The 512,001-nt window shown below is 40.9% G+C and overlaps 9 protein-coding genes across 21 annotated transcripts; 2 read left to right on the forward strand and 7 right to left on the reverse strand.

Moving 5' to 3' along the window:
* Positions 1–6,269: 6,269 nt before the first annotated feature.
* LOC149311059 (headcase protein homolog) lies at positions 6,270–40,373 on the reverse strand. The gene is made up of 4 exons (XM_089530272.1): positions 39,914–40,373; positions 17,439–18,479; positions 14,057–14,211; positions 6,270–11,318 (listed from the first exon to the last, which is right to left on the reverse strand). Exons 1-4 carry the CDS (start codon positions 40,236–40,238, stop codon positions 11,154–11,156), a joined length of 1,686 nt encoding a protein of 561 aa, XP_089386398.1. The 5' UTR covers positions 40,239–40,373; the 3' UTR covers positions 6,270–11,153.
* Positions 40,374–54,826: 14,453 nt separating this feature from the next.
* LOC149311060 (costars family protein ABRACL-like) lies at positions 54,827–80,015 on the reverse strand. Of its 2 annotated transcripts, XM_089528455.1 has the most exons (4): positions 79,983–80,015; positions 68,718–68,988; positions 58,628–58,694; positions 54,827–55,884 (listed from the first exon to the last, which is right to left on the reverse strand). In XM_089528455.1, the coding sequence occupies exons 2-4, from the start codon at positions 68,904–68,906 to the stop codon at positions 55,700–55,702; spliced, it is 441 nt and encodes a 146-aa protein (XP_089384581.1). In that variant the 5' UTR covers positions 68,907–68,988; positions 79,983–80,015; the 3' UTR covers positions 54,827–55,699. The 2 variants fall into 2 exon arrangements, with proteins under 2 accessions (XP_089384581.1, XP_089384582.1); XM_089528456.1 differs by lacking the exons at positions 68,718–68,988; positions 79,983–80,015 and adding an exon at positions 67,710–67,791.
* A 3,996-nt stretch (positions 80,016–84,011) lies between these two features.
* LOC149311061 (ralBP1-associated Eps domain-containing protein 1-like) lies at positions 84,012–146,185 on the forward strand. Of its 4 annotated transcripts, none has more exons than XM_089530273.1 (20): positions 84,013–84,422; positions 89,867–89,990; positions 92,143–92,333; positions 101,668–101,821; positions 106,684–106,811; positions 107,309–107,471; positions 108,016–108,079; positions 111,071–111,225; positions 114,914–115,050; positions 119,682–119,762; positions 123,998–124,085; positions 130,104–130,205; positions 131,581–131,653; positions 133,272–133,393; positions 134,832–134,896; positions 135,117–135,299; positions 137,645–137,740; positions 142,943–143,091; positions 144,252–144,357; positions 144,899–146,185. In XM_089530273.1, exons 1-20 carry the CDS (start codon positions 84,270–84,272, stop codon positions 144,965–144,967), a joined length of 2,403 nt encoding a protein of 800 aa, XP_089386399.1. In that variant the 5' UTR covers positions 84,013–84,269; the 3' UTR covers positions 144,968–146,185. The 4 variants fall into 4 exon arrangements, with proteins under 4 accessions (XP_089386401.1, XP_089386399.1, XP_089386403.1 ...); XM_089530274.1 differs by having other exon boundaries at positions 84,014–84,422; positions 131,584–131,653; XM_089530275.1 differs by lacking the exon at positions 119,682–119,762 and having other exon boundaries at positions 84,012–84,422.
* A 5,979-nt stretch (positions 146,186–152,164) lies between these two features.
* On the reverse strand, positions 152,165–194,325 carry LOC149311062 (epithelial cell-transforming sequence 2 oncogene-like). Of its 2 annotated transcripts, XM_089528457.1 has the most exons (21): positions 194,152–194,325; positions 191,017–191,129; positions 188,331–188,493; positions 187,434–187,686; positions 187,004–187,140; positions 184,325–184,422; positions 183,078–183,171; positions 180,784–180,952; positions 179,624–179,743; positions 177,352–177,444; positions 174,147–174,329; positions 172,280–172,383; positions 169,459–169,581; positions 167,450–167,664; positions 164,856–165,003; positions 162,309–162,382; positions 159,875–160,031; positions 156,153–156,218; positions 154,150–154,238; positions 153,522–153,694; positions 152,165–152,348 (listed from the first exon to the last, which is right to left on the reverse strand). In XM_089528457.1, the coding sequence occupies exons 1-21, from the start codon at positions 194,323–194,325 to the stop codon at positions 152,209–152,211; spliced, it is 2,886 nt and encodes a 961-aa protein (XP_089384583.1). In that variant the 3' UTR covers positions 152,165–152,208. The 2 variants fall into 2 exon arrangements, with proteins under 2 accessions (XP_089384583.1, XP_089384584.1); XM_089528458.1 differs by lacking the exon at positions 156,153–156,218.
* A 4,275-nt stretch (positions 194,326–198,600) lies between these two features.
* CCDC28A (coiled-coil domain containing 28A) lies at positions 198,601–208,953 on the reverse strand. Of its 2 annotated transcripts, none has more exons than XM_089528460.1 (6): positions 208,767–208,953; positions 204,263–204,531; positions 202,414–202,577; positions 201,608–201,762; positions 200,733–200,755; positions 198,601–199,044 (listed from the first exon to the last, which is right to left on the reverse strand). In XM_089528460.1, the coding sequence occupies exons 2-6, from the start codon at positions 204,418–204,420 to the stop codon at positions 198,990–198,992; spliced, it is 555 nt and encodes a 184-aa protein (XP_089384586.1). In that variant the 5' UTR covers positions 204,421–204,531; positions 208,767–208,953; the 3' UTR covers positions 198,601–198,989. The 2 variants fall into 2 exon arrangements, with proteins under 2 accessions (XP_089384586.1, XP_089384585.1); XM_089528459.1 differs by lacking the exon at positions 208,767–208,953 and adding an exon at positions 206,449–206,619.
* A 12,995-nt stretch (positions 208,954–221,948) lies between these two features.
* On the forward strand, positions 221,949–454,831 carry NHSL1 (NHS like 1). Of its 7 annotated transcripts, XM_089530283.1 has the most exons (10): positions 221,949–223,064; positions 387,325–387,477; positions 417,019–417,146; positions 420,159–420,230; positions 426,878–427,070; positions 437,244–437,375; positions 445,712–449,086; positions 449,560–449,686; positions 450,111–450,162; positions 453,184–453,310. In XM_089530283.1, the coding sequence occupies exons 1-10, from the start codon at positions 222,740–222,742 to the stop codon at positions 453,217–453,219; spliced, it is 4,593 nt and encodes a 1,530-aa protein (XP_089386409.1). In that variant the 5' UTR covers positions 221,949–222,739; the 3' UTR covers positions 453,220–453,310. The 7 variants fall into 7 exon arrangements, with proteins under 7 accessions (XP_089386409.1, XP_089386404.1, XP_089386407.1 ...); XM_089530278.1 differs by lacking the exon at positions 450,111–450,162 and having other exon boundaries at positions 221,963–223,064; positions 453,184–454,831; XM_089530280.1 differs by lacking the exons at positions 221,949–223,064; positions 450,111–450,162 and adding an exon at positions 352,081–352,492 and having other exon boundaries at positions 453,184–454,831.
* On the reverse strand, positions 404,332–410,955 carry LOC149311065 (endogenous retrovirus group FC1 Env polyprotein-like). The gene is made up of 2 exons (XM_089530285.1): positions 410,144–410,955; positions 404,332–406,744 (listed from the first exon to the last, which is right to left on the reverse strand). The coding sequence occupies exon 2, from the start codon at positions 405,853–405,855 to the stop codon at positions 404,854–404,856; it is 1,002 nt and encodes a 333-aa protein (XP_089386411.1). The 5' UTR covers positions 405,856–406,744; positions 410,144–410,955; the 3' UTR covers positions 404,332–404,853.
* A 3,295-nt stretch (positions 454,832–458,126) lies between the features above and the next one.
* Positions 458,127–470,773, reverse strand: HEBP2 (heme binding protein 2). Its single transcript, XM_089530287.1, has 5 exons — positions 470,541–470,773; positions 467,869–467,944; positions 464,801–464,936; positions 461,202–461,382; positions 458,127–459,059 (listed from the first exon to the last, which is right to left on the reverse strand). Exons 2-5 carry the CDS (start codon positions 467,941–467,943, stop codon positions 458,888–458,890), a joined length of 564 nt encoding a protein of 187 aa, XP_089386413.1. The 5' UTR covers position 467,944; positions 470,541–470,773; the 3' UTR covers positions 458,127–458,887.
* An 11,866-nt stretch (positions 470,774–482,639) lies between these two features.
* SMIM28 (small integral membrane protein 28) lies at positions 482,640–491,582 on the reverse strand. The gene is made up of 2 exons (XM_089528461.1): positions 491,256–491,582; positions 482,640–483,699 (listed from the first exon to the last, which is right to left on the reverse strand). The coding sequence occupies exons 1-2, from the start codon at positions 491,364–491,366 to the stop codon at positions 483,316–483,318; spliced, it is 495 nt and encodes a 164-aa protein (XP_089384587.1). The 5' UTR covers positions 491,367–491,582; the 3' UTR covers positions 482,640–483,315.
* Between the last annotated feature and the right edge of the window lie 20,419 nt (positions 491,583–512,001).

Here is a 512,001-nt window from a genome sequence, read left to right on the forward strand (position 1 = left end):
TGAAAGCTGCTGTTTTCTTGGTTCCAATAGAAGGGTGTAACATTACTGGTGTTAGCAGATGCTATTGTTGGGAGCTGGGCAGGAAAGTATTATGAATGCCCTCAGTATGTTCAACCCTTTCTGCCATACAAAATGGAGTACAATAGCCAAGCCATCTACAAAAATGTAAAGCAGTATGTGCTGACTGCAGAATTTCAAAAACTGCAAGTTCTTTCTTGTACAACTAAAGTTTCCAAAAATTAAAAAATACCTTATCATTGTTTATGCCCCAGATTATTTCCTGTTTTCAAAGACTGACCTCCTATTGCACTCCCCCTAAACCAAAAGCCACACACCATGGTTTAAATGAGAGCAACTCTTTCTTCATGTCATTGCTAGCTGAACTCTAACTGAACCAAAAGTCACGGAAGTGGGAACTGAATGCAGTCATGCAAGCCTTTGTATTTTTAGCCAATAATGTTGTTTAGATGAATATTTTTCTCTCTCCACATTTTATTAGCCTGCTCTTCCTTCTCCTCTCCATAATGCACTTTGTAAACCTGTTAGGCTCACTGGCCTGACAGTAGCAGAAATCTCTTTCTTCTTTTGCACCCCAGATCAACAGAATGCAACAAACCAACTGCCCCTTGATTTAATCTACATACAAAGTACAGTCTCAAATATTAAGATGAAAAAGGTTAATTTGACTGTTAGTAGCTTCATTGATTTCACTACACTCTCAGGAGATCTGGAGTATCCCAAAATGAGCAGACAGAATGAGTACTTAGGAGCAGAACAGGGGATGAAAGAGAATCCAGTCTCATTTAACCTAATTGCCAGAACTCATCTTCTGATTTTTGGTGTCCATAAGAAATACAGAGCATGGGTGTGTATGTGCATCCCCTATCAAGCCCTTTGACCTATTGTTTTCAGCCCACCACATGTCCAAGGTTTACGTGCTATATTCACAATACTATCTTTTCCTCTGTTTCATAAATCATCACAGCCTCTGCAGCCCATGCTGGCCACCAGCAATTTGATATCAAAATGCAGTTGGATGAGAATATCGGGGCACTTACACCAGTATAGACAGAGGAATGTTCCACACACAAAAAACTGTCAGTGTAAAGGCCTAATACATTTTGGCACACTAGGACGCAGATATAGTAATGCAAAGCAGGAACACAAAATATTTAACATATCGTCTACAAATGGAAGTTATTCTAAAACTTAAAGGTTTTTTTTAAAATTGTGGGACAAGTTCTAAACCATTTACTCACTCTATCAATAGCTCACTGTGTATGCACTGTCTTTAAATATACAGTACTATAAAGCACACACTAGTCTCAATAACTTGACAAATTGGCTGCCATCCTATTGAGCAGTTGTGAGATTCTAGTCTCATTAACTGCTGAGGATTCATGTTTACAAATCAGACATGGCACCTAAGCCCTACCTTTTCAGCACGCTAGGCAAAAGGTTTCCAAAGTGCTGCAGATCGGGGCACTCGGAAATCACAACTCTAAAAACAAACAAATAAAAAACCTAGTTTTTGAAAAAAATCCTGAAGACTAATATTAAAGCATATTTTGAGAACATATTGAAATATATAAAGCCAAAAGTTGTATGGGACACACATAAAGCCATGATAAGAGGTTTATTTATGAAGTGTGGGACAGAGTGGAAAGAATCAATCAGTGTAAAAATGGAAAATTAAAAGGCCACCACACGCGCGGGTAGACAAAAGTCAGTGCTAAAAAATGGCAGATTTCAAGCAGCCGAATGCTGGATGGGTGACACCCCCTGCAACCCCTCTACCATAGTCCCTCCCTCCAGTGAGATGCTATTCTGATCCGAAGGTCGTTTCCACTTGTTGAGCACGCTTGTGATTCGGTTCTTCTCAAAAGAAACTCTTGAAAAGTAGTGTCAAATAAGAGTGGTTTTTCTGAGTTTACCCCGCTTTTAAGGAACTCTATCAAGATCAGAATCGGATCAAAACCAACTTCAAATGGGAACGACAGACATTTAACCCAATCTGCAATTCGAAGTAAATCATAGTCGGAATGAGCCCCAGGAGTTGCATTAAGAGATAAGTAAGGAACAATACTATGCTTTTGCTCTTTCCACTTCATGGTATGGGGAGGGGCTGCAGATTACAGAGTATCAGTGGACCATCCCTGCCTGTAAGCAATGTGTCAAGAAAGACAGATTAAAATTCTCATACAACAGGAATTGTTGTCATTGTATGATGTGTTTTTTAACAAAATAACCACCCGGGTGTCAAAATAAGCACTGCTAAAAAGCAGTATAATGTGAAATGTGTATCAGTAATTCTTTGTGCATTTTCTTTAATGAAGAATGAAATGCTCTTCTCTGCAAGACTTTATTCATATTTGCTGCAAATGAAGCCCAGTGTTACTTTCTGCTGCAAATGAAGCCCAAGGTTACGAATATGATGATGATGATGATGATGATGATGATGATGATGATGATGATGATGATTGCACAGCTCTCTTGGTTTGATCCCTACCTCTCAATTTATTTAACATTTTAAGCTTAACATTTTATCCTTTTAAGAAAAGGTGAAATTCTGTCAGTGCACACACCCCTCAAAAATCTAAGCAAAAGATCCAACAGGTGGTAATGTGCACATGATTAGCAACCCTTTCACACTAACAGGACAATGATCCCACTTTAACTGCCACAATTGCATCCTATGGAATCTTGGGGTTTATATTTGGTGAGTTACGAGAGCGTTCTGGATGAGAATACTGAATACACTTCCCTAAACTGCAAATCCCAGGGTTCCACAGGATGGAACCATGGTAATTTAAGTAGAATCATGGTGCTACCATTGATTTGAATGAAAACATCAAAGGTCTAAAAAATATGCAGAGCTTCAACACAAGCAGGGCTGATGTTCAACCTTAAAGAATGTTAGGCAACTGCCATAGGAAAGTACATTACAAACCATCTTTTATATAAAAGACTATGAAGAATTAAAGAGAGTTTTTTGCTGAAGCAAAAAACTGGTGAAACTGCCTATATCTGGATGATATGGGAGACATTTTTGGTTAAAAAAAATACTGCCTACCCTGGCTCTGAGCCTTACCACCGTTACCAAGCATCGGCTTTATACCCTAGATGTCCAAAGCTTTCTGTGTAAACAGGACTTCAGGTTCGAGACATTTCCAGACTTTTTGTTTGTTACTCAGAATTGAAGATGGGACTCCGTGTAACTGCGCAGTGGTTTTCAAAATGGGTGATTTCTATTATTCATCTGTGCTATGAACTGTCAGGGAAGCCTGCTCTAGTATGGGTTCGAGCTCACTCTTAACAGGATGGAACCTGTTAGTGGCATCCTCTGCTTTTCTCAGTGGTGTGCCTTTGGAGGGGTCTGTAAAACTGCTGTCTGGTCCCAGCCACCTACTTTTATTACATACTATCAGCTGGATACCGGAACCAGACGGGATGCAGCCTTTGGGAGGGCAGTGTTGCTTTCTGGCCTACGCTAAGGTTTGTTGCATGCATGTTTTATGTTTTTAAAAAAGGAGAAACAGTACTCCTAATTTAGGTTCATCGTCATCTTTATTATAGGAAAATAAACATACAATTTACATTCGCTTTCATCACACTCTCTCCTCCATTGACCTAAGCTTGTCAGTCTATCCCATCTGTGTGATTCAGAGACCATGAAGGAGGACAGCTTACCTGTAACTGTAGTTCTTCAAGTGGTCATCTGTGAATTCATACAAATCCTGCCCATCCTCCCCTCAGTTGTGTCCTGCTCACATTATTCCTTATGCGGCATCCTTATGAAACTGAGAAAGAGTGGGAACACTAGGGGCTTATATAGGGATAGGCGGAGCTATTGCCAAAAAGTCTTCCCTAGCGATTCCAGAAGGTTCCTGTGCAGGCACAGAATAACCCATTTCTGTGATTCACAGAGACCACAAAGAAAGACATTACTTACCATCTGTGAAATTTAGTCCACCAGCCTCCATTTACTACTACCTGTTTTCTGCAACAGAGACCAGAATGACATTTGGATTTTGAGAAACTCTGTTCTATTTAATATTTTGTATGGTTATTTGGTTTTCACTGTTAGCTACATTGTGTCACTGTAAATATAATTCAGTATCATGCTTAAGTGGTGATTTCATTTATTTGGGATATATAGTATTTAGTTAACATACCATATCTCAGTACTTTGTTAGTTTCTTCCTTCAATCTTTGGCAATGGGAAATAACACCTCTCCCACTGCCTAATTTCCACACACCCTGCAATCAGAAGAGTTCTGCAGATGGCATTTGCCAGTGCCTGTATCTTCATCACCTTGTAAACCCTTCTGTTGGGGCACTGCCAAGCTGAAAAGATAGTATTTGGGCAACATCAGACCTAATTACAGTGATAGGGCTCCTTTATGTTAGCTAGGCTTGGCAATGCAGGCGCTCAAGCCATTGTTTTTATAATATTCTGCCAGCCTCAGCAACTCTGAAAATTATGTATTAAATCAAGCTCTGTAGTATCAGTGTGAAATTTAGCATGAAAAATCAACCAAAGAAGTGGGATAGCTTCATGGGAATTTAAGCACTCACAGTATGCAACATTGTAGGGCCTCTTTAGTATTGACATGGCAGAAAAGGCACAATAACCATTTACATGCTTTTTCGTTCCTGCATGGATCTGTAAGCAATTTCACACAGCCCTTACTCTACCTCTGAAAACCTACACATCTTGTGTTTTGTTTTGCTCTTTCCTAAAAGCAGCTGGTTCATTCCTAGACATTACATTCAGTTCTTCAACTATGTTAAAACCTTTAAGCATCAACCATTTGTGATACAAAGAGATCTAAACCTGTGGGGTCCCTCAAGGTTCTGTGTTGTCCCCTATGCTGTTTAACATATACATGAAACCGCTGGGAGAGGTTGTCCGGAGTTTTGGGGTGTGGTGTCATCAATATGCAGATGACACTCAACTCTACTACTCCTTCCCACCTCAATCCAAGGAGGCTGTCCTGGTACTAAGCCAGTGCCTGTCTTCAGTAATGGACTGGATGAGGGCAAACAAGTTGAAACTTAATCCAGACAAGACAGAGGTGCTCCTGGTCAGTCGGAAGGCAGATCAGGGAATTGGGATCCAGCCTGTGTTAGATGGGGTCACACTCCCCCTAAAGACGCAGGTGCGCAGTTTGGGGGTAATCTTGGACTCAGCTTTGAATTGGAGGCCCAGGTCTCTGCTGTGACCAGGAGTGCTTTTGCACATTTAAAACTTGTGTGCCAACTGCGCCCATTCCTTGAGAAGCCAGATCTGGCCACAGTGGTACATGCCTTGGTTACATCCCGTTTGGACTACTGTAACGGGCTCTACATAGGACTACCTTTGAAAAGTGTTCGGAAAATTCAACTGGTTCAAAGAGCTGCTGCCAGGCTGTTATTAGGGGCAGTTTACACAGACCATACAACTCCCCTGTTGAAACAGCTTCATTGGCTGCCAGTTTGTTTCCGGGCACAATTCAAGATACTGATTATAACCTACAAAGCCCTACATGGCTCAGGTCCACACTATTTGGCAGACCGTTTCTCCTGGTATGAACCTGCCCGGACTCTAAGATCCTCTGGAGAAGCCCTTCTCTCCATCCCAACACCTTCACAAACACGGTTGGTGGGGACACAAGAGAGAGCCTTCTCAGTGGCTGCCCCTAGACTCTGGAACTTCCTCCCCAGGGAGATAAGAACGGCTCCCTCCTTGATGGCCTTCCGCCGGCAGGTGAAGACCTACCTGTTCAAACAGGCATTTAAGGAATTACTATAAGGACAGGCTGGGATGTTGGACTAGTTTATTCATTCTTTTTAATGTACGTCATTTATTTATTTATTTTAAAAATGTTTTTAATTGTACTGTTTGTTTTTTAATGCTGTGAAGCAGCTCTGAGTGTGTGTGTGTGTGTGTGTGTGTGTGTGTGTGTGTATAAAATGTTTCAGGCCACAGCTGCAATACTGCTTCCTTGATTCCAATGTGATTGCTGGTGTAATTGAATAATCTCTGCGGTGCTGCTTAATGAATGATCTTGAGTCAGCAACCATGTCTTGCCTTAATGTAACTCACAGGGGGCTTGTATCAATAAGATGGGAAAGCTCTGATCCCCTTGGAAGAAGAGTGGAAACAACCATGAATATCATAAAGAAATACCATGAGTAAGCAGAGACTGAAATTTGGCTACACAATATTACACAATATTGTGACCTCTTGTTTACACCAGATTAAAAGAAACACAATCACAATTGGATGCAATTTATTATTTTAATACAGATAAATCACAACCAAAAACTTAACACCACACAAAAATGGCATCATAACCAATTATTTTCAGTTTCATCAACATTCATTTACTATGTACATCTTTCTCTGCAAAAGTGCAATCCAAAAACTGGTTGGGTTTTTTTTTTCATTTGAAAAAAAAAAGGCTTTTTTCTGACAAACATAGTAGGGCCGGCTTGTAGCCTCACAACACGTTGCCCCTGAATACCTCGTACAATAAAATAAGAAATGAAAATAAACTCACTACATGTCTTCCTATCCAAAGAACACACTGACAGAATCACATGTTGCCTCAAACTTTGTTCTTGTTCTCCACAATTAACTCGCTTTATATGTCAATTAACGACAAAGGCCACAATCTGACACAGGCTTCAGAGTAACTCTCATGTTCCTGATAGAAGGAAAACTTTCTGGACACTGGGTTGTGACAGCTCCCTTGTGTTATGCTTTTCACCTGGCTGATGCTTGCTTCAATCATGCACTTGCAAAGTAAGTGAGCAGAATCTGTAACAGGTAATGCCACTGTATGCTTGGCACACATTCTTTCAAAAAGGAAATGAGACCAGTTGCATTAAGAGATAAGTAAGGAACAATACCATACTTTTGCTCTTTCTATTTTGTGGTATGGGGAGGGGCTGCAGATGACAAGAGTATCAGTGGGCCATCCCTGCCTATAAGCAATGTGTCAAGACAGACAGTTGTGAAAATTCTTATACAAATGGAATTGTTGTCATTGCATGGTGTTTATTCTAACAAAATAACCACCCAGGTTTCAAAACAGTGTTAAAAAGCAGTATAATGTGAAATGTGTATCAGTAATTCTTTGTGCATTTTCTTTAATGAAGAATGAAATGCTCTTCTATGCAAAATTTTATTTATATTTACTGCACATGAAGCTCAAGATTACTTTCTGCTCACAATATTCTTTTTTTGCACACCTATCTTCATTTAATCTCAATTTATTTAACATTTTATCCTTTTAAAAAAAGTTCGAATTCTGTCAGTGCACACACCCCTCAAAAATCTAAGCAAAAGTTCCAACAGGTGGTAATATGCAACCCTTTCACACTAACAGGACAATGATTCCACTTTAACTGCCACAACTGCATCCTATGGAATCGTGGGGTTTATATTTGGTGAGGTACTAGAGCTTTCTGGCAGAGAATACTGAATACACTTCCCTAAACTGCAAACCCCAGGGTTGCACAGGATGGAACCATGGCAACTGAAGTGGAATCATGGTGCTATAATTGATTTGTGTGAAAACATCCCAGGTCTAAAAAAACATGTGGAGCTTCAACACAAGCAGGGCTTATGTTCCACCTTAAAGAATGCTAGGCAAGTGCAATAGGAAAGTGCATTAGAAACCATCTTTTATATAAAATCCTATGAAGAATTAAAGAGCTACCTTTTCAATGGTTGGCTTTCACGCTAGATTATGCAAAGACAAATTTAATTTTAAGCATTTGCATTAAATAAGTATTTACCACTTCCAAGTTTGTAAATATTAACTTTCATCATCATCATTTGAAGTTTAAAATATCAATGTAATCCTGCAATTCTGATTTAAGTTTGAATTATACTAAACTAGGGATCAATAACTTGAGAATCCAATACAGTAATACAGCCAACACCAAAGCATATTAGGTCTTATGAAGAACCTGGAGACTGGCAATGGTGTCTGTACTGAATGAGGAGGAGAAAGGGAGGGATGGTCCAGCTTATCCACCATGCCTTCTGCATAGTGATCCTCCTTTCTAAACTAGCTAGAAGCAATGTAATGCATACAAAATGATAGGACTATTTGCAATTTGGGGAGTTAAGCATGCCTACCAAGCATCCATGGCAATGAGATACTGTAAGAGTTTCTGTGATTAATTCATTTGTTTTCAAGCAAAGATGCAAACTCAGAAGGATATTCAGGCCTTAACAAGTTAAATATATGATTATAGAACCACCAGCATTTTTTTCTGCATATACAAAAACATCAATGCAACATGATTAGAAATTCATGCAAAATGTAAAACTGTATGCTGGATGCCAAGTGGAAGATAAATAACACGTGGAAGTGTTTTCACATAAATAGCCAGATCAGCTGAGAACAAGTTAAGCATTTCATTGCAGTTGACCTGTCTTGAATAATTTGGAGTGTTTTAAAAGTATTTTTGAAAATTAGGGTTGTAACCGGCATTATTTGAATTCAGACACATAGTACCATACCAGCCATGTGACCGTTAATGTACTTGCAGGGATGGCATACTTTAAAATCAAGCAGAAATTCCAGTTTAATTGAAAGTACACTATATATTATTTTTCTCTTTTGCATTCCTTGGACGATGCTTGACTCACACACGCCATAAATACAACAGAGAAATCTCCTTTTAATGAACTTTATTTTGCCAAGCTGCACATTCTTTTATTATCTAGTAAAGTTTGGGCTGATGAGAGAAGTGTGTATGACCATACAGTGGGTTGAAGTGAAAGACTCAGGAACAAGCTAGACCCAGTGGAGCAGTCTGAATAGGTCTTCCCTGGTCCTTTTGTTTCATAAAAACTGGAGATTTGGATTGGGGCTAGCCCCCCTTCTTCAAATTACCCCTCCCTCAGAGATGTTACTAATGCAGCAGACCCAAACAGACATCCTGTTGCTACTTATTTGTTTTCCTCATACAGCTAACACCAGAGGGGGGAATCTGGAAATCCTTCCCTCCACACTGCAGCCCAAGCCAATTATACCCCAAGATAGGTGCTTCTAGAAGAAAATCACATTTTCTATTTTTCCTTACTGTTAATTTATAGAAAACAATTCTACCTATCGCTTTTTAGGAATAATTTATGACTGTGCCACTCTGTAGTCCATGAAACTCAATTCTGTTTTTCAGCATATTCACTTCTGCTAAGTAAATGGAGAGATCTGTGCCGAAAACAAAGCATCTAGTCTGCTAAGATTAAAAACAAATTAACAAGTCTCCATTCTTAAAAAAATATTACACAAAAATGTTCATAATGAAACTCTGGAAATGTTTAAAATACCAAAAAATTAATATTATTTTGTTATTTAATCCCATTGATTTGTTTTTGTATCTTTTGGGAATACAAAAATATTATATGAATCCTGTATCTTTTAAACTCTCAAACTGACGTTATGGAGTTTTAACAAATTATTAAGTACCATTTCAAAGCATGTATTAAACAGTAGGACTCAACTGTTTTATATGTGATCCACACAAATACACACAACCTTAGGGTATGCCTTCACTAGTAGTTTTATTCATGGGATATATGAACCAACTGGATTGTTTCTCTAATGATGACTCCAGTGAAGGGGTATTTTCTTCTTTTTAAAAAACAAGTACTTCATTTAATTTAGTACTTTCAAATCACTATAAAGGAAAAATCTCAAACTTTTCACCTGCATATGAATTTATTCACACATGTACTGCCAAGTGGACCACTTGAAACAACATAATCCATTTAGTCTACACCTGATTTACTGCAACAGTGCAATGAATGACAAGGGCAATAAGCAAAATGAAAAGAACTGAAAGGTCTATGCTGCATGAACAGTGCACCCATGTCATACACGGACACATTTTACAAGGCTTTCAGCTTATGCTGAAAGCCACACAATGGGAGAATGAATGGTGTGCGCGCCACGCGTCATGCATGAGCCCCATTATATCCAATGGGGCTCAAGCATACGTGCTATTTGCCTTACGCAGGGGGGGGCTGAAACGGATCACCCGCATAAGGCAAGAGCGCACTGTACTCTCTTAATAACAGGTATGCTTAGAACTTATAGACCTTTTCAGCATGACAGGAAAGAATTAAAATGCCTGTGAAGAAGCTGATGTAACCAGCTTAGATATGAAACTCGTTTTGGTAGAAGCAACTTCCCTGACTTCTAGAATTACAATGTTAGTGGAAACAGTATGATCTGTCAGTGAGAGTAGTTGTGATTATCAAATATATACTCCAGGAAGACATTATGCAAAGATTAGATAAGTTTTAAAACAGTGCATTTTCTGACATAGCATTACATTCATTTGTCAATGTTTAGGTTTACCTCATCAGACAGAACCTCTAAGTATATTAGCTAGCACTATTTATGCTATGAAGACCTGATCTTGCTCCCTGGAATTATGATAGCAAATTCAACAGGAAACAAAAACAAGTTTGCCATATGAGACAGAAATACACACAGGGACTATCTCATAGATGTGCTGTCTCTACAACCATTCTTGTATGATCACCTGCCTCATCCAGGCAAAGCAAATGCACAGAGAGAATCTGTGCATTAAATGTGAGGTCTGTTGATTAAGCAATGGCGAGAGTATGACAACATGAGATCCTACAGTGTACCTCCTCCTCATTATTTTAGGCTGTGGAGTAGGGCAGAAATAACCATGAAGTACTTCTTGACCTTGAACGCTCCGTAGATATTCCACTCAACTGGACAAATTCCCTTCTATGACATCAAGATATTTATGAAGATTTCTTCTTCTCTCTTCAAATCTACATTAAGACCCAGCCAATAGTTTCCCATAATATCACCATGTCTCGAATTTACATTGCCCTAATTTTTTTTAAAAAGAGAATTTTCCTCCCAGCTTAAATGAATGTTAGGAAGGAGAGACAGTGTGCTGCCTCATCACCAACTTTCACTGAAATCATGGCAAGAGGACACATATCTACATAGGAACACATGTACACAATCACACAAAAGCTGCTGCACTTTCTTTCTGTTAGAAAAAAAATACCCCCCTCCGCTCACAGAACAGATCTTATAAAAGATATGTAAAATAAAAGGAACAATACTCATAAAATAGCTATTACTATGGCAAAGCTTTTGTCAATAAGCCTCCAAAACTTTAAAGGAAGAAAATGGCTTCACAAAATGGTAGTCCAAGTTCCCACAGTGTGGACACTGCTGAACGTTGCTGTATTCTGAGAAATACTGCATCCCAATACGTACATCTATAACAGGTTTCCCACAATGTTTACAGTTCAGTCGAGCCTGTAGGGGTGGGGGGAGGAGAGAAAACAAAATTCTAAAAACATCCCAATTTGCTTCAATTGCTCATCAAACCACATCAATTAGTAATTTACTCATTAACTGACATGGCAAGAGAAATCCATGAATCTTCATGTTGTGCATTTGAAAATTCATGTCTGAGTAACAAGATAATTGGCCCTTCTTATACACAGATTTTTTATACACGGATTCAAGCAAACACAGTTTGAAAATGTTTTTAAAAAGTATAAATTTCAACTATCAAACCTTGATTTTCCATTTTTTATTAGGGACACCATTTTGCTATGTCATTATATTTAATGGGACCTAAGCATACACGGATTTTGTTATACACAGGGGATCTTGGAACCAAACCCCAGCATATAACAAGAGTCCACTGTACTCCCAACAAGTGTGAATAGCATATGTATGTGGAATTAAATGAAAAGGTTGGAAAGGTTTCTCATTCATTCATTTCAAAGACTTGGAATAGCTCCCAAAGGCCAGTCTACACCTTTGATGATCAAGACTCCTGCATTTTCAGACACCCTCCTCTCATGTGCATTGGTGTAGAATTTCAAGTGAACAAGTCTAGAATGGGGATGAGAACTGTTGTCACAATCCTGTTCAGATCCCCTTCCCTGGGTACATTAAATAAACAAGAGACTGAACAAGTGACTACTGCTGTGGTAATTAGTAAATGGGTGAGAATAAACTGACACTTATCCCTGGTCATACATACCTCTGAAAACAATATCATTGCTGATAACAGCTGGTCAGGTAAAATTACAAATTATACTAACCAGTGATATTTATTGTTGATTTAGAGCCCAATGATGAATAGGTCTAAGTAACTTAAGAGCCACACAAGAGCCACTAGCCATTAAATGATGGTCAGTGGTTACAGGTTGCCCATTCTGAAGAAATGATTTACAGAACATTTTAATATTAAATCCCTTCCTTCAAACAAGTACCTAATGTGATTAACAATACCATGATATCTGGTGAACTACTTTCAAAAGGCTCCCACTTTCTCAGATTAAAGGGGTCAAAGACCTGCTGATCCCAACTATGAGCTAATCCAGTTACTTGAGCCCATTTAGGATTAGATATATTTTGACTAACCTTTTTCTATTAGCTAGTGAACAGCCTAAGTGGAAGCACAGCTTCCAACATTAAAGATATATTGTTGTTGATGATGTATGCCTCCAATCACATTTGGCTTATGGTGACCCTAAGGTGAACCTATTACAGGTTTGGCATGTTTCTCTGCATTATGACTATGCTACAGTAGGGTGCAGTTCAGTAATCAGGGCTTTTGTCTCTAGGTAAGGACCAGAAGTATAGGTTGTCTCACAAATAACCCACTAAACTAAGTGTGCCTATCTAGAGTGATGGCACTAGATGGTGCTGGATGTACAACTTCAGGTATTCTTGGATGAGGATATTTATCTATAGCTTTTCCAATATCGTTTCAGGTCTGGTTTTGGTACAAAGATAGCATTACAGTCGGCCCTTCTTATATACGGATTTTTTATACACGGATTCAAGCATACACGGTTTGAAAATGTTCCAAAAAAGTATACATTTACCTTGATTTTCCATTTTTTATTAGGGACACCATTTTGCTGTGTCATTATATTTAATGGGACTTGAGCATACACGGATTTTGTTATACACGGGGGATCTTGGAACCAAACCCCAGCGTATAACAAGGGTCCACTGTAATCAATTTGAGCAAGAAGAAAGAGGGACTGTGAACAATAAAATATTGTTTAATAGTATCTTTCTATTCTGCTGTCTCTTGCATATTCCTTAAGGGAGCAGAGATGTGAAGAGCCAAGAAAAAACCTCCTAGAAAAAGGAAAGGGGAGATCCTGTTTCATTTCACCCTTCATCCTTTCAGTCGTTTTAAAAAGAAAGCCAAATTTTTATTTGCCACCAAAGTTGATCCTTTAATATCTTTCCCAAGCCAATTCAGTAACAATACTAACTTAGATGCATGACAGAGCACATACAAATTTGGCACTCTAATTCTTCTGTTTTCCCACCTAGCATGTATCTTCTCCTTATTCAGGAACAGGGAAATCACTGCCTGAAATAAACATGGAAAACATGGTCTGCCACTTCCTTATAGTTTTACCACACAGCAGAAGTGGCACATTTGAAAACTATACTCACTTTTGTCGCTTAAGGGGACAGAAGGCCTACATCCTTTCATCAAATTCCATCTCCCCAAGAAAATTCAGCTGATGGCTCTTGGGCTTAAAACAGGTGTGAGGAATGTTCAGCGCTCCTGATGTTGCTGGGCTGCAACTCCCATCAGCTCTCACAGCACAGTCAATTAGGAGAAATGCTAGGAGTTACAGTCCAACATTTCTCATAGAAGGTTACATTTTGTCCAACTTTGGCCTAAACTTTTAAGTCATTCTAATGAAAACTGCTAGGGTGCAAATTAGAAGGTAAGGAAAAATATGAGCATGTGTAATGCTAATGTTATGATGTTTTAACTTAAATTTCTGACCAATTTTTTTCCAACAAAAATAACTGATCATTGATCAAGTTAAAAACTGTATCTCTAGGTTTTTCCAAAATGCATACAATGTCAAATCTCTACCATCAAGTCTCTCAAAAGCAATCATGAAATTCAAAATTGTTTTTTCTAGTCAACTTCTGAATCAGTTCTACAAACCATTCTAATTTAAACTCTAGCAAGTTCTGAAGTCTTTTGTAATACTGACCTGACAACATGGAGAAGCAGCTAGAATGTCGTAAGTATACATGGTTCCCAGCTGATGCCAGCTTCCATCCCACCGAGATTTGCACTTTATGCAGATAATTTTGTGAACTCCTTCTAAACAGTCTACACAAACAGCATAGAGATGCATAAGTCTTCCTGCAGAGAGTGAAATTAAAGATTTGTAAGGAAAAATATAGCACTTTTAAATATATTATGTTATGAATAGCAGAATACTGTTACCATCCTAGAAAATCTACATTTTCAATTAGAAAACACGAGAAATGCAGTAAACATTTGGTACGCAAAATATTTACAGCCATGTCTTTATCAAAAGCCAGAAATTTTTAAAGGGGGAAGTCTCATTTTTCAGGTTTACTCTTCGAGGTCAGCCTTTTCCTTAAACTTCAGGCAGCCTGAAATTTTCAGAACCATAGGTCATACCTATTTGTGCCATGGTTCACTCAACTGTTTTACACGCATCCTTCTTGTTGCAGGTTTTGAGAAATGGAAGTAGCACTGCCCTGTTTTCAAGGCAGGTGTTTTTGTTTTTTTAAAAGAAATCTGGGCATACCAAATCCAGAACTATGCTATAGAACTATTTTAACAATTTCTATATATGAGAGAAAGAAAAGGGCAAAAAGAAAAGGCAGCAGCAGAAAGAAAAAGAAAATGTACAGCCATTCCCACTTTTGTTTCTGGATTCACAGATCACAGAATTCGACTACACCCACTGCTGGTGGCCTCATATGGCCATTAAACAGAAGTTTGCCCATCCCTGCTTAGTATAGTGTCCACACCCTAAACCAAGGTTGATTTTAATGTCAGTAGAAACAAGCTAGGTTAATAAAACATGGTTTGATGTTGGCTTGTTTCACTAACTGCAGATAAGAACTAGGTTGTCAGACTCTGGCAGCTCCAGTTGCTCAAGGCTTGCTTTAGACTTGTTCTTGTTATCCCATACTATGGTTTAATATTACTTCCAAACTTTCTTAGTTTAAATGGTCATTGGATACACTTTTCTCCCCTAAAATGTATTATATATTAAATAATGTCATATGAATTGACATGAATGAGATTAGAAATAGATTTTCAAAGATGCAAAGAACAGGAATAGAAATATGATGTCCAAATGATACAATTTTCACCTTTAAAAGCTACTTCTGGATAGCTGATCAATAATACAAACTAAGCAGCTTTCCTAGTGAAACAAAATATGAATTTATCATTATTGACTACTGCAATATCCTAAGGCTTTCATGTTGTTCTGCTTGCAATTACATTCTGATATACTTACAAGCACAACATCAGTTTTATAATAATGATACGTTCATAAACACTATTCTATTTAAACTAAGTGTAATTTATCTCTCAGACAGCAGATGCTCCCCAGACATACATTCAACCTGTGAAACCTTTTCCGGCTGTTGAATTCTCTTTTCCCTTATTTCATCTGAAGTTTACTTCCCCTTAATACTCAGACTATGTATACATATGGCCTTTTGAGACAATCTTATGTTACGATCAACAGAGAATATCTATTGATATTGGCTAAGTTTTGTCAGCAAATTTGCTTTTTATTTATATAATTTCTGTCCCCAAAAATTCCCAAACTAGGGGTCATTCGATTATAGCGCTATTTTAACTGCCATGGCAACTTCTAATTGAACCCTTGGATTGTAATTTAGGGAGGGATATTTATAATTCTCAGCCAGAAAGCTCTAATGCCTCTCCAAACTAAAACTCCAGCATTCCATAGGAAGTTGCCAAAAGGGTTAAATATTATGCTATAATTGTGTATTATGAACACGCCCCACCTCTTACTTTATACAGTTTTAGGATGTTTCTGGAGTCACAGAATAATTCCTAGCAAACAAGACTATGAAACTGTACCACAACACAGAATACAACCCTTTTCCTTCATATTCATACAAATCCTCTTTTGTAGCATCTTTGATTCCCATCTGAGAGAAAGGCAAGATATAAATTGAATAAATAAAAATTTAAAAAATAAATATTTGCTCAATAATCTCCAAAGGAAAGCCTCAAAAGCCAGTCAGTTTCAACATTTTTGATATAATTCAAGCTGAGGTGGGGCGGGGATAGTTATTGCACAGCTTTTGCTGGCAGACTAAATGCCTTTGACCCCTGCTCAACTGCTGCTCAGTGGCAGCAATTCAGACTACTTAACTCTGAAATCCTTACTGCACAACACAAAAAAGGCTGAGATGGAATAGCAGAGAAGTGGTTTTCTCTTTCCCTCTCTGGATGCTGCATAGTATAGTGCGCCCGTGTCATATGCGGGCGCACCATACACGGCTTCCAGCATACGCTGGAAGCCGCACCAGAAAGACTTCTCCCGCACCCCGGAAAGAGCAATGGGGCACACGCCCATGGTGCGTGCCCTGCCCTGTGGTGCACCAGGTGCATGCCGCAAGAATGAGCCCCATTATTTCCAATGTGGCTTGAGTTTATGTGGTTTTTCCCTTACGCGGTGGGGTCTGGAACGAATCCCCCATGTAAGGGAAGGGCCAACTGTATTTCAGTTCCCCTTCCCAAAGGAAATGGTTGTAAAAGCATACCTTTTGCAAAACAGATTTTTCCAGGATAACCAAAGACATCCTTTTACAACCGTCCCCCTCAGGGGGAGAACATAAGTGCTTCAATGGTATGTGGAAAGGTAAGGAGAAAGCCACTTTTCTGGTGCTCCATCTCTGCTTTCTTTTGTCATGTAATAAGGCTCTTAGTATCCAGCTGGTTATTATCAGAACTGTAATTGGAATTTTTTTCATCCTCCCTCTCCACCCCTTATTCCTTGTGTGTCACATCTGAAATTTAGTGCATAAGAGCAAGGACTGTCATGCTACTCAGCTTTCTAAGCTGATCTGGGAAACATTTTGCCTAACAATGCTCTTAATTAATTCATATAACATTTCAAGTAAAAAGCAACTTTTCTTTCATTGTTTTTCATCCACTGAGAGCTCAGGAATGTATTTAACAATTCCAAAGAAACTCATGCTTTTAAGTGCTTCAGCAGACAATTAAGATAACAGAAGGAGCAAAAGAAAGTTGCTTCCACCCCCCACCCCCCATGGAAAACTTCCAGATGTGTTTGTAAAGCGAAAACAAATCTGGAACCTGGAGGGGGCAGGAACAGCTGGCAGACGATCAAGCAAACCATATATCCAATTGCACACATATCTTCTCCGTATCTTCTAAATCTACCTCCTGTGCCAAACTGTTTTCCCTCAGAAGCAGCACTCTGGGTTTTGTTACATAAGTATTTGCATGAAAGTGTCTCTGCCATAAAATTAGCCCAGTAACTGGAGCTTTAAAATGCAAATGATAATTTAAGAAAAGAAACTGGACTGATAAGCATCCAGTACCTTGAAGATGGCACGGAACATCATATTCAATTTCATCGTGTCTTGATGGACTAAGAAACAAGGTTCCATCCACCAATGGAAACTGTTCAAAAACTGGCAGTGCTCTGTGGCATAATGCACAGTTGACAACATTTCGGTGACTGGCACTGAGTGCAGCAAGAATGAATTTCCGAAGGTCTTCTCCTTGACCCACTTGGGCATCATCTTCCATCCGAACATGGAAAGTGTTCAATTTATGCCGGGGTATATGAGCAAGGAGTTCAGACAGATCAAGCCTTCTCAAAAACTGTACAGGGGCATCAAAATGTCCTGATCTGTGTGCTTGTAGCCCAGATGTCCCATAATCAAAGTGAGCATTTCTGAACATGCCACTATTGGCCATGTTCTTCCTGTGAGGTTCTAGGTGAATGGCATTCTTCAAAAATTCTCCTAAGTATCGTGAAGAGCGAGGCCCACTGAAATGTGTGGGGGCAAGGACAGAATATCCTGCTGGAGGAGATTGGCCAGGAGAACCACACGGAGAACGAACTGCATAGCTACTGCTGGCACTGCTTTTCTCTTGAGAGTTCTGCCTATCCATTGAATGTCGTCGCTGGATATCATGGTTCAAACCTTTCTGTGGTTTGTTAGTGGGCCTGCACTTTTTAGCATCTTCCGAGGACTCTGATGTTGATCTTCCACTGCTCTTTTCAGATACAGATTTTTTCTTCTTCTCGTCTTGCATTCGTTTTACCTGGTACCAATCTGTGTCTTTCTTCAAGTGCCCCTGCCCACATCGGCAAGAACAAAATCGAAAAGCAAGATCATACCCCTTCTTAGTCCACATATTTTGTCGACATTGTTTCTCATTCCAGCTCCTTGCTCTCCCAATGCAGTTAAACTGAGCCAAAATGCTGCTCTCCCATTCATAAAAACACTGAAGGTGCATCCAAGTGCTGTAGGGACAATGTTCATTGTTGCATACAACTTTCTGATAATCATCTTTTTCTAGGTCGACAGGCCGTCCAAAGCTACATATCAGTGGTGTAGCACAAGGTGCTTCTGTGGAACACAAAACAGAGAAATAGGTCAGTTCTATTATATGTGACTAAATATTTGCAAATTTTATTTTACTAATCAAATGATTTGGACAGGGCATGTGTACATCCTGCTTCTATTCTATGAACTGAGGCATGTGTATATACATATATACATATAGAGTATTTCAGTTCATCAAAGAGTATAATAAGCACAAAAGTATGGCTGACATCCTTTTACAACATCATAAACCAACTTACAATAAATTTGCAACAGGGGAATCCTAAATAGAGAGCCAATGGACTAGAACTTTACTATTTGAGGTTTTGACCTCCAATAAAGGTAAAAGATTTTTTTTAAAACACTGAGACTACAGTGGCATGTTTTACCAAAATACACCCAAAATTTTCCTAATGCAAACTCATGGAGTCTTCTCTTGAGAGATTCAATGTACTCTACCTAACAAAGAGAGGTGTGAGCTCACAAGGGACAGAGACATATTGGATGTCAGAGGGAGTACCTATTTGCATTGCTAGCAGAATTTGAATTTTATCTCCGGGACTCTGGAATGCTGTATTCCCAGTGCCACATGACCAGAAAGAACAGGGACTGCCTACACACTATCTCAACTCAGAACACAAGCAGCATCTTGACAAAATGCAGGCCTGTGAATAACAGAGGCATTTTTTTAAAAAAAAAAATATTTCTCCTGTATGATTTTTAATACCGTTGCCTGATGAAGAAGCCAGTGGAACTATGAAACCTTGCATCATATATTTTGTGCAGTTTGGTTGTCCCCATAAAGGTATCACTATTTTGTGGATTTTTGATATTATTGCAGTTTACAGTTGGGCAGTTTAGAATTGCTGGGCTGCACTACAGTTGTATTCCCTGGAGGCAAGTGCTGCCATAGCTGTGCCATTGTGATCTAGTAGAACAAGCCCAGGTGCAAAAATGTCTCTACTTATTGTGGTGTCCCATTGTGTAGTGGGAGCCTCTGCTGCACAGCCCCATTTATGATGTCCCATTGACCCTCATTATAATTCTCTAAGGTAGTTGCTAAAACATAGCTCAGTCACAGTAAAGTTACACATTGTAGCTGGGTGCAGGAGCGCAGCTTTTTTAGTTCCTTAGTCTGTGATGGACAACATAGAGAGTCACGCTCATCACAGGACACAACAGCCTCAAAAATTAAGTTAGTAAAAAATTAAAACAGAAATTATTAAGGGGCAGTACAGACGGGTGGCTAAACGCTGTCCCTGTTTGCCCCGGGTCAGTCCCGCAGCAGCCGCACACTGTGACACCAACTCGCTCCCTAAAAGAAGCTGCTGTAAGCAGCTTCTTTGAAGGGGCATCACATGCAAGCTTGCGTGCCATGATGACACCCCTTCCGGACAGCGCCATTTGGGCGCTGCACCCAAGGGATGTTATCATGAAGCACCCCGTGTATGGACGCATGCCAAGATGACGCCCAGGCGGTGGAAGTAAGGCTCGGAGTGTGTGCACTCTCCGCCCTAGTTCAGCCCTAGCACACAGTCAGGCCGCACAAAGTGCCAGTCTGTACTGCCCCTAAGTCAACTTCCAGGAATGGGGGGGGGGCAGGTTGGAGAGTTTTGAGGAACATTTTGTACAAAGTCTCCAGAAACAGCAAATGAACTTCTTTGAGAACAAGAATTGCAGGCAGAGATGGTGAGGCTCCATAAGACAATCAGAATAGAGGGAAACAAAACTGAATTAGAGGAGATCCTCAGGTCAAAGTAAAAATATCAAATCTTCATAAATGTTTATTAAAACAATATACAGAAGATGAACTGGTTAAAGAAAATATGGTAAAGTGGGTGCAAAATATAGGGCATGTACTAGAATTAGAACAATGGGAATTATCTTTAACTAAATGATTGAAATATACGTTGTGTCAAAAAAATAAGAGAAAACTATTATAAGATATTTTACAGGTGGTACATGACTCTGGAAAAACTATGTAAGATCTACAGAAACATGGACAACCGGTGTTTGAAATGACCAATGAAAAAAAGGAACATTGTACCACACCTGGTGGACATCTGTAAAGGCTAAAAGATTCTGGATAAAAATATGCAGACTACTACAAATTAAACTGGAATTCAGACTTGAATTTATTTTTGTTAAATATGTTACATGAACATTTGGGGGAAAATATGGATGTAGATTGTTTTATATGATTATATCCGTCAGGATGGTATATGCTACGTGGTGGAAAAATAGAAGAGCTCCAAATATAGAAGAGTGGCTCTTGAAGCTTTACGATGTTTTGGAGATGGATAAAATGACTAGGAAATTGAAAGAGAAAAAATCAGATAAATATTTTTATGACTCAAACAAAGTGTTAACATCAAGAATGGAGACTTTTAGCAATTAAATTAATCAAGACGGAATAAAATGGATTAGAGTGAAACCTGGAAAATTTGAAAGTATTACTTGAAAAAAACCAAAATGAAGTAAACAGAAAGATCCTACACCAAACTGATAACGGAAGATTGCTGAGGATAACAATAGACACATTTGTAAAGGGAAAAAAAAATCCTAATTGGATACAAGGGCTTTATTGTATAGAAAAAGAGTTAGAAGAAATAAAAAATTACAAGAAGATGATGAGACAATCATGAAAATAGTTCTGTGAATGACAAAATATGTTATTTAAGAGTCTAATGGAAATGAAATGCTGAAGTAACAGGAAGTTACCATGTAAGAATGAATGATGTGTTTTGTTAGGAAATCATAAGTAGTCTGTGTTAAATAGTTATGTAATACTTGAAGACTTTTTGTTTGTTTGTTTTGTCAAGATTGATTTTTCTTATTTCGTCCAGTTCACTGTTTTTAATGGATCAATTTTATGTATGTATGAAAATTAATAAATATATTAAAAATAAGAGGGGAAAAACAATAGTGTTCAACACTGTATATTCCAAAGGACAAATCCTTATAATGTGCCACCATTAATTCAAGAAGACAGCTGAGAAAAGTTACTTTTTTGGACTACAACTGACAGAAGCGCTCAGCTGAAATGGTCAGTGACCATGCTGACTGAGGGATTCTGGGAGTCATTACAGTCCAAAAAGTAACTACTGGTATTCCTGGCTCTGCTTAGAGGAAGCCATCCATGTTCTAAATGTTTTTATTATGAAGCCCCAAATTAAGTAGGGCATAATCAAGTTCTTATTAACATGGTCTACCAAATGAATGGCACAGAAGTTTTTAATTAAGTCAAGTCATACGGATCAAATCTAACTAAACAACATTAATTTGTGTGTGCAAATGCAGCCAAGGAAAGCCAAGCCAATGTGTGAAGATCCTTCCAAGCTCTGTGATGTAAAAAAACGCTTTCCATTCCTACATCTGAAATTTCCCATTGTCTTTAATACACATGAAGACCTTTATTTAGCTAACCTCTTTGGCTTAAAAAGACCTACTGTGATTAACACAGATTTACAGCATTAAAGCATCAGCAAGCTAACTTTCAGAAACTGTACCTCCCAAAATGAAGAAAGTGGTACCTTTACACAGCCTAATAGATAGAAGGAAATAAAAATGAATTGAATATCTAGAATAAGAACACAATGTGACCTAACTCAAGTTGAATCAATTCTCTCAATCTCATATCAGAAAAAAATAAAACCTACAAGTGCCCAAGAAAAATACCGTATATACACGACTATAAGTTGACCTCATGTATAAGTCGGGGGCAAGTTTTGGGGCCAAAATAATGGATTTTGCTATGACTCATGGATAAGTCGAGGGTAAAATTTAGGGGCACATAACAAAGGATCTAAAGGATGAAGAAAAGCAAAATAATGTCAACGAACTTATAAAATTCCAGCAGACATAACTCTATGCGCTTGTTCTTCAGACTGGGTGGATGAGAGAGTAGAGGGTGCTTCACATATTATAATTTTGCTTTTCATCAGGAGATGGTTCCTTTTGTGGATAAGTCGACTCAGGTTTTTGGGGTCAATTTTTGACCTAAATTTCTAGACTTATACATGAGTATATACAGTAAGTGTTCAGAGATCTCCTTTTACAGTTCCCCAAACTAATAATCTGTTGGGAGAGCTGTAACCTATTAAAAATATTAGATTTACAGCTGGTTTAAATGTACAGATAGATAAAAACAAAGGTTCTGAAGCAAAACATAACTTTATTTTTTTAGCATGCATGGGTCACAGCAAACATAAGTGCAGAACAAGCATTCTGTCCTGTAAAAGGAGGGATGCCTATTTCAAAATACTGCTTGCAATATATGTAACTATTTTTAAAAGACAGAGCATTTACAATAATCAACAACATCCTTTTAATTATTTTAACTGGTCTCAACTAATCTAAATAAATAAATGTTGCAGCCCTACTGACAACATAACTCAGATCAGATGCTTAAATAATTAAATAAATACATCATATATTCAAGGAATTCTTAGAAACAAACTCACTGAGTTCAACAGGACTTTCTCGCAGCACCTATCAGAGGCTTCCATGTGAGCGAAGCCATTAATCTACTCCACATGTTAATCCAAACTTTAAAGGTGCAGTCCAAAGTGCTTGTATAGTTCTTTAAACTATGCACTAAAAAAGTGACAGCGAACTTTTCAGGGGCCAAGTACCCAAACTAAAAGGCCTAACATCAGGTGCCAGGGGTGCGACCTCTGCCCACCGGGCCTTCAGCTGCCTCTCCAGAGACAGCTGAAGGCCCAGGGGGGCGAAGAGGGAAGAAGAGGTACAGGTGTGCACCTATTCCTCCTCCTCCTCCCCGTGCGCTGTCCCCAGCCTTCATCTGCCTCCAGAGAGGCACCTGAAGGCCTGGGATGGTCGAGAAGGAGGAGGAAAAGGCGTGTGCCTCTTCCTTCTCCTCCCCACACTCCGCATGCCAGGTAAAATAGCATCCACCCACACAAGCACTATATTGTTAGTGTGATTTGCGCAAGTTGCATTGCACCATACCAAAGCTGTGCACCTGGATGGCCACCTGAGAAGCGACAAAGAGCTCTGTGCAGGCTGGAGAATTTCCTCTCTCCCTCCATAAACAGACACATGAGACACCAGACAGATACCTCTCTAGGAGGCTCTTTAATCTTCGTTGCTCTGTATACAAGTGTGCCCTGAACACTGCAGTGACACGCAATACACCATACACCATCAGCAACAACAACACACTATCAACATCCCACAAACTCTCCACACTGTACACTGAGGCTGCTCCCTTATATACTTGTGCATCTCCTGTGCACTTTAGCTCAGCCTCTTCCTGTGTACCCTCTAGACAGTTCCCCCATGACTTTGCAGTTTCTGCCTATGATGATTTCACCTCCACAGCCCAAATGCTTACTCATCATGGCAGCTTGGTGACTCCAGGTAACTTTGTCACCTTTCACCCACATCTGAGCATTTTCAGGATCCCAGTCTCCAACATATATGTGGTGGTGGTGGTGGTGGTGGTGGGGGGGGGGGGGGTCTGACCTAAAGTATCCATGGCGAATCCAGTGCAAAAATGTGTAATAGTAATTTCTGGCCTACATACCCTAAAGACACCAGATTCTGTTTGGTTTTGGTAGCTAAGCCCTGCTGAGTACTTGGATGAGAGACTGTCAATTAATACAGGTTGTTACCTTTAAAGCCCTACATGGCTCAGGCCCAAGTTACTTAAGGGAAAGCCTCTCCCTACACAATCCGCCCCGCACACTCAGAACTTTAGGGAAGAATTTGTTGGAACACAAAAAAACCAAAAAGCATTTACAGCCGCAGTCCCAAAATTATGGAACAGCTTACCAGAAGAGAGCCGCCTAATTACATCATTAGACACCTTTAAGAAGGCATTAAAGACGGATCTCTTCCGACGAGCGTACCCATCCGACCTGGTCTGATAATATGGAAAAACAGATGCTCCAGATGCGCTGCTTCCCATACTGCAACACCCTGGCTGACTGGCACTGTTGATATTGATATTGTATTTATTATGTAAGGTTATTATATAACGCTGTTTTAAATTTGCTGTTTTAAACTGACGTGTATTTTGTATTTATGGCATTGATGTGATCCTGTCTCGATCCGCAGGGAGTGGCGGGAAATAGAAAAATAAAAATTATTATTATTATTAAATACCAGCTACTGTAGGCTATATTTCAGAGGAAGGAACTTACAAAACCACCTCTGATTATTCCTTGCCTAAGAAAACCCTATGAAAATGTGTGGGGTTTCTGTAAGTTGACAGGCAATACATACATACACAATTTCTAAACATCATCCTAATCTAAGTATCACAAACCATAAACAAAAATCTAGCTACTACTGAATAAGCATTTTGTCATGTCTTGTTGTTATGTGCCTTTAAGACAACTCTGACTTATGGCAACCCTATCATAGGGTTTTCTTGGCAAAGTTTAGTCAGAGGGGTTTGCCACTGCCTTCATCTGAGGCTGAAAGAGTGCTACCTGCCCAAGATCACTCAATGGGTTTCCATAGTCAAACAGGAATTTTAACCCAGGTCTCCCAGAGTTCTACTCCAGCACTCAAACCACTACATCATGCTGGCTCTCTCATCAATATGAGTTACCTCTGTGCTTCCTGTTTGCATTCTTGTGTTTGGTATTCATAAGTACATGAGTGCTTTGGGGAGGGGGATTGGGATAACTTGCTTTTAAATTTTACAAATTGCTGTCATATGCTTTTAGTGATGTTAAAGCTTCATTGTTATCACTCAGTCAAACAGTTTCAAGTTCTATATCCCCAAATCATACAAGCGGGCAACAGCAAGTACCTGATAAGATCATACTTATCTTTTACCTCCAGCCACTACTTCTAGGTAATTATCTACTAGAGGTAACTACTAGGGCCGAATCTTCATTTTTCCATATTTATCAGAATCAAAAGATGCCTTCCCTTTGGAGAAAATTTCATACCCAAAGGATAGCCAAAGTGTTCCTATGACCCTGTCCTGATGGTAACCTGAAGAGAAATAAAAGCAGATCCAGACACCAAACTGTCTTCCTGCTATTAACAAATTCCAAAATCAGATTGGCCACATGCAAAGTGACATCATCATACTCAATAAATGGATTAGTAAAGATGAAATAAAAAAGAGGGAAAGGGGAGGCAGCAAACAGTAGCACAAGTATACAGATGGGGGAGGGACTCAAGAGGTTTTAATGGGTTTGACTCTTCAAATCAGCACTCAGCTGAAAAGCTAACAGTTTCAGCGTATCTCTATTCTAGCTCCTACAGAAGCTGTCACATATGTGATCAAAACCATGTACAATGAAATTCAAGCCTGGCTCGACAACATGACAAGCCAAGAAACAGCAGAAAGAATCTTACTTTGCTGTGCAGATAGATACAACGTGCACATTGCGCAGTTGCTTCAATTTACAACTGGAAATAACCAAACGAATCACAGAGCTTTTTTCAGCTTGTCCAGACACAGAAATCTGGCAAGTTTCCTGCAGAGTAATAAGATTTTTTGTGGTTCTATAGCCTAGTGCATTGTGCATCTGTGCCCAGATCATCTACACAACCTCTTAAAATAGCCATTAACTAATTTAGGGTAGTTAAAAATGCAAATCTAAATAGGTAAGACATATTTTATATTGTGCAACAACAGAGCTCTTAATGACTATAAAATACCTAAGAATGTTTGACAACTTTATTATTAGGCTGATCCACTTAAAATGGCATGGCTCCAATAGATCACATTGAGTCTAAATGGGTTGCTGTTTGCAATTTAGTCTGCGTGTTTGTGTCCCTTTAAATTGCCTGATAGTTTATGGAAACCCCATGAGCAACCCCCAATCCAAGCCAGAGCACATGGGAACATTTAAAAAATAATTAGCTAGTCATAGTTCCAAGGCATGTATGCAGAAATGCACATGCACCAAGACAATCAGTTACTTTTATTACTGCAGTTTTAAAAAATATAAGCATTTACTCTCGTGTTTCTCAAACACAGTGGCAAGGTTAAATGTATTTATTTAAATATTTCTGTTGTTGTTGTTGTCTCCCAAGTTCCTGAGTGGCTATTTTGCCACATTTAAGGGCCTTTCAGAAAGCCTGATCACTTTTTTTTAGCCCCACCAACATGGTGACATAGGCTTAATTTGGATGTCAATACTGAACACAAGGCTCATACAGACTGGTCATTTGTGCCAATCTGTAAAACACTGTTTAATGTTTATTCCTGACAATTCTTGATGTTTCTCAATCCAAATATTTATTTTTTCTTTTTTAAAAGAAAGCTTTAATGGAAGGGTGACACATTGTGGTTCATTAGTGGGCTTCTTACTTGTGACAGGGGTTGTGATGTTAGATATGGGTGTTTCTCACCCCCTCTCCAGTTGTTTCAGATGTGTTGCAGTCCTCACATGATCTGTTCCTCCCCAATGCCTTTTCCAATTGTTTTTTAAAAAAATCTTTACAGCTACAGTGTAAAAGTGGTATGTAGTGTAAAAGTGGTTTGCTTCCTTAAAGTAAGGTCACCCATCCATGCCTACACAATGCACCTCCTCTATAGACAGTCCCCTCTGATGCATCAGTTCACACAACGAATGAGTGTATGTGAGGTGATTTTGCTCCAAGAAAACAAACATAGGAATAGTACCATTACCTTCTGCTATAGACACACTTGCACAATAGCCAGTCTGAGGAAAGATATTCCCCACCCTTTTCCCAATTTTGCAACTTCCTCCCAAATTTAAATTAGTCTGTCTGTTTGCGAGAGAGATTTTGCCAAGCACAGGAAGGTACTGCATTTATCATGAAAGCCACAGATTTTTTTAGAGGAGGTGAGTAAAAACATATTTAAAAGGGGGGGATGGGAAAGGGTGAGAACATCCTGAAAATAGGGAGTGGTAAGGAATTGGGCACACCTACTTAATTTCTCACAATTCATATGTCAGCCAAATCTAACCCCTCATCATTCAGGTAGCACCAAATTCCGGACTTTGGAATACAGGCATGCCTCAGTTAATAAATCTTCTGACAGTGAAGCTCTTTACAAAAGCTTTTTATGCCTGCCCAGCCCCCACATTTTCCTCCTTATCCTGTAACTGCACTTTTTTTTAGCAATATGGGCTTTGCAAGGATGGTGGACGGCTAGAGAACACAGACTTTCAGTGTCAGATTGCAGCAGTGTCTGCAGTAAACAATTTAATAAAGCCTGAACTGGGAAAGAGTAGGATTCTGTGTCAGACCGTTCTAATGTAGCTTTGTGTGCCTACCTAAAACAGGCAAGGTAAACCACAACCGTACCCAGGGTCCCTTAGGTCTCATTCTCACTGGCACCTTTGCGCTGGAAGGAACGGGGAAGTTTCGGTCTCTCCCTCCCTGGTTCCCTCCGGAAGCAAGTGCTGACTACCAACCAGGGGCATTTTAACCCGAATGCCCTCTTGGGAGAAATCGGGTTTAAGGTGAAGGTGCCTGGCTGTCAATCAAATTAGTTCCGCGATGGTCATAGGTGACCTTTGCAGCACTCATTGGGCAATCGGAAGTGTGCTTTCCGCCCCTCCTTTTTTTTAAAGGACCAGGAAACACTTGTCAAATTTAAAAACCTCTGGGGGGTGTGTGTGTGTGTGTGTGTGTGTGTGTGTGTGTGTGTGTGTGTGTGTGTGTTGTGGGCATTTGGGTCAGTGCAGGAGATCTGCCCTTGGCCCCATTTTCAACCCCAAAATGCAAGCTAGTGCCATCTCTGTATCCTGTATCCCACTCCCTTGCCACCCCAGAATGCCTCATACACAGGTAATGATAATAATAATAATTCCTGACCTCGGAATGCCAGAAAAGGATGCATTTTTTTCTTTCCCTATGCTACCCCTGAATTCTTTAGACAGTAGCAAAAGCTGTATCAATTTGCCAATTTGCCAAATTGGAAAGAGAAACATTGTAACATTTGCATTGGAGCATTCATTCACATTGCAGCATTCATTCCAAAGGAAAAAAAGGTTTTTGCAAAGTACTCTTCTTGCAAAGGGCTCCTGAGGAAGCCAGATCTAAATATAGATCTACCCATTGCAAAAAATATGCACATAGACAGAGAAAAATAATAATAAAAAAATAAAAGGGAAAAGGTCCCTGATGGATAGCAGAGGCTTGGCTTGCTCTGCCCACCCCCGACCTGTCCTGAATTGACCCTTCCTCCTGCTCACGTTCTATCTATCTATCTATATATCTATCTATCTATATATATATATATATAATGCAAAAAATATGCGCATAGACAGAGAAAAATAATTTTAAAAAATAAAAATAAAAGGGAAAAGGTCCCTGATGGATAGCAGAGGCTTGGCTTGCTCTGCCCACCCCACCCCACCCCAACCTGCCCTGAATTGACCCTTCCTCCTGCTCACGTTCTATCTATATATCTATTGCCAAAAACATGCACATTTTTGGCCAAAAATAATAATAAAAAAATAAAAACCAAAGGGGAAAAGTCCCTCCTGGAGAGCAGAAGCTTGGCTTGCTGTGGCCCCCTGACCTGCCCTGAACTGACCCCATCAGTCAACCTCTTTTTGCCTCCTGTCACCCTTTGCCTCCAGATTCCCCTTTTTCCTTCGGCTCTTTCCTCCTCCTCCTCCTCCTCCCCTCCAATGAGGGGAGGGAATGCTCTGACCTATGCCCGCCCTCTGGCCTTAATCCCTCCCTGAATTTGCCCTGATCATGATCGAGGGCAAGTTCATATTTCGCGGAACCCGGGTTTTTTGAGAAAAGACGGATTTTAGCCCGATTCTGGATACCCCAGGGTAAGGGGCATTTCCTTGTGCAAGCCTCGGCCTGGATTGTGACAGAATCGGGCCCAATATGAACTTCACGTGGAAGAATCAGTTTCAAAACTGGTTTAAAATGTAATGTGAATGGGCCCTTACTGGGTGTGTATGAACAGCAACCCAGAGAAAAAAGGAAAAAGAAGACAAGTCTGCCTCATCAGCTACAGTAAACATGTTTAAAAGCTATACATCTGGCCACCAAAACAGAAATTATAAGCCAAGTGGAGGCTAGTAAAAGAAAAAGTTATCCCTGGATGCATTTTGAAAGAAGCATTCAAGTGGTCTCTTAAAGATTTGAAATATTTTTGTTTATTTATGCAAGGCTTACTTGACCTTGTTGTTTCATTTCACATGTGTATATTGAATAAAAAGTTTTCTGAAACATGTTGAATTGTTTCTTCCTTTCGCATTCGCATTCACATAAATTCGCTAAACTAGTGAATTCATGTGAATGTGTTCTGGCCCCACTTTCTTTTCATTTGAAATTCAGAGAAATTCCTCCAGTGTGATAAGCTCCTTTGTTAAAAGAAATCTACCTGTGTTGTGGAAAAGGAGAAAAGGTGTGTGTATGTATGTATGTATGTATATGTATATGTGTGTGTGTGTATATATATATATATATATATATATATATTAAAAAAGCCGAACAAACACCATCACTTCCCAATATAATTGATCCACCTGAAAAACTTATTGTCACAATAGTTAAGAACTCAAACCATAGTTGATCTTCCAAACCTACAAACCATGATTTGGATCTGCTTGTGCTTTCATTTTTTGCCAATTCAACACTCAACTTCACAAGTTCACTTCTATCCACATTGTTACCTGCAGAAGCAGTTCCAGGCAGTACCATCAACATAACATTTTAAAGATACTTGACCTGCATCACAGTCTCTTCTGAAAAAAATAAAATAGGAAAATAAAATCCTTTCATATCCTGAAATTCAGTCTACATTGGCTGAATGTCTAGGTTACCTGAACATAATTTGTTCAACAGCAATAGTAACTGGTGGTTTCCTATGGTCCAATTTGTATTAAGTAGATTCTCCTAATTCATGGAATCAGAAGAGAGCTACCCAGCTGGGCTATCACAGAGTTAAAAGATTTCTTAAATAGATACATGGGCCTAAATGCAATTGCTAGTCCCATCCAGAGAAGGACCAATAATTTTAATAAGATTAACGTAAGTGTTAATTTACCATTCAGCAACTGATTCAATGGTCTAGTTTAGTTAGAATTACAGTTGGAGACTTAAAATGCATAAATAAAATCCAACTGCTGAACAATCATGCCAAAATTCAGAGAGTTCTAATTACTAAATGGCATTTTCTATACAACCTTGCATGTGACCTATATAATGCAAACCTTGCAGGTCTGAATTTGCATTACTGACACGCTAAATGAACAGACTTTGTGTGTCTGGGATATGTAACATTTTGCAATGTTGATTTATGTTAAATAAAAATGTTACTTTCTGTTCAACAACTATGAAGTAATGAGAAAGCATCTGGAAACGTGTTGTTGCTGTGTGCCTTCAATACATTTCTTACTTATCTGTCCAAAACACACTGCAGAAATAATCCAGTTTGAGAACAGTTTAACTGCCCTGCCTCAGTGCTATGGAATTCTGGGAATCGTAGTTTATTGTTACAACAGAGCTTTCTGACAGAGAAGGCTAAATGTCTCACAAAAACAGAGTTCCCAGAATTCCCTAGCATTGAGCCAGGGATTATTTCTGCAGTGTGTTTTGGACCATGGTGACCCTAGCACAGGTTTTTCTTGGCAGAATTTGTTTGGTGGGGGTGCCCTTGCTTCCTGTGAAGGTGAGAAAGTCTAACTTCACCAAGGTCACCCAGTGGCTTTCCAGGGCCAAGCAGGGATTCAAATTCTGGTCTCCCAAGGTCCTAGGTTCAGACTGGCTCTATCTGCAACTGCACTTTACTCCAAAGCTTTCTGAAAGCCAATTTGAACATACCAGTACAGTTCTCTTAAATAGGGGTTATCATACCTGCTTCTTTTCCTGGACCTGGACCTTTTCTCAGAGCTAAAAAGCTTATATAGTTGGGGGAAGTGCCAGTTGTTACAGCAAAGTAGTCGGTGAGTATGTCCCCTGTTTTTCACTTTTCAAAGTACACAATTTCATAATGACATCAGTGTAGACACCTAGCCAACATGTTGGCTCTCCATATGCAGGGAACTTATAAATGAGAGTCAAGTTCAAAATTCAGTATCTCTGTACTCTGAGATACTGCAAACTATTGAGAGGATTATACCACATAATGACAGCTGCAAGCATAAATTAAGTCTTAAACAGTAAAAGAAGGGGAAGTCTCTTCAGACAGAAGCAGACAAATCACACTGTTGTTTTGTTCTTATAGATTTCTTTTAGCAGCAGCAACTTAGGGATTTTCTTAAATGTCACCAAATATACAGAGAGTGCAAATACATGTTAAGGCACACAACTCTACTGAAAATATTAATAGTTTTTAACAAATAAGTTTATTTAATAGTTATATTAAATATAACTTTCTATTTTCATTTTTATATATAAAATGTATATATACATGTATGTAGATATGTAAGCATGTGTATCTATGTGTATGCCTATGTATACATCTGTTTAAATCTTTTCCTGCTTTCCCTTGACTCAGCGCAAAGTAGTGTATATATGGCTCTCCCCTCACTCCATCCTTACAAAAACCCATTAAGTACCTCAGGCTAAAAGTGAGTAGTTGGCAAGGACTATAAAACCTACACCTCCTATGTTCCAGCGTAACACCTTAGTCATAAACAATTACATTTAATGAAAGTCTAAATGTCTGGAACAGCAAGAGTGGCAGGATACAGAAACTGATCACTCAGGTTTGAGGTAGTCCTCACTATATCATCATGAACACATCCGAACATGTGTAATTTCTGGGAGTTAAGCTGGATCAGATTTGGTAGGTGCGTTTATAAGAGGCTACCAAGTAACAGAGAGGCCTAAACATCCTAAAGACACTAAATCCCATCTGTGTCTGGAAGCTAAGTAGGGTCAGTCCTGGTTAGTACTTAGATGGGAGACCAATAACGAATACCGGATGCTTCAGGCTGTATTTCAGAGAAAGGAACCAGCAAAACCACCTCTATGTATTCCTTGCCTAAGAAACCCCTATGAAATTCAAGTTGACAGGAGACTTGAAGGCATATACATACAAAGTAATACCAGGGGTCTCTGAAACCCTGGAGAACCATCAACACTGAGAAATGACAGGACTGAGCTGGATTGACCAATAGTCTGACCGAATGTGAGGGCAGCTTTTATGTTCCTGCAACTGAAACAGGATGACCTGGTTCATCAAAGAAAATAACAAATGTGGCGCTCCAATCCGCTGTTCCTAACTTATAATCTTTTGTGAAGTGCAATACAGTCCCTACATAATAGTTAAATAGGTCATAGCAACCTTCCCCAACCTGGTACTCTCCAGATATGTTGAACTACAATTCCAATCATCTCCAGCAGTGAGGAGAGTGAGAGCTACAGATCAACAAATACAGAAAATACCAGTTTGGGGAAGGATGGGCTGCGGTGTTTAATAAGACTGCCCCAATGACTGTAACTATGCTGCTGAAAAGGCCACTGAGGCACATGCAGGACCAGTTCACCATGCCTCTTAATCAGCATCTTGAGGTAACATCAAGCATGCTGCAGTCTTCAACCTGAAGTGATAACTTGCAAAGATTGTCAAGCATCAAAGATCACACACCACAGACATGTTTTCTTTTAAAGACATCAGTCCATACACTTAGTTGTGAATCATCAATAGTGTTTAGTAATTCACTGGTAAACATGCATAGGTAAATTATTTGTTAGCCTCATTAACTTTGGGAGATCTATATGTAAGGAGCTGGTTGTAATAAGCACACTTGCTTTGAGAATCAGAAAACAGTATTTTTTAAAGATTAAGGTGAATGTGGATGATGTAGAGCAGGGGTAGGCAACCGTTTTGAGCCGGGGGCCGGGTTGCTGTCCCTCAGACAACTGAGGGGCCGAAGCCAAAAAATAAATAATTTTTTTTTTAATTTAAATAAATAAACAAACCGGGACAAATGTAGGACAACATTTTCAAATAGTGGACACTTTTTTTAAAAAAAGTGGAGGACACACAAAAAAATTTGCTGATTTTTTTAAAAATGTTAATATAAATGCATGTTTCTGAGGCTTCTATAGACAATTTCCTCCCTTGCCCCTCCGCGCGAGAGGCCAAAGGCCCCGGCGGCAATCGGTGGCAGGACCAGGCTGGGGCCAATCCCAAGGCCTCGCCGGGCCACATCCGGCCCACGGGCCGCAGGTTGCCTACCCCTGATGTAGAGACAGACCCAATTCCTGTTAAAACATGGAATCTGTGGTTCTCTGGATGACAGAGGATTGCAACGCCTATGATTCCTGATCACCAGCTATGCCCTGCAAGCTGAAAATCAGGAATCTAGCAAGAGTCCATATGAACAACATCCTTACTCTGATGAAAGCCTGATATTATAGAACAAGGTGGGGAAAGTATAAACTACAAGCTAAATGTGGATTCCAGATCCCATTTTTATAGTCCTTGTGCACTTTGCCAGTCCTCTTTAAGCCCTCGCTTTCTCCCAATTCTCCCCCTAGTGTGATTTTTACTTGCTTTCTGCATAGAAAGCAGAGAGTAGGAGGGTCATTTCCAGGTACTCTCAATCCTGTGTGGGCTGCACACTGTCATTTTCCAAAACAAGAAGTGACACTGCAATCACTTCAGATTCCTTTTTTTAAAAAATGATCTGGGGCTGTTAAAGGGTGGAGCCCTCAAACAGTATTTGCTCAAGCATTGCACATTCATGGATTCTTTTTCAGTCAGAGATCGGAGGGTGTCAGTAAAAAAATTGAGATTTTTTTTTCAAATGAAGTGGTCACAGAGGGCCACATGGGGGCCCATGAACCACACAATTCCAAGTGCTGCTCTCATCACGTGGGACCCATCCGCTAATTAATTTTTCTATATAATCTATATAAAAAAACTAAAGTGAAAGGAAGGGAAGGGAAGGATCTTTTTAACAAGATAACTGGCACTATAGTTGGATAAAGATATCCACTGGGGGAAACTAAGTATTATTTTAAACAACACAAGAGCTGAACAAAGGTACTATAGACCCCTCTGATTTTAATTTGCATAAAAGGAGCCAATCCTCATCCTGCCCCTTTTCCTTTCCCTTCTGTCACTCTTTTAATCCATCCCAATTTGTAGAAGAGGAGCCAGTGTCTGGTAACGTACACTTACAGAGATGCAAAAATAGCCATCCTTCCAGACATGCAGTACCAGACCTCATCCAAATGTGCTGAACATCAGAACCCACATCCTAAATTTAGTACAAACTATCAGATTGCTTTATTTCATAAGTAGTAGGCAATTTGCCGAAAGTTATTCCTGGCGACTGCAGAATTTAAAATTCTGTTTTTACTGAAAAAAGGGGCATTAGTGAAATAAAGACAAGTATTTTGAGTGGCTCTATTGTACTTCACAGCAGTGGGCTGAAAGAGAAAATGAATTCTTCTCATTTCCTGAAACCACTTTCCAGTTATCCAAGCATTTGAACTATAATATTCAACAATAGAACAAGTATGTGCAGGTAAATCTTACACCAAATGTTTCCCAAACACTATTTAAGGCTAAATATTTCTTTATATTGATATGTTCTCATACAGAGAAAGAGACAGTATCAAACAGCAGTCACTAGTTGGCCAAAGAAGAAAATAAGGTGAATTTTCATCTATACCAGTGATGGTGAACCATTTAGAGGCCGAGTGCTGAAACTGCAACCCAAAACCCACTTATTTATTGCAAAGTGCCGTGTCCCTCTGACTTTCTAGTAACAAACTCTGGCAAACTCTGTGCTGGGGCGACAGTACATGTGCCCACAGAGAGGGATCTGTGGGCACATGTACTGTCCCCCACGCATGCCATAGGTTCATCATCACTGATCTATCCTGATCCTACCTAAATTTAGAGTCTCCCTTATCCAAAATGCTTAGGACCAGAAGTTTTTGGATTTAGGATTTTTTCCCCAGACTTTGGAATATTTGCATATACATAATGAAATATCTTGGAGATAGGACCTAGTCTAAACATGAAATAAATTTATGTTTTTAATACATCTTATACACACCCTGAAGATAATATTTTAAATAATGTTATGCATAAAACAAAGCTTGTCTACACTGAAAGCAACGGTATCATTATCTCAGCCATCCATTTGGATTTTGACGTTTTTTCTCATTTTGGATTACTCCACCTGCACTATTTCTTTCTGTATTGACATTCCAAGATCCAAGCTCTGAATGAGCCTGAAGAATTAATAAGGGATCAAGATTCTTATAGGCACCATACTTTCTCCCTCCATGTTTGATCCCAGTAAAGATCAAATGCATCTGAGGAGATAGACTTAAAGTCTACAAAAGCTCATGCTGCCAATTTCTTTCTTTAGTTAGTCTCAAAGGTGCTACAAGATCTCTCCACATTAAATACAATGGCATAGTAAAATGGTGTCCCTTTTATCAAATGGCAACATCAAGGCTTGCTTTTTGGAATTTGTATCTTTTTAAAATATTTTCAAGCTGTGGATGATTGAATCTGTGGCTAAAGAATCCATGGATATGGAGGGCTGACTGTACCTGTATTAAATGCAAAGGGATACTGAAGCACCTTAAATGAGTACAAAGTGTAAACTTTCTATGACGGTTTCATCAGTCTAGTGAAGCAGACTCAGTCTAGGAAAGTTTATGCTACAACTTCTTTTGTTCAGCCAGTTGCAAATGTGCTACAATCCCTCTTTGCACATTGATCTTCCATACCCAATACATGTTGAGTATATGTCCAGGCCCCTCACTATGCCTGAAGCTCTGGGCCTGCAATTCATGAGGATATTAGATGCACACGTCTGATGTTATAAATAGCTTCAAGGGAAACCCTCAGCTCTTGAGGTCTGAATCCAGTTGCTAATTCAGTAGAGCAGACAGAATGCAATTTGCACAAGACTGCTTTCCATTCACTCTGCTATGGTTTTCCAGTGGGTCTGCTCCTGATGGGGGGGACAAGCAACAGGGTTTAGGCCATCATTTAAAGGGAGGGCACGTGTGTGTGTTGTGTGCCTTCAAATCCTTTCCACCCTGTTGCAGAGTTTTCTTGGGGAGTCCCTTCAGATGGGATGCAGGAGTAGCTGTGTTGGCTATTTAACAAATGCAAATAAAATCCATCAGTGATACCTTTATTGGCCAACTGAAATACACAATATACTGTACTTGTTGCAAGCTTTGCAAGCCATGGAGCTTCAAAAGCTTGCAACAAGTATATTGTGCATTTCAGTTGGCCAATAAAGGTATCACTGATGGCTTTTTGTCTTCAGAAGGGGTTTACCCTTGCCATACTCAATGAGGCTGAGACAATGTGACTGGCCCAGTGGGTTATTGGGGCACAGGAGTCGGAAAGAGGATGGTGGGTTTTCTGGGCCAGGACTCAAACTGGACAGATTCACTTTCTTGCCAGATGCACTGCAAAAAGGGAGGCAAAGGCCAGAAACAAAACCTTCCCCAAAGGTAGGGGGCCACATGATCCTCCTTCCCAGGGTTACCAGAAGTCCTCCTTTTTCCAGGGCATGTCCTACATCTCAGTCTTCTGTCCAGGAGGAATCTTCCATTCTGAGCAGAACTAAGAAGCATAAATTTACATTTATATGAGTGTTTTAACCTCAGGGTGACCAGAGACTGTCCAGGATTTGATCTATATTTCAATCTTCTGTCCACGAAGAATTCCATAATGTCCTCCATTCTGAGCATGACTAAGAAGCATGAATTGACATTTCTAGGAGTACTTTTAGCTTTTATTTGATGTCCTTCCATTCTTCCCGAATGCCCTCCATTCGGAACATAACTAAGAAGCATGAATTTACATTTATATCAGTGTTTTTACCTCAGGATAACCAGACTTGTCCTCCTTTTACAGGACATGTCCTCCATTTCAACCTTCTGTTCAGGAGGAATTCCAAAATACCCTTCACTTCTGTGCATGACTAAGAAGCATGAATTTAAATTTATAGGAGTGTTTTTACCTCAAGGTGACCAGGTGTTTTTCTTTTCCTGGACATGTCCTCCATTTCAACCAGGAGAAATTCCAAAATACTCTCCATTTCTAAGCATGATTTAAAAGCTATTGAGTTTATCACACTGGGGCTAATTTAGGAATTAAGGAGAGATTAAAGCACATTTAAAGCATCCTGGAAATAAAGCGAAAATGGCGAGTAATTGCGCGAATGATTAGCACATGCAATTGCGCAAATAAAGTGATATTGGAAATGCATTGTCGCTGAAATGTCAAAAGTAAAAAGATGTGTGTTAATGCTTCTTTGTGACCTTGCACTTTAATTGCAAGATCCTTGCAACGACATGTGAAATCATTTCACGTAATTACGCAATTTTTCCAGGATAGTCACAGGATAAACTCCCAATCTCCTTAGTGTGATAAACTCCTATAAGTGCTTTTAGCTTTTATTGGGTCATGCCCTCCATTTTGAGGTGTCTTGTCCTCCTCAGTGGTGAAGACCCTCCTCATTCTTCCTCCTCCTCGACTGTAGGGTCCACCAAAGCCTTCCAGGGCCATGTAGATTGGCCAGCCACCCTCCCACACTGCAGAAACAATCCTGTTTGACACCACTTTCAAGTGCCAGGGCTGAAGGCGATGGATTTCTGGGAACTGTAGTTTGTTGTGGCAGCAGAATTCCACCGCCTTGGGCCCTGGCAGTTGAAAGCGGTGTCAAACCAGATTATTTCTGCAGTGTGGATTCAGCCCTACCATATTTCTGCACTACACTCTTATTGTTGTTAGCTGCACTCAAGTCGGTTCCAACTCATGGCGACCCCATGGATGCGACATCTCCAAGAATCCCTATCTTCCACTGCGCTCCCCAGATCCTGCAAGCCCTTGTCCACAAGCTCCCTGACTTGAGTCTATCCATCTGGTTTGTGGTCTTCCTCTTTTTTTCTAGCCTCAACCTTTCCTTTCATTATTGTTTTTTCTAGTGATCCATGCCTTCTCATTATGTGGCCAAAGTGCAATAGTCTCAACTCGATCATCTTTGCTTCCAAGGAGAGCCCTGGTCTGATCTGTTCAAGAACCCATTTGTTTGTCTTCTTGGCTGTCCATGGCATCCTAAGCACTCTTCTCCAGCACCACATTTCAAATGAGTTGATTTTCTTTCTGTCTACTTCCTTCACTGTCCAGCTCTCACATCTGTAAATGGTAATTGGGAATACAATGGCCTGAACGATTCTGACTTTAGTCTTCAGTTGTATGTCTTTGCTCTTCAATATCTTTTCCAATTCTTTCATAGCTGCCCTTCTGATTCCTAGGAGTTTATCACATGAGTATCCCAGAAAGATCGTGTAATTACGTGGAATGATTTCACACGGCGAAGCACAAAACCCGCCATTAAAGCAATCGCGAAGAAGCATTAACACTCATCTTTTTACTTTTGGGATTTCAGTGACAATGCATTTCTGGTATCGCTTTATGCGTGCAAATGCATGTCTTACCCATTTGCACAATTGCTCACCCTTTTTGGTTTGTTTGCAGGACACTTCAAACGTGCTTTAATCTCTCTTTAATGCTGAAACTAGCCCCGGTGTGGTAAACTCTCTAGTCTTCTTATTTCCTGACTGCAGTCTCCATCCTGGTCAACGTTTGATCCTAGATAGGATCATACTCATGCTGCTATTCCATTTTTAATAATAATAATAATAATAATAATAATAGCAATTTTTATTTATATCCTGCCTCTGCCTACGGATTGAGGCGGGTTACAACAACACAAAATTATAGTAATACATATAAAACCAATTCTATATAATCCCATAATCGCTAGGGATAGGGGCACAAGACCCCTGTGAATATGGAAAAACTGCTAATGACAAAAACCCTATGTTTCACCCGAGAGGACACCTCTCTAGGAATCTCTGGGTCCTCCAGTGCAACTCTGTGGTCAACATCTGAGAGACACTTACCATAGAGTTGCACTGGAGGAGCTACAAATGACTAGTGGAGTGTCCGCTTTAGGAATCTCTAGGCCTTTCGGTGTGGCTTTTAGTTAAAGTTGACCATAGAGTTGCTCTGGAGGAGGACCTAGAGATTCCTAGAGGGAACATATTATTCAAATCCGTGAATAATCAAATCCACAAATATGGAGGAACGAGTGCAGTCGGGATAAACATATCTGAGGAGAGACATCTTTCACTTTTTGTGAAAGCTGTCACTTTTTGACTGCTGTGGCTGCCTCCCGTTGCATTCTGGGACTCGTAGTTTAAAGGAAGGAAGGTGGGGTGCGTTTAGAATCCTGAGCCAGGGAGCTCTCAGGTTTGGCTGGACTACAAGCCCCACAATGCAACGGGGCGGCAACCGTAGAATAGCAGCAGCGCTGTATATAAAGCGGGTGGTGCGGAAACTCGGGCTCCAGAGAAGAGGCCTCTGAGGAGAAGAGGCCGAGGGCCCTCCTTCTTCCTCCTGCTGCGCCATCAAAATGGAGGACCCTCGTGACCAAAGGCGTCCTGGAAAAGGAGGACCCGCGGCCTGCCTCCATCCCCTCCCTTCCCTTCCCTTCCCTTCCCTTCCCTTCCCTTCCTACCGTGCTTGGAGTCCGCCGAAGCCGAGCCCGGAGCAGCCGCCCCCGCTGCCGTCCCGGCCGCCGTCCCCGCGCCTCCTCCCCCCGAGCCCCCTGCGGCTAAGGCCGGTCCTCCGCCTCCGCCTCCTCCGCTTCCTCCTGAAGCCAGGCCCGCTCCCGCCGCCGCCTGCGCTGCCGCCGCCCCTCCTCCGCCTCCGCCTCCTCCGCCTCCGCCTGCTGCCGCCGCTGCCCCTGCCGCCGCGCCCAGGGCGCCTCCATTTTCCTGCTCGTCCCCGCTGCTGTTGGCGCGCTTGTTCTTCTTGCCCTTGCTGCTCTTCTGGTTCGGCATCGCCAGCCTCCCGAAGAGCTCCGCAGCAGCAGCAGCAGGAGGAAGGGGCTCTCTGTGGCGGCGCTTCTGCCTTGGCTGCCCAGCGGGCCCCGCCCGGGCTCAGGGCAGCTCCATTGTCAGGCCGGGAAGGCAGGCAGGCAGCAGCGGCAGCCTCCTCCTCCTCCTCCTCCTGGCAGGCTCCGCAGGAACACTCGCCCGCCCTCCCTCCCTCCGCAGACGGCACTCGCACGCCGCCACCGCCGCCTGGCCCCGGGAAGCAGCGCAGGGCGGGAGGAGGGAGGCGGGTCCCGCTTGTTTTGATTCCGCCGCTGCTCCTCCCCTTCCTCTGCCCTCTCCGCCCCTTCCTCCTTCCCCACTTCCCCTTCCCTTCACCTCCTCCTCCTCTTCCACCACCATCCCTTCTTCCTCCTCCTCCTCCTCCTTTTCCTTTCCCTTCACCTCTCCCTCCTCCTCCTCCACTTCCTCCTTGACCTTCCTTTCTTCTACCTCCTCATTTTCCCCTTCTTCCGTCGCCTCCGTTTTCTCCACTTCCTCCTCTCCCTCCTCTTCCCTTTCCTCCTCCTCTTCTTTCTACTCCATTTTCTCCATTCCTTTTTCTTCTTCCTCCTTCTCCACTTTCTCCACTTCCATCCTCCTCCCCCTCCTCTTCCCCTTCCTTCTCCTCCTCTTCCTCTTCTTCCTCTTCCTTCTTCTCCATTTTCTCCTCCTCTTCTTCTTCCCCTATCTCCTCCTCTTCCTTCTGCTCCTCTTCCTCTTCCTCCCTAACCCCCCCCCCCCCGAGTGACAGTGGAAAGCAAAGAGCAAGGGAAAGGGGGCAGGAGGAGGAGGAGGAGGCTGCTCTTGAGGCTGCCTGCCACCCAGGAGGGCAAAGTGGGGAGAGGAAAGGGCAGGCTGACCAGGTGACCTCCTTTTCTGGGGGATGTCCTACATTTCAGCCTTCTGTCCAGGAGGAATTCCAAAATGTCTTCCATTTTTTGCATGCCTAAGAAGCATGGATTTACATTTCTGTGTGTTGCTAGCCTTTATTTGGTCATGTCCTCCCTTTTTTCTTAAATGTCCTACATTTTGTGGTGCCTTGTTCTCCTGTGCAGTTAGGATATCTGCTCACCCTGGGAAAAGGCCCCTTCTTCTTCCAGGCCAGGAAAGAGGAGAGAAAGATGCCCAATGTGGTTGGTAGGGCTGCACCCTGTGAGAGTTAGTATGGTCTAGTAGTTTGAGCATTGGACTAGGGTCCTGAAGACCAGGGTTCGAATTCTGGCTCGGCCATGGAAACCCACTTGCCTTGGGCAAGTCGCTCTCTCTCGGCCTCAGAAGAAGACAATGACAGACCTCCTCTGAACAAATCTTGCCAAGAAAACTCCATGAAAGATTAGCCTTAGGGTCACCATAAGTCAAAAATGACTTGGAGGCACACAGCAACCTGTGGGAAGATCAGTCACATGCCACGGTAAAACAGCAGAAGGGAAGCCTTTTGCTTTTTCATCCTCTGAAAAATGGCTGGGTGAGTGGCATCCGAAACTGCAGCCTCGATTGGAGGATGGTCCTTCCCAGTTCTGAAATAGAAAGGCTTACTTAGGAAGGGTTTCTGTACAGGAATCTGGAGACCTGGAGTCCTTTATCTACATACATTCAACCTAGATAATGAAATTGAAATAGTCAAAAGATTTCTCCTGGTACCTTGGATCAAATATTGACCAGAATGGAGACTCCAATCAAGAAAAAAGAAAGCTAAGAATGGAAAGAGCAACTACAAAATAACTAGACAAGATCCTAAGGCCTCATTCCCACTTACAAATAATTTGGTTTGCAGTCCAAGTCAATTCAGTTCAACAGTGGAGTGTCATTCACACTACATTTGTGCCAGTCGAATTTTCCTGTTGCAAATTAACCTACTTCTCATTCACATTTACCAATGGATCGATTTAAAATGGACCCTCTTCTGTGTCTTCTTTTTGTTCCCCTGTCAATCATAGCCATCACATCAACGTTTCCACCAACATTTGGTGAAGTGCTCTGTCGCATCCAAAAATGCAGGCTGGCAAATTTAAAGGTCTTTTAAAAGAGCAGGTAAACTCACCATGAGATGGGGAAAAGTTCCCCAAAAGATACAAAAAATGGAGGAGCAGCTGTAAAGAGAGGGAGCAAAGTGGTAATGGAGTCTGCAGCAGCGTGGGCAGTCCAAAAATGGTGCTTTGCCCAGGGAGAGGGAGGTTCAAGAGGTGGGCAAACACAGGTAAGGTTGGGTTTTTTTAAATTTCAGCTTGACCACACTTAAGTCACTCCCCTCTGAAGATCAATGGTTGCATCACAGGGAACTGATTCCGATCCGCATCCCGTTCACATTAGCGCTGAATTGATTTATTGCAAAAGATGCGGGGAATTCTGCAAATCCGGAAGACGCGCTTTAAAAGCTCTGGGGAGCACTCGACAAACCATATAAGGGATTCGGTGCAAGTGCGAACAAGGGCCATTTAAACCGCCTCAAACTGGTTTGTAAACTGGTTTATTATGTAGTGGGAATGAGGCCTAGGATTTAAAGATATACAATTATACCCTAAAGTTAGAATCATACAAGCCATGGTATTCCCAGTCACCATGTAGAGATGTGAGAGCAGGACAGTGAAAAAGGCAGACAGGAAGAAAACTCATCTGAGATGTGGTGCTGGAGAAAAGTGCTGAGGATACAATGGATGATCAAAAAGACAAACAAAAGGGTCTTAGAACTGATCAAGCCTGAGCTTTCCATGGAAGTTGAGGCAGCTGTACTTTTGCCACATCATGAGAAGGCACCACTCATTAGAAAAGACAATAATGATAGGAAAGTTAGAAGGTAATAGAGAGTAAGACCACACGCCAGATGGATGGACTCAATCAAGGAGGCCACGGACTTGAATCTGCAGGGTCTAAGCAGAGCAATCTTGAACAGGGGGTCTTGGAGATGTTTCATCCATGGGGTCTCCATTACTTTGGGGGAGCTGACGAGGTCAGTCAACAACAACAATTTTTTTCCATGTAGACTGCTGGAGGTAGATGTGTCTGCCAAATTCTTCCTTTGGAGGAAATTGTTTGCTATGCCTGAGTCACTGCTTCTCAGACTCTCTGACACGGTGGACTAGCATTTCTTTTCCCCCAAAAAAGCAAGGAGCCAGTATTATATATGTTCTATTTGGGAATACTGTTGCTTTCTTTGCCAGAATCTTGCCAGAGACTGGCAGCCAGTGGCTCACAGAAAGGCACTAGCCCACACACCACCACTTTGAGTACCATTGGTATTGAATGTTTGGGTCCCCCCCCCCAATATCTCTGTGAACCTAGCATTTTCAGCTAGGAACGGCAGGAAGAAGAGAGCAGGATGGGAATGGCCATGGCTGATTACCAAGGAGTTTGTGCAAGGAAGAAGGCCCTGCCACCCGCAGTATCTCAGAAACGGAAAGCTTAAGAAGAAATCTGAAGCCATCACTGACCCCAAGGAAGGATAAAAATACATTGAAAGATAAAAGGCAAATATTTTTCTTAAATAGATTTATTTACAATGTTGGTTTGGTGGGTTATCCACATATTTTTTTGTTTATTTACATCTTTTATCGGTTTACTTTTAAAACAAACTCAATTCTTGTTCCTGAGTTCAAGGGAGAATTGGATTTTTTCTACGCGGAACCTATGTTAGCGAAGTTTGAACACTACCTATGGCATCATGATATCTCCAGAATCCATGTCTGTAGCTAAGTAGAGAAAAGTAAATTGGTGAATATGGGATTTGCTACTATAAGGAAACCAGTGTGGAAACTCCTGCTACAAGGAATTTAGCAATTTCCAAAGAGGGATTAGATACCAATATCATCCACAGAAAGTAAGAGTTGTAAGAATGTGTCCAGAGGAAGGGGACCAAGTTGGCAAAGAGTAGAAATAATGCCCTGTGAGGAAACATTATGGGAGCGTTGGGTATGATTAGCCTGGGGGGGAGAGACTAAAAGGTGATATGATAGCCATCTTTAAATACTTGAAAGGATGTTGGTGGGGAAATGGTTCAAATTTGTTTTCTGCTGCTCAAGGAGGTGGAACCATAGCATCATAGAGTTGGAAAAGACCTCAAGGACCATCCTGTCAAACCCTATTCTGCCATGCAGGAATACACAGTCAAAGCACTCCTGTCAGATGACCATCCAGCCTCTCTTTAAAGACCTTGAAAGAAGGAGACTCCACTACACTCCGAGGGCGTATGTTCCACTGTCAAAAAGCTCGGTCAGGAAGTTCCTCCTAATGTTGAGCTGAAATCTCTTTTTCCTGTAGCTTGCAGCCATTGTTTTGGGTCCTATTCTCTGGAGCAGCAGAAAATAAGCTTGCTCCAGCCTCAGTATGACACCCCATCAAATATTTAAATAGGGCTATAATATCATTTCTTAACCTCTTCTCCAGGCTAAACACACCCAGCTCCCTAAGTCATTCCTCATAGGGCATGGTTTCCAGACCTTTCACCATTTTGCATTTCAATCACCCTTCTCACCTTCCTCTGAGGATGAGAGAGTGTGACTTGCCCAAAGTCACCAGTGGGGTTCCATGGCTAAGTGGGGAATCGAAACCTGGTCTCCTAGTGTCCTAGTCCAACATTCAAACCACTACACCATACTGGCTCTATCTTTCCTTGTTTAATTGTTATTAATTTCTTCCCTGAGCATATGCTTGTAAGATAAGATAATGACTATTTGCCTGCTGAGGGGTTGTTAGAAATTGCTAAAACCAGAGGAGTTATGTCTTCATATACTGAAATCAAGCATATGCACATTTTACCTAACAATGAGTTGAATGTGCTGAAATATTACTTTTTCATCACTTGTCTTATAATTCACTGGCTTCACCTTCTATCTTTATTACTCCTTTTCTCTTGCATATAAATGGGTTTCATTTTTTTTTTTTCATTTTTATTGCTTTTGCAGTCAAAGTCAGCCAACAAAATGCCACCATTATGAAGTACATAAACATGCAGCTCAGACAGGATTATAGACTGAAGTGCAGGAATTTTTATTTGGGCTCTTTAATCTATATGTCTATACTTTGTGTTATTTATTTTGGTAAAAAAATGTTGTTTAACCTAATTGATATGGTGGGATTTATTATTAGTAGAATAGTTATTTTTATTAATTTATATCCCAACTCATTCCCAAAATTGTTTGCACATTGTAACTCATTAGATTCTTCATTACCCTTTAAACATAAAATGAATTTGAAATTGGTGGTGAACCACAAAAACAACTAGGTCATTTAGGCACGAAGTTGTCCAGCTTTAATTTCACATTCAAGAATAATGTCTACATGTGAGACTGGTAAATAGGTTCATTTCTCTAGCACCTAGCACTTTTATTATTTGCATTCAAATAATCCCTGCCCCTCACTAATGGTGAGAAGCAGTTCTAGCCTAGTATTTTCTGAAAAGGTCAATCACTTTTAAGGACATAAATGTCTGTGCAGATATTCAGTGAAAACCCTAGTTTTATTGCAGACAAGGTTGTAAACTCTTTTAAAAACATATTTCTACATTAAAGGACCAATATGCAAAGGGATCCTCTAACACCTTTGAGACTAACTGGTAGAAAGAAGCTGGTAGCATGAGATTTCATAGAATTGAGCCTGTTTCCCTAGATTAAAGACCAAGTTATTTATCTGTGTATAAGCTCATTTTTATTGCACATATATTTTGGATTACTGTGTTTGTTGAATTTATTATAGCTGTACATCTTCTATGAGGGCTTGTACAAATATTATCTTTCTAAAGATGCCATCCAAATGCATCTAGCCTTTCTTAAAGTGTTTGTTTATACTAGAGTCATAGAATCACAGAGTTGAAATATATCTCAAGGGCCATCCAGTCCAACCCTCTGCCATGCAGGAACTCTCAATCAAAACATTCCAGACAGATGGCCATCCAGCCTCTGTTTAAAACCCTCCGAAGATGGAGATTCCACCAATTTCTGAGATAGGAGCATCCTAACATCAGATAGTTCTTCCTAATATTTCAGTCAAATCTGTTTTCCTGTAGCTTGACTCCACTGCTCCATGTCCTAGTCTCTGTTGCAGCAGAAAACAAGCTTGCTCCATTTCCAATATGACACCCTTTCAAATATTTTAGTATGGCTGTCATCTCACTTCTTAACCTTTTCTTACCTAGACTAAACATACCTAGGTCCCTATAAGCCACTTCTCATAGGGCATGTTTTCCAGACCTTGTACTATTTTAGTTGCCTTCCACTAGACACATTCCAGGTTGTTAATATCCTTCTTGGTGCCCAGAACTGGACACAACATGCCAGGTAAGGTCTGACCAAAGCAGATAGTGAATAGACATGAGGCTTTGCTAACAGAGATACATTACCTAGATAGATCCTGGTTCCAATTACTGGGGGGTCTGGTGCACAACAAGGCTCTCCTTAGTGTCGCCATAAGGCATGCAACAACAAATTAACTAGAAACAAAAAAGTGACACATAAAGTTCTAACTACTATACTGTATTTAAATGTTGATGATATTGTCGATGATGATGATGACGACGACGACAATCACTATTCTCATATTTTTACATTTCAGTTTAGTGCTGGCTAATTTTTAACAGCAAGTCTCATGCTTTTTCTACTGTTTCCTCCATATGTGAAAAGAAATATGAAACAAAACTTCTCCACTATATAACTTGAAGGCACACAACAACAACCTGAAGGGAGGTTTTGATCAGTTAATTACACTATAAGCCAACAATGATGGGGTGCAGGCCAAATAGAGAAGGGATGCTCTGAACTGGATTCTCTTTTTGGTATGTGATAGTTTCACAGCAGCGTTCCGATTCATAGAGGATTATCCATTAACCATAAATTAAAATAACTAATATTTCAGATTAGTATGGGTGTTTGTTGTTGCTTAGAAATTTCTCAATGAGATTTCAGCAGACTTCAGTTTCAGAGCACAGATGAAGACTGAATTGACCAAAGCAAAAATGGCTTTAAGCCTGAGGTAAGAAAACAATAGGAGTATTCACTGTGGCTCTGAAATGCAGAGATTTACAGAATTCTGACTTCTGTTGTTTCATGGCATTCAGGCCCTCCAGGGACTACCTGTCAGCCCATAAAACTAGTAGCAATGAAAAATTAAAACGCCACATGCACAGGCACCACACAAACATCACATATATCAGCTAAAACAAGATGTTCCAGACAACTAAAGGCATCCGTAGGGAATGTAATTGATTTACCCTACATGCACACCAGTACCTCTCTGGTCTCTAACCAGTTTTCTTATTTGTTCCCATGGGTTTTCTACTAGTGAGGTTCATTCATCTCAGCAAGATTTGAAGTCAAGTTACAGTTTATTATGGAGTTTTAAAAACATACACACAAACCTTGATTGTATGAAGACTTACACACGAAAACTGCTATTATCTTAAGTATGTCTACATTTATACATGTATATTTGTTTTTAAAAATGCATCACAGCTGGCACTTCTGTTGTGCATATTTATCAAAGATAGCTGCATGTGCTATATTAAAGATGGTGAATCATTTGACACATCTTTTTGTCCCTGTGTTCACAATACCCTTACCCTCATCCATTCTCTTGGCTCCCATTATTTCACCTTTATTTCTTTGTTGTTGTTTTTCTAGGCCATTTCAGTTCTCTCATCCTTGTCTTTGACAAGATTTGCACAAACCTAGCCATTCACTTCTCACTGCTGCAGCTTCTAATTTTAAAATGAGCATCTAGCATCTCAAAAGTCGAGTGTAATTCCCAAACATTTGCAAATAGAGCTCACAGATTAGTCCAGATTCAGCTGTTAATATAATTCCAGTTAAGAGTCAGGTAGCAGCTGGTATGAAAGAGCTCTACTTGAGAGTTAGAGTACCTGCTAGTTAGAATAGCCAATACTAGTCCAAATGGACAAATAATATGACCTGGTATGAGACAGCTTCCTATATTGTGGGGAGCCAGTGTTTGAATTGGAGTTGGATTATGACTCTGGAAATCAGGGTTCGATTTTTCAGCCCTGGAACCCGTTGGGTAAGTCACATGCTGTCAGCCTCAGGAAAAGGCAATGGCAAACCTCTTCTGATCAAATCAAGAAAACCCCATGATAGGTTTGCCTTACGGTCACCATAAGTCAGAAACTACTTGAAGGCATACAACAACAACATAAGACAACTTCCAATATTTTACCTAATTCTAGACATATCTGATTCTCCCCATTTTAGTCCACTCCATTGCCATAAATATTGTCATAAATATTTGCTACCCCACATTTGAAGCAACTTGTAAGCAAACCCTAGCAATGTATTGCAGAAGTGTGGGGGGGGGGGGAATATGTAGCCCTGCTGTTTGTAATGGGAGGAAAGCTTCTCGTCCTGCAGTGACACAGAAGAGCTCAGGGCATGTCTCTGAAAACATAGCTATGGATCCTCATTCCTCCCCAGCTATCATCTGAAACAGGGTTTTGTGGGAGGGCTGATACTGCTATACCATACCCTCCAAGTTTGGCAGGGATAGTCCTGATTAACCCTGTCATTCCACTTGTCTGAAAATGTCCCAGTTTTTTCCTCTCCTCCTCCAATTTCCTCCTTTGTCCTCAGCTTACTACATTTGTTTCAAACTGAATTCAAAGTGTAAAAGTAGTTTGCACTCAATGTACTTTGTGGGGGGAGAGATGAGTCATGCCCATCCCTGTAAACTCAGGCAAAAGCAAACAGTTCCAACCTGTACTGGTTTATGTGTTATTCTTCGTTAATAACTTTTGCCCTCTTGACCACACTCTGATATTGCTTGGCCATTTGTATCTAGGGATGTAAAGAATATTGGGTCCAAGCTATCTCAGGGACCGCCTCCTCCTGTACAATCCTCCCCGCGCTCTCCGGTCCTCTGGGAAGAACTTACTACAGCCTTTAAAATCTAGGCTTGCGGCAACCTCCCAGAGGGCATTCTCTGCTGTCGCCCCAAACTCTGGAACGACCTGCCGGATGAGATCCGTCAGATAACATCATTAGACAGCTTTTAAAAAGCGGTCAAGACGGATCTCTTCCGGCAGGCCTTTCCAGATTAACCATCCCGGCCCAGGTTCCCTGATTCCCTCATTCCTCCCGTGGCCCCATCTTAGTGATGGTTGAGGATCAATAGAAGGATATCAGGGTTTTTAGTTTTTAATTGTTGTTTTTATGCATTGATATTGTGTTTTAATATGTTATACTGTTTAATACTGTCTTAAGGGGGGAGGGATAAAGTGTTTTTAATTGTCATATTTTATATTTTACTGTTGTTAACCGCCCGGATTGCTTTGCCAGAGGGCGGTATACAAATAATAATAATTATTATTATTATTCTCCAAAATTCGAAAATTAGTAAAAATATGTCTAATTCGAAAATTTCAAAAGCATTTTATAGAGAAGAAATTCTGATCACTTCTCGATCATGAGTAAGAATTTTGATTTTTAATCATTTCCAAATGAAGTGAAGAGAAGAAACTTTCAGCTGACAATTGGATGGCCAGGATTTGGGTATTTTGCGTAAGAAAAGCTACCATTCATCCTGGGTTTTACCAGAGGCTATTTCCTTTGTTAGGGTGATTCCCCCCTAACTTTGCTCACTCACAGCTTTGCTTTGAATAACAAAAGAGAACAAAAGGGGAGGCCTTCTGCCCTTTATGCCATGCTCTGCCATTCAAATTCTCACAGAAGAGAAGAAGGGTGAAATCTTAGCATTGGATCATCTCATCCAACCCCATTTTTGGATACATCACATTCTCTTATTCATGGATATTTTGAACTCTCCTTGCCATATATATATATATATATATATATATATATATATACACACACACACACACATATATATATATATATATATATACACATAGCAAAATAAAAGTAGGTTTGCCTTAGCATCACCTTGAGAGAGCTGGAGAGAGAGGTTTGTCATGCCCTGCCTCTGAGGGTGAGAGAATGTGCACTCTCCTTGCCAATTATTATTATTATTATTGCATGACCTTAACATCACCATGGGAAAGGTGCAGAGAGAGAGGACAGGGAAATGTCTAACAATTTGTAAGCTGCTCTGATAGCCTTTTGGCTGAAGAGCTGGGCAATAATAATAATAATAATAATAATAATAATAATAATAATAATTAGAGTGCTAATCCCAGCTCAGCCACGTAAATCCCTGGGTAAGTCATATTGTCTCAGCCTCAGGGACATTCTTAACCATCCTTGCCCAAAAGCAAACCAATCATAGAATTAATGAATGAATAAATAAATAAATAAATAAATTGTAACTTTATTATTTAAAGAGGCTTTCTTGAAATGAAACAAAACCAAAGGGCAGAACCATAAGCATTTACATGGCTGAGCTGGGATCAGGACTCTAGCCTCCCAGTTCACCATAGAAATTCACTGGCTGACCTTGGACAAGTCACATACTCTCAGCTTCAACTCCAACTCCTAGGTATTCCTTCATGGTAGAAGGGGGGGTTGGATGACCTCTTGGAATCCCTTCGAATGCTAGGTTTTATCCATCATGGCAGAATTCCTGCCATTGCACCCCACCCTGCCCCTTCTTCTCTCTTGTGAGGGTCACATTCTCTCAGCCTCAGAGGCAGGGCATGACCAACTCTCTCTCTCTGCACCTCTCCCATGGTGATGCTAAGGTCATGCAATAATAATAATAATAATAATAATAATAATAATAATAATAGGCAAGGAAAGTGCAGAATATCCATGAATGAGAGAGTGTGACTTACCCAATATCATCCTGTGGAGTTAGATGGCTGAGCTGGAATTACACTCTAGCCTCCCAGTTCACCATAGAAATTCACTGGCTGACCTTGGTCAAGTCACAGGCTCTCAGCTTCAACTCCAACTCCTAGGTATTCCTTCATGGTAGAAGGGGGGGTTGGATGACCCCTGGCAACCCCTTTGAATGCTAGGTTTTATCCATGGCAGAATTCCTGCCATTGCACCCCACTCCGCTCCTTTTTGAGGATTCCTGCTTGGCAGAAGAGCATTGCCATTTGACACACCACCCTCCCCTTCTCATCTGTGAGGATCACACTGTCTCAGCGTCTGGGGCAGCCCATGGCAAAACTCCTCTTTATGCCAAGAAAACCCTTGGTTTGTCCCATCTTCCAGTGCCATCCTGATGTTGAACAGGGGTCAGACTACATGTCCTCTAGGATCCCATGTATTCCTATGTATTACTTCATAGCAGAAGGGGGTTGGACTGGATGGTCCTTGAGGGTCCCCTCAACTCTACCATTTCTTGTTGGGGCTTCAATCACAGTTTATTTGTTGAGACTAGGCTTTTTTCCCCTTTTGTGTGTGTGCCTTCAGGTTTTTTTAAGCATAGGAATGTTCTTTAAACATCTGCCAAACTTCCTTTTGACATGGTAATTGAGTTTGAAATGCAAAGTAATTAGCGTAATTATTCGACTTGTCTTTTATTGTCATTCGAGAAATCTGTGAAAAATATTTCGCTAGCTGCTGAAAGGGGGAGAATAAATCACCTTTTGAAAGGGGGACTTGTGGAACGAATATTGTTTAAAAAAAATCTCATCAAGTTCTCAATGAACGAGAAGAAAAACATGGATTTCTCAAATAAAATTGTATCCCAGTTCTCATCTGTGAAATGTTAGGCAGTATACTGTGCATTCTTGAACACTCTCTCTGAACACTAGTTTGGATTGTTTGCTATACAGTTGTCAGCAGCCATGCGAAACTGTTAACTAAACCTCCTGCTTCATTGGCTCGACAGCCTCCCCTCTGCACCATTGTGATGCATCATTCTCACATCATTGTGAGAAATGATTAGCTCCTTTTCTTACATTTATCCTGTCAATCTGACATTGCAACTACTTCATAACCCCAATCACATGACCAATCTAATACAACAGATGTACTGGGTGAACATGATGGGAATTGTGACCTACCACATGTGGAAGATACTAGGGAAAATACAGAGTATGCATGGAGAATCATAGAATCGTAGAGTTGGAAGAGACCACTAGGGCCATCCAGTCCAACCCCCTGCCATATTGAGAAACATATTGGCTCAGCATTTGGGTACTAACAACTCTGAGCAACAGAAATCATGCTAACCGTACATCATTTGACGTGACTGGAATTACAGAGTAACAGCTCTTGACGATAAAATATTCTCAGTATGAGGGCACATTTACACAAGCATAATATTCAGTTAGGAGCTGCATGTGAGTTTTGGGGGGCCATTCACACTACACAATTATAGTGATGTTATTGCACATGAATTGCCATGGTTTCATCCTATGTAGGCTACCATACACACCATTTTAAGCAGGACAGTACCATTTTATACATATTTCCAGACCATCCTGTTTTCAAGAAAAATGCCCTGTTATGTTGAAGAAATGGTTTGAAGACCCGATTGAAATTGTAGTTGTAAAAAAATTGTGTCATGGAGTGTGAGAAGTTTTAAGGCATTGAAAGACCGAAGTTTGCTCCCTAAGACTACTTCATCTGAGAAATATTCATGGTGGTGAAATACAGTCCCCATCTACGTCTACCTAAATTTTTGTATGAGTTCTGTCACTGAAGAATAATTGTTGGCACAATGTGTTCATGTAATAAAACTTTAGTTATCATCTTACCTTTCCATGAATACGGAATATTCATTTTTGGCTCAAAGAAATATGGTCAATCTAATCCTAATCCCTAATCCTATGGAATCCTGAGATTTGTAATTCAGTGAAACACTAGATTCTCTGGCTGAGACTTTGAAATGCCCCTCCCTAAAGTGCCAAACTCAGGATCCCCTTGAATGGAACCATGGCAGTTAAAGTGAAATCATAGTGCTATAGTTATGTAGAGTGAATGGGCATGTGCTCTACTTGTTCAGCAGATGAGATGACAGAGTCTGAACCAGAAGCATAGCCTATACCACTTCATACTAGGTTTTGATGTTCCGTTCTGTAAAATAAAATTATAATAATCTCAAAGAGATATTAGTTCAGTAGGGACAAAGCTGAGCCTCCTAAATACCAGAAAGCAGTGATTCCTAAACTTTGGTCCTCCAGGTGTTTTGGACTTCAACTCCCAGATGTCCCAGCCAGCTTGGCCAATAGGAATGCTGACAGCTGAAGTCCAAAACATCTGGAGGACCAAAGTTTGGGAACCACTGCTTTAAAGGCACATGGATGAGGGAAGGGGAGGGAGGCAGGCTTGCCCCTCCTTCGCCTCTACGTGACTCCTTCCTCACAAGGAAGCCACGCGGATGTGAAGCCAAGAGGGCCAGGCTCCCCCCTCCTTTGCCTCCATGTGGCTTCCTTGTGAGGAGGAAGCCAAGTGGAGGCAAAGGCAAGAGGGCTGGGCTTGTCCCTCTTTTGCCTCTGTGCAGCTTTCTCGTGAGGAGGAAACTGGACAGAGGTGAGGCCAAGAGCGGTACGTTCTCCCCTCCTCCTCTTCCAATGCCTTGGTTTCCTCCTCACTGAGAGGGCCACAGCAGTGAAGAAAGTGAAGGTGCCAACAGCATCATCACACTACCCACAGCAGGAGGACTCCACAGATGTCACCCCTCTTCAGAGGTGTCACCAAGCGCAGTCCACACACTCCTAGTGACACCATTGCTTTAGTATTCCTTGTCTAAAACAACCCTATGAAATTCATGAGGTTGCCATACATCCACAGGCAACATGAAGGCACATACACACACTGAGATAAAACTTAACCAAGAAAGCTGTTGTCCCTGATGAACTAGTTTGATTAGTTTACCAAGAGTAATTTAGATAGGATAATGTCCAAAGAATACTCTGAAGTGGTACAGTATTGTCATGTTGTGTTGCGTGTGTCAACCCCTTAAAACAGTCATTACTAATCACAAAATTTTCACTATCATCACCTTACTCTTCAAAGCAATGTTCTTCAAAGGAAGCAAACCACATTTTCATCTGCTTGTGTGAATCAGCCTCGGGAGAGCGAATATGGGTTTCCTGTGCTTACAAAACAAAACATGAATTTCCAGTACTCAATTGCAGCATTCCACTCATCAAAGACAAACTCAAGTACTGCCCAGACTTGTAAGCAATTTATTGTAGATTTTTAAAAAGTGTATCTTTTACTGAACCAAATTCTTCAAGTGAAAATATACAAAGCAGAGTTTCTAAAGTTAAAGCTATTTCCCACACAGAATAAGGTAAGTAAAATGATTTATTTACTAATGAAATACCTTATCCAAAGCTTTCAGGCCCTTCTCAAGCTTTCACAGAGAACTGATATGTAGGCAAGAAAGAAAGTGCAGAACAAATATAGGGATATCGATGAACTGGAATGTGTCAGAGGAGGGCAATCAAAATGGTGAAAAGTCTGGAAACCAAGTTGTATGAGAAACAAACTTAGGGAGCTGGGTATATTTTGCTTGGAGAAAAGTAAATTGTGTGATGATATGATAGTCATCTTTAAATATCTGAAGGGATGTGGAGATGGGGAAAGCTTTTTTTCTGCTGTTCCACAGACTAGAACATGAACTGATGGATTCAAATGAGGGGAGGAAAATCCACATAAACATTAGGAAGGACCTCTTCACTGTAAGAGCTGTTTGACAAACACAATTTGGATGCACATCTTTGGTGAGTGTTTTATGTGCATTCCTGCATAGCAGGGGATTGAAAAATGTGGCCTTTGTGGTTCCTTCCAACACTATGATTCTGTAATGATCACTGCATCTTAACTCCCTGTTTGCATTTTGCAGTGAATTTCACCATGGGAGATAGGCACCAAAATAAAAAGTATTCCCTCTTCATCGGATTTTCCTGAAAGTTTATTGAGGCAGAAATATTCCTAGCACTTCAGTCATGCAAAATGAAAAGTTTGGGTACTCATTTTGTTTTCCTTTCCTTATTCCAAGTCTGAGGAACTTTAAATCTTTATATCCTACCATACTTCTTTGAAGTTCTGCATTGCAGAAAAGCTACATCTTATCAGGCTGTTGTGTGTTTGAAGCATCACATGTGAAGTTTCTATTAAATATAAAATTTCAAGATACACACTCTCTCTTGTTCTGTTTTACTACTTCATTTTGCCTAGAGCAACTGCTACTAGAAGAAAAATAAAAGCAAGAAAAAGGCACGCTCATACATATAAAGGCAAATGCAGTCATCTGACTCTGAGAAACTGCAAGCATAGCAAAAAGTATTAGGAAAAGCTCATTTTGCAACATTAGCAACAAATCAAACTAGTTTAAAATGCAATTCCTGAGACGAATACAGGGTTGTTATATCATTTTATCCAACAATAATTTGTTGTTCCTGATTCACAAAAGAACAAAAAAAAAGCTTCCCAAAAAAGGCTTCTATCTTAGAAAGATAGGAAAATACATCTTCATGCAAACATGCATTAGTCTGATAGAACTCTGTATATTCATTTACCTGGGGGAAAAACCAATAATGTCATGAAGCTAAGTAGAACCTAGCTGAATTAATCCTGCAATAACAAAATATCAACATTGTCATGAACTCCCTGCAAAAGTAGTTCTCCAGGATAACTAATAATCTTCCTTCGTTTGGCAGCTTTCAGAGTTCCCACTAAAGCTTCAAAAAGGTTGGCACACTTGTCATCAGCAAAGAGTACTCCAAACTTCACACTCAGTGTCCCATCAGGATCTAGACCAAAAAAAGAAAGAAAAGGATTGCAACAGGCATTTGGAAATGAGTTGAGACTTTCAACATTTTGTGTAGTTTTCATTTTTAACATACTGTACATACTCATGTAAAAGTCTACAAATTTTAGTCAAAAAATTGATCCCAAAAAAACTGGATACACTTATCTATGGGTCAATGTAAGCACTATACTTTAAACTCTTACCAGAAAAAGGGAACTATCCTCTGGTAAAACGCAAGAGGATAATCTGTCCTGGATGCACTGAGCCACCCACCTACTCTCCAACCCAGTCAACCTTTAGGGTGAGCACAAACAGTTATGCCTGCTGGAATTTTGTAAGTTCTTGGGGTTTGTTTTCCTTTCCTTTATCCTTTAGATTCTTTGTTACATGCCCATAAGTTTTACCCTCAACTTATCCACAGTCATAACAAAATCCATAATTTTGGCCCCCAAACCTGCCCTCAATTTAGACATGAGGTAGACTTATAGGCCTGTTACAGACTGCCAAAATAAAGCTGCTTCGGGTCTCTTTGGAGGTATGCTGTTTAAATGATGCATGCATCCTAAGAATCCGGAAGCTGCACCAAAGCTGCACTCCAGTGCTTAGGAATGGAGTGTGGCTTTGGCGCAATCTCCGGATTCTTAGGACCCATACATCATTTAAATAGCATACCTCCAAAGAGACCCGAAGCAGCTTTATTTTGGCAGTCTGTGGCCTGTTAGAGACAGCTAAAATAAAGCTGCTTCGAGTCACAGTGGAGGTATGGTGTTTCAATGATGCATGTGTCCTAAGAGTCCAGAAGTCACACCAAAGCCACGCTCCAGCCCTAAGGACTGGAGCATGGCTTTGGTTTGGCTTCTGGACTCTTAGGACGCATGCATCATTGAAACACCATACCTACACTGTGACTTGAAGCAGCTTTATTTTGGCTGTCTGTAACAGGCCTGTAACAGGCAATAGTCAGGTATATACAATATGCTTTTTAAAATTAATTTTTGTAACCTGGTTGCTAAATGTTCAATTAACTGCTTTCATATCGGTAGAATTCAAAGATGTAGCCATGTTAGTCTGAAAAATCATTCAGTAAAGGGATTGACTAACTGAAAGAAAGAAACTGGTAGAGTGAGCTTTCGAAGACTTGAGTCTACTTCCTCAGATGCACTCCATGCATCTAAGAAAGCAGAATCAAGTCTACAAAAGCTCACACTAGAGTTTCTCTTTCAGATAGTCTGAAAGATCCTACAGGAACCCTTTGCATACTGCTTTCATAACATTTTTTCTGAACGTTTATAAAGTAGTTTATGAACTGGCTTCATGTAAAAGATGGTCAATACATACTGTAAATCATCAAACACTCTTCCAAAATCATATTGTGCACTAATAATATCAAAAACGTAAGTCATCCAAGACCAAACTAGATCAGGTTAATCAGCAGTGTCAACCTAAAGTCAAGGCCATAGATGGGATTTCCCTCAAAGGAATGACAGCATAGAGAATTTACAGTACTGCTGAGATGGCAATAGTAGCCTTATGGAATCAGAATGGAGCATAGAAAAGTTACTTTTTTCAGCTACTATTCCCAGAATCATTCATCCAGCATACCAAGTGCTGGGTTCAATTCTGAGGCTAGCAGTGAACAAGTAACTTTACCAAGCTCTGTTCTCATTATTCACAGAGGTAATGATGTTCTGTGCCCTAATCCCATACCATGGATACTACAAATTGGGATTACAGAAGTAGTAACCTGTGAGAAGCTGCATATTGGACTATGGAATTACTTTTCGATTCTTGAAAGTCTCCTGTAGTGCATAATGCAATGTATTATGAACCTAAGGAAGCTAGCAGGTCCACGATCTGTATATATCCAGCAAACATTTTATTGCAAATATAAGTTACTTTGTAATTCGATGGTTCATCTTACAGCAGAAATAAAATAACAGAAGATGCAATTCATATAAAACAGTAGCTAGAAATATTAAACAGTAGAAAATGGCTAAAAGTTAAAGTGCTGCCATCCAGTCAATATCTTCACTAATTTCAGACTCTATAGACAGAGTCACAAATTGTTGAGTTTGCATATCCAATATATTTCCTTCTTTCTTAACTTACTGCATCTTTCTTTCCCTTTGGTAAAACTTCCTTGTTAGATCAGAATTTTAGATGCTTCTTCTGACACTGAAGATTGTTAAGGTGCTTTTCTACTAATGCTTTAATTTTACTTGTTCAATACAAGCTTTTGTGTTTACAGCTAAAACAGACCATGACTTCCCTAGTAGTCATGCCAATATATAATAGCTTGCAAGGACTTTTTGAGTGCATTGTGCTCGTAGTATTACATATATATAATACTCTTTTCATTTAAAGGATTGAAGAAAAACCTTCAGCTTGCAAACAGCAAGAACAGAAACTGCAGTTATCACAAAGAAATTGGCATCCAGCCCTATTTCCTTCTTTATTGGAACCTGTGTGTTTTATATGTATTTCATTTATATTGGAATCTGTGAGTCTCACAATTTGCTGAGTACATTCTAGCAAAATAAAAGGAAGGGGGGGGGTCAATATTTTTGTCGTAACTATAGTCTGATATTTATTTGATAAACAGATTTAATTTAAACCACTATTTTATTAGTTATGCATATGCATACATCATAAAATCCTTATACATGTACCTTTAGTCCTTTTCGTGAGAAAGAGTCTTTAAAAAAACAAACCAGAAAACAAAACTGACAATTCTAAGTACTTACTTTTGGTTCCCAGACGCTGGATCTCTTCCACTAAAAGGCTGATTTCATGTTCAACATTCATTGTTGCCTGAAAATGAGTTGAATGAATGAATGAATTTATTTTTTTTTTATTTTTTTATTTAGGTATTTATATCCCGCCCTTCAGCCCTAATGGCTCTCAGGGCGGCTTACAATATTATTTTTAATCAGACAGTTCCCTGCCCTCAGGCTTACAATCTAAAAGACACGAAACAAAAGGAGAAGGGAATGATGGAGGGAAAGGGGATGAGGTCCAGTGGTTCTTCTCTCCCTCTAAGACCTGGACCAAGGCAGATGGATTGGAGGGAGGGCTTTTTAATTAATTTTCATTCAAATTAATGAATGAAAATAACTTATTCCATTTAGTTCTTTTTCATGTTCGCACCACATCAATTGTCTTGTACAAAAAAGCAATAATGGACATATCAATAGGGAACAGGTGGAACCAGCATAATATTGTGGTCTGAATGTTGGACCACGACTCCAGAAGACAAGAGATCAAATCCCTTCTCAACCACAGAATCCCACTGGGTGACATTGAAGAAGTTACTCTCTATCTCAGAGGAAGGCAATGGCAAGCCTCCTCTGAATAAATCTTGGCATGAAAGCCTTTTGATATGAGTCAACTTGAGGTACATATACAATGGTTGCTCATTCTGGGGCCAGTCCAGATCTTTATGCCCCAAACTGGCCCCAGACTAACCATGATGGCGAGCATGAGTACTGGGCCAAACCCAGTGAGATGCCATATTATAGTGCATACAGGCCAGCTGGACTGACACCACATCAGCCCCACTGGCCGTCTCCCTCGGTGCCATTGTTGCTGCAGTTTCATTGGCCAAGCAGCTCCCTATGAGAGCCTGTGTGGAATGCTACCACTTTTGTTGGGGTCAGAATGTGGCACCCTGCCATGTGATCAACAAGGTGAGGGTCACTCTACCCCCTCCTCATTGATCACTGGGGCACCCTGTTCTGACCTCAGCAGATGCGACAGCATTCCAGGCAGGCTCTCACACAGAGCTGCTTAGCCCACAAGGCTGCACCGGGCAGACTCTCAGAAGCTCCATGTAAAGCCCGCCCAGCACACCATCACTTCTACCAAGGACAGAACAGGGCACCTAGACCCCTTGTTGGGCACATGTCCAGCCACCCAGTTCTATCCTCAACAGAAGCAGCAGCATGCCAGGCAGGCTTTACATGGAACAAGTTATCCCCTTTCCCTCAGCACAGCACAGAACATAGTCACACCAGAGTTTCAGAGAAACACCAGGCTTTCCCCCGACTTTCCTTAGTTCGCAGCAAAATAAAGTTAAGGGCGAAAAATCCACAGAAGTAATGATACAGCATACGAACTGCCAGCTGGCTTTGGAGTACATTTAGAATTTTTTTTCGAATGTAGCAAAGCCCTTGAAGGTACATAAATATAACAAGAAAGGGATGATTGGAGCAATGGAACTTTCTTTGATATTTTTTGTTCAACAACTCAAACTTTCAAAGAAGCTGGTCATTATTTAGTTTGCAAAGTGATCTGCTTGTTTGGAAATCAGATCTGTTGCTGAGAAAATCTATAAGATTTGTGAATGCGAGTTGCTGAGGTACTGAGACCCCTTATTTTTAAAATTTTTGCATCATCATCACTTTGTGATTTGCAAGCACACAATTCAGCTTCCGGTGGTTAAGCCAAAGTGATCTCTGCCTTGACTTAAATGCTACCAGACAACTACAGAGAGAGAAACAAAACAAAACTGGATTTAAGCACACTGCATGAGAAATATAATTTTATTGTTTTTAATAATTTTATATAAGCTCCCAGAACATTATCAGTTGCCATTTAACAAAATTTGGAAACAGCCTGACAGAAATTGTCAGAACATTGTCCATTTATTGGTAAGTATAAGACAACTATGGTTGTGGCGCTGATCCCACATCAAGTATTATTTATAGTCATGGAGTTATCCAACAGTTGCACAATGCTTACACATTAGTGAATTATAATGTTCTGCAACTGAAAGTCTATATATGTAAAACTCAATGTGCATTCGCATGCCAGTCTGTTTCCACAATCTTCAACTGAGTATGGCCATTCTATATCTGACAAAAATGTTCAACTGATTCCATAGAGAAAATTATACCCTCAAAAAGTAGCAACAGAATACCAGCCTCTATATCTAATTTAAACATGTCTTAGTGGTTTATGAATGTAATATCATTATAACTGTTGTTATAGCTGATTGGGCACTTCCAGCAAATAAGCCATAAACTATTGCTGCTCCCATATCTGATTTTTTTTTTCAAAAAAAGAATCAGCAAGGATATATTATAATAAAGTCGCAAAACATATCAGTAAACACTGATCAGTTGAAACCTTAGGAGACTAGGCATTGACTGTATGGAGAGGAGGTTCCATGACAGGGGTACAAGAATGCTACTTCAGATTGCTGCATATCACAGAATCATAGAGTTGGAAGAGATGGCAAGGGCCATCAAGTCCAACCCCCTGCCATGCAGGAAATCCAAATCAAAGCATCCCCGACAGATGGCCATCTAACCTCTGCTTAAAGACCTCCAAGGAAGAAGACTCCACCACACTCCGAGGGAGTTTGTTCCACTGTCGAACAGCCCTTACTGTCAGGAAGTTCCTCCTAATGATGAGGTGGAATCTCTTTTCCTGCAGCTTGCATCCATTGCTCCGGGTTCTGTTCTCTGGAGCAGCAGAAAACAAGCTTGCTCCCTCCTCAATATGATTTCCTTTCAAATATTTAAACAGGGCTATCATACCACCTCTTAACCTTCTGTTCTCCAGGCTAAACATCCTCAGCTCCCTGAGTCGTTCCTCATAGGGCATGGTTTCCAGACCTTTCACCATTTTAGTCGCCCTCCTCTGGACACACTCCAGTTTCTCAATGTCCTTTTTGAATTGTGTTGCCCAGAACTGGACACAATATTCCAGGTGGGGCCTGACCAGAGCAGAATACAGTGGCACTATTACTTCTCTTGATCTAGACTCTATACTTTTATTGATGCAGCCTAAAATTGCATTGGCCTTTTTAGCTGCCGCATTGCACTGTTCACTCATGTTCAACTTGTGGTCTCCTTGGACTCCAAGATCCCTTTCACATGTTGTCTCATTCAGCCAGGTGTCCCCCATCCTATATCTGTACATTTTATTTTTCCACCCTAAGTGCAGAACCTTACATTTCTCCATGTTGAATTTCATTTTGTTAGCTTTGGCCCAGCTGTCAAGTCTATTCAGGTCATTTTGAATTTTGATCTTGTCCTCTGGAGGTATTAGCTATTCCTCCTAATTTGGTGTCATCTGCAAAATTGATAAGTATGCTCCCAATCTTGTCATCCAGGTCATTGATAAAGATGTTGAATAGCACTGGCCCCAGGACAGAGCCTTGTGGGACCCCACTGGTCACTTTTCTCCAGGATGAAAAGGAGCCATTGTTGAGCACCCTTTGGGTTCGGCCGGTCAACCAATTACAAATCCATGTAACAGTTACCTTGTCTAGCCCACATTTTACAACCTTGTTTGCAAGAATGTCATGGGAAACCTTGTCAAAGACCTTACTGAAATCAAGATATACTATATCCACAGCATTCCCTTCATCTACCAAGCTCGTAATTTTATCAAAGAAAGAGATTAGATTTGTCTGGCATGACTTGTTTCTCTGAAAACCATGTTGACTTTTTGTGATTATGGCATTGCCTTCTAGATGTTCACAGACCCTCTGTTTAATGATCTGCTCCAGAATCTTTCCTGGTATAGATGTCAGACTGACTGGACACTAATTGTTGGGATCCTCTTTTTCCCCCTTTTTGAAGATGGGGACAACGTTTGCCCTCCTCCAGTCTGCTGGGATTTCTCCTGTTTTCCAGGAGTTTTCAAATATGATTGCCAATGGCTCCGATATTACATTTGCCAGTTCTTTTAATACCCTCATAATCCTAGAAGATGCAGATTTGTCATAAGGGCATCCCCACTAGATCTTAATATGCAGAAAGGTAGATAAGGGATAAGGTATATCAACAAGTTTCCAGGTCTTAGCCAATATAAGCACAGCACCTTCAACAGCTTCTGTTGTGTTGCAAGGTTTTCAAAATAGCAATAAGGGGAATTCATAACAAGAAGGGATGACAGGAATGACATTCATAAATTGCACGATGCACACATTTCTGTCTTTATTAAGGACCCATGCCTCAAAATATGGGGAGTGGGGGTGAGGGGTTGGCATCTTATTCAGGCTATATGAAAGGAAAAGCTTTCCATCCCTCAAATAGGGGACAACTCTTACAATAAGGGACCGCTGGCACCCTCAATTGTTAAGCAATGCAACTTCCTGAGAACGAATGTATTACATTCCTCATCTTGGCGGGGTCTCAACTGGTAAGCACGGAGATTCATAGCTGTACGGCCTGCTTGGATGTTCCCTTTGATCACATGAATAGGGCTAGTGAAATCCACAAGATCAGTTTAACAGTGAACATAGAAAACCACATTTGAAGCCACACAGAATCTTTAGGACACTGTTCCTTCATTGTGATTCTATGAATGAATGAATGAATGAATGAATGAATGAGATTTTATTTATATACCGCCATTCCTTCGATCACGGCGGTTTACAGAATAATAAAAATACAAAATTACACAATCAGAGTCCCCCCCATATTAAAACAATACAATACAAAATTATAAAATCCATCATTCAATCCTAATAATTAAAAACCAGTAAAAACACAGTGGAAGCAGTTCCAACCATTACAATACACACAATACACAAGGAGAAGGATGGCATTAGGACACGTAGGGGAAAGCTTGTCTCTATAAGCATGACAGCCACAGAACAGTCTTCTTTTAAGATAAGAAAGCCTAAAACTATGTATGATGATCCTACATTTGTCCACTCAGAAGGAAGGAAGTCCCACTTACTTCCATTCAGATGTACGCCTTGGGATTACTTCCAGATTGTATAGAAATGCAATTTAAAACTTCTGGATTCTAGTTCCATATTTATAACATAAATGCTAAATGAATATATATATGTATACACACAGAGAGAGAGAGAACAAATATGTTCCTTAAAATACTAGAGAGGGATTGAGAGGGGAAAGGTGTCTAAATCTGCTCACCTATTACTGACAGTGCAAGAGTTAAAGATCTGAAATGAAGCTGGAGTTTGAGACATGTTGACAAGTATGAATGAATGTGGACCTTGACCTTGGGTGCTGGTACTTATTTCCATATGGATAACAACTGTTAAGCTGGCAGAAACAGGCATTTTCCTGTGGAATTTCCCAAAGAAGGTAACTTTATAGGAAGAAGGGAAATGGGCACTTTGGGAGTTGCATTCTTTGTTTTGTGAGCCTCCCAAGTAGGGTCATTTGTTGCTGTACAGGCATAAAGGAGAAGGAACAGCAGAGTGATGAGTAACTTCCTTCCTTGTGCTATGAGCACACAGCCTCATTTGGTCAGGGGCCCTTCAGTGTTGCAGATAAGGCAAAGAGCTTCCACAGGTTCCTGCAAGGCACTTGTCACCACAGTCTGTTCCCAATGTTTCTTCCCAGGGATCCATCTTTCCCAGTTGCAGTCTTTCTGGCATGATTGACAAAACAGCTTTTGTCTCCTGTCGAGAACTCCCACAGGCCACACGTTTCCCATTGAGCCAGAGAGAGAAAGAGAAAAGAGAACAAGAGCAAGAATGGGGGTGGAAAGCAGGCCAGGCAGCAATTTGCGTGTCAGACATACAATCACACAGGCAGGATGTGTGTGCTGGGTACTTGAAGAGGAGGAAATGCAGAGGGAAAGAGTCGAGGTGGGAGAAGTGTGAATTGCTGGCCTGGAGAAGTCGAGAGAGAAAGACACACAAGGCCAGCAATTGCCCTGGCAAGCCAACCCACCAGCCAGCTTTATACAACCCTCCACATGTTTGGAAGGAGGAAGCCCCATTGTTTTCACTGGGACTTTGATCCCAATAAACAGGCTTAGGCTTAAAAGGGGAACCTGTAGCAGTGTTCTTCGCTGCTAGGGCAAAGAGATCAGGCTGGATTATTACATGAAGCCATAAGGGGAAACAATGACACTGGAGTGTACCTGGGACAAAACCCTCCTTGCCCTCCTCTGAAGGGGATGTGCCACTCTCCCCGGTTCATTATTATTATGTTTGTTATTGTGTTAAGGGTCTTAGGGCTCTTGGAGAGCTGCATTTCATTTGCAGGAGATCCATGTCCACATGGATCCCAGAATGGGGACAATAGGAGCTTGATTCTGCCATCCTATGATCTGGAAAAATTGGTCCATCAAGATTCCAATGTAGCTAAGCCTTTTCAGGAATTATCAGTCAAGAGCATACTAGATAAAATCAAAGACTGAGAAATATTAAGGTATCGATTGTCGCTGAGCGATCCCAGGAATAACAAAAGACCGCCTGCAATCCATCCCAGCCACACTTACTTGGGAGTAAGCTACACAGTACATAGGGGTTTTTGTGCGGTTTTCGGGCTACGTAGCCATGTTCTGGAAGAATGTATTTCTGACATTTTGCCTGCATCTGTGGCTGGCATCTTCAGAGTGTGGTGGCATAGAAGTGTGTGGGGTATATATACTATGTGACCCGTAGTTGGGAGGAAGTGAAGATACCAGTCACAGAGGCAGGCGAAACATCAGAAATAAATTCTGCCAGAACATGGCCACATAACCCAAAAAACCCACAAAAACTATGGATGCTGGCCATGAAATCCTTCAACTTCACTACCCAGAACACACAGAGGGCACATCTTCTGTTGTAATAAAGTTTATTCGGTCATCCATGGTTTTTTGTGGGTTTTTCGGGCTATGTGGCCATGTTCTAGAAAATGTTCTTCCCAACGTTTCGCCAGCATCTGTGTCTGGCATCCACAGATGCTGGCGAAACATTAGGAAGAAAATTTTCTAGAAGATGGCCACATAGCCCGAAAAACCCACAAAAAACCATAATAACAACCTGCCTGCCAATGTTGAGCACTTCCTCCCATTGGCTGCCAAAAACTAGAGAGGCCCCCTGTGCCCTGAATCATTATGTAGAAAAAGAAATTCCAGCCAGTATTGCCTGTTAGTTGGTTGTGTGACAGTGTGACACCAGATGAAATTCCCTCCTCTACACAGCCATTGAAGATAGGGGAGCTAAATCCAGTTTTCAGTCTAGCAACCCTAGCCCTGTGTATATGTGTGTGTGTGTATATGCTGCCTTCAAGTCACCTGTCGATTTATGATGAGCTCATGAATTTCATAGGACTTTCTTTGGCAAGGAGGCCTCAGAGATTTTTTGCCAGTCCCTTTCTTTGAAACAGAGTCTACAGCACCTGGGATTCTTTAGTCTCCCATCCAACTAGGGCTGACCCAGCTTAGTTTCCAAGAGCAGATGGGATCTGGTGCCTTTAAGGTATTTAGGCCCAGAATAAAACAACAAAAAAGGAAGAAAAAGAGACTTCTTCTATAAGATTCAGGAATTCAAAGGGAAGTTCAAACCAAGGGCAGGGATGCTCTGTGTGACAAGAAAAACAACATACAGTGCGCTCTTGTTTTACGTGGGGAATCCGTTCCTGACCCCCCCCCCACGTAAAACAAAAACCGCATATGCTGGAGCCCCATTGCAAGTAATGGGGTTTGTGCTTGTGGTGGCGTGCAGCGCCAGCGGTACATATGTGCCACAGGCGCACACACCATTGTTTCTTCCAGTGCACAGCACCGGTAGAAGCAACACTACTGTCAGCGTATGCTGAAAGCAGCGTATAATGCGCCCGCGCACACTGTATAAGAAGAAATAAAAAGATATTGGACGCAATACACAGAGAAGGTATATAAAAGAGCTGAAAAAATGAATGACACATGGAATTAAGAACCATATGAAGATGAAAGGATGGAGAAGAGTGCTGAGGATATTGTGGATGGCTTAAGACATGAACAAATTGGTCCAAGAACAGATGCCACATCATGAGAAGGCACTGGAAACCATTGGAAAAGACAATGATGCTGGGAAAGGTAGAGGGTGGTAGAAAGAGAGGAAGACCACATGCCAGATGGATAGACTCAGTCAAGGACGTCACAGACCTAAATTTACAAGACCTAAGCAGAGAATTTAGAGCCAGCATGACGAAGTGGTCTGAGTGTTGGACTATGGCTCTGGAGACCAGCGTTCAATTCCCAGCTCAGCCATGAAGCCCACAGGGTGGCCCTGGGCAAGTCACATGCTCTCAGCCTCAGAGAAAGGCCATGGCAAACCTCCTCTGAACAAATCTTGCTGAGAAAAACCCATGAAAGGTTGGCCTTTAGGGTCGCCCGAAGGACTTGAAGGCACACCACAAGAACAAAGCAGAGAAGTGGAGGACAGGGTGTCTTCTTGAAGATGTCTCATCCACAGGGTCACCATAAGTCTGGATTGACTGCGGGACAATGAACAACCCCCACAACCCTTTAAAGCCCTTTACAAAACAGTCCCAGGGTTCCTTCCTGTGGATCACCAGGACACGTCCTCCATTTCATCCGTCTGCCCAAGAAGGATTCCACAATGTCCTCCATTTGGACCAGGGCTAAGAAGCACAAATTTACATGTATATAAGTGCCTTTAGCTCAGGATGATCAGCTCCTCCTTTTCCAGGACATGTCCTCCATTTCACCCTCCTGCCCAAGAGGGAGTCCAAAAGGTCCTCCATTAGCAGGGCTAAGAAGCATGGATTTACATGTATATGAGTGGTTTTAGCACAGGTGACCAGAGGTCCTCCTTTCTCCAGGACATGTCCTCAGCGTCCCTGAGGCTGCATCCACACTGGAGCAATAACCCGGTTTGGCACCGCTTTCGCTCTTTGTCTGGCTCTTTGCTATGGAATTCTGGGAGTTGGAGTATTTTGTGGGGTCCAGAGCGGAGACCAATTCCAAGTCCCAGAATTCCATAGCCTTGGCGGTGCCAAGCCGGGTTATTGCTCCAGTGTGGATGCAGCCTGAGGGCAGCTTGCCTTGGGAGCAGGGGAGGTATCCCCTGCAGCCCCAGAGCCCAGGCTTTCGGGTGCCATTCCCGCCTCCACTCACCTCGCCCGGCTTTTGCTTCTGCTCCTTCTTCTTCTCCTCCTTCTTCTTCTTCCCTGGTAAAGATGGGAGGTGAGGGAAGGAGCCGCCCTTCAGAAGGAGGAAAGTGGAGGAGGAAGCGTGCCTCTTGGAAGGAGGGAGGGAGGCAGGGAGGGAGGCAGGGCCAGGCGGAGGAGGCAACCCCAGCCCCTTCCCTCCCCGAAAGAAGGGCCCCAGGGCCCCATTGCAGGGGCCACCCCCTCAGACCTCTGCTCGCCTTGGAAAAGGAGGACCCCTGCCTGCTCCCCCTGAGCTAAACAAGACCCTGCTTCTTAGTCCTGCTCAAAATGGAAGGCATTTGGGGAATTCCTTCCTGGACAGAAAGAGGAAATGTAGGACAGGCCCTGGAAAAGGAGGACCCCTGCTCCCCCTGAGCTAAACAAGATTCACAGAAATGTAAATCCCTGCCTATGAGTTAGGCTCAAGGTGGAGGGCATTTGGGAATTCCTTCCTAGAGGAAATGTAGGACAGGCCCTGGAAAAGGTGGGCCTCCCTTTGGAGCAGGAGCCTGAATTCAAGAAGCATGAATTTTCCATTTATAGTAGTGCTTTGGGCTTTCTTGGGTCCTGTCCTCCATATTTAATAATAATAATAATAATAATAACAACAACAACAACAACAACATTTATTTGTATCCCATCCCTCTGAGAACAATCAGGGTGGCTAACAAGTTAAAAATACAAAATATATCAAATCCCTAGTACCCTCCCCGCCTTAAAAAGGTATTAAATCTGATAAAGAATTAAAACCATACAAGTTAAAACTGACCCAAAGGTCAAACAAGGTCCTCCATTTGGCGATGCCTTGTACTACTTGTAGGTGAGGACACATCTGGTCACCCTGCTCAGTCCCAGAAGCAAATCTGAACCCAAGAAAAACCCTGTCATCCAAAGTTGGAAAAGACCTGCAGGTACACAGCAACAACAAAAGACAAGAAACGGTGGCACTGAGTATATGAGGAGGTATACCCACCATTGGTTCATAGCACAGCTGAACAGCATGCAAATAGGCAGGCAGGGCATCATGTTCCAAAATATGCAGTAACGCAGCGAACTCATGGCCAAAGTTAGCGCCAGTATCTAGGATTCCCAAAACTTCAGCTCTCCTCTGCAAATTGGTCCACAGGCACAGAAGCAGAGTCTGGATAGTGTCTGGGTCCATGATACTCGTATGACCACGAGGGAGGGAGAAACAATGACCGGAAGGAGACTACTGGCCGGAAACCGCTGGGCCGCCTGGCAAACTAAGCGGAAAAGGCGCTTAAGCTATTTTCATTGGCTGCTTTAAAAACAAAAAACAAAAAAAGAAAAACCAGGGGCACAAATGGGAACGAGGAGCAAATTGATCCGATTTAAAATACCCCTGGAGTAAAACAAATGGGAATGAATGCAGGGTAAAATGACCCGAATAAGTTTGCACCCCTTTCGTAATGGGAACGATGGGCCAGAATCGAATCAGACTAGGAAGGAAAACCCAAATCAGAATCGCTGCAAAATATGTCACATTATAAGCCAAGTGGGAATGGCACCTTTGGTTTGGAATCTGCCTTCTCATGGGAAAGGAGTTGCCATGCTGTTGTATGCCCTGCAGACAGAGGGGTCTCTTGGGAAAGGGGACTGGGTTAGTTCATACAGAGACAAAGACATATAGAAACACACCCCTGTCCATGACATGCTGCAGCCTTGGCAGCCATGGGAACATGGAGGTGGCCTGGGCTCTTGCAGGACTTTCCAACCAAAAGTCCACAAAAGTCACCCAGATGTGGAGGCTCCTACTGCAACCGGGTTTTTTCTGCCTCACCTTGGCACCTAAGGTGCATCTGCACTGTTGTAATAAAGCAGTTTGACACTCACTCTAAGTGATGTACCTTCATCCAATGGAATCTTGGGATTTGTATCTTCACAAGGCCTTTCATCTTCTCTGCCCAAGAGGGTTGGTACCAAAATGCATTCTTTCTACAATGTAAATGCTTTTTGTGTTTGTTGTGTGTCTTTCCAACTTATGACAACTCTAAGGCAAAGCTATCAGGGGTTCTTTTGGCAGGTTTTTTCAGAAGGGCTTGCCATGGCCATCCTATGAAGCTGAGAGAGTGTGACTTGCCCAAAGTCATTCCCCAGAGGGTTTCTGTGGCTGAGCTGACATTCAAACCCAGGTCTCCAGAGTCAAACCACTACACCACACTCCAGTCTATACGCACCTCCAGTTTATACACTGCACTGTATTTTTCTACCACACCAAGGCTACCATGACACCTAGGGCGCATCTACACTGTCAAAATAATGTAGTTAGACACCCACTCTGAGTGGTGCAGCTCCATCCTAGAGAAATCTGGGATTTGTTGTTTCACAAGGTCACTTGCCGTCTCTGCCCAAGAGGGTTGGTGCCTCACTAAACTACAGATTCCAACATTCTGTTGTATGGAGCAAGGGATGCCAAACTGGATTAATTCCTACGCAGGGGTGTCATGGGGGGAATGCAGGCTGCATGAGGTGACACCAAACATCTGTCCCTTTAAAATGCTGAAAATATGGTGTGAATGGGGCAGGGCTTACAGAAAAGAGAGGATCCAGGTTTTGGTTTTTTTAAAATACATTTTAAATTTTAACATTTTAATTTTTAAAAAATTAATTAAATTTTAAAAATTATTTTTACATTTTATTAAAAGATATCAGATCTTACCAATTTTTCACTTTAACCACATGAGACTATGTACATATAAATACATTAAGGCTGTGCATATGAATGAAGTACTCGGCCATACAGTACTGAGATTATGTTTAGCTTTGCCCATTGTTAATTGTTGTTAATTGTTTATTCATGTAATTTTTAATTTTAACTTGTTTAATTATTTTTAAGGGGGGATATTGTGTATATATTATTGTATGTTTTTAATATGCTGTATACCACTTTGATTGTTTTTACAAAAAGTGGGAGAAAAATAAAAAAAATGTATTTTATTTTTTATTATGATATTGTAATTTAAAGATATAATTTTAATATTGCTAGTTGTTGTGTCACAGCTGTTACCATCACTTTCAGTGATATACAAGAATTATGATTTATGAGTAACATTAGTTAAAAAATATTCTAAGGATTCTGTATGGGAGAAGGTCAATGGGGGGGTGACACCATGAATTACTGCACTGGGTGACACCAACCCTACAGTGTAGACCCATCTCTAGTCTATAGAATTCAAAGGTATAGCCAGGTTAGTCTATAGAATCAGTATGCAGAGATTTTGTAGCACCTTTGAGACTAGCTGAAAGAAAGAAATTGGCAGCACAAGCTTTCGTAGAGTTCAGTCTGCTTCCTCAGATGCATTTATACTCTAATCTAAGGGCATGGTCCAGGAAGGGAGAGGAAATAGCAGAGGTGAATAACTGGCTCCGTAGATGGTGCCACCAAGAAAGGTTTGGACTTTTGGATCATGGTCTGAGGTTCCATGAGGAGGGAATTCTGGCAAGGGATGGGTTATATCTCACGCCAGTTGGCAAAAACATTTTTGCCAATAGTCTCAAAAATTTGATCAGGAGGGCTTTAAACTGAGTTATGTGAGGGAGGGAGACAGTATTCTAGAAGGCAAAAGGGCTGGAGAAAATAGTCAAACTGACACAGTGGGAACAAGGCAAACAGTGCAAGGACACAAAAGTGGGAGGCAAAAGAACTTGCACAGGCAGCAAGTAAAGGGAACACATGTTCTAAGATGTCTCTACTCTAATGCACAGAGCATGGGAAATACGCAAGATGAACTTCAACTCATAGCACAACAAAGCAAATATGATATAATAGGCCTCAGTGAAACCTGGTGGGATGAGTCTCATGATTGGAATGTAGAAATAGAGGGGTATAAGACTTCAACTATCCTGATATTTGCTGGAAGTCAAACTCAGCCAAATCCTCAAGGTCTAGCAAATTCCTCACTTGCCTTGGAGACAGTTTCATTGTTCAAAAGGTGGAAGAGGCAACAATGGGATCAGCTACTTTGGATCTGATCCTTACCAACAGGGATGACCTAGTTAATGGAGTGCAGGTGGTGGGATCCTTAGGTGGGCGTGATCATGCACTCCTAGAGTTTGTTATACAATTGAAAGGAGAAGCCAGACATAGTCAGACACACATTCTAGACTTAAGGAAAGCTGATTTTAATAAACTTAGAGAAATACTGGGGGTGATCCCATAGTCAGGAATACTAAAAGAGAAGGGAGCTCAAGATGGATGGGAGTTTCTCAAGAGGAAGATACTGAAGCCACAATTTCAAACAGTTCCAATGAGGAAGAAAAATGGGAGATGTCTCAAGAAACCAGGATGGATGGCTAAGGAACTTTCAACTGAGCTAAGTTTTAAACAGAACATGTATAAGAAATGGAAAAACGGAGAAATCACCAAAGAGGAATTCAAACAAATAGCAAATACTAGTAAGGGTAAAGTCAGAAAAGCTAAAGCACAGAATGAACTCAAGCTTGCTAGAGAGGTTAAGAACAATAAAAAGGGCTTTTTGGATAAGTCCGCAGCAAAAGGAAGAAGAAGGAAACGGTAGGGCCACTGCGTGGAGAAGATGGCAAAATGCTAACAGGGAGTAGAGAAAAGGCAGAATTACTCAACACCTTCTTTGCCTCAGTCTTCTCAGAAAAGGCAAAGGGTGCTCAACCTGAGGATAATGGAGCAGAGGACAGAATAGTGGAATTTCAGCACAGAATAAATAAAGAGAAAAGTACAGGAATATCAGGTTAATCTAAATGAATATAAATCTCCAGGACCAGATGAACTACATCCAAGGGTATTAAAAGAACTGGCAAAATTAATATCTGAGCCATTGGCAATAATCTTTGAAAACTCCTGAAGAACAGGAGAAGTCCCAGCAGACTGGAGGAGGGCAAACGTTGTCCCCATCTTCAAAAAAGGGGGGGGGGGAAGGATCCCAGTAATTATTGTCCAGTTAGTCTGACATCTATACCAGGAAAGATCCTAGAGCAGATCATTAAACAGAGAGCCGGTGAACATCTAGAAAGCAATGCCATAATCACAAAAAGTCAACATGCGTTTCAGAGAAAGAAGTCATGCCAGACAAATCTGATCTCTTATTTTGATAAAATTACCAGCTTGGTAGATGAAGGGAATGCTGTGGATATAGTATATCTTAATTTCAGTAAGGGTTTTGACAGGGTTCCCCACGACATTCTTGCAAACAAGCTAGTGAAATGTGGGCTAGACAAATCAAATGTTACATGGATTTGTAATTAGTTGACCGGCCGAACCCAAAGGGTGCTCAATAATAGCTCCTTTTCATCCTGGAGAGAAGTGACCAATGGGGTCCCACAGGGCTCTGTCCTGGCCCAATGCTTTTCAACATCTTTATCAATGACTTGGATGACAGAATTGGGGGTATACCTATCAAATTTGCAGATGACCCAAATTAGGAGGAATAGCTAATACCCCAGAGGACAAGAATAAACTTCAGAATGACCTTAATGGGATAGAAAGCTGAGCCAAAGATAACAAAATGAATTTCAACACGGAGAAATGTAAGGTACTGCACTTAGGGCAGAAAAATGAAATGAACAGATATAGGATGGGGGATACCTGGCTGAACGAAACTACGTGTGAAAGGGATCTGGGAGTCCAAGTAGACCACAAATTGAACATGAGTCAACAATACGATGTGGCGGCTAACAAGGCCAATACGATTTTAGGCTGCATCAATAGAAGTATAGTGTCTAGATCAAGAGAAGTAATAGTGCCACTATATTCTGCTTTGGTCAAGCCCCACCTGGAATATTGTGTCCAGTTCTGGGCGCCACAATTCAAAAAGGACATTGAGAAACTGGAGCATGTCCAAAGGAGGGCGACGAAAATGGTAAAGGGTCTGGAAACCATGTCCTATGAGGAACGTCTTAGGGAGCTGGGGATGTTTAGCCTGGAGAAGAAAAGGTTAAGAGCTGATATGATAGCCCTGTTTAAATACTTGAATGGATGTCATATTGAGGAGGGAGCTAGCTTGTTTTCTGCTGCTCCAGAGACTAGGATCTGGTGCAATGGATGCAAGCTCCAGGAAAAGAGATTCCACCTCAACATTAGGAGGAACCTCCTGACAGTAAGGGCTGTTCGACAGTGGAACATACTCCCTCAGAGTGTAGTGGAGACTCCTTCCTTGGAGGTCTTTAAACAGAGGCTGGATGGCCATCTGTCGGGGATACTTTGATTGAGAGTTCCTGCATGGCAGGGCGTTGGACTGGATGGCCCTTGCAATCTCTTTCAATTCTATGATTCTATGACTACATACCTCCTGAACTTTAGATTCAGAGTACAATCCTTTCCCCACATACCTGGTCATAAGATTCTGTACATTCAATGGAATTACTATTATGGGACAGTTGCATAAAGAGCAATAGGACTACTGATTAGCTTCAACAGGGCTGAATTGTAAAAGTAGCTCCAAGGGATCATACAGACATCTTTTTTTTTTAGCTCACAGATTCAAATCATCTCACTCACGCATTCTAGGTTTGTTATTCACACAATGGAAACATTTTTTGGGGGTAATATTTTTATTATTCTTGATCAAAATTCAACAATAATCATAACGTCTAGTACATGTGGAAACACACTGATGCGCATTTCTGCAAGTTCAGTTAATCACAAATGTAAGTATTGAAATAAAGATGGAGTTGATGATGCGAATGCATTCAGAACATGTTCAAGGCATGCAGCATTTTATCACAAGTCTGTGGGTCTATTCGTATCTGTTATTCACACTACCGATGATGTGGATCATTTTTAAAAACTCAGGAGAAACCCCAATATCAAATATCTCAGATTAAGTGGGTTTTTGGCAGCCCTCCCAACTAAGTCAGGTGCATTTGGGATACGTGTAAACAATGGAGATTCAACCCAGCTTCACCCTGGATTATTTTCACAGTGTAAATAACCGCCCAAGGTATCTATACCAGGGGTGGACAAATTTGGCAGTTATAGGGGGCTTTTTTTCCTCTACCTACCCGAGGGGAAACTGCACAGATGCCAAACGTGCCAAAAACTAGTTGGGGAGCAGAAGTAGCAGGAGACCTGGATCTGAGTTTTAAAAAACTGTGGGTTTTGATGCTATGCAGTGAGGAAGACTGATCCAATGAAAATGTAAGGCAATTCACCACCTTTTCCTCTTACTCCTAATTCTTCTCCTTTACCAAAAAAAGGGGGAGGAAGGTAGAGCTCACAAAAACAGCCTCCAAGGTTGCACCTCTATCCACCCCTGATATGTGGATCAGAATAAACTTTCCCTCACCCACCTCTAAACCTCCCAGCTTCCTGCTCCTAAAGGCTGGATTTTGACTAGACACAAGATGAGTAAACCTTATTGGGAACATTTTGCAAATGAAACCATTAAGACACATATTCTGTCATACCATGCAGTTTGAGTGTTGGAGTACGACTCTGGAGACCAGGGTTTGAAACCTGACTCAGCTATATAAAATCCTGCTGGGTGATCTTGGGAAAGTCGCAGTCTCTCAGCCTAACAGGATGGCCATAAAAACCCTCCTCTGAAAAAAGAACCCTGTGATAGGTTCGCCTTAGGATCACCATAAATCAGAAATTACTTGAAGGCACACAATAATGCCAACCATGTGGTAAACATGTGTAGGACCAGGGTCTTAGGTTAAAAATAAGAAATTTCCGGTCTTGAAGATTTCTGATGCCACATTCAACATTGTCCCCTAGTCTAAAATCATCTTCCATTGTGCACATCAATTACTTTGTCCTCTGCAGAGTACTTTACATTAAATAAGGTCAAGAGCAAGGAAAAAGACATTCCTTTATTTTTCTTTTGCTGGAAATGGCCCATTTAAATCCCAGATCTCTACCTCATTGAGAACTTGTGACAGGACAGGAGTTGTTCATCAACAGTACCATTCAACCTGACAGAACTGGAGCAGTTTTGGCATGAAGAATGTCCTAAAGCTGCAAGATCAGATGCACAAAACTACCAGACTTTCCCAGATGTGGACCTGTAGTTGTTGTCAAAGGTTCTACCAAGTATTCATTCAGGGGAGCAAGTACTTATGCAAACCCAAAGTGCCAATTTATTTTTCTTTACTTAACTTTTTGTGACCCAATAAAATCGTTTTACACCTTCACAGTGTTGAGTATTTTGGGCACAGGAAACAGTAACAAGCCAGTTAAATCCATTCCAATTCTAAGTTGCAACACAACAAAATGTGAAAAAGTCAAAGAGTGTATCTGAAAACTTTTGGAAGGCACTGTTTATTGTTTGAATGAATTAGTGTTTGAACAAGGATGTCAAATTTATAATTTGTGCCAAATTGAAATCAAGGTAATGCAGGAGGTAATACTCGATGCTTAATTTGTATGAAGAGAGACAGTGAGTCTACATTTTACTACAATCTGCCACTTGAGGATATGATACAGGATAATTTCCTCAGACCCTTGAATAAGCAGTTAAGTTAAGTAAGGACACTAATGGTATGAGATAACCAATTTATTACAGAGACTGGAAGCTGATTTGTTCTACTTACTAGAAGAGTATCAGAACAGTGCAGAGAGGTTGCCCAGACCTGCCTTAAAGAATTCTACATGGTCAGAGGGAGGGCAGGAGGGCAGGAGGGCGGAACATGCCTCCCTCTCGCAGGCAGCTCTCTCTCTCTCTCTCATTCTCTCTCTCTCTCTCTCTCTCCTTTTTTTTTTTTTTTTTTTTTTTTTGTATTTTTATTCTTGACAGATTATGCGAATGCTTTTTCTACCGGTTGATACATATTGATAGAATGTGTCTGCATATGCTACGTTTCCCTTTCTGCTCACTGCCGGAACAGCACCTCATTTTGCAAATGGCTTTTTTTAAATTATTTTTTTGTGTGTAATATGCAAATGCTACAATGCAAATGTTACAAATGTTTCCCTTTCAATTTGGCAAATTGATACAATGTGTGAATGCTTTTCCTACATATGTGTATCTAATGACAAGGGGTGGCAATCGGAGAGAAAGCAAAGGATGCAGAGATGGCATTCCGAGGTGAGGTGGTATTATTATTGTTATTATTATTATTATTATTATTATTGTGACAGATTATGCACATGCTTTCGGCTGGAAGGGAAGGGAAGAGGATGGCGGGGGGGGGGGTGGCAGGGGCTTTGGAGGTGACATTGGGCTGGAAGGGAAGAGGTTCCAAAGAGAAGGAAATGCTGGGCTGGAAGTGAAGAGGAGGCAAGAGGCTGGCATTCAGAGGGAAGACTGTGGAAACCCATGACTTTGGGGGAGTCACACTTTCTCAACCTCAGGGGAAAGGCAATGACAAATCTCCTCAGAACCAATCTTGCCAAGAAAACCCCAGGATGGAATTTTTTGGGGGTTGCCATAATCTGTAGTGACCCAATACACACAACACACACACACACCTGGAGGTTTTTAAATTTGACAAGTTGACAGAATATGCACACACTGCCGCAAGTTTTTTTTTAAAAAGGAGGGGGGGAGAACCAATTCCGTTGGCCAATGGCTGTAGGATATGTCACCTTTGATGAAAGCGGAAGTGAATTTGATTGACAACAAAGGAGGCTCCATTTTAAACCAGTACTGCAAATGTGAACTTCAGAGGGACAAATTGCCCCGATCGAGGGAAATGGTAGTGGGCACTTCTTTCTGAGCTGATTAGATCTGGGGGCGACTGGATCTGCCCAGTTCTATCCAGGGCAAATGAGCAAGTGGGAATGGGGCCTCAGTTATCAGAGTAACACCTTGGAAGGCTTCATTAATTTCTTGCTACAACTTGCAAAGACTGGAGGGGGGCACTATGCATTTACTTACTCCAATCAAGCTATTTTTTGAATTATGACAGTTTAAATATTGAGAAATCATTCCTATATATTTATTTTCTCCAAATCTTGTGGTTTCAGTTAGTTTCCTCTTTGCCTGCCAGTTATTGCAGCACCAGGACTCACCCTTCACTGTTCTCTGCATTCACCCTCTGGCTAGAAGAAAGTAGGCTAGATTAAACGTTCCTTATATCATCTCTCTAAATAAGTGACAAGAAATAATCTAATTTCACCTTGATCTAGGAACAGGCCCTTTAGCTAAAATTTTAGTCTTCATTTCAAAGGGGAAAATACATTGTGTGTATGCTTGAATGACAAGTGAGGGAAGTAATAGTGTCACTCTATTCAGCTTTGGTCAGGCCTCACTTGTCTGGACTTATCGCCCTATTGCTGCATGACCAGAAGAAGGAAGACCCTGCCTGCACAAAATATATCTTCCCCAGCATACCATCTTTACTAAGGACTGAAACAATATGCAGTCATCTGACTAACATGTCCAATTGATTTTTTTCTCCTCCTGTTTGGTTTGTAACTTCTTGCCTGATGAAGAAGCCCATGGAGCTTCAAAAGCTTGCAACAAGTATGTTGCACATTTCAGTTGGCCAATAAAGGATCCACTGATGGATTTTTGTTTGCATTTCTTAAATGGCCAACATAGCAACACCTGAATATTTTGAGGAGAGTTCTTCATAGCCACTCAGTATTCCTTGCCTAAGAAAACCATATGAAATTCATGGGATCACCCTAAGTCAATGACTTTAAGCCATACACACCACCTGCTAGGGCATTATCTTTTATGGGAAGTGACCAAAATATCTCCAAAGTATGCAAACCTGACTGTAAGTTTGGAAAACCAGAATGCTTGCACACTTTTCTTTGGCATTTGAACTGGTCCTAATAAAGGCCAAACTGTAGGTTGTCTCCTCAGGGACCATCACAGCTACCTCTGGCATGTTGCTGAGTGTGTTTCAATGAACTTTAGTCATGATTAATGAGAGCCAGTGTGGTGTAGCAGTTTGAATGTTGGATTATGGCTCTTGAGACTAGGGTTCAATTCCTCGTTCAAGCATAAAAACCCACTCTGTGACCTTGTGCAAGTCACACTCTCTCAGCCTTAGATGGCAATGGCAAATCCCCTCTGAAGAAACTTGCCAAGTAAACCTTATGACAGGTTCTCCTTAGGGTACAGGGTGATCGGATGTCCTCCTTTTCCAGGACCTGTGCAGGAGTTCCAAAATGTCCTCCATTTTGAGCATGGCTAAAAAGCATGAATTCCTATGAGTGTTTCGAGCTTATTTGGTCATGCCCTCTATTTTTATTGAGTGTCCTACATTTTTGCTGCATCGCTTTGCCTTGTGGTGAGCTGATCTGTTCACCCTGCCTGTCCGCCATTTTGATCATGACTTTGATTTATATTTATGTGTTTTTAGCTTTTATTTGGCCATGCATGCCCTACATTTCCCCTCAGGTATCCTACATTCTGCTGTGCCTTGTCCTCCTTTGCGATGAGGACATTTGGTCACTCTGCTTAAGAGTCCCAATAAGAAAAATGTCTTGAAGGCACACAGTAAGAAGCAATGCTTAATTAATTAAAGGATTGAAGTTTAACAGAGAGAGACAGACACACACGTGAGAGAAAGCTTGCCAGCTAGCCAGCCATTCCAGTTGAGGGAAGCCTCCCCTTACCAGAAACACTACTGCTGCTATAGTTTTTTGTGGGCTTTTTGGGCTATGTGGCTGTAACGGACCCCCTCTTAAAGATGGCAGGCGCTTGGGCTTTACTTATCCCACCGCTGCCACCTAATTACGCTGCCACCATTTATGTACCGGATGTCCAAACCACAAGCCTTCTTTTTTTTATGGCAAGCACCTGGGACTTCTGTTATCCCACCGCTGCCACCAATTATGTAACGGTTACCCTTCTTTCCTTATTGCTGCCACCAATTTTGTAATGACTACCCTCTTTTTTATGCCTGGCAGTAGGGTCTTTTCTTTATATAGTAGCGTGGAGCTGATATGTATGACTGACAAGCTTGTATGTAAACCAAAATATAAACTTTATTAAACAGAATGGTTGAACATCTCTTTCTTGAACTGAATGATATTAGGTAATTGCTAGTTCAGGCACAGGTTACTTAGTTACACTTGTATTATTTGACTCGGCTACTGTCACTTTACTTTTCCCTAGATATCCCTCTATCACCTAGAGACTTTCCTGCCTCTCTTTAGACCGTTCGTTCTCTTAACTCAGCCACCAAGGCTAACCATATCCCACAGGATATTACACTCCAGTCCCTCCCTCTCCTAGAGGTCTGGCAGTGCAACGGTAGGGAGCCTTTTCTACACAGACTCTACCCCTAACCGTCCTTCTTGAGCCCTGGAACCCTCCCTCTCAGGATCCCAGCCCCTAACTACCTCAGTCCCACAGGAACTCCTGGACCTCAGTCCTCTCTCCCCAAGATTCTAAACCCTAACTGCTGTTCTAAACTGTCCCGGTTCCAACTGACTCCCCAACTGTCAGTTCGGAATCTTCAAAAGTTCCAGCCAACAGGCTATTGGCTGGCCCTCAGCTGCCTTCTGATTGGACAGCTGGGAGTGCTCTCCGTTACAGTGGCCATGTTCTAGAAGGGTTTATTCCTGACGGTTCTCCAGCATCTGTGGCTGGCATCTTCAGAGAATAATAATAATAATAATAATAATAATTTATTTATAGCCCGCCCAATCACAAGGAATCCAGGCGGGTTACAACAGTAAAAATAAAGATAATAAAATAAAATACAATAAATAAATAAAATACAACAAAATTACAGAGAGCGAAGTGAGTACATTCACAGTTAGGCCTGATGGAAGTTGGGCCTCTCTTTTTCACTCCCTCCCAGGTCTGATGGTGATGTCATGGAGGGAGGGCTCTTCTTCTTGAGGCAAGGATTATATTTTAATTAATTTTAATTTAATTCTTCTCATTAAATTTAAGAGAAGAATTGGTGGACAGAGTGACATAAGTCACAGTAAATGGGGAGAAGAACTAGGTAGGGAAGGCTTGCCGGAAGAGATCCGTTTTAAGAGCCTTCTTAAAGGCTGTAAGAGTAGAAATGTCACGGATCTCCTTTGGCAGGTCATTCCATAGCTTCGGAGCTGCGATGGAAAAGGCCCTCTGGGTGACTGAAGTTAGCCTAGATTTTATTGGCTGAAGTAGATTCTTCCCCGAGGACCTTAGAGTGCGGGACGGACAGTATGGAAGTAGGCGGTCTCTTAAGTATTCTGGACCCAAGCCATGTAGGGCTTTGAAGGTAATCACCAACACCTTGTACCTTGCCCGGAAACTAATTGGCAGCCAGTGAAGGGATTTCAAAACCGGTGTTATGTGATCGGTACGACGAGTACCTGTAATTAACCTGGCTGCCATATTTTGTACAAGTTGAAGTTTCTGAACTTGGCACAAGGGTAGCCCCATATACAGCGCATTACAGAAGTCCAATCGAGAGGTGACCAGCGCATGTACAACTGTTTCAAGGTCTCCCTGCTCCAGGAAGGGGCACAGCTGGCGTATCAGCTGAAGCTGATAACAAGTGCTCCTGACTGTCGCATCTACCTGAGCTGTCAGGTGAAGCGATGAGTCAAGGAGCACCCCTAAGCTGCGGACAGAGTCTTTCAGGGGAAGTGTGACCCCATCCAGAACTGGCTGACATAATTCCATACCTGGGCTTGGGTTTCCTATAACAAGTACCTCCGTCTTACCTGGATTCAGCTTGAGTCGGTTTTCCCTCATCCAGTCCATTACCGCCCCAAGACAGGCATTCAGAGGAGAGATGCCATCCATAGACACTGCATCAGTTTGAGACATAGAGAAATATATTTGGGTGTCATCAGCGTACTGATAACATCCTGCCCCATGTCTCCGGATGATTTTTCCCAGCGGCTTCATGTAAATGTTAAACAGCATAGGAGACAATATTGCGCCCTGGGGTACACCAAATTTTATCTCTCTTTTAGAAGAGCAACTGTCTCCTAGCGCCACCATCTGGAATCTGCCTGAAAGGTAGGACCGGAACCACTGTAGAACAGTGCCTCCGATACCTAACTCTCTCAGGCGTTCTAGAAGGATACCATGGTCGATGGTATCAAAGGCCACTGAGAGGTCTAAGAGCACCAGCAGGGTCACACTTCCCTTGTCGATGCCTAGACGGAGATCATCAACTAAGGCGACCAAGGCCGTCTCAACTCCGTATCCTGCCCTGAATCCGGTTTGAAATGGGTCCAGATAATCAGCTTCATCCAAGACTGCTTGTAGTTGATTGGCGACCGCCCTCTCGATCACCTTGCTCAAGAATGGCAACAACGAGACTGGCCTATAGTTATTTCTATCCAGAGGGTCCAGGGAGGGCTTTTTTAAGAGTGGTCTGACCACTGCCTCCTTAAGACACGAAGGCAGGGTACCCTCCCTGAAGGATGCATTGATTATATTTTTCAGCATCAGCTTGACTATATCACCCCCCTGGACAGCCAGCCAGGATGGGCAAGGGTCAAGAGGGCAAGTCGTTTTTTTCAGAATACTAAGGAGCTTGTCCACGTCCTCAGTACTTACCGACTCAAATTGATCCAGTCTAACAGTAATGGCGGAGGCGTTGGATGCCTCTCTCATTGCTTCTGACTTAAAGTTGGCATCTAAATCAGCTCTTATCCGAGAGATTTTATCTGTGAAATAATCATTAAAAGCATTACAGTAAGCTATGGTTGACTCTAATAGAGGGTTCTGGGTGGGAGGCAGTTGTGTTAAACTCCTTACCACCCTGAACAGCTCAGCTGGACGAGATTTCACAGATGCGATAGATGCAGAGTAGAAAGATTTTTTGGCTGCATCTATCGCCATTTGATAGGACCTAAGAAAAGTCCTATGAAGTATCTTATCAGATATGAGTTGAGATTTCAGCCAACGCTTCTCTAGTCGTTGTCCAACCCGCTTCATTTGTTTAAGCTCTTCAGTGTACCAAGGGTTACGGTTTTTACTGGGTTGGAAGGGACGCTTGGGAGCGATCATGTCTATAGCTCTGGTGATGTTGTTATTCCATAAATTAACCAGAACTTCAACAGAGTCACTGGCACTGCCAACCATAGAACCCCCTAGGGCTTCTTGGAACCTAATGGGTTCCATCAGCCTTCGAGGGCGGACCATTTTAATTGGTCCTCCACCCCTAGAGGGGGGAATAGTAGTCTCCAGACCAACCTTAACCAGGAAATGATCCGTCCATGATAATGCGGAGATACTAGTTATTTCTGCCCATGGATATGCCTGTTCGGTACAGAAGACCACATCAAGAGTATGACCTGCAGAATGCGTGGGCTCAGAGACTATCTGGGAGAGGCCCATGTTTGTCATGAAACCCATGAATTCCTGAGCCGCACCAGTAAGATTAGTCAAATCACCCTTGAGAGGGATGTTGAGGTCACCCAGGACTAACAGCCTAGGCGATTCCAACATCAGCTCTGAGACTAGTTGTGTCAGCTCAGATAGGGAGTCTGTTACGTTACGGGGTGGGCGATAGACCAACAGAATGCTGGCATGGAAGTGAGTGGGGTATATACACTCATCCCTCCATATTTGCGGCTTTGTTTATTCACAGATTTGATTAATGTTCCCTCTAGGAATCTCTAGGTCCTCCAATATAACTCTATGGTCAACTTTAACCAAAAGTTATACTGAAAGACCCAGAGATTCCTAGAGAGAGTGCTCTATAAGTCATTTGTAGCTGCTCCAGTGCAGTTCTATGGCCAGTGTCTGTTGGACGTTGGCCAGAGTTGCCCAGGAAGACCCAGAGATTCCTAGCGAGGTGTCTTCTCAGGTAAAAGCATGGTGGTTTTGTTATTTGTGAGCTTCTCCATATTCACGGGGGTCTTGCGCCCCTAGCCCTAGCGAATGGTATGTATATACTGTATGACTGTAGTGTATATACTGTGTGTATATACAGTGTATATACTGTGTGACTGTATGTTGGGAGGCGTGAGTCACAGGTTCATCTGTGTACTGTTCTGCTGCTGAACTGAAATTCTAGTCACCCTGGCTTCACATCCGGGTACTTCCGCCCGAGTTCTAGAGCCATTTCCTTAAACCGAACAAACCCAAGAGACAGAGAGAAAGAGTGAGAGCGGGCGGTTGCAGCTGCGCGTGCGTACTAGCCTCTTCTCGCAGGGACCTATGGGGAAAAGGAGGAGTCGGAGGAGGAGTCGCGCGTTCGGAAAGGAAGGGGGCGTGGCCGGAGGCGCCGTACAGAAACTTTTTATTAAAACTGCACACGCTAAATGCGGACGCTTCCTCACGCGCACGCGCTCTTCCACTCCCCGCTCAACCCCACCCCGGCGCGTGGCCACGCCCCCCTTTTTTTAGGTTGTCGCCTAACAAAATCAGGAGAGAAAGTGAAGCTGCGCGAGATCAAGAAGCAACTTCTGAGCCGGCGCGAGAGCAGCAGGAGGCGGCGGCGGCGCATGCGCACTCTGTCTGCGGAAGGCTTCACACGCCCCCCAGTCTCTCTCCCTCTAGCCCAACTGCCAACAACGGCGGGAGGCGACGGCGGCCTGCGCGCCCACTCGCGCGCATGCGTGGCTAAGTATCAGATTGAGTGAGTGCGCGCGCCGGTTTCCCCGTTTCCCTATCCCTGCGCGCGCACGCGCACTCGCTCGCTCGCTTCCTCCTCCTCCCCCCTCAAGATGGAGGGCCTGACGCTGAGCGAGACGGAGCAGCGCTACTACTGCGACCTCTTCTCCTACTGCGACACCGAGAGCACGAAGAAGATCGCCCCCAACGGGCGGGTGCTGGAGCTCTTCCGAGCCGCCCAGCTGCCCAACGAGGTGGTCCTGCAGGTAAGGGCCAGTAAGGAAGGCTAGAGCTGGGCTGAGGCTGGGGAAATAACCCGGTTTGGCAGCGCTTTGACTTTCCTTGTCTCTTTGCTATGGAATTCTGGGAGTTGGAGTTTGTTGTTTTTCCCTGAGAGGACACCTCTCTAGGAATCTCTGGGTCCTCCAGTACAACTCTGTGGCCAACGCCCGACAGACACTGACCATAGAGTTGCGCTGCAGGAGCTACAAAGGCCTCGCGGAGTGGCCTCTCTGGGAATCTCTAGGTCTTTCAGTGCAACATTTGGTTAAAGTTGACCATAGAGTTGCTCTGGAGGAGGACCCAGATATTCCTAGAGGGAATGTATCAATCAAATCTGTGAATAATCAAAGCCACAAATACGGAAGGATGAGTGTCTGAAAGGCCAGCTTTGAACGTTGGACTAAGACTCTGGAGAGCTCCTCAGCTTCAGAGGATGGAAATGGAGGCAGGGGAGCCTTCAGTCGAAACCTGCCAAGAAAACCCAGTTATAAGGTCACCCTGGAACAACTTGAAGGCTCACAACAACACAAACAACATAAAAGGCTCAGGCACTTTTGCCCATACGGATCCAAATTGCTTCAGAGCAATTGCTTCCAAGTAACTCAGCAACTTTGGTTTTTTGGGGGGTTTCTGGTTTAGAGAGAAATTGTTTATTTCAAAAAATATTGTGGAGGCAGCGCAAGGGGGGAAATAAACATGAGTGAGAAGTTCATACTCCATGAAGAGGAAGGAAGTAACCACTCCAGGGGAATTAGAGGTCCTTTGGGTCTCTCACATGAAATAACCCTATCTCTAAATCTTGGGAGGAGCTGTTTTCTTAACCCAGGCGTAAAGGAAATGCAGGTATGCCTCAGTTCACAGACTGTTCCTGGACATGAACTCTTTTAAAAAATGGTACCAGAGACAGAAACAAACTGAAAAGACCAGGAATTAATTCATATGCCATAAGAAAAAAAAGAGCAGGTCAGCAATTGTCAGTAAACTTTTTACCTGAAATTAACAATTTGCACATGTGAAATGATGCAGACAGACTTCATTAAGTAAAAAAGAAAGATTCTGGTCCTTCTCAAGATCTCTAGAAACCTTCCAGGGATGATGATCTTTGCTGCCAGCCCCCACTTTTCCTATGATTTTCATGATGGTGGCCAGACATGTGCATCTATACTTTCCTAACATGCTGGGCTGATGGGGGCGAGGATGAAGCAGACTTATCTCCCTCCTGTCTCTCTGTTTTGCTGTTAACACATGGAAAGTAAGGGGCTTTGGAGGCAGCTGCTGTTTATGTTGTCTGTTGTAGGGTAGCAAGCACCTACCTACAGAAGGATCCACCCCATTCTTTCCCAGCACACGTTTTAGTGCATTGCTTGCTGCAGTGATGCTGTTGATGGCAAAAGTCTGTTTCTCCAGCCCTCTTTCACCGTTACACACTATTATCCCAACACTGATTCTGCTAAATAGACTTCCAGGTAGACAGAGGACAAGAAGGAAAAGTGAGGGTTGGACAGGCATGAAAAGCTTTTGGAAAAAGAAGCTTATTTTGTGGTAGGTTTTGTATGCCTGTATAGAGACACTGCCTTTGTTTTTGCCTACTTGCATTAGTCTAATGGCAATTATGATTGCTACCCTCTCAGTTAATTTTGTTGTGTTAATACTTCAAGCTGCAGTTCATTTGCAAGAAGACATTAGGTATTGTGGCCATAGTTTTCTGTAAGCGTCCAGACACAAGATGTGCTAACTGATTAGCACTGGAATATTGGAGCCAAAATTGTAAGAAATTGTTATTTGTGAACCACTGAATCCACTTAAATACTTTCATTTATTAGTTGTATGCAGTATGTATCTTTGCATATTTCTAATGCAAGTTTATTTTAAAGTACAGATTAAAAATACTAAAATAGAAGTAGCGGAGTTCCTGTCAGAATGCAAAAATTGAATTCTAGCTCATGACTAATGGGAAGGAAGATCTTTCCTATCTTATTTTTATGTATTGTAAGCCTGTAAGAGGTTATTGCCAGAAACATACAAAGGAGCTATGCAAAGATGTAGAGTAAAGCACTTTGTTTAATATGGACTTGGCCTTGAAGCATGATGTAATAGGAGTTCATCTAAAAAATAACATTCTCTGGCAGACCTCATTCTGTTTACTTATTACTGATATTGGGTCCAAGGACAGTCAGTCTTCAATTAAAGTTGAATGAGTTACAAACTATAGTTTGTAAAATGCATACACTTGTAATCAATCTTAGAACTTTTCGCTCATTAAGACGGTCATGTGTGTATTTTCTCGTTTAGTAAAACTGATAATCTGAAAGATAAAGGAATGCAAACAGTTTATATCATCAAACCTAACTTTTACCATTCGGTTGAGCTCACTCTTTGTTGTAAATTTTACTTTATCAGTGTTTGGGGGTAACAGTTCTTTTAGGTGTTAAGGAAACCAAAGACAGTGTTTTCTACAGTTTTCTACTATTAAGATCTAACAACATCTATTTGTATGTGTTGCTCAGTAATGATGAGACTTTTAAATAAATGTTTTATGTGGGTCATCACTGTCTTAAAATGCATATACTTTCAGAACATACAGCACAGCCTTGATATCTATGGGGATCCATTCCGGGACACACATACAAACACCATCGATAGCAAAAAATGCAGGACCTTAAGTCCTGTTCTTTTCAGTGGGCATGCTCTCCTGCTTGTGCCGCCACATGCACATGCACCCATTCAAAAAGCCAGGTCTTGCTGTCCACAGAAGCTGAAAGCGCAGATGGAAGGCGCACTGTATTTCAGATTAATGCTAATGTATTTTTTAGCGACAAGTAATTGATCATAGGTAGCTTATTAGAAAAGAGTGTTGAAATAAGCCATACATTTTCATTCTATGACTCCTTTGTCCCTCTCAACAGCTTTCTCATTTTTAACCTATGTATTCATAGGTATCTCTAACTAGGAGAGTTAGTGTCACTTCATTCTTCAGTACTTGCAGTACAACCCTATGCATATTTGCTGGAAGGAAAATCCCACTAACTTCAGTGGGGTTTACTCCAGCCATGTAGGCATAAAGTTTCATCCTTAGTGAGGCACTGTTGAATCAAACAAGCTGCCTAGTATATAGCACAATATTCCTCTTTTCTGGAATAACTGTAACAGCAACAAAACAGGAATGGTGTGGTGTTGGGGGGGTGTCATAGGATGATCCCAGTGCCCAGTAACAGAATTGCAATTGCAGCTTTACTCATTCAGACTTAAGTGTTTGGGCTCTCTTTCTACACTTTGGACATCATCTGATTAGCAGTTTCTACAGCTGACATTCACAGAGCCCTCTACTTTTAGCAAGTACAAGCTCTCTTTTTGTTATACACATTTCTCACCTTGCTCTGAATGCCATGCTATGATGATTAGAAGAAAACAGTAATGCTCTTTTATGGCCTGCTGCATTATGTCAAGTTACCTGTTTAGATTCAGGTACATATAAAATTGGGTTTCTGTAAAAAATACAAGTCAAACTGCATTGTCATAATCCTGACTGTGAGGAAAGTGCTACAGCAGCATAGGCATGCATAGTGAAAAACACCAGTGAATTTATTCATTTCATTTCATTTCATTTCTATTCAATTCATTCAACAGGAAGACTCAAATCATGTCTCTGTTGTGTTGCATGGACAACCAGGAATGGCTGGGCAAAGCAGAAACTGTGGGAAGTGGGAGAAAAGTAGTGATGGGCGTTTGCCTTCTTATACAGTAAGGAACCAATAATGGAAATCTTAAATGGTTCGAGATTCCTAGAGAGAATATTCTATTAGTCATTTGTAGGTCCTCCAGCTCACTTCTGTGGTCAGTGTCTGGCAGATGATGACCACTGAGTTGCACTGGAGGACTAAGATTCCTAGAGAGGTGTTCTCTCAGGCAAAAACATAGTGTTTTCGTTATTTGCGCTTTTTCCACATACATGGAGGTCCTGTGCCCCTAACTCCAGCGAAAGCTGAGGACAAGCATAGGCAGGAATTGACCCCCAAACCTATAGTATTGTGCACCCCATCCAACAAGTACCATTATGATTCTAGGACCTCTAGAAACCTTGTGCTGTTTCATGGCTAGAGATCCAGTGGTACCTGTGCCCATGACAGTACAGTGATGATACTCGTGCCCATAACAGTTAGAATTACAGTGGTATTTGTGCCCATGACAATTAAAAGGATGCCATTCTTCCAGTCCAGATCTACCTTGCTGAGAAGTTACTTGCATTTGTATGATCACAGAGCACTCAGTGAATCTGTGAAATGTGAGTTCTGAAATGTAGACTATCGTTTTTTGTACTTTAATGTAAAAATGTTTGGTTCTTGCACACATCATACTACTTTTTACTTACAACATTTCATGTTGTTGGAACAAATGACAATTTGTTAGACTAGCAAGACAGATATATTCTGAATACTTGTAACAGCTTTGTGATCTCTTAAAGTGAGAGCATTTTTTGTTCTGCACACTAGAACAAAAATGTTACAGTTATGACAGATAAAGGGAGAAAATAAGAAGGCAAGATGTGAAAAAGTGCATTAAAATGTAGGTGGTCACATTCCTGTATTTACCATAGGTAGTAACAAAACTTTGATACATCAAATAATTAACAACAAAAGACAAAATAGTTCAATCACACTAGTTGTCTTAATAGTCAAGGTGTTTTTAGAGAAACTAGGGGCGAAGGAAGTTAAGGGGGAAACCATTGGAGAGGAGTCCGAGGACATTATTGTCTACTGTGAAGTGTTATCAGGAATATAAAGATGAATAAATAGAAAATGAGTACAGCTGTGATTTTTCTAGCATAGTTGTTACTCATTTTTCTAAAGAGAATGGTCAGTATATACCAGTGATGGCGAACCTATGGCACGCGTGCCAGAGGTGGCACTCAGAGCCCTCTCTGTGGGCACATATGCTGTCGCCCTAGCACAAAGTTTCCCAGAGTTTCTTACTGTAAAGCCAGAGGGAGGTGGCACTTTGCAATAAATAAGTGGGGTCTGGGTTGCAGTTTGGGCACTGGGTCTGTAAATGGTTCACCATCACTGGTATATACAGTCTAACATGGTGAACTTGAAATTGGTTCAGATTTCTTGTAGGTGAAAATCTTTGGCATTTTTGTCAGATTTGGAGTTGATGTTTTTCAAACACTGGAAACTAGCATATGCTTTTAAAGTTGCATATGTACAGAAGCATGTACACCACCATGTAGCATAAGACAATCGATAAAAAAACCTAGTAGAATATATTTGTTTTATTGCAATGTATGTCTGTTGATAAATAATCCAGGCCCAGCATCACAGCATTAGATCTGATTTTTAGAGTTGTTTGTTGCTTTGGTAGAAGAGCTGACGTAACACCAATTTTTATTTAGAGATGTAATCTCATATTAGAGGTTCTGTTTTATCTTCAGATCATGGAACTTTGTGGTGCAACAAGACTTGGATATTTTGGAAGAAGCCAGTTCTACATTGCTCTGAAACTAGTTGCAGTGGCTCAGTCTGGGTTCCCATTACGAATGGAAAGCTTAAATTCTGGTAAGCTTTGGAATGGGTGTTGTTTCGATTACTGAAAATACTGCTATTGTGGGATGCCTCCTACCATTGTCTTGATTCATTAAAGGAATCTGTACTCTTAAGAGCTTTCTTTATGTGACTGGTACAACTTTAGGAAACTCTGTTGTGAAGCATTAAAGAAGATACTGTATATACTCATGTATAAGTCTAGAAATTTTAGTCAAAAAACTGATCCAAAAAACCTGTGTCAACTTATCCACAGGCCAGTGTAGGTTGTACTTTAACTCTTATTAAAAAAAGGAACCACGACCTGGTGAAAAATGAGAGCTTAATCTCTATACGGAGCACCTAAAAGAAGCATCAACCCCCTCTATTATCTCATTGATCCTGCCTTTAGGGTGAGCACAAACAATTATGCCTGTCAAAACTTTTACATTTTTTTTAGCATCGTTTTCTTTTACTTCAACCTTTATATCATTTGTTACACGCTGCTAAGTTTTACTCTTGACTTATCCACAGGTCATATAAAAATCCATAATTTTGGCCCCAAAACCTGCCCTTGATTTATATATGAGGTCGACTTATAGTTGAGTATATATGGTAATATCAATGTAGAACAGGACACTGCCCCAACTCCTCTACAATTTTGAAATAAATATGTCAAACTACAGTATATGCCATACCTCCCAGAAATATGTGCATGTTAAAAAATATGTGAATATATTCTGGGAGCACTTGAGTTGTCACACACATACAGGGATAATCTGCAAAATCTCCACATTTGCGGATTTGACTATTTGCAGATTTGATTAATATGTTTTCTCTAAGAATCTCTAGGTCCTCTAACACAATTCTGCTAGAAGTTGATCATAGATTTGCTCTGGAGGACCTACAGGTTACTAGAAAAAACACTTCTCTAACCATACATAAATCCTCCAGTGTGAGTCTAGGGGCAAATTCTGGTAGTTGTTGACCATTGAGTTGTACTGGAGGACCTAGGGATTCCTAGAGCAGTGTTCGGTCAGGTAAAAAATAGTAGGTTTTTTTATTTGCAGTTTTTCCACTTTCATGGGGATCCTGTGCCCCTAAATCCAGTGAATGTGGAGGGCCCACTATAATGAGGGATTTTTGCCTGTTCGAGGGACTGAAATCTGTGTTCATTTAGCAACTTTCCATGGCCATTATCAAAGTGGCAGTCATATTATTCTATTGCCATCCAAAATCCTGTGATGCCTTAGAGACTAAAAAGTATATTATAATAATTTTTATAACGGGAAATATATTAAAGTGAGATTGTTGAGCTGAACCTAAAAGGAATGAAGTGCTGATATTGGCAGCATTTATATCTGGTATCTGTGTGTTTGGAGGTAGAAAGAAAGGTGAAGTGGAGATGGATTTATGTTAGTTGGTACCGTTCATGTTCAATGCTTGTTAAAGTTGGTGCCTTTGAATATATTAGTACCTGCAACCATAAGCTGTGTCTCTTTGCTTAAAATTAAAAATGTGGCAGTAGGTTACATATACTAAGAGTTAAATGGATTTTTTTTCATGGAGGACAGCTTCTCAGGCTGATTAGTAAACTACTCTTTAAATGGGAGAACACAGCAAGAAAGTTTGCTGTTTGAAAAAACAGGGATGCTAACCATAATGTAAGGTGTTTTTCTGGTTAGCAGGAATTCAACAAATATTTTACTAGTTAGAAAACTCATAATAATTACATCACAGTGTTATCTGGACAGACTCTGTTGAAATTAAACCAAAATTAAATAGCTAGGTAAATATAAATCTGGACAAAATGTCAGCAGATACAAGTGAGATGTTGCACACTATCAACTTTGAAGCAAATAATTAATATCTCACAGTTAAAGAAACATGCAATGGAAATACCAGAAATAGTAGTTGCTTAATATTTGCTTCCCTATGTTCCTTTGAGAACATCTGCAGGACTAGGAAATCAGGGAGTGTAATTGGATGTTTCTTGAGATCCATATTAATTAGTTTTCACTGCTGTGAATGGGAAGTTCCATTACTTTAAAATACCTGATCATGTCACTAATGTGAATTCTCTGTAGGAAGTTAAGTTTCCTGAAATCTAAGGTGAAGAATGAATATAATCAAGTAATTTGTAACTCAAAATTCTTATAATAATAATGTGCACTATTACTTTTAACAGTTAAGGACCTTCCTCTGCCCAGATTTGTTATGTCAAAGAATGAACAAGAACTGAGGCATTCATATTCTTCGGATGCTGATAACCCATCCTCCTATTCAGGTGCGATTCCTCCCCCACCAGGCAGAATACAGGTTAAAAAAGGTTCTGTGAGTCATGATGTGATCCAACAACGTCCAACGACAGATCAGCAGGTAATGAAATATAAAGAGTAGCACTAGGTAGTCTTTGGTGTTCTTAATCATATTTATAGTGTGGTTCTGTGATATTAACACACACACAAATGCAGAATTAATAATGTGTCATCTATTTAATGAGGATCTAGAAATTGTTTACAAAACAAAACATGATTATTTGGTTTTATCTTGGTAACTTTAATATTTACCTCTAGTATGTTCCAGACCCAAAATTATAGTAGTTCTTAATTTTTTTGGTTAAGCTGTTCTTACAGTTTAGATTCTGTTTTCATAGTTACAAAATATGGTAGTGTGACCTTTTACCTCTTCTTTATAGGAATTACACAATTTATGCAGCTAAATCTCCTTGAGAAGTATTGGTTAGTCTAACCCTAGGAAAATCCTAGCCATTTTTTAGAATGTAGATAATATAGATATACATCAGTTAATAAAGTTGAGGTGTTCCTGGGCATTACTTTGGCAGACATTTTGGCACCAGAGGTGGGTGGGGGAGGAGAAGAGCAGTTCAACATGATTCAGTAAGTATTTTATTTAAAAATGCACATGTGAAATATCAGATAAGCCTTGTGTAAGTCAACAAAAATGTGTTGAACCTTCTAGAGACTGCTTGAAAGCTTTTTAAAAAATGTATCCAGTGATTATTTATTTTTTCTTTCACTAGTCTCCAATATTCTTATGATTTTCATTTTGTTGACCAAGCTTCCAGGTTTAGACTTTTTTAACATGCTGGGTGTAGCTAGTCAGGCTTATCTACTCTATACCTTTCTCTCTGTTTTGCTGTTCATGCATGCTCAGTAAAGGATTCTGGAGGCAGCTGCTGTATACCTTGCCTGTTGTAGGGAGACACATACAGCTAAAGTAGGATCAACTAGCATAGAATCTAATTCTTTAGCAGCTCAAGCTTTATTTGACTGTTTACTGCAGACATGCTGCTGCATTCAGACACCCTTCTTCATCCTCCTCCCATTACCAATGTGGTTAAAAAATGGTAAGTTAGATAGAAGTTGAGAAGGAAAAGCAAGCTGGGGGACATAAAAAAGTCTTTGTGAAAAGGAGTTTCTGTGATAGAGGCTTTGTTAACTGAGGTATGTCTGTACTGTAGTGAGAAAAATAGATGTACTAGCAGTGTTTTGTGGCCCCAGGTACTTCATCTGTGGACTAGTTCTTTTGATGCAAAGAATGGGACTGCATAATGAAACGTGAAATTTTCGACATGACATGGAATTGTCCCTGGTCAAAAAAGTTATAGTAGTTAATAAAGATGGTAGTGGTAAATAGGAATGGGTGGGCTATTTACTGTATATACTCCTCTATAGGTTTACCTCATACAAGTCAAGGGAAGGTTTTAGGGCCAAAATCATGGATTTTGGCATGACTTGTGGATAAGTCAAGGGTAAAACCTAGGGGTATGAACAAAGGATGTAAAGGACCAAATACAAGGAAAACACTACTTCCCTCCCTCCTTCTCCATCTCTGGACTTCTCCCGATCACCAAACACCACTTACTTGGTGCTGGAGGAGAAGGTTTCAACATTAGATTGAGAAGGGGAGGAAAGGAGGGAAATGGGATGTTCCCTGGTGAGAGAGATCCAGAGGAGGAGGAAGATGGGAAAGGAAGAGTAACATCTGATTGAGTAGGAAATTGCCTCGTTCATGCACAGGCATACACATCTTCCTCATTAACTCTTTCAGAGATCGCTGCCAGGAGAGTGGCACATCGAGGTGGAGCTTCTGTCAGGACCTTTCTAAGCAGTATTACTGTATTGACCTGTATATACGTCGCCCCAGGTCTTTTGGGCCAATTTTTGGGTTCAGATTTTTTTTTACTTACATTGAGTATTTATGGTATTTATTTAAATATTCCTGTCCCAGTGTGTCAGAAGATCTTAATGCAGATGGCCATCTGTCGGGGGATGCTTTGATTTAGATTTTCTGCATGGCAGGGGGTTAGACTGGATGGTCCTTGCGGTCTCTTCCAATTCTATGATTCCATACATCAAAAAAGTGTTATATTCTTGAAAAACTGTTTTAAAACTCATATCTTTGTATATCCTGACACATTTGCACAATCTGATCAAACCATAGTCACTTGACATCGAAAGCATTGATCAGAAGTTTAACTTCTAATTCTAAAGTGAGGCCAGTTTGTGCACCAAGCAGGCCTCTGAAGGGGAGGCATTCTACAACTGCACTACTGCAGCAGAAAAGCCTTTGCCCCAAACTTTCCATAGCGCATAGTGTATTGCTCCCACTAGTGGCACACAGAAGAGGGATTTACTGTCAGATAACTGTAGTGCAGCACTTATCCAGGTATTGTTACAGTCCAGTTAGCCACCCTAGCCTTTATTAAGCTTCAGATTGGGCTCCAAAATGAAACTGTGGCGGGGTACAGACTGCCAAAAAGAGGCGCCTCCTCGGTGCCTCTCTCTGCTGCGCAGCTGCACCGCAGCATACAAGGAGCTCCCTAAAGCGGCTCCTGTTTGCGGTGCCGCAAAGCACCAAAGACAGCGCGGTTACGTCGCAGCTGCACAGCACCGTTTGGAGGCGGCGCAGCTGTGACGTAATCATTGCATGCGCCACATGATGTGCTAGGGTTGCGGGGCGTGTGCACGTGCCGCTGGAGGCAACCCTAGCATGCCATGGACGCGCCACAAAGGGCCCATCTGGACAGGGCCTGTCTTTCTCAGTACTGGAAAATAGGTTGGTGTTTTTGAACTCACTTGCAAGCTTGTTTTGGACCCTGTCAGGTGTCTGATTATATCAATTCAAGTAACAGAATCAATTTCTTCTCCCATCAGTACTATATCTGGTGCTCTACTTGGATCCAACAAGGATTAGGCTTTATTAATGTTTTGATACTTTCCTGCTTGTCGTTATGATTTGTGGAATGGTCTGAGCTCTTTGGTTTGGATATGTAGCTTCTCTTTTTTAGCATTTAGTCTGGCATTGTGTCGATTTCTAGACACCAACAGTTGATAAAGCAGCAAAGAGCCTTGTGACACCTTAAAGACTAATCAGTTTTGTTTTGTTTTTGCATACACTTTCATGGTCTGGAACCCATGTTTTAAGATGCCTGGAGTGTTGTGTCATTAGGTATATATATAGACATGTGTTTGAAGAAATGGGATGTAGTCTGTAACAGCTTATGTGAAATAGATGTACAATTGATACTATAAATGTATTAATTTAAATGCTTTTAGATGAGAGCTGACTGTACCTAAGAAATAATTAGGTCACATTTCATTGTGTGTGTGTGTGTGAGAGAGAGAGACTGTAGCTTCCTGTTTTAGTCCTGTTTTAGTTTTATCAAATTAGTTTTGTAAGAAATATTACTAATTGATAGTTATTGGAAAACACCCATTGCATATGGAAGAAATATTTCTTATCAATGAACAAGTCCTAAAATTCAAGAGTTTGAGTACTATTATGAATAAATAAGAAGCCAATTGCTGAGACTTTGTAGCTATGGATCTGCCCAGAATACTTCTATACAGCAGGCTTTATCTATTAATAATAATAATAATAATAAGATATATTTATATGCTGCCCAATCACTGGGAATCCGGGCGGCTTACAACAGAGGGGATAATAGAAGGTTCCCTGCCCTCAGGCTTACAGTCTAAAAAGGAGAAGGGAATGGTGAGGGGGGGAGGGGATCAGGTCCAGCAGTTCTTCTCTCCCTCTGAGGCCTGGACCAAGGCAGATGGACTGGAGGGAGGGCTCTTCTTCTTCAGCCTAATCCTGGTGGAGCTGGGCCAGACTAATTCTCTCCCTCACAGGCCGAAAGATGACAGTTATGGAGGGAGGAGCCTCTTTCTTCAGGCTAACCCTGATGGAGCTGGGCCAGACTAATTCCCTCCCTCACAGGCCGAAAGATGACAGTTATGGAGGGAGGAGCCTCCATATATTCCATGTATGTGCAAGTTATGTGGATAAATGTGCACTTCACATGTTACTGTTATTCTCCATTAGCATACTCTTAACTAAATTATTACTGAAGTACAGTCCGTGCTAATCTTTCACATGGTTTTCTTTTGCAAGTTTGATTATTTGCAAGTTTGTAGTTGCTTCTGCCACCAGTCTACAAGCCTTCCTCTCTCCACCTTCTAGGAAAACAACACTGCTGCAAAAATTTCCTGCAGTGCCATCCTCTTTCTGCTCACTCCGCACTGTCTCCTTTCCTATATTTTGCCCATGCCTCCCTGCCTTGGGTAAGATGGCTCGCACACTGGCAAGGCTGGTTGGAGAGGCATGGAAGGGAGAGCACGCAGAGAGGAGTCTTGGCAGCAGTAGTGGTGTGGGGCTGGTACTAGGTTACAGCCACCTTTTGGGATTTCTTTTGAAGACACAAGACATCCTGTCTTTCCCCCAGTTGGCCTTTCAAGCCAATTTTGGTTTGTAGCGGTCTTCTGGTCCTTCCACTGTAATGCAGCTACGCAGTCTCTGAACCTCCCTGATTTTGACTCCGAAAGAAGGAAGGAAAGGAAAGGAAATGCAGATGGAAGGAAGGAGGGAGATATGGGTGGGTGCTCAACAGCAGGCCTTGTTTTCACCCCCAAGGAGCCTTGTGGCTTGTTCCTGCTTGCCCTTGGCCAAGGTCTCCTCTTGGGGAGCCTTATTTCTCTTTGTGGGGGCAGCATAAAAACAGCCCAGCAAAGCCAAAATTTGGGAGGCACACATCTCCCAGTCCCTCCACTGCAAGCTGGCTTCGCCTGCTTCCACCAGCATCCTCTTGCAGGTCGGGACTAAGAGACCCCCTCCACACACACACACACACACATACTCAGCATTCAGGCTGGGAAGGAGACATAGGAGGAGTGTGAGGAAAAGTACAACATCCTAGGAGGCAGTGTTGATGGAAGCACAGTAGAGCTGGCCTCAGAGTGAGGAGGAGATTTTTGCCACAGCAGGGTCTTTTACGGCAGCAGAATCTGAATGTTTGGGGGATGGGAGCTTAAAATATCTGGTTTTTCCAATTTCATGGGGAGCCCATACAAAAGCTGGGGACCGACTTGTATTTCATATGTCAGTACGCTGATTCATCTGCAGGCTGAGATTTCAGATCCTCAAAAACTATATAGACTGCTTCAGATTTATTCACATACGGTACCTGAATGTTAACTTTCTTTGATGTGGAAAGGAACAGACAGAGTTTGATACTGATTTTACAGAATATTTTCAGAATTTGGAAGTAACACTATAAAAGCAATAGCATTATTTATAAAGCATTGTGAGTTTGGTTTTTTGTATCTCATAAAACAGTACATAGCCTTTTTCTTAATGCCAGTCATTATTTATTGTAGCTTATTTTTTCCTACTCAGTTGTGAAATCTTGCAAAAAGGTAACTTTGACAAATTATTTTCATGTATTCCTCTTTGTGTTTATTTGGTAATTCCATCTAGATCTCTTTGAAGTAATTGGCTGAAATTTCAATCAGGGCAGGAAGCTTAGCTGTGCTCTGTTTAGTAAGTGAAAGGAAGATTACTTCTGTGCAGTTACTCCAAGCATGTTCAGTCTGAAATAAGATTCATAGTGTCCCGTGGGATTTGCTGTTTAATAAAAGTATTATACTTGAAGGTTCATTCATTTATGCAATTTTTGTCATGCCAGGTGGCTTTTCTGTAGCAAGAGTTTATTTCACCCGCATCTTCAGCTTTGCTAGCAGTAATTTCTCCATGGTATCCATGTATGAATGTCAACTTTCTTTGATGTGGAAAGGAACAGACAGAGTTTGATACTGATTTTACAGAATATGTCCAGAATTTGGAAGTAACACAATAAAAACAATAGCATTATTTATAAAGCATTGTGAGTTTGGTTTTTTGTTTTGTTTTTTACAATAACTAGGGCATAACAACTGTCCTATTATGTAATAACAAAACAACTGTTAACATGGTATGTTCAGTGTAATGAGTTAATGTTCATGATTTCCAAATATGTTTTGGAAGACTGGGAGCATTTTATTAATTTAAAAGCAGCACAGAAGTTACTCATAAAATATTGAGGTGCAACTAAAATACCTATCCAGAGTAACATAGACGTGTCTTGTAATTCAGCTAAAACAATACTTTTGAAAATATTAGCTTTTCAAAATAATGTCCCAGGTTGTGATACTATCTGGACCGAGAAGACTTTAGTTGGCTTTGTAGCAATACTAATGAATGGAACTCTTGACCTAAATCTAATGGAATGCTGATGGTAGGATCAGAAGTTTTGTCACCTCCCCTCTCTTCCAGCTGGCAGCGGCACCAAAAATCTGTTCTGGAGAATTTGACAGCTTTTTCCTTCATTTCCTTTCTACCTCTACCAGTAGAAAGTACATCCATTAGTATAAGTGCTCTGCTAAATACTGCCCTTTGTCTCTGCTGGATCTTGAATGAATGTGTGTGGGGGGCATTGAAAAACAGTCTGAAAAACAATTGGTTCAGCAGCATAATTCACTCAGTATTGTTCTCCTGAAGATTATAAACCAAAGTGGCCATCAAATCTAAAGTAAAAGGTAAAAAATCAGAGTTCACTAATTCCTTTATTAGGGCCACTAAAATGTTAAGAAAGTGGTGCACAACTGGTATGAATGTTCAAGCTCAGAAATCAGAAGAGCTTTTGTAGTTTTCAGTGTCCATTAATAAAGAATCTATTTCCTTTTCATTTTTGATTTAGCCAAGGAATATATTCTTTGGATTTTATGAATTTCTATAACAGTATATTTCTTAACAGTGTAATAAAAAAATTATTTTTATTAAGGCACTTGCTTATCTTTTAAGACACAGTGTTCATTCCTCAGCATTTGTTGCTTAATTTTTTTAAAAAAATTAAAAAGTATGTATTGAAATCTGTTAGAAAAGAACAATCCATTATTATGTGAGCTTTTAAGCAGTAGTCGCCTAAAAATATTTGTAACTTACAATGCATTAACTATGGGTTAAAATACCTGAATGCTTGTGCATCGTTTTTGCTTAGAATTGTGGTGGACTAGGAAAGATGATGCCTTGTTTTACTATAAAGGAAATCCAAAGATTTGTAACTATTTACTTTACACTGACATTAGGTTTTGTGTTCATTACTGTCTTTTTTGCTGAGCTTTATCTCACTTTTAATCTTGGCCTTAAACATAGAACACAGTTTACTTTTTAGGATTAAAAAAGAAAAAGTACAAGTAGTCCTTTTTAGTTTCAGATTCTTTACTTTCTTTTGAAAACCTGTGATTACTCATTTTACCAGACAGGATTATGCTATGAAAAGTAAGTATTTTGGCAATACAACATGGTGTTTTTTTAATACCTAATCCTGATTGATACATCTCTAATAAAACTAGTTGCGGTGGCTTAGTGGTTTAGATGCCAATTTTGATGATCAGAAGGTTGGTAGTTTGAGGTCCAAGTGCTGCATGAGGGGGTGAGTTTCTGTCACTAGCCCAAGCTTCTGCCAACCTAGCAGTTCAAAAGCATGTAAATGCAATTAGATAACTAAGGCCCATTCTGCATGGGCAAAAAGTACGTGCTCTGCACGTACTAGGGTTACAAAAGGGTGTCCCTTCCGGACGCCCTAACCCTAGTACGTGCCCAGCACGTACAAAATGCGGCGCCCATTCTACATGGTCGCCGCCATCTTGACGTTGAGGCTCACTTATGATGCCGCAAGTGTGCCATTGGTGCCTTGCAGCGTCATAAGCACACCGCCAAAAGAAGCTGCTTTTTGGGGCTTCTTTTTTGGCCGTAGGGAAGCCTCGCCGTTTGGAAGCTGAGGCTTCCCCGTGGCGGAAACGGAGGCGCCGGCAGACTGCCCTTTTTGGGCAGTCTGTAAAGCACCTAAGTACCACTTTAGTGGGAAGGTAACAGTGTTCGGTGCAGTCATGCTGGTCACATGGCCACCAGAGCACTCTGGTTCTTGGCTTAGTGTGGAGATGAGCACCACCCTCTCCAGTTGGTTACAACTAGACATTCATGCCAAGAAACTACCTTTACCTTTTTAATACTAGTTTGCACAGAAGTTATTTATGCTACTTTGAACAACTTGCTAAGTACAGGTAGCATTCATAGTATAGTATCTTTTCTCTGTGTTTGATTAATACTAGCCTCTCAAATATTTTTAACATATAGAGATTACAGAACAGTAATCAATTTTAAAGCTATCCATCCACATGCTAAATGTTTCTACTTGTATGATGGCACTGTTGTGTCATATTATGATGTGCTTCCATTCAAATTACTTGATATGCTGTTGTTGCAGCCTATGTTTTGAAAAATTGGGTTTGATCCAAAATATGGGTGTGCAGCAGGCCACTGTGATAAGGATATTTCCTGTTTCCTCTTAACTCCTCCTAAAGCCTCTCTGGTAGTCAGTAATCCTCTTGAAGTGTATGGACTTGAAAGAACAGGGAGGTTGTATTTTGAAAGTTGCTGAAAATACTATGGATATACCATCCAGAGTGATACTTCCCAAAAACCTTAGCACATGTTTTCTTGGCTGGAAGGAGATAGTGGATTGTGATAGATGAGGAAGATATTTGTAAAACCTTTGGATCAATACACTGTTTTCCCAGAGTTTTTCAAACAACAAACACTTTTTGTTATGTGTTCTAATTGTCCAAATGGAGACCTACATTCCATTACATTAAAACCTTTGTGAACAATTTGATAATTGTATCCTCTTAACATTAGCATCTAGAATTCTTGCTTGTTGTTGTTGTTTTGTTTCTTCTTACATTGTTCAATCATAGACAGGTATTGACTAATTTATCATTTATATTATTCTTTGTATCATAAGTTTATATCATAAGATCTGTCATTTTGATTGTCTTGGAACTGGAGCTTTAACATTAAATAAAGCAACATTATATTTGGAGATTACAAAATGGGAAGGGATACGGAATAATGAATTATGCAAAAAAAATCCATCTCTTAAGAACTGGATTATAATAAAGTACCACAAGTGAAAATTTGTACCAAACTACAAGAACTAGATGCTAGTACTATCTCTGAGTTATAGCCAACTTTCATCAAGTTGTTCCATAAAAATATTTTAATGTACACAGTAAATTTTATTATTTGTTATAAGTTTACTTATTAAAATCATACCAAATGAAAACATGTAGTCATTCTTCAGTGAAGTGTTTTTAAAGAAAAAATCGTCGATGTCTTTAGGACTTTGTTACTGCTATTACCCCACAAAAGATAGTTTACATATAGACCTCCAAGGCTGTTTGTTATTTATGTATTAATTGTTTCTTTTGTATTGTTATAAAACAAATAAAAACACTTAATTATTAAAAAAGAAAAGAAAAATAGTTGCATAGTACAAACATTTAAAGAGTTCCTTTGTTTTTGTTAGGAATCGACATCTCCAGTTGTTTCACCACAGCAGTCCCCACCAACCTCTCCACATACATGGAGGAAGCATAGCCGACATCCTAGTGGTGGAAATAATGAGCGGCCTCTTGCTGGACCAGGACCTTTTTGGACTCCTTTTTGTGAAGCACAAGCAGGTACAAATAAATGAATTGTATTACAGTGTTTCCTGAAATTGTTGTTTTTTTTAAAGTGAGATGATACAGAACGTCATTTCCAGTACAGTGGGTCCTTGGTATACGCGGGGGATCCGTTCCGGACCCCCCCGTGTATGCCAAAATCCGCGTATGCCCAAGCCCCATTCTGTCCAATGGCGGTGCGCGTGCACACGCGCCGCCATTGGACAGAAAAGTCCCCCTCCTCTTTCCCCCCTCCTTCCTAACTTCCTTCTTTCCCTCCCTCCCTCCCTCCTACCTACCTACCTATAATCTACCTACCTACCTTCCCTCCCTCCCTCTCACCCACCCTCCCTCCCTCCTTACCTGGGTCGCCGCCACCGCCGCTGCGTTCTCACTGCTGCCGCCACCGCCGCAGCAAAATCTGGGTGCTACTCCTGGAGGCCAAGAGACCTCCAGGCTGCACCCGGCCCTTTCATGGTGGCAGCGGCGGCGAGGAGGACGAAGGTTGACCTCGTCCTCCTTGCCGCCGCTGCCGCTGCTGCCGCCGCTGTAAAAACCCCAGATGCAGCCTGGAGGTCTCTTGGCCTCCAGGAGCAGCACCCAGCCATTTTGTGGCGGTGGAGGCTGAGGCCGCGAGGGAGAAGAGGCTTGGCCTCGTCCTCCTCGCGGCCTCGTTTTCTGCCGCCACAAAATGGCCGGGTGCTGCTCCTGGAGGCCAAGAGACCTCCAAGTTGCACCCGGCTCTTCTTCAGCGGCGGCGGCAAGGAGGACGAGGCCTGGCTTCGTCCTCCTTGCCACCACTGCGAAAGAGCCGGGTGCAGCCTGCAGGCCTCTTGGCCTCCAGGCTGCCCCGGCCCTTCTTCCTCGGCGGCGGGGGCGAGGGCAAGCCTGGTCCTCCTTGCCTCCGCCGCTTTTAAAGGGCCAGGGGCAGCCTGGAGGCCAAGAGGCTTCCAGGCTGCCCCCGGCCCTTCTTCCTCGGCGGCGGGGGCGAGGGCAAGCCTGGTCCTCCTTGCCTCCGCCGCTTTTAAAGGGCAAGGGGCAGCCTGGAGGCCAAGAGGCTTCCAGGCTGCCCCTGGCCCTTCTTCCTTGGCGGTGGGGGCGAGGAGGACCAGGCTTGCCCTCGCCCTCCTCGCCCCCGCTGCTGAGGAAGAAGGGCCGGGGGCAGCCTGGCGGCCAAGAGGCCTGCAGGCTGCACCCAGCTCTTTCGCGGTGGCAGCGAGGAGGACGAAGCCAGGCCTCGTCCTCCTCGCTGCCGCCACCGCGAAAGAGCTGGGTGCAGCCTGCAGGCCTCTTGGCCTCCACGAGCAGCACCTGGCCTTTCCCGCGGTGGCGGAGGAGGAGTCGCACGGCGACCGAGCAGATAAGCAGGGAGGGAGGGAGGGTAGGTAGGTAGATAGATAGGTGGGTGGGAGGGAGGGTGGGTAGGTAGGTAGATAGATAGGTAGGTGGGAGGGAGGGAGGGAAGGAAGGAAGGAAGGAAGGAAGGAAGGAAGGAAGGAAGGAAAGAGGGGAGGAGGGGGATTTTGTCCCCAATGGCGGTGCGTGTGCACGCGTGCCGCCATTGGGGACAAAATCCCCAGATTTGCCAGGGCCGACTGTATGTGTTGTAATATCCAATGTCTCCAGTAAGAGACTCGTATCAAGTACTATTGTGGTCTGTCCTAGGTACTTTGAATAGATTCAGTGTGAGCAGCACCTTTATTTTATCCTAATGAAGGCAATTAGAGATAATGTATATACTCGACTACAAGTCAAACTTGTGTATAAGTTGAGGTCAACTTTGGGGCCAAAGCTTAATATTCGGCTGATACGCCAGTTGCGCCCCTACCTGGAGCAGCGGGACCTAGAAACGGCCGTACATGCTTTAGTAACCTCTCGCCTTGATTTCTGCAATGCGCTCTACATGGGGCAACCTTTGTGCCACGTCTGGAAGCTTCAATTGATACAAAACATGGCAGCCAGAGTGGTTGCTGGAAAATCCAAGTTCGACCTCATTACACCTATTTTAAAATCACTACATTGGCTGCCTATTAGCTTCCGGGCACAGTACAAAGTGTTGGTTATCACCTATAAAGCCCTACATGGCCTGGGTCCAGTCTACTTGAAGGAACGCCTCCTCCCATACAATCCTTCCTGTACACTCCAATCCTCTGGGGAAAACCTGTTACAATCTAGAAAGACCAGACTGGCGGTGACCTCCCGGAGGTCCTTTTCTGTCACCGCTCCAAAAACTTGGAATGACCTGCCGGAAGAGATTCACCAATTATCCTCACTCGAGGCTTTTAAAAAGGCGACAAAAGCCTTTCTTTTCCAGCAGGCCTTCCCCAATTGATAATGTCCAGAACCAATTGAATCCCCCTTTTATTATTTTTATTATTTGTGATTTGTTTTTAACTTTGATGTATTGTTATGTACTTTTTAAACATTTTTTTTACTGTTTAATTTTATAGTTGGGAGGGAGGGTTGGGTCCGGGTTTTGTGGGGCTTGTTGTTTTATTGTTGTATATTGTATTTACTTTGTTGTTACCCACCTTGATTCTCAATCGGAAGAGTCGGGATATAAATAAATATTTTTATTATTATTATTATTATTATTATTATTATTATATTTTTATATGACCTGTGGATAGGTTGAGAGTCAAAATGAAGGAGGGAGACCAGCTGGGGACAAGGTGCTGGGCGTCGCCCTTCCTTGCCTCTCCCCAGCTGGACTTTCTCCCTGCTGGGGAGAGGCTGCAGGGTGATCAGTCGCCCCACATTGGGGGGAGGGGGCAAAGAGTCCAGTCAGCCCTCGGTATCCCTGGGGGATGCATTCCCAACCCCTGTGCAGATACCAAAAATTCACAGGTCAGCTGTTGACAAGGAATCCTCAGAAGTACAGCCTACAGCACCTGGTATTCCTTGGTGTTCTCATAATAAAACCTAAGTATAAAAATCAAGTAGAAATGGAAAAGTAATCTACAATCGGCCCTGCACATTCACTGGTGTCAGATTTGTGATTTTGACTATTTGCGACTTTGTAGCTGCTGCTTAACAAGGTCCTCCTCATCCTTCTTCCCAGACAGCCAAAAACAACACCATATATTCCCCTGTTTTGCCAAACTGTGCATCCTCCTCATTTCCAAACGTGTGCCTTTGAATCCAATGTTTGCAGGTATCGATTCCAATTTCTCTCTCCTCTTTCTCCTCCCCCTTTCTCCTGGCCAGATGAAAGCAACATTGTACCTTCTCTTTGTGGTGATGGCTGGAATCATCTAATTCAAAGTGGGAAGGCTTTGGAAATGAGGAGAATGCAAAGTTTGTCAAAGTGGGGAAGATATAGCATTGCTATTGTCTGGCCTGGAGGGAGGGGGAGGAGGAAAAGAGAAGGTGTATCCTTTGCAGCCATGGCTTCTAACATCAGATTGAAAGTGGAAATATTGGGGAGGCTAGGTGTATCAAGGTAGCAAAGAGAGTTACAGGTGGTGCTCTTGGTGGGAGATGACTTTTTATCATTCATGTTTGTTGGGGGCTAACATATTTGCATTTTTTCCACTTTCTTGGGAGTCCTTGGCCCCTAACCCCATGAATGTGGAGGGGTAACTGTATTTGATTTTGGTTTTTTAAAAGTTAATAAAAAAGACTTTTAGAAAAGATTAATTTTCTTCATGTCGTTCTTATTACATTTAGATCAGGCAAATTGTGTTACCACAGACTGTATTTGGCTTTTATTTCTGCTTGGAACATAGTACAATGTGTCCTCGGTATCTGTGGAGGATCTGTTCTGGACACACACACCCCGCGGATGCCAAAATCTGCGGATGCTCCAGTCCCATTTACATCAGTGGTGGCACGGCTATGCAGCCGCACCACCATTGAAGACAATGGCAATTTGGAGGAGCTGCCTCCTCCTCCTCCCACCCCCCGCAGCCTCTTTCTCCTCCCTTCTCCTCCACCTCTTCCCTGTCACTACTTCCTTCTCCTCCTCCTTCCATCACCACGCCTTTCTCTTCCCTCCTTGCCTCGACACACCTTCCTCCTCCTGAATCACACTGCGCTGTGCCTTCTTCCTCCTCCTACCTCGCCTCCCTCCTCTTCCTCCTCCTTCCATCTCATGCCATGCCTTCCTTTTCCTCCTCTTTCTGCACCTTTGTCCTCCTCCTGCCGTGCTGCCCCTTTCTCTTCCTCTACCCCACCCAACAGGCTTGCCATCTGCGGATGCTCAGATCTGTGGATAGCAAGTCCGCATATAAGGAGGGCCCACTGTATTTTGAATTGGATTTCCACTCTGCTTCAGTTGGCCAAACTTTCATTTACAACAGGAGTGGGCAACTGCATAGAGCGACAGCTCTCTTCATCATCATCATCTTCTTCTTCTTCTTTGGTAGCTGGAGCTGGAGAGGTTTTTTGGGCAGGGGGATCCCAATGGCAGCATGCAGCCCATAGTAGCCATAGTTTAGCCATATAAGTATCATAACAATGGATTTTCCAGTTAGAGGGAGTATGATTGTATTTATTCTCAGGCTAGTATTCTCATTACCAAATCATGGTTTGACCTTTATGTCAGAACTAGTGGTGAGTGAAATTAAGCCAGGGTACAAAGAGATATTTAGCTCCTACAAGGACATTGGTTGAAGCCTCTAGAATAGCTTTCCTTTATAAACACATTCCTCTTCTCCATCATACCAATTCCCTTCGGTTTCAAACACAGCATTTAAATATGGTATGGGGAATAGGGAACAAGGCTTGAAGCCTGTAGCTTCATAGAGCATGTTAAAAAGTCCTGGCCATGGCATTTCAAAAAGTTTTATTTGTATACATATAGGAATGGTGTTTGAAGGTGGACTTTCTTGACTAAGGTGTGAGGAAACCTCCAAAATGAACTCTGTTCTGATTTTCAGGCTCCTGTAATGCTGGTGATCCAGTGTGGTCTGGCCATTCACCACCACCACATCAAGAAACCTGGGTCAGTTTTGCAGATAACACACCAACCAGTACTGTTTTAGCCATGCATCCTGCTTCTGTCCAGGTGTGACATTTTATTGGTATTTTTTTTATTTGCTCCATTCCAATTATGTCAGTCATTTTCATATTGCTGCCAAAGATTCATGCTGTGACACTGAATGTGAATGTGTTTGAGAGCAATTTCTTATGTATTCTTGTTTTCCTGAAGTATCAGTGAGTAAATATCACTGAGGTTTCTTGGCAAAGGAATTATTACATAAAAAGCTGTTGGCATTTGTAAATATGAGCTTTCAGTTTTTCTTTGTTCTTAATTTTTTAAAAAAACTGTTCTCTGCATACTTTTCATGACTTTCTGTTGCCTACATGACTGTTGCCATCTCTTGTCTATTTACTTAAATGTTCAGAATGCTTTCTTTAAAGCTCTACCCAATCAGCAATGACCAGAATACAACTAAAGCTTCTTCAACAAATAACAGTTGTTTCTTTTCATAGGCAATAATATAGAAAATTATAGTCCACTGATGAATTTAGGTAATGCTGAAGAACAATGTTTCATTACAGGATCAGACAACAGTACGAACTGTAGCATCAGCTACTACAGCAAATGAAATTCGTAGGCAGTCAAGTAGTTACGATGATCCTTGGAAAATAACAGATGAACAAAGGCAGTATTACGTAAATCAGTTTAAAACCATTCAGCCTGATCTAAATGGATATATCCCAGGTGAGTTCTCTAAACCCACAAGTTGCAACAGGTGTGACAGATAGTCATATCAGTTTTCTGTTGGTAGAGAGAACAGGATGATTTCTTGAAATTCCTCAAGGGGAGTTCCATTCACTGAGTGACTCCATCATCCACTCAGTGGGATGAGTTGTGCTGATTCACCTCTTTCCCTGCAGCCACCTGCAGAAAAAAATCTATTGGATAGGACTGAAGGACTTTATATAATAACAAGGAAGGCTACAAAGAGAAGGGGGAAATTGCCATTCACCTTCTGTTTACAGTAGACTCTGCTAGATCAAATGGCTTTTCAAGAATAGAAGGGATTCTGTTCATGGAAAAGCACCTTAGGATTCGATCTCCTACTTTATGGGCTTTTAAAAATAAATAATTTTGTGATGAGTAGTACACTCACATTTGGGGGCAGAATGACTCCTGGAAAAGAATTAAAGCTAAATTAATCACCCCAGTTTATTGTATCTTTTAAAAATCCTTAAGATTACAATTCTAGAATCAAAGTTAAACATTACTGTTTTAATATTTTCAGGGTCTGCAGCTAAAGAATTTTTTACAAAATCAAAACTTCCTATTCTTGAACTTTCGCACATTTGGTAAGTGTGAAATATAATTAGGTTGCAGTAGTTGCTTTAAGAATCACAGTTGTTTGATAGTGGAGCAAAAATGCCTAGTACATCTCATTCAGTATCAGTGGAACTTAAAAGCTTAAATCTGTTCCCATTTTAGTCAAAACGGTAACTTCCATCTGAATTGCCCTTGAGCAAAATTTGACATTTTAACTGACCTAGTTTCAAGTGTAAAATGTAGTGTTCTGTACCCAATTGTTTGTGTTAGTCTTGCATAAAGTAGGTCAGATTTCCCATTGAATTAAATGAGAATTAAATTCAACTAACAATATGGATTTACCCTGTTCTCCATAAAATATCTTGCGTTCTGCATGATTTCCAAACAAGACTTTATACTGAAAACAGCTGTTCATTATATCTGATAAACTGGGCTGTATGGTGCTAACTCTGTTTTCTCTAAATCAACATATGCTATATGAGGGGCCATTGAAGCTGCAATAGGCATTGTATTGTTTGCACAAGGTCTTTCCTTGTGAAGGCCATTTTCACACTTGACTCTGAGCCAGGGAATCTAGAGAAGCAGAGAGCCAGTGTGGTGTACAGTTGGTCCACCCCTTACGCAGGCTTGCCTTCTGCAGAACTGAGCTCACACGGAAAGCAAGCCCCTATAGAAACAATGGGGGGTGCTGTGGGAGCGTACCCCATTGTCCTTAATGGGATTTGAGCATACGCTCAGTTCCCCTTACACGAGGGGGGGATTCCAGAATGAATCCCATGCATAAGGGGTGGGCCAACTGTAGTGGTTTGAGTATTAGACTATGACTCTGAAGATCAGGATTTGATTCCTCACTTGGTCATGGAAATCTACTGGGTGACCTTGAGCAAGTCACATACTCTGAGCCCCAGAAAACCCTGTGATAGTGTTCCCTTAGGGTCTCTATAAATTGGAAAAAACTTGAAGGTGCACACAACAACAACAACAGAGCTGACTCGTTTTGCTTGGGCAGGTGACTACCTGCATAGCCTAGTCAGCCTCAACAACTATCTCTGATCGCCATTGTTGAAATGACTTCATGTGACCATCATGGAAACAAAAATAGCGTCCTTGCGGTTTCCAAGAGGGTTTGATGTATGGCTTCTTTATCTTGAGGAGCAAGAAGGGTGCAGAACAGGTTAGGACCCATTTCCTTCTACCCTTCCTCAATCTCCCTTTAGGAAATCATCCTTTTTATGAAGAGGTCTAAGGACAAATAAAGTACAACAAGGCAGTCCTGTTCCATAATATTGTAGGTGTCAAACAGATGATCTGGGGACAAAATGTCATCTAGTGCGCGGTTTTGTCCCCCAGGGGTTGTAAAAGATCCTTCGAGATCCTGCCCTGCAGAAAGCCACAAAGTTGTGGAATTAAAAAGACATAACTACAGTCACAAATGCCACATGCACTGTTCCTCTTCCTCCACTCACCACTCTAATCACCCTCTCCTAGCTCCTTCTAGGACAAATAGAACGATTTATCTAACAGGGAAAAAGTCCAAGGAGGAAACCTCATAGATATGCAGTTTTTCACCCAGAACCTTCCAAGAAATGATAATCTCAAACTGGACAATCAGAACAAGAATGCTTCATTTACAGAGCTGAAGATACACAGGACTACTGGTGCACTACAGCATCCCTGGAGTTCCCATGGTTGTTCTTCAGTTGTGTTTTGAGGAAGTCCTCCACAAAGAGTTATCCTGTATGGCTTATCCACTAGAAGATAATCAAAATTGAAAGGCCATTGTGGCATCTTCGTTAAAGCTAATGGTCTCATAATAAAGAAGTACCTAGACTGGGGATGGGAATCATATCTTCCTCCAGTTGTTGTTGGATTAGAAGTCTTGGGTGTCAGATTCACATGACCAATAGAGAGGAGTTCTAGGAACTGAAGTTGAACAATATCCGTGCGAGTGGTGGGGTGGTATTATCCTCACCTAATAAACAGTTCCTGAAAGCAGTCTATGAGATCTCTGTGCCCTAAGCATTCCTACAGACTTGTACCAGGACACCTTCCAATTAGGGACCAGAATCATGCCATCCAGAATCTTTGGCTCTGCAGTTGGATTATGGGTACAAAGAAATCTTGTTGAGGAAATCACCAGCTACCTCCCAGCAAAATGGAAGAGATTGTGGAATTCCTCCAGATGATAGCAGCAATCAGTATAGGAACCCCTATCTGTTAGGCAACGGCAGACAACCTGAGGCCATCATCTGCTGCCTGGACAGCCCCATATACTTGTGGGGGCCCATTGCCACTTCTCTCAGGATTCCAGAGAGTATTCATGGTAGCCATCCTCTTGGCTAAGAGTCTTCAAGCAGGGGGCTTACCTTGAAACTCATTTGGGTGTTTATTCCATGGGTATGAGGTTGTGATACACAGAGGCTCATACTACTAAGTTCAAGAGCTGTGAGGGCAGTTTAGCCCTAAGAGGTTTCCTCTCTGTGCTGGACTGTGATAGTTCCATACAGGTTTAGGGAGTTACATCAATATTTAAAACAGCAGTAGCAACTGTGACAACAAAACAAATCAACCTAATTTTTTTTTGCAGAAAGGCATTCAAACAGTCTGATCACCACTGATGCATCCACAAGATTGTCTATAGTGGCTTTGCTCTTCTTTGTGAATGAATGTGCCTTTGATCCAGCGGAGACTCCTGCTAGCAGAATGGGATGGAAGGTGGTGTTTGCCCATTTCCCCTTCCTTAGAAACCCCCCTGCCAGTCTCAGTTTGTTACAGCCAATTTTCAGAAGGCACAGGACTGTATGGGAGCTTCCCTTCTACCATCAGGAGCATCCCATGAGCTGTGTTCAGATCTCTTCATCTAGGTCACTATATTTTCCCCGAGTATGTAATACTAATACGAGTCAGTATCTCCACTAGAATAAGTACATTTGAAGGAGAACAGGAATTACGTGAAACATTATTTAAAAAAATATGGTAGAAACTCAGTGTTTAAAAATGATCATTCGGTTTCTTTTCAGGGAACTATCTGATTTTGATAAAGATGGTGCATTAACACTGGATGAGTTCTGTGCTGCTTTCCATCTAGTAGTTGCTAGGAAGAATGGATATGACTTGCCTGAGAAACTACCTGAAAGTTTAATGCCCAAGCTGATTGATTTGGAGGATTCAACAGGTATTTAAAAAAAAAACATTTGTTCTGTTTTTGCTCTCTTTGAAAATGCTATTCAAAGTAGTATATTATATTTGGATAATTTAAAACGTACTCCTTTAAACTATGACACTTTAAGGTACATGTATGCTTTATACATTCAAGAGGACTATTGCAGGAAATGGAAAATCTTTCATATATCTGTCCTGTTCTTGCTCTCTTGTGTGAAAGTTATTCATGTTCAAATTACCTGTGGCAGAATTTAGGATTATAATATTGGATTGGGATAGTGAAGGTGTGGTCAAACTATGTTCTCTGCACTTTTCCTTTATATTTACTGTGATTATTTATTTTCAACCTTTCTCCCAATATAGGGACTCAAGACAGTGAACAACAAATTTAAAAACAAAACCAATCAAAAATAACACCAAAGCATTAAAAATTATAAAGTTTCAAAAATGAATTATTTATAATGTTAAAAATAAACATGTAAAAATCTTGTATTAAAAATCTGTACAAACTATAAAATCTGCTGTTGAAGGGAGAGCAGGGATGAGGCCATCCTGACTTCTCTTTGGAGGGACTTTCAAAGTCTGGGAGCAGCCACTGAGAAGGCCCCTTTCCTTGTTCCCACCAAACAAGTCTGAGAACTGGTGGGACAGAGAGAAGGGCCTCTTCAGATGGTCTTAGCGCTCTACTAGGCATGTAAAAAGAGATATGGTCCTTCAAATAACCTGGACCCAAGCCATATAGGGCTTTATTGATCAAAACCAGCACTTTGAAGTGCACCCAGGAATAATGCCAGTGGACCTGTTGCATCAAAAGAGTTGTGTGCTCCCTATAGCAAACTCCAGTTAACAACCTGGTGGCAGATCTTTGGATCAACTGAAATTTCTCAGCACTTTTCAAAGACAACCCCAACTTCTCCAGGAACAGGCACAGTTGACAGACTAGCATTAGCTGTGCTAATGCAGTCCTGGTTACCGCTGCAATCTGGGCTTCCAAGCTCAGAGATAAATCCAGGAGTTCTCCAAAACTAGAATCCTGTGTTTTCGGGGAGAGTGTGACCCCATTTAACACAGGCTGAATCTATCTTCCCAGATCTGTCTTTCAACTGACCAGAAGCACCTCTTTCTTGTCTGGATTCACCTTTGATTTATTTGCCCTCAACTATCCTTTTACAGCTGCCAGGCACTGATTTAGCACAGGAACATCTTCCTTGAAATTAAGTGGAAAGGAATGATAGAGCTGGGTATCATCAACATACGGTATTGACATCTAACTGCAAACTCTGGACAGCTTCTCCAGTGGTTTCATGTAGATGTTAAATAGCATAGGGGACAAGACTCAATTCTGTGGGACCCCACAGGCTAATGGCCAAGAAGTTAAAAAAAAAAACCCGTTGTTACACCCTCTGAGGATTCCCCTCCAAGAAAAAGCAGGGCCACTGTAGCACAGTACTTCCAAACCCTATCCCAGAGAGGCACCTCAGAAGGATACCATGGTCAATGGTATTGATAGCTGCTGAGAGGTCCACCAGAACCAACAGCAGCCAACTCCCCCTGTACAGTTCCTGCATAGGTCGTCCGCCAAGGTGACCAAAGCTGTTGCTGTCCTGTAACCAGTTTGAAACCAAGATAGATCTAAATAATGCATCTCATCTTGGAACACCTGGAGTTGATAAGCCTCCACATATTCTAGTGCCCTGCCAAAAATGGAAGTTTGAAGCCTAGCCTATAGTTATCTGGTATAGTAAGAGCCAGGGAAAGTTTTTTTCAGAAGAGATCTTACCACAGCCTCTTTCAGGCGTGCTGGGACCCTGCTTTGTTTTAAAGAGGCATTAATCACTTCCCTTGCCCAGACAGCAAGTTTTCCTCCAGACTGTTTAACTAACCAGGAAGTACACATATAAGGGTCTAGTTCTCACTTCTCCAAGTTTCCTCTCCACAGGCTGCACAAATTGAAATGTATCCATCAACACTGGACAGGCAGGGGCCAAGGTTACTCCATTGTAAGTGTATTGACTTAAAACAAATCTCAAGCAATTTTATCTGTGAAATTATGGGCAATTCTTCACAGTGAGCTATTAAGTGGCTTACATTCTGCTTTGGATCACTTTGCTACTCAAAGTGATGCTTTGGATCCTTGACTACTCAAAACAGCTCTGCTGAACAATTATGTGCAGAAGCAATAGTGCAAGACAGAAAAATCTTCTTTTGCTACCTTTATTGCTCCACCATACATTTTCAGATAGATTTTAACCTATTTTTGTTCAGAGGGCTGGTATAACTCCATGCTGAGACAGGACACTTAGGAGCGATTGTGTCTATCATTCTGGTTATTTCCCCATTCGAAATCCATCAGGATTTTGATGAGATCACCTACCAAGGCAGCAAGAAACTTCCCAAGAGCCATCAGAAATCCATCTGGATCCAAAAGTCTCCTGGAGTAGACCATCTTAACCCCCCCCCCCCCCCCCCGGCATTGGTTCTGAGTCCTAGCAAGACTAATCCTGACCAAGAAGTGATCTGTCCATGATAATGGAACAGTAGAAAACTCCTTCATTCTCAGATCACCATCATCTTCTTCTCTACAGAAAACTAGGTGCCCAGCAGCATGAGTAGTGCCAGTTATCAGTTGGAACAGACCCATGATTGTCATGGCAGACATGAAGACCTGAGCCATTCCTGATAAGGTTGTGTCAGCATGGATGTTGAAGTCGCCCAGTGGCGCATGCCATGGAGACACCAGCACCATCCCTGAAACCACCCTGGGCAGCTCAGGAGGGGAGACTGTTGAACAGCAAGGCACACCAACAGAATCTCTAATCGAACAGATTAGAGTGTGGAAATATTGTGTGTAAATAAACACACTCAAACCCTTCAGACTGAAGGATAGGGCGACTAGTCAGGGGGATATTATCCCAATAAACTACTGTAACTCCAGCTCCCCCCGGTCTCACCTGTTGCTGCACAAAAAAATTTGGCGGGCAAAGCTGAGAGCAATCTCACCCACAGGCACACACACTCAGTCACAAACTAGTCTCTGTAATACATTCCAGGTCTACTTGTTCATCCAGGATCAAGTCCTGAATGGCAGCTATTTTACCATTCACCAACTTGGCATTCAGCAGCAGCATGGGGGGTTTCTGCCATGGCTATCCATATTACTGGGATGGGAGACAATTTGAGGGTGACTAATACCCTGTTGTAAATCTTATCCCCAGGATGTGCAATCATCTCACATTTCCATATCTCCCATTACTCTGTATAACTTGAATGGCTGCTGCTGATAACATAGAACCAGTTATATAGAGTGTTAGTGACTGTTATAAAAATGTGTCCTGTAAACCCATATTTGGATTAGATTAGGCCATGAAAGTTAAATGGAAAAATTGCAGGCCTGTTTGAAATTTTATTAATCCTTTAAATAACACAAATGAGTCCTTTAAATAACATATTTAAGTTTACAGGATACAGAAGGTGAAGCAAAGTGGACTGTTGGGGAAAGGGAAGTCGGGACAACTGAGGCTGCCTTTTTGCTTGCAGAAGGCAACTCTAGATCAAAGTCAGTAAATGTAAATAAAATCTTGTGTTAACAGATCTTTGTAATTATGAAAGGAGGTTGATGTGTGGGACAAATCATGGTGAGTAACTAGACATTAATACAAATCTGTAAGACAGTAACACGCTATTGTATTTGGCATTCATAGTGGTTCCTGTATCAGAAGTGGGAGATCAGTCTGGTGAGGTAGGTTATGCAAGTTCACCAGCAGAAGCACCTCCAAGCAAATCGCCATCAATGCCATCACTAAATCAAGCATGGCCTGAACTGAATCAAAGCAGTGAGGTTAGCAAAATGATATTCTTATTTGCTGGAAGTTTTTTTATTATTATTTTAAGAATTAATGCATGGTATAAAATAACTTACATGCTGTAACATCCAGATTGTTTACACTTTGAGGCTTTACTGAAGTAAACAACAAGCTGTCTATGTCAGAAGTAGGCAACTGTGCAGGAAGCTACTGTTCGCCCCTATATCTCTCTGGAGGCTGCATCAGCATAACTCACTGAATGTGATGTCATGTCACCTGTGGTCTCCTTTTTCAGATGAAAAAAGGCTGAGAGAATTTTGAATAGGTGGATGGATGGGAGAGGAAAACTGTTTTGCAGATTTTTTTATTTTTATATTTGTGTTTGGGGGCAAAAAAAAAACACTTGTAAATTTGGGGGAAATGCTTGGAGGACTTTGGGGGGGGGGAATGCCAGGGGGCTTTGGGAGCCACAAAAGTCAGGTTCAAGGTACGCTTTCTTCACCCCAATTGATAGCCTTTATCCCGAGCTATAATAACTAGGGAAATCTTTTGGGATTGTCAACATATGCTCAATTTATACCTTTATCCAAAACTAAACTTTTTTGTCGTCTGTTGTGATTCACATAAATGGAGGGACAGAGTCTTGTGCCTGGACAGAGCCACATGTAGAGTATTCTAGAACTCAGTGATTTAGCAGGAACTTTACCCCACTTGCTCATTGTGCTTCTTCCCTCAGGATCCTTGTCATGTGAGCATTGCTATCTTTTTCCTTCAGTAAATGTATTGTATATAGTTAAATTGTATTAATCCATGCTCATGTTCATTTATCTTCTGTTGATGGCATCATTTTTGAATCTTCATTTTTGAAAGCCCATCTCTCTCATCAGTTTGAAAAAGCCTTATGGCCTTAAAACAGGGGTAGGCAACCTTTTTGAGCCGGGGGCCAGGTTGCTGTCCCTCAGGCGACTGGGGGGCTGAAGCCAAGGGGGTGGAGCTTCCACCCTCCGGGGCGGGACCGCGTGCCGTGGGCAGAGCTTCCACCCTCCGGGGGCCAGGCCACCTCCTCTTTGCCGGCCCCTGATGGGGCCCCAGGCCCCGTCAGAGGCCGGCAAAAAAGCTGGCGGGGGCTGCCAGCGCTGGAGGCCTCCCCCTCTTTGCTGGCCCCTGACAGGGCCCCAGGCCCCGTCAAGAGCCCGGCAAAAAAGCTGGTGGGGGCTGCCAGCGCTGGAGGCCTCCTCCTCTTTGCCGGCCCTTTTGCCGTCGCTGGGGCCCTCCTGCAGGCCCCCCGGTGAGGGCATCAGGCCAGCCCGCTGCCGCCGCCGGAGCCCTCCTGGAGGCCCCCGGCGAGGGCAGCAGGCCTCCCAGAGGCTGCTGCCAATGGCGGTGAAGTCTCGCGCGACCTTTTGTGTGGTCATGCGAGACTTCGCCTCTAGGCCGCCGCCATTTCCCCCCCAAAATGGCGGCGAAGTCTCGCGTGACCTTACCGCATTTGGGGGGGAAATGGCGGCGCCCGGAGCGGCGAAAAGCCGCAATTGGTGGCGGCGGTGGCAGCCAGGGGCCGGCCGAAAGGCCTCTGCGGGCCGCATCCAGCCCACGGGCCGGAGGTTGCCGACCCCTGCTTTAAAATATTTTTACCTGTTCCTGAAGGGGGAGCAAAGATGGTGCTCACATAATCCACTTTTTTACATGTTTGTGTTTTTTCCTTTGGCAGTGGGTTCAGAATTGTGGGGAGTGTAAAAGCTCACTTACACATGATGAGTGAGGGGTTAGGGGTAGTGTTCCTGCCAAAATTGCTCAGCTCTAGAATGTTTGATTCATGGCTCTTTCCAGATGCAAGTCCCTATTCATTATGTGAGCTCACAGTTGACCACATGACGAACCAGTTATAGGTAAGCAACCTATTATTATTCATCTTTCTTCTCTTGCCCCTGTTGCTTGTTAAAGGTGAGCTATTTTATTCTGTTTTAAATCAAAGCACAAGGCACTTTGCTAATTTAACTGTATCACTTATAGGTGTGACTCCATCTAGAAGTTATTGTGTGGATGTGGACTGTGATGAAGATTAGTATTTGGGACAAATCATTAGACTGCCTAGACCAGTGATGGTGAACCTTTTAGAGACCGAGTGCCCAAACATAAAGGTGTTCCCACACCGGGTGTTACCTGGTGCCAGGGGACGAGACTTCCAGGGGGTCGGGACTTCAGGGGTTGGGACTTCTGCCTTCTGCCTGTAGATTCACCACCATAGGCCTAGACCATAGAAAGTATATGGAAGTCTAATATAATCAAGCTACTGTTTAAGCAGCCATCTTATTTCATGATTTATGACTTGACCAAAATCTTTACTTACTATGTAAGAAATAAATACTCTGTTAGGACAATCATATCAGTTACTTGGGCAAGCCTTTGCAAACCGTGGAGTTAGACTGAGTTATCTTGTTACTATGCATATCTTAGTCCAAATCATTAACTCAAAATTATGATTGCTGGGCATGCACAATTATGGTTGCATTACAAGTGTTGCTAAGTTAGTGGAAGGATGGAATTTTTAGTACCTCTTAGCCAGAATAACTGTTTTCAGCCTTTATGTTCAGACTGTGTATACCTCCAGTTACAAAATGTTGTGGTCAAACCAGAGATGGCAGTTACTTTCATTATATTTCAAGCCTTTAGAGGTCCCTAGTGGGAACTGCTTAATTGGGGCAGGGAGGGGGATCAAAACTTTAAAGTAATTGCTGTGGTATAAGTTAATGATAGGGAACTTTGAAATGTGTAAGTTTAGAGGTGAGCATTGTAGAACACAAATGAATAGATTACAGTGAAACAAACTGAAAGACATGACCTTGGATTTGGAAGGTAATATACATGAAAGAGAGGAACAGCAGAAATGGCAGGCTTTTATTTGCATTGGGAGGTAGTGCAGATTTCTGAAGAAGACTCTTTATTGTTTATTACCAGGTGTATCATGTTGCAGCAAGCTGAAGCTGAAGATTGGGTTATGGTGGGAAAAGAATATGTTTTTGTTGTTGTTGTTGTTAAGGAATAAGGTGAAATACAAAGTCCTTCAGTTTGTCATAGCTAAATGCCTCATGCTCTTTCATTGTTAGGTTGAAAGCCAGGAAGAGACAAATAGGTAGAGTCACACTGGGGTTGTAGTACATAGTCATGAAGTTGGATAAACAGACAAGAATTTGATGTTGGCCAAAGTTACTGACATGTCACAAGTGGTTTTGTTTGTTTGTTTGCTTGCTTGTGCAGGGTGTGTGTGAGACTTCAGTAGAAAATCTTAAATACCAGATGTGTCATGCATTATTTTTAGAATGGTCATGCTGGTTGTCAGATTCTGAGAGTTATGATCTAAAAGAGTAACATTTGTCTAGGAGTATATTGTGCAGGATCTAACAGTTCCTTAGATTTATGCACAGGAATTGTGCCGGCACAGCATTAAAGTTTTAACTGCTAAAATTGCAGACTGCTTTGAAGCTTCCTCAAATGTTACCAAACTGCTGTTGAGAAACTCAAGGCTAAAACTCATTCAAATTACAGCAAACTAATTCCACTGTTTTGGAATTTTGATATTTATATTTAATACTTGGAGCATTTCATAGGTAGACATTACGTGGTCTGTTAACATGACACATAGGGTTGTTGTTTTTCTGTTCCTGGAAATACTTAACTCTCAAGATAGGAAATACTTGCTAATGACAAATTTCCATGTGGAAATAATCTACATTTTGTTAACCTACCTAAAATGACTCTTAAACCCTTCTCGACCTTATGTGAACTGTTTATCCCTGAGTAGCTGTTTCTGTAGTTAGGCACTGCTTACATGGTTGGTCAGTCAAATAGTCTCCCAGTCATGTATCAATTATTGATTGATAACCAGTTTACTAGGTAAACATATAAAAGCTGTCTGAAAATAGGTTTGTGGCTGTGTTTTGAATTGACTAATAATTACTTACCATTCCACTAACTGAGAAACAGTAACACTTCTCTTCTGAAGACATAATCCAACTTCTTAATCCTAGACCAAATTCTTAATTGCTTTGATGCCTGATTAATTCCTGTTGTGTCACTTAGGAAAGGAGGGTTTGAACGTGGCATTTATGTTTATAAACAGAGCATATCTTAAACTTGTTGAAATTATTGCCAAGCAGATTTCATTATTGATTTACAGAGTTTGAAGTACTAATATTTTTCATTGTTTCAAAACATTTGGAAGAATTGCATTGAAAAGTCAAATCTAATTCTCTTACTGCTTTTGTAATACACTATAAAATTTCCAATATTTTATGAGGAAAATTTAAACTTGATTTCGCATTAAAGTGGGGAAATTGCAAAACTCCAAAAACATGAAAAGTTTTCATATTATATAATAGCAACGGAATATATTCAGAGGTTTCCACTTTTGTTGGCTTGATTTTATTGATAGAATCACATGCTTTCTTTCATGTAAACAAAATCTGACTTTTGCTCATACTCATACTTGAGACAGATGAATAATCCTGGTTGCTTTCGAAAATTTGCAAAGTATGCCTTTAAAATGTTGGTATTGGCAATTTCTAGAAATAAAACAGCTAGTGCAACCTCAGAACTAAGCTAAATCTCATTTAGAAAACCTTTACTCTGTCTCTCATACTGACTTGTCTCTCCTCTGTCTGTTCAGCAGTGGGAGACATTTAGTGAACGCTCCTCAAGCTCACAAACCCTGACCCAATTTGATTCTAACATTGCACCAGCTGATCCTGTAAGTCAATCACTTAGCTTGCTTGATTTGAAATTAATTTTATTAACTCTAGATTTTAATTAATTGTGTTTTGCTTGGTAATGCATGATTCTACAGTGCTTGTGGATAATGGTGGCAGTCCTAATGATCTTCATTTGACTTAAAATTTACAGGAAGAGTCTATATTTGAATAATACAGCTTGAGTATCCCTTATTTGAAAATCCAGAATGCCCCAAAATCCTGAGATAGTGACACCTTTGCTTTCTGATGTTTCGGTGTACACAAATTTTGTTTTATGCACAAAATTATTAAAAATATTGTATAAAATTACTCTCAGGCTATATGTATAAGATATATTGAAAACATAAATGAATGTTGTGTTTAGACTTCAGACCCATTTCCAATAAGTATATGCAAATATTCCAAAATCTGAAACACTTCTGGTCCTGAGCATTTCGAATGAGGGATACTCAACCTGCACGTCATATGAAAACTTGGACTATTTTATATTTTACATCTATGCAAGAATGGAAGATCTTTTCATTTGTGGAGCATTTTCACTGTGCAGAATGTCATCAAATCCTTACTCATTTTGCCAGCCCTAACAGATATATGTTTTGTATTAGTTGTGAAGCTCATTAGCTGTCTTGCACTGAAATGGGATTGATATCAGAAAAATATGGTAATTTGCAAAAAGCTACTGCAAATCCGCTCTGAACAAATGTTGCCAAAAAAGTTCCCAAGGGAGATTCACTTTAAGATCGCCAGAAGTTAGAAATGACTTGAAGGTGCACATCATGCTACCATGTACACATGCAAGACTATCATATACAACCCTCTATCTGCTGCACCTTCCTAATACACACACACACACACACACACACACACACACACACACACACACACACACTCTTCTTATATTGTATAAGATTATTAAATGAGATTACTTTTTTTCTCCTTTGGATTCCTTCTTAGTCTATTCTACTGCATGGCCAGTATGGGCACCAAGAGGTGCCTGTTCTTACTTTGATCTGCACCTAGGGAAATTGGTCTGTATGTGATAACTGTCCCTAAAAGAATGAATAGTGTTGTCAAACAATTCATGCATCTTTATTCTTCCTAGTATCATACTGCTCTTACCATTTTGAACTTGGGCCCATTTGCCATTAGCATGTCATTTCACAGAATCTTTGCCAACAGCTGTGTAGATGTAATTCAGTGCCTTGTGCACAAGAACATTAATCCCACAATGTCATTAGACAGTAACATCACTGGCACTTAAAAGTAGCCAGGAAAGGATTCAGGAAAAGGAAGAGCTTTGCTTGTCAGAAGTTCCTTGTTTCTCAACTCTTTGCAGCTTTTGTGTGTTAAAATGTTAAACTTCCTTGTAGTAAATGATTCTGTAAGATCTTAAAATCTTCTCCCCGCTCTGCCCAGGGCCGTTGTTCTTTCCTCTATGGATTTAGACTCATAGTTTGGGAAGACATTGCTCTAGAGCAACAGTTCTTAACCTGTGGCTCGCAACCACTTTGGGGGGTCAAACGACTCTTTCCCAGGAATCGCCTAAGGCCATTGGAAAACACATATTTCCAATGGTCTTAGAAACTGAGACGAAAATAATTTTATGATTGGGGGTTACCACAACATGAAGAACTGTATTAAAGGATCGCGGCATTAGGAAGGTTGAGAACCAACTGCCCTAAGAGCTTCAAGAAGGACCCAAAAGCCATGTTTAAATTTCTTCCCAAATTATGGAGTTTTAGCTGTAGTTTAGCAAAACAATTCTTCAGAAGATTTTTTAAAAGATTACATTCTTTTTATATTTCTAGTGAGTAGGTTTTTATTTTTAAAGGGCTGATAGTAACTGTGCAACTTCATGTCACAGATAACAACTCTCTTCCCAACCTTTGTTTGAGCTTTCCTCCTCCATGTTATATTCTTCTGTAGTTGTAATATCTGCATATTTTAGAAGCAGGAGGAGAAAATGCAGTCCATAGGCTCAATAAGCCCCTTAAGCCTCCTAGCAGTCCCCAGCAGTGTATCCATTTATTTAAAAGTGACATACATTATTTATTTATTTATTTATTTATGTTATTATATTATATTCCACCTTTCTCCTAATACAGGAATTCATATGTAGTTTTCTATCCCCCTCTTTGGCCTTGGACGAATGGAAGTGGCATGTTTATATTATTTAAGTAAAGTCTCCTTGCCAAACAATGAACAATATGTGACTCACTATGGCCCAGTGTCTGTTAATGTGCTCTAAATTTCTGTATATTTACCTGCCTTACTATAAAGATTAATAATTTAGCCCTGAGCAATTATTTGGAAATTCATATATTATGTGCAAATTGCTATTGAATGTTTCAAATGTTTTGTTAGCGGTGACTACCAGTAGTCTGCACCATCCAATGCAGTCTTTCACATTGTGTTATCATGCTTCTCTGCCAGCAAAAGAATCAATGCACACTGCAGTATTATCACAAATATAAGGATAGGTAACTGGAGCAACTGATCACATGAATAGCAAATACAGACACAAGTAAAAGGCATTGGAATAAGAGGAATGCACATTCAGAACCATACTAACATTTCTGACTTCATGCATTGAATGGGAAAATATGCATGAGACTTCTACATACATTCACTTGAATATGAATAGAAGCCTCCATATAACCAGGAACCCTGCTTTATTGGAGTTCCCAGTTAGGCACATTACTCAGATTTAAGAAAAGAATAGAAATGTACATACCTTCTCCAGAGAATCTAGTATTGCAAATCATATCAACTCATGTATCCCACATCCTTACACTGGAGTAGATTTTTATAAATAGAATATGTGAAGTTTAAAGAGAGATGTGATATTGGTTTACATAATAAATAATAAATTTATTTATATTTTCCCGCCTCTCCCAGGTGGATCGAGGCAGGATTACAACCTAATATAAGTATACAACTATAAAGCTCATCAATAAAATATATAAGCATTTAACAATTTAACCATTTAACAATTAAAAACACGCTATCGAAGTGACAGTGAGGATAGAGGTATTCCAATCCTAATCAAAGAGATGGATCCTTGTATTTCATACAGAGTCAGGTGGGTATGCTTGCTGGAAGAGATCCGTCTTAACTGCCCTCTTAAACATCTCCTAGGATGTAGTAAGACGGATCTCTTCCGGAGACTGTTCCATAATCTAGGAGAGGCTGCAGTGAAACCTTTTAGGGAAGTTGAAGCTAGTCTGGTCGTTTTTAATTCCAGCAGGTTCTTCCCCAATATTCTGAGAGTGCGGGGCGGATTATGTAGGGAGAGGCATTCCTGTAAGTAACTCGGGCCCAAGCCATGTAGGGCTTTAAAGGTAATAACCTTGTATTGCGCCCGGAAGCAAATCAGTATATAGGTACTCATATGCTGGGTTTCATAAGTGCAAAGTTAGATGTTCACTTTGTGGGCTGTTTTTCTTTGTGTTTTTCCTACTAAAACGGGCATGTGAGTGAAGAGCAGTAACAACGTCTTTCTCACACTTCCTTTTTATAATACAAACCAAACACATTTTCTGGTATAACTATAAATAAAACCACCATGTTGAAGAAAAGACTGATCATGTTCTGCATGTTTGCTGCTCCACAATATGGGAGGCATAATCAGACAAAATGAGAAGAGTAAAGCTCCCCTAGAGAAGGCATAATGCATATAGTAAAATCCATGTGTGTTACAGAGAATGCCCCTAGTGATCCCCAGTCTAGAAACCCACAAAGAAGATAGAAGGGAGTGTAAACAGAAAAGGGGGCAAGTCCCCATAGTATAGTGAGTCAATATTGCTGACAGAGGCCTGGTCCAGACGGGCCCTTTAGCACATCCTGGCGACATACGAGGGTTGCCTCGGGGCGCCATTTCCAGACCCCCTGCAACCCTAGCACGTCACCAGGACGTCATTGTCGTGCGGCGCCGTATACATCACTGTTGCGTGCCGTCCAGATGGACCCGTCCAGATGGCGGCGGCACTAAAAGGAGCCACTTTTCAGTGCTCCTTTGTTTTCCACGTAGCTGCACCACACAATTTGGTTGCTGTGGCACGGCTACACGGAAAAGAGAGGCAGCTCCCAGCCGCTTTTTTCTGGCGGTCTGTACCCCGCCAGAGTTTGTTTTAAAGATTCAGGCTTTTAATGGAAATATTATATGGCAATATGGGTCTACTCAGCATAGAAAGATTGATTTAAACTAAATTAATTTTATCCCTCTGTGTCTTAGGATACTGCTATTGTTCATCCTGTTCCTATTCGGATGACTCCAAGCAAAATTCATATGCAGGAAATGGAGCTTAAAAGAACTGGAAATGGTAAGCAGTAGTTATTATACTGATCTCTGTCTCAAATTGGCAACAAAGACTGGAAAGGAAGTTGGAGAGCTCCTCTTCATCAATGACGTCCCTGTAGCTCAGCCTGCCATTCTAGATGCCAAAAGTTAAAAACTGTAAACCAAGAGTACCTTGGCTTTTTGCTCTTATGTGCCTGTCAAGGCATAGCTTTGAAACACCTTGAGTGTAGGGGATAAAAACACATTCATTAGATGACTGTGATGAAAATATGCCTGCCTCTCAGCAATCTTTTCTAATTTGTATTTTACTATTAATGAATATTATTTTTTTAAAATGCATTCCACCAGAAATTAGTTGAAAAAAACATTAAAAATTGATGAAATATTCCTAAAATTCAAAACATAGGAACCACATTGTGTTATTTTAAAAAAAAAAGCCTTGTCCTTCTTCATTAAAAGGATCCAATTTGTTATAAAACTGCCTTGTTGCCTGAACTTCTTTTGGCTTCATGTAATCCTTTAGTTTAATCATGAACTATTTGACTTGTTCAGGCAGAGTGCCCTAAATTATAAATCTTTCAGAAAATTATCTTTATTTTCCGTAAGCATTTCTTCAGAATTTGTTCTGTGTGATGCTTATTTAATAGTGCTGTGACTTGAAAATCTCAAACCATGAAGGTTTTTCGAACCCCATTACAGTGGCATAACAAACCTGGCTCAAGTCCAATATTTTTCAAGAGCCCAACCTCTAGTGCGAGAGAATTGTCTTTGTCTTCCCTCCTCACTACAGCCCTCCACATCACCATAAAGGTGACTCCTGGAAAGCTTCCAAGCCCTATTGAGTAGATTTAGTGCTGCAAAGAGGCTCACCAGTGCAAAAGGGATTGCCCTCTTCCCAGTTCTGCTTATAAAAACAGTTATGTCAGGTGAACTACCATTTTGGAAACTGGTAACCAATTTTCTTTCATATGAATTTGTATAGATTTCTGCATAGTAAAATACGGAGCTTAATGGAATGAAATCTAAACTTAATATCAATGTATATTGGCTCATTCATGAAGGAGTTTTATAATAGGAAATAATTCCAGTTGCCTTGTTCTAGCAATGTTGTTTCTCTATGCATTGTATGAAGGAAGTTTCCATCAGATACATGATGTGAAAGGTTTAGGATTTTTAATGCTAAACTAATGTAGGTTATATTTGTAAAATTAATGTCTTGATAAAAATAGACATTAAAATAATTTTAGAAATACTGATTTTATTGTGGATATTTTATCTGGAATAGTATAACTTCTATCACAATATTATGTAAAGTTTCATAAACGCTTGTCTAAAAATCATATTTTTATAAGTGGGCTGTAAGGCTAATTCCAAAGAGTCTGTTTTTCTTATACAGTGGTACCCCGGGATACGAATTGACCGCGTTACGAAATTTCCGGGGTACGAAAAAGTTAGATTTAAAAAAACTGTTCCGGGTAACGAAAGATTTTTCGGGTTACGAAATTAATTTCGGCGCGAAATTCAAATCGGAAGCGCGGCTAGCGGCTTTCCAGCGCCTTTTCGGGTTGCGAAATGTATCGGGTTACGAACGGCGCCACGGAACGAATTAATTTCGTAACCCGAGGTAGCACTGTATTCAGTTTAAATTTATTGACAGCTTCCATTATTTTGTAGTCTTCTGTAGCTGCCAGGAATTGGAAGGGTTTGATTAAGTAAGGACTTGGCCAGCAGCTATTTTGTTAGTTTTCTATATTTACTGAATCTTATGCCATATGACTTAGTATCTTATTTTATTTGCTGGTGATTCTAGTGCTGAAAACAAAAAAAAGTTGCTAAAATACAGGAAACTGTGTTTTGTATCCTTTGCTTAAATAAAAATTAGCAATATAGTATAAATAAACTATATTAAGCCAATATAGAAATATTGTATACAATGCAATATAGTTTTTAGACAAAAAAGATAATTCATTATTACCAAAACAATCCTTTTCAGCATCTAAAAAGAGCATTAATGTTTCCTTGCTTGTACTGAGGGTGGAGTCCAGGACTTGCCTTCCACTTTGGAAGGGGCAGACACATAATTTGGTGGGGGGAAAACCCCAGCCACAGTTCATTCCCTTCAGCAGGCTTCCCTGAACTTTGAACCTACACAGTGGTAACATACATTTTTAGGCACTTGTGGGCCATGATGATAGTGATAGGGAAGAGGTAGCAAGGAAATCCCCTACTGCCAGTCCATTAGCATCTGTATGGACTGGAGTCTGGATTCATCTCTAGATGTTTGATTTCAATGACAGAGGTATTTGAATTGCAGATCCTGTAAGATCTAACTGGCATAGCCAGTAAGAACTGATGGAAATTGCCATCCAACCATGTTTAGACACATTAACTTCCTTATTCCCTAATGTGTCAGGTTTTTCTTCATTGCTGTCTATAAGTGCCCTCAAATTGACTCTGACTCATCCTGTGGATGAATCGCCTCCAAGACGCCCTGTCCTCCACTGTTCTTTTTTCCTGCAGAATCAAGCCTATGAGCTCCCTGATTGAGTTCATCCATCTAATATGTGATCTTCCTCTCTTTCTACTGCCTTCTACTTTTCCTAACATTATTGTCTTTTCTAATGAGTCATGCCTTCCCAAAGTACGGCAGCCTCAGTTTCTTCATCTTGGTTTCCAGGGTGAAGTCAGGCTTGATTTGTTCTAGGCTCTATTTGTTTGTCTTTTTGGCTGTCCATGGTATCCTCAGCACTCTTCTCCAGAACCATATCTTGAATGAGTTGATTTTCTTCTTATCTGCTTTCCTAACTGTCCATCTGTACATTTTATGTTCATCTTTATATAGTTCTTCGTTCCATGTGTCATTCACTTTATCATCTCTTTTATGTAGCTGCTCTGTGTATTGCTTCCACCGTCTTTTTATTTCTTCTTCATCATGTAATATATTTTTCTCGTGGTCGTACAGCATCCCCACCCTTGATTTAAACTTCCCTTCTTTCATTACCTGACAACTTTCTCTTCCAGAGAAAGCCTTTCTGAACCTAGTGTATATATTTGTTTAAAATGTTTCAACTGTTACAAGATTGCTTGTACTTACATAAACTGTTCACTGTAATATATTATAAAAATATTATATATTTATCTCTCTCTCTTTCTCTTCCCCCTCATTTATCTAGATAGATAGATAGATAGATAGATAGATAGATAGATGCCGTATATACTCGACTATTAGTCGAAAAATTTATGCCCCAAAATGAACTCCAAAATCCTGGGTAGGCTTAGGAAAGGGTCAGTGAGTTAATGCTAATAAATTTTGTGAAAGAAGAAGTGCCCACCTTCCTCTGTAGCCTTGTAATGGCTCCCTGTTTGAAGCCCCGGCGCCCGCTCTCCTCTCCTCCTCTCTCCCTCTGTGTGTGTTTGTGTCTGTTTCCCAGGCTCTCAGCATTCCTGCGGAGCCAGACCTAACAAGCTACTGCTCAGAGAAGGAACACAAAGTACGCCCCGGCTTGTACCCCGTTTTGCCTGGAAGTCCTGGGTGTGAGAAGGAGAGAGAGCGAAAGCCCTGTCCTCTATTTCTGAAAGCTATGAGTCTTGGGAGTGAGAAGGAGAGAGAGAGAAAGCCCTGTCCTCTATTTCTGAAAGCTATGAGTCTTGGGAGTGAGAAGCAGAGAGAGAGAAAGCCCTGTCCTCTATTTCTGAAAGCTATGAGTCTTGGGAGTAAGAAGGAGAGAGAGAGAAAGGCCTGTCCTCTATTTCTGAAAGCTATGGGTCTTGGGAGTTCTGGGGGTGAGAAGCAGAGAGAGAGAAAGGCCTGTCCTCTATTTCTTCAAGCCCTGAACCTTGGAGTCCTGGGAGTGACAAGCAGAGAGACAGTGGGGTCTGTCCTCCTTTTCGCAAGCCATGTGCCTTGGAGATGCTTTTGGTAAGGGGAAGAGTGTGTGTGTGTGTGCACGCTGAGGTTTGTTTCCCCTTTTCCATGCTGAGACTGATGCTTGGGAGAGGTCCAGAGAGTGAGATATAGGGAGGGAAGTGGTGCTTTGTTCCCCCCCCCCTTAGATCTTTTGTAATATCCTCCAGTGTTTGCCCTTCAACTTATCCACTGGTCATATCAAAATCCATGATTTTGGGTCCAAAAACTGCCCTCGACTTATACATGAGGTCAACTTATACATGAGTATATACAGTAGATAATAAAAATATTATAAGGCCGTATAATTTAATTTAATGTAAAGAAAACTAGGGACCTTTGGCTCTCCCATTTTCTCTAGCATTACCACAAAGAGCTAGGACCTTTTCTTGAGTTTATTTTTACAGTCGGCCCTTCTTATACACGGATTTTTTATACACGGATTCAATCATCCACGGTTTGAAAATATTTAAAAAAAGTATAAATTTTAATTATCAAACCTTGATTTTCCATTTTTTATAAAGGACACCATTTTGCTATGTCATTATATTTAATGGGACTTGAGCATACACGGATTTTGTTATACACAGGGGATCTTGGAACCAATCCCCAGTGTATAGCAAGGGTCCACTGTATATTTAAACCCAAATGAACCATTTTAGACCCAGAAAAACAAAGTTGGTATATATCCTCAAAAGTCCAGACCATTGACAGTGGGTTAAACAGAGACATTGGTTTTTGGGTTGTTTTTTATTGTTGTTGTTTGTTTGTTTTTGGTTTTTTTCATATTACACATATTAGAACACTAGTTAATGTTGTAGTTGTTCATTCAAGTCATTTTTGATTTATGGCGACCCTAAGGCAAATTTGTCACAAGGGTCCTTTGGCAAAATTTGTTCAGAGGCTTTGCATTCTACTAAGGCTGAGAAAGTGTAATTTGCCCTGACTTACCTAGTGGGTTACTATGGCTGAGCGGTGATTCAAACCCTGGTCTTCAGAGTTGTATTCCAATGCTGAAGATAGAGTGCGCCTGCGTCATACGTGGACATGCTATACGCAGCTTTCAGCATACACTGAAAGCCGTGCTGGGAAAAAGGGTGACGCGTCCCATAGGGAATAATGGGGTGAGCGCTCATGGCGTACGCACGCTGCCGCGTGCACAAACCCCATTCATCTTCAGAGTGTGGTGACATAGAAGTGTGTGGGGTATATATACTGTGTGACCCTTAGTTGGGAGGAAGTGAAGATACCAGTCACAGATGCAGGCAAAACATCAGGGAGCATCCAGACAAGCATTCTCTGAAGATACCGGCCACAGATGCTGTCGAAACGTCAGGAATAAACTCTTCTAGAACATGGCCACATAGCCCAAAAAACCCACAAAAAACTTTTAAAAGACAAGTTTGGGAGCTACTGAACCTGTGCCTCGTTGATAGAACGCTAAGTATTGTTTAGCATTATAGCTTAACCAGACCACTGTTTCTTGATATAGATTTAGCATGCTTGTCAAGAGGTAAAAATTGCAGCCATGGGATTAGAATAGTGATGGAGGAGTAATAGAGGTCATTTTGACAATAGTAGGGGGAAAATCATGTAGAGTTCAAGAACATGTGCTCTTCGTTGAAAATTTAACTTTATATATTTTTGCATACCATTTCATAATGTATTGTGTATAATGAACTGGAGATACTGGCATTGGTATTTGAATAAAGTTGATTTATATAAAATAAAAGATATGATTTTTCATGACATTTTCCAATTGCTTATGATGAGCTGTTTCTTCTACTGATTTAAAAAGCTCTTAGGAAGAAAAAGACTTGAATCCTAAATTTTCTTCTATGAACACAACAGAGTTCATGATCACATAAAGCAGTTTTCTGTCTCCCTCTTCCCTCTGCAATCCTTTGCAGTCGCCTACAGATCTGCTCAGGAGAATGTGTGGCAGGCTGCAAGTGGGTAGGAGAAATTATCAGAAATCACATAGAAATGAAATAATGACATAGAATCCAAGCCAAAGTACTAAGAAAGTTTCTTTTACTATGACTGAATTTGAGAATTAGCTGAAACTTTCCATCACAAGAAACCTCGATAAACCTACTTCTACTAATTAAATATATCTTTTTATTCCTTTTTTAGATCATACAAATCCCACGAGCCCTTTACTTGTGAAGTCACCAGATCTTACGGAAGAAAGTAAAATGAATGCATCTGTAAAATTTGTAGGGGGAAGTACAGTTGGCAAGTATCAGTGTTCCCTTTCCCACTGGGATGTCATTCTATTCCAGTTCACTGACCATTTTCGGTATCTATAACTCAGAACTAACCTGGCTCTTCTAGTTTCTGGTTCCGTTTTAAAAACCTATGCTACTTTAACAAAAGTGTGCTTTTTCTTAGATCTTATATTTGGGTTATTTTCTATAACCCAGCCTTTCACCTGTGGAACAGGATACAGTGTTGTTGGAAATATTTTCTAGATATTGTTTATATCCCTAGTGCTTTCTTGGGAGCAGTTTTTGTTGCTTCACATTATAAATCATTACAACATGAAGATTAAAATACTTGTAATTTTTGAATAAATATATTCATTCTCCATTTTGGATAATATGATCTGAGAAACCAAATATAAGTAGCAGCTATTTAAACCATATTTATGGCAGACTCCTCAAAATATACATTTCTTCCTACTGATTCATCTTTTTGGATAAAAATAAGTATATAAACATCCCTCACGTGACTATGCAAGGTGAAGATTACATATTCTTTTGGCCCATTTTAATGATCTATATGCCCCTTTGGACTGGATTTATACTTTCAAGGGTGTAATTTTTTCTGAGTCGTTGGGATCTGCATAAGGTCTTCAAACTATATGATTATTTAGTATACCTGAGGGTTGAAAGTGCAGCAAAAGTATTTGCATAAGTTGTATAGGTGGCTAGCCAGCCTGAGAAATTGACTGGACTTTTGCTGGGTTCCCAGATACCTGCTACTGTCAAAAGAGGTAGATCTTTTTTTAAAAAAGGAAAAGAGGATTTGTACTTCCCATGTGGTAAATGAAGGAGCACCAGGCCATGTGGAGAAAGCAGTGGACTTACATGGGGGAAATGGGGTGAGTGAAACCAATGGAGCAGCCAGGTCAGCTCAGGGGAGGCAAGAAGAACAACTTGTCCAGGACCTGCACCAACATGGCAGAATGTTTGCATGCCATTCCCCTTTTGATTTCCCCGATTTAGAAATTGCCATACTGGAAGGTCAAATACAAGAACAACACTGAAATATATATGAAGAGGGTCTGGCCGAGGAAAGGAATTAGTGCTCTTTCCATTCTTCCAGTGGACACCTGCAGATTAACTTGGAATTACTAACTGAATAGTGATCATAAGAATACAAAACTGGATATTTTCGATAATTTTAGGAAAAACAGGTGTACTGTTACATGTGATGCCAGATTAATTTTAGACATATATTTGAAGAGAAACCTGTTTGATTGACTCTGTGTTAGTAGTGCCCATCAAATGCTACTTATTGATAAATTTTGTACACTTTACAATTCTATAGAATAATCAAGATGTGTTTAATCAACAAGCCATGTGAGATTGTATTTTTCTTATGCCAGCAGATGGTTACAGCAGTTCAGATTCCTTTACTTCAGACCCAGAACATATTGGAAGCACTGTAACTAGACAACGGTAATTAGTTGCTTTCATTTTAAGGATGCTGAAGTAGCGTACTTCCCTGAACCCCATCCTGCCCTAAAATACAGATTAGTTTTAACAGTAACTTCCTCTCATTGCACAGTGACAATTCAAGGAATTAAACAGTTTTGGAAGGAGTGCTTTCCCAATTAGTATGGTGTTAGTGTTCACCTGGTTGATTAAGACAAATGACATGAGATCTCTTCGGTAGCAGCCAGGCCAGAGAAGTTGACATAAGAGCTGATGAACACTTCCTGAGTATTTTGTGTGCTGCTAGAGCAGTATATATTTACAAACTAACTACTCATAGAAAGACAATTTTAAGTAATTAAATTCTAGAGCAAACTGGAAAAAAAGACAAAACAGAAATACACTTCAGTCCTTACATCTTTGAAGCTGTTGACCTGGTATACACAAATTTTGACTATACTTGACTGTGATTTCTTAATTGCCATTGTATTAGTTTCCTGGTTCTATGAAAAGTATTGTTGCAATATTTTTGTAGTCTTGTAAGTTTTGTTCACTTATAGCCAAAATACATTTTTGTAAGCCAACAGACCCAGTAATAAGTTGTATCCAACAACATTTAAAGAACCAGAAGTCTCTCCTCTGCACTGAAGCATTTTCACCCTGCGCTTTAGCCTTAAAGGCTCTTAAAAGTGGCTTGTGTAAGATTAACAACAACTCAATCCCTAACTACTATCTTACAAGAACAGAAAATCAAAAAGTACGCATGATGAAGGGTGGGATTGGTATGGCGTAAAGCATCACCACAGGCATGAATTCGGGTTACAGAGTTCTTATAATGACCAGCTTAAATAGCAGCAGTTGAAGGAGAGAAAGAACTAGTTGCAGGTGGTCTCTTAAATGATGGTCTAGTTCTATATCCCCATCTCTCTCTCTTTCTGTACTGTAGCCTTATACTTATATATGACATTTGTGGGAGGAGCTTGATGTAGCTGATCTCTCAGCAGAGCCCTGTAATCTTATTTCTCCTACAGTCTTTACTACAGCTTTTCCCAACCTGTCACTGTCTGGATGTTTTGAATTACATGTGTTGGATCAGTGAACTCCCATTATCCCCATTCAATATAGTTGACCATGCTACAGCCTGAAGTAACACTGGACAGTATTGCAGTCCTCCAGGCAGATCTCAGCTACAATCCTGGAAATATACATGTCAAGTAAATGTCTTGTCCTGTATCATCCTCATAATAAAGAGTTATAGATGCAATTGGCAGTTTAGCTGAAAGGTCTAGAATTGAAATGAAAGCTATAATAATTGCAGAAGTATTTTGCAGTATCACCAGAGAATATACTAAGGAATATAATTTTTGTATTCATTGGTGAGAAGAAGCTTTGGAGAAATATTTCTCTGCAAAGATCGTACAATATCCCTTTTCATGCTGGTGGAATAGATCCATGGCAAAATGAGGCTTGTATTTGGAAAAAGGTGTTTATTTCCAATGTAGTGGATTTTCATTCAGGAGTGCAGACACCTGTTTGTCATGGATGGTGGTTATCAGCTCAGCATAAGGTTTTTGGGTTGCCTTGGGGCATCTAAATTATAGTTTGCAATAGATTTTCTGTATTTTCTTCTCTTTTTTTCCAGATCACATTCAGGGACATCTCCAGACAGTGTTGCTCCTCCACCTCCGCCGCCACCAAGGCCTCATCCCTCACACTCTCGGTCATCATCTTTAGATATGAACAGAACTTTCACAATTACTCCAGGTAGATATAGTTCAGATTCTTGTACCAAGATTTTATATATACACTTGTCCCTCCACTGGGATTAGGGGCACAGGACCCCCCGTGAAAGTGGGAAAAACCACAAATAACAAAAACACTATGTCCTCTGCCAGACATTGACCCTAGAATTGTGCTGGTGGAGCTACAAATGCCTAGTGGAGTGTTCTGGCTAGGAATCCCTAGGTCCTTCAAGTGTGACCTTTGGTTGATGTTGACCATAGAGTTGCACTGATATTCCTAGAGAGAATATATTAATAAAATCCATGAATAATCAAATCCACAAAAGTCAAAGCCGCAGATGTGGAGAGATGAGTGTATATTGTTAAGAACATATTCAGAAATGCCTGAATTTATTTGATACTCCGTGTAAAATTATTTTCTTTAAGAATTTCTAGAACACTTCATGAATTGGTTGAAATTGGCATAGACTATCAAGATGATGCTGAAGTAGATGTGATGTTCAGAATGTAACAGGAAGATGATATTATTATTATTATTATTATTATTATTTCACCCTGTTACATTCTTATTAGTATTAGTATTTTACTACAGCAAGCTAACATGGCAGCATTTCTAAGACATGTAAAAAACTTTACTTGAAATATAAACTTTGCAAGCTTTGAAAAAATCCTCCAATTTTACAGCATTTTAGACTTTAATTTAGCAATCATCAGTTGTGTAGCATGAGATATGAAGTCATAAATAAAGTTATTCAAAGACTTTTCTAATTGTAGCTGAGTCCTGATCATATTTATGAAGCTCCATATAGCAGTGGCATTTACTGTAAATATGCGTAACATTCTCCATTACATAAAACGATGTAGTAATTGCACTTAAGATAGTGTAGTAACGTTGTAATCTGTAGTGAGGCAGGTTTTTTAAGACTTAAAAATCTTTGGAATGTCACAAAAGTGTCAAAATATTGAATGTTCAGATTGATAGGAGTGTGTTGGAAGGCACCTAGGGGTGTGTATGTTATTTTTATTGAAGACTGCAGAGTTCTCAGGGCAGCTTAACTGGAAAGTCTCCTGTGTTGTCATTCATAAATGATGTTCAGAGTTCAGTTAGGTAGGCATATGCCTGTTTAGTAATGGTGCTGAATATTTGTAGTGAAGGCAGTTTGCGGAAGACCTGTATGTTCAGCCATGTTTGTGACTGCAGCTGGTGGGGGCACAGGCAGGAAAGAATTAGGTTTTATTTTCTTGTACAAAAGAAATATCTGTAACTTATCCATGCTGGCTTGAAATGGGAAGAAGGTTGTTTGTTATAGCATAGCTCCCACTGTATACTTACGGTGTGCTGCCATAGAGTTGGATGGCTGTTTCCTCCCAAGCCCCATCGGCTTTAGTGGAAATTTGTTCACTAGCAAAATTTCCAGAAATTCTACATCTAACTATTATCTTCTAAATCTGTCTTTCAGGCCAGCAGCAGGCTGGAGTAATTGCCTATCCCCCTGCAGTGCCTCCAAGACCTCAGCCCTCACAGGTACACTTTGATTTCTTGTCAAAATTATAGTTTAATGGTATCTGTTTATGGTATTCTTGGGATGGAATGGAAAAGTACTCCATCAACAATTTGTGTTGCTGCCAAAGGTGCTTCTACCAAGTATGTGGTGCCTACTTTGAGCAAGATTTTGCATTGGTAATTTCTCCAAAGGTAGTGAACATATGCTTTGCACTTTACCTCTTGCCCTGTTCTGTTGTAGGTTGGAGGTCACATTCATCGTTCAGCAGACTCTGAAGGTATAATCGCTCATGCCAGTACCTCACCTCAACAAATACCAGAACAGCCAAACTTTGCAGATTTTAGCCATTTTGAGGTTTTTGCAGCATCAAGTGTAAATGAGGAAGAGGGTGAAGAAATTGAGAAACACACAGAGGTTTTGCAGGTTAGCAATCCTTCTTACTTATTTCTAATAAATTATACTCAAGCATCTTTATATAGTTATTCTGATACTTTACCATGGCACTATTAAATCCCATGATCATACATCATAGACTTTGAAAGGAGCAGTGGAGCACTATCAAAAGTATTTGATACTGTAAGAAACATCAAACTACTTTGCAATGGACCCCAGTGGCTTGGATATATCCATTAAGGTACTGCACATTGTAAAAACTGCTAATCCCAGTACCATACCACAAACATCCTAAACATTAATTTACAAAACAGAACTTGTTGGTTAGGTTTTTTGGCTCCAAACCAGCCAGTAAATATTTAACCCTGAACACAGCTTCAAGTAAATATTTGATGTTTTAAAATGTTTATTCTGCCAGATGTTTTCAATTCTCTTTAGTTTCTGTAATTTTCCTTATGTAGGGATGCCAACTGTAGTAATTTTACTCTCTGCAGGCAGTGGTTGAAGAGATAGGAGAGGCCAGACTCCATTATGAAGCTGGCACTTTCTGTTCCTGTGAACCTGATAGTAAATTATGGAGCAGATGGGTTGAATAATATAATCTAATATTGAATCAAATCATTATTGGGTTGAATGATATAATCTAATATTGGGTTGAATGATATACCGTATTTTCCGGCATATAAGGCGACTGGGGGTATAAGATGACCCCCAAGTCGCACGCTGGCAATGTCCCTGGCCTCCTATAAGAGTGTCTCGCGCCAGTTTATGGGGGCCTCTCTGGCGGCCTGAGGCAGGTACCGCGGCTGGGCTCTCTCTTGCCACCATTGTTGCTGCAAAAGGCGGGAGAGAAGTGGCTCCAGAGCCAGTTGGGCCGAGGTAAAGATACGGCCCCTTATTCCTTGCTGCCGCTGCCACCACCCAAGATACTCCGCTCCTCCAGTGGCTTCCGCAACACTTCAAGCAGAGTATTCCAGGTGACGGCAGCGAGGAATAAGGGGACGGCTCTTTACCTCGGCCCGACCGGCTCTGGAGCCGCTTCTCTGCCGCCTTTTGCAGCAACAATGGCGGCGAGAGAGAGCCCAGCCGCGGTACCTGCCTCAGGCCTCCAGAGAGGCCCCCTCAAGCCGGCACAAGTGCCTGCTGGGAGAGGAACCGGCAAGGACCCCAGAGACAGAGAGGTGGCTACACCATTCACCTGTCTCTGGGGTCAGAATCCGGTGCATAAGACAGGCGTAAAAAGTCGCCTTATACACCGGAAAATACGGTAATCTAATATGAAGATATACTGTTAACGTGTGCAGTGTTTTTATTTTACCTTGAAAATATTTTCACTCATGCCATAATGGATTGGAAAAATGGTTTTGGTGATTTCAGGGAGGCATTAAATAGATAAAAGTCCTAGTAGCTTGCATGTTTCAATCTCATGGTCTCTATCAGTTAAGTAAAAACTAGTAATCAAATATCTGGGTTTTTTTTAAAAAAAAGAATACTTCTCGTGTCAGGAAAAAAGCAAAATGACAGGGCAAACTTTCAACTATATCCTGGTCCAGAACTCATGCAGTGCACTTTTCTCAATCAGGTATCCTCATGTCCTTGTGCCAGTGGGGGCAATTCTCAGGAATGCTGGGTATCACAATTAACTGAAGGGGATCTGGTTGGGAAGGATAATTTTAGGCATTTGTAGGTTATTATTGAGTTCAAGTGAGAAATGAACTGGAAATGTAGATGGTATAAAAGTTGGGTAGTATTTTGTGTCTTGACACAACTCTGATATAGGCTTTAGTTTATTAATAATTTTCAGGGCAGCTACCACATAAAGTGCTTTACAGTAATCTAGTCATCTGTAGAATTCTTCTCCAGGCAGGCTTTAAATATTTTATCATTTTAAAGCAGTGGCTTCCAAACATGGATCCCAGATGTTAGTTCTAGAATCTCTGAACACCGGCCAAATTGGTTGGGGTTTCTGGGATTTAAAGTTCAGCAACCTCTGGAGACCTAAGATTGAGAAACTGATTTTGTAGGTTGTCTTTTTTTATAAATGAGGTTTGTCTTGTTTCATTAACTTCACTGGAAGCTCTACTGAAGAGCAGTGTATATATTTACTAAATAAATATGACCAAGGCTTAGTGAGTGGCCAAATCAACTATATTTAGGAAATATTACAGCTGTTTTACTAACTGAAAAAGGTCTCCCGCCAAAGTCTACAAAAACCATAATTGAACTTTTGAGTTATGACTGTTTTGGGTCTGCCATCTAGTTACATGAAGGTACTTAGTTCTAACTGATTGGGCTCAATCCTTCTGTAAACCTGAAGAGCATTTTGAAGCCATTGCTTGCTTGCCATGGTGCATTTCTGAGTTATTTCTTTTCAGGTAGAAAAACCCTCTGATTCCACAGGACCTCTTAGAGTTGCCAAAACAGATGGAAGAGTTGAGGATAAGGCAGTTTCCAGCACTCCAGCAAATGCGGTATGTAAACTGCAATTATATATTATTTTCCATGTGAAAATACATTGGCAGAAGTATTGAAAAGCATGTAGGGGTCACTATGTAAGTTCAAATCAATGACCTTAAACAGGAAACTTTGTATAATTACATGGCTTTGAGTAGGGATATGTGAGCCACCAAGGTCCAATAGCTGGATTAGGAGTGTTGGACTAGGACTCTGGGAGACCACTGTTTGAAACCTTTCTCTGCCACGGAAACTCACTCTGTGACCCTGGACAAGTCATACTGTCAGGTGCTGAAGAAGACAGTGGCGACCCCCCTATGAACAAATCTTGCCAAGAAATCCCTATGAGTTTGTCTTTAGATCGCCATATGTTATAAATAACATGAAGTAACACAACAAAAGAAAAAGGATGTGTAAGTTAGTTAGCATGCTGATTGGCTTTCATGTTTCATTGCTTTTACTCTGTTTTATAAATATCTTGGTTACAAACAACCATATTATAAGGTAGTGCTTTACTCTAAAAAGATGCATAATTCCATTAAAACATGTTTTTGAGATGATGGGATTTGTTGATGGCTCAGTTCCCATGTATTAGTACTGTTGTCAAGTAATGAACATTTGGGTATGAACTTGCCTTCTATTTCTCAATATTGTGTTGAATTGCAACTCAAGTTTATTCTGTAGATAGACCATTTGCGTATGACATACACAGATTAACTAATTTCCTTTGCATTTTGCCTTTCAGTGTTAGGCTGTAGTCTTTTCAGTTTGATCCACATCTATACTCAGTTTGCTTTCTTTTTCTTACTAGCATCTTTGGATACAATTCTCTTGGATTCCTTTAATTGCTTAGAAACTAGAAATGAGTTAACAGAAGAGCTTTGGCATCTCTATGCACCCATGCCCTTTAAACTTAGTCTAAACCTTATTGTGACATGGTGATTCTCAACATTGCCACAACTTTCTTTGAGGAATCATTAGAACGTACATCATTTCCAATGTGTGTTCATCCCTTTTCAAATCAAGTGAATTACAAGCTGCAAAAGCAAGATAGCCACAATGACATTCTTTTTGTGTTTTTATGTCACTAATCAAATTGTAATGGCAAGTTGGGATACTGATAAGGTTTTTGAGATCAAATATATATTTTATTAGAGAAAGTTTCTTAAGGAATCTTTTGAAGGAGTTTGCCTTGGTAATACTAGAACAGGCCAAGGAATCCCAGTGCTGTCTATCAGTATAATTAAGGAGTAACAAATTACTCCTGTTTTATTAATTATTTTTTTAAGACTGTTTGGTGGTGATGAATTTTCACTTACTTCTGCACATATGTAAGTGACACCAGTCACTGATAACTCCTGAATAATCTGAAGTAGGTTTATGTTTTTTGATATCTGCTTGACATTAAGCTGACATCTTTTTGTGGTTCAGATAAAATGTGGTGTCGAAAAGTTGTTTCTTAAAAATGCCCATGCAGAGTTTCACCCAACTGGCATTACATTTACACAATGGTGCTGATATCTGTAAGTTCAACATTAACAAACTCAAGAAGTGTACCTCCGAACTTTGGATCCCTGTAGTGCTAGAATTGTATCTATATGCATTGTAGCCTAGTTTAAACATGTTGCTAAGCATGTATATCATACATTCCGTGAGGATAAAACTTGGGATTTTAAACACCTGGTGTTACCTTTAAACCAGACAATAAACTATTTATTGTAGTTTTTCCCTGGTGCCTGTCAAATATTTTGGACTATAACTGCAATTGACATGGTTGATGGTAAGGAATCAAAGAAAATGAAATTCAAAATATATGGAGGCGCCGAGATGGAGAAGACTAATGTGTCTGCCAGGAAATGTAAAAGATGTATAACCCTTCAACCAACTTCAGATATTTACATTTATTTATTTATTGAACATATACAGTTTCCCGTCCGTTTTCACAGACTTCAGATTCGCGACCCTCACTTACTCGTGAGGAGCAAATGAAAGGGGTTAAAATGAGAGCACTCCCGAGGCGCAGGGACGCTCACGGGCACAAACTCCCATTCAAGTCTATGGGGCTTGAGTATCTATGAGTTTCTGTTTTCGCAGGGAGGTCTGGAACAGATCCCCCACGAAAATGGAGGGCTGACTGTACATTGCTTTTCTCCTGCTACAGGACCCAAAGCAGATAACAATAATTTAAAATAGAAATTAGCTAAAATGCTATGTTACAAAAGTTAAAACAGTTAGACAATGGTAGTATTAAAAGCAGATAGTTGAAAATCATTAGGTTAATTAAAACATAATTTAAACTATACAGTGAGCCCTCTCCTTATGCGGGGGATCCGTTCCAGACGCCCCTCCTAGTGTAAGGGAAAATGCGCATATGCTTGAGCCCCATAGGAAACAATGGGGTGCGTGCATGCAGCTGTGGTGTGCACACACATGTGTGCGCACCATTGCTTAGATTGTCGCGCGGCTTCAACGTAAGCAGGGAGCCGTATATAGGGCGCCCGCATATGGCATGGGCGCACTGTACAAGATAAAACACAGCACAGCATTTTCAACATTGTTCTGCCATATGATTAAAAATCTGCCCAAGACCTGCTAAAATAAATAGGTCTTAGCCTGAGAGCAGAAAGAGAGAAGAGAGAGCACTAACTGAACATTCAATGCATGTCTACCACAACACTTCTGTACAACATAACCCTATGCATGTTTGTTCAAGGGGGCTTAATCCCAATTAAATTGCAATCCTAATAATCCTGATGAAATAACAGTTGACACCAATTTATACACTTACAGATATCCATTGTAAGCTATGACTAGTAATAGGGCTGACTTAGATGCCAGTATTAGGATAGAGACGATAAGAGAGGTGTACAGTGACTCTGCTTGTGAGGTTATTTTGGATTACAGTAGTTTCAATGTATGAGTACTGATGACACAGACAAGCTGCTTGGTAAGGCAAAAAAGGCCTCCTGCCCCCTTGACGCTTGTCCATCCAGGGAGGTGAGGCAACTACAGTGTGCCCGTGTTTTATGTGGCTTTCAGCATACGCTGAAAGCCGCGCCAGAAAAGCCCCTTGCACGCCCCAAAAGAAGTAATGGGGCACACGCACACGCTGCCACACACCAAGGGCACAAAACCCCATTGCTTCTCTTAGGGAAAGCTATTTTCCATCTATTCTAAACTAGCAGTAGTTAAACCCATATTAAAGAAGTCTTCCCTTGACCCTCTGGATAGAAATAACTATCGGCCAGTTTCCCTTCTCCCTTTTTTGGGCAAGGTGATTGAGAGGGAGGTTGCAAACCAACTCGAAGCAGTCTTGGATGACACCGATTATCTTAATCCATTTCAAACTGGCTTCAGGTCGGGATACGGAGTGGAGACTGCTCTGGTCACCTTGGTCGATGGTCTCTGTCTGTGCATCGACAGAGGAAGTATGGCCCTGTTGGTGCTCTTGGACCTCTCAGCAGCCTTTGATACCATAGACCATGGTATCCTTATGGAATGCTTGAGAGAGTTAGGAATCTGAGGCTCTGCTCTGCAGTGGCTCCGTTCCTACCTCTCAGGCAGATTCCAGATGGTGATGCTGGGGGACCATCCTCAGGGCGCCATCCTGTCCTCCATGCTGTTTAACATTTACATGGAGCTGCTGGGTGAGATCATCTGGAGACATGGGGCAGGGTGTTATCAGTACGCTGATGACACCCAAATCTAATTCTCTATGTCTTAGACTGTTTCAGTGACCAGGGGGGCATCTCCCCTCTGAATCACTGCCTGAGGTCAGTAATGGATTGGATGACGGAAAATAGACTTAAGCTGAATCCAAACAAAACCGAGGTACTCGCGATAGGTAGCCCTAACCCGGGTATGTAGTTATGTTCACCAGTCCTGGACAGGGCCACACTTCCCCTAAAAGACTGTGTTCGCAGCTTGGGGGTGCTCCTAGATTCATCACTTCAGTTGTCATCTCAGATAGATGCGACAGCCAGGAGTGCTTGTTATCAACTTCGTCTGATACGCCAGCCACAACCCTACCTGGAACAGTGGGACCTAGAAACGGTTGTACATGTGCTGGTAACCTCTTGTCTTGATTTCTGCAATGCGCTCTACATGGGGCAACTCTTGTACCACACTCAGAAGCTTCAACTGGTACAAAATATGGCAGCCAGACTGGTCGCAGGAAAATCCAGGTTCGATCAAATTACACCTATCTTAAAGTCGCTACATTGGCTGCCTATCAGCTTCCAGGCACAGTACAAGGTGTTGGTTATTACCTATAAAGCCCTACATGGCTTGGGACCAGCTTACTTGAAGGAACACCTCCTCCACGCACTCTCAGGTCCTCTGGGAAGAATTTACTGCAGTCGAGGAAAACCAGACTGGTGATGATTTCCCAGAGGGCCTTCTCCATTGCCACTCCAGAAAATCTGGAATGAGCTGCTGGAAGAGACTCGCCAAATAACCTCCCTTGAGGCTTTAAAAAAGGTGATAAAAACAGTTCTTTTCCAGCGAGCCTTCCCAGACTGACCTTTGTCCAAATTAGAACAAGTCTGAATCTCTGATTAAATCTCATCACTGTCACCATGTGTTAATTGATTTTAATTTGTTATTGTGATCTATGTTTATACAGTGGACCTTTGTTATCCACTGGGGTTTGGTTCCAGGAACCCCCATGAATAACAAAATCCATGTATGCTCAAGTCCCATTAAATACACTGCCATAGCAAAATGGTATCCCTTATATAAAATGGAAAAGTCAAGGTTTGAAACTTGAAATTTATACTTTTTTTGAATATTTTCAAGCCATGGATGCTTGAATCCATGTATTAAAAATCCGTGGATAAGGAGGGCCAACTGTATATGTTTTTATTGTAATTTTACTTAGGGAAGGAGGTAAGGGTTGGGGGGATTCGGGGGTTTGTGTTGTTTGATTAATTTGTATTATATTAACCTCAGTTGTTACCCGCCTCAATCCCCAAAAGGGAAGAGGTGGGATATAAATAAATACATTATTATTATTATTATTATTATTATTATTATTATTATTATTATTTAGAGCTACTATGAGTCCAATTTCCTGTTATGGTTACTAAATTATTAATATTATTTATTAATATAAGTAAGTACTTAAACTAAAATTGGTTATGATGTATTTTATTGGACTGTGAGGATGACTGATGATTTTTATTTTGGTATGTATTAATGAACTCACTTTATTCTTTCAGGGAAAAGGCACTAATCCTCTAGCACCTCCACCAAAGCCTATACGTAGAAGGCCAAAATCAGAGGATGAACTGAAACCTGAAGCTGAGGAGCATACACAGAAAACAGGTGTCATAGCTGCTGTTCTTGCTTCACAGCCATCTATTCCTAGGTAACACAAGATGCCTATGAGTACCTCTGATACTGAGACACTTTCATTTTAAATATTGTATCTATCTAATAGCATTAAAGTGAAATGTACTCTGTGATGCTTGAGTCATTGAATTGCTAAGTGATATTGTAAGTTTGAATTATAAACACAAGAAAACAAATGAAAACAGTAACAACCTGTAAAGACAGAATTCTTTGTTAAATTTTAATAAAAATCACACTGAGAATCTGATATTAATGGATAATGCCGTTTATTCTATCATACTTATATTTCTTATAAGTAGGGCTGCATGCACTGAACTGGAGAATTTTGCACTGACATTACAGTTTCAGAGGAACAAGGCAGGCTCTGTTGCCAGAGGCTTTGGCTTCAATTCCAAAAGCCTGCTGTTGCTGGGCCTATTTTCAAGTTATTCTCTATTACCCTCATTCTTCACAACCACTGTTAATAAATATCACATCATTTTGGAAAACTTAAATTTTGGAAACAGAATAAATTATATAGCTATATATAACCAGCATGGTGTGATGCTTTGGATGTTGAACTATTACTCTGGAGGCCAGGATTCGAAGCGTTTCTTGGCCATGGAAACCTGATGCATGACCTTAGGCAAATCACACTATCTCAGCTTCAGAGGAAGGCAAACCCCCTCTGAACAAATCTTGTCAAGAAAACCCTGTGGCAGAATTTTCTTAGGGCCACCATAAGTCGGAAATGACACAAAGGTACACAGCAGCAATACATGCAGCATATGACTGCAGTTCAACCTGCCCTTCGTGGAACATCTGTTATTCTTAGTAAGTTTTACTAAGGCAAACACAAACACAACATACCAGGAAAAATGCATTAACAGAAAACATAGTTTTATCTTTCCAACATGTCTTTTGAAATAAGAAAATTTCAAAGGTCGTACATCCACGAATGCACATTTTAAGTGTCGCTGTATAGACTATGGCCACTGAAAGAACAATATGCCAAGATGGTGAAATTTGTATGTGTGTATGCATGCAAATGCACACTTGTATTTATTTACCACCTTGCAACTAAATATATTAAAGAGGACCAAGGAATTGAATAATAAATAATTTTAGAGATTTAAGACATTTGGCAGCATGTATTCTACATTTTTCTAAAAACTGTTCCATGAAATATCTTTTCAGATCAGTGGGAAAGGACAAGAAGGCTATTCAGGCATCAATCAGACGCAATAAGGAGACCAATACTGTTTTGGCAAGACTGAATAGTGAATTACAGCAGCAATTAAAGGTAAATAATAATTTATCTTTGTATTAAGGACACTGTACAACCATGTAGTTTTCTTCAGAATTAAATCTTTTCTTTTTATATTTTTGAAGGTATTCAGGTTCATCATTTCCAAATTGAAAAATCCAAGTCTTTATAAATATAAGACTGGGCTTTTAATTTTTCTTAAGGTTTTGGAGATTCTGCTTCTGCTTTCTTCATATAGCTAACATGTCTGCATTGGTTGGCTATGTTTGCCAGGTATCCGCTGTTTGAAATTTCTCGCCCACTCTCTCTGCTTGCTGTTCAGTGCATACCTGTTTTTTTTTTTCTTTTAATGTTCAGCAGCAAAGTTTTTCTAGATTTATTTGATTTCTTTCCAAAAGAATCTGCAATGTGGCCTGTATAAATTAATTATAGGGGATCTTGATTGTAATGGAGTATACATATAGCAGACTTAAAGCTTGTGTGCTTACTGTAATCATTGCATCTGAAAGGGTTTTTATTGTTTTTTAGAATGGCCCTTTGCATTGTAATATGTAATGGACAAATCTTTCTCATTTAGGATGTTCTTGAAGAGAGAATTTCACTGGAAGTTCAACTGGAACAGCTTCGACCTTTCTCTCACTTATAAGCCAATTGCCGTTAACTGTGAACTAATTAACTCTGAAAGGGGAAATTGGGCAGAAGGCCCAATTATAAACCCATATGTTCAGCTCAGTGCACTCTTAACATTTTTTTGTGATTGTTTTGTCCTCTGTCCACAGTTGTATTTAAGTAACTTTTATAATTTTAATACAAAGAATGGAATACGTGTTTTTCCTTGAATGTTCTATATATTGGCACTGCCAACCTTCCCATTTTGGGGGAAGGACACACTTTTTAAGTTGGAGCAAGGTTTCTACAACTTCAGTGGCCTATATCCCAAACTGGAATTGATTGCCTAATGGATTTTTCTATATTTCATGTCAAAGATCATGAATAAAAAATCATGGAAGCACATATATTTATCATAAAGATCTTTTGCAATTTTTTGATTGTGTAAGAGAAGATTAACAGTTGTGGTCATTAGTTATCTCCAAGCCACATTTTGCAACCTTGTATGGCATATGAAATTTCAAGCCACCTACCATCTTGAGTAGCCCTACACCTTCCAAGTGCCACACAAGTTCTTTAACTACCTTGCCATACCAAATGAATTTGGTTGTCCTTTCCTGTTTGTTATTCATATGTGACCACAGCTTGACAGTTGTTAAAATGTTTCCATTCATGACCCAAATTTTGCAGCATGCACATAAGTGCATCACTTCTGTGAAAGGATTGGGTGTTAATCTCAGTCATGAACATTTCCTGAATACCACCTGTAGTTGCATGCTTTGCACATTGCTCTTTATTAACTGGCACATCCACCAGACTTTACTGTAAAATATTCTGTGGTCAAGAAATGTGTCAGTACCTCAGCTCTTCTTTCCCAGCCTCTCCTCTCACGAGCCTTTTTTATTTTATTTTATTTTTTGTGTGCTTTTTAAAGGGTTGGGTTACCATTTTCCTAATGTCTCCAAGCCATATTCTTCTGGTTTGTAGACAGGTTTCATTATTAACACAAAAAGTTTCCTGAGTGTATCCTGCTATTCAGGTTGATGTACTGTATTAGGATTTGTTGTATATTGTATAATACACCTTTTGATCTCATATGTAAATTTGCATTAATGCTGACTAACAGCAGATATTCTATTTAATGGCTTATTCTGGCTGTGGGATCATAGATGTTAAAGTGCATGGATGTATCTCAGCAGAATCAGAACTAGCAATTGTGTGATTTTTACACCAATAAAACAGCACAATATTTTAATTTGAGTGAATTGTTTTAATTAGCTTAATAACATACTGAATTGTCTTTCATATAGTTTTACATTCCTTGTAGAGACAACAAACTTCTCCAGATTCAGGGGCCGCATACATATCCCGCCACACCTGACAGCTGCACATCCCCTTCCCCTTAAATTTTTAAAATACTAATTCTGAAAAACCTCCTCATGTCCTCTACAAATACTTGGGGAGGAATAATTTTGCCAGGATTTCACTGACCTGTTATAGGCTTGTTTATTCTAACAAGGGAGTCACCATAATTCCCAGTTTTGGAAGAAGATGCCCCTTCTGTAACAGTTGAAGTGGGGTGTCCAAAAATACCACCTTCCAGCCTTGGAAGGCATAGTAGACCTTTCTTGAGGGGAAATGTGGTTGAGCACACACACCCAAGGTCCACCTATAGTCCTAGATATGCTACCTTCCCTTCCACATTTTCATTCCCTGCCTTTGGTCACTGACTAGAATTGTCCTTCCATTTCTCTTTTTCTTCCTGACACCCCTAATACGTTGACTTTCTATCAGATTCTTTCTGCTTCTGTGAACTATTCAGAGTGGTTCCTAAACTGTATACACTCATCCCTCCACATTTGCTGGGGCTAGGGCACAGGACCCCCAGGAATGTGGAAAAAGTGAAAATAACAAAAACACTGTTTTTATCTGAGAGAACACCTCTCTAGGAATCTCTAGATCATCCAGCACAACTCTGTGGTCAACAAGTGCCAGACATTGACCATAGAATTGCACTGGTGGAGCTACAAATGCCTAGTGGAGTGTTCACTCTAGGTCCTTCAGTGTAACTTTTGGTTAAAGTTGACCATAGAGTTGCACTGAGGGAACTAGATATTCCTAGAGAGAACATACTGTATTAATAAAATCTGTGAATAGTCAGTCTCATGGACTATTTACCCCAAACTATATTTTTTCCCTTCAATTTCTTTGCCTCTAGTAAACAGAAAAATAATGTCCCTCTTGTCTTTGTTCTGTTTTGGATATTGGTGGATGAAATCAATGACTGTTGGATCCAAGGAAGTAGCACAGAGTTGGATTGTAAACCAGTCATGGGGGAAAGGATTAGCAGCAAAGCATCTTCTCCAGCAAAGCAGCTTGGGCTTTATCAGCCCCTCCTTCTTTGCCACTGTGCTGCTATCGGGGTTCTGACACATCTGTTTAGGCCTAGTTGATTCATCATATTTATTTTGGGTTTGGCGTTTGTTTCTTTGTTTAGATTGCATATCAAAGATCACAAACCACCACCTGTGGTTAGTGATGGTTAGGAGTGTCTTCACCAGAGCAAGCTAATCAGAAACACCATTTTGCCTCTCTAGCCAATATGCTAAGCTGTGATTTCCAGTTTCCTGGTGTACTAGTGCAGCAAAACAACTTACGCCTCAGATATCCACCCACAGAGGTGAAGTAACTTCCATGAAACTCAGACAGTGACAAATCTCTGCATAGATATCAGGTTTGAGCTGGCCAGAGTGAAGGGAGTGATCAGATATTAGGCAGATTTCTGAGATAGCCAGTCCTAAACTGTTTATTTCCTTTATAATTTAAAGGTCTGATTTACTTACGGAATAGGATACCACAGGATCTCCGAAACCAAATTGTTTCATGAAGAGTAGGAATCTCTTCTCTTTTGATAAGCTGATCATGGTAGAGTGGACTGCTCCCCTTCAAAATCTACTAAGATTACTCAGATATTTTATTTATTTCCATGACACAGTGGAGGATTCTGAAGTCCCATTATTTCAAGGTTCTTAGTTGTAGCTTTCCAGATGTTCACAGATTGCTGCAGCTCCCATAATCCCTTATCTTCGGTTATGCTGTCTAGAACCAATGAGAAGCCAAAAAGCACTTGGAGGGCCACAGTTGCCTATCTCTGCATTAGTTGATACTGTAGTGACCCTTCCTTCATGACAGGAAGACTTGAGAGAGGGAGGTACTCCAGTAAAAAATCAGAGCATGAGGCACTCCCAACATAATCCTATTAAAAGTCTGAAGCCACTACCCTAACACTGTCACCATCTTGGGCACCTTAGTTCTTTATAAGAGCCTCACTTAACTTGGAATGAGGATCTTATGAATAATAAAATATTTGGATAGGAAAATCTTACCTAGCTAGTTAAACACTATAAAACCTGTTCCCTGATGGAGACTCTTCATGATGCTGTTGTTTTTCCAACTTGTTCCTTACAATCACTATAGTAGCTTGCAAACCATTCAGGGTAAACACCCAAACGTTCATGCAGGGAAAATTTAGCTACAGTTCCTTTAAAATATCATGACACTTCAGGAAGAAAGTCTTGGAAGTATGTTTAGGCTGAGACCAAAAATAAGAGCAAGGTTCTTATAATGCCAAAAACAAACCACCACTGATAAATCTTGTTCTTGCTTTTGCTCAACAAGACCTTCAATTTCATCCTTTTATGCATGTATTTCCAAAAGCCATATCTAGTCCATACCTTCTCAACATTTCAGTAGCTTTGGATACAGTTCATCTGGCCCTAGAGACTTGAATTCGCTGTAGGTGCCTGTGGTACCTTGCAGTGTATTCACCCACATACGCTGTGATATTTCCATGTTTTGTTGTGTTACATCCCAGTATTGAAACTGATTTAATTGACCTTTTTACTACTTGATGTACACAAGATACTGTGAAAGTGCAAAATATTTTGTTGTGAAACTAAAGTAAAGCAAACCAAAACAAATGGCACTTGTTGGTTGCACATCCAATGATGTTCAGTACTACGTCACAATCCAGGGTAACTGAACCTAGCTGTGTTGAAACTAAATGAGAAACTCTTATTTAGATAATTCTGGCTTACACCTGGATACTGCATGGTCCCAGGAGGGGACTTAAGACTATGCTGATCTTGATTTTGATCAAGCAAAACTGGACTACAAGATTACTACATAACTGAGCTCCCTCGGGAATGAATAAGTGATCAAGCATGTGCACACAAATATTAATATCCTAGTATTACCAAAGGCTACATGTGGTCTAACACATACAGTACTTACTTGGAAGGGACTTTTGATTACACAATGTACTTGTAAGATTGCTCATAGTTAAGGCTGACTGAAGAGTAATAAACCCCTCTCCAACTGTGCTCCATGACAGCTGTTGGGACTAGAGATTCCAGATCACAGCACAAGGTAAACTGTCCTTTCAGTGGCCCTAAGAAAAATTTAAGACAGACAGGGATGGACTTGATTTCCAGACCAGGAGAATGGGGGCAGAGGAGCTTGTAGTAGTGTTTGCACTTTGTATTTGTGTGTAGCTAGTTTCACATTGGTGTCTCAGATGTGTGCCAAAGAGTCATAGAGTTCGAAGGAACACGAAGGCCATATCCTCATGCTTCCTACCAATGCAGGAGACCACAGCTGAGGCGTATCTCAGAAATAGCTGTCCAACCTCTGACTAAAAAGTCTCCCATCTTCTGAAGGAGTCCTCATAAGTTATTTTGTTGTGAATGATATAAGCAGATGACTGCATTTGTTCATTAAAATGTTATGTCTAAGTGCTTACTGTATATACTCATGTATAAGTCTAGAAATTTAGGTTAAAAATTTGACCCAAAAAACCTGAGTCGATTTATCCATGGATCAATGTAAGTACTGTACTTTAACTCTTTATTTTTTAAAAAGGAACCATCTCCTGGGGAAAGGCAAGAGTATAATCTGTCTTGGAAGCACTGAATCCACACTACTCTCTCATCCATCCAGCCTTTAGTATGAGCACAATGAGTTTGCCTGCTGGAATTTTGTTCATTGGCATTGTTTTCCTTTGCTTTGTTCTTTACATGCTTTGTTACAAGCCCCTAAGTTTTACCCTCAACGTATTCATCGATCATAACAAAATCCATCATTTTGGCCCTAAAATCTGCCCTCGACTTATACATGACGTTGACTTATAGTCGAGTATATACAGTAGTTTCTTGAAAATGTAAAATGTTTACACAGTGAATTTCAGAATGATCAGCAGTGGCCATAAAGATCTGTTTCCAAAATCAACACTGTACTGAGGATGAACCCATATTTTATTCCCAAAAACTTATCTCCTTTTCACTTGTCGCAGGAAATCAACTTCTGTCCAGAACAGAAGCATCCAAGGGAGAAAACATGGCACTATTTACATGTCTGCAGAACACAAGAACTGAGGCGTGTTACAGACCGCCCTAAAGTGGGCGGTCTGCCGCCGCCGTCATTAGCTGCACCGAGAAGCCCCAGCGGCCAGACCGCGAGGCTTCCCGGCACAGCTAAAAAGAAGTGCCGAAATGGCGCTTCTTGGCACCCGGAAGTGGCGCCGCAAGGCGTGCACTCGCAACGTCACTTCCGCCACGCGACATCCGGATGCTGAGCCGGTTAGGAAGGTAAGACCCTTCCTAACCCTAGCACGCCCCTTTTGCTGCTTCCCCGAGGCCTGGAAAAGTGGCAGATTGGGGCCTCCAGGGCTGCCACTGTGGCTGCTCACGCCCTGATCCGGCGGGGATTGCGGCGCCTGTATCTCACCTTTGAATCACAGAACTGGAAGAGATCTAAAGGGGCATCCAGTCTAACCCCCTGCCATGCAGGAACTCACAATCAAAGCACCCCCAACAGATGGCTATCAAGCCTGTTAAAAAACCTCTGAAGAAGGAGACTCCACCACACTCTAATTGTATTTCATTGATGAATAGCTCTTTCTGTCAGGAAATTCCTCCTAATATTGAGGTGGAATCTTTTTTCCCATAGTTTGAATCCGCTGCTCCTGGTCCTATTCTCTGGAGCTGCAGAAAATAAATTTGCTCCATCTTCAGTATGATTTTTTTTCCAATTTTTAAACAGGGCTATCATATCACTTAACCTTCTCTAAAAATTCTCATAGTTTTCAGTGTAAATGTTCAGTACAACTTTAAGTTTCATGAAGCTTCACAAAGCTTTAAGTGTTCAGTGTGTTCAAATGTTTATGTGTTCAACTGCGTTGAAGTAGAGTTGAAAATGTGAATGTCTCATGGTGGCTTTTGCCGGGCCTGGGAAATAAACAAAAACTGAAGTAAGGGGCTCAGAGAGTAAAAATACCATGTGCCCCATCCTGGCCAACTAATCCTTACTAGTGGATTGATCATTGGTACATCCTAAAGCGTGAACATTCATGCTAAGTCAATCTACACTTCATTCTCCAATAATATCAAAAACACAAAAAAGATATTTCCTTTGCAATCCAACTGCAATCCAGTTGCAAAGAAAATATCTATTTTGTGTTGCAAATGGATGTTAATTTTCCTGGACTTTGAGAATCTCCCATCTGCCACATGTTCAGAAGGAGGAGGTGCAAGCTTGCAAGTAATATTCCCCCATACCATCTGAACTGAGAACAGAAACAGCAAAATGCAGGCCTATGCCCGACATCTTCAACACCTTGCCTGACGAAGACGCCACTGGAGCTCCAAAAGCTAGCAACATGTATATTGTGCATTTCAGTTGGCCAATAAAGGTATCACTGTTTGGTGGGTGTTGTTGCTGGGTTTGCTATATGGCCAGCACAGCTACCCCTGGATGAACACTTCATTATGATGTTTATCACACTATCTCTTATAGTGCTACTATTCCACTTTAACTGCTCTAGCTGCCTCCTGTTGCATTCTGGGATTTGCAGTTTTAAGGAGGGGTATTTAGAATTCTTCTCTGCCTGAAAATTCTAAATACCCCTCCTTAAAACTGCAAATCCCAGAATGCAACAGGAGGCAGCTAGAGCAGTTAAAGTGGAATAGTAGCACTATAAGAGTATAGTGTGATAAACACCTATGTTACAGATCCCCCCTCCAAAAAAAGTGCAACATAGAATTTTTTTAAAAAAAATTACTGTAAAATAGAGAAAGTCCAAGATCTACATCACTGGTAGTGGAGAATCACTTACTTGCAGACAAATGTGATTACAATAAGAGAATCTGAACGAAGATTAATTAATGGTCACAGTCCTCTATTCCCTCAGAAGTAGTGAGCAACTAATCACTCTGGGAAAGCCTAAAAGAAGTTTATATCCTCTTCTATACTGCAGGTAATTGCCCTTTGAAGTGCAGAAAGCCATGGGAACTTGTCGTCTTCCTCTATACAGCAAATCCACTGACACCTGGACCCTTGCAGAAGAAAGGCATTCTTGATATCTGTAAAAACACAATTTTCACAAATAAAATAAAATAAAATAAAACAAATAAAAATACTGATATTGAAGACAAATTTGGAAGTCTTAGTAATAAAAGCAATTTTCAGAGATTTCCCATCACCACAAATACAGATTATATAGAAACATATATAATTACAGCACTGAAGAGGTAATGTTTGTATGGATTCCACACACTACAGATAACTGTTTTTTCAACAAGTTTGGGACATAGTGATACGAAAAGTAGGTTTAAGAGTGCTGCTTTCTATATTCAGTATAGTTATTTACTTTTAGTTCTTACCTCATCTTTGTCTTGTCCAATGTAATTTTTTCATATATTTCTTTCTATACAGTACCTAGCATATACTATCTAGCTACCACAACAATTCACAAGTAGCATTGGAAAGCAGATAGTTTTCTCTGCTAATAGGAAATCTCATTCTGTGGTTCTGATCCATGTCTTACTTCAACAGGCCAAGAAAAGCAAGCCATGTGAGAGCACAGTCAGTAAAGAAAAAATGGCCAGGATCCACAGGAGTGTATTACTAGTTCCTTTGAGCTTGCATTTTCCCCAAGAGCAGCTCCCTAGGTTATATAGTAAACCTGTTCTGAACCTTTTCAGTTTGGTATGTGTGAAAGCTACTGTTGTCAAAAAAAAAAATGCTGACGTCTCACTCCAGGTATCATAATGAATTCTTCAAACTGTAGTATGATTTTCCAGTCATATTTCTTTATGAAGCTGTCTCAGTTACAGGCCCCAAAAAGGGAGAAGCAGATCTTACTTTGGGTCCTGATTCATTAAATCAGTGTTTTCCCAAATGTTGGACCACAAGCCACACTATCATGGCTAATGGTCAGAGGCTCTGGGATTTAGACCATAAGGACACATGGAGATCCCAAACTGGAAAACAGTGGTTTAAAGTCATGTTGAATCTCATATGAATGAGGTGTTTAGTGTGGCCTTCTGTGCTTTATTAAGGCTATGAAGCTTTTTCAAAAATCTTTTTAGTACAAATTGTTCTCAGTGGGTGGATTTTAGCTATCTTGATGTAAAAGGGGCATATGCTACTCCTGCATCACATTATGAATAATTATAACTGGACAGCTCTTCTTTAAGAAAATAATTGGAGAGTGTATTCAACATTTACATCATTTCAGAGCAATAAAAACGTACATTTAGAGTCTGGAATATCTTCAACAAGGAGCTGATGAAGTTTTATCACTGCCAAGAACTGATGAGTTGTCACTGAGATCCGTTCAAAAGGCTTGTGTGAGATGGTGCGTTGTGTGATGACAAGAATGTCATTGAAAAGGAAAAGGCTTAGGTCATGTGTGTGTTCGTAGAGCCTGTAAGGAAGAAATGCAAAAGACCAGTGTATTACTGTTCAAGTTAATCTTTATTTTTTTAGTTTTAAGCATTAACATTTCTAAAAGGCAATTCTACAGCTAAATCTTAGAGATCAATTAGTAAACATGAGAAAGACTAGAATTTCTTCACTTATCTAGAAAGAATTATTACATCCAGAAATAATGGAAACACGTTAACTATATAATCCCAGCCCCCCAAAATTAATTTCACAAGATCATTCTTCTGTATTTCTCATAAAACACCCAAGTCTATCTGTAGAAGGCCAAGTACACAACACAACAACCACTGAATGGTTGATGCATTAAATCAATTGTGAAGCCTTCATAAGCAGACAATTTAATGACCAATAAAACTATCCTGCTATAGTGTTAGACCAATCCTGAAAGCAAATTAGTAACCATTCCCTTACTACAATTTACCCTTAGCCATTTACCTGTATGGCATAGTAATTCTCTCAGAACAGCAGTTTAGCTGGGCTACGTCTTGTGTTGTTATTAGGTGCCTATTGGCTTTCAGTAACCTCTGTAAATTAAACATTAAGTGATTAAACTTTATGGTAGCCACGTTTGATTATATATATATAGCTTGTAACTGATTGCTGCTCAGTTACATACTCTCAAGTATTTAAATACCATAGGAAGCTTATGTATTTTTGACATGTTCAGAAATACCATTATATAAGCATACCGCAGTTAACAAAACCTCTGACAAAGGAGCTACTTTTTACAAAGTCTTTTATGCCTACCCAGTACCTCCCCTTTTCTTCCTTATCCTCTGTTGTTGGTATTTATTAAAGCAGCATCTGCATTGGGAGGATAGTGAAGGAGGGCTGGGGAAACACAAATGGTTGGTGTCAAGTTACAGCAGTGTGTCTTCAGTTAACAGTGCAATGAAAGCTTGAACTGGAAAGCATGGGAGCCCATGCTAGCCGATTCTACTACAGCCATGTGTGGCAGCCTATTCCAAGCAAGCTTTCTCCAGAATCCTCTACTCAGCATGTTTGAGGAGCAAAAGAGGAAAAAAAGAAGAAAGCAAATAAACCTGTCTCACCAGCTCCCCTGCCCCATATTTAAGATGTATAGATCTGTATGTTTAGCTACCAAAATAGAAATTATATAAAACGTGGAAACTAGTGAAATAAAAAATAATCCCTAACTGCACTTTGGAGGAAGTCTGTGAGTGATCGTTTTCTGTGGGTTTTTGGGGCTATGTGGCCATGTTCTAGAAGAGTTTCTTCCTGATGTTTCACCAGCATCTGAGACTGGCATCTTCAGAGAATGCTGACCTGGAAAGGAAATACCCCACTCCTTTCCAGGCAAGCATTCTCTGAAGATGCCAGCCACAGTTGCTGGTGAAACATCAGGAAGAAACTCTTCTAGAACATGGCCACATAGCCCCAAAAACCCACAAAAAACTATGGATGCTGGCCATGAAAGACTTCAACTTGTATGAGTGATCTCTAGGTGGTTCATAATGTTTTCATTTATGCAAGGCCTACCTGAAACTATTGTTTCTTTTCACACTGACATATTATTAGTTTTGATTAAAAAGTTTGCTGAAATATATTGGACTGCTCTTCTTCTTCTTCTTCTTCTTCTTCTTCTTCTTCTTCTTCTTCTTTGAACCTATCTCTGTTGTTTCATGTTATTTCTACCTCTGGTATCACATTTTCTGCTAAAGAAGTAAAGCCCAGGAACATGTCTTTGTTAACTTAGGCATACCAGAATTGACATCATATAAATGATATAATTTATATTAATTTTTTGTACACTTTTAGGTCACAAATTAAGTCAAAAGACATGTTGCAAAGAACTATAAAACAATATTTTCCTGGAACAATAGTTGTAGTCCAACTGAACTGTTTCATGGCAATAAGTTCCTTTATGTTCATTGCTGTTTACATTCATAAAGTGTACATGGGATTGCAAATTTAGAATACACACATGTAATCAGAACTGGATAATATCCTTGTTAGAGTATGTCACACATGTATAAAAACATGCTCTTTCTCTCTCACTTTTACTTTCACACTCAGACTATAGCCTATCCTATATTATTCTGTCAGCTTAGTATCAGCCTTTCACACAGATGCATGTATTTTTGTTTGCCTCATCTCTGTGTTAATACCATGAGGTGTATTTTTATGAAAACCAGTTTGATCTTCAGCAAATGTATTTGTTTATGTCATTTATTAACAAACACATAAAATCATTTGTGGATAAATTATTCTGCCTCTGTCACACAAACACCACACATTTCCTCTGTGCTGCAGTTACTAGGAACCAGGAATGGACAACTGAAGCTCTCCAAACATTGTTGGACTGCAACTCCAAACAGCCCCCACTTTCATGGCTACGGATCATGGGAGCTCCAGTAGAAAAAACATCAACAGGGCTACAGTTTGCCACTCTGGCTACAGAGAAAGATTGTACTTACAGGACATCCTTGGATGAGTCTTTGTGTACTTAACAGTTGGTCATCTCTGCCCATGCTTTGTTTTAGCTAGAAATTTAATATTGAGAAGGTAAGAGAATGCAAAAGTTGCAGGGCAGAGAAGAGGATCTTTTATTCTTTTATTCAAAGACCACCTAGGTAAAATATGTGAGGTGTCCCTTTGTTTTCAGCAAGCTTTAAAAGAAGGTGTACTATATCATTTGAGGTTACTTAAGGATGGGACATCTGCACATGTACATGTTTCTTACATGTGCAGATCTGATTTTTCAGGTGCTGCAGGGACTGGTATTCCTGTGTTCTCCACACAGCACCCAGAGCCCCTCTCCTGATTTACTTTAAAGCACCAATGTCACTTCATACAGGCATTCCATGCTTCAAATTGAACAGACAGGATCAGAGAAGTATCTGACAATTTGTTGTTGTTGTTGTTGTGTGACTTCAAGTCATTTCTGACTTATGGTGACCCTAAAGAGAACCTATCATAAGATTTTCTTGGCAAGTTTTAGAAGGGGTTTGCCATTGCCAAACCCAGTGATTTCCATGTCTGAGCTGGGATTCAAACCCTGGTCTCCCAGAGTTCTAGTACAACACCCAAACTGCTATACCAGGGATGTAGCCAAGGGGGGGGGGGGGTTCTTGGGGTCCAGACCCCCCTTCCATTAGAAAAATGAATGGTGTGTGCTGCTGCGCCGCCGCACCCAAGCCCCATTATAATGGTGGCACTTAGTCTGGACCCCCCCTTCCTAAAATCCTAGCTACGTAGATTCTACGTAGCTAGCTTGTAGATTCTTTTTATACAACATTGCCAAAATCCGACCATATCTCTCTGCCTCTACTGCCAAGATCCTGGTCCATGCCCTAGTGGTCTCACGACTTGATAACTGTAACGTCCTCCTGGCTGGGCTTCCTCTTTCTCACCTCTGTCCTTTAATTTCTGTCCAGCATTCAGCTGCATGCATTATCACATCCGCCTACCACTCTGACCACATCTCTCCTGTGTTGGCATCCCTTCACTGGCTCCCCCTCCCTTTCTGCATTCAGTATAAGCTCCTGCTGTCATGGACTGGCCCTTCCTTACTTATCAGACCTTCTTTCTCCTCACCTTCCCACTCGGGCCCTCCGTTCTGGTAGTCAAGGTCTGCTGTCCCAGCCCAGAATTTCCTCTGCCCCATCTCAGATTCGCCCCTTTTCACTCGCTGCCCCTCACTCCTGGAATCTTCTTCCCCCACAAGCAAGAGCCATCTCTTCTTTAACCAGCTTCAAAATGGAGCTGAAGACCATCCTGTTCAGAGAAGCATTCCCAGGCATTGCATAATTGTCACTTGCTTTTTGTTGTTCTTTTGTTGTCTGTTTTATTGAATCATTTCCTGTATTGCTATGTATTTTATATGTATTATCCTACTAGAGAGGCCCCTTCCCCACCACCTTTCCCTTCTCCTTTTGTGTCGTGTCTTTTTAGATTGTAAGCCTAAGGGCAGGGAACCATCCAATTAAAAAGATTGTATGTACAGCACTGTGTAAATTTACAGCGCTTTACAAATAAAGGTTAAGAAGAAGAAGAAGAAGAAGAAGAAGTCCCTGAATGGTGCAACTGCCCCCCACCCCCAAAGACAGACACATAATGATATCAGGAGGAGTCTCATAAATCTCAGTGTGGATATCATCATTGTGTATCTAGCTATGCGGAGGTACCCAAACTTCTCCAATCCTGCCAACTCACACTGAAACATGGAATGCCTGTAGGACTTTGGGGCTTTAAAGTCAGTTGAAATGGGGTTGTATTTGGGTCAGTGTAGCACAATGTCTGAATGTAGACCTTTACACTATGCTGAGAAGATGTTGAACTGGGGCTAATGTGTTAGTGATGTATCTTGGCTCTCCTTTCTTTTACCATCATCCTCCGCCCAAATACTCAAAACTTCACCTGATAAGGTAGCATAGTTCTATCATGTAATCACCCATGTGCAGAGTCACTAGTGTGAAAACACACACTGACATGAAATTCATACATAAGTTTTTATGGGCAATGTTTTCACAGAAACACATTTTTCATGAGTGAATTACCATGCAGTAATTGATAGCTGCTTGGAAAGAGTCTAAACCCAATTGTTATTCCCAACCAGACTAGACCTACAGAGTAGACCTGGGAATTTAGTTAAGTCAATACTTAATGTAAGCTCTGTTGATTCAGTGAGTCGATACATGTTGGGTCTAACAATAAGGTTTAAGCCTGGGTGTTGTGGGTTTTGTGTAGGAGTAGGTTTCCAAGAGAATATGGGTCAACTTCCCATTCAGCCATGAAAGCCCACTGGGCAACCTTGGGAAAATCACATTCTCCCAGCCTCAGGAGACAGCAATGGCAAACCTCTTCTCAACAAATCTTGCCAAGAAAACCCTATGATAGGATCACCATAAATCAAAGCCACCTTGGGGCACCTAACATCAACAACTAACAATTTTCCTGAAAATTATGACCCTTTAAAGTGTTCAACACAGAATTTTCTTTAGCATTCTCTTCCAGCTATTGTAAAGTGAAGAAAGCTGCAAGCAAACACTGACAACATAGGATAAGCCATATTTCCTCTTGTATATTTTTACTGTGCAGAGAGACAAAAAGATTAAGCATGCATACAGTGGCCATAATCCAAACTTGTTGAGCAAGGCACTGTTGCTTTTAGGAGATGAAGATGTGAGGGAGTGAACAGGCAGGCCCAGCTCCATCAGGGCTAGCCTGAAGAAAGAGAGCCCTCCCTCCATGATAACTGTCATCCTTCGGCCTGTGAGGGAGTGAACAGGAAGGCCCAGCCCCATCAGGGCTAGCCTGAAGAAAGAGAGCCCTCCCTCCATGATAACTGTCATCCTTCGGCCTGTGAGGGAGTGAACAGGAAGGCCCAGCTCCACCAGTGCTAGCCTGAAGAAAGAGACCCCTCCCTGCATGATAACTGTCATCCTTCGGCCTGTGAGGGAGTGAACATAAAGGCCCAGCTCCATCAGGGCTAGCCTGAAGAAGAGCAGCCCTCCCTCCATGATAACTGTGATCCTTCAGCCTGTGAGGGAGTGAACAGGAAGGCCCAGCTCCATCAGGGCTAACCTGAAGAAGAGCACTCCTCCCTCCATGATAACTGTCATCCTTCGAACTCTGAGGGAGTGAACAGGAAGGCCCAGCTCCATCAGGGCTAGCCTGAAGAAAGAGAGCCCTCTCTCCATGATAACTGTCATCCTTCAGCCTGTGAGGGAGTGAACAGGAAGGCCCAACTCCATCAGGGCTAGATTGAAGATAGAGAGCCCTCCCTCCATGATAACTGTCATCCTTTGGCCTGCGAGGGAGTGAACAGGCAGGCCCAGCTCCACCAGTGCTAGCCTGAAGAAGAAGAGCCCTCCCTCCAGTCCATCTGCCTTGGTCCAGGCTTCAGAGGGAGAGAATAACCACTGGACCTAATCCCTTTCCCACCACCATTCCCTTCTCCTTTTGTGTCATGTCTTTTAGATTGTAAGCCTGAGGACAGGGAACCATCTAATTAAAAATAATAATTGTAAGCCGCTCTGATAGCCTTTAAGGCTGAAGGGCGGGGTACAAATACCATAAATAAATAAATAAATGAAAATTACAGTCAGAGATCTAACCATACATATTCATGCTCTATGTCATTTGCTTTCATGAATCTTGCAAGGTTTTCATTCTAAAAGGAATGTAATAGACAAACCTGATCTACATAATCCTTGCATTTTTTCATTTGACTAATTGCAGTAGTCAAAGTTTCCCGGTCAATGTGTCCTGCAGGAGTGTGAGCTCGCAAAGCATACAGGAGGGTGATGTATTCTTCAATCCTCTTAGAAGGGCACAAGAAGAGTTCTTGTAGGCTGCGTATTATACACAAACATCATGTTTTAATTAGAAAAGGAACATATATAGGCTAGGTGTGTTCCAAATTTTATGCAGGTGCAAAGTTTTACTGGACAAAGCAAAATGACACAGGCCTATGTTAAACGATATGCCCAAGATTCTACTTTTCTATATGCCAGTCCAGCATCTCCTCAGCATAGTGTTGATATTCTCAGATGGAAATACGCTATGCCAGCACTATGCAACCCCAATGCAGAACAACAGCATTGTGCAAAACATATCAATGACTGGATAATGTTGGACAATGCACAATGTACAATGATGTGCAACAGCAATGTTCAACTTTCTGGTCTACACAACTCTGTTTCTGCCATTTTCAGTAGAATATGTCTACTGTACTATTCACTCCATAGGCATTGCATGATTTCAGACACAATTTACCTAATCTGGGATCCCTAATGTGGACTCTGCCACTATGCAAGTCAAAATGCTCCTTCACATTTGGGCACATATTTTATTGTTTTATCCCAGCTGACAAACTGACTGTTGTTGCCATGGTTAGCTTTAAGGAGTCACAGCACAAAAATATTAATTGTGTAAGACCAGATATAGGAAACATTTTTAGATTGGGTGGATGGTTGCTTCAACCTTGAATCCCCATAGGAACTAGTGGGTGTCAGGGACTGGACTATGCCCCTTGACTTCATCAAACCCATGGCTGAAGTGTGGGTTACAGCATCATTGACTAGCCATTGGTCAGAAACCTGACTTCTCCCCTTCTTGGCATTTCCTGTGTGGAGAATAGGAAGAATTGGCTGTCAATGCCTTGGTTTAGAGAAACACTTAAAATATACAAAGGCCTCATACAGACAGGCCAAAATAAAGCTGGTTCGGGTCACTTTGGAGATATTCTGTTTAAATCATGCAGGCGTCCTAAGAGTCCAGAAGCCACGTCAAAGCGCCGCTGTGGGCGGGGCTGGCATAGCAGACTCCATCTTGCAAGGAAACAGACTCCTCCCCTTATGTTCTCTCCCACATGCACAACAAACTTACTCAGGCAAGTGTGGTACAACTGTACCTTTAATAAGAAAATAGCTTTGTATCAAGTAGATGATAACTCAAAACATAAAGTCCAGTCTTCAAGTCAGACATTCCCACTTCCCATTATGACATGGCTTGTTTCTCAAAGCTTCTCATGTGGACTCCACCACTTGTCCTCCAAATCCTCAAGGTCTCTGGTTGTCCATTCCCCAGAGCCCGCAAAAGCCCAGGCTCCCTCCTCTTGAGGGTTCTGTAGCCTCTCCTCCTCTTGGGGTCTCTGCTTTGGCCGTAGGGCCCTTCTTGGAAGTGGCACAGGGACTCTGTCCTTCTCTGGCCTCCTTAAACCCTGTTCTTTCCCTTTCCCGGCCGCTGCTGCCCGAACAGCTCTTCCGCATCCATCCTTCCTCTTCGCACGCCTCAGCCCTTCTGCTTTTATAGTCCTTCCAGCTCCTCCTTCTTCCTCCACTGGCTCCACCTCTGGGTTAACTTCCTCCTTCCCCACAACCTCCACCACCTGGCTGCCCTTAGCCCCTTCAGCTCTCTCCACCTGGGTGAGTACCTTACTACAGCCGCTTTGGCACACCTTCTGGAGTCTTAGGACGCATGCATCATTTAAACAGCATACTTCTAAAGTGACCCAAAGCAGCTTTATTTTGGCCTGTCTGTATGGGCCCAAAGTTACATAAAGAACTATTTGGGTCAGTGTCTACGAAGTTATCTTTTTACACATACGCTTTAGCACTTTGTAGAACTAATACATCTACGAAGACTATTCACAAGTTTAGTTACAATTTAGGTGAGACAATAAAGGAGCTCATTTTCAAGCTAGTGAAGTCTCAGAATCCACATAACATGACAGTTGATAAAAATTTGGAAAATCTGAAAAGACAAACCTTGCATAGAGGTCTAGTTAATTTTTATAGAGCATTGTGATTTGATAATGGTATTCTCAGCCAAATTGAATCCTACCAAGGAAGTGGCAAGGAGACACATGGCAAAAGTCCTATCAGATACAGTTTGACTTTTTAAAAATTTGTTCATCTGGTGCATGGTTTTTTATTTTATTTGTCCATTTCCTGTGCCACTCCCACCCACCCCCAAGCACATTCTAGGAATATCTGTTCTGTTTGAAGACACAGCCTGGGGGGGGGGGGGGGGTTTAAATTTATCCTGCAAGAAGCCTGTACAAAACACTAACATTTTGCTTACATTCTTTACCAGTCATTAATCTCTTTTGAAATGCCAAGTCTTACCTCCTCATGGTAGTAATGACAGTCCTATCATGCCTCTTCAAGAAAGCACGGAATATTGGGATAGTCTCCCTGCACTGTGGAAGAAAGGAATTTTGGAGAGCACATCTATATGATTCCATTCATAGAACTATCATCTACAGGGTTTCTGTAACCCAAGATCAGGGATGTAGCTAAGGTGGGTGGGTCAGAAAAGGGATTCTGCCTCTCTGGTGAAATTTCACCATCACTGGAAAGTGCAAAGGTTGGATGGCCACTTCTCACAAATGTTTTGCTTTCACTTCCCACCCTCACAGACGTTGCATTAAATGACCCTTGGGATCCTTTCCACCTCCATGAATCTGTCACTTAGGTCTGAAGGGATGATGTACTGAAAACTCTGCAACCATCCCCCTACTCTCCACTCGCCAATGAATGACTGTGGGGGGGAGGGATTGCAGCAGGCAAAAATACATTGTGGAGTAGTTTACTCATTGTACAAGGTCAGTACAGAATTCCAATCTCTGCCGATGGCGCGGGGGGGGGGACTTCTGCAGATAGACATTGGACTTATGGCTGCACAAATCATTAAAAGGATGCCAGCCTTAGTCTTTAATTTTTAGCTGCTGGAGGTTGCAGGCCACTTTGAGAACAGAATTATCTGGCACCAAAGACTAGACAGCATAGGCCCTTTTATGTTAGGTAGTTATAGTGCTATGAGTTCACTTTAATTGCCATGGTTCCATCCTATGGAATCCTGGGGTTTGTAGTTTGCTGAGACACTAGGGCAGTGGTGCTTAACCTGTGGCCTGTCCCCCCCCCCCCCCGGGGGTCTACAATGTGCTCACAGGGAATCTGTGAAGGCTTGAAGGTGCTCAGGCCACCTCCTTCTCACAACAGAGCAGGCAAGTGACAGCAACCAAGGCAAACACTTTCTGGTTGGGCTGGCTTGTTGCCATTCAATCCACTCCAGCCACAAACTGGTGGAAAGAAGCAGGAGAAAAGTCTTCCTTTTCCCTTCTGTGCCTCTGAGTGAAGGTTTAATGGTTGTGTAATGGTTAATGGTTCAGTGTTCAAGTTGTTGTTGTTGTTATTGTTATTATTATGCTTTTAAATCTTAAGCCTTGAGGGTCTGCAGCAACAAAATATATTTAGAGTAGGGACAGCACTATGGGTATGGGGTCCATCCAGGGCTGATCTTAACTTAAAGGCACAAGAAATTAGCACCTTTTCAATTTTGCTAAAGCAGCAGATTGTTTCAAAGAGCTCCATCACAACATGAATGTTTATTTCTGAGGCCAGGTGGTTCATAAGTGCCAAAAACATAGGAGTTAAACTGAAAATCCTTTCTGCCTTAAGGATATCATGTTCTTGACGATGTTAATGAGAGGTTGTGTTATTCATAGGTTGTTTCCATTTTAAAAAATTGTTAAAACAAGCAAGTAGAAAGAGTTGCCTTACAAAGAGAAACAAACCATGTGGTGGTTGTCTGCAGAGGTGAGCTACAAGAGATAATGTCCCTTTAAAGAAAGATTAAACAATGTCCTAGATAAAAGTGTTTTTTTTTAAGTACATGAGAACAGTATCCACTTATGCAACTGGTTTTTGCCAAGCAAGGCCTTTCTCTGCTTAATATTAGTCTGTACAGCAAAAACAGGAAAAGAGCCCAAGACCCAGATTCATTTTCAGTGATGTTTTGGGGGGGTCACACTCTAGAGATAGGAAGGGCCAGAGGTAAAAGATTGAAAGCAAAAATTCTAGTATCTTTTAACTTAAAGCTCATACTGCTAGCAATTTACCCTTAGGAGAGGGCATAGCAACTTTTTAGACTTTGAGTGAAGAACTGCCTGAAACTCTAAAATATAAAGGGGAAGTGAGCGGTCAGGTTCTGTGACTAGTGAGCTACAACGGGTTTGATAGATCACATGCCATACATGTCTTATACATGCTCAAAATGTGGGCTGGGAGCAGGTGCAGAGAGCCAAATTTATAGCAGACTTGGGGCAGGGCAGGTGATGAGTGGGAGGAAGGAGTGTTGCTACTGCCATGGCATGGGAGATGTTTCAGAAGAAGAAAGCTAGTGCTACCCTCAACTTAGAATGCTGGAAAAGCAGGATTTACACCAGCCCCTACAACAGAAATGGGAATCTTGTGGCCCTCCAGATGTTGTTGGGCTGCAACTCCCAGGACTCTGCACCATTGCCTATGCTGACTAGGGCTGCTGGGAGTTACAGTCCAATAACATGTGGTAAACCACGTGGTTCCCACATTAGAAGGAACTTAAAATCCCTAGCATGTGCCCAGACGTTACCTCACACTCATTTTTGGGCTCCAGAAATTAGACTTTTGGGGGGCTTTAAGAGATTAGGAGAAAAGGTATTTAAAAATGAACTGTAAACAATTAAAAAAACCACACACAACTGACAAGCTATAAATAGGAAACAGACACAACCAGTTTTATTGTTGATTGCTTTCAAGGAGTGGCTTGAGATTCAGCACATACTTAAAAATGGAATAAAGTGGAATATTGGAAGAAACACCCCATATCTGTGACCAGGATGCATTTCTTACCTTGTCTATGGTTTTCAGAATTACTGCATAGTTGTTGTAGAAGTTTATGTATGATTGCAGCTGCTGGCCAAATTTAATGAATAGGTCTCCTAAATTTTGGGCTGGGCTCCATTCATTAAGTCTTTGTATTAGCTCATCTAAGAACCACCTGTGTTTAAAAGAGACAGAAGGGTGTTCCTCTCTTCCCATCAGGTTACAGGCAAGTTCAAACAGATGAAGATGATGACAACATGTTTACAGGTTTCAGGAGAAACTTCTCTTCCAGTCTGAGTGACACCAAGCATTTGAAGGCTTGTCTCAGAAATGCTACTATGGCTGTGACTTGTGCAGCCCTTATCTGGTTGAATGCACTAGCAGAACAGGAACCCAGAATTAAAACAGAAGACTCTTGCCAAATAATAACATACCACAGATAAGCTATGTGATAAACTAAGTATCCAAAAAGTCTTAAACACCCAAGCACCAAACATTGAAAACTATGGCTGGAATCTTCTTGGAGATTTACATCTTAGTTAGTGGGCTTACATCTGTGGGCATTAGAATTGGGCAGTTTCATAATGCCCATACTAAGTAAGGGATAGCTGTTGCATTACTATATAGGGAAGCTGGCAAATGCGCACTGGGACCATTGTGTATTGTGACACCAGCTATGGAGTACCAATGTGCATTGGTGGAGCCCAAGGTGCATTGGGACACTCTTGGCAGTGTCCAGTAACACTACTTTGCAGTTCACTAACAGGTTTTTTAGCACCTCTGCTACATAGCTAAAGATGTGTAAAGTTACATAACATAGACCGTGATATGGGATTCTAGCCTCTGTCACTACTAGAGGCATAAAAGCCTAAAGGGAAAAAACCCAGACCAATTCCTGAAAGACTTTTTCCCTGCTAGAAAAATGCAGGGAAACATGAATATGGAATATTTTCTTTTCAAACAATGGATAACATGTTTAAGACAAGTTGTCTATGTAAACCCTGTGAATTGTTGGTTTGGGTCCAGTGGATGAGGAAACCTTGAAAGAAAGGCTTTTCTTATTAAGTCAATTGAGAGGGAGAGGAAGCACTCTCAGAGGGAGAGAAGAGCTACAGTTGCCAGGATTAGGCCATTTTCGCTTTGAATAAGGTAGTGGGATTTTTAATAGTGTATTTAGGAGGGGACAAAAGGATACATTGCCGTCTCATTGGATGCATAAAACACTTGAGACAGATCATATATGTGACATTTACTATGCAAGTTGCTGTGTCATGCACACACACACACACACACACACGCTGAAATTGTGATTATGTTTGCAATATTCAGATATGGTTGACCCTACAGAATCCAGAAAGATGTACATTTATTTATATATGTACTGCCCTAAACTTATTTCTAAAAACAATGCAATTCAAAGGCTTTTAACTGAGACAGTGCACTGTTATCAGGCCATTACAATCTTTGGTCCTGGTTTCTTTTCTTTTCAGTTCTTTTCATGGGAATGAATGAAAGTATGTACTTCAATATGGAAACAAAATAATTTTCTCTGTTTTACTAACATTAGTGGGAAATTCACTTGTGGACTTCTGTCCTTCTAAGTGGACATGTCTATGGGAAATAAAATTAAGCAGTTTTGCAACATCTGTATTTAGCAAGGGGTTGTTGCTACATTACTATGAAGAGAAGCCAGAAAAGTTTAAGGTCTGTATATCAGGATTGGTGCATAATGGGGCCATTGCACATCAGGACAGATACAAAACAGAAGTGATGTACTACAGACGCGATTAGTATCAGGACTTTCAATATGCATCAGCACTTTCGAATGTGCATCAGGATACTCTTGCTTGTGTCCTGTTATGCATCTTCACAATTCATTAATGGGTTTTCTCAGTGCCTCTGCTACATAGCTAAGATTGCATCGTTATGTAATGTAGACCACGATAAAGAATTCCAGCTGGGATATATATATATATATATATATATATATATATATATATATATATAAAGACTTTTGGCCTGCTTCTCAAATTGGCAAAACCAAAGATGTATAGTTCAGGTATTCTTACACAGTTTAGGACATTGTAGCTACATTTGTTACTAAAATAAAATGTAAACAACTACATTAAATCCAGATTTACAACTTTCACTTTCAAAAGGAGCTCCTTCCCTCTTATCATCCCGCACACATTCCTTCACAGTCTCTTAGCCTCCTGTGGCTAATTTCACTAAAATATAACAATTTACCGTAATAAAATGTAGGCAGACATATTGTCTAGTTTGGTTTATTTATTTATATCCAACATGAGATTCAAGGATATTCACTGGTTTTAAACCTCCAGACTAGTATGAAATTTTCTCCACTACAGGTTCACAAAAAGGATCTAGACCTGGTAATTTCAAAAGTGGTATATCCAGCTTTCAAACACATTGGCTTAGTCCCCTGTAGAAGAGACCCACTGAATCAATGCAACTTACATAAGTGTTTAATTGCAATGCTCCTGTTGATTTGGTTTATCCATTCTAGTTGGGACAAACCATTGGACATAAGCAATTTACTTTGTTTGGAATAATGATTTTTACAATTAAATCAAATATACTTCAGAGTCAGGGTGAGTTACCTGTTCAGTTGTAATATGCCCAAAATATCCATAAAGATGAGCTGAATACTGACATAGCTTAGGATAGCTCGATTTGAGGATAAAGCTGCCTTCAGTGGTTTAACATAAACATCCCTTACAATTTCCAGAGTGTGCACATAGTTCTTCTCACTTAGCAGAAGCTCTCTAGCAAAGCTTTTGCGCTTGTATGCTATGTCATCACGAAGCTGACCATTCTGAAAATCAAAGTATAGAGAAATAAATTGTTGTTGCTTTGTGCCTTCAAATCATTTCTGATTTATGGCGACCCTAAGGAGAATCTAACACAGGGTTTTCTTGGCAAGATTTGTTCAGAAGGAGTTTGCTTTTGCCTTTGCCTTCCTCTGAATCGAAGCGAGTATGACATGCCCAAGATCACCCAGTGGGTTTTCATGGCAGAGTGGGGATAAAAATCCTGGTCTCCAGAGTCCTAGTCCAGTGCTCAAACCACTACAAAACTCTGCTCTTGGAAACATAATTTGGCCACATAAAAACAAAAAGTTTCACTCATTTCATTCAACAACTGGACTTGGGATATTTCTATTTAAACATTTTGGTTATGTATTGCTAAGAGTTTTCTCTTTACATGGAGAAAGACTGAGTATCAAACTGAGGAAGTAAAGACCAGATCATTAGTGATGTTGCTTCAAAAGTCTGTTCAACTGCAATTCTGTATGCACTTACCTGGTCACAGCTAAGGTTGATCAACTGAATCAAAGCGTATGTTAACAGTTACATAGGCGTGGTACAAACCGCCAACAAGCGATGTAGCAGCACCAGCATTAGGGTTAGGGAACACGCACCATGTACACGCTTCCTAACCCTAATACAACATGACAAAGTAACAATAGCAGTGCCCTGTATAATGGGTGCCACCATTGTTACGTAAGTGCGTGCGGCATCCACACAGCGCTGCGTGGCATTTACATAACCAGCTCGCCAGTGGTGCACTTGTTACGCCGCCACCGCAGCATAAAAAGAGCCTGCTTTTGCGGGTTCTTTTTCCACTGGCGGGAAGCTACGTAGTTTGGCGGCTGCAGCTTCCCTCTGGTGGAAAAAGGTATGTACTGGCCATAGACACAATTGATTCAGTTGATATTCTTTATTTGGAACCAACAATTAGATTAATGTGGGCCTTTGTTCATCCATTACAGAAATAATATCATGAATTATTTCACACTCTTACCAAATTCTAAACTGAATCTCTTGTGAAACGTTATATTGTAACAGAGATTCAGAAATTTGCCAGCATTAGAAATAGAAACAGGCATGCTTTCTACTATACAAATAAAATAGTGTGTCCATCTTGACTGTAGGATCCATACTGGAAATGTATACTTTACCATCAGATTAGCCTTACAGTTTATAAAGCAGAGAAATAGGGAATATCTTTTTATAAACTCATATACCACTTTTCACTCACTAGTAGGATCTGAGGTAGTTAACAGCAGATCAATAAAAACTTTAATACAACCTTTAAAAGTTAAAGGTTGTGTGCCTTCAGGTCTTTCCTGACTTGTGGTGACATACTTAGAGTTAAGCCTATCATCCATAGTTTCATTTCTCTTTACTTGAGCTGTACAAATGTGTCAGACAACAAAATTCCAGAACACAATATGGAGATACAAGAAAACTACAAGGGATGAAATTATAAGCAGGTAACTTGCTTGATTTTCAGCCCAGCTTTAAACAACAAATTGTGCCGTCATTAAAAAAAGATAATTGGGCTCCCAAGTATTTATCAGAGATCACATTTACATTGCTGAGGAAGGCCTTTACACAATAATGATTTATACAGATGACATCTGCTTTAGAGAATGGCAAACTTTCCAACTGTCCTGGTTTGTCAGGGAGAGTCCTGATTAATCCACTGCCATCCCACTTCCTCAGCTGCTTATTAAATGTCCCAGTTTCTCTCTCTTTTCCCCTGGCTTACCACTTTCCTCCTTTGTCCTAGCTTACTTCAAATTCATTACATTACTCTTTTGTACCTTAACTGATACACCAAGGCTTGCCTCTGAGTTACTTTCAGTCAAGAAAACCTGTCTTCTGTGCTCTTCATTTTTTGTATATTTCTTCATCAGGAAATGTGCTAGAAATTCCAAAGGATTTTCCTAAGAAATCATAAAGGTAAATTCAAGACAGTATATATGCTATCCTTTTTCGAAGTAGACACATTTTTTTCCAGTCAGCTAAAAAGAGACATAAAGTAAACTGTGTATCAACCAATCTGTACAGGTCCAGCTCATAGTAATAAATGGAAGTTGTATAATCACAAACTAACTCATGTGCAATTGCCATTGGAAAGCTGTTTGTGCAATGGCAGTTCCAATGCTGGTACTATAAAGTTTGAACATAATCACTACCCTTTCACACTGCACAGTTATAGTGTTATGGTTCCACTTTAACTGCCATGGATGCATCCTATGGAATCCTGGGCTTTGCAGTTGCTCCAGTCATCTCCATCTGAAAATTCTGATTTGTTTGAATACTGTAATAGTTTAATTCTATTTAAATGCTCACTTTTTGCATGTTTTAAATTGTATTGTTCTTTTAAACTGAGATGCAAGTGGGATATAATTAATAATAATCGCAGCAATAATAACCATAAAATCCCTCTTGAACTGCAAATCCCTGGATTCCATAGTATGGAGCCATGGCAGTTAAAGTGGAATCCTCATGCTATAATTGTGTACTGTGAAAATCATCCCTGGAAGAATCTTCTCATCATTTGTAAGAACATACTCCATCACAGTTACTCCCACAAACAAATTACGGCAATCCATGGAGTGAGTGCCTTCCAAAAAACATTGTATTACAGGGTCCAGTTGATGTTCTTGTTCTGTGAATTGTTTCTGTTAGTCTTCCTATGTTGGAGATGTGATGAATTAAGTTGCTTTCAGATTAATGGCCTTTGGAGTCTAATAGACACTGGGCCCATTTTATACAACAGGGGCAAACACAGAGATGGTTTGGGGCAAGTGTCTCAGAAGGAAGGATCTCTTTTCCATGAGTTTCTCTCTACACTCTGAGGCCAAAACTGTTATACACAATTTTCAGTGGCACTAAAGGAAAGGAGGTGTGTGTTCTAAGCAGCAGATTTGGATACAGTACAGGAGAGCTTGTGGGGTAGATGAAGTTATTTTCATATGTTTGACATGGAGGGGGACTTTCTGCATGACTGGGGGCAAAAAGTGCCTGGAAATCACACATTTTCTTTAAAAAGTAGGAAGTTGAGGAGGATTGGGAGATGAGGGGAGCCTCAGGGATGACAAAAGTGGGGCTCAGAGGCCTATGCCCACACTTGCCTTAAGCTTTAAGAGAAGTAAAAGCACTGAATGCATTATTCAGATGTTTGCCACGTTGACAATTATACATCTGGGAAAGCAAGAGGAGCAGGAGGATCATGCTGCTCATCTATCCCACCCCACTGTTGAACTCACAGATGCACTTTTGAAATAAGTGTGTTCATTTTGAGGTCTGCAAAGGAGCACTCCTATAACTGAATACACACAGGTGCTACTTTGCAGACACTGTAGTGAATACAGAAGCATCATCAGCAGGATCAGTGAAGCTCACAGTGTCTGGTCAGGGGTTAAGAATCACAGTCCCAGGCCACCGCCAACATATTCAGACCTGCCCATAGAGGACAACTTCTTTGCTCATAAAGCATGTATATGGCTTTAGTATAATAAAAGCCTGTAAGTGGTTACCCACAATACTTCATGCATCTGATGCAGTGGATTCTACTCCATTTTGTTGTTGTGAGCCTTCAGGTCATTTCCGATTTAACGCAAATTTAAAGGCGAACCAATCATGGGGTTTTCTTGGCAAACTTTGTTCACAGGAGGTTTATCATTGTCTTCCTCTGAGACTTAGAGCTCTGAGGCTGACCAGGAAATCAAACCCTGGTCTGTAGTTCATCATTCACACCACTACACCACACTGGCTATTATGTCATTTTATGTTCAGAATGACATGTCTCTATTTTCTAACTCCCTGCCCAAAAAATAGGTTGATCCAACCATTTGGCAATTTGTGACACTACCTCAGGCAGAAGATACTAATAGACAGGGAGTGGTAAGAAGTTATTGAAACAGAAGGCTGCCTTGTTCCATGTGATCTGCCCTGTACTTTCTCCTCTAGCTTACTGCCTTCTGAGGAATCATAGAATCGTAGAGTTGGAAAAGACGATAAGGTTCATCCAGTCCAACCCCCCGCCATGCAGGAATACCCAGGAAAAACACCCCAGACAGATGACTATCCAGGCTCTGTTTAAAAACCTCCAAAGAAGGAGACCATCACAATATCAGGTAACATATTCCACTCTTGAATAACACTTACCATTAGGAAATTCTTCCTAATGTTTAGGTGGTGGAAGATATTGTTTCATAGTGAACAGGACTGCAGTATCAATGACAACTAGATGCATTGGTACCAGACTTTGGTACATTCAGTCTCACCATCATCACAATGAGAATATTCTTTCACACCAACCAAAGATAAGGCCCACAAGTTAACAGAAGATTTCCATAAGTAAAAAGCAATTTTAAAACATGCTTCTCAGGACATTTGATGTTGGGAACTGGTACTGTTTTCCCATGCTGCCACCCCATATGCCAGGGTCTATTATCAGATTTGTCTCCATTGATTATAGTTGTTTCTTTCATTCCTGGAAACTCATCAGGGACTGGTGGTCAATGAATGGGCACCAGTCCCTGGACCATCACTTCAAGTAGCACTGTTTTAAACAACAAATAAAACATTGGGGCATTTAGTATACAGTACTTGAAAACAACAAGCCTATCTTACATGATTTCTTCTGGAAACTTCAGCTAATCCATCAGCCAAAACCTGGGCTATTCTTTGGTTGTCTTGAAATTCAGCCCAGCTCAGAGTATCAGACATAATTTGACCTGTATATATGAGTTCATGAATGAAATGTTAGACCATTTCAAATGGAACTGGTCTCCCAGTGAAGAACAGCTTCATGCAATCCGCAGTCAGTCAAACTGTCCAATGAGACTTGGTTGAAAGGCCATCACAGTTACTTCATTTAATTATCAGCTCCAAAGGGCATCAACAGACTCTTCAAACACATTTAACTATGATATTACCATGGTTATGCTTCTTGTGACATTATTTTTTTTAGTTCACCATGACTGCAAAAATCATTACATTGTTAGTCTTGCTACCCAAGGAATTAATACTTTAAAAACATTTGTCCAATGAATACACTGGATAGCATTTCGGAAACTGGAGGCATTTAAGGACTTTCACACCAGCTTGCTGTCATGCCACAATAGTGCTAGTTTAAGAATGGAAGCATACCGGTTTGGCATAATTTCTTATCACACTTTCCCCCACAATAATGCTTTGGAGATCCATGATCACATAATCTGGTTTCCACACTACCAAATGGCACCTCCTGGGACAATGGGAGGGGGGGAGGGAATGATGAGCAAGCTGAAGCCAACTGCTGTGCAAATGTGCACAACAGCCAGCCTCAGAAAGCGTTGGCAACTGTGATTACTGCTTTGCTCCTCTCCCGAAGCATGAGGTTGCTGTGTGCACATAAGCCCCAAAGTTGACTACTCTGTTTATGTGCACATAATAGCCAGCTTTGGGAAGGTGCTGGCAGCTGCAATGTTTATTGGTTGGGCAGTGATCAAGCACAGCCTGTCCTGGCTGCAGTTTTGCTGCTGGGGGAAGAGAATTTACATAATTCTTCCAGATCTCCAGAGAGTCTATAGCCAGGCACTGCTGGGTCACCTCCTCACTTCTCCCCAGCCAGTAAACAGTCATAGTAGTGGCTTGCAGAGGAGGAGCCCAGAGCTAAGTATGTTTTGCACATCTTTATTTCTGATCTCTATTTGGTTTAGGATCTATATTTTGGTTATGAAAACACATCCACACAGGAAGCAATGGGTGTGTGGAGAAATACGTTTAGTCCAAAGGATTAGGCCATTAGGGAATAAAAGATAAAGCCAAATGTACAAAAAGTGTTGTAAGCTTATGCAACAAATGGAAAATCAGCTCACAAAGGCACCAAAATATCCATGTAACTCATGTGAGGAACATATGGTCCAGAGTATCCATGGATAAAGCTAAAGCTCAGTCACCTCTTGTGATTAAGACCTGATCAAATGAGTCTCCCACAAAAAGTGCAGAGATAATTACCACATACACAACAGTAGATGTATCCACATGGCACAATGATAGCGGCTTGATTCCACTAACTGCCATTACTCCATTCTATGGAATACTGGAATTTGTAGTTTGAGGAGGAGCTTATAATAGTTTAGTGCACTCCCTTAAACTACAGCATTAGAGTTTAATGACCAGAAATTCTAATTATGTTGGGAAACAAAATCCCAGGATTCCATGGATTAGAACCTTGACAGTGATATCAAAGTGCTATAATTGTGCAATATGGATACAACCAGTGCGTGAATGTATATTGCAACCCACTAACCTAAGAAGAGGTTGATGATTCCCAACTTGGGAGAAAGGCGGGATAAAAATAAAATAAAATAAAATAAATAAAATTCCACTGAATACAGTGAAACCAAAAGTGATCTTCAGTCACCTTATGAAAACATTATGACATAACCTTTTGTAAAAGGATTTTAATTGCATGTATATTTTGAAGGAAAGAAAGGAAGGAGGAAGGGATTACCAAGAATCTTGCCAACTATATTCTTCTGCAAATCAGAGAAATGTGGTCTCAAGTATTTTCTGACAGCTTTCAGTGCATCTTCTAGAAGTTCTGTAAACCTAAGCCACACCTGCAGCTTGACTTCAGTGAAGTAGAGGGATGGAGGAGAGGGGTCTTTCTGATTTCCCAGCCATTCACCGAGGACTGTAACAACACAGCAAGATGACACAGTATCCTCCTTTTTGGATTATTCTGCATACATTCCAGATAACACTTTTTAAAAAGCAAATATGATAAGAACTGAATTGTCCTTAGTACTACCAGAGACTAATTATGCTCATATTGCTTTACAAGGTTTTCAATCCCAAGAATAAACTTGTGCAAGAGACAAAGAACATATATATTTGTATCTGTAATGCAGGATTTCTTAAACTAATTCTCTCAAATGTATTGTACAACAACTCCTAAAAATGCAAACAGGATTCTGGAAGTTGTCCTCTAACTCATTAGGGAACATCATATTGAGATAGGTTGCAGTTATGTGTTTATTAAACTACTATCAAAGAATTATAACAATTGATTATTGTGTTTAATAGTGTGTCAGGTAGTACCTGTAAATTCAGTCAAGGGTGCATTGAAAAGTCTCCGCTCTCCCTCTCTCCATCATACTGATCTCAGGGTGTGGGCAGGTTGGTCACTTCAACTAACCGAGGGCCCATTCGCAGAGAAAAAATAATCTGGTGTGGGAACCAGGTTATTTCACAGAAATGCCATGATTGAATCTCTCCATGGCATTGACTGCCAGGATCAATTCTATCTGTGGCATTGATTGATCATGGCATTTCACCCCGGGATTCCGTTCACATTTGGCCCCAGGATAAAATGCCATGATCCTGGCAGAAGCAGGGGGGGGAGGAAGGGGAGGAAGAGTGGAGGTGGCTGAGGGAGAGGAAGAGGAGGAATGACAAGAACAGAGGAGGCAATCGGAGGTGGCTGAGAAGAAGGAGAAGAACAGAGGAGGCAATCGGAGGTGGCTGAGAAGAAGGAGAAGAACGGAGGAGGCAATTGGAGGGAGCTGGGAGGAAGGTGAAGAACGGAGGGAGCAATCTGAGGAGGCTGGGAGGAAGGAGAAGAATGGAGGGGGCATTCGGAGGGGGCTGGGAGGAAGGAGATGAACGGAAGGGGCAACTGGAGGGGGCTGGAAGGAGGCAAGAAAGGGGGTGGCTGAGGGAGAGGAGGAGGAAGGATGGAATCAGATCAGGTCGATTTTCAAGTTCCAATTGGTAAAAAATCCCGGTTCTTTTGAAAAGAACCACAAGAAAATCCATGGCAAAAAAAAAACAGGTTAAGGGGGATTTACACTGTGCCCCCCCCCCCCCAGTTCAAGTCAGGAAACCCCAGCGCAAGTGTGAACAACCCTCAGTTAAATCAAAATGAAGCCTAGGTTAAAATACCTCTAGCTTCAAACTGTTCAGTGTTCTAAAGGTCAACACCAGCATGTTGCTGTAGGTCTGGAAATCTCCTGCCAACCTGTGGAACTGATACAACAGAGGTGCCCCTACTACTATGGGAACAGCTGCTATATTGTACCAGTTGAATTTCCCTTAATAGCAGCAGTCCCCTTTTGACAGTTCTTTCCATGCGTTGTAAGCTATGAACGGCCAATCTTGCCCAAAACTGAGCAACAAGATTCTTATTGTTTTAGCTATTTTGTTTTAACTTACATTGTAAGCCACTTTGGGTCCCACATTAGGAGAAAGTCGGGATATTAAATAAATAAATAAATAAATAAATAAATAAATAAATAAATAAATAGACAAGCAAGCAAGCTATAACAAAGGTGACTACAAAGATATAGCTGTGTTTGTCTGAAGAATAGTATGTAGAGAGATCTTGTAGCACCTTTGAGACTAACCAAATAAAGAAGTTGGCAGCATGACTTAAGTTTTTGTAGACTTAAGTCTACTTCCTGAAATGCATTCAGTGCTGCCAAATGCATCTCAGGAAGCAGACTTAAGTCTATGGAGTTTATCACACGGGAGGAATTTCTCTTAAGTTCGAATGAAAAGAAAGTGGGGCCAGAATGTATTCACGTGAATTTGCTAGTTCAGCGAATTTACGTGAATTTGAATTGCATTCGAACTGACTTCCCATTGTCCGAAAATAGCTTGCCATTGCCCAAAATTGCATGTGGTAGTCTATCACACAATAATGTGAAACCCCATGATTGCGTTTGGATTGCCATTGGATTATACTTCCAATTTCCCTTGTCTGATAAATTCCAATGAAAGCTCATGCTGCCAACTTCTTTCTTTAATTATTCTCAAAGATGCTACAAGATCTCTCTACATACAAAAGCGACTACAGATACTTTTAGAAGTTCTATAAGGTTTATGTTGGAGATAACACCTTATTTTTTCTTTAGCTGCTCCTTGTGCCCCAAAAAGTCATAGGATGAGGGATAGGGTGCTACTGGCTGTAGCAGATTTTTTAAAAATCAAAGATTCATAGAATCAAAGAGTGGGAAGAGACTTCAGGGGCCATCTAGTCCAACTTCCTGCCACGCAGGAATACACAATCAAAGCACTCCTAAGAGATGGCCATCCAGCCTCTGTTTAGAAACCAATAGAAAAGGAGACTCCAGCACACTTCAAGGCAGTACTATATATTCTACTGTCAAACAGTTCTTACCATCAAAAAGTTCTTCCTAATGCTAGGTGGAATCTCTTTTCATGTAGTTTGAACCTGTATGACTATATGAACCTGCCCAAGTCTTAGGATTTTGAGGGGAGCACTCTCTCTTGGTCCCACCACTGTTTCAGACCATTTGGTTAGGACACAGGAGACGGTCTTCTATCAGCCTATGGAATTCCCTTCCACAGGAGGCCAGGATGGCCCCCACTTTGAACTTCTTGTTTTATTTTATTAGGTATTTGATGATTAATTGGTTATGCAGAAGGGTATTTTTATGGATATGTGCTGTGTTTTTATCTTTACAGTAATATTTTTAAAAGTATTTTAAACTTTTTAAATCTGGGGGGGGGGGGGGTTGGTGGTGTTTGTGTGTGTGTTTTAAATTCCAGGTTTTAAACTCCATGTAGTTTTGACTTTGTGGTAAGTCACCTTGGGTTCCATGTAGAGAAAGAGGCAGAATATAAAATAAAATACACTTGGAATGAAATCTTTCAAACAAACCAGTCCAAGTACATATAATATTTTTACTTACTGTGCTGATATGATCCAGTTGCTATTCCTGTGGGAGTCCTTATGAACACTCCGGTTAGACGAGAGAGCTGAGAAAGGACCTCCTGTCCTGCCTCTGAAAAATTAAAGTCTTTTCTATATAATGTAATAATTGCATGTCATTAAAATAGAAATCAGCATTATTTTTTATTTATAGCTTATAACTTGTAACCCTAACATTTGTTAAATTTGGAGAGGAAAATTCATATACATGCATACCTTTGTTAACAAAGCCTCTAAAGGAAAAGCTTCTTTTTACAAAAGTCTTTTTACACTTACCCAGTCCTCCTTTCCTCCTCCTCCTCCTCTTCTGGCTGTCTGGCTAATAATAATAATAATTATTATTATTATTATTATTATTATTATTATTATTATTTATACTCCACTCTTCAGTCTTTAGCAGCATTGGCATTGGGAGGATGATGAAGGAAGAATGGAGAAAAACAGACTTTTGGTGTTGAGGTGCAGCAGCATGTCTGCAGTAAATAATGCAATTTAAAAAATAATAACCTTGAGCTGGGAAAGAGCAAGATTCTGTTCTAGCAAGTCCTACAGTAGCTGTGTGGACCTGCGTGAAACAGGCAAGTTAAACAACAGCTGCCTGCAGAATCCCTTACTGAGCACTTGTGAATGGCAAAAACAGAAAAGGGAGAGCAGATAAGCCTGTCTCACTAGCTGCTCACACTACGTTAAAAAAGGGAATAGATCTATATGTTAGCCATCAAAATGAAAATCGTAAGAAAATTAGAAGCTGGTGAAATAAAACATCGGTCCTGGATTAATTTTGGAGGAAGGCTTTGAGTGCTGTCTAGAAGATTTGAAGCATTTGTGTTTACTCATGCATGGCTTATTTGGCCTGGTTGTTTCATTTCATATGTACATATTAGTTTGGAACAAAAGGTATGTTGAGCTATGCTGAACTGTGTAGGCGAAGGACCCTATCCCTATTCTTTCCATATTATTTCTGATTCTGGTAGCAAACTTTTTTTAAAGAAGTAATGCTCAGGAACATATTGACTTTATTAACTGAAGTATACTTGAATTTATGCATCCATAGTGTAGTAGAAGTTTTCATTACAGATTTTTCTTACATAACTGCACCACATATTTTTAAAAACCAAGGAAACAGAGAAGATTCACTGACCTTTTACTGGGGTTAGATTTCATCCTCTAATGTTCATTTCATCCTCTAATTAATATTGTGGTCAAAAAATTATTTTCCCCAACCTTAATTGGGAAAAGTTTTGGAGCAAGAATTATCTGACCATTGCATGAATGAATTTATTTATGTTTTTCTCTTTCCTTTTTTTGCTTTACCTTTTGGATTGTAAAGCTGCAGGGGCAGGAACTGACTTTTTAATTGAAGTTATGTCTGCCACTCTGGGAGCCTTTTCAGTTGATAAATGGGGAAATTAATAAATGCGTTCACTTGGACATTAAGATGAAGTAATTGTACACTGTGAAGTTGAAGACTTTCATGGCCGGCATCCATAGTTTTTTGTGGGGGTTTCGGGACTATGTCGCCATGTTCTAGAAGAATTTATTCCTGATGTTTCGCCAGCAGCTGTGGCTGGCATCTTCAGAGAATGATGCCAGCCACAGATGCTGGTGAAACATCAGGAATAAACTCATCTAGAACATGGCCACATAGCCCCCAAAATCCACAAAAAACTATAATTGTACATTATTGGTGAATAATGCCCCTTTGCCTTGTTCAGATCCATCAAAAGAAACCTCATATCCATATTTCTGTAGAGATATCCTATAATGAAGAGGAACACAGAGGATGCAGGAGGGAGAACTGATTTCTAGACATTTTCATTTTCAGTGGAAACAAAAATGACAAAAAAGAAGCTGAAGTAAAAGCAACAGCAATGTTGCACTTCAGGATCAATTCTAAAAGAAACTTTTCCAGCACATAAATGAGTGGCTTACAGGAGAACAGTATATCAAGTGTGTTAAACTGATACCATGAGGATTTCCTGACAATATAAACAGAAAGGATAAGTAACTGCCAGGCTGTTCTGGATGTCAGTGATAGTTATCTCAGACACAGATGGCGGCCCAAGTGGAAACGGCAGAATATTTACAAAATGTATTGAAGCTTCTTCACCAAAGGCAGCGGCTTTACAACAAGTGTTTGATGTTTAAGGCAGAATAAAATCTGTGTTGGTTCATTATTGGTTTTTTTTGTTGTTGTTGTTTTTAAAGCCTATTGTAAGCAAAGCAAATGATGTCAGGCAAACAGAACTGACCTGAAGCTGCCAAGGGAACAAAGATATCTATAGTGCCACCTTCTTTTACACAGCTTTTTAACTTCTCCCAAAAGTCTCTCACTTCAGGCTTAAGCAGATTCTTGACACTGATTCTGTGGCCTGTGTGAAATTAAGTCAGACAACAAGGAAAACATAGGGTAACTGGGGACTATCTCATAACATAAATGCTGCGCTTTTAAATTAAGAATTTTGAAGAATACACCCAAACCAGAACCATTTTTGGGCCAATATTCAGGGAAGAGGAAAGATCTAAATTAACACTATACCCTTTCCCTATATTCTAACAACTGTTTTCTTCCCCTTCTCTGAAGAAACCTCTGAAGCCCATTCTCACTTTGTAAAGACGTGGATGTTACATAGGATGTTCTAACAGCAGACTGCCTCTGCTATTAAATGCCAGCTTGTTGTTATACCTTTTTTTTAGATTGTAAGCCTGAGGGCAGGGAGCCATCTAATTCAAAATAATAATAATTGTAAGCTGCTCAGAGAACCTCTAGGGCTGAAGGGCGGGGTATAGATACCGTAAATAAAATAAAATAAATAAATAATACTTGGCAGCTTCAGTTTATTTTTGTAGAAGTCTTCTAGTCTGATAGGAAATTCCATTTGTGATATTGTTATACCTTTGTTTTGGGGAAAGAGGATTAATTACAAATAAATAGTTGTTTGTCACTTGTTATTACCAGACTTTGTGTAATATGACTCGCAGGCCCCATGAAATACATTAATGGAATTTCATGGACATAAAAGGGAAGTGTTGAAGCTTCTGAAATAGCAAAGGGAGCAAAAGATTGCTTATAAAGGGTTGTTGAAATCAAGAGAGTCTGCGAGGATTTAGTGTTATTAGTAGTAACCAAGAGTCTTGCCTCATTTTAACGTATTTCATGTAACTTTAGGCTTCTTTTCTCTGAATGCCTTTTTTGCACATTTGCCTGGGAAAGAGGTGAATTAGAACAATGTTCAAGGTTGTTTCATTGACTCCAACATATCTCCAAGTGAGATCAGACTCCTGGTGACCAAAGCTTATTATTAGAAGAAACAAGCTTGCCGAATACATGTATCTCCTCCATACAGTATTGCTCTGTAAGGCCAAATAATGTGTGATCAGGTTGGGTGTTACTATTGTTTAATGAACCCACCTTGAAGCAGGTTAATTCCCCTGGAATTTCCATTACTGAAAATCCCAATACTCTTTGATATTTGGCCATCCAAAGCCTTTTGCACATAAAAAAGGAGGCTTTCCAAGGTGCTGCTGCTAGGCTCATACACTATGGGGATGATTCCAGGCTTAACACTGTCCACGATCAACTAAAAGAGAAGAGAAAAGAAAGATAATTGTAATTTGTTGTTATGTGCCTTCAAGTCAACTCTGACCTATGGGTACCCTATCTATCCTAGGAAATGTGTTGAGAGGAGGTTTGCCATTGCCTTCGTTTTAGAGTGATGCTGCATCTGCATTGTAGAAATGATGCAGTTTGAAACTGCTTTAACTGCCATGGCTGAATGCTATGGAATTCTACAATTTGTAGATTTGTGAAATTTTTAGTCTTTTCTGTCAGAGAGCTCTGGTACCACAACAAATTACAGTGTGCCCACGTCATACCAATTTTTGAGACTAGGCTTTGGCAAAGTAGGGCAATGGCTAAAAGAACAAGCCAACAAAGGATTAGGGAAAGGCCTGCAGAAATTAACCTGCCCTGTTCTCACTCTCTTTTGTATTTCCATTCTTTCCTCATCTATTTATTTCATAAGTGGTGATTTAAAAAAAAAAGTCTACTCCAGGACCTTTATTTTATCCCATTTAATCTTGGTCTGACAAGTTTTTCTGTTGCTTGGTGATGGTGGTTTTTCTGTCTATTTGTTTCTTTGTTTTCCTTGTCCTGGAACTCAAGACAGTTTACAAAATATTTTAAAAGGTTCTGGAGAAAAGCTCATTTTAGTAAAACATACAAAGTGTTTATATAATTAAACCATCAACAGAATTAAAAGCAATTTAAAACACCATTAAAAAGCAAGAAATAAGAACAGTATAGAATGCTATTAAAAGCCCTTCCAAATATACTATCAGTTTAAAAAGGCTTGTTGAAACAAACAATCAATAATCTTTATCTGAACTACGTAGTGCTTTATAGGTCATTACCAGCACTTTAAACTGTGCCTAGGTCAGTAGCCAATGGAAATGTTGTGACAAGGAAGCCATATCCTCCCTGTAAGGAGCCCTCAGTTAGCCATCTGCCTTCAGCTTGTTGGTCATAACTGAAGTTTCCAGTCACTCTACAAAGGCAGTCCTTTGTAGGGTTTGTAAGATATTACAATTACATAGGATGTCCCAGAGGTATGCGTCACTATGGCTAAAGGAGAGGTCTAACTGAATTTAAATGGCTCAGGGTTGAATCCAGGAATTCAACTACGTAAGTTGTGAACCTATGTCTACAAGGTAAGTACAATTCCATCCAGCACAGGCTGGATCCCTAATCATTATTCTATGGTCTGCCTTTGACTCACCAAGATCATCTCTGTTTTGTTTTGCTTAGGCATCAATTTGTTCATTCTCATCCAGTCTATTACATCTGACAGGCACAAATTTAGGAGTTAAGTGGAAAGAAGAAACAGAATTGGGTATCATCAGCATACCTGTGCCACTGGACCTCCAAACTCTAGATAACCTCTTAGATGTGTATGTTAAATAGCATGCGGGACAAAACTAAACTCTGACATATGCCACAGGAATGGTCAGATGTAGAATAGGAGTCCCACAAATCACCTTTTGGGTTTGCCCCTCTGGAAAGGAATGAAGCCACTATAAAACAGTGCCTCAAAAACCTATCTCAATAAGGTGGCCTAGAAAGATACCATAATGAACAGTATCTAAAGTTGTTGAGAAGTCCAGAAGAACCTACAGGGGTGCACTCTTCCTGTCCAATTCTCATCACAGATCAAGGCAAATAAAGCTGTCTCCATCCTATAACCATGGCTGAAGCTAGATCAAAATAGATCTAGATAATTTATCTCAATCCAGGATCTCCTAGAGCTGAGAGGCTACTACATTAACAGTATAAGTGTTTTGCCCGGAAAGTAAATATTAGAAACTGAATGGTAGCTATCCAGTAAAGTAGGATTCAGGCAGGATTTTTTCAGCAACAGTCCTGTAAGTGCCTCCTGTAAGCACATTGGAAACATGTCCTGTAGTGAGGCACTAACCATTTCCTTTTAACCCCTTGGCCAAGCCCCGCATGGCCTTTAACAAGCCATGAAAGGGAAGTGTCTAGCTCTGTCCATTATTACTGGACAAGCAGGGGCCAAGGTTACACCCAGTTTAGTTTATCTTCACCCCTCCCTCCCAATGTTTTGGGAACAGACATGGGTGAGGAGATCAAGTCATCTGAAAGAATGGAGAAGGCAAAATACAAAGCCTCTGTAAAATCAGTTATACCTCATAAGCAGGAACATGGGATGATATGAGGATCAGGTGTGGCTGAAGAGCATGTTCCCCATTAGGGCAGCTTCGAGAAACAGTCCAACAATTTCTGTGAGACATTATAGGATAAAAGCTGCTATCAGCAACATTTTTTCTATAAGAACAAAATTGAAAATCTAGGGTTAAAGTAACATACAAAGTTAATAGTTTTTACTATTAAAGACTAAAGAGAGAGATGCCTGAGTCTATGAAAGCTTATGGTACCAACTTCTCTCTTTCTCTCAGCTAGTCTCAAAGATGCTACAAGACCCCTTTGCATATTGAACTAGATTAACATGGCTATGTCTTTGAATTCTACCATTTCCAAGTAAATTTATCCAATTTGTATTCTGTAAGCCTATTAAAAGGATATAATTCAGTGACCAATTCTTAGGGACAGCAATGGTCATCAGACTCTTTTCTCCCTTTTTTTTAACTGTATGCAAGTAAATACAAATTAAAAACATGCATATTTGCAAAATACCGGTTTAACAACCACACTTTAGTTAATGGGGGGATGTGAATGTTTTAAGAAAATTCATGAAACTGAGGACATGAGGAAAATTATGTATCAAATACGTACAGATTTCTGTGTAGGAATTTTTTAAAAGGGTCTTGTAATTCAGTATAGAACCTGGACGAGAAAGGAATGCTGGTGAGATTCTGAGACACACAACGAAAATAAGAGTGACAGATTTTCACAACCTTGTCTCTGGCTTCGTGAAAACTGACAGATAAGAGGACCCATGGAGAGAGGGAACACCAAGAGATCTCTGGATGCAGCCTTGAGCTCCCATATAGACCCCTCGCTAACCCCCCGGCAGATTCAGATTCCGAATGAGCAATGATCTTGCTATACTTCTACCTCAAGACCATTTGAGGGGTTTATGTTGGGCTCAGAGATAAACTACATTTTTTTCTATATAATTTGATACCTCCTCCTTTGGCCCTGAAACCACTACAGAAGCTTTGGTGGTGGTCTTTTCCTTAAGGAGACAACATTGTAGCTTTGACCAGTAAAAGACTTCACCAGGTACAAGTCTCCCTCCTTGGTAGTTGTGTGCAGGATGCCTAATGATCGAGAACTTCACCAGTCCTGAAAAGTTTATTTAGGAAGGGGCTTGCTTACAACAAATAAGTATTTGATTCTCTCACTGATATTATACACATCAAATCCAGTTGCCTACATTTTTCGTAAAGATTTTAAATAGGGCAACACTTACACAAGCTGCTTCTCTGCTGCCTGGCTGAATTTCACCTGTGATTTCACTTCTTCAGAAAAATGTTTTGAAAGTGTATCATTTGAGGAAGGCATTCTTTCCTAAAAGCATTTAGCAGAAAAATATGCTTTTAGGAACCAAATGGGTGTATACTTGGAAATACATATGTGTACGTGTGTGTGTGTGTGTGTGTGTGTGTGTGTGTGTAGGCCTGCAGGAGGCACTGAGTTTCTGGTGGCTTCATGAGTAGTCAGATTTGTTCAGAGGAAAGGTAGAGTGTCAATTTCCACAGCATGTATGTATGAATGTGGACTGAACCCCCTCTTGAATGCCAGACTGGTTAAAGGACTGACCTTTCCCCCCAAAATGCAATCATACCCATTTCATACTACACAGTTATCATGCTGTGGTTCTATTTTAATTGCCATGGTTGAATCCTATGGAATCCTGGGATTTGTAGTTTGATGAAGCACTGGAAGAACTCTCAGTTTGAAATGCCCCTCCCTCAACTACAAATCCTAGGATTGCATGGCAGTTGAAGGAGAACCACAGTGCTATAACTGTACAGTGTGAAAGGACTTCCTGTCTGCTTTCATATTTAATAATAATAATAATAATAGGTTTTATTTATATACTGCCCAATCACTGGGAATCCGAGTGGTTTACAATAGAGGGGATAACAGACAGTTCCCTGCCCACAGGCTTACAATCTAAAAGACACAACACAAAAGGAGAAGGGAATGGTGAGGGGGGGAGGGAATCAGGTCCAGCATTCTTCTCTCCCTCGGAGGCCTGGACCAAGGCAGATGGACTGGAGGGAGGGCTCTTCTTCTTCAGGCTAGCCCTGATGGTACTGGGCCAGCCTTCTCTCTCCCCCAGAGGCTGAACGATGACAGTTAGGGAGGGAGGAGCCTCTTTCTTCAGGCTAGCCCCTGATGGTACTGGGCCAGCCTTCTCTCTCCCTCAGAGGCCGAAAGATGACGGTTAGGGAGGGAGGAGCCTCTTTCTTCAGGCTAGCCCCTGATGGTACTGGGCCAGCCTTCTCTCTCCCTCAGAGGCCGAAAGATGACGGTTAGGGAGGGAGGAACCTCTTTCTTCAGGCTAGCCCCTGATGGTACTGGGCCAGCCTTTTCTCTCCCCCAGAGGCTGAACGATGACAGTTAGGGAGGGAGGAGCCTCTTTCTTCAGGCTAGCCCCTGATGGTACTGGGCCAGCCTTCTCTCTCCCGCAGAGGCTGAACGATGACAGTTATTTATTTATTTATTATTAATATTTAGGTAAGAAAACTAATCGTTATTAAGAGAAATAAACTGAGGTAGGAAAATAGATCCAGTTCTAAATAATTAGCTAGACCAAAGAGCCAGGGGAGGCATGTTTATCCTTTGCTTTTGGAACAAAATTATTTTATCTTCCCCTCCTTGGAGGATGTGGGGGAAGAAGTGAAGGAAAATGACATTGGAAACTTGAAGAACATCAGCCAATGCCAGAAAGACAGTCAGTTATGGTTCTGCATAAAGTCCAGAAACCTGTGGAGATCTGTCTCTCTGTCTGCTCCTTCTTATAAAAACATACGCACCTTGCTCATAAGCTAACCTACATCTCTGCCACCTTTAACAGTGCTTGCCATCTGCATATCACTTCCTCTTGATTTTTCTCAACCAGGGAAGAAAACCAGGAACAGATTCAGGGTGAGGAAGTATGAGAAATTCCAGCAACATCCTCTATTTGCTCCTTATTGTAGGAGCAAAGAGGTTACTGAACAGTGTGAGTCTTCCATTTCCGCAGTCTGGGCTAGCTGGTTTGTGGAAAGCCAAAGACACATATGTTAGGGAAAGCAATTGTTGACTCAAGCCTTTTTGAGTGCCTCACTGAATGAAATGAATTGACATCTATTCTGGACAAGGGCAAGCAACAGAAAGTTTGGATGAGCAAGAATTATAAGCAAATTGGCTTTTCATTGTTTAAGGCTAGTACATAGGGACACAGGGAAATGCTTACATTGAATGAGACAATTGGCCCATGTACCCAACTACCGTTGATCCCTCCAGGATTTTTTCCCCCTTGGCCAAGCCCCCCATGGCTTTTAACAAGCCATGAAAGCCAACGTCTAAGCAGGATTTTTTTTCCTAGCCCTGCCTGTGGATCTTTCATACTATACAATTACAAGGCTAGAATTTCACTTTAACTGTCATGGCTCTTTGTTAAGGAAACCTGGAGTCTGCGATTTAGGGAATGGCACTGGGAATTCTCAGCCAGAGAGCTCAAATACCTCACCAAACTGCAAATCTTGGAATTCTACAAAATGCAGTCATTACAGTTCAAGAGGAATCATAGTGCTATATTTGTGCAGTGTGAAAGAATGTTTGATGATTTCTCTTCCAAGAATCAGGACCAACCCTTCTCAGCCTTCCAAATCAGATGATATTGGTGTGTTCAGAATGGCATGACTATGATAATGAAGTTCCTGCCAGGCAGATAGGACTCCGGCCAAGTGGCATCTTTTTCACAGGCAGCAGTAGGGATCTCATGGGAATAGAGGGGCTGGGTATCAGAGGTACTCTTCATGTCTTCATTTGCTAAGCTCTTTTACTGAAAATAGCTTCTTGACAAGAGATTAAATTAAGCTCTCTGTAAGCGTGCTCAAAAGCAAACTATACAGTCAGACAATAATGAGTATAATACCTTTGCCAGTAACACTGCCGCAGGCAATCTAGTTCGGTCATGGATAGTCTGTGACAAACTCAATTGGCATCCATGTCTGTAAAATCCTGAGCTCCATGTTCCACTTAACCACGGGGGACGAGCTTTCAACAATTCCGCTGATAAATTAGAAATCAGACAATGCCATTTAATCCTACAGATTTTGAAAGGAGCACAAATCTCATGCTGACTGTGTTTATCTCTGGGATTGCTACATTATGCAACCATTATGAAATCCATCATCCCTCACTATTAGATGATAGGAAGTTTAGCCCAGTAACATTGCAACATTCCCCAGCCCTACTATACATGTCTATTCAGGGCAATGAGTCCCATTGAGTTCAATGGCACTTTACTCTTAGGTAAATCCTTTAGTAATAACTGAAGAAAGTTACAGTCTTCCTTAACTTACTCTTGTGTAGTGCCATTCGTTCTCTAATAATTTTTCGCAGATGTTTTGCATACAGTCTCTCTTGTTGATCTTCATACTGTGTTTTATGTTCTCCAAGGATTCCATAGGTTCCAGTGGCTTCCCTGGGAGTTAATCGATCCACATCAGTTGCATATGCAATATAATGTTGCTTCCAAGCTCCATATTCATTTTTTTCTGGAGTATAGGGAAGAAACCATCCTAAGGTAATACATTTTGGCATCCACAGACAATCCTATGGAGAAGAAAGTAAAAAACAAAGATACATTTCCAAAGAGAAGCTATTATTAAACAGTATGTTTTTTTAAAAGGAAAACCTGGAATGGATTTTCCACCTCATTGACATGGAAGCAACCACATACAATGAGCAAATAACCAGTCACACTGTTTCAGCCTGACCTACCTCACAGGGCGATTGTGAGAACAAGGTGGGGAGGAGGTGAAACATCTATACTGCCTTGAGCAAATAGGAAGAAAAGTGGGATATAAATTTAACAATAAACAAATAAAGCAGCCTTGTTTCATTAGTGAACATAAGCCCTATTCCAGGGTTATCACTTCTTCAAAGAGGAATATGGGAGCAATGCTGCACTAAGTCATTTTACATATGAATGACACTCCCTGCTGACATTTGTTGTGTACCAAAGCTTCATAACATTATTCCCAAAATCTTCCAGCTGGGAGTCGAAACAGGTAATTTTCCCATGTTCCACTCTATCAATGCAGAAATTCAGCCTGAATGGTTCTACTCCCACAAGAGCAATCAGCGCTTAAATAGGGTTAAAGCATGTCTTGGAAGCACAGCAACAATGTCCTGTTTTGTACTGAATGAAAATCTACTATTGGCTCTAGTGAGGATCATAGGCAACCTGAGTTTACCTGTTCTGTTAAAAACTTCCAGTGCCAGTTGACCTGGGCAGCAGCACAAAGATCCTTTGGGTTGAGAAAGGAGAAGATGTACAAAGATATGAATCGTGGAAGTAAGGCGGTGAAGTCCACTTTGGTCACTGGGATATTTTCTAAAAGCCATTGTTCAGCAAATCTGTAAAGGTTGGAGAAACAGTGCCATTCTAACTGTTTATTTACACTTATGGTGATGTTTCCATAGGATGCATTTCCTGTAGAAATAATGCAAATAATAATTGGCACCGCTTTAAGTGTTCTAGCTCCATCCTATGGAATCCTGGGAATTGTAGCTTTACAAGGTCTGTAGCCTTCTCTGTCAAAGAGTGCTGGTGCTTCACAAACCTATAAATCCCAGGATTATATAAGATGGAGCCATGGCAATTAAGTGGTGTCAAACTGCATTATTTCAACAGTACAGATGCACCCATAGTCCTGGTTAAGTTATTAACTGGGGGGATTATTGTCAAGAGACTCAGAAGTATGAGACAGTGATATTGGCTGGTTTCAAATTTTGAATAAGCCATGTTTTGTTCTAATCATAATTAAGGGACCCACCATTGTTTCAGTTTCCAGACATACACAAACCATGGTTTCCAAAACATAGGCAATCCTTTTTTTGTTCTTGTTACTTTTCTGTTCTTATGTTTCATCTGCTCATGACTATGGTTTCAGATTCTGGTTCTTTGGCCTACATTTTGTGCAGGCAGCCCACCATTCCCTGAGGAAGTTCAGAGCAATTTTTCTGCATGCTTGTGGCAGTAGAAAACTTGAGGCTATTTTGCAAGTTACATATTTACAGAGAAGTGTTTCTGGAAGATAGTAAGCAATGCAAATCTTCTCACCCAAAATTCAGATTTGGTCTATTGTGCTCTGTCCTAAAGAGACATTTGTATAACTATTGCTACAGTTTCATAGCTCTGTATTTAGGGCAGCCATCAAAGGTCCTGACCAGAGACTCTGTGCCATTGTTCCTATAGATTATAACACAGAGAAAGTCAATAGAAGGGACCTTTCCTGATACAGAAGCCCTTATCAGATGAGTCTGGAACTGGGGGTCTTCAGCACTGGGCGGTTCGAATTCACGTTATTTCACACAATACCATCATACCAGCATTCGAATGGCCCAATCCGAACTCACGTGAATGCGCGAGATGCTGAACTGAATGCGTACTGGCTCCTCTTTTTGGAGCGTGTTGGCCAGTGCGCTGATAAGGGGATTGGCAATATCCTGGATTGGGGCTCTGTTTGATCTCAGTGCGAATGGCTCTGGTGTGACTACCCAATCCTGAATTCCATCGCAAGACCCCCAGATTCCAATTTTAACTTCCAGTGGGTCTTTCCTCTTGCCGGTTCCAGGGAAGCGGGGGGGGGGGGCGGTTCCAGCGGCCTCCTCCTCCTCCTCCTGGCTTGGGAGCCAGCATAAGCTGCATCCCAAGAAGGGAAGAGGCGCGGGGGGCCGCTGGAATCGTGGTTCCGGCAGCCTCCTCCTCCTCCTCCCGGCTTGGGAGCCAGCATAGGCTGCATCCCAAGAAGGGAAGAGGCGCGGGGGCCGCTGGAACGGCGGCGATCGCCGCGATTCTAGCGGCCCCGCTCCTGTTCCCTTCTTGGGATGCAGCTTATGCTGGCTCCCAAGCCGGGAGGAGGAGGAGGAAAAAAGCATCCCCATTTACTTAGATGGCCATCCAGCCTCTTTGACAGCCGCTGGAACTGGTCCTCCCCCCCCCCCCCCCCAGAATACATATTCACACACTCACACACACACACGTACAACCGGGCATTGCTAATTTGTTGCAAGGGAAGGTCATGGTAACGTTAAAACCAAGCAGGAATGTAGAGAGGAAACAGAGAGGAATGTAGAGAGGGCACGTTGTATCGCGATTGTTAATGTGCATGAGCTGGCTCTCCAGCTGTTTACCGGGCTGTCATGATGTGACCTCCCCTTTCACCCCGGAAGCGTTTAAGGTCGCAACCCATGCAGGGCACCACTGAGCATGTGCGAGGGGGCCGATACGAATCGGCCAATCCTCATGTTGAGCACCGGTGTGACAAAACATTCTGCACTGAATGCACTTCGCGCGAATGCGTATTGGCCAATTTAAATCATGCCAATTCGGAGGGGCTCCCAGGTATGATGGTATTGTGCGAAATAACGTGAATTCGAACCGCCCAGTGCTGAAGACCCCCAGTTCCAGACTCATCTGATAAGGGCTAAAGTTAGAGCTATACCTGTTGGATTTTGAGTCTCAGTCATATTTCACAGGCACAGACAACTTTCTGTTAGACAATATAGATATTCCTCCCATCTCCTAGTCTTGAGTTTGCCTCACTTTTAAAGATTTCATTGACCATGTGAGACAAAGTTAATGGTTTCAGAAACTAAGGAGGGTTGGGCATAGTAGAAAACCACTAGGGAACAGTAGAAATTTGCTGCTGGAGCTTTTAAATAATTTGAAATTTCCTGCCTGAAATCCTGAAGAACTGCTGCCGGTCTGGCTGAGCATTACCGAGCTGGAAGGGCCAAAGATATGACTCAGAATAAGGCAGTTTCTTATGTTCCTAACTCAGCACAAATACAAAAGCATTGGCTAGAGTAAAAGATTCATATTATAGGAACCACCCTTTTTCCCTTTTCACAAAGCAGCACTTGTTGTGCACTTACTTCACTTGTGATTTGTTGCATTTGGTGAATATCTGGTGGAGAAACTCTTTGCGCTGTCTGTCTGTCCACAGGTCAAACCAGTAACTTATAAGCCTGATTCTTTCCTGAAAGAGCTAAATAAAGCCACACACAAAATTCAGGACAGTTCAGTTAGCACACAGCACTAGATCTTTCCATTTCTTGCCAGTATTCCCTGGGAGTTGAACTCTTTTATACCCTACCCTTGGAACACTATTGAATGACATCTCTTTATTGTCAGACCAGGTCCTTGCTGGCCTGTGGGTTTTTTTTAGAATGGCTAAGTCAGCATTCCTGCATTTCCCCTGACACTCATCATCTCCAGGAATCTCAAGAAACTGTGGCTCCCATGGCAGGAAGCCTCCTCAGTGTTATTGCTGTCATTGTTCCAAGCAGTAGCCAGCTTCTTTTTCTGATATAAGGATGAAAAATACATAATTTGGACACTGAACATACTTCCTTTGATTATAGTACCTACAATTTCATCCCCACCAAGGGGAAATCAAATACATCTTTGTAAGTAGTTTTGTTTCCGTGCAAGGAATTGGATTCATCACTGCATGAGGATGGAAAATGTTCCACACACATTCTCTCACTATTGTGAGACAAAAAGAGTGGGCCTTTTACTATTGTAACTGAAAGTTATGTCAGAGATGCATCCTTTCGACTTCTAGCTCCAATTTGCACTGCATTGTCTAAGTGCTGACAGATATCCTGATTGTAAGAGGAAAAATGGAAAGAACACCCAAATATTAGTGAATGATTGATAGACTTATTGGAAGCCATTGAGATGGATACATTAACATGTTCAATAAATAATAAATCATCAGAAAAAGTAGAAAAAGATTGGGAAGAACTGACAAACTTCCATAAAAAACAGTTGGAAACAAACTAGAATAACAAATGGTAAAAAAAAAATCTTAAGGTAATCAACACCCAGATCTCAAATTTAAAATACAAAAGCATAAAACACTAAAGGATTACATTAACTACATCTTCAAATAAAGAAGTAGTCAAGCATAAGAACAGACAGACCAAAATATGTATGCAGTAGCTCATGCCATCTAATACCTTTAAAATCTATAAAAAGGAGGAAGAGAGGAGGGGGAAAAACTGAAGTATGGCAACACCTTCATGGTAACTGGGTTTCACTGTATCATGAGCTTTTGTAGATATCCACATTAACTGCTATGGAATTCTGGGAATTGTAGTTTATTGTGGCACCAGAGCTCTCTGACAGAGGAGGTTAAATACAAAACTACAGTTCCCAGAATTCTCTAGCACTGAGCCACAAAAGCTCATGAATCATGATACAGTGAAACCAATTACCATGAAGCTACTGGGCTGCAATTAGAAATTAGATGGAAAGAAGAGACATAGTTGGGTATCATCAGGATATTATTGACATCAGAATCCCAAACTCCAATAACTTTTCTCAGCATTTTCATGTGTATGTTGAACAGCATGGTGACAAAACTGAGCCCCAAAGGATCCCACAAACAAATAGCCAAGGCACTGAACAGGAATCCTGCAGCAGTCACTCTGAGTTCTCCCCTTCAAGAAGGACTGAAACCATATCAAAAAATACATCTGAGTCCTATTTCAGAGAGGTGGCTCAATGGATACCATGGTCCAGTAAACGGGTTGCCATAATTGTCCACTATTACCAGGGACAAAATGTAGGACAAATTCGAGACCAAACTGTAGGACAACTGCAGGACAAAACTCAGCCCAAAATGTAGGACATTTAAGGTCCTTCCTTTTTCTTAAATGACCTACATTTTGGGCTGAGTTTTGTCCTGCAGTTGTTCTACAGTTTGGTCTCACATTTGTTCCACATTTTGTCCCTGGTAATAGTGGACAGTTATGGCAACCCACTGACTATAGCTAGGCCTGAAGCCAGCTTGAAATAGATCTAGATAATTGTTTTCATCTCGGAAATACTGGTGCTGCTCTAGAACAGGGATGGGCAACTCTGGAAAGCTAGGGAGCTGCCTTTGTTGCTCAGATTTATTTTTTTTTACCCTGGGGAGCTCTGGGAGCCACAAAAGCAGTCTCATGGAATATATGCAGCTTGTTTTCTGCAGCTCTAGAGAACAGGACCTGGAGCAATGGATTCAAACTACAGGAAAAGAGGTTCCACCTCAATATTAGGAAGAACTTCCTGACAGTAAAAGCGATTTGACAGTAGAACACACTCCCTTAGAGTGTGCCAGAGTTTCTTCTTTGGAGGTTTTTAAAGAGAGGCTGGATGGCCATCTGTTGGGGATGCTTTGATTCTGTGTACCTGCATGGATGGCCCTTGGGGTCTCTTCCAACTCTATGATTCTATGGAACACACTTACAAGCCCCTGCTCTAGAACCTTGCCCAAGAAAGGAATATTGGAGACTTGATGCAACACTAGTATGGTAGGGATCAGAGAGTATTTTCCCCCCAGTCCCAACTGCTTTTAGACAAGTTGGGAAGCTGCCTTGCCACAGTGAAGCATTCACTATCCCCCTAACTCACTCAGTCAGTCCCCCACTGGCAGCTTTTGAGAGACAGAAAGGGCACAAGTCCAGCATGCATATTCTGGTTTTCACCTCCCCAAGAATCCTGTCCACATTCTCTGATTGCACAAACTGAAATTCTCCAATAAAACAAGAAGTGAGAAGCCGAGTTTACGTCCATTGGACCTATATCATCTACAGACATTATGAGCTTCTTCGCAGCTGTCTGCCCAATGGTCTTCTTTCACTTCTTGCAAGACACAGTGTAGAAGGCCACCTAACCACTCAAGTTCGTTTGAGCTATTTGTATGAGTTCAGTAAACTTTAACTTAAAAAGGTCAAGGTAGTCCCTTGACATGAATGTCTAGTTGTAATCGACTGTAGGGGGTGGATGCTCGTCTCCGTTACTAAGCCAAAGAACCTGCACTGTCCAAAGACAAATCCAGTGGTCACGTGGCCAGCATGACTGCATCGAACACTGTTATCTATCTACCAAAGTGGTACTTACTTATCTACTTGCATTTGCATGCTTTCGAACTGCTAGATTGGCAGTTTGAAAGCATGAAAATGCAAGTAGATGAGTAAGTACTACTTCGGTGCAAAGATAACAGCGTTGCCTTAACTTACCTGATTGTTAAGAGATTTGTTTTCAATAGGTGTCCATGAGCTGAATCTTGTATGCAGAAGTTCCATCTTCTGAGCTTGGTCTGAGTTCTTTGGGCCTCTTACAAGAAGACCTAAGCTTTCCAAATGCCATTGCTTAACACTGTATTGTGTAGGTGATGTGTAAGTTGTGGCCATTGTAGAACCAGCTGCACAGCTTCAGTTTCAAATAGGCTGCTGCTAGAGGCCTCCTGAAAACAGGGGAAGGGTGTGACTTCTTCCTGGAGAATAAACTTTGCATACAAAATATGGTCTAAAAGCTCAATGCCAAAGAAGCATAATATGATGCATCTTGGTACAAAAAAGCTCTAACTTCACATACACATTCAAAGATATAGCCATGTTAGTCTGTAGAATCAGTGCATAGCACCTTTGAGACTAACTGAAAGAACTTGGCAGCATGAGCTTTCGTAGACTAATCTACTTTCTCAAGTGCCCTCATATGCATCTGAGAAAGTAAATGTTAGTCTATGAAAGCTCATGCTGCCAACTTTTTTCTTTCAGTCTCAAAGGTGCTACAAGATCACATATACATTGATATGCCCTGACATGGTTGTGACAGAATAAGAATAGGGAACTGGGGTTGTGATAGATAACTTGATGAAATGTTAACTCAGTGTGTGGCTGCTGTAAAAAATGAAAATATTCTTGGGTACTTTTAGAAAAGGAATCAGAAACAGAACTGTGAATATTATATTGCCTTATTCAAATACATGGTGTGACCACAACTGGAATATGTGTACTGTTATTGGTACACAGTATATTGTAGAGCTGGAAAAAATGCAGAAAAGGAATACCAAAAATGGCCGAGGGACTTAAACATCTTATCTATGAGCACAGGTAAGAATGTTCAGGGTTGTTCAGATAAGGGGAAACAAGTAAGGAGAGATATCATACTAGAACTCAGAAGCATCCACTGAAATGGGAGAATCATAACAAATAACAGGATGTATTTCTTCACACAGCACATAGCTAACTTGTGGAATTCATTGCTTTGAGATGTAATGATGCCAACTTGCACAGCTTCAAAAAGAAATTTGAGGAATTAATGGATGTTGGGGCCATCAGAAACACCACATGCTGTAGTCTGTGTTACAGAGGAAGGCAATGGCAAACCATCTTTGAGTATTCCTTGCCTAAGAAAACCTATGAAATTCTTGAGGCTGCCCTATGTTGACAAGAAACCTGAAGGTGCAAAGGCATGGGAGTGCCAACACTTTTTCCCACTTAAATCTGAGGGCTTTGGAAAAATTGAGGAGATATTTGGAGAAAGATATGACAGAAGGGTGTCGTGGTTTGAGTGTTGGACTAGGACTCTAGGAGATGAGGGTTTGAATCCCCATTCCTCCAAGGAAACTCATTGGGTGACCTGGGAGAAGTCACATTATCTCAGACATTTCTGTATCGCTTATCAGTGAATACTGCACTTTCTAAGCAGTTTGCAATCTGTAAGCTAAGTGCCCCCAACAAGCTGGGTATAATTTTGCCAACCTACAAAAGGATCGAAAGGCTGAGTCAACCTTGGAGCCCTGAGATCGAACTCACAATATTGTGGCTGCAGTACTGGCATTCAACCACTGTGCCACCAGAGCTTCTATGAATGATGCCTTCCAGTTACCATAAATTGGAAACAACCTGAAGGCACACAGCAGAAGCAGCAACACTTGGATTCAACGACCACAAGCAGCCCATATGCTACACTCCTCCTACCTCTGAGATAGTAAAAATGGCTTCTGGGTGCTTTCCCACTTGTTCTCCTCCTTGATAAAGCAAGCCCACCTTTGATTCAGTGAAATGACTGTAAAAGAGTATGAATATTTTTCCCTAGGGCAACTGAAGGTAGAAGAACCTACTTATTGCTGTAATATGCAGTCTCCAGTTAAGCTGTCACTGAAACCAGTCATGTGGAAGGCAAATTACTTTACTTCTCCTTGCCATTATTATTCAGTTTGCCTTGAATATGAACCTTTACAATTGGTGTCTGCTTAGAAGTATCATCCATGATTTAATTTGAATTTACTCGCAAATAAGTATGCATAGGATAAGAATGCATGTAGCCTTCATTACTCCTAGGAGTAATATATAAAAAGCTGTCTTAATCTCAGACCCCCCAAACTGTTTTTAAGGTAGAGGTATTTAACCTCGATATGAAAGTCATTATTACTTTTTCCTAGTGGTAGGTACTTTTTAAAAACACTTAAAACATCCACCTCTTCACTCTTTTAAAAGCAAAAGCTGTGGACGTGACATCTTAAAAGATTAACAGGATTGTACATATAATATTCAAAATAAATGTAAAACAGATATATCTACCAAGTTGGAGGGACAGAGAATCTCCTGATGTAAAACCTTGAAGTGATAACATTAGCCAATGACAATAATTTATCTAGATTGGTGAGAATAAAATGAGATCATGAAGAGCTCCAAAAGGTTTTCTCTAATCAGGGAGAATGGGATTTAGATGATATATGAAAAGTAAGTGAAAAACAAGATAGAGGTGCATTTGTAGCAATAAAATAAAATCACCCCCATACCCACTGATTGGAATTTGAGCTGGCATGCTCAAACTGACCAAGAGATTCTCTTAGATGTCCCCTCCATGTGTTCAGTGTAATTTTATTTTCCATGTAAATGTAGATAAGACACATTGCACGCAGCCTTCACTATTCATGGGAGGTCTCAACTATAACAGCTATACCAACAATATTTTTGTGCGTAAGCATGTATATTTCTGACAATTCCTAACAATTTTAGAGGGAGCTGAGACCATTACTTAGTGTTAGGACTAAGTCTTGAGCCCCCCTGCCTACGCTTCTGCGACCCATGCTTTATGTTATACACTTCTATTCCACAATTCCTGGAGCAACATAGCCATTTGAGTAGACTAATTTTGCTAGTTGTTTTAGAGCTGCTCAGTTCCCACAGTCTAGGCTGGGGGGCAGCAAGCCCACCCAGGCCCTCTGTTCCAAGTCCCATGTATAACACCGAAGTATCACTTGTCACCATATCAGCCTTTACATCGCCAAATGACCAAACACATGGTTCTGAAGTTATTCCTTCTGCAGTTTTCCAAACTGTGTTTTCCCTAAATTTTAGAATCTAGCATGTTGAACAGTTGCTAAGTCAGCCTCAGCAGCTATAGGAGAGAGAGAAAAGATCACTCTAGTTGTTACTGCTTTTAATTAAAAATAAGCTTTTCCTTCTCAAAAGGCCTGCTGTTTCAAAGATGAGATGTTTATGGCGTCCAAAAAGTAACACAACAGAATTGATTCGGGATGACTTTTGTTCGTTTTCAATCTCTTCTGTTGCTAGGCTGGCTCTAAAACACATTGTCTTGAAAGCTTCATTGCTAGCCTTAGGATAATTGCATTTGTTGCTCTGCATTTTTGGTACAATATCAGATTCATTAAGACACTGGTGTTGAACTGGAGTGTTAGCACAGTTCCCACTATTCATCCTTTGTAATTACGGTGATACATTATTGATTTTATTTCTTCCTTGTGGAAAGATGAAGCTACCTCATTTTTTTGTCCGCTCACTCTAAGAGTAAGACTATGAACTGCCGTTTCTGAAACACAGTATAACAAAACAAAAGAGTTCATAGACCCTGTACCCCAACAGCCAATTGGAAGATCTATAGTACCTTACCTGAAGCAATGATGTTTTCCCCCTGTAAAATGAAAGCTAGGACTGCTGTAGGATTGGCCGAAGGTCAGTTTTCCTCTCCATCTCCATAGGAACCAAAGTGCACAACACACTCTGGGCTTATAGCCAAGATTGACCGAGGCAGGACCAGAGGAAAGGGATTCTTTTATTACTCTGTCCTTATTCTGTACCAAATTACAGTAAGCCTTTAATGGCAATTAAATATGTGGATGTCAGCCTACATTTGATTAGGCTACAGCATTTTCTTCTGCTGGACTTCTGTGCCTTTTACATAAATCAGCAGGTGAAATTTGTCCTAGAATGGAAATCCAATAATGGGATTTCCCCCACTGATTTCTACCTCAGCTGTTGTAGCTGGGGTGAGGAACATGTTGCCACATGCAGCCTATGTTCACTTTTGCAGCTCCTGAATGGCCACTGTTGATCCCCAAGGCCCCCAACCCCCATTTTGAGGGTGATGTTTCAACCAAAATGGCTCCAAACTACATACAAAAGCTGTGATTTTGGTCATCCACCAACCTGCAACTCCTCAATAAAAAAAGATCAAGTATTGGCCAAAATGTTTCGTGGAATTGACATGTTTATCAGTGTGCCTGAATGCAACAGTACAGACCTCATGGGAATAGAGAGGACAAAAATTGGCCCAAGCCACCACACACTTGCCCATCCCTATCTACCCACCCAGTTCATCTGGAATACATGGTAGAACAGAGAACATCAAATGAATGATTTCAAAAGAAAGAAATGGCAGTTTGAAATTATTTTATTGTTAAAATAAATTACACACTTATTTAACAGCTTCACCACAACTTTTGTGCTGATTGTCTACACTGTGGGAAAACAGCAGGTACACCACAATCTGACTTAAAACTGAGTATATTATAAAAATGCACTTTCAGGTTTTTCCAACATTTCATGGTGGATAAGGCCATAATACAAAGCATAGCAGCAAGACACAGTCATATTGTACCTTAAACTTGAACCCTGACAAAGTTGCAGCACTCATATCTGCTAAGAGGAATGTGTGAACATATTCACTTGTATTTGAATGTTTTGTTGCCAAAGCAAGAAGGAGTCCACTGCAAATTAAATAAGACACCCTGGCGTTCCAAAAGCAAACAAAAGAAAGCTGCGTTTTAGCTTGTGCTGGTATTCGGAACATCTTGAACATCGGCTAAATGAAGTTTTTGTCTGAAATAAGCAGTCAAGGAATTGTGTTTTTCTGATATTATTTACTATGTGAACAGCACAATTTGCAAGAATGGTTGGAGAATCAACTGTTTACAAAGAGGTATACACACAAGGAAATATGATCCATTATTTTTAAAAAATTCTTCCCATTATCTATTAACATTGTTATCCCATTCTTTCTCCAAGGATCTCAGAATGGCAGATAGTTCCCTACTTCTCACAACTACCTGTGAGATAGGTGAGGCTGAAAGAACATACACATTATTTTAAATCTAGAGTTTGACACTGCATTATTCTTTGAAAAAATTAATGGCAGCCACAGCCAGAAGTGGATTAGGACCATGGCATGGAAAGGTAGTTTAAGAAAAAAATCCAGCTTCTAGGAAACAATCCCAACAATATCACTCTAGCTAATATTTTGCTTATACAAGAAGCTGCAATTAGCCTGTGCCAAACTGGAGATTTGGGGGAAATGCTCAGGAAGCTGGTAGCAAAAGGGTTAATCTCCTGTTCTTTTCATTGCCTCTGCCTCCTTAATATACAAAGGAGGCAGAGGCAATGAAAAGAACAGGAGATTAAATTAAGAAACAAAGAAAAATGGCAAAATATGTGAGGGGAAAAACACAAAACAGAGATAACAGAATGATTCTTAGGCGGTTTTCATTTTCCTTTCCTTTCTTTGGTTTAGTAATTAGAGCTATACCTTCTATCAAAGGACCTGAAAGATGGGCTTATACTGTGTTCATCCAAGTATATTTGTGTGCCTACTTGCTTCAAAAAGAACCTAGTCTTATACCCTAGAATGATATTCTCTCAGTGGTTCTGTGTGGACTTTGTGCTGGCCTGTGGGTGGAGTTAGGGCGCAGCATCCGCACGCTGGACACCCTAACTCCACTCCCAGGGTGCCATTTTGGTGCGCATGGTCTACATGGTGCACACCGTCGTGGTGCGACGCCAGCGCTGCATCTTCATGATGCAATGCCAAAGGGGCATCATAAAGCCTCACTGCTTGGAGAGCGCACCCCTTGGAGAGGGGCAAAATGACACCTCTTGGAGAGCACAAAAAATAGCTGCTTTTTGCGGCTCCATTTTTGTACTCTTCAGAGGCCAGATTGAGGCTGTGGCATGAGGTGGCCATGGCCCCAATCCACCCAGTAAAGGGGCAGCTGCATGTAGCCCATCTGTACAGCCCCTTATTTTCTTGTTTTAAAGCAAATGTTCACAATTCTTCATCATTCATCCTCTCCTTTTTTTAAAAAAAGTCCCACTATATTTTAACTATATTATTTAACCAATTGCATAATCTTACATATGGATGTATGTAAGTATTTTTATGTTGCCATAAAACTATGATAAAGTTTGGGAACTTCCATATCAAAGAGAATCAAAGATACCCCCACATGCCCACTTTTCAATCCTGCCCCCTCAGGTAGAAAGCATCTTGTGGCAATTTGTGCTCAGCATCCATATACTTGAGAACTCAGAAATATACAGGATAAATCTTGACCTCTCATTTTTTGAATTACTAATACAAAATTATTTGCAAACAACACTGATTTGTGTTTACATGCTGAAAATTGGTTTTAAGAGTACTTCAGCTCCATCTATTATAATTTGAAAGCAGAGTATAAACTTTAGGTAATGTATACCTGTTCTTGTCAGGACAGTGGATTTCACAAAAAGGATACATAGAAGAATTCAGTTCTTCCAGCTGCAACACAAGGAAACAGAGAAAGGTAAACTTAACACTGTACATGGACCCTCCACATTCACTAGGATTAGGGGCAAAGGAGCCCCATGAAAGTGGAAAAAACATAATCTCTAGGTCCTCCAGTGAGACTTTTGGTAGAATTTGACCATAGTCATGCTGGAGGACCTAAAAACTCCTAGAGAGAACATATTAATCAAATCTGTGAATAATCAAATCTCTAAAAGTCAAAGCCATGAGTGGGGAGGGCTGACTGTATTTATGGATTATCTGGACACTTAATTTTCAATTCCTTCTGTGAATTAAAGGGCTTCTCCCATTTGCAGAAGGGAATGAGATCAAGGGAAGACTGCAGGTGAAGGAAAAGGGGAAGGTGATTTTCTCCAATCCCCCCAGAGCCCCTAGTATCTCTTTCTACTAGCACTGTTTTAGTGAAGGTTTTTACAAGACTGAAGAGGGAGGAATTAGTCAAAACCAACTTCTCTGCATTTCTTCTAGAGGAGCACCCCATGAGAAGAGCTCCATTTATGGAAACTTTGGATTCAGCCCAATAGTGGTACAGAAGAATTACTGTAGAACTAAATTCACACTCACACAAATGAAAGCACAGATCACATTACTGTGGACTTTTCAGAATTCTTCTGGCCAGGCTAACAAGTGGATTAATAATTGAATCCAGAGCTAACCTTTCCAAGTATTCAGCTCTGAACCAAGTGGATCTAGCCATATTTAGTTCTGCTCGGCCAGTGATTGGAGGAAAAGTGCATTGTTACAAAGTTCATTCAGCCTTTACGCTTGGCTGCAAATTTCCAAATGCAGGTGTAGTTGTATGTAACAACTGCCGTTTATACTTACATCAGACAACAGTCTATCCAGATTGGAATCACTAGCTAGTTTTCTCTTATCTTCAGGGAGTTCTTCCAGCTCTCCATAAAGCTCTAGATTCAATCGAGCCAACTTTTCCTGCATTCCTCTGACATGTTCCATTTGCTCTATGGAACATTCATTTCCTGAAGTAATCAGAACATTACAGTATTACCGAAAGTCAAAGACAACTATATTTTGCATTTTTTTCTGCATGAAAATGAAAATGTTCTCAGATCAAATCTCTGATGTTGGCTTGTTACTTGGTAAGAGTTTACAGTACAGTCAGATCTCCATATCGGTGAGCTAGCCATCCATGGATTGGCGCATCCGCAGATGGTCTTGCTCCATTATCTTCAATGGTGGTGCTTGTAAATGGCTGTGCCAAAGTGGCCATGCACATGTTGGCATCCACTGACAGTAATAGGACTTGAGAGCATGCATTTTGTTTATCCATGGAGGGGGGTGTCCAGAAACAAACCCCCGCTAAAATGGAAGGCCGACTGTATTATCAGGAACATCTATGCGTTCATGATGAAAGATAATTTTTTATAAAAAATATCTCATGTATGTGAAGCTGGTGTTCTTTGAAACTTTGAAATCAAAACTGGAGCCACCCTAATGTGTCTTTCTAAATGTGTCCTCCCTTATGTTTAGCTAATCTCCCAACTTTCAAAAACCATTCCTAATTCCATTTTTACTGCACCTGAAGGCATAACTCCCCCTAATCACATATATAACCAGGGTTTATATTTGAAAGAACTATTTATTTGTGGGGAGAAGTGGAAGGCAATTACCAAATGCTTGAAGTTTGCCAGAATGGAAGTCATTAAGAAGGCTCAAAAGTCCTTTCTCCATCTCTTGAACATCTGATACATCAGTGAGAAATGAATGTTGGATTGAAGTGGATTGTGCTCCTTTGTTTTCTGCTCCTGGTGCTTTGGCTTTTTCTTTCATTCCTCTGAGGGGAAGACAGTAATTCATGTTAGGATATCATGAACACATCAGCAAATGTCATCAACAGAAAGCCATTTTAGGAAGAAATAATATATATGCATTAACAATTCCGTCAGTATCAGCTTCTATAGCTATGACAATATGATGATTCAACTAAGTTCCTTTATCAAGAGGAAAAACACAAATTACTTACTATTTTTGTTCTCTTGATTCCTGGAAGACATTCCAGAATCTTTGGGAGGGGGAGCATCCCCTTATACAGGATGCAGCAAACCCTGTGACAGGTTCCCCTTAGGGTTACACTAAGTCAGAAACTACTTGAAGGCACACAAAAACAAGGGTCCAACAGCTTCTACTGCTCCTTTTGATGGGGAGCCAAGTAAAGCTGGTCACCTCAGAAAGAAAATTTGCTCAGGTGGTGATGTTCAGCTCAGTTCAACATTTTGCGGGCTTCCTCATAGAGGAATACTAGGTGTGCCCTGCCCTGCTGACTTGGTGAATACTGTATGCTAATTCTGCAATGAACAGCCTGATAACTCTGAACAACCACCAATCCATCCTCCTAAAGCTCTTTGATGTGCTCTTCATGTGCCAGGGGCCCTTAAAGTTAGACCCTCCAACCAAAGAGCCATATAAAGGTGCTTTGCATGCTTATTTAGGAACTAAAAATGAAGGGACAGGGACATATGTATACACACAGAGAGAAACATACACTTTCTCTTAATACCCTTGTCCTTTCAATCTTCCTGTATTAAGCAGAAAGACCCGTGACGGGTGCCTATTTGGATTTGCCTGAACTTGAATAACAATCCATTTCAGACTTCCCTCTTTGACAGGTTACAAACTCATTGCATAGGTACATTAGAGGCAGAGCTTGGATATGTATATTCCCTTCCTACTTTGAGTTCTTGGCAGGCAGACCAGGCTTTCTTGCACACTCAGGCTCAGCCCTTGAGAAAATGGTGAGATGCCAGGCATCAGCCTAGGGACTAGTGTAACCTGATGTTTCCAGAATGCTCTTCATAATAAAAGGACAAAATGGTTCACTTGAGGGCAGGAATTCTTTTCTTTATCTCATTATTTCAGACAAACTCTGTTTTGGACCAAAGTTAAAACTACCCTGAATTCTGAAAATGTATAATACTTGCAGCTTAAGCAGGTTGTGAGCAAGATCAATGAATATAATCAACCATATATTTATCCTGTCATATAAAACACAATATTAATTTAGAGGGGAAATACCTCCTTCAGTTATTAATTTTATTAATGGAGATTAGGTGCAGGATTATAATTTTTCTCTTTTGTTGGACATTTTAAATTGTTTGTTTTCAGTAAGTATATATTGTTTTGCTACTCTTGTAATTTTATATTATTTGTTTGTATCTAGTGTTGGTTACTGTGTGTGAAAACGTGTTACAGTTAGTAAATAATAAAACTATGTGAAGCCATTTAGTTTCTTTTTTAAATACTTTTTCTGACTTTAATAGAACTACAGTAGTATAGGATGCTTCTGCTTCAGAATCTATTGAGAAGCAAGATCCACTAAGTTCAACAAGATCTACCCCCAGATAAGTGGGTATAAAAATGCAGGCTGTATCTCCATGTATCATCTATTCTTGCCCCAAAACTGTGTGGTCCTCAGTCTGGTTAGCTTTGATTGCAAACAGCAAGTAACATATGAGTGCTTACCTTTTAAACTTTGGTTTCTGTAAAGGTGGCTGAGGTGCAGGATTTGAAAATGCTGTACTTTTACTAGGAGGAACTGAGTTTTTCTTATTGTTGACAACTTGAGTAGCATGAGAAGTAGATGACTTGGGACTCCTCCTCTTGGTTTTTCTTTCTTCCATTTTCTTTCTTCACAGATTATTATTGTACAGTATGTTAATGTTCTTCTACAGTCTGGGACAGGATAGTGATCTGTACCCTGGGAAAAGGGTGTGAATAGTTGGTATAGATTCCTGCAGCACAAAAGAAAGAAAGAAAGAAAGAAAGAAAGAAAGAAAGAAGAGCAGCTCAATACATTTCAGCAAATGTTTTATCCAAAACTACAATATGGGGATATGAAATGAAACAACCAGGTCAAGTAAACTTTGCATAAGTAGACAAAAACATTTTTGTTGTTCATTCACTTGAAACCTTCTTGAAAAATGCATCCAGGGATAATTCTTTCTTTCATCAGCCCCTATTTTTCTTACAATTCCTGTTTTAATGCAAATTTGTAGATCTATGTTTTTTAAAAAACATATTGGATGAATGGGAAAGAAGGCATAAAGCAGGCTTATGTGTTCTCCACCCTTTTGCATTTCATGCATGCCCATTACAGGATTCTGGAGGGAGCTGCTGCTCAACTTCCCCACTGTAGGCAGGCATACACAGTTACAATAGGATTGGTTAGAGTAAAATCAAAATTAGCTACCAGTTTCTCTACCTAAACTCTTTCCAGTTCTATACCTTGATAGGAAACTGAATGCCAGTAAAAGGGAAATATTTCACTGGGTATTTATTCAGTGTGATTGAAGACACTCCCTGTTTCTGGTGGCAGCAGAGTAAGCTGATCAGTCCCTTGAAAAAATGCAAGTCCCATTCTATCCACATATCAACTTTCTACACATTTAAACAACAAATTCCTGAACACAGGTACAGACAGTTTGCATCTATATTCAGTATAATTGGAAACACTCCTCTAATCTCTCCTAATTTTGTCATTTATTTATTGATTATAAAACATTTTAAAATCATTCCATCAGTCATAACAATCATGACACATCTTAACAAGTCCTAACACATATGACATAACACAACCCCTATATCATATCCTCTCTTACTACCAGAACCTGACAAACATACATCTAAAACAGTTAAAACATACATTGACTTCCAAATGACAATTCTGGTTTTTATTTGTTCATTACATGTCTATCTCTTGCTGTTTTATTTTTTACGTTTTCCTAAAGTCAATGACTGATGAAAGAAGGATCACTGGAGAATTTCAAAAATGACTGGGATATCTTGACAAAAAACTTTACTCAAAAGTGGGGGAGATTTAGCAACCCAAGGATGTCAAGACCAAAGGCAAGGGAGCATTTGGATGGGAAGCAAGTACAGCAGCCGTTCCCAAATGTTGGTGTTCCAGGTGTTTTCACATTCCAGAAACTCCAGCCAATGTGGCCAACAGTCAGCAACATGCTACTTTTTGTTTAAAAAATCAACAGTGATTTGTGGTTCCTGCCATTTAAAAGCAGGTGGTAGAAAAGTTGTGTGGGATGAGATGGAGAACTAAACAATGGGGTTCAGGCCAGAAATGTTACAAATCTCTCTCTCATTTTTATTTTTATTGTTCATGTTATTTTATTATAGCAAAATTGGGGGGGGGGGGGGAATTGATGGAACATATTTTTAATATATGTTGTATTTTATATTGTATTTTAACTGTTATTGTAAGCCGCCTCGATCCTGTGGGAGAGGCAGTGTATAAATAAATTATTATTATTATTATATAAATAATAATAATCTAATAAAATAAAAAAGAATCACACCCATCATTTAATAAAATAAAAAAGAATCATAATCGTAATAATCTAATAAAATAAAATAAAAAAGAATTCTCAGCCAGGGAGGCCTTACTGAACTACAAACCCCAGAATGCCACAGAGGAGCCCAAAATGGAACAGCAGCACTAGATAGATAGATAGATAGATATAAGAGTGTAGTGCTGTGTTTTGGACTGCAGCTCCCAGAAGCCACAGCCATCTTGAGCAATTGGAGCTGAAGCCCAAACCCCTCTCAGGGGCAGGCTACACTTTGGGAGGCACTGCTAATGCCTTTGGAGGAGGAGGAGGAGGAGGAGGAGGGGAGCAGCCTCCTCAAAGCCTTACCTGGAGCCTCCTCCTCAAAGCAGCTCCAGGGGAAGCAAGAGGAAGGGCTCTGGCGACGCAGAGGGGCCAATGGAGGCGCCACTTCCGGGTCCGTCCTAGAGAACGGTCCCTTCTCCTCCTACTGCTACTCAGGCGCTGCGGCCTAGAAGCCATGGAGGAGACTGGACACCCCCCCCCCCCCATCCCCACTGCTAGCTCCTCTTTCTCCTCCTTCTCTGGATGTGCCAGGCCCAGTGGTCCCCAAACTGTGCCCTTTAAGAGTTTTGGACTTCAACTCCCAGAAGCCTCAGCCACGTTGGCCAATAGCATGGGATTCTGGGAGCTGAAGTCCTAAAGCCCTCCAAACAGCACACTTTTGGGGTCTAGTGGAGCTGGCCATGAATTCCTCCTCAGGAACAGAGAAAGTGGAGAAGGAGGAGCAGGCCCTGCGAAATGGAGGGCGGCATTCCAGGAATGAATATATATACATTGGGGACAGGGCCACATGTAAAAAGCTCAAAGCACTCCAATGTAAAGCCATCGTTCTTAATCATGCTAAAAATGGAGGGCCTTTGAGGGGGAAATGGAGGACAGGACCTGACCAGAAAGCTCACAGCACTCAAATGTAAAGCCATCGTTCTTAATCATGCTCAAAATGGGGGGCCTTTGAGGAAAAAATGGAGGACAGAACCACATATAAAAGCTCAAAGCACTGAAATCTTAGTCATGCTCGAAATGGAGGGCCTTTGAAGGAAAAATGGAGGACAGGACTTGACAAAAGCTCAAAGTACTAAATTATAAATCTGTTGTTCCTAGTCATGCTCAAAATGTTGGGCCTTTCGGGTAAAAATGGAGGACAGGACCTGACAAAAGCTCAGAAATCTCAAATATAAATTCATCCTTCTTAGACATGATCAAAGTGGAGGGCTTTTGAGAGGAAAATGGAGGACAGGACCACATAAAAGCTCAAAGCACTCAAATATATAAATCTGTCGTTCTTAGTCATGCTCGAAATGGAGGACATGACCACATGTGAAAGCTCAAAGCACACATAGAAATGGAAAGCCAGCGTTCTGAGTGATGCTCAAAATGGAGGCCCTTTGAAGGAAATGGAGGGCAAGAGCACATATAAAAAGTCAAAACAATCATGGAAATACTAATTCATGCTCAAAGTGGAGGACCTTTGAGGGAAATGGAGGATAGGACTACATATAAAAGCTCAAAGCATTCAAATATAAATTCATCCTTCTTAGTCATGCTCAAAATGGAGGACCTTCAAGAAAAATGGAGGACATGACCACATATAAAAGCTCAAAACGCTCATAGAAATATAAAGTCGTCCATCTTAGTCATGTGTCAAATGGAGGACATTAGAGAAACACTGAGGACATAACCAACTAAAAACTAAAAACACTACTATAAATATAATTGCATGCTTTTTAGCCACGCTCAAAATGGAATTCCTCCTAGACAGAAGGCTGAAATGGAGGACATGTCCTAGAAAAGGAGGACCCCTGGTTACTCTGCCCACTGGGCCCAGCATAGCCTCCAGGGCTGCATCTGTTCTGCAAAAACAATCCAGTTTGACACTGCTTTAACTGCTTTGGCTCAATGGTATGGAATTCTGGGATTTATAGTTTGTTGTAACATCAGAGCTCTCTGACAGAGAAGTCTAAATGTCTCACAAAGCGACTGTTCCTAAAATTCCATAGCATTGAACCAGGGCAGTTAAAGTGATGCCAAACGGGATTATTTCTGTAGTGTAGATGAAGTAGTGTTTAGTTTAGGAAAGTTTATACTACCAACTTCATTCTCTCAGTTTGAAAAGGTGCACAAGATCCCTTTGCATGCCAATTTAGACTAACATGGCTATTTCTTTCCTAGATTAAAGTCTACTTAATCGGCATCTGATGACATAAACTATGAAAGCTTATGTTACCAACTTCTTTCTCTCAGTCTCAAAGATGCTAGCATATCACTTTGCAATGTGGTTATTGGTTTGAGTGTTGGACTAGGACTCTGGGAGTCCAGGGTTCAAATTCCCACTCATCCATGGGCAAGTGACCTTGGAAAACTTTCTCAGCCTCAGAGGAAGACAATGGTACCCACACCATCACTGAAGAAATTTTTATTTATCTTCCCAAGAAAATGTCTAATAGGTTTCCCTTAGCGTCAGCAGTCAACATAAATTGAAATGAATTGAAGTCACGCAACAATTAGCACCTGGGGGCGATAATCGACACTTCTCACGGCACTGTCTCCCACTCGCAGGCCAGAATTGCCTCTCTCCAACGGACCACTCAGTTGGTGCTGGAAGCCAGGACCATCACTCTGCCTACCTTAGCACATCTCCAGGGCCTCATGATCTCAGCCACAGACTGCCTCCCCTGGGCACGTCTTCATTCAAGGCCCCTACAGTGGTTCCTTCTCCCACACCAGGACGCCATTGCCAAGAAGTCCAAACTTCCGATCACCGTGCCGAGACTGGTTCTCCGCTCCCTACTCTGGTGGACTTCGATCGGCAACCGCAGGGGCTGTCCCATTTGGAAGCCGGACCAGATTCAAATCACAACCGACGCGAGCCTCAGAGGCTGAGGTGCCCATTCCAGAACACACCTGACACAGGGCAGATGGGATCCCTCCGACCAGCAGCAAAGCATCAACTGGCTGGAGCTGAAGGCAGTCAGGCTGGCCCTTCTCGACTTTGTGGAGCTGGTTCAGGGCAGAACTGTCTTGATCAGGACCAACAATGTCACCACAAAGGCCCACATCAACTGCCAGGGTGGAACGAAATCGCAGGCCCTAATGGAGGAAACCTTACTTCTGCAATGGGCGGAGACCAACCTGCTGTCCTTGGAGGCGGAACACCTCCAGGGAGAGCTCAACTCCACAGCAGACTGGTTGAGCAGTACAGACATCCATCAGGGCGAATGGAGCCTTCACCCGGAAGTATTCAACATGATTGTCAACCAACTGGGTCAGCCAGAGATGGACCTCTTCACCTCCCCAGTAAACGCCAAGACAACACACTTCGTCTCGAGATATCAGTCTCAGGGAGTGGAGGACGTAGACGCCCTGAACCTCACCTGGCCCAGGACTCTCCTCTATGCGTTCCCCCCGTTCTCTCTTCTGACAAGGTCATGAGCAAGATCAGGAGAGAGAGGGCCGAGGTAATCCTAGTGGCCCCAGCGTGGCCCCGCAGAGCTTGGTACTCAGAGATCCTGACCATGACCACGGACAGCCTGGAGCTTCCAGTGAGACAGGACCTTCTCTCCCATGGGCCAAGTATTCCACCCTGACCCAGCCTGGCTTCAGCTCCATGTCTGGAGGTTGAACACCACATGCTCCAGCAATGCGGATACTCCCCGCAGGTGATTAATTCCATCCTCGCCTCGCGACGACCGTCTACTCAAAGAATCTATGAATATACCTTCAGAGTATTTTGGAGGTGGTGTTCACACAAGCGCCTCGAACCCCTCCAATTCTCTGCCTCAACATTGATGATGTTCTTGCAGGATGGCATAGACCAGGGCCTCCGCCCGAACACCCTCAAAAAGCAGGTGGCTGCAATTACTTCCATCCTCCCCCATAATGAAGCAGCCGCAATCTCCTCCAACCCACACCTAAGGAGACTGCTAAAAGGGGTCACCAACACGGCCCCTCCAACAAGACATAGGTTTCCATCGTGGGACCTACATACTGTGCTCAAGGCTCTCACCATCCCCCCCTTTGAGCCGCTGAGAGGGGTATCTCTCAAGCATCTGTCATGGAAGGTGCTCTTTTTGACCGCCATCATCTCAGCCTGAAGAGTATCTGAGCTCTGCGCACTATCAACGCGACAGGATCTCTGTGTGTTCAGACCAGACTCAGTCTTGTTTCGTACGGATCCAACCTTCCTCCCTAAGGTCAACTCTGCTTTCCACGTGTCCCAGGACATCATACTACCTTCCTTTTGTCCTCGCCCAACGACGGATTTGGAGAAAAGCTGGCATACCCTCGATGTCTGCAGGGCGATCAGGATATACCTCAAGAGGACAAAACCATCCAGATCATCAGAGGCCCTTTTTGTCTCCTTCAGCAAGGCAAAAAAGGTAAAGAAAGTGTCTCCTTCTACTCTGGCTAGATGGAGCAGAGAGCGTATTGCAGCCTGTTACAGATCCCAGGGCCTTCCTCCACCTGATGGAGTGGTTGCACACTCAACTAGGAGTGTGGCCACCTCAGTAGCCTGGGCCATCAGTGCCCCCTAACAGAGATCTGCAGGGCCGCAACTTGGAAGACACCCTCGACTTTTGTCAAGCACTACAAGCTTGACCTCTACCAGTCAGCTGAGGCTGCATTTGGCAGGAGGGTCCTTCAGCGCGTCCTTCCGCCGTCTCCCCCTTCGCAGCATACCCCCCCCCCCGAATAAAGGAGGACTTTGGTAAATTTCAAGTCTAAGGAGGAGCTAACCTTATCCGCTGGGAAAAGGAACGTTGGTTCTTACCTGTTATACGTCCATTTCCAGCGGAGAAGGTTCGATCCTCCTTCCCACCCGAGGTGCTGCTGGGAGACGCCGGGAGTTGTGCGCTGCCCCCCTTGCCAATACTTCAGCTTCAAGAGCTCACTGCTCAGATGATCACAGGAGTGATGGGCTCTTATCAACAATTTTTTGGCCTCTGGCCTCAGCCTGCTATTTTCTTAGGCTGGAGAACAACTGGACTTCCTGGGTCGCCCCTCCCATGAGGGGGCAGGGGGTCTTTTTGTTATTATAATTATGTCCCTGCCTCTAGGAGCTCATGGGAGGTACAACCCAAGTCTAAGGAGGATCGAACCTTCTCCGCTGGAAATGGATGTATAACAGGTAAGAACCAACGTTCCTTTCCCACTCATCCATGGGCAAGTGACCTTGGACAACTTTCTCAGTCTCAGAGGAAGACAATGGTACCCACACCATCACTGAATAATTTTTTATTTATCTTCCCAAGAAAATGTCTGATAGGTTTCCCTTAGCGTCAGCCGTCAACATAAATTGAGATGAATTGAAGTCACACAACAGTTACTGTACAGTTCTTTTGCTTATTACTCTACCCTCCTTTTAAGCAGAGGATAGTATTTGGGGGGGGAGGGAAGGGGATCAAAGACCTCCCCCCTTTTAAGGCAGATTTCCCCAGCCTGGCAGTTTTCTCCAGATGGAATACAACTGGGCATTGCAGTTCCAAAACATCTGGACAGAGCCAGGGAAAGGGAAGCTTCCTTCAGATTTAATCCCTCAAAAAGCCTGAAGGAAGTAGGTGTTCCTCTTTAAGCACCATGGGGAAGGGATAATGCTCCTGGCATAATCCCTACAACTCTGTTGTTATTGTTGTGTGCCTCCAAGTCATTTCTGACTTATGGTGACCCTAAGACAAACTTATCATGGTGTTTTCTTGGCACATTTCTTCAGAGTGGGTTTGCCATTGCCGTCCTCACCGAGTGGCTTTCTATGGCCGATCTGGGATCTTGTCTCTAGATGTATAATCCAATGCTCAAACCAATACATCACGTTGGCTCTCTACAACCCTATCCCTCCCCATTTTAACCTCCCTCCTCCTTGATCTTCTCAGGCTAGTTCTCTTTGATGTCAGAGCCAAGCTGGGTGGGAAAGTGCCTGCAATGATGCTGGGGAGTGAAACAGGGAGGTGGCAAAGCTCATTGCTCTCTTCCACTTTCACCTTTCCTTGTAAAAACTAAAGTGATCAATTTTTAAAAGGTGGATGAAGTAGAAAAGCAAGCATAGCTATTGTCACCTGTACTATCCAGCAGAGTTGCTGAATCTAATCTTGCTACTGCTGCTGCTTAGAAATTGGAGTGGGGCAGGAAACCTTCATTTTGGAGATTATCAGATGGGAGAAGGAACATCTTTGTCCCATCCTTTTTCTGTTCTTATAGCATGATTGTGTGATTTTCATACAACGTCGAGCTTATCCTGTCAGTGTCCCATCATTAAACTGCAATTAGTCGTGATCGCACAAAAGACTTTCACACGACGTTGCACTGATCCTGTCATTGTCCCGTCAGTGAAGTGGAATTGTCCCATCCTTGCCCTTCATTTTGTATTAACGGAAGAACATGTTAATGCAATTCCACTTCACTGACAGTTTAATGGCAGGATCTGCCATTGGTCAACTAAAATGTACAAAATGCATGCTGCCCCACTGACTTCTTCAGGTAAGGGTGTTAAACGTCATACAGAAGAAAGAAAAATATGACAATGTTAAGAGTCACTGGGCTCTTTTTGTGAAGGTATTCTCAGTTGAGATGATACAGAGGGATATCCATGTAGGCAGATACCATTTCTCCATTTTGGCCATATGGGCTCTGGCAGACAAAGAGTCATGAAGTCCAGGAAATAAAATTTAAACTCCATTAGCATCACAAAAAGATATGCTTTTATCTTTACCTTCCCGCTTGTTAGGCAGAGAAATTGACTTTCTCAAGAAGTTTCTGTGCTCTTGCACAACATCTTGACAAAATGTAGGCCTGTGCTTTCTCCTGCATGATTTTTAGCAGCTTTGCCTAATGAAGAAGCCAGTGGAGCTTCAAAAGCTTGCATCATGCATTTTGTGCATTTTGGTTGGCCCAATAAAGGCATCACAGTTTTGCAAATTTTGGATGTTATTGTACTTTGCTCTATGACCAACATAGCTACCCCTGGATATGAATTCCTGCCTTGTATTTCACCCTGCATTGATTCTTTTCAGCACTGTACAATCCTGCTCCTGGGATTTTTCTCCCTGGAGTAGTGAAGCTGTGTCCTTCCAGATATTGGAGCACAGCTGTTGCCATCCTTGACACTGGCCATACTGGTTGGTCCCCATCCCTGATTTAATAGTTTCTTCCAGTATTAGGCGGAGTGAGAAGCATGGATGGCTCCAAGGAGACCTTCATTGACTTCATCAGGTTTTAAAATGGAAGCTGTCACACTAACTGCAAAGCTTATGATAGCAGAGACTAATAAATTGTATAGTAAAATATATATATATTAAATATAAACCAAAGAGTTGATACTTAATTACAGAATTGATTTCACGTTAACCATACTCAAGTTTATTTTTCAGGTACACATATGGATTGTATGTTTTTGTTCAGATTAATCCCAGTCATACAGCCCAGCCATCCCAAAGGATAAAACTGTGGGAAGTAGTTTGTAACTTGGCATATCGTGGATACAGCTGTCATTTCCTGAGTTGTGAGAGAGCAGTAGTATATGTTTTCCAGTTACTATTGTGTATTGTCACAGACAAAAAGGAAGTTGCCTCTGGAAAGCTAGGGTCAGATGTCACTTCCTTCACATGCCTGCATCCCAGTGCTAGGCTGCTCTCAATAGAATGATTTGAAAATGTATGTAAACTGGCCCCAAAGTACATGGTAGCCCTTTCAGAAGCTTTCACTTTGCTGGTGGCAAACTTGTATTGAGCTGCTACCACAAATAGAATTAAAATTTTATTTAAAGATTCTAACTGCTTTTCTGCACACTAGATCACCCGATATATTAGAAACATTATTTTAAAGCAGATTAAAGGCCAATACAGTTGACCCTCCACATTTGCAGCTTTGACTTTTGCAGATTTGATTATTCACGTATTTTGTTCTCTTAGGAATCTCTAGTTCTCCAATGTGATTCTGTTGTCACCCTCTGCCAAAAGTCATGCTGGAGGACATAGAGAACACTAGAGAGAACACTTCTTGAGGCATTTGCAGGTCCTCCAGAACAATTTCATGGTCCACCTCTGTGAGATCTTGAACACAGAATCTGCTTGGAGGACCTAGAGATTCCTAGAGAGGTATTCTTAGGTTAAAAAAAACACTAGTGCTTTCCTCTCACTTTTACAGGGGTTCTGTGCCTCTAACCCCAGCGAATGTGAAGAATCTGTATTAAAAACCAATGACTTGATGATATAAAAGTTGTAACTGCTATCAACTCAACAAGGCTGGAGCTACTGACTTTCCTTGGGAAGTTCTACAACTTAAGTGCTGCTACAGAGAAAGCCTAGTCTCATGTATTTACCAGCCTAGACTTGTGGTATGGTAGACCACAGAACAGAAACTCTACTGGGGATCTCAAATTTCAGCACACATTTACAAGTGTCCCACATATCCAGAAAAACAACTGACCTGTTAAGCCAGTGGCTACTATGCATGTTCTTCAAGAGCTCAAATGACTTTGTGCAGTAAAGCTTTACAAAAGATGGGGGACCTGTGGCCCCTCAAATGTTGATGTATGAGTATTCTAATCAAGCTTTGCAGCTGGGCAGTCTGATGGTTAAAAAGTGGAATTAAAGAGCATCTGGAGAGCTACGTTCTCCAGACTTGCTTTAAAAAATGTTTAACATCGAATACTTAGTGCTGTGCAACTGATGTCTAAACTTACCAGACTCATAGTTTTTTGTGGGTTTTTCAGGCTATATGGCCATGTACTAGAAGAGTTTTTTCCTGATGTTTCACCAGCATCTGGGGCTGGAATCTTCAGATTCTCTGAAGATGCCAGCCACAGATTCTGGCGAAACGTCAGGAAGAAATTCTTCTAGAACATGGCCATATAGCCCAAAAAAACCACAAAAAACTATGGATGCTGGCCATGAAAGCCTTCGACTTCACATTACCAGACTCAGTCCCCCCCCCCCCAATAATTTGGCATTACAAAGAAAACTTTAAAATGCTGATATGAGAAAATATCAGAGAATGCTGTAACTGAGGTTGTCTTATTGAAATTGGAACATGTTCATAGAACTTCTATTTGACTCGCAAGGAACTGAAGGATCTCAACATGTGTTGGATTTAATCTGTTTGTGGATGATTAATTTTTATTAATTTTTATTTTTTGCATCAGCATTTTTGTTTTGATGTGTTCCTGATGGCTTTCCTGCTGCTGCTTTGGCCATCTTTTTGTCCACTCAGCAGTAACATAATGTGTTCTCTCTCTCAAACTGGCCTTCATGTTTAATCTTTTTTGAGTCTTCTGCTTCCAGAAAGAGTGGGAAGCCTTTAGCACCTTCAGGATAATGAATATAATGTCAGACTTCTAGAAATCAAATAATATATTTTAAATAATACAATTTGACTTGCCTACTTAATGTACCCCCAAAAGACTGGAAAATAATATTATACTACTGAAAATCAAAGAACATTATTCAAAACATAACTTTTGGTTTTCTATTCATCTGCTTCTTTCCTGAGAAGTTTTCATCACAAGTATATGACTCTCTCACACAATATTTAGAATTTCATGCTATCTTATTTATCCATTTTTTAAAACAACCTTTATTTTAACATCATGATATAAGTGGCTTTAAACATCATACTAATTGCAGTATGAGGTCAAAATAGCATTGGCTTAGATTTATTTAAATAATTTTTACAGAAGTGAATCCTGAGTTCCCTTTGTGTAAATGGAAGGGATGTGCAATGAGGTTTCCCACTGGCAGAATGGAATAAGGATTTTACCTGTTCTTTCTGCACACCCTGTTGCCAGTTCCCACATTGCTTTCGAAGATTCTCCCAGCTCTGGAACAGATTTTCAGAGGATATGAAGGCTGCAGATGGAAAAATGCCCCAAAAACTTTTATCCCCTCCCACCATTCTAATAATACCAGAAATATGCTGTAGTTCACTGTTTCTTTTTGAGCTTCAGTTTAATGAATGGCTGGCTGATTATCTTTCAGCATGACAATAACTGATATTTATCTTGGTGAAGCAGCTACTTCAAGGTCATTTGCAATGCCATGTTGATCAGTTTCATCTGCCAATCACTTTGTAATGAGCTGGCAAAAATTACCTGTTGAGACAGAAAATAGGTTGCTACCAGTCATGCAACATATGACTCATATCAACTGACTCTAATTTATTATGTACTTTTGAGTAAATAATGTCTTCTCAGTGTTGAAACTACTTTGAACCAAACACTATAATTGTATACATTCACAGAATATAATATTCAATAGCAGGGTGAAGGTTTTCCACTCATGTTTTGTTGATTCATAGGGTTCTTTACTTGATGTCTTTAATTATTTATCCCCGGACATTCTTTCAGAACAATAGCTCTTTGAAAAGTAAACCAGAGAATCAAAATTACATGTTTTAATCTTCTGATAAAGATGGTGATTTGTGGTTTAGGGTCACATGTGCCCATCCATGTGCCCATTCAGTTTACTTGGTCTTGGCATTACACCCATGCAGCTAAAATGAAACTGCTCTTTCCACAACTTGATGCCTTCTGGAAGTGCTGGTCACAACTCTCATAATGTATCTTCCCCATAATGTTGTCTGAGAATGGTGATGGCCCAGAACAGTTGGAGGAGACCAGTTGGAAAAGGTTGTTATTGAGCAATATCTCATACATAGAACATAAAGCTTTACTGATATAGCAGGATGGAAATTGTGTTGTCCTCTAGATGTTGTTGGGGTGCAGCTTCCAGCAGTCCTAACCAGCATAGCAATGGGGAGATATTCTGGGCGTTGTAGTTCAACACATTTGGAAGGCCACACAATTCCCACTCCCACAATAGATCACGCTTGCTGAAGTTGCAAAGAAAAATGCTTCCATACAGAATCAAGTGTATATTGGTCCTACTATTAGTATTAATCATTATTATTATTACCATTTTATAACATGTTCTTAGATTAGGGAATTATCCTCATTTTATTGACAGGGAAAATAAGGTTGAAACTAAGCTTGACTACTGCGGAGAAACTACTAATCTCAATTTCATTTGGTTTTATACTGTATACTTAGAATCTTGCTATATAGTGAGGTTAAGGTGACTAATGCTGCATACACAGTGGGGAAATAACCTGGTTTGGCACCACTTTAGTTGCATTGGCTGTAGGCTATGGAATTCTGGGAGATGGGGTTTGTTGTGGGTCCAGAGAGCTCCTCTCTGGGCCCCACAACAAACTCCAACTCCCAGAATTCCATAGCCTTGAGCCAAGGCAATTAAAGTGGTGCCAAACCAGGTTATTTCCCCACTGTGTATGCAGCCTAAGTCACAATATTATCAGTTGAGTGTAAACCTATTTTGAGCTCTCTAGCCACAGGGCTACTCTGATTTACAGTAGAAATGGGAACACTGAATGGTAAGATTTAATCACATTTTACCTGGAAAAATGACATCAACATAAATAATATAGATTATTAATTCTACATATGGTTTCTGTTTGGGGTTTTTATTTCTGGGAGGGTACACACTGCATTATATTTTGAGCATTTCCCATAAATGTTTTATGCTACATGTAAAATGTGATATATGAATATCACAACCACACATACATTATAATCTGAACCGCTAAATGTTACTTGCCAGTATAAGCTATTGAAGACACGTGTAGCTGATGCTAAGGATTTAAATTAAGTCCTCAGCTTTTATAGATTTTGTTATTAAATTTTTCCATTGGTAGTTTCCTTACTTGACCAGTATCCAACTTTGTATAATCTTAATTTCCTGACCTGGGAGATCTTATATTAGAGACCTGTTCTGAAGTGGAATCCTTGCTATCAAAAAAACCCCAAAGGGCATAATTATTATAATCTTGGAAAAATATTTAGAGCCGATGTTCTGGTACTGGTGATTACACCAATGAAAAGGAATAGAAGATTGTTGGGCTGCAGGTTTTTTCATTTATTCTCATTTGTTACGCTGGCTAGGACTGAGGAAAGTTATAGTCCAACAATCACTACATAACTCAGAATTTCCCATCTGTGTTATAGTACAACTATGTTGGAGCATATGTTCCAAGAGCACTTAACAGAAAGGTGTAAAATATCAGAGAAACCTGAGAAATAAAAGGGAAACATAAAACAAGAGTGGGGATGCTATGTGTCCAGCAGGGGAACACATTACATGACCAAGTACAATTAAAAAGATAATGGAAACAATGCACAGAAAGCATATAAAAGAGATGAAAGGATGACAAATTCATTTAAGGAAGAACCATTTGAAGACGAACCTACAATTTTAGAAAATGGAGTGGAAACTGTGTTCAGAGCACTTGGGAGAAACAAATTACCAGGAACACAAGGTATACCAATAGAGCTGCTTCTGTTTCTAAAACATGTAAACAGATACGGAAAACAAAACAATGGCCCACAGAATGGAAATGCTCAATATTCATTCCAGACCCTAAATAAAGGGACACCTGTTATTGAGTAACTACAGAATCATTGCATTAATCTTCTATGCAAGCAAAGTGATGCTAAAAAATTCTGTAACAAAGACTTTTACCTTACAGTACAGATATTCATGAGGGGTTCAGGAAAGGAAAAGGTACTGGGATCACATTGCAAAGTTATGTTGGATAATGGAGTGCAGCAAAGAATTTCAGAAGAAAATCATAATGTACTTTATAGATTATCGCAAAGGCTGCATGAAAGACAATGGATTGTTTTTAAAGAAATGGGTGTGCCAAAACATTTGAATGTCCTGATGCATAATCTGTGTTCAGGAAAAGAGGCTATTGTCAGGACCAAATATTGAGAAATGGACTGGTTTCCAATTGGCAAGGGGGTCAAGGCAAAGCTGCCTTTTATCACTCTACCTGTTTAACTTGTATGCTGAACATATCATATGTAAAGCAGGATTAGTTCAGAGGAAGGAGGTTTGGAGGAAGTAGTATCAACAATTTAGAATATGCAGATGATACCATACTACTAGCAGAAAAGAGCAAAGACCCAGAACAAATACTGAAGAAAGTCAAAAAAGTGCAAAGGCAGATTTACAGTTTAATATTAAAACAAAAATAAAGAGCACAGAAGATTTACATAACTTTAAAGCAGAGGATGAAGACATTGAAACAGTAAAAGTCACTGACCAGAACAGAGATGCATTAAAGAAATCAGAAGAAGATACGGACTTGGAAGGGCAGCTACAAAGGAACTAGCCAAGATCCTGAAGTGTAAAAACATATAACTGAATACTTAAGTTAGGATTGCCCAGGCCATCACATTTCCAATTTCTATGTATGGTTGTGAGAGCTGGACAGTGAAGAAAGCTTATAAGAAGAAAATAAATTAATCACAGGGTCCTTGACTAAATTGAGATGAAGGAAACCTTTGCCAAGAAAACCCTGTGACAGGGTAACATTAGGGATCACCATAAGCTGAAAACTACTTGAAGACACATAACAACAACAAATACTCAATGCTGAAGCTCTCTCTATTGAGGCGTCTGTCTTAGCTTCCCACTCCTTCACTTTGCAGACCTTGAGCAGACACAAAGTAGCCTTAGTGGGTGTTTGTTTTCAATTACCTTTGAGAACTAAATATTGCCAGATGCTGTTGGGAAAGAAGGAAAACTGGGCAGCCACAGCTGTGCAAAGCACGAATTGGAGAAATGAGATTGTTTGGGAGCTGAGCCAGTGTGGTGTTGTGGTTTGAGTGTTGGACTCTGGAAACCAGGGTTCGAATTCGTGCTCAGCAATTGAACCCCACTTGGTGACCATGGGCCAGTCACACTCTCTCAGCCTCAGAGGATGGCCATGGCACTGTGGAGAAACTTGTCCAGAAAACCCCTTGATAGATTAACCTTAGGGCACGATGACCAGACCGCCTCCTTTTCCAAAATATGCCCTCCATTTCAGCCTTCTGTCTAGGAGGAATCCCAAGACGTCCTCCAATTTGATCCTGACTAAGCAGCATTAATTTACATTTATATTAGTGTTTTTACTCAGGGTGACCAGAGGACCCCCTTTTCCAAGAGACATCCTACATTTCAACCTTGTGTCCAGAAGGAATTCCAAAATGTCCTCCATTTTGAGCCTAAGAGGCATGAATTTACATTTATCCTGGTGTTTTTTTTTAACCTTAGGGTGACCAGAGTTCCCCTTTTTCCAGGACATGTCCTCCATTTCAACCTTCTCTCCAAGAGGAATTCCACAATGTCCTCTATTTCTGAGCATGACTAAGAAGCATGAATTGACATTTCTATGAGTGTTTTCAGCTTTTCAGGTCATGGCCTACATTTTTTCCTCTCCTTGGAGCTCCTCCATAACTTGTCCTCCTTTGCAGTGAGGACATCAGCTCATCCTGCCTTTTGTTGTTGTTAACTGCCTTCCAGTCGATCGACCCGGCAACCCTGCGGATGAGACATCTCTAAGACTCCCTGTCATCTATTGCTCTGGCCAATAAAGGTATCACTGATGGATTTTTGCTCTGCTTAGATCTTATAAAGCCATACTCATGATCTCTTTAATAGAGTCCATCCATCCAGCATGTGGCCTTCCTCTCTTTCCACTTCCCTCCACCTTTCCCAGCATTATTGTCTTTTCCAATGAGTCCTTCCTTCTCATGATGTGTCCGAAGTATGACAGCCTCAGTTTTGTCATCTTGGCTTCCAGGGAGGTTTCCGGCTTGATCTGTTCTGGGACTTGTTTGGCTGTTTGGCTGTTCATGGGCTCCTCAGCACTCTTCTCCAGCACCACATCTCAAATGCATTGATTTTCTTCCTATCCTGTTTCAAAATTATCCAGCTCTTGAAGGCATCACAACAACAACTATCATGCCTATCATTCGGGGGGTGGGAAAGTAACCCTGGGCACCTGCCCTGATAATGCACCAGATCTGATAATGATCTGATAATGCATCTGAGGAAGTAGATTGAAATCTATGAAAGCTCATGCTGCCAATTTTTTTCTTTCAGTTAGTCTCAAAGCTGCTACAGGATCTTTCCATATACTCATTCTTTAGACTAACATGGCTAGATCTTTGAATTCCACCACCTGGGCACCTGAGGGTCAAAAACACACCACAAAACACACACTAAGGTCCAAAACAGAAAAAAACCCATCTTATTATTGTTGTTGTTGTTAAACTTTATTTATATAGTGCTGTACATTTACACAGCGCTGTACATACAATTAAAACATTTAGAAAAATGAAACCAGCCAATCTTGAGCCCGCTTTTTTTAATTCTAAGCCTGAGGGTAAGGGACCGTCTGAATAACTATCTGTAAGCTGCTCTGAAAGCCTTTAGAGTGGGGTATAAATACAGTAAATAAATAAATAAATAAATAAATAAATAAATAAATAAATATAACTCCCCTAAGCTCTCCCAGGATTCCCTAGCACTGAGCCAGGGCAGTTAAAGCGGTCTCAAAGTGGGTTATTCCTGCAGTGCGGGCTCCAGAATTCCGTCGCATGGAGGCCTGCCCCTTTAAAGGGCTACCAAACCGGGTTAACTCTGCAGTGCGGACGCAGCCATATTGGGAGCCAGGAAGGGTTAAGATGAAGGCGAGAAGGCGGGCGAGGAGGAGGGAGCAGTAGAGAGGGAGCCACAGGTAGGCGGCGGCCTTGAGGAGCCCGGCGCGACTCCTTCCAAACTCCCCTTCCTCCTCCTCCTCCTCCTCCTTCCCAGGTTTGTGGAGAGGAGAGAGAAGGGGAGCTGCCTTTTCCGGCTTCCCGCCCCTCTTTCCCCCTGCAGCCAGGGAGGGAAAGCCCTTCAGGCGCCGCCAAGGAGCCCTCCTTCCTTCCTTCCTTCCTTCCGAGGGGGAACGGGGCTGCCTGCCTTGCCTTCCCTGCTGCCTCTGCTTCTGAGGTGAAGACGGCGAGCCTCCTTGTTCCTTGCCTGCCTCTTCCCTGGGGCTGAGAGGGGGCCCGGGGCGGTGGAGGAAGCCGAAAGGGCTGAGGCTGCTGGGGGTTCTTCCCTCTTAGCCTTCTCCTCTCCGCCGGCCCTTTAGCAGCCATTTACTTTTTCATTTTGGGACGAAGGGAAGAGAGGGCCCTGATAGAAGCACTTGCGAAGAAGGAGCAGGAGACAGGCAGCAGCAGAGCTCTTCGGATTCTCTGGAACTGGAAACAGGAGCCAAAGACCGTTTTGCAAAGGAGGAGGAGGAGGAGGAGAGGGAGCGAGAAAAGCCTTCAGGAGGAAGAGGACGCACAGGTCCTTCCTTTTGCCAAAGGAGAAGGGAGAAGGGAGAGAAGGAGGAGGAGGAGGACCCTCCGGAGGGACACAGGCATTGAGGAAGAGGGAGGAGGAGGAGGAGGAGGAGGAGGAGATTCTCTGGAGGGAAAGAAGGAGAACGAAGAGAAGCCAAGGCAGCCCTCGGATTCCGCCGGAGGGAGCGTCGCCCTGCAAGAGAGGAGGGGGCTCAGCAACAGCAGAAGCCCCTTCAGTTCCCGGGAAGACGGGGAGCAGAGGAGCCCAGGATGGCTTTGCAAGGAAGATAAACTGCACTCAAGAGGAGAGGACCAGCCAAGGCCACCCCTGACTCCCCGGGAGGAAGGGAAGGGGACCAACAACCCCTCTCGCATTTTGGATGCAGTTTCCTTTCGGCGCCCAGCAGAGGAGGAAGGCGGAGGAGGAGGATGCCTTTCCCGCTGCGGACGGTCTCCCCTCGGAGGCTCCGCCGCCTGGAGGCAGAGGAGGCGGCGGCGGCGGAGAAGGAGGGCAGGGACGGGGGGCCGCCGCCGCCGCCGCCGCTGCCGCTGGGCTCCCTGGAGGAGGCCTCTTCCCGGGCGCTGGTCTCCCTCCTGGGGCAGCTCTCGGACCTCTCCCGCTGCGCCGGGGACCTCTTCGGGGGCATCCAGAGCCAGGCCCAGGGGCTGGGGCTCCGCAGCGCCCGCCTCCGAAGGCGCCTCGACGCCCTGGGCGCCCGCGCCAACCGCCTCGACCACCGCAAGGTCCCCGTCCGTAAGTCCCTAAGAGAGGGAAGGAGAGGGAAGGGAAGGGAGGAGGTGCATCCACACTGGGGGAATAAACCGGTTTGGCGCTGCCATGCAGGAACTCTAAATTGTCCCTTGACCCAGAACAGTGGATGCAAGCTCCAGGAAAAGAGATTCCGCCTCAACAGTAAGAGCTGTTCAGCCCTGGAACAGACTCCCTCAAGGGAGGTCTTTAAGCAGAGGCCGGATGGCCATCTCTCAGGGAGGCTTTGATTGAGAGTTCCTGCATGGCAGAAGAAGGGGGTTGGACTGGATCAGGGCCCTTGTCCAGCTCTATGCTTCTAGGATTCCCTCAGCCATCCAGCCTTCAATGTCAGCACAAACAGTGATGCCTGGTGGGGTTTCCTAAGTTTCTTGGCATGGTTTTCCTTGGTTTCATCCTTTAGATCCTTTGCTACATACACTTTACCCACAACCCATCCATGGCTCACATTGAAATGCGTGATTTTGGCCCAGAGCCTGCCCTCAGTTTATAGATGAGGTTGATCCATAGTAGAGCATATACGGTATGTTTACTGAATACTAAAGCCATGGTATTCCTCTCCACCGTGTGCTGAGGTGAGAGAAAAGAAAGCAGGTAGGACTCAACTCATTTGAGATGTGGGGCTAGAGAAGCGTGTTGAGGATGCTGTGGGTGGCCTAAAAGGCAAATAAATGGGTCCTAGAACAGCCAAAGTCCCAACGCTCCCTAGAAGCCAGGATGACTAAGTTGAGCTTGTCCTACGTTGGACCCACCAGGAGAAGGAAAGACTCATCAGAAAAAGCAAGGAGGGAAGACAGCAGAAAGAAAGGAAGGAAGGAAGACCGCATGCCAGATGGTTAGATTAAACCCGGGAGACCATGGGTATGATCCTTCAGGAATTGAGCAGACGGGTGGAGGACAGGGAGTCTATGTCTCATCCACAGCATGGCTATGAGTCCAGGGCAGTTCCAGGGCATCTAACAACAACAGCAGAAGCAACAACAAAGTATCTCCTTAACCAGTGGCTCTGAGTGTGTGTGACAAAGAAAGCGTGGTGGCAAAATATTCAGGGTTAAGAGATTAGCTTACCTCTATAGTTAATTATTGGTAAGAAAGACCTCTTACTTAGCACACCTTCACCCCATTTTGTTTCAAATCAGAAATGGAGCTACTTTCATTCCCTGCCCAACCTGAGAGTCTGGCCTGGCAGCAATCCTCTCCCCGGCTGGACCTCTGAGAGTGGGTTGTTGTTGGGGGGAAAGGCATGCCTCTTGCAATCCATTGCAGGTTCCACAGGTTTGGTGACATGGATAATCCATACTATCTTAACTCAGAACAACACCAACAACATCTTGACAAAATTCAGGCCTGTGACTAACATTGTGAACAATCTTTAACCTCTCCTGTATGGTTTTTAACACCTTTGCCTGAGCCAGTGGAGCTCTGCAAGCTTTCAATGTGTATTTTGTGCATTTTAGTTGGTCCAATAAAGGTATTGCTGTTTTATGGATTTTGGATGTTATTGTAGATTGCTTGAAGTGTTGCTGCTTTGCCTTTTCTATATCAGTTGCAAAAGGCTAGCCAGCACTAGGGTGAGTCCTGTAGAGGTCTTCTGAAAGCTGGAGGTGTTTCCATTAGGCTGGCTGGGATCAGACTCCATCTTCACGCGTCAACCTGAGACACGTGTACTTTGTGCGCATACTGTGAAACACACAGGTGTTTTTGTCAGATGCGATGGTTATTTCCTTGTGGACTGTATCTTTGTGGGAACCTGAGGGCATGTAGCAGGCCTCAGATGGTCTCAGTTTGGAAATGCTCTCTTTAAACTATGGGAAATCTGACTGGCATTGTTTACCATCTGTTTTGTGTGTGTGTGACTATATGCCTACGTGTCTATATTTGAATAGCAGTAGGAACACAAATGGAAAGAAACACAACACAGGTTTACGGTCCTTTTGTGTTTTTGGTAATACTTGGTTCTGATCTGGTTAGTTCAGGAAGCTTGTTTTGGTAATAGTCAGTTTTGAGGAGTGCCTGCCTGCTCCATGGCCTCCTTTGATTAACCAATAAGCCTGAATATCATAAAACACAGTGTTTTGGTAAAATAGGGAAACTGACCTACAAAATAGAGTAACAATTTCCTCCTCCCCCCTCCCCCCCACTTTAAAAACATATTTTGAATCTTTACTTTGAATGTCATTCGAAACACATAGAGGATAACTTGAAGACATCTATGGCCATCTAAGCCCTTTTTGGAATCATTGGGGAAAGCTAAGTGAATACCAGATCTTCATTATGGATTGTTTCACAAATAAGTCTAAATTCAATATAGCATTTGGATATTTTGTGAGTGAACTACTCTTATCAAAATACAAATGAAAGAAAAATAGCTGAGCAAGTAGGTGAGAAAAAAGAAGCCATAGTTGGCTAAGACCTTTATTAGGACAAACCAAAATGTGACAGAAGAGTGTGATGAAAGTGTATCTTGGGTTTCTAGATCTAGCTTTCCTGTTGGATGCACAAGTGATATCCTCACCATAAAAATACTTTTATCCACTGAAGTTGATACACCAGTGCTGTTCCATTCTGGAAAGTGATAATCTTGGTACAGAGACTCACGTTCCAGTAACATCCAGGCTCAGTTGCTACAACATGTTATCTGTGGTGCTGCATTTGAAAAATGATTTGAATGTTTCATCTGGTTCAGCATACAACAGACAAGAGTGTTAATAGGTATTCATCGTGATGGACATATTCCTTCAGTACTTAAATCAGTTGTGGCTTTTGTTGCTCAGGTCAACTGGCACAACACAAAGTGCATGCGGCCATAATTGGGTCCGGGATGGAGATTTTTTCTTATGAACTAAGCTGTGAATTGAGATCTGCAGCTTATGTTTTTCTCTGGGAGACTCATGTTCATTGGTGGCTATTGGGAAAAGAGTCTTGACGCTGTCCTTATAGAATTCCCCCTGGTACAGATTCCTTTGACATGGTGGTTCTTATCCTGTAAGTATCGGGTCATGCCTGCCTTGTTCACCTGTATCTTTCATGATAATTAGGCTGTAATTGCTTTTTTGGGTCAGTATTAGATGGCAGATATTTATTTACACTGCTTCACTTGCTTTCTATTTGTTGTTTCTGTTCTTTTATTCTTTAGAACAGCATGCTGCTCTGAAGATCCCTAAAGTAGAAAGGTGTGATAAAAAACCTTTTATTTGGAAAAAGAAAAGAAAATTGTCTTTAAAAAGTCTTCTTTATCAAAAGAATGATCAAAGGTTGTACAGACCCCTCCCTCCCTCCCTCCCTCCCTCTCTTTCTCTTAAAATTCCCTGCTGTAAGTCTACAATTGATAATGTTTTAGTGTGCCATTCCTTGATCTCCTCCATTCTATTAATGTATTCATGGCAAACTTTAAGACACTTCAAGATAGTTTGCTAATACTGAATTAACAACATAATAGGGGTGATTGATTTCTTGTTAAAAAGCACTTTATTGTTGCAGTCTTATGCACAAAATTGTCTGGGAATAAGCCCCATTAACTGCAGTGGAATTTACTTCAAAGGCGTGGTACAGACAAGCCGGTATTAAGGTTAGGGAGCATGCACCATGTACACGCTCGCTAACCCTAATACATATTGGCGGTACATGGGCGCCGCCATTATGATGTTGTGCATGCACCATGTCCAAATGGCGCAGTGCGTGTGTGACATCTACGTGGTACCCCAGGCCGCTTATGGCAGCCTGGCTGTGGCATGAGAAGGAGCTCCGAAACGGAGCTCCTTCTGGGTGCGTGCCTCATTCCTGCAGCCACCAAATGGGTGCGGGAACGATGCCAGGGAGAAAGGGGCCGAGTGGCCCCTTTCTCCCATGGCTCTGGCTCCTGGGGTGTCCAGGGACATGAAGCCCCAAGGACACCCCTTTTCCAGGCCAAGGGGAAGCGACATTTTGTCACTTCTCAGTGGCCTGAAAAGTGCCGGATTGGGGCCTCTGGGCTGCCCTGGTCCCAATCCTCCGCGGGAAGGGGCGGCTGCAGACATTATTATTATTATTATTAACCTTTATTTATAAAGTGCTGTAAATGTACACAGCGCTGTACATACAGTCTTTTAGTTAGACGGTTCCCTGCCCTCAGGCTTACAATCTAAGACATGCATGCACTGCTATTGGTTCACACTTTCCAGTGTGTTGTATGATATACATAAGTGGGACTAAACACCCCGAAGGTACCAGATCCTTTCTGACCTTGGAAGCCAAGCAGGATGAGGCCTAGTACTTGAATGGGAGACAACTAAGGAATACCAGATACTGTAGGCTATCTTTCATAAGAAGGTAATGGCAAACAACCTCTGCTTATTCATTGTCTAGGAACACCCTACTTGTCTAATGGTGCCCAGTGGGTTTCCACGGCAGAGCAGGGATTCAGTCTTTGGTGTCCAGGAGTCCTAGGCAAGCATTAAAACATATGTGTTGTTGTTGTGTGCCTACAAGTAATTTCTGACTTATGGTGACTCTAAGGTGACCCTATCATAGGGTTTTCTTGATAGTATTTGTTGAGAGGCAGTTGCCGTTACCTTCATCTGAGGCTGAGAGTGTGTGACTTGCCAAAGTTCATCCAGTGGGTGTCCCTGGATAAGTGGGGATTTGAACCCTGGTCTCCTGGATTTCCAGTCCAGCACCCAAACCACTGGCCTAAATATCCTGAGGGCTTCAGATCATATTTTATCTGAGAAGCTAAGAAGGGCCAGGCATAGTTGGTACTTGGATGTGAAACTGTCAAAAATACTATGTGCTGTAAACTAGATTTCAGAGGAAGACAATAACAAACCACCTGTGAGTATTACCTGTCCTGGAACCCTATGAAGTTGGCAGTCAGTTTGAAGTTACACATGTATTCGTGTTACACATATGCATTTTGCATAGGTGTATTAATGCTTTGATTTTTATCTGTTTCTTTCCTTGAATGTCTGCTCCTACAAACTACTAATAAAGCAGTGAGTCTTTATTTGTACTTTATGATGTTATTCAGAATTCTAGGGTTTGAAGCTGTCATGACATTCTGTTTGTTTTGAAAGAAAAGAACCCTTTATGTTAATATTGTACAAATAATAACTTGGTGCTTACATCGTGCATTGTTATTATTTGGGCCCAAACTGACTGTTCAGAGTACATGCAGTCCAAGCCAAACAGGCCATTCTTCTTTTGCATTTTTGGAGAGTCTGAAATTCAAGAGAGATGGAGCAATAGATGGTGGTTTTCCCATAGCAACTTATAGCCTTTTTGTACAAATGTTGTTAGCTCCTGTGTGGAGTGTTTGGAATTTCCTGCTGGCTCTTTGCAATGAAATGTTCAGTCTGTGTGTGCACATATCCTCTCTACCCTTCCCCCTTTACAATTTTTCTGTTTGTCCCTCTCAGTAAAAAGCAAGGCTTACAGTACGCTCAAGAGAGTAGAGGAGCTTGTTTGTCAGCATTTCTGATGAATATCTGTTGTTTGGTTTCATTTGGCACACTAAACTTTGTAGACTATTTTACGTCTTTATGCTAGATTTTCATTTTCATTTATAATATTCCATCTATAGCCAGTAATTTAAAACAGAAATATAATAAAAAACAAACAAACAATAACAGCAAGAAGAATAAAGTAGCCACATGTAGTATATTTATGGTATATGAAACACCCCAGTGTTCAATCTTTTAACCCAGTGGTTTGGATCCAAAATAAGACTTCTGAAAATGGATGGGCTTTATTCATGAAAGACTTTCAGCATAGCAAGGGATCAATTCCCACCTGCAAAAGGTGAGGTCTGGTTGGGGTTTTGGGTCTCTGCAGTCCCTTCCCCATACTGTTTCTGGGTGTTACCTACTTATCTAGAATAGATACTTGAAGGGGCTGTTGGGAGGAGAGAGATCTGGAAAGATCACAGAACTTTGCTTAGAGATACTCTGTGAGAACATACTCAAGATCCAAGCCTATGGCTGCATCCACTGCAGAAATAATCCAGTTTAACCTCACTTTAACTAGCTTGGCTCAATGCTGTGGAATGCTGGAAACCTTGGTTCTATAAGACATTTAGCCTTCTTTGTCAGAGAGTGCCACAATTAACTACAATTCCCAGGACATAGCTTGAAAAGACATGACTCCCTAGAAAAGACAATAATGCTTGACAAGGTAGAAGGCAGCTGGAAAAGTGGAAGATTGCATCACAGATAGATAGACACAATTAAGGGAAGCCACAGCCCTGAATCTGCAACACCTGAGCAATGCTATTGAAGATAGGGTGATTTGGAGGTCTCTCATTCATAGGGTCGCCATAAAGTTGAAGTCGACTTGTTGGCAGTTAACAACAGCAACAAGAACAAGAAGAATATATGTGTCTAACTTGATTCCAAGGCTAGAAGACACTTTGTGTTGCATGAGGTTCTGTTCATGTTTATAAAAATAAGGCTCAGATGGAAATACTAAATACAAAACTAGTGTTTATCATTTATATTGTTGTGTGCCTTGAGGGCCTTTCTGACTTATGGCAACCCTAAGATGAACCTATCATGGGGTTTTCTTGGCATGTTTCTTCAGAAGGGGCTTGCCATTGCCATCCTTTGTGGCTGAGAGATTGTGAGTTGCCCAAGGTCACTCAGTGGATTTCATGGCTCCATGGGGATTAGAACCTTGGCCTTGAACCCATAGTCCAACACTCAAACTGTTATGCCACATTGACTCCTATATATAATACAGTACACTGTAATATTCAAAGTGGTTCACATACAACAATGCATACCCAGTATTTTATCACATAGACCAACGTAGGTCTATACACTCCCCCGTCCAGTTCCCTGCATAGGTCATGCACCAAGGTGACCAAAGCTGACTCTGTCCCATAGCTAGACCTGAAGCCGGATTGAAATGCATCTAGCATTTCATTAACATAAACTTTAAATTCAAGATGTAGAAGCAGACATTTACCTCTCATGTTAGAAACTGGGGAATAAGGTCTTGAAATGTTGTCTGTACTGCCATAAATTGGGTAGCGAAAAAGATATACAGTGCGCCTGCGTCATACGTGGGTGCCTTTTATGCAGCTTTCAGCTTAATCTGAAAGCCACGTGATGGAAGTTTTAATCACGCGCACCATCGCATGTCATGCACGAGCCCCATTATTTTTAATGGGGCTTGGGCATATGTGCTATTTGCCTTACGCAGAGGGGTCCGGAACAGATCCCCCATGTAAGGCAAGGGTGCACTGTACAGTGAACTCACGCGCTATATGGGCTTCCCTTCCGCGGCTTTCAGCATACTCTGAAGCCACGATACAATATAATGAATGGTGTGTGTGTGTGTGTGTGTGTGTGTGGCGCACGTGCATGTGCGGCACAACATATAGCACCCCATTATTTTCAATGGTACGCAAGCATATGTGATTTTCCCCTTACGTGGGGGGAGGATCCAGAACAGATCCCCCACTTAAGGGAAGGGAGGACTGTAAGTCATAGTTTTAAGTATCATAGCTTCCACATTGTATGAAGTAGCTATTTAATTTAGATCTAAAGCCAAAGTTGTACTTGTGTTGCCACCCCAGTAGCATGACACTTCCTTGGTCCCCTCTCCTGCAGTTCTTGCAGCCAGCCCCAAAACAGTTCTCTAGAGCAAGTTTTGGAGTGTTTGTGGGGCAGTAGTTGGAAAGTGAGGCCATTCCCTTCCCATTCTTCTGTATTCTGCTGTCAAACCAGCAGAAATCGAGCGCTGAATATAGCTTATGTACAGCTATGCTGTAGACAACATTTACATGCTCATAGATATCTGTGTTTCTTTCAGTGTCTCTTGCCATTTGACCAAATTTGTACATATAAGGTCTTACTAAGTGTCTGTGTTGGTCTTAATATTTCATAGAATCATGTTTGCCATTCCTTCTTAATTTATACATCCTTAATAGTATGGTGTTCTGTAATATTCTCCTCTATTAAATGTTCAGATTGCATTGCCTGTCTGATTGTGGAATAGTCATATCTAATTTGCACTTTAGAATTACTCTTATATACAAATAAGAGATCTCATTGTTTCTTCATAATACAAATATCTTGACAGACACTTGCTAATTAACTTCTGTATTAATAATTCAGCATGTTACAGGTTTTAAAAACTGGGTTCTTGAAAGAGAGGTCTTGTGGAATGAAGGAAACATTTCATCACCTTTCTGCACTTTGTTGTGAACAGTGACAAAACAGGCATATGCACAAATGATGAGAGTTTTGCATTGTTTTTGGAAGATACAGTAATTACATAAGGTTCCTGCTCCATATACCAACAGTGATCTTGTAGTATTTGATATAGGAAGGAGTGCTGGGAAAGGATTGCATATGAAAATAAGCACAGCAATTGAAACTTTTGACATAACGTAGATCCTAATCACTTGTGTAAGATGTTGAAAGGGGAAAATATCATTGCTGAGGCTATTGATATCCAGTTGATGTTTTATAAGAGATTGTTGGTGTGATTAAAATAGTTTAGATTCATTTATGGGCATATTGGATGATAATTTTTTCCATTTGCATTTTCAGATTGACCCTTTTTTCTGTACAAGTTTTTCTTGGCAGGACCATTGTCCAATTCATACTAAGGACTCTTTGTATGATCCCCTAGTGGTAATGAAGCTGGATAAGCTAGAAAATGATGATAAAGATATACAGAGAAGTTTTTAAGGTTTCCCCCCCCCTGTGCTCAACGTTTTGGAGAGCTATTGGATGCCTCTTTAGTTTTGCTTCTCTACCCCCCCTCCCCCCCCCCCCCCCCCCCCCGGATTTCATTAACAAATCACCACTTGACAACACAGGGATAAAATATGTTCATTTTGCATTTAAAGGATGCAAACTAGTTATTCTACAGCTGGCATGAGCAATTGTTTTGGCCTACAGTTTCCATAAACCAGCATAGCTGGTGGTGATGGATTATGGTACTTGCAATCTAATAATAATAATAATAATAATAATAATAATAGAGTGCTCCAGTTGCTGATTTTTATACTACAGGATGCTAGGTTCTAGACTCTCTGTGTGTGTGTGTATGTGTGTGTGTGTGTGTGTGTGAAAGAGAGAGAGTGCGAGAGAAAGAGTGCACAGTATTTTATTGTTCTGACTGGTTCATAGGTGATCTCATGCTGTCATTTTATTCAGAACTCTGTAAGGGTTAAGAGTTTTGCCTGTTTTCCCATCACACACATATATATATGCACTTATGCATTTGCACGCACACACACACAATATGAAATGGAAGAGATTTTTTGTTGGAATGAACGTTTCCTTTCTCATTTATTCCAGTGATTAATGTAGTTGAGGGACTGCAGCCCATGTCTCCTCCATAGCCACCCAGTGTTGGGGAGGAAATGCTGTGCAATGAAACCTGTGACTGTTTTTGTTTTATTTGGAGTCAGCTGTTTCCGCAGGGAAGATCCCATTTGGCTCACAATACCTTCTGCTGCAACAAAGAAAAATACAATGAGAGGGCTTTTCCTGTGTATTAAATGAGGTGGGGGGGGGGGAGGTGGGGAAGAAGAGTATAGGAAAGGAAGAAAGATCTTCTTTTTCATGCCCTCCATCCACAACATTTCCTTTCTGGTAGTACATAATTTGTTTTGGAAAACACCCAGTACTGATGTGTGAGTAATATTGATTCTATAACAAAATAGGTTTACTCTTAACAGTTTGTTTCTTTTTTTTCTATATCCATGCTTGCCAGCTGATAAGACTCCTATGAGGTTTTCCATGCCTCTCGTTGACATTATGAGTGAGCATAATCAAGACCAAATTAATAAGCAACCATTAGAGACAAGACAAGAAACAGACAGACAGCTGCTAAATAATTAGGACAATTTGTGCTCTTGGAGTAAGATTCATCATTTCTGTTCTAAAATACTTACTACAATGCTAATATTCTATACAGACCCCTCAGATGGCTATGCTGGCTGGGGATATGTAGCTATGTAGTCCTACATTGAAGGCATCAGACTGAGGACTGGTTGTGGCCCTCTGAAGATGGCCAGAGTTATTGCTCTGAACATAATCTGTATTTGTTTTCCATTTACCACAAAATTACCTGGAGAACATTGAGTACGGTCCAAATAACATTAAATGGTTTATTACAAAACCACTGTGGAAATGGTGTTCATTGGCCTTAACAAGCCTCATTTGGTAATTATATGGAAGAATGTTTAGTAGCAGGACTCATTATTTGTTGAAATCCAGCCTTTACCATTCAAGGAACTTGACTAGAACAGGATGAAAGGTTGCATTCAAACAAAAAAACCCTTCTCACAGGAAAACTGGCACAGACCCTTGTTGTGCTGTGGCAAGGCTCAATTTGAATAAATATTGAGTTTTTCCAGAAAGTATTTTAGGTTAAAATTTGAAATTTTGCAGCCTAAAGAGAATGTTTTAAGTTTTAAATGCATCTTTCTATTACCAGTTACTAGTAAACTTTAAAAAGCCGTCTGCATTGACTATGGAGTTATAAATGATCACCAGGCATACTATAACTGCACCACCTTTCCCACTCCTAACCATAATAGCTAGGCAAACTCACATGAATTTGTTACCAAATTTTTAAAATCTATTTTTGAAAATGGAAATGACATCAAGTAGTGGAGGATTATATGAGAAGGAGCTGAACCCTTTTCTCTTGTGTTGTTGTGAGGATGCGCTGGTATAAATGGGGGCATATTGCAGCCACAACGTTGTGAGTTCTGTTCCAGAGCTCCAGGGTTGACTCAGCCTTCTGTCCTTTCCTAGGTCGTTAAAATGAGTATTCAGCTTGTTGGAGCAATTGGATTACAAACTGTAAACTGCTTAGAGAGTGCTGCGTTCACTATTAAGCATTATAGAAATGTAAATGCTATTGCTATATAATATTGGACAGTCTGCGTTGCTTTGCATTGCAGTGCAAAACTACAGTGAGCTGAATTAACGGCATTTATTTTTTACTTCCAAATCAGAAAAAAAGGATCTTAGATAGAAATAAGAATATTTAGTGAACCTCTTCCTACCAGGAGATTAGAAATATGTAGAGATAATGATTTTTGTGGACTTGTCTTTTAAACAAGCCTTTCAGATAGGTAATGTTGAGAGCTAATGATGAGTTGTAAGTCACCCAGTTAAGTCTGTAGCTGACTGGGAATTTGAAAATGGGATTCTGTGTCCATTATATAGCACTTCTGGTGCTTGTTTGTTTTGAGTGTAAATTTAGTGGTCTTTAAAAATGATGGGTAAAGCTTGCTTAATCTTGCCGATCAGAATCATTTGTTTACATGCTGCATTTTATGTTGCATTTGTTTTGTATTTCATATACTATAGGTGAAGTTACTTGGTATAATTCTGAGACAATATTAGGCATCACCAGTCTCTTTTACACAAATTAATAAGTCACTCCTGTTTTTGCTTGTTTAAAATGCTATTTTCTTTGAAGTATATTCGCTTAGGACTGCAGCCTGACGTGTAAATAAGGTTTGCTGTGTGCTTAAATTCTTATATTTTTAAAATTTGCTTCAGTACTCCTTTCAATAAGAAAAACTCTAGAAAGTGTACTCTGGGGATTAGTTATTCTTAAAATTATTATTTTTGTTTATTTTGTTCAGTGAGTACTTATCAGCAAGACACAATCAAATCTGTGTTTTTCTCCATGTTGTCAAAGCAAATCAACCTACTAATTGCAACATTAATTAATGGGTGTAGGGAGTGAATAAATCTTACCTTTGATTGTCAGGCATTTGTTGCATGAAATATTGGAGAACGTTCCCTTTGTGCCTGCAAGTCAGGTGCAACAGATATGGCCTTACTTTGAGAATGTTTTATTGTCTCTTACTTGGGGATGGGATTGTTTTTGTATGAAAATGCAGATAGGTAAAGTATGATCTGCATTATTCGGACTTGCTGAATAAAGAAACTGGCTGACAAAAAGTAGCATAGGTACAGTGCAATTGCCTGTTTATGTAGTATAGGTCTTTGGCCATTTACAAATATTTATCTTGTAATCAAATTCAGATTTGTAAATATTTTGCCTCTTCAGAGACGTATGAAATTAATCTCTCTGGTCACAACAAATGAATCACCTTCTGCCTCTAATTTTAGATATTTGCTGTTACTGACCTGTACCCTAGTTTCAGGTGCTTCCACTTAGAGTGTTCTTTGATTATAGAGACTATTGTAAGTGGCTGCTGTGCTGAAATTGAGCTGCTGAGTATGTGAACCAACAGGGAGCCAAGAGTTCATAATGTGGTGCATGTTTTTTTGTTAGTCATAGCCAGAAGGTTGAATATACTCCTCTCCTTCCATCTAATATATACATATAGTGGTATCCAGTTATGTGGACAAATGCATTTAAAGAAAAATAGCAATCTAGCTGCTTGAACATCTCAGAGTCTCTTGGGAATTTTCAGTGTCTGGTGGGAATAATCACATGACCAGTTATCCCTTTCTGCCCCACCCCACCCACCGTAAGTTCCTCCCTTCACTGCAGATGCGCCAACCACACATCTACTAATCTGAATTTTCCTGGTAAATCTGGAGAAAGCTGATTTCCTTCTTTTCAGCGGATTAAAGTCCTCAGGCATCCTGCACCATCATGAATAGGACCAAAATGTCATGTGACTGGATCGCTACCAATTCTAAATGAGTGATACATGCGTGTGTGTGCATCTCTCTCTCTCTCTCTCTCTCTCTCTCTCTCTCTCTCTCTCTCTGTAGTGTAGACAATCCCACAATCATGCTTAGAACGAATCATTGAAATTCTGACTCAAGCCTCATTGCTTTCAGTGGGTCTGGTAGTCTGCAGAAGACCAAATTCTGGGCCCAACTCAGTAATTATAACAACCTCATATTACAGGTATGGTGTCTAATGACCTTTTCCACTGTAATCTTTAAAAAGAAAGCATTGCTGTTGACTTGAAATGGGAAAATATTGTTGTCCCACCAAAGCTAATTAATCTTGTATTGATTTACTCTTTTATTGCTCTGCTGCTTCTTGCAGTTTGGCACCTGCCCCACATGTTTTGTTTCAATTAACAATGGCTTTGGTAACAGATGGAGTCTTTTCAGAAAGAGCCCATGAGGACTTGAGAAGATAGCTTAGGCCCGTTATAGACGGGCCTAAAAGTGCACGCTCCGCACGTACTAGGGTTAGGAAGCGGCGGCGCTTCCGCACACCCCCAACCTTTCCTCGCGGCCTGGAAAGCGGCGGATCGGGGCCTCGGAGGCTGCCGGTCTGGCAGCTGAGGCCCCGATACACCGGGGAAAGGAGCGCCTACAGGCCACCCAAAAGGGGTGGTCTGTAACGCGCCTTAGTGAGCTTTCACTAGCTTATGGGTTGTTTCAGTTACATGGTGGAGAAAATGCTCAAATTAAGCATGCATGCTTCTTCTTTCTCTACCAACACCAAATTAATTACCCCTCTTTTGTGGAAAATCCTGTTTGAGAACTTTTTTAATAGCTGATCTTTGCAGACTGCTTCGCAAAACTCATTAGACTTGATATAGTTGAGCAGAGTATTTGAAAATTATATGAAAAGAATTTAGTTGTTAACAGTTTACTGTTATAGATTTAAAAGTAAACTTTTTATTGTCCTAGTTTCCAAAAGTAGGCAAAATAGTTACTTTTTAGTTAGATTTAAACAAAAATCTGAATGATACAAGCTTCTGGCCTGTGGTACAATATTTTCCTCCCATCTACCTCATTTCTGGCTCAACTCTTACAACAAAGCATGAGGCAGAAGCACGAGGCAAAACATTATGCATCACTGGAACAACAACAACAACAACAACAACGATGCCATCAATGCCATCAACATGAGCAGTTTACAGTTGTTAATTTGACAATTCCCTGGCCTTAAGTTTACAATCAAAAAAGACATGACACACACCCTTAGGGCGCCATTCTGTCGCCCATGCTGTTTAACATTTACATGAAGCTGCTGGGAGAGATCATCCGGAGACATGGGGCGCAGTGTTATCAGTACGCTGATGACACCCAAATCTACTTCTCTATGTCTCCGGCTGTTGCAGTGACTAAGGATGGTGTCTCTCCTCTGAATACCTGCCTTGACTCAGTAATGGAATGGATGAGGGAAAACAAACTCAAGCTGAATCCAGAGAAAACAGAGGTACTAGCGATAGGTACCCCTGGCCTGGGGAAGGAAATTTATTGACCTGTCCTGGATGGGGTTACACTCCCCCTAAAGGACAAAGTTCGCAGCTTGGGAGTACTCCTGCACTCGTCACTACAGCTGTCACCTCAAATTGACGCGACAGCCAGGAGTGCCTGTTATCAACTTCAATTGATACGCCAGCTGCACCCCTGCCTGGACCAGAGAGACCTTGAAGCAGTAGTACATGCACTGGTAACCTCTCGTCTTGATTTCTGTTATGCGCTGTACATAGGGCTACCCTTATGCCAAGTTCAGAAGCTTCACCTGGTTCAAAATATGGCAGCCAGATTGGTCACTGGTATTTCCAGATTTGACCATATAGCTCCTGTTTTAAAATCACTCCACTGGCTGCCAATCAGCTTCTGGGCGCAGTATAAGGTGTTGGTTATTACCTTTAAAGCCCTATATGGCTTGGGCCCGAGTTACTTGCAGGAACGCCTCTCCCGACACAATCTGCCCTGCACACTCAGAATATCTGGGAAAAATCTACTGGAAATGCAATCTACCAGACTGCACACGACTTCCCAAATAACTTTTACTGCTGCTGCCCCTAAATTGTGGAACAGCCTGCTGGAAGAGATCCGTCTTATCACTACTTTAGACATCTTTAAGAAGGCAGTCAAGACAGAGCTCTTCCAGCGGGCCTACCCTCCTGAGCTTGATTAGGACATTCCCCTCAAAGAAGACTTTTTGTATATAACCACTGATGTACTTATTGGAACTGGATGTATTTATTGGAACTGTTGGATTTTATGATTGCACTGTATGTTTTTATCAGGTTGTAACCCGCCTCGATCTGTAGGCAGAGGCAGGGCAATATAAATAATTTATGATGATGATGATGATGATGATGATGATGAAAAAGGGGGTAGTGATAGATCCAGGGGATGCTGGCTGTTTTTCTCTCCCTCTGAGGGCACAGCAGTGGCAGGTGGGATGGAGGGAAGCCTTTTCATAACTGATGGGGTCTACACACCATGGAGCTTTGCCTAGCTGTTCTCCTCTCTCTCTCTCCGAGGCTATGGCATTGGCAGTTGGGATGGTGTGTGTGTTGTATGCCTTCACATTGTTTCTGACTTATGGTGACCCTAAGAAGACCCTTTCATGGGGTTTTCTTGCCAAGATTTGTTGAGAGGAGGTTTTTCATTCCCTTCTCCTGAGGCTGAGAACATTTGACTTGCTCAAGGTCACCATCAGTGTTGCCAATTTCGCGACTTTCTCGCGAAAACGGGGACTTTTCAGAGCTTTTTGTGTGATTTTCGCGCCTGGCTCTTTTTCAGTGTCTTTTCGGCGACTTTGGCCCATTTCAGAGCAACCAACCCTCTGGAGTGTAACAGTTTTCAGCCAAGAGGACTGGAGAAAAAACTCTCTCTCTCTCTCTCTCTCTCTCTCTCTCTCTCTCTAATGACTCCTTCTGAGAGCCAGGACGGAGCAAGCCCAACCAACCCCAACTGTTTGGAGGAATAGTTCAGCCAATCAGAGAGAGGACAGTGATTGCCCCCCCCCCCCCTCAGGCATTCTCAGGCTCCAGGGGCAAAGCACAGTGGCTGCAGTGCTGGAGAGAGGCAGGGAGTGAGGGATCTTGGCTGGCTTCCCAATTGCCTTGGATTTCCAAGTAAGACATAAGTTTTAAGGCACACAAAGGCAATACTTGATCATGGTATCATGGCTTGATGTTGTGGACTTCTGTGTGTGCCTGAGAGTGACATTTGAATTTCTGAATTCCTGAGCTTGGGCAGAGTGCCCCAAGCCTACCTCTCAGGGTCGTTGTTGTACTGTGAGGTGGACCATTTGGGTTGTGTGATGTGAATGTGATGTCCCTGAGTGTGTGTGTGTGTGTGTGTGTGTGTGTGTTAGTGATTAAATATGCCTCTGAGCATGGGAAGAGCACCTGGTCAGTTGGCACCCCTGCTGCCCTGTCTTCCCAGAATTTTGTTTTGTGGCTCTCTTTTCGTTCTCTTTTCCATTGCCATCCATACTGCAGAAATAATCCAGTTTGGCACTGCTTCTAACTGCAAGGCTCCCTGCGATGATGGGATTCTGGGCAGAACAAACCACCAAGCCCAGAATTTCATGCATGGAGCCCTGGCTGCCGGTAAAAGCAGTGTCTCAACATGTCACAAGAAACTACAATTCCTAGGATTCCCTGGCTGAACAAGGGAATTGCCTCCACGCTTCCAGATCACAGCCCCAGAGAATGAGTCTACAGGATATCAGTGTTGCCAATTGAAGTCCACTTCTTCAGCTGCATTTGGATTTAATAATGATAATAATGGTGATGATGATAGAGAGATCTTGTAGCACCTTTGAGTCTCACTGAAAGAAAAGTTGGCAGCATGAGCTTTCCTAGACTTAAGCGTATTTCCTCAGATGCATGGGAATTGTAGTTCATTGTGGCATCAGAGCTCTTTCTCACAAAACTACAATTCCCAGGGTTCCCTAGCACTGAGCCAGGGCAGTTAAAGCGGTCTCAAACTGGATTATTTCTGCAGTATGGATTGGACCTTGAGCATTTTTAATAACGAAGGTCCAAAACACTGCAGAAATAATCCAGTTTGTGACCGCTTTAACTCTCCTGGCTCAGTGCTAGGGAATCCTGGGAACTGTAGTTCATTGTGGCACCAGAGCTCTTTCTCACAAAACTACCATTCCCAGGGTTCCCTAGCACTGAGCCAGGGCAGTTAAAGCGGTCTCAAACTGGATCATTTCTGCAGTGTGTCTTGGACCCAACTCAGGCTGCATCTTCACTCTAGACTCCAGAGACAATCCAGTTTCATACCGTTTTTACTGCCATGGCCCAGTGCTATGAAATCCTGGGAATTGTAGTTTGTTGTCACACCAGAGTTTGCTGAGAGAGAAGGTTAAATGTCTCTGAAAACTAGAATTCCCAGGATTCCCTAGCACTGAGCCATGGCAATTAAAAGGGTGTCAAACTGGATTTATTTCTCCAGTGCGGTTGCAGCCGAACACTATTTGGCACAAAGCTTCCAGAACCCCCTTCATGTCAAAATAAATATCTTAAAAGGACTGAAAGATTCTTTGTTTGGTTCAATGGTGATTTTGAGGGTTGAAATAAGTTACAATTATTTTTATTCAATTATGTTTACGTTTATTTGCAAAACATCTGCCATTTTAACATTATGGGAATTTTCCGGGAATTGTGACTGAATATTCCGTGTGATCTGGGGGGATTCAGCGGGTTTTGGACAAACATTTCCGGGAATTATCTCTGAGGCTTGTTGGCAACACTGGTCACCATATACCATAGGAAACCTATGGGCTTCCATGGCTGAGTGAGAATTTGAGCTCTGATCTTCAGAGTCATAGTCCAACACCCAAACAACACCATGCTGTTTCTTGCAAGGATAGATCCAGTCATATATCCTGCAGAATCATTTAACTTTTCATAAATTCTGGGCCAAACACTGGAAGGATGGTGCTTCATCAGCTGTGGGCCTAGGTATGATGGACCTATAGGAATACCTCAGTTAACAAATCCTCTGAGGAAGAAGCATCTTTTTACAAAGTCTTTTAATACCTGCCTGGTCATCCTTTCTTTGCAGTCATTCAACTTCCTCAATTTTTTTTTAGTAACATCAGCAGTGGGAGGATAGTGAAGGAGAGCTAGAGGAACATAGACTTTTTGTGTTGGGTTGAAGATGCATGTCTATATTAAACAGTGCAATAAAGCTTGGGCAGGAAAAACACAAGATTCTGTTTTAGACTGAGCCAGCTGTAGCCATGTGTACCTCCTTACAACAGGCAAGATTAACAGCAGATGTCTTTGGAATCACTTCCTGAGCATACGTGAACAGCGAAACAGAGAGGCAAAGGGAGAGCAGATAAGTCTTGCCAGCTATTTTTAGCATGTTAAAAATTATATATATAAGTGTGGCTACAAAATTGGAAATTATTAGGAAAATGGAGGCTGGTGGGAATAAAAATGATCTCTGGATGTATTTTGGAAGTAGTTGTAAAGTGGTCTCTAGAAGATTCCATTTTTTTAAAGCTGATTCAATGCTTACCTGGCTTGGTTGTTTAATTTCATATGTGCATATTTTTAGTGAAGTGAATAAAAAGTCTGCTGAAACATGCTCATGCTGCTCTTCTATTTTGTGGTGTAGCAATCCATCCATATTCTTTCTGTGTTATTTCTGCCTCTGATACCAAAGTTTATGTTAAACAAACCATGTCCAGAAACACATCTACTTCATTAAATGAGATATACCTGTAGTTCTTTTCTGCCAATTCATGAAGCCACCCCCATAAGTGATTAAAAGTTACAGTTACACCACAAAAGGAGTAAAGTGATCAACTCTGAAGTTACAGCCATACTTAGCTATGTCTACTTTACTTTCTTACTTTGCAAAAATCCTGGTAAAATGTGGGCTGGACAATGCAACCATTAGGTAGATTAGTAATTGGCTGATTGACTGAAACCAAATGGTACTCAAGAATGGCTCCTCCTCATCCTGGAGTTCTGTCCTGGGCCTAGTGCTATTCATCAATGACTTGGATGATGGCATAGAGGACATGCTTATCAAATTTGCAGATGACACTAAATTAGGAGGAGCAGCTAATACCCCAGAGGACAGGATCGGAAGTCAAAATGACCTTAATAGTTTAGAAAGCTGGGCTGAAACTACCAAAATGAATTTCAACAGGGAGAAAAGTAAAGTACTGCACTTGGCCAGTAAAAATGAAATGCACAGATTTAGGATGGGTGGCACCTGGCTTGACGGCAGTACATGCGAACGTATTCTAGAAATCTTAGTGGACCAGAGGCTGAACATGAGTCAACAGCATAATCCGGCAGCTAAAAAAGGCCAGTGTGATTCTAGGTTGCATCAATAGACATATAGTGTCTAGATGGATAGAAGTATTAATGCCACTCTATTCTGCTTTGGTCAGGACTCAGCTGCAATACTGTGTTCAGTTCTGGGCACCACAATTCAGAAAGGATGTTGACAAGCTGGAGTAGGAGAGCAACCAAAATGATGAAGGGTCTGGAAACCATACCCTATGAGGAGAGACTTGGACAGCTATTTTTAGCATGGAGAAGAGAAGGGTAAGAGGTGATATGATAGCCCTGTTTAAATATTTGAAAGGGTGTCATATTGACAACAAATGGATGCAAGCTACAGGAAAAGAGATTCCATCTCAACATTAGGAGGAACTCTTGACGGTAAGAGCTGTTCAACAGTGGATTACACTCCCTTGGAGTCTCCATGTTTGGAGGTTTTTAAACAGAGGCTGGATGGCCAGCTGTCGGGGGTGCTTTGATTGTGAGTTCCTGCATGACAGAATGGGGTTGGTCTAGATGGCCCTTGTGGTCTCTTCCAACTCTGTGTTTCTGTGAAAAACAAACTAATTACAACAGCCTAGTTTTTATAACTAGTTATGCCCAAGATCTGTTTGAGCATAAACATAATAAGTGGAGGAATTTATCAGAGCTCAACAGAGTCTCATTTTTCTTTTCATGTCCGCCAGCATGAACACATAAGTGAGTGTGCAGGCAGTGCAAGGGGGTGAAGCAGGAAAACGGAAGATCAGTTGAGCTTTCCCATATTTCCTTCCTGCTCTTGGGTCCCTATGATGCAAATTTCTTGGGTTTTGACAATGCAAGAATAAACAACTTGCATTGTACCCAGAGGAAGAGGAGATATGAGAGACATGTAGATCTTCAATTCCCTCCTTTGTGCTCCTTCGCTACAAGCTTGAGCATTCTGATTGTGAAGTCACTTTAAAAACACTTTTTGCCCTGTAGGACTTGTCTGCATTTGAACACCATACTTAAATTCAGCTAGTTCAGATTCATTATGTTATAACACAGTAGCGTTCTGTTTGCTGCACATTGGAGTTATTTTAGCTTCAAGCCAAAATATAGTCCATGGCTGTGCACATACACACAAGTGTACTCACACAGGACCAGGGAGGGTTACAAATGTCTGCACGAAAAACTGTTAATTTTTTAAAAAAACTCTAAAAAAGCCCTTTCACACCCTTGAGGGTCATGGGGCATTTTGTTTGATTTTGGGGCATCACTGCCCTGTTTTAGGCAGGAGGTTTTTTTTTTTCTAAACAAGAAATGACCTGGGGCTAGTCTACATGTAAGTTCAATATGTGGATTGGTGTACATTTGCATCAGTGGTTAATTGTCCTGTGCAAATTCGCATCTGTTCACCCTCCCTCTGCTGAAAACGTGCAGCTATCTGAATGTATACAAAGCAGCAGCCACACATGGGATATTGTTTTTTTACCCTGTTTCTGCATTAGAAAGCTTCAGAATCAACAAGAAAAATAGCCAAAGAAGAAGAAGATGGTACTGCATTGAGCTGGGACACATCCATTTTTTTAAAAAATTGAGAGACAGTATGTCTGGTTGCCATAAATCAACATGCATTGTTAAGACACAAACACACACACACCTGCTTCTCTCATCTCCTAGCCTCTGTGTTGATTTTTTTTGTGTCTGCTGCATTCTATACAAGCAATAGAGGACAGAATAGAGACATACATTAATGGGGACCAGGAGGTCTCTGTACAAATGTGGCATGGGAAGGAGATGAAAGATATGATAAGGGAGGGGGAACTTGGCTGGAACAGCTTTTTAAATAGCAAGACCAGCATCACACCCACTTTCTCCAGGTATTAGCTTCAGACTAATTATCACACACACAGTAAAACTTGTCAGGCAGGCTTTATCAGAGTCATACTCATGAGGGACAGGTCAAGCCCTCTGTTCCATAAATTGTCAGGTGTCCGAGCTCTTTATCATGGTAATATTTGTACACTGAGAAATGTTGCAATTGTACCAAGCATTCGTGACTTTAAGAAAAGTCATTGTACAAAGTCATTTAAACTGTTTCAGCAAAATATGTAATGTTAAATCTTATTTGCCAAGCTAATTTGCCCTTAAATTATCTCTTAATCATGTAGCAGCCTTCTATAGTCTTTGCAGCTTATATAACACATTAACATGGAAACTTTTTGAAGCCTACTTGCTGGATTGCAGTGAGCTAGGGATTGCTGGTTTACTGTCAGAGGTTATTCATTTAAAAACTTTAATACGCTGACTTTCATCAGTGTTTGCAAAACAGGTAATGTAACAATAAATACAAAACAATTAATTTAATAATGAATATGAAACAAGTAATGCAACAATAAACACCTATCAAACAAATGTCTTATATGTTTCTCCCCATATATCTAGGGGATGTGAATTTTTACATCTAGGCAAAATCTTAGGGATCCTAGTTGTTTCTGTAGTTGAAATGTGATACTGGCAAAAATAAATAAATAAATACAGTAAACCCAAATAAACCACATAATAGCTTTCCCAAGATGGCTGAAAAATACAGGCAACTCTGTACAGAAAGTTATAACCTTTGAACTCATGTGTTTGTTGTGGATATCTAGATTGCTATCTTTTCATCTTCCCATGAGGCTAGAATCTATAAAATGCTAATAAATAGATACTGTACATATTTATAAAAACTGAGAGTGTCAGCTCATGCTTTGAAACACTTTACAAGTAATTCTAGTCCAATATAGTGTACTATACTTGGTGGTATTATAATCTTGACTTCTGATTTGGCTGAGCTGGTTCATGAATGTTTAACTTCCTCATGAAAATATATAAAGGGATTTTTTAGCACTTTGATGAATGATAAAGTGCATCTAATAAAGTGGACAGGAGTCCATGAAAACGTATGCTAGAAATTTCTTTTTCTCATTCTCAAAGATGCTACAGGATTCCTTTGCAGATGAAGACTGCTGCATCTCATATAAATATGTATCACAATTTTTATGAAAGACAACTTTACAATTTGAGTTTTGAAAGAAAAAGCTTTGATGCCTTCCCTGCGAGAATTTGCAAGCTCATATTTTGTGTAGTTTGGCACTGGAAGATTGCAGCCAATACCCTACTATCTCTGAATCGGTGTGTCTTAGTGCTCAGTGCCATTTAGGCTGCCCAGCATGTGCTGCTGTATATATCATTCTTACCATCATCATCATTATTATTATTATTATTATTATTATTATTATTATATTTATTTGTATCCTGCTCTTTTTCCAGAACTATTTAATAATAAATAATAATAAAAGCTTTATTTTTAGCCCGCCTTTCTTGGGATCAAGGCGCGGGTCACAACAGCCAAAAACACAATACAATCAATATACAACAAAATTAAAATACAGAAAATACAAAATCTTACAACTTCTTACAACAGTTAAAATCCAGCTAAAAAGTTTTCCAACTAGCACAAAATTGCAAAAACAATGAGGAGAGAGAAGGGGGCAACATGGAATGTTAGGGGTAAGCCTGCTGGAACAAAAAAGTTTTAAGCCCCTTTTTGAAGTGTTCCAGGGAGGTGGCCAAGCGGAGCTCGTCCGGAAGCGAGTTCCAGAGGATGGGGCCCGAGATAGAAAAGGCCCTCTGAGTGGTGGTAGAATATCTTGCCTCTGGGACACATAACAATTGCTTCTCAGCAGATCTGAGTGTGCGGGGCGGCATGTATGGGGAGAGGCGGTCCTCCAAGTACCCTGGGTCCAAGCCATATAGGGCTTTATAGGTAATAACCAACACCTTGTATTGTGCCCGGAAGCGAATAGGCAGCCAATGGAGATCTTTCAGAATTGGTGTTATGTGACTGGTCCTGGAAGAGCCAGTGACCAGTCTCGCTGCCATGTTTTGAACCAACTGAAGCTTCCGAGTATGGTACAAGGGTTGCCCCATGTAGAGTGCGTTACAGAAATCCAAACGAGAGGTTACCAGAGCATGTACTAACGTTTCAAGGTCCCCCCGGCCCAGGTAGGGTCGCAGCTGGCGTATCAGCCTAAGCTGATAACAAGTGCTCCTATTTATGAAAGTTGTAGGGTAATTTATTTAAGGGGCATGCACAACAATGTTAGAAAAACCAATGATAAAATAGGAGAAATATTTAATACAGCAAATAAATATAACCAGAGAGTATGGCAATGATTTATTACTAAGTGCCTTCAAGTCATTTCCATCATGGGGCTTTCTTGGCAAGATTTATTCAAAGAGGTTTTGCTTTTGCCTTTCTCTGAGGCTGGGAGATGGTGAATTTCCCAAAGTCACCCAATTGGTTTCCATGGCTGAGTAGAAATTTGAAATGTGATTTTCAGAGTCGTAGTCCAGCACCCAAACTACACCATGCTGTCTCTTGCAAGGATAGATCCAGTCGTATTTTCTGAAGCATCAGAAAGAAAATTCTGGGCCAGACAGCCTGGGACTGAAATGTCAGTGAAGTTGATATCTTTTGGGGGTGGGCATTCCAAAATCAGGCCACTACCATGGACAAGGCTTTATCTTATTCTACCACCAGTTTCCTTCGTGTAGTGATGGGACAAGGAGCCAGATCTCTTACCGATCATCTCTAGATCATTTGCAAGTTGTTACAGAGAGAAATTCAGGTTCTTGTGTTGCAGGTGGTTTAAGTCAGCACCTTGGACTTGGCCTAGAAATAAAGAAGACAACCAGTGTTCCTCTCTGTGGATCAGTATTATATGAATCTTGCCAACTGTCCCTGGGACCATCCTAGCAACTGAACTGCTGTTTGTACCCATTGTAATATCTGGATGGTTTTCAAGGGCAGCCTCGCATAAAGCACATTACAATAATCCAAACAAGAGATTATCAGAGCATAGGTCATGGTGGTTAAGCTATTTTGCTAACTTGCTGGATTACCTGGTAATGATGGACTCTGTAACAGGGTTGCCATCTCTGGGTAAGCCTAGGTAAGAATGAGGTTGTAGCCGTCAGCTTCTCTTGCATACTCACAGGCTTACACCAATACAGCATGGATAAGTCTGCAATCAAGCACAGGGGTGGTAGTGGTGGATGAGTAGCAGCTGAAAATGGCCCCTCTATACTCATCCTTACATGTCTCTAGTGCAGTACCATTGTGATTAAAGCCTGTAAGGGAAGTGAAAGACTTCTGGATGCAGCTAGATTACTTCTGGTTATGTGTGCAAGGGATCAGGTGTATGTGTATACAGTACGCATGCTCTAAATTAGGGCTGAAGAAGGTGCAAGCCATGGACTGCATATGCAGCCTTCCAACTTTTTTATGGCTCCCAAATGCCCCAGGACAAATCTGAAGACTAACCCTCTCAAACTAGTGGGAAAAGAATGAACAATTGCCTGGAAATTGTCCAGCCTACACCATTATGCAGTGATTTGGCCTTACTGGCTCATACAACCTGCCAACCCACCCCCAGAAAGGGGGTGGGGAATTCAAAATAGGCTGAAAATAAAGCTGAAACAAAACTGGAAATGATTTTTGGTCACTTCTGGGTTGTCCAGAATGCATCAAAGTGGCCCATTGTAGGTGAGTCTCAGAAGGTGAATATTGGCCCTCATTCCTGGCACAGTTGTTCACCACTACTCTAATTGGACCTCTTCTTGGGAGAGGATAGGCAGGGGAGCATTGTTGCACCAAACCACTATAAAGTGCTCAGGACATCTTCACATTGCTCCCCTCCAGTGACAAACTCCCCATATTTCTTCCTAAAGGAGAGGCTGTGGTGGAGCGTTGCTCAATGCAGAGGAGGGTTAGGGTGGGGAATGATAATTTTGGACTGGGTGTAAGCTTGTAAAGAGCAGAGAAGTACTGGATACTGCATTCCTATGCATGCTTACACAGAAGAAATCCTATTGTGTCTAACAGGAGTTGGTTCAAGGATAAATGTGTATATGAGTGCAATCCGCGACAGTTTCTGACATGTGTTCTTTTTATACCCAGCCTATAATACTGAGTTTATTTTGTCTTTCAAGAAGGGTTGTAATAGATCGCTTGTTTTGCCCAGCATCCTCTTAAAGGACAAGAAGCATTCCTGCCTGAAACCTTAGACAACTGTTATCAGTAAATATCAACAATACTGGACTCTCTCCTCAGGCCTCCTCCTCAACCCGGCCTTTACTCACTAGTAGAAGCCAGACAGAGGAAGAGGAGGTGGAGGAAGAGGGAATGTTCCCTTAAGCTTCTCCTGCTGTCTGGCCTTCACTTGCGAATAGAAGCAGGGCAGAGAAGGAGGAGGAAGAGGGAATCCTTACGCCTCCTCTGCTGCCAGACTTTACTCATGAGTAGAAGCTGTGCAGAGGAGGAAGAAGAGGGAATGCTCCCCTTAAGCCTTCTCTGCAACCCAGACTTTACTTACAAGTCCCCAGAAGCCTTCCCACAAATTTTTGAAGCTCCACTGGCTTCTTCATCAGGCAAAAGAAGTTAAAGAATCACATGTGTGTCATGTGTGCCTTGAAGTTGTTTCCAAGTTATGGTGACCCCTAAGCCGAATGTGAGAGCCAATGTGGCACAGTGGTTTGAATGTTGGACTAGGAATCTGGAGACCAGGGTACAAATCCCAGTTCAGCCATGTAAGCCAACTGGGTGACCTTGGGCAAGTCACACTCTGTCAGCGTCAGAAGATGGCAATGGCATGCTCCTTCTGAAGAAATTTGCCAAGAAAAGTCTGATAAGTTTGCCTTAGTATTGTCATAAGTCAGAAAGTACTTGAAGGCACACAACACACAATGGAAATCTATCATGGAGTTTTCTTGGCCAGAGGGGTTTTTTGCCATCTTCAGAGGGAGGTTGTCATTGTCTTCTTCTGATACCGAGAGAGTGTGACTTGCCCAAGGTCACCCAGTGGGTTTCTATGGCTGAGCTGCCATTTGAACCCGAAGAAAACCTTTAAAATGTATTAAAACTTGTACCACTTAACAAAGTTTTTTTAAACATTAATGTGATTTCATGATAAGTAAACATCTTAATTAGTGTAATTAATTGATATTAATTGAATTTCCCCTTTTTATAATATGGTTTATTTGCAAAATACTTTAATCATTAATTATACCTTTACTTGAAAAGTGAGCCTCTGTGGAACTATCTGCGGCCCAAATAACTTTAGCCTATTTTAATTTTGGCACCTTCCTATTTCCAAGTTGTGCAGGTCTGTTCTAAAATAAAGTTTGAGTACGGTATCTCAAGACCCATGAACAATTAATTACAACTGTTTTTAGCTATAGTTACATACGCTGGATTGAGAATAGTTATATGGGACACTATGTCATGGTGAACAAATTGCATTGATTTCAGTAGCCTCAATATTGTCTTAATTCCACCCTGTATGTTCAGTTAAATTAACATGACACGCTAAATCTAGTCTAGACATGAATATCTGTCATTGTGCATCAAATCTCAAAGCATCAGCCAAAAGTGCAGCAGAACTGGCCTGACATGTCCTGCCTGGAATTTATGAAATTATTCAGATGGTTTTCTTTTTCTTCTGGCAGAGGTAAATCAGGTGTAGACCTTCCTTTTTGTTGTTTTTCTTGATCATTCCCTCCCAGTAGAATAAATAATAGGTGTTTGCACTTAAACTAATTTGAGTAAATAAACCCAAACCAAATATAGACACTACTCCAATTTTGTGACTCAGGTAGAGGATTGCTTGTCCTTTCCAGTAAAATCTTGGATAATTTGATGAGTCTGACATTTCACTACTAGAGCTTTGCGGTCAGTCTAGGAATTGAAGTGACAATAAGTTGCATTTTCAATGCTGAACAATAGGCTTCTCATTCTTATTCCACTATCCTCCTCACTGTAAGCATAAGTCTAGCACATTTCAGCTATGTATTGGGAGGAGTTGTGTTATTCAGTTTGTTTCTTTGTTAAGTTTGGAGCTGTGATCCCATGGGCTGGTTTCACTGAAAGTAGGACATGGAAGGAATGTCATGCCCTTCAGCCCTGTGCAGCCTGAAAGCTGCCTTTAGAGAAGGAGTGGGCAACTGTGTGGGGTCCATGGATCACATCCCCCATCGCCCCCCATGACCTGCACCCCCACAGTAAGCCCAAATAGGCCTGATGTCTTCTCACCATTTTGAGATGGATTGCAGAAGAAAACTGAGATGTTTGGTGGTAGAATGGAGTTCTCAGTGCCTGTGGGGATATTTTCACAAGTTTTCCTGTATTTGAGGGACTTTTTGTGTGCTTTTAGAAATTGTTTTAAAATTGTGATTTAAAAAAATGGGTTGAGGACCACAGAAGGGGTCCAGAGGCTGTACTTCATCTAGCTTGTCCACCCCACTCGAGAAAGTTATGAATTCCTCTGAAAGTGGGTTATTGTTGATGTAGAGGAAGCAGAGGGAAAGAGAGTTCTGTCCAACTATTGCAGGGGCGGAAATCATACAGACCTTCAGATGATGTTGGATTCCCAATCCCAGCAGTTTTACCAAGCATAAGAAATGGTGAGAGTAGTTTGTTTGTGAGAGTAGTTTGTTTGTGAGTTGCAAACAACATTTAGTCTCTAGAGTCCTGGTTGTAGAACGAGTTCTAGGAAAAATACGAATTAAATTTAGAGCAACAAGAATCATGTTTGAATCCAAGTAGAGTATCATCACTACATACCTATTGCAATAAACCAGGGTTTATGGGAGAATTCATGTGACTTTTGTAGCAATTTCTTATTAAAGTTCCTTGATTCTCAGCTACTGTTTTTGCTAAATGTTTTATAAGTTTTAATGTAATGCTTCTTAAGCTATCTGATGTGGAGAACTGGCAAGGTTTTTTCCTCCAGTGTGCCAGGGACGAGCACCATATTATTCCCATTGACTAATATATTCTAAAATATATCTTAGCCCTTTGGCTAAAATGTTTCTTTTCTAGAAGCTTTCCAATGATCGGCATCTGACGCCTCATAGATCAGCACACTTCTATGGACGGGTGTACTTTATAACAGAACTGTATTGCTACTTTTGTTTGTACAGTATAGATTTTGCTTTTGTTGATGTACTGGTGAGTTTAGATCATGGAAGAAATAAAAGAACTACAAGCCTACAATAGTTAAATTTTACTTTTCAGTTTTTCTGCAATTTGGAGCTACACTTTTAGACCCCGTACACTATTACAAAGAATTGATATGGGTATGGATATGGAGAATGCAGGAACTGGGGTTGTTGGTTTTTAAAATTATTAAATGAGGCGTTCTTTGTGAGGCTTTATTTCTTTAATGCTGAACCATTAAGCATAGGAAGGGTAAGCTGTCTAATTGCATAATTGCGAAAGCAAGGAAGCTGACCAAGAAACAATAAATGCATTTTTGAAAGTGCCAATAGATTTCTTCCTCTATTGAATTCTTCTATCTCCATTCAATTGCTATTTCAAGATTGCTGCCTGAAAATTGCTGCAGGTTGACTGGTTCCGAATGTTTTCAGACAAGAACATTAGCCTTTAAATCGGTATGTAAGCTGCCTTTTAAAAAGGAAATGAATGAGCTTGTGAAATAGCGTATTGGAAGCTCCAAATAGGCTCTTGTCTTTTAAAGGCACATCTGATTCAGAAGGAGCATCAACATAATTGTCACGATTTTCATTTTAAAAAAGAGAGCAAGAAATTTTGGCAAAAGTATAAAAACTTTCTGTTGCTTTCCTGGCTTGTAGCCTAGTGCTAAATATTTGCTTCACGGATTCCCTACCGAAGACAGGAAACTGAGTAACAAGTAAATGCATTTAGGTTATCATGTCATGCAAAAGGAGACACACCGTCAGTTGCACATGCGTTAAATAATGAGAGGTATAAAATATATAACAAATAAAGGAATTAAAAACAACTTCTACAAGGGTAAGATAAAGGATGGGATGACATTTTAGATTTAGCGTTTATTGGCCAGGAGGGTTCTTTACATTTATTTTACTGAGGTCCAGTACTTTGGTTTATTTTTATACCATGGGCACTGTGTTAGAGGGTGTTTAAATTAAATGTCTTTAGCTGTGATCTAACACAATTATACACAATCATGTTGTATATTTTAAGGAAGAACCCCTGAAAAGAAAAGTTGCTGCCTAGTCTTTTAAAAACTAAAACCCCAAATCTTGGAAATTACACCCCCTGTCTTTTCCTATCTGTGATAAATATATAGGAAACCATGAAAAATTGTCTTCTGCATACTGTACATTAGTGAACTAGTGAACCATTCTTTAGACTTCTTACAATTATCCAGTTAAAAGTGCTGGTGGAAATATCTACTTCCGACCAATTTGGCCAAAGGCAGCATTTGGGAGTTGCTCTCCTAGATACTCATAATGTGGACTTTTTAAAGAAAGTGAAATACTGTTTTAAAATAAACTTTGGGGATGGATAAAGTACCCAGATTTGTCTCATTTAAAAGATTAAAGTTTTAAAGGGCTGATGTTTATGTGACATTGTAGCAGCCACAGGTTGCCACAGGAAGTCAAGAAAGTTTATGAACCAAGCCAAGGTGTCCCCCTCAATTCAGAATAATGTATCCCTTGCATAGTCTATGAGCTGCCACTTTTGTGACTGGCTGTCCATTTAATAATTAATGTTACAGCAAGTATGGAATAGTTTTTCCTTTGATCTTAGAACCAAAAAATGGGCCGAAATAACTCTTACGAAAACAATAGAGATGATTGATCACCGTATCAGTTAAAATTTTGTAGCCCTCTAAATCCATTAAGGATGAGTTTGCTAAACATTTTGAGGGCAAAGCCACCCATCTTCATGCCAATTTGAAACCACTACAGTGTTTTTTGGAGGGTCAAGTTGATTGGCTTGTCCTATTTTGTGGAGTGTTTTGCTGTATGGAACTTGAAGATGTGGACAACCTTATTGTCTCTGAACATGTTACCAAATGTTCTTTCAGCCTTCCTTGCCAATCATGGGTAAATTCTGTGTTACAGTGTGCCCATGTTATATGCGGCTTTGAGCTTATGCGCTCAAGCCGCGGGGAGCGTGCAGGGCGCAAGGGTCAGTGCATCCCATTCAAATGAATGGGGTGTGTGTCCGTGGTGCGTGCGTGCTGTCGCGTGGCCACACAGCCACACATACAATGAATGGGGCTCCAGCATAGGTGGAATTCACCTTACGTGGGGGTGTGTGTTCCGGAACGGATCCCCCGCGTAAGGCAAGGGCCCACTGTACATTATTTTATGTTTGCTGACTTCATAGATAGTTTTCCAGGAAAAGTAAAATGTTAGACTTCACTTCAGCAGTTAGTGTGCTTTTGGCACCTCCTAATCCAGATCCTTTGAAAGTCATTCTAATTTTCCAAACAAATAATCATTTGGAATTTTAAAATTTTGCTTCTTGGCTTGTAAGGCTTTAAACATAGTTTTCTAGAATACAAAAGTATACACAGTCTCTTAATTAGTTGGTGATCGGGGAAACAAACAATCTTTCCTAATGCTGCTGTTTAGTCTCTCTATATTTAAAGGTAGAATCATAGAATCATAGAATCATAGAATCGTAGAGTTGGAAGAGACCACTAGGGCCATCCAGTCCAACCCCCTGCCATGCAGGAAATCCAAATCAAAGCATCCCTGACAGATGGCCATCCAGCCTCTGTTTAAAGACCTCCAAGGAAGGAGACTCTATCACCTTCCGAGGAAGTGCATTCCACTGTCGAACAGCCCTTACTGTCAGGAAGTTCCTCCTAATGTTGAGGTGGAATCTCTTTTCCTGTAGCTTGCATCCATTGTTCCGGGTCCTGTTCTCTGGAGGAGCAGAAAACAAGCTTGCTCCCTCCTCAATATGACATCCTTTCAAATATTTAAACAGGGCTATCATATCACCTCTTAACCTTCTTTTCTCCAGGCTAAACATCCCCAGCTCCCTAAGTCGTTCCTCATAGGGCATGGTTTCCAGACCCTTCACCATTTTTGTCGCCCTCCTTTGGACACGCTCCAGTTTCTCAATGTCCTTTCTGAATTGTGGCGCCCAGAACTGGACACAATATTCTAGGTGGGGCCTGACCAAAGCAGAATACAGTGGCACTATTACTTCTCTTGATCTAGACACTATACTTCTATTGATGCAGCCTAAAATAGCATTGGCCTTTTTAGCTGCCGCATCACACTGTTCACTCATGTTCAACTTGTGGTCTACTTGGACTCCTAGATCCCTTTCACACGTAGTTTCATTCAGCCAGGTGTCACCCATCCTATATCTGTGAATTTTATTTTTCCGCCCTAAGTGCAATACCTTACATTTCTCTGTGTTGAATTTCATTTTGTTAGCTTTGGCCCAGCTTTCTAGTCTATTCAGGTCATTTTGAATCTTGATCCTGTCCTCTGGGGTATTAGCTATTCCCCCTAATTTGGTGTCATCTGCAAATTTGATAAGTATGCTCCCAATTCTGTCATCCAGGTCATTGATAAAGATGTTGAATAGCACTGGGCCCAGGACAGAGCCCTGGGGGACCCCACTGGTCACTTCTCTCCAGGATGAAAAGGAGCCATTGTTGAGCACCCTTTGGGTTCGGCCGGTCAACCAATTACAGATCCATTTAACAGTTCATTTGTCTAGCCCACATTTTACAAGCTTGTTTGCAAGAATGTCATGGGAAACCTTGTCAAAGGCCTTACTGAAATCAAGATATACTATATCCACAGCATTCCCTTCATCTACCAAGCTGGTAATTTTGTCAAAGAAAGAGATTAGATTTGTCTGGCATGACTTGTTTCTCTGAAACCCATGTTGACTTTTTGTGATTATGGCATTGCCTTCTAGATGTTCACAGACTCTCTGTTTAATGATCTGCTCCAGAATCTTTCCTAGAACTGATGCCAGACTAACTGGACGATAATTGTTGGGATCCTCTTTTTCCCCTTTTTGAAGATGGGGACAACGTTTGCCCTCCTCCAGTCTGCTGGGATCTCTCCTGTTCTCCAGGAGTTTTCAAATATGATTGCCAATGGCTCCGATATTACTTTTGCCAGTTCTTTTAATACCCTTGGATGGAGTTCATCTGGTCCCGGAGACTTAAATTCATTTAGATTAACAAGGTGTTCCTCTACTATCTCTTTACTTATTCTGTGCTGAAATTCCCCTATTCTGTCCTCTGCTCCATTATCCTCAGGTTGAGCACCCTTTGCCTTTTCTGAGAAGACTGAGGCAAAGAAGGTGTTGAGTAATATTTATGGATTTGAAATTGGCTCCAGTTTAACATCAAAAAGGGAAATATTGTTTAGGCTCACATAAGTAGGGAAAGTAGTTTGATCTTTTAATAATCATAGGGATAATAAGCACATTTCACATCCAAGGAACTATTTCTTCAAACAACCCATTTGAGGAAGCATAGAGGAATGTAATCAATATAAAGCTGATGTTAACATTTCTTCTTCGTGGTCTCTGCGAATCATACAAATGGGTTTTACTGCGCCTGCGCAGTGCTGCTCGGAACCTACTGGAATCACTGGGCAAAGTTTACTTTGCAACATATAGAAACTTTTTGGCGGTAACTCCGCCCACCCGTTATAAGGCCCCTGGTTTCCCGCTCTTTCCCCAGTTCCTTTTTTCCGCCGTGCTAGTGGCTGCTTGGAACTTCGCTCTCGCTTTTCGGATTTCACTGGTGTTTTTTGACTCGGACTGTTTCACTTCGGCTTTGTCTTCTCCCCCCCCCTGACTTCGGACCGTCTTTGACTTGCCTTTGGACTTCATTTCTTGACTCAGGATGTCTCCTCCATTCAAGAAATGTGACATCTGCAGCGGGAAAGTTCCTGTTCAGGACCCCCATTCTTCTTGCCTCTTTTGCTTGGGCCGAGACCACGACCCCAGGGTATGCAGCCTCTGTAAGTCGATGTCCACCCAAGCTCGTAAGAATCGGGAGTCGCGGCTGACGTCCGCTATCGCCCAGGGCAAAATCAGGGAGGGGGACCCTCGTCCTGCGTCAGCTCCTACGGCCTCTGCTTCAGCCGTCCAGCCTCATAGTGGCCCTTCTAGTGCGCCCCCTTCCACGTCATTGGGACAGGACTTAGGGCGCGCGGACGCCTCTCGCCCGTCGGCCCGTGGTGCCGCTCCCAAAGCCCCTAAAAAACCGGGGTCAGTGGTTCAGGACGCGGCTCCCAGCCGCAAAAAAGGGGCCTCCGCCGAGACATCGGGGACTTCCCAGACGGCCCCGGAGAAAAAGACCTCCTCGGGATCTTCTGTCAAGAGGTCCAAGTCTAAGTCCGGATCGTCGGACCCATCTAAGCGGGCCGGTCCGGAGGACCCTGCACCGAGAGGCGCCGCCTCCGAGGAACCCTCGGGCTCGAGGGATTCCGCAGCCCGCACCGAGGATCGTGCTGGCCGTACTGCTTCCATCTCGGAGTCCCCGATCCAATTCTTCCCTCCGGATGAGCCGTCTCGCCACAAGTCTACCAAAAAGAGGCAGCTATCGGCCCCGGAGACGACTTCTGCTTCTTCGGCTAAGAAGCCCAAGTCGACCTCTCAGCTTGGCTCCCCTTCCAAGAGGCGCTCCGTCGATGCTTCCCTTCCTCGGAAGTCTCATCGTGAGCCCCGTCGGGACCGCCCGCGGCCCGATTCTCCGAGCCGAGTTGACCCTCTGGCCACACCGATGGCGGTCAGCCGCTCATCCACGGGACGTCTTGAGCACTCCCCGGCGAGTACCCGCGACCGGGACACCGCCGCCCAGACGGTACCAGCCCAGACTCAATCGGCGACGACGCTTCCCTTCCTCCTCTCGGACGACGAGGAGGTCGTTGATCAACCGCCGAGGTCTCCATCTCCAGTTTCTCTGGCTCCACGCTCTCCACCCGATCCTCAATACTATTATGACTCGGAGACTGATCAATTCTTTCTCCCAGTCCCTAGAGAGGTGGCTCTAGCCAAGCCTGTCCGGAGTCGTGATCGTCCTCGTGATTCAAATCAGCCTCGGGACCAAGACCGCCACCGTCGTGAGCTCTCCGACCGACCAGAACCATCGGTACCGGCTCCGATTCTGCGTGCAGACAAGTCTGTCCAACACTCCAGGCCGTATTCTGAGGTTGACGTGGTGGCTTCGGAGTCCGAACCCGAGCCTATGGGCTCTGAATATTCCTCGGCCGAGGATGACCCAGCCCAGGACTCCCCACAGCTTCTACACCATCCTGAAGCAGCTTCTCCTACGGATGACGTCAGATCCTTTCTCGAACACGTCATCAAGATGTCCAGGGCCCTGGACATTGAACTTGCATACCCCGAGGAAGAGGCCAGAGACCCCCTCGAACGCAGGGTTCGCAGCCGGGCTCTTTCAACACCCTTGGTCCCGTTCATGCCGTCCCTGGAAGCCCTGGTCAGACGTTCTTGGGACTGCCCCTCCTCTCTCTTGGGTCCGCCGCGCAAGATTGAATCCCTCTATAAGGTCTCGGCCCCTTCTGCTCCGTGGCTTACCTCTCACCCCCGGCAGAACTCAGCAATTGTCGAGGGTGCTCAACAGACCTCAACTCAGCGTCAAGCGGCGGTCCCGTTTGACAAAGAGGCTAAAAAGATTGATGCCTTGGCCAGGAAGGCATACGCGGCTGCAGCACTCGCGGTGAAGGCAACCAACTACACCGCGTGTATGGGGGCCTACATTCAAACCCTTATGGAGGGCATCTCTCCTATTGTGCCCGACGTCCCGGATGAGGCCCAGCGGACCCTTACGGAGATTAGGGATGAGGCCCACTCCATCGGCGCGTGGCTCATCACCGCGTCCAGAAACGTGGTGGAATGTTCGGGCAGAGCCATGGCAGCCTCCATTGCCCTAAGGAGACATGCCTGGTTACGGGGATCAGACCTCAACACCAACGTTAGGTCAACCATTGAAGACATGCCGATAGACGACTCGGGCCTCTTCCATGCGGAGACGGACGACAAGCTGAACCGAAAGTTCAGATTGAAGGCGGCGGCGAGGAAACATGGTATGTCTGCCCCTGCCCCGGCTCCCTTCCGTAAGAGGTTCCGCCCTTGGCAACAGCAGCAAGGCCAGTTCAACAGGTCTTCTTACCAGGACCGGCAATTTCACCAGCAGGGTGCCCAGCGCCAAAGGTACCCATCTCAGTCCCCATCGTCCTCGGGCCGCCGCAATCCGTCTTCCCGGTACCGTAGGAACCGACGACAAGACCCTGACCAATCCAAAAAGAGGGCATGAGACCTTCCCGCGCACTTCGCCTCCCGTAGGTGCTTTTTGGACATCCTTAAGCCCTTTGTCACTACATGGGCCTCCATCTCCTCCGACTCTTGGGTGCTAAACATCGTCCGTAGGGGCTATACCCTCGAGTTCGAAGAGCTCCCGCCCACCGGAGCTTTCATTTCCACCCCACCCTCAGACACCCTTCTCGACGAAGTGCGCGCTTTATTGGACAAAGGGGCTATTTCCCCATTACCCCCTCACTCTTTCCATAAGGCCTTTTTTTCCAGGTACTTCACGGTACCGAAGCCCGACGGTGGCATTAGACCAATCCTGGACTTAAGGAACTTAAACCTCTTCCTCCAGTACCGCCGGTTTCGTATGGTAACCCTAGCCTCTATTTTGCCCCTTCTCCGCCAGGACCTGTGGTTCGCGACGGTCGATCTGAAGGACGCCTACTTTCACATCGGAATCCGGGAGTCCCACCGGAGATTCCTCGCCTTCGCCGTCGGCTCAGACGCATACCACTACAACGTGCTTCCGTTCGGCCTTGCCACAGCTCCGCGGGTCTTCACGAAGTGCATGGCCCCGGTGGTTGCATATCTCCACAGAAGGGGCTACAGAGTCTTCCCTTATTTGGACGACTGGCTTTTTGTCGCAGACTCCGAGGAGGACCTCCAAGAGGCTATTTCTTTCGCCACCCGACTGCTGGGCTCTCTCGGGCTGGTAATCAACAAGGAAAAGTCCCACTTCATTCCATCCAAACAGGTCAAATTCATCGGGGCCATCCTCGATTCCGAAAGGTGCTCCGCCTTTCTTCCTGCAGACCGTTTCCGAGCACTGGTGACAGCACTAAGACCCTGCATCTCCCACAGAAGAGTCAGGGCCAGGGATGTCCAAATCGCCTTGGGCCACATGGCATCAACGACCTTCGTGACGCCATGGTCGAGACTTCGCCTACGCCCACTCCAGGCTTGGTTTCTTACGGTCTTCTCCCCGATGGAGGATTCCCCATCCAAGTGGTTGACGGTGCCGAGACCGGTAGCCGCCTCCCTCAACTGGTGGCTGGACGAGCACAACGTGTGTGTCGGAATGCCCTTTCACCAACCACAACCGCAGGTGACGCTAACAACCGATGCTTCCCTAGAGGGCTGGGGTGCCCACCTCCTCGACCTAGTCGTAAAGGACAGATGGTCGGATGCGGACAGTCTTCTTCACATCAATGCCCTCGAGATGCTCGCGGTCGAAAAGGCGCTGAAAGCCTTCGAACCCGCTGTGACAGGCAAGGTGGTGCTCTTGAGGACGGACAATACCACCGTGATGTATTACATCAACAAGCAGGGTGGCACCAAGTCAAGGACTCTCCTCGAGATCACCCTCCGCATCTGGGATTGGTGCATTCAGAGACAAGTTCTTCTCCAATCAATCCACCTACCAGGAGAGGACAACGACTTGGCAGACCGCCTGAGCAGATCGTCTTCGGTGTCCCACGAATGGAGGCTCCATCCGGAAACGGTCAGCGTTTTGTTCGACAGGTGGGGAACCCCCCAGATCGACCTCTTCGCGACCGCTTGGAACAGCCATTGTCCCCAGTTCTGCTCCAGGAGGCCAATGACCGGATCCCTCGGAGACGCATTCGCCTTCCTGTGGTCGGGGGAGTTCCTTTATGCTTTCCCCCCCTTCCCTCTCATCATCAGGGTGGTCTCCAAGATGATGCTAAACCATACGGACGCGATCCTGATCACACCATGGTGGCCGAGACAACCTTGGTTCGCATCCCTTCTGCATCTCTCCAGACGGTGCTTTCTTCGCCTCGAGACCCGCCCGGACCTGCTGTCGATCCAGGACGGACGAATTCTCCACCCCGACATCGACAACCTGCCGCTGGTAGCCTGGAGGATTCAGCCCTGACTGCCCTGCCGGAGTCGGTGAGGACGGTGATCTTGGCTGCGAGGAAACCTTCTACCCAGCGTTCTTACGCCCTGAAATGGAAGAGATTTTGCCTCTTCCTTGACCAAAAGGGCCTGTCTCCTGCACAAGTGTCCACTCCAGTGGTGCTGGAGTTCTTGATGGCGCTTTTGGATGGAGGGCTCTCCCTCACTTCCATCAAATGTTACCTGTCCGCCATCTGTGCAAAATATCAGTTCGGGGGGAGGGTTTCTTTTTTCAAAGATCCTTTGGTGAAGGGATTCTTAAGGGGTTGTGCCAACCTACACCCTCCAGTGTCGGTACCGACGCCGGCTTGGAACCTGGAGTCGGTATTGTCAGCGCTCCAATCCAAGCCCTTTGAACCCATGGCCACAGCGGACTTGAGACTGTTGACTTGGAAAACTGCTTTCCTTGTGGCCATCACGTCTGCCCGCCGTGCGGGCGAACTTTGTGCCTTACGGAGGGACCAACCTTTCTTGAGGTTCCACAAGGACAAAGTGGTCCTCCGTACGGATATCACTTTTCTGCCGAAGGTGGTGTCTGCCTTTCATATGTGCCAGGACATTGTGTTGCCCACTCTCGCATCCGATCCAGCGTCGGATGAGGAGCGACGCCTACACTCTCTTGACGTCAGGAGAGCGTTGGCATTCTACCTGGACAGAACTGCCGCATCCAGTCGGTCCGAGAGACTTTTCCAATGTTACTCGGAACCGAAAAAAGGGTTGCCGGTATCTCCGCAGAGGTTGTCTAAGTGGGTGGCCGGTACCATCCATCTCTGCTATGAACTGTTGGGAAAGCCTCTCCCGGGCAGGGTTCGGTCCCATTCCACGAGATCAATGGCGGCGTCCTCGGCATTCCTGTCAGGGATCCCCTTGGAGGATGTTTGCAAGGCCGCTGTTTGGTCCCAACCTTTAACTTTTATAAAACACTATAGGTTGGAGACCAGAGCCATCCGTGACGCAGCATTCGGGAGGGCTGTGTTGGTTTCAGGGTTGCATTGACTGCACTACTAATGTATTGTGTTATACGGTTTATACGATTTTTCACCGCTAAATGTTGATTTGCACACGTCCTATGGGATCGGTCTTGCATGACCTCTGTTCCCTTCTCAGGTTTAGCAAAGCTATTGCTATGTGATTTGTGCTTAAACAAAGACTGACTCTTTTTATGGTTCAAGGTGTTTATTGTAATAAAATTACCTGTGGTTCACCATATTTTGGTCTCAGGACACTCCCTCCGCCGCAGACCTTAGCTTGTCAGTCTAAACCCATTTGTATGATTCGCAGAGACCACGAAGAAGAAGGACAGGTTGCTTACCTGTAACAGTATTTCTTCGAGTGGTCATCTGCGAATACATACAAATCCCACCCGTCCATCCCCTCAGTGTCCTGCTCTTATTGGCTCTTCCATCGCCTGCTTGGCGGAAAAATTGCGGAACTGGGGAAAGAGCGGGAAACCAGGGGCCTTATAACGGGTGGGCGGAGTTACCGCCAAAAAGTTTCTATATGTTGCAAAGTAAACTTTGCCCAGTGATTCCAGTAGGTTCCGAGCAGCACTGCGCAGGCGCAGTAAAACCCATTTGTATGTATTCGCAGATGACCACTCGAAGAAATACTGTTACAGGTAAGCAACCTGTCCTTCTTGATCTTTCTTTTAATTCTCCCTGCACTCTCTGATTCTCTTAAGGAAAATCTGTGCTAAGCATGCAGTTAAGTAAAGTCTGGATTAAAGTTTTTAAAACTTTCAGCTCAGAAACAAAAACACACATAGTTGAGGAGGAAGTCAAAAAAGCAGCTGATAGAGAGGCTTTTGAAGTTACTATATCATGAGTTCTGACACTTTGTGTAAATCAGAAAGACTACTGTACTGCTCTTAGCATTTATTCACAACTGTTAATACATCAAATGGTAATAAATCAAACTTGCCTATTTGGATTAAAAATTATCCATACCACATGCTCAATTATCCAGTTCTTGATTAATTAACTACTCCTGAATCTGTAGTTTTGAAGACAATAATTTTGGACCAGGGAATAATTTATTTAAGAAGCCAAGTAAAATACCAAGTTATTTACTGTTGTCCCATGTCTTAGTTTTCCTCTGCTCCATCAGTTAATTGGCAAGCTCATAGAGGTGTTAATTTTGCACTTGATGAAAATGTAATGTTTGAGAATTATTCAATATGCATATCTGCACATATGCTTATACTTTAGAGTAACCATACATGGTTTATATAATATTTATTTTGTTTGGCTAAAAATTTGATAAATGGCCAGTTTCCAAATGGATGTGAAGTGCAAAAATAATCCTGGTTTATTAATTTTGGAAAGATGACAGATTTGTAATCTTCCAGGTGCTACAGAATTGAAACACTCATACTTCTTTTTTTTAAAAACCTTTTTAAATTACTGATCTTTTAATAGTTGGCACTTTTTGAATACTCTTTATATTGAAAAAATTGAGATTCAAACAGTACTTTATTGTAAATGCGTAAAGGTCATGATTACTAAATTCATTGGGTCTAAACAGTCTATTTTACCTCCTCTTACTGTGTAACATCCTGTATCTCCCAAACCTTCTTCAGAGGCCTCCTCATATCTTTAAATCAGATTTTGAGGGCACATGGGGGTGTAGGGGATAAGGAGTATCTTGCTCCCCTATCCAGCTGGCAGGAGTTATTGCAGTGCAGTGGTTCCCAAACTGGTCTTCCAGATGTTTTGGAATTCACACCCCAGAATTCCTGATTGTTGGCCAAGTTGGCTTGGACTTCTGGGAACTGAAGTTCAAAACATCTAGAGGACCAGAGTTTGGGAACCACTATATTAGTGGGAGATTTAACTGGATACTATCCAAAGATCTGAATAGTTTCAATAAGGTGGTGCAATTTAGCACCAGTTTTAAAAAATAGCAATGAAGTTTACTTTTGGGATATCAACATACATATGGGGCAAAAACTGAGTACAGTATAAATATGGGGAGGGGAGTTTCCCACCCACTGATTTCTCCCTGCACAATGCTTTTTCTGTAAATCTTCTCTGCTTAATAACTTAGGGAGCAAGAACTAGTCAGACACATTAATGTCAGATCAGCGCCAACATTTGTAGGTCAGCCAAGTTATTACCTAGGAAGGAATGTAGGGTCAGCCAGGTTAAAGCAGCAAGCAGCCAGGCAGAAACAGAGCAGTATATAATTATTTGATAACTGAAGTTTAAGGTAGCATGTAAAATAGCTAACAAACAGGGAGAGTTTCTTACATAATCTGCCATGACAGGCTCCTAAAATAATTTCTTATAGAGGCAGTTTCCCTGGCTTAATTTTGTTTCAAAAGTAAGATATATGTTGTTTGTGGGTGGATGGGTAGATGGAAGGGTGAGTTGTGTGGTGGTGGTGGTGGACCACCAGCCCCTATCAATGAAAATTCCTCATCTGTGGTCTGCCTTCTTCACTTTCTAGGCAGTAGTATTATATACTGTGTTTTACCCCTCCTTTCTAGTTTGCATAAATGTTGAATAGCACACCTGTTTTTGCTGTATGAATCAACAAGTATGAATTTGTTCGAACAGATCGCCTTTTATAACACAACAAGATACCTTCCATTTTAAGATATTTAATTTCATAATATTTAATTTAGATTTGTAAAAAGCAGAATGACTTTTAATACACAGATACATTATAATAGGAGTTATTTCTACTGAAATACAGTCAGGCCTCCATATCCACTGGTTTCAAGCTTATATATATATATATATATATATATATATTCAAAAAAACAAACAAACCTTGATTTTGTCATTTTATATAAGAGACACCATTTTACTGTGCCATTGTATTTAATGGGACTTGAACATCCATGGATTTTGTTATTCACAGGGGATCCTGGAACCAAACCCCAGCGGATACTAAGGACCCACTGTTAGTGGTAATTTTTCATTATGCTGTGGAATTAGTTAAAAAATAATTAATGGACTCATTTGCTGTTTGTTTATTGCCTTTTGTCAGTCTTTGTTATTGATGAAACACTGTTACAGGACTGAGTCAGGAAAATTAAGATAATGAGATCACCAATTTACTTCTATGGAAATTGTTTCTAGGTGTTTGTAACCGTGTATTTATGGCCTAGAACAGATGGGCCAAATGAAGTGGCTTACATCCACTTTGGAGATGTGGCGTTCAAATGATGCATGTCCAAAGCAGCCTGAAGCCATCCTTTGGATTGGAGCAAAAAAGAGCCAGGATAATCCAGCTCTTGGTAGTGCCAGTTGGGTCCTGTGGCCATGGCCCACTTTGGGAGTGGCCTGTGCAGTTAGCGTGGTCCCGACCCACTTGCGTCTGGAGTGGACTTGGGCTGTTCTTTCATGCCTGTCTGCTCCAGCTTTTAGGAGAGTACAGTCCTACCTGCTTTCTACTTCTGCTAAGCACTTATTTCTTCATTTTTAATGGTAAGTATTTATTGTTTTATGATTTTATTATTTTTCACAGTTGTGTTTATTGCATTTGCTTTTATTGTTAGCCACTTTAAGATTTATTTTTTTAGAAATTAAAAAATGATATGAAAAACATTCTTAAATATATAAACATCTCCTTTTGTAAAGCTGAGAATGTGACACAGAACTCCCAATGTGCTTGCATGTAGAAGAGTGGTTCTTTTTTTGGGGGGGTGGGGGGTGGACTAACCACTCTAACCCTTTATTGACATTAAAATTATGTCTTGAAAATTTACTTGTTGATCTTTGTTCTTGGCTGATTCAGATGAATCATAGGCGGGATACATACCGCCATATAGTACGTATAGGATACGTACTAGGGTTAGGAAGGGGCGGTGCTTCCGCACCCCCCTAACCCTAGTACGTATCCTATACGTACAAGATGGCGGCGCCCCTTCCACATGGGCGCTGCCATCTTTACGTATCGGACGCTGAGCGTCCGTACGTGTCGCAGCCTTTATGACGTAGCGAGTGCGCCCCTGGCGCCTCGCTACGTCACAAACGCGACTGAAAAAGAAGCTCCATTTTGGAGCTTCTTTTTCGGTCCGCGCGGGAGCCGCACCGTCTGAAGGCTCCGGCTCCCCCACGGACCTACCGGCGGCGGCGGCAGACTGCCGCAAAGCGGTGGTTTGTACCCCGCCATAGTTTGTCAGGGTTCAGCTACACTCCTGATGCAAAGATTATCAGAGGGGAGATGGAAATGAAGAATATTAGAGTGAAGAGTCAAAGCCAAAGAAGAAGCTGAAGCCTGGAAATGACCCTGTCCAAACAGGAAACGCTTCATAGCTCTTTTTGTTTAAGTGGATAGGCCAGTCCAGAGCTTGAGAACATGTTTGTGCCCATCAAAATGCTCCAAACTGGAGTTCTGGTAAATCATCACAAGGGGGAGCCATACACAGGTCTGTGGTTTTTGGTTCTTTGTGTCCCCAGGTGCTCCTTATGCCTGGTTTGTGGGGCAAGCACAAACTCATGGTTGTCACTTCAAAGAAAATGGTAATCAGTCTTTCCTGAAATAGGACAATAGAGAACTGTCCACATGAGAATAGAATGGTGCATGCGTTTAAGGTACTTTTCTGGTTATTCGTGTAATGTTGAATTACAGGTTACTGTTCTGTCTGAACCAGTAATAAAGCTGATCTTTAGATTTACTAGTTAAAGCAGTGGGCCACAGGTTTACTTTGTTTGTTTGTCAAATACGGTATATACTCGACTATAAGTTGATCTCATGTATAAGTCAAGGGCAGGTTTGGGGGACAAAATTATGAATTTTGATATGACTTCTGGATAAGTCGAGAGTAAGACTTTGGGTCATGTAACAAAGGATATAAAGGATGAAGCAAAAGAAAACAGTGCCAAAGAACTTAGAACATTGCAGGAGGCATATCTGTTTGTGTTCACTGAAGGATGGATGGATGAAAGAGTAGAGGTGGGTCTGTCCTTCCAGGACAGATTATACTCTTGCATTTCACCAGGCAATGGTTTCTATTTTTATGATAATTAAAGTACAGTACTTACATTGATCTGTGGATGAGTTGACTCAGATTTGTTGAGTCAATTTTTTGACTAAAATTTCTAGATTTATACAAGAGTATATACAGTAGTTAACAATGGGCCAAAACATACTGCAGAAATAATCCAGTTTAAGACCCCTTTAACTGCCCTGGCTCAGTGCTAGGGAATTCTGGGAACAGGAGTTTTGTGAGATATTTAGCCGCCTCTGTCACAGAGCTCTGGTGCCACAATCAGCTACAATTCCCAAGATTCCCTAGCATTGAGCCAGGGCAGTTAAAGCGATCACAAACTGGATTATTTCTGCAGTGTGTTTTGGACCAAAGACCCAGGTTCTTTTTGTGTCTGCTGAATTTGCTGTGTCAAATGTCAGGTAAAAGCACAGATCTTCTTTCTTTATAAAATCAGTTTTTGAACTGTACATTTGGTGAAGTCTACATAGATAATTTTTGATCAGAGATATTGGATGTATGCCAGAATTTTTCAACATTACAAATAGCCTGTGGGATCACTAGGAGAAACTTTATGGAGACAGGGAGCTCTGGTTTCCAACAAAGTAATAAAATTCCATTGGACATAGAATTTTCCCATTGGACATGGGAAAAAATGCCTGTCAAAACTGAAAGCAATATTTTTCACAAGTTAAGCATGGTATATTTTAATGGAAGTACCAGCAGTTGGGGAGGAAAGGATTCCAAAGTGTTTATCACACTTTCGTTTGGTTTCTGTTTTACAAATATGTGATTGGAGACTTGTAGAATTTGGAAAACATATGCTTGTATATATTTCTTTAGTGCAACATTATTCCAGACTTGTCCAAAATTGAATTTGACATAATAAAAATTTCATTGTATTACAATTAACACTGCGCGATATGCCATTTCATAAAAAGACATGACTTACTAGAAAATACTAGTAATTTAGAAGGCAACAAGAGAAGAGGAAGACCACATCCCATATGGATAAACTCAATCAAGGAAGCCACAGCTCTGAATCTGTAAGACCTGAGCAGGTCAGTCGTAGAGAGATTTCGAGGACTCACATTCATAAGTTGAAATTGACTTGGTGACAGTTAACAACACAATAAGATGTCTTATAATGCTTCTGTATATATGGAAATCATTTGAAAAATAGTGTGCCTGTTTCTTAGAATGTTTGTGAAAACCCATCACTACAATTTGGCTTTGGTTCCCCAGCTATCTTTCATTTTTTGTTTCTGATAATTAACATTCTGATAATGAATTAGCACTTTTCTAGGCAAAATGGGATCACTGAGTAAAAAGAGGAAGATACCTGTGTATGCCAAGAGAGATGCTGAATTTTGTAGATAGAAAGGGCTTCCCCTACCTCATGTTAGTTCTTAGCCTAGTAAGTGCTGAGCATGTTAAGTGGCTTCAGGAGGGACAGAATTTACAGAATATTAAGCATTTGTTGGAAAAGAAGGGCAAAGAACAGGTAGGAGTGAGATGAGTTGCCTGCCTGAAGAATCTTCTTCAGCTTTATGGTATCCTGGACTTGAAGAAGACGGGCTGGTTGGAACGAACCCTCTCTTAAGGGCTTTCCTGTTTGGTGGGTTTGGAAGAGGATGCTGTGCAAAGGTTTTACAAATCCCTTGTAAGTCTGAACTATCTAGCATTGTATTAATGCCACACTCTTTGTTGACACCAGAGAAGATGGTCAGTTCATTGATTTGCTGTGATAATTATATTGGGTCTAAACTGCAACAAAGCCACAGGTGCCCCTGGTTGCCATAGGTTTTACCTTTCTGATGTCACTGAATGATGGCTCCTGCAGGCTGAATGCTGATGTGGATTTTGAGATAAAATTAGGAAGTTCAAACAAAGAATTTTTGGAAAAAAATTAAATGTCATCACTTATAATTCATGGTCTATTGAATTACAGTTTTTAGTTCCAAAGCCTTGTTTTCTTGGATGACAAAAGAATGAATACATTTACTTTATATTACATATACTGAGAGATGGATGTGGTGTATGTTAGCTATAAGCCATTTTAAAGAATATCTTCTGTAAGTCTGTTCCTTGTATGCGGGAAAAGTGCCCCTGAAAGTAGTTGCTGCAGAGAAAGATGAAAGTCACCTTGGGTATTTCAGAGCCAGGCAGGGATGTGCAAATGTACAATACAGAGATCATTATATTACTCTTCAGCTAAATATGAGATCATGAAAATATTGCTCAAACAGTCAATGTCTTCATTTGTTGGCTGGACACACTTAAACGCAGTAACAGGCTTAGTTCTTCGAAAATATTGATTGCCTATTTAGTATCATAGTGCAGTTTCAAGAGAATGACAAAATTGCTCCCCCCACTTCCATTTAAGTGAAAGCTTGGACTCCACAATGGCTAATGACATGCCTGGATTCTAGGCATCAGGTTGTACAGTCAGCCCTTTGTATCCATGGATTCTGTATCTATAGATTCAGCCATCCATGGCTTGAAGATATCTCACAAAATATACAAATTTCATAAAGCAAACTTTAATTTTGCCATTTTATGTAAAGGATACCATTTTGCTGTGTCATTGTATATAATGGGTTTTGAGAATCCATGGATTTTGGTATCCATGGGAGGTCTTGAAATTAAATCCCAGCGGATACCAAAGGCCCAATGTATGTCTAGAATCCAGATATCAGGTGAAGTTGTCAATATGGCAGCCCTATCTGAAGAAGCCATATCCATCCCTTTAACATCGGGCATGAAAGGCCCTTCACATGGGCCTCTTGAAACTACCTTATCTGTGGAGTCAGAAAAAGAGACTTGAACAACCATTTAGCTTGAAGTTGGGCAACTGCAGAGCAAAGGAGCCACTGTTCATCCTGCACCCCAGTGGCCACACCAAAGTGTCTTGACACAACTGGTATTGTAAGATAACTTCTGCTTTCACTTTTGTTGATTTTAAGTCAATTTTCAAAATCCCTCCTCAATTTTTTAAGCTGAGTGTATACTTTTGTTGATTTTAAGTCAATTTTCAAAATCCCTCCTCAATTTTTTAAGCTGAGTGTATGTGTTGGGGGGCTTGAAGGGTTGTGGGAACAAAACCACTTCTTTTATCAGTGTTTTTGACCTTTTAGCATTATTCTTGGGCAAAAAATAGCCTGTGGATTTTTTTTTAATTTAAAAAAATGCTGGGAGATAGGGGTGTGTGTCCGGGGTTGCAAAATGGGAGTCTTCAAGCTGCATGAGTCCAGAGGCTACACTCGCCCCCATTCTAACTCTTGGAAGTCTTCACATCAAACGACCCAAATGGTCTCTTTTTCTAACATACATGCCTTTAGGCCTAGAGCAATGCATCTTCTTAGGAGGGCAGAAGTTTGAGGGCTGGGATAGCTGCAGCTAGGTTTGGGTGGGGCTTTGCAAGACCATCCTACAAAAGCCTTTCCTTTTGCTCTACTCTTTGATTTTCCCAGTGTATTTGACTGGTTTTATATAATTACTGTTCTGTTGGATCATGGCGTCTGTTGGATTCTTTTCAAGCATGATCTCAGCTGCTGCTTTGAAACTATGCATTTTGGCTGACCCAGCCACTGAAAGTATCCTGTGACTTCCAGAATCTGACCAGTCTTTTGCTGTAAGTGTACTTTAGTTCTTCAGCTGCCTTTGGGTTGCAAATACGGCTTGGATCAAGATCAAGCAGGACAGCCAAGAATGGAGTTGTAAACTGTTTTGCATGTTACAAGGACACATAAGAAATTATACTTGCATGAATGTGATTAGTGGCAAGCTATTTTTACTCCTGTGATATTGCAGCAGCTCAGAATTTCATTTTCTGTAAACATTATTTTTTTACATGTTAAGTGGTTCAACATGCCCCCTTTTAACCTGTGAAGTAATCCAATCACCTGAGCACCTTGCAACAGTTCACTTTTCATTAAGTAACCACTGAATGGTAAACATTATTTAGAAATAGCAAGATTTATTTTTCCTTAAATATTCTAATTTCAGCTGCTTTTGTGTTAAATCAGGGGTTGGCAACCTGCGGCCCGCGGGCTGAATCCGGCCCGCCAAGGCCTTCCTGCCGGCCCCTGCGCAGTCCTGCCGCCTATTTCCCCCGTTTTCACGCCGCTACGGCCGCCATTTTGTTTTTCAAAATGGCCGAAGTCTCGCGTGACCTCAGGATGGCAAAGGTCACGCGAGACTTCGGCCGCCATTTTGAAAAACAAAATGGCGGCGCCCATTAGGAGGCCAGGTGCAGCCCCTGGAGCACTCCAACAGGGCTCCAGGGGCTGCAGCAGGCCTGCATCAGGCTCCACCTTGCCCTCTGCCCTCCTCCTCCTTATGAATAGAAGAGCAGGGAAAGGAGGAGGAGGAAGAAGGAGGAGCCAGCCGGCCAGCAAGAGCAAGAGCAAGCCAGAGAGAGGTTGGTTGCTTCTTTAGGGGAGGGGGGGTTAGCCTTCTATTCTGAATTGCATTTTAGTAGTTTCCATGCTAGTAACTTGTTAGTATTATTATTATTTACTTGCCCTTGGTGGTCTCTTTGCAAAAACTCCTTTCAGCTCCTTGTGCTTTTCTGGGTTGAGACAGTGGTGCATGCTTTTTCCCTTCTATTCTGAATTGCATTTTAGTAGTAACTTGTTAGTATTATTATTATTTACTTGCCCTTGGTGGTCTCTTTGCAAAAACTACTCTCAGCTCCTTGTGCTTCTCTGGGTTGAGACAGTGGTGCATGCTTTCTCCCTTCTATTCTGAATTGCATTTTAGTAGTTTCCATGCTAGTAACTGTTAGTGTTATTATTATTATTATTATTATTATTATTATTATCACTCTGGGGGCGGAGCATGCGGCCCCGTCCCTGGAGGGTGGAAGCTCCACCCCCAGCATGCGGCCCCACCCCTGGAGGGTGGAAGCTCCACCCCCAGCATGTGGCCCCGCCCCCAGAGGGTGGAAGCTCCAACCCACTGCTTCGGCCCCCCCAGTTGTCTGAGGGACAGCAACCCGGCCCCCGGCTCAAAAAGGTTGCCTACCCCTGTGTTAAATGTTTCTGAAATTAGCAGTTCATTTGGGAAGGACAGAGGCCCGTTACAGATGGGCACTTTAGTACGCGCTCTGCGCGTGCTAGGGTTAAAAAGGGGCGTCCTTTCCGGATGCCTCCAACCCTAGGATGCGCGGAGCGTGCACAAAATGGTGGCAGCCATTCCACACAGCCGCCGACATGAGGATGTCACGAGTGACGTCCTCGCTCCGCGCCAGGGCGCCTAGTGTGCCCTTAGCGCGGAGCAGGAAGGAGCTCCATTTCGGAGCTCCTTCCTGGTTTGAGCCGCTGGGCACAGCCTTCACACGGCTGCACCCAGCGGACCAAAGGAGAAAGGGGCCAGCGGCCCCTTTCTCCTCCTCCCTGCTGCCGCGGGGTGTCCTTGGGGCTTGAAGCCCCAGGGACACCCCTTTTCAGGCTGCGGGGAAGCGGCCTTTTGCCACTTCCCCACAGCCTGGAAAGCGGCGGATCGGGGCCTCAGCGGCTGCCAGTCTGGCCGCTGAGGCCCGATACACCGGGGAAAGGGGCGGGTGCAGACCGCCCCAAACGGGCGGTCTGTAACCCACCAAAGTCTGCAAAGCAAATAGGAGATCTGTCAGGACATTTATCCTTTCAGCTTCCTTTGTTTTCTAGAAAATCATTGCAATTTAGAGATGTTTCTCTAATATTAGAGAATTAATGTATTAATAATGTATTTGTCAGGCTTTTTGAGCATGGACACTAAGGTTATGAACAGGTAAATGTAAAATAATAAACTCAAGCTGATTGAAGTTATGTAGGAAAATGTAAGGTCTTTCTTATCTCTGAAATATATTAATACCTTATTTTATACATAGTAATAGTTTATGTTATAGATTTTAATTATACTAGGTCTGTATTCACACATTTACTGGACTTTGTGGGGCTTGCAATGTAGGATTCCATTGTGCAGAACAAGAGAAAGACAAATATTAATTTCATAGTATATGAAGTCAAGTTTGACTCAGTAGACTGAGCGGTGAAGCTCACTTGGTGACCTTGGGCCAATCCTCTTTTTCACCCTCACCTACATTTCAAAGTTGTTATGAAGATAATGTGGAAAGGAGAGTCCTGTATGTTTGACTGAAGAAGTGAGATATAAGTGTAACAAAATAAATACATGGTCATTTTTTTCCATATAGGATATGACAGAATAATAGGACTCTGTTTTAAAGGTGGTGAACTTTCTCATGTTTCATTAATGTTTCATCATGTTTCATATGTGGGGATGTAGTGGGTAAGTCAGTATGATGGTATTTGATAGACAAGGGAAACGAGAAATGAATTGGTGCTGCTTCAGTCAAGCTAACTGAAGTTTTGGTTTTGGAAAATACTGCAAAAAAGTAACTTTTCCCAGCTGTGCTCCCTGCTGTTTTGGACCAAACCGAAGTCATGCTTTTGACTGTTCATTTATTTTTGTACTGGGGAGGACAATAAAATAAATAAATAAATAAATAAATAAATAAATAAATAAATAAATAAATAAAATTTATATTTTGTTTATTTTATTTTATTTCATTTCTATGCCACCTTTCTCCCAGAAAGGGACCCAAGGCAGCTCACAGGTAAAATTTAAAAGCAATTAAAATCATCTAGCTAAAAACAATATAAAATGATATTGAAAAAAGTAAGAGTTTAAAACCATATCTGAAGCACACACCTTGTACAAAGTGTCCCCGACACAAATGTACATGAAAAGCCTAGATGCCAGCTAGCGTTTACCTAGAAGTCAGCATTTCTGGATTTTCTACCAATACCAGTCTGGATAAATAGGAGCAGTTGGTTTGATAATAAAAAATAAATGAAGATCAGCTGAAAAATAAGAAACTTACTGGTAGCAGTCCTAAGCTGGTTTAATGGTCTCCATAAGCCTCACATACTTTAGTAAGACTTGTATCAGGATAAGGTTTAAAAATTGGGTTGAAAGTCTCAAGATAATTTTAGATTTACAGCACAGTCGAATTAGTTTTGGGATTCCTGTATTAACTCACTCCAGATGGAGGAAATTATTACATGTAGTATGAGAAGAAGCTATATAGAATTGTTTTTAAAGTATGACAAGATTCCTAGAAGAGTATCCTCCATTTCATTTTTTTTTTTGTTTTGTTCAAGGCTGCTTGGTTTTAAGAGTTGAAGCATTTGCCTTTTTCACTGAGAACTGGCCTTGGCAGAAGAAAGGGAAAAGCCTTTTACAGGGGACTTTGGATGGAAGTGAATTATTTGGCTGTAGATACAAATTGCACGTTAGTATACACAGACCCATCAGAAACTGATCAACTGCAGATCCCAACAACCAGCATAGCCAATAATGTAAAATGCTGGGAGTTGCATTTCAGTACCATTTGGGGAGCTATATGATTTCCCCTCCTTTTCTACAAGTTTGTCAGTGTTCTTGCAATGCTAATGGATATATTTGCATGGACTGGACAGTGGAAAAAATGGACTTTAATGGTTCTGAAGTACTATAGAGCTGTTCACTTAATTATGTAAATTCTGTGTACCAGATTATGTTGAGGTTTCCAGTTTCACGGTTTAAGTAGTGGTAATTTTCTTCTTTGGAAAAATAAATATATATGTAGTCACCATGAAGCCTGATTGGACCAGGAGCGAGCAATAACAGACCCCCCAGAAGTTTTGGCCTACAACCTCCATGATCTCTTGTCATCAGTGTTGCTGGATGAGACTGATAGGATTTGTAGGCCAACACATCTGTAGATCCAAAGGCTCCCTAACCCTTGATTACACCAATATTTCTCAGAGTCCATTTATGAAATAAAATCAAATTTATTACAGTTTTTTCAGACCCTGTCTTCTAGCTAAGGACCCACATTTAAGAGAGTTCAGTTGCATGTTTTTCTTTGGTGAGATAGGACAAACCTGAGAGAGAGTGTGTTGGATCCATGTTCTGCCTTACTTAAATTGAAGTTCTGTGCTAATGGCAGCTGCCTGATTTAGGAGATCCTCCTTATCATGTGCTACAGTTCACCCCATACATGGGCTTCCCTTCTGAAGCTTTCAGCATAAGCTGAAGCCGTAGTACAATTTAAGGAATGATGTGTGTGCTGAAGCTGTAGTACGATTTAAAGAATGGTGCGTGTGCTGAAGCCGTGGTACAATTTAAGGAATGGTGTGTGTGCTGAAGCCGTAGTACAATTTAAGGAATGGTGCGTGTGCTGAAGCCGTAGTACAATTTAAGGAATGATGCGTGTGTTGAAGCCTCAGTACAATTTAAGGAATGGTGCGTGTGCTGAAGCCGTAGTACAATTTAAGGAATGGTGCGTGTGCCGCATGCATGAGCCCCATTGTTTTCAATAGGGCGCGAGCATAAATGGTTTTCCCCTTACACGGGGGGGATCCAGAACAGATCCCCTGCGTAAGGGAAGGGTGGACCGTATTGTCACTGAATTGTTAGGTTTCTCATCTGTCCTCATTAATATGGCAGGAAAGATCTTTTCATTAATATGGCAGGAAAGATCTTCCCATTAATATGGCAGGAAAGATCTTCCCTACTGGGAATGGCTGCTGAGAAGCACAGATTGCTATGACATAGATTTTGATAAGCAGAAGATTTTATCCAGTATTGTTTTATACATGAAAGGAGATTTCTTGAATGGCACTAGTTGTAACTGGCAAGTATCCTATTTGAGCTGTGGCATAAATAAGTTGCACATACTTTAGGAGTCTTATGTATAGATGCATGTTATTGAATAAAGTGAATAGAGTTCAATAGGCCTTGTTGGAAACTTTCTATATATATTGCTGGTTTTTGCTCATTGTTAGTCAGCAGGCAAACGTGGAAGTTTAGAGATGTACACATTTTCTAACAAAATGCAAATTTCATTCTCTTTAATAAGAATTGTTTATGCTACTATAGTAACTTAGCCATTACCAAATTAGTTTGGCATAATATATATTGTCTTCCATGTTACCTGTTCCCCTTTCTTATTAATATTTTGTTGCTGTTGTTTTTGTGTGCCTTCAAGTTGATTCTGGCATATTATAAACCTGCCACAGGGGTTTCTGAAGTTGAGAGTGTGTGGCTTGCCCAAGGCTCCTTTCCTAGAAGTAAAGAGCTGAGGAATTCAGTGTTGGGATGGCAGATAGCTATTACCTGTCCTTTCCAGAAGACAGCACCAGTCACATGATAATTGAAACTACCAGTCAAGCATACTATAATGCTACAGTAATCTTAGTATATTTCCAAATGGCTTTCCTGAGTAAAACTTTTATATATAGTGGCAAAAATTTTTGCCATCTGAATGCAAAATTCATATATCTTGTGTGATTCCTTTGACTAGGAACAGGTCAGCTTGGCTAAATTAACACAGCACATTCCACAGTTTCTGTTTTCATTGTATCAGTTACAAATACTTTCCTGACCTTCAGATATTTCAGCAAATTTGATACTGTTCTAAGCTTTTAAAAATGATTTTTCAGTATGACATTCTAATCCTAAACAAGCAGATTTGTTTTTTTAATGCCTTACTCCCCGAGACACGTTATCCTTATATGCCTATAATATTCCTAAATTTCCTGAGACCCTCTTACTCAGAGTCACACTTGAGACTATAAATTGTAGCCTGTGTGTTGATAAGTCAGAAATGTTATAAATCAAATAAAGGAGGAGGATTAAACACTAATAGGTATAGGATAAAAGGAAAAATGTTTTGTTTAAGTTACATGTGCCTGTGAAGATATCTTGCTGATGGAAAAGCTGATTAGTGTTGAATGTTGTAAGTACATGAAGAAGTTATCATCATTTGGTGTGTGTTTGAGAACCCTTGGTGTACCAAAAAAAAAAAAAAAAAGCAATGTCTTTTTTTAGTGAGGTAACCAAGATTTCATACACAGTTTCCCCGCCAGGTCCATGGATGTGAGATCCGTGGACTTGAAAATCTGTGGAGGATGACCGCCATTAACCTCAATGAGGTGCGTGCCTGTTGGGCGCGCCCTGCATGAATGCGCCCCATTCAAGCCTATAGGGCTTGAATATGCGTGAGTCTTGGAACTTGTAGCCACTCATTTTTGTGCCAGCAAAAAGCTGGCTTTAGTAACAGAAATGAGCACCGTCCCCTACAGTCAGTTACAACTAGACATTTTTGACTAGGGACTACCTTTACCTTTAATAATCCTTCACCTCAGAATATGGACATGTAGTCCGACTCCGGTACCTGTAGGGGATACATTCCCACACTTATGCTGGATAGTGATAACCGTAGATAATGCTGTACTTCTGAAATGTTGGTCATAGAGGCATCCTGGAGGACCTCCAGATGCCTAGATACCTCCCCCCCCCCAGATGCAAGTCAGTGAAACCACGGTAACCTATCCCACGGATATAGTGGTCAGACAGTATATACGTATGTACATCAAGAACTCAATACAGAAGAAACTTGAAATGGATGGGAGGATAGATGAAGGTGATGATTTTCTTATATCCTGCCTTTCTCTCAATATAGGGACTCAAGCCGGTGAACAACAAATATAAAACAATACAATTTAAAAACAGTGCAACATATTAAAATATATAAATATAAAATTTAAAAACCAATTAAACAATTTTAAGAGTGAAAACAGTTATAAATTAAAATATAACATGTTAAAAATACAAGCCATTAAAATTTATATAGCACAACATTAAAAACCAAGCCCTTATCAGCTTAAAAGGCCTGACTGCACAAAAACGTCTTTCCCTGGTGTTGGAAGGATAGTAGGGGTGGCACCATCCTGGCCTCCCTAGGGTGGGAGAGAGTTCCAAAGCTTGGGAGCAGCCACTGAGAAGACCTTCTCCCTCGTTCTCACCAAACACATCTGAGAGGGTGGTGGAACAGAGCGAAGAATTATCCAGATGATCTCAAGACTCGAGTGGCCTCGTGCCCCCCCCTCCATATGGTCCTTCAAATAACGTGGACCCAAGCCATATAGGGTTTTATTGGTCATGACCAGCACTTTGAATTGTGCCCCAAAACAGACTGGCAGCCAATGTACCTGTTTCAACAAGGGAGTTGTATGCTCCCAGTAGTCAGCTCCAGTTGACAGCCTGGCTGTAGCTCTTTGGATCAGCTGAAGTTTCTGAGCACTTTTCAAAGGCAGCCCCACGTAGAGTGTATTACAGTAATCCAGACAGGATGTAACCAAGGCATGTACCACAGTGGCCAGATCTGACTTCTCCAGGAATGGGCATAGTGCAAAACCACTCCTGATCACCGCTGATACCTGGACTTCCAGGCTAAGCACTGAATCCAGAAGTACAGTCAGCCCTTCTTATACACAGATTTTTTATACACAGATTCAAGCATCCACGGTTTGAAAATGGTCAAAAAATGTACCTTAATTTTCAGTTTTTTATAAGGGACACCATTTTGCTATGTCATTATATTTAATGGGACTTGAGCATACATGGATTTTGTTATCCACGGGGGATCTTGGAACCAAACCCCAGCGTATAACAATGGTCCACAGTACTCCCAAAAATAAACTTGAGTTTTCAGGGGGAGTGTAACCCCATCTAAAACGGCTGAATCCCTATTCCCAGACCTGTCTTTTGATTGACTAGGAGTACTTCTGTCTTGTCTGGATTAAGCTTTAATTTGTTTGCCCTCATCCAGTCCATTACAGCAGCCAAACACCGGTTTAGGACAGAAGTTTCATGTAGATGTTAAAAAGCATGGGGGACAGGACTGAACCCTGAGAGACCTCACAGGCCAATGGCCAAGGAGTCATACAGGAATCCCCCAGCACCATCTTTTGAGAAAACCCCTACAAGAAAGAATGGAGCCACTGTAAAACAGTGTCTCCAAGCCCCATCTCAGAGAGGCGACTCAGAAGGATACCATCAGTCAGTGGTATCGAAAGCCAGAGAGACCCAGTAGAAACAACAGGGACACACTGCCCCTGTCTAGTCCCCTGTGTAGGTCATCCACTAAGACGACCAAAGTAGTTTCTGTCCCATAACCAGGCCTAAAAACAGACTGACATGGTTTCTAAATAATCTGTCTCATCCAGGAACCCCTGGAGTTGAGAAGCCTTGCCCAAAAATGTAAGGTCTGTATTTATCTAGTACAGTAGGAGCCAAAGAAGGTTTTTTCAAAAGAGGTCTTACCACAGCCTCCTTCAGGTGTGTTGGGACCCTGCCTTGCTGTAAAGAGGCATTAATAACTTCTCATACCCACTTCACCAGCCTACCTCTGGCCTGTTTAATTATCCAGGATGGGCAAGGGTCTAGTATACTTGTGGTGGCTCTCATCTCTCACAAAGATCCTGTCCACATCTTCAGGGTACACAAATTGAAAAGTACCATTCAGTACTGGACAAGTAGGAGCCAAGGTTACATCCACTAGAACTGTATCAACTCTGGTATCTAAGCCAGAATGAATTCCAGCAGCTTTATCAGCAAAATGGTGGGCAAATTCTTCACAATGAGCTGTTGAGTGGCTTACATTCTCCTCAGGATCAGATAGATAGGTTTAGATGAATACACAAGATGTTTGCAGATGACTTGCTATAAAAGTGCTATGACATTCCTTGGAAGCAGTCCATATTTTCTCTCCAAATGATAATGGATGAGATTGCAGAGTTTTGGGAGGAAGGTGCATATAGGGAAAACTAACAACCCCTCTACTGGGCCTCCTTCATCAATTTATATCTAAAGGAGAAAATAACAGCAATATATTCCTTAGTTTTCTTTACGTTTGCCTACACACACACACACACACACACACACCTGAAATATCATCTGTATGATGTTTATTAACCCATATTAACCCATCAGAAATTTTTCATCTTTTGTTAATGACTACTTAAAACTTAGTTAAAGCTTATAATTTCTATTCATCAACATTAGTTGTTTTTGTATATAAGCTCTGTTCCTCCATCTGCAATTGTGTGAGTGTGTGTCTGTGCCTTCAAGTCACCTGTTGACTTAAGGCAACCTCACAAATTACACAGGATTTTCTTAGACAAGGAATACTCAGAGGTGGTCAGATGGGATCTGGTGCCAGAAGGCTATACTTTGTCTGCCCCGAGTTTTAACATAATTTGACTAATGAAGTGTAACCTTCACAGGGAAGTGCTCCTTGATCTGAGGCGGAATGTTGGTCTATTTCTAAATAACAGAAACGTGATCACTGCAAAGATTAAATATAAAACAGTGCCCCAGTGACTTAGAGCTTTTTCAACTACACACCTGTTGATTTAAAAATGATGCATCTATAAAGCAATATATACAGTACATGCACACACACATACCCCTGTAAAACAAGAGGCTTCAGCCTTGCCTGTACATGTTCTGCGAGCCAGAGTGCCTGTCATCTGCTCATTACACTGTCTGCCTTTTGGCTTTAGGAGACAGAAGAGCCTGTCTTCTATGTTCTTCTTGTATAATTCTAATAAAATATTGATTAGAGCTGTTGTGATGTTTAGAGTCACACATACCTTTTTGTGTTCCCTCAGCTATTTTCTCAGAATCCAGAAGGTTTTTAAGCCTAAGCAGCTCAGCCAAAATTTATTTACTTCACTGAAATTAGAATGAAGATGGCCCTCTCAAGATATTAAGAGCTAAAATATTTTTGCTGAGAAGCCAAATTGGACTACATTACCATTGTTTCTGCTTTTCCCCAAAACAGTAATCAAATTGATAAGTGAAAGAAAGGTCTCAAGAGTGTAACTGGGGAATCACCTTGTACACTAAGAATTTCCTTTCCATTTACAGTATTTCCAAAGCACAAAAACAGGCAGTGCAAATGTACTTCATGATGTAAGGCAACAGCAGATACAGTGGCCCTTGGTATCCACAGACTTGCCACCTGTGCATCCACAGACATCAAGCCCATGTTGTCCCCAATGGTGGTGCATGAGGTGGCCACGCCATCGTTAGGGACAGATCCTCAGAGGAAGGCACACACCACACATACAGATTTTTTCCCTCCTGGGTGGGTACCATTCCACCAAATGATAAGGAGTCATTTTCATCACTTTTCCAGTACATTCTAGCAGGATGGCAGGGAAATGCATGAGACTACATTCCACTGTTATTTTATTTATTTATTTATTAAAATCTGTTTACTCATTTCTGTGCCTTCAAGTCATTTCCAGCACATGGCAACCCTAAGGCAAACCTGTCATGGGGGTTTCTTAGCAGCCAACCATTAGACTATGCTGGCTCTCTCTTTTTACCCATACCTATATCAAAAGATATCAGGGTGGTTTAGTAGTGAAGGAATTACCACAAAGTTAAAACAGTTTTAAAAATAAATATAATTTAAATAAACTAAAACTAAATTAAACACAATTAACAAGTTAAAACAGATTAAAACTGTTCAAAACCATTAGCATTTGAGATAAATCAATGTAACCCAAAGACAAGGCCTGAATGAAACTAAGGTAAGTGCCAATTAGGCCTCCAAAGGGTAGACATTCCACAGTTGGGGTGCCACAGCTGTCAATACCCTCTCCCATGTCCTCCTGAGAAGAAAATTATACAATTTAATAGAGAAGGAAATCATATAATTTAATAAGAATATCGTGACATGATTCCCAGCTTGCCATTGTGCAAATTCTTAATTTGTATGTCCATACAGCAGATCAAATATATCTTGGACCAACAGAAAAGGACCCCTACAAAAATATTAGTTCACAGATAAATTTATCCTTGCAACCATTGTTTGAAGAGCTAACAGGGCAGGGCTAATACATGTGAACAATCCTTCATTAAGGATACTTCTAATGATAGTTTTTATAATGCAGTGTACTTTTTTTTCTATAGAGTTCATAACAAAGCAATTCAAAGGATGAAAAATGCATACATAAGGATGCTAATTAAGCGAGGACTTTTGAGAACCTCTGAGAACACTTGGCAGTTAGCTATATTGTGGTAGGGAACATCCTTTCTTCTGGGCAGACCAGATCTATTTTATATCCAAATACTAGGCTAGAAATGAATGCACAGTAAGAAAAACAGCTAGACTGTTTCCTAGTTTAAAGCATGAGAAAGCCAAGATAAATACATCAGAAGAGTACTGTAACTGGGGGGGGGGGGGCAGGGGGGGAAGTCTAATTGGCAGCTAGTAAGATACTTCAGTTTGCAGGGAGAGTCTTTTGAAAGGTAGTGGAAACTAATTTCCTTTCCAACTTCCTGAAATTATTCCTTTACACATCTTTAACTCCAAATCCTATTGGCAGTATTGTTTATGAAAACCTCTGAGTACACTCATAATGTCTATGTTTCACAATGGCTACATAAGCTCAGAACAGAAAGCCAAAAACTGCTGGAAATTATGCTTATTGATAATGAGCCCAAATATGCTGCTTGCTGCCTAACACTCTGCAGCTGGGAATGACTAAAGCAACAATGAGCTCACCAGCAATAAAAAGCTCAGTGTTATATCTGAGACTGGGCTCATGCTCATCTCTTTTCTAACAACCCAGAGTTTGAAGCTTGCTTCTAGATCCTAGCTTCGTAGGAGAGCAGCCTGCCAAACTCTGGATATGGATCTAACACTAAAAGTTTTACTGCTGGTAAGCTCTCAACTATTTTATGCCAAGAGTGGGCACAAGCAGTATAGGGTGGCCAGGCTTGAGCACTCTGAGCACATGCATGCCACAAAACATCAAATCATGACTATGCTCCCTAGGTTCTCTTACTGCAGTGCCAACCACAGTGTTCAACCAACACTGCAGCTGCACATCTAGCTTTGCTCTGTCCCCAAGTTCCCCTTCGAGAGGAAAGCATGATGGAAGGAAAAGAAGTTCACAAACTCAAGCACTTGCTGCATAAGCATTCATGCAACCAACACTTTGGTGTGCAAAGCTTTACCTACCTCATGCTCTTCCCCACTCAGGACTATGTTGCCAGAGCAAAGCTCTCCACTGTTATCTCTAACTAGACATAAGAAATAACTACAAGAAGTCCTCTGTATGCAATTGATGCTTCTAGGAGAGGAAAACAACACTGGGGGGGGGGGGGGGCAATATTGGTATCAGATGATAACAAGGTGATTCCCCTTGTCTCATCTTTTTTCCAGCCAACCTACTGGGTGGGATGGGAAGAAATCCCCCACATGGCAAAGAGTATTATAGTCCCTTTGTGAGTGAATTAAGAATATGCATAGGCCAAAGTCAGCACATGGCTGGTTACTCCTTCCTGCTTTAGGTATTTTGTTGTTGATCTGTGCCCTCAAGTTGTTTCCAACTTATGGTGACCCAAAGGTCACCATACTAAGTGACTCTGTTACTGAGCTGAAGAGCCAGCATTGTCTGAGGATTACTCTGGTGGTTATGTGGCCAGCATGACTGCACCGAACGTTGTTATCTTCCCACCAAAGTGGTACCTATTTATCTACTTGCATTTGCATGCTTTCAAACTGTTAGGTTGGCAGAAGCTGGGACTAGTGACAGGAGCTCACCCCATCATGTAGCACTCAGGGCCTTGAACTGCCAACCTTCTGATCTTCCTATCACCAGAATTGGCATCTTAACCACAAAGCCACCACATCTCTTCAATAATAATTATTGAAAAAAGAGCTGTCTTCTAAGGAAACAAAAGCAATTAGCCAGACCTACAGTATATACTCCAGTATGAGTTGACCTCATGTATAAGTCTAGGTCAGGTTTTGGGGCCAAAATTAAGGATGTTTATATGGAGAAGTTGAGGGTAAAATTTAGGGAGACAGTCAAATTGAGGAGGAGGCTTGAGAGGCAAGCCTATTGACCCATGTATAGGTTGACTCAGGTTTTTCGGATTAGATTTGGGGCATACATTTCTCGACATAGTTGAATATATACAGTGCCTACTTTACATTTTATAGAGAAGATTAACAAAATCACTTGACATCCAATCTGATTCAGTTTCTCTGATAATAGATGAGAAAGTTAATTTCCTTTAAAAAGGAAACACCTTACAGCTAAGTCCTCCTTACAAAGAAAGGGAGTAGTTATTTGTGGTTAAAAGCCTCTAGGACAGTTAGCCACAGTAGGTTTCTGTATTATGAAGCCACAACCATATCCACACCCAACCCTGAAGAACGCATGTGGAACATGATACATTAACTCAGCAAAGTCTTAGATGTGGTAGTTTCTTTTGGGACTTCTGTTTGGAGAAAAGCCATGTTTGGATGCAAAAATCCCCCAGAGAAATCTGATTAAATTTAATTGCTAGGTTTGAAAAGGGGCTTTTTGCTCAACATCCCACTGAAGACAGGGTCACTGGCAGGGAAAAGCTTTAAAAGTTGGATAAAAACAAGTGTTTTCTAGATATACCTTTGCTGAGAGATGGAGAATCCTTTGACAGTTTGTTTTTTCTCCTTGTAAATGCTACCTTCCTCAGGCTTTTTGCCCCAGCCAGGCTTATCTTTAGTTGAAGAACGTCATTGAGGATGGGTAGCAATTTTAAAAGGAGTGTAGAGCAAGCAAGGCAGGATTTTATGAGGAGATAATACAGGTGATTGGGATGCCACGCTTTGGGCTATATGACTCTCACAGGCTATCTACTCCATTCATTCAGAAGCTGAAAAAATAATGCAAACAGTTCACCTTAATGTGCAAAGGTAACCTGCATGGCCATTTTTTAAAAATAGCATGTATAGCTATGTGTGTGTTCTCCTTTTTTTAAAGGAAAAAAATCAGTCTTCAAAGCTCTGAATCAACAAAATCTTCACCTGTTTGTGGAAAGATTGCAAAGGGAGTGCCAGTCTAGCCAGTCTTGGAAGAGCATTCCAGAGCCTAGGGGCAGTCCCTGAGAAAGCTGTTTCCTGTGTTCCCACCAAATGGACCTGTGAGGGTGATGGGACAGAGAGAAGGGCCATCCCAGCAGATCCCAGTACATGGGAAGGCTCAAATTGGAGAATATAGTCCTATAGAATGTTTAGGCCCCAGTAACCATTGGGCAAAAAGTATCTGTGAGTGATCAGATTTATCTCTATGAATTTATAATTTTATTTAACAGTGATAAACTATACATGGAAATTATAAAGGGGATGCTGCGTGTGTACAGTATATGCCTTCAGGTTGCCTGTCGACTTACGGCGGCCTCATTAATTTCATTTTCTTAGCTGAGGAGTACTCAGAGGTGGTTTAGCCAGTTACGTCCTCTGAAATCTAGCCTACAGCACTTTTGCAGTCTCCCATCCAAGTACTGACCAGGCTTGATCCTCCTAAGCATCGAAGATTAGATGGGATCTGGTGCTAGCAGATGACCCTGCTTAGCTTCCAAGATCATATATTTAGTGTATTTAAGCCATTTAGATATTTAGGGATGGTAGAAGACACTACTGTAATTGCTGAAGATTCCATTTGTGTTGTCCTGGTGGCAGAGAAATGCCCAAGAATCCCCTTCCTGCAGATTTTTTCTTGCAGCTGCCATTGCAGCAGCAATGTTGAAAAGCTTGAGTGTAAATTCTTTTCATAACCTGATTTTAGGTAACTGTCTTACTACTTGCAGTATTAAGAGTAGTGGCAGGTTTTGCAGTGCAGGTCGTCATCATAATAAACTCCATAGTTACACTCCTGAGGATATAATTTTTTATTATTTTATTTTCCGATATTCCGCCTTTCTCCCAATATAGGGACTCAAGGTGGCAAACAAGTATGAAACAATACAATTTAAAAACAAAACAAAATATTAAAATACATAAATATAAAATTGAAAAAACAATTAAACAGTTTTCAGGATTAAAACAGTTATAAATTAAAATACAATATATTAAAGTTCAAACCATTAAAATTTGTATAGCCCAGCATTAAAAACCTAGCCCTTCTCAGCTTAATAGGCCTGACTGCACCGGAACATCTTTACCTGGTGTCGAAAGGATATTAAGGATGATGCCATCCTGGCTTCTCTAGGGAGGGAGTTCCAAAGTTTGGGAGCAGCTACTGAGAAGACCCTCTCTCATGTTCCCATCAAATGCCCCTGAGAGGGTGGTGGGAAAGAAGAACTTCTCCAGATGATCTCAGTACTCTTGTGGGCTTGTTCAGGGAGATACGGTCCTTCAGATAACTGGGACCCAAGCTGTATAGGGCTTTATAGGTGAAAACCAGCACTTTGAAATGGACTGGCAGCCAATGGAGCTGTTGCAACAAGGGAGTTGTATGCTCCCTGTAGCCAGCTCCAGTTAACATCCTGGCTCTTTTGAACCAGCCGAAGTTTCTGAGCACTTTTCAAAGGCAGCCCCACATAGAGCACATTACAGTAATCCAGACGAATAGTCCAATAATTCAGATAGCGGTGTTGAACCATATGATCAAACCAGTTTTAGCAGTGTTCATTACTACTTGGAACAGGTCTTTATTAATGCTGAAAGCCAAGCTATTCCAACAGGGATAGTTTGCAATCAGGTACAGTATTTTTTTTCTTGGAAATTTTCTCCCACATGTACAGTACTGTGAAGATTGTAGCTAAGCTCAGGGGGGAGGGGGACAGGAAAGTGCAGGAGTTAGAGGGCAGGGACAGACAGCATTATTTCCCCTGTTAATCAAAATGCTTCAGCCTGCAAATGTTGGCTTCCCTTCTGTTCTAATTGTTAGTAGAAACAGAGTTTGAGGGTCTGTCAAGGCTGCTTAATGACAGGCTTGGTGTACCTCGGGCCCAGTGAGCTATGTTGAAAACAAGGAGGACTAGATATGACATGGTATTGAAAACACCAAGCAGAAAACTCATATTGCTCGTACTTTCAAACTTTTTATTGCCCTTGTTTAATTATGTATCTTCTTTTAAAGTAGTTTGAGAAGCTCTTTCTTCTTTTTGTGTGTCATACTCAAGAGTATGATGCAACGTGTTCTACATTCAGCCCTCTGTATCCACGGCTTCTTTATCCACAGATTCCATCATCCATGGCTTGCAAATATTCTCTCTCTCACCATATACATGCACGCATGCATGTGCGCGCGCACACACACATATACACACATGCACATACCAAAAAGCAAATCTTGATTTTGCCATTTTAGCTAAAGGACACTATTTTACTATTCCATTGTATTTAATAGACTTGAATATCCATGGATTTTGATATCCACAGGGAGTCCTGGAAGTGGAACCAAACACTAGTGGATACTAAGGGCCCACTGTATTTTCTTCTGGGTTGTTACTGTCCACTTCACCAAGCCTTCCTCTGTTGTTTATTTGCACACACTCAGTGTCTCTCACTTATAGCAAGGAAATGTGTATTGTTTCATACTGCCATCTCGTGGCCTAACTCTGTGTTTGTAGTATTACGAGCTGGAAAATTACAAGGCAGTTCTTGACTTTGGTATGTAGCTTTAAAGACTTTCCAATTATAGACTTCTGTAAAAGCGTCTACTTTATATCCTTTACAAGTATGAGACTCTGCATCTCCTCATCCTGAGTAAAAGATTGGATGTTTTGTTTGCTTTGTGCCATTTGCCTACTTATTTCCTCCTTTGAGCTGACAAAATAGAAAAAGATGAGAAACCTCCTTTCCTTCCTCCCTTCCTTTTCCTGTTTCAAGTTCTGTCCTGCCTAGCACCAGTTGAAGGCTGCAGCAAAAACTATGTGAATTGATCCTCATAATGATTATATGAGGTAGAGTTCTGTATACTCCCGTTTTACAATTGATAAATAAAAGTTAAGGAAGACTTGCTCCAGGCCAGACATAACAGAAATGGATCTGGATAAATGTCTCTCAGAATTTGCTGCATAGAGGTATAGGCTGAGCCTTATCTGAAATGCTTGGGACCAGAGATGTTTGGGATTTTTATTTTGTAATACCTGTATTTGCATATGTGTATATAATTAGATATCTTGAAGATGGGTGCCAAGTCTAAATGCAAAATTCGTTTATCTTTCATATATGCCTTATACACATAGTGTGATGGTAATTTTATACAATATTTCAAATAATTTTGTGTATATTTGTGTACATTGAACCATCAAAAAGCAAAGGTGTCACTATCTAAGCCACCCATGAAAAAAGTTTTGATTCTTTGAATATTTCAGATTTCGGAATTCTGGATAAGGGAGACCCAACCTGTATGCCTTCAGGTTGGTAGGATTATGAAGACAGAATTTGTATAATAATAATAATAATAATGTTTATTTATATACCGCTTTTCCAAATTAGATCAAAGCAGTGTACAACAGGAAGTACAATACAATATCCAAAGTAAAAATTAATGTTTGGCCTGACAGTATTCAGGATTCCTATTTGGTTTAAGGATTCTTGTAGTTGTCCAAAAAAGCAATTTTCCCAATTTGCTTCTAAACAGTTTGGATCCCAGTTGGTTTTCTCATAAGGCAGTGTGTGAGGAAATGTGAGCCATAATTTTGACCAAGTAGTTTCCATTTTTGTTTAAGGAAAGTGTGTGACAGGCTGGAGAAACTAGAAAGCAACTGGATAATTTATTTTGATATTTTTTAACCTTGGTTTTGTAGCAATACATTTTAATACCTGAAAACTAATGGTTGAGGCAGTGGACTATTTTTTGAGCAGATCTGCTTAGTTAAAAAAACAACCTCTGCCTAAGGGAAAAGTTCACCAGCTGCATGCTGAGTCATCAAAGATGAAAGTATAAAGATTGCAGGGATTAAATGACAGTTGCAAAACCTCATACCTGTGAGATACAAAACCTGCTTAGTGAACAAAATATAAGTGCCAAAACACTTAAAATTGAGCTGATCTATGTGGAAGTAAAGATGTTACAGGCATGGGCTATAACGTTTAGTTAAAATCAATTTTATTTATAAAATCATTTGAAAGAGAGAGGGAATCCATTTCCAGCAGGGCTTAGTGTGTGCGTATTTGTCTTTTAAGCTGCCTGTCAACATGTGGCAACCTCATTAATTTCATGGTTTTTTTTAAAAAGACAAAGCATAGTCAGAAGTGGTGGGCCATTGCCTTCCTCTGAAATACTTTTAATATATATGCTATATATATTAATACACCTGGCATTCTTTGGCAGTCCTCTATGTGATGTCTTTTTAGATTGTAAGGCGGAGGGCAGGGAACCATCTGAAAAACTATCTGTAAGCCACTCTGAGAGCCTTTAGGGCTGAAGAGTGGGGTATAAATACCATACATACATACATACATACTAACCAGGCCTGACTGTGCTTATCTTTGCAGTTCAATGCATTTGTATTACCTTGAGGGTATTTAGGTCAGCCTGCATGGTATAGTGGTTTTAGTCTTGGCTTAGTGCTTTGGGAGACCAGGGATTGCTCAGCAATGGAAATCCATTGGGTCATGGTTGTATATATTATGTTTCACAAATGATATAGTATTCTTTCCACTCCTGCCAAATTTGCAAAGGAGGTCTTTCCTTCTTTGTGTTTTTGTTTCAGGGAAAAGGTTTTTGTGAGCTAAAATATGGTATGTAAGGTTTACATAAATTACAGTTGTCCCTTCATCTGCATGAACAAGGGATCTTATAACAATGCTGACTCTGCATCACAGTAATTCAGGCCTTCTTGTTCCTCTTTTTTCAGTAAAATATCATGGCAAAATAACGCTTTAACATACATGTCATATACAGTTGGTCCTCCGTTTTTGTGGGGGATCCATTCTGGGACCCCCTCCCCACAAAAACGGAGGCTTGTGCATATTCAAGCTTCATAGGCTTGAATGGGGCACGCTGGGGGCACGTACCACTGGAAATAGCGGAGGTTACCCATCAGTGGATATTCGAGGGCGCGGATCCCAGATCCATCAGAAGGGGGGACTGTATTTGCTTTCTCATACGCTATAGAAATGGGGAAGACCTCTGTTGATTTACCAAAGGATCAGTTTTGTACATTATACAGCTGTAATATGAAGCCATTGTCAATAGTATTATTAGGAAATGGTTGACTGAAATTTTGTTTTCTGGCCAGATAGAAGTTTTGCTTTGGAAATTTAATTTCAAAGTGTAAAATTCTGTTCTTGCATTTTTTCTAGATACTCTTTGCATAAATTGAAATCTGGTAGAGATTGTTATTCTGTAATTCAGATATCTATTATCTATTAATCTATTATCTATTAATTGCAACAGTAGTTAGTATATTTTTATAAACTGTATTGTTGATGTTCTCTCATTCATAGCTGCAATCATTGTGTTGTGCATAATTTACTTATAGAAATGGGGTGGGAAATGGGGAGAGAGAAAGAGATGTGTTTTACCTTAAAAGAGATTCAGTATAACTGTTGTTAACTGCCATCAAGAATGAGAGACCTCCAAGTCACCCAGTCGTCAATAACCCTGCTCATGTCTTGCAAATTCAGGGACGTTTTTCCTTGAATGAATTTTCACCTTTTCATCTCTTTTATATAGTTCGTCTGTGTATCTTTCACAAGGTGCTCCATTGTCTTTTTATTTGTATATGGGCCTGTATTGCCTTTCCCTGCTGGTTATAGAGTATCACCATTCTTGGGCTAAATTTCCCTTTGATTTCGTGGATCTTGTGGAAGAACTCTCTTCTTCCTTTTTTGCTGTCACCTTGTATTTTCTGCCTTGATTATTATAGGCGGGGTACAAACTGCCAGAAAGAGGTGCCTCCCTGGCGCCTCTCTTTGCTCCGCAGGAGTGCCGCAGCAACCAAATTGTGCGGTGCTGCTGCGGAGCAAAAAAGGAGCGCCCGAAAGCGGCTCCTTTTTGCGGCATTGCTGCAATGCTGCAAAGCTCCAGAGACGTTGCAATGATGTTGCAGCTGCGCCGCCCTGTCTGGAAGCGGCACAGCTGCAACGTCATCATTACGTCCTCCTTCTGGTGGTCACGCCGCAGCTGCACTGCCCTCGTCACATGTGAGGGCTGCTGGGCATGTGGGTGCTCCGGCCACCAGGCAACCCTCGCACGTGACGAGGGTGCCTCAAAGGCCCGTCTGTTCCGGGCCATAGTGATGCTCCTTGACCCTGCACATAATTGTTGAACAGTTACATTCAGGGTTCTGACTCTGTTTTTGTTCCCCTTTTCATATGTCCTTAACGGCTTGAAGACTTTCATCCAGCATCCACTGAGGCTTCTCTTTCTTTTTGGCTACAGAGAGTATGTTTTGGCATTTCTCCCTGACTTTAGCCCAGAGTTCTTCTCGCATCTGGTTATTTAGGCTTAATATTACAAATCTATTTTTTAACATTATCTTTAAATTCTACAGGGATACTCTTCAGGTTGTATTTTGGGATGAAGGTTAATTTAGTGTTCTCCTTTAGCATTATACTAATTTTTGATATTAGTAGTCCATGGTCTGTGCTACAATCTGCTCTGTGTCTTGTTTTTCCAGCGAGAATGGAGATTCTGTATCTTCTGTTTCCAATCATATAGTCTGTTTGATTTCTGTATTGGCCATCAGATGATGTCCATGGATACAGTCACTTCTTGGGTTTCTTAAAGAATCTGTTTGTGATGAGCAAACTGTTGGCCTTGCAAAGTTCACATCTTTGATCTCCTGCTTAATTTCTTGATCCTAGGGCAAATTTTCCTACAATCTTTGATTCAGCTCTGCTTCCTGTTTTTGATTTCCAATCATTTGTAATTAAGAAGAAGTCCTGTTTTGATATGTGATCAATTTCCTCCTGGACTCCAGCACAGAAGCTTTCAGTTTTGTCTCCTGGTTTAGTAGTTGGAACATGTTCAGCCTGTTAAATTATTTACTGAAGACAGTTGGCCAATCCATTGTTCAAGAAGCCAAAGGTCACTTTGGTGTGCTGAGCTGATTCATAGGTAATCTGATACTGTACTTAGCTGTTAGCTTTCTAAGCAGGCAGTTGAATGTTATCCTTTCATTATGAGTCACAGAACCATTATGTTTCCTTGGAGAAGGAGTTATTTAAATTCTAAGTGGTGCTGCTAACTACAGCAGTTTGAGGAAGAACTATCCATATGCATGCTGAAGTGCTGGTCTCCCTCATAAAGGTGGTTTCATCAGTAACAACAGTTATTCTGTGTGCCTAAATACCCTAAAGGCACTAGACCCCAGTCTGATATTGCAAGCTAAGCAGGGTCAGCCCTGGTTAGTACTTGGGTAGACGACTACCAGCAAATACAGGTCCTGTAGGCTATATTTCAGAGAAAGGGTCTGGCAAAACCAGCTCTGAATTATCTTTGCCTAAGAAAACCCTATGAAATTCATGGGGTTGCCATAAGTTGACAGATGGTTGGAAGGCACATACATACACAGAGCAGCTATTCTGTGCCCTGACAGCACAAGTGACAATGTTTTGTGTTGTTTTGACTTTGAGAAAAAAAGCTTAGTCTCATGTTCTGAGAGCCAACATGATTTAGTGGTTTGAGTATTGGACTAGAACTCTGGAGACCAGGGTTCAAACTCCAGTTTGGCCATGGAAACCCTCTGGGTGACCTTGGGCAAGTCACACTCTTTCAGCCTCAGGGAAAAGCAGTGGGAAACCTCCTCTGAACAGATCTTGTCAAGAAAACCTTATCATAGGTGTGTCTTAGGGTTGCATAAGTCAGAAACAACTTAAAGGCACACAACAACAACACAACAACAACAGCAAACATATTCTGGAAATGGTTTTGCACATATGGTTGATATATAGATTATGTGAATCGTGGGAGTAAACTAGTGCCAGTAGTCTCTGATGCTTCAGGAGATTGTTGACCTGGACTAGTATGCTTTGTAATTTTTGCTGTAACTACAAAAATGTACTGGATTATAGTTCTGCTTTCAGAAAAATGTTCTTAACACACACACACACACACACACACACACACACAGAGTATTTCTTAGATTTCTTAAGTATTTCTACTAAATGATCATATTCTCAAAAGCAGTCAAAAAATGAAAACAACCGAGTCCTTACCTTGCGTGTTGCACTTTCAGACCTTTGTGTTTTTATGTTTCCACTTTGTTCCCATTGGTTATTTCCAGCTATTTCAGGAAAACAGAATGTCAGTCACTAAGCTATAAGCTATACTTTACAATTATCAGTAAAATTTCACTCTGAAGAATATATGGCAATTTTGGCTGCATACTTTCATAACGAAAAGTGAAATGATTGAAACAATCTTTCTGAAATGCTGTCATTGATAATTGGATTAATGATAGTGAAAGTTAAGGAGGAAAAAACTCCAGTTGTTTATTGAAAACTTCCTGTTTTTCTACACTTCTTGTTTTCTTCACCAGTAAAACTAGCACTGATTTACAGATTTATCAAGAACTATCTTATGTGTGTAATGTAAGCCTAGTATTAAAGAGAGAACTATGTTCTGTTTAATTAGCTAGGGTTTATTTTTATTGCTTCTTGTGCATTCGACTGAAGTGCCCTTGAGTTTTCTCTGTGTTCCCTGCTCCAAAGTTTGCACTGCTATTAGCTCTCTGCCATGGAAGGGAGGAGTTTGCTGCTTGTATAGCCATGCCCTTTGGAGAAGGAGCCTATCGTATTTCACCCTAATCCTAACTGATAGCTGCAACTAGGCAGCCTGTTTTATTGTTAAAGAGAATCCTTTTGGAGATCCTTCTCTGGGCTTTTCATTAAAAGGGCAAGCAGGATGGGTGCTCTTAGGAAACACAGAGGTGCTACCATTTTCATATGGAAAGGAAGGAGCTGTTTTAATTTATATCCTGGTCTGGCAACTTGTTAGCAGCCTGTATGTCTTTGTAATACAAGGAGCTGTTGTTTTTTGAACCTGATGGAAGAAAGGACAGAATTTATTGGTGGAGAATGATGCCGGGGAGAGGAGACAGACTTTGAAGACTGGGAAAAAAAGATGAAAGCTATATGCATCTGTATTGTACCATACAACGATAATTTGCATTTATGACGGTTGTTTTCAGGGTGCCATTCTGTTTTTCTTGCTTCCACTATGTTTTACTTGGCAGCTTACAAAGTACTGTAGGCATAAGCAGCCTCCTGAGAATTGTACAGGCATAACTACTTGGTTCCATGTTCCATGTGGTTTAAACTGAGCAAGTGGGTCTAAAGAAACATAGCAGAGAAAAAGGGAAAGGACAATATTGTTTTTAAAAGCTGTACATTTTAAGTGGTTTTGGAGAAAATGAAAAAAGAGACTGCCTCAAAGTCATTCCGGTATAAACCTAATCCAGGACCCCTTTCGCGTGCTGTGAGCTGGATAAACTTCTCCACCCTTTCCAAGCAGACAAAAAGGTTATTCCGCAGTGATGGAGAACTCACATCTATATGTGGGCAACAGATGGAAGAGGATGAAAGCTGGACCTACAGACCACAGCACAGAAATGGTGATCCTTTTGTTTATTTGGGCTTTTCAATGCATTTTTAATAATTTAAATTTCAATGCTGCTAATCTTTTTCTGCATTAAACCTTTTCCCTTTCTTCCCACTTTCTCCTCAATCTGTCTTTCATTTGACCTGGTGGACTCTGACAAGTGTTTCCTCATAGCATGTCCTGCTGCTTTGTAGAAAGTTGCTAAGAACCATCGGCCTTAGAAATCCTGCCAATAGGAAACATGTTTTCATCTCAGTACTCTTTAACATGGTAAATGTATAGTGATAACCCATAGTGGATATTTCACTTAAATTGTATGGGGAAGTTCAGAAGTCTAAAGGAGAGGCGGCGGAGGTAATTGTAATAGGTACATACATTGACTATCCAAACATCTTCAGAGAAAGGGCTAGAGAAGTGTCAGTACATGTATGTAACAGGGATGCACAGAAGAGGGATAACCCATCTTGCTTAACCTGTTGAAAGGGCAGGAAATGTGCTGGAACATGGATACATGGGTGTGCTGTAACAGATACTGATCCACTTCTTTGGCTTGTATAAATGCATTTTACCATATGAGTTTTCATAGGACGGTGTGGGAGACCAGCAATATATTTTCTTCTAAGGTGGCAGTTATCATTATCATGTCTGTGCCCATAGGTTACAAATATTTCTTTATGTCCTGTCAGCTGATGTTTCAGTTGGCAACTGATGTTTTGTGGACTGGCATTAGGCCACAGAAAAGCCACTTTGAGTAGCGCTGCACTATAACATGGGTGGAACACTTGGTTTTGACTCACTGGCAACTGTAGACAGTGGTATATATTTCTCCATAGTCTAGTATATGCCCACAAAACAAAGCACTTTGTGTTATGCAGCTCTGTTGCATTCAAGCCTGGGCCTTGGGAATGGGCGGAGAATTAGCACATCATCTATTCTTTCTCTAATTCTCTACTCCCAAAATTGGCTGTTACTTCCTTTCTACTAATCAAATATATTTTCTAGTTGTGTTGTTGTGAGCTTGGCATGATTTGTTCAGAGAGGGTTTGCCTTTGCCTTTCTCTGAAGTTGAGAAAGTGTGACTTGTCCAAGCGAGGTGGCTGAGCAGAGATTTAAACACTTGTCTCCAGAGTCATAATTCCATGCTCAAACCACTACACTATGCTCCTCTCTTAAGGGGAGTCAGAAGCCTTGTCACCTTATAGAAATCAACCCATTATTTATTCAGAACTTGCCAGTGCAGATAAACAGGGTCTACTGCACGTTGAAGTAATCATTATCCATGCTGGCATATCTTGAAAGCACATGCTGTCATCATCATAATCCAATGAGTTACCAATTATGGCATCTCCCCCTACCCCATTTCTTTTCTTTTATAATATGATGCTGATTTCCTGGCTCACCCTGTGTTCTAGCAGATGATAATTGTCTTGCAAACTCTATAGTCATTTTGTTGGCATTTTTAGGAGAAAACCTAGAAGTGGTAACTCATTTAATGGGAAAATATTTGAAAGCACTCCTTATGAGAAGCAAGGTTCTTTCAGACATCTCTGCATAGGGAACGTGACGATGGAAGAAGGTTCATGTCCTAACTCAGTGATGGATTATGTAATTGGTGTCTTATTAGCTTTAATTTGTTCTGTATTTGTATGGATCCTGCTGTAAAAAATACCAGGACTAATCTGTTTCTGAAAAGATTTCTGTATGCATCCCCTCTAAGTATTCCCATTATCTAGTTAGTTAAAATGGCAAGACTTGGGGACAGGAGAAAGATAGAAATTGAGATTTGTAAAATCCAGCCTGTAATTTCAAGATCAAATGCATGAATGCAATTTTCATAACCCATAGATGCAGTAGTAGGGAACATAGTAGGGAAACACCCTTTAATTATAGTGTGTGTTCTCTTCTTTAAACCCATACATGTCCGTCTGGCCAAAACCCAGAAATCATACAAAATTTAGGTTTCAAAAGACTAGCTAAAGCTGATTGCATTCTCCTCTTTTATGTTGAGCTAACCATTGCTTTGTATGTTCTTATCATGAGCTTTGTTTACATTTTGAAGTTGAAAAGTGTTTTAAAGTGTTGGCAGTCTGGAGTGGTGTTTGGTCAGAGCTTTCAGAACTCTAAGGCTCCTGGAGGGAAAAGTACAAGGAGCAGCAGTAACCTGGAAATTCATAAAAAGAAAGTTCTACTCGACAAAATTTGCTTGTATTAGTTATGTTTTGCACAATGTAATTCATTATAAATGTGCTGTTTCAGGACCAGGTCCAGGCGAAGTGCTACTATTTATTTAGGACTGTTGATTCTAAAGTCAAATCAAGGTAAACATTAATAGGTGACTAGCCAGTATGGTATAGTGGTTTGAGCGTTGGACTATGACTCTGGAGACCAGGGTTCGATTCCTGCTTGGATGAAACCCACTGGATGGCCTTGGGCAAGTCACATGCTCTCAGCATCAGGGGAAGCCCAAGGCAAACTGCTTCTGAATGAATCTTGCCAAGAAAACCCATGATAGGCTTGCCTTATAGTTACCATAAGTCAAAAATGACTTGAAAGCCCACAAAACACACAAAGCTAAGCAGGTTCAGCTCTGGTTAGTACATGAATGGGAGACTGCCAATGAATATAATGAATGAAATATAGCCTAGAGATATTTTAGGTTGTATTTCAGAGGACGTTACTGGCAAAACCACCATTTTCTTCCTAAGAAAACCCTCTGAAATTAATGGAGTTGCCATAAGTCCACAGGTGATTTGAAGGTGCATATGTGTGTGTGTGCGTGCACGCGCACACATACACACAGAGACACACAGTAAAGTGTAAATAAGAAAGCTGCACTAGGTAAGGATTACTTGCTTAGCAAACCTGTGGCTATTTCCATTGTTTGGAACAGTGAAATACCTCTATGTGGAAATGTTACATGAAGAACACAACATTTCCTGGGTGTGGCCACAGAAGGCTCTTAGATTTGTGTTGGGTCCTGTGCACTGATTCAGAGCCAGAAAAGGGTGGTGGATTTCTAATGTTATCTTGTTTTTTCTTATGATTGCTTCATGACGTCTGTCTGTGTTCTCAGAGCATTCTGCTGAAAGGGACTTAAGGTGACTCAAACAATATGAGAAACACCCTTCGTGACCTTTTTTTTGACCCAACTGCAGGAATTTCCCATGTATGGGGCCCTTTCACACTACACAATTATAGCTCTATGATTCCATGTTTAATTGCCATGGCTGCATTATGTAGAATCCTGGGACTTGCAGTTTAGGGAGGAACATTTAGAATTCTCAGAGAGCCAACATGCGCAGTGGTTTGAGCATTGGATTGCAGCTCTGGAGACCAGGGTTTGAATCGTGGCTCAGCCATGGGAACCCACTTGGTGACCTTGGGCACTCTCACCCGTAGAAGAAGCTCAAGTCAACACCCCATGATAGTTCAGCTTTAGGTTCACTGTAAGTTGGAAATGATATGAAGGCACACAACAAGTTTAAAATTCTCAACCAGAGAGCACTAGGGTCTCACCAAGCTAGAAATCCCAGTATTCCACAGGATGTAGCCATGATGGTTTAAATTTAATCATACTACAATCAGCCCTCTCTATCCCTGGATTCTTTATCCATAGATTCAAGCATCCACAGCTTGAAAATATTAAAACAATATATAAATTCCAAAAAGTAAATCTTGATTTTGTTATTTTATATAAGGGACACCATTTTGCTCTCAATTGTATTTACTGGGACTTGAGCATCCATGGATTTTGGTATCCATGGGGGTTCCTGGAATGAAACCCCAACAGACGCCAAGGGCCTGCTGTAGAATAGTTGTATAGTGTGAAAGGACCCATGCAAAGATGAGATAGAGGTAGGTGGGGACTGAACAGTCATTCCAGGTGAGATTGGCAGCACTCAGTAACCTTGAACAAATGAGACATGAGATTATTCCCCCTTTCAAAACACATCAGTCAGTTTGTACATATACTCACATATTGTACAGAGTGTTGGGTCTTGGGCCTAAATATCTTAAAAGCAACATATTCTGTCTGATCTTGGAAACTAAGGCGGGATACAGACCGCCGCTTTGCGGCGGTCTCCCGCCGGCGCCATTTGCTCCGCGAGGGAGCCGCATCAGCCAAACCGCGCGGCTCCCGCGCGGAGCAAAAAGCAAAAAAGAAGCTCCATTTCGGAGCTTCTTTTTGCGGCACCTTTATGACGTCGCGAGGTGCCTGGCGCGGACTCGCGACGTCATAGGCGCCGCGACACGTACGGACGCTCAGCGTCCGATACGTAAACATGGCGGCCCCCATGTGGAAGGGGCGCCGCCATGTTGTACGTATTCTATACGTACTAGGGTTAGGGGGGTGCAGAAGCACCGCCCCTTCCTAACCCTAGTACGTATAGAAGACGTACTATATGGCGGTCTGTATCCCGCCTAAGCAAGATCAGCCCTTTTTAGTGTTTGGATGGGAGACCTCCAACAGATACCACATGCTGTAGGCTGTATTTCAGAGGCAGGAACTGGCAAACCACCTCCGAGTATTCCTTGTCTAAGAAAACCCTACGAAATTCATAAGGTTGCCATAAGTTGACAGGAAACTTGAAGGCGTGCACATACACACACAAAACTATACCACTTAATCACTTTTTGGCCTAATTTACCTTGTAAAATTGTTGACAGGGTAAAATTGAGAGATACTGATCTGATAACCTAAGAAGAAAAATAATGCACTGTATTCATTAGTCTTCTCAAATGTTTCCTTTTTTTAAAGAGTTAAGTGTGTTCTGTGCAGTACAGCAAGGCATTAATTCATGAAGGTCTTAACTTTCAGGTTAGGCATTTTTTATAATGTGGGAATAAGCGAAGGAGGAGCCAACATTAGCTCTTCATCCTTACTACTTAACATGGATTGAGGGTGACCAAACAAAGAGAGGGGAAAATGGATCTTATTCACCTCTGATAACCTGGAATCTATTTCACCTTCCATAACATTATCTGAGAAATGACATGAAATCATATGCTTTTAGAATGCAATTGAATCATTATATGCTTACTTTTACTGAGCAAATTAATGTAGCTCTCATGCTTCTTTTGGGTTTAAGGCAGTTCTTACAAGAGCATGTAGACACTGGAAAGATGTTGGCAAGTCAATGTTCTCATTTTTTCTGGCAGTTATAGTTAGTGTTCAACCTGATCACCAGCTTTGCATGATGTAGGACAGAAATAAACTGTGGTTGAATTTAAGGCCAAGAGAATGAAAATGAGGAGGAGCAGAGGGTAGGAGAGAGTTTAATCACGATATGTTGGAGAGCTATGATGAGGGTGTTATCCAGATGTTAAGGTTTTTTTGCTTGAAGATGGCTGCTTAACAGTACTTTCAAAATTGTTTGAAGATCTTTGGTTGGCAGCAGATTCTTTCATTTTCATTTTAAAGGGATGACAGAACTGGAAAGTTCAATGTTCTTATGTATCAGTATGTTGCATATTGGCTCTGTAATGATTTATGTTCTCTCTTGTTCATTGAATTTCCACTAGACATTCTTGCAAGGGCTAGTTTTTCTGTTAATGAGAGTTCACACAGTCAGACAGGGATGGGGTGAGGAGAACTGGGGGAACATAGTGAATTGATTTTCATTGTAGCATTATTGTACACTCGACTTATATAAAATAAAGAAGTCCATTGTACAAAGCACAGTAAGGGGTGGGAGGAGAGGACCATTTCCCCCTGTAATTGGACAGCAGCTATAAAAGCTTGAATCACTTGTAATAATAGAGATTGCAGGACATTTTTTAAAAAGTAAGGAATGGAGGAGGGCTATAGTTGCTTGTTCTACAACCCTGGACCTTGTGCAGTTGAATTTGGTTGTATTTATATATTGGAATGATAACATTTTAAAGATCTCATAACTGCAATCCAATGATAGCTTCAAACTTTTAAGGACTGATACCTGTAGATATCACGTACGGTAATCACTGGTGTATATTTTGTTAAAATACAGAGATATATGGTCCATATACAGAGATCACCCTGTTATCAACAGGTCTTGCAAACTCAAGCTCCTGAATCTCTTGATTGAGTCTATCTTCTTGTAATAGGATCTCCCTCTTTCCCGCTGCCTTCTACCTTACTAAGCAGTACAGTATGACTCTATCTGCAGGTCTGGTAACTGCAGTTTCACTTAACCTACATCTGGGAAAAAAGGTCTAGGTGTATGTAAGTCTTCCAGTGCGACTCTGTGGTCAACTTCTAGTGGAAATACAGGCTTTGCCATTATCTGTGATTTTTGCTAACTGTGGTAAGTTTGGGTATGTATTCCTCATGGGTCTGGGGGTGGTACTGTATAATTTTTTCTAACGAATTATGACTTTTTATATGTGCAGAGCACGACAGTTGCAGTATTTAGGCATATGGAGTCTTGATTTGCTCTTGGACCCATTGATTGATCTAGGGAAAAACGGTATACAAATGAAATTTATTATTATTATTATTAAATTTATTATTATTTTTTTGCAGTCCATGGTATCTGCAGAACTGACCTCTAGCACCGCATTTCAAATGACATGTGAAATGAGGTGATGTATTCTTCTTCCAACAGTGGGAACTTAGTAAAATGTGAAACACGTTTGGAAAGCCATGGAAGGAATGATGGTTAAAAATTGAAATACTGTATATTGCTTCTGATCAGAATGGATATGAATAAGTGATGGTCTGGGAACAAGAATAGTCTATAGACCACTTGATTGCAAAGTTTTTATAACATAGTATGCATCTCGGATAAAAAACTAGGAAAATAAGCCTTTTGTGCATTGTGGTTTTCTCTGTAATTGAATACCTAAGTCCACAAACAATATTTATAATGAAGTCAGAAGAATTTTGTTTTCCGTAGCTGTAAAACTTTGAATGATGATCACTCAGAGGTTACAGAGTTTGGCCAGGCTAGTATAAATGCCACATGAAATTTACTGTATAGCAAGATTATTATACATTTTATGTTAGACATTTTGTTATTCCTTTTTAATAGAAGATTCTAGGCTAGTTTATACAAAAGTGAAACAAAATTAACAAACTTGAAATATATTACAAAAGTTCAAATAACCTTTAGTAGATACACAAAATACTGATGATAGTATGACACAATTCATGTTTTTGTTTTCTGCTGACATTAATTAAATATAATAGCTTTAAATGGAGTAGGGAATCTTCTCATCTCTAAGTAATAGCTTGATTCTTCTTCCAACAGAAGCATTTGCACAACAATTCGTATTCTTTTTCACCCTGGCCATATTTGAAAGCTTAAGAATTAAGAACAGTTAAAAGATTTTGGTAGTCCTTGTCTAGCAGAACACTGCTTTAAGCGAGCCAGATCTGTATAGGATACAGGGAGGAAGGTGTGGGATGTTCATGAGTTGTGCATTCAGTTAATATTAAGCAATGTGCCTCTTTGTAACTGTTCTGACCAAAACGTAAATGCAGCACAGTGAACTTACTGCCCACATGCTAATCAAATATTGTTGTTATTGTTGTATGCCTTCAAGTCATTTCTGACTAATGGCAACCCTATCACAAGGTTTTCATGGCAGCCTCTCATCAGGTTGTTGTTGCTGTTGTTCTGTGCCTTCAAGTTGCTTTTGGCTTATTCGGGACCCTATGGCAAACCTATCATGGGATTTGCTTGGCAATATTTGTTCAGAGGATGTTTGCTCTTGGCTTCCTCTAGGGTTGAGAGAGTGTGATTTGCCTAAGATCACCCACTGGGTTTCCATAGCTGAGAGGAGAATTCGAATCCTGGTCTCCAGAGGCATAATCCATTGGTCAGACCACTACAGCACGGTGGCTCTTGATTCAGATAAAGATGTTTTAAAACTGAGGTAACTGTGAGTCTGAAAAGACAGGCCAAAATAAAGATGCTTTGGGTCACTTTGGAGGTATGCTGTTTAAATGACTCATGCATCTTAAGAGGCCAGAAGCTACACCAAGGCTGTGCTTTGTCCTTAGGACTGGAGCATGGCTTTAGTGTGACTTCCAGTGTCTTAGGACACATGCAGCATTTAAACAGCATACCTCCAAAGTGAACTGAAGCAGCTTTATTTTGGCCTGTTTGGGCCTTGTGTTACCATGAAGGTCCTGGTTTGATTAAAGTGGTATATGTTGTCTGCTGCCTGCTTAATTCACTGTAGTTTCTGAAGGCCATTTTGCATCCTTCACCAGTTTGACGTTTATAGGAGCTCAAGTTATTGTGGTTCACGTAGCAGGGAAAATGGCTGTTGAGTATTTCTTGTAAGCATAGACATTGAGATTTGCTTACCACTTTGGAGAAGATTCATATTCAAATTAAATGTACTCTTTGTGGCTGAGCAAATATTATAAGGAGAATTTTTTTTGTATTCTGCTTCTTTTACTAAGATCCTGTTTTATTTTTTAGAAGATGATTCAATGATCACACACCAAATATTTGTATATCACAGACCTTAACACCAATATATCTGCGCACCGCCCTGGGAGTGCCGCCCACGGACTGGAAGGGCACCGCTGCGGGACTCTGTTTTCGGCTGGCCTTGGCGTTTTGCGGCAGCCGGGAGAGGGCTCTTTAAGGGACATCTGGGGGGAAGGCAAGGAGGAGGCTCACCAGGTGAGAGCGGTGAGCATAAAGCCGGGCGTCCGGACCTTCCTGCCACGCCCCCTCCGCCTCCTCGCCGGACACCGCTGCTAGAGCCGCACTTCTGCCGGGCGGCCTCCTCCCGGGGTGTCGGAGGTGCGCATCTGCGCACCGCCCCGGGAGTGCCGCCCACGGACTGGAAGGGCACCGCTGCGGGACTCTGCAGCGCTACCACCGCGCAGCTGCGCAACTGCGCAGCTCTTGTTGGGCTTAGGGAGGTTGTGGATTAGCCTCAGAGCAGAGGATGCCTGTGGTGGCTAACCTCTGCTCTCTGAATTGCTGGAGAAGGGTGGGGGGAGGTTATGGATATGGGGGATGCATGGGCTGGGGAGGAAGGGGATAACATCGTCACGAGCGGAGCTCCCTTTGAGGTTGTGTGGGGCAGGGGGAGGTATGGCGGCGGGAGAAGGGACTTGCGTTCCAGGGGAAGGCGAGATCGATGCGTCATATCTATCTCTCCTTCCGGTCCCCCTCCCAACCTAAGGGACCTGAGGGTCACTCCAACCGTGCCACAAACCCTGTCGCTGCTCCTGTGCAATGCCAGATCGATCAACAACAAGTCCCACATCCTCCACGATCTGCTGGAGGACCAAAGTTGCGATCTGGCTTGCATTACCGAGACCTGGCTTGGGCCTGATGGGGATGCTGTGTGGGCTCAGGCCCTGCCTGCCGGGTTCTCGGTGAAGGACCAGCCCAGGTTAGGTGGGCGGGGTGTGTGTGTGGCCTTGATACATAGAAACACCGTGTCCCTCACCAGGAACCACATCCGACAGACGTCCTACATCGAGTGTATTTACCTGACCCTAAAAGCGAGGGACAGTCTAGGGATTCTGTTGGTGTATCGGCCACCCCGTGCGCTAACGGACTCCCTTAACGAGCTGACACAGCTGGTCGCTGAACTGATGCTGGAGACGCCCAGGCTACTTGTCCTGGGCGACTTCAACATCTCCCTCACGGCCAGCTATGTTCCACCCGGTGCAGCTCGCGAATTCATGGATACCATGGCGGCCATGGGCCTGTCCCAGCTGATTTTGGGTCCTACGCATTGTGCAGGTAATACTCTTGATCTGGTCTTCTGTTTGGATGCGGGAAATCCGTGGGCGGAAATAATTAATATTTCCCCCCTGCCATGGACGGATCATTTCCTGGTTGAGGCTAAAATCAAGGTCTCTACCCAGATCCCTCCCGGGGGTGGTGGACCTATTAGGATGGTCCACCCTCGAAGGCTGATGGAACCCAAAAGGTTCCAGGAAGCCCTAGAGGGATACATGGTTGGAAGTGACGGCGACTCTGTTGATGCCCTGACTGGTATCTGGAATACCAGTCTTTCGAGGGCTATACACAGTATCGCTCCCAAGCGCCCTCTCAGACCCGCTTCCAAACGTAAGCCCTGGTATACGGAAGATCTCCGGGCAAGGAAGCGGGAACTGCGACGGCTAGAGTACCGTTGGCGGAAACACCTTCGCTTAGACGACAAGACTCCTAGACCAACTGTTAGTGGACTACGGAGAGGCGATACGAGCAGCTAAGAATTCGTTCTATGGTGCTCGTGTCGCGTCCGCGGAGTCGCGTCCAGCAGAGTTGTTCAGGGTAGTCAGGGAGCTAACTCGGCTCCCTCCTGCCCCGAACCAGATCCATGAACCTTCTAAGGCCTGCTGTGACCAATTTAACAACTTCTTCGCGGATAAAACTTCTCGGATAAGCGAAGGTCTTAACGCCGACATTCAAGCAGAACCTAGGGTAGAGGCATCCAGAGCCTCCGTGGACTTTGTTAAACTGGATCGGTTTGAGTTGGTAAGTACCGATGATGTGGACAAGATCCTCGGAAGTGTTCGGAAAACGACCTGCTCTCTCGATCCCTGTCCCTCGTGGCTAGCGGCCCAGGGGGGACCGGCTGTGACTCTATTGTTACGCCGGATTATTAATACATCCCTGAGGGAAGGGCAATTTCCATCTGATCTCAAATTGGCCATTGTAAAACCTTTATTAAAAAAGCCCTCCCTCGACCCCCTGGTACATAATAATTATCGGCCAGTCTCACTGCTGCCATTTTTGGGGAAGGTGATCGAGAGGGCGGTTGCAATCCAGCTTCAGGCAGTCTTGGATGAAACTGATTATCTGGACCCATTTCAAACTGGCTTTCGGGCGGGTTACGGGGTTGAGACGGCCATGGTCGCCTTGGTCGATGACCTCCGTCTGGGCATCGACAGGGGAAGCGTGTCCCTGTTGGTGCTCTTGGACATCTCAGCGGCTTTCGATACCATAGACCATGGTATCCTTCTGGGGCGCCTGGCAGAGGTGGGAATCGGGGGCACTGCGCTCCAATGGTTCCGGTCCTACCTCTCTGGGAGGTCCCAGATGGTGCAGCTGGGAGACGTGTGCTCCGATGAGAGGGCCCTTAAAACTGGGGTCCCTCAAGGAGCCATTCTGTCTCCCATGCTATTTAACATTTACATGAAACCGCTGGGAGAGATCATCCGGAGACATGGGGCGCGGGGTTATCAGTACGCTGATGACACCCAAATAATCTTCTCTATGTCTCCGACTGATGCAGTGACCGAGGATGGCGTCTCTCCTCTCGTGGCCTGTCTGGAGTCAGTAATGGGCTGGATGAGGGAAAACCGACTCAAGCTGAATCCAGAGAAAACGGAGGTACTCGTGATAGGTTCCCCTGGCCCAGGAATGGCGGTGGTTCCACCTGTCCTGAACGGGGTCACGCTCCCTGTGAAGGACTCCGTGCGCAGTCTGGGGGTGCTTCTTGACTCGTCCCTTCACCTGACTGCTCAGGTGAATGCGACGGTCAAGAGCACCTGTCATCAGCTTCGGCTTATCCGCCAGCTGCGTCCATACCTGGCCCAGAGGGACCTTGAAACGGTGGTACATGCTCTGGTAACCTCGAGACTGGACTTCTGCAATGTACTCTACATGGGGCAACCCTTATACCAAACCCGGAAGCTACAAATGGTACAAAACATGGCAGCCAGGCTGGTCACTGGTACTTCCAGGGCCAGCCACATTACACCGGTGTTAAAAGATCTGCATTGGCTGCCGATTCGCTTCCGGGCGCAATATAAGGTGTTGGTGATGACCTATAAAGCCCTAAATGGCTTGGGCCCAGGATACCTGAAGGACCGCCTCTCCCCATACATTCCGTCCCGCACCCTCAGAACATCTGGGTAGCAACTACTTAGGGTTCCCGGGGCTAGGCTTGTCTCCACCACTAGGAAGACATTTTCCATCGCCGCCCCGGCCCTCTGGAATACGCTGCCCATAGAGCTCCGCTCGGCCACCTCCCTGGCCCAATTTAGGAGGGATTTAAAGACCTTCCTTTTTAGAGCTGCATTCCCCAATTAAAGTCCAACGGGCCTCCTTCCTCTTCACTGGCAAGGGGATTGGCTAACTCGGGGCTTTTCTGTTTTTCTGTTTTTATTGAATTTGTATTGCATTGCTGTTTTTATTGTATTGTTTTAACGTGCTGTCAATCGCCCTGATCTGTTGGAAGGGCGGTATATAAATAAAAATTTTATTAAAATTTTATTATTTATTATAAATTATTGTGGAATTTAGGTTTCTGTGAAACAGTGGGCGGTAATGATGAAGCTGGGAGAGGAATAGGGAGAAGAGAGGGGAGGAATAGACTTCTATTCTGAAGTCTTAAAGTCATGCATATTGCTAACTTTCCTGTCTAGGTTCACTGGATCTTATTTTAGCACTGATTCCACCTTTCCCTTTTGATTGTCTTAACTGACAATGGTAACACTAATTACGTTTTCCTTTGTAACAGTGGCGGAAGATACTGGGGCACCTATGCGGTTGTTAGGTGAAAGTAAGAAAAGCCATTGTAATGATGGATATATTAAAACCATTTGTCACAACCCCATATCTCCATGTAACACCCTCCCTTTAAAAAACACATTTGGAACAGTGTAGCCTTTACACAAAAACTGCAGAATAGTGTGTAACAGTACAAGATAAGGGAAAAAGGAAAACTGCCAATTACTGTCATTTGTATTTCATGGCTAAACCTAAAGGATGATTAGAGTAAAAAACATAAAGAAAACGTTTGGTTGGGAAATATATTTATCTGTATTTGATTGGGCTGTGGTTGGAGTCTGGAGGGATTCAACAGTAGAGGTGAACAGAAACTCTGATGCTATTATGCTTTCAAAAACAAACAGAAAACCTGGAATTCCTTGCTTGTATGTACTCATTGAGTTTCTTTACAAATATGCTCTTAAATCTTTATCTGTCTACTGCTGTTTAGTTTGCTTGAGAAATTTCCAGTTACATGCTAAATGTTAGTATGCTTAAGGATGATTAGGTCCAAAATTATGAGGAAATACAGCTTTAGGGCTAATGTGAGGAAATTCCTGACTAATCAGCCATGTTACAGGACCCTTTAAACTGTTTGACATTCTCCATGAAGGTGGAACTATGAATTAATCTGTCCACATATGTTCCAAAACTGAATGTAGTTCAGAGACCTAGGCAGGTATACCTCAGTTAACAAAATAGAGGTGTTCCTGGGCACTACTTCTTTAACAGAAACTTTGGTACCAGAGACAGACATAACGTGGGAAGAATAGGGATACATTGGCCTGGTCCAGACGGGCATGATAGGACATCCTCATCACGTGCGAGGGGCGGCACTTCTAGACTCCCCTCGCATGTGATGAGGGCGTTAAAATGGCGGCACCCTGTACAGATGGGCACTGCCATCATTATGTGATGGACGCCTAGCGTCCGCACGTCGCAGCACCATTACGTCGCGAGTGCGCCTTTGGTGCACTGCGACGTCATAATTGCGCCACAAGAAGAACCTGTTTTTTGTGGGTTCTTTTTGGTCCATGGGGAAGTCCCGCGGTCTGGAGGCTGCAGCTTCCCTGCAGACCAAAGCTAGGTGCCAGTAGACCATCCTTTTTGGACGGTCTGTCCTGCACCATTCCTACATCAGTAAGTTTCAGAAGACTTCTTATCTAAAACTGACAGTATGCATAGGTGAATGAAACAACCAGGTCAAGGCCTTGTATAAGTAAACAAAAATATTTTCATCCTTCTAGTGACCACTTGAAAGCTTCTTCCAAAATGCATCTTTGGGCAATTGTTTCTTTCACCAGCTTCCAGTTTCCTTATTATATTTGTTTTGGTGGTCTAACGTCTAGCTTTATTCTTTTGCTTTTGCTTTTTTAACATAACTGGAACAAGCTAGTAATACAGGCCTCTCTTTTCTGCCTCTTTTGCATTTCATGTATGTTCAGTAAGAGATTCTTGAGGGAGCTGCTGCATAGGCAGGCACACACAGCTGCAGTAGGAAAGGCTAGATGAATATCCTGTTTTTTCCCCCACCTTTAGCTTCATTGCATTATTTGCTGTGGTTCTCTAGCCCTGCTTCACCATGCTCCCAATGCCAATGCTGCTTAAAAACCTTCTAAGTAGACAGAGGGTAAGAAGAAAAGGGGGGGGGGTGGGCAGACATAAAAAGGCTTTGTAAAAAGCATCTTCTTACTAGCTTTGTTAACTGAAGTATGTTTGTACAGTGTTTCTTTCTTTGTATTGGTAAGGTTTTTTTAAGGCATCCAGACACTATACAGTACCAATAGTCATCCATAAACTCATGTCTCACTGTCCTGTGCCTGTAAATAGCATAAGATATCATCCATAAATGGCATTTATAGGATATTATAAATCTTATCATATATTTAGCTAAACTTTAAAAGAATTGAGTAGCTGTCTGCTTGATAATAGATTGACCAAGAAAGTGAACATGATTGTAAGAATTAAAAATAACTGAAGGATGGTTCAGTCTTTTTCAAGACAGAGGCTTAGGACAGTTTCTTCTTTATTAATGATGTAGTCATTAAAAACAAACAAACCTGAATCACTTTAAATTACCACAGTGGCCGTAGGTCTGTGAGTATGATTTCTTCCTTGGGTTTCCCATCTTTAATTAGAAACACATCTAGTGAATGTACTGGAAGCATTTATTGCTGTGAGAATATAGATCTCTGACACGTGCTTGAGTCAGAAAGATCTGGAGGACACCTACCAGTCACCCTAGGCTGTTTCAGGAACACGATTCTCAGCTCAGTAAATGACTTATTGGCAAGCATTGTGCCCTTATGTCTAATCTTTTCCTCTCTTTCACTTCTGTCTTCTTTCTTGCACTTTAACCCAGCTTCTGGAGTAATTTTTAATATCATGTTAAAAGCAGAAAATGGAAAAGAGATAAGCTCCACGTGCAGATAGCAAACTGTTCATTGCTTTAAAAACCCAATGTATTTCGGCCTCAATGAGAAATGGAGCAGAATTCATTGGAGTTGAGGACAGTCTCCAAAACACAGGACCTGCATTTTGGAGAGTGTTCTGAACTCTAGTGAATTCTGCTAAAGGCCCCTGAAGTAGAGATGTGAAGGCCCATGGAAAAATTAGGGGGGGGGGGATTTTTTTGTCTGTGTTTTTCCTGAATCATGCTAAAATAAAATACCGTATTTTCCGGCATACAAGACGACCGGGCGTATAAGACGACCCCCAACTTTTAAAATGAAAATACACTTGTCCTTTCATATTCGCTAGGGTTAGGGGCACAAGACCCCTGCAAATATGGAAAAACCACAAATAACAAAAGCACCATGTTTTTACCTGAGAGGACACCTCTCTAGGAATCTCTAGGATCTCCAGTGCAACTCTGTGGCCAACGTCTGACAGACACTGACCATAGAACTGCACTGGAGGAGCTACAAAGCCTAGTAGAGCATTCTCTCTAGGAATCTTTAGGTCTTTCAGTGCAACTGTTATTTAAAGTTGACCATAGAGTTGCACTGGAGGACCTAGATATTCCTAGAGAGAACATATTAATCAAATCCATGAATAATCAAATCCACAAATATCAAATCTGCAAATATGGAGGGATGAGTGTATAGGGTTTGGCCTATACTCACCATATAAGATGACCCCCTCTTCATTTAAAAACTGGCTATGTGCGCTGGTTCCTCAGGCCTCTGCTGAGGCCTGCAAAGCCTGCCTCGCATGCAGGCAGCGCCCTGGCCTACTATAGGCCAAGTTAAGGTGCGTGGTGCCCACACTCAGGCAGCAGGCTGGGCGTGTGCGTTTGCTGGCTTCCAAGGGTCTCCAGAGACCTGGAAGCTGGCAGCAGACTGGCGCGTGGGCTTCCAGGGACCAGGAAGGCCTGGAAGGTAAGAAGAGGTTGTCGGCATTAAAAGTCGTTTTATGTGCCGGAAAATACGGTATTCCATAGTTGGTTTTCTTCCTTTTTTCCATTTTTTTCTTGTTTTTTTTTCAGGGTTTTTCCCAGAAAAAAGTCAGGCTCTGACAGATCTTGATGTGCTAGTTTTTAAAAAAGGTGCCACACTTAGATGAGCATCTAGCCTTCTTTGTAACTGGAGAGGTGGGTGAGGTTTGCCCTGTCAGTTGCACATAGGGTTGCCATAAGTCAGGACCTCCAAACCGGGACAAATGTAGGACAACATTTTAAAATGTAGGATACATTTTTTTTTAAATGGAGGACACGTGAAAAAAATGGGTGATTTAAAAAAAATGTCAATATAAATTGGCCCTGGCCTTGCCTGTCTGCCGGCGGAGGGGGCCAGGCAGGGAAAGAAGTCTGGCCTTGGCGAGGCTTCTTTCCCTTCCTCAGCTCCGGCGGAGCCAAAGAGGGGAGGGAAGCCCCCCCGCCAAAGGAGAGAGGCCTACACAGGCCTCTCTCTTTCCCCCACCACCGCTGTTGCAGACTTTGCAACAAAGCCCGGGGGCAGGGGCAACCTGGGGCGGGACCGTGTGGACCCGCCCAAAACCGGTAAAGTCCTGCCCACAGGCGGGATATGGCAACCCTAATTGCACAGGAATCTCTGCAGCCTCTTCAGCTCCTGTGTTTGGTCAGCAAACTGAGGAGCTATTTGGTAGCTGTGTGGTCCAAACCTTTAGTAATGTAAGTCCAACCTGATAACTCTCTTCACATTACATTTTCTGCTCTGGGTGCTGCTATCTGAAGATGGGTGAGGCACCATAAAGAAACATTGTTCAAACCAGTGTGTGTGCCTTTTCTGTGTGTGTTTGCCCTAAAGGCTGGCAAAGGGTCACCTAGAGTAGAGCAGAAAAGGCCTCATGAAAATTTTGATCTGCAGTGCCATCCAAAAGTCAGAGACGCTGTAAATGTCAACCATAATTGTAAAAATATTTCCAAGTCAGCTCATAAACTGCCACTGTCATTCTCCTGAACATTTTCACCACAGTAGGGATCATTTTGTGTTGTTTCCCTTCTTTTGTGTACACACCCATCTGATACAGATATCTGAACTGAATTTAATGCTAGCAGTTGCTTAAAATTTCAAAGTAATAGTTACTTGTGGTTTGGTATTTGATGCCATAATCACATGGATATTTTAGATAATTATATTGTATCGACAACAAATGGTAATTTAAGTATGTTAAAACTAGAGGTTAGCTTTCTGGTGGCTTTCAAGAGTGTACTTTGTTCTTGATTTGGACTGCTATCAGCACGTTAAATTTGGATGTGCTTGGAAAAAATTTTTTCTGGGCTAAAGTAGCAATATTTGTACTGACTTTCTTGTATTTTTAGAGACACACATGTTAATACTTTCCTCTCTGTTATTTATTTAAATTAGCAGGTGCTAATATTCTAGGAATATCTTGCTTGTGTTTTATGAGTAGCCACCATGTCTTTTCTATAGTATTCTTATTGAATTTATTTTTTATTTGATACTATTATTTTACATTCTTTGTTGCTATGAGTAGACATTAGAAGCTAATTGTAGAAAAGACATTTCTGAATAAATAAAATAATATTTTAGAATACAGTACAACTCCCGTAACTACTGTGGCTACCAGAAACCATGCACTATAGGGAACGTTGTTAAATTCAATGAGAGTAATGGCTTTGAACCCAACATATCATCAAATCACACTGGAGGACCTAGAAATGCCTAAAGATTACACTTCACTAGGCATTTCTAGGTCCTCCAGCATTATTCTGTGGTATGCTTAGGCTAGAGGTTGTCCACCAAAGAACCTACAAGTGTCTGGAGGGAATGTATTTTTTAAGATGTGGGTAAGTGACACAGTGAATACCGAATTTGTGCATATAGAGGTTGTACTGTGTTGCCAGCTGCTTTTAATACACTCACATTCAGCATGTGTGCATAATGACTTTAGCTTTACTATGAGCTTTATCGCATTGGCTCCTTCCGTTCCGTTCTGAGCAGGGAACGGAAGGAGCAGGGACGAGTGCGGAACGAGTGGGGGATGGATTTTACCGCACACACCCGTCCCTCATTCGTTCCGTTCCCCCTCTCTTCCGTTCTTAATCTGTTCCAGAGGGGGAAATTTTTGAGAACTTTTCTGAACAGTTCTCAAAAAGCGTTCCCTCTGGAATGGAATGGGCAGGGAAGAGAGGGGGAACGGAACAAATGAGGGACGGGTGTGTGCGGTAAAATCCGTCCCCCACTCGTTCCGTTTCCTGCTGGGCCATTCCTAAAGCCCAATGCGATAAAGCTCATTGTTCCTTCTTGACAGTGGCACTAGTGATTCTTCTTGGGTGTACCCCTGTTTAATGTTGTTAGGATATCATACAGTCCATGCAGTGGGACACCAGCAAACATTTACCATCAACTCGTCAGTGGTGATGCACATGAATGAGTCCCCATATGAAGACAACTGCCATGTAGAATGATTAAAGCATCGTCTCTATGGTACTATTTTGTAGTTTTTTTAGTATAGTTGCATACTGTAATTATTTTCTCAAGATATAAAAATGTACAGAAGGAATTTTTTCACATGTAAGGTCTTCTTAAATGCTGCTTTTGCTGTTCTTGATTATATAATGTGGGCCAAGACAATGTTTAGTAGTGTATAAGTTAAACAATATGTTTCTAGACAACATGAAGTTAAGACATTACTACAACTTCCTGTAACTTAGGGGCTGTACAGATGGGCAAAAAGGGGTGGCAAGACACTGCCCCTTTCTGCCCCGGGTGGAGGCTGCAGCACCCAAACGCTGTGGCCTCTAGGAAGCCTAAAAAGAACCTGCTCTTGGCAGGTTTTTTTAGGTCATGCGCAGGGCGCCATTGGTGCACTCGCATGCCATGATGATGTCCGCGCCTCTCTGTTTGGGTGCTGTGCCATGCAGACATCATCATGGTGTGCCCTGTCTATACGGGGGCACACCAAGATGGCACCCGGGGGGGCACAGTAGGGTTGCTAAGTGTGTAAATGCTCAGCCCCTGTGCACACTAGTTCAGTCCCAGGCCGGCGCAAAGTGCTGATCTGTCGAACCCTGTACTCTGGGTGAGTTGATTTCATTGTTGCATAGTCTCATTTTAAATAATAGAATATGTTGATCTACTGATATACATTGAATTTAAAGCAATTAGGGATCTCTTTTATCAGTTTAGGTATAAATAAATATGTATTCAGTGATCCTGACATTGCATTCTTGCTTAACAACATAAGAAGTACTTTGGATAAAGATAAAGTCCACCATGTCCAGCGTTCTTTGCACGTGTCTTGCACTAGGTACTTTACCGTAAACAAAGCAGAGTTCTATGTTCAGATGCAACACTGTACAGTTGAAGTGAAGTCTACTGTGCCTTATAAAAATCATGTTGTGGATGCTGTCTTGTCAGCTACACCATTTCTCAAACTTGCTAATGGCTGCCTGTATGTATTTTCTCAGACAGTTGGGAAAACAGTTGGAGTCTTCGTTAAATGATAAGTTCAGTTTAGATTAGGACTGACAATGGCTGCTTGTCAGAATAGCTATATATTATCTCCAGTATCAGAGGCAATATGCCCCTGTATATCAGTTGCAGGAGAATATGAGACAGAGGGTTCAGTTACACAAATTTTCAGCTGATGTGCTTGCCATAGACAGTTGGTTGGCCACTGTTTGAACAAAATGCTGAACATGGATAGCTGTTCGGTCCGATGTAGATCCCCCCCTTCATACTTAATTGATATACCTTTTCCCTGCTGTTTAAGAGAAGTGAGGTTTACAGAGGTATCTATCTTTTACAGATGAGAAGTGTTTCAGACAGGAGACATTGGGAATATTTGCAATTAATATTAAGTAATGCTGGATTAACAAACAATTATGCAAATAAGATTGTGCTGGCACATGCAGCCTTTTCAGTGCTCCTTACAAGTTGGTAAACCAGGTAGGGAGACCTTAAAGTGACATCTGAACTAGTGATAATGATGCGCCCAAATAAACCAGGATGCATAGACAAGGTGGCTTATGAATCCTGACTTGTTTTAGTACTCTTGGCCATAATCATTAAGCCATCCCATTTAGCTCTCCTTTCTGGTTTGTTTGTCTGCTGAGGGGAACAGGTTATGCCAATTTGCAATTTATTAATATTTTGCAGTTTATTAAGCTGATTTATCAATATGTAGAAAAACAGCCATATACACAATTTACATAAAGCACTAAGTCAGACTTGTAGAAAACATTTTTTATGATTTTATATAGATTGAATTAAGATGTTACACTTATACATCATGGGTTTAAATGTATGAAAGCAAAGACTTAACTATAACTGAAGAGGTTATTGCTTCAAAGTATGGCCGTGATCTTTACTGAGTACAGTAGTTCATCCACTGAGACTAATAGGAACATAAGGCCCGAACAGACAGGCCAAAATAAAGCTGCTTCACGTCACTTTAGAGGTATGCTGTTTAAATGATGCATGCACCCTAAGAGGCTGGAAGCCACACCAAAGCCTTTGTCGCAGCTTCTGGCCTCTTAGGATGTGTGTGTCATTTAAACAGTATATCTCCGAAGTGACCCAAAGCAGCTTTATTTTGGCCTGTCTGTTTGGGCCCATAGTTATATTCAAAAACTGGACATAGCACTTATTTCTTTCCCATCAAGAGCCACGTTTTTAACTTTTTAAAAAATATCATGTTATTCCTGTAATAGGTATTTGTGGATCACCATCCAACTTGTGACAGAGCATGTCTGTTATCCATGGGTTAAGGAATAATGTTTTTAAATTGGCAGGAATGATTTAATGATTACCAACTTAAATCATGTTCCCCTGCTGGAAGACAACCTAGTCAGGCACAATAATTTACTTTGCCTGATGAGCTGCACCTGCTGACCATCCCTAGGGCAAAGGAAACGGTTTATTGCCACTAGTATAAATCTCAAATGATGGTTGCTGTCTCCGGCCTTTCATTCCCTTGTGTTTTGCCTGCCTATCTTGACAGAGTGAATCTTGTCTTTTTGGTTTGAAGTTGTCTCTTCCCCCACAGATACACCCCTAACAGTTTTAAGTCATTTAAGTAAGGTTTAATTTGAGTTTCTATGTGTTCTTGCAAAATTATATTTTGGATAGGATTCTTTTATCTGTTGCATTTTCTCTTCATTGGTGTTGTGTGCCTTCAAGTTGTTTCCAATTTATGGTGACCCTAAGGCAAACCTATCATGAGGTCCTCTTGGCAAGATTTGTTCAGAGGAGGTTTGCCATTGCCTTCCCCTGGTGCTAAGAGCAAGCCACACACTTGCCCAAGGCCACCCAATGGATATTGTGTGATTCACTTGCAGACTGGAGTAGTAGTCCAATACTCAAACCACTGGGCCATGCTAGCTTCTTCAGAACAACACCATTCTAACAATTTATATTGTGCATTTATCCATGGCAATAACACAACACAAAAATGTAATACTGTACAAGATAAATAAAATTGTACAATATTGAATAGAAGAGCATTGCTAAACAGTTCTTGGATGCTGTCAGGGTCTATCGGCTATCAGAGTCTCCTCTGTGCATCCTTCTGCAGGAAACTGCTCATTGCTGGGCAGCCTACCGCCTGAGGAGGATTGGTTGAGCCAGGAGGTTGGCCAGTGTTGGACAGATACGAAAGTGTAGTTTAAACTCTCTCTTCCCCATATTCCTTTCTTTCCCCCACATAGCAGGTTACTAAGGAGGGAACAGATAGCCCTTGTAGAATTCTGAACTGATTGCTTGCAAAGGTCGTTTGAAATTAATCTGAGGACAATGTGAGACAATGCCAAGAAGAATATGAAGCCATAGGGATTGCCCAGCTCATAGTTCTCTGCTCAACAGCTACTTGTGTTGTGTGCCTTCAAGTCAGTTCTGACTTATGGCATCTCTAACCTATCACAGAGTTTTTGTGGCAAGACTTTTTCAGAGGAGGTTTGCGATTGCCTTCCTCTGAGGCTGAGAGGATGTGACATGCCCAAGGCCACCCAGTGTGTTTCATGACTGAGCACAGATTTGAACCCTGGTCTCCAGAGTCTTAGTCCAACCCTCAAACCACTATGTCACACTGGCTCTGCTAAACAACTACATACCTTTGTATAAGAGCAAAGTTTCATGAAGGGGAGATTCTAGTTTTTCTTTTTAATTTCACTATGTTTTAGTGAATAACTGTTTGCACAGATACAAATGCAGTTTGTTTGCCATGGTTTTAGTTGGTGCTTTCAAATAATCCTGAGTTGCTTTAATAATCAATAACTTGTTTCAAAGTCACTTCAGTTCACATGCAAACGGCTATATCTGATATGCAACAGATATTGTTCACACCAAAGATTCAGTGGGAGCCCTATCATTTCTGTGTTTTGTTTTGAGAAAAAACAAACAAACAAATGGCATTTAAGAACTCCAAAGTCTCAATACAATTACACTGTATTTGGCAAGTAAACTTCATTTCCTTATAGCTTATTCTACCTGTTTATCAAATGAGTGTAACAACATATCATTCCAAGAGTTTGGTAATCTGCCTCAGTTGTAGACCTTCCTGTTATGTAGGCTATTGGCCTTTAGAGGCAGAACTGGACTGTTTGGCCTTGCCATAATTCTTACATAGCCCTTCAGTCTCTCTCATTGTTTTTCTTACTTTTCTTTTTCTATTGTTTTTGGCTTTTATTATAGTGTATTTTATTTTGGCTAGCTGCTGAACTGGGTAAGGAAAAGGCAGCAGTGAGCAATTCAAACAGTCAGACAAATGATGTTGTGTGTCATATTGATGGTTAAAGGGTTTTGTATCTCAAGATTAAGGTGGGCAACTGACAAGAAAACAACAGCACCATTCTATCTGTTTGAGGGATTTTCTATGTGGTTTTCAGGGAAAACCATTTTAGAGGTTGGGAAAGGACCTCCATATTGCAAGTGAGCCACACACTCTCCATCCCTGCTCAAGTGAGTAGAACACCCATCAAACTATCTTGTACATGCATTATGTCTGTCTCCTTCTCTGCCATTTATGAAGGAGTCAGAGAACAGTATTAAAACAGACATGTTGGAAGTTTGGCATATCAGCTCCAGAGTCCTGATGGTAGCCATTGTTGTATATGAAGGATAGGAATCATACAGCCCTCCAGATGTTGGACTGCATTTTCTAACAATCTTTGCCGGCATAGCATCTAGAGGTCTACATGATTCCCACCCTGTTAGTTTTAGCATGATATTTGCAGCTCTGAGAAAAAGAAAGAATCTTATGATATCTTCTAACAGTTGAATGTTTTACTGTGGTAGGAGCTTCTGTAATTAAGAACCAATTGTATCAGGTGGATTTTTTTTTCCCAGATGAGAAATTTGGATAATGTGTTTGTTACTGCCTTGAAGGTTATGCTGGTAATGAACAGTACTATTTTCCTCACTCCAGATTTGTGCATTTCAGCAGCATAAATTAATTTAGCAAGAACAGAACTGGATATTGTAAAAATAAAACATGTTATTACTCTTTATATTAGTTACATTATGACATTTTTATTTCTATAATATGCTGTTTTCCTAAATATTAAAAGACAAAAGACCATAACCCCCCCTACTTTCACTGCAAAACAGAATGGGGCAGGGGAGAGACTAATATAAATCCATCTCATATTAAATAACTTCCTTTTATCCTTCAAACTTTTATAATTTTGTCCTTTCTGTGCAAATAGGGAATGTCTTGGGCAAGACCCATTTAGAAAAGTGAGCTTAGCGATTCCTCCCTTGACCTGATAGAAATGTTATGAAGCATTGCCCTTTGCATGCCCTACAGCTTTTGTTTGTCTTGTTCTTGAGTCTAACATTATTCATGGTTTGGGATTGGCTTCAGGCCACCTATTACTGTGGCTTAACTGATTCTTTTTGTTTAAAATGTAGTGAATTATGCCAAACCCAGAGGCTACTTGTGGAAAACTCAGTTAGAGTTAAAGTTAGAAAAATTGGCTCTACTGAATCCAAAGAGTAATGTAGTAGTACAGACTTTTAGACTAATAGTTACTGAAACCTGTACTTTTTCAGGAAGGGTAAGAGATCCAAAGCAGTTCAGAAAATATCCAGTGCAAATACTGTAATATTAATACTGTAGTTCCTTATCATTTATTTGTTTCTAAATTATCAGCAAAGCTGTGCAGTATCTCAAGACGCAGAATACTATACTCTGTGTTCTTGGAATTTAAACCTAGCGGCACTTCCTAAGAGTAATGCAAAGTTCAGAAACAAATGGCTACATGACTTGGGAAGGCCAGGCATAGCAACTGTGTTCTTCATTGCTTTCTTCTCCAACCCCAAAATGAACACAAATAAATGAATGGATATTTAAGTAATAAGGTGGGGGATTATTACAGCTAGGGTTCTTAAAAGGTAGGGATGCCATATCCCGCCTGTAGGCGGGGCAATCCCGCTTTTGGGGGTCCTGGCCCGGTCCCGGTCCGGTTTCCAGGCAAAAGGGGGGACTGCCCCGCCCGCAGCCACCCACCTCCTCCTCCTCCGCCGCCTCCTCTGCCCCCGCGCGCTCCCTGTATGGCCGCGGCTGCTCATGCAGCCGGCCGGCCATTTACTGCCTCCGCCTCCTCCGCCTTTCTAGCCCCACGCGCAAGCAGGGGCGAGTGCGCGCTGCCGCCGGCCAGCCAGGGCCAAGACAAGCGCCCAGCGCGCGAGGCGGAGGTGGAAGAGGAGGTGGGTGGCTGCTGCCTGCCTGCTTCCGGTGCGCGGATGGGGAGCGCGCAGGCAGGCCCCTCCTCCTCCTCTGCCTCCGCCTGCCTTGGCGCGCTCCCCGTCGGCGCACCGGAAGCAGGCAGGCAGCAGCCACCCACCTCCGCCTCGCGCGCTGGGTGCTTGTCTTGGCCCTGGCTGGCCGGCGGCAGCGCGCACTCGCCCCTGCTTGCGCGCGGGGCTAGAAAGGCAGAGGAGGCGGAGGTGGCCGCCTGCCTCTGCCACTGGAGTGCGCAGAGGGGGAGCGCGCCAAGGCGGCGGCGGAGGAGGAGGAAGGATGAAGGAGGAGGAAGGAGAGGAGGAAGGAGGAAGGAGGGATGAAGGAGGAAGAAGAGGAGGAGGAAGAAAAGGAGGAGGGATGAAGGAGGAAGAAGAGGGGGAGGAGGAAGCATGAAGGAGGAGGAAGGAGAGGAAGAAGGATGAAGGAGGAGGAAGAGGAGGAGGAGGATTTCCATTCCATTTGTACAGGTTTGCTTTAACAATAATACTGGTGATGATGATGGTGGTGGTGGTGGTATTGATATCAGCAAGCCTCTGAGGTGATTTTTACAAACTCATGTGCAGTAAAGAAAAACCAAAGTCCCTTGACCAAGTACACACTTCTGAGAAGTATAGTTGGTGCGAGACACATGAAACCAAGGGCAAATCACTTCTTGTTAAACCACCTTGACATATTCAGTATGCATAGCTATGTGAACCCATGTTCAGTGTGAAACCCAAAGAGTATGGTTATGCAATAAGCCTCTGAAATATGCAAGAGATTACCATGTTAAGTAAAGCCATGTTCAATGCCCAAATGTGCTGTCCTGTGTTTTGGGATGGGGAGGGGGATGGTTTGGCCAGAAAGGGAAGTACATTTGTGCCATCTGTCTAGGAATAATGCCCAAATGTCCTCCATTTTGATCATGCCTAAGAAACATGCATTTATATTAACATTTTTTAAAAAACAGCAATTTTTTGTGTGTCCTCCATTTTAAAAAAAATTGCCCTACATTTGAAAATTTTGTCCTATACGTGTCCTACATTTGTCCCAGTTTGGAGGTCCTGACTTATGGCAACCCTATTAAAAGGGTAAAATGTGTAGGGGATCGATTAACAACTTCTTGCCTCAGTTAAATTTTGGACTGCCTTAATGAACAATAAAGCTGCCAGGTTTTCAGACCATGCTACCAGATTATTTGCATTTTGGCCCCATAATCTCTCCCTTGTCCATTTTTACCATTTTGTCTGTAACTGCTAACTGATGGGCAGCCTAAGGCGGACATGACCAATCCCATCCTTTTGTTGACATAGAAAAGACAAGGAATCTGAAGTCTTCAGAGTCCATACATATTTGGGATAAGTCCTTGCCACTTATTAACTGACAATACCAAGAGGTTTGAGTTCTTGGGTAATTCTGCATCTGTACATATTGAAGGGCCATTGTCCAAAAAAGGGATTTTTAAAAACTAATACAGCAAATAAAAGGCAAACCACAGACCAAGTATTTGAAGGCTGTCCCAGTCAGGAGCAAGGAGAGGGAGAGAGACACCATTGAACTGATGGTGCATGGTGAGCCTTTAGCAAACTGGGGAAAAAGAGGGAGATTTAGACTGGCTTAGAGACGCTGACGGACAGAAAAGATGCATCTGTAATTAAAGTATTGTGAAGTATATGCATCCGTTCTACTACACTAACAATTTTTGCTACTTTAGTAGTGAAAAAATAACATAACGTAGGCAGTTAGTAATTTGAGGTAAGGCAGGTCTTTCTAAGTACAAGTGGCATTGGCTCTGTCCTTATTTATTTATTTATTTATTTATTTATTTATTTATTTTCTGTTAGTTTATATCTTTCTTTTGTCTGATGATGTCAAAGGCAGTATATATAGCTCCTTTATTTATCCTCAAAACAAACCTGTGAGATGTATAAGAGTGAGAGAGTGTGATTGATCTAAGCTTTCACAGCTCAATGGGGATTAGAATCTGAGTACTACAACAGACTGGCTCTAATAATGTAACAACATTGATATTTTAGTGATTAAAATGAGAGCTATTTAGGAATAGTATGAGAGCCAGCGTGGTGTAATGGTTTGAGCACTGAACTATGACTCTGAAAACCAGGGTTCATATCCTCACTCAGCCATGGAAACTTCTTGGGTATGCAATATTCAGCCTCAGAGGAAGTCAAAGGCAAGCCCCCTCTGAATAAATCTTACCAAGAAAACTCTGCAAAGGTCATCATCAGTCAAGAATGACTTGAAGGCACATAACAACAGTAATGAGTGGCATATGTCATGATTACTTCTGATCTTTGTCCAAATCATTTATTTGAAAAGTTTTTCATAGATTGGACTTTGTTTACAATTTACTAACAATTACTTTGAAAACATTTGGAAAACATTTTGTTTGTTACAACTTACAACCAGATAAGTAAATTTTATTAATTTTCTGTAAATTTATTCCAGCACTCTCAGTGTAGTCAAGAACCATGCTAAAATAAGGCCCAGCACAGGTTGACAGGTGTTCTCTTGTTTTATATTGCCTCAAGGCCCCTGGTGGGGTGGAAGATTATTGATAACATAATAATAATAATAATAATAATAATTTGTTTTATTTATATACCGCTATTCCAAAGATCATAACATGCTCCCTCCCTCCCTCCCTCTGTCCTTCTCTAGTTCCAACCAATATGACAGAGGTCTACTACAACTTTTGCCACTTGACTCAGCAATACTGGTGGCTGGAGGGGGAAAATTCAGAATTTGCATTGCTGTCCTGAGTTTCAGCTCTTTCATATTCAGGAAAGATATGAACATGGCTAAAGATAGTCTTAGATTGAAATCTACCAGCAGCTCCCCTTCAGGCTGTCACACACAGCTGTCATCTCCCAAGCATCAGTGAAACTGTTCTCTCCCCTTCTTTTTCCTCATTCTGACATTGAGGAGCGGCCTCCTTATTGACAGACAGGTCCTCAGCCCCAGCTGCCAAACCTGTCTGATCACTTTGTTGCAATAACAAAAGTCTGGTTATTCACTACAGCAAATGTGTTGCTGTTACTTGATAAGATGTGAAACCGGATAGAAATGTGCACTAAGAATTTGGAGATCAGTCAGACAACCTTCCATTTCTGTGGATCTTGACTGGGGGCATATGTTCATGAACTCCAAGGATGTCCCCTATGTGTGTAGCTCACTATACTAGAAGGTTGGGGAAAATATTCTTTGCCATTCTTTATGCATCCATTACTGGCATGTTGGATTGGGCTACGTTGTGTTCCTATAACCCTAGCCATCCCTGATTTAAATGCTTCTTTATTATTCACCTCCAGATGGTCTGGAAGGATGTGGCCAAAGTAGGAGGAAGCAGATAGAGAAACTAAGTGAAAAGTTACATTCTGCATCAGTGTAGGGAAAAATGGCCTCTTCTTTAAGTGAAGTTTGTTCTGGTCTTTAGTGAAGAGGATTTCAAATATTCTTAGGTGACTTAAAGACTCTTGTGTTTGCTTAGCTATATTACGAAGAAGATAAAAACAGTAATATTGATATATAGTTGTAGGTCATGCCTGAGATCAAATTGTTAATCCAAATATCTTTCTAATTGTTCAGCTCTGATGAATTTTATTGTGCCACACTTTAATACTCAGCACAAGCACACATGTACGTAGTCTGTGTATGTATGTAGATGTTTCCTTTATAAATGGTTTCTAAAAGTATTTCTCTATTTATTCACAGCTGCTCCCAATTTATTGTCTATGGGGAACTTCATTAATGTGTTGTTATTTCCCCTTGCAGATAATTAATGCATGCATTTAAAAAGACTGGACTTAACACCAGCCCCTGTGGCTCTCATCCAGATGCTTACTCCTGCATTTGTGTGTGTTGCGGTACATGTGCAAATTGTAATCTTTTGGATAACTTCCCAGGGAAGCAAAATTGCAAAAGGTGCACACTTTTTTTGTTTTCTTAAAACTGTGGAAACCTCAAGGAATATGTGATTTATTTATAGATTCTGTTTCTGGGGAGAGACTTCATAGATGTAGTGCATCCTTCCCAATAAAAGAAATAGGGGAAGTTGAACAATGTACAGAGAGAATAAAAATGTGCCTGAAAACAACAGAATGATGATAGAAGATTAACATGATAATCACATTTGTATGCCATCATTATTTTTCCTCATTCAGAATGGTTATACAAACAAACAAGCAAACAAACCATGTGCCTTCCTTATTTTGACATAGACCTAGTTCATAGTACAAACGAGGAATTCTAACTTGTCTCTTATCTGACAAACCAGCATCATATCCATGGTTTGTTGGTGGTGTATGTGACTTCTCAGGGTTCTGTACCTAACAATAAAATAAGCAGAGACAGAAGACCTGTGGTTTATTTAGCTGGCCTTTTTCTAAACTGTGTGTCTAGATATATTTTGAATTATAATATGGCTGGTTTTGATGGAACATGAGAATTAAAGTCCCAAACATCTGAAGCATGTGCAAGATTGGGGAAGCCTGGCTTAGCTTATTTCATGGGAAGCAGGAGCATTTATCCAGTGCGCATTATGCCTATAACCAATAAGCCAGGATTCCCCTTGTGCTGCCTCCTGAACTATGGCTTATTATTGAATTGGACCCAAGCCTGTGCTGCCAATGAGAACTGGTTTCTGCACCCTTTCTGTCCTGCTCATCCTAATACCAGCTCCTAAATCATACCTTAAATTTTTAACTCAGAGTAACAGTTTCCTCAGTCCAAAGACCCACATGATTTGTTTTACACATCTTCCCTTCCCCACCAGTGTGTTTGCTCATTCCTCAGAGAGTGACTGAAAAGAACACAGGAATCTGTAAAATTTCTAAAGGTGGAAAAAGATGTCTATTCTAGAGTCTATAGTGAAATTGATTTTTCTGCAGATAACAGAAAAAGAGGTGACCATAAACGTGATTTTCTGTGCTTGTCTCTTGATGTATATCTTCAACTTTACTATTAAATTCCATTTTTGTTAACTAGAGGTATAGAGTAGAGCAGATTTGTGAAATGGTTGCATTCTTTTGTTAAAATTTTTAACTGTTTTCTCTGTAGATACATGAATTTGACTGATGTTTTTTGGAGATTTGCTGAATAAAATAACTTGTATTTTTATGTCCATGTGTACTTTCTAGCTACAGAGGGCTTTTTTTGGGGGGGAGGGATCTTTCACTCCAGAAGTTCTCCAGTCAGAAAGCCTTTTAATTTTTATTTTATCTTCTTACTTTTTTGTCCTTTTGTTTCTGAGACAGTATGTTACACTGCAGTCAAAGCAATCTCTTGCTTTGGAAACAGCATGCTAGACATAATGAGAGTCTTCATTATAGCTGCTATACAATCATGTCTTTTCTATATAGATCAGTGGTGGTTGGTGGCTAACTTCTGACCCTCCAGACATTTTGGGGTTGAGGAATGTCATCTATGATCAGCCCTAACTAGAACATAGTTGTAGTACAACAATACCTGGAGGATCTTAAGTTCCCACCCCTTATTATCTCTTATGATTGTGTATAGTGCTCCCTGTGAGGCATCAGTAAAAGGCAATGATTTACTCATGAGGCTAAGAATGTGGTAGATAAAGTGGATTTGATGACAGGTTGTCGAGATTGTGGTCAAATGGCAAGAAGTGAGCACAGAAAGTTAAAACCCCTCCCCACTTCCTGGTTTTCTCCTACACCTCACCCAGCTTTGCACCTGCTTGGCAACCCACATTTGAAAGTCTGGGCTTAACCCAAATTCCTTTACTTAGACTCTAAGATGGTCATTTCCTTGATCTTAAGTGGTAATATGGAAAAGCAGTAACATTTATCCTTGAGCAAGAGGGACTGTTGTTGAAGGTCAGCTTTCCACCTTTTCCTAATTCTGATCTGTTTATAAGAACCAACGTGGTTTAGCAGTTTGAGTGTTGGATGACAACTTTGAAACCAGGGTTTGAATCCCCGCTCAACCATGGAAACCCACTGGGTGGCCTTGGACAATTCACCCTCCCTCAGTATCAGAGGAAGGCAAAGGTAAAGCCCCTCTGAACAAATCTTACCAAGCAAACCCTGTGATAAGGTTCTCTTTAGGTTTGCCTTGTCAGAAATGACTTGAAGGCACACAACTGTCCTGTTTGTCTCAGTCCACAGCTACCTTCAAGTACAGTAATTATTAAATTTGATTTTTGCAGTTCTTTGTTGTTCCCTCCCCCGCCGCATGTGTATGCCTATGCATACATGTATATATGTTGTGAAAAGTTTAAAAGGAACTAAAGAAAGCATTTCAAAAGTAATACATTCCAGAACAATTACTTACAAAGAAAAAGTTACAAAGAGCCAGAATTTTCAATTCATAGAGAACAGCTCAGGCGGATTAAGAGTGATTTATTTTTTCTAATGCTGACCAGTTGATGAGTATGAACTGTTTTCAGTGGGAAAATGCTGACAAAAGGATAAAACAAATGTACTGTATTCAGGTTTGCATTGTGCCTAGGCGTGGCTGAAGAGACACAGTTGCCTCTCCCTCTTTCATCTTCTTTTTCTTTTTTGAAATAGCTTTGCATGGTGAGAGGAGAGAATGGGAGGAGATGGGAGATAGGGAGGTGTCAGCAATGTTGTTTAGGAATCAGTGGGTTGGGCCGCAGCTTCCTATAGCAGCAGGAGCTGGCACTTTGCCATGCTTCTCCGGCTGTGTGCTTGAATGGGAAGGATCGGGGAGCAGCTGTACCTAGTACTGGTGCTTTGCATGCTCTGCAGACAGGACCCTTTCACTCCCCTCCATGGAACAAGCTCAGCATGTTTTGTTTGAAAGGTAAGGGGGCTTTTTTGGCAGTGATGTGACTTTTATGTGGTGCTAGGAGGACTGTGTTGTGTATTTTGCTTTGCTTTTGAGAACTGCTCTGGTCATTGGCTATCAACCTCACTAACATCTCTTAGAAGTTTATGAGAAGTTTTAATCTCTGGTCTCTAGGTTTGAATCAAACAGCAGCACAAGCCCACGTAACCCTTTGTCTTTTATGAGCAGGGAGAAGACACATTCTTGTCTGGAATACTATAAATGCTACATGTAATCCTTTCCTGTACAAAAGAACAAGTACACTCTGTAGCTTGCAAATTACTGAGCATATCAAGTGTGTGAAATATAATTGTCTGTGTTTCTGGAACTTTAGGAACAATGTATTGGATGCAGCATGTACACTGCCTGTGTTGCTTAATAGGATCTATCAGACAAAATGTTCATTTAATTATTCCCAAATCAGCATGGGGTCTAATGAATGGCTTGAGGGAATGATAAAATTCGTCATTACATGATGCAAAGCCTAGTTATAACAATGGTTTTTCACAAGATGAGTCAAATAAAAAAGTGCGTGTATGAGAGAAACACTGCAGTTTTGGTTTTCTGTAAAATTTGCTATTATTGAGATGTGACATTTTTAATTACAGAATAGGTAAACAAACTCTATCTTTGTGTTTGTGTCTTTGTGTTTATTTGATGCCTGTCAGAAGTATGTCTGGTTTTTTTTAAGACTTGTGTTTCTGCTCTTGGATTAATTAAGTGAAATATAATTGTTAAAGCATAGAGGTATTCTGTTAGTGATTTGTTGTCCATGATGATGAAATAATGTTAAGTGACTATTTTTACAGTCACTGACATTTATTTTGTTACCATATCAAAGTCAGAGTTATTTAAAAATGTTCAGATAGTCAAGTAAGCTAATAAGAGAGAGTCCAATTTCTGCTCTTCCTTCCTGTACCAGGATCTGGTTCTCCGTGGATGGGTTGGGGGGGGCATTGTAGCCTGAGAGCTGTTAGGGTGGTGGGGCTAAGTAGGTAAAGTTTGGGGTGTCGGGAAAACATGCAGCAAAAAGGAGTATCCATACAGGCTGAATTTTTCAAATGTACCTGAACCTCAAGACCAGGTAAGGCATACTTTCCCCCTAAATTTGGAAGGAAGGAAGAAACCTTCTCAGGTCTCCTCAGATGAGGAGTAAATTCCTGCAATCTCTTCTTCACCCTCCTTGGCAGAAAAGTGGAAAATGAACCATTTTATCGACTATTGAGCTGTTTCCTCCTCTATAACTGAGAACGAAGTCCAGCTAAGCATCAGGGAAGAGGATGCTGGCTTTCATTGTGGGCCCCTATCCAAGGCAAATTGTAATAAGCATGGATGAAAGGAAACCTTGGAAAGTGCCTCTTTAAAGCTCTCCTGGCAGACCAAAGAAGCCTAAAGAAACTTGGCTTTTGTTGTCCCTTTCATGGTGAGGGAGAGCTGTCAGAAGCCTCCAGAAAAGGTGCTTCCTTGAAGACAGGAGTGGAGGGGTTTTGCAGCTGCATCTGACAATGTCTGCAGCTTACCAGTGGACAGAACCCAACCTTCATTCTTTTTGGACTCTTTCACATGGACCACAATTGGAAGGTTAATGCAGGCGCATCCCGGGTACAATCCTGGGGTTGAGTGCGATTTCGAGAAAGATGTTCACACGAAATCGAAGGCAATGCTAAGTCAATTCACACGGGAACCAGGGGAATCCCAAGGATGGGTGAGTTCGGGGAAACATCAAATTTATAAATCCTGTTCCACTCTGAAGTTGCATGCAATCCGAATTTTCCAGGTATGAAACACATTTCTAGGGCGCCATGGGATTGCGTTCGCATCAGACTACAATTCCCAAGATCCTCTCTCCTGTGCTCCCTGGGTGCTTCCTTCTGGGAAGAGCAAGATCCAGGGGGTGAATGAAGGAAACTTTCCTTTTAACTCCTTTTAACTTTGCAGGCCAGAGGGTGGGGGAATACTCTTTTTGGAGGAGGCACAGAAGGCTGAACATGCCTCCTCTTACTTCTTACATTCTGTCCAGAGGATGGGCGGGCGGTAGGAAAGGGATTGCTAGGGATACCAAACAAGACAAGAACATATATGGTCATATACGTCACAGGAATTCTAGCAGGGTAGAGCTAGGGATCTCCCTGCCCACTTGAAAAAAGAAGCCCTTGCCGGCTTTGCAAAGAGACAAATTTTGGGGTGCTGGGCCTTCATGGTGCGAGGAGGAGCCTGGCCAAATTTGAGTTCCAGGGGTCCCTTGGGAGCTGAGTTTCAGGGGGTCCCTTCCTGTTGATGAGCCCTTCTCCCCTCTCCCACCCTCAGGGGTATCTGGCTTCAAGTCCTTTCCAACTTTGGGAGACCCTAAGGTGACCCTGTCACAGGGTACTCTGGCAAGGTTTACTCAGAGCAGGTTTGCCATGGCCACCCTCTGAGGCTTAGAGAATGTGACTTGTCCAAGACCTATTGCTCAGTGTGTTGTTGTGTGCCATCAAGTCGTTTCTCACTTAAGATGACCCTGTCACAGGGTTTTCTTGGCAGAGGTATGCAGATGGGGTATGCCTTTGTCATTTTCTGAGGAGGCTGAGAGAGTGTGACTAGTGCCAGGTCACCCACTGGGATTCGATCCATTTTTTCTAGAGTCAGAGTCCAATGCTCAAAGAACGTGAAATAAAGGGCAATGGATAATAACATGAAACAAGGGAAAAACAAAATAACGTGAAACAAGGCAAAACAAAATAACATGAAACAAGGCAAAACAACGAGAACTGGAAGCAAGCCCCACTGGAAGTGTAAAAAGGTCACAATCCCATTCTGCCCTCACTGCGCATGTGCTGGGATGCTAATTTGAATTCTAAACTATGAAGGGTATGTACTCATATGATAATTTCTTTTGCATTCACACTAATTTGGTTTTGGGATGGGTGCTGTGTTCTTCTGTGGTGTGATAGCCATCCACATACATGTGTTCGTTTCGGAATTGGCTCTACTTTCTTTTCTTTCGAAATTGAGATACCCCCGTCCTTCAAGAACGTGATTGTGTTATTTCATTCAATCCCAGCACAGTTTCCTCTTCCTTTTATTTCTCCAGTTGTCCTAGTTGTCAGGAAGAGCATTAGGCTTGAGCTTGGACTTGAAGCATTTGCAGTTGAATCAGAACCCTCATCATCATCACTGCCCCATTTATGCTTAACTTTTAGATCTAGTTGACTTCGTGGAGATGGATTAGGCCTAGATCAAGGAGGATTTACATAAATCCAATGTAGATAATGAAGAAATTGAAATAGTTAAAGATTTCCCATACCTTGGATCAATCATTGATCAGAATGGGGATTGAAGTCAGGAAGTCAGAAGAAGACTCAGAAAGGCAGCCATGAAAGAACTAGACAAGCTCCTGAAGCGCAAAAAGATACAACTGAACACTAAAGCTAGAATTGCCCATGCCATTGTATTTCTCTTCACTATGTACGGGTGCGAGAGCTGGCTGGTAAAGAAAGCTGATAACCAGAAAATCAACTCATTTGAGATGTGGTGGTAGAGAAGACTTCTGGGGATACTGTGGATGGTTAAAAAGACAAACAAATGGGTCCTAGAATAAATCAAGCCTGAACTTTCCCTGAAAGCCAAGAAGAGGCTGTTTTACTTTGGCCACATCATGTGAAGGCAAGATTTACTGAAAAAGAAAATATTTAGGTAGAATATTTAGGTAGAAGGCAGTAGGAAGAAATGAAGACTACATACCAGATGGATAGACTTAAGGAGGGCACAACTCTGAATCTGCAGGACCTGAACAGAAATATTGAGGATGGGATGTCTTGGAGGTGTCTTGTTCACAATCGTCATGCATCAAGGTCGACTTGAAGGCTGTTAATGACAAACAACAAGGGCAGTCCCTTCTACTGTGCTCGCAATGTGCACAGTTGAGTAAAGATTCTTAGCATGCATGACTGTTGTCGAGAAATCATGTTACTGAAATGGCTAGGCAATGCTGAATGCAGGAGGCAGAGAAACATCATACTTGCTAATCTCAGCTATGGGCATGGAGGGGGAGAAGTATTGGGATTCTGCGGCAGAGGAGATAGTTGTGTGGTACCTTATTCCTTCCTACTGACTAGCTGTATTAGAGGAAGAAACGGAGAATATATTTTCAGAGCAATACAACAGAATATGGAAAAACAGAATGGTTCTCAATTAGCAAAGGGGCCAAACAACGCTGTATTCTATCACTCTATTTGTTTAACGTATATAGAAAATATCATCTGAAGAGGTGCGCCAATAGTCTTAGGTGCTTTACAGACCACCCAAAAGGGCAGTCTGCTGGCGCCGGTGTTTGCTGCGCCAGGGAACCGCAGCGGACAAACCGCACGATTCCTTGGAGCAGCAAAAATAACCCGCAAAAAGCGGCATGGTAATGATGCTGCAAGGCACATACTAGGGTTACGAAAGGGCGTCCTTTCTGGACGCCCTAACCCTAGTACGTGCCGAGCATGTACAAAATGGCAGCGCCCATTCTGCATGGGTGCTGCCATTTTGACGTAGTGGACGCTTAGCGTCCGCACGTTGTGGCGCGGAAATGACGCTGCAAGCGCACCAGTGGCGCCTTGCGGCATCATTACTGCACCGCAAAAAGAACCCACGTTTTGCGGGTTCTTTTTGCTGCACCAAGGAATCACATGGTTTGTCTGCTGCGGTTCCCTGGCGCAGCAAACACTGACGCCGGCAGACCACCCTTTTGGGTGGTCTGTAAAGTGTCCAAGACTCAGAAAAAAAGAGGAAAAATAGAAGGAAGGAATATTAATAGTCTAAGATATGTGGTTAACACTGTACTACTAGCAGAAAACATCACAGACTTGACCTATTATAGATTTTTCTTGGCAGGTTTCTTCTTCTTCATTATTATTATTATTATTATTATTATTATTATTATTTTTGCCATTGCCATCCTCTGTGGCCAAGTGAGTGTGACTTGCCCAAGGTCACACAATGGGCTTTTATTGAGTGGAGAATCGAACTCTGATCTCTAGAATCATAATCTAAGACTTAGTTCCCTTAGAAATTTTAAAAAACCAAACTCTGGACATATCTTTATTAGTTCCTAGTTTTCCCAAAAGTTTCTTAGTTTTCCTAAAACATTTTCCTAAAAATTAGGCTGGCCAATAATGTTATAAGCACAATATGCTTTTGAGAATTTCTGCTGTAATCAGTACAACAGTCTCTGTGCTTTCCAAAGGAGTCCTTTAATGTCATTCTTAAAGCTTTCTAGTTGTGCCTTGCAGTTGTTGGTGAATCATCTCATCTCAAGATTTATTTTTATCAGGCTCATAAGCAGACAAAGTAATTGCTGATGTTTCAGGCTGAATTAGTGATATGTAGTGATTGGCCATATTATAATATATAATTATTTGAATTGGAATGCAATGTTTGTCAAGATGATGAAATTTAAGAGGGAATTATACGATAGAATAGAATGGATTAAAGAGATGAAGTGTGAGATGCAAGGGGAAATTATTGTTGTCTTGAAAATTACTTCTGGGCACAGTATTTGGCTTCATTATTTTATTGTAAAGAAAATACAGGGAATGCTGTAAACTGGGTGTGTAAACTCTTTGGCTGCACTTAGAAAGCAATTTCCATACCCTTGTTTTACAGCTGTGCACTCAGGGGAAGGAGGGTTGGGGAAATATTTTCTGCTAATAATAGTAAGAAGTTATGTTGGAGACTATCCTGAAAAATCCTGGGCATGTGGTTGTTGCTCCCTAGGGAAAAGTCTGTGCTAGAAATGCCAATTTATCTTCTCTTTTTAAAAACACATCAATGGTTTGTTCACCAGTTGTCTTATGTGTGGTATACATGTAAAGACATTCCTTGCATTCTTTTCTTGGCAGTGTTCTTAGAAAATATGTAAAGTTTGGAATCAGAAACAGATTTTTATGATATCTTGGAGCACATCCATTTTTTAAGTCAGTAAGACAGTTTGCATTCAAAGGTACATTATATTTTTCTTAAGAAACAGAAGTAATGTATACTTATTTTTATACTATGATTTCTCCAACGTAAGTTCAATTGAAGACCATACTAGAAAAAGAAGAAGCTTGAATTGGTTTATTATGTTAGTGAGCTCAGTAATCTGTTTACATTGGCTGATAAGATATAACTCATTGTGCTATTTGTCATTATTTTTAAAAGAAATCTACTTAGGACAGTAACTGTGGCTTCAACATGTACTCTCCATGTATCAAGACTGTAGAATGCATTCTGGCTGTATCCTCTGCTCATTATGGCTGTATTCTCTGCTCACACACATGGAAGCAAACGCCATTGAAATCAGTGGTATTTCATATTTTTGTGACTCACATGTATGGGTGTCCCAAGCCTATACAGTACAGTGCATCTGAAAGTAGATCTGTCAGGAGAAATGCAATACGGGGCTCCTATCATGTAGAAGGGTCTTCAGTACTTGTTTGTCATGCCAGCAACACCTGCTGAAATTTCCTTTTCTTAACAACCATTATGTACAAGAACCGTATCCTATATTTCCCTTGGCAACCCTGTCTGGAAATTGAGCTGAACTCAGTGGTAGCCCAAAAACCCCACAAAAAATTGTCAGTGGTACTTTGTGGACTTGTATAGGATAGCACTGACAAGTAGTCGCCTTTTTCCTAGATTTTATGGATTAAATATTTAACCACTTTAAAAATATCTCAGCATATAGAAAAGTGGAACATAACATGCAGTATTTCTAATTTAGTTGGGCATAAAATTATAATGTTTGTCATATGAAAAGAACAGTTTATTCAGACAATAATTACAAATGGAAAGTTTCTTTAAAACATTTTTTGTTATTTTTATAGTTCAAGACATGTAAAAAACACCTGAACTCTTTGGTTTTTGCCAATTTATGGGAAACGGGGGAAAAATAGAAAGAGAATAAATCATCAGCATTAGCAAAACAAATACAAATATTTTGAATAGTGTAAAGTAGACATAAAGCATTCTTACACAGAAGTCTTCCTATCACATATTCCACAATTTTTTCCCATTTTTTTTTAAAAAAAAGCTTCAATAAAAACATGAAAACCCTTTTTTGCCCTAATTTTTCTGTGCTTTTATTCCAGGGCTTTCAAATCTCTGGTTTGTGGGGTCATCAAAGTACACAACATACAACAGTGTAGCATCTCCAATTTGCACTTGATGTAGTTAATGAAAATGTTTGGATACTTTTGAAAAGCAGACGCAAGAGTGCATTCCTGTGTAATAACCAGAAGTATGTCTTTGCATTAAAGATAGCAACATCCTTAAATTAGTCTTTTTTGTCAAGTAATTGGGCCTATTTGTACGTATGGTTCAGATACCAACAGAAACTAATGAAAGTTGTTACAGTGATAACTTTCTTAATTGTTAGTAGTAATTTTACTATCAGAGACTGTGTGACACATTTTTCTTTGCTATAGATGATATTGGTCCCCAGATGCTGATATTTTATGGAGCTTATCAAAGGAACAGGGTATTGTTCTAAAAGATATGAGCCCATAGATAAATACTCCCTAGGGTTTAAATATCCCAAAGGTACCAGATCCTATCTGAACTTGGAGGCCAGACAGGCCCCTGGTTAACACTTGGATGGGAATGCCAGGGGCTGTAAGCTATATGTCAGATGAAGGAACTGACAAAACCGCCTCTCAATATTGCTTGACTAACAAAACCCTATGAAATACATGAGATCACCATAAGTCCATAGATGACTTGAAGGCACATAACACACAAAGAGCAAGGACAAACAATTTCTGCCAGGGCATGGTAGTCAAAAATGAATTTCTTTTACTCTTCGTTCAAATCTGCGTGAAAAAGAGGGTTTGGACCTGCAATCACATCATTTATTAAAATGTCTAAAGGTCAACATGAGGTCAGGGGATAACCCAGCCCAAATCAAAACATTTGTTTACTACTAGTAAGTTGATAAATACATTTGCAGGTACCAGTTAAGAACTCTTAAATGTTACATTTGCACTAAGTGCAACATTATCTTTATAAGTTAATTTTTCTGTGGAAATGCAGTAAGAAATCTCATTTCCCAAAGAAAATGAAGGTGTGTAGAAAAAAATTGGTGATGTTGCCCCATATAGATGGTGTACAATGGGGTCATTTTATACACTAAACCCCACATGTTCTGTGACCAATTTTTTGCTAACTATTAAAACAGGGACACAAATGCACCAAATACCAATGCAGCATTATTTCCTTCTGTCTTTCCTCACTCCCCCATAAAAACATCATCCTTTCTGTGAGGCCTCAATAAAATGAAGGCTAACTGGATGCTTTTGCTCATATTCATCCTATTAATGCTTCTTCCGCCATACTGCAGTTTAGCCTGAAGGAATTTTGTTTAAGTCACATCGATGATACTAAGGAGCTTATTAGATGACACTCTTCTACCACAACTGCCCTGTGTTAATCACGTCTTTGCCTGGAGCTTGACGGGCGATTATGTGGCTCTTCTGGTATGGTACTGCTGCTGGGTTTGCTTGGAAATCTATCCTTTCCCCACTTGAAATATATTAATGTCCCTCTGTCACATGGTGGTTTCTGAGTGCAGATGTCTCATTCTGTTTCATTTTAATATTGGAAGCACAATGCGTGTGGTGTAGGTGTGGTTTCATTGTTTCTCCCTTTGGGATTTTCCAGGAATCTCCAGCAAGGAAACCGTAGACTACTTGGGATTGGGATGGGAGAACATCAGAATTCCTAAGAGTTTCCAAGAAAAGCACTATACATTTATTTCCCACTCTCTGGCATGTTTTTTAAAAATGTTATTTTTGAATTATTTTCTTTTAATAAGGAGAGTGGTGCAGTAGCACAGTTCCTGTGTAATCCTGTTAAATTTTAATTCTCACAAAAACCATGCAGCTCAGGAAAAGTTTATCGAGTAAAGAGTAAATATAGAGAAGTTTTAAAAAGTAGTGTACAGAATCAGAAGTGGATAAGTATCGGTTTACGAGAAGAGTGGAAGTGGCACAGTGTGTTTTCATATTCCCAATTTGTGCTAGGAATGAATGTAGTTCAATGATAGTGTCACCATGTCATTGCATAGTCCCAGTTTCTGTTCTTTTTAAAAAATAAACACTAGTCATGAAGAAGGAGCCAGTGAAAACAGACAGTATATTGTCGTACTTCAGGTGTGGAAAAGCAAACATGGGAACCACTGAAATCCAAATACCTTGCTGGTGCAAAAGAGTGGATTGCCATTCTTCTACCTTTCTGATTACAGGAGAAAGATTTCAAATGGAACAAACTAAAACAATTGATAAGCACTTACCATATATACTAGTGTGATAAGCACCTACCATATATACTTGACTATAAGTTGATCTCATGTACAGTATATTTGTTCTAAATGTTGGGCCTCTTAGCCAACATGCTCTGATTGGCTATCCTTCCTAGAATGCATCAATTTCCTCTTCCTCTTTCTGGATGCATTTCTGCCTCCCTCTTCTAATGCTACTCTTTATTTCTCCTTTCAGTACTTGCTTACTTTCAGAGGGTAAGTAAACAGACACTTATTGGTAAGGAGAAGAAACAACAGTGCTGGCTGATATGGGTTCCTTATTGTGCCATGAGCCTCAGCAGATGCCCAAAATAAAGAAAGCAGGCATCCATCTTTTTAATGTGCCACCAAAGAGTCTGTTCGTTTGTTTGTTGCATTTATATCCTACTTTTGAAGATTTCCAGACCAGCATTGAAGAGCTGGTGAAAGCATGACACACTTCCTAAACGTCAGGGAATCTTCGGCTCCCCCCCAGCGGAAACTTTGTGGACATAGAAAATTGATTCAGGGATGCTGGAGGGGAGGTGACTATTCCCCGACTTTTAGGAAGTGTGTCAGGCTTTCACACATGCACTCTTTCTAAACTGTTAACTGCATTTCCCATCGCTTCAGCGCTGGTCTGAAAGTCTTTCAAAGTGGGATTCATGGTGGCTTACAATAATTTTTAAAAGGTCCATCAAAAATATTAATTTACAAATGTTAAAAAAAGAATTAGATATCAACATTATTAAAGAAACATGATTAGAAGCAGCTAAAACACTAAAATCACTATTGTTAACATACTATTTAACATTTATTTATTAATTGCTTATCAGCTAGCTGTCCATGAAAACAAGGTTGCAGCCACTGATGTATTTTAAGCTCTTTAGATAAATTTATAAAGCAGTGCTTCTCAACTATGATAACAACAACAGCAGTAGTAAACAAATTTTGTGCTAGGGAAAAGCTGATGACCATCATACTAGACTTGTAAACTAGTCTTATAAAAAATGTCCACATTGAATTTTTTTCATGTTTCCCATGTAATTTAATTTGGTGACACACTACATGTTACTTTAAAGATATAGCTATGTCTCTCGCCCCTTACTCAAAAATATATGTGGAGTTTTGTGGTTTAATGTTGCTGAAGTATATTGTGTTAATAAGGGCTGTCACAATACATACATTCAGTTTTAGCAATGGGAAGTGATTTACTGATGCCGCGTATGTTTCTCAGGCTCCTATATAAGTTGGGAAGAAAGTTCTGTTGAACTCTGTGCAGCTTATTGTAAACATGTAGGACTGTAGTGTTACCATACCTCATTGAGTATTCCTACGAGAGCAAATGCCAAAGATGTCTGTACAACTGTTCACAACAGTAGGTATGGAAGGAATTTTTAGAACTGCAATGTTGTGTTATAAATGATTGCATACACAGAGTTAATAACATATATGAATGTTTTTATATATCATATGAATGTTATATAAATAATCTGTCTTTACAGGCTTTCCGAAGATTTAAATAAAATAACTACTTGGCATTACTTGGCAATGTTCAAGTGTTGCATCACCAGCTGTCTAAACAGAAGTATCTTTTTCACAGAGTTCATACTAGAGGGCTAGGATTTATTTCTGCTTCTAGTGGCTATAAGTTCAAACATAACACTTGTAGTAATGCTAGTTCTTTTTTAATCAGGTTGTTTTGTTTGGTAATCTCTATTTTTGTAGGTGTTTCGCTTTTAATGACTTGCTTAAATTAGTAACATTATTTAGTTCTTTCAGTCCCATTGTATCTGAAATTGTAAATAAAGGACTGTTGAACAATTAACAAAAATAAGATATTTGGAAGTTGAACAATGACTTGGTTGTTTAAAGCCTCTTACTTTTTCTCTCAAGTGATATGACATGATACTTTTTAAGTCCGCTGTTATTCTGTAGTATTTTGAATAGGGCTTGGTGTTGGTCTCTTCCTACTCTTGTGTGTGGTGTACTCCTCATTTTAAAGACATACAATGGACTGGTTTATCTATTTGTGTTTGTGTGGGAGTGAGGAGCTTTTTGTGTGTACAGGGTGAGAGGATAAAGTTTGCAGGATCATATCATATAATGCCTTGTGGCATATTAAATAAATAGTTTGTATTATTTGTAAAGGTGTATTCTGGACTTGCTTAGAAACCTGGTGTGGTGTTTTACCAGTTATACATTTGAGTTTTAAAAGACTGAGAGGTGGTGACTTCCTCTAAACTGTCTTGAGCTATATGACTGTGAGAAGGGAATTTAAATGTGGATTTTCCGACACCCATCTAAACACCTAATCTAAACCAAGAGTAGACCACTTGAGACTACTAGCTTAAAGAATAGTGCGGGTATTGTCGGACAGCAAATCCAAGCATCTTTCCATTTGGCTGTGCTGTCAGAGATGGTGGGAGTTGCAGATAAATAAAATGTAGAAGGCCAGAACTCATCCATACTGGCTACAGACTTTGGGTTGGACTTAGTAATTCTTAAACTACACCTACTCAGATGATTGGAACCCAAAGTTAGTTGTAAGTGACACACCATTATTTTCTGTGGACTCAAGTATATGCAAATCACCATTTTTGTGAGGGGGTCCGAAACGGATCCCCCATGAATTGGGAAGGGCTACTGTTAGTGTAGATCCAGCAACTGTGTCAAACTCCCTCTGGGTAAACCAAACCATACCAAACCTGAGGTTATTGCATTAAAACTGGAAATGTTATGCAGAATAATTTTTCTGATGGTGTTCAAATGTCAACTTATTTTTGTTGTTACTTTATTTTCTACCATGTGCTAAAGAATGGTTAATATTACTGTTATTCACTGCAAACAGCAACACAACAGCCGCAACTACTTCAAATACAGTGCGCCCACATCATACGTGGGTGTGTTTTACGCAGCTTCCAGCATACGCTAAAAGCCATGCTGGAAGGAAGGGAGCTGCGTGCCGGCAGAAAACAATGGTGCGCGCTCCCGTGGTGTGCACCCTGTGCGCCACTGCCATGCCACTGCGGGCACGAGCCCCATTCATTTCAATGGGGCTTGAGCATCCACGTTTTTCCCTTACGCAGAGGGGTCCGGAATGGATCCCCATGTAAGGGAAGGGATGATTGTATCACTTTGTGATAACATGTGTTTGCAATCGCATTGCTGTTACTTTAAAATCATTGTTTCTAAATGGTAGGAATAGGGACTCAAAACAGCAGTAATCTGTAAAGCCTCGCAGGATGCATCAGTTTAAGAGAAATATTACTGCAATGAAAGATAAATGCTATAATTCTTGGCAAAGTATAGTATGCTACACTGCTGTGCTAAGTTAAACCACTGAGGATCATTTTTTGCAGGAATTTTATATTGATTATCACTATAGTTCAAAATGAAATGTTATTTTCAGTTTGATTAAAACATGTTACTCAAAATGTTTACCCAGGTAGCCACTTCTTCCTTGTTAAATCAGTTGGCTCCTTTTATATTGATTAGGATGCTCTGTAGTTGGTTTCTGTGATATTAGTGGTGGATGGTGTAAGAACAGCAGGTTTTTCATATGTGCTTCAGTGGTCACCACTGTATCACAGTAGATGAACTGGTATAGCTCTCATTAAACTGCAGATATTTCTCAACTGTGTCACTTTTGTCCAAAAACTCGGCTATTAATGCTATCTAATAACAACAAAATTTAGGTCACATGAAGCTGCCTATAGAGAAGAATTTTAAAAATTGAACTATGGAATTGATTGCTGCTTCATTTGAGAATGGTGGGCAACAGCCAATGTGTCTGTAAGTCAGATCTGTGTATTAAGGCTGCTGAGGATTCTGAGTTTTTTTCCTTCTTCTTCTTCTTCTTCTTCTTCTTCTTCTTCTTCTTCTTCGGGAGTGAGGGAGAATCATAGCACGCTGAAATATGTGTGGTGTTTCCAGGGCCGGCTCTAGGAATTTCGTCATCCTAGGCGAGAAATATTTTGGCGCTCCCTGAGAGCAAGAAGCAGGAGACCCAGAGCAGAGTGAAGGGTGCTTGGCATGTGCACACACAGCCAGGCATCCTTCTATCCCTTGCTGGGTCTCCTGCTTCTTGTTCTCCGCCTTGGAGAAGGCTTTCCCAAGCAGCCCAGCTGGGCTCCAAGGGAAGGCCTTCTTTGAGACGGAGGACATTCCTTCGCCTCAGAGAAGGCTTTCCCAAGCAGCCCAGCTGGGCTCCAAGGGAAGGCCTTCTTCGAGGCGGAGGATGTTCCTTCACCTCAGAGAAGGCTTTCTCAAGCAGCACAGCTGGGCTCCAAGAAGGGAGGTCATGACAGTGGCCTCTCTTCTTGGAGCCCAGCTCGGCGGGAAGCCTTCTTTGAGGCGGAGGATGTTCCTCCGCCTCGGTGAAAGCTTTCCCAAGCAGCCCAGGAGACCCAGGGGAGGGCGCAGGGCACCCTTCCCTCCCTTGCTGGGTCTCCTGCTTCTTGCTCTCTGCGGAGAGCAAAAGGCAGGAGATCCAGGGGAGGGTGCAAGGCACCCTTTCCTCCCTTACTGGGTCTCCTGCTTTTTGGTCTCTGCAGAGAGCAAAAGGCAGGAGACCTACAGGAGGGCGCCTGTGCGCGCAGCCCAGCCATTCCTGGGGTGCCGCTCACCCTCCTGCTGGCCCCGCCCCTTTTGCTCTTTGCAGAGCAAAAGGGGGCAGGGGCAGGGGAGGACAGAGGGTGCCTGGCCGGGGCACGTGGGCGCAGCCCAGCCAATCCTGGGGCGCTACTCGCCCTCCTACTGGCTCTGCCGCCTTTTGCTCTTTGTAGAGCAAAAGGGGGCAGGGCCAGGGGAGGGCGGAGGATGCCTGGCTGGGACGCACATGTGCAGCCCAGCCAATCCCAGGGCGCCACTTGCCCTCTTGTTGGCCCAGCTCCTTTTTGCTCTTTGCAAAGAGCAAAAGCGGGCAGGGCCAGCGGGAGCGCAAGTGGCGCCCCGGGATTGGCGCTCTCTCTGTGCCGCGCCAGTGCCGCCCCAAAACTTTTGGCGCCCTAGGCAGCTGCCTAGGTTGCCTATATAGATGGGCCGGCCCTGGGTGTTTCCTTTTTGTTCACTTGGAGAAAGAACAGTTTCTGTCTTTCTCATACTATGCAATATTACCTAAAATGGATAAAGATCGTTGTTTTGCCAGGTACTCAGTGAAGGACCAGACCAGGTTAGGTGGGCGGGGAGGGGGTGTTGCCTTGGTGCATAAGAACACCTTGTCTCTAACCAGGAACCATGTGCGTCAAACGTCCTATATTGAGTGTATTTACCTGACCCTGAAGGCCAGAGACAGTCTAGGGATTCTGTTGGTCTATCGGCCACCCTGTGCGCTAACAGACTCCCTTAACGAGCTGACACAGTTGGTCTCGGAGCTGATGCTGGAGTCCCCCAGGCTTTTAGTCCTGGGGGACTTCAACATCCCCCTCGCGGCCAACTATGTTCCATCCGGTGCGGCTCGGGAATTCATGGATACCATGACAGCCATGGGCCTGTCACAACTGGTCTCAGGGCCTACGCATTCTGCGGGTAGTACACTCGATTTGGTCTTTTGTACGGACATGGAAATTCCGTGGGCGGAAATATAGAATATTTCCGCCTTGTCATGGACGGATCATTTCCTGGTGGAAGCAAAAATCAAGGCTTCTACCCAGATCCTCCCCGGGGGTGGCGGACCTATTAAAATGGTCCACCCTCGAAGGCTGATGGAACCCAAAAGGTTCCAAGAAGCCCTAGAGGGGTCTACGGTTGGAACCGACGGCGACTCTGTTGATGCCCTGACTGGTATCTGGGATACCAACCTTTCCAGGGCTATACACAGCATTGCTCCCAAGCGTCCTCTCAGACCTGCTTCCAAAAGGAAGCCCTGGTACACGGAAGACCTCCGGGCAAGGAAGCGGGTTCTGCGACGACTAGAGCATCGCTGGCGGAAACACCAGCACTTATCCGACAAGACTCTCCTAGACCACCTTTTGGAGGACTATGGAGAGGCGATACGTGCAGCTAAGAATTCGTTCTATGGTGCACGTGTCGCGTCCGCGGAGTCGCATCCGGCAGAGTTGTTCAGGGTTGTGAGGGAGCTAACCCAGCTCCCTCCTGCCCCGAACCAGATCCTTGAACCTTCCAAGACCTGCTGTGACAGATTTAACAACTTCTTCGCGGATAAAATCTCTCGGATAAGTGAAGGTCTAGATGCCAGTGTTAAAGCAGAGACCAGAGTAGAGGTATCCAGAGCTTCCGTGGACTTGGTTAAACTGGATCACTTTGAGCCTGTAAGTACCGAGGATGTGGACAGGATCCTTAGGAGTGTTAGGAAGACGACCTGCTCCCTCGATCCCTGTCCCTCATGGCTGGCGGCTCAGGGGGGACCGGTGGTAACTTTAATGTTACACCGGATTATTAATACATCTTTCAGGGAAGGGCAATTTCCATCGAAATTAAAATTGGCCACTGTAAGACCTTTACTAAAAAAGCCCTCCCTGGACCCCCTGATGCACAATAATTATCGGCCTGTATCGCTGCTGCCATTTTTGGGTAAGGTGATCGAGAGGGCGGTTGCGATCCAGCTCCAATCGATCCTGGATGATACGGATTATCTAGACCCATTTCAAACCGGCTTTCGGGCGGGTTACGGGGTTGAGACTGCCATGGTCGCCTTGGTCGATGACCTCCGTCTGAGCATTGACAGGGGAAGCATGTCCCTGTTGGTGCTCTTGGACATCTCAGCTGCTTTCGATACCATAGACCATGGTATCCTTCTGGAGCGCCTGGAGGAGGTGGGGATCGGGGGCACTGTGCTTCAGTGGTTCCGGTCCTACCTCACTGGGAGGTTCCAGATGGTGCAGCTGGGAGACGTGTGCTCCGACAAGAGACCCCTAACATCTGGGGTCCCTCAAGGGGCCATTCTGTCTCCCATGCTTTTCAACATTTACATGAAACCGCTGGGAGAGATCATCCGGAGACATGGGGCGCGGGGTTATCAGTACGCTGATGACACCCAAATAATTTTCTCTATGTCTCCGACTGATGCAGTGACCGGGGATGGCATCTCTCCTCTCGTGGCCTGTCTGGAGTCGGTAATGGGCTGGATGAGGGAAAACGGGCTCAGCTTGAATCCAGAGAAAACGGAAGTACTCGCGATAGGTTCTCCTGGCCCAGGGATGGCGGTGGTTCCACCTGTCCTGAACGGGATCACGCTCCCCGTGAAGGACTCTGTACGCAGTCTGGGGGTGCTCCTTGTCTCGTCGCTCCACCTTACATCTCAGGTGGATGCGACGGTCAGGAGCACCTGTTATCAGCTTCGGCTGATACGCCAGCTGCGTCCCTACCTGAGCCGGGGGGACCTAGAAACAGTAGTACACGCTCTGGTAACCTCTCGGTTGGATTTCTGCAATGCGCTCTACATGGGGCAACCCTTGTACCATACCCGGAAGCTGCAATTAGTGCAGAATATGGCAGCGAGACTGGTCACTAATACACCTAGGACCAGTTATATAACACCGGTCTTAAAGGACCTACATTGGCTGCCTATTCGCTTCCGGGCGCAATACAAGGTGTTGGTTATAACCTATAAAGCCCTAAATGGCTTGGGCCCAGAGTACTTGAAGGACCGCCTCTCTCCGTACAATCCGCCCCGCACGCTCAGATCCAGCAGGCAGCAGCTACTAAAAGTTCCAGAGGCTAGATTGAACAACAACACCAGAAGGGCCTTTTCGACCTCGGCCCCCATCCTCTGGAACGCGCTGCCTACCGAGCTCCGTTCAGCAACCTCCCTGGCCCAATTCAAGAAGGAGCTAAAGACGCTTCTCTTTAGGCAGGCTTATCCCTAAGCCTCTGCCTTGTGAGCCCTTCCCCCCTCTGTTAAGTCCCTGTTAAGTCCCTTTGTTAGTTCCCCTGTTAGCCATTGGTGAGTCATCTGTGATTTGACACAGACTATTTTTACTGTATTGATGGTTTTAATATGTTGTTTTAATAATTGTATGGATGTCTGCTGTGAACCGCCCTGATGTTACGAAGGGCGTTATACAAATAAAGTTTATTTTATTTTATTTATTTGAAAATACATTCTGAATGACAGCAATTTTTGCACTGTTCTGAGATTCAGTGGGCTTTTTATAGGTAGTACAGGTGTATAGAATCTATATGTCAGAATTTTGAGCATAATTTTGCTTGCATGGAAAGTTAATGCTATGGTCATATAGTTGCTGCAGATCTTTTGTTTGTTTTATATGGGAATGTATGTTGATTTTTGAATTTCTTAACCACTGTTTTGTTTTCCATATTTGCTGGCATATTTTAGAGAACCCTAGAATTTTGTCTGTGCAGATTGTAGCAGTTCAATTGGAATATAATCCTGGTGATTTATTTTCCCCAATTACTTTTAGTGCAGCTTCAACCTTGCTTTCTAGACTGAGAAATCCTGGAAGTGCAAGCAGGGTTCAGGAAAGGAAGCGGCATTAAGGATCACATTGCAAACATATAATGGTTAATGGAGCACACAAGAGGATTCCAGAAAAAAATCAGCATGTTTTTTATAAACTATAGCAAAGCCTTTGACTACATAGATCACGAAAAGCTTTGGAATGCTGTCAGATATTGTGCACATTCTAAAAGACAAACAAATGGGTCCTTGAACAGATTGAGCCTGAACATGCCTTGGAAGCCAAGATGATGACGCTGAGGCTGTCGTGCTTTGGACACATCATGAAAAGGCATGACTCACTAGAAAAGACAATGCTGTTAAAGGTAGAAGGTAGTAGAAAGAGAGGAAGACTACACACCCGATGACTAGACTCAGTTGGAGAGGTCATGGACCTGAATATACAGTACATGACCTTAGCATCACTGTGGAGGACAGGGCATCTTGGAAATGTCTCATCCACAGGATATCCATTAACTGGTGTCCACTCAAGGGTAGTTAAAAGCAGCTGAACATGTATACCTAGAACCAGCATGGTGTAGTGGTTTGAGTGTTGAACTGTGACTCTGGAAACCAGGGTTTGAATCCCTGCTGGACCATGGAATCTCACTGTCACTTTAGGCAAGTCCCACAATCATGGCCTCAGAGGGAGGCAAAGGCAATCCCATCTCTGAACAAATCTTGTCAAGAAAATCCCATGATAGGGTCACCTGAGTGTCACCATTGTTCTGAAATGACTTGAAGTCACACAACAACAACACAAGTTACCCCAGTTAATGATGTACAGTCACTCTCCTAACTCGTGGATCTTGGACCTGTGACCTTGGAAATCCGCGGAGGGGCAACCTCCACTATTTTTAATGGGGTGCACACCCCATTTAAGCCTATGGGGCTTGAATATGCATGAGCCTCTTTTTTGGGGGGGGAGTCTGGAACGGATCCCCCAGAAAAACGGAGGGCCAACTGTAGATGTGTTCCTGGGCATTATTTGTTTAACAGAAACTTTGGTACTAGATGCAAAAGTAACATGGAAAAAATAGAGCTAGGTTTCTGATCCAAATGAAGAACAGTTCAATGTTTCAGGAGCTGTTTTATTTGAAACAAACAATATGCATATGATTCAGGTAAGCCCTGCACAGATGTAAGTAAACAAAAACATCCTGAATCTTCTAGAGACCACTTGAAAGCTTTTACCAAAATGAATGATTTTTTCTTTCTTTCACCAGTCTTTCCATTTGGGTAGCCACACATATACTTTTTGATCTATGCTTTTTGAACATGCTGTTGTAACTGGTAAGGCTGGCTTATCTGCTGTCTCCCTTTCTCTCCATTTTGCTGTTCTCACATGCCCAGTAAGGGATTCTGTAAGGCATCTACTATTTACCTTGGCTATTGTAGGGCGGTACAGACAGCTGCTTTAGGATTTCCTAGATCAGTAGTTCCTAACCTGTGGATCACAACCTCTTTGGGGGTCGAACGACCCTTTCATATGGGTTGGTTGTGCTCGCCCCTCCTCCTCCAGGGCAGCCAGGCCTTCTCTGGCCTGCCGCCGCCTTCTTGATCATGCAGGGCTAAAGCCCCATGCGGCACAGCTGCAGCCGGACGTCCCACCCCTTTCCAGCCTCCCAACCAATTAGGGAGGCTGCCAGCTGGAAGAAGGGACAGGACTTCCAGCCACAAAGGCCACTTTCCCACCCCTTCCCAACCTCCCAACCAATCAGGGAGGCTGCCGGCCAGAAGAAGGGGCAAGAATTCCACCCGCAAAGGCCACTGGGACGTGTAGGCAGCCGGATGTCCTGCCCCTTCTCAGTCTCCCAACCAATCAGGGAGGCCTCATCTGGAAGAAGGGACAGGGCTTCTGGCCACAAGAGGGTCACGGCATTAGAAATGATTCCCCCCCCCCAGCTCAAGCATTATTGCATTGTTTGTTACAGACAATGCTGCTGCAACCTGACACTGAAAGTCTGTGTTTCTCCAGCAGTTCTTCAACATCTTCCCAGTATCAATGTTGCTAGAAATCTTCCAGCCATTCAAAGAATGAGAAAGAAAGGGGGATGGCCAAATGTAAAACGACTGTGTAAAAAGGATCTTTTTTTGGTCAGAGGCTTCATTAAAAGAGGTGTGCCTGAATACATCTTCAAAGGCATAATGGTGTACTTTGCTTTAAATCCTAGTACCCATGTAATGTGTTGAATATATCCCATTATTTACTCTATACTGAAGCTGAAATAATACATTGTGCTATGAAGAGATCCTATATGTGTATCCTCCCAGTGATTACACACACACTGTATTATACTTCTAGGTTCACATTTGCAGAAGAACATTTCAACCTGGTTTTCCATTTTTTGAGTTCCCATTCATATTATTGGAATCATGTGCTTCACTATTTGAAGAACAGTACAGTTTTCAAATAGCTAAGCATTGGGGGGGGGGGGGGAGGGGATAATATATTTATCACCTTAGCTCATGTCAGTAGTGACATATTTATTTTTGGACATTTGAAATCATTAAAGGAGCTATGGAAAGGTTCTCAAGAAGGAGGTGCTACTTGCTTTCAGTTGCCATACTAATGGAGGATTTTAATACATTTGTATTAGCAGACCTGACATTGTTAATCTTCTCCTATCTATGTCTGAATTGGTAGTTAATGCAAACTGTAAATTTAGCTGCTTTTCACAGATGTAAATAATGCTTTGCTCTCATAGTGCTTGGATGTACCAGTCTTAGCAGCTTTGTCATGCCATTGTTGTTTTAGATTAGAGACATTTCTTTTTATTTACTTTTGGCAGCACATCTTTGGTCCCATGTTTTTTTCAGATGTTTCAACAGCTGCATGGGATAGTCTGAAATCCTCTAATATTGTACAACATAATGGCTTTTGTTTCAACATCAGCAAGAACCTCTTTTGAAGGATGTGTTTTCTTTTCTCTCTCTTTTTAGTTTGCAGCCCACTGTATCTGAAGGACACTGGACATATTTTCTCAGTTTTAAGAAGGGAGACAATCTCTAATCCCAAAGGGGCCATCATATGACAAAACTAAATTTGGTGGACAAATTAAGGAAGATTAACGTCCAGTTTACCCAGTTCACATACTTGGAGGGTGAAACATTTTCCACCAGCCAGTATATGAAATTCATAAATAAATGTGAATGAAATAATTAAAATTGCACATATCATTTTAGTACCTTTAACTGCTTTTGAAAATCATAGGGTAGGTTAAAAGTTTCCAAGTCTTTTCCTTGGCAGAATTTGCCTCTATAGTTTAAAATGAAATGTTATTTTATTTAAAGCACCATGTTTCTAGCATGACCATTTTGATTCCTGGATCTGGGCACAGAGTTTTTTTTAAAATGTATTGAAACAGAGGATATATATCATTAAGGTCAAAATGATACATATGTTTTCTTCCTTACCTTCCAGGCAATTTTGCAACTTCAGGTAGTTCTGTTAATATTTCCTTCCATTATCTAGCATCCCAATCTGGTCTGTTATGGATCAGGGGCTTTAGGGATCATGGTAGTTTTGGGCCAGTGGCAGTACTTCCACAATCCACCTTGATTTATCAGCCATAGTATGGATTGCATCAGGACTCCTGTTGCATCCTTACCATCCTTTGGGATGATACCACTACTTTATATTGAGAGAGGATCGGTGCTTCTTGTTCCATTCTGAGGAACTGAAAATTGGAAGCACTCAGTATGGTGGCTTAATTTTTCACAGCATACTTCAGTCCCTTAGCATTAATGTATCCTGGCACAACGTTTGGAAATCAAAGTTTTTTGAAAGAAAGCCAAAGCTGTGAAGTGGGAAAGTATTTTTAGATTTTTTGTGGCGTTTTTTTGGCTATTTGGCCATGTTCTAGAAGAGTTTCTTCCTGACGTTTTGCCAGCATCTGTGGCTGGCATCTTACCTAATAAGGGATCACAGAATTTTTATTTTTTTAAAAAAATCCTACACACAGAACACAAAGGCACAGATTTCCTGGATTTGTAAATGGATTGGACATATATAACTAGATTCATAGAACTGGAAGAGACCTCAAGGGCCATCAAGGTTCTGTTTGAAAACCTCCAAAGAAGGAGACTCCACCACACTCCGAGGCAGTATATTCTACTGTTTTACATGTCCTGTCCAACTCTTCCTCCATGTACCTATGCATATGGTACCATACTTCTAGCAGAAAATAACAGAGACTTAATGTCTGGTATATAGAAGTGTTATTTCGATGCAATAAAGCTATAATATGAAGCAAGCTATTTTGTAGTACTTGGCTTTTACTTTCACATTTATTTTACTGTCTTTTTCTTTTAGCCAGACCTTCCATTAAAGATATCCTTTTGTATGCTGATGCATGTTTTTGCACATCTCACTTCTAAAGGCTGTTTGCTTTTGATTCTCTCTCTCTCTTTTGTAATCCTCTTCCGCTCATTCACTTACTAGCTTTAGAGTATCTTGTATCTTCATTAGTCCCAAGTTCATGCATGATATCCTAGTCCTTCCTTACCATCAGAAACTCAGGGCCTGTATTCTGTTAGTTATGATGGTGTGAGTCCAACTTGCATCACTGTTAGTCACTTTTCTTGATCATTGGAGAAACTGGAATTCTGTGATGACTGCACAACTGTGAAGAGCAGGGGCAACAGAAGAGAATGTCACTGCTCTCTGTTCAACTGTAGGAAAATAGCTGGATTGCTTCCCTGCTGTCCCAGTGCTCTCCATCACCCAAAAATGGCCAAAGTGATGCAGAGAAAAGAGAATAGCAATAGCAAGTACATTTCTATACCACTTATCAGTACACTTAAGCACTCACTAAGCAGTTTACAAAGTGTAAGTCATATGATATTGTATCAAGCAAGTCATAGTTCTGAGTTTACAAAATCTGAGAGGGGCTGTTGGTGACAGAGTGACTTGGAGGTCTTTCAGTGAGAGAGTTGTCATAAGTTGAAGGTGACTTGGTGGCAGTTGACAGCAACAGTATCAGACTCAATGGTCTTAATTGGCTGTCAAAAAGCAAGCACTCGAGAAGTGGGACACATCCATTGGCCTGATACACCTGCAGAGATTATCTATGTCAAGTGTGATTCTCTACTCTTTACTTTGAGTGCAGAAGATGTGATTACAAAACAAAAACAAACATCCACTTCTCTCAGCTTCTGAAAACTTTTTATATTCTCCAGGGCACATATTCCCTCTGCCCTTGGTTGCCAAATTTAAGATTACATTTAGTAGTGAAAGATAAGCATCTGGGAATTTCTCCCTGTATGACGTTTCTCGAACCCTCCCCCTTTTCCTGGAGAGAGAAAATGTGTTTTTGAGCTGTTGAGGTCACCTGTGAAACAAAGCTGTTGAACTCTCCTGTACTTGATTCACTTATTACTTGACTGACCCAGTAGTCTTATCACATGTATGCAGAACTTCTCATAATGATACAGTCATTGTTGCAACTGTGGTAACTTACATTTTATTAAAAAATGAAAGAAAAATATGTGGAAGCAGTATTCACTGGTTGCTAGATGTTAAAAGCAATTATAAATTGTTAGAAAAAGCTTCCTTGGGAATCAGCTTGAAGTTACAATGGGAAATGTATCTGCCTGAATTAGGCATCCTCAGAGTACTAAATTAAAGGAAATACTCAAGATGTGTTGAACTAGATAACCTAAATTATTTATACAGTAGCTCTGGATTTCATCCAACATCCCCTTTGTGACTCACTTCAGGGGCAGATTTGTGCTAATAATTATAGCATTTTGATCCCATTTTTAAATGCCATGGTTCCATTCAATGCAATTCTGGGATTTGACGTTTAGGGAAGGTTGCTTAGAGTTCTCTGCCAGAGGGCTCTAGTGTCCCAAGCTACAAATCCCAGGATTCCATTGGATGAGGGTATGGCTGTAAAAGTGAAACAAAAATGCTGTGATAATATAGTGTAAAAGCGCTCTGCTCTGGGGCCGCAACAAGCTCCAGTTGCAGAATTCCATAACATTGAGGAATTCTGGAACTGAATTCAGGTCAGTTAAAGCGGTGTCAAGCCAGGTTATTTCTGTAGTGTGGATGGAGCCTAGGGCTCTTATGATGTGAAGCTCTAATGAGCATGAACAAATATTTTGGTTGTCAGGCCAGTTACAATGTTCAACCAAATGGTGCTACAGTGGGCCCTTGGTATTTGCTGGGATTTGGATCTAGGCCCCTCTCTGGATACTCAAATCTCATTATTTAAAATGGCATATATATGATGTACCATATATAAAATGGCAAAATCAAGGTTTCCTTTTTGAAAATAAAAATATATGTATTTTCAAGCTGTGGATGGTTGAATCTGTGAATGCAGAATCAGTGTATACTGAGGGCCAACTGTATTTCTCCCTCTTTTATTTCATTGTAACCCATCGTGTTGCAAATGCAAAAGAAGCTGATGTTCATTGCAGAAAATGATGAGGTGAACTTGATGATTGATTGAAGTTGTTATGGTTAATTAAAAGACTGTGTGTGTGTGCAACAGTGGCAGATTCCATTGTCATTTTATTTTATTTTATTGATGTGGCAGAGTTAGTAGAAGATAAATTGATAATCAGAATACCTGAAAACTTTGCAAACTAATGCAAATGCATAATCTTTCTCCACATGAATTAATGATTGACAGCAATTATTTTACAGTATTAAATGAAGCTAGTCAGCGAACACTTTAGAAGCTAGTTGTGATGGACCACATGTTAAATCAGTATGATCATGTCTGGAAGGAAACCATGCCACTTGTTTCTCTCCATTCTCCCTGAATACTGCGTTCCAACAGTATTATAGATTAAAGAACCCAAACAGAACTAAGCCCCTACAGTTTCCACTAACAACCTAAATTGCCAGAAAGGGAAAACTGAAAACAGAATATTAATCCTGGGAGGATCAAGTGAGTGTGTATGTGTTTTAATGAAGGACAGGAATAAAATTCTCAGTGAATAATATCTAGTCAATTGCTCAATCATTTATCACATTAGTATAATGACTGTGATGCTCAGTTGCTGCTTGATGAGTTCCATATCCCAGGCCTTCAGAATTTTCCAAATAAATTTAGTATTGCAATGATAAAATATTGGTTGTTTACGTCCAGAAATTTCTGTAGATACTAACTCTTGCCATATGGTAAATAAATTCTGTAAACTGGATTTCAGAGCTGATCCCATTACTCCTTATGAGCATTATCTTGTAGCATCTAATTGAAATACTAATTTGTTAGAAATGCATGTTAAACTGTTGTTTGGTTTCCAGACCTATATGATCTTCTTAAGATTTAGAAACCGTTAGTCTGATAGACTAAACAGACTGAAGTAAATTTGTCTATTCCCCCCTCAGCTTTCTGTATTTGAATGGCAAAATTATGTAAGCAGAAATAATTTATGAAGCTTAGCCATTTAGCTTGTGATCCTGGAACATAGTATGTCAGTTACTAACCTGGTATTAGGTGATCTCTCCCTCTCTCTTTTCCCTCATTTTGTAGTCTGCCAGACATTTTTGACTCATTGCCTTGAAATCAGTATGTTCTTAATTTCCATATGCTAAACCACTAAATTATTCAATGTTGTACTGTTAGTATTGTTTCAGGAACAAACTGCAAGTTAATAATAAAGTTCTCTTCCTGCAGTCAAATTGACCTATACTGTATTCTTTTTCTGAAATCTCGAGCTATATAAAACTGAAAAATCATTGGATCTTCCAATAGTTTATAATCATGTTCTATAGTTTATGTATGCAATACGTAAGGTTATATTTACAGTATCTAATATATTTTATTTTATTTTATCAGGATATACTCTGAATAATATCAGTTTAATTAAATATCTGCTGTATACTAATCTGAAGGTCTAAATGTTTGTAGTATGCACAGTGGAGAAAACCTCATGTTATTGTTAAATTGTTCTGCTTTCAAAGTTTTCACTAGTGTCCACAGAGCAGCAGTGAATCTAATTACTGTATGTGCTATTGGAGATAATAGGATTAAGGACTTTGCCTTTATTTATTTATTTATTTATTTATTTATTTATTGGACTGCCCAATATAAATGTATGAAATATTTTTTTTAAAAGAGAAGAATACTCAAGCTGTTTTAAACTGAGGGTGAAAATGGAAGCCAAGGGACTTCAAGTTAATTACATTTATGTATCATTTGATACAACCAAAATGCATCCTAAAGCTATTTTAAAAAATATAATAGGTAACAATGTATTCCTTATGAATGCACACATTAATTTAAAATGTTCAGTTAATGAAAATCAGAAAATCATCGACCCCCACTCTCCCAAAAAGCTGGTGCACTAATACTAAATGCAGACACTGAAGACTGATTTCTAGATATTTACATCTTCCAGTGTATGCATTTAATCTGTTGATGTGATAAATTATGGAGTTACTGTATTAAGAGACAATTCACTCCTGTTATGTGATCTTGACTAGAAGGGAAATATGCAGGGAAAGCAACCCCCCCTTCAGAACCAATTCACTGGCTCAGCAAAGCTTGTCCACCTTTATACATGAACAGACGGTGTAGAAGTGCAGCCTGTGGGCCATGTGTGTCCTCTGGACTCCTCTTTTGTGGACCCCAACCCTCCTACCAGTTACCCATAATTTCCCCACCCACCCTCCTCCAACATTTGTTAAAATTTTGCATAGTGAGTTTGGGTCAAACCTCACTTGATAAGTGTCCTCCCCCCAAAAAACCCTCACAATTATACACACATATTTCTGGTGGTAGTGTAGGGTGCACTCTACAAAGGTTTTTTGGGGGGGAGGGGGGTAGAAAATTGGTCTCCAGACTTCACACAGTTACCCCATCCTTCATACAGTTGTAGATAGAACCCTGCAACTCATCACAATCAGGGTCTTTAGTAGAGATCTTCGGAGAAAGATGTATAGGAACTCTTTATGTGTTCTCCTCCTACCTGTGTCAGTCTTGATGGCCTTAACTGATTGTGTGGTAGTTGGATATGGAACTAATGGGCTCAATCACACCCAGCCCTCTGCTCATTCAGTGGATATGATTTGAAGGTTTGAACAGTGTTTACTATTTCACCCTCTATGGAAAAATGACTGAGGGAGAATATATCTTATGACACTACTCAAAGGGAATTTCCCATTTTTAATAGACAGTATAGTCTTTTTTAAGGAAGGGACTCCTTTGCTCTGGGACCCCTGGGAAAATCTTGTAATCCTGGCTTTTACACTTAAAGCACGAGCAGTGTACTAAACCTCTCTTGACTCTCTCTGTGCTCATCTTTTAATAGGGATAATGCCTACCTCAATATGTTAATAAGGATTGATTTGTTTGAAAATCTGTCATTTATAAAATGAACTAAATCTTAATTTAACTAGGTTTAAATGAACTCAAAAAACAAATATTTTAAAGTAGTTACGGCACTTCTTTCCTCCCCATCCTTATTTGAATAATGATGCTCCTATATAAATATACAAATGTTTGTCACGTTGTCTGTTCTCTTTTATAAACAAGTGTATGATCAAATAAAATGAGTTGTAACACATTATGTGCTGTTTTCAAGTTTTGTAGCTGTCTCTGCTGCACTAATCATGTTAATTAAGCTTTAAATAAGCTGCTAAGATATGACCATCTGTGTGGGAGACCGTAGTACCTGTTGTTCAGAGAATGACAAATAATCTGGGATAAAGATTAAGAGAAGCATCAGAGTTCATCTGGAGCATAAAGAGGCCAGTTTGAAATCCGTCTCAGAATGATATGTTCTATAGGGCTAGTGCTAATTTTCTTCAGATCTTACTGTGGGGCTGCAATGTCATTTACTTAAATCAGTGCAAAGGGATCATAAAACCTTTTGTTAAATAGCTTATAAAATTGATTGATTCTAGCCAGGTTAGAAGGACAGGATTTCTACTACTGCAGAATTGTCAGAAATACATTTTTTTTTTTTGGTGGAATTGTATCTTAGAATGATTGCCTATGTCCACTGCATGCCTTCAGATCAAGTGGTTGGTTGCCTGCCCAGAAACAAGTGGCAGGGCAGCTGTGATGATGAAGAAGAACTTATTCCACTGCATTCCAACAAAATGGAGATGAATTACACTAAGGTTCAAGAGCACTTCAGGAAAAAATGGCTGAGTAAAGACAACAGTACCTTGTGGCCAAGTAAGAATGGACATTAAAATAAGTATTTTATAATTTCTGTTCTGAATATAGATGAGTTTTATGTTTGTAAATTTTTGATGAAACTAGCAGAAGTGTTTTCTAGAATTGAGACAAAACAACTAAATCTGTGATAAAATGCACTGATCACAATTATCTTTCTGTTTGTTTATTCTTAATTTTGTCAATTTTTATTCTCTTACTGCATATTTTACATAAATGAAAATGCTATCACATTAAAAGGTGTAAGAAGTAAATAACTGCTACTACCAGACAGTTATATAATGTAATTTGGGTCTGTAGAAATATTCTCTAATTCCTGTGTTGAAAAAAAAATAATAATCCTGGGATCGTAATAATTCTGGAACCAATATTTTAAAAAATAGCAAAAATTTCCATTTTTGTATTTGTTTATGGCCAGCTTCTTTAGCATTAGTGTCATATTACTTGCTTTGTGTCTTCCAAGCAGGAGGATGCAGCTGTTCAGAAAAATGGTATCTGGAAAAAGCAAGCACCATGCCCAGGACACAGAGAGCTGTCTAGTGCGATTTTGAAAAAGAGTTAATCATCAAGTTTCTTTTATTTTCTCCTCCTTACCCAGTTTTGAGTTTGAGTGTTGGACTATGACTTTGGAGAGCAGGGTTTGAATCCAGCTCAACCATGTAAATTCACTGAGTGATCTTGGGCAAGTCACAGTCTCTCAGTCTCAGAGGATGTCAATGGCAAATCTCCTCTGAAAAAACTTGCCAAGAAAACCATGTGATTGCTTTGCCTTAGAGTCACCACAAGTCTGAAATAACTTGAAGGCAAACAACACACATCGATTCAGACAAAAACAAAAACAAACCCAAAGTGAAACACAATGTTGTTAATGTTTCTGATACAAACTGTTGTCATTTAACTTTAAGAGCCTTAAAATGGGAATTCATAGTATTTGCAATTACTATCTCTCTAATAATAATAATAATAATAATAATAATAATAATAATAATAATATTTATATCCCTCCTCTTCTGCTTTGAGGATCGAGGTGAGTAACAGCAAAGTTAATACAATATACAACAATAAAAACAACAAGCCCCAAAAGACCCCGACCCAACTGTCCCTTCCAACTATAAAATTAAACAGTAAAAGATGGTTAAAAAGTACATAACAATACATCAAAATTAAAAAACAAACCACAAATAAGAAAAATAATAAAAGGAGGGGAATTCAATTGGTTCTGGACATTATCAATTGGGGAAGGCCTGCCAGAAGAGAAAGGTTTTTGTAGCCTTTCTAAAAGCCTCGAGTAAGGATAATTGGCGAATCTCTTCCAGCAGGTCATTCCAAGTTTTTGGAGCGGTGACAGAGAAGGACCTCCGGGAGGTCACTGCCAGTCTGGTCTTTCTAGATTGTAAGAGGTTTTTCCCAGAGGATTGGAGTGTACGGGAAGGATTGTATGGGAGGAGGTGTTCCTTCAAGTAGACTGGACCCAGACCATGTAGGGTTTTATAGGTGATAACCAACACTTTGTACTGTGCCCGGAAGCTGATAGGCAGCCAATGTAGTGATTTTAAAATAAGTATAATATGGTCGAACTTGGATTTTCCGGCGACCAGTCTGGCTGTCATGTTTTGTATCAAGTGGAGCTTCCGGACGTGGCACAAAGGTTGCCCGATATAGAGCGCATTGCAGAAATCAAGACGAGAGGTTACTAGAGCATGCACGACCGTTTCTAGGTCCCGCTGCTCCAGGTAGGGGCGCAACTGGCATATCAGCCGAAGCACTCCTGGCTGTCACATCAATCTGAGAAGACAGTTGAAGCGACGAATCCAGGAACACGCCCTGCTTAAATAGGAATGAACTTCCAAAAGACTTCATTAGTTATGGGTCATGTTAATTTGTGTTAAAGTAATCTACTTTGGAAGTTTAGCCACACAGTTAATATTGCTATGATTTTTTCTTAATATGAATTATCAGTATTAAGTGGCTTATGCATTTATCTGACTGGTTATTTCTTATTATTTGTAATACGTAGTGGATAGTTTTGCACTACTTCTCATAATAACAGTTTAGAGAAAACCATTGTGCATAAAAGTTACTCTGCATTCAAAAACCTATTCCTATTGCCTTTCTTTTCTGTGTTTAAAATGTTAAAATACTTAGCCACCCACAGCTGAAGAATAGGTCTTTGTTCCTATTACAACATATTCTTAAATTATTTCTTTTGACAAGAGATATTCTCTTTCCCCATTAATTTGCTAGTGTATTTTAAAGAAGAAAGGAGTATAGGATGATGCTTTAGGAACAGAATATAGATAGAATATGTGAATATTCAAAGGATTATTTCTTTTTATAAATATATGTTCCCTTTTGGAATTGTTTATAACCATCAAAGAACAGTATTTGAAAAAGTTCACACGGCTTTTTTTCTGTAGTGTTCTAAAATTGGGGGGGGGGGGGGGGGCGGTATTTTAAATAAAAAGAAAAACTAAGCATATTCCAGGCTCCCAAAGCCAAGCCAAAAATATAAGATATTACATTTAACTAGATATTCTCATTCTTATCTCAGTAGCAGGTGTAAATCATATGAAAAAGGGAACAGAATAGTTGTACTATATATTTACAGCATGTTTTAATGCAGCGTTGATTGTTGGGCTGACTATACATACCCCTTGACCTCAGAGCCACCACCAGTCCCTGTCCATCTGCCAGCACACATACTACCAGCTCTACATTCCTTATGACCATATTTTTTTTGTGTTTGTCTATATAATTTTGGGGTAAAGGCTACTATCTTTAAAATGGTAACCATGCATCATCATAATTATCATCATCATTATTGAAGGGAAGGTATTCTGTAATAAAAATCAGTGGTAGTTTATTTCATGTTAATTGGAAAATACAGGAGAGGTTCGGTAATAGGGGGCAGTGGAATAGGTTAGCTTGTTAGAGAAGCTTGGTGGGCCTTACTTGCTTTTAAGGCAATGGAAGTCATTGCTCTGAGAGGGAATTTATGTGAACAGGTTCCAGTTAATATTATTCAGTGTAGTTTGTCAGACAAGGCACAGGTTTACCTTATCTGATTTAAAGAGGAGTGATTTAAACCAAATATTTTCCCTAGTCTAGACAAAACACAAACAGAAGGTGTTTTGAAATTTTTTTAAAAGGTAGTCTTATGCCTCATCTAGCAATATTCTCTGTCTCTTGCAAATCACTTTGAGGACTAAATATCTTAACTCTCTCTGGCTTTGCGTTGCGAACGAAGATTCAGGAAGGACTCATCCCACGCTTTGTACAAGCGTGTTGGTGACTAAAAAGGCCAATTCGGGATAAACAGGTCCGGTTGCAGAAAGCACAGCAGAAAGTCTCCTTGGGTGATGTTTCCAGGTTGTGGTTCTTTCTGCGTTGTCGTTTTTCTTCGAGGCTCGTTCGGCGTGAGCTTTTGAAGATGGCTACAGCGTCATGGATAGTGCGTCTCCATGCCTCCCGATGCGAGGCCAGGGAGGACCATTGTTGGTGATCTATCTGGCCAAGCCTGAGATGTTGTTTCAGGGAGTCCTTGTATCTCTTCTTTGGGGCGCCCCTCTTACTCTAAATATCTTAACTATGGTATTGGCAAAATGAGAAAAGTTTTGGTTGCCGTCATGTTCCTGCTCCCTTGCTTACTGGTACATAATTCTGTTCATAGTTCTTGTTTTTCAACTCCTTTTAGCACATAGCTTTTACTGTCACTGGACACAGCCTGTTACCTTGCCTACCTTTGCCCATCATTCATCACTTGTGTATTTGATCTGTGAGGCTCTGCTTCCCATACAGTTGACAGTTAAATCTTCCTTTTTAAATCATCCTATTTTCAGGAGCTGTTACACCTTTTCTTCCATAGTTTCCCAAAATTTGTATTCATCTGTTCTCTTCTCAGCCCGTGTGTGTGTGCATGTGTGTGTGTGCCCTCAAGTTTGCCCTGACTCATGGTGAGCCTGTGGATGAGACATCTCCCCAATCCCCTCTGTTTGCTCTGCCTAATTCAGGCCCGTGATCTCACTGACTGAGTCTATCCATCTGGTGTGTTGTCTTCCACTCTTTTGCTGCCATCTACCTTCTCTAGCATGACTGATGTTTCTAGTGAGTCATGTCTTCTCATGATGTAGCCAAAGTACGACAGCGTCAGTTTTGTCATCTTGGCTTCCAGGGAGTATTCAGGCTTGATCTGATCAAGGACTCATTTGTTTTGTCTTTTTGGCTGTCCACAGTATCTTCAGCACTCTTCTCTGGCACCACATCTCAAATTATTTTATTTTCTTTCTGTCAGCTTTCTTCACTGTCCAGCTCTCATATCTGTACATAGTAATGGGGAATATAATGGCTTGGGCAATTCAACTTTAGTGCTCTATTGTATATGTTTACATTTTAGGATCTTATCTACTTCTTTCATGGCTGCCCTTCCCATTCCTAGACTTCTTATTTCTGGAGTGCAGTCTCAGTTCTTATCAATGTTTGATCCAAAATACAGGAACTCTTTAAATATTTTTATTTTTTCATTGTCTAGATTGAATGTATGTAGTTCATCCACGGTCATTATTTTTGTTTTCTCTATGTTCAGCAGTAAATCTGCCTTTGCATTTTGTTCTCTGACCTTCCTTAGTAATTATTCCTAGTCTATGATGTTTTCTGCTAATAGTGTGGTATCATCCACATGTCTTAAATTGTTGATGTTCCTTCCTTCTATGTTCACTCCTCCTTCTTCTGAGTCTAAACTTGCTCTTCTTATGATATTTCTGCGTACATTTGAACAAATGTATACAGCCTTGCTGTCCCCTTTGCCAATTGGCAACCATTCTGTTTTTCCATATTCTGTTCTAACAGTAGCTTCTTGTATAAATTTCTCATCAAGACTATTAGATGTAATGGCTTCTCATCAGGACTATCAGGAGTCCTGTGTCTTCCTGTCTTCCTATAAAGAACGCAATGCCATTTTTGTTCTTAATTCTGATTATTAACTTTGACACAGCTGCACTGTGTTACCCTTGTACAATGAGTTTGAAAAGATTCCATAATGTTGCAGCAACTTGCCCAGTTAGGTACATGTAGCCAACAGCACATTTTTTACCTGTACATATGTAATAAAAGTTACATGTAAGTATTGTTTATCAAGACATTTCTGTTCAGGCATGGATATCTGAATATTATTATTATTAACCTTCATTTATAAAGTGCTGTAAATTTACACAGCGCTTTATGACAGTGTGGATATACTGTCTGTCTTTCTAAGTTATATAAAGTTTATATGAAATGAAGTAAGTGCTAGAAGCCACTTAGCAAAGAAGGGAGTACAGAATGGAACAGTAGGCCAGTGGTCCACTAATATCCTTATCCTCATTATGTTCACGTCCGCAATGACATGCAAACCCAGCAACCTAGATTGACTGCTGGCAGATGGCCAGTCACAGTGGATATAGCCAAACAGTGTTTCTGCTCCAAGGTACATTCTTCTTTCGCAAATATCTGTTTTATATAGATTTGTGCAGCCGTTTTTACTACAGCTATGAATTACTCAGGAGAAGGCCTGATTAATTACCGTAAATGTTTGTCATCACTGCCAAATTAGAATATTCCGACTTAATCAGTCATTTGCCACAGCTAAACTAACTGTTTCTGATTATTTGTATGAGAGCAAATTAATAGAGCATTACTATTTTAAAGGTTTGTTACTACAGTATAACTGTGAATGAAATATTAAACCCCTTGTTATTTCTTTTATCATTGGCCTGCAATAACCTTCTTATGTGTCTTTTCAGTATCTATGTCATGTTGCCTAAAAGTTTATTTTTAGCAGGCACTGCTGTGCTTAGCACCTTGTGACGACAATACATTAGCAAAATAGAATGAGTGCTAGGATTCTGATAACTTCCCAAAGAGAGACTGTGTGTCTGAATGCTAAAGATTGTTTTATTGTAAGCCCAGTATATTTAATCCCCTGAAAAACTGCCTTCATGGGCTAACTACAGAAATGGACTGTAAGCAATATATACAATTATTGCAAATATATAATACAGCTTTTGTAATATTTTTGCAACTATTGCAGAAATCACAGGTAGACCACAAAATGAACACTATACTGTTATAGAATAAATAGTATTTACTTATTCAGGATTTATGCACTTTGGCCTTGCATGCCCTTAGTGTGGTACTTGTTCCCATATTTTAAATTCGAGAAGGTTGATGGACAGACTTGTGGTTGTTCAGATATTATTACACTATACCTCCCATCATAATCACTGACCACTGAACATGCTGACTAGGGCTGGTGAGAATACAACAAAACATGGAGGGCCATAAATTCCCTGATTCTGCTGCAGATGGTGCACATTCACCAGAAGAATCAGTGTTAACCAAACTCTGTTCAATTTTCAAGTTTTTCAATAGGAAGAGTGGGGAAGACAGGCATCCCACCTTCTTTATCCTAGTATAGTGGCTTGGATTGGGAGGTAAACTTTTAGTGCATATTGTCCTGTTCTTAGAGTCTGGCTTGCCATTACATACGAACTGAATAGCAATTATCCAAAATTCTTTCTATAAGTTTTTGATATCCATTAACTGTTAGTGGCATTTTGCTAGTTCATCACTGAATCATTCAGTGTATATGACATTTTGAAAGTGCTGCATGACAAAGGGAAGGCATTTTATAATTTGTTCTATTAATTAACAGAAGTTAGCACAAAACTAGTTTCTGCAAATATCAAAATGGATTATGTATTGAACTGGAAACTGGTTAATTCAAAACTGAAAATGGAACCGTCATTCCTAGTGTTCATAATGGAGGTTTGTAGACTATGGTGCAAAACAGACCAGCATAAAAAGCCATCTTCTGGCCATCTTGGGGATATGGTGTAAGGACAGCACATGCCCCCAAGATGCCTGGAAGCTGGCTTCAAGCTGCCCAGCTGTTCGGATGTGGGGTGGCTTCTGGGTGCTCTGTCAGTGTGGTGTATATGCTGCACGCCAATGGACCACCTTAAAGCTGTCTTCCCACTGCAGTGGGGTGGAAAACTGGCTTTTGCTGGTGCAAAAAGGAGCAGCAAACAGCTGGCAAAAAGTCAGATTTGGGCCACAGCATACAGTTGCCTTTGGGGTGGTCTGTTTCACCCCTGTGTTGATCATGTGTGCAAATTCCTTCAAGTAGCCTGTTCACCCCCAACCGCACGCCACACCCCCATCCCGGTTGTTTGCTGGCACAAAAAGAAAAGGCAGCCTGGCTTATCCGGCCCTACTGCAACTTAATAACACTCCTGCGGCATGTGGTGTTTAAATGTGCTGCCAGAGCGCCACAAAGCTGTCCATTGTGTAGTTGGGTGAGCGGATTCACAGCAGCTTCCTGCCAGCTTGAGGGGGTGCGTCGTTTAAATGACATGCCCCCAAACTGCTGGAAAGCTGCCACAAAGGGGCCGACTGTTTCACCCCTTTGTTTAATTTCCATGAAGCCAGTGAGTTTTTCAGTTCCTGTTGGATTTTCCCCCCAAGAAATTGAATTTCAGTTCTTGTTCACCTTGAATCTCATCAGCTAAAAATGCTAAATCAATTGGGCATATGTTCCTAATTTGCAGATGCTCTGTTCTTGTATTGCACCTGTATACACTGCCTTATATATGCCAGAGGATTTGATGATGCTTTCAGGTAGGATAGAGCAAATCGTGTTGATTAGGAAATGCTTATCTGAATGAAGATGTATTGGTTTATTTGTTTCATCAATAATATTTTATAATTGTACTGAATATTGAATGAGGAATGTGGTTTAATATATTTTTTACAATTTTATTTTATTGTTTTATATCTTTATTATTCCTTTATTCCCTCTTTATGTGTATGTATATACCACACATATAGACACACACACATTTTAGATTGTACACCTTGGTTTTAGTTGTTTTATTCATAAAGCACCATCTACAACAGTAGCACTATACAAATAAACAACAACAGAGCAAAAAATTCTGCTCACCCAAAGTTAGTCTAGCATAATTTACAGTTCTTCTCAAATAAGCTTGCGTCCTGCGTCTCCAGCAACACAAGAGCAACACCCCTTTGTGGCAACCACCAAAGGCAACTGTGTACTTGTGTGAGTCCAATCTGGATAACATTGTTAAAAAGTTAAAAGTCCATGATGCAACAGAGTGTTAAAATAAATCTGGAAGCTTCTAATCTCCATGTTGTGACTGTAAATAAAAACTTGGGGAAACCTTCATTAACCTTCCACCAAGAAGTAATATTTTAGCAACTGTGAATACTTGCATAGAGCAGGCTAGATTGTTAACAAATTGGAAAAAATAAGACAGTTTATACATAGCTTGATTTGCTGCTGTACTTATAATCATGCCATTTAGAGGACTGATTGACTAGGTTACTAGCAAAACTGCTAATGGTAATAACAAGCTACTGGACTTTATTCAGTACATAAATAATATTGGCTTGCAAAATACAGTATTTTAAAAGAGCACAAGCTCTCATTTCTCCTACAATGTTTCTTTTAATAGACAGGAAAAAGTGGCAAAATCTTTAATAATAAGGGTTGGATGGGATAATAAGTGTTTCTCCTGACAATTGAGAGCAAGGCACTCCAGTTCAAAGGAAAGCGTGAAAATTCTTTCCACAGATTTTTTCCTTTTCCTGGTGCCACTAATGCCACTTCCTACATGGTTTCAGTCCACCAGTGTGGTCTGGGACAGGCACATTGGAGAAAATCTCTTCCTTCCCCATTCTGACAGTGGATGTGCTTGCTGAATTGGAAGCGTTCTGCAGCTAGAAGAAGCCCTTTTGTCTTCAGGAGACAGATTTTGGATCTGATCATTTATAGTTTCAGAAGATTAGTTTTAAACATTTTCTAAACATTTTTAATTTGTTGTTATGGAAGCAGCCTTGAGTCCTGGCCTAGGAGAAAGGCAGCTTATAAATAAATAAAATAACATTCCATGTTTTTTGAAGGAAGTAAAGCTTCCTTCACACCTGGACATAAAGATGCATTGAACAAAAAGCTGAAGTTATTAGTAGTAGCTTGTGTGTTGTCTGCTAGAACCAGATCAAATGTAAGATTCCTTGCAGTAGTTGAACAATGTTATTACAGTAATTCATAATTCATTTGTGCAAGGTTCTTTCTTTCTTTCTTTCTTTCTTTCTTTCTTTCTTTCTCTCTCCCCCCTCGCCTTTTTTTTTTTTTTTTGGCAGAAAATTAGACTTCTGCTATCTCAGTCTCTTTCGATTTATTGACACTGTTTCAGAAGACCTAAGAGGATTGGTTACAGTAAGGTATCAGTTCATTGCAGAACAAAAGTGGTTGCCTTAATTTGTCTAATTAGCATCTGATATGTGAACCAGCTCCCTTCTTGAACAAAAGCAGATGATCAAACTCTCTTATTAATTGTATATTAATTCTTGCATGTATCTTAACCATATGGGAGATCTCTCTGAACGTACTGAAGGAAATTCATTATGAGAACAGGGAAAAGGAAAGAGCAATTGTATCTTCAGACAACAAAGGATAGGAATCATTAAAGAGGTGTGTTTCATCCTGTCTAACTGATCTGCATTCCCACAGCCTTTTGCTACTAGCATTGACAGGTGTAAAAATAAAAGTAAGTCACATGTGCTTTATATTCTATACTGCTTTATACTGGGACTCCTTCCTTTTAAAAGGAAATTTCCCTATACCTAGCCATGCCTCCCTCCTCAGTTCATAGGCTTCCCAAGCTACATCATTCTTTTTTCTTTTCTTTTTTTAACCTGAATCCATAATACCCTTTCCATGTTGGTTTAATTTGTATGAATAAGTTCATAAGCTGGATAATTCCGTAGATAATTATCTTATTTGTTCTGGGTTGAAAAATAAGAGTTTGTTTTTTTGCCTTTTTTTCATTTCTAAATGTAAGTAATTCTGATGCTGGTAATGTTATGATTTATATAGCCAAAAATAAAACAGTGGAGAAATATGGTAGGCTTGATGGCTGATGATCTTTACACCGATACAACCAAAGCACAGCATTTAAAAAAACAGAGTTCTTATTTATTTATTGAAAATATATGTAAATAATCTTTCATCCAGTAGATTGCAGGATAAAGAACACAAATATACTGTGGGGCCTTCATATTAGCGGGCTAGTGGTCGATGGATTTGACTGACCACATATTCCCATGCCTCATATTATTCAGTAGTGTCACATGTATGTGGATGCACTACACATTTGTGCATATTTCACCACCATTGAGTAATATGGGCATGACCATCTGCATTTTCTAGTATATTTCTCAAACTGAAATGTTTCCGAAAATAAAATTGCTATTTCCTAATGCCAAAAAAGGTTAACGGACACACCTGTTTAAAAGATGGCATTCTTCAACTGGGGTCCCACAACACACTTATTCTGATCAGGAGAAAGACACTTCAAGAAGATCCTCACTGGAAGCTTTTAAAATGGGAGGTGATTAATTTGGAAAGGGATGTTTGTATCCCAAGACATTTAGGGCTTTAAATCTTGAAATAGCACCCAGAAGTGAATAACAAGGCAGTGCAGTTCATTTATATATACCAGCCTGGAACCACAAGTTAAAATTCTGACAGGCAGAATGTCGACTTATTTTTTTCTGGACCAACTTTGGTTGATAGATTAAAGTTGATACAGGTAGTTCAATTTAAAATGGAAAAAAATGCTATGGAATTTTATTCAATAAAAGGTGCCATCTATTTGAGGGACAATGAAGACCAAGTTTAGAAATGTAAGTCTCATAGTTTTTAAAAGGAGAGTTAGTCACATGCTTTATTCTTTCCCACTAAACAGTAAAGATTTGATTAATTAATTAATTATGGTCAGATTGTGCTCTGAATTCGGATCTCTTATATGAATTTACTCTTGGAAGACTGTATGTTTCATTTTAATGCACTGGAAAAAGAGAATTGATATTAAAAGATTCTTCGCACGTGCAGAAATCTTCTGCATTGATTTGTATTTCCAAGCAGAGACTTCAGTACCTTCAGGTAAAGGTTTTTCTATTCATGCAGGTCAGTGTGGAACTAAATGCTTGTTCCAGATAAATGTTTTAAATTAATGTTCTGGTCCTTTTAATATTTTAGTTTTATTTACTTTTCTTAGAATTTTCAAATGGTTTTATTTTTGTGTTTTAATGTTGTATGTGTGCATGTGCCTTTAAGTCACCAGTTGACTTAGGTGACCCCGTGTTGTGTGTGTGTGGCTTCAAGTTGCCTGTTAATCTACAGTTAACAGGTAAGGAATACTCAGAGGTAGTTTTGCCAGTCCCTTCCTCAAAAGAATAGCTTACAGCACCTGGTATTTCTTGGTAGTCCATCCCCATTTTTCAGTCAGTTTGATGATCTTAAATGTGTGTAATTTATTGTATTTTTACTAGAACTTTTTTTAAAAAATTATCTGGGGGAGCTGGTTTGCATCCTACCTCTGGAAGAAAGGTGGGACACAATAAAATAAATGGCTAAGGAAGCAAATCAATAAATCTTTTATGACTTGTTTGTTATATGTTATCCTAGTGGAAAGAACTTCATAATGTTTGTCTTCCATCTGTGGAGATAGAAAAGTAAACTGGAGATTATTATAGTGGTTACCTCCAGATGGCAGCACTTTGCCTTCGCTCAGATACTCTTCTGCTATTTATTTATTTGGGATGCAACTAATTGCCTGTCTCTCCCCTCCCTAACCATCTGTTGTGATATTTCCATCAGAAAAAATGGCTATAATAGATTATTTATACCCTTTTGTCTTTTTCATTGTCCTTAAAATCATTTTGCAGAATCAGAATAGCTTTACATTATTGATAAATATTAGAAAGCACTGTGGTTGCATCAAAGGAAACAGTATTCATTCATACACCTTTCTGCAACAAACAGTCACATTTCTTGAATACTTGATTTTTTCTTTTCTTTTCAGTGAAATAATTTCTGTAGTGATTCAAAATGGAAAATGGATACAGATTTCTGACTTGGAATCATAGAATCATAGAGTTGGAAGAGACCGCAAGAGCATACAGATTTCTGACATGGTTAAGTGAAGCTACATTAAAATGTTCCAAATGCAAAATTATTGTTACATATACTCAGCCTGAATGTAATGAATAATATTATTTTCACAAGGTGCAGGGGATGGGGATGGTATTTCATTCTCTTGTAATATGCGTGTGCATCTCCATACTAACATTGGTCAGCTAGTACAAAGTGAGCGAAATCATACTTTCAGGGAAAAACACTTCATATCTTAGATCAATCAAATGCTAAGGATCCTCTTTTATCCCAGATACTTTTCATTCCTCTTTTTTATTTGTGATGTATTAATACTGAGTATAAAATTGTTAAGGAATCTGGAAATCTTATATCTTAAACAATATCTGCATTTGGAGTTCATCTGTTGATCAAAAGAGGCAAAGCAATTTCTACTCTTTTTGATGGCTGTAGTTGCAAAACTGTAATAATCTAGAACATGCGTCTTCTTTCATACTATAAATTAATTGAATTACAGTTGTGCTGTAGGAATTGACACTGTTTCTTATTTTAGGTGTCTAACTAGTTTTTTTCTATTGTTAAAAATTTGTTTCTGAGGTCAGTGATGGTAAGCCTGTGAAAAGTGAGCAAACTGAGCACAGAGCAGATGGTAACCACAGTATTAGATTTAAATAATTAAAGAGATCAAGGAAAGAAGTATGCTAACAGTGGGTAACCAGAAACAGAATTCACTTGTTGCTGTTCTAACCCACAAACATAATGAATATGTGCTTGAGTATGAAAAATACAGGTTTTTGCATTTGCATGTCTAGATTTGTTATTACATCAGTTCTGGTGGGCAGCAATTTTTAATTTGTTCTTTAAAAAACAAATCCTGAAATCCTAAATTAAGGTAGTTAAGCAATGTAATGTCTATTTTATATATATTAAAAATCCTAGCAATTTTATTAATAATTTTGAAATATCTGCCTCTGCTTCATATTTGTTTTCAGTAGTTTTATGAAGTATGTTGAGATTCTAATTTTACAGATGTAAATCTGAGACAGAAAACAGCTATTTTAAGACCAGTGAGTTGAGTTAATTTTGCAACTTGGGCACATGTTATGCTTCATGTTTCCATCCATACTGGTGCTCTGAATATAAATAAGGTAAAGGAGGATTAATTTTTTTCACACAGGAAGTATAAGCCCACAGTTTTAGGCTTTTATTGGTTAAGGTTTCCTCAGGGAATTGGTAGTTCATTTGTATTGATTGTATCAACTTTTTACACTTTAATCAAATTGTCTTCTTTTAAGGTCATTCCTCTCCTTGACCTTACAGTGGATTTTTCATTAACATAGTAATTCTTCTCTGTGTTGCTTACTTGAATGTTTATGTTCAAAGTAGGCAATATAATTAATTGCCATATTTAATTAGATCATTTTTGTGAAAAGGCATGTATAAGCTAAACTTTTTAAAATATATATATTTCTGGTTAAGTGTAACATAATTATTTCTCCTACCACCCATGAAAGTAAATGAGATCACTTTGTATACTTAATATACATGACTCATACTTGGGGATGGGTCACACTGCAAAATTGTGTTGGGAAGAACTTTCATTCTAGGTCATGGCCAGAACCATTCTGATTCAGAATGCATAAACTATTGTCATGGATGTTTTGCTACATCTGTGATAATCTGGTATCTGTGATGTTTAGTTCTGCAGTTTAGACATAACTTCAATACTGGACTTTTATGTAATGAGTGCTTTCAGAGTTAAGAATAAGTGATGAACAGAGGGATTTTTTTAAAAAAAGTTGCTTATTACAAAATTTGAAAGAATTGTATGAGACTTTGGGTCTTATGGTACAAGAAATGTAACCACTGGTGAACCTATTTAACTGCCTTGGATCAAAAAACCAAAAGAAAGTCCCGGTTTGGATCCATATCAATTATTTTGGAATTACACTCATCCTCCATATTTGTGGCTTTGATATTTGCGGATTTGATTATTCATGGATTTGAACAATATGTTCTCTCTAGGAATATCTAGGTCCTCCAGTGCAACTCTATGGTCAACTTTAACCAAATGTTGCACTGAAAGACCTAAGGATTCCTAGAGAGAACACTCCACTAGGCATTTGTAGCTGCTCCAGTGCAATTCTATAGTCATTGTCTGTCAGTTATTGACCACAGAGTTGCACTGGAGGACCTAGAGATTCCTAGAGAGGTGTCCTCTCAGGTAAAAACATGGTGTTTTTGTTATTTCTGGTTTTTCCATATTCACGGGGGTCTTGTGCCCCTAACCCTAGTGAATATGGAGGGACAAGTGTATATCTATTCTGTGAAAGAGCTAAAGGTAAAGTCAAATATTCTTAGTAACTGCCATTAATCTGGGTTCTTAGTTACATGGAGGACAGAATTTTCCTTCAGTCGCTAAATTTTAATCTTTGAAGACCGTGAAAGACTGAAAACAATTCACACCTAAACCTCTGTATTTGCTGTGTTCACATTCCCTTAGTAACTTTGCCTGTTTCTTTTCTTTGGATGCCCAAGCTGTATTTCTAAATACTCAACTGTGGTTTCCTATTGCTCCAATGCTAGAAATCAACTTATATCCAACTGCTTTGGCTTTCTACCATGCATCTCAGAAACACAGTGGGTAAATTTGTTATTGTATGCATTCAAGTCATTTCTAATGTAAAATGATTCCATCACAGGGTTTCCTTGGCAATATTTGTTCAGAGAGGATTTGCCTTGCCTTTAAGGCTGAGAGAGTGTCACTTGCTGATGGTCATCCAGAGAGTTTCCATGGTTGAGTGCAGATTCGAGTCCTGGTCTGCAGATTCATAGTCCAACACTCAAACCACTACAACACACTGACTCTTGAGAGTGTAAATAAAGGGTGTTTAATCATGTTCCTCACATTGCATACTATTGTAGTCCAGTATTGGAAGCTGTGCCAGATTCTTACATGAAGAAAATGTTTTCTGATTTTGTTTCTGTTAGTTTCCCTCCCCCTCCCCAGATAAAAAGATACATTGGGGGAAATATCAACACCAGCCACAAAGTATTTTTGGATTCTGCTGTTTAGTGGCATTAGTATGTGGGTTGTTCTGAAGGAGTGAAGAGGAGTCTACACTGTTATTTTCTGATCAAATATGTTTAGCTGTTGAGGTTGAGTGACAGGCTGAGAGCAAATTTTTGAGAGCTACTGTGAAGAAAAGTTTACAGTCAGTAAGACCAAGCAATTGTAGATCAGATCTGAATCCATTCTGGAGTTTGCTGATCTTAAATGGATCCTGTTTGTACATTAGCTCATTTCTTTTTCTCTTACATTCTGAATAGTTCAGTTGTTGTTGGCTTCAGGCTCTAGAACACTGTTAGAGAAATGTCTGTCATCATCTGGATGGGTGGGATGTTTGTTTTATATTTTTATTTTGACATTTCCCTATATCAAAGACCTGAACTGTGTATTCTTGTATGGCAGCGAGTTGGGCTGGATGGTGCTTGTGATCTCTTCCAACTCTGTGATTCTGTGAAACATATATTCAGAACCTAAAATCATACAGATACTAAAATTTGATGCCCTGGTTGTATGACTACCCATGGTGGTATTGCTAGAGAGAGAAAGAATCAGAAAGTAGGGAAACATCCGAATTTTTATTACTTTATTATCTAAATAAGATTATTATAATAAGCCCTTGGTCCCCCCTCCCTTTATTTTGCATTGTTACTCTGCTATTTCTTTCCTTTCTCTGCTATTTCTCCCTTAACCTTCTTTCCAGAGTTTTCTAATCGTGGCTATGCATGAATAATAATAGAGCTCCTTCTTCAAACCAATACCTACTTCATAATCTTCTTTGTAAAACCCCACTTTATGTATGGTTCCCCTCTTGGATTAAGGGGTGCACATGTCTTTTTTTTCCTTTAACAGCTGTTATGAATAAACATTTTCTGATCCTTTCCTGTATCCCTAGTTTAATTAATTATCACTTCTTAATAGCTGGAGAAGTATCAAAATGGATGAAGGCTCTGCAATAGGCTTGTTGAAAGAGACCATTGTGAATAACTAGAGTTCAAGATGGGAGGGCAGCAGAATTCATTGCCACTCGGGATTGTCTTTGTTGGGCAGTGGGGGGTGGGGGGCGACTCACTTTTGTTCTCTAGGAAAATGCCAAAGGATGTCTGGGTCTTGAAAGGAGGGAATGATGTCCCATAATTTATAAATTATTTATCATTGCTTCTTGTAGAACTAGGGATGGCAACATTGCATTAAACAAGGTTGGTTGAATTAATAAAGTCTGATATCACTGGGCAGAGTTTGAAGGGTGGCTTTTTTTTGTACCTTTGATATTAGAGACAGAAATCAAATCCAGTAAAATTTTATTTGAATCAGTTCAGTCGTCATTGCAATTAGATAAACACTGTACATACCAGTGGGCATGCCCAACATAAAAGTTTGCTAGTACTAATACTAAAACAATCTTATGTCTAAAATGTATCTCTGATATTAAAACATTTTTTTACCTTCCCTCCCTCCCTCTCTCCACAGAACTAATCAAACATAGCTTCTAAAGACTTCTCTTTGAGAAGCTGTAAAATTAGTGAATACCCTAGACCTGAAAAAAGGTTTCAGTGCTTGCCTGGATCAGGCCCCAAATGAGATATCTCTTTTGTTTTATCAGATTTTCTGAATATAAAATAAAATATAAAAAACATAAATGCACAGGTGGCAGTAAAATGTTCCTGCTTGTGGGAGCTCATTGGCAACATTTCGGGCTAAGGGCAGCATCTCACTGTGTTTGTTGTAGTTGTGTCTTCAAGTTGCTTCTGATTTATGGCACTCTAAATGTATTTTTCTCTTGGAAACACTGGTTTGGGACCAGCATACACAGAGCAAATAAATTTCCCTCTTAAAGTGGTGAGCTATCCTTATACTTTAAAACAAGGGTGAGGATGATTTTATTAGTATAGAATTCCAAGTTGGCAAAAGTCTTAAGACCATATTCACTTAGTAGGCTAATGGAACAGGGTGGAGCCAGCACAATTTTTACTGTTCTGAACATTTCAAAGGCAAGTATGCAAAGCACAGCTAAATATGACTGTCTGCTCAGGAGCAGGCTTCAGTGGAACAGTTCCCAGGCTGCAAACTTGGTTTCATTTCTGTACAATAGCTTCTCGGTCTACAAATCACAACTTGTTTAGATGCAGGAGCTTATCACACAGCACACCTGGAAAAATTTAAATTATTGGCCAGAAAGGTTACTTTCTTAAGGCCTTGAACCTATACACTAAATCTTATTTAAAACCTTTCTGATGTGCTGCCCAATCCAAAATTCTGATAAATGTGGGAAGATTAGGGTACTGTACTGTACATAGTTCCATCCCTGTTACTAGTCTCACAACTACCCTGTGAGGCACATTAGGCTGAGAGCTAATGACTGTCCCAATGTCATCCAGTTAATTTCTGAACCAAGTGGGGATTTATATCTAGGTCTTCACATGCCTAATTTACTGCACTGCACTGGTGCATCTTTCACACTGACAAGTGATTCAGAGCAGGGCCAAGACAAGATGTTAGTTATGCTGCCTGAGAAAGAGTCTTTGTCACTGCCCCCCACCCAAGCTGTTCTTCTGCCCTTTTCGGGGGTGGGAGAATGTGTGCAACAGCAGTGGGGATGATTTCATCCAGTACTTCTTTTGGAGAGTTTCGTGTAGTGGAGCATTGTGGGATATTTGCCAACTCAGTAAAGACCACTCTGTGCAAGACATCAGAATTTCAAGATAACCATACCAGGTGCTTTCTTGGGAGGTATTTTGCACAGAAGAGTCCCACCAATCACTTTGCCGCTGTGTACTCATGGCATGCTTCACTGTCAGGCATATGTTGGCTTTTCTGCAATACTTGAAACTTGCACGGGCTCTCCAGAGCTTGTACTCAGTACTTTGCGCTGAGGGAGGTCTTTCTTTAAAGTCATACATTGGACTGGTTAGCCACTCTAGAGGCATGGCCCCCGCTATCCCATTAAGGCATATGAGGATACCTCTGAGCAAAATATCAGACCAGATGGGGATTCTGTGGCAGGCAGGCAGGAGCCACAGCCACACTATGGTGGTATACATCCCTCAGTCCCTGATCTGTCACACACCATCTGTGGCTGAGACTTTTTATTTGTCTTTTTCTGTTGCAGAGGTTGATTGGTTATGGAAAGGTATGCTCTGAAATTTCCAGTAATAGTGTCTTTGTTTTATACACTTATTTTTTAGACTTCTGGGGTTTGCTTTCTTTCATTTTTGGTGTGTTTCTATATTGTTTGAGCTTTAGCTGAACAAATAACTCTAGCATATTGATGAGAGCATAAGGTGGTCCCTAGCAATGTTGTAAGTAGGATAAGTTCAATTAATTAACTAAATGAAATTTCATTTTCAGAATTAGTGGGAATGTACTGTTTGATTAGTGAAGAATAAATTATAAATAATGTTTAGTTAGTGTTTTCACCATACATCCTTTCTGCAATATTGCCTTATAATTTGTTGTTGTTATAGTTGTGTGCCTTCAAGTCATTTCTGACTTGCAGTAAGCCTAAGGTGAACCTATCCCAGGGTTTTCTAGTCAATATAATTAATTGGCAATATTTAATAGATCATTTTTGTGCAAATGATTGTTCAGAGGGGGTTTGCCTTTACCATTCTTTGAGACTGAAAGAGTGTGACTTGCCCAAGGTCACCTAGTGGATTTCCATGGCGTATCTGGGATTTGAACCCTGCTTTCCAGAGTCATAGTCCAACACTCATATGCCCTGATAATAATTGTAATGGCTTATATAATATAATGTGACTATTTCAGAATCAGTATTTTTAAAAAAAGACCCAAAATCTGATGAATCAGCAGCCATCAATTCATACTGTTTTGGAAGTCTTTATGGACCACAAGAATGATATTTGCAGATTTTTCCTAACATAAGGGGCGGTGGCGGGGGGGGGGGGGAGTGCTTCTCATTGTTTGATAGATAAAACTCTTTTATGTGATCCTGACTGTCTGGACTACTATCCCAGAGGACAGTCAGGGAACAGGTCAACTGGAAATTTATGCTCAGATAGGACAAAATGATGGGTGGGGGATGGGTAGAGCATGTACTTCAAGCAATAGACTAATCACTGTGTGCCTCTTCGGATATTTCAGGTAGATGCAGCATATGAGTGTTGATTTTTATACTGAGAACATTAAAGAAAAATAGGAATGAAGTGTTTATTTTTTGGTAGGTTCAGTTCATTGGAAATATGAAAAATTGCCTATGAAGTAACTTGGTAGTGACAACATCTATACAACTGTATATTAGAAATATTATTTCCTAAGTACTGTATTGTAAAAGCGTAGTTTTTTGTGGGTTTTTTGGGCTTTGTGGCCATGTTCTAGCAGAGTTTCTTCCTGATGTTTCACCAGCATCTGTGGCTGGCATCTTCAGAGAATTGTAAAAGCACTTCACCTCAACTGCTGCTTCATCTCAAAACAATTCATTTTGGAGAAATGAGATTCAATGGGCATGTTTATTTCACTTGCCCCATTGATTGTCTTCCTCTGCAGCTCCATCGTGGCACATTACATTGAAACAGCTGCCTATGGTTGGCTCTTTTGTGCACAGCCAGATGGAAACAGAAAACAGGCAGACCTTCCTTCTCTTAAGCCCTTGCACACTTCTATTCTGATTCTCACCAGATCTCCTAGAGTATAACTAAACCATTTTTCAGTTTCTCCCACCCAGGGTAGCAGTCTCATGAAGGGAAAGCAAGCACACAGCCCCTCCCCTGTGTTGTGTCTTCATTGCCTATACTCACAGCCCTTCATGAAGCAGAATAACTTCTGCAAGTGAGAGGCTTTTTTAAAAAAAGCAAACAAACTTGATCTAGATCCCTGCAATATTTAAAGCTCTGTGAAGGGGCTGAGCTGACAGACCAGGAAAGAATTGGCCAAGCCTGTGCTTTCCTGGATTGGGACATGTTCCCTGCACTATGGACCTGCTACCATCACACATACCTTACTTTATTCCTGTAGTGTGACTAGTGAGGAGCCCCCCTCCCCATCTCTGATGTCAAAACAGGGCACCTGGTCATGTGGGTACAGCCAAGTGCCCTATTTTGACATCAGAGGAGGTGATGGGGAGTTTTTACTAGCCGCAACAGAGGAGTAAGGTAAGAGATGTGCAGGCCTTTGGTCTCCCTAGGATTTGCCATAGAGTTTCAGAGAATTTGCCATAGAGTTTCATTTAGACCTGCTTTAAGGCCCTTTTACTCTAGGATGGGGTTGGATCCACTGGACCCATATCCAGTCTGCCAGGATCTGGCCCAATCCTGTCCCCAAGATTTTGGCTTGCAATGCCCAAACAGAACGGCACAAGGCTGGGGGGACCAATCCTGACCTGGATTCTTCACTCTGTAGGGAGCCTACTTGCCTAGCTAAGTCTTCCCTGCAGATGTTGACCCTTCAACACATGGAAGGTTGCAGGGATGCATAATGAGGATGCAAATAAAATAGCTGAACCAACAGGGCCTGTCTTCTAAAAGATTATAATATGTACATGTTTTCTGAAGAAGGTTTAGGAGATATTTCTTACTTCTGGAATCTCCTGTGCTAAATGATTTTCTGTTCTTGTTGGATTCATCTTCTTCAGCATCATGGATACTTCCAGAAAGACACTTGATACCATCACTAATTAGAAGACATTAATAGTTTTGTTTCAGTGAGAGAGATAAACAACAATCCAGAAACATTGTGGTAAAACACAGGATTCCAGATCACTTGAACCTCTCAGGAATTCCTGTATTTGAGACTAGGTGTATCATTTTTGAATTCTGTTTGGCAGCACTGCTTATGCAGTAATCCTCTGACTGCAGTATGCAGGTTGTGATGAAGGGCTGGAGAAGAGTCAGCACTTCATTTTAGAGTTTTATTTCTACATTTCTCTATTCCAAAGATGTGGGTTGTGTATTCCTGAATGACAAGGGTTGAACTGGATGTACTTTGTGGTCTCTTCCAACTCTGGGATTCTGTGAAACAGATCCCATCTGATCTTGGAAGCTAAGCAGGGTCAGCCCTAGTTAGTACTGGAATGGAATAGCTGAAGATGTAGACTATATTTCAAAAGAAGGAACCACTTCTGAATATTCCATGCCTAAGAAAACTCTATGAAATACATGGTGTTGCCATGAGTTGACAAAGGATTTGAAGGTATGTGTGCGCGCGCATGTGTGAGCATGTGCATGCATGTAGACACACATATACATGCACACGCTCACACATTCAATAAAGGCCTCATCTGGAAGCATGAGCATTTTTAAGACTGTTCACAGGTCCTGTTAATGATTCTTAAGAGATGCAGATTGGAGCTTGTGAGAACATGATCCATTCTCAAGGTTGGTCCACCTCAGGCAAACTGGGAAAGCGGTAATTTCAAGAATGGTCTAAGCCTGTCTGAGCATAATGTTGTTGGAAGAATACAAGTTTAGTGCACCTCTTCTGCTTTTAAATCCTTAAATTTGCTGTCTTGGATTTAGTAAGCAAACATGTGAATAAGGCAAAGCTCTTCTTTTAATTTTTCAAATCAACATTTTGTAAAAATCAGTGGAAAGAAATCTTTGCACAACAAAGATTAGATTCTAAAGCTTTTCTACAAATTGAAGAGGGCAAATACATCTGGTTTTCTTTATGGTTTTTCATAGTTCTTTTGCTTGATAAGGTGATCGATCATCAAATGTTTGAGAATAAAAATACTTATTTCCATTTTACAGCTTTGTAATACATTTTTATACATTCACATCATGTCTGTACTGTGTTTTCAGTTTAGGTTGGTAATTTTCAGACTTACATGATTTAAATTTTTGTATGCTCAGCATGCCAATGAAAGGAGCCAAAACCCCTGTTTTACATTGTGCAAACCAGTATGCATTCTTCCTAGACCAACTTCCCTCTATCCATTACATTCCAAATGTGTTGGACAATAACTTTCAGCATTCCCAGCCAGAGCTTGATGACAAATGTTATTAGCGTTGCCACTTTCTGGGGAATTCCCCAGAATTCGGGGGATTTAATTAATTTCGTTCCAGGGATTTTTTTAAAAAAATTAATTTTTTTATTAATTAAGAATATAGACAATAGAACACAAACATGAACTGAACCTAAACTGACCTAAAAAAAAAAAAAAAAAAAAAAGAAAGAAAAGGAAGAAAAAAAAATTCTAACTAAATTGTCTCAACTTACTTTACGCCTGAAAATACAAATACTCACATTAGCATAAAACATAGAACATCTTCTTTCTCTCTAACCTTTCTAACAACTAATAACTATCTAAACACCTTCTATAACATATAACTAAAAACAATTCTTCCTTTCTTTTGCACGAGGACAATATTTATAATTTCGTTTGTGATCCTTTTTAACTTATCTCTTAATTTTAATATTTTGTTTGCTACATCTTAACTATATCTATTTTCTAATAAACTCTAAATATTGTCATATTACATGGCTGCTTTATCTAAACACATTTTCTTTTAATCAATATATATATATTTTAAATTATGTATAAATATAATTTCCATCCATTAGTCTTTAAAGCCTTCTGTAAATATTTCTTCTCTTTCTTGTTGCAAGTAGCTTATCACGTCTTTCCAGTCTTTGTAGAAGTCTTCCATATTTTCGTCTTTCAATAGCCGTGTCAATTTGTCCATTTCAGCCAATTCATATATTTTTTTCAACCCATTCTTTTAATTCTGGTATATTTTCTTCCTTCCATTTACGAGTCAATATTATTCTTGCTTATATCTTATATGCACGTTTGGTGGAACTGCGATCCAGTAAATAAATTTTGGAGGTCGATTAATAAAGAATTAAAAAAGATAATTTGCATAAAGGATGGTGTGAACCCAAAGATGTACTTGCTAAATATTATTGAAGAAGAAAATTTGGAGAAGAACGGGGAGAAAGTAATTTTTTTTGCCATTATCGCGGCTAGAACAGTATTGGCGAAATATTGGAAGAAGAAGGAGGTTCCGTCAATAGAAGAATGGAGATTAAAAATGTATGAATTTTTTAGTCTAGAAAAAATATCATGTTTAACTAAAGGGCACTCCCTCCAATCCTTTTATAAGGATTGGGAACCATGGGTGAACTATATTAAGGGAGAGGGGATAAGTTCAACATGGATAGCTCTAGTGGAATAAAGTGGGAAATTGGAGTATTTATAAAGATATTTAAGCAATGGGGAGAAAAGGTAACCGATTACATTAAAAGGGAGGAATTTTAATTATCACTACTGTATTTAAAGATTTAACAGCTAATTTTATAGAAACAGGGTAAGACTCATAAAAACTGCATCTCTAGTAAGTTCAGCATAAGATAAGATAAAATATAGCACCCTTTAGAAGCTTATTAAGTTAAGATAAGAGAATGTTGTAAGTAATTAGCTAACTCATCTAGCAGAGCAAATTATGATAGGAAGTTGTTTTATTTTGTACTTGTATGTATACTTGTATGTATGTTATGTGATATATAATGGTGGTTGTTTCTTTTAATTTGAAATAAAAAAATTAAAAAAAATTCTGAGGTAAAGTTGTCTTAACGGCAGCTTGCCTCACTTTCGCATTTCATTTTCTGAGGTAATTTGTAAAATAAAATGGCCGCTCAACTAAAAAAAATATATATTATTCTTGCTGCAGTAATTAAATAAAACATTATTCTACCATACTTTTTTCCTAATTTTTTATCTATTATATTCAACAAGTAAATTTCCGGTTTAAATTCTATTTTTATTTTCAATATATTACTAATTACTTTGTGGATTTGTTGCCAATATTTTTTAATTTTTGGACACGACACCAACAATGGAAAAATGTTCCTCTATCTTTTGAGCACTTCCAACATTCATTTTTTATACCATATATTTTAGCTAATTTTTCTGGTGTTATGTTCTATAGAACATTTTGTAATAATTTTCTCTGATATTTTGACTACATGTATATTTTAATCTATTATTCCAAGTAAATTCACATTGATACAGTTTGATATTGTGTCCGATATTCTGGGCCCAAATTATCATATTACTTTTAATTGTTTCTTTTTCCAACTCAATTTTTAATAAATATTTATATATCTTTGATAACAATCCTTTATTGTTAGAATTTAATAATTTCTCTAGTTCTACTTCTTCTTTCTCAATTGAATTTTCCTTTTGGTCTGCCTTAAATCTTTTCTTTAATTGCCATTTTAAATACCAATGTATTTTGTAATTTTGATTTATTAGCTCTTCTTCTGATTTAAATCTATATTCATTATTTTCTTTGACTAATAAATCTTTATATCTTAGCCATTTTTTTTTGTTACTCCTTTCTCCAGAGAAATGCTTCTTGGGGGGAAGTTTCTAATGTAATTTTTTCACTAATTTTTTTCTAACTCTTTTCCAAATCCAAAGCAGTGGTTTCCTTATGCAATGATTATTAAATTCTTTATCAATTCTTTCTTTATTATAGTACATGTATGCGTGCCATCCAAAAGTCAATCCCTCTCATTCTAATCTCAATAATTTTTTATCTTTTAATTCCAGCCATTCTTTAACCCATAGAAGACATACAGCATGGAAATAAAATTTTAAATCTGGAACAGCCAATCCACCCCTCTCTCTAGCATCTTATAATATTTTCATTCGCACCCTAGGTTTTTCCCCCCATCCAAATAAATTTTGATAAATCTTTTTGCCATAGTTGAATTAGTTTATCCTTTGGTATAACTGGAATGGTTTGATATAAAAACAATAATTTTGGTAAAATATTCATTTTAATACAAGCTATTCTCCCTAATAATGATACTTTTCTATATCTTTTTTGATCTGATTCCATAACTTGTTATAATTATTCTTAAACAAATCTGCATTGTTTGTGGTAATATCAATTCCTAAATATCTTACTTTTTTAGTTTTATTATAACCCGATATTTCTATTAACTGTTTTTGCTCAATTTTTCCTAAATTTTTGGTTAACATATTTGTTTTATTCTCATTAACTTTTAGTCCTGATATTTTTTCAAATTCCTTGAGTTCATTTTGTAGTTCTCTAATACTTAACATTGGATCTTCCAGAAAAAAAGACGAGATCATCAGCAAATGCTAGTGTTTTGATTTGGGTTCCTTTATTGTTAACTCCCTGAATTTCTTTGTTTTGTTCTATCTTCCTAATTAATATTTCTATAGCCATTATAAATAACAAAAGGGATAAAGGACAACCTTGTCTTGTACCTTGTTTAATACAGTATTTACTGGTTTTGTTCTTTCTCCATTTATAATTAAATAAGCTTCTTGATTTTTATATATAGATTTTATTCAATTTAGAAATCTGTCTTTGATTCCTATCTTTTTTAAAATTTCAAATATTATATTCCAATTTACCTTATCGAATGCTTTTTCCATATCTATCAATATTATAGCCAATCCTCTATCTTTTGTATCTTTAAATAGTTCAATTATATCTATCATCAATACCACGAAAGATTCTGGAGCAGATAATTAAAAGGAGAGTCTGTGAACATCTAGAAAGGAATGCCATAATCACAAAAAGTCAACATGCGTTTCAGAGAAAGAAGTCATGCCAGACAAATCTTATCTCATTCTTTGATAAAGTTACCACCTTGTTAGATGAAGGGAATGCTGTGGATATAGTATATCTTGATTTCAGTAAGGCCTTTGATAAGGTTCTCCATGACATTCTGGCAAACAAACTAGTGGAATGTGGGCTAGACAACGTAACTGTTACATGGATTTGTAATTGGTTGACTGGCTGAAGCCAAAGGGTGCTCAACATTGGCTCCTTTTCATCCTGGAGAGAAATGACCAGTGGGGTCCCGCAGGGCTCTGTCCTGGGCCCAGTGCTATTCAACATCTTTATCAATGACTTGGATGACAGAATTGGGGGTAAACCTATCAAATTTGCAGATGACACCAAATTAGGAGGAGTAGCTAATACCCCAGAGGACAGGATCAAAATTCAAAATGACCTTAATAGATTATAAAGCTGGGCCAAAGCTAACAAAATGAATTTCAACATACAGAAATGTAAAGTACTTCACTTAGGGCGGAAAAATAAAATGCACAGATATAGCATGGGGGACACCGGGCTGAATGAAACTACATGTGAAAGGGATCTGGGAGTCCAAGTAGACCACAAATTGATCATGAGCCAACAATGTGATGCGGCAGCTAACAAGGCCAATGTGATTTTAGGCTGCATCAATAGTAGTGTAGTGTCTAGATCAAGGGAAGTAATAGTGCCATTGCATTCTGCTCTGGTCAGGCCCCACCTGGAATGGTCACCTGCCATCTGCCGGCCTGAGAGGGAGTTGGCCAGGCAAGTCCAGCTCCATCAGGACTAAGCCTGAAGGAAGGAGACTCCGCCCTCCATAACCGCCATCTGCCGGCCTGAGAGGGAGTTGGCCAGGCAAGTCCAGCTCCATCAGGACCAAGCCTGAAGGAAGGAGACTCCGCCCTCCACAACCGCCATCTGCCGGCCTGAGAGGGAGTTGGCCAGGCAAGTCCAGCTCCATCAGGACTAAGCCTGAAGGAAGGAGACTCCGCCCTCCATAACCGCCATCTGCCGGCCTGAGAGGGAGTTGGCCAGGCAAGTCCAGGTCCATCAGGACTAGTCTGGAAGAAGGAAGAGCCCTCCCTCCAATCCATCTGCCTTGGTCCAGGACTTAGAGGGAGAGAAGAACCAATGGACCTCATCCCCTTTCCCTCCATCATTCCCTTCTCCTTTTGTTTTGTGTCTTTCAGATTGTAAGCCTGAGGGCAGGGAACTGTCTGATTAAAAATAATATTGTAAGCCACCCTGAGAGCCATTAGGGCTGAAGGGTGGGATATAAATACCTAAATAAATAAAAAATAAATATTGTGTCCAGTTCTGGCCACCACAGTTTAAAAAAGATGTTGAGAAACTGGAGAGTGTCCAGAGGAGGGCAACTAAAATGGTGAAGGGTCTGGAAATCATGCCTATTATTATTATTATTATTATTATTATTATTATTATTATTATTATTATTATTTCTTCTATCTTCCCACCTCTCCCAATGGATTGAAGCGGGATCACAGCAAGGTTAAAATTACAGCACCATTAAAACCACAGTAAAAAATAAAAACATAAAAACATAAGAATCTAAAAACAGTAGCATCAATCAATCAAGGGGTCAGCTGGTCTCGTTCCATACTAGTGATCTTCATAGGCGGACAGGAAAATAAGCACGGCGGAAGAGTTCTGTCTTACCGCCTTCTTAAAGATTTCTAAAGATGTAATAAGGCAGGTCTCCTCTGGGAGTCCATTGCAAAGTCTGGGGGCAGCTATGCTAAATGCCTTTAGGGAAGTAGAAACATGTTTGGATGATGGTGTCTCCAACAAATCCTTCCCACTTGTTCTAAGAGTGCAGGGTGGATTGTATAAGGGAACGCAAGTAACCTGGACCCAAGCCATGTAGGGCTTTAAAGCCTTGTATTGTGCCCGGAAGCTAATTGGGAGCCAATGTAGATCTTTCCAAAATCGGTGTTATGCAGTCAAGTCTCGAAGAGCTAGTGACCAACCTGGCTGCCGCATTTTGCACGATGAAGCTTCAGAACTACAAGGGTAGCCCCATGTAGAGCGCACTGCAGAAGTCAAGACAAGAGATTACCAAAGCATGTACTACAGCTTTCAGGTCCTTTCGATTGAGGTAGGGTCGCAGTTGAACGACAGGGAGCTGAGGATGTTTAGCCTAGAGAAGAGAAGGTTAAGAGGTGATATGATAGCCCTGTTTAAATAATTGAAGGGATGTCATATTGAGTAGAGAGTTAGCTTGTTTTCTGCTGCTAAGACCCGGAGCAATGGATGCAAAGTACATTCCGCCCTTCTCTTACGCAGAGGATCCGTTCTGGGACAGACACACACACACCCGCGTAAGAGAAAATATGTGGATGCTCAAGCCCCATTCAAATGAATGGGGCTCGTGCCTGCGGCACGCAGAGCACACACCACAGCAGCATGCCCCATTCATGTGAATGGGACGCGCCGCCCCACACGGCTTTGAGCATATGCTCAAAGCCATGTATAACGCAGACGCACTGTACAGAAAAAGAGATTCCACCTCAACATTAGGAAGAACTTCCTGACAGTAAGGGCTGTTCGACAGTGGAACAAACTCCCTCGGAATGTAGTGGAATCCAACCAGGGAGGGAATGTTTCTCAAGAATCATCTGCTTCTAAATGTGCTACCCAAAAGATTGGAATGTATGTGACCCATTTTAGAAAGAATGGGGGGATGCCCCCTGCTGTTGGTGTTTCTTTGGGGAAATGCGAATTTCTTTCAATGACAAGCCAAGACATTGCTTGGCTTCCCTTTGAAAGGAGGACTGACTTTTTGAGCCTCAGCATTGTGCTGCAAGTATGCCCTGCTGAGCACATTGATGCTGTGGTTAACATCCTCCCCCTCCCACCCACCCACCCCCGCCCCAAAAAAGAATAGTGAATAATGTCTAACTGGAAGAAAAAGAGATGGTGTTTTAATTTCAAAATCACTTGTGCTATTGCACAAAACAGATTGAATTATTTATAAATTTCTCACATAATGTATATGTTTGTTCATTTTACTGCTTGTAATTTTTTTGGCTTTAATAAAGTGCGTGAGTGAACAAACGGAAAGATGGAGTGTGATATATTACTTGTTTGTCACTAAACTACTGGTTGATGGGATGGGTGGGGAGCCTTATGATCTGAAGGCAAGGTGATGTGTTGTAACCCCCCTAAATGTGAGAAACAATTAAAATGAAATGATTAAGAGTGATGGAAACAGAAAAGTCTTCCTGATTTGTGTAGAAAAGCTCCACATCTTCACAGCTCCATGCATATTCTGTTGTGGAGCCAGAACCCTGCTGAGTATAAAGGCTGACCTAGGAACAAGAAGGAGAGGGCTGATTTGGGAAACAATAGTTGAAAATACTGTCCCAGGAAGTTCAAATTCTGTATAGTTGCAATGAGCTAGGGGGATGGAAAACCTAAGAAAGCATCCACCCCTTCTTTTGCCCTGTAAAAGGTTTTGAAGATCCTATTAGAACAATGCCAAGGGAAATTACATACAGTTGCCCATCTTGGCTAAGTGTAACCTGGAGAGGGAAGGGGAACTGTTGATTTCCTAAAAGGGAGGGGGAGCGTGAGAGACAGCTATGAATGAGCATTCAAGCAGAAATCTCCATCTTGCTTCCATGCTAACATGAACAAAGATTGGCTCTCCCCCCTCTCCCCCCATCCATGTTGTAACTGGCTGTTGCAGGCACCCGCATTATGTTTCAGATGGGAGCTTTCACGTTCAAGGATTGTTAATGGTTCCTAATTGGTAGGAGGTTCCTGGTAACTTTGAGCTTACCCTTACAGAAGAAAGGAAGGAGGGAGAGGTGGCAGGAGCATGCAAAAAGTTTGCAACAACTATTGGGGAAGCTCTGGAAATTAGTTTCCTGCATGATACTCTTACATTCTATGGAATCTAAACTGCAGGAGGCAGAGAGAGATAGGCTACTCGGAAATGGTGGTCCTTATCAATACAAAGCTTAAATCCTTAATCAAGTTTTTCAAGAAAAAGAGTAAGTAAACATGGCTTTCCAGTCTGTTTAGATTGTTTGCAGAAAGGCTAAATGTAATGTTACAAAATTCTTAATTAGTTTTTTGTTTTTGCTACATGCAGACCATATTCAGTTTGTCATTCCGTTGTCATGCATAAACCCTGTTTTATAGAAAGTGGTATAATAAGCACCTGTCATTGTTATAGAAGAAGCAGCAGTAGTAACTTTTTAAGTCACAGCCTGTTCATTTTCTCTTGAGTCATCCTTGGAAAAGTAGCGCCCCTTTTGCATGCAGTAAAATGATAATAGCTCTGAAAGCTTTAGTTTATTCAAAATCGCTCAGGCAGAAAAGATCGTCACCCACCTAAAATATAGTTGAGCCCTCAGCTGCACCTGTGGACCTTCAGAGACAGCAACAAGCAAAAAGCTCAGTCTGAATCCTTTTCTTTATTGCTATGGAACAAATGTGTACTATCCAATTGGATGATTTCTGTCCAGCATGGATTCTCAAGCAGCCTTTGTTCAGAATAGTAAACTAATGTGATCTTAACAGAATAGTGCTGTGCATGCATACCCTTTAAACAAAGGTACTCTGCGTTTAGCTTAAAATGTATCTTGGTACAGCAAGATTAGATCAATGTGGCCACGGTAATATTATTACATCCAGTGTGCTTTTTATCTTTGTAAGTTGTTTTCTTCCTGACAGTTGTTTAATAAATTTTTCATTTTCTGTAAGACTGAGAGTAATTGATAAGATCAAGTAGTCAATGCACTCTCTTTTTCACTATCTTTGGGCATTGACCTCTGGTTAGGAAGGAGAAAGAAGTTAGCCATGTATTGTGTCACAATTATCTGCCTTGATGCATGAGGTGTTCCTGATCATATCCCACATAATGAATGTAGGTGACTTTAGAGTTGCTCAAGCACATCCTGCTGAACCATTATAAACATGACATGCTTGAAGAACTCAAAGATAATTGTATTATAGTCATATGTGAATACAGGAATCATAGAACCACAGGTAAAAGGGTCTTGTACATAATGTCATACAGCATTTCTATAAATAATGATTAATTTGATTAAGAATATCTATAGCAGGCATAAATAATAAGACTGGTTTGTTTGATGTGTTCCCTCCCTCTATTCCCCCAGCAGTATAAAAGGTTTTCACATTCGCCTGCGTATCTTTCAAAGCATATATTGCTTCTAAAGTATAATAGGTTTCCAGTGATTTATGCTGTTACCATATGAGCAATATAATAGGCAATAAAGGGACATACCTCACGTGAAGAAGTGTTCTCTGGTTAAGGTTTTGCTCATGTGATCTCTTTCGGAAAGGTTATGGTTTTGAGCAGTAAGGACATCACAAAGGTGGAACAGCTTTGAGAAGATCAAAAGAATAATGCTGAAAAATCTGTTTTCATGTGACCACTGAAGAAGCATGGTCTCTGTTGTTGTTATGGTGCCCTCAAGTCATTTCCAACTTAGGCAACCCCTATCATGGGGCTTTTTAGGCAAGATTTATTCAGAGAGGGTTTGCCTTTGCCTTCCTCTGAGTATGACTTATCCAAGGTCACCCAGTGGGTTTTCATGAGCAGGAGTTTGAACTTGAGTCTCCAGAGTTGTAATCTATTGCTCAAACCACTACATGATGGTCATTCATACTGAGCACCAAATTGTTATGGACATTCAAATACAGGTCAATGAGGTTGTGGTTGAGTGAGGCTATGGTTGAGTTCATGTAAGAATAACAGGTGTTTTGGAGAGGGGAAGCACAGGTGTAGGATTTTTGCTTTGTTCTGTTTTGAAGAACTAAAAGGAGAGAAAATAGCATGTCAGCTGAAGGCCAAATTTTGCCTGGGGAATTAAACAGTGAGCCTGATCTCTCTCCTCTCTATTGCACTAATCACATGTTTTGCTACTACAGAAGGAGATAAAATGCATGAAGAAATATCATAAACAGATCTCTATTTTGATTTAACTCATTGATTATTTAACATACACTTTGAAAATGAAATGTTGACAGTTGGGATTTTGAAAAAGATTACAATGTGGTCTGCTGCTAATTATGATGGCACACTGGTGTAAGTAAACTCATGAAGGCAGGGTCACACACAACACCGTAGTGTGTGGCTGTTTATGCAGTGAAATAACCTAGGGTGTAGCTGCATTGTAGGTAAAATGAGGATGTTGCCTTGGTAAGAATCCCCCCCCACACACACAATGAAATTTTCCTTCTGTCGACATATTTCTTGCATTGCAGTAATTTAAAACTTAAGTTGAGCATTTAGAAATACTGTTTAAGCATCCAAACAAAAGGGACCAATAGTGTTCCCAAGGGCATCTAAACACAGCAGATATTAGAGTTCTGAATGATTTTCAGTGTCTCACTCTCCGCAATGTTAGAAATTTAATGACTGAAAGAAAATTTCGTGGGGGGGACAGAATATTTATTGGGGTCAATGGCTTCACTCCCCTACCTGGTTGGTACTTTTCTGTGAAACATACATTTGAGTCATTGCTTGCTAAACTCCCATAAATCATCAGTTGAGAATTGAGGTGCATGTGTGTGGAAGTGTTTTAAGACTCATCAGTGGTGGCAAAGCCCTTTGAAACAGTGTATGATGCTCCGGAACAGCGATTCCCAACCTGTGGATCACGACTCCTTTGGGGGTTGAATGACCCTTTCACAGGGGTCGTCTGGTTGGGCTCGCCCATTCTCCTCCTCCTCCAGGGCTGCAAGGTCTGCTTTGGCCTGCTCTTATCGCTGCACAGCCACAGTTGGAAGTCCCACCCCTTCCTGGCCTCCCAGCCAATTAGGGAGGCTGCTGGCTGGAAGAAGGGGCAGAGCTTCCGGATGCACGCGGGTCACGGCCAGAGAAAGGTTGGGAACCACTGCTCCAGAAGATGTTGGGCTATAATCTCACCACTAGCTACTGTGGATAGGATTGATGTGGATTGCAGTCCACCAACATATTCATTGCCCATCTCTGTTCTAGAAGTAATATCAGATAATTATGCTATGATATGTTGTGTAGGAGGGCAAAAGGCAGTACATTTTTTCAAGAAACAGTAATGTTCCTTCTGTTCGGTTCTTGGTCTGTGAAAAGCTACTGTTCTGTTCTTCTCTTACTATATAAATATGATATGGAGACAGAGAAATGGGATTTAGAAACCATAATATGGACAGTCTACTCCACAGTTGCTTGATGAGGTGGTCATTTTGAGGCATAATTAGTACTGTATACTGTTGCCACAGAGGCCAGGTTATTATAAAGTTTTCTGCATGGAGCTTCCTCTGAAAAATATTAGGAAGCTTCAGTCTGAGCAAAATATTATGAGTAGATTGGCCTTCTGGAAACCACTTTTTGCTGATCATGATCACTTTAGTTTTGTTTCTTCTGCATGAGATTTCAGTTCATCTCTAGGTGAAATTATTAGCTCTGGTTCTTACCTACAAATTCCCAAACACGTTAGGTGAAGGTATTAAAGGGTGGACTCCTCCTATATGATTTTATCCACCGAATGTGGATGACATTACAGGTCCTTCCGTGGACCTCCACTTTCAGAAATATGATTGTTTAGAATGAGAGATAGAGCCTTTTCCATTGTGACACCTTGTTGAAGAACGCCATGCCTAAAGAGGTTTTCTTCACTCACTTTTTTTTGAAACTTCAAGCCAATTGCTAGGATCTTCTTATTTGTCTAGGTGTCTTGGTGTGATTTCAAACTAGATCTCTGTAATTTAAACTTGAATAAACCTGCCCTTATATTATTTTTATACTCATTTTCATATTATTTTGTCTTGTATTTTTCTCTTCCCCCCAACTTGATATTTTTCTTTATTTTTGTTTATAAAGAAAAATTGAATAAAATATTTCTTTAAATTATTTTTTAAATTGAATCCAAGGGCTTGTTAGTGGTGCATGCTTCTCTCCAATCTGTTTCTGATGGATAAAGCCATTCAAATTGATTTTTACCATGGTATATGTTGGTGACAGGAAAACCATGTAGTCCAGGACAGTACAGGATGAACTGAAGGATCACTTCATAGTCTTAGTGCCTTTTATAGCTAGGACTGCATTTTGTCAGATACTTCAGCCTGCATCCACACTGCAGAAATACTCCAGTTGACACCAGTTTAGCAGCCATTGTTCAGTGCTGTAGAATTCTGGGAAATGTAGTCCTGTGAGACATTTAGCCTTCTTTGCACTGAGCCATTACATTTAACATGGTGTCAAACTGGATTATTTCTGCAGTGTGGGTGCGGCCTCAGATACAATTATCTCATTGGTTTATTCTGTGCAGCCTAGTGAAGATGTAGCAACCTGTGCAGAAAGAATTCTGTGTCATCTTCAGGGCATATGAGCCATAGAGAGCATATTGTTTCAATTCTTGGTCATTTGGACTGACAGCCAGTTTGCTTTCAGTTCCATTCCAGGCATCTACATGATCTGGATCCTGCATTCTGAACATATTGTTATATGTTCTTTCCTATTCACTGAGATTGACTGGTAGAACTTCTCTTTAGATCTGTCTTTTATAGATCTTAAGGCAATAAAGGCCAGGAAGAAAACCATTGGTGGCTGTACCAACGTTGTGGAAGTCCTTACTCAGGGAAAACTGTTAGACACTTTCTATTATTATTTTCAACATATGAAAACATGAATCTTTCAACTAGTGTTTGCATCTGGGATGAGACAGAAGTTTCATATAATGTGTAATAGTGAATTATTATGCATTCTAATTGTTTATATATGTGTGTGTGTGTGTGTGTTGTATTGTTGCTTTTCACGCAGTTGTACTGTGCTATAGGAAGGTGTTTTGACTAATTTTATTAATAATAAATTGTGTGTGTGTGTGTGTCTTTAAATCTCCCATTGAATTTTATTGGATTTTCCTTGGCAAGGAATACTCTGAGATGGTGTTCCCAGTTCCTTCTTCTGAAATATAGCCTACAGCACCTGATATTCCTTGGTGGTATCCCATCCAAGTACTAACTAAGGCTGGCCCTTCTTAGCTTCCAAGTTCACATGGGATCTGATGCCTTTTTGATATGCTAGTAATTTTGCTCCCTGTAATAAGTAGTAATGGTGGCAAAAAAAAATCTGAAAAAGCCAGCAAACTGTTAGAAAGGTTGATATTTCCTCATTCCTTTTCACAAGCCTATGTTAATTTTAGTACTTCCATAATTTTATTTAATAACAACGTTGCATTCTGTCTTGATGTCTTCTTCACAGCTGTGTCCAATCTAGATGAAGAGAGTAGATGGACAGTCCATTATACTGCACCCTGGCATCAGCAGGAAAATGTGTTTCTACCCTCTACAAGACCACCCTGTGTGGAAGATTTGCACCGCCAAGCCAAGCTGAATTTAAAGTCGGTACTGAGAGGTAGGAAACAGTATTACAAATAACATATAGTAGTAATATAAATTTTGTCCACAGCAGTCAGACCATACCTCTATCTGCTTTTGTATTCCTACAGCTTCCTAGCTCATTTTTAGTTACTTAAACAATCTAGGCCAATAGTAAGAAAAGTTTAGACTAATTTTGATTTTAGCACTTCATTAAATCTGCATAAATAAAGCTAACTCCACAAATCTTAATATATACAGTACTGTCTATAAGTCTAAAAATTTATTCTCAAAAATTGATCCCAAATCCCAGGTTGACTTATTTATGGGTCACTATGGTAATGTGATAGCAGCTCTTTCAGACTTCCACATGCAGTCGGTAGAACAGTTTATTTCTCTCTTGTTCCAAGCAGAAAGAGTCCCGAGTGATTAATTGATATTGCTGTTGTTAAAGAGTCCTCTTCCGTCCGTGCGTCTGGCTGAAACGAAGAAGCAAAAAGCCTCAATGAGAGTTTCTCTTGCCATATGCACACATGCACACACTGTAGGAGCCTCCAAGTTTTATCATTGACCTATCCACGGGTCAAACAAAATGCATCATTTTGGCCCCAAAACATGACCTCAACTTATACATGAGGTCAATTTATAGTTGAGTATATATGGTATGTAATACATGCAACAATATACACAACAATATTTTCATGGTATCTCCATTATAGCTCAGTGGGAAACTAGAGAAAAAGGGTTGAAAGGAAGATTGTAAAACTTTGGATATTGAATAGTAAGTTTTTTAAAAATATATTAATTAGAATTATATCAACTAGGCATCATGTAATCTAGTAATTCACACATGTTATAATAGAAGAGAAGCAAAATATAATGAAATAAACTCTTTTGATAAAAATGTCTTTAGTTTTCTATCAGTATCACTTACTTAATTCATGGACCCATTACAGTGCACCTGCACCATACGCGGGTGCACTATAAGTGGCTTCCAGCTTACGCAGAAGCTGCATGACAATTAAGGAGCATACGTGGATTTCCCCTTATGCGGAGGATCCGGAATGGATCCCCCACATAAGGGAAGGACCTGCTGTACTTAGGGTTGCCATAAGTCAGGACCTCCAAGCCAGGACAAATGTAGGACAACATTTTCAAATGTAGGACACATTTTAAAAAAATGGAGGACACACCAAAAAATTGATGATTTTTAAAAAATGTTAATATAAATGCTTCTTCCTCCTCCTCCTCTTCCTTATCTCCTCCTCCTCCTCTTCCTCAGCCTCCTCTTCGCCCTCTTACTTCTTCCTCCTCCTCTTCTTCTTCCTCTTACGTCTTCCTTCTCCTCCTCCTCCTCTGTCTCTTCTTTCTCCTCCCTTGGCGCTATGTGCCAAGAAAGGGCACTTTCCCTCCCCCCAGCTGGCCCAGAGTATCACTCCTCCTCCGAGACTCCACCTCCCTCTTGAGGCTGGCCAATGGCGGGCTGGGGCTGGAAATAGCCCCACCCTTGCCCTTCTGCCATTGGCCAGCGAGCCTGAAGGGGACGAGCGCTCCCTATATGGCCCCGTGCACAAGCACGAGCTGGCGCCGGCCACAGCACCGGGGCCACGCGAAGGAGGAGGAGGAGGCGAGGAGGAGGTAGGTCGGCCGCGCGCACTCGCCCAAAAAAGGAGGAGGAGGAGGAGGAGTGCTGCCCGCCCCGCAGCAAAGGCCAAATCCGGGACGCAACCTCTGAATTGGTGGAACTGGACTGGGACTGGGCCGGTTCCGCCAAAACTGGGACAGTCCCGCCTACAGGCAGGTTATAGCAACCCTAGCTGTACTACATTTTAAAAGCACTGGGTATAGTTTGGGAGTCTCATTTGGGAGTTCAGCATAAATGGATATGTTTTGTGAAGATAAAACATGAAACCAAAATACTCAGAAAAAAGTATGGGACAAAATGGAACATTCTTAGCTATTTGTTTTAAAAAGTATTTGAAATATTTGGAAGGTTCTTTTTCATAGCAGTGGCCCATGGAAGTAAGCTTACACTCTTGTGTATGTTTTGTTCTGCTACTTTTTCATTATTTGTTGTCACTATTTAGATTTCTTTTCATAGAATCATAGAGACCACAAAGGCCATCCTGTATAACCCCCTGCCAAGCAGGAAAACACAATCCGAGCGCTCCCAACATATGGCCTTCCACCCTCTGCTTAACACCTCCAAGGAAGGAGATTCATTCCACCACATTCTGAGGCAGTGTATTCCACTATCAAACATTATTACCATCAGGAAGTTCTTCTTAATGTTGAAGTGGAATCTCTTTTCCTTTAGGTGGGGTACAGACTGCCAGAAAGAGGCACCGGGGAGGCACCTCTCTTTGCTGCACAGCAGTGCCACAGCAAGCAGATTGTGCAACACTGCTGCGCAGCAAAAAAGGAGCAGTAAAAAGCAGCTCCTTTTTGCTGCGCCGCTGCACCACAACAAACCTGCAAAGACGCCCTGATGGCGTTGCAGCTGTGCAGCACTGTTTGGACACTGCACAGCTGCGACATCATAGCTGTGCACGCCGTGTGGGTGGTGCTGCGCAGCTGCACCACCCTCGTTACATGTGAGGGTTGCCAGGCATGTGGGTGCTCCGCCCACTAGGCCATCCTAGCACGTAACGAGGGCGCCGCAAAGGCCCATCTGTTGAGGGCTTTAGTTTCTTTTTGTGGGTGTGTCATTCTTTAAACAGTGGTTCTCAACCAGAGAGGCTCCAGATATTTGAGTCTAGCAAGCTGGAATCCCTGACTATTGGTCATGCTGGTTGGGTAGTTTGTTTGATTGTTTTTTATATGCCACCTTTCTCTTGGCATCAAACCCAAGGCAACTTACAAAGTCCCACATCTGGCCTGCCCTGTCTGGGAACAAATATATCAGTAAGAGAAAAGTTTAGAAAGACAGATTCTACAAGATGTTAAATTTTTTAATTATTTTTCAGAACTGAAGCAGATCTGTTCCTTGCCAGATGGTTTCAGCATAAATCTATACTGCTTATGCTGAAAACTCTTTTTGTACTCACCCTGTAGCAAATAAGTTATCAGCAGAGGTAGGAATTATAGAAGAAGCATTTTAACTTAGTCACAAGTTTAAATTTAAAACAGAGAAATAGGAATATGGATAGCAATGAATAAAGAGAGCCTTGAATTTATGGTTCATTAGCCATTGATTCTTCCTGCTGTTCTAGCAAACATATCTGTCTATTCATTTAGCTGTAATCAGGTATAGCAATTCATTGTCATAACTTCAACCTGCAGTAGATTCTGAACTAGAGCCTTTGGAGCCTCAGACCAAGGAGGTGAACTAATTCAACCCATTTGATGCCAGTTAAAGTCTAAACTAGGCACCATGTTAAATGCATGATGATGTTTAACATGACAGATCTCCCCGTTCTCTGAATTGAACCCATGGGATGGAGAGAGCTTGTTGGAAGTGGTTCATTGAAGAAATATGGAGAGGGGTAAGTTGCCATTGGACCTTCCCTGAGTTTTAAATTGGAACCAGTGGCCATGCTAACTGGGAGATTCAGAAAGTTATGATCTAAAGACTACAGTACTTTTCCAAGCTCTGCACTTTCCCTTAAGACCGTCTCACCTTGTCTGAGGTGATTAAGGGGTAAAACAGGCCATCTCAAAAAGGCGGATTGGGGTCGCCCCAGCGCCACTCACACTGGCGCTGCAGCAAGCACATGCCACAGCCCCAATCCATCCTGGAGGCAGCCCAAATAGGAGTGGAAAAAATAAAAAGTTGCCTTAAGTGGCCCCGCCACAACCCCAGGGGAGTTTCAAACCACTCTGGAGGCATGTGGTGTCAAAATGCCATGCACCCAGAACAGCTTGAAGCCACCCCTCTCTGAATGGCTGGGTGGCTTTGGGGCATGCGGTGTCAAAAAGCCATGCCCCCAAGCCAGCCAGAAGCCAGCTTAGTCACAGGACAATAAAAGCAACGGCATTAAAAAAAAAAGTAAAATAGTATTATGGGTATAAAACAGAAGAGATGTGGGTTGTGGCTTTTATATTACTGCAGCTTGTATTGGGTTCCGTTTTAACCTTGATGCAATTTCACATTTAATATAAGTATATTAAGGAGGCTAATTTTAGTCATAGAGAGTTGGATAGATGAATGGATAAACACATATATACAGGCTCTTTGTTATCATGTGAGACACTCAATATTGATTCTGCATCATCAAAGTACGTATATGTCACTGGGCTCCAATATGTGTGATGATTCATTAGTTACGCTGGCTTATTGGGGCAATGGATTTATAGGCTAGAGTAAGAGATGTTTTGCTGTGCCATTCTAGTTCCAGAATTAGTGTAAACAGAACTAATTTCAGAGTTTAAATTAAATTCTAATGGGCATCCTTTTAACAGTGTAAAGCAAACTGGAAACAAATGAATCTGCAGACCTTCCTTCATGAATCCATAACCATATAGAAAGAAAACAAATCAGGGTTTGTTTTTACTATGTGACATTGGATCAATATGCAGATGAAAAATATGGGTCATCTCCCACTGGTGGTTAATTATGCTGAGATGATTGCTGTATTAATAATATGGCCAATTAAAGGGATGTTAAACCAAAGGGGAACCGTTTAATATGAAAAATAGTTTTAACCTAGACTTTACAGTGGTGCTGAGAGATGAGCTTCTTACCAATGTAAAATACTGGAGTAAAGGCAAGGCAGAAGACTACATAGTTCAGCTAAGCCACCTCATTTCCAAGGCAGGAGATAAATGTTGAATGTTGATAGTTTTTCCCCATGTTACAGTGCCCCCTCACTTTACGCGAGGATCCGTTCCGGACTCTCCCGTGTAAAGCAAATTCCACACATGCTCGAGCCCCATTTAAATGAATGGGGCTTATGCACGTGGTAGCGCTCCTCTGCCATGCCTGGATTAGGTCTGGAGGAGATCCTTAGGGGCCCTCTCATTGGGGGAGGGGTTATTTGTGATTTTTCCATATTTGCGGGGGTCCTAACACTTATTAGGACTGTAAAATTCGTAGAATGGTTGTAATTTATATCTGTTAAATATGACTTTCACTCAAGACACACTTAGTTCACTTTTAACTAAGATTTCTTAAAGCCAAATTAGATTTCAAATGATGAATTATTGGCAATGGATACCTGTAAGATATTCTGAAATATATAAGTCACTGAGGATTGTTTCAAACTGGGTAAGGGGAAACTTATATCAAACAGACAGAGAGAGGCCTATTCATTCTCTTTCTGTTCTTCTTTGGGAGAGTAAGAACTTCAAAAGATTTTTAGAGCAGCCATAAGAAAGAGAAAGGGTAAGCCAAGCACCAGGACTAAGAGCAGTAGCTCCAGAGACTTCTCAGCTCTAACCTGAACATTTAGGACCTCCAGATATACATAGGTAGTAACTCCAGGTATAGTTTTACATATTTTGGATTCTTATGTCACATTTTTAAAAGTTTGTAAAAATAGAATTTCTTTGCTGGAAATCTGATTAAAAAACAAACAAAAGACAAATACCCGAGGAATATGCTTGTTCATAGTTTCTTTTGAACTTGGGTTAAGGTGAAGAGTTACTATAATAGATGTTACAATTTTATAGTCTTACTGTATTGTACGTATATTTTTAAATTAATCAGTTAGATGAGCAAAGGTCAGTAATCTAATAAAAAAATTGGACTGTCCTGTCTTTGGAAAAATTGATAATACAGTGTTAAACTGCCTCTGAACAAATACTGCCAAGAAAATCTTGTGATAGTGTTGCCTTAAGTCACTGTAAGTCAGAAACAACATGAATGTACAGAACAACAACATTTTCCACTCTCTACAGCCCTCTGAAATACATGTTAGCATGAGTAGCCATATAATGTGACCTGAGTGCCAATAAATCTTGTCTGGGACAGTGTCTGCACAATCACTTTGTGGAAAATGTATTTCTAAGTGGATATGTCTGTGCTCTGTAATTTTTCACCTCATATGATCATGCTTGTTCTCAGACTGACATGCCTGAGGAGAATGGCTAGGAGGGCTTGAGCATGAATCACTTTCAGAGCAGGACAAAATATGAAAAGAACATCTTACTCATTTGTGGTCTGAAACATGGGGTACTTCTAAAGCATGACCTAGTTTCAAATATGTGCGTCATCTTGGAGTGGAAGCTCAAGGTCATATTGATCCACACTGATAGGCTAAGACAGCTACTTATATTGTATAACTGCAAGGGCTATTTTTTTTTTACTTATGAAAACATATGTTTCATATTTCAGTTCTTTCTGCTCAATCGGCATCAGAGATATCTATTTAAATTTTAAATTCTAACATTTACCTTCCTAATGCATGCTGCATCCTTCCTGGTAAATCACATTGTTGTACATACTGCAGTTCAAAACACATTGCTATAATCTTGGAACTGAAGCAGTTTACCTCTAAAACTGAACAAGGAGATAAAGATCCCAAGACAACTGTAGTTGAAAACAAAGACACATACAGTGTGCCCTTGGTCTCCACTGGATTTGGTTCCAGGACACCCCCACCCCTGTGGATACCAAATTTGTGGATGCGCAATTCTCATTAAATAAGATGGCATAGTGAAATGATATCCCTTATATAAAGTGGTAAAACACAAGGTCTGCTTTTGGAATTTACATTATTTTTTGAATATTTTAATGTGGATTAATCCATTGAATTCATGGATTAAATATTCGTGAATACAGAGGGCCAACTGAATATTTGAATCAACAAATTCTATACATTTACTTTTGGGTGAAAGAAACACAGATAGAATCAATTCTAGTGTTAACCAGAATATGCCAGCAAATATGGAAAACAAAATGGTGGCCAACAGACAAGAAACAATCAATATACATCCCCATCCACAAAAAAGGAGACACAAAAGACTGCAGCAACTATAGCATTAATTTCTCACACAAGCAAAATTATGCTCAAATGTCAGCATCATAGACTCCAATCGTATATGGAGAGAGAAATCCCAGACGTGCAAATGGGGTTCAGGAGAGGAAGAGGTACTAGGGACCACATCACAGACATATGATGATTAATGGAGCACACCAAAGAATTCCAGAAGAAAATCAGCATATGCTTTGTAGACTATAGCAAAGCTTTTTACCGCATTAATCATGAAAAACTATGGAATGCTCTTAAAAAGATGGCAGTGCCACTGCATTTGATAGTTCTGATGAGAAATCTGTTCTTAGGACAAGAGGTTACTGTCAGAACAGAATATGGAGAAACAGAATGTTAAAGGGGTCAGGCAAGGTTGCATTCTATCATGCTTCTTATCCAACTTATATGCAGAAAACATCATACAAAGAGCAAGTTTAGACTCCGAAGGAGTGACCATAGAAGGAAGGAACATCAACAGTCTAAGATATGCATACAACACCATACTACTAGCAGAAAACATCATCGGCTTGGAACAATTAGTAAGGATAATCAAGGAAGAAAGTGCAAAGGCAGGCTTGTTGCTGAACATAAAGAAAACAAAAATAATAACCTACATAAATTCAACCTAGATAATGAGGAAATCAAAATAGTTAAAAGATTTCCCATACTTTGGTTCAAAGTTCAAACATGCTCAATGCTTAAAATAAAAGATCCAAAGGGAAAAAGAGAGCACTTTGGCATGACAAATTAACTTAAAGTAATAACACATTACCATACCTAAACACTTGTTTTCTCTTGTGCTCTTACCATTCTTTCAGCCAAACAATTCCAGGAAAGTAATAACTATCAACATGAGTCAGGCTTTCTAGTGGCACAAACTTGAAAATAGACATTACAAATTAAATTTTAAACAGGCTGTCATTGGGAGTGCTCATAGAATCAAAGAGTTGGAAGAGAGAAACCACAAGGGCCATCCAGTCCAACCCCCCTGCCATGCAGGAAATCTAAATCAAAGCATCCCCGACAAATGGCCATCCAGCCTCTGTTTGAAGACCTCTAAGGAAGGAGACTCCACCACACTCCAAAGGAATTTGTTCCACTGTCGAACAGCCCTTACTGTCAGGAAGTTCCTCCTAATGTTGAGCTGGAATCTCTTTTCCTGCTCTTTGCATCCATGGTTCTGCGATCTAGTCTCTGGAGCAGCAGAAAACAAGCTTGCTCGCTCCTCAATATGACATCCTTTCAAATATTTAAACAGAGCTATCATATCACCTCTTAACCTTCTCTTCTCCAGGCTAAACATACCCAGCTCCCTAAGTTGTTCCTCATAGGGCATAGTTTCCAGACCCTTCACCATTTTAGTTGCCCTCCTTTGGACATGCTCCAGTTTCTACACATCCTTTTTGAATTGTGGTGCCCAGAACTGGACACAATATTCCAGGTGGGGCCTGACCAGAGCAGAATACAGTGGCACAATTACTTCCCTTGAGCTAGACACTATACTTCTATTGATGCAGCCTAAAATCGCATTGGCCTTGTTAGCTGCCGCATCGCACTGTTGACTCATGTTCAACTTGTGGTCTACTTGGACACCTAGATCCCTTTCATACGTAGTTACATTCAGCCAGGTGTCCCCCATCCTATATCTGTGCATTTCATTTTTCAGAATGAACCTTACATTTCTCAGTGTTCAATTTCATTTTGTTAGCTTTGGCACAGCTTTCTAGTCTATTCAGGTCATTTTGAATTTTGATCCTGTCCTCTGGGGTATTAGCTACTCCTAATTTGGTATCATCTGCAAATTTTATAAGTATGCCCCCAATGTTGTCCTCCAAGTCATTGATAAAGATGTTGAATAGCACTGGGCCCAGGACAGAACCCTGTGGGACCCCACTGGTCACTTCTCTCCAGGATGAAAAGGAGCCATTGTTGAGCACCCTTTGGGTTCAGCCAGTCAATCAATTACAAATCCATGTAACAGTTGCTTTGTCTAGCCCACATTTTACAAACTTGTTTGCAAGAATGTCATGGGGAACTTTGTCAAAGGCCTTACTGAAATCAAGATATACTATATCCACAGCATTCCCTTCATCTAACAAGCTGGTAATGATTATATTGATTTGCCTTTAGCTAAGTTGCAATTCTATGGGGATGTAATCTTAATACTTTATTATAGATGATAAAGCATTATTGCCTCAGTTATGCTTAGTTATCCTTATATTTTACAACCTGAAAAACTGAAGAGAAGACATTTTGCAGCTAAATAAAACAGACAAGACAGGAAAAGAAAACATCATAAAACTTTATATACCTTTTTTTCCATGTTGTTTATTTCCATGTGGTTGCAGACCCGTAGCTAGCATGGGGCAAGTGGGGCAGTGCCCCCAGCCAAAGTGGGCCCCAACAAGAGGGAGACAGAAAAACTTATGCTGTATCTACACTGGAGAAATCACCTGGATTGGCACCACTTTCACTCTTTCCTGGCTCTAGGCTGTGGAATTCTGGGAGTTGGGACCACAACAAACTCCAACTCCCAGAATGCCATAGCCTTGAGCCAGAATGCTTAAAAGCAGTGCCAAACTGGGTGATTTCTCCATTGTAGATGCAGCCTAAGTCTTTTTCTCTCTGGCGCGCGTCTACGTGCTCCCCTGCCCCACCTGGGAGTTGGGGTTTGTTGTGGGACTGGGCACATTCACACACGGGAAGACCTTTGGATCTGAATTGGAATCCCTCTTCCTCCCCTCTTCTTCTTCTTCCTCCCCTCTTCTTCCTTCTCCTCTTCCTCCTCCTCTTCTTTGCCATTGCCATCCTCTGAGGCTGAGAGATTGTGACTTGCTCAAGGGCACCCAGCAGGTTTTATGTTGAAGCAGGGAATCAACCCCTGATCTATAAAGTCATAGTCCAGTACTCAAACCACTACACCATGCTGTTTTTCCTGGTATCAACTTGACTTAAACTTCTGGCAACCCCATGAATGAGAGACCTCCATGTCACCATCTCATTAACAGCCCTACTTAGGTCTTGTAGACTTAGGGCTATGGCTTCCTTGAATGAGCCTATCCATCTGCAGTGCAGTCTTCCTCTTTTCCTAGTGCCTTCTGCCTTATCAACTATTATTGCCTTTTCTAGTGAGTCACTATATGTCCAAAGTACAATACAGTTTAGTCATCTTGGTTTCTAAAGATAGTTAGGTTTGATTTGCTCTCGGATCCATTTATTTGTCTTTTTAGCAGTCTATGGTATCTGTAAGACTCTGCTCCAGCACCACATTTCAAATTAATTGATTTTCTTTCTATCAGTTTTCTTCATTGCCCACCTTTCACAGCCATGTGTAGAAACTGGAAATACAATGGCACGGACAATTATGACTTAGGTGTTCAATGATATGTCTTTGCACTTGAGGATGTTGTCTAGTTCCTTCATACCTACAGACGTTGTAGGCCTGTTCTAAGTTGTAGGCCTCTTCTGATTTCTTGATTCCAGTCTCCAGTCTGATTAATGACTGAACCAAGGTATGAAGAATCTTTTAACAATTTCAGTTTCTTCATTGTCCACTTGACTTTCTTCAGTAATCTTTCCAAATCTTTGCCATTTTCTGCTAGTAGTATGATATCATCTGAATATCTTAATTCATTGATGTTTTTCCCTGCAGTTTTCATATCTCCTTCCTCTGACTCTAATCTTGTTTACATATATGTTCAGCAGTGGCTTAGTGGTTAAGATGCCCAATCTGACGATTGCAAGGTCTGCAGGTTGGCAGTTCATGACCTAAGTGTTGCATGATAGAATGAGTTCCCTTCACTAGTCCCAGCTTCTGCTAACCTAACAGTTCAAAAGCATGTAAAAGTGCAAGTAGATAAATAGGTACCATTTCATTGGGCACAGCATTCTGTGCAGTCATGCTGGTCTCATGACTATGGAGTCGTCTTCAGACAATGCTGGCTCCCTTGTTTTAGTAACAGAGATGAGCCCCCTACATTCGGACATGACCAAACAAACTCGTCAAAAGGGAAACCTTTACCTTTACCATTATACAAGTTAAATAGATAGGATGATAAAATGAAGCTGTGCCTATTCCACTTGCCATTTGGAAACCATTCTGTTTCTCTGTCTTCTGACCTGATGGTGACCTCTTGTCCTGTGTATGAGAACAATCAAATAGTGTGGCTCATCCATTTCTTTTTGAGCGATCCGTAGTTTTTCCTGATCTTCATAGTTGAAAGCTCTCCATAAATGGAAAACATCTCAGAAAAGACCACATGAATGGGATCACTGGGCTCTTCTGTCCCAAATCATTCAGAATACATTCTGTTAATGGTATCCAACAGTACACTCGTCCCTCATCATTCACTGGGATTAGGGGCACAGGACCCTCAGGAATGTGGAAAAACTGCAAATACAGTAACAAAAACACTATGTTTTTACCTGAGAGAACTGTTAGCGTAGTTGCGCAGTCCATGAGGTACCATGTCAATGTCTGGCACCAGAGTCTCCACCTTCGGAGACGCAGGCAGCTGCTTGCAAGCTGGAGAAACACCTCTCCCCTTCAGTGTCAGTGAAGAGATACTGCACACAAACATCTCACAAAGGAGGCTTTTATTTTTCAGAAGTTCCACTATATACAACGCTGTCTTACAACTCCAACACCGTCCACAATCCACCATCACAACAACCTGCACTGTGACTTGAGACACACCCCTTATATAGCCAGGGCTCCATGTGGCCTTTTGGCCCTGCCTCTTCCTTCTGTGTCACAATGATCTCTGGCCCTATCCAGGGTGACTTTGCACATTTGCAGCCTTTTGCAGCACTTTACTGCACTTGGTCACCATAATCTCTGATGTCACTTCCCATGACTCAGCACTGGTGGAAAATAGTGACCCTTTGTTGTCCAGTCACTATTTAATACCACATTGTGCATTTTCTCAGGACTCTATTTCCCAACAAGAACACCTCTCTAGGAATCTCTAGGTCCTCCAGTGCAACTCTGTTGTCAATATCTGATAGACATAGACCTTTTTGTAGCTCATTCAGAATAATGCTGGATGAGCTACAAATGCCAAGAGCAGCATTCTCTCTAGGAATCTCTAGGCCCTTCAGTGCCACATTTGGTTAAAAGTGACCACAGAGTTGCTCTGGAGGACCTACATATTCCTAGAGAGAATATATTAATAAAATCCATGAATAACCAAATCCGCAAAAGTCAAAGCAGCAAATGTGGAGGGACAAGTGTACATGCTTTCCCAGCAAGGGCCTTCCAATGATGTCTGTGGCTCAAAACAGACCCCAAATCTGTGCATATCCCCTCTTACCACTTAATTCTTCAGCACTGACCCTCCATACTAATTTGGCTACTTACTTGGTAAAAGTCACACAATTTTTGCCTCTCTTGCTGTCTCCAGAAAAGCCAGCTTCCTTCTCTGCCTGTGACAGTGCTTCCTTGCGTTAGCACTTTCTTTGCCCAGGATGGCACACCAGGACTGGGAATGCTGGATGTGCACATGCCTCTGCCTCATACACACATATTCCTCCAATCCTGTGCTTTCCTATGCCTTTATGCATTCTGTGATTTAGGTTCAATCAGACCAATATTTTTTTTCCAAAGCTATCTTTTTTTAAAATAGAATTTTTAAGCATACATTCTTCTGAAATTTTACAGAGGACCTAACTAGTAGCCTTTATTCTTTTTATGAGCAGCAGTCATAATTATCACTAATTGCTGATGATAGGCGTTATAGGCATTAAAAGTAAACAACTGATCTGCATATGTAGAAGTCACAAGGCACATCTTCTGGACACAGGGTGGTGAGTTGGATGCCATCTACTCCAAATGACTTTCTGGCCTCCTCTTCCACAGCAGGGGCAGATTAGCTGTGCATCTCACTAGGGTGCGTTTGTCCTAGCTGCGAGCATATTTAATTTCTAGTATAGGATATTAAATACATATTTAATAGTGTGTTTAAAATTATTGTACCTCACCCACTTTTCTTTAACTATGCTGATTACTCTCATTACACTGACAATACTCTTAAGCTAGTAGAGTATAAAAATGCTCTAAAATATATTAGGTTTTATAAAAAAAAATAGGCAGTGAAATTGACAATAAAAAGGTAATATGACCAATTAGCGTCATGGTACTTTCCACTGTATCAGTTGTTACTTGCAATAATATAAAGTCCTGACTGCCTTTCCAAACTATCTGTCTGTTATAAATTTAGAAAATTGTGGTTTAAAAATTGTGGTTTATTCTATGTCTCTCTAAGATTTTATAATATTAAATGGAAAATAATTAAACGCCTATTTAAAAAGGTGGCTTGTGATGTTCACAGCTGAATTTATGATACTGAAAGAGGCAAGTTATTTTTAAAATTCAGCATTAATTTCTTTGGTAACATTTTTTTAAAAAGCCCTGCCTGTTTGGTTTTGTTCTTGCATGCCCATGTAGTTCTTTAGTATCAAGATCAGTTGATTCCCAGACCTAATGCATAGAGCCCTGTTATTATAATAAAACAGGTCTGTAGACAATTATTCTTCTGTTGTCTTGATGATTTAATGATGAAAGAAGCATAATTTTATGTCAAGCTGGAATTAGTAAAATCAGCTAGATTCTGTTAAACCAAACATATTTTAGTTAATCTGCTTTGGCAGTACATCTGTTGGAATTCCTGACTCAGTGAAAAAAAGAAATGAAGGGGTTTCTCCTTTCAGAATTGCACTGAACTGTATTATGGATAAAGTTCATGAACCTGCTTTATATTCCATGCTGGCTGTTTTTCAGCAGTAGTCTAAGAGCTACAATGGGGTTGCTTTCTAGTATCATTTTAAAACTAAGCTTGACATGGAGCAGCCCTTGTGACAGCCCATTTCTCTTGCTGATATGGGGATTCTTATCTATAGAAATGGGTCCTGTTCCAAGCTTGAATGTCTTCTTGTGTGGTTCAAAGGCAGGCACTTGCCTTATTTACACTGTGAGACAGAAATAGATCCTATATCAGGGTCTAAAGTGTTGTTTTTAAAAAGTCTTGCTGTGAACTGGATAGCTGTGGAAAGTAGATGTGTTGCCAGCTGTTTTGTGCCTCTTTAGTATTCACTTCAAAACGAATAAATTTTAAAATTACATTACAAACTTAATTAATTTCCAACCCTTCTTTTGGATCAGAATTGTGAAATTTAGTTGAAAGTACTGCTGCTTTCTGGGAAGAGTTGAGTTTGCTTTGTGTCTATACCAACAGACATGAGTTAGAATAATTTGGATTTTTTTACAACAGATTAATTATGGCCTGCCAGTTTGCTTTCAGATCTAGAAAGTGTGTGGTTAATATAGGATCCAATCAGGCTGTCTCTAACACATGGCCAGGAATGGGAAAGGTGTGATGCGCAGTCCACATGTGAATTCCAGGGAGGGTTTTTCTTGCTCTCAGGAGGCCCCAAAACTGTTTTCTCCCCACATGTCCTCAAACATCCCCTAGTGGCATGAGAGGCAATTCTGGCACATTTTAGGGACCCTGGCTTTCTATGCCAGAATAACACTCTTTTCCAACAGAAATTGACTTTTGGATCACCTCCTAGAATTCTAGAATTATACAGTTGAAAGGTACTCCAAAGCTTTTCTAGTCCAAACTCTTGCAATGAAGGAACACATAGCTAAAGCACTCCTGAGAGACGACTATTCAACCTATGTTTAAAGATCTCCAATGAAGGAGAGTTCACCACCCTTCACTGCTGAACATCTCTTACTGTCAAGAAGTTCTTAATAATATTTAGATGCAATCTCAATCTCAATCTCTCTCTCTCTCTCTGTAATTCTTCAAGTTTTCAGCTCCCTAAACTGTTCCTCATAGGGCTTGGTTTCCATAGTTTTTACAGACTTGGGCACCCTTCTCTGGGCATGTTCCAGCTTATCAGTATTTTTTTTTATAATCTTTATTAAAGTTTACCGTACATATATATAAAAGCATACATGTCTACATGCAAATCCATAACAATAACAATAACATACAATACAAACACTCAACACTCAGCTTATCAGTATTTTTGAATTGTGCCACCCAGAACTCAGCACTGTATTCTGTTACTGTTACTTCCCTCGATTTGGACACTGTACTCTTAGGGGTAGAACAGACTGCCCCAAAAGGGTGGATTGGGCTTGTCCCAGAGCTGCTTGCCCCAGAACTATGTCAAGGATACACCGCAATTCCAGTCCGCTCCTCTGCTAGCCCAAATAGGAGTGGAAAATATCCTGGGTTTGGGCCATCTTAGGGGTCCCTGGCACAACCCCAGAGTGCCTTCTGGGTTCTCTAGGGGCTTGCGTCATCAAAATGCCATACCCCAGAGTGGCTGGAAGCCACCCCCATGTGATAGCCCAGTGTGACTTCCAGGAATCATGGGGGTGTGTGCTGTCAACACACCACACCCCCATGCCGCCCTAAAGCCAGGTTTCACAGGCCAGGCCGTCTGTTAAAATAAAATAAATAAAACCTTTAATTATATCTTGCTCTTCTGTAGCAAGACAATCAGAGCGGCTCACAGTAAAACGTCCACATACAATATAATACTTAAAATTACAATATCCCCCCCTTAAAAAAAGAATTAAATATATTACAATTAAAAGAGTTTTAAAATCAATTTATAATAAACATGACATAGGCAGGGTGGTAGTAAATACACGGTGTTAGTGAGGTTATTGATGCAGCCAAGAATTGCATTTGCTTCTTTTGACATCACACTATTAAGTCATGTTTAGCTACTGATCTACTGAGAGCCCTAGATCTTTTGTACATGTACTGTTGTGAAACCAGGTGTCCCTATATTTGTGCCTTTCTTTTTTCCTGCAAAAAATAGTTCTCATTTATCCTTGTCAAAGTCCATTTTAAAGTTTTGTCCCAGCTTTCCAATCTATTAGGACCATTTTGAATCCTGTTTCTGTCCTCTGCTAACCCTTCAATTTGGTTCATCTGCCAAGCTTGTAACTGCATTTAAGAGAGAGAAGGAGAGAGAATTGATTTGGCATGACTTGTTTTTTCAGAAACCCATCCTGACTCTTAGTAACCAGAGCATTGTTTTCTAGATGTGCACAAACTGACTTTTTAATTATCTGTTTTAGAATCCTTTAGAGTATTGCTGTTAAGCTGATCAGTTTGCTGGAAAATTTTTCTTGTTGGAAAAAAATGGTTTCCCTTGGCTCTAAAATGGCACAGAGAGAACCATAAATGTGATATTGCTCCCATCCTCCCCGGGAGCTTTTGAGGACCAAAGAAAATCCCCCCCCCCCCCTCATGCAGAGGTGCAGACTCCAAGCTCTTCTGTGAGATCATTGCAGCCCCTTATCCCTGACAGTCACCCACACCCATGTTAGGCAAAGTGATATGGCCACTTTAGACAGCAGTTTTTTGATCTCATAAAAGATCAGCAAATGTCTAGTTATGTACTTTGCTATTATTATGGCATTTTTCCTGTTCAGGATGGGGCTTTTTGAGCTCTTCTGCTTTGTTTGTCAAAATGAGTTGCCTAGCTTGGTTCCGTGCATTTTTACCTGGGTGAGTGGATCATACTAATACTGTTTGCCCCTCTGTAGCTTTCCATTCTTCACCTGCTACAAGGATCCTGTCTCTGGATTGTTTTCCTCTGTGGATCCATCTGCCTTCTCTATTAGTGTGCCAGCAGATATTATCATAAGCCAGTTGGCTTTTTATTTCCCGTCTAGAATTTTAATGGAACTGTTTTCCTTGAGTGGGGGCGGGGGAGAGACATGCCTCAAGGTTCTCTAAGAAATAGATAATTTTTTGGTTTGGCTTTGTGGCTCTGTTAACAAATTGCAAGAGAAGCATGCATATCAACTAAAAGGAACCAATAAAGGGTTCTTAAGAGAAAGCACTTCATGATAAAAGATCTGCAATTTGTAGCGGGGACTCTAACCCCACCAGACCGGGAGGGGTCCTTGAGCTATCCGGCACAAAGAAGAAGTCAGGAGTCCGAGATGGTCCAGGTTAAAAACGCTTTATTACTGCGCAGGGCGACAGCACGCCTGAATGGCGATACCAAGACTGCCGCAACCTCCCTTGTTTGAGTTACATACTTATACATTTTCTCTGTCTATCTGTGCCTTAGCATAAGCCAATTACAGAAGCAGAATAGCCAATTCCTAATTTGGGTTATACTTCCTACCTAGTCATGAGGTGATCAAGAATTGTTAAAAAAAGATTAGATTCAAAAGTTCATGAGCAGGTTTCAAAGTTTGCTAGCTAGACAACCAGGTGTCTCTGCAGAAACTACTAACTGTCAAAAATAGCTTTGTGGTTAAGCTACATGAAACTAATAGGGGAGGGGGAGAGCAAAGAGTAGAACTGCCAATGGTCTTGCTGTTCAAGTGAAACATTGCTGTTTAAGCAGAGCTTGTCTACGTGGCACTTCTAGCCTCTATTCCTATTTCTTAGCATGAGCATAGCCATTTTATATTTATAAACTTCAAACCTCTCATTCCCCCCTTTTTCTTGTTACTTGTGTTAACAAGTAACAGCTTTATTCCTTCTGCTGGAGTTTTTATATTCATTTTCCTCTGGTTCATTTCTCTCTACATCTCCATAAGTATCACCTGTGCTGGGGATCTTTTGGTAGGAACTTAACATTACCATTTCTTTAGCTACAGAAGTATTTATCATCTTTGTTGTCACATTCTGAACATACTGCGTTAGACATGGTAAGCACATGCAAATGACAATACCTATTAGCAATATTAACAATCCTGTTACAACCATACCTCTTACCCATCCCAGATTTGGTATCCAGGATGTCATCCATGACCACCAATCACTGGTCGGTTGGTATTTCTTTCTCACATTTTCTGCTATCTTGTGCAGTTTTTCTACATCCGTCTCAATTTCTCCACTTTCATTAATAAAATGGCAACAAGTGGTGTTTAGCCACATACATAACCCTCCTTCTCGACTCAATAAGTAGTCCAATGCAATTTTATGCTGGACCAAAACCTCTGCCAATGAGTTTACTTCTCTTTGTAGAGTCTCCAATCCTTCAGCAGATTGGTTGGCTAGACTTTCCATTTGGTATGACAATATTCTGAGCTGTTTTATATTCCAAGCTACCCCTAACCGAGGTGCTATAATGGCTGCAAATTTCTCTCCTCCAGTGAGGTAGGTATTATCAGGGTCATATCCATATTTTTCATCATATGCCCTTTTCCTTAATGTATGTCTATGCCAACCAAATTGTCGATCCCAGGCTTCTAGGGGTTGATCTTGTGGATGGAACCTTAGTTCACCAGCCATAAGGGTCCCAACAGTACAGGTACCATTCCACACAGGTGGTAATATTTTACCTGCCCATTGTTCACAGACCCAATACACACCCGGGGGCAGTCCTCCTATCCAATTACCTGGACCGGCAAGTGGTCCCATTTGTCTGCTCAGGGCCCCCAAAAGCGTACGACTTCCGATCTGTCCAAATAGAGTAGGTTTACCTTGGCTGGAGCAATTCAAGGGATAGGACATTCCTGTGCAACTTTTGCTCCCAAGTTCGCACGTCTTAATAGCATAGTGGAGCCATATCCCATACTTAGGTTCCCTATCCACATTGTTTTTCTACCATCTCTGATTGCTGATAATGGCAAACACATAAAGCTGCCTGGGGTCTGTCATTTTGTTCTAATAAAAATTGTGCCTTATCGAATGTCGAGGGAGTTCCTACCCCAAAATATACCCTGGTTATATTCCATCCTGTCAAATTTAGAGTTGCTGAGACGGTAACTGGCCACCCCTGATCATGGTGTGAGGGGCCATGTGAACACATGCAACAACTGCTCTGGTTGAATTCCTTAGAGATGTTATTCACCATTTGATGAAATCTGTTTTGTCCCCATCCTCCATCACATCCTATGGGAAATACAAACATCATAACAATACATCCAATGAGCCATAGAATAATCATGTGCTGAACTGTGAGACATATGTGCTGTGATGATGGGGGACAAATTGTGAGTGAGGGAATCTGTGGTTGATAAATATAACTTGTGACTTGAGTATTTTTATAATGTCCCTTCATTCTTTCAGAACCATTCTCGGCCAATGGTTCCTCCCTTGCTTCAGGGCGGGGCATGGTCCCCTGACCCTGGAGAGGGGGCTCCCGTTGCGATGCTGCCCTCTCCTCCATCTGGAACCTGGAACCTTTTGAATTTTACCTTTAAGGGATTGTCCTTGTTGGATTGCACCTGCCACTCAGGGTCTTTTGAAGTGTGGTCCTTTTTGATTCTGGTATAGTGAACCCAGGGTTTTACACCTTTAAATTTTACAGCAGTTGGAGTGGTCAGCAATATCACATAAGGTCCTTTCCACCTTGGTGCCAATGGGGTAACTTTCCAGTCTTTTAACCATACAGATTCACCTGGGGAGAAGGAATGTAGAGCAGTAAAAGGGAAAGGGTATCTTGCTTCTCCCACATATTTATGCAATTTTTATAACACTGACCCCAACACTTGTACTTCATTTATCAATCCTTATCTCCCCAACTGTGTCAAATCTCCCTGTAATTGTTTTACACCCAATGGAGGTCTACCATAGACCAACTCATAGGGAGACAGGCCCAACAACCTAGTAGACATACATCTGACCTTAAACAAGGCCATAGGCAAAACCTGCACCCATGTCAATCCTGTCTCTTTACACATTCTTCCGATTGTCCCTTTTAAAGTTCTATTCATCAAACACCATCCTAGAATTGCTGGTACATATATCTTATTGTTAGGTTGAATAAGTAATTCTCCTTGTTCAGCTGCCCCTTCCTTCATTGCCCATTCCTTTTCTTCTTTTGTGTATGACACCTTTTCTGGGATTATATCCTGAATGTCCATGTAGTATATCTGTTCTGGTGGGTTTTGTTTTGTTGCCAACCTGGCTTCTGTGTCAGCTTTTCTGTTTCCTTTAGTAACTGGATCATCCCCATATTGATGTCCTTTATAATGCATCACAGCTATCTTTTTAGGCTTCCATACTGCGTCTAATAGAGCCAGGATCTCCTGTGAATTCTTAATAGGATGTCCTGAAGATGTTAATAGTCCTCTTTCTTTGTAAATTGCCCCATGTGCTTGAAGCGTTAAAAATGCATACTTTGAGTCTGTGTAAATGTTAACTGTTTCTTCTTTTCTCCCAACTTTAAAACTCGTGTTAGTACAATCAATTCTGCCCTTTTGAACAGATGTCCCTTTAGGTAGAGCTCGTGCTTCTATTACTTCCTCTTTCTCAAAACTCACTCAGGATCACAACCTCCAAAACTCAAAAATGCTAAAATAATGAAACAGTGTCATTTTCTCCAAAATTCAAAATTCAAACAGTCCCAAATACTCCCAAAAGTGGTTGAATATCAAGTTTTCATAAACAACAAAAATTTAAAAAGTAAAAAATTGCATCAAGAACTGAAAAACTCTTTAAAGTCTGGAAATGTTTTTCTTTGTTAGAAACCCTTCTCAGACTCTTTCAACTTAGCAAGATGTCTCTCTTTAGTTTTATTGTTGTTGTTGTTGCTGTATCAAATGCAGTTAAAATTGATCTCTTATTCTGCAATGGTAACTTCATCTCCTTTTTCATTAGAATGGCACTCTTGTTATGCTCTGGAACTCTTTGTTAACTCTCTAGTGCCTCCAGTGTTCACTTTCAGGGTATCCCTCTGTAGCCCACACATTCTCTTATCTCTGGCCTTGAGGAAGTGAAAGTATCTCTCATCCTCCACTGGCAAGAAAAAGAGGGGGGGGGGGCAGAAAAAAAAAAAGGCTTCGTTCTCTAGAAGGAAACTTCTCCTTTTCAACAGCTCAACAAAGTTTCCCAAAAAGCTGTTAACAATCTTATTCCATTTATTTCCTCATTGTCCTCCGCTTAATGGATTTATTTATTTACTTATTTTTCTGGCTGACTGTGCTCCAGGATTCCTCTCTCAGGATTTCCATACATACATCCTTCCTCAGCCTGTATCTCCACAATCCAAAGACTTTTTGTGAATAATAACTTCTCTTCTTTTACTTGGTTCTTTCATGTAGTCTGCATAACTTTGCAAACCTGTCTTTACTCTTTAAATATGGTTGTTCCGCAAGTCTCAAGTCCCTCTGACTTGTTTTGCTCTGTATTCAGGTTCTCTGTTACTTTAGGATAGCAAAACTCATTTGTTTCCTAACTCAATCTGTGGAAGTTTGTTGTTTGTACATGATATGTATAACACTATGTAAATTTACAGTGTTTTATAAATAAAAATTAATAATAATAATTCTTCCTTTAAACTTACACAGATTGGGATTATATTTTTCTTTAACAAGAGTGTTTTTCACACAAACTGGTATTTTATTAATGTGATTTTTCTTCTTACATGATACACACAGTCCATTTGGGTGTTTTTAAATTACTCTAACACCCATTTTTCTTTTAAACACTCCAGGCTTTTAATCTTTCTTTTACTCACACCCCTGGGATTTATCTTCTGTTTAACTTTAACACAGTCCTCAGAGAGGCATTTTCAAATTTCATCACCAATTTCTAGTTTTCAGGCAAAGTCTGTTTCAAAGGCATGGGCATCCAGGAACATTTAGAATTTATAATCTATTCAGTGGATTGTATAAACTTTAGTCTCTTCCAATAGGTTGACAAAAGGGGGTGTTATTTTCTTCCGGTCCGGTATAGTCTTTTCCTACTTCTTCTCTGGCTTGAGTTAATGCCATGGTTTTCTCTTCTGGGGTTAGGAGGACATTTAGCAATTGTTGAATATCTAACCAAATAGGTATATGAGTACCCATGATCCCTTCAATTAGGGTGGACATGTCAGTCGGGTCCTCAGACCATGGTGGCCTGCTTGTTTTCCAATTTAAAAGGTCACTACTGGTAAAGGGGACATGCTGATATGTGACTCGGCTGTCGTATTTGGAAATGTCCTTTTCATCAACAGCAACTGGATCTGGTAACAATTTTATTCTTTTACCTTTCTTCTTCTTCCCCTTCCAATGGGGGCATTTCCTCATCAAAACAGATTAGTGGTGTTTCTTCATTGAATGGTAATTATCTTATAGCCTCCTTAGGTTTTTCTGTTTTAACTACCATGCAACATTGTCCATGGCAGATTTTCTTTTACAACATTGTACCCTGTCTGGATGGTACTTAGTTGTAAAGGCTAACATTTTCTTTTTAAGTTCTAGGTCCAAGGACACAATAACTGGCCAGGGGAAATCTAAATGGAAAAGTGGCCACTCTAACATACAAAAGGTTTTCTTATTTGTTTCAACTTCCCTGTTTTTCGGTGCCTGCCGAAATGTGTTTTTCTCCAAAGTTTGCTAACATACAATCCAAAGACGTCTTGTTTTTTGAACTTTTTTCTCCCTTTACAGACTAGGTCTTGGGGCACCCTCACTAGTCTGTCTTAACACCTGTATCAGAATTTCAATAACCTGTAATCCAAGGGTTTTTGCCCCTAGACTAACTTAAACCCATTGCGGGAAACTGGTTCTTGGGGCACCCTCACCAGTCCCGACTTCCTACAATTGTATACTCTTACTGAGTTTTTCTAAGGCCTTTTCCTATTTATTCCAACCCACGTGGTACAATTTCAACAATCACACAGGGTTAACAGGGATTCGTGGTCGTTTGAGGTAAAATGGGGAAACGACCACTTGAGGCACACAGACTGTTAGCCCAAACTTCCGGATGCACATACAGTAAGTTATGGGAAACGTAACAGCCTTATGGTTCACTTTCACACACCACACAAAAGCCTCCCAAACATTTAATACAATTCCCTTTTTATACTTGCCTCCTCCTTGGTGCACCAATCCCTTGAAGCGGTTAATCTGGCCAAAATAGTCGGCACCTTCCACCGGGACGACTACGTAGGACGGCACGAGAACTGCCAACGGTCTAAAGTCAGGGGCGCCCTCTCGTCGCACAGAGATCACTGTCGTCCGCCGAAGACGTGTCGGTGGGGTGAGGCTAAAACCTCCTCCTGAAATCTAGGCAAGGACAGCTCGGTTCCCGGTCAGGGAACCAATAAAATGTAGCGGGGACTCTAACCCCACCAGACCGGGAGGGGTCCTTGAGCTATCCGGCACAAAGAAGAAGTCAGGAGTCCGAGATGGTCCAGGTTAAAAACGCTTTATTACTGCGCAGGGCGACAGCACGCCTGAATGGCGATACCAAGACTGCCGCAACCTCCCTTGTTTGAGTTACATACTTATACATTTTCTCTGTCTATCTGTGCCTTAGCATAAGCCAATTACAGAAGCAGAATAGCCAATTCCTAATTTGGGTTATACTTCCTACCTAGTCATGAGGTGATCAAGAATTGTTAAAAAAAGATTAGATTCAAAAGTTCATGAGCAGGTTTCAAAGTTTGCTAGCTAGACAACCAGGTGTCTCTGCAGAAACTACTAACTGTCAAAAATAGCTTTGTGGTTAAGCTACATGAAACTAATAGGGGAGGGGGAGAGCAAAGAGTAGAACTGCCAATGGTCTTGCTGTTCAAGTGAAACATTGCTGTTTAAGCAGAGCTTGTCTACGTGGCACTTCTAGCCTCTATTCCTATTTCTTAGCATGAGCATAGCCATTTTATATTTATAAACTTCAAACCTCTCACAATTGATCTAACTTTTTACTTCATAAATTACTCTGTATAAGTCCAACCAGAAATTCAAATGTCAGAGCCTTCTGAGCATTTCTTAGAAACTGGAAAACAACTGGACAAAACAAGTAGATTCAAACATCAAAATGCACAATATTGGCAGTAATCCCTAAGAGCTGTAGGGAAAATGGATCATTCCTTTCCTTTCTGTCTTGTCCTGCTCTTGTCCTATTCTTTCAAATGCCAGTTTATTCTTTATTAAATAATTCCTACCTTCAGCCTTAACAATGTCAGATGACTTGTGTGGTCATTTGAAATCTAAATAATATCCACATTCTTTTAAGAAACTCATTTAGTTTAAAGAAGTGACTCTACATTTAGGCTTTTAATTGCAACATTTCTGGAGGCTTGTTCCCTCAAAATAATCCCATGATCTGTTGTGTCATGTAAAAAGGTCATAAGGAACTTGAGTGTTGGAAGAAACGTCTGTGAGCTAGAACTGTATTGTTAGAGCAGATGTTATTACCCATGTGTGATATCATTAACTACCACATGACTACAACTATGCGTAAAAGAAGCCTCAAGAGAATACCTTGAATAATTTGCTGATATACATTGTGGTATGTAGATAAGAAATATAATACATATGCAAACCAGTGGCTGAACATTTTGCCAGGTTAGTGAACTTTTCCAAAAACACCCTGAACTGAGGCAGTCAAAAATATAAAAGAAAAGCAGGCGACTTTTAGAACCTACCTTTTCACTTTTGTAGGTGGCCTTCAGCATACTTTTGTATTATTCTTGATCGTGTAAAAGATTCTTTCTGCTAGTACATTGTATACCACTTTCAATATGCTGTCTTTGTGTTAACAAAGGCTGTCTTTGAAGACTAGAAACTACTGTGTTTTTTTTCTAGAACTTCTCAGTTTCGTGTAGTGTTTAAAAGAGATAAGTAGCCATGTAACATGATGAGGTTGGGAGATGAGAGATACTGATGAGAAAATGATTAAAATAATCCTGCACCTCTGAATTTAATAATTGCCATTGTCCTGCATTCAGAACACTGCAATTAAAATCTCTTTGTCAGGTGGTATTCAACTCCTGGGCTTAACAAAAAGAACCTTTCTGTTTCTAGGAATGGCCACAGTGCATGTTTTAATTGTTTTTTGTCACATATGGCTTCTTGCTTTTGTGGAAGTATATTGATACCACTGCTAGTCAGTAAAACAGTTAATAAATATATTTTGCTTGAAGAAACCTTGGGTTTAATTTTGCAAAGTTTTAGTAAGAGCAGATCTTCTGGTAAGCAAAAGGAAACATCTGTTTCCTGATTGTACTGTATACGGATTCAACTATTTTACATAGGAAATTCATTATGAAAAAAACTCCTAATATTTCCTCCTGTATATGAGCTCTTTTGAGTGCTGAAAACCAGTGGGTGACCTTGATCAAGTCACAGCCTCTCAGAGGAAGCCCAAGGCAAACCCTTGTGAACATACAGTTGGCCTTCCGTTTTTGCAGAGGATCTGTTCCAGACCCCCCCCCCCCCGTGCAAACGGAGGCTCACGCATATTCAAGCATCATAGGCTTGAATGGGGCGTGCCCTGTGCATGCGGCCCAGGCGTGCGCGCCATTGGAGATAGTGGTGATCGCCCCTCCGTGGATATTTGAGGGCATGAATCCCAGATCCGCAAGTTAGAAGGGGCAACTGTATTTTGCCAAGAACCCTGTGATATGTTTGCCTTAGGGTCACCATAAGCTGAAAATTACTTGAAGGCGTACAACAATAATATGAGGTCAATATTTCTACTGGGGTGGGAATCATACAGCCCTCAGATGTTTTTGGACTATAGCTCCCAGCATTCCATTGGTTATACTGATTTAGAGCTGCTGAGACTTACAATCCAACAATATGTAGAGGGCTGCAGGATTTCTATCCTGGTTTAAATCCAATTGCTAGTCCTATTAAGAATTGGTCCACTTAATCAATAGGATTTACATATATGTTGATTTAGGATTCTGCATTTGATTCAGTGGGTATACTGTAGTTTGAACTAGCAATTGGATTTAGGCTTATATTTTTGTTATTAGTAGCTATTGGGGTCATTCTTATACATATTAAAATAAGTGAGGAAGCTGGAAAGCAATGCATATACAGTTTTAGGAGTTTTAGAAACTATGACCTGAAACAGACGGGCGAAATAAGGCAGCTTTTGGCTGCTTTGGGGACACGGCATGCAGATGACGAACGCCCCCAAAGCAGCTGGAAGCCATGCTGAGAGCACGCTGAACAGGGAAAATCTGGCACAAAAAGGTGCAACTAAACCCGCTCCTTCTGGCATCCTCTTTGGGATTGCAGCGGCGACTTGCTTTCAGATCAAGCCATCTGGTCTCTGAGGTACTGTGCCGATCAGGAGCTGACTAGGGCTGGAGCAGTCAGAGGCCACTCCAAGCTGCCAGTCTGCTTTGCTCCTATGCAGAAAAAGATATTCTGATTGTTTTTCATGCCTATAGATGCGTAACTTTATTTATTGTAATATTTATTTTATTTTCCCACCTTTCTCCCAATATGGGACCCATTAACTAAGATTGAATTGTTTCCATGTGTAATAAGAGCATAGAGGGTTTATATTGATAAATGAGAAATTGCTCAATTCACTTAATATTATCACAAATAGTTTTAGGGTTCATACTCAGAAAAGGTTTAGTTGACTAGAAAAGCTGACTTTGTCGTTATAAACTAAGCCAGAATTCTTGTTCAGGAATACTTATTGATTCTGCTTCTGAGGTTGTTTTGACTTCCCTTCGCACCTGCAGAACTTTGCATGCAAACTGCACTCTCACTCAGCAGGTAACCAGTTTTAGCGAGTCTCTCAGTAAAGGATCTTTGACATCTTTCTCTGTTTACAGGAACATCATATTGAGAAATGTGTTGTTGAGGATTATCTTGTCAGTCATCCCCAGCAGCTCAGAGCATAGACCAGAGTAAGAACAGGTTCTGGAAAGAACATAACAACTGGTACATTTTTATCAGTGTATCAATTAGCCTGGAGATTAGCTAAGAATATCCTAGTTCTACCTGGTACCTTGAAAAATAAACAAACCAGAAATTTTCCCTAGAGGTCCTTCACCAGATATCCAGAAGTGCTGACAGTATTTTTGGTGTTCAAAAAAAAGTATGTTGCATAGAATGACAGGACAATGCTTCCTTGTTTTTCAATGCTTACTGATGTAGCAATTTCAGACTACAAATTCATATTTGATTTTTGTTAGTAATAATAAAACTAATGTATTGTGGCCTGTCTTCACATAAATTTCCCAATGCATGGTTAAATAGTGATCCCCCCCCGCCGCTACTTACTACTTACAAAAATGTCTATATCGTTGAGAAGATTAACAACCCACAGTGCACATCCTAAAAGATCTGAGTCTCTATTAGTCAAATATAGCCAGTGTGCTTCACAAGTCAAGACAAGTAGTTTCAAGACTTAGTAGGACTCACCACTACTAATGACTAGGACTGGGGAGTAGGAGTATGAGTAAGGAGTAAGAGGTTTTTACAGGAATAGGAGTTGGAGTAACATTAAGAAAAAATACCTTACTCTGGAGCAGGACAAGGAGTAACCCCAAAATCACCACTACTCCCCAGCCCTGTTAATGACATTTCTTTTAAAAAGATACATTTCTTTTAAAAAGATGACATTTCTTTTAAAAAGATAGAAAACGGTGGGCAGAGATTTATGATACTATAAGTTAAGCAGGGTCAAACCTGGTTAGTATTTGGAAGGGAGGTCATCAGGGGCTGTAGGCCATATTTATAGAGTTATAATGCAAACAACCTCAAAGTATTCCTTGGCTAAGAAAACCACTATCTAATTAATGGGGCCACTGTAAGTTGACAGTGGCTTGAAGGTGGCTGCCTGCGTAACATGTGCTTTAATTGCAAATTCTTTCAGAATTGTTGGTTTTCAACATACTGTTATTCCACTGTTACATTTATATAACTGTTATAATTATGGTATACTGTATGCATTTAAATGGCACAACAAATTCTGTCTTCTTAAAAAGTAAAGTAAATTGAGCTTCCCCCCCCCACCCCAAACATTTTGTGATATGTGTTTTGTGTAACACAGTATACCCCCACCCCCCACCCCCTTTAGTTTAATAACTTTGCAACCATATTGTATTATTGGGAATGGGGATGTTTCAAGGAAGTTACAATTTTTTTTGCACGTGACTTTATGATGGATACCATGCCACAGGTATTTTGTTTTTGTGACTTCCTTGAAATATATTTGAGAACCCTCAACCATATTAAGATTTGCATTATATTTCTTCATTTAACCTGTCATATTCATGTTATAATCCATAATATGTATGCACAATATAATTTTTCAGGACTTGAAGAGTAATATTTTTCCTCTCTTTTTCACAACAGATATTTGGAAAGATAATAGAAATTGGCTAGACAGAATAGTCTGTTCACCAACATCTTGAAAATTTCATTTTTCCCTTATGTTCCAGCGTCTGTTACTCTTCAGTGGGATTTCACTGAATATCAATTAAGCAAGAAGGTGGAGATTTGGAAAGCAACCACAGAAAGGATGGGATTTTAGCCAACATAAACACTTGGGATGTTGACCAGAAATTGCATAGAAATATTATATCATTTTATATTCTTCATAAATATTCTTTATGTATTCATTTATATGTATTCTTTATCTCAGCAATTCCTGATATGTTTGAGAAAAACCAAATTGACATTTATATTTTAAATGGTATTTTGCTCTCTTTTATGGGGGAGGGGAGTGTTCTAGGATCTTTTTTTCACCCCCATGCAGTGAGGCTGACTGACTAGTCTTGTACCAAAACTGCCTAGCAGATGGTGCTTTAGTAGTAAGCAGCACCCCTACTCAGGTTTTAAGCATATTATGGAGGTCTTCCAGACTAGTGAATAAGCACCCCTTCCCTGTGTTAGAGCCATCTTCCATCTAAGTGGTGCAGTAGACGGCCATCTGTCTGTCCAGACTATATTTTAAAGACGATATCTGTCTGTCTTTTGACAACTTCAGCTTTTGCAATAAGGGAAATACATGCATGATTTGTCTATAGCACATGCTTTCTGTTGCTGTATATATAGTAAATACAGCTTTACCTTCTACGTTGTTTAAAGTAAAATACTGCCTTGGATGTCCTGGGTCAATTTTTCCACCATATTTGGTGGAGAATAAAATTTGGTTTTCAGAGCATGTTTGTTGTAGTCCATGAAGTTGCAGTGAGGGCTTGAAAGTGAATGCCTTATAGAATCTTTGACACTGAAACTGGACTAAATAAAACTTCCATGATTCTGGAGGATGGTGAGTATATGCTTACCTGTCTTCCAGATTAGCAAAGCTATAATGCATTAAAACAGTAAAAAATACATCTTTGGCAGATTCATTCAATTTTGCTTTTCCTGGGATAGCACTTAGTTCACCCACCCAAAGCGGCACTTAGTTTATTTTATTTTGGAAAAGAAATGTGAGGCTACAGTAGCTGAAGGTATATATTGGACAGATCCCTGGACTTCTTGTGCTTGGAGTCCTTGTCACTACTTTCCCCCCAGATAGAAACTTCGGAAAGGGAACAAAGGAAGTTTCCTATAGCTCAGTGAACAGACCTGGGTTCTGTTTTCACACCTTGCCTTATTAGTAGGAAATACAACCATTTTTGCAGCTCAAGATACCCTGCTTTGCCTTGCCTAAACATTGCTTACCAAATTGACAGTGGTGCCAATACAACATAAATATACTACTACTAGAAATCAGCACCACTGAAAACCTCCTAATGTTTGTAGACTTTCCTTTAGGAATGAAGGGATAGATTTTGCTATATAGGTTTGCAGGATTTTATGTCACTCTATAATCCTTATGGACTTATAAAGTGCTATAGTTCAATTGCCACTCAATTTTGGTAGCAGTATGATACAGCACCTGGACAATTCAGGCCCTTCTGACCATGGCAACTTTCTGCTAAGTATTGCAACAAAGTGTAACGGTGTCTTTTTTCTATGTTTTCTTCACAATCTACAGAATGTGACAAGCTAAGGAGAGATGGCTATCGAAGTTCTCAGTATTATTCTCAGGGTCCAACCTTCTCATCTTCTTCTAGTGCCCTCTGTGGAAATTACCAAGATGATTATGAAGAAATTGAACAAAAGGTGAGGTAACTATTACACAATGATATGAGTACATGCACAGATAATCCCAAGTGAATTCATCTTAAAGCTATAGAATTGCAGAAGTCACATATGTTATGTTCCATATTCAAAAATGGTATGCTGAATCTTAAAGGCTGTACTGTTTTAGAAATGCAACCTTTATGTTCTATAATGCAGCTTAGCTGAAGAAAAATAATTACAAAGCAAACATCTCTGACAATGTTCCATACCAACACACTCACTGATTTAAAAATCAGTTTGATTAATTTGTATTCCTTTTTTTACTTTATTTTATATCAATACACACACACACACACAAAACGCTTCTATATGGACAAGTAGAAAATAGAATCATTATCCCTTCATAAATACTGTAGTTCTGTTGAAAATTCAGAGTTTCAGTCCTGCCACAATAGCTGACAATCGCTCCTTCATCACCTGTTTCTTATTTATCCATTGATGTGTCCAAAGTGGACTCTGTGCCATAGTGCATTATTTGGTTCACTATGCTCTGTACATAATTACTTGGTAATATCTGACCCTTGTGTAAACAACATGTTATATGTTCACAACTTATCTTCATGGCTTTATATTCCACTATGTGTCTACAGTTCAGTTTTCCCGATATCATTGATTTTACTAGCTTGCCTGTATCTCTGTCTCACACTTATCCACTAGATATATTAAAGCCCTAGAAATAAATCAGCAGAAAAATGGAAAACTGTTGTTTTTCAGTATTTCTAATAAGAAATCTGTAAAATTATGGGGGTGGAGGAAATCATGATTTATCTTTCTCCTTTTGAACAGGTGAAATACTTTTTAAGACAAGGTTTTGCCTACTTTTTCAGTGCCAACCATTTTAACCCAGATATCTTCCCTTCTCAACCCCACCCCTGCCCTAGCCACCAGCCAAAATCTCTCTTCCCCTTTGATGTAGCCTCACCAACCTCATTTTCTATACTTCTACTCTCATATGCTCCTAGCTTTTCCCTTAAGCTTCTGCTTCCTTCTGCTTTTTATTCCCATTCTCATAGTCCTCTGTTTCTGATTGCCCATCTCCTTTCATTTCCCCCTCCCCACCTTTACACACCTTTTCTGGCTGTTTTTTTTTATCTTTTTTCCCTTGTGTATCCTCAACACATAGTCAAAGCTCAGCCACACCTAGCCTGTCTTTTCCTCAAGCTAGTCCAAAGACTTGCAATTTTTCATTCAGGATGGTAACATCTGAACATTTTCATGGCCCAGCATGAAACAACCTGTATGCAAAGGAGCAGGTTGAACAGTAGCCATTTTAGCTCTTCAATATGAATACTAAATTGTTGGTTATATCATTCTAGCACACTTAAACTGGAAGATAAAGGCTGAGTAATGATATTTTATAAAGAAGGACACAATGCATCTTCCCAAATTCTTAGAGGACTTCCTTGGTTGCTGGTCCTCAGCCAGGGATAAATACATTACAACATGACCTCCAGAGGTCTGTGTTTGCATGCACAGTACTTGGAGCAATTTGGATGGGATGGTTTACTTTCAAGTAAATTGGTCTAAAATTCAGTGAGTTTGAATTTGCAGTATACGTTTTGTCTTAGCTTAACTGGAAAGTAACAGGGTGTGTGGTGTGTGTGTGAAGTTCTGCGTGTAATTCAGTATATCCTGACTGTTTTGCAACCTTGTTTTTGTTGTAAAATGAAAAAGTCAAATGGTGTTCAATTGCACAAATATTAAGTTATTTATAAGCTAAGAGAAACAAAAATTATATGTGCACCTTAGCACTGTGATTGCTTTATAATGGCATTTTAGAGAGGTTATAGATAGGTCTACTTTCATATTACTTAATATTATAACATTCAAAACACAATCACTTTTATATTTTATAATTAAGTTTCTGCCAGTTGAGTTCCAGAGTATTTTATCACCCACTATTGCTCAGAGATGTTACATCCAGTCCATTGTTAAAGGGCTATTGCCCTATTTACGAGAGAAAGAATCTCCTCTTTATGTGGAGCTGGCATTCTGGAGACGGGATGATGCATGGAACTGAAGAGGTTTCTGGGAAGAAGTAATCAGTATGGGAATATATTTGTAAGAAAAGACTGTCAGGAATAAGAGATAGCTTTTGGTGTTCTTCCTTTTCCTCACCTGAGAAGGTTTTGCTTAACCAATAGTTTTTCCTAGATCATCTCAGGAAACAATGCTGCTACATTAGTTAAGAGGTTAATTGGCATGAGTTTGGACTAGATGGCACTTGTGGTCTCTTTCAGCTCTCTGTGAAAAATATTCAAATATATGAAGGATTTAACACTTGAGGCCTAGAAAGCTGCTGTCTTTCAGTATAGAATATCCTAGGCCAGCCAGGTAATAATCTGGCTAGATCAAAGATAATGTTCATTGATATAGTTCATGAATTGTCATGCATCTTTAATTTGTCTCCTATATCGTCATTCAAATCACAGAGGTATCCTTGGCCCAGGTAGAGATATATTATATGGAGCCATTATATGAGAATTGGCTACAATTCAAGGTCATAGTTGCAAAGCAACCCCCCCACCCACCCAGTAGCCCCTTATTTAAGTACAGGTTATCCAAAATTTATCTTTACAATATAGAATTGTATAGAATTTAATATAGAATTAATACATAGAACTGAAATTATAAAGATAATTTTTGCACACTGTACTTTTCACCATCAGGACTCCACTTAACTTCCTGTCTCTCTTTTCTTTTCTTTTCTTTTTTTTTCTTATCCAGAATCTCTTTTATTAAAAATGATATCTTAGTAGTGCTTTTTTCTTTTCTTTCTTTGCTTGTTCTCTCTTCACCATAAGCACATTTGCTTTACATGAAAAGAATTGCATTTTCAGATAGCCATTCTTGTCTACTTTCTTCTTTCTCAAACAATGTATACTGTGATTGTTACATATACTTTGTGTGTTGTGTCTTTTTATTTGTGTGTATTTCCCATTTTCCTTTCTTTGCCACTCATTCACTTTCTTTTTCTCTCTCACCCAACAGTCTAGTCTGTTAGACTGCCTCCCTCAGTCTTGCCTTAGTGCCTGCTGTTGTTTGATTCCATGGAAAATCAAGGTATCTAGCCCAAAATCAGGATCATCCAGCTGTAATATCTACAGCTTGATGTAGCTGTCATGTTATGATAACCTCAAGTCTGACTTATGCTTTTATTTTAAATTTTCACATGCTGTTCTTTCTTTTTGAAAAATAAATCTTGTAATAATTTTCCTATTGTTTTCAAAAATATTACCTCATCTGTTGGCAACTGGGAACCCTAATTTGGATACATGATGAATAAACTCATTTTGGTAGTCTACTATATTTTGTTAACACTAGCTGGTGCTGAAATTGGGTATTATGTTTTCCTAATACATCAAAATTACTAATTCTTAACATTTCTGAACTTTCTCATATTTTAGATTATTACAATAAATTCTCCCATGCTGTGCATTAATTTATTGCATATGGCAAGCTGTATGTATTTGAAATGAAAAAGATTTCTGTTTTGTTTGTTTTGTGTTAGGCTTCTCCAGCATAAAAGGGCCTGTATGCAGAGCTGCCTTTCTGCAATTGGCATTTCCAAGATAAACAAACAAAATCCACGTATTTTCTCCTAGACATTTCCTGGGTTCTGGTTATGTTTTTCAAAATGCAGGAGTGAGGAAGCTACTATTTGTTATGTTATTAAATAACCATTTAAAAGACCTTCAGTACCTTATGTTACCTTCAAAGGTACATAAGAGATGTAGTCCTGCTGGTGACATATGTATATATAACTTTACATGCATGTCTTCTCTTGGATATCACACAAGGAACTATACATTAGCTCATGTCCAACCCCTCCTCAAGGCAAGTAATGTGCCTCAAGGGCACTGTCATGGCCAATTACTGACCAGAGGAGGGAGACAGGGAGGTGACCAGGCAAAGCTGGTTTTGACTGCAGTTCTCCAGCCCACAGAAGAGCAATGAGATCATTGTTCTGAATTTCCAGTGAGTTGCTGAAGATCCAGTAGAGTGACCTAATTCGCCTTGCCCATCTGCAGAACTACAACTGGACACTGGTTGTCTCCCCTTGGTCAGTACGTGTGGCAGCACCCCGGGGCTTGACAGTTGCTTGGGTGAGGAGGGAACTACATGGAGCTTCACACATGGAGCAGCATGCTCCACACCCTCTGGTGCAGGACTGTAGCCAGAATATTTGGAAGAAGAGCAGTATGTTAAAAACATCTCTGATAGGATAAGACTCTACCCAATTCTATAAAACAAAATGTAATATTTTCATTTATCAGGAAACACATGTTCTCTTCTTTTGTTTTGCTTTGCTTTATCTTTGGCTTGTGACTGATACACTAAAATTCAATGGGCAAATGAATGAAATTAAAACATTACTAAAATTATGAGAGATCTGAGTTACTTTAAAACCATGTTTTGTTAGACTAGCTGATGCCTATTTATCTGACCTATTTACAGTTGGCCTTTGGAACTCATGAGGGATCCATTTTTGACTTCCCTCCCCATGAGTTTCAAATATCGCATGTATTCAAGCCCCATAGGCTTGAATGGGGCACGTGCATGTGTGCTCCTCATTGCCATTAACAGCAGTCGCACCTCCACGGATTTCCAAATCCATGCATCTCAAGTCTGTGGACTTGGAGGGGCAACTGTATTGACTAGTTGATTGCTTGCTTTACATCTGGTGTATGAAAAATCTGGAGGGTTTAGGTGTATGACCAGAGTTGTAACATTCATTTGCTTCTCTGAGTATGTGTTGTTGTTTGATTAGTATTATATGTTACGGCTGTTTTTAAGAAATGCTTTATTTTCAACTATACAATTTCTTTGAAAAAGAAGGAAAGTCCTAGAGCATACATTTTCATCTTTGTCTTGTCATGTTCAGAGTGCCCCTGGTGACTGGCTTATGGCAGCTGAGTTCTCAGATACAATACAGGGTCAACATAACATGACATTTATTCATTTTGACAATGTCAACCAACCAGATAAAAAGTAGGTTATTGGGGCTTATCACATACCAGGACCATGCTTGAAGAAAAGCCTCGTTGGATGTTTAAGGAAGATAAATTTGAAAATACATATTACAGTTGCATAATATTTTAGTTGATCTTTCCATCTTTCTTGTTTTAGCAATTTCATTGTCTTCTGTTTTCTGTAAGTCAACTCTTTCTGGACCTGCAAAATGGGCAAAATTTTCCTATGTTTCTCATTTTGTTGTTTACAGTAATAATATGTTTTACTTTAAGAATGTTTAAGAACCTCATCTTCACTGAAATGTTTTTTTCCACCTAATCCAATAATACTGCTTCATAAAGTTCATCTTCTGTAGTTTAAGATATCTATCATATTTTAGCAGGTCATACAAATGTCAAAAATATGAAAGTACAGTATGACACACATGCCTTATATCCATGGGAGATACATTCCCAGACTTTGCACGGATATGGAAAATTGTGGATAGTAGCGAACCACAGGCCAAGCGAGAGGACTTGGCGAGCTCCCCATGTACCCTTATCCATTCTTTTCCTCCCCCATTTTAAAATATTTATTGGTAGAATGAAATTAATAAATGTTATTATAATAAATTGATAAAACAAAATATTGGTTAATTCGCCTTACAATAATATATAAAAACTTTTACATAATATCCCCCATACATATAATATATCCCTTTATATTCCATTCTTTACTACTTTATCTAAATCTAATTCATATTTCTTTTCATCATATACTTTTCATAATTCCCTCGTTTCCCCCTTCCCCCAAGTGCTCCCCATCACCAGAGCCTAATATCTTCTTATTACTCTACCTCCAGAATTGTAACTCTTCCTCTGGTGGTAAGACACCTCCTTCTTTTACTAAAACCTTTTGTACAAATGTTTTCCATATTGCTTTGAAATCATTTCTCTTGATTATTCCTCTTCTAAACTTAATCCCACTAGTTAACTTATCATTAATTGCTATTTGCCATATCTCTCTATACCAATCTTGTATTTGTAAATCTCCCTGGTCTTTCCACTTTTTTGCTATCATTAATCTCGCTGCTGTTAATAAATTTGTAATTAAATCCTTTATAACTTGGGTGTAGTTAGTTTTATCATATAAAGATAATAAAGCTATCTTTGGACAAAATTCTAAATCAATTTTTGTTATTTCTTTTATCTCTTCAAATACAATTTGCCAAAATTTCCTTACGGTTCTACAACCCCACCACATATGCATATAAGTGCCTATCTCTTGACACCCTCTCCAACATAACCTTAAATAATTCTTATTTATATAACTTAACCTTACAGGCATTAAATACCATTTCCAAATTATTTTATAATACTTCTCCTTTATTCGTATAGAATCAAATTTTAAATGTACCCTTATCCATTCTTGCCAGTTGAAGGATGAAGTGGATAGGGGCCGCCACTGCCTCCATCCCCACTTTGTGTGGCCAGCAGCAGCTACCTCCAGTTCTTACTTCTCAGCTGAGAGAGGCATGGGGGCTGGCTGCACAATGCTGCATACCTGTCTTGATGACAGGTGCCTTAATTCGCACGCAAGAACAAAAGAAAAAACCAACCAGCCAGGTGTGGCCAAGGCAGCTGTTGCTGGCTGGCTAACTGGCTGCCCAAAGTGGGGGGCAGTGATGATGACAAGAGGGCAGCCTACATCTTCCTCATCCTGTGGCTGGTGAGGATGGAGAGGGGTACATGGGGAATTTGCCAAGCCTCGCCAGGAGGGAGGGAGGAAGTAAGGAAGACCGGCCACTCAGTCATGGTCCCTCTCTGTGTTCACGTTGGGGAGCAGCCAGCCAGCCGGCCTTCCTTCCTTTTTTGTTCTCATGTGTGAGAGTATGGTGCCTGCTTTCAAGAGAGGCACTTGGCTTTGTGCAGCTGGGCCCCCGCTGCATCTTTCTTGGCTGAGATGCACGAACCAGAGTAGAACAAGGAAGAGAGCCAAGTGCAGCCAAGGCAGACACAGCTGGCCGGCTGGCTGCAGCACAAAACAGGGGAGCATGGGGGTAGCATCCCATCATAATCCTGCTATGAGCGAGGACAGAGAGGAGTGAGCATGGAGGAGGAAGGATGGAGAAGCCGGGCTGTGATGCTGCTTCCTGCCCTCCCTCACAGCCTCACACAAAAAAAAGGTGAGAAAGGATGCTGACCAAAGGTAGCAGTCATATGTCGTGGGTAAATGAAACTATGGGTAGTGGTCCTGTGGATACAAGGGGTTGTACTGTTCAGAATAAAGAAGTAGAGTTACCTTTAATGAGCTTACTGCTGTGTAAAATCTATATGTGCATTTTAATAGGGGAAAAAACATTTACATTTCTCATGAAAATTAGGATACTGAATAAGTTCTGGGTCCAAGCATTATGCTTTCTGTAATTTGCTATGAATATCTCCAAATTATCAAGAAAGCAGAGAGAGTGAATTATGTTTTACTCTCACTCTCTCTCATTTCTTGCCAGATATTTAACTCATACATATAGAAGTATGAGTTTGCATTCCCAGATAGGATAATTATTATCATTAATCATTATGTAGTCTGCTGGTATTTGCAATGTTCTTTGTGTATTTATGTACACATTGTTGAATATTACTACACATATTATTTTCAGTGGGCCTATACTTTGTTTATTGAAATAGAATATACATCTGATTTCCTTTAACTTTTCGTTACACAATGAGTTGTTAAATTTAATCACAGTAAATTTTCTCAAATGTGAGTTACTTTTGACTCATAATGTGCAGGAGAGGCATCAGCATTTATGAGTTGCAAAGATTCCTTTCTTGAAATGGCTTAACAAAAATTGTTATATTTTTATTTGTCCCTAAGATGAAAAACAAAATGGTGGCTTTCTAAAAGAGACTACTTATTTAGTATTAGTTAAATTAGCAAGCAGGTTTTTAAAAGCACAAATTACTTTGAGAATCCTTCTGAAAAAACAGGAAAAAATACAGAAAATTCAAAAGTTGTCCTAGTTGATTCATCTTCAGTGACTTCCAAAGGTGGCATTTTCATTTGGCATAAATTGAATTATACTTACATTTTATCACCTTGGAGCCACCGTGGTGTAGTGGTTTGAGTGTTGGATTACGACTCTGGAGCCTGGGGTTCGAATCCCTGCTCGGCCATGTAAAATCACAGGGTGATCTTGGGCAAGTCACCTGCTGTCAGTTGCCAAGAAAACCCCATGGGGCCCTATAACTCGAAAATAACTTGAAGGCACACAACAACAAAAACAGCGTAGTATAGGAGATAAGCGTTGGCAAATAAGGAATGTGGGCGCTGATCTACACAGAATCAGAGTTGGAAGAGACCACAAGGGCCACCCAGTCCAAACCCTTGCCAATTAACCTCTTATCTAATGTAGCAGCATAGTATATTAGGTGAGTTGCCGCCGATTTCCATACTTGTCTGTACTATTCTGTGCAAATTTGCTGTTCTTGCACTCTCTGCTGAAAATATGCAGCAAATCTATGCAAAGCAAACTGACCACCATTAGTTCGATAATGCACATCCTCACAGATAGTTGCGGCAACTCCCTTTTCTGTGGAGTTTGTGGAGTCCCCTCATCCTGTAAAAGCCCACATTCCTCTGAATTTCTTTTTTGTAAATTTTTTTATTATAATAATAATTTATAATAATTTGTTTTATTTATATACCGCTATTCCAAAGATCATAGCGGTGAACAGCAAGTAAGCTCTGGATTGCATGGTCAATGTATGTCCTTATGTGGGGGCTTTCAAAACAGATTAACAATGCAGTGGAGTGCACCTTCTTTCAACTGAAATTACTGAGTTCATTTTCAGAAACGTTTGAGGGGAGTGCATTTCTCTGCTGGGCGGAAAGAACTAAAGACTAAAGAGTGGGATCAAAAATGCTAGTCTATTGTAACTTAAGGACCAGCGTGGTGTGTTGGACTACAACCCTCGAGATCAGGATTAGAACCCCTTCTTGCCCATGGGAACCCACTAGGTTACCTTATGGGAGTCACATTCTCTCAGTCTGGAAGAGGGACCAGGACACGTCTCCTCTGAACAAATCTTGCCAGAAAAACCCTGTGATAGGTTTGCTTTAGAGTTGCCATAAGTGAGAAATGACTTGAAGGCTCAGAACAGCAACAGATTTTTAACTTAAAGCTTGACCAATAAATGAATCTTGGAAGAGGCATTTCAGCCTTTAAGAATGGGGGGAAACATTAAAAAGCTGAGAAACTATCAAATTATGAGAAAGAAGACTAGGCTATTTGGGAATACGTGGAGTCAGATGGGGATTCCAAGAGGGTTCGATTTGACTCTAGGGGCTGAAGTTCCCCAACTCTCCTCTGTGCAGGGGGGTTAGTGGTTACTAGATTTGGTATATACCATATGATTTATAAAAAGGGATTGAGGCATAGTTTTTGAAAGTACTAGTTATCATTATCCAAGTACTGTTAATTTCAGAATATTATTGTAAACAGATTTTAAATTAAGGTACAAACAACCACTTCTTAAATTTATGTATTAGCTGCTTGTTCATGCAAGAACTGGTGACAGTTTTATTTAAAGTGGATTCACATGTAGATGGAACAGGGTAGAAACAGCTAAAGTTATGAAAGTGTTTTTCATGTACTGTAATACTTTATTTTGCAACAGGCAGTTTTATTTTATATTGAGATAAATTTGTAAGAAAATAACATTTGCAATGAATTTATAACATACCTTCTTTTATAGTGTTCAACCCCTTCTCCTGAAGAGGAAAAGCTTATTAGCATCAAGAGACCCAAAACACCAATTTCAAATGAATTCTCTGATATCAACACTCAAACAAATTGGACCAAATCACTTCCATTGCCAACGCCAGAGGAGAAAATGCGGGAGCAAGCTCAAGCAGTCCAAACTGATGTTATACCTATTAACGTAACAGGTAGGATTTTTATTTTGTTGCCGTGTAGTGAAGAATAACAAGGGATTTCAGGTGGATTTAAATGTTTATTTCTCATGAAAATATACAATAGTTTTAAACATATTGAAAGTGTGAAAGTTGCAGTGAAAACTGACTCTCTAAAAAGTACTGATTAAATAACTACGTGTTCCTCCAGTTTTTAAAGGATCATGAAGAAAGTTGATAAGCTCAATAGCATGAATATTCTGTCTCATGAACCTAAAACTGTAGGATAATTAATAATTAATTTGGTTTATTTATATACCGCTATTCCAAAGATCATAGCGGTGAACAGCAAGTAAGCTAATTTAGCAAGTAAGCTAATTTGCCCCCAACAGTCTGGGTACTCATTTTAGCAACCTTGGAAAGATGCAAGCCTGAGTCCAGCTTGGGCCCTTTTGCTGGTCTTGAACTCGCAAACCTTGTGGTTTTGAGTGAATGGCTGCAGTACAGGCATTTAACCACTGTGCCACCAGGGCTCCTTAGGGTGTCCCTAGCAAAAAGATTTGTGTTCAGTTATCAGCTGTGTGTTGAGATATAAAAACATGAAGAATTTTTTTTTGCAGTTACTTTTTTTATAACACTTCTTTCTTGAGATTTTACTACACACAATTTGAGCACAGTGCTACCTGACCAAGATGCCTAGAGCTGGGAAATCACTGGGGATTATGTTCACCTTGGCCTAGCTTCTTGCACTAGCATTGTTCCTGTGCTGGAGGTGGTTTGGACTGGCTTAATTCTGCTCCTCTCTAACCTCAGCCTGTCTTTGTGCCCTTTAAGCAGAGTGATTCTGCCAGTAGATACTTTCTCAGCAAATTTCTTGACATCATCTGGCAGAAGGAGATTTCTGATGATGGAAGAGGCTTATCCCTAACCGTAAGCCTCCCTCCCCAAACCAGCACATCTTTGAGTTGAGATTGTTCTGCCTGCCCTTCAAACAGCAATGGGTATTTTAAAATTCAGTAAATAAGCTGTTCTCTAGTCTTGTTTGTGACACTTGTATCATCATTTAGAAAATATTTTTGTTTTTGATTTTTTTTTTGATGGGGGATTCTTTATGATTTTGAGATAAAATGTGCATTATCTTTTTCTTAATTTCATGTGATAATATCAGTGAGAGCTATTTCATATAGTGCTTACAAATTCAAAGATAACAGAAACGCCATGGTGCTAAAATTGGCTTGAGAATGTAAAGGCAAAAACCTCTGACATAGTGTGGTTATGGTAAGCAAAGTCATCCATGTTATCCCATAACAGAAAATTCAATATTCACAGTTGGCAATACTTTTATTAGGACCAACTAAAATATTACAGAATTGTAAACAGACTTTCACCTTCTCCAGAGCTTTTAATGAGGTGGGTATTAAGCAAAACAGGCTGAATGGGGAAAGGGCTAGCAGGCAGGCTCTTAAAACCAAAGAAGTCTATGGCCCTCCAGTTCATATCAGTGCCAGCCAGCAGAGCTAGTAGTTGGGTCCGATAGGAGCTGGTCCAACATATTTGAAATGCTATGTGTTCCTCTCCCCTGCCACGAAGTCTGCATTAGTCACAGTCTTAATACTGGGTTTACAAGATTAGGTTGTAGACTTTGTAGGATTAGATTGTCTCAACTCCTGTGTGATTTTCAGGTTATGCCTACAGATGCCGGGGTACTTTGATATACACAATGTCTGATTCAACATACCTGTATTTGAAAATGTAAAATTCAGCATCTGACTCCATCCTTATGCAAAATACATAGCATCCTTGACAGGCTGATAGCGTAACTTAAGAGAAACATGATAGTAGATTTTCTACTAACAAAATGGGAAATTAATATTATTGAGGTCCTTTGTGTAACAGTTCAGCAAATGAGGGAAATAAAATGCAGAACTGTACTCTTTTCCATTAGGGAGAGAGCATTGTTGTTCTCACGAAGCATTTCCCCTGATCCTCACTGATACTATGCTGCAAAAAAAAAAAAAAAAAAGCTGATGGTATCATTACCAGAATATAACAGCAGGCTACAGTCTGGCTGGTCTGTGACATAAGTAATCATGTCAATTAAGCCACATATTGACATATGGCTATATTTTTGATTTTATATTAAGTAATAAAGAAGTCCAGGGCAATTAATTGTTCTTAAGCTGGATAAACTACAACCTCCAAAGACCCCAGGTTCATGATAGCAGTGGTGGAAGATTGAGGAGGAGCAGAATATCCTTAAATTCTAGTCCCATTTTTTATCACTTCCCCCATTTTAAAATTACATATTTCCATGTCACTGAAAACACTGGATGATGAATCATTTATTCCCACCACCACCATGCTGTGTGTAGGAGTGTTGGAGAAGTGGAAGGGCTTTAGGTCCTGATGGTCCAAACTCTCCCCACTTTTTCTCATGCAGTGGCCCTGATCCATTCTCTTTTTATCTTTCTCTGCATCAAAGCTCCAATGTTGGGGAGGTAGAGGGTGTAGAAATGTCTGCTGGAAGAGAGAAGCAGAGGTCAGATCTTCCTGCCTGAGGATCATATGGCCCAACAGTGTTTCCCACAGACCATAGCATAGCAGCCTAAACTGTTAAAAAAAAAACTGAGTGACATTATATAATAATAATAAAATTTTATTTATGTTTCCCCGCCTCTCCCAATGGATCAAAGTGGGGTTACAGACTAATTAAAAGCACAAAGTGTTTACATCAAAATTCCATTACAAATTAGCTAAAACAATCAGACAATAGCAATAGAATCATCAAGCAAGGCAGGGGTCATACACAGACAGAAGCATGTCATTGGTATCAGGGAGTATTCATATCAGGTGGGGTATGCTCGGCTAAAAAGCTCGGTTTTAACCGCTTTTCTAAATGTCTCTAACAAGGTCGCCGAGCTGATCTCCTCATTGAGACTGTTCCAAAATCTCGGAGCCGTTGTTGAAAAGGCTGTTTGCGAGGTAGTAATGTACTTGGAAGTTGCTATTTCTAATAAGTTCTTACCCGATGTTCTGAGAGTGTGGGGCGGATTGCGTGGGGAGATGCGGTCCTGTAAGTAACTCAGGCCCAAGCCATGTAGGGCTTTATAGGTAATAACCAACACCTTGTACTGTGCCCAGAAGCAAATAGGGAGCCAGTGGAGATCTTTTAAGATAGGTGTAATATGATCAAACCTTAATGAACTGGTGACCAATCTGGCTGCCATATTCTGCACTAACTGAAGCTTCCGAACTTGGTACAAGGGTAGCCACATGTAAAGCGCATTACAGAAATCTAGACGAGAGGTTACCAGAGCGTGTACCACCGTTTCAAGGTCCCTCCGATCTAGGTAGGGTCGCAGTTAGCGTATCAACCGAAGTTGATAGCAAGCACTTCTAGTCGTCGCATCTACCTGAGATATCAATTGCAGGGACGAGTCCAGAAGTACTTCTAAGCTGCAAACTTCGTCCTTCAGGGGAAGTGTGACCCCATCCAGGACAGGTTGGCAGATTTCCTTCCTTAGACCCGAGGAAGCTATCACAAGTACTTCCGTTTTCTCTGGATTCAGTCTGAGTTTGTTTTCCCTCATCCAGCCCATTACCGACTCCAGGCAGGCATTCAGAGGAGAGATGCCATCCTTAGTCCCTGTATCAGTCGGAGACATAGAGAAACATATTTGGGTGTCATCAGCATACTGATAACATCACACCCCATGTCTCTGGATAATCTCTCCCAGCGGTTTCATGTAAATGTTAAGCAGCATGGGGGACAAAATAGCTCCTTGAGGGACACCAAATGTCAGTTCCCTCTTAGAGGAGCAAGTGTCCTCCAGCCTCACCATCTGGAACCTGCCTGAGAGGTAGGATTGGAACCACTGGAGCGCAGTGCCCCCAATACTCAACTCCCTCAGGTGCTCCAAAAGGATACCATGGTCAATTGTATTGAAAGCCGCTGAGATGTCCAATAGCACCAACAAGGACACACTTCCCCTGTCGATGCCCAGACAGAGATAATTGACTAAGGCGACCATGGCCGTCTTAACTCCGTATCCCTCCCTGAAGCCAGTTTGAAATGGGTCCAGATAATTAGTTTCATCCAAGACAACCTGCAGTTGGAAGGCAACTGCTCTCTCGATCACCTTGCCCAAGAATGGCAGCAGGGAGACCGATCTATAATTATTTCTCACCAGGGGGTCCAGGGAGGGTTTTTTCAGTAGCGGTTTAACCACTGCTAATTTCAGTTTGGATGGAAAATTTCCCTCCTGGAAGGATGCATTGATTATTAATCGTAACAATGTAGTTACGGCATCTCCTCCCTGGGCGGTCAACCAAGAAGGGCAGAGATCGAGAGTGCATGTTGTCTTCTTTACACATCCAAGGAGCTTGTCTACTTCCTCGGTATTTACAAACTCAAAGTGATCCAGCTTAATAGAGTCCACAGAAGCTCTGGATACCTCTCCTATTGTTTCTGTTTTTATGCCAGCGTCAAGATCAGCCCTTATCCGAGAGATTTTATCTGTGAAAAAGTTATTAAAATCATCATAGCAGGCTTTTGTTGATTCTAATATAGGGTTCAGGGCGGGGGGTAACTGGATCAGCTCCCTCACCACCCTGAACGGCTCTGCCGGATGAGACTCTGCAGATGCAATACGTGCAGCATAGAAGGGATTCTTTGCTGCACTTATTGCCACTCCATAGAACTTCAAAAGGTTCTGATGGAGTGTCTTGTCAGATAGGCACTGATATCTCCACCAGCAGCGCTCTAGTCATTGCGTGGCCCGCTTCATTTCCCAAAGATCTTCCGTATACCAGGATTTTTTGTTAAGAGCAGGCCGGGAGCGATGCTGTCTATAGCCCTGGTAAGATCAGCTCCCTCACCACCCTGAACGGCTCTGCCGGATGAGACTCTGCAGATGCAATACGTGCAGCATAGAAGGGATTCTTTGCTGCACTTATTGCCACTCCATAGAACTTCAAAAGGTTCTGATGGAGTGTCTTGTCAGATAGGCACTGATATCTCCACCAGCAGCGCTCTAGTCATTGCGTGGCCCGCTTCATTTCCCAAAGATCTTCCGTATACCAGGATTTTTTGTTAAGAGCAGGCCAGGAGCGATGCTGTCTATAGCCCTGGTAAGATCGTTGTCCCAGGTATCCGTCAGGGCATCAACAGAATCCCTGTCAGTTCCAACCATAAATCCCTCTAAGGCTTCTTGGAACCTTTTGGGTTCCATCTGCCTTCAAGAGCGGACCATTCTAATAGGTCCTCCAACCCCAGGAGGGAGTAGAGTGGTTGCCTTCAGTCGCACCTTGACCAGGAAATGGTCCATCCATGACAGAGCAGAGGTCCCCAGGACCTCTGCCCACGGACTTCCCTGATCCATACTAAAGACCACATCGAGTGTATTACATGCACAATGTGTTGGACCTAAGACTAATTGGGGGAGGCCCATGGCAGTCATGGAAGCTATGAACTCTCAAGCTGCACCTGTTAGTTCTTGTGAACCGGCCTCGAAGGGGATGTTGAGGTCCCCCAGCACAAGAAGCCTGGGAGACTCCAACACCAGCTCTGAGACCAGCTGTGTCAGCTCGGGCAGGGAGTCTGTTAGGTTACGGGTGGACGGTAGACCAACAGAATCCCCGGACTGTCCCTAGCCTTCAGGGTCAGGTAAATACATTCAATGTGGCCTGTTTTCCAGACAGGTTTCCTGGTCAAGGTAACAGTGCTTTTATGGACTAAGGAAACTCCTCCCCCCCCCCCCCCGCCCACAATCTATGATCTGCTCCTTAACAGTATAACTGGGTGGAAGGGCCTGGGCCCAGACTGCATTACTCTCGGCCCCCAGCCAGGTCTCTGTAATGCAAGCCAGGTCAGGTTTATTTTCCTCTAGAAGATCTTGAATTATGTGGGCTTTAACAACCAATTAACTAGGGAATCCATCCTTCTAAATGAATACTCACAACTGCTTAACCCTAATATCAGTGAAAGGTGGCATTTTGGCCATTTTTTAAAAAAAGAAAAAGGGTAGGGATTGCAGCAGGCTGTGGTGGGCGAGTGTGGCCCTCCAAGGCTCCTTCCCACCCCCCAAAAACTTGCCAGTAGCCTGATGCTGCTTTGGAAGCTAATGGTTTGTCTACACTGGTGAAAAACACCAGTGCTGACAGTGTCCATAGATGTTTACCTCCAGGGAGGATCTATGGTTTTCAGCCCTTAACCTGACTTTGCTCTGAAGTAATTAAAATCACGGAAACCCCAGGGTTTGCAGGAAACCCCAGAGTGCCTCTGGTTCTTTTGGCCATGTGGACAGCTTTATTGGGTCCAGTTCTACCATTTGACCACATGTCAAGAGCCAAGCCATCCCCTTTATCCTGCGCTGAACAGATCATGGAAGGGGATAGATACCCTTTGGAGATGCTGCTGCTGCTTTCTCACCAGCCAAGTAGTTCACTGAGTGCCTTCCCAGCATCCTGCCACTTCTGCATGGCTGGATGCCTTCTGGAGATATCATGGCCATCAATCTGGGGGCGAGAGTGAGATCACATGTAGAGAAATCCAGCCTTGTGATCTGGGATCATCATCTTCCATACATTTTGCCCTGTACACTCAGGTTCTCTGGGAAACATTTGCTCCAAGTGGCCAGCACTAGACAGTCTGCTACCTCCAGACTGTGGAATGACCTGCCAGAGGAGATACAACTGCTGAAAACGCTGACTGCTTTTAAAACAGCATTAAAGACATATCTCCTCTAGCAGGCCTACACAGTCAATTTTAAACCATGACTTTTTAATTGTAATTGTACTCTTGAGTGTGTTTAATGATTTATAGTGTTGTATTTTAACTGTGGAATTGTGTGTTTTTAATTATGTTTTGTATTTTAAAATGTTATACCCTGCTTTGAGCCTTGAGGAGAGGTGGGAAATAAATAAATATTATTATCATTATTATTATTAGGAGGAAGGTCACTCTATCCACCTTGTTAATCACCCACGTATCTTGTTCTAATCTCAGCAGAAGCAGAGGTGCTGGGCAGACTTTACACAAAGCTTCTGCTCATGAGAAGTAGTGGTGGTTCTGAAAATAAGCAGCAGCTGCTTCCTTGCAGGCAGCAGCTCGCTACAAATGTCTGCCTGGTGTGCTGTGGCTTCTGCTAAGGTGAGAATGGAGTGCCCCTGCAATCACTGAGCAGGGAATAGAGCTATCCTCTCTTTGTTAACTTCACCAGAAATGACACTACCATGAATTATTCAGTTGAGTTTTTCGCATTTGGGGTAGGCTCTCTCAGGCAGCTCCTGCCCATGAGGAAGTGGAAGCTGCAACGACACCGAGGGGGCAGGCCAGCAGGGCCAATGAGGTGTTGGCCCAGCTGGCCTGTGTGCACAATGAAGTGGTGTTGCACCAGATTCAACTCAGTTCATGTGGTCACTGTTACAGTGTGCATGATGCTTCAAACTGGTCCTAGACTTAGCCACCAGTGCAGACATGCCCTAAAGCTGCATTCTGCATCCTCCTGCACACAATGGGACTTAATTCTGCCTTTCTCTGTCTCTCTCTTTCTGTGTGTGTGTTGTGTTGTGAAAGGAAGGAAGGAAGGAAGGAAGAAAATATATTTAATTTCCATGCCTCTGTTTAACTAAATAATATGTAAAGACTAGATTACATATTTTGCTCTGAACCCCTTTCCATAGCCTTATCTAAGCCTGTGGCAATATCTTGGGCTGTTCTTCATAATATAATGTTAACATCTTGGAAATAAAATATTAAACCCAAATGTACTTTTCAGAAATTAAGAGCCCTTTAAAAGAGATTAATTAGTAATGAATGTGATCGTTCACTTGGCTACACAACAGATGAGGCCCCTCCCCCTTTGGTTTCATCTCTCTGTGCTTTTTAAGTAGGACAGATTGTGGGACTGCAAATCTGGTGGGTAACCTGAACATGCTGAGGGCATTGCATTAATCTGACAAGCTGCTGACTGGCTCTCCAAGTTTGGGAATGGATTTAGTTTCTTGGGTCAGCAGGAGCTGAGCTTGCTTTGGAAAGGATATAAAGTTGGCTTTTTAAACACTCTGTTCTATTTGTTAATCCCAGGACATGTTGTGGTGTTGGCTGTGGGTCTTACCCAGACAGAAAGGGAAGATAACAGGATCTGGTGAAGGTTGTGCTAAGCTAAGGCACAAATAAAGGATAAATGTTTTCATTCTGCAAATTACTGAAGCATGTGCTTATCTAATACTGACTTCATTTGGCCACTTATTGATAAACAAGACAAATTTAAGTAGGTGTGTGTAAATATCCTGCTGAATCAAGGCTATGACCTTTACTGCTATATCTACAGTAAGGCTATTGACCCAATAACCATGTTTTGCTGCTCAAATGTATAGACCCCAATGTCTGGCATGTCTAGCAAATCAGACCAATGGCCTTGCTCTTTGAAGCTCTCAGTGCCCCTTACTTTCTTCATCTGCCATACTCTCAGAGTTTCAAAGGTCTCATTTAACAAGAACAGCATAACTCTAGACTCAAATATTATCCAGGGGAAAAGAAATCTGTTGCACATGGTGACTGAGGATGGAGTAGCTATCTCATAGCCTTTGCTCTTTTGTTCCAGAGAAACCCATATGTTACAGATTTGTATACATTGTGCAGCACTTTTTGAGCCAGTGGCCACACACAACAGATTCTAGCACATGCCAAGGAAGCTTTTCAGTGAGAAATAACTTGGCTATCCAGATATTTCAAATAAATTTTGGAGGAATTCAGATACCTCCAACTTCTCCTTTTCAGGAATTAAGTAAGAGTTAAATTATTGTATAATGGAATTATGTCTAAAATGTCTGTGTTAACCATCCTGTGGATTTATAAGATTGCAAAGAATTGAAAAACCCAAACTATTTAAGGAGGGAGATAATAGGGCGATTTTAACTGTTAAACTCATATATATATGTTTTAACTATTTGTAAGCCACCTCACATATCAGAAGTAGGGTTTATTTTGCTAATTGCCAAGTTATTAACTCATTGAAAAGTGAATATATTTAAAGCTATTCAGGCTGTAATAGTTCTGCTGTTCCAATTATGATACAATACACAGTCAACTTTAAGGCTTTCTCGTTTAACATGCACCATCTAAGCTTTTGAGTTTATTACAACTGATGTTGGTAAAATAGATTAAACATAGTTGATGTATCATTTTAGTCCATATAGATTTGTATGTCCATGTTCAGTTAATATTGCTGACAGATGGCATGGCTATTTGTCTTCAGAATGAGAGGCAAAGTTGGAAAGCTTTTTGGTTATGATTAAATAAAATAAAAAAGCTGTCCAGTTGCATTAATCAACTTGGGAGAAAATACACTGATTTTAAATACCGTAGAATTTCAGAGGTAGTAAACTTAATTTTGGCAAACCCAAAATATTTTCAAAATTGGCTTTGATCTCATGTATTTTCATAAGTCTATAGTCATCTCATGTCCACTGCTATAAGTAAAATGTCCAAATAAGCATGCTTACAAGCATAGTCAAAAGAATTAACCATTAGTAAAAAAAAAAAAAAGGGGGGTGGCTTACTATTCAGTACATTTTATTTGTGTTTCTATCTCTATAAATCAGTATCTCTTTCTTTGAGAGCCAGTGGGTGCAGTGGTTTGAGCATTGGACTAGAAGATCAGGGTACTAATCCCTGCTCAGCCATGGACTAATACTAGGTGGCCTTGGGCAAGTGACACTCACTCTCAGAGGAAGGCAAAGGCAACTCCCTCTGAACAAATCTTATCAAGAAACCTCAGGATAGGGTCACCTTAGGATTGCCATAAATAAGAAACAACTTGAAGAAGGTACACAACAACAACAATCTTTTTCTCTTATTCTTTCCATCCTTTAGTTATCATGAAAAGGTCATGCTTGGACACAATGCTCCTTGGACACAATGCACCAGTATGATGCATTAACAGCTTGCTGATAGGTTTAGATCACATGAAAATTCAGTCTAAAAAGGCAAAAACATTTGATGGATGTATATAGTCCCCATATTTAAACCTTAAAGTGACTGTATGCTGTATCATTTTCTTTCAGTGTATATTCATTCTGTATGACTAAGCTAACATCATATAATTAATGCCTTTTCTTCATTTCTACAATAAGCAAGTGGAAGAAAGTGCATGGTGTCAGTGTGCTTGAAAGTAATGGTGCTTTGCTTGTTCTACTGTACATCAGGGGAGAATTTTGACCGCCAAGCCAGCATACGGAGGTCTCTAATTTACACAGACACTGTGGTAAGGCGGCCGAAGAAAGTGAAAAGGAGAAAGACTATTACAGGAATCCCTGACAACATCCAAAGAGAGCTAGGTATGGCTCATCAGCACTGTATTCCATTACAATTAATAACTACTGCTTGCCTTAACTAAAATCATAACATTTACCTGTGCCTATGAAGCTGATACAGTCTGATAGCCTGTTAAAATTTTCAATTGCATGTGCGACTGATCACTAAGAAAGAATAGGTAATGCATTAATTGATTACTTTGCCCCCATATGAAATTAAACAAATGTTTCTTTCTTACTTTTTGAATGCTGTGAATACAGTGATTTTTTGGAAAGGCTTAAAGATCTGTTTTGAAATTACATCAGAGTGTCAATCTCACACTGTCTTCACAGCCATAAAACAGGAAATACTTGTGACAAAATTTGGTTGCAAGAAAATGCAGCAAAATGGATACTAAAATATTGTTAATCAGTACTACTGTTGATATATTCAGTAGTGAGCAGATCTGTATTCTGCTCATCATATTCAAGCCACTTTACACATGATGATTTTCCTACAGAGATATTCCTGTTGCATCTCAATGTGATGAAGGAAAGAAATATGTGTATGATCATTACATATGGTTCTGTATATGTGGTTCTGTATAGTATCTATAGTTTAGGTATAGAGTAGTGTGAAAATTGGTTTAATATGTAGTTGGTGCAGTAGTACAAACTGAATCACTCCTTTTCTCAGTCTTTTTTTAATGTAGTTTTACTAATCCCTAAAATCCTATCCAGTCCCCTACAACCTAATGTGAACCGTTTTATCATCCCCAGAGCAGCCATTATATCACATGCATACAATGCATACAAATGCATTGTATCACATATCTAAAGTTTACATTCTTTCAAAAGATGTTCCAAAACAATAATTTTCTATAAAGCAGAACTAATGGGCAGGATGTGCCAGAATTATTTAATATACCTGCTGGTAGACCTCTAGGTTTATTTTACTTTTTAAAAATAGACTTTGAATGCAAAGTCTTAGAAATATTTACTTAATGTGATACTCCATACAACATGGGGAAAGGACAGGGACATGGAACTGAGATGACTGGTGTTAGCCCCATGTTGAATATTGAATGTAACGCCTTCACTCAGTCTGAAGACAGTATTTTAACTAAAGTCTGCTTCAGAGACTTTATGGTAGACCAAGGAAGACAGAAAGTATACAGAAGAAAACTACTCCAACAACTGGAACAATCTGGTACCATTCAAAAAGTATAGCATAAACTAGTGGTTCCCAACCTTTTCTATGCCCCCACACTCCTAGAAAATGTTTGATTAATGTTTGCACCCGCCACAAAAATACCACATTTGAAGATGAAGAAGTCCAATTTCTGATTTTTCAACCACAAATGGAACAATACTGTGGGTGAATCGGGTGAACTTTAAAAAATCTAACACAGTGCATAAAATTCAAATCTAAGTTGAACAGTTAGATTCTAATTTATTCAGAAAGAATTAGTGATGACTCATGACTTCTCACTCAAGGACACAAGCAGCTCTTTGTCTCACCCCCTGAAATGCCATCTCGCACCTCCTGGGCTGCAGGCACCCTCAGTTGGAAACCCCTGGCATAGATAATAGAGGCATCCTCCCCATTGCTCCCTTCCTCATGAATACAATAATGGTGAAAATATTTTATATTAGTGAAGCAATCCCAGCTGGAGTGAAGAAAAGCCTGACTGCCCTCAGTAAGCCAACTGTGGGGTCCCTCCCCAGGATCACACCTGAAATATATGAAAATAATTGTGATTTAGTAAACATAAGCATTGGTGGGTGTAGCCTGTCATTTCTGATGTTTCTATTCCTGTTGTCCTTATTTCAGTTTTTCATTAGTGCAGAGCTATGCCCAATTTGTGGAAGTTCTCCCCAGTGTTCTATCTTGCTCTACTCTAGATTGTTCAGGAAGGCTCCTCTAATCTTTCAGAGAAACCCTTTGAAGTGGTCTAAGTAGGTGCAGGTATGAGGAGAGAATGCAAAATGTTCCTTCCACGTTAATTCCATCTTTGAATTAACTTGTCCAAGTTAGTGTCTTTAACATAAACACCAGTAAACCCAGGACTATCATAATAGAGGAAAAAAAACTGAAAACAAGATGCCTAGATTGTAAATTTCTTAGGCCCTCTTCAGACTGGCCGTTAAGACCAGCCTGGGGGCAGAGTCAGCCTGGGGGCACGTCCAGATGATGCATGCCCCAACTCAGCTGCCATGGTGCCATGACACCACACGCCACTTCACATGGCGCTCCTCCGGTGCTGTATCCATACGACGCAGCGCTGAAGGAGCACCACCAAGTCGTGCTAACGCAGCTATGGCACCCTTTCCAGGGTGCAAAAAGGAGCCACTTTTTGCCGCTCCTTTTCGCATCCTGGAAAGGCTAGATCGGTTGCCGTGGACCTGATCTGGCGCTAAAAGGGGCGGCCTGAAGAGCCGCTACATAGAGAACTAAAGGGACTATTTTAATAAGGAGGTGTTAACAAGACAGCTAAGAAATAGCCAAAGAAATCCAGCCATGACAGAGAACATGGCTATAAGCTTAATTGTCATCTGCTCCTTGTGTTTGCTCTACAGTAAAGAAAACAAAATGCGAGAACTAGAATATTAAAGACATTTGAGCTAGTTATTAAAAACTAGTATGTGCAATTGACATTATAAAAAGTAGAAAAAATATAACATATACATCAAATGGAGATCATGCAAACTGGAAGGACTAAAATGGGCAGAATGTAGACAAGAAGCCAGATAAGCCTGAATTATAATTTCTGCTACTGAGGACAGTGTCATAATGATAGAAAGAAAGTCAGTCACGATGCACTATTATGAATAGGGCATACCATAGCACTTTGCTGCTCTCTGCCCCACCAGAGGAGAACAGGCATCTTGTATTATGTCAGACTCCCAGTCCATCTAATCAAGAACTGTGAAGACTAGTAAAAAGCCAGGTGTTCAAGATTTGCAGTAGATCTTTTCCATTCTTGTTACCTGAAATCCTTTAACAAGAGAAGCCAAGGATTCTCTTGTCCTTTTATATAATATACAGGAATCTAAAATACAAACCTAAAGCACCATGTGTCACATGTTTTGTGCTTTGTGCTATGTATTGTTTGGTAGGGCATAAATTCACTGATACTTCTCTTGAAGATTTTTAAAAAATGGACCTGAAGACACATCACTAGTGAATGTGAACCATTTGATTTCTTTCTGGGCATTTACACTAGCTCTAATAAGATCTGGATTTGAATGCACTATAAAGTTAATACAAAATAACTATTTAAAAACAAACATAGCCCTCTAATGGAATCCAAAATAAAATCAACCTATGGCTAAGTCTCTGAAACTATCATGGAAATCCAAACTTAACAAATAGAAAATTAGAAGAATATGATTCATAATTGGGATTACTGGACAACTATATATTGTTATAGTAGACAGTATACCGCACTGTACTTCTAAAGTTGTATTGTACTAGATGGATAAATGGGAACACTCTAGTACCACATAAGTTTCAAAATTTGATCAGAAATCATGGAGAATGCTGAGATGTTGCATACATTGCAACTCAGGCTGAACTGTGTACAATAGCAGTACAGTTTATAACACATATATCAAAACTGGCAATAGTCATAAAGGAAAAAAGGCTAATAGTTCCGGATCCCCCGTGTAAAGCAAATACCATGCACGCTCAAGCCCCATTTAACTGAATGGGGCTCGTGCATGCAGTCGGCATGCGTCCCATTAGTCACAATGGGACGTACCGCCCCGTGCACTCCCGCACGGCTTTCAGCATATTCTGAAAACCACAAAAACGTGGGCGCAGTGTAAGAGGCTTTTCAGAGCTTGTTTTCCAGTAGTGCCAAGGATGGGATAAGGGTGAGGAAGAAAATTCCACCAAATGTCGCACCACCCATGCAACATTGGAATTACACCATGTATAGAAAAAGAAGTGCTCTTCTTTTGGAGTCCTGTCCACAGGAGAGATCCTAACTCACACCAAAGTGCAGATAATTCTGGCAATACTTGTCCATGAGTTCCTGCTCTTGAAAAGGAGCATTGTCATTTCCATCATGAGAAAGAATGACCTTGAGATTTGTCTACAGATAAGCAGTAATACTTTGCACTTTTATTATTTGTTAAATGTATATCATACATTTCGGTTGAATGGTCTCAAGGTTGCATATTAAATTTATAACCAAACATACACCACCACCCATCACTAGCAGTCATTGATCTTCCAGCTGATGTATGAAACCAGAATTCCCTCCAGCTGTGCAGGTCTAGCATGATTGACCAAGTGTTTGTTTTAGAAAGGAGGAGATAATCTACCTCCTTTCTGCTCTTCTTTTTTTTGGCAGTTGAATGTGCTATGTTGGGTTTGACCTTGTCATCATGCTGTTCTGGGGAGACAGGCTACAACAGCCTCCCACTGGCCAATGGTACTCTGGCCAGTGTGACAAACCAATGTCTTTTTAGCTGGAGCTGTGTGCATGGTGGGTTACCAATCATCATACATTATCCATCTTCTCTTATGTGACCAAAGGGCAATGAAATTTTCATAGCCATATTTCCACTTGATTAGCTGGAGTCAGCATTTGAACACTTTGGCAGAGTGCATTGATCCTCAAAGGAGGGAGACAGGCTTGACTTGTACCTCCATGAAGATTTATGCTGCAGTGTCTGTGTTTGGTTTAAATTTTAAAAAAAAAATTAGGCCACTTGGCAAAGTTGCAAGTTCTTCTCACTTCAGACGGGAGTAGACATAATTTCACAATTGTCTTTAATAGTGTGCTATTTTCTTAGGCATTTACTCTACCTTCTCACACTGTCTCTTTGATGAGGCTATCAAGAATGGTCAGGCTGCTTGGTCTGTGTGAAGCAATCTAATGCAGTTTCTCACTTGAGCTGCTTATGCTGGAAAAATTCTAAAGGTCACTTTCTCACTATACCAAAGCTGCTAGTAAAATCATACTGACGTTCGTGAGTTTCTGTTTGTGCTGTTTGGAACACAGACGTTCTTCAGAATGAGCAAACTGCTCTACAGTTGTGCACAATTTATTTTATTTGAAATAGCAAAAACAAGTTAAAGTTTCATAAATGCCCTTGTCTTTAGCTTTTCCCCATTCTTCCATTCTCTGCTGTCCTAGTGTGCTTTATGCCAAAGCAAACAGCAAGTGAATGTAGCTTGAACAGCTATTAAAATTTATGGAAAGAATGCCCTTACTTTTCACAGTCCACTTAACATTGAACAATTAAGATAACTGAAAGACTCTGGAAAACAGAGTCTTATCTGACATGCCATAAAAACCCCTCTCAAGAGCAGCAAAGTAGCAGGCATTTCAAAATGCCTGTGTTGTTCATTTGCAGTGACCTGCAACATTGTCAGATAACAAATTCCCCTCCATCCCCAGCTCTTTTCTGTTTTTCAAACACTGCATTTTGGATTTATTAAAATACTACTTGAATATACTGATGCTTAAGGATATACACGACCTAGCATGGTGTAGTGGTCTGAGTGTTGGACTATGACTCTGGAGACCAGGGTTCTACTTGGCCGTGGAAACCTCCTGAGGGACTTTGGGCAAGTCACACTCTCTCAGACCCAGAGGATGGCAATGAAACATGCCAAGAAAACCCCATGGTAGGTTTGCCTTAGGGCAGACCTATACAACTTGACAGTAGGTGGGGGCCAAAATTAAAATAAGTTAAACTTTGTCAGGCCACCAATAAGTTTTAATTAAAAATTAATTGATTGATTGATTGATTGATTAATAATATTAATTCCATCCTCCTCTGCCCAGGCCTTCATCATCCATATCGCCCTCTCCTCAAGAGGAGGCCAAGTGACAGAGGAGCCTGGAAATCATTCCACATCCTTGTGGGCTGCCCAAAATCCTTTGGTGGGCCGCATGTGGCCCCTGGGCCATATGTTGTGCAGACCTGCCTTAGGGTCACCATAGGTCAGAAACAACTTGAAGGCACACAACAACAACAGCAACAGCATAAGATTATATATACATTTATTTAAAAAATGTATTGTAGTTAAGCCTGAAGTTCTATGAAAGTTTGTTGGAATATCCTCAGTTTAAAAAGGAGCTTGCTCACCAAAATAAATATTAGCCCAGCAGGAGATGTCATTTTTAGAGGACAACAGTGAAGCCAATACTCCATATGAACTGATTGTACATTCTAGACCTAGAACATGCCCCAGTATCCGTTATGATATGCTAGCTTCCTGAAGTGCAAATAAGGGTGGTGAGTTGTTTTTTGTTTGCTTGTTTTTTGTATCCAAGTAGGTTTAGAACGAACTGCCTGAAGACAGTCTAAAATTATTTTGAATTATAGCTTACCCTTATTAAATCTTCTTTTGTCATTATTCCTTGGAATTTTTTGGTTATTGTAAACAGAGTAGGTTTAGAATTTCACTGAATCTCACAAAACTATAGATCCCAGGATTCCATAGATTGAACCATGGCAGTTAAAGTGCTGTCAAACCACATTAATTCTGCAGTGTAGATACAGCCTTGGTCACTCTGCGATCAACACACTAGATCATGACCTACCTACCTGCCTCAATATGCACTGTAACGAATGGCTCTTCTCTAATTAGGAAGCCAAGGCTGAAAACAGAGCGCCCTAAAGGGGTGGCATCACACCACCCCTTTGTGCGCTGGATCGGGGCTGCAGCAACCACATGCCGCAGCACTTATCTGGCCTTTCCCTGGCACAAAAATTTTGCGCCAGGGAAAGGATGCCTTAGCCAAGACAGTGGCATTTCTACAGCATTTCTTTGGCAAGCAGCATCTAAATGCCACACTACCAAAATGCTGCCCATCGTCAGACTGGCAGCGCAGCATGATGCTGGCTTGGGGGAAGAGTTGCAACCCAAAGCTGGCTCTTTTTGCCGGTCTGTACCGGCAGCAAGTCTCCATCAGATGCTTCCCCTGAAATTCATATTTAATGAGGAAGCACAAGTTGTGGTCCAATTTCATTTCCAGTGTAAAGCAGATTAATTGGAAACTAATAGATCAGATTTTCCACTATAACTCACTTTTTCACATTTTACAGTCCATCCCTATACCTAAAAGCTTAAAAGAATTCTGTAGGGCAACCTAAGGTTCTTTCTCACAGTTTAGGGCCCACTGCTTCTATCAGTGGATTTGTTATGATAGACAGTAAACCCAAATTAAATCTGTTCAAGGTATAGTTATGGAAAATATCATACCCAAACTAAGGCTCGGTACAGACGGGCCTCAACGCACGTCTTGATGACGTGCTAGGGTTGCTTACAGACGCCTTGCAACCCTAGCATGTATTCCGTACGCCAAAATGGCGGCGCCCTGTACAGATGGGTGCCACCATTTTGACGTGACGGGCGCTTAGCGTTCTCATGTCAGTTCGTGATACTGATGTCATGAGTGCACCATTGGTGCACTGCGGCATCAGTATCGCGCCCAAAAAGAACCCGCTTTTTGCAGGTTCTTTTTCTGCCGGCAGGAAACCACGCGGTTTGTCTACTGTGTTTCTCACCCCAGTGGAAGAATAGGCACTGGCAGACTGCCCTTTTTGGGCGGTCTGTACCGGGCCTAAATCTCTTTAAATTCAGATAAAATTGGCATATTTTCTCAATCAGTGTTCTTAAGCACTTGGCTTTCTTACTTAAATACGTATTAATTTCTTTATCTTGGCTTTGATTAAGGAAGTCAGTAATTGTTTTTGAAAGCAGTTTTTAGGACTAGATTTTTTCATTTTCATGGCACATGAAATAAAATACAAATATTTGAAAATTGAAGTAAATAATAATGAAAAATAATAGAAAAAGAGTCTGCAGAATCATATGGATTTCATAGAATCCCATAGTGTTTTTGAATGGAAGCAAAAACAATGAAGCTATGGCTAGAATCTGCAAAAACAAAGTTGGGAAACAACTTTTCTTACATTACTTGTTTAGGGTATTTTCTCCCTTGTTCACACTAGAGATTATCTGGGGTTAATAATAATAATAATAATAATAATAATAATAATAATAATAATAATAAGTAAAACATTGTGTTAACTGTAGTAATACATTATGGTTTTCTGGATTCAACAATAATAATTATGATTGAAAATGACTTTAAATAAACTGTGGAGCATGTTAATAGGCTGGTATTGATTGTTTCCAGTTCTTTACCAATTGGATGGATTATATTTCTCAACTCATACCATTTTTAAAAATTCCAACACTATTTGGAAAATAAGGTACGGTATGTAATTTTGGTCTTCAGGGCAATAAATCCAATACAGTGTTTTGCATGTAATTTGCTAATGAATACAGCAGTTTAAATGTGATAAAGTCATCATTTGTATAACCCTTGTTTTCTTTTAACTCTCAACAGTTGGAGCTGGTAAAAATGACTTCCGTGGCCATTCAATATGTATCCCTGAACACTATTCCACATTAGGAAGACTTGATAGCTATCTCCCTTCTATGCAGCACTGTGACACCAAGGACTCCAGCTGTCAGACAGATGAAGTCAAAGTGGTGCCACCTTCAGTAAGGCGGATACGTGCACAGAAGGGACAAGGAATTGCAGCCCAGATGTCTCAGTTGTCCAGTTCATCTGGAAACATGTCTGTGATGAGTGATTCTGCTGGAATAGTATTTGCTTCTCGTCTAAATAATGACCTGGGTTTTCACAGTCTTCCTCGGTCTGGGGCAAGAGTGTCGCTGCAGTTACTGGAGCGTAGGCATAGCCTTTCTAAGTCAACAGAAGATGGAGCTTTGTCACATCAAATAAGCAAACTGCAAGTGGGTGATAGCACAGAACATATAAGGAATAACAGTAGAGTAGATGTGCTTCAGAGGACAAAGTCTCAAGCTGTAAGGAGTTCTGAGGGTGAACACACAGAAAGCCCAGCATGCATGGTCTCACCACATGCCACTTATTCAACTAGCATCATACCAAATGCTACCCTATCATCTTCTTCAGAAGTGATTGCTATTCACACAACACACGGTGCTGGATTGATGGATAGTAAAATCGACAACGCCTCTTCATATTCAAAGCCTAGAGATAATCTGGTTGCCAATAGCATGGTAAACACAAAAGATCAGCACCATTCTTCTAGTGGAACTTGGAGTGAGACCAGTTCAACACATCACTCACAGTCCTCAGACACTACCATTTCATCAAATGCTGTGATGGTGATTGCTCTTGGAGATTCAGGAGTGTCTCTCAGTGATGCAGGAACTGTGGAAAATTGCCCTCAAAATATAGTCTACAGCTGTAGGAACAATCTCAATTTCCCAAACCACTCTGAAGACAGTGACAATAGGAGTGAATCAAATTACTTGGTGGATAAAACACAGGGCAGAAGTCAGAACGGCACAGGGCACAGTGGGTTCAGGCGCCCTGGAAATGAGGAAAATCCTATGCACAAGCCAGATTGTGCCACTCCAGGCTGTTCTACACCTGTGAGCAACTTGAGTACCAACAGCCTGGAAAGAGTCTCTGCCAAAGAAGACTCAGGCTCCTTATATTCTGTAGACCATGATGGTTATTACACTTCCATGCATGTTGACTCGGGGCTCAAATCAGGCAAAACCTGCAATAATAATAATAATGGTTTTGGAAACTCTAGGCATAATGTTAGTGTGTTTGACAGGAATGAAAAGAAATCTTTGGGAGATGTGTCAAACTGCACTGACAAGTCCCTCTCACGAAGCATATCCTTAAAAAAGGCAAAGAAACCACCTTTACCACCATCTAGGACAGACTCTCTTAGAAGGATCCCCAAGAAGAAATCTCAGTCCAATGGACAGGTACTGGATGATATGCTGATTGCCACTCTCGAGCACTCCTTGCAACTGAACCTCAGGAGCAAAAATGGCAGCTCTCCATCTCAAAGCCCCTGCAGTGATTACGATGACCCTTGGGTGCTACGCTCTCGAAGCCAGAGCTCAGTGAGTGCCAGTAGCAGCATGATGTCCGCAACAGGCCTGAACATGTACTCCATCTGTGCTGTCACCCCCTCTCAGAGTGAGACAAGCAGTATCAAGTCAGAGTATGCTGACCAGTGGGGTTACTACAGTGACTATCCTGGGATGCCTGATGATCAGTTAAAATCCCCAGTAGTTCATTCTGCTAATACTACATTGAAGCTGAATGATTATAATGCCGTCAGCTTTAATGATGCATCAAGGGCTTCTGCACCACATGTAACCTCTGGGTTATCCAAACCAAAGACCACGTCTCCAGAAAAGTCACATAGAGTGACTTCACCATCTAGTGGTTATTCTAGCCAATCCAACACACCCACAGCACTTACACCAGTGCCTGTCATTCTGAAATCTGTGTCAAATGGAAATGGAAAAGCCAAGATGAAGCCTAAAGTGCCTGAAAGGAAGTCATCCCTCTTGTCGTCAGTTTCAGTATCTTCCTCCTCCACCTCTCTTTCTTCGAATACATCTGCTGAAGGCTGTGTGAATGTGAAGAAACCTGATCCTGACCTGAGCTTCCCTCTGGTTATTCCTTCTCCTCTAATGTCTCCATACACTGCTGATCATCTTCTTCCTCCCCCACCACCTGCTTTAATGGATGGTATGGATCTGTCCCCTCCACCTGGATCTCCCAATTTCCCACCACCTCCACCAGAAGCCATTATAAATGCAACCTTTCCTCAACATGATACATGGCTTAATAATGAGGATCCCTCTATGAGTCATTTCTTTCCTTCAGAAGCACCTCCTTTCTCATCTCCTTTTTCTTCTTCGTTTGCTCCACCAGCACCATCCTTAGACCCCAAATTCACAAAAGAGGAATATAAACATGCACCCCATTCTTTCAAAAAATATAACCAGCAGGGATCTAATCACAGCACAATAAAGCAACCATTAAATAAAGAAGACCCCACTAGGCCTGCAATGCCTCTAGTAACCACCCAAGCACTGCAAATGGTACAGTTGAGGTCTGTGAAGAAATCTGTGATGTCAGAGGGTGAACAGTCAGTTGAATCTGCTTCCAGAACCAAGTCTCAGGAAAAACTGACTGAAGTTCAATCACCTTTAAAATCATGTGTGTCAGTAAGGCAGAGTAATAGCCTAGATGAGAGTGAGGTGAACCCTCACAGAGTTTTTGACAAAAGCTTTGTTTACAGCCCTAGCCAGACATCTTACCCAGGCCTCAGTGGGATTAACCCTGAACATATTGGTCAGAAAATGCCTGAAAATGCAACAAATCCAACTAATTTTTTTGCCAATGATCTATTGCCAGCCAGTGCTGAAGAAGAACCAGTGGAGTATCAAAGTTCTCACTGTGGTCTTTCAAGTTTGTCATTTCAGGGACAGTCACTCAGCAAGCCTCAGGGTATGTCGCCAAACAAGAAGCCGCCACCTGTTTCAAAGAAACCCAAACTGTTCCTGATTGTACCACCCCCACAGCCTGATGTTACAGCAGAAAAAATAGCTGAAGTGGGTGAAACAGTCAGAAGCATTCCAAGCGTAACTACAAGGGATGCTGCAGTTACACAGTCTAGTCAGGCTAGGGATTATCCTACTGATGGACTCTACTCCAATGAAATGGACTCAGGCAACCTTGTTCCAGAAGGAGGAGCTATGGGTTCTCCCTCCTGTGAAACACTGGAAACCAATGTCTTGACACTGCAGTCCAGGCAAGAAGAGCAGCCTTGCTTATATGAAGGAATCAGTTGTGACAGAAATGGAGACAGCATCTCTAGAACAGACAGGCAGCTATCTCAAGGAGATGAAAGTGGTAAGCCTATTTTTAATTCTGTTCTCTCTCTTTACCCAGCACATTAGTGATTAGGCATACTTGGGATATGATATGTCCTAGTAGTCTGTTACAGAATGGGCTGTTCTGAAACCATCTATGCCAACACAAACAGTTCTGAAGGGAAATTGTAGAATTTTCTTAATTATATGTAATGAATCTTTGCTCTTTTCTTTTTCGTCTTCCTTCTCATCTTTTAAAAATAAAATCAGTGTTTGAATGGGATTTTGTCAGCCATAATCCTTGTTCTAAAAACTCCTGAGTTAGTAGCTTTTAAATCGAGATATCAGTAATGGCCTTTACTAAGTGTGAAGAACCCTGGAAACATAAGGGAGTTTTATGTTTCTTAGAATAAAAAAAACCATGTGTTGTTTGGATTGCTGTGTTGGATTTACTTCTTTTCTGATGTTGGAAGCTTTTAATGTAACTTAATTCTTATGCTTGCATTTCTGCAGACATGCTTGAATCAGATGCAGCAAGCAGCTTTTTACTGCAAAGCCCAAACTATGGGGAAGACAATATGGAGATGGCAATGCCACCTAGACCAAGGACCACTGAAGACCTTTTTGCAGCCATTCATAGGTATTACTTAAATCGCCTGATCTGTTTTGCTCCATCCACACGATCCTTTGTTGTTGTTTTAAATATGTGCATATATATTTATATACACATTTACATCACACACAGCTGGGTTCTTGTTTAATTCCTGAAGAAACTCACTTTAGATGCAAGTAAACTGTAGGTAGTATGTGTGTGTACCTTCATTGCTTTGTAATAACCTTTCACTAATTTTAAAACTAAACTTCACTAGCAGCAAAATCAAGTTTCTTAGATTGTCAGCCTTTTGTTTCCTTCTTGGTGCTGACTGACTCCTTGTTTATATTGTACTATTGCTCTCAATCTGCTTGATTTAACATATACTGTTGCTTTCTCTGTGTATCTTTTTATTTTATTTCCTTCTACTCTCCATCCCTTTTTACTCTCCTCCGCTGATTATATGGTGCAGTTTGGGACAGAGGCTCAACTCTAATGCTTCATGGCAAGCTTGGCTTAAACTGGCAAGTAAACACAATGTATCAGTCATATGACAAAACATATGACAGTAGCTGGATTATAGATTGCCATAATCCAGATGAATAGGGGATATTTGGGGGCACATCAATTTGTGGATTGAAAAGTGCAATACAGACAATCCCTACCTACCTTAACCCCATTCTCCCTTGATTTTAAAAAGGAAACTATTTTTTAGCTTTCACTGGGCTACAGCATTGTAAATTCTCTTGTACAGATAAAACACTTGGCTTCAGATCTTTAGATAGCAGCCCTTTCTAACTGGGTTGGGGAATACCCTAAAAAGAAACTGACTAATCTTGTCTTGGAATATCAAATGTGCAATATTTGGTTCCACCCTGTGGTCACTTACTGAAATAGGTTCTTGGAATACAATAGAATTAGCTGCATGATTAGTCACCCATACACTTTCCACATTTCAGCTAAGAACATTTCTGTACATGAGAGCTATATCCAAACATCTTAGCACATATAGACTTTCTCTTTCTGTTCTATATGTAGAGGAATTGTTCTGCTGATTTTCATAGAAAAGAAAACGGGGCCATTTTGTTAGGAAGTTTGGCTCAAGCCCAGTATATAGTACTCACTGTTACATATTACAGGATAGGAAAGATTTTGTGGACAGTTGTGCATTTCAAGAAGATGATTTCATATTAGCCCCTTTCCCCCATCTATTAAATGTAAATCAAGATCTTTTTAAAAAAATAAAAGAAAAGAAAACTGACGATGCCATAATAAAGGCTGGACTGTAATATGGCATAGGAGTCTGTTGTTCAGTCAAAAGTGAAAATTCCTACTAGTATGCCAAACCATTGTACACAACTGAAATTGTTCTTGAGATGTATAATATTCACAGTAGGTTTCATTCTGTTGTGAGAAAAGAAGTGTGTGGTGAGGTGAGGATTTAAAATAAATAAGAGCTTTTTTTACTCTTCCCACAGCCTTACACACACACACACACACACAATTTTCCTTGTAAAAGAGTAGGTTCTTGTGTGAGTAAGTCCTCAACCCAAATTGGTTACACTAACTGGAAACATCCTCTGGAAAACCCTGAGATCTGTTTGTTTTGTTTCATTCAAATCATATATAGCCCATAGGTATTGACACATGAACCAATATACCACAATTTAGTGTATGATTTCCCTGCTGTTATCTTGTAGTGCAAACTTTAGCTATACTTATGTGCAGAGAGGGAAATTACTGGTAAAGAGTATAAACTTAAGAAAAGGGCATTTTGTTAAGTGTAGTCAAGTCCCATTGTTTTCAGTTGTGCCATTTAATTTTTTTATGGATCGTGTTCTTTACCTTTTGCATAATGGGAATAGTCTGTATTGCATAATTATACAAAATGTGTATTTTCAAGATGCAAGTATTAAGAATGTTCTTTCTGTTAGTGGTTATGTCCATATTATAAAACAGTAGTATATGTATTAGTGATCTACAAAGGAGTGAAACCACATTTTTGTGGTTTTATTCTTTCATTTATATCCCTCTTTCAAATTTTCCATCAACAAATTGTTCTCCCTACTGTCAGCAAAAGCAAAAGGTAAAACAAACATGGAAATACTACTCTCCCCCCCCCCCAACTTCTTTGGCTTGGTATCTTGCTTTGTAGATGTACAATTTTGCAAGTAATTTTATTTGGAACCATATACAAAACTATACTGGAAACCCATTGCAGTTTAGATAGATGCTTTCTATACTGATTATCAAATGAGATATACGTATGTAAATGGAGAACAACATTTATTTGAATGCAGATCATATGTGCCCACTAATTTTTAAACTCAGAAGGAGGCACAAACACTGTATTTTTTTCAGAAGTAGTTTATATAATCTAGAAAGCCAGGAAAGTGTTGTGGTTTGAGTATTGGAGCAGGAGTCCAGGAGACATGGGTTTGAATCCCTGCTCTGTCATGGAAACCCACTGAGTGATCTTGGGCAAGTCACACTCTCTTGGCCTCAGAGGAAGGCAATGGCAAACGTCTTCTAAACAAATTTACCAAGAAAATTCAGTGATAGGTTTGCTTTAGGATCATCATAGAAGGCACACAACAACAACTTACATAATCTCGATATACAGAGATTTTGAAAAATGGAGGCCAGTCAGCTTGTTTGTAACTGTTATCTCTGTATAAAGAGATAATAGCCTAGTGAAAGTTCTTCCTGGAAACAGGGAAACCTTGCTCTTGTCTCATCTCAATTTAGAACACCCTAAACAAGTGGTATTACTTTGCTACCATGACTCAATTAGAAGAGGCCAAAGAAGAGGGAATATTCAATTGATATTTGTTCAGTATTGTTTTAAAAAGAGTTGGAGTGCTTGGATCACATTAAAATATGATTGTTGATAACTTTGAAGGGACAGTAATTTCATTTTCCCCTTCTCAGTTCCTGTTTTTAACCCATAAACTCTGTGGTTTCTCCTCTTTAAAAATTAATGTATTGTTAAGGGAATAGTTTCACCACTCTGCAAATTCAGAGAGCTGCTTTTTAGCAATTCAGTAGCATTATAATGCTATGTGCAAATTACTATTTGACAGGAAAGTTAAATACTTGTTTGGTTACTAGCTCTTCCCAGAGAATATGAATTTTATTTAGTTTGCATTAATTTTAGTCCCTTTGGCAAATTCATTCTGAATACCTTTACAAATATAACTGGTATATACTTTGTAGGTTGCACTCATTTGAAAAAGACTACTACACAGAAGAAAAGGTGTAGCAGGATTCACAGATTTGCTCAGCAAATATAAATGAAAAATAAAACATTGTAGATCACATGTAAATTGAATTAATCTTGTGGTGCAGAGTAGAAATAAGTCACTTACTTCAGAATTAAATTCCTTTTATTAGAATATCACCATTTCTTTTTCTAATATCTCCCTCCTAATATCTGCCTGTTGTTAACAAACACTATTTTTAAAAATAATATCTAGAATAGCAATCTGCTTTTATGTAAATGACTAATACTGCTATCTACTTTCCCTTCTACATTAAAATCACAGATCCAAAAGGAAAGTCCTTGGCCGCAAAGACTCTGAGGAAGAACGCATTCGAAACCATTCTCCATCGCCCCCTGTTACACCAACAGGTGCTTCTCCAATTGTGGCTTCCCTTAAGCAGGCAGGATCAATTCAGAGGAATATTCGTAAGAGTAGCACCAGCAATGACAACTTCAAAGCACTGCTGCTCAAAAAAGGAAGTCGCTCAGACACCAGTTCTCGCATGTCGGCAGCAGAGATGCTAAAGAATACAGATCCAAGATTTCAGAGAGCCAAGGTGGATTCTCCCTGGGACTATGACAGTACCACAAGTTGTTCCCCTACCAAGAACAGACGGGCCCAAGAAGAATGGGCCAAGAATGAAGGCCTCATGCCAAGGAGCTTGTCCTTTTCCAGTGCTAGATATAGCCGATCTCGAACCCCGCCCTCAGCTGCAAGTAGCAAGTACAGCATTCGAAACAGGATCCAGAGTAGCCCTATGACTGTTATCAGCGAGGGTGATGTAGAAGCCATTGAACCTGCAGAGAGCAGGACTAATAGGTCTTTAGAAGAGGAAGATGCGGGGCAATTGGATGTGTTTGACAGTGATGAAATGGATATTAATGAAGATGCTGGTTCCAGTGATGACACCACAGGGCACCTAGAGCTGATAACTTAACAGATGACCCCAAACCCTTTAAAGATAAAAGTATATCCATCATGTGAAAAGGGTTGTCTGAGGATCAAGAAACAAGGCACAGTGATGTTAGGCACCTACAAAAAAGTGTATGTAAGGAATTAGGCCTGGCAGCAAGCCCTAATCAGTACAATTTATTTTGCCAAGCATATAGCATGTGTTCATGTATGGATATGGCAGCACTGGCAATTTTACATGGTGTAGTTAGATGGGACTTTCTGGTGTGAAAAAAAATATTAGTAGCTGGACTCCTCATTAAAAGCCTTAAAATCCTCTAGAGAAAACAAAAATCAAAAAACAACTCACCAGATATTGCTGGATTCTGGGTTACATGTGATTTTTTTTTCTTTTTCATTTTGGAGGGTGAAAAAAGGTCTGCAGAGAGAATGAGAAGCTTCTGTGGTACTGGGTGGCAGTAGGTTTTTAAGTATTATATTTATGAAACTTAGTAATCTGTTTTGAGCAGGAACTGATAGAATGAAATATGCAGCCTATTAGAATTAGCAGGACTGGCATTGTTCCCCCTGCTTCTTGCAGTGTGGGCTTCTCTGCTGGTCATAACTATGTCATAACAACACAACAACAGGCCATCCAGAGTCTGAATTAATATTTTTTAAAATCCAACAGGAAAAAAGAACTGTTGTAATACAGAACTGACTGCTGTGCAGTCATATTACAGCCCATCTGTTGGGTTTTCAACAAGTCATTTCTCACCTAGATCAGTTTTCTCTGAATGGAAATTGAGATGTCCTTTGGGCAACTTAACATAAATAGATGCAGATTTGTAATAAAGAAGTAGGTAAATAATACAGGGTCATGGTGAGAAAAAATGAGCAATTAGCCATTAACCTCTTAACTTTAAAACAACCCCCGTTTGATTATTTACACAATAGAATTGCAATATGTTTCCTTTCCAGCTAGACTGTGTGGTAATTGCATTTCTGACACCTTTTGTTATTAAAAAAAATGGGTTTTTTTTTTTAAAAAAAATAGTGTATCACTTGAAATATCAAACATTTGTTAACTTAAAGGTTACCAAAGAATGCTTTTACTGTTTTGGTCTATAATCAGCATTTACTTGATTTGGAAAAATGATCATCATTTCGGAGACTGCTTAGTTTTATTGTTTACCACTGAGTTAAAATATTAACTTTTCCTTATTTGTAAAGAAAATAACTGAATTTTTAAAAAAAAATCAGCTGCAGTTTTGAACAGTTTCTTTTAAGAAGCAGCTTTTAGTTTTTGGAAAGGAATTTTGCATACATTGACACGCTGTGTGTTTTTATAATGTTTGTATATAATGAAAGTTCTTTATATAATGTATGTCCTTCCAGTGTTGGAATTTTTACATTTATAAATGTTAAGGAGGACGGAACCCTCCGTGTAGATAATTTATTTTAATGAAAAATACTTGACTTCTTTTCTCTTCATCTCTGTATACGTTAGTACAGCAAATTTCAGGGGCCTTTACTCAACTCAAGAAGGGGATGGTGACAATGCTGTGACTCTGCTTCAATAAACAAGGCTGCCATTTTTGTCATCTTTGTGTCTCAAGTTACTGACATAACCCTTGGAGGCTAGCAAGTAGCTGTGTACAGAAAACCAGTGTGTGGGCTTGTCAGCAAGGGATTATGGCGCTCTTGACCAGAAGCAGTAGGAACCTGGCTCTTGAACAGGAGCCATAGCTCCCATTTAAGCACCCTACAAATTGTGTTGCTAGCCAGAATTTGATGCTCTCAACAAACTTTTTCCCCCATGGGGGCGTGTCTTCATACAAATGTACAGTAGTAGCCATTTTCTATTACCTATGTTCAGTTGGGGGTGAGGAATACATATTCATCAAATGTTTATGGAATGTAACTTTCATCAGCCAAAGGCAACATAGCCACTAATGAGAGTTGCAGCCCAGCAGCATTTGAAGAGCCATGAAGTTGCGCAGGTTTTTTCTTTTTTCTTTTTCTATCTCAGAAAAGCTTATGTGTATGCACATGTGTACTTTGGGATTGGTGGGTCACCACCATTACATTTAATAGAACATATCTGAGGACTGATTCTTCCAGTTTCTAAGCTACAAAACCACTCCTTTTTGTGTTTAACTTACTCAGTCCCTAATGACTTTTTTTCCTTATATGATCTCTTCTCGACTCTCTTGAAATGTGTTAAAACAAGAGACTTGCACTTATGCTAAACATTTTTTTTTTCTCACACCCTAATGTGAGCTTTCCAGGTGGGTGGGTGGATACATTTATAACATATTTTAACTATCATTTCTTAAAGTGGTCATTTTTAATATACTGCTAAAAAGTGCAAAAGTCCAAATTCTTTGAATGGTATACATTTATTAGTGAACCATTTAACTGGTGAAAAAGGCACATATTACTGATACCAATTAAATAAGCAGTTTTGCAGCAACATACTGCAAAGCCAAACAGAGTTGGTGATTTGTACTTCAGCTGGTGCTAGGAAAAAATCCATCATATTTTTGATACAACATGTTACAAGTGATAATGAATAAATTGTTAAAGTCATTAGCTTTCCCCACTAGAGGAGTCATTGACTGTCAACATCTTTTTTGTAGCTAAGTATGTAAAGCCAACTCCATCTTTTCTATTCTTAGTTTATTTTCAATCATTGATAGTATTTATTTTTATATGCATAGTTAGCTGTGAAGTTACTGCATGTCTACTTTCAAGCTCACCTAGCCATGCAGTTATAGAAAGCACCTTCTGTAATTACCATGTGCATGCCTACTCTGACATGCCTTTTTAAAGTAATGGCTGCCACCCCCATTTTAAGACTTCACCATAGCATGTGTGGTGTCGCTAGGGTTGCCATAAGTCAGGACCTCCAAACTGGGACAAATGTAGGACAAATGTAGGACAAAATTTTCAAATGGAGGACACATTTTTTTTTGAAAAAATGGAGGACGCTAAAAATGATGGTTTTTTTAAAAAAAAATTCATATAAATGCATGTTTCTTAGGCATGATAAAAATGGAAGACATTTGGCATTATTCCTAGACAGATGGCAGAAATGTGCTTCCCTTTCTGGCCAAAAAACAGAAGAGGAGGAAGAGTGGAAGAAGCAGAGGAGGAGGAAGCGGAGAAGAAGAAAAGGAGGAAGAAGAGGAGGAGGGGTAAAGGAGGAGGAAGAAGACGAGGAAGTAGAGGAAGAAAAAGGGGAGGAAGAGGGGAAGGATGAGGTGGAGAAGAAGAGGTGGAGAAGAAGAAGAGGAGGAGGAAGAAGAGGAAAAAGAGGAGGAAGAAGAGGAGGAGAGGAGACAGAAGAAGAGGAGGAGGAGAAAGAAGAAGAAAGGCTCTTTCCCCTGCCTTGAAGCCTCCCTGGCCGGCGGAGGAAGCTTCAAGGCAGGGAGAAAAGGGTCTCCCCGAGGCGAGACCCTTCGTCCCTGCCTTGAAGCCTCCGTGGCCGACGGGGGAAAGCGGCAAGGGAGGGGAAAAGGGCCTTGACGAGACGAGACCCTTTCCCCTGGCCCTCACAGGCCGCCTCCCTGGCCGGCGGAGGAGGCCAAGCAGGGAACGAGCCTTGCTGAGGCGAGGCTCTTTTCCCTGCCTGGCGTCGGTGGGGGGGGGTGTCCCGGGGGCGGGGCCAAACCGGGGCGGGACCATGTGGCCACGCCCCAAACCGGGAAAGTCCCGCCCCCAGGCGGGATATGGCAACCCTAGGTGTCGCTATACTGATCCTTCATATTTATGTTATATATAGTTCATGCATGTTCCTCTTTTGCCATTTACTTTTCTCAAGCTCCGCAAAGTAGTATGTACAAGTGTATAAGTAATAGTGCAGATCTACAGCACTATATAAATAAAGCAGAATAATAATAATAATAATAATAATAATGGAAAGAACTGGAGCAAAGTAGCAATATATTTTAAGCACCAATACAATTAGCAGTTTCCAATATTATATTAGCACCTTACAAAGTTTCATGGACAAAAACAGAAAAACAAGGAGATCCTCGTGAGGAGTGAAAGTTAAGATAGAGGTTTGCCCCATGTAAATACATGGAGTCAAGTATCTATCAGGATGGATAAGTTTTGATATTTCTCAGGAAAACAATGTGTGTCCAAATTGTGCTACATTTCATTGTGGCAACATATTGCTCAGTCATATGATAGAGGATGCTATTAAAAAAAACACACACACAACAAGCATATAAAAGTAGAAAAACCACTTAAGCAAGGAGCATCAATCTGTAATTAAATACCCACTCAATACCAAAATTGAGAAAACAAAACATGATTCCTGAAGCTTTGGTAAGACAGCTGTTTTTTAATATTTATGGTATAAATATAATAAATATGCATACCATGCAGTAGTACCCAGTTGTGAGAAAGCCCCTTTGCCCATTTAGGGCATAGGCCTCTGAGGCCTAAAGCTCCATCAGTATTTATTGTAGAGGGCATACTTAAGGCTCTTGAGAACAGTGCTCAAAGTATAGGCAGGTACGTCTTTTCTTGTGACAGCCCCTTTAGCTACTATTTTTAGAAGATTACCAAAGGAATCATAATTTGGCTAGAGGAGGGAAGAATCAGGCCCAAGGATTCCATAAAGGGCTTCCTATCTCCCTCACCCTCAAAACATGTCATACTTAAGTCTTAGCTTTTATACTCCTGTCTTTGGTTATCTGGAAAAATATATAATAATTTAGAAACTGTTGTCAGTACAAGTGTGATGGAATTAAAAAGGTTATAGAAAGGAGCATCAGCTATCAAAAAGGAAACTTAGTCATATTTTCAAGGTATGTTTTAAATTCACTTCTGGTTTTCCATTTACCAGTATGATACTTCATTTGCTTTTAGATGCATGGCTGCCTACAAGATGGTGCTGCAGTCCATTTCACATTGGCACTGATAGATTTCCAAGCACAGAAATTTCAACAGTGGAAAGGATAGGGGGAAATAATTAGAAAACATTATACAAAAATATGGCCGTACTTTGTTAGAAAGTTACATTTTGTTAAGGACACATTTGGATGTCAACACTATAATCCACACTGCTGAGGTTTTAGCTTTACTTGACAAGCCAAACTTCATTGTGTCTGTTCAGCAATTTAAATGGACTGTCATAGCCAGCACTATAATAGACCTTTTCTTGAAAAGCTTTCCCATCCCGCTTCAAACTTTCAGCAAGTGTCACTGTTTCTTCTTGGTTCTTTCTGGCATTGGCAAATCCTCCAAATGATCTGTTAAGAATAAGGAAAAAACAAACAAAAAGGCCAAGTGCCATTATACATTTGCCAAGTAACTATCTCAATGTCCTGTGCTGAGCTTGTGTCTATGACGAGGAAAATCCAAGGAGGCCACACAAAATTAACACTCAAACATGGTGTTACTGGAAATTTTTCTTCAGAACTGACCAAAGAAAACATATTTCTATTTGTTTACCATGCTCTGAAAGAGTGGTATCATTTCAACTTCAGTTAATTAGATCAATGCAATGCAAATAATTCCAGTATTACATAAGCATTCAAATATTAGAATGCCTTTGCACAGGTTGTTTTGCAAGGGCTAGTATATAAATTAGGTTCAAATGAAGGGATAAGCCATAGTTCAACTACTTGCCACTGCTAAATTGAATCTTTGATACAAGGTTGAATATGTGGTGTATCTGCTACTCTGGCTTGTGCCCTTTCCCTAAAATAGACAAAGAAAACTCAAAAACAGGCACTGCATTCATCTGCCTTGTTTGGAGGAAACAAGCCAAATTAGTAGCTGTCCCCAGTTTCACAGAAAACAAATCATGTGTGTGCGTGCGCATGCCTTCCAATTGCGTCTCGACTTACGGTGACCCCATGATTTTCTATAGGATTTTCTTAAGCAAGGAATACTCAGGTGGATTTGCCAGTTCCTGTCTCTGAAAAGTAGCCTACAGCACTTTTTATCCATTGGTCGTCTCCCATCTAAATACTAACCAGGGCTAACCCTGCCTAGCTTCCAAGATCAGACCAGATCTGGTACATTTGGGGGATTTAAGCCCTTTTGAACAAGTCATAGAGTGAAGCAAATAATCCTGGGGTTCCGTGGCTGTATTTCTTTATGTCTTCCCCGGATGAAAACATCCATGTGGCAGCTGTGCAACTTTCCTCTGTCAGTAAGTTTATCAGAAGTAGTGCTGTAGTCAGTAAGTTTGTCAGAAGTAGTGCTGTCCAGCGACTTGGACACACATGCAGACACCATTTTTAAAAAATTCTAATTAAACTTGGGTGTGTCATAATACTGTTTTCAAGGTGCTACACAATTAGTAGTAAACATTGGCAAGATGGATTGTGTGTTTATAACATACTTCAGTCACCACAAGGTGGCAGACGTTAGTAGAATTTTTTTTTAATTTGATATAATAAATGGGAAAAGGTTACCCCCATTTTTGTTTCTTTAAAATCATATTACTATTTTATTTCTTTAAAATCATAATTTCATACCTTCATTTGAAGGTTATTTCATACATCCAAAATAAAATTAATACACTCCTTCAAATACATTCTTTAACTTGAGAATTTTAATTCACTTCTATTTGCTTGGTATGGGACAATGGAACACTCATAGGAAACAGCTGCAGATCTATTAGTGCGGTTGAACCGATAGTACCAAAATCAAAGAAATACAGATGCGATTTGCCAAGACGTTTGGAAGGATGTTTTGTGGAAGAATGGGAAACTTTCTCCTGGTTGGTTTTTGAGAAAGGCAAAAGCATACAGGAACAGTAGATGGATTACCTCTCCTAAGGTAATTGCATTGGTTGTTTCCTTGTTAAGTTATTATTTTTCCATTCAAATAGCTTGTCATTGAATTCCAGTTGCAAGCTGCACTACCAATTTTCAGTGGTATTAAAAACAACAACAACAACACTAGTGTTCCTCCTGCCTTCAAGGGGCTTAGAAAGCCACACAATAATAAAAGAGGTGGGGGCACATTTTCCCCACCTCCCCCTCTTTAAAACTGGCGAAGCCTCTGCTCAGCTTTACACCATATTACAGTTGTGGACAAAATCCACCCCCCACCTATGAGGTTGGTATCTGAAAATCCAGTTTCCCCCTTACACAGATACCAAATTCAAGATGAATATAGATTCATAACTATTAGTTTGTACAGATACATGTGTAGTATGAAGTCGAAGGCTTTCATGGCCAGCATCCATAGTTTTTTGTGGCTATGTGGCCATGTTCTAGAAGGGTTTCTTCCTGATGTTTTGCCACCATCTGTGGCTGGCATCTTCAGAGACGATGCCACCCACAGATGCTGACAAAATGTCAGGAAGAAACTCTTCTAGAACATGGCCAAATAGCCTGAAAAACCCACAAAAACTATAAACTTGTGCAGTAGTTTACCTGACAAATACAGTGATTGCTGGTCTGGATTCGATGAAAACATCTGCCTCCAAGGGCTTAGGTGGATTTGCCTGGTGTTGAGATGGCACATAAAAGGAGACTGTTGTGGTTGACTCGCAGAATGGGCCTGCACCTGGCTGCACAAAGCATGTCACTGGAGCAGTCATATTTATCGTCACTCCTGCAAGAGGCAAGGTGTTACTAACCACATTGGAGAAGCACGAACATATTGTACAGCCCAAACATTGATCCTAAGATCTTCACATCTCTCAGCTCAAAGAGCAAACAGTATTATTGTCTCATGTGGCATTTGAGATCAAAATAGCTTTGTCCTGAGCAAACATATACCGCAAGGTGCTGAGACCTTTAAATACAAATCATGCTTGCAGGGAAAACCTTTCTACCAAGTCAAGACCACTTGTTTGTCTAGTATATTATTATATTTAGGTTATCTAGTACAGATTGCATTATTGGAGATTCAGTTGGTACAATTGCTCCAGGGCCTTCACTAGCTAGTGGCCAGAAGGGGATGGGGAAGAGTGTGGCTACCTTCTCTTTCCCCCAGTCTGTCCCTGAATCTCCAGATATTTCTATTGCCATCAATATTATGTGTTGAGTATTTGAACAAAAAGGCTAGGCTGCTAGACTCAACGTTAGGATGAATCTCGAATGTTGAGTTCCACCTCAACATTAGAGGAACTTCCTGACAGTAAAGGGCTGTTCAACAGTGGAACACATTCCCTCGGAGAGTGGTGGAGTCTCCTTCATTGGAGGTCTTTAAGCAGAGGCCAGATGGCCATCTGTCAGAGATGCTTTGATTGAGATTACCTGCATGGCAGGGGGTTGGACTGGATGGCCCTTGGGATCTTTTCCAACTCTTATGATTCTATGACTCATGGATGCTGCAGAAGTGAAGATTTTTTTATATTGCAATCTATTGTTTTATTTATTTTATATCTATGCCACCAGACCTTTCAGAAAAGGAGAGAATTGGGAGAGAGAGCGTTTGAATTTTACAAATCTGATACATAATGCCTAGTGATCAATAAATCACAACTAGAATGCACTGTCAGGTTTATTTAACAGTCATTTTGTAAAATAAAGCAAATTGCAAAAATCAGTAGAAACATTTCAAAAGAATCTAAAAAGCCAAGTGGCAGCCAGTATTTAGGACACATACATTCCCTGGAACACTGCTTCTCAAGCTATCTGATGGGATCAATGACTTTTCCTCCAGTATACCAGGAATTGGCACTGATTATGCCCAACAATTACATTTTTTTCTCCCCAGGAGATACCTGGGACCAGCAGTGAATGGCTTAGTGACCAGCACTGGTCCAAAGACTACCAAAGAGATTCCACCTAAACATCAGAAAGATCTTCCTGATGATAGCAGCGGTTAAACAGTAGAATATGCTGTCTCGGAGAGTGGTGGAGTCTCCTCCTTCAGAGGTTTTTAAACAGGCTGGATGGCCAACTGTTGGGGGTGTTTTGATTATGTATTCCTGCATGGCAGGAGGTTGGGCTCTTCCAACTCTTATGATTCATCCACTCACTAGCACTGCCCTAGAGGACTATCCAAAGAGCTAAGTGGTCCTGAGTCTGGGAACAACTCACACTTAATTATTCAAGCCATACTATTTATTTCTTATATTTATAATCAATCATTCTCCCAATGTGCTCTAAGTAGTGTGTGTAGTGTAGGCTCTCTTCCTCCCCACTTTACCTGCTCAGCTTGTTTGTGAGATAGGTGAAACCCTGACTGTCACCCAATGAGTTCCATGGCTCACTGAGCACTTGATGCTTGACATAATAAGTTCCAGCCCAATACTTTAAAATCACTGCCATACTTTGAAACTCTAGTACATGACATAATAATATCAGCTATAGATCTTCATACAAATATCTTCTGTAAATATCCAGTTGAGCAGTTGTCTTTTTTTAAAAAAAACCTGCATGGCATCCTAGGGCAATGGCTTTCAAACTTTGGTCTCCTAGTTCCTTCTCAGAAGCCTCAGCCAGTCAAGGGGACGAAGCCCCAAATATATCTATGACCAAAGACTGAGAATCTAGGTCTTACCTCAGACAACTATAATAGTGCCATGGGTCCTTCCTGTGGAATCCTGGAGGTTTGTAGTTTGGAAAGGCACTAGGTCTCTGTGGCTGAAAATTCTAAATATCCTTCCCAAAACTGCAAATTCCAGAATTCCATAGGATAGAACCAAGTGATTTTGCATAAGACCTCTAGAAACAATGGCCGAGGTCCTGCATGAAACACATGGGCATGACCCACCTTAGAAGCCAGGCAGCCATACTGAGTGAAGGAGTTCTGTGGTGCCTGCAAGTAGGGAGCTCAAGGATGACACATCCAGTCCTCTCCTGCTAACGACTCACTGAGGAGAAGCAGGATTCCCTATGGGGTTCCTTCTCACACATCTAGACACATCATCCTTCAGCACCTCATTTGCCAGAGCCACAACACTCCTTAATATGGTACCGCTGCCTGGTTTTTAAGGGGTTTTTTCATACCATTTTGTTAGGCAAGGAATACTCACCAGTGGTTTGCCATTGCCTTTCTCTGAATAAAACTGCATTTATTTGAGCTACACAGAGGGCTAGATACTTGCTTCATTTTTTGTGAAAACTAAAACCCTCAGAATTCTAGAGGAGCCTTTGAAGATCCATATAAGCTGCAGAGTACATGCCTATCTACACATGTGACAGAAAATGTATTCAAAACATTTACATTCTGTGCTTTTAGTGCAAAGGCTTTAGGAGCAACTTACCAATCATAATCATAGAAATACAGGTTAAGTCTCCCTTATCAAGATTTTCAAAATCCAAAATATTCCAAAAACCAAAACTTCGTTCATGGGTAGCTGAGAAAGTAACACTTTTGCCTTCCGATGGTTCAATGTACACAAACTTTGTTTCATGCACATTTTTTTAAAAAAGTATAAAATTACTGCCAGGTTATGTTTATAAGGTATATATGAAACATAAATGAATTTTGTGTTTAGACTTTGCTTCCATCTCCAAGATATCTCATTATGTACATATATGCAAATACATGTATTGCAAAATAAAATAAAAATAAAAATCTGAAATCCCAAACACTTCTAGACCCAAGCATTTTGGATAAGGGAGACTCAAGATGTTAATGCCACCCTGTGCTTATATGGGGGAGTGTGAGTATAAACAAACAAGCAAAACATTATAGAAAATGCATAATCCTGTTCAGTGATTTGCCTGAATACATGGAGGGCTAAATGGCTGGTGGAGATGTGAACGTGCAGGAAAGCCCCACCTCTCTGAATATCCTCATGCATCCAGTAATGTACTAAATCTTTGCATAAGGGTGTGTAGAATGCCTTGCAAACATGTTGCACTGAATACTCCTGAGCTTAACCTTACTTGAGGTCCCGTTCACAGGAGCTCTGTAACTTCATGCAACCACATGTGGTTATAATATATGAAACATCTGAAGAAAAAACATACTTCTGGAAATAATGAAGTATGTGTGCCTAACACTTGTTCCCACATAACCTTCACCTTGAAGACAAAGTATTATAATACAAGGAGTACCAGAGAAATCCTACCTTTGTCATTCTTGCCCTTAATATAGTTAAAGAGCTTTGTGAAGCCAGTATTGATAGCTGAATCCCAGTTCAAAGTTTTAATAGATGTGCTCACCCATTTGGCTGGTTCATACAGTCGAATTTCATAATCGGAAGCCTTAACAAAATACAGAAGACAAATCAATACTGTATATTGTTTACTGACATTAAGTGCTTATTCACAAATTAATGTGAAGTGGAGAGTGAAAAGCAACCAATTTACAGAATAAATTAAAATGTGTTTCCTATTACTTCAGTCCAGATGAAAGAAAGGTCTTTGCCTAATGCAAGTTATTTTTACAAGTTAATTTCTGATTTACAATTTAAAAAAACAAAACACCTTTCAATTAAATACCAAAAGTCTTACCATCACTATGCTGCAGCCTGATTCCCTGCTATCCTGAGCACTAAGGCTAAACTAGGCATACATGGACCTACATATAACAGGTTGCTTATTCTTTTTAATGAAAAGTGATCACAAGGGGCTGATATTCAGAGAAAAAGAGAGGCTTGCAGTTGCACTTGTTGGCGATAATGGCATTATAACTGCTCGTATTCACTGCATCACCAGAAAACCAGGTGACTTTATGCTATTGACAGTTCATTGAAAAGGGATGTTCTAATCATGGTTGGGGAATGGAGGAGCTACAGGCCAGCACTGTGCAAAAAGTATCATTTAGGCCTGAAACAGATGGGCCAAAAGTGCTACTTTGGGGCTGATTTGGGGGCATGGCATTCAGATGACACACACCCTCAGATAGAGCCAAAGGTGTGCCGCGGCTGCAAGAGGTGCACAAACAAAGTGCTCCTTGCCAGTCGTCCACTGTGGATCATAGTGGCAGGCAGCCTTGGGACCATGATGTCTGTCTGTCATTTCAGTAGCAAGCTGCACTACCAATTTTCAGTGGTATTAAAAACAACAACACTAGTTTTCCTCCTGCCTACAAGGGGCTTGGGGTGCGCTTGCGGTTGGAGCGGATAGAAGCTGCTCCAGCGCAGCCCATCTGCTTGAGGCCTAAAGCCACTTTTTTCCAGCTCTAATAGCAATTTAAAAGCCACATGTCATAACTTCTGTGGTGGCACTGTTGTAACTTTAACCTGTTTTTGCCATTTCTCAGCTATATTTGGACTTAAAAGAGAAAAATATTCTGCTCCCAGCCATGAAAAAGCAAAATGAGCATAATAATTTTTGTGAAAATCTACTGAAGAGGAAAGGATTACAGATTTCCTCACAGCAATCCAAATTTCCTATGGCTTTGTCTATTTATTATTATTATTTTTAAGGTAAGAGTTTGAGAGAATGCTGTGCTGGTTTTCTGAGTACTTTGAATGAAATTCCATGAAAATGTTCATACTCTACTTAACCAATGCTCAAGGAAAACAGATCAAGATTTGACTGGTTATTAATATCTGAAATCCAGCCTTCCCGTTCCCACATTAAATGCCTTGGCTCCCTGCTTTGCTCTTTGGTCTCCCACTCATCATCTTTTAAGGCTGAAGAATCACACTGTTAGATTCATAGATGCTCATTAACATCTACATTAAGATCTCATATTCAAGTTCACTTCATTTTAACTGTGTTTATACATTTATCTTTCTTTGTCTGTTAACAAAAAGGATACCCCTGGGAATATTGTCAGCCTTCAATATCTACACTTTTGAGACGCATTTTTGAAGATTTCCTGTTGCTAAGCTAATAAAACAGTATATGGTGGAGTTCAATGTATCAAAAAACCTACTGAGGAATTTCTTTCTTTAGAAAAATAAAACTAACATTTTTGAGAAATATTCAGTGATGATAGCCAAACAATGGAATATTCCAAGAAAAGTCAATCCTCTGCCCTGATGCAGTTTTCGACAGGAATCCTTTTGGTGACTTACTCTGATGTATCTCAGGGTTACACCAGCATAAGTACTTTTACAGATGTTGCATAAGGAGTCTGCAATGGTTTTTGTCAGGCTGTGCAACAGCAACCTGACTGTGCCGGGCACAGCCCTGCCACCAACTTCTACATGGCAAGGGGTTGGTCTGGATGGCCCTTGCGGTTTCTTCCAGGTCTATGTTTCTATGAAATATCCACTGATTGGCTGTGGCAGGAAACTCTGTTGCACTGCTACCCAGCAGCCAAACATAGCCTTCCCAGATACTCCTCCAACACTAAATAGGATCTCTTCCTCATATTACAGCTCCCAATAAACCAGATAGCAGGACAGATGGTCTGGGATGCCTTCCTCCATTTCCATGTATGGAAGCTGACCATAGTGGGAGCCAGAGCCTTATTTTAGTACTGGTGGTGATGAGCTACCCTCCTTTGCCACACCAAAGACCAGCAGGCTGGTTTAAGGGATTCCGAGTTAGCTGAGGGGCACACAAGGCTTTCCTCACTAGCAATTCACTGTTCCTCAGGCATGGCACAATTTGCCTCCTGTCGGTACTCTGCTCAAACAAATGCTGTGATGCAGAGAGAAAGCATTTCCTGCAAGATTCACAGACAGGATGATGGGGTAAGACTCATGGGGAACAGCTTCAGGGATTGTCACTCCCATACCTGAGCATGTGCCACATGACTCAGCCATCTTACTCTCCATAATGGCAGAGATGCTCCCGGGGATAGCTCAGTCCTTTCTCTGCACATTGCACTACACAAAAAAGGAAGGAGGGCACCAGTGTGGGGGGTTAAATGGGGGAAAAACTATATTGAATTATTTCATTTCAAAGTGAGTCAAATTTGTTTGTAATCTCCCACTGGGATATGTGTTACATATTCCTGGTCATCCAATGATGCCTATATCTGTGTGAACAGAAAGCTAGCACTGGGGATGCAGACTTTATGGTGACAGCTCTACTATTTCATGTGTCATTTGAACTAAGAAACCATTGATACATGAAATTCTGTTCCACATCACATCCTAGAAATCAGCCATGAATTTTCAGAACTCGGTTCAGAAACATGTGGGAAATTCTTTGGCATACATAGAAATCTTCTTTCTCAGTACCCATCTTAGTTTTGAACAGTGGTTAAAATAGCATAACTTTAAACTCCAGTCACCTGGTTGGGCAGTGCTGTCCATTTGGGCATCTCTAGCCCAGCAGAGAAGAGTGCTTGTTTAATAGTCTTCAGCATCCTGCATGAAGGGAAGGAAGAAACAAAGTTACAAAGCTGCCTCTGTACTCTGGGATGCATCTGTGGGCTGGCACCAAGCTCTGCAGAAAAGCAGATCAGTATCTGCTACTGGTTGATCAGGATATACTAATGAGATATCAGAAAGAGGTTTCGGCAGAAGGGTTACGACAGAAAGAGTTTGGTTAAATTAAAAAAAAAAAACGGTTTCCTTCTTTCTTTGGTATCCGCTGGAATTTGGTTCCAGGATCTGCATGGATACAAATATCCATGGATACTCAAGTCTCATTAAAAACAATGACATAGTAAAAGGGTGAGGTTATAAAATGGCAACTTCAAGATTTGCTTTTGGGTATTTATATATTTTAAACATATTTTCAAGCTGTAGATGGTTGAATCAGTGGATGAAAAAATCTGTGGATATTGAGGGCTGACTATTTATTAGGCTCCAGAGATAAGAAGGCCAGAAACAGACTTTGGTATGACAGGTCTGTGAGTTCAATTCTATCAGAAAAAGTAGTTGGGCTCTTTATGTGCTCAGAGATGCTAATCTCTCTCTCTCTCTCTCTCTCTCTCTCTCACACACACACACACACACACACCAGTCACTAGTATGCACTTGAGCCTGGCTGCTGGACTCTAGGACTTAGTTGGCCTCAAAGGTGCTACAAGACCCCTTTGCATACTGAGCCATACTAAAATGTTTGAGATTATCAGATGGGGGTAATGACAGAAAGATGGGAACAAAGCGCCATGCTGCCGTCCTTATTGTGTGATCGCATGAAGATTATCAGACACATGACACTTATCCTGGGATTATGCCGTTAATGAAGAGGAATTGTCCTGTCACTTCAGTATTAATGGGTTATCCTGTTATTAAGAAATGGAGGTAAATGATGGGACAATTCCTCTTCATTGATGGGATAATTACAGGATAATCATGATGTTGTCTGAAAATCGCTTCGTTTCCGTCCTTCTCCTGTCATTACCCCCCCTCCATAGGATAATCTCCAATGTCTTTGAACCCTAGAAGTTATTGTAAAAGTCAAAGTTGTTCCTCCTCCCGAAACGTAGTCCCCTTTTGGCTGGGATATTCCTTTTCTTTATTATTTACACTAGTAAAGGGTTGGGTTCCGCATGGCTTACTGGTTTGAGTGTTGAATTACAACTCTGGAGACCAGGCTTTGAATCTCCACTCCTCCATGGAAACCTACTGTGTGACTTTGACCAAGTCACACTCTCTCAGCCTCAGGGGATGGCCATGGCAAACCCTCCTCTGAACAAATCATGCCATGAAAAGCCAATGACAGATTTAGGTTCTTAGGAGATTTAGGCTTTCCATAAATCAGAAATAACTTGAAAGCACACAACAACAACAATAACAACAACAACGGCTCTGCAGCTTGAAGGGAGAGACAGAAATTCAGCCGGTTGAATCTTTCTCCTCCACTGAGAATGTTTGTGTGTGCTCTCTTTCTCTCCAGGATGACCAGACATCCTAACCACAAATGAGGACAAGGCACTGCAAAATGTAGGACATTCAAGACAAAATGGGGAATATTACAAAATAAAAGCTGTAAACACTCATATATACATTCATGCGTCTTAGTCATGCTCCAAATGGAGGACATTTTGGAATCCCCCCTGGACTGGCTGAAAGGGAAGGCATGTCCTGGAAAAGGAGGACCTCTGGTCATCCTGAGGTTAAAAACTATAACATGAATGTAAATTCATGCTTTAGTCCTCCTCAAAGTGGAGGACATTTTGGAATTCCTCCTGGATGGAAGGCTGAAATGGAGGACACATTCTGGAAAAGGAGGACATTGGTCATCCTGAGGTAAAAACACTCATATTAATGTAAATGCATGCTACTTCTTAGCCATGCTCATAAGGAAGTACTTTTGGGGATTCCTCTTGGACAGAAGGTTGTAATGAAGGACATGCCCTGGGAAAGAAGGTCCTCGGGTCACCCTGAAGTAAACACTCTTAACATCAATGTAACCTCACGCTTCTTAGTCCTCTTCAAAATGGAGGACATTTTGGGATTCCTCCTGGACAGAAATGTAGGGCACATCCTGGAAAAAGGGCGCAAGGTCTGGTCACCCTGAGGTTATCACACAAAGGCGATCTGGAGTTTATCCTGTGAATATCCCAGAAAAATTGTATAATTACCCGAAATGATTTCACACGGCGTCACACAAAACCCGCCATTACAGTGGCCACAAAGAAGCATGAATGCACATCTTTTTACTTTTGGGATTTGAGTGACAATGCATTTCCGATGTCACTTGTGTGTGATGATCATTTGCGCAACTACTTGCATTTCTGCTTCATTTGCAGGAAGCTTTAAATGGGCTTTAATCTCTCTTTAATGCTGAAATGAGCCCCAGTGTGGTAAACTCCTACAGAACGGTACATTCATGCTGCTTCTAAGCCATGCTGAGAATGAAGGACCTTTGGCAACGCCACTTGGAGAGAAGATTGAAATGTGGGTCGTGTCCTAGAAAAGGAGGACTTTGGGCCCCCCCTTCTCTCTCTCTCTCTCTCTCTCTCTCTCTCTCACACACACACACACACACACACCCTGCAAGCCATCTCACCTGTGTTTCTGTCCAGCAGGGTCTGAAGGCAACCTCTCCTGCTTTGCCCACCCCAGGATGGCACCTACAGCTCCAGCGCTTGGCACAAAGAGGCTTCAGGGAATACCCAGGCCTTGTTCCCACTTTGGTTTAAACCGGATCGTGATTCCAAATGATCTGGGGACAGAAAGGGCAGCAAGAGGGGCAGCAGCAGCGGGAGGAAAGACTCCCCCCTTCCCTTCACATGTTGTGGGTAGAGGCTGCTCCCTGGACTGGAATGCAATGATTGGGCGCTCTTGATTGGCAGCTGGGCACGTGGGGGGGGGGCTTAAAGGGCGGACAGCCTGGGCAGAGAGGGCTGGCAAGGCAAGGCGGGGGGGGCTCTCTTCTCTCCCCGCCTCCCCAGTGGCGCTTGGTGTCGGATGTCGCTTGTTGTGTTGGCACACAGAGAGACTCTGGGGAATGAAAGGGTGAGCTCATGGCACTATTGTCATGGGCCCAAAGGGGGGAGGGTGGCAGGGATGAAAAGGGCTCTTTGACAGAGAGAAAGAAAGAAAGAAAGAAAGAAAGAAAAAGGGGAAATTCGCCTCTCCCTCTTTCCCTCGCCTCCACTGCTGTTTGTGAGGAGAGTTTTTATCACCCTCATATGAAAGCCCACAATGGAGAATGTAGGGAGGTGTGGGTCGCTTCAAACTCCAGAGGGATTTGGGTGTCTGTGTGTGGTTGTTGTTGTTTTCCCTCCTGAGGTCTCTCTTGGGCTGAAAGGGAAAAGAAAGTAGTCCTCAGAGATGTGCACTGTTGTTGTTGTTGTTGTTGTGGATGACCATCTCCAAGACCCCCTGTCCTCCACTGCTTTCCTCAGGTCCTGCAAATACTTGAAGGGATGTCATATTGAGGGTTGGAGCAATCTTGTTTTCTGCTGCTCCAGAGAACAGGACCGGGAACAATGGATTCAAGCTGCAGGAAAAGAGATTCCAGCTCAACATTAGGAAGAACCTCCTGACAGTGAGAGCTGTTCAACAGTGGAGTCTCCTTCCTTGGAGGTCTTTAAACAGAGGCTGGATGGCCATCTGCTTTGCCTGTGAGTTCCTGCATGGCAGAGGGTTGGACTGGATGGCCCTTGTGGTCTCTTCCAACTCTATGATTCTAAGTTCAGACCCATGGCTCCTTAACTGAGTCTGTCCATCTGGCCTGTGGTCTGCTTCGCTTTCTACTACTATCTTCTGCTTTTCCCAGCATTATTGTCTTCTCCAGTGATTCATGCCTTCTCATGCTATGGCCAAAGTAGGACAGCCTCAATTTGGACATCTTGGCTTCCTGGAAGATTTCAAGCTTGTTCTGTTCAAGGACCCATTTGTTTGTCTTTTTGGCTGTCCCTGGTACCCTCAGCACTCTTCTCTAGCACCACATCTCCAATGAATGGATTTTCTTCTCATCCACTTTCTTCACTGTCCAATGAACATCCATATGTGGTGATGGAAAACAGAATGGCTTGGACAATTCTGACTGTATTGCTCAGTTGTATGTCTTTACTCTTTAGGATCTCCTCTAGTTCTCTATGCACATTTAGAGGAATAAAAAGGAGAAAGGAGAGGCAGGGGATGCCATGTGGCAGCACATTTAAGACAGACTGGCTTTTGTTTTCATTTCAGCTTTCCTGGATAGAAACCCAGGACTTTGGCTCTGACATTCTCAGCTACTACACCCAGTGTGGTGATGATCCACAAACTGTTGTGTGTTTTTAGTTAATAATAATAATAATAATAATAATAATAACAACAACAACAAATATTTATTTGTATCCCACCTCTCCCTTTTTGAGGATCACTTTGACTTTCAGACTCTATAGAGTTTATCATACAGGATGGATCTCATGCAGAAACTGGATTTAAACTGGGGGGAAAAATCCTGCAAAAGCGGGTAGTTTTTCAGACAATGTTTGGGGTTAACCAAAACAGAAAGTAGAAAAAACTCACAAAAGCAGGTTGTTTTTCAGACAGCATTTGCATTAATGAGAATTAATGTGACATTAACTCGAACAGAAACTAGACAAATCCCGCTCCTTTTTACTTTTGGAAAGTCCCGAAAGTTTTATACTTACTGTTTGGATTAATGTCACATTAACCCCGTTGTGTGTGAAAAACTAACCGCTTTTGTGGGTTTTTTTCTGGTTATTAAATCCCCTTTCTGCATGGGATTTTTGCAGTTTGCCCCCATGTGATAAACTTATATATCTGTTTGGCAGGTTTGTTGGCATGCAGAGTTGACACTCAGGAAGTAGCAATTAACCACTTTGTCCCCCCCCCCCCCCCCCAAATACCAAATGAATTACTTATTTCAATGAACTTAGCTATGTATCTCACTGTAAAGTTAACATAGTATCCACATTAATACATACATGATACACACACTGCTGCCTTTATGAAGGGGTCACACCCAAAACTATGGGATTTTTTTTTTTTTGGCATCCTGTTTAGTCCATATAGAAAGAAAATCTTTCCATCTCTCCCATAGTAAGAGAGACCTGCCAGCCCTATAAGGGACAAACTTTTCAACCCTCTAATAAGGAACACCTAGTGACCATATGTACAATACCTATCCACTGGCATACAGTAGCAAACAACTGAAGTCAGAGCCATTTCAAGATATTTTGCTGCCTGAGGTGAAGGACAATATGGTGCTTCCTCTTTAATGTGTAGGAAAACTGACTGACTGACTGACTGACTGACTAGTTGAAATAAATCTTACTTCAGTACTGGCAAAAGTATAGCACCCTCCACTACATTCATGAATGGCAGGCCAGTTTAGGGGATCAGGATGAGAAATGTGGCGCAGCTCTGCTCACCTATAGATGGGAACTGCCAGGCACTGGTGCAGTTGTAAAATTTGAAGCACTGCCCTCATCACCCATCCCTCCAAAGTCACCCATCATCACACCTGTCCTTCCAAAATGCAGGTCACTGTGTTGAGACACTGGTTTTCTAGCTGCTTGTAAACCAAATGAGCCTTGCCCATCATGCCTAAGTAGTCCTAAAATACTTTGGATTACAAAAGGGATAACTCATAACAATACATTGTTGCTGGGAGAACATCCCCATTCCAGCTAGTGTTGGGACTGCAGTAAAATTCAGAAAGAACAGGGAATCCAAGAGCACTGGCAGTTGATGTCATTGTTGCTGTGTGCTTTCAAGTTGTTGCTGATGTGTGGCGTATCATAGGGTTTTCTTGGCAAGATTTGTTCAAGTGGGGGGCTTTGCCTTTGCCTCTATGGCTGAGAGATCACCCAATATGTTTCCAAGGTCCAACCAAGGATTCAAACCCTGGTCTCCAGAGTTGTCCAGTGCTCAAACCACTACATCACACTGGCTCACTTAGCTGGTGTCATTGTCCCTGCTATTCCAAGGTGCTGACCCTGTCCGTCTTGGCTTCACTACATTACTGCTGCCAGGGGAGGGAGGAGGAACAGCCATAGCGCTGCCATTGTTGCTCTCTGCATTGTTGTCTGAAGCAGTTGCCTCACTCAGCCCAAACCTCAGCCCAAACCTGGGTTTCCACAGGTTTGAGGAGAGCATGTTGGTTCCTAAAAGTGAAATGATTCTTAATTAAGGATGGCAGCTCCAGATAAATAGATGATGCTTTGCAAGTCGTGGTGCATTTGTAGTGTGAAATCATCCATTAATAAACTCCTTTAATGTATTTTGCAACAGTACATTTTGAGGATAAAATTGGCTAAGGATATAAGTAAATAAAACCACAAATGGAAATAATTGTAGCAGAGAAGGCTTCCAGATAAGGCCTTTGTTGTGTGATTGCCTTACCTTGTTCACTAAATTTTACAGAAGGTCCAGAGGACAATATCTACAGTTTGTAACTATCCTGTCCTTCCATACCATCTGTCTTCTTCTGACAGGAACTATATTAAGGAAGGAACGATTAAACGTGCATAATATCTTTTGATAGGCAGCATTAAAAGTCCTCTGTTCATGAAACACAGGAGCAATATCCAATATCTTAATAAAAACTAGTATTCGCCTACATAGATAGTGAAGCCAGGAGTCAAACCTTGACAAAACTATAAAAGGCTTTCCAAGCACACGCACAACAGAAAAATATAAAGAGCAAAAGATCATCCTGGGTAAGAAAGACTGGCAGGGAATTAGAATCAGTGGATAAGAGAAGCCATGGACATATTAAGCAATTACTTTGCATCTGCTTTTATAAGCGAATGGCCAGACTAAATGAAAATCAGATTTAAACAGAATTAGGTGATGCAGAGATAATATCTAGAATGTGGATTCCCCCTCCCTCCAAAGGTTTGATGCTCTTTAAACTGTAGTTGGGCTAGATGTACATGGCACACATTTCATGCATTAATGTGGCTAAATATATGCAGTAGCTTTGACAAAATTGTTTACAAAAGCCACATAACTGAAGACTGTCTCTGTAGTATAGCAAAATATGATGCTTGGAGGTTGAAGAGAAAAGGATGATATGGAGGAGAAACATCAACACAAATACAGTTGTCACATAATGATGTGGCACTAAATCGATCCATTGTTATGTCCTATGTTTTCTTATAGTAGAAGACACTAGATTAGCACCAGACTAAGAAGATGGGCTGTATATTTATTCAGCATTTCTCTGACACAGAGAAATGACACAGGTGGCAAGTGCCACCCAGATGGTGTCTAAGACTGGCAAGAAAATGTTTTATTTTGTCTGGATTTCAGTGTAGCCTAATTGTGACAAGGAAATTTTAATTTTTTACTATCTTTGTGGGGTTTTTTAACCTCTATTTTCAATTTTGGTTAAAATGCTAATGTTGTTTAAGTGATTTTATTGGGTTCTGAAGTTTTGTAACTGCTTGTTAGAGCTAAAAGGTAGTATAGAAATGCTATTACAGATAAAACAATGCCAAAGCTAGCTATAGCTGCTGTATCCATGCAGTGATTCCCAGTATTCTATTAGTAAAATTTTCAGCTTTTCCCCAGTTCTCTGAAAAATGAGTTCCATTAAACTAATTTTAAAATGTGGGACAAAGTTACATGCTACTGTGTATAATCAGTCCCAACTAGCCTAGGCAATTTTGCTGCTTCAACACAGCCCAAGAGCCAATGTGGTGTAATGGTTCATTGGATTAGCACTCTGAAGAGAGGGTTCAAATCCCCCCTCGGCCACAGAAATCCAATGGGTGACCTTGGGCAAGTCACACTTTCTCGGTCTCAGATGAAAACAAGGATAAACCCCTTGTAACCAAATCTTGCCAAGAAAACCCCACATTAGGTTTGCCTTAGTCCCCATAAGTTGGAAACAACTTGAAGGCACACACAGCAACATCAAGAGAGCCCCGACAGCAACAAACCCATTTGGAGGATCAATGCTAAAAAACCTCATAGTCTAACTACAGTGGGCCCTCCACATTCACTGGAGTTAGGGGGACAAGACCCCCATGAAAGTGGGGAAAATGCAAATAACTTCAGAGAACATCTATTTAAAAATCTCTAGGTGCAACTCCATAGTCAACATCTGCCAAAACCTGACAAAAGAATTGTGCTGGAGGGCCTACAAATGCCTAGAGAAGTGTTCTCTCTAGAAATCTCTAGGTCCTCCACTATGACTTTTGGCCGACATTGCCCATAGAATTGCACTGGGGGAAGTAAAGATTCCTAGAGAGACTAATCAAATCTGCAAAAGTCAAAGCTGTTAATGCGGAGGGGCTGACTCTAGTCTGTATCTTTTTCTCTTATTTCATCCTGCTACAAGGCAGGACTGACTGTACATGTAGTCTCATGATGTGGCCAACATATGACAGCCTCAACTTAGGACTGAAACAGATGGCTTTATAGGGGTAGCTTGCCACCGCCCCTTTGAGCACCAGATCAGGGCCATGCATGCCACAGTCCCTATCTGGCTTTTTTCTGGCACAAAAAGAAGTGGCAAAATGCTGCTCCTTTTTGCACTGGAAAAAGGGTGCCCTTTCTGCTATTGCTGCCGCTTTTCAGGGCTCCTGTGGTGTGTGGCGTCTAAACTCTGTGCTGCTGGAGTGCTGAAAAGCTGCCACCATGTAAATGGCTGGGTGGCTTCCTGCCAGCTTGGGGGCATGCATTGTGCATACACCATGTCCCCAAGCCGCCGGGAAACTGGCTTTTTGCTGGTCTGTTTCGGCCCTTTGTCATATTGGCTTCCAGGGAAATTTCAGGCTTGATTTGTTCTAGGACACATTTGTTTGTCTTCTCTGACTGGAGTCCCCATTCTGATCTATGTTTGATCCAAGGTATGAGAACTCATTTACTATTTCTATTTCCTCATTGTCTAGATTAAATTTGTGTAGATCCTCTGTGGTTATTATTTATGTTTTCTCTATGTTCAGCATTAAGCCTGCCTTTACAATTTCTTCCTTGTTCTTCCTTAATAGTTATATTTTCTGCTAGTAGTATGGTGTCATCTGCATATCTTAGATTGTTGATACTGTTTCCTCCTATTTTCACTCCTCTTTCTTCTGTATCCAAATCTGCTCTTCATATAATAGTTTCTGCATACAATTTGAACAGACAGAGTTTTCCTTTGCCCGTTGGGAACTAATCCGCTTCTCTGTGTTCTGTTCTAACAATAGACTCTTGTCCTAAGTAGAGATTCTTCATCAGAACTATCAATTCAAGCTGAACTTCATAAGATGGAATGATTCTCCAAAAATAAATGAAATATATAAAAATCCTTCCACATAGAAAATTATGATTTGATATTGTTTTAAAGTATTGATGTCTTAATATCAATACTTCATCAATTACTTTAAAAAAATCTAATTATTAGATTTTAATCCATATACCTTTTACAAATTCATGTTGTGAGATGCCACAAATCCCAACAGTGGGATATAAAATAAATAAACAAATAACAGCTATTAGGCAAAAGTATACCAGTATAGCTTTTTATTGGAATAATACTAATTTTCTATGTGGAAAAAATCCCACATTTGTTTGTTTTAATATAAAGATACACCCAGGTATACAAGGTTTCCACCTGAGTCCCAAATTCTACAATTTAGATCCAGGTTCATCACTTCATTTTCTACTTGTGAGAACTAGGTCAGTACATGTTTAAATTGTTGTATTCTTGTAAATTACTTTGTATCAACAAGATTTATTTTATTTCAGATAACAACTAAGAAATTACACATAACATGTATGCTTTGATTTAAAAGGATGAAATAGTTGCTATATAGAATTAAGGCTGCAGATTTCATATTCTTTTTTTGTGTATCTGACATAAAAAAAGAATTAAATAGACAGGATATAACTGGAGATTGGGAAACCAGGGGCAGAAAACTAGGTTCATAAGAGGCTTACTTCTGGCCTAGGCTTGTTCTCTGTTATTACTTTTCATCCCTGATTTCACCCATATATATAGCCCCTTTCTTGTTAGGAAGGTCTACCATACCAGAGAGGGGTTTATGACAGTTTTGTGGGCCATTCTGTTTCTCCCTACTTCCATTCTTTAGCATATTTGGTAATCTTTGTGGTTTCCAGAAGGCCACAGGGCCAAAAAGTTGGCCTTTAGGCCCACCAAAAGTGCCCCTTGCTTCTGTATGGTATGAGTTCTTTTACAAGTTGCATCTTGCAGAAAAGCACCCTATTAGAAGTACCTGTAGTTACCATTTTGCAGGTGTGCCATTTTCAATCATAAATCAACATAATAAAACTATTCTGTAATCAAACAATTCCCATTTAAAAAAAATGTGTGAAGAGATTCTGGTATGTGGCCAATAGCTCCTCTACATAAAACCAAAACCAATCCCCCCTCTAAAAAAACCCCAGACAACAAACATTGCTGCTGTGGAATAACATTAGAAAAAGCAGAAATAAAAACAAAAGATTGATAAGAAAGGAAATTCTAGTCATCATTTTTCCATCCTGGCCCATCTTGCATGACTTTATCAGAATGTGTTGGTTTATAGCTGTAGTGTCAGCTTTAGAAATGGGAAATCATAGTCTGAATTCTGTTGCTAGTTCCAGTTAGAGTAAACTCATTGAAACAAGCAGATTTACATAAATGCCAACTCCAACAATTGATTAAACAGGAGTACTCTAACTGGGATTGTCAATAAGATTTTTTTCCAAGACTGGAATAAAGTAATTCCCACCTTCTACTAAACAGATTATGTGGATCAGACATGTCACCAAAATTCAGATGTAATGAATTACAAGCAACATAATTACCTGGAACTAATTAAATGGAGATTGAAATAAGAATATGGTTAAATTACTTTTCAAACGTAAATGACAATTGGGGAATAATTCTTTATTGGTGTTCATTTTAATGAGAATTCTATAATGTCTATACCATACTTAATCCTAAGGCTTTTTTAAAAAGGGAAGAAAGTACCAAAAAGCAGCAAGTAATATAATTTCTCTTTAAATTCTGCAACAAGTAACAACAAAGTTTTTTATAATATCATAATCACAGTCAATGAATTACTTTTCAAAAGTAACTTTCCAAGCTCTGATATGCAGCAATTAAAACACTATAGAATAGTGTGCCTAAACACTGGTACCCCAGATGTGCTGTTGCACCTCACTCCGAGAACTGTGTGGTGGTCCTTCATGCAATAAATATTTTAAAAAGTGGCATTTATAAATTTTTAACAATATATTTATATAAATCCTTTATGTCAGGACTATCCCCAATTAAAGAGAATTAGAAGATGTGCCCATGTAGTTGTGACCTCAGGAGAAATGGCTTCCTCAGTTGAAATGAATGGGGCTGCCATTAAGAGCTATGAAGCTTTGTGTATTCTGTGGATCTCCATATTCTGCAACATTTCAGATGAAAGCCAAGGTAAGCAACATCAGAGTGTGGAAAAAATGACAAAAGTTATTACTGAGAAAGAACATGCAACCAAGGAAAGGTGTATTCTCCAGGGAGATTCCATTAACTCCCATTTTATTCTGTACAAGCTACTTATCATCTCACCAGAGGCCTAACAGAACTGAGAGTTTCAGAAAAAAAACCAAAACAATTCCTCTGAAGTCAGTCCCCCCTCACTTTCCTGAGAATCCTATTCAATTTTTCTTCAAGTAGAAGTAAGGCTGTGCGTGTGTGTGTACATACTTTCAAGTCCCCTGTTGATTTATGGTGACCCCATGAATTTCATAGGATTTTCTTAGGTGAGGAATACTCAGAGTGGTTTGCCAGTTCCTTCCTTTGAAATATTGCCTATAACACTTGGTATTCATTGGGGGGGGGGGGTCTTCCATCCAAATACTGCAACCAATAAGACTCTAAATAGAAAATATGGTAAAATCAACTAGCTCCTGTGCAGTTGCATAACTTATCTACAATTAAAATTTGCTTGGCAGCAAATGATTTGTGTTTGGCTTAATGAGTATGGTCACCTGAGGCATATCCTTTCAAGTAACTGTAACCTTATTTATCTGTATGAATAGACTATATGCCCTAAAGTTTCAGATATGCAAACTAATGAAAAACAAGCTAGGAAAAGCATAGAACTAAGGGTCAAAGCAGACATCAACATAAAGATATAGCTAGCAGCATTGTACTCTAAGGTACTTCTAGCCAAAGTAGTGGTCCATGGACCAACGCTGGTACATCAGCCATCAGCTGCTGGCCCCTGGCAAGTCTCTAGAAAAGGAAGAAACAGTTGTTGCCAATGGGCACCAATATGGCAATGGTCCTTGACACATTGGGAACAAAACGTAATTGCCAGTCCCAGCCATCACTTCTCTAGGATAAGCACAGGTATTTCAACGTCTGGATCACAGCATGGAGGCTAGGTGGCTTTCTGCCATCCCTGCTATGGTCCCAGCCTCATGGGGACAACAAATGAAAGGTGGGATATGTGTAGCTAACCCACATCAGAATGTAGAAAAGATGACAAAAGTTATTAATGAGGAATAACAGACAAGGAAAGGCTGCATCCATTTGCTACTGAGCAGGGCAAGATTCAGCCCCTCTATCTCTTTCCTGCCGAGTTCATTGAGTGCACATTGAAATTAGTTTGCAGCAACTGAAGTAAGCTGACGACAAAGGGGGGAGGTGGGAAGAGGAGATAAAAACAGGGGCATTTTAAAAGTAGTACAAAAAACAAACAGATAGAGGATTAATAGGGACTGTTCTTGCCAAATCAGGAAAGTTGGAGGTTGTACAATATGTAAGAGGCCCACTGAAATGGGTGAGCAACTTGGGTGGGTTTAGGAACCAATTTTCTGCTCTAGGGGCACACTAGGGACCATGTGAATTGCCCTAAATCCTAAAAATAAACACCACCCCACTCAAAATGGTAGTGGCTGGAAGTCTTCTTTGGTGTGGAAAAACATGCACTTTTTAATGCTAAACCATGTAAGGGAGGGAGTTGTCGCTTGTGAAAAAGGTGAGTCTCTCCTCCAGGACAGGACACTCTATATCATAAAAAAGACAATTCAAGAGAGTTGGGACTACAAAAAAGTCTTGGGGGAGACAAACACACTGCTTCATTAAATAAAATTTTAGGTCCAAATTAATGTACTTATATAAAGTTCTCTCTCTCTCTCTCTCTCTCTCTCTCTTCTATATTATTTTGTACCAAGCACGCCTCATTATGAATTTTTCATGGAAAAATGTTTTTAATTGGAAAGGGTAAGAAACCAGTGATTAAAGCATGTCAGTTACCAAGGGACAGTTCTAAGACCTTTCAGCAAACACATGTAGAGTGTTGGTGGAATATAACAAGGTGAGTGGTTATTGTTGTTCTGACTTCTCATAGAATCATAGAATCGTAGTATTGGAAAAGACCACAAGGGCCATCCAGTCCAACCCCATTCTGCCATGCAGGAAGTCTCAATCAAGGCATACCTGACAGATGGCCATCTAGCCTCTGCTTAAATACCTCCAAGGAAGGAGACTCCACTACACTCCAAGGGAGTGTGTTCCACTGTCGACCAGCCCTTACTGTTAGGAAATTCCTCCTAATGTTTAGGTGGAATCTCTTTTCCTGGAGCTTGCATCCATTTTGGCGACCTTAAGGCCATATGTGGGATTTTCTTGGAAGAATTTGTTTAGAAGGGTTTGCCCCTGCCTTCCTTTGAGGCTGTGACTTGCCCAAGGCCACCCACTAGGTTTTCCATGACCAAACAGGGATTCAGCCCTTGTATCCCAGTGTCAACACTCAATGCAGGGTCAGTGGTGTCACTAGGGGAGTGCGGGGGGCTCTGACCACATCTGATCACATCAGGTGACACCACTGTTCCTCAAACACCAACCTTTGGGCAGAAATGGGTTGTGGCATTCATCTGCTTTCCTTTAAAATGCTTTAAGAGATAGTGGGGGTGGGATAAACCTCAGTGGGAGGAGAAAGGAGAGCCCCCATAATTTTTTTTAAATTACAATTTCAAATTTCAAAATTTTAATTTTTTATTTTTTAAAAAATGAATTAAAAATTATTATTATTACATTTTCTTCAAAAAAATGACATTTTAACCAAATCTTCACTATGTATATGTAAATACATTTAGGTTGTGTGTATGATATTGTAATTTGAAGGTATAATTTTAATTTTGCTAGTTGTTTATGTCACAACTATTAGCATTACATTGCATAGTATATGGGAATTATGATTTACGAGTAACATTAGTGCAAAAAAGAATTGCTAAGGATTCTTTATGCTCTGAAATGAAAGGAGGTCAATGGGTGTGTGTGACACCATGAGGTACTGCACTTGGTGACAACAATCCTAGGGATGCCATTGTGCAGGGTCCTAAAATATTCTTAATTTATTTTTGATATGCTTATGAAAGGAAAAAGAATGTATGGGTGGCAGTGAAATGTGTCATTAAGCCTCACATTCAACTTCAAAGTTTAATTGTCCTTCTTTCATCACTGATGGAAAAGTATTGTATGACAAAATAATCCCAGCATTTACTATGCATTTACAAATGCTATGTAAGCATTTTCCTAATGCGGTGAAGAGAAAAGTAATATAGTGCGATTGTTTGAGGAGGCAAAAAAACAAACAAACCAAAAGCTGATTTTTAAAAACACTTTATTGTTTTTAATTTAGCTATATTTATTCCACTTTATGCCCAGATTAGAAGGATTATAGACAATGTTTTCTTTAGACCTAGAAAACAATGTGGAATCTTTCTGTACTCCCACCATACTGGTACATAAATAATCTTATTGTGTCTTCCACAGAATGGCAAAACTTTTCTGGATTTCTTTCACTCATATTTAGACTTTCACTGCTGTCCTAAAAACAATGGAAGGTCTGGACTACAGTGGTAGCCTTCATGGTTCTCAGTATGTTTTTGTTTTGATAGATATAATGGTATTGATTGATACACAAGCATATTCAGGCCTCCCTTTTCAGATTCATATTAATGGTCATTTCCCCCACCTGTATGTACACTTTGTAAAGATTCAAAAATCCTTAATACATTGTTACCTAAATTCATAAAATGTCCATGAAGTTAGCGCATTAAAAAATGGTTAAGCCCTTTCAGAAATTTGAGTTTCTTTGTTTCTCTGTGTGTCTGCTTTTGCAATATCTCCAGCATTACTTAGATTGAGCCACCCTAAAACAACTTTGTGAAGAAATGTCTGAGGTATAGCATTAATTTTTATAAACTTCTCCATCCTACTCAGCAATCTGTTTTGTTTTCTGTGCTATTTAAAAATGTCATAATTGAATACATTAACCAATCAATGTTTTTGTGCTTATAGCTAGTCCCTTGTTTGCAGTTTTTCTTCTTAAGAAAAAGAAACAACATGATGTGAACGCCATCCAAAAGCTTTTTCCGTGTGTTTACTGTTGTTTGGTCTCTTCATAAGGAGGCACTGGGTCCTGAAAGAGCTGAACATGGTCCTCTTCCATGGAGGCTTTCTTGGTGGCCTCTTCATAAGATGGAGGCAAGCATACAGTGAGAAAGGCAGTCTCAGGGAGAAGCGTGGAGTAGTGGAAACTCTGTTCACTGCTCCAGGGCAAGACAGAGAGGAGGTCAGTCACCTCATGCTCTGGAAGGGATTCTGGGAGGTCAATGCTGAAGATCTGAGACTGAGGGTTGTGGCGCTGGCAGCGTCTGTAGAGGAATAGCAACAAGAATGCCAGGAAGAGCATCATGGTAGCTGGCAGGATGATGCATAAGAATGGCTCTATATCTTCTTTGGTTGAGCTTGTTTTGTGCTGACTCTGTAAACACAATGGAGAAAAGAAAATGGATCAGACACTTGGAGATGATCTACTAATGCCCCCTCTTTTATCACCAGCTCACATGACAGCTCTCAGATACATCTGCTGCTTCATCTACAAGCAACAGTCCCTTGCTTGTAGTATTTGGTATTTTAAAATTAGCTCTCCCAAACAGGAGCAGAGCCCATGTTCATCACCGAATATGGAGATTTACTGTCAGAAGATGCCTCCATCTGGTGTTTTGGTGATCCACCTCATTCTCAGTCAGCTCCTGCATCCTAGCCTGTCCCACTGAAGAGGGCCTCCCAGCCCTTGTGAGAGCCTTACCCCATTTTAGTAACTTCCTTTTTCTTTTAAAGGGAAGATAAGAATAAAAGAGATGATAATAATTTAGGCAGTAAAAGGGAAAGTAACATTTTAGCCACTTTCTAACTGGGTTTGACAGGGTGATTACCTGGGGTTACAGAAGTAAAAATAATTCTGTTAAAAAAGGCCTAGTATTTCTTATGCACTCTTCACATAACCATACTTGTAAGCCAACTCTGGAAAATATGCAGCCCAAAGTTGTTGCATTGTAGATCGCACCACATGATCACCATATGCCTCATCATACAGCTAAAGGTGGGGGATAATGGGAATTGTGGGCCAACAATATCTGCAAGAGCCTACTATAGGTTAACTAAAGGGAGATTTTTTTGTGGGACGTACTCTAACACGATTTTTCACAAAACATGAAAAATACAAAGCAAAGGAACCATGTACTAGTAGAACGGAGTGGGCAAGAAAGTGAAATCTGTAAGATTACCAGTTTTGAGGGTAATACTACTATTTTAAACCACAGTTTCTCCTGTTGTGAGAACAACCTATTGCATTCTTTAAATAGAAGAATATGCCACAAACATAAATGTTTGAAAAATTCTTAGTCTGGGTAAACTGAAGCTCAGAATCTATCAATCAATTTGACAGAATTTAATGTGATTTCAGGGGTCCTGGAATAAGAAATTATCTCTGTGCATGTGTGGGGATGTTGAATCTCTCATAAGAGAGAAAACAAAAAGTACAGTTATTCAGTTACAAGAACAATGGTTCCTTGCTTTTAGCAAGATGCCAACGGGCCAGACTACAAGTGACATTAAATTCTTGTTCAAGCATTATAAATGCGGGTTTTAATGAATGTAAGTATCATAAACTGGAGAGGCCTGATATTTAACAGCATTTAAGCATTCTTCAGTCCTCCTGGTGATAATCACTTTTCTGAGTACATGCAGAGGAAAGAAATCCCACACCAGTACAATGCATAATTATATCTTAACAATCACAAAAATTGCTTTTTGAATCTATCTATAAAATGGCAGTTCTTACTGTGCACTTTCCTACACTATCTTCATAGCTGATCATGGTTTGGAGAAATGATGTAGATTTATGAAATCTCTTTTGCATGCACAAAGGAAACCGATTGGTTTTTGTTTTTTTAAGAAAGTCTCATTAACAGGAGAGGTATCATTCTTCTTTTTCCTTTTGCAGTATTTAGTATAATCAATAAGCTTTGCACAGTGGTAAAAATGGCATAGTATCACTGGATGTTTTACCTAGAAAATGTCTGGTGACACATAAAACAAGGCAAGGTGCAATGAGACATCTGAGACTGAAAAAACTGAGAGTCAGGGGCACTACTAAGGCAAAGCGAGGTGTGCAGACCACACCAGGTAACACCATCAGAGGAGATGACACTGGGCAGCAGTGAGGTGTCCCAAGGTCCCTCTTGGGGGGGGGGACTCTTCTTGGCATGCTGCTCCTCTTTAGGAGGTGAGGATGGCAGTAAACCTGCAGACCTTTTTCTCTGCTCCCCTTTCACTCAGATTTTTTGGCTCCTTTCCATGATTGTCTTCTGTGGGGCTTGTTTGATGAGACTTCCTTTTTCCTTGCAGGTGGAGATCTTTTATAACTAACTGTTCTTGCTCAGGGAGGCCTCCTGTCTCTGCTTTCTTGACTGGGGGTGAAGATGGTGGCAGGATGCTGGGTTCCCCAGGGTGAGGCCCTGCTCCCTTCCTCACCTCCATCCCAGGAGGTCCATGAGGATGATACCACGAGATACCACTCTGGGTGACACAAACCTTAGTGATACCACTGCCTGACATAAGGTAGGGAAAAGTCCAGTGGTGGGAGTGCTAATACATTGTAGGGTAGTGGTGTGGCTTTAAGATCTAAAGATGGGAAGGAATAACTCTTTATAGACTCAAATATAATGAACAGAATGATAGATTACAGAGAGATCCGGGAAAAATATGGTCAGGTATTGATATTTCTCTTAACAGGTATTTGGGGCAACACAGTGCACTTTAGGCAACAACTGCCACTGCCTTCACCCCCAGCCAAGAAAGCGGAGACAGGAGGCCTCCCTGAAAAAGGACGGTATTTTAATTACAAAAGCAACGTATTCATTATTTTGTTCAGTTGTATTTTTTTTAGCCTTCCCTCCCATAGTCAGTAAAATGAATGCTTACATTTTAGTATTCTTATTATGGACATTATTTAAGTGTATGTGTATTTCAGAGGGAGGAACTGGCAAAACAACCTCTGAGCATTCATTGCCTAAGAAAACCCTATGAAATTCATGGGGTTGCTATATGTCAACAGGCAACTTGGAAGGTGCCTTGAAGGCATGTGTGCATGCGTGCACACACACAACTTTTGTAAATTATTATTTGCACTCAGTAAGGCTATTGTTTGTTTTACCTGTGAGATTTTGCTTCAAAATGTTAATAACTCCCCCACACTCATATGATCAAACATGACAGATGGACACATGTGAATTGCACCATACATATCATAGCAAGCAAATTATAGTGTCCCTTTCTATGTGTATTTACGCATTGCATATAGAATCATAGAATTGTAGAGTTGGAAGAGACCACAAGGGCCATCCAGTCCAATCCCCTGCCATGCAGGAAATCTCAATCAAAGCATCCAGGCTCTGTTTAAAGACCTCCAAAGAAGGAGACTTCACCACACTCCAAGGGAGTTTGTTCCACTGTTGAACAGCCCTTACTGTCAGGAAGTTCCTCCTAATGTTGAGGTGGAATCTCTTTTCCTGTAGCTTGCATCCATTGCTCTGGGTCCTAGTCTCTGGAGCAGCAGAAAACAGGGCTATCATATTACCTCTTAACTTTCTCTTCTCCAGGCTAAACATTCCCAGCTCCCTAAGCTGCTCCTCATAGGGCATGGTTTCCAGACCCTTCACCATTTTAGTTGCCCTCCCTCTCCTTTGGACACGCTCCAGTTTTTCAACATCCTTTTAAAATTGTGGTGCCTAGAATTGGACACAGTATTCCAGGTGAGGCCTGACCAGAGCAGAATAGAGTGGCACTATTATTTCCCTTGATCTAGACACTATACTTCTATTGATGCAGCCTAAAATTGCATTGGCCTTTTTAGCTGCCACATCGTACTGTTGACTCATGTTCAATTTGTGGTCTACTTGGACTCCCAGATCCCTTTCACACGTAGTTTCATCCAGCCAGGTGATACCCATCCTAGATCTGTGCATTTCATTTTTCCACCCTCAGTGCAGTACCTTACATTTCTCCGTGTTGAAATTCATTTTGTTAGCTTTGGCCCAGCTTTCTAATCTATTAAGGTCATTTTGAATTTTGATCCTGTCCTCAGGGGTATTAGCTACTCCTCCTAATTTGGTATCATCTGCAAATTTTATAAGTATGCCCCCAATTTTGTCCTCCAAGTCATTGATAAAGATGTTGAATAGCACTGGGCCCAGGACAGAGCCTTGTGGGACCCCACTGGTCACTTCTCTCCAGGATGAAAAGGAGCCATTGTTGAGCACCCTTTGGGTTTGGCCAGTCAACCAATTGCAAATCCATGTAACATGCTGGCAATTTGTGGCCCTCCATATGTTGTTGGGCTTCAACTGGCACCATTCTTCATCATCAGTTGTGCTGGCTGGGGCTGATATGAGTTGCAATTCAACAATGTCTGGAGAACTGTAAGTTGATTACAGGTTGACTCTCCTTTATCAAGAATTCCAAACTCGTCCACATGGGTGTCTGTGATAGTGACACCTTTGTTTTTTGATGGTTCAGTGTACACAAACTTAGTTTCATACACAAAATTATTAAAAATGTTGTGCATAAAATTCAATCTGTATGCATAAAGTGTATGTGAAACATAAATTAATTTTGTGTTTACACTTCAGTCCCATCTCCAACATATATCATTATGTATATGCAAATATTCCATTTTTAAAAAACAACAACACTGAAATCCAAAACACTTCTGGCCCTAAGCATTATGGATAAGGGCAGAGTGATTAGATATCATAACAGTAAAGGAGGACAAACCACTGCAAAATGTAGGCCATTCAAGAAAAATGTAGGACATTACAAAATAAAAGCTATAAACACTAATATAAATATACATTTATGCTTCTTAGTCATGCTCAAGATGGAGGACATTTTAAAATTTCTTCTGGACAGAAGGTCAAAATGTAGGGCATATCCTGAAAAAGGAGGTTGTCTGGTCACCCTGCATAAGAGAGAACCTGTCTTTCTCTTATACATTACAATTTTGTATCAAAGACAAAAGGGCCCCAAAAAAGGGAAGTCTTCTACTTGTTATATGAAAGCCTCTCGTGAATTCAAGAAAGGGATTTCCAGAGGTTTGCCATGCATCAAGAGGGGAATAGAAATAGTAAATGTACGACAAAGGAGTGTATCACTAGTTTAAAGGGTGAAAGCATTAAAAGAAAATGGAAGAAAATATTTCAAAGATCAACTAAAGATGGGGCCAGTGTTTTGTTGTATCATCACAAAGTATAATCAACATTACAACATATCAAAGGTTTGGTTACAATATATTCTAAGTACTGTGGGCATGGGGGAACAACCACCCTCCCATCATATGTTTTGAGAACAAGCAGATATGTAGTATTTCGATTTAAATATATGTTTTGTAATATGGCGGGAAAATATAAAAGAAAGCTGTGATTTTTATCTTTTGCTCCATATTAATACTATTTACATCCTAAGGTTGTTGTTGTTGTGTGCCTACAAGTCATTTATGATTATGGCAACCCTAAGGTGACTCTATTGCAGAGTTTTCTTGGCAGGATTGGTGGAACAGGGGTTTGCCTTTGTCTTCCTCTGAGGCTGAGAGAGTGTGGCTTGCCCAAGATCAATGAGTCTTAGTCCAATGTCCAAACCACTTCACTATGCTGGCTCTCACAGCCTAATGGCATAATAAATAGGATGCATTTCAAATGTTTCTTAAGTGTGCCTTCTATCTTCAGACTGCATATCTCATCAGGGAAGGGAGACATGAATCAATATGCAGGAACAATGAAAGCATTTGTTGCATAGATATTCAATAGATAAGATGTATTAGAGAATGCTTTGCTTTGGCCACAGAATAATGTGTACTGCAGTCAGCTTCTTGATTATTTAAAGTGTTGCTTTTGCTAGGTACACCAATACCCTTTCATCTGAGAACTGAAAGCCATTTGAAAGAACAAGCATTGTTTTTGTGTACACTGAGTCTCCTGTTAAACTGATTTTGTATAATTTTCAGCTTTTTGCACTGTTTGATGATTCAGCAAAACCAAAGATAACTGAGGGATAAAAGAAATACATGTGTACACCAAGGAAAGCCGCCTCCCTCAACCTCTTTAACATTCTGTCTAAAGCGATTGTCTGGTTTTTAACCGGGGTGTCCATGGAACATACATTGTTTTGTAGTATTACTTATTTACATCTGGCAGTCTTACACCTGAAATCAAAGGTTTTCTTACATCTCTCTGGATTCCTCTTTAGTTGGTAAAAAAGTGGGGAAAACATCAGAGAAGATGTGTATCATTTTTAGCTGCTTTTTCAATACAACTCTCTAATTCTATTACTTTTTAATACCAAGAAACTAAAGAAACTGAAGACCTGTTGATTCACAGTGAGTTTTCTTTAACTGGAATTCCTATTCTAATGAACAGATAAGGTTTATTTTCAGTGTTAAAATTTTGTAGATACTCCATTGCACAGTAAGTATTGTTATCCAGAAATATGTCTCAGTATTTTACATTCACCTATAAACAGTTGTAAATGTATTACTATTCCTGTGAGGTAAGAAAAGCATAGAGTTTCCCCCCACTTTTTAAAAAACAGCTTTTCTCTAGAGGAAAACCAGTTATACAGATGGTAATTTACTTACAATTTATAATTTAATCAACAGCAGGAATAAGACACAAAATGCAAGCTGTTTCAATTAGTGTATATATAGTAAAAGAATTTGATCTGCCATTTGAGCAGAGGTCCACTTCACATCTGCCCCTTCATAGCTTGTTGACTCCAGCATGAGAATGATGTACACACATAAATAAACTATAACAGACCTATTTCAGTGTTAACTCAGACATGACACTAGTCAGTGCAGACTTTCAGAAGAAAGCTGGGATGAAAAATCTATGCATTTGTGAGTGAATCTAGAACATTGTAAGTACAGTGGGCCTTCATTTTTATGGGGGATCTGTTTCAGCTCCCTTCCACGAAAACAGAGGCTTGCACATATTCAATCCCCATAGGCTTGAAAGGGGTGCGTGCCCATGCGCATGCACCAGGGGGCGCGTGCCGGGGGTGCACCCTATTGAAAATAGCGGAGGTCGCCTCTCTGTGGATTTTCAAGGTCATGGATCCCAGATCCATGAGTTAGGGGTGGCTGTATATGTGTTTGTCTTCCTACACAATGGTACAGATATCAGTTTTTTAAAAAATCATCTCACACCTCTTGTTCTGGTCTTATTGCAAATAGGTTCTACTTTGGTGCTATCCTATGCACCCTTTCCTGGAAATAGGGCCCATTGAAATAAATCGGAGTAGATGTGCTTAGGACTGCATGGTCCAGTCTGAAATTCTACACATGTGTACCAAATAATTTTTGATTCAGGACTCCTACGCTCTTAAGACCCTATGGGCTATAAATTGTTTTGTATATTATATATCATTAGGAGATATTAATTATCAAAATGAGTTAATGTTTCCTTAGCTATAAAATTGCATTGCATACGCTACAGTGCCTTCATTTCTGACAGACATTTCCCATCCCCTCCCTTTACTGCTTCCCAGCATTCTTTGAAGTAATTTACACAGCTTAGAGAACACGAGTTCATTGCTGGGTATCACTTTCTGTGACATCTGTGGGTAGGTTTGTAGAGATGAAGAGAAAATAAAAAGAAGAGGTGGGGTAGAATGAAAGATATTTTGGGAGAAAATGACAGAGGAAAGAAACATACTCTAATTTTGCACTCAGTGTCAGTTTTGGATTAAATGTTTAGATTCTGTATCAACAGATATGTTATTCCTTCAGGATGCAGAACAGAACAACAACAACACAGGCGAAGCAATAATAAAAGTAAAACCATGCCTTGAACTGTATGTGCCACATTATTGCATAATTCAACCAAGGAAGGTAAATCAAACTAACGTCCACCCCCAAATGATATATTTTGAAGGAATGAACTTCCACTAAACAGAGCACAAGGAGAGCTATAAAGTACAGACCTGTAGCTGTGTTTCTAGCAATGGCACTCCTGGCTCACTAGTTAACCAGTCATAGTTTCCCCTATCGGCATGTCCAAATTTCTTCCAGCTGCTGCCCAAGAGCCACCTCATGCTTTCATGGATGTATAACTCCGTCCCTTGTTCTTCTTCCTCAATCCAGGTTCTTGCTTTTTTGCTTTCTTTTAAACTGTGCTCCTTCTTCTTCAGCTTTGTCCAGGCAGGAGCAGCTCATCGAAAAGTCATGTTCAAAATTCTGTGCTGTTGAAAGGAAGCAAAGACGGAAAAAGTAGCACAGTGGCCAAACAAATCTCAGATGCTACTCCGTCTTCTGACTCAATCTCTCTGGATTTGCTTCAGTGGCCTACATTATCAGAAAAGCTGGCATCAGGTATCCAGGATGGGATAGTGTTCTGATTGGAGGATAGCCTGCATTAGGATTATTAAAGGAGAATTTGCATGAGACTCTGAGACCACATGGTCCTCACTCTGAGTGGATAAATAATTTTCTAATTTTAGAGATCTAATAAATACTTTTTATGGGGGTGGGTGGGTTGTGGGATGAAGAAACTACTCATATTTGAAAGGAGAGAGCAAAGTGCTTACATCGCCACAAAGACAAAGAAGAAGGAGAATCAGATGCATTTTTTATTTATTTTCACTTAGATGTAATGTAAATTGTGAAAGTGGTTTCTGGGTAGGCAGGCAGGGGCATAAGGCTGAAAGCTGTACTGAATTATTTAGGAGTATTAGAATGTAGATGTTAATGATAAATCCGGAGAAAAGCTACTGCCAGCAGAGGCTTTGACCACTGAGGATATATGATTGCTTTCAATAATGGCAGCAACACATCTGATGTGCTTAATTCTGCCCTTAATTCTGCCCTTGGCTTTTCTTTTTCCAGGATAAGCATCATTAGACTTAAATCAGTTATTATAAGTATTTAAACAAACAAACATAAACAAGAGAACCCTGCCTATAGAAGGTACATATGTAGAGCTCAGTACAACATTTTTTAAAAAATGTGATCAGATTATTGTTCTTTATCTATCCATTAATATAATTGCAATAGTCATTTCAAACTTTAAAAGGCTCATTGCCATCACAGCAGCAACATTTAAGGGTGGGTATACCTCTTATTACTGGAATGCCATCCCTAGGGAGCTCATGACCAGAGAAGAAAGGATGCTCCCTTTCTAATTTTTTTTCTGTTCCGAATGTCAAACTGGCTTATGTTTTTTTAAAAAAACAAAAATAAAACAGCAACAAACAAACTTAAAACTAACCTAAAAAGCTAGTCAAGGCCCAAATATAAATTATTTTATTAAAGTTCCATTTTAAAAATTCCTTTCAAGGCTTTTGTGTTCCTAATAATGTTAAGCATGTTCAGCCTCATTAAGGGCTCATTCAGGAAATGTGAAAATTAATTGAAAATTAATTCAATAATGTTAAATGATAGATATTGGGAAATTAATAATGGATTGTTGAACTGGTTGAATGATTGTTGATTATTATTTAAACAATAGTTTTCAAACAGCAGTGCTTCTTGTTATGTGCCTTCAAATCAACCAACTTATGGCAACCTTGTCATAAGGTTTTCTTGGCAGGATTAATTCAGAGGAGGTTTGCCATGGCCTTCTTAGGCTGAGAGTGTGTGACTTACCCATAGTCACTCAGTGGGTTTCAATTACTGTGCGGGGATTCAAAATCTGTCTCTCATAGTTTGAGTCCAGCCCTTGAACCAATCCATGACACCGTTTTCAGGATCAACTGTGCAATTTACAGAGAATGGTACCAAGTTGTGGCCAGTAAGCCTAGGGCCACATTTTATTACTATTTTTAAAAACAATAATTTATTATACAAATTATAACAAACCAAATACAAAGAGTCACTTCATAATAATCATGTCAACTATTATTGATGGTCTTCTAGGTCTGCTATGGAAAGGGGAGAGTATCAGTTGTGTCTCTCCAAAAAACTTGTTGTCCATGCAGGGGTTGCAATTGTTGTTTGTGGATATATTCAATGGAAATGTGCCTGGAATGTTTCCCTGGTTTTATGTCCTTTGTTGATTTTCATTCAGATAGCCAGTTATCTAATACCCTTGTCCACCAATCAGCCAAAGATAAATGTCCCATCTTCCAGTTCTTGGACACTGGGCACATTTTATTACTGACTCCTTCAAAAGTGCTACTTCCACCTTTCCCCCCAACTTATGAGCAATAAAAGCACTCTAAATCAGGGGTGGGAAACTATGGAAAGCTAGAAGGCTACTTCATCCCACTAGGAAACCTTGGAGAGCTGTACCTGCTCCTGGGGGGGGGGGGGAATAATAATTTTCGCCCTCAATGCCTCTAGGAAATGTGAGGGCATTTTAATTGTGTTTTGGTTTTTTAAAAAGCTGATTTTGGGCATAAATTGGCCTAAGGGGCCTGTAAATTGTGGTGGAAATGCCCCTCCCCATTCCCCCAGGGAGCATTTCAGGGGAAAAAAAATTTTGAAAAATTTTGCAAAAAATATTTTTGAACTCCTAGGAGGCCCCAAGGGCCTGTAAACATGGTGGGAATGCCCTCCACACTGCCTAGAATGCATTTGGGTGTATTATGGAGCACATTTGACACCTGGGGCCATATGGGTAAGAAAGCAGTTCAACAGGATTAACATCTGAGTAGACATGAAGAGAGCTCAAAACTAAAAACTTCAACCATACCAGACTTCTCAAAGCATGTCACCTACTGAAGCAGGGGGTACATGGAAAGCAAAAAGGAGTGAAAGTGAGAGGGAAGAGTGAAAGAGAGTAGGAAGTAGGGATGGACTTGTGGAAAACTGAATTATCTGAGTGTCTGAGCAACAGGTATGATTACAAAGGGATAACGGCAACAGTGAAGGAGAAATTAAGATAGCCACAATGCAGTTCCACCTCCTAGAAAGATATACAGCCATATTAGGAGGCAAATTAGTAAATAACGTAGGTACTTTTAAAATGGTTACAGCCAAACTCTGAACCAGGCAATCTAAAAACTCCTAACTGGGTTTTCCCGATGACTGCACACATTGGGCATCATAAATCAGCAGATTACACAAAACCTGGCTATGTTCCTGTAACCAGATGCACAACTACAGAGGTAATCTCCAGGACATCTGGGAGGTACCCTGGAGAATTTGAAGGATTACATTATCATTGTATATCTATAAGTAGGAACATAACCAGATGCTCTTCTGCCAGGTCCCACTCTCCACAGCTTCTGCACAGCTGGATACTTAAATTCGTGGATAAAGAATCTGTATATATAGAGGGCTGACTGCAGTAGTTTTCTCTAGCACTTTCTCATGGCCCACCACCCTCACAGGCACAACAGGAGAGGGCCTTCTCAGTGGCTGCTCCCAAGCTGTGGAATTCTCTTCCAAGCTCCCTCTCTATTCTCCTTTTGCTGTAGGGCAAATAACTTTTTGCAGGGAATCTTTTTATGGATTATATATACAATACCCTAAAGCTACCAGATCCCTGTCTGATCTTGGAAGCTAAGCAGGGTGAGCCGTGTTTTCTACTTGGTGGGAGAGTGTCAATGAATACCAGGTGCTGTCAGCCAGCTATATTTCAGAGGAAGAAACTGGCATAACCACCTCTGAGTATTACTTGCCTAATTAAAATTCATAGGGTCACCATAAGTCAAAAGACCACTTGAAGGCACATATACAGATACATATGCTATATTTCTATACAGTTGCTCCTTGGAACTCGTGGGGGATCCATTCCGGACACCCCCCCCCCCCGCAAGATCAAAATCTTGTGCATATTCAAAGCCTATAGGCTTGAATGGGGTGTGTGCATGTGGGGTGTTCGCCGTGGGTGTGTGCTTCATTAAGGTTAATGGAGATTGCCCCTCCTTGGATTTTCAAGTCTACAGATTTCAAGTCCATGGACTTGGAGGGGTGACTGTATTTCTTGTTACATGATTTTAGATTTCTAAAAAATTTAATGGTGTTTTATTATGCTAATTTGTGGTGATTTTTATCAACAATTTTTTAAAAGCTCTATCTTTTAGTCTTATGGTAAGTTATGGGAAGAAGAATGGTGTAGTGGTCTGAATATTGGAAAAGGACACTGGAACACCAGGGTTTGAATCCCCACTCAGCCATGGAAACCTACTGGGTAATCTTGAGCAAGTCACACTCTCTTAGCCTCAGAAGAAGGCAATGGAAAACCTCCTCTGAACAAAGAAGAGCCCATAATAGGGTTGCCATAAGTCAGAAATGACTTGAAGGCACATAACAACAGCAAAGTCATGTTGGGTTGAATGCGGGAAGAAAGATGGAATGGATGGATAGATAGATAGATAGATAGATAGATAGATAGATAGATGTTTTGAACATGTTCATACAACAACTAAATAAAGAAATACAATCCACTATAAGAAAAACTTAAAAGCAGAAAATACATAAAACCAACTTTGGGAAGATGCAGGGTCATATGCATGGCTTATGTTACCTTTTTCACATATGTGAAAGAAGGAAAACACTGAGGACACAATGGCACTCATTCTCTTCAAAGAAGTTGCCTTGTAAACGTAAAGCTAAAATAAAAGCAAAACTCAGGATGGTCAGGAAGTCTGTTGGTCTGCTCTGGAAAAAAGCATAGCAGTATCATCTGAAGTGGCTCAGAATTTCATGCAGTGCGTATAAATTTCAGATACACTGCCAGATTTCCTCAGTAAACCTCATAGGAATTTTTTTTTGTCCACTTGCCTGGATGGATATGCTGTTTATCCTCTTAAATGCATTAGCCTGCATTTTTCCAGACTGAACCTCATTATGCCAATTCCTACCCTTTATTTAATCCCTTTAGATATTTTCCTATTGTTTTAGGTACTTTCTGTGTATGCAGTCTCCCTCTGGGTTACACATGAATCTAGTTAATATGCTTTTAGACATCATCAGTGGCAACAGTTCGGGAAATAGGATGCAACTTGACCAGTCCATGACCTCACCAGGAACATACCCTTTAGTCAAACTGATTTCTGTTTTGCATAAAATCAGATTTCCCAGTCTGCTCAACAGTACCGCTGTCAAAGAATATTTACAGTTTACAAAAGAATTTTGTAAGGTGCTTTCCGAAATGCAAATATAATATTCACACTGAAAAAAATTAAATGGTCTTTTGCCTATTTATTTTGGGATGTTTTTGAACCACTGTATAAAATTGTGTGACTTGTGTAGAGTGTATCATAAAACAACTAAACACAGATATTAAATCCACCAGTAGAAGTAGACCATAAAATATTGTGAAAGCATATAATTGATGACAGAGTTGTGTAAAATAATAGCTAACGTAGAAACAAAATTCATACTGGCTGGGGAATTTGGGGAAAGAAAGCAGATTCTTAAAAAAAAAAAACCTCTTAAAAATGAACTCTTCTAAACTTTCCAAAAAAGGTTAAACAAAGGCCACAGTTATATATGATATAGCCTAGCTAAAGTAAACTAAAATAAACATATTTTCCTTTTAAAAGCTGTAAGAGAGATTCTGAAGAAAGGATTTCACACAAGGAGCTATCTGATGAACAGGACATGCTAGTTTTTGATGTTTCTCATCATTGTGTTTTGGGAAGGTCTTTAGTAAGTTGCTATGCTTCTAGTAGTTTTATATGACTTTTAAAATCATTGAAACTTTGGGACCCCTTATAAAGTAATGTTAGCTCTCTTCCTGTTGTCTTTCTGTCTGCATTTAAAGACATGTAGCTACTGATTTATTTCTAAGGCAGAAACTTATTAACATCTGGTGCTCTTTTCCCCCTCCAGGGATGTGTTTTAAATTGTATTTACATTGTTTTTAAGTGAAACATATCTATTAATTCTGTTTTAATAGATGACTTGTGTGTATGTGCCTTCACGTTGCCTGTGGAATTGTGGTAACCACATTCATAAGTTTTGCTTAGGCAAGAAATAAAGGTGATTTGCCACTGTCTTCCTCTGAAACATAGATTACAGCTCATGGTATTCTTTGGCAGTGTCCCATTCAAGTACTCACCAGGCCTGATCCTGCTTAGATTCCAAGATCAGACAGGAACTGATGCCTTCAGGATATTTAGCCCTTATTTTTTCCTACTTTAATTGCATTTAATTGTATTTTCAAGTTTAATTATATTATTTAATATTACTTTGAGTTCCCTTGAGGCCCATCTTTGGGAGCAAGGTGGGATACAAATCCAGTGAGCAAATCCAATAAATAAGTAAACATTGCCTTGGGATTCAAGGGTTTCTGCCTTCTATCCCTATGCTCAGACTACTGGAACATCATTTTCCTTTCTAAGACCAGCGAATGACAATAAGCACATGGTTTCTGCCTCTGAGCAAAAGTTTTTTGAATTGAAGTGTGCATTATTAAAGAGAGCATTCACTAAAATTCTCTTGGGGATTCTAGCTGCTGATGTAATTTAGCAAAACCACAGATGGAAAATATCAGCCTGGCTCAAAAGCACAAGAATGTGTATTACCCCCTCAGGGGACAGCCAGACACTTTTGTCTATATGCCTGTCATGGCACTACTTTTGTTCTGAATGCTGTTCACCAAACTCCTAAGGTGCATGTATTCATGTTAGGATGATGTCTCAATATTACAGCCTCATTTGATGTAGGAGTAAACCCCTTTAAGTTTAATGCAGTTTATTCCTAATCAAGTGTGCTTACGAATAAAGTGTGCTTAGGTCTGTGACCTTACTTGGGGAAACCTAACCTCGTTTTTCTTCTCTTGGAGAAACTCTTTATTGCAGAGTTATTAGTCTTGAGAATGGAAGAATTTAGACAGCCTATAACTGAAAGAGGTGAAGTAGATATGAAGAAGAAAATTAGAAGCTTCAGTTGTTTCAGATGTTAAGTAAACTGGCACAACCCCCAAAAGTGAACAAGATCTCTTGAAACTATTTTCCCCAAGCCAAACCTCTTCAAACTAAAACATTTCAAACTAAATCAGGCAAATGTTGTTGAAATGTCTATTGTCTATTGCATCTGAGTGCTTGTTATTATAAACTATCTGTAAAAGAATTCATTTCTTTCATGTTGACAACATCCATTTAAGTTGTCCTTTACTGAGAACAGAAATGATTGTCCTTACTAACTGCTCTGTAAAGAGGGATTTTTTTTTAACACTCCTGCTTTCATGTGACTAAACAGGCCTGTTGTTCTTCTTGGTTCTTTTTCAGCTATAGGAATGAAAGCCATTGAAGCTCAGCTCCTTATTCCAGAACACTCTGATCAGCTGCTAGTGGCAGTGAACCTGGGGAATATGAGGAAACTGATGATATGTTATATTGTATCAGCAGATTTTTCTCTTCATCAAGCTTGGATAAAGTACTTAAGAGGGGAAGGTCATTCAAATGCCACATTCAGCCATATAAATGATACATACTTTTATATTTCAGAATAGCAAGGATTCTGTCCATTCAGTGTTGGACACCCAGACATCAAGCTGTCAAGATAACTGCTCATCCCCTTGCTTTTGAATAGGTCCTGCTCTTCTCACAGTCAATGGAAGCTTAAGAATACTAAGCATCATTAACAGGCAATTCAAACTATTCTGCTGCCACCCCCCAGCAAACAACTGGAAATGGCAGCTAGATTGAGAGGCAGATGGTGTGAGGATATAAATTCAGCTACTTTAAACAGTGGGTGGAATTTTGTGGGAGAAGTGCTGCAACGGTTGTATTTTTTCCAGGATCATACAGCAGTGGCGAAGGAAGGAGTATCAAATCTGCTTGTTGCAAACAGTGGTGTCCCTGCCCCAGGTGTCACCCAAAGTGGGGGTGTCAGGGCTCCTGGGGGGGGGGGAGCTTCAGGGGGTGGTGTGCCCAGCCCTTTCCCTCAGTGCCTCCATGTTGTCCTACTCATGAGTAGAATGACGTGGTGGCAGCATGGTGGAGACGGGCACTGCCCTCTCCCTCAGTGCCACCATGTTGTCCTAGTCAAGAGTAGAATCAGTGAGGTGGAGAAGCTCTCCTCCTTTATGGATTCCCTTTACCCCACTTACTGCTGTCCCATTTTACCCCTTTGTCTTCATATTGTAATCTGAGTTCAAAGTGCAAAAGTAGTTTGCACTCAATTAACTTAGCAAGAAGGAGAGGACAGGAAGGGGCATAATCTTGGTCTTCCCAGTAGGCTTAGGCAAAAGCAAAATGGCTACAGCCTCTGCTAGATTCTGTATTCCGTTGCTTAGATACACATGATCTGGTTTTCATCTGTAAAATGCCAGAGGGTATGCAGAGGGAGTCAGTGTGGTGTAGTGGTTTGATTGTTGGATTAGGACTCTGGAGACCATGGTTTAAATACCTGCTTAGCCGTGGAAACCCACTGGCTGACCCTGGGCATGTTACACTCTCTTAGCCTCAGAAGAAGGCAATAGCAAAAGCTGAACAAATCTAGCCAAGAAAACCTCATTGTAGATTTGCCTTAGGGTTGCCATAAGTCGGAAAGAACTGGAAGGTACACAATAAGAAGGATTTACATGTGCACATTTGGTCAAGAAAGTATCTTTTCTTGACAGCAGATACATGAAATGGTGCCAACAGGAAACTCAATTTAAGTCAGTCACTTAAATTGGATGGCATTCTGTTAGGGACATATGTACGTGTTGATTTCCCTTATGTATCCCTTCACAGCATCCAAAGCCTTCCCCTGGGACTTACTGTAAAGCCCCTGAAGAGCCCCTGTACAGCCATTCCATGCCTCATGTGAAATGGGCAGGAGCATAAGTTTGTCTGGCTATGTCCTCATCAGAACTGAGATCTCTGGGGGATCCTTGTGGATCTCAGTATGGCTGCAGTCATTTCTTGCTACAGGGATGTAGCTGGACATTTCTCTGGCTACAGGGATGTAGCCGGACATTTCTCTGATCCTGCCCTCTCCCCACAAGGCATGCTGTGGCCATGTGAAGGTGGGAAGACTTTCGGAGGTTGTACAGTAAGTCCAGGGAAAGTGGTGGTATACAACTCAGCCTAGTGTAGGTCCGCATGCAGGACTACTATGTTATGCTGTGTAGGATTGCAGTCATTGTATCTTTTCTGGTTTAAATTACAATTTACAATTTTTCTAATTTAAATCATAATCCATCATGCTGGAGGAAAAGCTGTGGAGCTACAGTTTTAGAAGGGAATCCATAAATAAAACAATGCATAATGTCTTAAGCTTTCCAAGTGGTGGGTGGAGTACTGAAATATTGCATTGTGCTCTCTTTTCTGCCCCAGCTCACCCTACATTCAGAAGGGGGAACCCGTGGTTCTATTAGTTGCTGGTTTTCAACTCTTATCAGCCTTAAGTAGTGTGACTAATGGTGGGATATAGTAACATTTGGAAGGCCACAGGTATTTCTCTCCTCATCCTTGACATACATCATTGCACTAAGACAAAAAAGGACCCATATCTAAATGGGAGATCATGCCATAGACCCTCCACATCAAATGTCCTCCATTCAGCCTCTATGCATCTGCTGAGAGAGGACATTATAGGCTTCTTCTTGAGGGAACCATTGCCAAGAATAGATAAATAGTCTTACCAGTTTCCGGTGTTCCATCAAATGGGCATAACTGAGGAGTTCTGTAGGCTTTAATTATGGACTAACTACTTATCTCTGACATGAAGTATATTTGCCACTCAAGAAACAAAAACTGAGTATTTGAAACAGTCCTGAAGCTACAATAGTTGGATCAACTTCGGTGAGGGATTCACCAGGTCACTAATTAAAGAATTTGAGTTTAGAATCCTTTGCATGTATTTAAAAAGTGTGGTGGTCCCATAAAATAATTTAAAGCAGCATTTTCTCCAAGCACAATCCAAAATCTTATTTAGTCTGTCTCTCTGTTTTGGTCTAACAGCTGGAATGATAGGATATGAGGGAACAGATTTTGGATTTGAGGAATAAGATTTTGTTTATTGTGTGATGCTCAAGTAAATCCTTAATATTTTTCACTGCTGGCTTGCTTTGACAATTGGTATGGAGCAGTGACTTCATGGTAATAACTAAAAAGTTATAAGTAAAAGAAAATGTATAGATTGACCAAAGGAATTTGGTAAAAGTGTTCTCATTAATTTTAGAAAATGGGAGGTTTTGTTCCTTTGTCAATTAATGACAGTTACAGACAAGCATTACATTTTCTACTTCTCTCTCCCCACCCATCCCTTCTTCTTTAATAAGCTCACTGATCCTGCTGAAGGAGACATAAACCTTGAGATTTTTTTTTAAAAAAAGAACTTGTGCTACTTAATATTTAATCAGTGCTATTTCCATGACAAACTTTCTGACCTCAAGCCAACGAATTCAGGAAGCACAAATGTTCTTTGTGTAACTAGAAAGAAACCTGATACAATGTCTTCCATTTTGTGGGAGTGATCCACTTCACAGACTGTGGCTCTCATAGTCCACTGCAGTCACTGACATATCCTCAAGATCTGAGCAGAACTGCAGGAGGGAGTGATGGAGCTTTAGAGGGGACAATTGGGTACAAATCGTATTGATTTTGTAACAAAAGACAGCAGACTAGATTATCATAATTACTTTGGGTCTTGAAAAATTTATGAAGATGCTGTAAAATAAAAGACCAGGAAGGTCAGTGACCAGACAAGAAATGAACCAGGAGAAAAGTCAAATAGACCAGTGTCATGATCTTTTGATGACAGGATCTGGTTTGAGAAAACAGGAGAAAGTTTGTCAGATGATGTTAAAAAAAATATGAGGGTCTCCAGCATCAGTACTGTTACCTCAAGACCCATCTTTACACAGAGACAAATAAGATTAGATTTTGGTGTGAAAGATTTTGCTTTTTTTTTTAAAAAAAGAATTAGCTGGCATGGGGAACAAGGAACATGTACTTCCGCTGCAGTCTGGTGTGGACTCTTTCACCCCACATTTCTTGTTATTTGTTATTTGCAACATGAAGAAGGTCTCATTGGTATCAGTGGGAGTGTAACCAGGAAGCTCAGAAGGTGAGAGACAATTCTTGTTGAGATCTCAGAGGAAACAAAGGATTAAAATCCCTCAATTTATTATTTGTTGTTGATCAATGCGGCATGTGGTATATCACATGGGGGAGAGCCTTCCCAATGGCTGCTCCTAGGCTTTTGAACTCCTGAGAGGAGCAAAGACCTTTTTGTTTAAATAAGCCTTTAACCTTGGCTGACCAGGGTGGGATGATGTGCAATTTAGTGGTTTTTTTTTTAAAGTAGGTAATCTATATTTTCAGTGTTTTAAAAATTGTGTTTTAACCAAATGTATCATTTATTTAATTTTTAACTTTAGTGCTTTGCATTGTTTAAATTTTTCTGTTTTAGTTTATATTGTAAGCTGCTTGAAGTTCCATTCTGTAGGAAAGTGGCATATAAATCCAGTTTAAAAACATCAATCAATCAATCAATCAATCAACATAGAACATATATAGGGGTGGAAATCCTGTGGCCCTCCAGGTGTTGTTGGACTGTAACTCCTAGGGTGCATCTACGCTGTGGAAATAATGCAGTTTGACATGACTTTAACTGCCATGGGTGAATCCTATATTATCCTGGGATTAGTAGTTTAGTGTGGCACCACAACTCTTTAGCAGAGAAGGCTAAAGATCTTATAAAATTATAAATCTGAGGTTTCCATAGGATGGAGCTACAGTACAGTCGGCCCTCAGTATCCGCAGACTTGCCATCTGTGGATTTGAGCATCTGCGAATTGCAAGCCTGCACTGTACCCAATTGTGGTGCATGCATGTGGTGCATGCATGTGGCCACCATTAGGGTCAACCCTTTTGTCTCCAGTGGTGGCATGGGATTTCGCTGTGAATGATTTGTTATTGCCAGTTTATTCCTGGGATAATGGCACTTTAATGTCGACGTCATGTGAAAATCTTAATCGCGATTGCATGATTTTGACAGGTTAATTGCTGGTTAACCCTGAGTTCCCCAATGTGATAAAGTCCTTAGAAGGAAACCAAAACCATCCAATCAACTCTTTAAACAGAGGCTGGATGGCCATCTGTTGGGATGCTTTGACTGAGAGTTCCTGCATGGCAGGGGGTTGGACTGGATGACCTTTGTGGTCTCTTCCAATTCTACGATTCTATGATTCTATGAGTCAACCAAACGGAAGTAAAGGATTTTCTGATGGTAAAACATTATTACCCAAAATTGAACAGAATTGTTGTGCTGAGTCTAGTACACTACTCCTTGCCAGAAGCAACATAAGATTATTAAATATAATGAAAACATTTTAGTTTTATTCAACTATAATCTGTTAATCTTTAAGTAGTATGTTAATAGTAGTATGTTGGCGATGTGTAGGTGGCAACTCAATTACGCAGAGACCCAAGTGCAAATGGATGAAGGAAAATGCCCTACTCGCTCATATTATATTTTGCTGCATTTATTTCTGTAATAACATCCAGATGTCTACAGTGTTTCTGTAAGTCTCCCCACCTCCCAGAGCTTTTATCAGTACATACAGGAGAAAGCAGTCAAGAGGTTTAGGTGAAAATTCACATTTAAAAAAAAACACAAAGGATGTGGATACAGTACGGTACCAACAGCAGTAAGGAAAATATATCCCTTAAAGCTGTTATTTGAATTGGGAGGAAAAACAGCTTAACAGCTTTGTAGGAGTAATTTTCATTAGAATCTACACAGGAGAGGAAAGAGTTATACGTATTATGCTACTATTTCTTAGATTGTACGCCATGGGCAAGTTTACTCGTATCTATTTTATTGTTTGTATGTACAGCATTGTGCAAATCTACAGCACTATATAAATAAAGCATAATAATAATAATAATAATAATAATAGAACTGCTTCCAGTTCTTGTTCCAGTTCTTGATAAATTTCTAGTAACTGTTATTTGAATTTTTAAAAATGGATAAATGCAGATGCATATTTAAGTGGGCTACAAGTTGACTCTAAATGCTACATCCTCTTAGGAATAGTAGTGTGAAAAAGCCAGTCTTCCTACACAGTTAAATGATGCATAGTTTTAGCACCAGTAGCCAAACAAAACCCTTTCTTCTGTTCTGTCTCCATTTTCATGTTTAACAATGCCGAACTTGTAGTGGCAACTCCGGCTATGATGCAGAATTCAAATCTTCCTCTCATTTGGTGACCATCTCATTAATGCTTAACATAGCATAATTTAAGGATTTAAAATGCTGAACCTCTGATGGTCTTGGACCTATATTGTATGTCTTGTTTTTGTGTGTAAATCTACAGTGAATTGTACATATATCTGTAATCTTTTGGCATGCATAATGGTATACAAAATCTACATTTCTATAGACTATCTATACACTTTACAAAGTTAGACTCACTAGGAAAATCAGTTTGCTTATCGTTCCCCAGAGTGTACACTTGTTAGTAAACTATGATAACCCTCTTGAATATATGATGTCTATCACTGATGCAGGATGATTAATACTGTTTTATTCCATATGAACACACTTTATGATATCTTTTTTCCTGCTGTCCTTACTGAAAGGAATACAAATGCAGACACAGTTGATGGGCAAATTCTTATTTGAGGATACTGATTCTTTCTGAACCTGAAATATCTGTTCATGTGAATGATACCATAGTATTATAAGCTGTTAATTGATATCTCTAGCCATGTCAAGGAGACCAGAAAGCAAGAAGAAAATAACAGTGACAATGGTGTAGATCCTACTGCTGCTCTCAGCTACAGCAGAACCATTGAATCAAAAGGAATAAGTTACAAGTTGACTAACCATTCACTAGTTGATTCAAGAGTTGTACTGTAGTTGGGACAAACCAACAAGAATCAGGCAGGATATTAGTGTATGACTTCACTCCTTAGGAGCCTTCCTTTTGGAAAGGAATGTGGACAGGCTATTTCTGAGCATGAACAATACAATACAGTACAAATGAATAAATCAAGATATACTTCAAACTAACTCCTACAGAAATACAGGCAGCTAATTATGATGGCGGATGCATCTACACCAGGGGTAGGCAACCTGCGGCCCACGGGCCGGATGCGGCCTGGCAAGGCCTTGGGACCGGCCCCAGCCCGGTCCTGCCGCCGATTGCCGCCGGGGCCTTTGGGGGGCAATTGTCTATAGAAACCTCAGAAACATGCATTTATATTAACATTTTTTTAAAAAATCAGCAAATTTTTTCGCATGTCCTCCATTTTTTTTTAAAAAAGTGTCTTCCATTTGAAAATTTTGTCCTACATTTGTCCTGGTTTATTTATATATTTATTTTTATTTAAAAATTTATTTAATTATTTATTTTTTGGCTTCGGCCCCCCCGGTTGTTTGAGGGACAGCAACCCGGCCCCCGGCTCAAAAAGGTTGCCTACCCCTGATCTACACTATAGAAATAATGCAGTTTGACACCACTTTAAGTGCTGTAGCTCCATCCTGTCTTCAGCCTTCTAGAGTGCTGATGTCTCACAAAATTACTAACCCCAGGAGTCTGTAAAATGTAGCCATGACAGTTAAAGTCATGTCAAACTGCATTATTTCTACAATACACCTGGTGAAGTATGACACAGATTTAAGTTCACAAACAGCTTATGTATTTCCTCTGCACAAGTTATTTTTTCCCAATAACAAGAAGATACATTCCAATATGGTTTTGTACTACTCTTCTTTTTACTTCAGTCTGTGCTCCAAACCATATCAATAGTTTGATGGTTCCATAGGATTTTCAATATCCAAAGCTAATTACTCTCCTTACCTAGAATGGAGTACAAGAGTTAAAGAAGAAACAGGTAGAAAAGTAAATTATACAAAATTAAGTTGACAAGAGTTTTGCAAGTACAGAAACCATTCAGCATATTGATTTTTATATTCAGCACTACTTCATGCTCAGCAAAATAAAGCAGCTTGTTTTCTGCCAGATGAGAAAGCAGGAAAAATTGTGGGGAAGCCTACAGTCTGTTCCAAACCAACACTAATCTGTAAAAAGCATTAGCTCAAATATTTACAATGATCTACTCATATAATTACAGCATTTGTCTATTTCACCCCACAAGGTCACCCCACAAGGTCATATGCACTTCTTCTTGCCCTAATGAGCCTTCACATTGGTTCTAATTTAAGTCAAGTAGACTCTGGGCTTGTCTACACCAGCCAGAACACTCTGAGCTGTTCCTGGAGTATTCTGACCCTAGAGCTGCCCTGGATTCTCCTTGTTGCCCCTGCTCCCCATAGTGAATCTAGGGGGTTGTCTGCACACTCATCCTCACTGTGTTGCCTGACATTGCCATTGCTGGCATGAGTCACTCTCTCTGAGGTCACAAGCAGGCACCAAGCACTTTGTTGTGACCTCAGAAAAAGTGGGGATGTGTGTTGACAGCTGCTCTGCATCACAACAAAGTGGCCTGGGTTTTCCTGCAAAATCTGGAACAAAAGGTGTTTTTTTAAAATTAGTTTAAGAGAGGGATAGGGCAGATTGAGGGATTCAAGAGCCAGCTTGGTTTTGAGAGCCAACATTGTTTGAGCATTGGACTATGACTCTGCACATCAGGGTTCAAATCTCAGCTCAGTCGTGAAAACCCACTGAGTGTCTGTGGGGAAGTCACACTCTCTGACCTCAGAAGATGACAACAGCAAATCCTCTCTGAAGAAACTGGTCAAGAAAACCCCATGATAGGGGTTTCACCATAAAGCTGAAACAACTTGAAGAAACACAACAAAGGGCAGATTCAGTGTAGAACAGGCCTTACATCATGAAGACAGTCCACACTTGAACTGAGGATATGGCCCTGTGTTGTGAAGATAGGTTGCCATGAGGACAGGGAGGAAACCACTTCATTTGGCCCAAGAGCAGAGCAAGCTGGAAATCTCCCTGAAAGCCAAGATGACCAAACTGAGGCTGTCATACTTTGGACACATCATGAGAAGGAAGGACTCATTGGAAAAGACAATAATGCTGGGAAAGGTGGAGGGACGTAGGAAAAGAGGAAGACCACATGCTAGATGGATAGACTCTATTAAGGAGGTAATGGGTATGGGATTGCAAGAATTAAGCAGAGCAGTGGAGGACAGAGGGTTTTGGAGATGTCTCATTCATAGGGTCGCCATGAGTCAAGATTGACTCAACGGCAGTTAACAACAATAACAACAAATACTGTTGATACAAGATGGTGTTTTTCCACATCTTTGCTGCTCATCCACCAGAGAGAATTGAAAAAATGTATATATAAATAGAAGAAAGGTCCTCCAGGATCAGTCCAAAGCTCTACCTAAGCCCAGGACTCTTTTCTTACAATGGCCAAATAGATGCCTATAGGAGTACCAAAGGAGACCCTGAATGCATTAGCACCCTGTATATTCCTGAGCAGTTGAAGTACATTCCTGAGCATGAAGTATTATAAAGGAGTTATATTTTACTATTTCAGTGTTTGAACCAAATTATTGAACTAGATATAGTAACTGTGCCACAGCACCTTTGCTAAGGTAACCATAAAAGTAGATGACCGACCTCATCCTTAAATGCATACTGTAATATACAAAATTACCTCCACCTGTTTATCATAACATTCTCAGGCTGGCATCCCCAGGTATGTCAGTATGTCCTTTCTTGGGTGTGGTGAAGATTGGTATTCCCTCCTTCCCTCTGAAGTGCTCAATCCACCCCCCCCCCAACTTACCATTTGTTGTTCTTGTTAGGTGCCCTCACATCAGTTCCAATTCATGGCGACCCTGCGGATGAGACATCTCAAGGAATCCCTGTCCTTCACTGCCCTGCCCAGATCCTGCAAGGCCTTGCCTACAAGCCCCCTGATCAAGTCTATGCATCTGATTTGTGGTCTTTCTTTTTCTTCCACCCTCTACCTTTCTTAGCATTATTGTTTTTTCTAGTGATCCATGCCTTCTTATTATGTGGCCAAAGTATGATAGTTCCAACTTGGGCGGGGTACAGACTGCCCCTTTGGGGTGGCCTGCACCCGCCCCTTTCCCCGACGGATCGAGGCCTGAGCTGCCACAGCGGCAGCCCCAGAGGGCCCGATCAGCCACTTTTCCTGGCCTCAGGGAAGCGACAAAAGGCCACTTCCCCATGGCCTGGAAAGGGGTATGAAGCTCCAAGGACACCCCAATAGCAGCGAGGAGAGACAGAAAGGGGCCACTCGGCCCTTTTATCTTTAGTATCGCTGGTGCAGTTGTGTAAAGGCCGCGCCAGCGATACGCGCGGCAAAGGAGCTCCAAAACAGAGCTCCTTCTGGCACCGCTGAAAGGGCGCCAAGATGTAACAGCTGCGGTGCGCTGTTTGGACATGGCACGGCCGTTATGTCAAAATGGCGGTGCCCATGTAGACAGGACTGTTAAGGAAAATGCAACATGGGATATACAGTGAATGAAATAAAACATGTATGTGAGAGTCAGGATGACTCAGCAGAAGCAAACAGAAGCCACACAGGTGTAAAAGGTAATGGAATTAACAAGTCCTAAATGCCAAGGACAGAAATGTAAAGTGGATAATTGAGCACACCTGAGAATTGTTAAGTGGACAAGGTGAGATGATGAAATCATTAATTGTGGGTTGAACCAAGAAAACCAATGAGAATGGTGTACACGCCCACTGGGTGGAAACAGACAACAGTAGGTGGTATTTTCCAATGACTATAATAATGGCTATGAATCCCAATGTATTTTGTGGGTAGTAGTGGATAGTAGTATTGGATAGTTTTGGAGCTGTATATAGTAGAATAAAGTAGATCTTTTATATAAGACTACTGAGTTGTCTGGTGTCTTGACTGAAGATACAAGAGCCAGCTGGATCCTGAAGAAGTGGGAAGACTTCTGTGGAAGCAGGAGTGAGAAGGCTTGGAGAGTTTGTCAGGGTCTTCAGCCTATTCTCTGTAACTCTGCTGCTTTAGAGCAAAGCTTTAACCACTGGCCAAAACTGGTCAGCGCCGGTGCGTAACAAGGTGGTGAGTTCGAGCCAGAGGTGAAGAGCTACAACTCCCATCATCCCTGACAAGGGCACCGCCATTTTTACATACTCAGTACATACTAGGGTTAGGGAGCGTCTAAAAATGACGCTCCCGGGCAATCCTAGCACGTACTGAGTATGTGCTTAATGGCTCATCTGGACAGGGCCTTGGTCATCTTTGCTTCCAAGGAGATCCCTGGTGTGATCTGTTCAAGAAACCATTTATTTGTCTTCTTGGTCATCTTTGCTTCCAAGGAGATCCCTGGTGTGATCTGTTCAAGAAACCATTTATTTGTCTTCTTGGCTGTCTGTGGTATCCTAAGTACTCTTCTCCAGCACCCCATTTCAAATGAGTTTATTTTCTTTCTGTCTGCTTCCTTCACTGTCTAGCTCTCACATCCGTACATGGTAATTGGGAATACAATGGCCTGGACGATTCTGACTTTAGTGATCAGTTGTATGTCTTTGCTCTTCAGTATCATTTCCAGTTATTTCATAGCAGCCCTTCTCATTCCTAATCTTATCATTTCTTGACTGCAGTCTCCATTCTGGTCAATATTTGATTTTAGATATGGGAATTCTTTAACTATTCCAATTTCCTCATTATCTAGATTGAATTTGTGTATTTCTTCTGTGGTCATTATTTTTGTTTACTTATGCTCTGCATCAGACCTGTCTTTGTACTTTCATCTTTGACCTTCTTTACTAACTTCCAATTCCTGAATGTTTTCTGCTAATATTATGATGTTGTCTGCATATCTTAGGTTGTTAATATTGCTTCCTACTATCTTCACTCCTTTTTCTGATTCTAATTCTGCTTTTTTTAATGATATTTTCAGCATACAAGTTAAACAAGGTGATAGGATGCACTTACCATACAGCCTCTGTAATCCCCACCACACTCCACCTCATTCTAGAATGGCCACTCCATACTTTATGGGTAGCAGGTAGGAACAGAGAAGTATCTGGCTACATCCCTGTAACCTGTTGCAAAATTATTACAGCAGCATTGTGACCCCAGCAGGTTTCAGCACTAATGTAAACATTTTGATTGTTTAAGTTCATTAAATACTATTGTGTTTAGCAGAACAGTGTTTCTATGTAATCATGTGTTTTATTTGCATGTGAATCAATTCTTTTGCTTAAGAAATCCCATAGGTGGAGAAACACTTGTAACCTGGGGTTCCAGATTTCCTGAGTGGGGAGGCAATAATGAACTCATAAGAATAGCAAAGGCAGCCTTTGAATTTGACTCATCAATTTCATTAAAGCATTGCACAAGAACGTCACTAGCCCCTGCATTGCTCTGGCTGTGCTTTCAGATGCCCATCACAATCCATCCATATTCTCTGTAATGAGAAATGTCTTGCATACAGTAGAGAAGCTTGAACCTTTTACTAAATTTTGTAGCTCACTGTATCTTTTAAAAATCTCTGTAAACCTATCTCATTCTTCTCTTTAAAGCAGTGGTTCCCAACCTGTGGGTCGGGACCCCTTTGGGGGTCGCCTAAGGCCATTGGAAAACACCTATTTAATTACAGTTATGAAGTAGCAATGAAAATAATTTCATGGGTTTGGGTCACCACAACATGAGGAACTGTATTAAAGGGTCGCGGCATTAGGAAGGTTGGGACCCACTGCTTTAAAGTCACCCTGAGATCTTCTGGGGTCTGCTTTTTAAGCTACAGTCTACATTGGTGATTTAAATTTAAATGCAATTAACAGTATCCCTGGAGCTTATATACATGGCTAGATCCTCTTTTCTCTGGGTGTAGCCTAACAGCTGGACAGGTGCATGTTCTTTACACCTGTACTTATCTAGAATTGGAGATCATTATGTAATAGTGAATCTTCACAATAGGTTGTATGTAGGTTCTACAAGAGGCCCTCATGAAGGGGAGATTGTTGAGCTGCAGCATATTGTGTTTGTCAACATTTTATCTTAAAAATACTAGTCTTGCTGGATAGGACCATTAAATGGGTAGGTTGTAGAACTTAATGTGTCATGGATGGAACTTGAATGGCATCAATAAGAATTGGTGGGATCACAGTTTGGCAGATAAGGTAGATGACAGCTCCAATTGCTGATGGAATAGCCTCCTGCCTAGTAAAGTAGGTTGGGAAGGGAGTTATAACCATGGCAATAGTGTCAAAATCATGACTAAGTACTGATTGTAACACCACAATTGTTTCATATTCATTTGTAACTGTTTCATATTCACAATTGCTACTTACCAGTAGTTATGACTGTGACACTATTGCCATGATTATACCCCTCTCAGCCTTAGCTGAATGGGAAGGACATGCAATCTGCTGGTGATCTGAGCATGCAGGAATGACATTTCTGTCAGGTTTGGGGAGGTTGGGCCAGTTGTAACTAAGTATCTGATAGAGAATACAGGCCACAGTTTTTAAAGTTGGATTCAGTGAAATAACAGATGTTTGACAATCTGCCAAAAATTCAGCAGCTTTATGTTAAGTAAGTTTCCAAATCTTTACTATTTTAGGAATGACAGCCGTAGAAGCCTGAAGTGGATAAATCAGTTGTTTTAATCAGTTAAGCCAACTGGGATATTTCAGAGTCGCAAAAGTGGTTGGGATTTGGGGCAGATGGGTTGCACTTTTGGACAGTACAGAACACATCCTGTTAGTCACAAGTGTGCCTACATCTCTCTCTCTCCTCTTTTTTGCAAGGCACAGGGAGCTATTCTCTAGCTCTCTGAAGCTCTGTCCAAACCTACACAGAAACAAAGAGAGAGGAAGAACTGTCAAGCCTCAGAAGAGGCCAGTGCTTACCAGTGGATAGGGAAGAGGCAATTCAAAATTATAGCACT

This window comes from Sceloporus occidentalis, unplaced genomic scaffold (genome assembly GCF_023333645.1).
Source record: "Sceloporus occidentalis isolate IW3139 unplaced genomic scaffold, rSceOcc1.0.p SCAF_6, whole genome shotgun sequence".
NCBI classification, from domain to species: Eukaryota; Metazoa; Chordata; class Lepidosauria; order Squamata; family Phrynosomatidae; genus Sceloporus; species Sceloporus occidentalis.

Excerpts from the sequence above, each read along its gene's own strand:
- LOC149311059 (XM_089530272.1), bottom strand. The coding sequence starts at position 40,238 with ATGCCGAACCAGAAGAGCAGCAAGGGCAAGAAGAACAAGCGCGCCAAC. Across the intron at positions 18,480-39,913 it reads TTCGGCGGACTCCAAGCACG|AAGCACCTTGTGCTACACCA; the intron begins GTAGGAAGGGAA and ends TGTGTTCCACAG. Across the intron at positions 11,319-14,056 it reads CTGCTTCTCCATGTTGTCAG|GCTCGACTGAACTGTAAACA; the intron begins GTCAGTATTACA and ends CCACCCCTACAG.
- LOC149311060 (XM_089528455.1), bottom strand. The coding sequence starts at position 68,906 with ATGGACCCAGACACTATCCAGACTCTGCTTCTGTGCCTGTGGACCAAT. Across the intron at positions 58,695-68,717 it reads AGCTGTGCTATGAACCAATG|GCAACAATGAATGTTGAACA; the intron begins GTGGGTATACCT and ends ACTCATTTTCAG. Across the intron at positions 55,885-58,627 it reads CCAGCGTCTGGGAACCAAAA|ATCCTGATGGGACACTGAGT; the intron begins GTAAGTACTTAG and ends TTTTTGGTCTAG.
- LOC149311061 (XM_089530273.1), top strand. The coding sequence starts at position 84,270 with ATGGAGGGCCTGACGCTGAGCGAGACGGAGCAGCGCTACTACTGCGAC. Across the intron at positions 124,086-130,103 it reads GCTTAAAAGAACTGGAAATG|ATCATACAAATCCCACGAGC; the intron begins GTAAGCAGTAGT and ends TTCCTTTTTTAG. Across the intron at positions 133,394-134,831 it reads AACTTTCACAATTACTCCAG|GCCAGCAGCAGGCTGGAGTA; the intron begins GTAGATATAGTT and ends TCTGTCTTTCAG.
- LOC149311062 (XM_089528457.1), bottom strand. The coding sequence starts at position 194,325 with ATGGCCACAACTTACACATCACCTACACAATACAGTGTTAAGCAATGG. Across the intron at positions 184,423-187,003 it reads CGGCAGTGTTACTGGCAAAG|GAAAGAATGCCTTCCTCAAA; the intron begins GTATTATACTCA and ends AAATGCTTTTAG. Across the intron at positions 152,349-153,521 it reads AGATATTCCAGACTCTAAAT|ATATCAAGAATGCCTTTCTT; the intron begins GTACGTTTTTAT and ends GTGTTTTTACAG.
- CCDC28A (XM_089528460.1), bottom strand. The coding sequence starts at position 204,420 with ATGGAAGAAAGAAAAACCAAGAGGAGGAGTCCCAAGTCATCTACTTCT. Across the intron at positions 201,763-202,413 it reads TGGCAAACTTCAAGCATTTG|GAAATGAATGTTCCATAGAG; the intron begins GTAATTGCCTTC and ends TGATTACTTCAG. Across the intron at positions 200,756-201,607 it reads TGGATAGACTGTTGTCTGAT|CTGGAAGAACTGAATTCTTC; the intron begins GTAAGTATAAAC and ends CTTGTGTTGCAG.
- NHSL1 (XM_089530278.1), top strand. The coding sequence starts at position 222,740 with ATGCCTTTCCCGCTGCGGACGGTCTCCCCTCGGAGGCTCCGCCGCCTG. Across the intron at positions 387,478-417,018 it reads TTTAAAGTCGGTACTGAGAG|AATGTGACAAGCTAAGGAGA; the intron begins GTAGGAAACAGT and ends CACAATCTACAG. Across the intron at positions 427,071-437,243 it reads TATACCTATTAACGTAACAG|GGGAGAATTTTGACCGCCAA; the intron begins GTAGGATTTTTA and ends ACTGTACATCAG.
- LOC149311065 (XM_089530285.1), bottom strand. The coding sequence starts at position 405,855 with ATGTCCTATCCCTTGAATTGCTCCAGCCAAGGTAAACCTACTCTATTT.
- HEBP2 (XM_089530287.1), bottom strand. The coding sequence starts at position 467,943 with ATGCTGAAGACTATTAAACAAGCACTCTTCTCTGCTGGGCTAGAGATG. Across the intron at positions 461,383-464,800 it reads TAAGGGCAAGAATGACAAAG|GAGTGACGATAAATATGACT; the intron begins GTAGGATTTCTC and ends TGCCTCTTGCAG. Across the intron at positions 459,060-461,201 it reads GCAATCACTGTATTTGTCAG|ATCATTTGGAGGATTTGCCA; the intron begins GTAAACTACTGC and ends TATTCTTAACAG.
- SMIM28 (XM_089528461.1), bottom strand. The coding sequence starts at position 491,366 with ATGAGGTGGCTCTTGGGCAGCAGCTGGAAGAAATTTGGACATGCCGAT. Across the intron at positions 483,700-491,255 it reads TGCTAGAAACACAGCTACAG|AGTCAGCACAAAACAAGCTC; the intron begins GTCTGTACTTTA and ends TTGTGTTTACAG.